The following is a 553,621-nucleotide window of genomic DNA, read 5'->3' as shown; positions in this document are numbered from 1 at the left end:
TGCTGGAAGAGCACAGCAGTTCAGGCAGCATCCAAGTAGCTTGCCTGAACTGCTGTGCTCTTCCAGCACCACTAATCCAAAATCTGGTTTCCATCATCTGCGGTCATTGTTTTTACCCCATTCTGTTATTTGTGTTTCATTCAGTAATCTTGTAAATAAAGTTTTGTTTGAAACTGCGTGGTTTGACCAACTGCATCTCTCTTGGAATAGCTGCGTTACAGCTGCTTAAAACAACTAGCAAAGTTAGCATCTGGGCTACTTTCTTGATATGTTTTGAGGGAGTCTGGCCTAGTCCATAACAGAGATATAAACGATTTTGGTCAAGATGATTTCAAGAAGGAAACAGATAAAGTGTTTAGGGCTGATCGGATCAAAGAGTATGAGGAGATCGTGGGAGCAGGGGACTGAATTGGATGATTGGCCATGATCATAGTGAAGGATGGATAGAATTTGAAGGGCTGAATGGCCTACACCTGCTGCTATTTTCTATGTTCCTCTGTCTTAATGAAAAATCACCTTTTATTCCTCAAATGATGCAGCTAATCCCATAACTATTTTGAGGAATACAGGAGCTTGTGCAAATCTTTTGCTGGAGAAAGGCATGATTATTCCTCCAGAGAGTACATTAAAAACCAAATATTAATAAATGGAATTAGTGGAGAATATATAACCATTGTTTTGTACAAAGTGCACTTAGAGGGGGAGTTAACATACAGAACAGTAATGATAAGAGTCTGATGAGAAATTTAAAACCCTGGAGAGAGTTCAAAGGAAATTTGACAGAATGATACCAGGAATGAAGCATTTTAGATACATGGAACGATTAGAGAGATTGGGTTTGTTCTCCTTGGAGCAGAGAAGATTAAGAAGTGCCCTAACTGAAGTGTTCAAAATTCTGAACAATTTTGACAGGATAAGGAAAACTATTCTGTTTCCACTAGTTGCTATGTCAGTAACTAGGGGTCACAATTTCAAGATTGTCAGCAAGAGAGCAATGAGTAAGATGAGGAGAAACTTCTTTACTCAGAGAGTTGTTAGAATTTGGAATGTGCCGCCTGGGGGAGTGGGGGAGGTGGATTCCATGTTAGGTTTCAAAAGACAGCTGGATATATGTTTGAAATTGATGGAGTCAGAGAGTTAGGGAGATAGGGCCGGAGATTGGGACTTACTGGGGAGTTGGTACAGGCGCATTGGGTCAAATGGCCTCCTTACGTAATGTAGAATTTTGCAGTTCTATACGCATAGATAGGATTGATTTTCATCCAGGAGCAAAAACCTTATCCTCCCCTGTAATCCAAGAGAGATTAAAGCGATTAACAGTCACAAAAAACATTTCAGGTATTTCTGCATCATGGAGGGATTTTGCCAGGTTTGAAGGGTTTCAGCTATAGGGAGAGAGTGAATAGGTTGGGGCTGTTTTCCCTGGATCGTCGGAGACTGAGGAGTGACTTTATAAAGGTTCATGATATTACGAGGGGCATGGATAGGGTAAATAGTCAAGTTCTTTTCCCTGGGGTGGGGTGTCCAGAACTAGAGGGCATAGGTTTAGAGTGATAGGTGAAACATTTAAAAGAGACCTAAGAGGCAACTTTTTCATGCAGATGGTGGTGTCTGTATGGAATGAGCTGCCAGAGGAAGTGGTGGAGGTCTGGTACAATTACAACATTTAAAAGGCATCTGGATGGATATATGAATAGGAAGGGTTTAGATATGGGCAAAGTGCTAGCAAATGGGACAAGATTAGTTTAGGATAGCTGGTTGGCATGGATGAGTTGGACCGAAGGGTCTGTTTCTGTGCTATACATCTCTATGACTCTGTGACTCTATGTGCGGTGCCCAGAGCAATGACTAAAGGAAGTCCATTACCAGGGGTCAAAGTAATACCATGAGCAGATATTAAGGCAGTTGAAACTTTCATTAAGTACGAGGATAATTCAAAAGAAATGTTCAGTACATTTCCTTTAATTGAGGCTTGGCAAATAGATCCAGATTTAAACGGTTTAGTATAATCATCCCAAATAATCAAGGTTTTGAGGAACTATTCAATAGAGCTTTACTACATTTTTAAAGAAAGGAGCAAGAATATCAACTGGCAAGAATAGTGGTGGATAATAAAGACAGTGAGAGAGAGTAATGGAGACTTCAAGAATTCATAAATTCTTGTCCGGTTAACCATTACTGAAATATTGGGACAGTTATTGAAAAGCAAGTGGGAGGAACTTGGAAAATTAGCTGCGGATTTCAAGGAAATGTCTAGAGATAAACTGAGTGTACAATTTTAACCAGATATAGTGTGGAGTAGGGGAACCTGCACCAATGAACAGCATTCTTCTCAATTATGTCCTTAAAATCAAGCTCAATGAAAACAGAGATTCAATATATGTTAGAAAATCACTTAATTGAACATAGCCAAAACAGTTGGATTTCTGCAGTGGTATTTGTTCTGAAAGTTAATGGGTCAATTAGGTGCTGCATAGATTACAGGAAAGTAAATGCATTTATAGAAATAAGTCACAACCAATTCCTTAGTTAGAAGATTATATTGATCGGTCAATCCTTATTAAGTTTGATTTATTGGATCAATACTGGCCAGAACTGTTGTCATCAAGAGCTGTCAGTTTCTCTTATACCAAATGTGTTATATGTTGATTTATGTAATTCGGGTTCAAAAATGCTTGAGATACATTCCAAGAACAAAGAATCAAGTTGCAACTGGTTATGTAGTTTGTTTGGATAATATAATACAGTACGTAGCAGCATCTGGGGAAAGCATATACCAGAAATGGAAGCTTTATTTATACAGGTAGCTGATCCAGTAATTATTTATTCCCGAAAGTGAGTCCATTGCAAAAGACCATAAGATGTGGGAGCACAGTTAGGCCATTTGGCCCATCAAGTCTGAGCTGCCATTTGATCATAATGTAGAGGTGCTGGTGTTGGATTGGGTAGACAGAATCAGAAGTCACATGACATTAGGTTTAGTTGAAATCACAAACTTTCGGAGTACTGCTGATTCGCAGGACTCCTGAAGAAAGTTTGTGATTTCAAATAAACTTGTCGGACTATAACCTGGTGTCCTTCTGATCTGATCGGATTATGGCTGACATGTTTCTCACCCCCATTCTCCTGCCTTCTCCCTGGAATGCTTAAACGCAGGTAACTTACCACATCATAGGGCAAGGGCAAATGTTGCAAAGAGCAGTGAAAGTAAAAGATTTGCTAGAATTCCTGTTCCAAAATCAAAATGGAAGTTAGGAGAATTTTATGAAATGTAGAGTTTCCGTTGAAGGATTTCTGTCAGATTTGTTCCCCTAATGAATTTATCGCAAAAACAAGTAAAACTAGTATGGTCAAAAGAATTTCAAACAGCTTTGGAGAATCTGAAGATAATCTTAAGAAAAGTACCAGTGTTCTCTGCTCCTGACTAAACATTAATATCAATTGATGCTATGGATGTGGGGATAGGTGCAGTTCTATTGCCAGATGATGAATTGGGGCGACAGGGGATGCATTTCTAAGACATTGAATCAATACTAAAAGAAATCTCCTTGGTCACAAAATTAACTCTTCACAAGAAAATAACGTTATTACAAAAAAATTGTCTTTGTACAATGGTAATTAGGACAAGACATGCATATTAAAGGTGGAAAAAGAAAACCATGGTTGGGCCAAAGGGCCTGTTTCCACACTGTAGGGAATCTAATCGAAAAAAAAGTAAGCAAACAATTTATTAGCACCAGTCTGGACCACAGGATTCAATTAGTTGCTTTCTTTCTCTTCCTTTCAATGGTTTCTTTCCATTTTTTCCTTTCAACACGAGGCCATTAACACCCTGATGTTCTCTTTCATTCACTAGTTGAGAATTTGACCCTTTTTATCATTAAAGGCATTTTGTCCCTCCTTCAGCAGGGAATTTGTAGAGAAAATTGAGTGGATGATAGCAAGCTGTCTCTGGAGACTTTCCAGTGTCTCCACATAAGACAGCAAGAGCAAGAGAGAGAGACAGCAAGAACCTTTTAATGCTTTTGCTTTGCAAGCGAGGTAAATCTCTGCTTTATACTACCTGCACAAACCATGATCACCGGTCAGGAACCAATTAGAATATTTGTTCCAAAGCAAGCAGCTCTGTATTGTCTACTTGAGCTCTCACTGTTCATGCAGCTCATAATGTGCTCCAGTAACACGGTTTTTAAAACTGCAACCATCACCTTGGTTTAAAGAAGTATTTTAATTACATTAGTTCATTGTCCAAAACTAGATTGTGGGCGGCACAGTGGCACAGTGGTTAGCACTGCTGCCTCACAGCGCCGGAGACCCGGGTTCAATTCCCGCCTCAGGCAACTGACTGTGTGGAGTTTGCACGTTCTCCCCGTGTCTGCGTGGGTTTCCTCCGGGTGCTCCGGTTTCCTCCCCCTGCTCCAAAAATGTGCAGGTCAGGTGAATTGGCCATGCTAAATTGCCCGTAGTGTTAGGTAAGGGGTAGATGTAGATGTAGGGGTATGGGTGGGTTACGCTTCGGCGGGGCGGTGTGGACTTGTTGGGCCGAAGGGCCTGTTTCCACACTGTAAGTAATCTAATCTAGATCAGAAAGATTTAAAAGGGACCTGAGGGGCAACATTTTCACACAGGGAGTGGTTCTTATGTGGAATGAACTGCCAGAGAAAGTGGTAGATGCAGGTACAGTTACAACATTTGACTCTATCACTCTGTAAAGAAAATAAAAAAGTGAGCTCTTTACACAAGCAAAGCTTTCAAGGAGATAGGAGATGGGGTTTATTGCCTTAATTGTTGGAATATCTGGTGTTGAAAGTACTAGTGGGCTGCTTTGCTAATGGTTGTCATGATTTGGAGATGCCGGTGTTGGACTGGGGTGGACAAAGTTAAAAATCACACAACACCAGGTTAAAGTCCAACAGGTTTATTTGGAAGCACTAGCTTTCGGAGCGCTGCTCCTTCATCAGGTGGTTGTGAACTCCACAACCACCTGGTGAAGGAGCAATGCTTCCAAATAAACCTGTTGGACTATAACCTGATGTTGTGTGATTTTTAACTTTATGCTAATGGTTGTGTACTAATATTTTCTGGGCTGATGCTTCTGCTTCACAGACTCCAGAGTAGGCACAGAAGCTGCAAGACTTTTGTTTTATTTATTCATTTTGTGGGATGTGGGCATCGCTGGCTGGCCAACATTCATTTGCCCATCCCTAGTTGCCCTTGAGCTGCCTTCTTGAACCACTGCAGTCCACCTGCTGTGGGTTGATCCACAATGGCCTCAGGGAGGGAATTCCAGGATATTGACCCAATGACAGTGAAGGAACGATGACATATTTCCAAGTCAGAATGGTGAGTGGCTTGGAGGGGGTGGTGTTCCCATATATCTACTACTCTTGTCTTGTAGATGGACATGGGTGTGGGTTAAGAAGGTGCTGTCTGAGGATCTCTGGTGAATTTCTGCCAGTGTTCTAACTGTACTGGAACAGCTTGGCTAGGTGAACAGCAAGTTCTGGAGCACAAACTTCCAATACTATTGCCAAATGTTGTCAGGGCCTTTGCAGTATCCAATGGCACTCACCATTTCTTGATATCACATGGAGTGAATCAAATTGGTTAAAGACTGGTACCTCCTGAAATCTCAATCTTAGTTAAAGTATGTAAGAACCCGATAGAATTTCCAAATTCCTATCTGCCACTTAAAGCCCGAAAGGGTGGGCTGTGAAGGGCTTTTGCCCGAAACATCGATTTCGCTGCTCCTTGGATGCTGCCTGAACTGCTGTGCTCTTCCAGCACCACTAATCCAGAATCTGGTTTCCAGCATCTGCAGTCATTGTTTTTACCCCCTTGAATCTCCAAAGTCTTGATTCCAAGTTAAATGCAAACAGAACTAGATGCCAATCTATGACCATCAGCAATTCAGCTTCATTGACAGGAAATTTAGTAGATATAAGAATTCTTCATATTTCACCCATTGTTCCCAGATGTATATTTTTAAAACTATTTTGCTTTTTATTTCATAAAAACGGTGTTAAACCTGTCTTTTTGTGTTGTGTGTGCATCTGTGTATTGGATTAAGGGGATACAGTTTTAATTCCAGATCATAGCTTAGGTGCTCATCAGTGTTTGCCACTTGCTTTAAGAATTAGTTTGTTCATAATGAATGGATGACTTTGAGTTCATTGAAAAAGGCTTTTTGGTCATTGCATCAACACATTTATACCTGGATGACTGACTGAGTTGTGTGGCTTGATTAACAATGACAGTCTCAAGAAATTGTTTGTTTGGGAGTTAAAGCCTAATTAATTGAAAATGTTTCAGCAAACTGTAAAAGGCTCGTCCAATTCATCAGCTCAAAGAAGACTCTAAATTAAGAATACAGAAAGTAGAAGTCACATTAATGACAGTGTGAAACCGGCTGCATCATCAGGGAGATGGATACACCTGAAGAAACCTTCCTGGTTTCAGTTTATCTGTGTATTTCCAGAGGGAAGTTAATGGCAGTTTAGAAAAAATATTTATACAGTCATAGAAATGTACAGCATAGAAACAGACCCTTTGGTCATCCATGCCGAACAGATATCCTGACCTAATCTAGTTTCATTTACCAGCACTTGGCCCATAACCCTCTAGACCCTTCCTATTCATATACCCATCCAGATGCCTTTTAAATGTTGCCATTGTACCAGCATCCATTACTTCGTCTGGTGGCTCATTCCATAAACGTACCATCCTCTGTGTGAAAAAGGTGCCCCTGAGGTCCCTTTTAAATTTTTCCCCTCTCATCCTAAACCTATACCCTCTAGTTCTGGATTTCCCCACACTAGAGAAAAGACCTTGTCTATTTACCCTATCCATGCCACTCATGATTTTATAAACCTCTGTATGGTCACCCCTCAGCTTCCAATGTTCCAGGGAAAACAGCCTCAGCCCATTCAGCATCTCCCTATAGTGCAAACCCTCCAGCCCTGGCAGCATTTCTTGGCAACAAGACAAAGCCAAGTTAACATTTTGGGTTTTTCAGAGCTGATGGTAGCCAGGAATAGGCTGGTATTTATGCAGGAGATGGGGTGAATGGAGGGGAGAGGAGTAAACAGTAGGTGGCGATAGACCCCAAAGAGAGGGATGGGTAAAGGTCAGCCTGAGAAAATGGGATCCACTAGTAACTGACAATGGGTTCTGTGTGGTAACAGCCCATGTGATGACAAGGCCTGGTGTGTTGGAGTAAGGACATGGGATAAGATGCTCAAATCCTAAAATTGTTGAACTTAGTATTGAGTCTAGAAGGCTGAAGAGTCTCCAAGTGGAAACTTATGTGCTGTTCTTCCATCTTGCTCTGAGCTTGGCTGGAGCATTGCAGCAAGCCTGAGTTACAGATGTTGGCTGGGGAACAGAGTGGTGTGTTGAAGTGGCAACTGGAAGCTCAGGGTAATTTTAGTCGATGGAGTGTTGGTGTTCCGCAAAGCGGTTGCCCACTCTGCATTTTGTCTCCCCATAATTAGAGGAGACCACATTGTGAGCATGTGGGGGATGGTGTTGGGGGTGAAGGAGGAGTGGACAGAGGTGACCTGAAGTGAACAGTCCTTGCAGAAGGCTGAGAGGGGAGGGGAGGGGAGGGGAATATGTGTCTATTGGGGGCATCCTACTGGATGTTGTGGAAATGGAGGTTAACGATCCTCTGGATGTGGATGCTGGTGGGATAGCAGGTGAGGACAAGGGAGATCCTATTGCTGTTGTCGGGAAAAAAAGAGAGGGGGTGACAGCCAAAATGTAAGAGATGGGTGGGACCTGGCTAAGGGCCCTGTCAGTTATGGTGCTGGGGAATCCTCAACTGGGGAAGAAGGTGGGCATTTCAAAGGCTCACTTTTCAAAGTTGGCATCATCAGAACAGATGTGATGGAGATGGAGTAGATTCCTGACAGAAAGTTGGCTTACACTTGGAGCCCTATGCTGGAACTGGGAGTTGCTGAAACAGTAAGTTTCTCCAGGCAGTACATGTATTCCTGTTTGCAGAATCCAGCTAATTAGGGCTCAGGTGCAGCCCTGGGAGTGAGGCCTCCATTTCAGACTCCATTTCAGAGGTTAGACCATAAAGGATGGCCTGGGAGCCAATGATAGTTTAGCACAGTTGAGAGTGGCATGAAAGTAGCCCATATTTTCTTGATGTAGCTAAAATCAATTGTAACTCAGAGAGATTTGGTGGCACCTTAGTGAAGCTAGCCATTTGATGAAACGTGAAATTGTTCAAGTAATTATCATAGAATCCCTGTAGTGTGGAAACAGGCCATTCAGCCTACCAAGTCCACACCACACCTCCGAAGAGCAACCTACCCCCATACCCTATCCCTGTAACCCTGAAATTCCCATGGCTAGTCCACCTCGCCTGCATATCCCTGGACACTATGGGCAATTTAGCATGGCTAATCCACCAATCTGCACATCTTTGGACTGTGGGAGGAAACCAAAGCACCCGGAGGAAACCCACACAGGCACAGGGAGAACATACAAACTCCATAGAGATATTCACCTGAGGCTGAAATCATAGAACATAGAACATAGAACAATACAGCACAGAACAGGCCCTTCGGCCCACGATGTTGTGCCGAACTTCTAACCTAGATTAAGCACCCATCCATGTACCTATCCAAATGCCGCTTAAAGGTCGCCAATGATTCTGACTCTACCACTCCCACGGGCAGGGCATTCCATGCCCCCACCACTCTCTGGGTAAAGAACCCACCCCTGACATCTCCCCTATACCTTCCACCCTTCACCTTAAACTTATGTCCCCTTGTAACACTCTGTTGTACCCGGGGAAAAAGTTTCTGACTGTCTACTCTATCTATTCCTCTGATCATCTTATAAACCTCTATCAAGTCACCCCTCATCCTTCGCTGTTCCAACAAGAAAAGGCCGAGAACTCTCAGCCTATCCTCGTATGACCTACTCTCCATTCCAGGCAACATCCTGGTAAATCTTCTCTGCACCCTCTCCAAAGCTTCCACATCTTTCCTAAAGTGAGGTGACCAGAACTGCACACAGTACTCCAACTGTGGCCTAACCAAAGTCCTGTACAGCTGCAACATCACTTCACGACTCTTGAATTCAATCCCTCTGCTAATGAACGATAATACTCCATAGGCCTTCTTACAAACTCTATCCACCTGAGTGGCAACCTTCAAAGATCTATGTACATAGACCCCAAGATCCCTCTGTTCCTCCACCTGACTAAGAACCCTACCATTAACCCTGTATTCCGCATTCTTATTTGTTCTTCCAAAATGGACAACCTCACACTTGGCAGGGTTGAACTCCATCTGCCACTCCTCAGCCCAGCTCTGCATCATATCTAAGTCCCTTTGCAAACGACAAATGCCCTCCTCACTGTCCACAACTCCACCTATCTTCGTATCATCTGCAAATTTACTGACCCACCCTTCGACTCCCTCATCTAAGTCATTAATAAAAATTACAAACAGCAGAGGACCCAGAACTGAACCCTGCGGAACTCCACTTGTAACTGGGCTCCAGGCTGAATATTTACCATCTACCACCACTCTCTGCCTTCGACCGGTTAGCCAGTTTTCTATCCAATTAGCCAAATTTCCCTCTATCCCATGCCTCCTGACTTTCCGCATAAGCCTACCATGGGGAACCTTATCAAATGCCTTACTAAAATCTATGTACACTACATCCACTGCTCTACCCTCATCCACATGCTTGGTCACCTCCTCGAAGAAATCAATAAGACTTGTAAGGCAAGACCTACCCTTCACAAATCCGTGCTGGCTGTCCCTAATCAAGCAGTGTCTTTCCAGATACTCGTAAATCCTATCCCTCAGTACCCTTTCCATTACTTTGCCTACCACAGAAGTAAGACTAACTGGCCTGTAATTCCCGGGGTTATCCCTATTCCCTTTTTTGAACAGGGGCACAACATTCACTACTCTCCAGTCCCCTGGTACCACCCCCGTTGCCAGTGAAGACGAGAAGATCATTGCCAACGGTACTGCAATTTCCTCTCTTGCTTCCCACATAATCCTAGGATATATCCCGTCAGGCCCGGGGGACTTGTCTATCCTCAAGTTGTTCAAAATGTCCAACACATCTTCCTTCCTAACAGGTATCTCTTCTAGCTTAACAGTCCGTTTCACACTCTCCTCTTCAACAATACGGTCCCTCTCGTTCGTAAATACTGAAGAGAAGTACTTGTTCAAGACATCTCCTATCTCTTCCGACTCAATACACAGTCTCCCACTACTGTCCTTGATCGGACCTACCCTCGTTCTCGTCATTCTCAGGTTTCTCACATACGCATAAAATGCCTTGGGGTTATCCTTGATCCTATCCGCCAAGGATTTTTCATGCCCTCTCTTAGCTCTCCTAATCCCTTTCTTCAGGTCCCTTCTGGCTATCCTGTATCCCTCCACTGCTCTGTCTGAACCCTGTTTCCTCAACCTTATGTAAGCCTCCTTCTTCCTCTTTACTAGACATTCAACCTCCCTCGTCAACCAAGGCTCCCTCACACGACCATTTCTTTCCTGCCTGATAGGTACATACATATCAAGGACACGTCGTATCTGCTCCTTGAAAAAGTTCCACATTTCCACCACATCCTTCCCTGACAGCCTATGCTCCCAACGTATGCTCCTCAAATCCTGTCTTACAGCATCGTAATTTCCCTTCCCCCAATTGTAAAATCTACCTTGTTGTGCGCACCTATCTCTCTCCATAACCAAGGTGAAAGTCACAGAATTGTGGTCACCATCACCAAAATGTTCACCCACTAACAAGCCCACCACTTGTCCCGGTTCATTACCGAGTACCAAATCCAATATGGCCTCCCCTCTGGTTGGACACTCTACATACTGCGTTAGAAAAGCTTCCTGGACACACTGCACAAATCAAACTCAGGTCTCTGGCCTGTGAGGCAGCCGTGCTAACCACTGAGCCACCATGTCACCCAGTTCGCCTATTTGGGAGTCCATGTTCTGCTTATCCTGAGTGACTTGGTCTCAGAAGAGATTGAGCTGTCAAAGTCAAGTCAGAGGGGCTTTGAGAGTATGCCAATGTGAGATATTTGAAAGTGAAAAGTTGGAATCATGATAAAGGAAACAAAGTTTTAATGAGACCCTGTGACTCAGTGTTACTGACATCCAAGTGGGATCTGTCTGGACCATATCAATCATTTAACATGCAACCTGTGGGTTGGTTCAACTCTGCTTTGTCTGTTATCTCATTTTTTTAATTTATTCTTGGGATTGCTCACCTCATGTTAATCCTGACTGTTAGAATCTAAATTGTATCTGTAAAGCATATAGTTTAGAATCGTAATCTTACCTCTTCAGTACAACGATCGGTCATTATTGCTTTGGTTTGTTTTGTTCGAGTTTGAGAGATGATGAAGGAGCAGCATTCTGAAGGCTTATGATTTCAAATAAACCTGTTGGACTACAACCTGGTATTGTGTGATTATGGCTTTGTTCAGGTTTGTTTAATAACAACTTCTTTGTTGTTTAAATTTAATCCTGGAATCCTCCACTTATTTTCTTACCTTTGGTTCTTTCGCATCTTTTATTCTTTAAAAGATTATGGTCTCTCAGGCCAGATCCTAATAAGCATTCAGCTTGTCTGGCATCTTGACATCTTTCAGCCTCATCTACAACAGCCACCTTTGGAATCTTCTTTATTTCCTCCATACAAACAATATTTTACTCTCAACCACACCTGCCATTAATCTGTTTTCTGAAATATTTTGCTTAGCTCAATCTGTAATATCTGAATTTACATCATTCAGTCTGTTTTGTATTGTTTTATATGGTATTTACAGCACAGAAGTAAGTCATTCAACCCAATTGGTTGATGTTTATGCTTCACTTGAGTCACCTCACATACTTTGTCTAATCCTTACACCATTTCTCTTGACTCCTTTCCTCTTCACACATTAATATAGTTTTCTTAAAGGCATTGATTGGATTTCTTTCTACTATTGCCCATGGTACTGCGTTCCACATTCTGCGTAAAGATTTTTGTCCTGAATTCTCTGTTGGATTTATTGGATTTATGGCTCCTAATTCTGGTCTTCCTTGTCTCTTGTATATGTCCATTCTACCATGTTTAGGGGAGAAGTGTGGGGAAACTGTTTCACACAGAGGGTGGTGGGTGCCTGGAAGGCAGTGTCAGTGCAGGTGGAGGAAGCAGGCACATTAGCCATGTTTAAGGCATACCATGATAGACACAGGAAGGTGAAGTGAACTGCACATGGCAATAAGTAGCGGGTCTAAACAAGGATTAGAAATCAGTGCAGGCTTGGTGGGCCAAAGGGCCTGTTCCTCTGCTCTATTGTATTAGATTGTATTAACATCAACTTTCCATTTTCTAGAGAAAAGAACTCCAGTCTATTCAATCATTTCTGGTGAGTAGAAATCACTTCACAATTGATCAGATGAGGTCAGAGAAGGATGAACTGTCCCAGCGACAAGTCCTGGAATCAATACCCCCCATCTCCCTCAGCCCAGGTAACTCAAGTTTCCCAAACAGAACATGCATTCTGTGCGTTAAATGCAAGACTCACTGCTCAAAGTTGTGTGTTCTGTATGTTTTAGACGTCAAAACAAGTCAAAATTTATTCAAAATGTATTTGACCAACTTCATTTAATGTTGAAACAACAAAGTAATTACAATTTAAGTAAAATATAAGTACAATTCATTCTGAATGAAGTGTGGTACAGAAATAAAACATATAAATAGAATACCCGCAAAAATAAACTGTTTATTAAAAATACCGACACAAAAGATTTCATCAAATTATTCCACAATATGATGCATTCATTTTAAATTCTTTAGATTTCAGTTGGTCCTAATCCTGAGCGCACCCAGGGAGTATTGCCATTGGAGTGCTGTGATCAGTGCTTCAGAACTGCTGTCTGATCAGGAGAGCACAGTGTGCCAACCAAACAACTCATCCCAAAGCCTGAGATGTTGCATTTCATTGCTGCAACGTGGGATCTTGCTGTGTTCAAAGTCACTTCCATATTCCTCAACAAAGCAGCGAGATCTAGACTTCAGAATGTACATCATTGGCTGCAAAGTGCTTTGGGCTACTCTGAGGTTGTGAAAGATACCATAGAAATCTCTGTAGCAGCTATCGTCTCAATGAGTAGCACACTCATCTCTGAATCAGAAGCTCCAGAGACTTAAGAACAAAACCTTGGCTGACATTTCGATTGCAACACTGAGTGAGTGCTGCTCTGTCAGAGGTGCTGTTCTCTGAATGTTGTAAAGTCATAGAATCATAGAGATGTACAGCACAAAAAGAGGAATATAAATAAAATAAATATTGTTTTCAATATTGTCTTGAAAATTAGTCAAAATCTCTAGTGTGCAAACTGTGGGGAAGTTAGATACATTGGAAGCTTTTCAAAGTGTTTTGTTACATTGAATTTCAAAGAAACATTCCTGATAGGTTTACTTCCTGTTATCACATTGGACATTCTCAAATCCATGTGCGAGATTCTGAAAAACAGAGGAGACTCTGAGAATAACTTTCAAAATTATCAAAACAAAATTGTAAGTATGGCTGAGAAAGGAGGCCAGGCCAATAATTCTATGCATGTTATTCTTCAACTGGCTGTCGGTAAACTTTAGTCTATTACATGGGCCACTGAAGATTGGCAACTTATGGGCAGGACTGCAGGAATTTCTCAAGGACAGATCGTGTTTAAGCAATACTGTGCAAGTTTGGAACTGAAGCAATGCCCTGAGAGGATGCTTAAAGTGGATGAGATTTTTGTGGAGTTGCAAAAAGTATTGATAAATTAATCCGAAATTCACCCATGAAGCCAGTACCAGCATGATACAAGATTCAGTATCACTGGGGAATTGGTATTTGGACAGGGTCACTGACCTGTGATGTTAACTCTGTTTCTCTCTCTTTGCAGATGCTGCCTGACCTACTGAGTGTTAGCCAGTAATTCTTTTTTTATTTTTATTTCAAAGTTCCAGGATCTGCTGTGATTTGCCTTTGCTCCTGAGCTGTCTCTTTCAAAATCTCCAGTTTTGGGATGGGTTGCAGTTTAAATATTAATACACTGTTGCACTATGTGACCTTGAGTAACAAGCGTTCTCTGGGTTAATTTTATAGAATTCTACTGCAATCAGATTTTTCATTCAGCCCAATACGTCTGTGCTGGTTATTTTTTGATTAGATTAGATTCCCTCTTCGCCCAACAAGTCCACACCGACCTTCCAATGAGTAACCCACCCAGACCCATTTCCCTCTGACTAATGAAACGAACACTATGGGCAATTTAGCATGGCCAATTCACCTGACCTGCATATCTTTGGACTGTGGGAGGAAACCAGAGCACCTGGAGGAGATTCACGCAGACGCGGGGGAGAATGTGCAAACTCTACACAGACAGTGGCCCAAGGTTGGAATCAAACCCAGGTCCCTGCCCCTGTGAGGCAGCAGTGCTAACCACTGCGACTCCACACAAAGCTCCTTCAGTCAGCTAACTGAAGGCTTTCCTGTGGTTCTATCTGCAAAGCTCCGATGTGAAATGAGTTCATCTAATTTTAGTGAGCATTGGTGCACAGTGCAGAATTCCTCTGAACATAGGCAGTTTTATTCAGCGTAAAGAACAGATAACTACATAACAAGTTGTGAAAACGGCGCAGGGATTGGCTCTGCATAGTTGCAGCAGAACAGAACAAAGTTCGTTCTGTTTCTCAGTGTGTGACACCAGACCTCAAAGAACTTAACATGAACACTGGATGTCCCTCATGTAAAGTGTCCCATCATCCAAAACACTTAATCCAACCCTGATTCTTCTATTGCAATCCCAAGTCTCAGCAGAATCTCTGGAATCATTTGAAGTTAACTGGCCCAACAAGAACGGAATAGACTGAGAAGGCTGGGAATTAGATGAGGTGGGTTGAGGTGAGATAGGCTGGGTTGGGTTGAGATACGTTGGAATAGGTTGTGATAGGAGGACTGTGTAGGTGCAGGAAGGGCCTCAAAGGTGCTTCACTAATCACTCAGGTCATGGCTGTTCTGGTTGTGGTCTCAACACCACATTATTCCTGTCATAGAAAATGGAAGCAGTGGCTGGTGAAGCACCATATAAAGGCGTCTAAATTTTTTTCCCCTGTTTTTTTAAATTTTATTAAACAAATTACAAAACAGTTTACAAAAAACATTTACAGCTGTACACAAGAGACAGCAATTTTACAAGGGAGAGGAGCAGCAAAGCTAGGCCCCAAACCCTACCGTTCAACCATTTTACAGGGAGATGAGGACAAACCTCAAATTAAAGGCGTCTAATATCTGGGAAGGGTTTTTGAAGCATTGGTTAATTATATGATTGATTCAAAATAAACAATCAGAGAGAACTTAAGAAAAGCACTTTGAACAGTACGGTCTGTTCCCCAGCCTTTTTAAAACAGCATTGACATTAGCTTTGTTTTCCATGGAAACATATGCTTTGTAAGATTCCACTGCAGATGTTCTCCTGAGATTTACATTGTTGATATTAATAGACATGGAAACAGCAAAAGAGATAATCTTTCATGATTAGAGTAGGGAGAAACTTGTTTCCTTTCTTTAATTAGTGGCATGGAACCTTTTAGGGCCAACAAGGAGAGACGCCAGGATCTTAGTTTAAGATCTTACTCAAATGTGGCACCACTGAGAGTGTTGCAGTCCCTTCATACTGCATTGGAAGTGTCAGCCTGGATTATATGCTCAAGTCTCTAACCTTCTAACTCAGACAAGAAAGAACTATCAATACACCGTAGTGACACTGGTCAATACGTTAATGTCCAATCCTCTAGGTATGTGGATCAACAACCACGCTTGAACATTTCTTTTCCTCTTTCTGTTTATAATGATGGAAGTTGACAAGACACTCCTCATCAGAATTCCATGTGAGCTGTCAGATACAAAGGAGAAGAGGGTGGGATCAACCATGCAGTTCAAATGGGTCAATGGCAACCCAAAGTGGTAAGAATGGAATGAGGTCTTCACAAAGCTGCAAATATCCTCAGGGTTCTGACCAGCAGCATGATGTGATAAGGGACAAAGTGAATACAAAATATGACAATGGCACCTAACACCAATTTCTTGATCCTTAATTTTTGATCTTGCTGAATGCCTTGACTCTTGCAGATAGATGCTAACAACTGGTGATTGGAAATAAGTCAACAAAACAATAGGGAAAAGGAAACCCACAGAGAGATGGTACTAGTTTATTCTCCTCTGTCAAGGCCACAACGGATAATTTTCGAAACAAGGTAAGTGATTGTTCTGATCTTTCACAAACCCAACTGTGGGAGAAAATGAAAACAGTGGTTACAATTTCTTTGATCTAGGCAATGGCACTGACCAGAAGTGCAGGTTTCAAAGTTCAGGAGGTGTAGAGTCTTAAAGGGTGGACCATTGGCATGTAGCAATCCACAGAGATGCAACAGAAGAATGCGATGCTCACAGAAACTCACTGTCCATCCAATGATCTTTCATCAGTAAGTATTGAATTCACAAGGGCAGACAGACAAAGTGCAACAGCTCTGAGATGGTTAAGTGACAGAGGTAGACTCCCAGCTTATTCCTCTGCCTGATCTGTAGGTAGCTGTGATACAGGGACAGGAGATCAGCTGAAAGGCCGAAACTGAAGACCACAACGTGGATGGTGGGAAACAGGCTCTGGTAGATACTGTAATCGAGAGGACAGACGATGGAATTATCACACTCTGATTGATTGGCCATCTCCAGAGATAAAGAGAATACTCGCCCTGCTGCAGTCTTCATGTTCACCAGGAAATCAAACCAAAAGGTTTTGCTAAAGTGAGGTAGGGTTTAGAGGGAATTATAAACAAAAGAGATTATAAAACAAATCAATCGATGTTCTATATTCTGTGTAGACTTAGATGAACAAATATTAACATACAAAAATGGTGGTTAGGATCTTAGCAGTAGACTATCCAATTTCTTCAGCATGCTATCCTATTAAATTAGATCTTAAGATCATTTACTGATTCCATTTCATAACATCCTTTACAAACAGCAACCTGTTCACCTCGGTTTTTAGATTAGATTACTTACAGTGTGAAATTAGGCCCTTCGGCCCAACAAGTCTACACCAACCCACCAAAGCACAACCCACCCAGACCCATTCCCCTACATTTACCCCTTCACCTATCACTACGAGCAATTTAGCATGGCCAATTCACCTAACCTGCATATTTTTTTTGGACTGTGGGAGGAAACCAGAGCAAACCCACACAGACACGGTGAGAATGTGCAAACTCCACACAGTCAGTCGACTGAGGCGGGAATTGAACCTGGGTCTCTGGTGCTGTGAGGCAGCAGTGCTAACCACTGTGCCACCGTGCCACCCATTCTTCAGTTGAGCCTTGCCTCTGAGCCCTTCTCTGGGAGAGAGTTTCAGATTTTCACTAACTTTCTGTGTGAGGCAATGTTTCCTGACGTTATCCTGAACTCTCAGTTGGACGTGAAACCCCTTTGTTCTGGGATCCCCTCAGCAGGCAAAGGTCACTCAGAAGACTTTGGAGGTGAGTGTTGAGTCATGGTATTTTTGTGAAGTTTCGTGGGACAGAGTCATAGAGTCATACAGCACAGAACCAGACCCTTTGGTCTAACCCTTCCATACTGACCAAGAACAGCTGTCAATTTACACATTATGACCTCCCAGAAAGCAGCAATAGAAATAGAAAATAGAAGCAAAAGTAGACTATTTGGCCCTTCGAGTTTGCTCTAGCATTCAATGTAATCATGACTGATCATCCAACTCAGTGTAATGTTCTGCTTTCTCCCCATACCCTTTGATCCCTTTTGCCTTCAGACCTTCTTCTCAAAAAAACTCTGTGTTTTGACCTCAACCACTTTCTGTGACTGAGGATTTCACATCCTGACCACTCCCTGAGTTAAGAAACCTCTCCTCAACCCCATCCTTAGACTGTGACTAATCGGTCAATACAGCTGAGAATGGGGTTTGAGGAGTCCTTAAGCAGAATTTACTCCATACAACTGAGCAAGATGAGAACTCAGGCAAAATCCATGGACATACCTAGCTTGGTGAAGCTAGCTGCCGGCAAAGAAAATGTGCAGTTTTTGGCATTTGGACAAGTTTGGGCCCAGGACAGGAAGGTGATCGACTGGAGCTGGAGAAGTTGTTCAGGCAGTCCATGGTAGAACAGGGAGTTACAAAGCCAGATCAGTAGATGTGAATAATTGTAATCCCTTAATGCTTCAGTGAGTTCTGGGATGGTTAATGTATCCCATGTGTGACTTGCAGGCTCTGCCACATGCATGTGGATTGGGTAGATGGGGTTCAAATGTCTCAATCACACACAGACACATATAGATACTCACACACACAGTAACACACACAGATATTCACAGTAACACACACATAGATACTCATACACTCAGTTACACACAGAGACACATATAGAAACGCACACACAGTAACACACATACATATAGATATTCACACCCATAGATACTCACACATACACAAACACATACACATACTTGTTTCTCTTAGACACACACTCACATTCAGAAACACACACACACACACACAGATTTTCATAGCTTGCACACAGTAACACTAACACACACATGCTCAGTCACTCTAAAACACACACTCACAGAGATACATCACACATTCACTGACATACGCTCACACATGTTCACATAGACATTCAAACACTAACACAGGCTGATATACTCAGACACTGAGTCCTGATGAAGAGCTACATCAGACTCGAAACGTTAACTCTGTTTCTCTGTACAAAAGTGCTGCCAGAGCTGCTGAGATTCTCTGGGATTCGCTGTCTTTATTTTAGATTACCAGCAGCTACAGTACTTTGCTTTTATATTGCAACACTCTTGAATTAAGCCTCCTTTACACTTCATACTTTGTCCTCTGACCCCAGCACATCTATATATGTGGATTTTACTGAAAGACCAGGAGAGGTTTAATTAACAATTCACACCTTTGAGTGTTGGTATTCATATTTTTCTTGTTTCTGGTGTCTTTGAGGTAACAGACTTGTTTTAGTTGTAAGCGGTGAGCTGCCCTTCATCTCAAGGGCCACAATTTCTTCTTTTTTCCCACAAGGAAGCAGATTGATAACAGGATCCAGGAACCTGGCTAACCAGCTCTGGGAACTCTGTGATATGAAACAGTACAAAACAGGGTCGGCCACACAGTTTAAGCTCATCAGCAGGAGCCCAAAATGGTAAACCTCAAAAATGCTGTCAGCAAAGGGACAGTCATACTCAAATATGCTTCGAACCATCAGGAAAATGTGATATGGGCCAAAGCAAGCCAGGAAAATGATGATTGTTCCAGATACCAATTTTTTTATTCTTAATTTCCGCTGTCTTTCAAGTCCATGGCTTTTGTGCACAACTCTCAACACCTTATAGTAAGAGTAGATCAATAAAATCAAAGGGAGGCTGAAGCCAATGGAGAGTTTGTAAATATTTAAATATCTGTCCTTTAGGCGCAGAGGATAATGTTCGAAACACAGGGTGTCATTCCCCTCGTCTTTACTGAGAACCTTGGAGCCCATGTAAATGGTGCAGACAGCTATCTCCTTGAGCCAGATGAGAATACTGATGAGCAAAGCAGCCTTCCTGCTGTGTATGAATTTAAATTTCAGAGGGTAAGCCACAACAAGGAAGCGATTAATGGCAATGAAGCAGAGGAAGCCAATACTGATGTAAATATTCTGGTAGAGGAGCAGACCGCTGAAGATGCAAAGTTCCCGAGAATATTGCCAGTCATCGTGCTGCAGCATGTACTGAATCCACAAAGGTAAGGAAAGGAGGTACAAAAGGTCTGAGATGGTCAGATTACAGAGATAGATTCCCAGCTCATTCTTCTGCCTGATCTGTAGGTAGCTGTGATACAGGGACAGCAGGTTAATCGGGAGGCCAATGATGAAGACCCCAATGTAGACGGCGGGAAACAGGATCTGGTGGATACTGTGGTCGACAGTGCAGTTGCTCATCGTTCAACACAACTCTGAAAATTTTCTTTCAAAATAAACTTATTTGTGCATTGGATTCCCAGCTATGGTCTTGCTTGTTGGATTAAACGTGTCCTGATATTATTTCTTCAAATTCTTTTCCATTTCAGATTTTCTAGCTGGAGGGAAAGAGACACAGAGAAACTGAGAAAAAGCCTCATAATTTCCAGTCACAATCACCTATCATTCATTCATTGTACTCACCCCCTACCTGTCATGTTGCTGCACTGTGTGAAGAGAACTCACATCAAAAAGACATTACTAGATTGTTCTGAAAAGGGTTCAATGTTAACTCTGGTTTCTCTTTACAATGCTGCCAGACTTACTGCATTTCTCCTACCATTTCTGTGTTTCTTTGCTTATTTCAGTTCTTTGTTTTATTACTGGCTAGCCTCCCTTTTCGTCAATACTATTACATTATTAATCCATTGAAATGCCTGTCATTCATCCTACATTTGATTTGACTACAAAATACATTGTGCAGTAGATCTCTTATTTATATTTTAGAAAATACTCGCGGATGAATTGAAAGACTTTCTCACCCATGGGCAGAATATAATGTATCCAAACTTACTGATGCAACAAAAATAGGTGGGAAGGGATGTAGTGATGTGCAAAATGATGATAGGTTGAATGAGTGGACAAAAAACTTGACAGATGGAGATGAATGTAGGGAAGTATGTGGTCAAGCACTTTGGTAGGAAGAAAAAAATAATAAAACTGTATTAATTCAATTGAGAGAGACTCCAAAAAGAATGTACCACAAAAGGTTCTAGGTATTCCTGTGCATGAACCCAAAATGTAAGCATGCAGTTACAGCAAGTAATTCAGATAGCAAATTGAATTTTGGCATTTATTGCTACAGAGTTTTAAAATGGGTAAGTCTTGTTGCAACTGTGCAGAGTGTTGCTGAGACCACAGTTGCAGGACTGTGTACAGTTTTGGTCCCTGTATTTAAGAAAGCATGTATTGACATTGGAGGTGGTTCAAGGGAGATTCACTAGGTTTATCCTTGGGTTGAAAGGATAGACATATGAAAAATGACTAAACAGGTTCGCTCTTTATTCATTTGAGTTCAGAAGAATGAGGGGTGATCTTATTGAAACATACAAGATTCTGAGGAGGCTTTACAGGGTAGATGCAGAGAAGATGTTTCCTATTAGTGGGGGAATCTCGAACTAGGGACATTGTTACAAAATAAGGGGACACTAATTTAAAATGGAGATATGAAGGAATTTCTTCTTTCAGAGGATATGAATGTCTGGAACCCCCTATCCCAGCGAGTTGTGGAGGCTCAATCACTGAAAGTATTTAAAGAGGAGGCAGATAGATTTTGAAATATTGAAGAGCAAATGAGGATGTAAATACATCCTTCCCTTCTCAGGAATGCTGGTCCATGTAGCCATCCTATTCCAAGGACTTCACAGGACTGTCCAAAACTCAAACTAAAGCTCTCTCTCCAAACTATGGAGTCTCTGAGTCTGTGGGTTAACAATCTACTGATAATAGCATTAAGCCATTGCTTCTCTGTGTCTGTTGTGTGGCACTGGATCAAATGTCTTCTGGACATCCATGTAGATCACACATACAGCCTCCAACTCATCAACCCTCTGTATTGCCTTATGAAAAATCTCTAGCAAGTTATTTAAACATAGTTTTCCCATGAGAAATCTGTGTTGGCTCTTTCTAATTAACCAAATCTGTCCATGGGGACATTAATACTACCCTAAATTATTATGTCTTTCCAATCAGAACAGTTCTAAATGAACATTAACCTGTCGCCTCTCTCAGTCACTGATAATTCAGTCTTTTCCACTACCATATCGTTTCCATTTACAATCAGCCAGCAGCAGTAGCATAGTCATAGAGTCATAGAGATGTACAGCATGGAAACAGACCCTTCGGTCCAACCCGTCCATGGCGACCATATATCCCAACCCAATCTAGTCCCACCTGTCAGCACCCGGCTCATATCCTTCCAAGCCCTTCCTATTCATGTACCCATCCAAATGCCTCTTAAATGTTGCAATTGTACCAGCCTCCACCACTTCCTCTGGCAGCTCATTCCATACATGTACCACCATCTGTGTGAAAACGTTGCCCCTTAGGTCCCTTTTATATCTTTCCCCTCTCACCCTAATCCTATGCCCTCTAGTTCTGGACTCCCCGACCCCAAGAAAAAGGGGTCTATTTATCCTATCCATGCCCCTCATAATTTTGTAAACCTCTATAAGGTCACCCCTCAGCCTCCGACGCTCCAGGGAAAACAGCCCCAGCCTGTTCAGCATCTCCCTATAGCTCAAATCCTCCGATCCTGGCAACATCCTTGTAAAACTTTTCTGAACCCTTTCAAGTTTCACAATATCTTTCCGATAGGAAGGAGACCAGAATTGCACGCAATATTCCAACAGTGGCCTAACCAATGTCCTGTACAGCCGCAACATGACCTCCCAACTCCTGTACTCAATACTCTGACCAATAAAGGAAAGCATACCAAACGCCTTCTTCACTATCCTATCTACCTGCGACTCCACTTTCAAGGAGCTATGAACCTGCACTCCAAGGTCTCTTTATTCAGCAACACTCCCTAGGACCTTACCGTTAAGTGTATAAGTCCTGCTAAGATTTGATTTCCCAAAATGCAGCACCTCACATTTATCTGAATTAAACTCCATCTGCCACTTCTCAGCCCATTGGCCCATCTGGTCCAGATCCTGTTGTAATCTGAGGTAACCATCTTCGCTGTCCACTACACCTCCAATTTTGGTGTCATCTGCAAACTTACTAACTGTACCTCTTATGCTCACATCCAAATTATTTATGTAAATGACAAAAAATAGAGGACCCAGCACCGATCCTTGTGGCACTCCACTGGTCACAGGCCTCCAGTCTGAAAAACAACCCTCCACCACGACCCTCTGTCTTCTACCTTTGAGCCAGTTCTGTATCCAAATGGCTAGTTCTCCCTGTATTCCATGAGATTTAACCTTGCTAATCTGTCTCAGTGTTCTAGGGTATGCCTGATCAGGTCCTGGGGATTTATCCACTTTTATGTGTTTCAAGACAACCAACACCACCTCCCCTTTTAAGTATACTCCTACTTCCTTTATACTCTTCTCAGGATTCACTCAATCTATCCTGTTTATACCTTCCTTTTTCTTAACCGAACCCTCAATTTCTTTAGTCATCCAGCATTCCCTATACCTTCCAGCCTTTCCTTTCACCCTGACAGGAATATACTTTCTCTAGATTCTTGTTATCTCATTTCTGAAGGCTTCCCATTTTCCCTTTACCTGCAAACATCTGCCCCCAATCAGCTTTTCGAAAGTTCTTGCCTAATACCGTCAAAATTGGCCTTTCTCCAATTTAGAACTTCAACTTTTAGATCTGATCTATCCTTTTCCATCACCATTTTAAACCTAATGGAATTATGGTCGCTGGCCCCAAAGTGCTCCCCAATTGACACCTCAGTCACCTGCCCTGCCTTATTTCCCAAGAGTAGATCAAGTTTTGCACCTTCTCTAGTAGGTACATCCACATACTGAATCAGAAAACTGTCTTGTACACACTTAACAAATTCTTCTAAACCCTTAACACTATGGCAGTCCCAGGCTATGTTTGGAAAGTTAAAATCCCCTACTGTAACAACTCTATTATTCTTACAGATAGCTGAGATATCCTTACAAGTTTGTTTCTCAATTTCCCTCTGACTATTTGGGGGTCTATAATACAATCCCTTTCTTATTTCTCAGTTCCACCCAAATAACTTCCCTGGATGTATTTCTGGGAATATCCTACCTCAGCACAGCTGTAATGCTATCCCTTATCAAAAACGTCACTCCCCCTCCTCCCTTGCCTCCCTTTCTATCCTTCCTGTAGCATTTGTATCCTGGAATATTAAGCTGTCAGTCCTGCCCATCCCTGAGCCATGTTTCTGTAATTGCTATGATATCCCAGTCCCATGTTCCTCACCATGTTCTGAGTTCATCTAAAGATTGAGATCAGTAATCAGCTTTTATCTCACATTGCTTGATGATAGTTAGACAACCATTAAATTAACAGAATGATTACTCTCCCCACACGGACAAAGCATGAACAAATCTGTGACAAAGGTCTTGCTTTTCCGTCATGCCTTTTGAGACTACAGTGAGCCCTGATGCAACTCAGGACCAATGAAGTAAGTTTGAAAATTACTGCAAGGTTGGAGGCACAGTGAAGTTTCACATAACAAGCCCCCACAAGCAGCAATGAAACCGCCACCAGATGTCGATACATATTTGCCAAGAATTCCCCTTTTTTTCGACCATGAAAGATGGAAAACTTATTTATCATCCCATTCAGTTTTCAGATGACGTGAGACTTAATTATCTGAGCCTGTTCCAGAGAAACATTCAAGTCCTCATGCCATTATTGCACCTTTATCAGGTCAACATTTCTTGCATTGTTTCATAAAAGTTGCTTTGTGGAAAAAGACACATTTTGATGAAGTTTTTCATCTTGTGTGATGAGGACAGTGGTAAGATGTACCGACGTAAAGAAGGAGGAACATTTTCGATATTTTTAATCGACTTGTTCAGACATGTTATTCCACACCTCTGGAGCAGGTGGAAATTTAATCAAGGCCTCCTTGTCCAGAGGTAGGGACACTACCACTGCACCATAGGAGTTGTCGGAACCTATAGCACAGAAAAACCCTTCAGCTCATCATAGTCACGTCAGACAAAACCATCCATCTGACAATCCCAATCTCATTTTGTGGCATTTAGCCCATCACAAGTGCTCATCGAAATGTTATGACAGCCCTCTGCCATCAATTTCTATCTGAAATATTTGATGGTGAAAGGCTTTTGCCTGATGGACCAGTGATTAGATTAGATTCCCTACAGTATGGAAACAGGCCCTTCAGCCCAACAAATCCACACCAACCCTCTGCAGAGTAACCCACCTAGACCCATTCCTCTACATTTACCCTAAACACTATGGACAATTCACCTGGCCTGCACATTGTGGGAGGAAACACGCTCAGACACGTAGAGAATGTGCAAAACTCCACACAGACAGTCACCCGAGGTGGGAATCAAACCTGGGTCCCTGGCACCGTGAGGCAGCAGTGCTAACCACTGAGCCACCATGCCACCCTAACTGAGCCACCCTGCATGATCACATTTAATGGCTTCCCTTTACATGGGTATTTTTGCAATTACTGGATTAGTGGTGCTGGAAGAGCACAGCAGTTCAGGCAGCATCTGCTGCCTGAACTGCTGTGCTCTTCCAGCACCACTAATCCAGTATTTGGTTTTCAGCATCTGCAGTCATTGTTTTTACCCTATTTTTGCAATTAGTCTAATGAATGCAAGATGAAAAGATTTAACAAAATGTTTATTTCTCAGCAATACTGAGGTCCTGCACCAAACAATTAAAAATTATTGAAGGATATGTTTGTTGTTGATCTTTTGATCACAGAGGCAAATGATTGTTAAATGTGATTGTGTGTACTGACTGGTTGCTCACTTTCAAATTTAACAATCAAATTTAACAATCATTTGTCTCTGTGATCAAAAGATCAACAATAAACATACCGTTCAATAATTTTTAATCGTTTGGTGCAGGACCTCAGTATTGCTGAGAAATAAACATTTTGTTAGCTGCATTCTACCAGAATTAGAGATTTAATCTCCTGGACCCTGCCTCCAGCCAGAGGCAGGGTAAGAAATCACAGTATGTGGCAAAATAAAAGTGGTATTTTCATTTTCTTTGAACACTTCATTTATCACTTGTAAAATTAGAGACATAGAGCTGTGCAGCATGGAAACAGACTCTTCAGTCCAAATTAAGGCTGACCAAAAGTCCTATACTAATCTAGTCCCATTTACCAGCTTTTGGTCCATATCCCTCTAAACGCTTCCTATTCATATACACATCCGGATGCCTTTTAAGCGTTATAATTGTACCAGCCTCCACCACTTCCCTGGCAGCTCATTCCATAAACGCACCACCCTCTACTTGAAAACATTTACCCTTTTAAATCTTTCCCTTGTTACATTAAACCTATCCCCTCTAGTTTTGGACACTCCCACTCCAGGAAAAAGACCTTGGCTATTCACCCTACCTAAGCCCCTCATGAGTTTATAAACCTCTATAAGGTCACCCCTAGGCCTCCAATGCTCCAGGGAAAACTGCCCCAGCCTATTCAATCTCTCCCTATAGCTCTAACCCTCCAATCCTGGCAACATCTTTGTAAATCTTTCTAAACTCTTTCAAGTCTCACAATATCCTTCCTGTAGCAGGGAGACCAGAATTGAACACAGTATTCCAGAATTAGCCTCACCGATATCTTGTACAGCTACAACATGATCTCCCAACTCCTATAATCTATGCACTGACCAGTAAAGGCAAGCACCAAACACCTTCTGCACTATCCTGTCCATCTGTGACTCTACTTTCAAGAACTAAACATAGACTCCAAGGTCTCTTTGTTCAGCAACACTCCTCAGAAACCTACCATTAAGTGTATAAGTCCTGCTCTGATTTGCTTTTCCAAAATGCAGCACTTCACATTTATCTAAATTAAATTTGATCTGCCACTCCTCAGCCCACAAGCCCATCTGAACAAGATCCCATTGTACTCTGAGGTAACCTTCGCTGTCGACTACCCCTCCAATTTTGGTGTCATTTGCAAACTTACTAACCATATCTCCAATCCTTCACATCCAAATCATTTATATAAATGAAGAAAAGTAATGGACCCAGCACCGATCCGTATGGCACACCACTGGTCACAGGCCTCCAGTCTGAAAAGTAACCTTCCACTGCCACCCTCTGTCTTCTACTTTCAAGCCAGTTCTGTACCCAAATGGCTAGTTGTCCTTGTGTTTCCATGTAATCTAATCTTGCTAAACAGTCTCCCATGGGGAACCTTGCCAAATGCCTCACTGAAGTCCTTGGAGATCACGTCCACTGCTCTGCCCTCATCAATCCTCTTTGTTATTTCTTCAAAAAACTCAAACAAGTTAATGGCACACAATTTCCGACTGAGGGAAAAGAAACTAATGGTTTCACGAACCATCAGGATTTATCCAGCTGGATAATGGAGAGCCTGAACAATTGACCATGGAAAGCAGAGGAGCTGGAGAATAGACCAGTGATGGGAAGCTGGCGTGAGTGCAGCTCAAAGTATGAAGGCATGTGATGAAAGTTCCTGGAGCATCCAGAGTTGAGAAGCCAATGGGTGGGTGAGATCTTGGTCTGGATTATTGGGGGATTTTAAACATTCACTGGAGCTGTGGTGGATGTAAGCCCTCTCTTCAATTTCCAAACCATGGTGAGAATGAGCTAGTGTGGGGCCCTGCAGACTTTCAAAGGTGAATAAGGCCAGAGGTGAAAGCCAGGTGTAATAACAGCTTTAAAAAAAATCCTGGTTAAAGTGATCTCCTGGACTAGCTTTCAACACTAAAGGAAGTCAGTAAAGAATTATATAATTCCTTGACCTTTTATTCATCTTGATCTTTAGTCCAAGCCTCTGTCTCTCCCAAGAAACTCTGGGATTGCTGATCGTTGGGGTTATTTGGCATTGATGGGGGTAGTCTTCAGCTTTCTAAGTCCTCCTCAAACTGTGTGGCTTTCTCCACTCATTTAAAATGTTTCAAAAATCAATCCTGTTTGTCTAAGTACTTGATCACTTGTGCTACTGTTCCCTTGTGTCAATTATTATTCAGTGAGTAGCACGCTTATCTCGTGAGTCACAAGTCACAAGGTACTGGTTTCAGGTCCCACCTCAAGGACTGAATGCTAGCTCCACGTGCAGGGAGTGCCGCATTGCCAGAGATGCTGTCCTTAGGACAAAAGATTATCCACCTGCTCAGGTGGATCTAGAAAATCCCATTGCACATTTCCAAGAAAAGCTGTCCCAACCAACATTTCAATATTTCAATTGATATCTCAGAGAAACAGATTATCTGGTCATTATCATATTACCATTTACAGGATTTTCCTGTGCATCCTAAATTACAACCATGACTACACATTTTAAAAAAAAGGTGCTTCAATGGCATTACAATACTTTCAAACGTCTAGTGCTTGTGAAACTTGTTAAACAGATGGTTTCTTTCTTTAGGGTCTGGTGCAGAGATTTTTACTGCATTGACAGTTGTATACAAATCCAAGTTGTTGTTATAGATAGGACTTCAGTTTAAAGGTTGATCCAAATGAGTGCACCTCAGTCTTCGTACTCGGTCCTCGTGGTTTATTCCACTTGATCCTTCCCAAACAGGAGCCCATGTCCTAAACAAACTAATCAGCTTCTAGCGGCCTTTCTTAACTGTACACACAGGGCAATGGTCCATTATAGATATATACTTTGTTCACCTTACAGCAAAGAAGCCTAAGAAGAGATTTGATAGAAGTATTTAGACTTATGAAGGAATTAGATAGAGTGAATAAAAGATACTGTTTCCAATGGCTGAAAGTTGACAAACCCTAGGCTACAAACTTATGACGATCATAGCAAAAACTAGAGGGGACATGAGGATAAATATTATCACACAATACATGGTCAGGATTCTCAATGCACTGTCCATTAGGGTAATGGATATAGACTCAACAGTAAAGTTCAAAAAGGAACTGCATAAGATATTTTGAGAAAAATATAATCATGGGGAAAGAGATGGAAAGTGGGACTGATCCCCCATCATAATAGTCAGCACAGACTTTATAGGCTGAATGGTTTCCTTCTGTATGTACATCCTGTGATTCAAGAAGCTGTGCTGTGTACATTCCGGTTCTATCCAGGACAGTGGAGTGTCTTATTTAAGTTTTAGTGAAGTTTTCCTTTAGTTTGATTCCTTGTCTGTACCGTCCTTTAGAAAACTGTCCCCAGATGTAGATGCTACAGACAATCTAAAAGATTAGAGTGGTGCTGGAAAAGTACAGCAGTTCAGGCAGCATCCAAGGAGCAGGAAAACTGATGTACGGCAGGAACCCTCCATCAGGAACAGACAATGTCAGCTGTAGAATGACATCTGGTAAAATAGCGGTGGAGGAGGGCTTCTGAGCCCGAGACTCCTCCACTTTTCTTTTTGCTTTTTTTCTCTCCTCTTGTTTTTTTTTCTCTTTCTATTAAGAATTCAGTTGCAGCGATGGCATTGCCAGTGGAGAGTAGGTCCCAGCAGCCCAGACTCCTGGTGTGCGGCTGTGGAGGTGAGTTTGGGTTCCTGGTGGGGTCTGCGTCCGGTGCAGATTCACAGAGGCAGATGTGAATTCGGGCCTTGTATGAGACCCTGCAGGCAAAAGTGAGGACTGCACATACTGGAGATCAGAGTCAAGGTTAGAGTGGTGCTAGAAAAGCACAGCAGATCAGGCAGCATCCGAGGAGCAGGAAAATCGACGTTTCAGGCAAAAGCCCTTCATCAGGAATGATGAGACCCTGCAGCACCAGCAGCTTCTGCATCAGCAAGGTGGGCCCATGGGGACTCACGGCAAGGGTGGGAGATGAGTTTGAACTAGTGTGGTACCCGGTGGCATTGGCAAGGTCCATCAATGACTCACGGTGCGAGGATGTCCTTGGAGGTGGGATGGCGCTGGAGAGCGATGACCTTTGGTCCAGCAGTGGTGGCATGGTGAAGGGAACACATGGCTGTCCACTAGTCCCATGGCCTATGATGGAGTCCTTAACAAGAAGGACTGTGATTTCTTCGTTTTTCTGTCTTAATATTCTATGTTTAGGTAAATTTTTCTATGTTTTAAGATGCCATCAGAGAGTGGTAACACTCTGCAATGCTTTTCACTGTATTTTGTAACAAACTGCACATTACAATAAATAAATCAATGTGGAATGTCTACCAGATGGCTTTTTGGAGCAGCTTGTGGTGGAGCTCACCAGGGAACAGGCAATACTGGATTTACTGTTGTATGAGGAGGTAGACTTGATAAGGGAGCTTAAGGTGAAGGAACTTAAAGTGATCATAATATGATTGAATTTACTCTGCAATTTGAGGAGAAGATAGAATAAGAGCTAACTGATGAGGAAAGGCTGAGGCATTTGAGGCTGTTTTCGTTAGACAGAAGAAGGTTAAGAGGTGATTTAATAGAAACATACAAGATGATCAGAGGATTAGATAGGGTGGACAGTGAGAACCTTTTTCCTCAGATGGTGATGGCTAGCATGAGGGGAAATAGTTTTAAGTTGAGGGGTGATAGATTTAGGACAGATGTCAGAGGTAGGTTCTTTACTCAGAGAGTAGTAGAGGCATGGAATGGCCTGCCTGCAACAGTAGTAGGTTTGTCAACTTTAAGGGCATTTAAATGGTCATTGGATAAACATATAGATCATAATGGAATAGTGTAGGTTAGATGAGCTTCAGATTGGTTTCACAGGTCGGCGCAACATCAAGGGCTGAAGGGCCTGCGCTGCACTGTAATGTTCTATGTTCTTAAGTTCTAAAATAGAATGTAGTTGTGTGGCATCACCTACAGGTGGTGCTGCTGGCTCCAGAGAGCGAGAGAGAGAGGGAGGGAACACCATGTCGTGGGATATTGTCCATCTTGGGTGGTGCATTATCCAAAGGCTACAGAGTGTTCTCATTGACCAGCACCAACAACACCCAGCTTCCTTAACCATTCCAGCCCACCAGTGCAATTCTTGCCAAGTTCTCAAGACTACAGTGCAGGATGGAGGTCACAGGTTAATCCAAAGATCTATAACATCTATAACAAGAACCTCATTTATAGTACCTTTAACATTATAAACTTCAGTCAAGATGCTTCACCAGGAGGATTTTAATCAGATCAAAATCAACACCTGGTCCCTGTAAAAAGACATTCATTTATATAGTAATTTCCACAAACATCAGATATGTCAAAGCATTTTCCAGTCACTGAAGCCCTTTTTTTTTAAAGTGCACTCACCAGTGAAACTCAGAGAATTTTGCCCACAATTGTGTTAATGTTTCTGACTTTCTAATGTTCCTCAAATGTACTTACTGCCTGCTGTGCGACTATTTGATTATTTCATACCTGAGCACCTTTACCATCTTCTCTAGAGGTAATCCATGAATCCGCATGGGATGACCAGCAAGATATTTGACTTCTGGCATCTGAGTCCGATCCTGATCATGCCAGACTTCACAAGAAGGTTCACTGAGTAATCAATGAGAGACAGAAAGGAGGTATGAGGAGCAAGAGAGAACATGGAGCCAAGATGGAAGATAAGCAGGAAGGGTCACCCAGCCTACTCCTAGTCTCATTGCACATGATTAATTCTCCTCCATAAGAGCAGATTGAGCACAAGTTAATTGGGAATAGTCAGCATGCCTTTGTCTGCATATTGTCTCAAAAATATGGTTTTCTTTTGAGCAGATTTTTGGGTGTACAGATTAAATTAGCTCAGTTCATATGATCCATATGGACTTCAGTTAGGCTTTTGACAAGGTGTTACACGGGAGACTATTCATGAATGTAAAATCACTTGAGGTCCAGGGCAAATTTGCAAATTGAATCCAAAATTGGCAGGAAGTAGAAGAAGATGGTCAAAGAGTTAGTAACTGCAATTCAAACTATTTTCGTAACTAACACCAATCACAAGCCTTTGTCTAGTGACATATCACAGAGTTTGGTGCTGAGCCCCTTGCTGTTTGCTGTGTATGTGTAGAACATTTTATCAGTCGGTGTACAGATGATACTAAAATAGGCAGTGTGGTAAAGCAAGGCGGAAAGCCTTAGATTACTGATCGGTTAGTCAGATGGTTTGAACAGTGACAAATTGAATTTAGTCCTAAAAAATGAGGTGATGCATTTTGGAAGGATTAACAAGCAAAAGGGAGGACACATTATAAAACATAAGACATCGAGCAGAAATTAGGCCATTTGCTCCATTGAGTCTGCCCCACCATTCGAAATGGCTGATAAACCTTTCATCCCCATTTTCCTGGTTTCTCCCCATAACCTTTGATCCCCTTGGCAATCAAGAACATATCTATCTCTTTTTAAATATACTCAATGACCTGGACTTCACAGCCTTCTGTGGTAATGAATTCCATAGACTCACCACTCTCTAGCTAAAGAGGTTTCTCCTTATCTCCATTTTAAAACATCTTCCTTTTATTCTAAGGCTGTGCCCTCAGGTCCTCATCTCTCCTGCCAATGGAAACATCTTCCCAATGTCTGCTCTGTCCAGGCTGTTCAGTATTCTGTAAGTTTCAATTAGATCTCCCCCTCATCCTTCTAAACTCCATCAAGTATAGTCCCAAAGTCCTCAAACATTCCTCATACATTAAGATTTTAATTCCTGGGATCACTCTCATGAACCTCCTCTGGACTTGCTCCAGGGCCAGTACATCCTTCCTGAGGTATGGGGCCCAAAATTGCTCACAGCATTCTCAATGTGGTCTGACCAGAGCTTTATAAAGCCTCAGAAGTACATCCCTGCTTTTATATTCTAGTCTTCTCGAGATGAATGACACCATTGTACATGCCTTCCTAAATACTGACTCAACCTGCAAGTTTACCTTAGAGAAAACTAGCCTAGGACTCATAAGTCCCTTTGCACTTCAGACTTATGAATTTTCTCCCCATTTAAAAAGTAGCCTATTCCTCTATTCTTCCTACTAAAATGTATGACCTCACAATTTCCCAAGTTGTATTCTTTGCCCACTCTCCTAACCTGTCCAAATCCTTCTGCAGCCTCCCCACCTCCTCAATACTACCTGCCCCTCCACCTATCTTTGTATCATCTGTAAACTTAGCCAGAATGCCCTCAGTTCCTTAATCTAGATTGTTAATGTACAAAGTGAAAAGTTGTGGTCCCAACACTGACCCTTGTGGGACACCACTTGTCACCAGCTGCCACCCTGAGAAGGACCCTTTTATCTCCACTCCATTCTTTCTGCCAGACAGCCAAGCTTCTATCCATGCTAACACCTTGCCTCTGATACCATGGGCCCTTACCTTACTCAGCAGCCTCCTGTGTGGCATCTTATCAAAGGTTTTCTAGAAGTTCAGTTAGATAATATCCATTCGTTCTCCTTGGTTTAACCTACTTGTTACCTCCTCAAAGAATTGTAGAAGATTTGTCAGGCAGGACCTCCCCTTGATGAAACTATGATGACTTTACTATTTTACCATGCACTTCCAAGTATTCAGAAATCTCATCCTTTACGATGAACTCCAAATCTTACCAACAACTTGAGGTCAGGCTAATCAGCCTGTAATTTCCGGTCTTTTGCCTTCTTAAACAGGGGGATGTTATTCGTGATTTTCCTGTCCTCTGGGACCCTCCCTAACTCTAGTGATACCTGAAAGGTCACTACTAAAGTCTCCACTATCTTTTCAGCTATCTCCTTCAGTGCTCTACCAGGTGATTTATCCACTTTTAGACCTTTAAGTTTTTCTGGCACCTTCTCTTTGTTGATGGCTACCGTACTCATCTCTGCCCTCGACTCTCTTGAAATGTTGGAATATTCCTTGTGTCTTCTATCGTGAATATAAAACATAGAACATTACAGCACAGTACAGGCCCTTTGGCCCTCGATGTTGCACCACCCTGTGAAACTAATCTGAAGCCCATTTAACCTACACTATTTTATTCTCGTCTTCATGTTCATCCAATGACCATTTAAATGCCCTTAATGTTGACGAGTCTACTACTGTTGCAGGCAGTGCATTCCACATCCCTACTATTCTGAGTAAAGAAACTACCTCTGACATCTGTCCTATAACAATCGTCCCTCAATTTAAAGCCATGTCCACCTTGTGCTAGCCATCACCATCTGAGAAAAAAGCTCTCACTTTCCACTCTATTTAATCCTCTGATGATCTTGTATGTCTCTATTAAGTCACCTCTCAACCTTCTTCTCTCTAACAAAAACAGCCTCAAGTCCATCAGCCTTTTATCATAAAACCTTCCATCCATTCCAGGCAACACTCTAGTAAATCTCCTTTGGGCTTTCCAATGTTTCCACATCCTTCCTATAATGTGGCGACCAGAACTTCAAGTGTGGCCGCACCAGAGTTTTATACAGCTGCAGCATGACCCCGTGGCTCTGAAACTCAATCCTTCTACCAATAAAAGTTAACACACTGTTTGCCTTCTTAACAACCCTCTCAACCTGGTGGCAACTTTCAAGGATCTATGCATATGGACACTGAGATCTCCCTGCTCATCGACTCGACCTAGAATCTTACCATTAGCCCAGTACTCTGCATTCCTGTTACTCCTTACAAAGTGAATCATCTCACACTTTTCCGCATTGAACACCATTTGCCACCTCTCAGCCCAGCTCTGCAGCTTATCTATGTCTCTCTGTAACCTGCAACATCCTTCAGCACTCCACAAATCTACCAACCTTAGTGTCATCTGTAAATTTACTAACCCATCTTTCTACGCCCTCATCCAGGACATTTATAAAAATGACAAATAGCAGTGGCCCCAAAACAAATCCTTGCTGTACACCACTAGTAACTGAATTCCAGGATGAATATTTCCCAACAACCACCACCCTTTATCTTCGTTCACCCTCTAGCCAATTTCTGATCCAAACCACTAAACCATCCTCAATCCCATGTATCCATATTTTCTGCAATAGCCTACTGTGGGGAACCTTATCAAACACTTTACTCAAATCCATATACACCACATCAACTGCTTTGCCCTCATCCACCTGTTTGGTCACCTTCTCAAAGAAGTCTTTTCAAAAGGCATGACCTACCCTTCACAAAACCATGTTGACTATCTCTATTCAAATTATTATTTTCCAGATGATTATAAATTCTATCTGTTATAACCTTTTTCAACAATTTACCCAAACTGAAGTAAGGCTTACAGGTCTATAATTACCAGGGTTGTCTCTACCCCCCTTCTTAAACAAGGGGACAACATTTGCTATCCTCCAGTCTTCTGGCACTATTCCTGTTGACAATCACAACATAAAGATCAAAGCCAAAGGTTCTGCGATCTCCTCCCTAGCTTCTCAGAGAATCCTAGGAAAACTCCCATAAGGCCCAGGGGATTTATCTTTTTTCACACTTTCCAGAATTGCTAACACCTCCTCCTTATGAACCTCAATCCCGTTTAGTCTAGTAGCCTGTATCTCAGTATTCTCCTTGACAACATTGTCATTTTCCAGTGTGAATACTGACAAAAAATATTCATATAGTGCCTTTCCTACCTCCTCGGACCCCACACACGAATTCCCACTACTGTTCTTGACTGGCCGTAATCTTACTCTAGTCATTCTTTTGTTTCTGACATACCTATATAAAATTTTAAAGTTTTCCTATCTGCTAACAACCTCTCATGTCCCTTCCTGGCTCTTCTTAGCTCTCTCTTTAGGTCCTTCCTGGCTAACTTGTAACTCTCAAGTGCCCTAACTGAGCCTTCACATTTCATCTTTACATAAGCCTCCTTCTTCCTCTTGACCAGAGACTCAATTTCTTTAGTAAACCACGGCTCCCTCACTTGACACTTCATCCCTGCCTGACAGGTAAATACTTCTCAAGAACATGCAGTAGCTGTTCCTTGAACATGCTCCACATTTCAATTGTACCCATCCCCTGCAGTTTCTTTCCCCATCCTATGATGCATTGCTAACGCATTAAATGGTAAGACTCTAGGAAGTACAGAGGACCGGAGAGATGTTGGTGTGCATGTCCATAGAGCCTTGAAGGCAGCAGGATGGGTGGATAAGGTGGTTTAGAAGACATATAGGATTCTTGCCTTTGTTCATCAAGGAACTGAATACATGAGCAAGGTTGTTATGATGGAGCTTAGGTATAATGGTGATTAGCCCACAGGAGGAATATTGTGTGCTGTTCTAGTTACTACACAATAGGAAGGATGTGATTACACTAGAGATGGTGTAGAAATGATTCACTAGGATGTGCCCATGGTAGAACAATTCAGTTATGAAGCGAGACTAGGTAGGCTTAGGTTGTTTGCCTTAGAGCAGAGAAGGCTGAGGGGGGACCTGATTGACAAAGTTCTGACGGCATACACAGGGTAAATAGAAAGAAACTTTTCCCCTTAGTAGAAGGTCAATAAGCAGGCATAGACTTAAGGTAACGGACAGGAGGTAGAGAGAACTTTTAAAGAGAATATTTTCATCTGAAGGATAGTGGTGTCTGGAATTCACTGTTGGCAGAGTTAGGAACCCTCACAACATTTAAAAACTCTTTAGATGGGTACGTCAAATAACACAGCATAATGGGCCATGTGTTGGAAATGGGATTAGAGTGAAGAAGTGCTTAATGACCACTGTAGACATGGTGGACTGAAGGGCCTTTTCCAGTACAGTCATACTCTATGGCTCTAAGTAAAACATCCCTAGAACCACCCTTAGTGAGCTGGAATGGTTCAGTGCAGCCTGGAGACTTCTTATATTTCTTCTGTTACAGGACATTTTTCATCAATCTGGTCAGACATGGTATAATGTGTCTCTAGGGTGGTTGGGACTTGAAGGCTGACCTTCTGGCTCTGAGGTAGGGGCTCTACCACCCTCCCCATGGGATTTGGATGACACCGCAAGACCAAAAGTGATCACTCAGCCTTATGTGCCCCTGAACAGAATGGTATTTCACTAGGCCATTCCAGAGGGGCAGGCAACCATATTGTTGTGGACCTGGAGTCTCAAGTAAGCCAGGTAAGGAAAGAAGATATTGTTCCTTCATGGAAACAATCATTGAGAGACTAATTTTATAATTACTGATTTAATGATATAATTCAGCTTAAATTCCACCATCTAGCTTAGCAGGATTTGAAGTATGTGCCCACAGCGGTAACCTTCACCTCTGGATGACTAACATAGAGGTATTAACACAATGCTACTGCTTCCTCCATTAGCCTAGATAGAACCTGGGATTGCTATGGTCATTGTATGGACCTGCTCAACCAATGGAGCAATATTAAGAAGCACTGTGGCGCTCTCCTGGCACTGCGCTGTAAAGAGAATGAAGAATCCAGTTTGTACAGTGGGACTGTGTCCACTGGCCTCCTCAGGAGGAAGTCTAAGCCAATCCAAATTCTGGCATTGCCTCTTGTTTTCATCCCCAGTGAGATGAAATTGATGGTGCAATTCTTGGCAGTACCAGAGGGCATTGGATTAAGGTGAGGACTAAGTGGTTTCAAGAGGATCAGAGAGTGTTTTGCTTTCACCCAGTGGGAAAGATGGACTATGTGGCCTGAGACAGTAATGGGGGCAAGCACTCTCACTACATTTAAGAAGCATCTGGATGAGCACTTAAAATGCCAGGGCTAGTAGATATGGATCAAGTGCAGGTCAATAGGATATATGGAGTTTGGTACAAAAACAGAAATCGCTGGAAAAGTTCAGCGCGGCCAGGCAGCATCTGTGGGGGGAAATCAGAGACCGAAACGTTAACTCTGATTTCTCTCCGCAGAAGCTGCCAGACCTGCTGAGCTTTTCCAGCAATTTCTGTTTTTGTTTCTGATTTACAGAATCTGTAGTTCTTTTGGTTTTTATATGCAGTTTGGTGTTTGTCGTTGACATAGACACAGTGGGCCAAATGGCCTGTTTCTGTGCTCTATGACTCTATCAGTATCAATTTCAGCTCAAGCCAAAAATCATTGAATGGTTTCAGGAGGAACGTTTATTGTTTTGTACAAATGAAAGAATGCATTTTTTTTGCCAGATTGTTCTAATATACGTTACTCACCCATTATGAGTCCGTGGGAGGTTAAATTACAGAGTTCTGCTGCCTACATCGGGTTGAGCAATGGATTGGTTGCCTAGTCACCTTGGTTACCCACTGAGGTGAGGGAACGTCATCTAGCAAAAGCTTAGACTTCTTACATTTCTTCACATTTGTTCTGATTCTTTAGCCCAAAGGGAGTGTGGTTGGGTTTGGCAATGATTTACTTGAGTCTATAATAGCTCCCTGGTGGTTTATTTCAGGAAAGGTGCCACCCAATGTGATACTTAACTGCTGAGGTCAGCAGCCCTGAGGTTCAATTCCCTTGTGTCATGACAAAATAAATGAGTGTTTTAATGGGGCCTCGCAGGAGGATGGAGAAGGGGGTGAGGGTGAATTATTCATTATAAACAGTTGCATGTTGGACTCTGCCCCTCATGATGTGTTGGAGAAAATATTTTCTGTCATTGAACATTTTTCTAGGTTCTTAAGTATCTTACCATGTTAGAGGTGCTATATAAATGCAAGTACGTTTTGTGTGGACCTTAAACCACTAATGTATTTTCTTTAGCAGAAAAATTGGTTCATTTTGAGGTCTGTGCCCCAATAACAAAATGCCCTTAAGTTATATCCCTGGACTGGGTGCCCTGCTATAGGTCACTGACTCTGGGCTAGTGCGGGGTTGAACCAAATGCTGACCCAAGTCAGGAGGATAATGCCTCGGAAGGGACAAGTTCATGGTTTATGTCCTTTGGCTGCCCAGAAACCTAATTCACACCCAGTCCCATTTATCTCTCACTGCTTTCTCAGTGGCCTATGTTAACTCTTGCCCTTGCAATGCCTCTATTCATAACTCTCATCATTTCAGCTTCCCCACTGCCACCCCAATTCTGTAACCTCGTCCCATTATCCAACTCCCCACACACCCACATCCCATCAAAGAAATAAAAGGATACTTTATAAAACCCTATTATTTGACGAAGCATGTTCTAATATTTCCTTCAGTGCCGTTTTGTTCACAACGCTCTTTTGAAGACTCCTGGAATAGTTCACCACATTAAAAGCTGCTATATAAATGCAAGTTATTTTCATTACAGAGCTCAGAGCTGTAATCCCATTCCATCTGGCTTCACAAAGGTAATTTTATGTTTAACTTCTCCTCTTCACCAAAAGACCACTTCTCCTCATTGCCATCTTAAATTTGTAACCCCTTACTGTGAGACTCTGCCCTCTGATCTGTGATTATCCCACAGGGGAAGTGACCTCTCCATATCCACCCTGTCAAGCTTTCTAAAAATCTTACATGTTTTAATAAAGTCACATTTCATTATTCTCGACTCTTCTAGACAAGCCAAAAAGTCATAGAGTCATCGAGTCATAGAGCATGGAAACAGACCCTTTGGCTCAATTCATCCATGCCGAACAAATTTCAAAAGCTGAACTAGTCCCATTTGCTGCATTTGGCCCATATCCCTGTTCAAATGTCTTTTAAATGTTGTAACTGTACTCACCTCCACCACTTCCTCTGACAGCTCATTTCATACACGCATCACCTTCTGTGTGAAAAAGTTACCCTTCAGGTCCCTTTTAAATCTTTCTCCTCTGACCTTAAACCTATGCCCTCTAGGTTTGGACTCCCCTACTCAGGGGGAAAGACCTTGGCTATTCACCTGATCCATGTTCCTCATGATTTATAAACTTCTATAAGATCACCCCTCAGCCTCCAATGCTCCAGTGAAAAAACATCCCAGCCGAGCCAGCCTCCCCTTATAACTCAAACTGTCCAGTCTCAGCACCATCTTTTTTGCACCTTTTCCAGTTTAATAATATCCTTTCTATAGCAGGGTGACCACAATTGCGTGCAGTACTCCAAATGTAGACTTACCATTGGCTTGTATAGCTGTCACATGATGTCCCAACTCCTGTACTCAATGTTCTGACCGATGAAGACAAGCATGCTAAACGCCTTCTTCACCACCTTGTCTATCTGTGATGCCACTTTCAAGGAACTGTGTTCCTGCATTCTCAGATCTCTCTGTTCAACAGCGTTCCCTAGGGTTCTATCATTAATCGGGTAAATGTTGTCCTGGTTTGTCTTACCAAAATGCAACACCTCACATTTATCTGAATTAAACTCCAACTGCCATTCCACAGCCAATGGCCCAGTTGTAGCATTAGATAACCACCTTCATTGTCCACCATCAATGTTGGCGTCATCCGCAAACTTACTAACCATGTCTCCTAAATTCTCATTCAAATCATTTATATAAATGAAAAACAACAGTGGACCCAGGACCAATTATTGCAGCACATCACTGGTTACAGACTTCCAGTCTGAACTCTTCTACCACCATTCTCTGTCTCCTACAGTCAAGCCAATTTTGTAGCAAATGGACTAGCTGTCCCTGAATCCCAGCCTGCCATACATAGAACATAAAACATTACAGCACAGTACAGGCTCTTTGGCCCTCGATGTTGCGCCAACCTCTGGAACCAATCTGAAGCCCATCTAACCCACACTATTCTGTTATCATCCATATGTTTATCCAATGACCATTTAAATGTCTTAAAGTTGGAGAGTCTACTACTATTGCAGGAAGGGAGTTCCAAGCACTTATTACTCTCTGAGTAAAGAAACTACCTCTGACATCTGTCCTATATCTATTACCCCTCAATTTAAAGCTATGTCCTCTCATGCTAGCCATCACCATCTGAGGAAAAAAGACTTTCACTGTCCACTCTATCTAACCCTCTGATCATCTTGTATGTCTCTATTAAGTCACCTCTCAACCTTCTTCTCTCTATATTGTATATTATAAATATTTGTGGCCCCAGCACTGATCCCTATGGCAGTTCACTAGTTACAGGTTGCCATCATGAAAATGCTCCACTATCCTAATTCTCTGTTTTCTATTAGTTAACCAATCCTCTATCTGTGCACAGGATCTCACTATGAAGTCTAATGGATGGCACCTTATCAAATGTCTTTTGGGAATCCAACTATCTTATTGAATTCCCTGTTTCAATTTCTGAGGTATTGTTAGTCTTCCATGGTTTGCAGGCATCACTGACAAGATCAGCATTTATTGCCCATTTCTAATTGCCCTCAAACTGAGTGGCTTGCTTGGCACTGGCTGGGCCATTCACTCATGTGGCTGGTGTGTAATTCAGAGTAACACTAACAGCGCTGCCTCAATTCCCACACAACGTCCCTTCTCAACATTTCCCCTCAATCAGGCATGGTGACTCTCAGTTTAAATTAACTGCCAGCTTTCTCTCTCTGTCTGTCTCTAATAAAAGAGTGGGACGATGGTGATTTTAAATTCCTGCTAGTCTGGAGCCAGATCAGGTAAGGAATGACAGATGTTCCTTACCAAAAGGCACGAACGAACCAGACAGGGTTTTGAAACAATTAAAGATAGTTTTGCAGTCATCATTCAACCCTAGCCTTCAATGATTGACATATTTTTTAAATAAACAAACATTCAAAATTTGAATTAAATATCCCCAGCTCCTACATTACTGTTCTAGTGACATTAACTCTAGGTCACCGTTTCCACACCAATGGAGTTCACCTTTCTCAGTCGGTCCTGTGAAATCAGATCAGGGTTTCTTTATACACTGTAGTAGCAAATTACTGCAGATGCTGGAATCTGTACTGAAAACAACCCAAAATGCTAGAGGTCACAGCGGGTGCTCACGGTGTCCTGACGAAGAGACACCTCGAAACGTTAACATGCTCTCTCTCCAAGGATGCTGTCTGCCCCTCTGTGATCTCAAGCATTTAAAAAAAAATTCTTTCCACATTGTTGGTGCCTGCTTTGCATTGGCTAAGCAAAAAGAGACTTCAATTTCATAGTTCCTAAGTAACGGTTATGAGATGTGACCGGATCAAAGTTTCTTCTGACAGGCTTCTGTCTGTCAGCTCCGGCGACAGCACAGCACTCCCTCAGTGCAGGCCGAAGAGTTTCAGACTAGAAGACGTGCGCTCTCGAGTCTGTGGAATTTCCAAGCTGATTAATGGGTAGGAGAGTGTAATTGCCCAGTGGCTGCTGACAGCTCCAGTCTGACACACGCACAGACCTGTAAAACTGCTGGGTTGTCTCATTATCCATCTCAGCGCACTCCCTGGCCCTTAATTAAGTAAACACATCTGAAAAATGTCGAGTGAGCAAACACCCATTAATTGTCGAGTCTATTCTTGTCACAACAAAGTGAACAGTCCAAATCATTCAGTCATTATTCGATAGACAACGCTGTTTGCAATATAAAACACTCACCTAACCTGTAAAGGTAAAACAAAACAAGCACAGAAAGTGCTGGAGAAATTCAGCAAACCTGGCAGCATCTGTGGAGGGATAGAAAGAATTAACATTTCCGGTCAAAAAGAAAAGTTGTGATGGAAGGTGAAATGTTAATTCCCTTTCACTGTCCACAGAGGAAGAGCTGTTGAGCGTTTCTTGAATTTTCTGTTTGTACTTTAAGAAGTTTCTGAGAGAGAGAGAGAGAGAGACCAAGACCCTGGCTTAATACAACAACACAACCAAAATCACAACCTGCAGCGACCCGGTATCTCTGAGGCAGCGACAATGCCGACAACAATGTGTTTCCAGCGCTGGCCGGGGCACAGCAAGACTCCAGGAGGCTCCAACAAGGCAATCCAAGTCAGACAGGCAGCTGCAGCAGAGCCGAGAGTGAGCGGCAGCTCCAGTCAGAGTGAAAGCTCATCCCTCAGGCGGAGAGAGAGAAAACAAACACTGTTTAATTCAGGCTTCAAGGAGCTTTGGGCCAATGAAAGTTTCAAACAATTCCCCTTTTATCGCTCACGCTCAACCCTCCACTTCCTGCTTACAGCTGCCCTTGGTGCGGAAAATATTGCTGTGGCCCAGTGTTGATGTTACACACCGCCCTGCCATAATCCCCAGCGCTGGCAAGTGTAAATACTTCCATCTCTGCTCCCCCCCCCCCCCCCCACAACACCACCTCCCTCCTCACCACACATCCCCACCTTCACCAGCATCACCTTCAACACAGCAAGTCCTTTACCCCCTCCCAAATTAACAAAACAGGTGAGAAAACCAGCAGGCAAAACGAAAAGAACTTACCTGCTTTTTCTGTATCACTGGCATTTCTGTAATTCTGAGTTCAAGCAGTTGTGTAAATATTTAAAGGAACACAAAAACAGGATGGAAGTTTTAGTCGCTAGTGCAGTAACGGAGCAGCTGTTGCTTTGTGTTTGTTTTTTGTGAGTTCACGCCACGCCAAACATTGGGGGGAAAAAAAATATTGAGAACGTGAGTGAAAGTTTGCTTCAGTCTTTGTAAACTGGCTGTTTATAAACACAGACAGCAGATGTACATCCCCAGTCCCTGTGCTGAAACCACGAAGGAAGAAACGACCTGATTGAGACAGTGCCGTTTCGGCACGTCATTATATATACCGTCTAGTTCCAGGCATGTGGGTAGAAATTGCGTGTCTTAGCAGAGAACATTCTGAAGAAGGGTCACTGGATTGGAAAGTTTAACTCCGCTTTCTCTCTCCACAAATGCTGTCAGACCTGCTGGGGTTCTGTCGCAATTCCTGTTTTGGTTTCCTCCGCAGTTCTTTGTTATGTTGTTCCAGAAAGGGCTTGTGTGGGGCAGGAAAAGTGCGCTCAGCAACAAGGGGATGTGCAAGACAGTGAACCCCAATGCATCCTCCTTCCGCTCCCCACTGCCATCAATTCTGGGAGGCCAGAGACTGAATAGATTGGGGCTCTGCTGGTCTGTGGACCTTGTGTTTTAAATATTCTTAGGGTTTGCAGAAACAATTTCACCATATTTTAAATAAAGAAAGACGTGCGTTGATGTGGCGCCGGTAGGCACCGTCGGGACTTCTCACAGCGCTTCATCAATGAGGGGCTCCTGATCCCATCGCTTGAAGGTTATTTACTGTCCCTTCTGACCTTCCACTCTCCCATAAAGAGCACCTCCACTCTCAGGAGATGCCAGACCTGCTGAGTTTCTCCAGCAATTCCTGTTTGCCTTTCAGACCTCGGCATCCGCAGTTCTTTGCTTTATTTATTACCGAGGAGGGGACTTCTCTGGGAGTGGGGGTGGGAGTGGTGAGGTGCAAGTCTATTCCCTCTTGCACTGTAGGAAATGTGATATGCCATGTCGGCACAGCAAGATCCCACGCAATAAGACGCAGGAGCAGGAGGAGACCATTCAGCCCATTGACTATGTGCTGGTCCTTCCCACCTTCCCACCCTCCATTCCAGCCTATAGCCATTGCCTTCATCTATCTATTGCCTTCCCAGCTACCTTCCCCCCAACCCCAGCCCCCAGCCCCTTCCCACTTATCTCTCAGGCCCCGTGCGCACCCCCATTCCTGATAAAGGATTTATGCCCAAAAATTCTACTCTCCAGCTCTGCAGATGCTGCCTGACCTGCTGTGCTTTTCCAGTGCCACACTTGAGAGAGCTTCTGACAGTGCGGCATTCCCTCAGCGCTGCCTTGGGTTTTTCTGCTGAGTCACTGGAATGTGGTTTGAAGTATTTTCCCGACAGACTCTTAGTTGACATAACCTGACTTGAGCTGAAAATGTGTTGCTGGAAAAGCGCAGCAGGTCAGGCAGCATCCAAGGAGCAGGAGAATCGACGTTTCGGATGAAAGCCCTTCATCAGGAAGGGCTTTTTGATGAAGGGCTTCTGCCTGAAACGTCGATTTTCCTGCTCCTCGGATGCTGCCTGACTGCTATGCTTTTCCAGCTCCACACTCTTGACCCCAAATTCTACATGTGTCACAAATCAGTTGTCAGGATTTTCAGTAGTGCCCACCGTCCAAAATTTCTGATGAAAACATACCAAGGTGCTGATAATAGACCCTTGGAGTCATAGAGTTGTACAGCACAGAAACTAATCCTTTTCGTCCAATGTGTCCATGCTGACCAGATATCCTAATTAATCTAGTCCCGTTTGCCGCTTATGGCCGATATCCCTCTATACCCTTCCTATTCATTTACACATCCAGATACCTTTTAAATGCTGTAATTGGACCAGCCTCCTCCACTTCCTCTGGCAACTCATTCCATACACCCACCATCCTCTGCGTGAAAAAGTTGCCCCTTATGTTCCTGTTAAATCTTTCCCCTCTCACCTTAAATTATGCTCTCTAGTTTTGGACTCTCCCACCCCAAAGAAAAGATCTTGGCTATTCAGTGTATCCATGTCCCTCATGATTTTATAAACTTCTATAAGGTCACCCCTCAACCTCTGAAGTTCTAGGGGGAATAGCCCCAGCCTATTCAGTCTCTCTCTCTATAGGTCAAACCCTCCAACCCTGGCAACATCCTTGTAAATCTTTTCTGAACCCTTTCAAGTTTCACAACATCCTTCCTTCAATAGTATTCCAAAAGTGCAGAATTCCTCTGATTAGAATCTCAAGAGAATGAAAGGGTAGGGGTCATTGTAGTAAAATAGACTTGTGACTGACTTGACTTGACTGTTGAATGGTGAAGCAGACCTGAAGCTCTGAGAGCCCTACTCCAGCTCCTAGTTCTTATTTTTGCCGAACACCTCCCTCCAGGAATGAGTCCGAGCCATTATGCTCCAGCTGGACTTCCAACAGTTTAGCTTTTCTGTCGGTTGTCAGACCAGCTTTGTTGTTTTTAGGATTAAATGCGTTCAATTGTGACTCAAGCCCCTGGAAATTTCCCTAAAGCTGTTTACTTATTGCTGTAATTATTTAGACTCTAACATGTCCTGGATCATGCAGCTGGTCCCCTATGGAATTCACTGTTCCATCTGAATGTTCGTGACCAAACAGAAATTGTTGAGAAAACTCAGCAGGTCTGGCAGCATCTGTGGAGAGAAAGTGGTGTTAATGTTTTGGGTTCAGTGACCCTTCCTCAGCACTGCTGGTAGTGACCTTGGGTATTAAATACACCAAGGGCGATGGAGAGAATGTGGCAAAATAGTGTTGAGCAGAAAATCAGCCATGATTTGGCAGAATGGCTGATCGATTTGGAGGGCTGAATGGCCTCCTCCTTGCCCTATTGCCTGGCACCTGTCTCCCAGCAGCAGATCCACAGGTTGCAAACTTTCCATGGAGTGACGGGGGGGAACTGGGTTCCTCAGCAAAAAGGAAGAGCTTGCATCTACATAGCACCGCTCACAGTTTCCAAAGCGCTCTGCAACCAGTCAGGTGATCTGGTGTGGCCAAGCTATGCACAGCAAGATCCCATTTTAAAAAAATTTCATTATGAAGGGCTGTTAGCCAAATTGATGAGAGTAGACTTTAACTTATAACCTTGTGACTCACGAGGCAGTGAGGCACATGACCTTTCCTCACCATTAAAACTGGTGTCAGCCAGTGAAGAAAATGAACTGATGGCAAACCAACAGCCAGACTGACTGCAAGCTCAGAGTATCACACTTGGCCCATCATAACTCTGGGAGTTCTCAGCTGACCTCACTCCCAGGCCTGTGACTGTTCCAATTACAGGATTTTATTCAATTTCCTTTTGAACATTCCTGATAAACCTGCTTCCAACACTCTTCCATGCAGTTTACACACACACACAAGCAGTAGCTTTATTTAACATTTTTCAAATCCTTGAGCAGTGGGCTGCTTTGTCCTGGATGGTGTCAAGCTTTTTGAGTGTTGTCAGAGCTGCATCCATCCAGGCAAGTGGAGAGTATCCCACAGCACCCCTGACGTGCCTTGGAGATGGTGCACATGCTTTGGGAAGTCAGGAGATGAGTTATTTGCTTCTGCTTTTGTAGCCACTCTGTTTATTTGGTGAGTCCAGTTGAGTTTCTGGTTAATGGTAAAGATGGTTAGGCCTAAATAAATGCTTTATTTAGTACTTTTCAAATCCTTGAGCAGGGAGAACTTGTATTTATAAAGCACCTTTCACATCCATGAGACATGCCAAAGCACTTCGAAATGATTCGTGAGAGACAGTCCCTCTTATAACTTTTTAAATGGTGAGAATGACAGCCCTCCAAGGCCGCATTGACTGAGTGTGCCATTAAGGAGCCATGGCAAAACTGGGATCAATGGGTATCAGAGGCAAACTCTTCTCTCATTGAAGTCATACCTGGAATATAGGAATATGTTGTGAATGTTGGAGGTCAGTCATCTCAGCTCCAGGACATCTCTGCAGGAGTTCCTCAGGGTAGTGTCCTAGGCCCATCCATCTTCAGCTGCTTCATCAATGACTTTCCCTCATAAGGTCAGAAGTGGGGATGATTGAGGATGAGTGGGAATGAGTGAGTCAAAAATGAGGATTGGCAAAACGATTCTGGGTAGGAGTGAAAGGTACAGGGTGGTCATTAGGGGGGACCTTAACTTCCCCAACATTGACTGGAAATGCGATAACTCTAATATGTTGGATGGATCAGTTTTTGTCCAATGAGTGCAGGTGGGATCCCTGACACAGTATGTCAAAGGGCTGACAAGGGCAGGCCACACTGGGTCTGGTACGTGGTGATGAACCAGGCCAGGTGTTTGATTTAGTGGTAGGTGAGCATTTTGGAAAGAGTGACCATAATTCGGTTACAATTAGTTTGGCGATGGAAAGGATAGTTACATGCCACAGGGCAAGAGTTATAGATGGGGAAAGAGCAATTATAATGTGATTAGGCAAGACTTGGGATGCATAGAATGGGGTAGCAAAATGCAGGGGATGGATACAATCGAACTGTGGAGCTGGTTTAAGGAACAACTACTTGTGTGTCCTTGATAGGTATGTCCCTGTCAGGCATTAAGGTGAGGGAACCATGGTTTACTAAAGAAATTGCATCTCTTGTTAAGCAAAGGCTTATGTTATGTTGAGACGAGATAGTTGAGATGAGGCAATGGAGAGTTACAGATTAGCTGGGAAGGATTTAAAGAGAGAGTTAAGAAGAGCAAGGAGGAGATGTGAGCAATCTTTAGCAAGTAGAATAAAGGAGAACCCTAAAGCTTTCTATAGGTATGTGAGGAATAAAAGGATAACTAGGATAGGAATAGGTCCAGTCAAAGACAGAAGTGGAAAGTTGAGTGTAGACCCTGTGGAGATCAGAGAGGTGCTAAATGAATATTTCTCATCTGTTTTCACTCAGCAAAAGGATAATATTGTAGAGGAGAAGAATGAGGTACAAGATATTAGACTAGAAAGGATCAAGGTTAGTAAGGAAGAGGTGTTATCAATTCTAGAACGTGTGAAAGTAGAAAAATCCCCTGGGTTGGATGGGATTTATCCGAGGATTCTCTGGGAAGTTAGTGAGGAGGTGGTGGAGCCTTTGGCCTTGATCTTTAAGCCATCATTGACTACAGATTTAGTACCAGAGAAATGGAGGATTGGAAATGGGTTCTTTTTCAAGTAGAGCAGTAGAGATAACCCAGGCAATTATAGACCAGTGAGCCTTATGTCCGTTGTAGGAGAAGTTTTGGAAAGGATTATAAGAGATCAGATTTATAATCATTTAGCAAGCAACAATTTGATTGGAGATAGTCAACATGGTTTTGTCAAAGGCAGGTCATGTCTCATAAACCTCATTGAGTTTTTTGAGAAGGTGACCAAGCATGTGGATGAGGGGAGGGCAGTTGACGTGGTGTATATGGATTTCAGTAAAGCCTTTGATAAGGTTCCACATGGTAGACTGCCGGAGAAAATGCGGAGGCCTGGGATTGAGGGTGATTGAGCAGTTTGGATTAGAAATAGGAAGGGTTTGGAGGGATATTAGCCAAATGCTGGCAAATGGGAGTAGGTCAGTTTAGGATATCTGGTCAGCATGGACAAGTTGGACCAAAGAGTCTGTATCCATGCCGTATGACTCTATGACTCTGTATTTGAACACAGCAATTCACTCATTCTGCCACTTTGGTGTGTTCCACTATTCAATAAGATCAAAGCTGGTCTGAATACTCCTGTCATGCTGACATTCCACAATCTTTCACTCTTCTCTTTATCGAGAATCTATCTACTTCTGCCTTAAAAATATTTAAGGTTCCGCTTCCGGAATCTTTTAAGAAAGACTCACAACCTTCTATGAGAAGGACAAAATTCTTTATGTCTTTCTTAAATGGGTGACTGCTAATTTAAAAAAATAGTGATACATGGTTCCAGATTCACAAACAAGAGGAATCCTCTTTTCCACATTGAGCTATCTCACCCACTCTGCAACTGTCACTCTTACCCAGCCAAACTGGGAGAATTTCAAAGCTCAAACAAAGTAACATTCATTGCTGATACCTATGGAGCAGAAAGGTAGTTTGAAAAAGATGGTTTGAAGTGGTTTGTGGTCAGATACTATTGCCACTTTGTCTCTCCAAAACAGTTAGTGGTTACGATGCTCATGAGCAAAGGCAGCAGCTCCTTCCTATTTGAGTCAAGCATCATTCAGTGTATACCACCACTCTGACTGCAAATTCCCTTTGCATGATAGCTCCAAGCCTGGTCTCACTGTCATACCCTATGAGGTGATTGCATTCTTGAGGTTATAGTATCTCAGCACTCGTGTTGTTTCCACTAGTTGTTAGATTACAGTGAAAGCTGCTGCTTGTGCCGTGCCCCATTACCACCGTACATCCTTAACATTGACCTCCTTAGAGGTGCACACTCTGATGACAAATTAGGTAAGAACCTTGCTGAACAGTTCACAGATCCAATAAGTCATTGCATTCCTTCCCCATCAGTTGCTCGCTGCACCCCTGCTACCACTCTCACTTTCTCAGGAGGGGTAAACGTAGTGGGTCTGGGTGGGTTGTGCTTTGGGGGATCGGTGTGGACTTGTTGGGCCGAAGGGCCTGTTTCCACACTGTAAGTAATTTAATCTATTCTAATCTAATCTAATCTGGGTGAAATATATTTGTTGTTAATACCTGATGATGCATCTTTTTCTTGCTTAGCTTCAGCTGTATTTGGCAAGGTCTCCCTGGCAGTCACATCAGCTTCTGGTTATAATCCATGATCACTTTTTCATAGAATCACAGAATTGTTACAACTGATCATGCCTGCACCCATCCTTCAACTGAACATTTTATGCCAGTCTAATCCTGCCTTTTCTCCATACCATGCACACTAATTCCATCCGAATTATCTTCCAATGCCCTGTTGAATGTTACTTTAACCAGATGAAAGTTTCAAACTAGATGGTTTGATTACTTCATAAGCAGAAATTTCTGGAGAAACTCAGCAGTCTGGCTGCACCTGTGGAGAGAAAGCAGAGTTAATGTTTTGAGTCCGGTGACTCTTAGAGTCATAGCCTTTCCTGAAGAAGGGCTCATGTCCGAAACGTTGATTCTCCTGCTCCTTGGATGCTGCCTGACCTGCTGCGCTTTTCCAGCAACACATTTTCTGTATTCATGTACTTATCCAAATGTCTTCTGTCTACTAGACTAATGACTGATGATACCACCATAGTCAGTCAAATCTCAGATGGTGATGAAACAGACTACAGACAAGAAGTGGAAGACCTGCAAAAATGGTGCACTGAGAACAACCTAGTTCTCAATGTTGGCAAAACTAAGGAACTCATTACTGATTTTCAGAGGGATATTACTCATCCCTCCTACACATTAACAGCACAGAGGTGGAATGAGTGGAGAGTGTCAAGCTCCTGGGAGTGGTCATCCACAACAAGCTTTCTTGGACTCTTTATGTGGATGCACTGGTTACAAAGGCCCAACAACGTCTCTTCTTCCTCAGGCAGCTGAGGGAATTTGCCATGATGGTGAATACCCTTGCCAACTTTTATAGGTGCGCCATCGAGAGCATTCTGTCTGGATGTATCAATACCTGGTGTGGCAGCTGTACCATTCAAGATCAGAGACAGTTACAGAGAGAGGTGAACTTGGCCCAGACAATTACAAAGGCCAACCTCCCATCTATAGAATCCATCTACCAGACCCGCTGTCAAGAGAAGGCCACCAGCATTCTTAAAGATCCATCCCACCTGGCAATGTTTTTCTACAACCTCTGGCACTGGGGAGAAGGTACAGAAGCCCGAACACATGCACCAGCTGGTTTCGAAACGGTTTCTACTCTACTGTTGTTAGAATACTGAATGGACTCACAAACTCATAACATTCACCTGTACCTGTGATTTTGTTTTTGCCACTGTTTACCTATTATTTACTATCTGCGCTACTTAACTCTGGGATCTGCCCATATTGCTCACAAGACAAAGCTTTTCACTATGTCTCAGTGCACGTGACAATAAATTCAAATTCAATTCTTTTAAACGTTGTAATTGTACCCACATCCACCGCTTCCTCAGGAAGTTCATTCCACACATGTAAAATATTTGCTGTCATGTCTTTTTTAAATCTCTCTGCTCTCACCTTAAAAATGTGCCCCCTTGTCTTGAAATCCCACAACCCAAAGAAAAGACATTGACCATTAACTTTATCTGCTCCTCTCATTATTTTATAAACTTCTATCAGGTCACCTCTCAACCTCCTGTGCTCCAGTAAAAAAAAGTACAGACTTTCTTGATAACTCAAAACTTCCATACTGACAGCATCACAACTAATCAAAATGTTAATTCTGCTTTCTCCTCATAGATGCTGACAGATCTGTCGAGTTTCTCCAGCAGTTTGTTTTCGGTTCACTCACTGGCCAATCTTATCTGCAGTTGTTGATTTCACACTCAACAGGATGTGCACGTGTAGTGTTACTGATTGACATTCATATCATAAGATTTCGGAGGTCATTCACCCCATCAAGTCTGCCCCACCATTTTATTTACAGCTGATATGTTTCTCAACACATATTTCTGCCATCTCCATGTCACCTTTGATCCCCTTACAATCAAGAACCTACCTACTTCTGTCTTAAATGCACTCAATGACTTAGCCTCCACAGCCTTCTGTAGAATTGAGTTTCACAGATTCACTACCCTCTGGCTGAAGAAATTCCTCTTCATCTCAGTTCTAACATGTTGTCCCTTCACTCTGAGGCTGCTCCCCCAGGTCCTAGTCTCTACTACTGGTGGAAACCTCTTTTCCACGTCCACTCTATCTAGGCCTCTCAGTATTCTGTAAATTACAATTAGATCAAACCACCCCACCCCAATCCTTCTAAACTCCTTCGAGTACAGACCCAGAGACCTCAGCATTTCTTCATGTGACAAGCCCTTCATCCCTGAATCATTCTTGTGATTGGATTAATTAATAACCTGAAGATTTGAGCCTGATGCCATATCTGAATCTTTTTTCTCCTGTCCTTTTCTATTGTGCCTTCACATTAACAAGCAACTGATCATTGCCGATAGCTCCTTCTCTGGGAAGGCCACTGACTATCTGCAGTCTGGCTTGATGTTCTTCTTAACCAATGGAAAGGCCAATGAATGTGCAACTATTTTGATTGGCACCCAGAGTGTAATTAGAAATATGCCCCATCTATCAGTGTCACTCGACGACCACCATCCTTGGATGGTAATAAAGACCTCTTGCGTTGGAACATTATTGCAAAGTTCCTTCAATGATTGGCTTGTGGTGGTGAGACCCCTTTGTAGCCTAAGCAAGATAATTTGGATCTATGCATTCTGTCAGTTTCCCAGTTTGTTGACTGCTCCCTCACGGCTCATATAGTCTGTAGGAGTTAACACTTTTTTGTAGACTCCCTTCTTTTCCAGGTCCTCTAATTTGTCTTTCAGGTTGAACTTGAAGACAACTCTCTTGGTTAGATATGGCATCAGGCTCAAATTCTCATTCACTCTGAGATGATTTTCACCAGGATGATATCCAAGACCTGTAAAAACACTTCTTATAATCCAATTGGCAGTCAATTGCAATATGTTTCAAATCTCTTCTGGAGTGTTGCCTGTCACTGGTTCAAATTTTAGACTTTCTTCAACTGAAATGATTAGATTTTTGTTTAAGGTCTGTGATCTGGAGCTCTAGATCTTCATTCTTTCAGTGCATTGGGCTCTCAGCTTCATTTGTCCTCTTGGGATGGGTCTTATTCTACCACAGAACCTCAATATTACTTTCAAGGCCTTCCTTCTTAATCTGTGATTTCAATCACTTTGCACAGATCACAATATTGGCTGAAGAATCAGCATTTGGTGGCACTTCATGTTCTCTGCATTCTCTCCTGCAACCATCATCCTAACGAGCACAAATCATTTATCACATTTACACTTGACAATTTCAACTCTTATCTGGTAAAAAGTGGTTCACAGCATCATTAGCTGAGATCTCCTCAGCAGTGATCTTTCTCGACTTGTTTTCCTTGTCTCTGGCTTGGTGTTTTTTATTTAGATTAGATTAGATTACTTACAGTGTGGAAACAGGCCCTTTGGCCCAACAAGTCAACACCGACCTGCCGAAGCGCAACCCACTCAGCCCCATTCCCCTACATTTAACCCTTCACTTAACACTACGGGCAATTTAGCACGGCCAATTCACCTAACCTGCACATTTTTGGATTGTGGGAGGAAACCGGAGCACCCAGAGGAAACCCACGCAGACACTGGGAGAATGTACAAACTCCACACAGAGAGTCGCCTGAGGCGGGAATTGAACCCGGGTCTCTGACACTGTGAGGCAGCAGTGCTAACCACTGTGCCACCGTGCCGCCCTGCAGTGATATTTTTTGCTGGTTGTTCTGAAAATATTTCTTTCTTTTTCCCAATCAGTTATTTTTCTTCAACATGGACCATCTCTCAGTATGATGCAAAGCATCACCTCCTGTTAATACAATCTAGTTGATGATTCTGACAACTTCAGAGCTTCTGCAGCTGTTGACCGGTTTCTTGAGTATATATCTCTTCCCTCAGCAGATGTGCTCTCACAGCAGGATCACTTATGCTTAAGGCCATCTTATCCCTGATGAAACAAAATCAGAAATTTCTGGAAAAAAAAAACTCAGCCAGTCTGGCAGCATCTATGGAGAGAAATAAGAATCAATGTTTCAGATCCAGTAACCGCTCTTCAGAATGTTTTGAACATCACTGGACCCAAAGCGTTAACTCTGTTTTCCCACCACAGATGTTGTCAGACCTGCTGAGTTTTTCCAGCAGTTTCTGATTTTGTTTTTGATTTCCAGCATATACAGTTCAAGCTGTTTACTGTCCCCGATGATCGACATCCTTCAGTTTTGAAATTGCACAGAGTCCAGCTAAATATATTATATTTCATATAATTACATATTAGCAAGATTCCCTCTCCCTTTCAGTGCTGATATTGAAAATAAAATGCCACTTATAAGCAACATTGAAATGAGGCTCAAACTGTGTCGTCTAAACCTGCAAAACCTTCCCTCTGTGTTTGTTCTGCTCCTCACTGAAAACAGGATCGGAACTTTTATATTCTCAATTTAAAATAATTATGTAGCAATTTCATACACCTACCACTTAGAGTGGAAGAAAATTCTAATTTTTCTCACGTCTCCTGACAGCAACAGGAAATGGAAATTCACTCATTCTGATTCATCCAGGAATTCAAAGTTGTATTTTACTTCTCCCTTGCCTTTCCTTTAGCTCTGAAAACTCACACGTTCTCAGCTGCCCCACTCTGACATTGTGTTTCAGGTGATGTGTGTTTAATGACTGCCAGAGAACTGCACACTACAGTACAGAGGAAGGTCACATAACTATGGAGATTGAGCCGGTACACTCAGGGTATACAGTAATATGTTTCTGCAAATGACATGGGTCCAGGCCCACTCTACAGACTTAAGCTCATGATTCAGATCGGCAAAACTGAGTGCAGATAGAGGTGCTCCTTTTAAGGTGAGCTCTTAAATAAGCTTGATCAGCCTTCCTTGGTGGCTAACCTCTTTGAGGGAAAGTAGTGCATCGTGGTAATATCACTGGACTAGTAATTTAAACGCCTCAGGTTAATGTTCTGGCAACTGGGATACAAATCCCACCAGATCAGATGGTGAAATTTACATTTTTAAAGATCTGGTATAATGGCAGACATATAAGCTCTGTTAGGCAAAAGTGAGGACTGCAGATGCTGGAGATCAGAGTCAAGATTAGAGTGGTGCTGGAAAAACACAGCAGGTCAGGCAGCATCCGAGGAGCAGGAGAATCGACGTTTCGGGCAGGAGCCCTTCTTCAGATTAAGCTCTGTTGATTGCTAAATCCACCGAATTCACTCACACCTTTTAGGGAAGGAAATCCTTACCCAGTCTGGCCTACACATGTCCGGACCTATAGCAATATGGTTGACTCTTAACTGCCCTCTGGGCAATAAATGAACATAGAATCCCTAAAGTATGCAAGTAGGCTATTCAGCCCTTCAAATCTTCACTGAATCTCTGAACAGCATCCCACCCAGATCTCCCCTATCCCTTCATTCCCCATAGTTATCCACCTAACCTACACATCCCTAGACACTATGGGGCAATTTAGCATGGTCAACCCACCTGAACTGCGCATCATTGGACTGTGGGAGGAAACCGGAGCACCTGGAGGAAACCCACACAGACACGGGGAGAATGTGCAAACTCCACACAGACAGTCGCCCGAGAGTGGAATCGAACCTGGGTCCATGGCACTGTGAGGCAGTAGTGCCATCCCACCATGCTGGCTCACCTCCCATTAACTAAAACAAAACTTCCCTCTTTCCAGGAGTGAACCACAGTCACAGTCTCTGACAGGCTGGGCAAAGAAAGATTTTCAGGGCTATTGGGAAAGAGGGATGGAAGGTGGAACTGGTTGTACTGCTTCAACATCCCCACCCATTTCCCCCCTCACTCCCCACAGCCCTTCCCACCGCCCCAATGCCCGCAGCCAAGTGAAATTCAGGAACACCGCATAGATTCACATCCTACCCTCTACATCCCATGCTGATTAGTCTCCATGGTGATGTCTGAGGATCTGATTCCACATGGGATCTGATTAAACCATCCCCTAAATCTGAATGCAGGGAGAACTAGCCAGTTGGATACAGAACTGGCTCAAAGGTAGAAGACAGAGGGTGGTAGTGGAGGGTTGTTTTTCAGACTGGAGGCCTGTGACCAGTGGAGTGCCACAAGGATCAGTGCTGGGTCCTCTACTTTTTGTCATTTACATAAATGATTTGGATGCGAGCATAAGAGGTACAGTTAGTAAGTTTGCAGATGACACCAAAATTGGAGGTATAGTGAACAGCGAAGAGGGTTACCTCAGATTACAACAGGATCTGGACCAGATGGGCCAATGGGCTGAGAAGTGGCAGATGGAGTTTAATTCAGATAAATGTGAGGTGCTGCATTTTGGGAAAGCAAATCTTAGCAGGACTTATACACTTAATGGTAAGGTCCGAGGGTTCAAAACAAAACAGAATTGATTTACAGGCCAGTGAATGAAACACATACAACAGAGCACTGAATTTAGATTAACTTAACATATCTGAAAACCCAAATGACTCTATCACAACTTAATGATACTGTTCCAAAAAGCTGCAACATCCCCTTAAACACTCCTTTGGCAAAAAAAGATAAAATCAAATGCAGGTTCTTACAGGAGAGATGTCAGACAGAGAGAGAGAGGATCAGCATGGACCTGCTTCTTTGGGTTCACAACTAAAACTTAACCAATAGCTGCAAACAAAAATCAAACCAAACCCTGAACTGGGAGAACTGGCCACTCTCCTTTCATTGTACAAGGGGAGTACAATGTTGTCAAGTAGATATTTCCAGAAATATCAGAACCTTTGCCTTTACAACCCTCTAAAAAGCCAAGGACAATATAACCTTGTTAAAGGAGCAGCATCGTTACAATGATAGGTGATGTTGGCAAAGTCAAGTTATTGTCCACCCTAGTTGCCCAGAAGAGGTAATAAGTTCACGTTTTGGAGAGTCCTTACAGAGCTGTGATGCTTGAGATTTCAGAGATATTGATCTAGACTCAGACCTGCTCTTGTTGCTTGCGGGGAAATGGTTTAATAGAATCAGCTCACAGGTTCCTGGTAGAATGGTGATGTATCATCTCATGACTAGGACAGAGCAGTAAGGGAAACCTAATCGAGGAAACACCCTGAACTAGTGTAGCTCAATGACTGTATGCAACATCAATGAGGAGAAAGCGAGGACTGCAGATTCTGGAGGTCATCAGGAATAATGAAGGGCTTATGCTCAAAATCTTGACTCTCCTGCTCCTCGGATGCTGCCTGACCTGCTGTGCTTTTCCAGTGCCATACCTTTTAACATTATATGCAGCATCAGAGTGTAAATAAAATACTGTTGGTAAAATACACTTTGACTACTGCAGAATCATTTAGGATTAACAAGGACACTGCCATGAAGACATAATGAATAGTGTTCCAATAACTTCAGCGATTTCAGTCAGCTGAAAATAACGAAGACGTGGAGATGGCGGTGACATTGTAAGTCAGGATGGTCTCATCCAACAACGTTAACACAACAAAAGCACTTAACAGGAGCATTATAAAACAACGTCTGTCACTAAGGGGCAGTGTGGTGGCTCAGTGGTTAGCACTGCTGCCTCATGGTGCCAGGGGCCCGGGTACGATTCCATCCTCAGGTGACTGTGTAGAGTTTGCCCATTCTTCCCGTGTCTGCGTGGGTTTACTCCGGTTTCCTCCCACAGGCCATAGATGTGCGGGTTAGGTGGCTTCCATAGATTCATTACACGTTGTACGAAGAAATTCTTCCTCATCTCTGTCCGAACTGGATAACTCCTTACCGTAGATATCTCCATTTCTGTGCATCCCCCTGCACTGTCCCCTCCAATCTACCTATTATCATCTCCAATATCCCATCTTCTTCCCACAACATAATAATTCCTGCTCCTCAGATGCTGCCTGACCTGCTCTGCTTTTCCAGCAGCACTCTAATCTTGACTCTGATACCAAACATCCCCCCACCCCCTCCAATTTCTCTTTGCACACAGCTATCTATCACTGCCTTGGAAAACCCTGCACACAAATTATTTCCTTATTCCTAAATCATAGAATCCCGTACAGTATGGAAGTAGCCCATTCAGTCAATACTGACCTCTAAAGATCCCATCCTGTCCCTGTTACCCTGCATTCCCCATGGCTAACCCACCTAGCTAGCACATCCCTAGACACTATGGGCAATTTACCATGGCCAATCCACCTACCTTGCACATCTTTGGACTGTGGGAGGAAACTCAGAGCACCTGGAACAAATCCATGCATTTGGTATGCTTTCCTTTATTGGTCAGAGTATTGAGTACAGGTGTTGGGAGGTCAGGTTGCAGCTGCACAGGTCATTGGTTAGGCCACCGTTGGAATATTGCATGCAATTCTGGTTTCCTTCCTATCAGAAGGATGTTGTGAGACTTGAAAGGGTTCAGAAAAGATTTACAAGGATGTTGCCAGGGTTGGAGGATCTGAGCTACAGGGAGAGGCTGAACAGGCTGGGGCTGTTTTCCCTGGAGCATCGGAGGCTGAGGGGTGACCTTATAGAGGTTTACAAATTTATGAGGGGCATGGATAGGGTAAATCGGCAAAGTCTTTTCCCTGGGGTCAGGGAGTCCAGAACTAGAGGGCATAGGCTTAGGGTGAGAGGGGAAATATATAAAAGGGACCTAAGGGGCAACTTTTTCACACAGAGGGTGGTACGTGTATGGAATGAGCTGCCAGAGGATGTGGTAGAGGCTGGTACAATTGCAACATTTAAGAAGCTTTTGGATGAGTAGATGAATAGGAAGGGTTTGGAGGGATATGGGCCGGGTGCTGGCAGGTGGGACTCGATTGGGGTGGGATACCTGGTTGAAATGGACGGTTGGACCGAAGGGTCTGTTTCCATGCTGTACATCTCTATGACTCTATGACTCTATGACCTCACAGAGCAACCATGGGAGACAAATCCATTTTACTTTATTCTTTCATTTTGACTGAACATTTTCAACTATTCCATCAGGAAACCTTGTGTTTGGGACTGCAATGTTGGTGGTAGGCTGGTTGTGAGGTAAGAGTTTCTGCGATGAACTGCAGGAGGGTGAGGGTGTAGAGTTGATGTCCTGACTCAGTATCTGATGAGATGGCACTATAGCCGGAGAAGTGAAAATAAGGTGAGGAAATAGTTTCTCATGCAGTGTGTGTGGTTAAGGCATGAAATATACTGCCACCGACGTAGGGGTTGGGTGAGGAGGCAGTTTTAATGAAAGCTTTCAAGACAAGTGAGATTATAATCTAGAAAAGAAGAATGAGTAGAATTACAAGGAGAAGGCAGGAGACTAGATGGATGGAGAGCTGTGCTAATTCTGTCTTAATCAGAATTCTATGAATGTGTTTTTTCAAGATAGCAATTGATACTGGCTCAATTGTTTTATCTAGGCATAAATGACAATTTAGACATTTGAGCAATTTTATGAGGAGCCCCAGGGATGAGGTTGGTCCTGGAATGGGGCCAGAGGTAAATCTAAAATATTATTATTCCAAATTGAGCTCTCACAAGTCATCAGTTTATGCTTCTGTAATTTGTTCTGATTTGTTATCAAATGTCCTCAAGGCTTGTCCATTACATGCTGTTTGTTGATAATTTTATAAGTAAATTATACTTATTAATGAATCATTCTTGGCTTCAGATCCATTTGTTTTCCACTTGTCTGAATGAGCAGGCTTACATCATCTCTCTCTATTTCACACTCATCCTGTAATCCAAACACTTGCTGGTGTTCATCATTTTCATGTCCACTGCCTGGTTTGAAGCCATGAACAATGTTGGATTCCCTTAAACAGCAGGAATTTTTAAAGACCTTTTTACAATCTCAGGGCCCAACTAAAGCTCTCAGCAGCCAATCATGTGCCTTTCGAAAGTGTTGCGGGTAGGAAAGGCAGGAACCCACAAGCAGAGCGTGAGTTTGGAATGATCTTGATTGAAAGGCAAAAGAAGCTAAAGTGGGGTAAGGGCCACACTCAGGACAAACGGCTAAAAGACAGAAGTGAGCACTTCTTTTATCTCTCTCTCTCTCTCTCTCTCTTGTTGTCTTGCTCTCTCTCCCACCCTCCACACCCCCTTTTTTTACATGGTATTTTTCTCTGCTGTTCATTAATTTCCCACCCCGCCAGAACCCCCACCATCCTTTGCTCTCTCTCTCTCTCTCTCCTTTCACTATCTCTCTCCTTTCACTCTCTCTCTCTCTCTCTCTCTCTCTCCTTTCTCATTCCTTGTGCACTCATTTCACTACTTGCCTTCCCGCAGCCTGCCCACTCCCTACAAGGCACAGGTCAGGAGTGTGATGGAACAATCCTCCCTTGCCCAGATCAGTGTAACACCAATCGAACACCACTTAACAACTCAGCAGCCTGCTTGATTGGCATCCTATCTGCCACCTTAAATTTTCTCTCTCTTCACCACAGTAGTAGTGTCGAAACAGGGTGAGCCATCTACAAGACACACTGCAACAACTCATCAAGACTCCTTCAATAGCAAGTTCCAAACATTTTCCATCAGAGGGACAAGAGGAACAGACACATAGGAATACCATCCCCCAAGTTCCTCTCCAAGCCACTCGCCATCCTGACTTGGAAATATGTCGTCGTTCTTTTAGTGTTGCTGGGTCAAATTCCTGGAATTCCCTCCCGAAGGGCTTGTGGGTCTGCATGGACTGCAGCTTTTCAAGCTGGCAACGCACCCTTACCTTCTTAATGCTGACCTTGCTAACAACACCCATTGTCCATGGCTGAATTATTTAAGAATAATCTCTCCATTTCTTTTCCAGTCCTTTGTGTCTCATTTCCAGTCCCTTTCACCGTTTATGTCTCCACCAACATCCCTCTCTCACTCTCCTTATTCTTTCATTCATTCACAGGTTGAGGCCATCACCATTTATTACCTGGGGCACAGTTAAGAGCCAACCATTGCTGTGAGTCTGGGGTCCCATGCAGGTAGGGATGGCAGTTTCCTTCCCTGGAGGACATTTAATGAGCCGGATGTGGTTTACTTCCAAACAGGCGGCACTGGATTCACAGCACTCATTAGACTCTGAATTCCAAGTTTTGGAATTCTAATTCCACCATGGCAGGATTTGAACTCAGATTCCCGAGACATAACCTGGGTTTCTAGATTAACAGTCCAGTGATAATACTTCCCCTCTATTCAGCTCTCTCTCTCTTTCTCTCTTTCTATCTCTCTCTCTCTCTTTCTCTCTTTCTCTCTCTCTCTCTCTATCTGTGTGTCTCTCTCTCTGTTTGTCTCTCTCCCTCTATCATTCTATCTCTTGTTTGCTTGCTTTCTTTCTTATATTCCAGTTGGGATTTCTGATACATTACTTCAGTCTAATCAGGCTCTTATACAATTGAAGCAAGCCTTCACTGCTGCTGTACTCAAATCTGCTTGCGATAAAAGTTAACATTCCATTAGCCTTCCAGCTCACTGCACCTGCATGTTAGCCTTCAATGACCTATTGGCAAGGACACCTTTGTGACATCTACATTATCTAACTTCTTACTATTTAAGAAATATCCTGCACAATCGGTCTTCCTACCATCATGAATAATCTCACATTTTCCACATTGTATTCCTTCTGCCATCTTCTTTCCTATTCACTGAGCCTGTCAAAATCTGTTTGAAAACATTTTACTTCTTCATCACAACACACGTTCCTGCTCAGTTTTGTATCATCCACAAACATTGAAATGTTCATCCCCAGGTCCAAATCATTGATCTATATTTTGATCAGCTGGGGCTGGGGTACTAATCCTTGTGGTACCCCACTAGTCACAGTCTGTCAATGTGAGAATGACTCACGTATTCGTTATTGTCTGTTTTCTGTCTGATAGTCAATGCTTAATCCATGCCAGCACTTTGCCTCCTATTCTGTGTGCTTTAATGTTTCTAACCAATCTCTTGGGAGGAACCTTGTTGAAAGTCATATGTGGGGAAAGTGAGGACTTCAGATGCTGGAGATCAGAGCTGAAAATGTGTTGCCGGAAAAGTGCAGCAGGTCAGGCAGCATCCAAGGAACAGGAGAATCGACGTTTCGGGCATGAGCCCTTCTTCAGGAATGACATTTCGGGCATGAGCCCTTCTTCAGGAATGGGCTCATTCCTGAAGAAGGGCTCATGCCCGAAAAGTCGATTCTCCTGCTCCTTGGATGTTGCCTGACCTGCTGTGCTTTTCCGGCAACACATTTTCAGCTCTGAAAGTCATATGTGTCAACTCATCTGTTAACTCGCTTCAAAATTCTTCAACCAGTTCATCAAACATAATTTCCCACTCACTAATCCATGCTGACTAGGCCAATTCCAATCAGTTGCTCCAAGAGACCATTTATTGCTTCATTTCTGATCGATTCTAACGTTCATCTTCATATTTTCTTCACTACAAAGTACACCTGTATCGAACACTGAGCAGAAGGCATCTGAATAAAACAAGAGGACATCCCCCAAGGGGTTAGCCTTATTCCCGATGAAGGCCTCTTGCCCGAAACGTCGATTCTCCTGCTCCTCAGATGCTGCCTGACCTGCTGTGCTTTTTCAGCAACACACTCTCGACTCTGATCTCCAGCATCTGCAGTCCTCACTTTCTCCTAAAAGGACATTCTGCCCCCACCTCCCCCCCTCCCCCCCCATTGCTGGGAGCAAAGGTTGAGGGAAATAACAATTGGGAGGGACTTAGCAATGTGAACCCCCTCACCCTATGGTCCTCCTACTGCCATGTTCCCACACCTCAGTCTAGGTGAATGTTGAACAGAAGCCAGTCCACCTCCCTGTAGGAGAGTTAAAGCAGGCCATTTCCTGGCTGTTGTTCCTGTGCTTGAAGGACTAGGCAGCCTGCCAAATTCCTTAATGAGGAAGGTTAGGGTCAACTATTTCCAGCTGCAGGGAAACAATTACATTGGAGGAACGTTTCACATTGAATGGGCCGTAAATGAAGTAAACTCGATACACAGCGTTCAGATGAATGATCGTTGATGACTGAAGGAGAAAAAAATGCCCAAAACAAAGTGAGAATTTCATGCTTAATGAATAATATTCCCATAACATTTACTACAACATCAACCTGCATTGATATATCACCTTGCGTATAGTGACAACTTCCAAGGTGCCTCATTGAAACATAAAACAAAACATGGCAAAGAATGACAAAAGTGATATTAGGACAGGTGACCAAAAGCTTGGTCAAAGGGGTAGGTTTCAATGACTGTGGAGTGAGAATGATGTGGAGAAGGTTAGGGAGAGAATTGCAGAGCTCAGGGCCCAGGTAACTGTTGGCATGGCTACCGAAGGTGATTGAGATCTAGGATAGTCAAAAGGTCCAAGTTAGAGCCAGGCAGAGAGCTGGGAGGGTGACAGTAGGTAACACGGATGGGGAGGGACAAGGTTACAGACACTTTGAAGACAGGGATAGCATTTTAAAATGCAAATGTGGTTTGACAATGCAGGTCAGCAAGGATAGGAACGGTAGGGGAATGGAATTCACTGTGAGATTTGGATGGACTTTAAGTTTACAGAGGAAAGAATATGACAGTGCAGCCAGGAGTGTGCCGGAGTTGTCCAATCCCGAGAGGCACAATGAGGGTTTCAGCATCAGATGAACTGAGAGAGAAAAGAAGGCAGGTGATGTTACAGAAATGGGAAGTGGTGGTCTTAGTGATGACACACATATGAAGTTGGAAGTTCATCTCAAGGTTAAATTTGACACCAAGATTGAGAACGGATTGGTTAAGTCTCTGCCAGGCTCACAGATGGAGTAAGTTGCCAGTGAAAAGAGTGTAGAACAGAGATTGAAGACAGTTACTTTGATGTCCCACATATTTAATTGAAAGATATGTCAGCTCACCCAGTGTTGGATGTCTGGGAAGCAATCGGATCATTCAGTAACAGTGGAGGAACCAAGAGACAGCTGGTGAGGTGGACCTGGACGTGGAAGGAGGTCATGAGGAAAGGAACACCGTGCCCTTGGATGATGTCATTGAAGGATGGAATGTAGATGAGAAATAGGAGGAGACGAATAGTAGATTCTTGAGGGAACTCCAAAGGTAATGGTGTGGAGACAGAACATGTCACAATTAATTAAACAGATGAGAATGGAGTAGGAGAGCAGTTCCACTGGGCTGCAGTGAAGAGGCACTGAAGATGTGGTAATGGTCAACCGTGAGTTGAGAGTGTGTTGCTGGAAAAGCACAACAAGGTCAGACAGTATCCTTCATCAGGGCTCCGACCCAAAACATCAACTCTCCTGCTCCTCAGATGCTGCCTGACCTGCTGTGCTTTTCCAGCACCACACTCTTGACTCTGATCTCCAGCATCTGCAGTCCTCGCTGTCTCCTACTGGTCAACCATGTCAAAGGCCGAAGACTGGGCAAGGAGGACAAAGAGCGAAAGCTCACCTTCATCACAACAATGAGGATATCATTTGCTACTTAGGTAAGAGTTATTTTGGTCCTGTCACGGGCCAGAAACCTGATTGGAGGGATTCAAATCATGGGAATGAATTGGTGAGGTGACGTCCCAAGGTCTTTGAAAGGATAGGCAGGTTGGCAATGGGGGAATATGGTTGGGTGATGGGGATCAGGGTTAAGAGCTTTTTTGTTTAGTGTGACAGATGTATTGACAGCAGAGTTGAAGGAGAGATAGAGAGAGAGAGAGAGAGAGAGAGAGAGAGAGACAGAGAGAGACAACTTTTGAAGAGAGAGAACTAATTACAATAGTGGCTGTGATAGTGACCAGGAAAGACATTGGATGTTATCAGTTCAGTGAGAGTAGGATCAAGTAGGAATGAATAAAATGAGCTTGGAGAGGGTCTGAGGGGAAAGAGGAGGGAAACTAGGGAAAGATTCAGGAGGTATCTTCTGAGGAGATCAGGCCAGAAGGCAGCTGATTAGGTTTTCTCAGCACTATCGAGGATCCAAGTTCCTTATAAGTATTGTTGGAGGAAAGGATGGACAAGGCAGGGGAGAATGTTTTAAAAGAGGAGTTTAGTGAAGAAAACAAGCTGGAGGCTAACGATGAGCTCTGGAATTATCTTACACTTCTTGATTCAAGAAGTATTAATGACAGGAGCAGGATCTGATAGTCATAGAGGCCCTGCAGTGTGGAAGCAGACCATTTGTCCCATCAAATCCACACCGGTCCTCCAAAGAGCATCCCAGCCAGACCCACCTCCCTATCCTATCCCTGTAAGTCTGCATTGCCCATGGCTAATCCCTGGACACAATGGGCAATTTAGCATGGCTAACCTACCTAACCTGCACATCTTTGGACACAGGGAGAATGTGCAAACTCCACACAGACAGTCTCCTCAGGGTGGAATTGAACCTGGGTCCCTGATGCTGTGAGGCAGCGGTGCTAACCACTGAGCCACTGCTAGTGGTGCCCGCCATTTAAATTTGCACCCCTCCAATTTAAGAGAGCAAAGATGAGGCCATGGTTCCTCTTACCCATCGTTTTTGCTTTGACCCACTATATAAAGACCATCTATCAGTTTTTGTCTAAATATAGCACCCTGAAGCATCCCTTCCTCTCTGCCTCCACTTCCTGTTTTAAAGCCTCTCTGGCTCCGGATCTTTGATCGAGATATTGACTAACATTTGCAAAAATGCTGCCAATGAACGGCAAAAGGTTACCTTTTGTTTCTAGGTACCTGGGAGGCAAAAATGTTTACAGTCAATCGAGATAATTCTGTCGTGTCCGTATTTTAATAGAATCTCTCATTCTGTCCACCCAATGCTGATCTCACTGTTGTTTTTCCATTGCACTCTGAGGAAGTCAGGGTTATCTTTTATCACACTATTTCTCAACAAGTAAGATATTAGTCAATATGACGGTAATATCGATGCTGCATCTATTTTCTCCAGCTTAGCTTGCACATATTACAGATATCCAACAGCAGCAGCAAGCTGACAACATCAGCTCTCACTATACAGTTAAGTTTGGATTCCATCAGAACCCTTCAGAACATTGAAGTAGACTTTTGATGCCAAGACTCACAAGGCTATGGGCCAAGTGCTGGCAAATGGGATTAGAATAGTTAGGTGGTTGTTTTTGGCTGACCCAGATTCATTAGGCCAAAAGGGCATTTTCTGTGCTGTCGAACTTCAAGGCTCTGTGACATTCAGGAACCATGGAAATTCCAAGAAAATGTGACATGGTGAAGCTCTGCATCCATGTACAAAATAGAAATAGATCACAAAAGAAGGACAGGCTGCTTTTGCATGAATACCAGGTAACTATCCTGACCAAGATGGGACCACATTAACCAGGAGCTCTGTAAAGAACAACAGGAGACCACTCAGTCCGTTGAGGTGGGTCCATACCATTCAGTCAGCTGGCTTGTATACTGACTACCTCAAGTTCAAGATGTGGACTAGGTTGTGAGGAGCATTAAAACAGACAAGAGAGGTCAGAACTACAAGTGAGGGCAAGATAGCACTCACTGATGCTGCTTTCCTCTGCTGTTACCATTTGTTTGACAAAGGGTCATACAGGTGAGCTTTCAGAGACCAGGAATCTCTCAGCCTGAACCGATGCCTTGAGAACAAGCCAAGCTATGCTGTTGTTGTTTTATTCATTTATGGGATGTGGGGGTCATTGGCTGGGCCAACATTTATTGCCCATCCCTACATGCCCCTTGAGAAGGTAGTGGTGAGCTGTCTTCTTGAACTGCTGCAGTCCATGTCCTGTACATAGACCCACAATGCTGTTAGGGAGGGAATTCCAGGATTTTGACTCTGCAACAGCAAAGGAACAGCAATATATTTCAAAGTCAGAATGGTGACTGGTTTGGAGGGAACTGTCAAATGGTGGTGATCCCCATGTATCTGCCCCCCTTGCCCTTCTAGATAGAAGTGGTTGTGGGTTTGGAAGGTGCTGTCTAAGGACCTTTGGTGAATTTCTGCAGTGCATCTTGTAGATGGTACACACTAGCATCTGATGGAGGGAATGGATGCTTGTGGGTGTAGTGTCAATCAAACGGGGGCTGCTTTGTCCTGGATGGTGTCAAGGTTTTTGAGTGTTGTTGGAGGTGCAACCGTCCAGGCAAGTGGTGCGTATTCCATCACACTCCTGATTTGTGCCTCGTAGATGGCAAGTGGTCTGCGGGATGTGTCAGGAGGTGAGTTACTTGCTGCAGCTTCTGACCTGCTTTTGCAGCCACTGTAGTTATTGGTGAGTCCCCTTCAGTTTCTGGTTAACGATAACATCCAGAATGTTGAATGTGTTAGGGGGTGTTTTCAGAATGGAAATGCGATTAACTCTCATGGGGCAGTGGTTAGATTGTATTTTGCTGGAAATCCCTGACATTAGTGTGGCATAAATGTTACTTGCCACTTGGTTAGTCCAAACCCGGATCTTGTTGCAATTGGCTACCGACTGCTTCAGTATTTAAGGAGTTGTGAATGGTGCTGAACATTGTATAATCATCAGTGAAGATCCGCACTTCTGACCTTATAATGGTCATTGATGAAGCAGCTGAAGATGCTTGGGCCTAGGGCACTAACCTGAGGAACTCCTGGAGACATGTCCTGGAGCTGAGATGCCTGACCTCTAAAAACTATCTTCCTATGTGCCCGGCATGATTTAATTATCCCCCAGATTCCCATTGATTTCAGTTTTGCTGGGGCTCCTTGATGACCCACTCGGTCTTGATGTCAAGGGCTGTCACTCTCCCCTCCCCTCTGGAATTCAACTCTTTTGTCCGTGTTTGAACCAAGACTGTAATGAGGTCAGGAGCTGAGTGGCCCTGGCAGAACCCAAACAGGGCATCACTGAGCAGGTTATTGCTGAGCAGGTGCTGCTTGATAGCATTGTTGATGACCCCTTCCATCACTTTACTGATGATGGAGAGTGGACTGATTGGGCAGGAATTGGCCGGGTTGAATTTGTCCTGCTTTTTGTATAAAGGACACACCTGGGCAATTTTCCACATTGTCGGGTAGATGCCAGTGTTGTAACTGTACTGGAACAGCTTGGCTAGGAGAGCAACAACTTCTGGAGCACACATCTTCAGGACTATTCTAGAATATCAACCTTTTCCTGATTTCAGGTGGAATGAATCGAATTGGGTTCTGTAATGGTGGGAACAACTAAAGGAGGCCGAGATGGATCATTCACTTGCCAGTTCTGGCTGAAGATTGCATTGAACCCTGTAAAATCCGTTCTTAGATAAACATCCTAGAAAATAAATATTGAGTTATCAATCACAGAAGCTGGTGTTCCTTTGTCTTTACTTCAATCGTTACTTCTATTTAAGATGTTCATCTGACAAGGGATAAAATTGCATTAAGAGCATTCTGTCATTGGTGGTTCGGCAGTTTTATCCAGACATCCTTTTGGTTCTCATGGAAACATAAGCATAATTTTGTTTCAGTGTGATAAGGCACAGTGAAGTTCTTTTTTCATTACTGAGATAAGGTCATTACTTTCAAAAGCAAAATTTATCACCCATATCTAACTGTGCTTCAGAATGTGACCAACTGCTGCAGCCCATGTGGCATCCACAATGCCTTTTGGAAGAGAGTTAGCAACAGTGAAGGAGCAGTGATATATTTCCAAACCAGGATCCCATGTGTCTGCTGCCGTTGACCTTCTGGGTGGTGAATGTGGCCAATTTAGAAGGTGCTGACCAGAGAGCCTTGGTGCATTATTACAGTGCATTGTGTAGGAGTTGGTTAACTCGGACAGCTGGTCTGAGATGCAGAGTGATGCTAACAGTGTGGGTTCAGATTCTGAACTGGCTGAAACTACCATGAAAGACAGTCCTTCTTATCTACTCGCCTTGCCTGAGGTATGGTGACCCTCAGGTTAAACCACCACCAGTCATCTCTGTCTGTCTGTAATGAGAGTGCAGCCCAGAGGTATGGTAAGACTACAGTGACTTTGCATTTTTACATACAGTTGTGAATGTTTAGTGGCAGAAGGAGTGAAGGTGACAGATGATAGATGGGATGGGGGAGATGATGGCGTAGTAGTATTTTCACTAAAACTGCTAACCCAGAGACCCAGATAATATTCTGGGCACCCAGGTTCAAATCTCACCACAGCAGATGGTGGAATTTGAATTCAATAAAAATCTGGAATTAAGAACCTAATGATAACCATGACTCCACTGCCAATTGTCAGAAAACGCATCTGATTCACTAATGTCTGGCTTACTTATGACTCCAGACCCACAGCAATGTGGTTGACTCTTTACTGCCCTCTGGGCAGGTAGAAATGGGCAACAAATCCTAAACAAGTGTACTAGATCGTGAGGAACTATCTCAAGTGTTATTGGAGCTGCACCCGTCCAGGTGAGCAGAGATTATTCCATCACACTCTTTGGATCTACTCTGTAAATGGTGGAGAGGAGTCAGAAGGTAAGAGTCTCACTGTCGAATTCCCAACCTCTGATCTGTTCTTGCAGTATTTATCCTGATGATGCAGTTCAGTTTTCGGTATATCAGAATGCAGGATGTTGATGTTCGGGGGGATTCAGTAATAGAGTAAGCCCCGTTCATCACCAAGATGACGTGAATTCATTTCTGGTTGTCATTTCACCTAACTACCAACTCCAAGATAAGGAGATCTTGATCTCTCAAGGCTATGCAAATAACTTGCTGACCCAAAATGCCAACCAACTTTATAACCTTAGACACACACTCACAAGACAGAGATACAGTAAGAATTGAGTGACATATTCAGTAGGGATAGAGACAAGCAGAAACACATACAGCAGAAACTGAGGCAAAGTTGAAGAGAGAAAGAAATTGAGGCACACAAGAGAAACAGACTCACGCAATGGAACTACCACAGAAACACAGGAATTGCTGATTGTAAAAGTTCAAGCTCCATCTGTAGCAATACACCTGAGGACCAACAACAAGGCAGTACAGGATAGATTTAGTAATGAGAAATGCCTCAGGTTTAGTTTACAGTTTAATGGTGCCTGAACATATATGTACTAGTGATCACAGCGGGATCAAGGTCAATGTAATGTTTGAAAGGCAAAAGAATTAAACTGCCACTGCATCGAGATTTAGGTTTTGTTTAATTGTTTCATGGGATGTGAGTGTCGCTGGCGGGGCCCAGCATTTATTGCCCAATCCCTAGTTGCCCTTGAGAAGGTGGGAGTGAGCTGCCTTCCTGAACTGCTGCAGTCTGTTTGCTTTAGGTAAACCCACAATGCTGTTAGGGAGGGAATTCCAGGATTTTGACCCAGTGACAGTGAAGGATATATTTCTAAGTCAGGACGGTGAGTGGCTTGGAGGGGAACTTACAAGGGGCAGTGTTCCCATGACCTGCCCTGGTTTTTCTAGCTGAACGTAGTTTTGGGTTTGGAAGGGGTATTCGAAGAAACCTGAGTACATCGTTGCAGTGTGTCTTGTAGATGTATACACTGCTGCGACTGAGCATTGGTGATGAGAATTGAATGTTAAGGTGGTGGATGTGGTAGAAGGGGGCCACTTTGTCATGGGTAGAGTCAAGCTTCTTGAGCCTAGGTAAGGTTGACCTTGGTGGGAAGAGACAAAGATTATCCACAATGACAGTAAATCCCTCAATGGGTAAACTTCTGAAATGATGGTTTGGTGCGGGGGGGGAAGTGGGAGCTGTTCAAAAAACTACATTTAATGTGATGCAGTGCCTTTTAATACCCCTGCAGGAAAAGCAATTTTCTTGATTAAAAAACAATCATGGATCAGTGGAGGTAAGGGACAACATCAAACTGAAAGAATAAGCCCACAAAAAGGCAGACAAAAAGCGAAGTGCAGATCCTGCTGAAAGGAAAAACACAGAGAAAGGCAAAGGATGAAAAACATACATTGTCAGCTTCCAAAATGGAGTGTGCAACAATCTTGGAAGTTTGGGAACAGAAACAATTCTGACAATGAGGAGAGTGGGAGGTCTAGGACACCCTCAGGAAACTTATAATGGTGACATTGTCAATCATAGTAAGGAAATGGTGGACATGTGGAGTAATTGCTCAGTATTTACACTGAAGGGAGAGATCAACATTCCAGAATTCTCAAAGAAACAGACATGATGGGCCGAATGGCCTCATTCTGCACTGTAAAATTCCGTGAAACCCATATTGTATTAGGGACGGTGACTCACCAATATCAATATAATCAAACTAATATTAATGAAGAAAACAAAGGCACTAATGATTGGATAAAATCCCTAGCCCCAGAAAGTGTCCATTTTAAAGATTATAAATGTTTAATCTTAAATTAAATTTTTTAACTTGCCAAACATTTTCAATTCTAAAACTATTAGATTAGGACACTGTACCTATAGGTTAGAAAACTGTACTGCTAAATTTGAAAACTTGTACCTGAACACTAGAAAATTTGTCACTTTACTATCTAGAAAAGGTGGGAAAGAGAGAGAGGGGGAGGCCAGAACAACATGGACCAGTTAGTCTAACACCTGGTTTCAAAAAATTATAATGCAACAACAGAGTGAACATTTTTCGGTTGCATTTTGAAAATATTGCGCCTTGAAAATTTTTCAGCTGCTCAGACAGAGCTAGCATGAAGTTGTAAATATGATGTCATGCCTGATAAAGCTGAATGAAAGTTCTGAAGAGTTGAGTAATTGGACAGAGCAATGTCCTGGATGGGATATGTATTTCCAGAAGGCATTTGATAAAGCCAATGTGTCACATTCACCCCGTCATGTTTTCTCACGGGAGTCACACTCCCTTCCCCATTCCTCTCCATAGCCCTGCAAGTTGAGTTTTTTCAAGGGTCCAATCCATACCATTTCCAAATTATTGATCATCTCAGCTACCATTGCAACTTGCTGCATTCAAATTACTTCCTCTCATTTCCCACTTTTGTCCCCTGGTGCCTGCAACGTCACATAAAGGGCAGAGTTTCTTCGTCCCTCATCCCAGATTCTCAGCTAAAGTTGGAATTCATGGAATCAATAACATACCACTGACTCCATGACTGTATGACTTTGATAGGAATGTAGCTGTGTGGTAGGAGATAGATGACATTTAACCATTGTTGTATAATTTCTTGTCTCAGTGTGTTGCGAACCTGTGGAATTCTTTACCGAAGTGGGCTGTAGAGGCTAGTCTGTTGAGTAATTTCAAGGCTGAGAGAGATTTTTCAATTCATATGGGAATCAAGGGCAAAGGCAGGGTTGTGGAGTTGAGGGTTATCAGGTCAGCCATGATCTCACTGAATAGCGGAACAGACTGGATGGGCTGAATGGGCTACTTCAGATCCTAGGCGAAAGTGAGGACTGCAGATGCTGAAGATCAGAGTCTAGATTAGAGTGGTCATGATTTGGAGATGCCGGTGTTGGACTGGGGTGTACAAAGTTAAAAATCACACAACACCAGGTTATAGTCCAACAGGTTTATTTGGAAGCACTAGCTTTTGGAGCGCTGCTCCTTCATCAGGTGATAGTGGAGGAATTCCTGATGAAGAGCTTTTGCTCAAAATGTCGATTTTCCTGCTCCTTGGATGCTGCCTGACCTGCTGCGCTTTTCCAGAAACACTCTAATCCCTACTTCAGATCATATATCTAATGTTCTTATGGTATATGTCAATGGTCATGAAAGAATTAACTTTGGGGACTAAATTATAACGTGATTATGTCGTACAAATATGGATGGGAGGAAAGCAAAACAGATTCAGAGTGAAGAGTAAAAACCCTTGTTTTAGGTCTCCTCAACATCTTAGTAACAAAGTCCCTCTGATCAGTGTAATCTATAATTAGTTGCTAGCCTGTATTAAACTACAGGCATTCCTGATGAAGGACTTATGCCCAAAACATCAACTGCCCTGCTCCCTGGCTGCTGCCTGACCTGCTGTGATTTTCCAACGCCTCACTTTTTGACTCTGACTCTCCAGCACCTGCAGTCCTCACTTTCTCTTGGATTAAACTACACCTTGTTTAAGACAAGAGCCTTTTCTTGTCAAGATTCACTGAGTAGAAGTACATTACTAGGAGAAAGTGAGGACTACAGATGCTGGAGACCAGAGTTGAAAAATGTGGTGCTGGAAAAACACAGCAGGCCAGGCAGCATCCGAGGAGCAGGAGAATCGACGTTTCAGGCATAAGATTCCTGAAGAAGGGCTTATGCCCGAAACATCGATTCTCCTGCTCCTCGGATGCTGCCTGGCCTGCTGTGTTTTTCCAGCAACACATTTTTCAACACTAGAAGTACATTACCCCAACCTCAAGTTGGTAGTGTTTGGCATCATAACACATTTGAGGCAGGATCAGTGGGCATCTGGCTAAATACCACAGGATAACAACAGAAGGAACTTCAGTGGACTCTAGAACAGAGAATTCCAGTGGATTCAGCAGTGGTGCTGGACATGTACAAAGTTAAAGAGTCTATGGCTTTGGGAACTACTCGCAAAGACAGTCAGTAGTTTCAGCAACTGAACCATACAACTGCCTGCAGACAACACATCGATAAATCAGCAAGGGAGAAATGGCACCACATGGTGAAACCTTTTATTTCAGACCTGGTAAGAGATACATGGGAGCTAGAAGCTTGTCAGACCTCCAGATTCCATTGGGAAATTAGGATCTGTAAGAGCTATCCCGATTGGCGATTCACCTGGAGAATGGACAGCCCCGCAAGTAAAGCTAAAAATTTGTTTTGGGGGCAAGTGGAAGATTTTTAATTAATAGCACAAAATGGATCGAGAAAGCTATAAGCTAAAGATGACTACCTACAGCTCACAACAAGTGGAAAACATATGGGGCAGCTACAGTAAGGAAATTTAGGGGCATAGAAATAGCCTAAACTGCAATCGCACCACTGACAATGCTGCCAATCCAGAATTAAGGTAACGCAGGGACAATGTGAAGGCTAAACAGGCAGAACCCAACAAAAGAAGATTACTGATGCCATGAGAGCAATGGGAGGTCCACAATTCAAATTGCAGTTCAAGTACAAATAATTCATTTAGGTCACAGTTACCAGGCTTTATTCCAGAAAGTCGTGGAAAAGGATGGGCATTGTTTATGCAGCTTCGAAAGCCAGGAAATGTCCATCATTTCCACGACAAAGCAGGAATCCTGCACTTTGTCTGTAGAGGATGGGAAATGTTCACATTGACAACAGAAAGTAGGCATTGTAGAGATACAAAGTTACGATATTACCTTTAAATCAACAGAAATAAAACAGCATTGCTATAATGTCCAAGTAAGAATCTGCTTAGGAAAGAAAATAAAGCAGCATTGAGATGATGCAGATTTAAAATAAAAAGTTTAAGAAGAATAACGAATCATATAAGTTAAAAATGGTAAGAAAAATAATACCGTCTGGCAGATGTAGGTTCAGCTGTGGGCCAAATAGGACATAGCTTTGAACACCTTAGAGAAAACAATTCTTAAGACACAGAAATGTTTCAGATGTACATATTAAATAAATTGTAATTACTTTCTTGTATCCAATATGACTTGCATCCAGTGGTGTTACAGATTGTTGAAACAAAGAAGATGGCACTGGTATTTTTTGATGACAAGCTATAAGTGTCTAACAGCCACTTACAACTTAACTATAGCAACGTAAATAATAACACCACATACCCAAGTTTGCTGATGGCACAGAGGTAGACAGCATCACACCAGAAGGATTATTTTTAAAAATTACCTAATTAGGCAAAGGGCCAAAATGATGGCAATTACATTTCAATGGAAGTAACTGTGAGATAATTTACTTTAGATCTAAAAAGAATAAAGGATTTTCGAAATGGTGAGGGAGTTGAGACAGAGAAGGTCCAAGGAAACTTATCAGTCTAGATCTATCAATCATTAAAATATCATGAAGTAGATCATGAGATGAAGTAGGCCATTCAGCCCACTGAGTTGCTCTACTAGTCAATCATATCATAGTTAATCTGATAAGAACATGCAGAAAGGCCAAGATGTCAGTTACTATGCGTGGACTAGAATAGAAAAGGACAAAACTGCTGCAACTATGCAAAGTCTTGGCTCTTTTTAATTTAAAAGAAATTCATTCACAGGATGAGGGCATCGCTGACCAAATCAGCATTTATTGCCCATACCTAATTGGCCTGACAACAGTTAACAGTCAACCACATTGCTATGGGTCTGGAGTCATGTGTAGTCCAGACCAGGTGAAAATGGCAGTTTCTTTCCCTAAAGAACATTAATGAACCAAGTAGCTTTTTCTGACAATTCACAATGGTTTCATGATCATCGTTCACTTTTAATTCCAGATTTTTGTTTAATCCAAATTCCACCACTAGTCGATATGGAAATCAAACCCAAGTGTCCAGAACATTATCTGGGTCTCTGGATTATTGATTTTGTAAACTGTAATAAGAGAATGAATAATTGGCCTGTACTGCTCACAAAACAAACCTTTTCACTGTACTTAGGTACAAGTGTTTACAATTAATCAAATCAACTCAGTTTATTTGCTAAGTAGATTTGATTGTTTATTTAGTTTGGTGATGCAAGGCATTATGGACCAGGCCAGACCTCCTCAAACATTTCAAGAAGGCAGCCTGGACCTGAATTTTTCTAATTGTTTTACGTAGGTGTAGATTGGATATTGCAGGAGTGATGCAGCTGGCCCAGCTACTCAGTTCAAAACAAAACAGAATTGATTTACAGGCCAGTGAATGAAACACATACAACAGAGCACTGAATTTAGATTAACTTAACATATCTGAAAACCCAAATGACTCTATCACAACTTTATGATACTGTTCCAAAAAGCTGCAACATCCTCTTAAACACTCCTTTGGCAAAAAAAGATAAAATCAAACGCAGGTTCTTACAGGAGAGATGTCAGAGAGAGAGAGAGAGGATCAGCATGGACCTGCTTCTTTGGGTTCACAACTAAAACTTAACCAATAGCTGCAAACAAAAACCAAACCAAACCAAACCCTGAACTGGGAGAACTGGCCACTCTCCTTTCATTGTACAAGGGGAGTACAATGTTGTCAAGTAGATATTTCCAGAAATATCAGAACCTTTGCCTTTACAACCCTCTAAAAAGCCAAGGACAATATAACCTTGTTAAAGGAGCAGCATCGTTACAATGATAGGTGATGTTGGCAAAGTCAAGTTATTGTCCACCCTAGTTGCCCAGAAGAGGTAATAAGTTCACGTTTTGGTGAGTCCTTACAGAGCTGTGATGCTTGAGATTTCAGAGATATTGATCTAGACTCAGACCTGCTCTTGTTGCTTGCGGGGAAATGGTTTAATAGAATCAGCTCACAGGTTCCTGGTAGAATGGTGATGTATCATCTCATGACTAGGACAGAGTGGTAAGGGAAACCTAATCGAGGAAACACCCTGAACTAGTGTAGCTCAATGACTGTATGCAACATCAATGAGGAGAAAACGAGGACTGCAGATGCTGGAGGTCATCAGGAATAATGAAGGGCTTATGCTCAAAATCTTGACTCTCCTGCTCCTCGGATGCTGCCTGACCTGCTGTGCTTTTCCAGTGCCATACCTTTTAACATTGTATGCAGCATCAGAGTGTAAATAAAATACTGTTGGTAAAATACACTTTGACTACTGCAGAATCATTTAGGATTAACAAGGACACTGCCATGAAGACATAATGAATAGTGTTCCAATAGCTTCAGCGATTTCAGTCAGCTGAAAATAACAAAGACGTGGAGATGGCGGTGACATTGTAAGTCAGGATGGTCTCATCCAACAATGTTAACACAACAAAAGCACTTAACAGGAGCATTATAAAACAACGTATGTCACTAAGGGGCAGTGTGGTGGCTCAGTGGTTAGCACTGCTGCCTCATGGTGCCAGGGGCCCGGGTACGATTCCATCCTCTGGTGACTGTGTAGAGTTTGCCCATTCTTCCCATGTCTGCATGGGTTTACTCCGGTTTCCTCCCACAGGCCATAGATGTGCGGGTTAGGTGGCTTCCATAGATTCATTACACGTTGTACGAAGAAATTCCTCCTCATCTCTGTCCGAACTGGATAACTCCTTACCGTAGATATCTCCATTTCTGTGCATCCCCCTGCACTGTCCCCTCCAATCTACCTATCATCATCTCCAATATCCCATCTCCTTCCCACAACATAACAATTCCTGCTCCTTAGATGCTGCCTAACCTGCTGTGCTTTTCCAGCAGCACTCTAATCTTGACTCTGATACCAAACATCCCCCCACCCCCTCCAATTTCTCTTTGCACACAGCTATCTATCACTGCCTTGGAAAACCCTGCACACAAATTATTTCCTTTTCCTAAATCATAGAATCCCGTACAGTATGGAAGTAGCCCATTCAGTCAACACTGACCTCTAAAGATCCCATCCTGTCCCTGTTACCCTGCATTCCCCATGGCTAACCCACCTAGCTAGCACATCCCTCGACACTATGGGCAATTTACCATGGCCAATCCACCTACCTTGCAGATCTTCAGACTGTGGGAGGAAACTCAGAGCACCTGGAACAAATCCATGCAGCCATTTGGAGAATATGCAAACTCCACACAGACAGTCACCCGAGGGTGGAATTGAACCCAGGTCCCTGGCGCTGTGAGGCAGCAGTGCTAACCACTGAGCCACTGTAGGGGCATCGAAATGAGGGTACTTGAACTCAGTTGACATAAAAGCAGAAGTCGAAGAAAGTAATTTCATAGAAAATATGGATTATTAGTTCAAATTTGAGAATTTAAAGTTATGTTTAAGAAAAAAAAAATGCATTTCTATTATGCCTTCATGCTCTTGGAATGTCCCAAGGGTTTTGTTTTGCCATTGAAATACCTTTGAGGTCACAATTGTAATGTATGAAATGTGTCAGGCAATTCATGTACAACCAGTCACCATAAAGAACATAAAAACATAAGAACCAGGAGCAGGAGTAGGCCGTCTGGCCCTTTGAGCCTGCTCCACCATTCAATAAGGTCAAGGCTGATCTTTTCATGGCCTCAGCTCCCCTTACCCGCCCTCTCGCCACTACCCTTCCTTCCTTTACTGTTCAAAAAGTTTTCTATCTTAGCTTTAAAAACATGCAATGAGGAAGCCCCAATTACGTCACAGGGCAGGGAATTCCACAGATTCACCACCCTCTGGGTGAAGAAGTTCCTAAATCTGCTGCCTCTAATTTTGAGGCTCTGCCCTCCCCCACCAGAGGAAACATCCTTCATGCTTCGATCTTATCTATTCCCTTCATAATTTTATATGTTTTTATAAGATCAAACACTGATATGACTATGTCCCAATAATCTGTTCTTTTGATTGAGGGATAAGTATTGGCCAGTCCTCTGGAAATCTCTCCCTTCCCTTCTTCCAGATGGTCCCATGGACCTTTTATGTTCATCTGAGAGGGCAGATAGAGGCTTATCTCATTGAAATACAGCATCTTAGACAGTGCAGCCTTCCCTTAATGATGTTAAAAAGTTCCTTTTGAGAGTCAAAATATTCAGCTAAATAACAGAATTTTTTTTAAAAGAAGTTCCTTTTCTGATATTTCACAGAGCCACAAAACATAAATAATGTGAAATGAAAACAGAAAGTTCTGGAAATATTCAAGTGGGTCTGGGAAATGTCAGCTTCCTATCAGCCTTTTAATTTTATGTCACTCCACTGGCCAGAAACAGCAGAGCAATAACACACAGTCATCCAGCACAGTAATGAAAAAAAAACTTTTAATAATGGTCTCAGGCCTTTTCTCTTGAACTGATGCACCACGATGTAGGTGACTCCATCTCCGATAGTTCCAGTGCAGGATAACTCACACTCGGATCTACATTGGGTGGCATTGACTCTTTTCGTCTGTGAACAGAGCTGCAGGTTTATATGATTGGGTAATGGGTTTGTGAGGTAATGGTGCCATCCATGAAGACATTACTTAAAACCTGACAGAAGCTTCAAGCAGCTTCTGCTAGGAAGTGGTTTGGGTTTCAAGTTCATAAGTCAGGAAGTTTTCATCTGAGGTGATCGTCAGACCATGGGCGCTTGGTGACGCACAGCTCCTATTTGATGTGGGTCAGACACCATGGCTGCACTGTCTCACATAACCTCAGGGTGTTTCCAAAGTTGAGATTGGGTTGCCTCGGGTGTATGTTCACTCGAATTTGGAATGATCTGATTGAAACAGATAAAATTCTAACAGGGCTGGACAGACTAGATACAGGGCTAATGTTTTCCCTGGGAGGGGAGTCCAGAAAGAACTCTGAGGTCAGGATGAATTCTTAATTTCAGAAATTATGGCTGTGGAGGTCATCTTGGAATTCCAATGACTCGGGAAGTTTGCAATTTTTCGAGAGCTATTTAGGAGATTGAATGGGAGACCCACTGTCCCCCAGTTAACGGCCCATTAAGGGACCTTTTCTGTGGATATTGTGATCTTCAAGCTTTGTTTCCATGACACAAACAGTCTGGTGAAAGTTTGTGTCCAGTTGTTGTGGAAACATTGGCAAGTTCACCCCTTCGAGAAAAACTGAAGATTGATGGGTGATCTCGTGTGGGGTTCGATGTTGTGGTTTTTCTACATTTGCATGGCCTCATTCCTCTCAGCTCTTGCTGCTGGTCTTCTGAGGAGCTGCCTGCTCACCTCAACAAAGTGGTGACCATTTCCAAAATGGCCGCTGCTTGCCTGTATTACTGGTGCCAGTAGGTGGTTGCCAAAGCCATCTCCGCCGCAGTGAGGGGATTCGCAAAAACTTAGCTGCTGGTCTCACAAGCTCACAAGCCAAGCTCCAGCCTTTTGGAAACATTGAGGACAATGGTGTTCTGAGTTTGGAACCTAACATTACACAGAACTCCTTTGAAGTGGACCTTTTGTGTGGCTTGGGTGGAGCATAACACATCCCACAATACAGCTCAAATATTCATTGCATAATCCCAACAGCAGTAGCTAGTTTCTATTCATCACTTTTTCAAACTGTGTTAGTAGATACCAATCATTCTATTTCAACCTGTATTTCCCTCTCCCTATCTCCTCCCTTTAACTCTCTGAGGTATCTGCATTGTTCTAGCTATGATTTTCATTGCTCCATCATTGGCAGCTGTGCCTTCAGTTTTCTGGACCTTGAGCTCTGGAAATATCTCCTAAATCTCTCTTTCTTGAAAATGCTCCAAAAAGCCTATTTCTTTGACAAATCCTTTTCACACTGATCCTAAGATCTCCTGACATGGGGTCAGTGTCAAATATTGACAATACATATGTGTGACTTCCTTGGGATATTTAGGAACAACTGTCAATTTGCACACAGTGATCTCCAGAAAACAGCAACAGAAACATAGAAAATGGGAGCTGGAGTAGGCCCTTCAAGCCTGCTCTGTCATTCAATATGATCATAGCTGATCCTCCCACTTTCGGCTTTCTCCCCATACTCTTTGAGCCCTTCAGCCCTAACAACTCTATCTAATTCCTACTTGAAACCATTCAATGTTTTGTTCTCAACTGCTTTCTGTGACTGAGAATTCCACAAACTCACCACTCTCTGGGTGAAGACATCTCATCTCAGTCCGAAATGGCCTACCCCCTAATCCCTAGACTATGATCCCCTGGTTCTGGACTTGCAAGTATTTGGGAATATCCTTCTTACATCTATCCTGTCTAGTCCTGTTAAAATTTAAAGGTTTCTGTGAGTTCACCACTCACTCTTCAAAACACAAGTGAATAGCATCTGAAATGATTCAGTCTACATCCGTTAGCCCTGCCAATTCCAGGAAATAGTCTGATAAGCATTAGCTTTAATATCTTTGCTCAGATAAGGAGATCAAAACTGCGAACAGTGCTCCAGGTGTGGTCTCACCAAGGCCTTGTACAATTGCAGCAATAAATCCCAGCTCCTATACTCTGGATTTGAACAATAACGCTCTATTTGCTTTGTTCATTACCTGCTGCAGCAACTGGTGTACAAGGACACTCAGCTTTCATTGCACCTCTCCCTTTCCCAATCTGTCACCATTCAGATCATAATCTGCCTTCCTGTTTTTGCTCCCAAAGTGGAAAACCTCACATTTATCCACATTATACTTCATCTGCCAAGCATTTGCCCACTCACTCAACTTGTCCAAACCACAACACAAATCACATTTGCATCCTTTCACAGTTCACCCTCCCATCCAGCTTTGTGTCATCAGTAAACTTGGAGACATTACATTTAGTTTCCTCGCCTAAGTCATTAAACAATATTGTGAATAGCTGGGGTCCAAGCACTGAGCCCTGTGATACGCCTCTAGTGGCTGCCTGCCATTCAGAAAATGACTCACTTATTCCTACTCCTCGTTTCCTGTCTGACAACCAGTTCTCTACCAATCTCCGCACACTGCCCTCATCCCATGTGTTGTCATTTTAAGTAGGTCCTGATCATCAATCTTCTGAAAATCCAAATAAGCCACATCCGCTGGTCCACCTTATTAACTCTACCAGTTCCATCCTCGAAGATTTCGAAGAATGTGTTAAGCATGATTTCCCTTTTGTAAATCCATTCCGTCTCTGCTCAGTCCTGTCACTGTTTTCCAAGTGTTCTGCTATCAACTCTTTTATAATGGTCTCTTGTTATTTTCCCAATTACTGACACCAGGCTAACCAGTCTATAATTTCCAGTTTTCTCTCAAAGCTGCCTGCTCTCCTCCTCAGCAAGGAAGTGATGGCAGTCCCCAAGATGACTGCAGCCTGTTCATGCCCATGACCCCAAGCAGGCTGTTCTTGCCCCCAGGAGAGCTCAATGCCAATAATTGGTTGCCAAACGACTAATTAAGATGTTTGAACACAACAGAAAACACCGGCATTTATAAAGAGCCTTCAATACTCCCACTGAGGGAGTGCTGCACTGCCAAAGTTACAATCTTTTGGATGAGATGTTAAACCTAAACCTTCATACACCCAATGTATAGCAGCAAATGACTGCAGAAGCTGGAATCTGTACTGAAAACAATAAATGCTGCAGATCACAGCGGGTCAGACAGCATCCATGGAGAGACAGCAAGCTAACATTTCGAGTCCAGATGACGTTTTTTTAGTATTTGATGATGAGGTGAACTGGATCCAAGGGAGTGCACAAATATAGACTCGGGAGTGTGGTGCTGGAAAAGCACAGCAGGTCAGGCAGCATCCAAGGAGCAGGAGAATCAACATTTCGGGCATCAGCTCTTCATCAGGAAAGGCTTTTGTCCGAACGTCGATTCTCCTGCTCCTCGGATACTGCCTGACCTATGTGCTTTTCCAGCACCCCACTCTTGACTCTAATCTCCAGCAGAGGGTAAAATCAAGGACTGCAGATGCTGGAAACCAGAATCTAGATTAGAGTGATGCTGGAAAAACACAGCAGGTTAGGCAGCATCCGAGGAGCAGGAAAATCGACGTTTTGGGCAAAAGCCCTTCATCAGGAATAGAGGCAGGAAGCCTCCGGGGTGGAGAGATAAATGAGAGGGGGGTGGGGGGTGGAGAGAAAGTAGCATAGAGTACAATAGGTGAATGGGGGTGGGGATGGAGGTGATAGGTCAGAGAGGAGGGTGGAGTGGATAGGTGGAAAGAAGATAGGCAGGTTGGACAAGTCATGGGGACAGTGCTGAGCTGGAAGGCTGGAGCTGGGGTGAGGTGGGGGAAAGGGAAATGAGGAAACTGGTGAAGTCCACATTGATGCCCTGGGGTTGTAGTGTTCCGAGGCGGAAGATGAGGCGTTCTTCCTCCAGGCATCTGGTGGTGAGGGACCGGCGGTGAAGGAGGCCCAGGACCTGCATGTCCTCGGCAGAGTGGGAGGGGGAGTTGAAATGTTGGGCCACGGGGCGGTGTGGTTGATTGGTGCGGGTGTCCTGGAGATGTTCCCTAAAGCGCTCTGCTCGGAGGCGTCCAGTCTCCCCAATGTAGAGGAGACCACATCGGGAGCAACGGATACAATAAATGATATTGGTGGACGTGCAGGTAAAACTTTAATGGATGTGGAAGGCTCCTTTAGGGCCTTGGATAGAGGTGAGGGAGGAGGAGGTTTTGCAGTTCCTGCTGTGACAGGGGAGGGTGCCAGGATAGGAGGGTGGGTCGTAGGGGGGCATGGACCTGACCAGGTAGTCACGGAGGGAACGGTCTTTATGGAAGGCAGAAAGGAGTGGGGAAGGAAATATATCCCTGGTGGTGGGGTCCATTTGGAGGTGGCGGAAATGTCGGCCGATGATTTGGTTTACGCGAAGGTTGGTAAGGTGGAAGGTGAGCACCAGGGGCGTTCTGTCCTTGTTACAGTTGGAGGGGTGGGGTCTGAGGGCGGAGGTGTGGGATGTAGACAAAATGCGTTGGAGGGCATCTTTAACCAAGTGGGAAGGGAAATTGTGGTCTCTAAAGAAGGAGGCCATCTGGTGTGTTCTGTGGTGGAACTGGTCCTCCTGGGAGCAGATACAGTGAAGGTGGAGGAATTGGGAATACGGGATGGCATTTTTATAGGAGGTAGGGTGGGAAGAGGTGTAATCCAGGTAGCTGTGGGAGTCGATGGGTTTGTACAAAATGTCAGTGTCAAGTCGGTCATCATTAATGGAGATGGAGAGGTCCAGGAAGGGGAGGGAAGTGTCAGAGATGGTCCAGGTAAATTTAAGGTCAGGGTGGAATGTGTTGGTGAAGTTGATGAATTGCTCAACCTCCTCGCGGGAGCTCAAGGTGGCACTGATGCAGTCATCAATGTAGCGGAGGAAGAGGTGGGGAGTGGTGTCGGTGTAATTATGGAACTCACGACTCGCTGAGTAAAGAATCTACCCCTAACATCTGTCCTATACCTACCACCCCTTAATTTAAAGTTATGCCCCCTCGTAATAGCTGACTCCATACGTGGAAAAAAGTTCTCATGGTCAACCCTATCTAAACCCCTAATCATCTTGTACAACTCTATCAAGTCACCCCTAAACCTTCTTTTCTCCAATGAAAACAGCCCTAAGTGCCTCATACGATCTTCCTACCAAAGCAGGCAACATCCTGGTAAACCTCCTCTGCACCCATTCCAGTGCCTCCACATCCTTCCTATAGTATGGCGACCAAAACTGCACACAATACTCCAGATGCGGCCGCACCAGAGTCTTATACAACTGCAACATGACCTCAGGACTCCGGAACTCAATTCCTCTTCCAATAAAAGCCAGTACGCCATATGCCTTCTTCACCGCACTATTTACCTGGGTGGCAACTTTCAGAGATCTGTGTACATGGACACCAAGATCCCTCTGCTCATCCACACTATCAAGTATCCGACCATTAGCCCAGTACCCCATCTCTTACCAAAGTGAATCACCTCACACTTAGCTACATTGAACCCCATTTGCCACCTTTCTGCCCAGCTCTGCAGCTTATCTATATCCCGCTGTAACCTGACACATCTCTCCTCACTGTCAACAACTCCACCGACTTTTGTATCATCCGCAAACTTGCTCACCCAACCTTCTAGCCCCTCCTCCAGGTCATTTATAAAAATGACAAACAGCAATGGTCCTAAAACAGATCCTTGTGGAACACCGCTAGTAACTGCACTCCAAGATGAACCTTTACCATCAACTACTACCCTCTGTCTTCTTCCAGCCAGCCAATTCCTAATCCAAACCTCCAACTCACCCTCAATGCCATACCTCCGTATTTTTTGCAGTAGCCTACCATGGGGAACTTTATCAAACGACTTACTAAAATCCATATACACCACATCTACGGCTTTCCCCTCGTCCACCTCCTTAGTCACTTTCTCGAAGAATTCAATAAGGTTTGTGAGGCACGACCTGCCCTTCACAAAACCATGCTGACTATCCTTGATCACATTATTCCTATCCAGATGTTCATAAATCCTATCCCTTACAATTCTCTCTAAGACTTTGCCCACAACAGAAGTGAGGCTCACCGGCCTATAGTTACTAGGGTTATCCCTACTCCCCTTCTTGAACAAGGGAACCACATTTGCTATCCTCCAGTCTTCAGGCACTATTCCTGTAGACAACGAGGACATAAAAATCAAGGTCAATGGCTCTGCAATCTCCTCCCTTGCTTCCCAGAGAATCCTAGGATAAATGCCATCAGGTCCAGGGGACTTATCTATTTTCACCCTTTCCAGAATTTCCAACACCTCTTCCCTACATACCTCAAAGCCGTCCATTCTAATTAATTGTGACTCAGTATTCACATCGACAACAATGTCCTGTTCCTGAGTGAATACTGACGAAAAGTCTTCATTCAGTATCTCCCCAATCTCTTCAGCCTCCACAGGCAACTTCCCACTACTATCCTTGACTGGACCTATTCCTACCCAAGTCATTCTTTTATTTCTGACATACCCATAGAAAGCCTAAGGGTTTTCCCTAATCCTACCAACTAAGGACTTTTCATGTCCCCTCCTTGCTGCTCCTAGCTCTCTCTTCAGATCCTTCCTGGCTACCTTATAACACTGAATCGCCCCAATTGAACCTTCACGCCCTCTTCCATTTAACAAGGGATTCCAATTCCTTATTAAACCATGGCTCCCTCACACGACCCTTTCCTCCCTGCCTGACAGGTACATACTTATCAAGGACACTCAATAGTTGCTCCTTGAACAAGCTCCACACATCAATTGCGCCCTTCCCTTGAAGCCTACTTTTCCAAGCCACGCATCCTAAGTCATGTCTCACCGCATCATAATTTCCCTGCCCCCAGCTATAACTCTTGCCCTGCAGTGCACACTTATCCCTCTCCATCACTAGAGTAAAAGTCACCGAATTGTGGTCACTGTCCCCAAAGTGCTCACCTACCTCTAATTCTAACACCTGGCCTGGTTCGTTACCCAGAACCAAATCCAGTATGGCCTCACCTCTTGTTGGCCTGTCTACATATTGTGTCAGGAAACCCTCCTGCACACATTGGACAAACACCGATCCATCTAACGAACTCGAGCTATAGCTTTCCCAATCAATATCTGGGAAGTTAAAGTCCCCCATAACAACCACCCTGCTACTTTCACTCTTCTCCTGAATCATCCTTGCAATCCTTTCTTCTACGTCTCTAGGACTATTAGGAGGCCTGTAAAAGACTCCTAACAGGGTGACCTCACCTTTCCTATTTCTAACCTCAGCCCAAACTATCTCAGATGGCGAGTCTTCATCCATCGTCCTTTCCACCGCTGTAATACTATCTTTGACAAGCAATGTCACACCTCCCCCTCTTTTACCCCCACCTCTGACCCTATTAAAACATTTAAACCCTGGAACCTGCAACAGCCAATCCTGTCCCTGTTCTACCCATGTCTCCGTAATAGCCACAACATCGAAATCCCAGGTACCAACCCATGCTGCAAGTTCACCTACCTTATTTCGTATACTTCTTGCATTGAAGTATACACACTTCAAGCCACTTTCCTGTTTACAGGCACCCTCCTTTGAGATTGATGCCATGTTCCTAACCTCCCTACACCCCAGGTCCTGCACCCTAAAGCTACAGTCTAGGTTCCCATGCCCCTGCAGAGTTAGTTTAAACCCCCCTCAAGAGCACTAGCAAACCTCCCGCCAAGGATGTTGGTGCCCCTCAGGTTCAGGTGTAGACCATCCTGTTTATAGAGGTCCCACCTTCCCCAGAAAGAACCCCAGTTGTCCAGATACTGGAATCCCTTCCTCCTGCACCATCCCTGTAGCCACGCATTTAACTGTTCTCTCTCCCTATTCCTCGACTCTCTATCACGTGGCACGGGTAACATGCAGGTCCTGGGTCTCCTCCACCGCCACTCCCTCACCACCCGACGCCTGGAGGAAGAACGCCTCATCTTCTGCCTCGGAACACTTCAACCCCAGGGCATCAATGTAGATTTCACCAGTTTCCTCATTTCCCCTTCCCCCACCTCACCCCAGCTCCAACCTTCCAGCTCAGCACCTGTCAGCACCTCATGACCTGTCCTACCGGCCTATCTTCCTTTACACCTATCCACTCCACCCTCCTCCCTGACCTATCACCTCCATCCCCACCCCCATTCACCCATTGTACTCTTGGCTACCTTCCCCTACCCTCCTCTCTGACCTATCACCTCCATCCCACCCCCACTCACCTATTGTACTCTATGCTACTTTCTCCCCATCCCCACCCTCCTCTGATTTATCTCTCCACCCTGTAGGGACCCTGCCTCTATTCCTGATGAAGGGCTTTTGTCGAAACGTCGATTGTCCTGCTCCTCAGGGAGCTGCCTGACCTGCTGTGCTTTTCCAGCACCACTGTATTCTAGACTCTGGTTTCCAGCATCTGCAGTCCTTGTTTTTACCTTTTTATCTAATCTCCAGCATCTGCAGTCTTCACTTTTGCCCCCTGATAAATGTAGACTCTGTCTTCAATTAGTGGATTGGTCTGTGGATGTAACCAGGTATTGATGGCAATGGCTTTCCACTTGCCAACAACCATGTGATTGGTTTTCAGGTCATTCAGCAACTTGGAACTGTGAACAAGATGGGAGAAACAATAAGGTTTCTATCAGGTCAGGAGAACTCTCTGTGCTCTGCAATAAAACCTACTTTAAGCCTGAAGAAAATCAATTAACTTTATCTTCAGCAATTGCTGTAAGCTGTGACTTTGGATGAATAAGTCAGAGACCTCTCTAAGTGCGTATCAGTAACCCTGTGCTTTTTGCAAACCGGTGAAAGCATCTGGAGAAGGAAGACCAAGAAGCAATGTTCTGATCAGCATAAGAACCATGTTAGCAGACCCTGTAAACAAAGATCACTGAACTGCTTTCCCTGTTTTCTCCTCTACCCATAACAGCCATATATTTTCTGTGTGCATTTGCATGTATTTGTAAGAATGCAATTGTGAAGTGATCAGAGTTTAAACCAGTACAGCTCCGTGCCAATGGTTCATTACCTGTAGCTGAAGGCTCTTTATTTATAGTAAACAGTAGTTTTTGTTAATTACAGATATCAGGTTCATACCTTTTGTCAGTATGGGTCTGAAAATCAGGAATTCTCTGCATTTTTAAAAATCTTTAACTTTTGCGACTGCTGTGGGAATAGCAGGTAGACAAACAGAAGGCTGGAAGGACACAGCTGGGACGAAGGAGGGCTATATTTCCAGGAAGGTGTAACACTAGGAACTGGCACTGATATGATGAGACACTAGATCATCGGACCATGGGACCATGAGATGTTGGAGCAGAAGCAGGCCATTCAGCCCATCAAACTTGCTTTGCCATTCAATGGAATCATGGCTGATCTGATCATCCTCAACTCTGTTGTCCTGCCTTTTCCCCATAACCCTTAATGATTAGAAATCTGTTTATCCTAGCCTTGAATGTACTTAATAACCCAGCCTTGAGATCCCTTTGTGGGAATGAATTCAACAGATTCTGTGAACATTCCCTCTGAGAGAAGAAATACCTTGTCACCTATGTCTTAAATGGGCCACCTCTAACTCTGAGATGATGCCCTCTGTTCCTAGACTCTTCCACAAGGGAAAGCAACATCTCCACGTTGACTCTGTCAAGTCCTCTAAGAATCCTAACTGTTTCAATAGGTTGCCTCTCATTTTCCTAAATTCCAATGGGTCCAGGGTCAACCTACTCCACCTCTCCTTGTCAGGCAGTCCCTCCACAACCAACAATATTACACAAAGAACCGCAGATGCTAGAAATCTGAAACAATAACAGAGAGGGTTGGAGAAACTCAACGGGTCTGGCAGCATCTGGGGACAGAGAAACAGAGTTAGCGTTGCGAGTCCAGTGACCAGCGTTCTGAAGAAGGGTCAGTGGTCTTGAAACATTAGCTCTGCATTACAGGATCAGCCTAGTGAGCCTGCTCTGAACTGCCAGTACAATTTACCGTAGATAAGGAGCCCGAAACTGTTCATACTATTCCAGCTGTGATCTGATGAGTGCCTTGTCTAGTCTTAGCAGTGATTATCATCCTTCTGTAGTGCAATCATGCTATGATTCTGTCGGTCTATATAATGTTGAACAGATGAAAATGGTTTCTTGTTAAGTTCTGGATATCTTAGGAAGAATGAGAAGCCAAGAGGTGAAAGATGTTGAAGCTCTTTTGGAGCCTGGAATGGAAGTATCAACAATTGTACAATCACACATTGATTTTGAAGCTTAGCGTCCAAGTTCCATGGAGAGGTTTCTAGCTTCACCATTAGATACCTGTGTACCACCCTAACTCCCTACCTGCCACTCTACCTAGTTTACTATCCCCTCATCAATACTAACTTAAATAGGTAAAGAGGTGAGCTGTGGCATGTGAGGGCAACTTCAATAACTTGCATTTTGACTTGGAGATGGTAAGGACTGCAGATGTTGGGAGCTGGAAGAGCATAGCAGATCAGACAGCATCAGAGGAGCAAGAAAGTTGACGTTTCAGGTCAGGACCCTTCATCAGGACTTGGAGGGGGAAGGGAGCTCAGAAATAAATAGAGGGAGGGGGGTGGAGCTGGGGAATAGGAGGTGGGGTGGTGATAGGTCGATGAAGGTAGGGGGTTATTGCGTTTGGTCAGCGGTAAAGATAGAGAGGATAGGTGGACAGGTTAGGTCAGGTCAAGGAGGTGGAGAGGAGAAAGAGGGCTGCACATGGGATGAGGTTGGGGATGGGGAGACTTTGAAGCTGGTGAACTCAATGTTGAGGCCATCGGGCTGTAAGCTCCCGAGGCAGGACATAAAGTGTTGTTCCTCCAGTTTGACAATCCCGGCATGTGCCAATGCACCTGACTAATATGATAGCTCAAAGGAAGTTCTTCTCCCGGAGAATAGTCTGGAATGGTCTATCCCAGAGAGTTGAGGAGGCTCTGTTGAGGAGTATTTAAAGAGGAGGCAGATCGATGTTTGAAATATCAGGAAGTTGCTGGCTATGCTGAGCTGGTGTGGAAGATGAATTGTTCAGCTTCTGACAGAGCATATTGCAGCACTGAAGAAAGAACTAGATGACCCCAGGCTCATCCGAGAGAATGAGATCTTTCTGGACAGAACCTTCAGCGAGATTATTACATCGAGCATACCAGAGGAGAGTAGAAGGGAGAAGACGATGAGGAAGGCAGAGATGAGACAAGTGCAAGAGACCCCGGGGGAAGTACCTGTCAGGAACAGGTTGAATCTCTTGGAAACCCCCATAGAGACAGACATCACTGTCAGTCTGAGAGGCGGTCAGGTCTGCCAATCAGAAATTGGCGTGGAAGCAGAGCCGAGGAGTCAGACATCACATAGAGCTGTGGTAATAGGGGATTTAATAGTGAGAGGGACTGAAAGGGGTTTCTGTGGCAACAGGCGGGATTTGAGGATGGTGTGTTGCCTTCCTGGTGCCAGGATTAAGGACATCGCAGACAGAGTGCAGGGAATCCTCAAGGGCGAAGGTGAAGAGCCAGACGTGGTGGTGCATGTCGGCACAAATGATGTCGGGAAGAAGAGGAGGGACATTCTACAGCGGGACTTTGGAGAACTCGGAAGAAGGCTGAAAAGCAGGATGTCCAGGGTGGTTATCTCCGGTTTGCTTCCAGTTCCTCGGGCTGGTGAGGCTAGAAACAAGGAGATAATGGACTTGAACATGTGGCTGGGGAACTGGTGCAGGAAGCAAGGATTTAAATTCTTGAATCACTGGGGTATGTTTGGAGGTAAGGATACATTATACAAGAGGGATAGGTTGCACCTTAATAGGTGGGGCACCAGCATTCTGGCAGGCAGGTTTACCACTGCAACACAGGGGTGTTTAAACTAAGTAGTGGGAGGGGAGGAGTGGGGACAAACTGGAAATTCAAGAAGGAAGTTAAAGGGAAAGTTAGAACAAGAGAAGTCAAGAAAGACAACTGAATCAATGGGGCAGAAAACTCAAAAACTGATCATGCCGTAAGGTCAAGTGAAATAGGGATTGATAGGAAGGCTGAGGGGAGTAACAAATGAAAAATATTAGATATGAATGCACGAAGCATTAGAAATAAGGTGGATGAGCTTGAGGCTTATTTAGAAATTGGCAGTTATGATGTTGTGGGGATAATGGAGACGTGGCTTCAAGTGGACAGGGCCTGGGAAATGAATATTCAAGGCTATATGTGCTATCGTAAGGACAGACTGACTGGCAGAGGGGGTGGGGTGGCCCTGTTGGTAAGGAACGATATTCAGTCCCTTGCACGGGGTGGGGGGGGGTACTAGAATCAGGGGATGTAGAGTCAGTATGGATAGAGCTGAGAAATTCTAAGAGTAGAAAGACCCTAATGGGAGTTATCTACAGGCCCCCAAACAGAAGCCTGGATGTAGTGTGTAAGTTGAATAGGGAGCTGAAATTGGCCTGTCGCAAAGATATTACTACAGTTGTTATGGGGGATTTCAACATGCAGGTAGACTGGGAGAATGAGGATGGTACTGGACCCCAAGAAAGGGAGTTTGTGGAGTGCTTCTGAGATGGATTCTTAGAACAGCTGGTGCTGGAGCCTACCAGGGAGAAGGCAATTCTGGATCTGGTGTTGTGCACCGAACCGGATTTGATCAGGGACCTCGAAGTGAAGGAGCCATTAGGAGGTCATGACCACAATACAATAAGCTTTAATCTGCAGTTTGAAAGGGAGAGGGTAGAATTGGAAGTGACAATATTTCAGTTGAATAAGGGGAACGATGGAGCTATGAGGGAGGAGCTGGCCAAAGTTCAATGGTGCAATATCTTAACAGGGATGACAGTGGAGCAACAATGGCAGGTATTTCTGGGTATAATGCAGAAGATGCAGGATCAGTTCATTCCAAAAAGGAAGAAAGATCCTAAGGGGAGGCAGGGGTGGCCGTGGTTGATGAGGGAAGTTAAGGAACATATAAAGACAAAAGGGAAAAGGTATAATATAGCAAAGATGAGTGGGAAAACGGAGGACTGGGAAGCATTTAAAGAACAACAGAGGATTATTAAAAAGGAAATACACAAAGAAAAAATAGGTACGAAGGTAAACTGGCCAAAAATATAAAGGAGGATAGTAAAAGCTTTTTTAGGTATGTGAAAAGAAATGGTTAAGACTAAAATTAGGCCCTTGAAGACAGAAATGGGTAAATTTATTACAGGGAACAAAGAAATGGCAGAAGAGTTGAATTGGTACTTTAGATCTGTCTTCACTGGGGAAGATACGAGCAATCTCCCAGTTGTAATAGTGGCTGAAGGACCTGAACTGAAGGGAATTTATATTTGCCAGGAAATGGTGTTGGAGAGACTGTTAGGTCTGAAGGTTGATAAGTCCCCGGGGCCTGATGGTCTACATCCCAGGGTCCTGAAGGAGGTGGCTCGAGAAATCGTGGATGCATTGGTGATCATTTTCCAATGTTCTATAGATTCGGGATCAGTTCCTGCAGATTGGAGGGTGGCTAGTATTGTCCCACCTTTTAATAAAGGAGGGAGAGAGAAAACAGAGAATTATAGACCAGTTAGTCTGACCTCAATGGTGGGAAAAATGCTGGAGTTAATTATAAAGGACAAAATTACGACACACTTGGATAGCAGTAACAGGATAGGTCAGCGTCAGCATGGATTTATGAAGGGGAAATCATGCTTGACTAATCTTCTGGAATTTTTTGAGGATGTAACTCTGAAGAAGGACAAGGGAGATCCAGTGGATGTAGTGTACCTGGACTTGCAGAAAGCCTTTGATAAAGTCCCACACAGGAGGTTAGTGAGCAAAATTAGGGCACATGGTATTAGGGGCAAAATACTGACATGGATTGAAAATTGGTTGGCTGACAGGAAACAAAGAGTAGTGATAAACGGCTCCATTTCGGAATGGCAGGCGGTGACCAATGGGGTACCGCAGGGATCAGTGCTGGGACTGCAGCTTTTTACAATGTACGCTAATGATATAGATGAAGGTATTAAAAGTAATATTAGCAAATTTGCTGATGACCCAAAGCTGGGTGGTAGGGTGAAATGTGAGGAGGATGTTAAAAGAATACAGGGTGACCTGGACAGGTTAGGTGAGTGGACGGATGCATGGCAGATGCAGTTTAATGTGGATAAATGTATGGTTATCCACTTTGGTGGCAAGAACAGGAAGGCAGATTACTGCCTAAATGGAGTCTAGTTAGGTAAAGGGGCAGTACAACAAGATTTAGGTGTCCTTGTACATCAGTCAAAGAAAGCAAGCATGCAGGTACAGCAGGTAGTGAAGAAAGCTAATGGCATTCTGGCCTTCATAACAAGAGGAATTGAGTATAGAAGCAAAGAGGTCCTTCTGCAGCTTTACAGGGCCCTGGTGAGACCACACCTGAATATTGTGTACAGTTTTGATCTCCAAATTAGAGGAAAGACATTCTGGCTATTGAGGGAATGCGGCGTAAGTTCATGAGGTCAATTCCCGGAATGGCAGGACTACCTTATGCTGAAAGATTGGAGCGACTGGGCTTGTATACCCTTGAGTTTAGAAGGCTGAGAGGGGATCTGATTGAGGCGTATAAGATTATTAAAGGATTGGACACTCTGGAGGCAGGAAGCATGTTTCCGTTGATGGGTGAGTCCCGAACCAGAGGACACAGTTTAAAAATAAGGGGTAGGCCACTTAGAACAGAGTTGAGGAGAAACTTCTTCACCCAGAGAATGGTGGATGTATGGAATGCTCTGCTCCAGAAGGCTGTGGAGGTCAAGTCTCTGGATACTTTCAAGAAAGATTGGATAGAGCTCTTAAAGATAGTGGAATCAAGGGTTACGGGGATAAGGCAGGAACAGGATACTGATTGTGGATGATTAGCCATGATCACAATGAATGGTGGTGCTGGCTCGAAGGGCAGAAGGGCTCGAAGGCCTACTCCTTCACCTATTGTCTATTGACACCTAAGGCAGATCAGCCATGATCTTGTTGAATGGCAATGTAGGCTCAAGAGGCTGAATGGCCTACTCCTGCTCCTATTTTTGACATCCCTCAAACCGTGAATGAAAAACTGAGAATCAATGCACCCACAAGCTTGCCATGAGCAAAGAATCAGAAGAAGTTGAAAAAAAAACCTCATCCACGATTGAGATCTGGACTAGTGCCAGAACTGCGCTGCTCTGATTTCCCACCCCATATTACCCATAATGCTTGTGTCTTGTCTTATCCTTTGTTCTGTCCATACAGCATTTTAGGAGTATACATTAGCATTCCAACTTGTCTATTTTTTGCCATTGGTTCAAAAATGTCAATTACAACAAACAGTTATTTTCTTCCTAATTATAAACCTTGTATAAGTATCCTTTCAACCTGAATTAGAACAGTTAATTAAAATTGGGGAATTCTAGTGGTTTAATCAAATTTTCACATGGGAAGCCTGGGATAGTGGGCCTTGTTTTGCATGTACTACTCACTGAAGCTGGCGGAATTGGAGTTCAATCAATAGCTTGAAACTATCTTTTGTTTAGTTGTAGTCTGGTCCATTGATAGCCTTTAGAGAAGGAAACCTACTATTTTAGCTGGTCTGGAAGGTACTTGTAACTCAAACTCACAACAATGTGCTTGATTCTTGACTGAAAAAGTCATTGAGCTCTAGGGAAGGGATGGGCTACAAATCTTGCTCTTACCACATGAAAGAATTTTTAAAAACACACACACTTCTTTAATTGCATTTGTTAGAGGCAGAATGATGGAAATGATGTGTCTCTGTGCCTTGATTTCTGTGCTAAGCCACTTAAATTCCAGAGATAAAGCAAACAGACAATTTGAGTGACTCATGCAAACCAAGCGTAGGTCAAATTCCAGATGGACAATGCAATCAGAGATGTGTTTGAGAAATCAAGACTTACCCAAATCAGACAACATTTTTGTTCACGAACTGAAGACAACATCCATATGTGGGCTCCCCAGAGAGTTGGTCTCTGAATCAGATGGTCAGAGATTGATACCTTGGCTCTCTTATACAATTGAAAGGCTGTGACCAACTAGTCAGCATTCGTAAACTGACTACAGTACTCCCAAGTCATCCAGGAATGTAAATGCAGAGCTGTTGAACTACTGGAGCAATGAATCAGTCCCCAAATATGATGGAAGCTCAATTCCCTTCATTCAGCTTGCATTTTCTAATATAATGTTTAGATTCTCATGCATCTACTTGGATAACATGAAAATTGGTGGGGTGGGAAATAAAGAAGAGAATATTATCTAACTATTCAATTAAATAACCTAATTAATTAGATTAATTAATCTGGTCAGAGGGTCTGATCAGTGACAATGGATTCAATTTGGATAAATGTGAGGTGATGCACTTGGGTAGGACAAACCGGGACAGGGGAATACATGATGCATGGTAAGACCCTGGGAGGGACCTTGGTGTGCATATCCACCAGACCCTTTAGGTAACAGGACAGGTAGATAAAATGGTTAAGAAGTTTTATGGGAGATTTGCCTTTATTAGTGAAGACATTGAATTTAAGAGCAGGGAGGTTGTTCTGGAGCTATATAAGGTTGGTAGCGCACAGCGAGAGTACTGAGTTCAGTTCTGGAATACAACTTTATGGGTGAGATGTGATAGTACTGGAGAAGGTGCAGAGGAGATTCACCATAATGTTGCCTGGGCTGGAGGGTTTCAGTTATGGAGAGAGATTGGACAGACTGGGGTTGTTTTCCTCAGAGCAGAGTAAATGGTGGTGGTGGTGGTGGTGGTGGTGGGGTGGGGGGAAAATGTGATTGAGATGTATAAAATTATGAGGAATATAGACAGGGTTGACAAGAAGGAACTTTCCTCTTTGATGGAGGGATCGGTGACAGGGAGTCATTGATTTAAGGGAAGGGGCAGGAGATTCAGAGGAGACATGAGGAAAAATGTTGTTGCTCAGAGGGTGGTGGGAATGTGGAACTCACTGCCTGGAAGAGGTAGAAACCTTCATCACATTGAGGAAGGGCTTAGATATACACAGGGCAATGGCCCAAGTGCTGCAATTAGAATAGTGAGGTGGCTGTTTCTGACTGGCACAGGCTCGCTGGGCAGAAGGGCCTTTGTGCTGTTGACAGCCTATAGCTTTGAAGCCATTGTCCAATCTAGGTTAAAACCAGAACACCACGAGGAAACAATTTACTGCTGCTCCTTGGAAGGATTCCAACATTCTTCCTGTTTAAAAATAATACTTAAATTACAAACAGGCTCCAGTAGAAAGCAAAGGCAATTTTTACTGTAATTGTTGTGAAAAGTTTGAAGGGAATGAATGGGAGACTGGCAGCTTGTCCCTTAAATTGCTTAATAAAATCTCAGTCTTTGCAGAGAACACTGGGGCAGTGTGACCCGATCCAGGAGGAATCTGTTCATATAATAACTCATCTTTAACTCTCCTGGGGATATTAGACTCAGCAAGGTAATGTGGCGCTTGATGACGGGGTAGGTACCCTATCTTAATGCATTGTGAAATAGCCTCTAACATCCTCATCTACTCTCACCTACATCTAATTCAAAATTTCAGTTTTGGCTGAAAGAGCAGTAAGCAGGCAGTGAGTCGAAAGGTTGTGAGTTCAAACCTACTTCAGAAACTAAGCACAAAATTGGAGCTGACAACTCGAGCTGTGGAACCGAGGTAGGACAGCACTGTGAGAGGCCCCGTGTTCTTCGATAAGATTTTAAGTGGAGGCTCCTTCTGCCTGCTCGGCTGGATGGAAGAGATCCCGTGGCTATTATATGGAGGAGACCAGGTCTGTCCTGACCATGATTTATCTTCAATTGGCATCGTTAAAACAAATGATCTGACCACTATGACATTGCTGCGTGTGGGAGCTTATTGTGTACAAATTGGCTGCAACAACAGCCACACTTCAAAAACAGCGTCACTGGCTGTAAAGCACTTTGGGATTTCCTGGGGCGTGAGAGGATTAATCAAAAAGGAAGTGCTTCCTTTCTGCGGCATGTTATTGATTTTTGACTCGTCTCAGGACATCAAGGGGATTTTTTCCAGGTCCCCTGAGGATGTAGAGCAGCTACTTGGATAGAGTTTGATTCTCAGATGGTGCTGGCACTGAGCTGATCCAGTGCTGGCTCTGACTTTTCCAGATGCTCTAATTCTGTTCAGGCTATGACCCACCCAGACAAATATCATAACAACGGAGGAAAGGAGTTCAACAAGAACAAAAGCCGAGTGGTGTGGTTAACAGAACTTTCTGACTTGCATCAAGACACACTCACCCAGCAGCCTATGCCCACATTGTAACTGAAGATGGTCCCAGTCTGTAACACTTCCTAACACCATAATAAGAATCAGGATGTGTGTATACAGTGCATTGACTCGGCTGAATCATTCAATAAATTTAAAGCTGAACTTAATCTTCACGTTGACTTAAATCCTATTGATCTTAGCCTTGAACAGACTCAGTAACTGAGCACCCGTACCCCCCGGGGTTAAACATGATCTCTGTTCTAAAAGGCCAATCCAATACACCACCACAATTTTTATCCCTAATTTTTGACTCTCCAATCAGTCTCTCAACATTTACCCTCTAGAGTGGCTACAGGAGCAGGTCAGAGGCTGGGAACCCTACAATGAGTAACTCACCTTCGACTCCTCAAAGCCTGTCTCCAAGGCACAGGTCAGGAGTGTGTTGGAATTATCCCCTCTGGCCTGGAGTGCAGCTCCAACAACACTAGACAAGCCAGATACCATCCAGGACAGAGCAGCTGGCTTTATCCATAGCCTGTTCAGTACCTTCAAGATTCACTCACGTACAGTTTCAGCTCTGGCACTGTGTATCAGATACACTGCAGCAACTCATTAAGCCTGCTTCCAAACCTGGGACAACTATCACCCAGAAGGCGGAGGGTTGCAGATCCTTGGGAATGCCATCAGGGCAGGAGTGCTGGAACCTCAGCCTTTAGCTGATTTGAGCTTGTTCCAGTGAGTTTGGATGAGAGTGGGAGCTGCAGCCTTGTAGAACTTGAGACAGAAAGCCATTCCAGTGCAATGTAGTCGGTGACAATGTAGTGATGGGATTGAATTGGTTTTTGCAGGAAAGAGCACATGTCCAGGAGGCTGTGTCATTTGACCAGGGTTGGGTTAAGGACAGCTGCCCAAGGCAGGAGAGGGACTTACAAGGGTAGGGAGGTAGGGGAGAATCTGATTACTGTGAAAACATGTGGATCCCAATGACAAGGTCAAGGAAACAAGTTCTATATAACCAGCATGAGGAGCTAAGCACCAACTCAATTACCTGAGCTATGTACAAATGGGGATGAGGACAATAAGTTTAGAGAAATGAACGCGTGGGTCACAGCTAGGTTGTGGAAGTGGTACTAGTTAGTGGGGCTCTGGCACCAGCACTGGCTAGGTGGGGATTGTACTGTTGGAATGTTCTATACCTGAACCAAACTGGGACCAATGTGCCAGTGAACTGCATAGTTGGGGAAGAAGAGAGTTTTAAATCAAATAGTGGAGGTAAGGATCAACTTTGGCAATGAATCAAAGCAATAAAGGTATTCATATGGGAAGTGATAAACAGACTGTGACGAGAAGTGACGGAGAGTACAAACCTAAGAATAAATCAACAGAAAGGGCTAAAGGTTACAAAAGCAATAGGGCAAAACTAAAGGCTCTGTATATATATGCACGTGGTATTCAAAACAAAACAAACTAATAGATAGAAATAAGAGCAAGTTGATAATCATTCCAGAGATATGGTTACAGGATGACATGGATTAGGATTGGAATATTGAAGGGTATGGGACATTTTGAAAGTACAGGGAACTGGGAAAAGCTGGTTAATTGTGATATTAACTGAATAGAGAGGAAGACCTCAGTTCAAGAAACAGGATGTAGAAGTGGGTTGAGTGGAGATGAGAAATGATAAAGGCATGAAGTCACTTGTGGGGCTGGTGTACAGGCCTACTTACAGTAACCACCCAATACAAATATATGATTCCAGAACAGGAGTAGGCCATTCAGCCTCTCTAGCTTGTTCTACTCTTCAATAAGATCATGGCTAATCTGATGGTTCTCCAAAATCCATATTACTAAAAAAAAATCATACATCAAGCCCTTGCTTAGCCAGAATAGGATGGAGTCCAAGGGAAGAAATAATGTGAGCTCATGAAAAAGGAACAGTAATAATCATGGGGAAATCTAATCTACATATAGAGCGGAAAAATATCAGATATGTGAAGGGAGCCTAGGACAGCTCATGGAATGACTTCAGGATACTTTCTTAGAACAGCATGTTCTGGATCCAACCAGACAATAGGCTATACTATATCTGGTAGAGGGAATTGCTGAGATAGATAGATTAGACTAGATTCCCTACAAGTGTGGGAACAGGCCCTTCGGCCCAACAAGTCGATATCGACCCTCCGAAGAGCAACCCACCTAGACCCATTCCCCTACATTTACCCCTGACTAATGCACCTAACAGTTCGGGCAATTTAGCATGACCAATTCACTTAATCTGCACATCTTTGAACTGTGGGAGGAAACCGAAGCACCCGGAGGGAACCCATGCAGACTTGGGGAGGATGTGTAAACTCCACACAGACAGTTGCCCGAGGTGGGAATTGAACCCGGGTCCCTGGCGCTGTGAGGCAACAGTGCTAACCACTGAGCCACGGTGCTGTCAGGAAAATGAATGCTTTGCTTCTGTCTTTACAAAAGAGAGAGCTAATGCTCAAGCCAGGGAGGGAACTCAGTCAGTAAAACTATCCAAGATTATTAGGGCAGACGTGGATAGGACAAATTGAAAGGGTGGCACAGCGGTTCAGTGGTTAGGGCCAGGGACCTGGGTTTGATTCCAGTCTTGGGCAATTGTCAGTGTGGAATTTGCACATTCTCCCTGTGTTTGCGCAGATTTCCTTTGGGTGTTCCGGTTTCCTCCCGCAGTCCAAAGGTGCACAGGTTAGGTGAATTGGCCATGGGAAATTGTCCATAGTGTTCAGGGATGTGTAGGTTAGGTGCATTCCTCAGGGGTAAATGTAGAGTGGTAGGGTAGGGGAATAGATCCGGGTGGGATACTCTGTGGAGGATCTGTTGGGCCAAATGGCCTGTTCCACACTGGAGGCATTCTATAATTCAAGTCTTGGACGTACCACAGATACCTGAAATAGACAAGGAGTTGGGAGCTGATGAGACACATCCCAGGATTTTGAACGAAATGAGGGTGGAAATTTCAGGGACACTGGCCACAATTATTAAGTCTTCCCTGGACATGAGCAAAGTACCAGAGAGAGGGGAACTGCAAATATTATGGCCTGGTTGTAAGGATAAACCTAACAACTACAAACCAGTTGGTTTAACTTCACTGGGGTCAAAAAGTATAGAAATTATTTTCAGGATACAGTTAGAAGTCAGGCAAAAAAAGGAGGATTGATTTGGAAAAGTCAGCACAGATTTCTAAGAGGAAAATCGTGATTAACTAACTTGCTGGAGATTTTTGACGAGGTAACAGAAAGCCTCGATGAGGGTAATGCTGTTGATGTGATGAACTTGGATTTCCAGAAGACATTTCATACAGTGCCACAGAACAGACTTGTGAGAAAAGCTACAGGTCATGGTGACAGGTCAAGGGACAGTCACAATGTGAATACAAAACTGGCTGAGGGGTAGGAAACAGAGAGTAACGGTCAATGGATTTTTATCAGACTGGAGGAAGGATTGTGGTGGAGTACCTCAGGGTCACGGCTGGGGCCCTAGCTTTTCCTGATCTATATTAATGATCTGGATCTTGCAGGGGACAATTTCAAAGTTTGCAAAAAATACTAAACTTGGAAGAATGGTATACTGTGAGAAGGACAGTTGGAACTCCAAAAGGATGTTGACAAGTTGGTGGAGTGGGCAGATCGGTGGCAGATGAGTCTCAATGCAGCGCGGTATAAGGTGATGCACTTTGGTAAGAACAACAATGAAAAACCATATAAAACTGAAGTACGATTCGAAAGGGCGTGCAGGAGCAGAGGGACCTGGGTGTATACAATACACAGCTCATTGAAGGTGGCAGGACCTTATACATGTTTATAAAGTCATGAGGAGTATAGATAGGGTTAATGGTAGGTGCCTTTTCGCTAGGATGAGGGAGTTCAAAACTGGGGGCATTTTTTAAGGTGAGAAGAGAGAGATTTTAAAAATAATTTCTTTACATGGAGGCTGGTTCTGGCGTGGAATGAACTTTCATATTAAGTGGTGGATGTGGGTACAGTTCCAATGTTTAAAAGGTGTTTTTAGATAAGTACATGAATAGGAAAGGTTTGGAGGGATCTGGGCCAGGAGGAGGCAAGTGGGACCAGTTTAGTTTGGGATTATGTTTGCATGGACTGGTTGGACCAAACGGTCTGTTTCCATGCTGTATGACTCTGACTGTACTAATCTATGATGGCACAGCTGGTTATTGAGTCATAGAGATGTACAGCATAGAAACACACCCTTCGGTCCAATCTGTCCATGCCGACCAGATAGCCCAACCCAATCTGATCCCACCTGCCAGCACCCGGCCCATATCCCTTCAAACCCTTCCTATTCATATACCCATCCAGATGCCTCTTAAATGCTGAAATTGCACAAGTCTCCACCACTTCCTCCAGCAGCTCATTCCATACACGTACCACCCTCTGTGTGAAAAGGTTGCCCCTTAGGTCTCTTTTATATCTTTCCCCTCTCACCCTAAACCAATGTCCTCTCATTCTGGACTCCCCCACCCCAGGGAAAAGACTTTGCCTATTTAACCTATTCATGCCCCTCATAATTTTGTAAATCTCTATAAGGTCACCCCTCAGCCTCCGATGCAACAGGGAAAACAGCCCCAGTCTGTTCAGCCTCTCCCTATAGCTCAAATCCTCCAACTCTGGCAACTTCCTTGTAAAACTTTTCTGAACCCTTTCAAGTTTCACAACATCTTTCCAATAGGAAGGAGACCAGAATTGCACGCAATATTCCAACAGTGGCCTAACCAATGTCCTGTACAGCCGCAACATGACCTCCCAACTCCTGTACTCAATACTCTGACCAATAAAGGAAAGCATACCAAATGCCTTCTTCACTATCCTACCTACCTGTGACTCCACTTTCAAGAAGCTGTGAACCTGCACTCCAAGGTCTCTTTGTTCAGCTACACTCCCCAGGACCTTACCATTAAGTGTATAAGACCTGCTAAGATTTGCTTTCCCAAAATGCAGCACCTCACATTTATCTGAATTAAACTCCATCTGCGCAGTTATGAAAGCGTGCATTGTCCTCAGTTTTATTAACAGGGGCATAGAGTAAAAAAGCAAACGGGTGATGTTGAAGTTATATGTAGGCTTGTTACAGCTCAGTTACAGTTGTGAAGACACACTATAGGAAGGATGTATATGCATTGGAGAGAGTGCAGAAGTGGTTTATGAGAATGGTTCTAGGAATAACAAAGCTGGGATGGATCTCTTTGGAGAGAAGGCAGCTAGGAGGAGATCTGTTAGAGGTTTTCAAAATCCTGACAGCGGAGACTGGGAGAAGCTGGGACTGCTTGTAAGAGGAATAAGAATGAAAGAGCATAGATTTAAAGTGATGTGCAAAAGAAGCAAGGGTGATGTGAGGGAAGACATTTTCATGCAGCAAGTAATTGGGATCTGGGATGTACTGCCTGGAAGTGCGATTGGGGCAGGTTCGACTGAGGCACCCGAGGATATTTGGGTGATTATTTGGATAAAAGTAACATGCAAGACTTTGTGGGAAAGGGCAGGAGATTGACACTGGGAAATAATGATCATTTAACAAGCTGGTACGGGTGTGATGGGCTAAATGGCCTCCTTTTGTAAACCAATTCAGTTTAAAAGTTGCTCGACTAACATCTGGATGTGGGGGCTTTGTCTCGCCTTGTCTTGGTTGGACAGGCTAGGCTTTGTATCTGGGTAAAAACAATGACTGCAGATGCTGAAAACCAAATACTGGATTAGTGGTGCTGGAAGAGCACAGCAGTTCAGGCAGCATCCAACGAGCAGCGAAATCGACGTTTCGGGCAAAAGCCCTTCATCAGGGATGAAGGGCTTTTGCCCGAAACGTCGATTTCGCTGCTCGCTGGATGCTGCCTGAACTGCTGTGCTCTTCCAGCACCACTAATCCAGTATTAGGCTTTGTATCTGTCAGGATTTCAACACCTGAGGAGGGCTTGACAGGCTGCTTATGGGAATAATGTTTCCTCTTTTTAGAGAAACAATTCTGGTACATCTTTTCACCCAATTCTACAAATCTGACTCTCTAGGAAGGTCACGAGATCCGCTTGTCAGGCTGGCTAATGGTAGAGGAGAATGCAAATGAAATACTAGCAAATACCAGTGCAGAAGCTATTTTTTAGATTAACAGGGTGCCTGTGGAAACCGTTGTGTCAGACAATGCATTGGAGGTGGGAGTAACTTAATGACTGGACTCATAGGCAGTTGTCTGACTCACACTCACCAAGACTATTCGCTGAGCAGTCTGACGTAAACTCTGCAAGTATGACTGAAACTTCGCAAAGTCCCCTGATTAAATGCAGGCTGGTTTTAACCAACAGAAAACTGCAGTGAGATGGTTCCACGATACAAATATAATGTACATACTTTAAAAAGAAATTCAAAAACTGGGCACTTTCAGCAGTGTGACCTCCAATGTGATTGGACGATCCTCCCCTGTCAATCAGCAACTCTGGTTTCTCCAAAAGCATCGGCATTGCTTGGGAAATGGGAAACATCAGAGAAGTACAGCAAATATTCAACAAGATGGCATTGGGTTGGGAAGGGTTAAGTTAGGAACATGAGCTCTGTAGCATGGTCTTGTGCTTTGTCAGGCACAGAAGATCAGATTAAACTGTTCAAAAAGATTAAAATTTTGATGGTGATGAGGGGGAAGGGAGGAGTGAAAGAGAGAGAGAGAGAGTCTACTTCCTTCTGGTGGAGGTAACAAGCAAATGAAGTTATTGTAGCAACCCACCAATATCTAATCATTTGGAAGATCAGGTTCCAGGGTTTGAGTCACCTCCTTCTCTGCTAATGTTGTCCTCTGACCACATAACGGCCATATATGGCCAGAACTTCAGCCCAAATGAGTGATATTTTCTTGGCAGTTCACACTCGTGCCATTGATGGCCAACAACAACTTTTACTTACATTGCGCTTTAAACAAAATTAACCGTCCTAAGGAGCATCACAGGAGCTTAATGGATTTGCATGGAGCCAGGTGAAAATGGTATCAAGGCAGGTGCTCAGTGAAAGAGGCAAGTTTTAAGGAGTGTCTTAAAGACAGAATATGTGAGAGAGAAGGGTGGTGGGGCACAGGGAAGGAACATGAGCACTCGGGGTTTCTGTAGCTGAAGGCAGGGCTCTCAAAGGTGGAGCCATTAACATTGGAGATACTCAGGGTGTCAGAATTGGACGGCAGATATTTCATGAGGTGCAGGGCAGGAGGAGGTTGCAGAGATAAGGAGAAACCAACCCCTGAAAGGATTCAAAAATCAGAGTGAGAATTTGTTTTGCTAAAAGGGAGGTAACAGAGGATGAATGTTGTGAACAGAACTTGGTGTGAATTGTGGCATGTGGCCGGAGAATTTTGAATGAGTTTACAGAATGTATTAAAATACAGAAATTGCCCCTTGGGGTCCAGGGATGTGCAAGTTAGGTGCATTAGCCATTGTAAAAACCCACGTGAGGTTACATCACTGGGATGGGGGTGTGGGTCTAGGTGGAATGCTCTTTGAGGGTTGGTGCAAACACGATGGGCCAAATGGCCTCTTTCCACACTGTAGGAATTCTATGACATCGAAGTTGTGAACAATAAGGTTGACAGAGAGTGGGATGAAGCTGTAAAAGCTGAGAGTGGGAAAGAGGATTGAGACCAAACTCTTCCTTAGACAACACTGCCGGGAATGCTGTAAAGGAATATTTTTCTTGAACAAAAATAGAAGAAGTACTTGAAAGACAGACCAACACAGGGTTTAGGGTCAAAGGCTGAGTTTCTCACTTCTCTTTTCACTGAACTTTGAGCCAGATGATAAAGGAAGTAACTTAAAAATATAACCTGCATACTTTGAAATCATTACGAAGTTCCAGTTTCAATTCTAAATATCATTCTTCGCAGAGGTTCACATTAGATGTGCATGTATTCATGTTAGAGAATCATAGAGTTACTGTTGAGTGTTTGATTCATCTCCAGAATGTCAGGAACATGGTCAGTTTGCTTGTCTCCATGTAATTACTTGGAGAGAGGAGACAGCTGTCCATCAAACATACACAAACAGAAAAGCTCCTCTCTTCTCTTTGACAGTTTGTTCGGTTTGTCTCTTTTGACCTGTTCACTTTCTTTCTTTGCCGCAATCTACCTCGTCTGCTTCTGTGGTTCTGACTTCAACATTGTTCGTTGCTAACCTCATCTTTTCATCACAAAAGGTCATTAGCTCTTTGCTCTTTGCCCCTGTCTCCACAGAAGTGGCCAGACCATAAGACAAAGGAGCAGAAATTAGGCGATTCAGCCCATCGAGTCTGTTCCACCATTCAAACATGGCTGATAGGTTTCTCAACCCCATTTTACGAGACCAAAACCAGAGCAGTCGGCCAACATGTGGAGTGATTGAGGAGAATGTGGAGGTTACATCAAGTCAGGGTAAAGGGAGGACTACAGATGCTGAAGGTTAGAATTAAGAGTGTGGTGCTGAAAAAGCATAGCCGGTCAGTCAGCCGAGGAGCAGGAGAATCGATGTTTCGGGCATAAGCCTGTCATCAGGAAGTTAAATCAAGTCAGTCTAATTGGATGTCCAGGCAGGGCCAGGTTAATGAACGCTGTGGAACTGACGGTCTGACATGTATTTATTTCAATGCAATGAATATAACAGAGGAAGGCAGATGGGCTTAGAGCCTGATTTAGTACATGGGACTACGATGTGGTAACCATTACAGAAACCTGGTTGAGAGAAGGGAGGAGTGGCAGCTCAGTGTTCCAGGGTTTAGATGTTTCAGGTGTGACAGACAGGGAGGTAAAAGGGGAGGTGGAGTTCCAGGACTGACTAAAGGAGAATGTCACAGCCGTACTGACAGAGGACATCTTGGAGGGCTCATCCAGCAAGGCATTATGGGTAGAACTCAGAGTTAAGAAAGGTGCCATCACCGTGATGGGGTTATACTACAGATCTCCCAATTGCTAGTGGGAGATAGAGGAAGAGATATATAGGCAGAGCATGGGAAGATATAAAAATAACAGGGTTGATTTAGTGGGTGATTTCAATTGCCTCAATATTGATTGGGACTCACTTAGGGACAGGGGCTTAGATGGGGCAGAACTTGTTAGCTGTATCCAGGAGGGGTTCATGAAATAACATGTAGATTGTCCAACTTGGGAAGGGTCTTTACTATGCCTTGCGCTGGGGAATGAGTCTGGCCAGGTGATCAAAGTGGGGGAGCATTTTGGGACCTTAGAACATAGAACATTACAACAGCTTCAGCCCTCAATGTTGGTTCCATAGGGTGGTGCAATCTGAAGTCCATCTAACCTATACTATTCATTTCTCATTCATATGCCTATCCAATGACCATTTAAATGCCCTTAAAGCTGGCGAGTCTACAACCATTGCAGACAGTGTGTTCCAAGTCCCTACTACTCTCTGTGTAAAGAAACTCCCTCTGACATCTGTCCTATATCTATCACCCCTCATTTTAAAGATACGTCCCCTTGTGGTAGCCTTCACCATCTGAGGAAAAAGGCTCTCATCTTACACGTCTCAATTAATTCACCTCTCAACCCATAACACTTACCCTGTCACTCTCGCTCCTATCGAGAATCATCTTTGCTATCCTATTCTCTACGTCTCTGGAACTATTTGGAGGCCGATAGAAAACTCCCAACAGGGTGACGTCTCCTTTCCTGTTTCTAACCTCAGCCCACACTACGTCAGTAGACGAGTCCTCAAATGTCCTCTCTGCAACCATAATACTGTCTTTGACTGACAGTGCCACACTACCCCCTCTTTTCCCATTTTCTCTGTTCATACTGAGGACAATTGTTTCTTGCAGGAACAATGATTATAATTTCATCAATTTAAGATAGCTATAGATAAGGGTGAAAGTGTCAAGTTGAGGGAAGGCTAATTACAACAGTATTGGGCAGGAAATTAGATTGGGGGTGGCTGTTTCAGGGTAAATCCACATTGACATATGGGAATTGTTTAAAGGTCAGTTGGTTAGAGTTCAAGACCAGCATGTTCCTGTGAGGATGAAAGATAAGGATGGTGAGATTCAGGAACCTCAGATGATATTGAAAGTTTAATTAAAATAAACAGAAGCATATTAAGTTATAGGAAAATGAAATCAAACAAAGCCCTTGAGGAGTAAAAAGGAATTAGAATTAGAATCCCTACAGTGTGGAAACAGGCCCTTCAGCCCAACAAGTCCACACCGACCTTTCGAAGAGTAACATATCCAGACCCATTCCCCTACTCTATTACTCTACATTTACCCCTGACTAATGCATCTAACCTACACATCCCTGAACACCAAGAGCAATTTAGCATGGCCAATTCACCTGACCTGCATATCTTTGGATTGTGGGAGGAAACCAGAGCACCCGGAGGAAACCCACGCAGACACGGGGAAGAACGTGCAAACTTCACACAGTCACCCGAAGCTGGAATTGAACTCAGGTTCCCGGCACTGTGAGGCAGTACTGCTAGGGACTGAGCCACTGTGCTGCCCCTAAGCAGAAAAGAGCTCAAAAAAGAAAAGAGCTCAAAAAAGAAATTAGGGGGGCTGAAAGAGACCATGAAATGTCCTTGGGAAGTAAGATGAAGGAAATTCCCAGTGCATTTTATACATCTATTAGGGGCAATTGAGTAGGGAAAAATTAGATCCACTCAACCACAAAGGATGGAATTTATGTGTGGACAAAGTGGTTGAGGTCCTTAATGAGTGCTTCACATCAGTATTCAGCAAGGACATGGGCATTGATGATGATAACATTCGGGATGGGTATGTTGATACTCTGGGCCTGTTGACATTAAAAGGTGTTGGGTGCCTTGAAAAATATTAAGGTCGATAAGCCTCTGGGGCCTGATGAGATCTATTCCAGGATTCTGGGAGAGCAAGGGAGGAAGTTGCTCAGGCATTAACAGAAATCTTTGTATCCTTATTAGTCACAGGAGAGGTCCCAGAAAACTGGAGAATAGTTATTGCTGTTATGTTTAAAAAGGGCAGCAGGGATAATCCAGGAAATTAGCGGCCAGTAACCCTATAGGCCAGGGAAATTATTGGGGAAGATTCTTAGGGATAGATTTTACTCACATTTGGAGGAGAGTGGCTCTATAAGGATCATCATCATGACTTTAAACAGGGGAGATCATGTCTCACAAATGGGATTTGAGGTTTTTGAGGAAGTAACAAAGGTGATTGATAAGGGCAGGGTAGTGGATGTTGTCCACATTGACTTCACTAAAGCATTTGAGATAGTGTCTCACGGTAGGCTGGTCCAGATGATAAAGTTACATGGGATGCGTAGTGAGAGGGCTGGTTGGATATTAAATTTGCTAGGTCATAGAAACCAGAGGGTGATGGTGAAGGGGTGTTTTTCTGAATGGAGGTCTGTGACCAATTCCACAAGGATCAATGCTGGGACCTCTGTTATTTGTAATACATATGAATGATTCGGATGAAAATGTAGGTGGTCTAATTAGTAAGTTTGCTGATGACATGAAAGCTGCAGGAGTTGTGGTTAGTGAGTAAGGTTGTCAAAGGATACAGCAGAAAATAAATCAGATGGAAAGTTGGGCGGAGAAATGGCACATGGAGTTTAATCTGGAAAACTGTGATGCATTGTGGGAGGTCAAATGCAGGAGGAAAGTGTACAGTAAATGGCAGGACCCTTGGAAACATTGATTACATAGGCATCTTGGGATCCCAGGTGAACTGTGACAGTTCAAGCAGGCAGCTCACCATAACCTTGTCAAGGGCAACTAGGGACGGGCAATAAGTGCTGGTCCAGTCAACTACATCCACATCCCACAAATGCATTTTAAAAAAGCCCATAGCTCTCTGAAAGTGGTAACACAAATGGAGGAGATGGTAAAGAAGTGTATGGCAGTCCTGTTTTTATTGATTGGGTATTGATTATAAAAGTTGGCAAGTCATTTTGCAGCTGTATAGAACTTTAGTTAGGCCACTTGTAATGGCTTGCGTGCAGTTCTGGCCACCACACAATAGGAAGGAGGCAGAGTTTTTGGAGAGGGTGCAGAAGAGTTTTAACAGGATATTGCCTGGAGTGTACTCGCGAAAAGGAGAGGCTGGAAATCTTGGATTGTTTCCACTGTAGCATTGGAGGCTGAGGGGTGACCTGATAGAAGTGTATACAATTATGATAAGTATGAATGGATGGATAGTTGGTGTCTTTCTCCCAGGGTAGAAATGTGAAATGCAGGTGAGAGGGGGAAAGTTTAAAGGAGATGTGTGAGGTAAGTGTTTTACACACAGGGGTAGTGGTAGCCTGGAATGCGGGAGGTAGTAGAGGCAGGTACGACAGCAATGTTTAAGAGGTATTTGGACAGACACCTGGGGGGATATGGACCATGTGCAGACAGATGGGATTAGTTTAGATTGGCATCATGGTTAGCGTGATCATGTGGTTGTACCATTCTATACATTTCCTGCTCTTCTAGCAGACGACAATTTGCACTAATCTAGTAGTGATTTTAAAGTTGTAAAATGCCTTGAGGTGTTTCATATATCTTTTCATTTGTGGGATCTGGGTATTGCTGGCAAGACCCAATTTCCTTTTTGAGTAGGTGATGGGGGAACTGCTGGAGCACTAGAGTTGGGTTTGGTGTCTGTGAACCCACTGCGCCGTTTGTGAGGGATTTCCAGGACTTGGCACAGTGACAGTGAAGGGATTCCAAGTCTGGTTGGGAGGATTTGAAAGCAAGGCACTCCATGTGTAAAGGTAGAAACTCACTGCCGCTGTGTGTCACTGGTGAAGGAGTTAATATTGAAGGTAGTGAATGGGTTTGGAGAGTCAGGAGGTGAGTTACTTGCTGCAGTGTTCCTAGCCTCAGACCTGCTGTTGTAGCCACTGTATTTATGTAGTGAGTCCAGTTGAGTTTCTGGTCAATGGTAACTCCAAGGATGTTGATAGTGAGGGATTCAGTGATAGTATCGCCATTGAATGTCAAGGGCTGGTGATTAGATTGTTTTTATTGGAAATGGTTATTGCCTGGCATTTGTGTGGCATGAATGTTACTTGCCATATTGTCCAGATCTTATTGCATTTGAACATGGACTGCTTCAGGTGCTGAATATTATGCAATCACCAGTGGAACATCCCACTTCTGACCTTACGATGGAGGGAAGATCATTGATGAAGCAGCTGAAGATGGTTGGGTCGAGGACACTACTCTGAGGGACTCCTGCAGAGATGTCCTGGAGCTGAGATGACTGACCTCCAGTATTTACAACATCTGTCAGGTATGACTCCATCCAGGAAGAGTATGCCCCCGTTATCCATTGATACCAAGTTTTGCCGGGGCTCCTTGATGCCACACTCCATCAAATGCAGTCACTCTCCCCTCCTCTCTGGAATTCAATACTTTCTGTAGCAAGGCTGTAATGGGGTCAGGGGCTGAGTGGCCCTGGCGGAACCCAAACTGGGTGCCACTGTGTAGGTTATTGCTGAGCAGGTGCTGTTTGATAGCACTGTTGATGACTCCCTTCCATCACTTTATTGATGATCGAGAGTAGACCTATGGGGCAGTAATTGCCTGGATTTGATATGTCCTGCTTTCTGTGTGCAGGACATACCTGGACAATTTTCCACATTGTTGGGTAGAGCCCAGTGCTGTAACTGTACTGGAACAGCTCGGCTTAGAGGACTGGCATGTTCCAGAGCACAAGTGTTCAGAACTATTGATGCAATGTTATCAGAGCCCATGGCTTTTGCAGTATCCAGTGCCTCCAGCTGTTTCTTGATAACATGTGCATTGAATTGGCTGAAGACTGGTTCTGTGATTCTGGGGACCACCAGAGGAGGCCAAGATAGATTATCTGCTCAGCACATTTGGCTGAAGATTGCTGTGAATTCTTCTATCTTGTTTTGCAATGATGTACTGGGCTCTTCCATCATTGAGGATGGCCACAACTGTGGTGCTTCCCCCTCCTCCAGTGAATTGTTTAGTTGTCCACCATCATTCACGACTGGTTGTGGCAGGACTGCAGAGCTTAGATTGGATCCATTGGTCTTGGGAATGCTTAGCTCTGTCAATCACTTGCTGCTGATTCTGTTTGGCACGTAAATAGTCCCCCATCCCATATTCCTGATGAAGGGCTTATACCCGAAACGTCAACTCCTCTGCTCCACGGATGCTGTCTGACCTGCTGTGCTTTTCCAGCGCCACACTTTTCGACTCTGATTGGCAGCATCTGTGGTCCTCACTTTCAGTAGTCCTGTTTGGTGGCTTCACCAGCTGGATGCCTCATCTTCAGGTACACCTGGTGCTGCTCCTACACTCTCCATTGAACCAGGGTTGATCCGCTGGCTTAATGGTAATGTTGTGTAGGGGATATGCTGGGCCATGAGGTTACAGATTGTGCTGGAGTACAGTTCTGCTGCTGTTGATGGCCCACAGCACCTCATGGATGCCCAGTCTTGAGTTGCTAGATCGGTTTGAAGTCTGTCCCACCTAGCATGGTGGTAGTGCCACACAGCACGATGGAGGATCTTTTCATTGTGAAGGTGGGACTTTGTTTCCTCAAGAACTGTGCAGTGGTCACTCTTACCAAAACTGTCATGGACAGATGCATCCACAGCTGTCAGATTGGTAAGGATGAGGTCAAGTATGTTTTTCCCTCTTATTGGTTCCCTCACCATCTGCCACAGACCCAGTTTAACAGCTATATCCTTTAGGACTCGACCAGCTCGACAGTAGCACTGCAGTGGAGTCACTCTTGGGTCAAAAATCCTGGAATTCCCTCCATAAGGGCATTGTGGGTCAACCTACAGCACAAGGACAGGCACGAGGCTGGAAGAACACAGCAAGCCAGGCAGCATCAGGAGGTGGAGAAGTTGACGTTTTGGGTGTAACCTTCCTTCAGGACTGGGGGTGAGTGTGGGGGGAGCTGCAGAAAAAGGGGGTGGTGGGGACAGAGTGGTGAAGTGGGGATAGGTGAAGACAGGGAGAGGGTAAGACCTAGCTGGTCAACTGGAGGAATTAATCCGATTGGTGACAGGGAGGAGTGGAAGTTGGGGGGGGGGGGGGGGGGTGGAGGGGGGTGGGAGGGGAGAGGCTGGGAAGGGAGTTGGGGGATTGGGAAGAGAGGTTATTTGAAATTGAAGAACTCAATGTTGAATCCTTCGGGCTGCAGGCTGCCCAGGTGGAAGATGAGGTGTTGTTCCTCCAATTTGCAATTTGGTTCGTTGTGGCAATGGAGGAAGCCAAAGATAGTCATGTCGGAAAGGGAGTGGGAGGAGGAATTGAAATGAGCGGTGAAGGGAGGTCCAGTCAGCCCCTATGGGCCCGGCTGTGATACTCAGTGAACCGTTCCTGAAGTTTACGCTTGGTCTCCTGCTGTAGAGAAGACCACCAAAAGGAAAGGTTATTAAAGGTGAGGACCAGTTTGGCGAGGTGGAGGAGAGTGTCCATGATCCCTCTGAGACCCGTCAGGCCAAAATCACTCACACTGTCTGTGCCTTTATCCCTTCCACTGCCTTATGGTCCCCCAGCCCCGTAATGATCTGCTCCCCAAGATCCACAAGCCCAACTACCCTGGCTGACCTATCATCTTGACATGCGCCTGCCCCACCAAACTCATCTCGTCCTAACTTGACTCCATCCTTGCTCTCTTTAGTTCAGGCACTTCCCACGTACAGCTCGATAGCCAACCACGCCCTCCATCTTGTCAGGAACGTCCAGTTTCCTGCCCCTTAGTGCTTTATCTTCACTATGGACATGCAGTCTTTATACACATCTATACCCCATAAGGATGGCCTCCAGGTTCTCCAATAGATCCATCCAGCCCTCCCTCCACTCATACCCTCCTCCGCCTCACTGAACTGGTCCTCAACCTCAACAATTCCTTAAACTTCTTCCATTTCTCCGAAATCTAAGGGGTGGCCACGAGCACCGGATGGGACCTAGCTACGCTTGCCTCTTTGTCGGCCACATCAAACAGTCCCTCTTCAGTACCTACACTGGCACTGTGCCCCAAATCGTCTGCCGTTACATCGATGACTGTATCGGTGCAATTTCCTGCACCCAGACTGAACTGGAGCAGTTCATTGACTTCACCCACAACTTCCACCCTGCCCTCAAATTCAACTTGGTCCAACTTGGATACCTCCCTCCCATTCCTTGACCTCTCCACTTCCATCTCCGGTGACAGTTTCCTTCAGATGTTTACTACAAACCCACAGACTCCCATAACTACCTGAACTACGCCTCCTCCCACCCATTATCCTGCAAGAACTCCACACCGTTTTCCCAATTCCTCCACCGCATCTGCTCAGATGAGGAGACCTTTCACTCCCAAGCATCCCAGATGCCCACCTATTTCGAACAACGTGCTTTTCCTCCCTCTGTTATCCACATACTTCCACCACACCACCTCCATTTCCTGTTCCAGTGCTCTAAACACCCCCCCAACACGCAATAAAGACAGAGTTCCCTGGTCCTCACTACCACCCCACCAGTCTCCGCATTCAACGCATCATCCTTAAACACCCCACCACCAAGAACATCTTCCCCTCCCCACCTCTCTCTGCCTTCCGCAAGGACTGTTCCCTTTGACAAGTCCTTGGTTTGCGCCATTGTCCCCACCAACCCCCGGGCACCTTCCCCTGCATCGAGAGAAGATGCAAAACTTGCTGCAGGACCACCCCCCCTCCCCTCCATCCAGGGCCCCAAACAGCCCTTCTCAGCGAGACAGAGGTTTACCTGCCTCTCCTCCAACCTTGGTTTCTGCATCAGGTGCTCCCGATGTGGTCTTCTCTACATCCAGGAGACCGAACATTGCAGCGCGGCCCGTAGGTGCCGACCAGACCTCCCAGTCACCACCCATTTCAGTTCCCCCCTCCCACTCCCTTTCTGACATGACCACCCTTGGCCTCCTCCATTGCCACCACTGTGCAAATTGGAGGAACAACACCTTGTCTTTTGCCTGGGCAGCCTACAGCCTGGACGACTCAACATTGAGTTCTCCAATCTTAAATAAGCTCCCTTCCCATCCCCAACTCCCTTCCCAGCCCCTCCCTGCCACCAACCGGATTCATTCCTCTCATTGACTAACCAGGTTGTACTTTCTACCTGTCTTCACCTATCCCCACTTCACCACCGTGCCCCAGCCAATCCCTTTATCTGCAGCTTCCCCCACCCCCACCCCAAGTCCTGAAGAAGGGTGATACCCAAAATGTTGATTTCTCCACCTCCTGGTGCTGCTGGCTTTGAGTGTTGTTTCAGCCTCCCGCCTGTCTACCTTGGGATTCCAGTGTCTGCAGTTTATTTGTCTCGACAGCACGTGGACTGCAGCGGTTCAAGAAGACAGCTCACCTAGAACTTCTCAAGGGGCAACTAGGGATGGGCAATAAGCACTAGCCCAGCCAGCTGTCCCATTCTGTTTCTGAAGAATAATGTCTCTCTGCTAGACAAAGAATGATTTTGCAATATTTATTACAAAGAATTAAATGTTGGTTTGAAAAAGAACATTTGGAATATTATACTCCCATCAGTCTGCCGCTGCAAGGAGGACTCTGCTGAATTGACAGGCTGTTTCTGCCGTTCTCTTTTCCGATGCTTACTGCTGATGCCAGGTGGTCTAACCGGTTTAACTTCTTTCTTGAAACTTCATAATCATTGAAGCAACGGAGTGGTTTGTTAGGCCATTTCAGAGGGCAGTTGAGAGTCAACCACATTGCTGAGTTTGAGGTCACATGCAGACCAGATCAGGTAGATTTCTTTCCCTGAAGGACATTGGTGAGGCAGGTGGGGTTTTCCAACAATTGACAACAGATTATTAGTCATCTGTAGATTCTTAACTCCAGATTTTTATTAACTGAATTCAAATTCCACTGACTGCTGTGGTAGGATTCCAACCTGGGTCCCCAGAGTATTAGCATGGTGTCTGGATTAATAATCCAGCAATAACACTACTAGAACATCGGCTCTCTCTCTATTGTATGATTGTACTAAGTCCTAACTCAATTGGCATGCTAGCTCAGTAGTTGGCACTGCTCCGTCATAGTGCCAGGGACCTGGGTTCAATTGTCTGTGTGGAGTTTGTTCATTCCCCTGTGTCCATGTGGGTTTCTGGGTGTTCCAGTTTCTCCCCACAGTCCAGAGACGTTCAGTTTAGGGTGGATTGGCCATGCTAAATTGCCCCATAGCGTTCAGGGATGCAGACTAGTGTGCAGACTAGGTGGGTTAGCCATGGGAAGTGCAGGATTACAGGGATGGGATGGGTCTGGATGGGATCCTCTTTGGAGGGTAGGTACAGACTGGATGGGCTGAATGGCCTACTCCCACACTTTAGGGAATCTATTCACTCCCTGCACCATTGAGATTGCAGCAGTGTACACCATCCAAAGGGTCACCACCACACCTGTCAAACCTGTGACTTCTGCCACCGAGAGGGGCAGATGTGTGAGAATACCACCACATGCAGAGCTCCTCACCCAGCCAAACCTCATTCTGCTCCCCAAGAATAATGTCTTTCTGGTGCAGAAAGAATGATTTTGCAATATTTATTACAAAGAATTAAATGTTAGTTTGAAAAAGTACATTTTCAACATTATACTCCATCAGTCTCCAAGGCCAGCAAATAAATCACAAAACTAATTACATCAAGACCCATCTTTAAAACCTTATCTACAAAAGGAAATGTACAACACAACGGCCATTTTCTATTCCTTGGAGAGCTTGATTAAATTCTTACAAAGAGCAAAGATATTCAGCCATTTATTTTGTTCATTCATCACCTTCTCTCAACAAACAGAATAAGTTGGGTTTTCTTTTGAAAAGAAGGAGACAAGAAACCATGACAAATCTCTCTGCTGCTTTTCCAGTGTTCCTATTTAATCCCAAATTTGGTCTGTACTTAAATTAACAATAAAAAAAATCAACTGGACAATCATTTGGAAACAAAACTACACAGTTTCCTTTCCCAGAACAAAAATACAAAATTTAAAATAAAAAAGTCTGAACAATATGAGATATGATCAGGATAGTCACCAATGAGAGAGAGAGAGAACACTCTGGGTACAGGCAAGAGATTAAACCACTGGCTGCAGTTCCTCTGCACAGAGCGAAAATAGTCCTTCTGAGCTGTACAGCTTAAACACCATCATTTAGCAAAAACAAAATTGTGCAGGATTTCAGAAAAAACAATGTAAAAAAAATCTGATATCGGTGCCATTTACACTTATTTACAGTATGCAGAGACGGAAACACAGACCTATGTATGTACAAGGCAGCTAAGTGGCAATATTGCAATATGGAAATGCTGCACAAAGTGAGGTCACCCTCTGTGATTCAGCTGTTACACGTAATTGACTTCCAGTGGCATTTTCTGCTTCCCAATCTTGGAAGGTGGTTAGTTATCAGCTGCTGATGGGCAGCATGTGGTGGGTTGAGTAATTGCCTTGTTTTAAACCTCTGGGGTTTCCTTCCCACTGGCTATACTGTGTCCGCTGCACCAGCTCAGACAGTGCTCCCACGCCTCTCTCTTGATGTGTATCCACATTCAGTCCAGGGCTCAGACGGTGTTTGATTGTAAACTTATTTTTGAAAGGCGGAGAAAGGTTTCTGATCAGGGAAATGAGGAGAAATGGTCTCCAATGGACAGGAATGTCAGTTACTAGAGGACACAGGTTTAGGGAATTGTCTGAAGAACCAGGAAAGGGGTGTCAGGGAGATCTACCGGATGTGGTGGAATAGCCTGTCTGAAAATAAACTCCCATTTTAACTTTCAAAAGAGAAAGCATATCATGTGCACGGATTTAAGCAGAAGAGCTTTTCCAAAGGGTTGGCACAATACTAATGGGCCGAATAGCCTCCTGCTGTGATGGGAGAGTCTGTGATTTGTGCAGGAAGGCACTCAGAGCTTATGAAAAGCTGCTGATCTGGAAAGTAAACTCTTCAGATATTAAATATGTTAATGCTTTGAAAAAAAAACTCTTTCCTTGCCTACTGAAGCAGTAAGAAGAACTCAAGCGAGTCAGAACCAGTCACTGGCTCAACTAAACAGCAGATAACGGAATGAAATGTACAATCAAGGAGGGTCAATGTGTTCCCCAAAAACGGGTCTGTTTCAACACATTCTCAAAATGTGGATACTTTATCGAAGTCATTCCGATTTGAACCTGAGTACCTACTGTCTTTGTTGTGTGTGGTGCTGCGATAAACCTTGTCTCTTCTGTTCTTGAAAATATCAGAAATGGCAAAGGACTCTGTTGTGTCAAAGCCAATATAAAAGTGGCACGTAATCGGGTAGCAAAAGGTTTTCATACACAGCCATACTCGTACCACACGGTCTGTTGATCGTCACCGGTGTCGGGAGACCCTGGTGAACCCTTAGCTCCCCCTCCGCCCCTTTTACTCGCATCATCTACTCCGGTCATGGGGTCGAGGTACTCGTGAGCCCTGCTCTGTCGGGGGGCGGCCTCCAAGTCCTCACATGACCTCTGACCCCGGCCTCTTGGCTCACTGCTTGGATGAGAGGTGGCCCGCACGGGAGAGACCAGCGCCACGTCACCGGCACGCGCTGCCGCGGTGGGAGATGGGCTCCCGGGCGAAATGCCGCCATTTCGGACGGCGCCGGTGGACTGCTGAGGGAGCGTGAGGCATTTCTCGTCCTTCGGGGGAGCCAGGGAGAGGCGCCGGGGGTCTAGGGTACGGCAGCTGATGCTGACCGCTGGCTGAGAGCCCAGTAGCCTGGCAGACTGCGGCCTGTCGTGCGGTGTCCCCCCGCTCCTGCAGTCGCCGGTGGATCTCCAACCACTGGTGCTGCTCAGCGGGGCAGCCTCAGCCACCTGCCTGTGTTGAGCCTCCCGCCGGTCCAGGCAGCCTGCTCTCAGCCCGTCGGCCGATGCCAGGCTGTGCGCCCGGGTCAGCGAGCAGCTCCTGGCATTTCCCGAGGGTGGGTTCCCGGCTTGCGGCGCCTTCTCTCTCGGCCTGGGAACGCCAGTGTGACCGGGAGCCCCCGGCTGGGCCGAAGAGCCGGGCTGCGGTTGAGCCACTGATGCGCGAGGGTCAGAAGGTTTCTTTGGAACAGGCAACACGTAGCTGGTGGACATCTTGGCAGCTTCCTTCCTGTTGGGATGGGCGCTGATTATTGACGGCTCACTCCTCTTCTTAAAGTAATCACTCAGTAAATCATCTCTTACGCTGACCTGGAATTGAAACAGTCGGAAAGAATGGATTAGAAACCGTGCGAATGCTTTCAGTCCCAACTCACTTAAAAGTAGTAGCAATGAGACCCTGTAGTTCCACCATTTAACAATGGCATGGAGATGCCAGTGTTGGAGTGGGGTGGACAAAATTAAAAATCACACAGTATCAGGTTACAGACCAACAGGTTTCTTTGGAAGCACTAGCTTTTGGAGGGCCGCTCCTTCATCAAGTAGCTCCGGATGCTAGTGCCTCCAAATAAACCCGTTGGACTGTAACCTGTTATTGTGTGAACATAAAACATAGAACATTTCAGCGCAGTACAGGCCCTTCGGCCCTCGATGTTGCGCCGATCAAAGCCCACCTAACCTACACTAACCCACTATCCTCCATATACCTATCCAATGCCCGCTTAAATACCCATAAAGAGGGAGAGTCCACTACTGCTACTGGCAGGGCATTCCATGAACTTACGACTCGCTGAGTGAAGAACCTACCCCTAACATCAGTCCTATATCTACCCCCCCTTAATTTAAAGCTATGCCCCCTTGTAATAGCTGGCAGACTGCGGCCTGTCGTGCGGTTTTTTAACTTGAACCATTTAACAAGACAGTGTTCCATTTCAATTCTCCCTTCTCACCCCATGCCCTTATTCCTAGTTAACATCCAAAACCATACCCTCAGCTTCGAATAGACTCAAATCCCTCCGCATCTGCTGCTCTATGAGCTGGCAGCTCCAATGCTTCACAACAGAGACTCTTCTGCTCATCCCAGTCTACAGTGGTTGTGCCCATACTCTGCACTATCACCGTTAGCCCTTAACGCTCCGGCCAGGAGAAAGTGCCTTCAAGAATCTACTCTATTTTGTGTTTTCTGACACAAAATGCATTGGACAAGAGTTGGAGGGAAGGTGCTGTTCCATTAATACATTTGCATAATGTGCTTAAGTCTCCTGTATTTGATTTGGTCCCAAGAGTGTCAGGACCCATTGAGTTGTAGCTGACATGAATAGGACAGTAATCAAAGAAATACAGATTATTCACACTAGCTGGTCTGAGACTGTAAGACAGGAAACTGAGGGAAGAGTCCAATGCTCATCTGGTATGTGTTGCTAGACATATTTTCCAAATATCACTTTTCCAGTAATTCTCAGCAATTGTTTCCAATTACACATTCAATCTTTTTTTATATCCACTCCAGACTCAGGCGTCTGAGGTTAGATAGTTACATTTTTTAGGGCTTAGTCCTGGGTCATTATCTGAGCCAGGCAGCAGAGCATCACTATTGATAGACCTCACTCAGAAAATCCCCAGAATGTTGCATATTCCTAACACCTGCAATGAGTCACACCAGGTTAAAATGGAAATGGGAGTTGCCTTACGTATTCATTGCAGCCGAAAGATTAGACATCTCGCTGCAGAAAGAGTGTGATTCAGCAGTACATAGTCTGCTCGCTATGATCCCCAGGCAGAAGGGCTCTGCTGACAAGATACACAGTGGTGGAGGCTGAAGGAAAGAAGACAGCTGCATTTGTGTAGCACCTTGCCTGATCTTGGTGACATTCCAAAATGCAGTTGGTGTTCTCATGTAGAAAACCCAATTTTGCAGACAGTGAATCCCCGCAGCATGCAACGACCCAGGAGATAATCTCATCTTTTGTGATGTCAGTTGAGGGATAAGTCCAGGCCCAAGACACTGGGGAGAATTGCCCCGATGTGTCATTGGGTCTTTTACAAGCCCCTGAAGGGGGAAGATGTAATGCCTGTAAGGCAGGTTCATGCCTCCTCAAAGCAGAACATAATAAATTGGCAAGGAAGGAAGGAAGGGGAAACTTCTTTTTGATGAGAGGATAAAACTTTTAAAAATAAAATTATGTTAAAGGACACAGATATCATTGGCATTGCAAATCCTTGCTGCCCATTCCTAATTACCTTTGGAAAGGTGGTAGTAGGCTGCTTGCTGGACTACTGCCCTCCATCTGACAACGGTAACTGTTTTCATACAATGCAGTAGCTCAGCTATTTTCTGAGGGCAGTTAAGAGTCAACCACATTCTGGGGTCTGGTGTCCTATGCTGACCAGACTGGGTAAGAATGGCAGATTTCCTTCCCGAAGGGGCACGAGGGAACCAAATGGCCACCTTTATTGTGACTAACTTTTAATTCTGGATTTGATTCATTTGGATTTAAATTCTACAAGGTATCACAGTGGGATTGAACCCATATTCCCAAAGCATTAGCCTAGACACTGGTTCATTAGGTTGGTGACATTAACTCAATGCCACTATCATCACTGTCAGTTAAACTATTACTATGAAGAAAATTTCACATAAAAGGAAGGATGTTATGCTTCAATTATACAGGGGATTGGTGAGACCACAGCTATATAGGGTCATACAGCATGAAACAAACCCATTGGTCCAACTTGTCCGTGCTGATCAGATATCCTAAATTGATCTAGACCCATTTGCCAGCACTTAGCCCATAACCCTCTAAACCCTTCCTATTCATATGCCCATCCAGATGCCTTTTAAGTGCTCTAATTGTACCAGCCTCCACCACTTCCTCTGGCAGCTCATTCCATATATGCACCACTCTGTGTGAAAAAGTTGCTCCTTAGGTCTCTTATATCTTTCCCCTCTCACCTTAAACCTATGCCCTCCAGTTTTGGACTCCCTACCCTGAGGCAAAGACCTTGTCTATTCACTCTATCCATGCCTCCTCGTGATTTTATAAACCTCTGAGTTAAAAACAGATCAAGAGCTATAAGGCTTCTTGAACACTGTACAATTTTGGTCTGCTTCATCAAGGAAGAATGTGCAGTAATTGCACTGGATCACAGAATCCCTACAGTATAAAAACAAAGCCATTCGGCCTATCAAGTCCACACCACCCCTCCAAAGAGCATTTCCATCTAGACCAACCCCATCCCAGTAACCCTGTATTTCCCATGGCTAATTCACTTAGTCTGCAAATCCCTGGATACGCTGGGCAATTTAGCATGGCCAATCTATCTAACCTGCACATCTCTGGAAGGACACTGGAGCACTGGAAGGATACCCACAGACACGGTGGGGGGGGGGGGCGGATGGGGTTAGAATCAAACCTGGGGCCCTAGTGTTGTGAGGCAGCAGTGCAAACCACTGAGCCACCGTTGATAACTGGACTGAGTGGACTGTTTTAAGACTGTTTTAGGTGGACATGTTGGAATGAGAAGAATTAGGAGCAACTTGATGGAAGTTAATAAGTTCCTGAGTGACCTTGGCAAAGTGGACAAGGAATGGATATTTCCTCTTCTGAGTGAGTCCAATAATGGAGGCATTGTTTTAATACTAAGGGTCACCCTTATAGGAAAATTATTCGAATACATGTTTTTCTCTCACAGTATTGCAGGACTTTACAAGTTTCTGCCAAAAAGGCAGTGGAGGCAGGGTCATTCAATACTTTTTTTAAGACTGAGCTCGATGGATTCTTGATCGGCAGGGAAATCAAAGGTTACCGAGGATTAGTAGGAATGTGGAATTTGAAAGACAAACAGGTCAGCGTGTGCCGATAGAGTGGAAGAGCAGGCTTGACAGGGGCCTACTTCTGTTCCAAATTCACAACGAAGATAATCCGCCTAGGAAACGTCAGACATAGCCCAGGCTCTGCTAATAGAAAAGCTAGAGAGCAGAAATAGAAAACATGTATAGCAATAGGCCAGCAATCCAGAACCCCAGGCTAATGTTCTGTGGACATAGGGGTTCAAATCCCACTGTGGCAGATGGTGAAAGGTGCAGTCAACAATGACAATGAATAAAAAGCTAGTCCAATGACTACCCTGTAACCATTTTGGATTGTTGTAAGACCTGTTTGGTTCACTAACATCCTTTAAGCAAGGGAATCTGCCATCCTTATCCAGTCTGATCGACACATGACTTCAGACCCAGAACGATGTGGGTGATTCTCAACAGCCCTCTGGAGTTAGGGATGAGCAACAGGCACTGGCCTAGCTAGCAATACCCAAATCCCAGAAACAAATTGAAAATAGACTCATTACATCAGATGTGCACGAGATAAAGTAGTAAAGGGAAGCAGGTGAAGTATTTACAGGAAGAGAGTATACATTGATGTTGCCTCTCTCAGCCTGTCCAAGTTAAGATTCGGGAACTGTCACCAGGTATCTCAACAGCAATGTTTTACTGGTGAATGGCACTGATAGATGGGAAAGTGACTAACTTGGTAAGTTGTTCACAGCTCTCGGTCTAAGGTGTCTGTCTCATGGATAAGTGGGATTAGCAATCAAGAGCTCTCATGTTGACACAATTTTTAAACGGAGGTTCTCAAAAGGGTGTCTTATAACCAATATATAGAGGTACCTTCACCAACTAGAGATGAAAAGGGGTATCTGGAAATGTTTCAGGATTTCAGAAAGGGAAACCATGCTTGACAATTTAATGTGAAGATACACCCAGACAGACATATTATTCAGCTCCGTGTCCCTGTTTCATCTTCCAACATGATCATCTGATTACTCCACATACTCACCTATCATAGATAACCTTTAATCATTTTTGCTTATTGAGGTCTATCCACCTCTGCCTTAAACATATTCAAAGGCTCTGCTTACACTGACTTTTGAGGATTTAAAAGAATCAACTTTGAGAGAAAAATCGGTCTTAAATAAGTGACCTCTGATTTTTAAACATTGATCCCTTGTTCTAGATTCTCTTGTAAGTGGAAATATCCTTTCCACAACTATCCTGTCCGAACCCCTCAGGATCCTGTACATGGTTTGAATTGTAACTAGCAGAGTTGACGTAGGAGTTAGTGGAGCAGTTTACTTGAGTTTCCAAAAGGGTTCAAAACAGTGCCACATCAGAGCTGGTTCATCAGATATGGAGCATTGTATTCGCTAGTATTAGTTAATGGACAGAGATTAAATAGTTAACATTTGCCTTCACAAGCCAAAACTTGAAGCTCTCTGCAAGGGCTTGGTCCTCAGCTATTTATGATTTATATTAATATTGTTTATGAGACAACTGTGTGTAATACAAACAAGTTTTCCAACAAAACAAAGTTAGGTAGGAAAGGAAGTGGTGACACGGGTGTGGAGACAGGCAGGTTGGGTGATGGACAATAACATGACATGGAATATAATGTGGCAAAGCAGAACATTTTTCAAAGCAGCTCGGAGAGGTCAAAATTAATATGCAAGTGATTAGGAAAGCAAACGGTACCTTTTTATTACAAAAGATTGCACTTTACAATTGGATTTGAGCATGAGGGTAAAGAGACCTTACCACAACTGTACAGAGCATTGGTGAGACCATACAGTGCTGTACTCTGAGCAGCTCTGGCCTCCTTACCTAAGGAAGGATATACCTGCCTTCTAGGAATACAACAAAAGGTCTAATCCCTGGAATGGAAAGATTGTTTTATGAGAGATTGTGTACACTAAGCTTATTCGCCTTGCTGTTCAGAAGAATAAGAAGGGATTTATTTGAAACATACACAATTTTTAAGGAATTGACAGGTTAGTTTCTGACAGGGTGGTTAGAGTTCAGAATTAGAGAATGACCATCTAGAAATAAAGCAGGGAGAAATTTCTCCACCTTGAGAGTTGAGTGCCTTTGGAATTCTCAATCACAGAGAGCTGTCGATGCTCAGTTGTCGACTGCCTTCCAGGTAGACACTAAAAGAATCAAGGAATATTGTTTCAGCACTGGACTGTGCACTCGAGGGAGGAGGAGGGGCATGACTGTTCTGAAATGTGGAGCAGGGTTGATCGCCTGAATGACTGACTCCTGTTTCTGATGCTCTCAGCATGCTCTTATAGTGAGGAGTTTTGGATCAACCACTATCTGACTGGATGGTGGAGCAGGCTCGAGGGGCTGAATGGCCTATTCTTGTTCCCATTCCTTACTGCTACTCCAAGAGGCTCCAGAAGACTTCTCTTTTCCTCTATTCTCATTCATCATGCAGTTAAACATCAACCACATCACTGTGTGTCTGGAATCACCTGAAGGTTAATCAAGTTGAGGATGACAACTCTCCCTTCCCCTTTAAAGACCCTCAGAAGTGGCCTTAACAACCCTCTCAGTTCAAGGTTGATTGGGATTCCAGGGGAGGTAATGGTCTAGTGGTTTTATCACTAGACCGTTAATCCAGGAACTCAGCTAATGTTCTGGGGATTTGATTTCAATTAAAAAAAATCTGAAATTAAGAATTCACTGATGGCCATGAAACCATTATTGACTGGTGGAAACATTTTCTGGGGTTCACCAATATCCCTTGGAGGGGTATTACATGTATACCCAGACCCAGAGAAATACGGCTGACTCTCACCTACCCTCTGCAAGGGCCTGTCAAGCCACTCAGTTCAAGGGCGGTAGATGTTGGCCAGCCAGTGATGTCCACATCCCATGACTGCATCCAAAAGGGCAACAAGGATAGTAATGGGAAGTTGCGTGTGGAGGCTGAAGAGATTGGGGAGGCACTGAATGAATACTTTTCGTCAGTATTCACTCAGGAACAGGACATTGTTGTCGATATGAATACTGAGGCACGAATAAGTAGAATGGATGGCTTTGAGATACGTAGAGAAGAGGTGTTGGAAATTCTGGCAAGGGTGAAAATAGATAAGTCCCCTGGGCCTGATGGTATTTATCCTAGGATTCTCTGGGAAGCAAGGGAGGAGATTGCAGAGCCATTGGCCTTGATTTTTGTGTCCTCTTTGTCGACAGGAGTAGTGCCAGAGGACTGGAGGCTAGCAAACGTGGTTCCCTTGTTCAAGAAGGGGAGTAGGGATAATCCTAGTAACTATAGGCCAGTGAGTCTCACTTCTGTTGTGGGCAAAGTCTTAGAGAGAATTGTAAGGGATAGGATTTATGCACATCTGGATAAGAGTGATGTGATCAAGGATAGTCAGCATGGTTTTGTGAAGGACAGGTCGTGCCTCACAAACCTTATTGAATTCTTTGAGAAGGTGACTAAGGAGGTAGATGAGGGGAAAGCGGTAGATGTGGTATATATGGATTTTAGTAAGGCGTTTGATAAGGTCCCCCATGGTAGGCTACTGCAGAAAATACAGAGATATGGCATTGAAGGTGAATTGGAGGTTTGGATTAGGAATTGGCTCTCTGGAAGAAGACAGAGGGTAGTAGTTGATGGCAAAGGTTCATCTTGGAGTGCAGTCACTAGCGGTGTTCCGCAAGGATCTGTTTTAGGACCATTGCTGTTTGTCATTTTTATAAATGACCTGGAGGAAGGGTTAGAAGGTTGGGTGAGCAAGTTTGCGGATGATACGAAAGTCGGAGGAGTTGTAGACAGTGAGGAAGGATATGGCAGGTTACAGCGGGATATAGAGAAGCTGCAGAGCTGGGCAGAAAGGTGGCAAATGGAGTTCAATGTAGCTAAGTGTGAAGTGATTCACTTTGGTAAGAGTAATAAAAAGATGGATTACTGGGCTAATGGTAGACTACTTGGTAGTGTGGAAGAGCAGAGGGATCTTGGTGTCCATGTACACAGATCTCTGAAAGTTGCCACCCAGGTAAATAGTGCAGTGAAGAAGGCATATGGCGTACTGGCTTTTATTGGTAGAGGAATTGAGTTCCGGAGTCCTGAGGTCATGCTGCAGTTGTATAAGACTCTGGTGCGGCCGCATCTGGAATATTGTGTGCAGTTTTGGTCGCCATACTATAGGAAGGATGTGGAGGCACTGGAACGGGTGCAGAGGAAGTTTACCAGGATGTTGCCTGGTATGGTAGGAAAATCCTATGAGGAAAGGCTGAGACACTTGGGGTTGTTTTCATTGGAGAAAAGAAGGTTTAGGGGTGATTTGATAGAGGTGTACAAGATGATTAGGGGGTTAGATCGGGTTGACAGTGAGAACCTTTTTCCACGTATGGAGTCAGCTATTACAAGGGGGCATAGCTTTAAATTAAGGGGGGGTAGATATAGGACTGATGTTAGGGGTAGGTTCTTCACTCAGCGAGTCGTAAGTTCATGGAATGCCCTGCCAGTAGCAGTAGTGGACTCTCCCTCTTTATGGGTATTTAAGCGGGCATTGGATAGGTATATGCAGGATAGTGGCTTAGTGTAGGTTAGGGGTGCTTTGATCGGCGCAACATCGAGGGCCGAAGGGCCTGTACTGCGCTGTAATGTTCTATGTTCTATGTTCTAAATGATGGAACCACAAGCAATATCCAAATCCTACGAAAGAACAAGGAATGATTTCCAGGGGCTGATATTGTGTGGGCAGAGGTTTAGAGAAACTGGAGAAAGAGGATAAATTTGGGAAGAAGTTTAATGCCCTTTCTAATGGAGCGAAGGATACAGATTCAGGAATATCCTTCGAAAGAAAATTGAATAATTACCCATGGAGGGTAGCTAATGTTATTTCAGAAAGGCTGTCAGGAGAAGCTTGGGAATGATAGAGTCTGACATCAGTGGTGGGTAAATTGTTGGTGGGGATTCTGAGCAATAGGATTTACGTGCATTTGGAGAATCGAGAAGTGCAGCACTGAAAAAGCACAGCAGGTCAGGCAGCATCTGAGGAGCAGGAGAGTCAACGTTTCGGGCATAAGCCCTTCATCAGGAATGCATTTGGAGAGGTAACTGATTAAGGATAGTCAGCAGATGACTGCAGATGCTGGAAACCAGATTCTGGATTAGTGGTGCTGGAAGAGCACAGCAGTTCAGGCAGCATCCAAGTAGCTTCGAAATCGATGTTTCGGGCAAAAGCCCTTCATCAGGAATAAAGGCAGTGAGCCTGAAGCGTGGAGAGACAAGCTAGAGGAGAGTGGGGGTGGGGAGAAAGTAGCATAGAGTACAATGGGTGAGTGGGGGAGGGGATGAAGGTGATAGGTCAGGGAGAGGGGTGGAGTGGATAGATGGAAAAGGAGATAGGCAGGTAGGACAAGTCCGCACAAATCTTGGGGACAGTGCTGAGCTGGAAGTTTAGAACTAGGGTGAGGTGGGGGAAGGGGAAATGAGGAAACTGTTGAAGTCTACATTGATGCCCTGGGGTTGAAGTGGCATATCATGTTGAGGTTGTACAGGATATTGGTGAGGCCACTTCTGGAGTATTGTATGCAGTTCTGAGCACCCTGCTATAGGAAGGATATTACTAAAGTGGAGAGAGTTCAGAAAACATTTCAGGAAGTTGCTGGCACTGGAGGGTTTGGCTATAAGGAGAGGCTGGATAAAGCTGGGATGATTTTCATTGGAGCATAGATGGTTGAGGGGTGACTTTATAGAGGTTTGTAAACTCATGAGGGGCTTAGATAAGGTGGTGAACAGCAAAGGTCCTTTCTCTAGGGTGAGGGATTTCAAAACTAGGAGGCAATAATTTTCAGCTGAGGGGAGAAAGATTTAAAAGGAACCAGAGGAGCAACTTTTTCACAGAGGGTGGTTTGTATGTGGAATCAACTGCCAGAGGAAGTGGTAGATGCAGGTACAGTTACAACATTTAAAAGACATTTGGACAGGTACATGAACAGGAAAGATTTATCAGAGTACGGGGCGAACGCAGGCACTGTGGACTGGTTTAGTTTGGGGAAACTCGGTTGGTGTGGATGTGTTGGATCAAAGGGTCTGTTTCCTTGCTGTATGATCCTATAAACACTGAAAGGGAACACCTAGGAGTGGAACTAATTGGATTTCTCTTTGAAAGTGAGAGCACAGATGCCATGGCCGAAGTTGCTTCCTTCGCCGTGATATAATCTTTCCTTCAAACACTTCAACCTCAATGGTCACCCTCTTACCAATCTCATGTCCCCCTCCTCCAACATTCCCTCTACAAGGAATAATCAATGAGAAATGTTTGAACACACTCTCTAGAATGACCTTGTCCATGGATTTAACAGATCTTAGTTTGACCATTTTTGTGCATCACGTGGATGATCAAACTTAAGCCACGTCACACATTTTCCAGAGAAACGTTGTCATTGTGCAGAAATTCCTCAGGGTGCAAAGCAATGCCCAAGTCGGAAATGTAACAGTGTAACAGAGGATCATGGTACTGTAAAGGAGTCAGTCACTTTGTTGTTCACCAGCGAGAGGTTGGTAACAGTGGAGTAAGTAGCAGTTCCAGCATTTCAAATTGGCATACAAATGACATACAAATGTTGGAGGTCCAAAACAAAAATGGAAATTGCTGAAGAAAGTCTGCAGGCCTGGCAGCATATGTGGCGAGAAACAGAGTTAATGTTGAGTCCAGTGACTCTCACCTTGAAGACGATACCAGACCTGCAGAGTCTTTAGAACTATTGTTTTCCTTTCATATTGACGTGCTTTGTGAGCCCACATTTATGTGTTTGTATACTCGGAGTAAAGATAGCACCCATTTCCCATAAATTCTTTGTCTCTTTTTGGACCTATTCCAATGACTGCAGCTTTAACAGTAGCACTTCCATGTTTGCTTTCAGTTTCTGCTGTCTCGCCTGCTATCTTGTTTGTGTCTGGCCCATTTCCTGCACCCGTGGGTTTTCACTCAGTCTTCTCGCCTGCAGCAGCCTGTGGGGCAGATCATCTTCCACCAGAGACTGGCGTAGTGGTAATGACACAGACAACGCTTCAGGGAAAAAAAACCTACCATCCTTCCTTGGCCTGTCCTCCCATCTGACCAGTGGCCACACACTTACAATGAGAGGGGCCAGGCAAGTGTTCTATAAGTATCATATGGAATTTGTCTCTTAATGCATGGCAAGGATACAGTATGATTTTCAGACAGCTTTCTTTGCAGGATGTAGGTTTGCTCGCTGAGCTGGAAGGTTCATTGGAAAATGAAATGGGAATAGTGCCATTTTGCATGGGGTGCAGGAATAAGAGGGACTTTGGGGCTTATGTGTACTGAACTTTGAAAGAAAGCTAGCGAGTTTTGAGAAGATGTGCAGCTCAGTTTGAGGGTCTGGATGTAGGTTTGCTCACTTCAATGAAAATGAACCTTCCACACCGTATCCTTGCCACGCATTAAGAGACAAATTCCACATGATACTTATAGCACACTTGCCTGGCCCCAGCAGGAGAGCAGATCATAATTCAGAAAAGGATATCAAGAGGTTTACTGGAATGGCCCCAGCAATATGGCAGAATTGGAGAAGCTAGGGTTTGTTCTCCATACAGCAGAGAAGGGGAAGAGAAGATGTAAAGATGTGTACAATAAATTCTACACTTCTCCACCAGCAGCAATACATTCTTGCTCTATTCCAGGGAAATACATTGGCTGCTTGGTAAGAATCTGGTAAGTGATTAAAGGTCAATTCTATTCTGAAGTTTAAGGATGATAAAACATATTAACACACAAGTAATTAATTGAAACTCATTCAGGATGGCAGATTAGATGATAAGGTAAAAACAATGACTGCAGATGCTGAAAACCAAATACTGGATTAGTGGTGCTGGAAGAGCGCAGCAGTTCAGGCAGCATCCAACAAGCAGCGAAATCGACGTTTCGGGCAAAAGCCCTTCATCAGGAATAATATGTCAATGCTGCAGCATGTGAGTGTTCCTGGGTACCTGTTTGAAGCATAACTAGTTTTAAATCAGAGTTTCAGAGCTGAACACTACAGACTCTGAGGTACATCAGGGAAGTGGGAACAGTAGCTGGAAGCCTGGAGTCAGGAGGCAGCCACATCGTTGGTTCTTCTGATTTGATCTTAAATATTTTTGAGACACAAACAGTAGCAGAAGGGTTGGTAACGACAAGGTATGGAAATACGGTGGTCGCCAACACAACCAGAGATAGGACATGAAGATTTATTATAAAATTCCGGCAGTGAGTTCCTGTGATAATATAACACACCGCCTAAAAGGTGGTGTTGGGTAAACAGTGGGAGGGTAAACAATTACACAGACCAAATGGATGAACTTTTGTGCTACATCATTCTATAATTCTATCCAAAGGCAAGTTGTTGTTCACTCCTCTCCAGCGAAGAGGAACTGAACTCTTAAAATCTTCAGCTCCCAGCAGATCTTTAGATTAGATTAGATTAGATTCTCTACAGTGTGGAAACAGGCGCTTCGGCCCAACAAGTCCACACCAACCCTCCGAAGATTCACCCATGCAGACTCATTTCCCTCTGACTAATGCACCTAACACGATGGGCAATTTAGCATGGCCAATTCACCCTAACCTGCACATCTTTGGATAATGGGAGGAAACCCACGCAGACACAGGGAGAACGTGCAAACTCCACACAGACAATTGCCAGAGGATGGGATTGAACCTGGGTCCCTGGGGCTGTGAGGCAGCAGTGCTAACCACTGAACCACCATGCCACTCTAATGCTTTCACTTACCATCACCATCCATCAGTTTGGAAGCAAAATTGATTACATGTGATTTATGCAACAAGAAAAAAAAAATTGAAGAACAAGCTATTCAGCCCAAACAGTGCGTGCACCATTACAGTCTCTTCTCATCTTCCCCATTCTAAATCCAGCGTTGTAATTTACTAGTCCCTTCTTAGTCATTTAGTTATCTAGCTTCCTCTTAAATGCTTTGGTGACTCAAACCGTATCTGAATTTGGTAACAATATTCTAAGTACTGAAATGCCTTTTGAAATGGTTTTCTCAGATCATTCCTGGGATGTGGGCACTGCTGACAACACAGCTCCAGTTACCCTGAAGACTGTGGCTGCTGCCAGTGTGGTGAGAGACTGCCAGTTACCAGGCAGAATACAGGGAGGCTGGAGCAATAACTTGGTAGCTGATGTGGCTGTTACTTTCCTGGTACTGACCCACCAAGCCATGGGTGTGCAGATAAGGTGCTCATTTCCGTGGATTTGAGCTGCACACTAGACGAAATGATCCAGGATGGCCCTCCCAGTAGCAGCACTGAGGGAGTGCTGCACTGTCAGAGGGACTGTACTTCAGGGGAACCGTCAACTCGAGACTCTCCTGCCCATTCCCTCAGCTGGACGTAAACACTCCCAGCACTGTATGGGGATTGGAACAAGGGTGAAGGCTTTCCCTGCTGTCTGAGACCAATGTTTAACCCTCCATTAACATCAAAACAAAACAAAACATTTCTTGCCCATCACCACTTGTGGGATCTTGCTTGACACAAGCTAGCTGACACTGCATCGTTTGACAATTTCTAGTTTGTCTTCCATTCCCACTCTATCCAGCTTTGCTGATATTCCTCAGGGTCCACACTAAGACCATAAGAAATAGGAACATTTGGTCTTTCCAGTCTGCTCCACGGATCAATGCCAATCCAACATTCCTCACATCCACTTTCCTGCAATTTCCCCAGTATCCCTCGGTTCTCTGACTGATCGATAATCTCGGCCATCGTGAATGCCCCTGACGATCAAGAATCCATAGCCTGCAAGGGGATGGGTGGGGAAAGGCGATAGCCCAAAGCAGACAGGACAGAACAATCGGGGAAAAGCCAAGCGAGAACGGGAATTTCTAGTTACCCATTACCAAGAGCTTCACAGACCTGATAGCATTTGTGAATGGCAGTCACTTGTCATGTGGAGGAACATGGCAGTCAGCATATACACACCAAGCTGCATGCTGCATGCTCCAGCCTGTGTGTGCCCATGCAGAACTTGGCCACTTTACAACAGTGATATTGCATGATATTAAAGCAATTATCTATTTTGAGGAGTTGTGGGTGGATTACTACTGTCTGGGACGCTCAGGAGAATATCCCAGCTCTTCTGTGCCCTGTGTGTTTTTTTAAAACATCCAACAGTGTCAGCAGACCTCTGACACTACAGCACTCCCTCAGCATGGCCCTCACTGTGTACTGAAGTGAATAGGGACTGGCTACTGAACTCTTAGCCTGACTCAGACATCGAGGGAGAATCCAAGGCATAATGGAAAGCCATTATTATTTTAAATCCATTGACATTCTACTCCCGATAACCACCATTACAATCATTCTCTGAAACTGAATAAAATTATGAGGGTATAGACAGGGTAGCCTGGAGAGATCAATGACCAGGGGCGCAGATTTAAGGTGAGGGGCAGGAAGTTTACAGAAGATTTGAGGGAAAACATTTTCTTCACCTGGAGGGTGATGGGAATCTGAAACTCACTGTCTGTAAGTGGCAGAAACCCACTTATATTGAGGGAGTATTTTGATATGCACTCGGGGCCCTAAGGCGTATAACGCTATAGGCCAAGTACTGGAAAACAGGATTTAAATAGTTAGGTGGTTATTCCCGATTGGCATGACCATGATAGGCTGATGGCGTTTGTTCTGTGATGTAGATCTCTGTGACTTAAAGCTCATCTAAAAACAGTGGAACTAAATCTGATCTTAGATCATGACTAGTTCTCCACTCTCAGACTCGAAGGTCAGGTGCCTCATTCATGGGTCAGTCATCTCACCCATAGACTGGTGAGAGGATACACTTCGTGATGTAACACACTGGGAAACGTTAGACTGGGAGCACGACTCCTATCGGGGAATCCCCACAACATTGCTCATTCCTAACACCTGCATTGCATCACAACAAGTAAAACAAAAATGTTTAAACAGAGATGAGCTGTCTTCTGTATTCATTGCAGCTGGAAGGTCAGACAAGTGAGCGAAAGAGTGTGATTCAGCAACACACAATCTGCTTGCTACTGTTACCAGGCAGATCGGCTCTGCTGCTGAGAAATGCAGTATTGAAGAAAGGAAGGAAGCTGCATTTGTGAAGCGCCTCTCGATCCAGAACATTCCAAAGTGCAGTTGCTGTGATCATGTAGGAACCCGCAGCAGCGAATTTTGCAAAGTTAATCCCCACAGAATGCAATGCCATACTGACCAAGGAGATAATTTCATCTACTATAAATGTTAGTTCAGGGATAGGTATTAGCCCAAGGCACTGGGGAGAATTCCCCTGCTCGGTCATTGGGCCCCTGAATGGGAAGCTGTGACCCCAGCTTCATGCCTCCTCAATACAGAGGAGGTTCTGCAAGAACAAAGATATCCCAGATAGTAGGTCATCCTGGAAACAGGGTGAAAACGAGGATTGCAGATGCTGGAGATTAGAGTCGAGAGCGTGGTGCTGGAAAAGCACAGCAGATCAAGCAGTGTCCGAGGAGCAGGAGAATCGACATTTCAGGCATAAGCCCTTCATCAGGAAGCAGCAGACAGACCAGGAGAGGAGGGGGCTGACAGATTCCTTTAGATGCAGGGATTACGTAGAGGATTGGAGAGACTGTTGTAGAGGGCGAGGTGGAATGAAAATTGATACACAGGAAACAAACCAGACAGAGTCAGCTAACAGAAAGCTAGACATCAAAAACTGAAAGTGAACAAGGAAATTCTGATGGGGAAATGGCAGTAATTGGAGCAGGTGCAAGAGAGAAAGACAGACAGACAAAGGAGCAGAGAGGAAAAAGGTGCAGTATTTACAGGAAGAAGGTGTACAAAGGTACATAACTTGGATAGCTGTGCACTGACAGGACCTGGCAGTCTAGAATCATCGCCAAGAATTTGTTGGCTCTGAAGTGTTTGTATAAAGGTTGGGGCTTTTCACGTGGTTGGAGAATGGAAAAGCACAGCAGGTCAGGCAGCATCAGAGGAGCAGGAGAATCGACATTTTGGGCATAAGCCAAATGAAGAGCTGATGCCCGAAATGTAGATTCCCCTGCAACTCGGATGCTGCCTGACCTGCTGTGCTTTTCCAGCACCACACTCTCGACTCTGATCTCCAGCATCTGCAGTCCCCATTTTCTCCTATATGTTGGGAATGTGGTGTTTCCTCGGCATTTCAGATGCCCCCTGATCAATCCCCGGGCAGTGAGGAGGATGGTCTTCCTGACGAAGACTCTTCATAAGGCAACTGGAGTGTGTAAACCCAGCAGTTGTGGTGGCAGGAAACAGGCCAGAGCTAACCAGCTGCAGGGTCTACAGCCAGCTGAGTGAGCTGGGGTGAGGGTCCCTTCTACTCCAGCATTCTGTTCACCGACATTACAAAGGAGGTGGCCACAAAGGAAAGCAACTCCCAGCTCCCTGCTGTCCACTCCACTTCTTCGACAGAGTCAGAACATAAGAACTAGGAGCAGCCATTCAGCTCCTCAAGCTTGCTCCGCCATTTAATATGATCATGTCTAACCTCACATTAGCCTCAATTCCACTTTCCCGCCTCCGCTCTCCATAACCTTTCAACCCATTATTCGTTAAAACAAAACCTCCTTAAATTTACTCAATGTCCCAACATCCACTGCACTTTGGGGTAGCAAATTTGACAAATTCACGACTCAGAGGGGAGTAATTTCTCCTCATCTGTTTTAAACCTGCTACCTCAACAGTCATTAAGTCACACCAGCACAGCAATAGGTCCTTCGGCCTATGATGTCTATGCCAATCAACAAACTACACTCATCCCATTTACCTGCACTTGGTCCATTGCCTACTTTGTCCTGGCATTTTGAGTACTTGTCCAGATGTTTCTTAATGTTACAAGAGTACCTGCCTCCACCACCCTCTCAGGCAGTGCGTTCCATATTTCTATCATCCTCAGTGAAGTTTCTTTCTTGGACCTCCTCTGAACCACTTACTCCTCACCTTAAACTTGAGCCATCTGGTCTTAGACACGTCCGCAGTGGGGATGAGATTCTCACAAGCTATTGTGTGGGCCTCTCATAATTTTGTACCTCCATCAGATTCACCACCCCACCAACCCCCCAACTCCCCTCCCCCCCCCTCCCCCCCCCCCACCCCCACCCCACCCCCACCCCAGCCTCCTCTGCTCCAGGGATAACAAACCCAGCCTCTCTCCTCCCAACTGAGATTGGTCAAGCCAGGAAACAGCGCTGAAAATGTGCTGCTGGAAAAGCGCAGCAGGTCAGGCAGCATCCAAGGAGCAGGAGAATCGACGTTTCGGGCATGAGCCCTTCTTCAGGCTCATGCCCGAAACGTCGATTCTCCTGTTCCTTGGATGCTGCCTGACCTGCTGTGCTTTTCCAGCAACACATTTTCAGCTCTGATCTCCAGCATCTGCAGTCCCCATTTTCCCCCCCAAGCCAGGAAACATCCTGGTGACTCTCCTCCGCGCACTCTCCAGTGCCTTCGGAAGGTGTGGAAACCAGAACTGTATACTGTATTTTAAATCGATGGCCTACTCAATGTTTTATAAAGATGCAAGAAATCTTCCTTGCTCAAACTCTACAGCCCTGCTAATAAAGGCAAGCATCCCAGATGCTTTTGTTGCCACCTTGTATACCTGTGTTCACACCCTCAGGAATGTATGGACTTGTACACACACTAAGGTCACTTTGTTCCTCAGCGCTCGAAGGATCTACCATTCATTGTGTAAACCCTTCTCTTATTAGACCTCCCAAAATGCATCACCTCACACTTATCAGGATTAAATCCCATCTGTCATTGTCCTGCCCAATTTCTCAGCTAGAGACAGTAAGACGTGACTGAGGAGGAGGATTCTGGGAAAGGTTGGCTTGCTCACCACAATGGAGAAGGAAATCGCGGAGGACCCAGTGCCCAAGAACGGTGACCTGCACACCTTACAAGAAGGGAAGGGAGGCTTCTGGAACAGTCTCTCCACATCGTGACAGTCCAGAAAGGGAGTGGTGACCTTGTTGGGTATCTGTTATCAGCTGATTCTAAGCAGGGAGGAAGTGGAAGAGAGCATTTGTCGGCAGATTATGGAAACCTGTAGAACAGGTGGAGCTGTGATGGTTGGTGATTTCAATGACCCGAGAGGGAAGTGGGAAAAGGGGAAAGTGTGGGGCTTGGTATGGGGAGAAATTCCTGCAGGAAAGCTCCCTGGAACAGTAAGTTTCCTGTTCTCCCAGGGACGGAACTATCCAGGATCTGGTCCTAGAAAATGAAGCAGGCCAAGTGGAGAATGACAGAGTGGGAGAGCATTTGGGAATTAGTGATCATAAAATTATTATATTAGGGTTCAATAGTGAAGCGTGAGAGGATAAAAAAAAAAATCAATCAAGGGTTAAGATGTCAGACTGGAAAAGGGTAAAGTTTTAGGAATCTAAAAGATATTGACTGAAAAGACAGTTTGTTGGACAGTTTGTTTGGATTTCAAAAGGGAGATGAATAGGGTTCAGACTAGGTACATACCCAGGAGAAATAAACATGGGGTATCCAAGCTAGAATATCCTGGTTAACTGAGGATACTGATGAGAAAATATGGAAGGAAAGAAAGAGGCTCACGATGCATTCCGGAATAATAACAGAAATCAGGAAGAGTATCTCAAATGCAGGAGAGAGGTGAAAGCTGGAATAAGGAAGGCTGAGAGGGAGTATGAGGATAGGATGGCAGGCTGAGCTAAAACAAATAGTAAAATGTTCTTCATACATATTAACAGTAAAAGATTAGGGAAGGAGAGAGTAGGGCCCATAAGGAACAAGCAGGGTAAGCTGCTCACTGACACAAAGGCAATGGCGGAGGTACTAACAGAATACTTTGCTTCTACCTTTACCAACTTAGAAAATGGTGACAATGGCCAAGCTGCAAACATGGGTATTGAGCAACTGAGCAGTTCAGTGTTAGATAAAGAAGGGGTGTTAAAAAGGCTGGCAGCACTCCAGGTAGAGAATTCACCAGGCCCAGGTGGGATGCTTCCCTGATGGCTGAGATGGGGAAGGGAGCAAATCACGGAGCTGTTGACAAAAATTTTCCAGGACTCTCTGAACATAGAGTTAGTCCCAGGGGACTGGTCACTTGAAAATCTGACAATATTGTTCAGAAAAGGCCAAAGGGTAACCCAGGTATCTATAGACCTTGTCAGCTTGACATCAATAGTGGGAAAACTGATGAAGACTGTAATACAGGAGAAGGTAAAAATACACTTAGAGAAAAATAAAAGTTAATACTAGAAAGTCAGCATGGTTTTGTCAAGGATAGGTCATGTCTGACAAATTTAACTGCATTCTTTGACAAGTTGACACAGACAGATGAGGGTAACGCTGTGGTTATATATTTGGACTTTCCGAAAAAGTTACATACAATGTCACATGGTAGGTTGTTCAGCAAATTAGGAATGCTTGGGCTTGATGAGTCCTTGACAGCCTGGTTTAGAGGTTTGCAGCAAGATAGGAAACAGACGGTAGGTATAGATAGGCATTTCTCAGACTGGAGACCGGTTGAAAGTGGTGTTCCCCAGGGATTGGTATTGGAACCTTTGCTTTTTCTGATTTGTATAAATGATTTGGGTGTTGAGGGCAAAATCTCAATTTGCAGAGGATACTAAGCTAGGGAGATTAGTGAGTTGTGAGGATGATGCTAAATGACTTCAGGAGCTGGCCAAATGAGCAGACAGGGCAGGCAGATGAATTCCAATGCAGCAAAACGAGAGGTAAGGCATTCTGGTGGAAGAAACATGAAGAGACAATACAGGCTCAATGGTACATCTTGGAGGGGAGGACAGGAACACAGGGACCTCTGGGTCATGTCCATAATCCTCCGAGGGTGGCCAGGTAAGTTGAAACAGTTGTTAAAACAACTTATAGAATCTTTGAGTTTATAAATAAAGGCATAGAGTATAAAAGTAAGGAAGTGATTCTACGCCTCTACAAATCAGTGGTCAGATTGCATTTGGAGTACTGTGTTCAGTTCTGGACACCTGACATAAGGAAAGATGTTAAAACCCTGGGGAGACCGCAAAGGAGATTTACTAGTGTGATATGGGGAATGGGGGATACAAGGAGTACTTTGAGAAATTGGGTTCATTCTCCTTGAGCTGAGAAGATTAAGAGGTGACTTTATTGAGATGTTCAAAATGATGAACAATTTTGACAGGGTAAAGAAGGATATTCCATTTCTACTAGTAGGTCAATAACTAAGATCACAATTTGTAGGTTGTCACCAAGAGAGCGAGGAGTAAGTTGAGGAGAAAATTCTTTCCTCAGAGTTGTTAGGATTTGGAATGTGTTGCCTGGGAGAGTGGAGGAGGTGGATTCCATAGGAGGTTTCAAAGAGAACAGGATATGTATCTGAATTTGATGATTTTAAAGAGCGACAGATGTGGGACAAGCTGGGTAGCTCTCTCTTTGGAGCCAGTAAAGCCATGATACATCAAATGGCCTCCTTCTGTTCTGTAAAGTTCTACCAACATCAGACTGTAGTCTGTGACCATCCTCCTCACTATCAACAACACCACAAACTTTCAAATGATCTGTAAACTGTCTAATTATACTGTCTACATTTATATCCAAGTTATTAAGATGCATAACAAACAGCAAGGGTCCCAGCAGCGATCCCTGTAGGTATGCTGCTGGTCGCAGGCTTCCAATTATAAAAACAATCCTCAACCATTACCCTTTGCCTCCTATCTGTATTATCTCTTGGACCAATCACCTATGTAAGACTTTGTCAAAGGCCTTACTGAAGTCCATGTAAACCACAACAACCGTGCTACCCTCATCAATATATTTAGTTACCTTTTCAAAGATTTCAGTTGAACTATTCAGACAGGATTGCCCTCCAACAAACCCGTGCTGGCTATCCTGAATCAATCCCTGCCTTTCCAAGTGTTGATTAATCCTGTCCTTCAGAATTGTTTCAATAATTTCTCTCTTACGGATATTGGACTAACTGGCCTGTAATTACTTGGCCTATCTTGGCTGCTCTTATTGAACAGGAATCCACGTTTTCGATCTTCCAGTCAACTGCCACTTCCTCTGTGACCACTGTAGTAGTAAATATCTCCAGAGCCCCAGCAATCTCCTCCTTTGTATCCGATAGCAGCCTGGGATACATCTCATCAGGCCCTGGGGTTGTCTGCATCCTTCTGCCTGTTAAAACATCCAACACCACCTCCTTATTAATCTTAATATTCTAGAAACTCACCATCCCAACTGAAATCTCCAGCTTTTGCCTTTATGAATACAGATGAGAAATATTCATTTAAGACCTCACCCAAGTTCTCTGGTTCCATCCACAGGTTGCCCCTTTGGTCTCTAATAGGCCCCACTCTATCTAGAAACCTTCTTTCTTGCAATATATTTATCAAATACTTTGCAGTTTTCCTTAATTCTACCTGCCATAGATATTTTGCGGCCCTTCCTTAACTTCCTAATTTCTTTTAGAAATAAGCCCCGTCCACTCTCTATACCTCTGGTTTATCATATGCTAAAATACGCTTACTACGTTTTCTTTACCAAATTCTCAATATCCCTTGACATCCAGGGGTCCCTGGACTTGCTTCCCCTGTCCTTCACTCTTAGAGGAAGGCGCTGGTCCTGAACTCTCACTATACCGATTAAAAGATTCCCATTTTTGAAATGTAGACTTATTTGGAAGTCCCAGTTTATGCTTGCCAGATCCTGTCTAATAATACTGAAATTAGCCTTCCCTGACTTAGACACTTAACATTTGCAGGATCATTACCCTTTCCCAAAAGGGCTGAAACTTATAGAATTGTGGTCACTTTCCCCAAAATCTTCACCCACTGAAACTTCAACCACTTGACTAGCTTCATTCCCTAGGCTTCTGTCTAGCACTGCCCCATCTCTGGTAGGACTGTGTACTGACACAAAAAGCTCTTTGGATGATCTTTAAAAATACCACCCTGTCTAATTCTTTCACACTAAGTTAACATCATCTGGGATCACCTAAGTTGAAGTGTCCTATAAGGTTTTGGATCAGAGTGGTGATGGAAAAGCACAGCAGGTCAGGCAGCATCCTGGCTCCTCAGATGCTGCCTGACCTGCTGTGCTTTTCCAGCACCACTCTGATCTAAACTCTGAAATCTCCTATAAGTCTAACCCTATTTCTCTCACCCCTCTGATTTGCTTCCATATTTGATCCTCTATTTCTCTTCGGACTGTTGGGAAACCTGTAGGAGAATCCCAATAAGGTAACTGCCCATTCTTTATTTCTGTGCTCGACGCAGATGGTCCATTCCGGATTGTTACGTCAACCCTATTGCCCTGGGTCTACAGAGACACGTAGGCCAGGTAGACATTTCGGATTGCTCTCCTGACAGAACTTAGTGAACCAGATGGGTTTTCACAATAATCAGTTGTAGTTACAGGCAGTTCCCAGACTTGCCAGTGGGTTCCGTTCTGGAATCCATTTGCAAGCCAAAACATACTTCATGACATTGGAAAGCAGCTGTTCATTAGTTCAGGAAACATTCCAATGTTGGGTCTTTACATTTTAAAATCACATCTGTGCAAATACCACTGCTTGTAAGTCAGACATTTGTAAATTGGGGACCCCCTGGACATGATATTTATTAACAGAATTCAAATTTAACCACTGCCACACATAATTAGCTTAGAGTCTGCATGTCTCCAACAGTGACATCACCACAACACCAGTGCCTCCCCAGATGAATGGAGAGAAAATAAAATAGTCTAATGTTGATACTCAAACAAAGAAAAATCTTTCAAGAATGCAGGAACTGCAGAGAAGTGGGGCTCCCTCCCAGTGGGTAGCTGGGCTCGGAACTGAGACAGTGTCAGGTCAGTGACGGACAGTTTGGCTTCATCTCAGAAAGAAGCACCATCGACCCAAATTTCTGCACGTGCCAACCGAGCGAGATATCGCAGAGGACCAAAGGGCTTATTACGGGGCCTGTCTTGCTTTGGACAAAGCAGACAACAAGGCACGGAGGAGAAAGTTACTAGAGATGGACAGAGCGGGTCACTGGAGAACTAAGTCATGTCCACAACAGACATCCAAAAGATGTTGGTGAGAAACTGCGCTGGCAACTCGAGAAAATCCAAGGAGAAGGGTTGGGGGCCACTGAGGGCGAGTCAACCTGATGGTTTGTCATCATCCTCCACTGAGCATTAAGGGGGATTGGAGAAGCCGTCCTTCACGTGGATGATGTGGCAATCATCGCTGAAAGCAAGGAAGGGTTACTGTAAGCTTTTGGCAAATTTCCCTTGACAATGGCAGGCTCTGGATGGGCAGTTACAAGCCCTGTGTGGGGCAGCCAAGTGGCAGCAGCAATGTGACTGGCACCAGATTAGGGGGCAGCGGGGAATCGAATGGAAACATCTGAGCTCAGGTGGATGGGCTGGAATTGTCTGTCATGCTCCCAGAGAGCCAAGGGGTGGACCAAGTGGTGGTCCTTTGCAATTGAAAATGCTCATTCTGGCTAAAGGGCCAATTCCTGGAGACCTGTATTCATCTAGCACCATTGTACACATCAGAGAGCAGGTTCTCCTGGAAAGCAGAAGGATGAAGCTTTGATGTGGCAGAGATGAGGATGCTGAGGTTGATCTGCTGCGTCTCAGGAAAAGACTGTCCGGAATGACACATCCAGGAGAAGGTGAGGGCGACTAATACTCCCAGGAGGCTCCAGGAGAGAAGACTGGAATGGAACATCCGGGGAAGGCTGGAGGATCACACAATTAGGAGCAATTTGGTGTGGACTGAACCAGGAGGGTAGAAGAAAGGTCCATGGAGAAAATAGGTGATGGAGAGGATCTAGAGGAGAAGGGTCTTCAGAGAGAGGACACTTGAGAGCTGGGACATGGGGGAGTGTGGGAAACCTATTGTGAACCACAACGTCACCTTGAAAATCAGGAGCAAGAGAGGGGAGACGGGATGTGGCTGATCCAAGTTTTCTGATGATACACAGTTGGGGGGGGGGGGGGGGGGGGGGGGGATGGGGGAGGTGAATGTAAATGTGCTACAGAGGGTTGGGTGGGTGTTTGGCTAAGTCAATGGCAGATGGAATACAATAGTATCCACTTTGGTCAGAAGAAGAATTAAAAAGGTGAATGCTTTTCAAAGGGAAGAAACTTAGAAACATTGACATTGGGTTGGGGCAATCTGGGTGCCACTGTAGAGTACTTGAGTCATACAGCCTGGTAACAGACCCTTCAGTCCACCTCATCCATTCCAAGTAGGTTTTCCAACTCAACTAGACCCATTTGCCTGTGTTTGGCCCATATTCCTCTATACCTTTCCAATTCATGTACCTGTCCAAACATCTTTTAACTGTACCTGCATCAATCACTTCCTCTGGCAGTTCATTCTACACGCTAACCATTTTCTGTATGAAAAGGTTGTCAGTCAGGTCCCTTTGAAATCTTTCCCCTCTCATCTTAAAATTATTCCCCCCCGTTTTGAATTCCCCTACCGTAAGGAGAAGACCCTTGTATTCACTTTATCTATGCCATTCACGATTTTATAAATCTCTATAAAGGTCACATGTCAACCTCCTACATTCCAGTGAAAAAGGCTGTATTGGAAACAAGTCCCAGCCTATTTGGTGTCTCCTTATAACTCAAAACTTTAGTCCTGGTAACATCCTTGTAAAGATTTTCTGCACCTTTTCCAATTTGAAAACATACTTCCTGTACACAGTGACCAGAACTGTGCATAACACTCCAAAAGGTGGCCTCACCAAAGTCTTGTCCGTAACATGACATCCCAACTCCTATACTCAATGCTCTGACCAATGAAGCAACATGAATGATTTAAAATACAATGCAAATTGGGAAAAAATAAAATTAGAATGTTAGCCTTTAACACAAAGGCTTCAGAATCAACAATTCAAATATGACATGCTTTGGTGAGTATACCTGTGTATGTTAACGTGTCTCCTTCCCTAAGACAGCCATGATGCAGAGGAGCTGGTGTTCGACTGGAGTAGACAAAGTTAAAAATCACACAACCCCAGGTTATTAGTTCAACAGGTTTACTTGGAAGCACTAGCTTTCGGAGCACTGCTCCTTTATTAACCACCTGATTGTGTGATTTTTAACTTTGTCCCTATGAAAAAACATGGCTGCCTCTGAGGGAGTAAACCCTACAGATCAATCTGTGAAATGAGCTGATAAAAGGAATATGAAGAGTTTATTCTTCTTGAATCTTCAGCCCTTGCAGATCTGTGACTAACACTTCAATGTATGGGTTACCAAGTATCAGAATGAAAGCCAAAACTGACTCAGAATTATATTTTAAATATTGTTCAAATCAAAATATTCTTGGCACTGTAGCCTGTTACACAAGTCTTATTATTCCTGGAAGAAACACGTTACTGCTGAAGCAGCAGCTATGGTGACCTCGCTAGCATTAGTCACCAGCGCAGTGCGTGTACTGTAATTTTTTGGCAGAATACCAGGCAATGCAGCTTTATTTCATCACCTTCTGTGACCATTTTCTCATCTCTTCAATGAGGAGGCTGCGATGTTTGAGCAGGATTCTTAGACTGATATACTGCCAGTGGTATGCCTCAACCTGCAAGTTTCCCTCCAAGCCACATACCATCTAGACTTGGAAATACATCGCCGTTCCTTTGCTGGTGCGGGGTCAAAATCCTGGAACTCCCGTCCGAACAACAGCGGCCGTCATAAGATATAGGAGTAGAATCAGACCGTTCAATTCATCTGTTCCTCCATTTGATTATGCTGATAGATTTCTCAACCCCATTCTCCTGCTTTCTCCTTGTGACCTTTAATCCCCTTAATGAATCAAGACCCTATCTCTATCTTAAACGTACTCAATGCCTTGGCCTCCACAGCCTTCTATCGCAATGAGTTCCACCGATTCCCATCACTCTGGCTGAAGAAATTCCTCCTCATCTCAGTTCTTAAGGATCATCCCTTCATTGAGGCTGTGCCCTCGGACCGTGGTGTCTCCTAGGAAACATCTCCATATCCATTCTACGCAGGTCTCTCAATATTGTATAAGTTTCAATGAGATGCCCTCATCCTTCTAATCTCCATTGAATACAGACCTAGAATCCTCAAATGCTCTTCATACGACAAACTCTTCATCCGCGGGATCTTTCTTGTGAAGCTCTTCTGGAACCTCACCAAGGCCAGCACATCCTTCCTTGGATACGGGGCCCAAACAGCTCAGAATATCCCAAGTGTTGTCTGACCAGAGCCTTATACAGCCTGAGCAGTACATCCCTGCTCTTGTATTCTAGCTCTCTTGAAATGAAATCTGACATTGCATTTACCTTCCTAACTGCCAACTAAGCCTGTACGTCAACCTTAAGAGAATCCCAAGCCAGGACTAAGATTTCTGAAGCCTGACCCCATTTAGAGAATAGTACCTCTATTTTTCCTACCAAAGTGCATAACCTCACACTTTCCCCCGTCTGCCACTTCTTTGCCCACTCTCCTAGCTGTTCCAAGTCTTTCTGCAGCTTCTCCTCTTCCTCAACACTCAAGTTATAGTCCAACAGGTTTTTTTTGGATATATATATCATTTCAGTTGCATGACACTGTAATCTTTTGCTGTAAATTCTGTGTTTTATGGTCGTACTCTCCACAATCACCTGATGAAGGAGCAGCGCTCCGAAATCTCGTGCTTCCAAATAAACTGCTGGACTGTAACCTGGTGTTGTGTGATTTTTAACTTGGCCCACCCCAGTCCAACATCGGCTCCTTCAAATCCTCAACACTACTTGTCTCTTCATCTATCTTTGTGTCATCTACAAAACTAGCAACAATGCCTTCAGTTCCCTCGCCCAGATCATTAACACAGAATGTGAATAGTTGTGGTCCCAAACACTGACCCCTGCAGAACTCCACAAGTTATCCATTGCTACCCTGAAAATCACCCCTTTATCCCAACTTTCTGCCTTCTGCTAATCAGTATACCCTCTTTCCACACAAATCCCTAACCCATAACACCATGGGCTCTTATCTTACTTTGCAGTCTCCTGTGCAGCACCTTGTCAAAGGCCTTCTGGAAAGCCAGATAAATCACATCCACTTACTTTCTTTTGAGATCACTTTTGGAATATTGTGCAATTCTGGTCTCCCTCCTACAAGAAGGATGTTGTGAAACTTGAAAGTATTCAGAAAAGACTTACAAGGATGTTGCCAGGGTTGGGGGATTTGAGCTATAGGGAGAGGACGAATAGACTGGGGCTGTTTTCCCTGGAGCGTTGGAGGCTGAGGGATGACCTTATAGAGGTTTATAAAATCATGAGTGGCATGGATAGGGTAAATAGATAAGGGATTTTCCCCTGGGTGGGGGAGTCCAGAACTAGAAGGCATAGGTTTAGCACGAGAGGAGAAAGATTTAAAAAAGGAGCCAAGGGGCAACCTTTTCACGCAAAGGGTGGTGCATGCATGCAATGAGCTGCGAGAAGTAGTAGTGGAGGCTGGTACAATTACAGCAGTTAAAAGGCATTTGGATGGGTATATGAATAGGAAGGGTTTGAGAGAGATACAGGTCAAGTGTTGGCAATTATGACTAGATTAACTTAGGATACCTGGTCAGCATGGACAAGTTGGACTGAAGGGTCTGTTTCTGTGCTGTATGACTATGACTAACTTGCTTGCTACCTCCTCAATGAATTCTAACAGATTTGTCAGGCATGACCTCCCCTTGACAAAGCAATGATGAACTCAGTCCTATTTTATCATGCACTTCCACATATCCACAATCTCCTCCTTAATAATGAGCTCTAAAATCTTACCAACGACTAAGGTCAAATTAACTGGTGTATAATTCCCCGTCTTCTGCCTTCTTCCATTCTTAAACAGGGGTGTTGCCTAACTTGCTGTGATCTCCAGGATTTTTTTGTTGTCTTTGAAATTCGCAACGTATGTAGAGAGGATGGTTAAGGAAGGATACAGCAAACTTGCCTTCACTGCTCAGATCTTGGAGTATAGGAGTTGGGATGTCATGTTGAGGTTGTACAGAACATCAGTGAGGCCTCTTCTGGAATACAATGTACAGTTCGTCCCGAGCAGCGCCATGACGCGGGACTCCATTTGGTACTCCCAGAATCACAGACTTATCGTGAAGCAGGAGGTGGCCATTCAGCCCATCATGTCTGCACTAACTCTTGTGCCAATCTCTTAGCCTTTTCCCTGTAATGTTGCACATTGTGTTGATTTAAATGCCCCTCTAAATGCCTCCATTGAGCCTCCCTCCACCACATTTCCAGGCAGTGCATTCCAGACCCTAACTACTCACTGGAAGAAAAAAAAAAGATTTTTCTTGCCTTGCATTTAGTAAAACATTCTAAAACTGCGCCCTCAGGTTCTTAATCTGCTTACAAATGAGAACAGTTTCTCCCATAGCCAATATGTCTGAAAGTCTCAATTTTTAACAGTGCTATTAAACCTTTTCTCAGCCTCCTCCTCTCCAATGAAAACAGTCCTAACTTTTCCAATCTTTGCTTACTGCTGAACTGCCTCATCCCTTGAGCCATTCTTGTAAACCTCTTCTGCACGGTTTCCAATACATTCACATCCTTTTTATAACGTGGAGCATAGAACGTAGACAATACTCCAGCTCAAATCTAAATCTGTGCCTCATAAAAGTTAATCATAAGCATAGAGTCCTTCATTTACAACTCTCTCTACTTGTCCTGACATCTTTAATGACCTAAGTACATAGACACTCAGGTCCCTCTGCTCCTGCATTACCCTCTAGAATACTACCTTTTATTTTATTCTGTCTCACCATGTTCTTTGCCCCCAAGTGTATCACCTCTCACTGAATTGGAACGCTACTGTCTATTCCACTAACTTGTCAATCTCCTTTTACACTGTCCTCGTTATAGTTTACACTCTTTCCTAAGTTCATGTCATCTGTAAATTTGGGAACTATCCCCAGGCCAACATCCAAATCATTCATATACATCAGGAAAAGGATGGGTCTCAACACTGACCTCTGCGGAAAAACCACTACAAAACCTCCCTCCAGGCCGAAAAATATGGATTAACCATGATTCATGTGTCCCATGCCTCCTCCAATTTTGGAATGCGTTGAATATCCACTTGTGGTCGTTCAGTAAATTTGGCTGGGACAGCAGCAAAGCTAAAGGAGATGGACTTGGACGGGGCACTGCTTTGATAGTGCATGCGGGCGAGCGTTGTGGAGAGTTACTTACATTGTTTGACCCCAGCTGCCCGGTCTCCTGTAGAAACTGCTCCAACGTCACCATCTCACTGCCAGGTGAGGCGGCCCTAGTCCGACCAGAGGGACAGCTATCCTTCGCCCTTTGCAGGGTGCTGTAGGATACCGGGTGCCTCCGTGATAACATGGGGTCTGACCTACTGCTGGCAAGCAGCACCGAACTAGAACGAAGGGGCTGGTTTTCTCTGGGGCCAGCTCCGACGTCTTGACTAGGCACAAGGTCATCGCTCCGAAGGCTTTCCAATCTGTTGTCCACGTGATCAGCAACACCTACAAAGAGAACCAAAGGTTAAGTATGAAATAGCCAGGACGCTGTGATGGGGGTCTATTCATCAATTGCAAGTTCTAATCTCAACAGCAGCAGTTTGGAAATTTTAGTTGCGTTGGAAATCTTCAGCAGGTCTCTTAGAGATGCCAAAAACCCATGAACAGATGGTTTAGGAAGAGTAAGTAAAGAGAAACTGTGTCAAGGGGTTGAAGGGCCAGTGCGGAGAGCAGGGAATTATGGTGATTAATAGAGAGAGAATGAGCAAGTATTTTTAATAAAACAGAGAAGACAATCTGAAAATCAGTGAAGGCAGCTTCCAAGAGAACTGCTAAGTAGTTAAGAGGCAAAATTTACAAGATTCTGGAGAAACAGTAGGGGAGTAACATTAATTGAATGACTCCACCAATGGCCTCTTTCTGTGCTGTATCATCATATGATGCTAAATTTTAGCTTGGTGTCAGTTAAAGTGACCATATTATTGTTGGGCTGTGTTGTAGATTGAAACCTTGTTGAGGTAATGGAGTCTCATCTGTAGCTAGGGACTCATGTGAGACCCACACACCACTTTGTATTTGTCATGGACTTGATGTGTAGAGGTCTTTTGTGGAAGAGTCTAGGACCAGAGGGCATAATTCAGAGGGAGGCTAGCACATTCAAGACCGAGATGAGGAGGAAATTCATGTCAGAAGGTAGTGCACTTGTGGAATTCTTAGAGGTTGGGTCATGAAGTACTTTCAAGGTGGAGATAGATTTTTAGTTAGCAAGGGAATCAAGGGTTCTGGAAAGTGAAGCTGAGGGGGGTCAGTCACGATTTCATCAAATGGAGGAGCAAACTACAGCTCCTGCATCTTGTAGTTCCAACAATCAGACAATGGCAAGGCCACCGGAGTGGGGGAGGTCACATTCCCTGGAAACAAGACCTGAGGGGCAGGAAGAGCTGTCAGCCAGAGATTGGCTGCAGTGCCACAGGTACCTGTTCCAGGAACAACACCCTTTGGGGTCACAGAGTTTCATAATCGTAGAGGGACTCAAGCCACAGGTAGGCAATATTGGAGGGAGAGAGGAGATTCGTGGGGAACACATTAGGCAGAGGGTGAAGGGGTGGGGAGTGGCAGCAAGCTCAAGGGGTAGCTCTTTAGTGGGACTCTTCTGTTTCAGCGTCCAACTGTTGTCTTAAATTCACTCATGGGCCGTGGGCGTCACTGGCTGATCCCAGCATTTAATGTCCATCCTTAATTGCCCTTGAGAAGGTGGGGGTGAGCTGCCTTCTTGCAGTCCATGTGCTGTAGGTTGACCCACAATGCCCTTAGGGAGGGAGTTCCAGGATTTTGACCCAGTAACAGTGAAGGAACGGATGGTGAATGGCTCGGAAGGGAACTTGCAGGTGGTGATGCTTCCTGTGTGTCTGTTGCTCTTGTCCTTTGGATGAAAGTGGTTATGGGTTTGGAAGGTGCTGTCTAAGGATCTTTGGTGAATTTCTGCAGTGCATCTTGTCAATAGCACACACTGCTGTGACTGAGTGTCGGTGGTGAAGGGAGCGGATGCTTGAGGATGTGGTACCAGTCAAGTGAGTTGCTTTATCCTGGATGGTGTCAAGTTTCTTGAGTGTCGTTAGAGCTGCAAGTGGGGAGAATTTCATCACACCCCTGATGTGTGTCTTGTAAATGGTGGATATGGATGGGGGAGTCAGGGGAGTTACTCACTGCAGTATTCCTAGCCTCTGACCTGCTCTTGTAGTCAGTGTTACGTGGTGAGTCCAGTTGAGTTGCATTTTGAAGTCTGATCACCTCCAAGGAGGTGATTATTACACAGATTGAACGGATGAATTAGTGCCAGAAGATGGCAGGTCTAATAATACTCTCCTGCTGTGTAGCTGTAGTGTTGGAGTCCCATTTCAATGAATAAAAAGGAAAAGCAGCAATGCAAAAACATACTGACCACCAACCAACTCCAATGGGAGCTGCTTTATAAATTGGTCTGTACATCTCAGCAATAGTGTCTGGTGGGATTTCATCGGATTGTTTAAGGGTTGGGAAGCAGCTAAACCTAGAGCTGTTTCGAAACCTTATTTAAACTAAGTGTTCTGTTACATTGAGCATTTTGGCAGGAAGAATAGTTTGGAACTACTCTCCAAACTGTGAAACCCTGACACTGCAAGAGAAATTAACTGGGCTGGTTTTATCTTCAGCCAAGAAAAATGCTGTCATAGTTTAAACCAGTCCCTCGTTAAAACAAGCACTCAATAGGCCATGGATTAGAATCCTATTCTACGAGTTTGAATCTATAATCCAGATGAACCATTTTAGTGCACTACTGATGGAGTACTCCATCGTCTGTTACCATCTTGAGGAGTCTGCCGCTAGATAATTTGAAAACGCTTACTTCTGAGTTTGTTTTGTTTTATTATTTCATTCCTCCCGTGTTTCTGAACTTTTTATAAATCTGTAAGCACTGCTTGTAATTAACTTAACCAGAGTCCGTTTTCAACTTAAATAACGGAAAGAACTGCGGCTGCTTTGAATCAGAGACAAAAATAGAAATTGCTGGAAAATCTCAGCAGGTCTAGCAGCATCTGCGGAGAGAAATTAGAGTTCACATTTCAGGTCAAGCGACCCTTCCTCAGAGCCGAGTTTAGGATAGAAATAAACAAAGTCTATTGAAAATGAAACAACTTCTCGATTGTGTCTAAATGGATGTAAAGGACCTCAAAACATTCAAAGGAGAAACAGTGTCCTTGGGTTAACAATTAACCTTCTGCTGATATCATTAAAATTGAGAGGAGCAATGGCCTTCTGGTATTATTGCTCGACTATTCCAGAAACTCAGGTAATGCTCTAGGAACTGGATTAGTGGTGCTGGAAGAGCACAGCAGTTCAGGCAGCATCCAACGATACTGCCTGAACTGCTGTGCTCTTCCAGCACCACTAATCCAGTATTTGGTTTTCAGCATCTGCAGTCATTGTTTTTACCTTAATGCTCTAGGAACCTGGGTCGAATCCTGCCATGACAGATGGTAGGATTTTAACTCAATAAAAATCTGGAATTAAGAGTCTAATCATGACCATGAAACCATTGCCGATTGTGGTGAAAAGATCTTTTTGGGAAGGAAAGTACCATCCTCAATTGGTCTGGCCTACATGTGACTCCAGACCCAACGCAATGCGGTTGATTCTCAACTATCCTCTGAGCAATGAGGAATGGGCGATAAAGGCTGAGCTGGCCAGGCAACACCCACATCCTGTGAATGAATGTTAAAAGATCAGATCCGCGGGAGTTCGCTCTGTTCAAAGTGAATGTCTCATTTCCTACATTACAACAGTGAAGCAAAGTGGGGTGCCCAGAGATTCTGCAAGATGACGAAAGGAAGGACAGGTAGAACATTGACATTTGCAGCACTCTCCAGCACACGGTGTAAGATTAGTTAGGACACGTGGGAAGCAACAATTTGTTAGTTACACTGATAAAGACTTCATGGATTGAATTCCATGAGAAATGTAAGCAGGTTCCTCAGCACAGGCCCGAGGGCAGCAGGAAAGTCACCGTGACCTACCCAGACTTGCATTCCCACTGTTGGCTGATTCCACTTCATGGGGCTGTGTCCGGAGATCATCATCGGAGTTAAAACCTGATAGTGAAGGAAAGGAACAAAACATAGCAGGGAAATAATCTGTCACTGATCTTGCTTTGCCACTTAATGGTACATAGTTGTACTTGTAAGACCATTATATGCTTTGCAAAATCGAAGTGCGCATTGACATTTTCATCAGCTATTAAATAGGAGGTACACTGGGGCTAACTGCAGGACTCGCAGTAATCCTGTAAATCCCACTGGACGTCAGTGCTGAAATGTGCAAACCAATCTGTAAAGCACCTCCTATTGGAGTTGGTTGGAGGTCAGTACTTTATAGCAAACATAGTCTATTTGCACAGATATTTAGAAAGAATCACCGTGGAATATTACAACGAGGGCATGAGTGAAACTCCACTAAGTCTCCCAATGGAACATAGTGAGTTCAGGACAGCTATAAATGAAATGGGTAAATTAGTCCCAATCATTAACATAACTGCAACTACCAGTTCAGAAGAGAAATTAAGCAACCACGGTCAGGTTTGTGGTTCTTTTATCGACAGCTATACAGTCTGTGCCTAAAGAATCTTCATCACCCGAACCCTGGGTCTGTCTATTCAGGAGCAGCTCTCTTGTTTCTGGAGTCAGGAGGTTGTGTACTCCACAAACTCCCCTGTGGACCTGACTCCAAATTAGACCCAGCCTGATGAAGGTTTGCGGAGTGCAGGATTGGAGGCCATCCTATTGGACACAGACTTCAACCACTATCACAAAGTCCAGAAGCCCCTTGGGAGTTTAGTTTATTGACTCACAGGGATGTGGGCATCGCTGGCTGAGCCAGCATTCATTGCCCATCTCTAAGTCCCCTTGAGAAGGTGGGGGGTGAGCTGCCTTCTTGACCCGCTGCAGTCCATGTGCTGTGGGTTGACCCACAACGCCCTTGGGGATTCTGACCCAGCGACAGTGAACGAACGGAGATATATTTCCAAGTCAGGATGGTGAATGACTTGGAGAACTTGCAGGGGATTGTGTTCGCATATATCTGCTGCTCTTGTCCTTTGAGGGAACTAGGTTTGGAAGGTGCTGTCAAAGGATCTTTGGTAAATTTCTGCAGTGCATCTCGTAGAGGTTACACACTGCTGTTACCATGGTCAGTGGAGGGAGTGGATGTTTTAGGAACTTTCACTCACTATTGCCACTACCTTCTCAAGGGCAGAGAGAGAATAGGAAATAAATGCTGGCCTAGCCAGTGGCACCCACATCAATGATGGAATTTTTAAAAAAATCTATTAAAATCCTGCACCTAATCGCCAATTTTCAACGATCTCACCTTGCACTATCAGCAGCCATCTGTCAGAACATAAACTTCCGCACCTGTTTAGTTTATGAAAATTTAACCAACTCCAATTGTTTATAGTGACACCTTCATGCAGCAACCCAACATCTGAAAATATTGGAGTTAGTAATGGAGCATCTGGGTCTGAAATTTGAACAGTCTAATTCAGTCAGACTGAACCTTCAGGACAGCCTGTCAACAAAACATGCAGCTTTAAAACCTGTGCTCATTCTCTGGAAAAGTCAATCCTAGTAATTACTCTCTCAACTAATAGGACAAAGGCTGTTTCCTCTTATTATCTTTCCATCATCTTCTCTCAGCTCTCAAAACCCTTCACTAATCCACCTGAGTTCAAAATCACAGAATCATTACCATGTGGAAGCAGGCCATTCGGCCCACTGAGTCCATACCAACTCTCCGAAGGGCAGCCCACCTAGACCCACCATCCCCCTTTCCCTGTAACCCTGCAATTCCCATGGCCAATCGACCTAGTCAGCACATCCCTGGACACTGTGGGTAATATCCTGTTCTCAATCCACTCTATCCTGCACATCTTTGGACTGTGGGAGGAAACCAGAACACCTGGGGGAAACCCACGCAGACACGGGGGGGAAATGTGCAAACTCCACACAGACAGTCGCTGGAGGCTGGAATCAGAAACATATTGACAGTAGGTGACACTATGTTATTGGACAAGAGGCAATCATTCCCAAGACAAATCTTTCTTCACCAAAAACATTACATATAGTTTTTTTCTCTCGTATTTTTCCCCTTACATGTGACAAGTTATTTCAGTCCTGCATGTTTTCTCGTACACCTGCCACACGTTCTTGTCAGCTCGTCGCTTAGACCTCTCACACATTGCTCTTCAATGGCATCCTGGGGGTTACCATTGACCAGAAGCAAAAGCCACATAAATACAGTGGCTACAAGAGCAGGTCGGAGGTCACTGTGGGTCAGGTAGCATCCATGGACAGATAGCAAACTAACATTGAGGCTAGACGACTCTTCATCAGTGCTGAGGAATGTCAGCTCTGAGGTAAAGTTATCTAGACTTGAAATGTTAGCTTACTCTCTCTTCATGGATGCTGCCTGACCCGCTGTGATCTCCAGTGATTGTGTGTTTTCAGTACAGGCTCCAGCATCTGCAGCAATTTGCTCCTACTCAGATGCTACGAATCCTGCAGTGAGTAACTCACTTCCCAACTCTTCAAAACCTGTCCACCATCTACAAGCCACAGGTCAGGAGTGTGATGGAATACACCCCACTTGCCAGGATGGAGGCAGCTCTAACACTACTCAGGAAGCTCAACACCATCCAGGACAAAGCAGCCAACTAGCATGACTATCCACCATCTTCAACAATGTGTACGAAGGTGCATTGCAGTAATTCACCAAGGCTCCTTAAGAAGCGCCTTCCAAACAAAAGACAAGGGCATCAGACACAAGGTGACATCCCCTACCTGTCCTCTAAGCCATTCACCTTTCTGATGTTCAACTGAGGTCCTTGCAATGTCACTGATCAAGTTCCAGGAATGTCTTCCTTAACTGCATTGAGTGCACATACAGTGCTCAGAGGTTCACATGGAGACTCAGGGATGGCTAAGGAAAACATTAGCCTTGTCAGCAATACTCTTATTCCCTGCATAAACAAAAACATGTTCAAATTTCATTCACACCCATTCCTGGCTTGATCGCTGTCATCAGTGGAATGGAGAGAGAAGGCACATCTCTTTGCATCTAGGGTGACCGGTCAGCATTTAGAGAAAGGGCTTTCTCTGTACCTATACACGTGACAACTGTGTGTCCACAATTACATACAAGCACTCGCACTGAGGTGACTGTTGCAGTACAGCATCATCCTCGGAAGAATTTTCCAAACCTACCACCTCTACCACCTGGAAGGACACAGACAGCAGATACATGGGAACATCACTTCCAGCAAGCTCCCCTTTGTAATATTTAATTACAAAATACTACAGTCGTAAACATCAAGTCTTTCCCTTATTTGCTGCCAAATAGGTGTCTATTAATTGTGAACAAAAAACTTTGGGTTAATTCTGACTTAAACTTGGTCCCTTAAAAAAAGCTGATTGAAGAAGAACAGAGCTGGAACAAATCATTACTTGATTTAACATCTATTTACAGAGTGAAATATTACAAGTGTATGACGCCAGACTCAACTACTCCCAGCTTCAGTGCAGTTCTCTCTCAATTTTTTTATAAATCAGTCTGAACATGTAATGGCACAACTTCATGGCCTAAGGTGGGATTTGAACCAGGACCTGCTGACCTCAGAAGTTGAAACACTACCACTTGTCAGCTCTTCATTTAATGACACATCATGAAACGTAGTTTGTACACGTTACACCTGGAACACATCTTTCACAAATACTGAGCAGGAATGCCACCTAGTATAAGGCAGCATTGGAAACTTTTCAAACTGTCAGTTTAATGAGAAAGAAACTTTGATGTTGATTAGGGTGAGGTGATACACTCAGAAAACTGAATTCAGTGACTACACCCTTAAACTTGCAAAACTTGAATGAGGGAAAATAGGCAAGAGGTTACAGACAGAGGTAAATACCATTGTAAAAGACTTTGCTGGTCAGAAAAACGTTTAAAAAAAATACTAACCAGCTTTAGGATTTATTTCTAGAGTTTTTTTGAGAATGTAACTCGTTGAACTGATAAGGGGGAAGTCAACTGGGTGGTGTTTAGTTGGACTTTCAGGTTTTTGATCAGGTCTGACATAAGAAATTAACATGTGAAATTAAAGTGCAAGGCACTGAGGGGTTAGTGTACTGACCTGGACAGAGAACTGGTCTGCACACAGTATTCTAACAGGACTAGACAGGGTGAACACAGGAACATTTTTGCTGACGACCCGGGAGTCTAGAACCAGGAGCTACGGTCTGAGGATATGGGGTAGATCATTTATGGCCAAGAGGAGGAGAGATCTCTTCACCCAGGGAGTGGGGAGCCTGTGGAATTCTCTACCACACAGGGTGGCTCAGGCTAGGGCACAGTGTTTTCAAGAAGCAATGGGACGTGGTTTTTGAGGCTGGAGGGATTGTGGAGATGTGGGGAGAGAGTGAGAGCAGAGCGCTGACTTGGATGGTCAGCCGTGGGCAGGTTGGGTGGCGGAACAGGCTCGAGGGGATGAATGGCCTAGTTGTGCACCCATTTCCTACGTTTCTGTTGCATGTAAACCAGAAGGAATCTGTGGAGTCAGTACAGCAGAGAGAGAGGCCATGCCAGTTCTCTGGAGTAAATGTTCAGGGCTTTCAAGGAATATAAAACCCAAGAGTTTCTTGTCTGCAGCTGGTGGTGGCCTGGCTGGAGAGGCTGGTTAACCTGATGGGGTCGGTGCAGGAAGGGGTTAATGTGGGAACGCCTACTTGAGGAGCTCCAATGGGGAAGCTCCAACCTGGGGCTAGAGATAGAATGAAGTAGGAGGTCGAATTCCGGTCAGAGCCTGTTTGAGGGACACAACGCCAGGAAGTGGGTGGCACAGTAGGGGTGGGGAGTGTCTGCTGGGAGCTCCCAAACTCTGACCATCCCCCCCCCCCTCCCATTCCCAACCCAATCCACTCCTCATTCTCCTGTGGGCCATGGTCTCTGGTGGATTTTGAGGCCCTGGCGGGGCCCATTGCTGGCAAAGACCAACAGGAGGCTGCTGGTCACCCAGCAGCTTTCAAGAGGAAATGGCTTCTACCCCATTCCCACCCCCTTGCTCACCGGGTTGGCCCACAGATCCTTCAACAGCACCTTCCATCTAGAAGGACAAGGTCAGCAGATGCATAGAGACACCACCCCCTGCAAGTTCCCCTCCAAGCTACTCACCATGCTGACTTGGAAATATATCGCTGTTCCTTCACTGTCACTGGGTCAGAATCCTGGAATTCCCTCCCTCAGGTCATTGTGGGTCTACCTAAAGCGCTTGGACTGCAGCGATTCAAGAAGGCAGCTCACCCCCACCTTCTCAAGGGGCAACTAGGGACGGGCAATAGATGCTGGCCCAGCCGTGACACTGATATCCCAGAATGAAGTTTTAAAAAAGCAGCAGAGATTGTAATTGAAAAGCTTCGAGATAGACGTAACAAGAGAGCCAAAGGCATCCTCGGAGAAGGCTGCAATGTAGATCAGCCATGACATTATCAAATGTGGAACAGACTGGAGGGGCCAAATGGCCTATTCCTGGTCCAGAGAGTAGTTGGGCTAATGGTCTGTTTCGGGACATTCGATGTCATGCCTACCTTTGGTTCGGGCTTGCCGCTTGTTGCTGTAGGTAGGGTTGAGGTTTGAGGTGGGAAGGTGGATGGTAGATGTGGAATACGCCATGGATCCCAGGTTACTGCGGCGACGGGACATTGCACTGATGGTCTCCGGACTCGGGCTCTCGGAGTGGCCGGAACTCCCCGACAGCTCTCTCTGCCTTTGACCGTCATTAGCAACTGGAAGAGAAAGCAGAGCAGCCAAGTGTGTTTACAATCACAATAAAAAGGCACGGCCCGATGCCGCGAGGTGGTAAGAGCGACAGAGAACCTCGAAGCATAACATCAGCAGCTGAACCAGACTCAGAAGGACAGACCTCACTGCAACTGCAAGGGTGGTGCAGGTAACTTACTGCAGCCCCCACGGCTTACAAATACCACAAGGGAACAGCGGCACCTAGCAACTAAAAACAAACATTGGAGATAGGACTCTCTTGGGGTTACCAACCCTTGAGGATATCCCTGGAGTTTCCTGCAACTGGGGGTAAATCTCCAGGATGGTGCTAAGAAAGATGAGAAAACTCAAAATCAGCAAAAGGAGAATTGTGTTTCAAATGGACACTTTGTTTTGAACATCATGGTGTTATTTGTTCGGAAAATATTGTTAAAAAAAAAAGAGAGTACGGGGTGAAATTGGGAACACACTATGGAGTTGGATGATGAGCCATGATCATATTGAATGGTGGAGCAGGCTCGAAGGGCTGAATGGCCTACGGTTTTTAAAAATTTATTCGTGGGATGAGGGCACCACTGACTGGGATTGGGTAATAAATGCTGGCCTAATGGCCCAGAGGGCAGTTAAGAGTCAACCGCATTGCTGTGGGTCTGGAGTCATGTGAAGGCCAGACCAGGTAAGGATAACAGTGTCCCTCACTAAAGAACATTTGAGAATCAGATGGGTTTTTTCCTGAAATCATTAGATTCTTAATTCCAGATCTTGATTGAATTCAAATTATATGCCAGGATTAAAATCTGGGTCCCCAGAACATTGAGATCTCTGGATTAACAGTCCAGCGGTAATACCACTAAACCATCACCTTCCCTGCTCCTGCTTGCTACGTTTCTCTTGGAGGTGCCAAATAAAAGGTTCCTTGACCACCCATCCAACTAGCAAAGGGGAAGCGATCACTTGGTACCAAATTAGTTGTGGAAAAGCAGGTCACCATAACGATGGGCATCATGAAGGGCAGGAGTGCGGGGATAGTGGGGAAGTACTGGACGAATGAGTCACGTGATGACATCTCTAGGAACGTGCCTGACTGCAGACACAAACCCCAATTCCAGCAGGCCCCATTCTTCACCGTCGAGTCATGAGTGATCCCTATGAATGACCACAATCCACTGCTTTCCCAGCAGGATGTCTCAAAGTCTTCAGTTCACCGTCAAATTACAAATTGGAAGGGGAGCATTGTGCGCTTCTTTAACAGAATCAATTTACTGGCCATGAGCTCTTTCGGCCATCCCTAATTTCCTTTGAACTGAGCGTGTCACTGCACCTTTTCAGAGAGCACTTAATAGTTTTCCACATTGCTGTGGGTCTGGAGTCACTTGTCTTCCAGACCAGATAAGATTTTACTCACTAAACAGGACATTAGTGAACCAGATGAGTTTTTAAAACAACCTAGCAGTATTTGGCCTTCATTACTCACACTAGTTTTCAATTCCTGAATTAGTTGTTAGCTGAATTTAATCCATACAGATGCTGTGCTGAGGAGATTTCAACTCCACCTCTCGGTTATCAGTCCCACTCTCTGGATTAGAGTCCACTAACATAATCATCAGGCCACCATTCTCAATCGGGCAGGGCGAGGAAAGATTCAGGTGATTGTTTCTTGGTTTGGAAGAGAACGAGGATAAAAAGGATGAAATCACCAGAGGCTGCGGTCTCTGTCTGGATTAGTGGTGCTGGAAGAGCACAGCAGTTCAGGCAGCATCCGAGGAGCAGTAAAATCGATGTTTCAGGCAAAAGTCCTTCATCAGGAATAAAGGCAGAGAGCCTGAAGGGTGGAGAGATAAGCTAGCGGAGGGTGGGGGTGGAGAGAAAGTAGCAGAGAGTACAATAGGTGAGTGGGGGAGAGGATGAAGGTGATAGGTCAGAGAGGAGGGTGGAGTGGATAGGTGGAAAAGAAGATAGACAGGTTGGACAAGTCATGGGGACAGTGCTGAGCTGGAAGTTTGGAACGAGGGTGAGGTGAGGGAAGGGGAAATGAGGAAACTGTTGAAGTCCACATTGATGCCCTGGGGTTGAAGTGCACATTGATGCCCTGGGGTTGAAGTGTTGTGAGGCAGAAGATGAGGCGTTTTTCCTCATAATTACAATTTAGCATTATTTGTTTGGGGCATTTGCTGAGCTGCTATTGCTTGGTGAGAATGTTTAATGAGGTAACAGGGTGAGATGCTGGCTGTGTCTATAGCTCCTCTGCTGTTGCAGACAGAAAAAAGGAAGAGATAGGCAAGAGAGGTTGGTGGCAGTGAAGGAGACCAGGCTGAGATTTGAGAGGAATGTACCATTATGGAAACATTTGCACCATCAAAACAAATAGTAGACTTACTTCTTTTCTGTTTAAAATACTAAACATAGGTCTTGTGGTATTGTCCAGTGAGGAGTTAATGACAAAGTTCCATGGCAGTGTTGCTGAGATCACAGTCTATCAGGTTTGGGGGGAAAGAGGTGGGGGGGGGGGGAAGAGAAAAGTGTGGGGTGGGGGGGGGGTGGGTGGAAAAGAGAAGAGAGGAGAAGGGGGAGAAAAAGGAGAAGAGGGGAGGGGGAAGGAAGGTGGGGAAAGTGGGGGGGGGGGGGGAAAGAAGAAAGGAAGAGAGAGAAAAAGAGAGGAGTCAAAGAGAGGGGTGGAAGAGGGAAAAGGGAAGAGACAGGAGAGAGACAGAGAGACACACAGAGGGACAGAGACAGATTCAGAGAGAAGGATGGGGGGAGGGGAGAGGCAGAAAAGGGGTAGTTTAGAGTCCAGGCCAATGTACTGGGGACATGGGCTCAAATCCCACTATGGCATTAAAAGCTAATCTGCCAATGGTGACCATGTAACCATCACTGGCCTGATCTGACCCAGACGTACCTTCAGAGCCACAGCAATGCTGTTGATTCTTAACAGCCCTCTGACATGGCCTATCAGGAAGCTCGGTTCAAATCTAATTATGGATGGGCAATAAAAAGGTGGCCTAGTCAGTGTCACCTGTGTAAGGATAAAAAGAAATTAGAAGAGTCTGTGGGAATGGGATCTCCTTAGAGGTGAAGTACTTCTTGCTGGCACTCACTCCATGAGGAATGTACGCATTGCCAAGTTATTGTGTTGTGGATCAGCTCCAGGAGAACAGACAGATGATTAAAATTATGGGAAAACGACAGGATAAATATTGCATATTCTGCACGCTACATATTTCACAAAATAGGTTTTTAAAAAGATCAGTGGGTAAAGTGGATTACAGAGCCACCTGCTGGTACCTTCTGGTCCTGCTGCAAATAACAGATTGGTCAAAAATATTTTTAAAAACCCTGATTTCTTTTAATTGTAGGAAATGAAATTAAAGTCATTTTTCTGAGGTTTCAGACTAAGCTGAAGGGGTTTAGGATGCTGCAGGAACACAATATCTGGCACTTCAAAGAAAATGTGGATGTTCATGTGAAAGACTGAGTGGATTAAATTCTTAGAACAGAACATGTCAGCATAAATCTTTCTAATGGTCTTACATAGTATTTGTATTTTTGTCCATATTCGTTATAAATTCCAATGACATTTATAATGTTGCATGTACTGGTGTAGAGCCTCTCATATAGGAGGGTCTAATTACAGCCTGACCAATTTGCATTGGTTATTTCCATTGTAAATGGGAACATAGAATGGGAAAAGAAGTGCATTCAGATGAAAGATGTATAAAACATTGCACAGATACGGATTGTCAATCACATAATGCCTCAAGTTTTTTTAAATGCACGATGTATATTAAAAAATCCTTCTGAAGTCTAGTTCAGCTACTGTACACAATAAGCAATACTCAAAAACAGCACAAGGACTGGAAGCGGTGAGCAGATTAAACAAAGACAAAGATTTAAATTGTTAAAGATCCACCAACAAAGGACAAGAAGCCTTGCATCTCCATCCTTGTTGCTGGTGTAGGATTTGACAGGTGCTGGTTACCTTTTCATACACTGTTAAAGCAGTTATCTCTGCGGCCAGGATCTTAGTACATGACTATTGGTAATAGTCTGGTTCATTGTGGAGGGGCTGTATGTGTACGCCTGTGTGCGTGAATAGAAGGATTTGGCAGGAAGGCGCAGCTCATGCCCGGATTTGATGAATGCCCACTTTCCTTCAGCATTCCCCTCAGTCACAGGGGCATAATCAAAATCCTTCCCGATCCTTCCTTGTTGGGCTGTCATATCTCCCTAAATGTGATAGAAGTGGCCTCTCTCAGTACAAGCCTCACTGTGGAGCTGAAACCTCTGGTAGCTGCTCACTAATCCCATTGCGGGAAGTCCCCTGAATATCAACGGGAAGTCAATAGAAGTTTAAAATATACAATGAAACACGCTACCACCATCAATCAGAACAAGGGTAGCTATTCCAGGGGAACATCACTCCCTCCACGTTCCCATCCAAGTGTCTCCCTCTTTCTCTCACACACAGACACACACACACACACAGACACACACACACACACACACACACAACTTTGAAATATGGTCATCGCGGAGTAAATTTCCTCCGCCCTGGCTCAAGGCAATGGCCTATGACCACCCTCTCAGGGGCAACTAGGGATGGGAAATAGACGTCAGCATTGTCAGCCAGGCCCATACTTCCTGAATGATCATCTTAAAGAAAGGCTGTCTGGAGCTAGTTGTCGTCCAGCGCATGGAGCTTCACCATTAACTCACTGCTGGAAACAAAGAGTGGCTAACAAAGAGAATTTTGACATTTCAATTTTTTAATGTTGAGATCAGCTGAGTGGGGTCAGGGGTGAAACACTGAGGCTCGTCTGAGAGATGGGCAGCTGCTGAGAAACTGTGACAGAGGCAGAGGGAGGGAAATGCAGGGGGGCACAACAAAATGCAGCAGACCAACAGAATAGGCCAGGGCAAACGGATGATCCGAAGGCACACGCACAACCCACTGAAGGGCTTGGTGAAAGGAGGGCACAAGACAGGCAGCTTTAGGGGCAACATTCACTGCATTGCAACTGACCCCTTATTAAAAACCATCCCATATTTATGAACCATTTATATGCAGTGAAACCTGTATACTATTGAGAACATAGAACAATACAGCACAGAACAGGCCCTTCGGTCCACAATATTGTGCTGAACATTTGTCCCAGCTTAAGCACCTATCCATGTACCTATCCAATTGCCACTTAAAGGTCACCAATGATTCTGACTCTGCCACTCCCACAGACAGCACATTCCATGCCCCCACCACTCTCTGGGTAAAGAACCTACCCCTGACATCCCCTCATACCTTCCACCCTTCACCTTAAATTTATGTCCCCTTAAGCAAATGGCATCAATTGTCTTCTTTCTTTTGCAGGTGGCTTTATTTTCAAAGAGTTTATGTATTTTAAAGATAAATTGTTAAAATGTGGAGTTCTTTACCCAGGATGCATAGCCTCAGATAAACCACACTGTCCTTGGGTCAGAAACTTGCCAGAGATACAGCTGTTTCTGTGCCCCTGTGCATTCTGGGTTAAAAAGCACCCATTGCACAAGGCCCATTACCTACATATAACCTGTGTTGTCATGCGTGTATTGCATGTTTTGTTACAAAAAGGTTTGATACATCTTTAAAAATGCAGACAGGGGTCTGTCTCTTGTATGCAAGAGACTTGGGGGTTTCTCAATAAGTCTTTACACAGTATAGGTCAGAGAGTCACCTCACACAGAAACCTCACACTGGGCTCCTTCAAGACCGTGCCAGCTTATTGCAGAGCAATCCGGTCAGTCCCATTCCCACAATCTATTTAAAGGGAATGCCCATTTATACAGGTTTCACTGTTCAGTAAAAATGCCAAATTCAGCAACGATTAATGCAAAGTGTCCCCAACCCCATTCCTTTACCAGATCATGGCAAGTTTTTTTAAATTCTTGCTTTGGAAACAGATTAAACTTGCAAATGGATTTTCAAAACAAGAATTACAGTTGCAATGCATAACAGCACACAAACATATTGTTACTTACGAGTGAAGTTTTTGGAGGCCCAAACAGTGTATTTTTTTTAAAAATGTGTGCTGCACAGTCATGAATGATGGGAGAAAGGATCTGTTCTGAAACACTCGACAATTAAACGACAGGTGTGGTCTCAGATGTAGTCTCTCAATTGCTTACTTTTTTTTCTAGATTGACTTTAATTGTTTTACACATTTGGGATTAGCATCGGAATCAACTTTATTACAATTTGCAATGTAAACTATGGCCTGTGTTCTGGCGTGACTGAGTCCTTTAGTGTGCTGGATGGAGATGACGGTGGGACATGAGAGACAGGGGAGTTAGAAAGGCCTGTCTCAGACAGCTGACCGAATGACTCGTTAGCAGGGTCCGACATGTCACTGGACGACCAAAACCTCAGGTGCAAGGACAGCAGTCGGCGTTGGTTATCTGGTGTCGATTTGGCCTTGAGTTTCTCTTTGCTTTTACTCTTCAGAAAGGCAAACTTTTTCCGCGTGGACACTTAATTGCAAACCAGAAGAAAGGGAAAACCCCACCATCACAAGAATTGGGGGAGCAGGGAGAGAATAAAACAAAAAAAGGAGAGAAGAAACTTTAAAATAAACATGAAGTAAACCAAAATACATGCAATAATAGAAAACTCCCCACCACCAAAGATTATTTCACCCAAAGTTAGAATCATCACAGAAAAGAAAACTAGATTCAGTTTGCTTTTTTAATCAACAGTTGGGAGAACAATGTAGATTGGCCAATAATTAATTAATTCTGGAGATCTTCCTCATTTGCTATTCACAGAATGTGATGAGTTTAAAATTTAAATGCTGCTCAACATTTCAGGATGTAAGACATTTCAAACACTACCCCAGCTTTGTCTCCTGCATACAGCTGACAAGAGCAGTTGTGGTGTAGTGGGTACTGTCCCTGCCTCTGGGCTAGGATTGCCAGGTTCAAGTCCTACCACAGGACTAGAGGACCAAGGAAAATTAATTCATAACATGGCCAGACAGTGAGTATCAATCTGTAAATCCTTCAAACATACACCAAAGGCAGGCAGTAAGAGTAGGTAGAATCGGCCATGTGATGGAAAAACAAATTGAATCCTCTACTATCTCTGTCCCCAGCTCCAAGCTACAACATAGACTTTGCTACACTGCTTTACAGTGGACTCCCTGTAAACATTTACTTCCCTCGGCGCCATCGTTACCTTTACTGGTCGGACTCAGACCATTTTCCTCCAGGGAGTTGGATCCCAATGAGGAGTTGTCTAGACTGGTTCTCTGCACCCGAGAAGCAGTTGGCAGCGGTGCCATTTCGGGCAGTTCTGGCTGCTGCTGAACCGAACTCTCGGGAGCAATCTTCAGCCGCTCCTTCGCACTCTCCTTCTTGGGTTTCATGAACTTCACAAGGGCCTTTGCAGCTACCCAGTTACTCTTCCTGCAGCAGAGGACAGTTAACATTTTGAGTGACCATTGCAATTTGTCAAGTGTTTCATCCTAATTTACTTACTTATTCAAGTTTACAAGCAATGCTGGTGAGGACAGCATTTATTGCTGAAACCATATGCTGCAACATGAAAACGGAACTGGGATATTCCCGGTGTGCCAAAAAAGAATAAAAAGGAACAACCCAGAGATATTTAACAAGTCAAAGAAACTAAAAAAAATCCAAACGTTAGGAGGAGTTCTTCCTGACTTTCTATCCAATATTTAGCCTTAAATTATTTCATTTAAAAAAAAAAGAGATTGGTTACACAGCTTTTTGTGGGGATTTGAGGGTGTGTAAATTGGCTTAAAACAAAGTGTTGGAGAAACTCAAGTCTGGCAGCACCTGTGGATAGAGAAACAAAGCTGATTTGGAGTCTGGTAGAACTCTCCCTCAGAACTCCATTCTAAGGAATACATTTGACGTGAAACATTAATGCATGTTGAGGCAGGGGACTCTGATTTCTCTCCACAGATGCGGTGACATTCCTGATGAAGGACTTATGCCTGAAACATTGACTCTCCTGCTCCTCGGATGCTGCCTGACCAGCTGCGTTTTTCCAGCGCCCCACTTTTCGACTCTCACTCCACAATGCAATCAGCCAACTGAGCTATCTGAACCAGAGGACTTAATAAGGATTTTTACAATTATTGAACTGTGGGGCTGGTTATTAGAGGGTGTGACGGGGTAAAAGTTGCGGTTAAAAGGGGTGGTAAATACACAATAGTAACAAGTGGTATACGCCATTAACCCTTTCAGTAAAATTTAATTTGCAAGACAGGAGACCTACCTTTTAGGGGTTGGCTCATAGAATTTATACTGGTCCATTATTTTCTCTTCCAGTTTCTCCTTTTGCCTTCGAAGGGAATTTAACTTGTCTCTGAGGAAGGAAGGGAGTGCAAAATAACTAATCAGAACTGGATTCCTGGAAGTTACATAATAAGAGACAAACAAGGCTCCATCAAATACATGCTATTGGGTTATGGGTGCCCCATGCAAGGTCCACTTTCATTGCCAAACCCTATTTGCCATAAGATTGTCTCAAAATTAAATCCACTACCTGATTTGAGCAATCTACATTCACAGTATAATTAGGTCAGGAACCTCATTGCAATGAGGGAACATCACACACGTCTAAGTTGGATGGTCTGTGACACGAAGAGGAAATCAGAAGTGACAGTCTAACCCCATATCAGAACACCAGAGGCAGGAGCCACACAGTGGCTCAGTGGTTAGCACTGCTGGCCTCAGTTCCAGGGACCCGGGTTCATTTCCAACTTTGGGCGACTGTCTGTGTGGAGATTGCACATTATCCCCATGCCTGTGTGAAATTCCCCCGGGTGCTCTAGTTTCCTTTCACAGTTCCAGAGTTCACAGTTAGGAGAATTAGCCTTTGGAGGGATGTGTAGATTAGCAATTAGTGTGGGAAATGCAGAGTTATAAGGTAGAGGGTCTGGATGCGATGCGCTTCAGAGGGTCAGTGTGGACTCAATGGGCCGAATGGTCTGCTACCGCACTGTAGGCATTGTATGGAGTCTAGGAGTGGGAGTAGACAAATCAGCTCCTTGCACGTCTTCAACCATTCAATTCAACCAGAGCTAATATATCCCTCAAATCCACTTACTCCCCTCTCACTGCCAATCTACACTGGTCCTGTGGGGAAGTCAAAAGTGTGATATCCCAACTTTACATGCATTCAAAACCACGAGGGATCTGAACAGAGTATAGAGTCATAGCAGCATAGAAACAGACCCTTCAGTTCAACCAGTTGCCAAACTAAACTCATCCCATATTCCTCCAAACCTCTCCTGTTCATGAACCTATCCAAATTTCTGAGCGGGTGGGCAGATTTTCTTCCCCCGCTTACAGCAAGATCAAGAACAGGAATCCACACAGATTTAACTGATTTGCAAAAGAAGTAAATGCAAAGGGGGAGGTGGGGGGGGGGGGGGGGGGGGGGGGGAAGAGAGGAAAAATGTTCTCGCACAGCATGTGATCTGGGTGTGGAACGCACTGCCTGGAATTGTGGTGGAGAGGGCTTCAATGATAATTTAAATATAAACAATGGGCAGGATTACAGGGAAAAACATAGATACTTGGACCCACAGTCAACCATTTGGCAAGGAGATTGGGACCAAGTCAAAATGCTCAGAGAGATGGTACTGGCATGATGGGCCAAATGGCCTCCTCCTGTACCAGAGCAATTCTGAGAATCAATAATTCATCAACAGAACCTCCACGACTCAAGGTTACCATTCATGACTGAAGTAAATAGATGGGGAAGAGTGTTGGTGGTGTTGGGGTGGGGGCTGTGGTGTGTAGAGTTAATTGTTTAGCTCCTTGGAAGATCTGTGAAAAGGTCCCAAATTGCCCAGTATTTATTCTGTCCAACCCCTTCAGAATCTTGGACATTTCAGTGAGGGCACTCTTCAGACAGCCAATACACTCACAGGACAATAATGTGATCCCAGTGTACCCAGACATCCCTTCATGGGAGAGGGGGAGGGGGAAAAATAGAAGAGAGTGCCGGAGGGGGGAGGGAGGGAGAGAGAAGATGGGGGGTGGGGGGAAAGAGAAGGAGGGCAGGGGGCAAGGGGAGTGGGGGGCGGGGAAGGAAGGGGAGTAGGGGGGGGGGAAGGAAGGGGAGGGTGGGAAGGGGAGGAAGAGGGAGAAAAAGAAAAAGACGGCTGGTGGTCGAGTTTAACCTGAGCGTCACCACACCTCAGATGAGAAGGCAGGAACTGCATAGTGACCTCAAAATATTTCCATAGCTCCTGAGATGTGGAGAGGAATCCAAGGGCTCCAACTTTGCCTTAACCTCAGCCAGTTTCTGCTCTTCTACCTTATCCACATTAAATGTTTGAATGTGTATTACTGGGGAACAACCCGACCAGCCATCTTCACTTTCCAAAGCTGACCAATCACTACAAATAATAGGTCCATCAGAAAGCAGAACAGCAAGACAACCTCCAAATTCCCAGTGTACTTACTTGGGAATCGAATAGTAAATACAGAAGGGAAACAGGGAAAGGAGGAGGAAGCACTGTCAGCCAATACTAAGTAGCTGTCTTCTCTCAAATCAAGTTCAAGGGTCAATACTGCCACCTATTACTCACGTGTCTCATGAAGTCTCTGAGACCCCCAACCTTGCTAAAAAGGTTTCCCTCTTCTACCAGCTTTATGATGAACATCTGCACTAGCATGGAGGGCAAGGTCCACCTCCACTGCCGGAAGTCTCTCACTTAAAACTCAATAAATGTTGACTGCTTTACCACTCATCCCTCACCTCCACACCAACCATCCCAAATCCCTCATTAGCTTCACACACCAGGTATCTGTTGGTGTCTGCATGCGCATCTGAGAGTGTCTCTGTGTATGTCCGTGTCTACCTCCTAAAGTCCGGGTATCATTCCTGTAAACGTACATTGTACCCCCCCCCCCCTCCCAACCAAGTCCAAACATCTCCTTCCTATAGTGTGCTGCCCAGACCTACTCATAGTACTCCAAGTAGGGTCAAACCAGGGCTTTATCTAACTGCAGAACAACTTAAACATCCTTTCACTCCAGTCCATTCGATATAAAAGCCAGCGTTCTATTAGCATCCTTGATTATTGTCTACACCTGTTCATGGCATTTCAAATATCAATGCACCTGAACCCCAAGTCTCTTCGACATAAACTGTACTTAAACCTGCTACCATCCAGAAGGTACCGTGATCCATCCTTTCTCTGTCCAAAGTGGAAAGCCGATACTGTAATCCATCCCATTCATCTAGATTATCAATATCACTTTGTAATTTTATTCTACCATCTACACTTACTATAACTTCCATGTTACACAACCAGAACATAAGAAACAGGAGCAGGAGTAGGTGACAAGGCCCCATGAGTCTGCCCTTCCATTCAATAATTGCTGATGTTCCAAAAATAACTGGACAGGCCTACCATATCCTTTGATTCATTTACAGCCCAAAAATGTATCAATCATAGTCTTGGAATATTTATTCTTTCATGGGATGTGGGCATCATTGGCCAGGCCAGTATTTGTTGCCCGTACCTGAACCGAGTGGCTCTCTCTAAACATTTCAGATTCAACCACATTGAAGTGGGTCTGCACTCTCATGTTAGCCAGGACTGGCAAAGACAGCAGATTGCAGCCCCCAAAGGGCATTAGTGAACCAGATGGGTTTTTACACCAATCCATAATGGTTTCATGGTCATCATCAATGAGACTAGTTTTCAACCTCCAGGTTTATCCATCACACCAGATTTACCTTGTTTTTATTCTCACATGAGACTTGGGCGTCACTGGATGGCTAGCATTCATTGGCCTTCCCAATGGTGGGAATTGAACATGTCTCCCGAGTATTAGTCTGAACATCGTGATTTCTAGTCCAGTGACATTACCACCACATCACCATCTCACTCTATTGAGCAACTTAGGCACAGAGATGCCTCTGGGGTAGGATCATCCAGAGGTTGTGAGAGAGTAAAGTAATTGCTCCTTCTTTCAGTCCTAAATAGTAGACCCCTTACTCAGGCTCTGATCCCTCATTGCAGATTTTCTCACAGAGTGGCAACAGACTCTCAGTATTGACACTGCCAACCCCTCTGCTAACAGAATCGTAATACTGACCAGTAATTCCAAAGGCCCACACTAATGCTCTGGGCACATGGTTCAAATCCTACAATCACAGCCGGTGGAATTAAAATTCAATTAATAAATCTGGAATTGAAATCAAGACTTGGTGATAGTGCCTATGTAAATATTATCAATTATTGTAAAACCTCACCAATTCATTAATGATTTTTTGGCAAGAAATCTGTAGTCCTTACCTGGTCTAGTCTACATGTGACTCCAGCCCCACAGTAACTGAAATGGCCGAACAAGCCAATTTATTCAAGGACAAGGGAGAGGTGAGCAACTAATGCCAGCCTTAAGGAAGACACCGCACACCCCACAGAAAAATACAATTAAAATAAACTTGAATAAAACAGCACAGAGATTCTGTGATTATGATCTAGCACAGGATGGATGGGCCAAAGAACCATTACAAACACCCCCACTGATTAAAGGACCTCTTCACTCACATATACTGCTTCTGCTCTTCATGGTAGTGTTCCTTGCTCTCCATGGACTGCTCGAGGAGGTTTTGGTTCTGCTGATTCAGCATTTGAACTTGACTCAGCAAATAGTGGTTCTCCTCCTCCAGGTTTCCCTTCAGCTGGGTCAGCAGCTTTTGCAAGAAGAGAAACAAAGAGAGAAAAGGTGAGGACTGCCAGGTAAGAGAGGAACTGAACCGTTTTCACTGAGCACGCAAATGATTCAAAGCGGCAGTAGGGACACGTGTGAGTGAGAGAGATGGGAACGTGCAAGTGTTTGAGGCGAATGACGTGGATACATTTAAACAGAAGGAAGATTGCTCTGTATACAAACCTCAAATCTTGCTGACAACAGAGACAAGTTGCTGAAGTTTTTTTTTTAGCTCTGCACTTACCAGCACAAATGCAAGAATTCCAAATTTCAAATGGTCACAACAATTTAGATGACAGCAGAAAAGTGAATATGTGCAAACACTGCGCCAGAAATATCTGGAAGATGAGCAGGGGCTATAGTTCCCTGCTTCTTCTGTAGCAAGGCCTTAGCTAAATTTGCCAACAATTCAGCAAGTTTTTCTCCTGTAATAGAAACTATTGTGATAGGATGAAATTTGGTATTCTTGCATGTGTCCTGACGATCTTGAGGGGGAAGCTTCAGCAACCGGTCTCTTTTTGCAACGATATGGAGTCATAGAGTCACAGATGTACAGCACAGAAATAGACCCTTCGGTCCAACTCATCCATGCTAACCAGATATCCTAAATTAATCCAGTCCCATTTGTCAGCATTTGACCCATATCCCTTTAACCCTTTCCTATTCACATACCTATCCAGATGCCTTTTAAATGTTGTAATTGTACCAGCCTCCACCACTTCCTCTGGCAGCTCATCCCCCACACACCACTGTGAAAAAGTTGCCCCTTAGGTCCCTTTTACATCTTTCCCTTCTCACCCTAAACCTATACCCTCTAGTTCTGGACTCCTCCACCCCAGGTAAAAGACTTGGTCTACTTACCCTATCCATGCCCCTCAGATTCTACATACCTCTATGAGGTCACCCCTCACCCTCCAATGCTCTAGGGAAAACAGCCCCAGCCTATTTAGCCTCTCCCTGTAGCTCAAATCCTCCAACCCTGGAAATATCCTTGTAAATCTTTTCTGTACCCTTTCAAGAATTGCACACATTATTCCAAAAGTGGCCTCACCAATGTCATGTACAGCTGCAACATGACCTTCTAACTCCTATACTCAACTCACCAACCAATAGAGGCAAACATACCAAATGCCTTCTTCACTATCTTGTCTGCCTGCAACTCTGCTTTCAAGGAACTATGAACCTGCACTCTAAGACCTATTTGTTCAGAAAAATAAGAGGGGTAAGTTAGAAGGGGTACAATGAAAGATTGCAGAAGTGACCCGAGGGGGATGATTTAAGGTGTAAAACACTGGGGTTTTTAAACAGCGAACTTCACCTACCTTGGATTAGAAAGAATACTGACCCTTAGACAGAGGAGGAAATAGTGAAGAATCCCCTGAAAAGATGTAGTTTAATCCTATTGAGAGACTGGACAATCATCGGATCCTTACAGTGTGGAAAGAGGCCATTTGGCCCATTGAGTCCGTACCCGTCCTCCAAACAGCATCCTACCCAGACCAGCCCTGACTCCTATCCGTGTAACCATGCACTTACCATGGATAATCCACCCAGCATGCACCTCTCTGAACACTACAGACAATTCAGTGCCAATCCACCCTGACCTGCACATTGTTGGACTGTGGGCGGACACTAGAGCACCCGGAGGAAACCCACGCAGACACGGGGAGGATGGGCAAACTCCACACAGTCGCCTGAAGTTGAAACCGATGACCATTTCCATCTAGAAGGACAAGTGCAGCCAATACATGGGAACACCACCTCCTACAAGTTCCCCTCCAACCCACTCACCATCCTGACTTGAAAATATATCACCATTCCTTCACCGTCACTGGGTCAAAATCCTGGAATTCCCTCTCCAAGGACATTGTGGGTCAACGCACAGCACATGGACTGCAGCGGTTCAAAAAGGCACTCACCTTCACCTTCTCAAGGGACAACTAGGGACAGGCCATGAATACTGGGCCCAGCCAGCGACACTCACATCCCATAAAATAAATAAAAATTCAGTTTGGGAAACCCGGTAGGCACGGACGGGTTGGACCGAAGGGTGTGTTTCCATGGTGTATGAGTCCCACCCGTACCTCACAGTGATTGTCCAGTTTGGTATGAGAGATGTCCAGGTTCTGGTGCTGCTCCTTTAAGGCATGGTACTCCGACTGCCACCTTGTCAGCTCCAGCTCAGTGTTGTTCAGGGCACTCTTGAACTCCTTGATATGTGTCTGCAGACCGTCATATTCCTCCTTCAACTGGGCATTCCCTGAGCTCAACCTAAAGCAGCCAGGGCAAGACCATGTCAACTCAATGGCATCTTGGATAGACTTCGTGAGAAAAGGAGTCAGCCAGACAGACCCTTAAAGCCTATCAATCGAACACACAAAATTCTTAAAGTAACTGTGGAAGCTGGAAATCTAAAACAAAATCAGAAGCTGCTGGAGAAACCCAGCAGTTCTGACAGCATCTGTGGAGAGAAAGCAGAGTCAGCGTTTTGAGTCTAGTGTCACTGAATCTGAAACGTCAACTGTTTCTCTCTCCAGATTTGCTGAGTTTCTCCAGCAGTTTCTGGTTTTGCTGCAACATCTGTAGTAGGCTTGGCACAGTAGGTATTTAGAAGCTGTTCTGACCAGGTTACAGCGAGGGATCAATACTGGCTATCACAGCAGTGTTACAGTATAGAAGGTGGTCATTTGGCCCATCATACCTGCACTGTATTGTTTCTGTGCTAATGAACCTGACAGCAATTGGATTGAAATATATCCCCCCCCCCTCCCCCATGGTTGGCTTAAAGGTTCTACAGGTGAAAGGCAGCATATCCAGAGAAGCAGCATTGCAATCGATCCCACCTCGACAGTATATTCCTATATCCGGTACTTTCCTCAGGCACATAATGAGGCTGATATTCGGAGTGTGTACAAAGGGTGTGTTGCTGTGTCAAGGGGCGCCACCTTCTGGATAAGATGCTGCATTGAAGGCCTGTTTGCTCTCTCAGGTGGAAATGAAAAAGACTCCACGGCAGCATTATGAAGGGTAGGGGAGCTTTCTCCTGTCTCTTGGCCAATACTTAGCAAACATTGGTCATCAGCTTGTGGGATCTTGCTTATTGGAGTTTACTATAATTCCTTGCTCACAACTTTCGCTATGCTTCAAAACTACCTATCGGCTTTGAAGGCTGCTCAGAGGCTATGGGAAGAGAACTTGCTCAAGGTAGAGACGGATAGATTTCTGATTACTAGTGGAGTACATGGTTATGGGAATGGGGTGGGTAAAAGGCACTGAAGTGTTCTGTCAGCAATGATTATATTGAATGGCAGGGCAGATTTGATGGGCAGAATGGTCTACTCCAGTCCCTATGTTCCTAAGTATTTATACTGTTTCCCATGGCATCTCTGGAAGCACACTTCCTGTTTCCTAACGGTAGACTGAAGTAGGATCAGGAAAATTCGCTTATTCTTGCAAGTCCAAAGCCTGAGCTGTAGCTTTCCTGGGCAGACCCGGTCTCAGACAGACAGACAGACACTCTATTCAGACTCCCCCAACCCCTCCTGCACCCCCTCGTCAAGTCCCCTCCTTCACCCATGACTCTATGGTCACTAGATGTCTCACCTGTTCAGGTCAGTGTGTAGCTGTCTGTTCTCCTCTGCAATGGCTGCACTCCTCTTGGTCTCTCGCTGCAGGCTCTCGTGCTGGTCTCTCAGTGTGGAGTCCAACTCCTCCATCTCCCTCTTCTGTTTCAGCAGGCCCCTGTACCTGTGAAGGGGAGGCACAAAGCAGGGAGAGCTCACATGGCTGCGTCAGACCAGGAGCGACCCGAGGGAGGGACAAAGACACAGACAGGACCAGGAGATGGTCAAACAGTCCAACACTCAACCAGCCCAAACCGTGCCACAGGGAAAGAGAGGAGTGCTTCAGTCAAATTCAATAAACTTGGTTAAAAACAGAAATATAATTGGCCATCATTGACTGTGCAATTGGATGGAGTTTATTTAAAATGATGAATTATAGCCAGTAATTATTTGCTCTGATGGCGGAGTAGAATCTACAACCAGGGGCAGACTGATTAAGAACTAACATATCCGAAAACAATTCTCTGCATAATCTTAAACACATTCTCCCTGTTTAAAACTTGTGGGGGACTTGGCTGAAGTTTTCAATCAGAGACCAAAGGTCTTTTGAAACAAACACCGAAAATGCTGGAAAAACTCTGCAGGTCTGGCAGCGTCTATGGAGGCAGAAACAGAGGTAACGTTTCGAGTCTGTATGGCTTTTCTTCAGGATCCTCTGAAGGAGTCATGCCTGACTCAAAATGTTAACACTGTCTCTCTAACTCTCTCTCCCCACAGATGCTGTGAGATTTGCTGAGTTTCTCCAGCATTCTCAGTGTTTGGTTTGGATTTCCTGCATCTGAGGTATTTTGCTTTTACTTGATGGACCTTTGTTGGATATTGCTCTGAAACCAGCTGGTAATGAAGCCCAGTTCCTTCTGTCATGCGGACAGTGCTCAGTTTTCCTGGAATTCCTTTGTCCATTCAGAACTCCCCTATCAATTATCCCTGGGTGGTAATGGTGCAGCATCATGGTAATCCAGGGGTGCAGGCTAACGCTGGGGTTGGAGGGGGTGGGGGGGGGGGGGTGGAGAGATAGAGACCTCTGGGTTGTATGGCAGCTGGTGGAAATTTAAATTCAGTGAATAAGTCAGGAATTAAAAGCTAGTGTCAGCAATGGTGACCATAACAAGCATCATTGATTGTTGCAAAAAAAACCCCGTCTGGTTCGATTTGGCTCGAGCTAAAAACAGAAACATAACCGACCATCACTGGCAGTGCAATTGGATGGAGGCTGCTGAAATTGATTAATTTTAGCCAATCATTAATGCCCTTGCTGAGGGTCTGGTCTGGCATCCAGGTAACTCCAGACCCACAGCAGGTGACATTCAAACCCTACAAAAGAACCGTAAAAGAATCACATCTCATTGTTCTAAACTCTGAGCGACACCAAGGGGGGTACATGCTTTTTGTGGTCAGAACCCTCTCACACAATCACAGAGATCTATAGCATGGAAAAGCAAGGCCTTTCAGCCCATTGTTTCTGTGCTGGTCAAAAACAACCACATAATTATTCCAGTGTTGGATCTTTTGAGCAGTGATTGTGTCACCTTTGCTCCAGGTCTTTATGCTGTGATTCCAGGTTCTTGTAAGCTGCCTTCAGGCCAGCCTGCTGACTGATCAGTGTCTCGCACTCAGTGGACTGACGCTCATTCAGGCCCATCAGTCGCTCATGATCCTGCAGCAGAGAGTCATAGGTGGCCTTCATTTCCTCCTTCTGCCGAGTCAGCTTCTCAATCTCGCTCTCCAGGCTGGACTGCAGGTTCTGCAGGGTGGCATTCTGACCCATCAGAGCTGCACCCTGGGAATTCAAAGTCGAATTCTCCACCTGCAACAGGGCAAAACGTCCCACCGTCACTTCAAAGTCCGCATTAAAACTGTCATCGTTTTAGAACGCAATGACCCGTAGCTAAAGCAGGAAGCATCCATTATTGTAAATGTTTGGATATTGAAAGAACCCAGATCCACCCATCAAAAAAGCTAAACACAGTCAAAATTGGCAGAATGGCCATGATTTCACTCACACCTAACACTTTCCACCAACTCAGACACATTCTCGGTCTTTAATCTTGTGAAACAGCTGAAAATGTTGCAAACATAATGGGATAGGGATGGATGGAGGTGTGGGAAGGGTTGCATGGGATTGGGGTTTGGAGGACAGAAAGGCTGGAGCAGAAGGAAGTGGGAATGGGCTAAGTGGAGCAGAGGAGAGTGAGTAGTTATCAGAGAGAATCATTGAATCCCTACAGTGTGGAAGCAGGCCATCTGGTCCATCAAGTCCACACCTACTCTCCAAAGAGTATCACACCCAAACCCAACTGCCCTTACCGTATGATACTGCATTTCCCCATGGCTAACCTACACCTTCCTGGACACTATGGGCAATTTATCATAGCCAATCCACCGAACCTGCACATCCTTGGTCTGTGGGAGGAAACCAGAGTACCTGGGAGGAAACCCACACAGACACAGGGACAACGTGCGAACTTCACTCACACAGTCGCCCAATGCTGTAATCGAGCCTGGGTCCCTGGCACTGTGAGGCAGCAGTGCTAACCACTGAGCCACCGTGCCACCCCAGGTATAGGGAGGAAGAGGATGGGAGGTGGACAAGTAAGAAAATGGAGGATGAGTGAGTGGGGGTTTGGGGAGGCAAGGGGAGAAATAGAACTAGGTAGGTAGTACTGAACAAAGTGATGGAGATGTGAGTGATAGATCTCTGGATCCTGAAGGCCAGTGTTATAACAGAGGTGCCTAACGTGGTAGCAGACGCATCGCTGGTCATTTTCCAAAATGTATTCGATTCCGGAACAGCTCCTTTATATTGGAAAGTAGCAAATATAACTGTGCGGTTAAAGGCAGCAGTAAATAGGAAACTATAAGCCAGTTTGTTTGATATATGTTATGGGGAAGGTGTTCGGATCAATTACTACGGATATTATAACTGGACACTTGGGAAAACTCAAGGTTATGGGAAAGAGTCGGAGTGGTTTTGCAAAAGGGAAATCATGTTTAACCAATCCATTGCAATTCTCTGAAGGATTAACATGCTCTGTGGATAAAGGGGAGCCTGAGGACGTTCTTCATGGTTCCACATGAAGTCACTTATAAACAGTTGACATCCCAGCACCGATCCCTGCGGCACACGACTTGCCAGCCTGAAAAAATACCCATTTCTGCTTCCTGTTAGCCAGCCAATCTTCTATCCTGGTCAATATGATTTCCTTAACACCATTAGCATTTAAATTGATTTGTTTTATTGCTGTCACATGTACCGAGATACAGTGAGAAGTGTTGCTTTGCGTGCTGTGCAGGCAGATCGTACCACACAAAGTGCATCAGGGGTAGCAGAACAGAGTGTGGAATACAGTGTTACAGCCACAGAGAGAGGGGGATCAACATTAACATTAAAGAGATCCATTTAAAAGTTTGATAAATCTCTGCAATAACCTCTGGTGTGGCACCTTATCAAATACCTTCAGATCCCCTTTAACCACAGCATGTGCTATTTCTTCAAAGAACTCCAATAGATTGATTAAACATGATACTCATTACACAAAACCCTATTGTTTCTGTCTAACTTCCTTGAACTTGTTCAAGTCCCTGCTACAAACTCTTTAATAACCTCACTGGACACACAACAATAAATCTGTTTTCTCTCCACAGATGCTGCCAGACCTGTTGTGTTTCTCCAGCATCTTCTGATTTTATTTCAGATTTCCAGCATCTGCAGTTGTTTGGTAATAGCTTTTAACATTCTCCCAATGACAGATTTTTTTAAGACAATGAGCCTGCAGTTTCCTTTTCTGTCCCCCACATGTTTTAAAGTAAATGAATTACTTCTCTAAGTAATGGAACCTTCCTCAAATCTAGGGAGTTTGAAAAAGTAAAAGATAAAGAATAAAGATCGGTATAGCACAAGAACAGGCCCTTCGGCCCACCAATTCTGCGCTGATACATGATGGCTTTTTCAAACTAAAACCCTTTTCTCTCTATGTAGTCTGAATCCCTCTATTCCTTTCCTCCTCAAAAATTTGTCAAGATTCCTCTTAAACACTGATACTGTATCCACCTTCACCACCTCCTCTGGCAGCACATTCCAAGCACTTAACAGCCTCTGTGTAAAAAAAAACTTACCTCCTTTAAATTTTTCTCTTTTACCTTAAACCTACGTTGCCTATTGACATTTCTATCCTTGGAAAAAGACTCCAGCTATCCATTCTATTTACGCCTCTCATACTTTTATAAACCTGTTAGGTTACCCCTCGGTCTCCAACATTCAAGTGAAAACAAACCAAGTTTGTCCAATCTCTCCTCATAGCTAATCCCCTCCAAAACCAGACAACATTCTGGTAAATTGTTTCTGTACCCTCTCCAAAGACTCGAACATCCTTCTGGTAGCCTGGTGACCAGAACTGCACACATTATTCCAAATGTGGCCTAACTAAAAGTTCTATACAGCTGCAACATGTCTTGCCAATTTTTATCTTCAATGTGGCAACTGATGAAGGCAAGCATGCCATCTACCTTCTTGACCCCCTATCCACTTGTTTCCATTTTCAGTGAACTGTGTACACCTAGATCCCTCTATGTTACTGCTTCCAAGGGTTCTGCCATTTAATGTCTCCTTCCCTCCTGCATTAAACCTCAGCACTCTCATTTGTCAAGATTAAATTAGAACATAGAAGATAGAAAAGTACAGCACAGAACAAGCCCACGATGTTGTGCTGAGGATTAATCCTAATCTAAAAATAAAATAACCTAACCTATGCACCCCTCAATTCACTGCTGTCTAGCAGTCGCTTAAATACCTCTAATGACTCTGCCTCTACCGCCACTGCTGGCAACGCATTTCATGAGCTCACAACTCTCTGTGCAAAGAACCTTCCTCTACACCTTCCTCTGAACAAAGAAAAGCCCAGGAACAGGCCCTTCGGCCCTCCAAGCCTGAGCCGATACAAATCAACTGTCTAAATCTGTCGCCCAATTCCTAAGCATCTGTATCCCTCTGCTCCCCACTTACTCATGCATCTGTCCAGACGCATCTTAAATGAATCTACCATGCCTGCCTCTACCACCTCTGCTGGCAATGCATTCCAAGCACTGACTAACCTCTGTGTGAAGTACTTGCCACGTGTATCCCCCTTAAACTTTCCACCTCACACCTTGAAAGAGTGACCTCTCATTATTGAATCCTTCACCCTGGGAAAAAGCTTGTCTCTATCCACCCTGTCTATACCCTTCATGATTTTGTAAACCTCTCCCCTCAATCTCCTTTTCTCTAGTGAAAACAAACCTAACCTACTCAGTCTCTCTTCATAGCTAGCACCTTCCATACCAGGCAACATCCTGGTAAACCTTCTCTGCACCCGCTCCAAAGCATCCACATGCGGCAGAGATCTTCTAGCAACTAGTGGAAACAGAATACCCTTCTTTACCCTGTCAAAATTGTTCAGAATTTCAAGCACTTCCATAACGTCACTTCTTAATCTTCTCTGCTCCAAGGAGAACCAACCCAATCTCTCTAACTGTATCTAAAATGCTTCATTCCTGGTATCATTCTGGCAAATTTCCTTTGAACTCTCTCCAGGGTTTTAAATTTCTCATCAGACTCTATCATTACTGTTCTGTATGTTAAGTTCCCCCTTTAAGGGCACTTTGTACAAAACAATGGTTATATATTCTCCACTAATTCCATTTATTAATATTTGGTTTTTAATGTACTCTCTGGAGGAATAATCATGCCTTTCTCCAGCAAAAGATTTGCACGAGCTCTTGTATTCCTCAAAATAGTTATGGGATTAGCTGCATCATTTGAGGAATAAAAGGTGATTTTTCAGAGAGACATAGGAACGTAGAAAATAGCAGCAGGTGTAGGCCATTCAACCTTTCAAATTCTATCCATCCTTCACTGTGATCCTGGCCAATCGTCCGATTCAGTCCCCTGTTCCTGCTTTCGCCTCCTACTCTTTGATCCCTTTAGCCCTAAACACTTTAATTCATTCTTGAAATAATCTTGACAAAAGTCCTTTACATCTCAGTTACCTTATTCACCTCTCCTGTGCTCACAGCAACGTCTACCTTCGGTCCCATAGTTGGAGTCAAACCTACAATTTAATCAGATAGGTTTTCATTCTGGGTTCCCTTTCCAGAAATGGCATCTTTCAAACTCATACGAACTCCGGTGAACCCTATGGTTTATTCATGCAAAATTTCACATTCTGAATGAGGAATTTCTTTTCTGTGAATCCATGGACTTTTTTTAATATAGTGGGCTGTTGAGGCTGGGTCATCAAGTATGTTCAAGTCTGAGATAGCCAGATTTTTAATCAGTAAGGGAATTGAGAGTTATAGGAAGGAGACAAAAATGTGGAGCATTATCAGATCACTCATGACCTCACTGACTGTGGAGCAGATTCAATGGGCTGAATTAACTACTTTTGCTCCTATGTATTACAGTCTTATAATTACCCCAATTTAAGTTTAAAAAGATGGTCTCAGACTCACTCCTCTCTCCCTCAACCTGAATGTACAACATTATGATTGCTGCTACCTAGGGGTCCCATCACTATGAGATCATTCGTTAATCCTATCTCGCTGTACAATACCAGGGAAGGGAGTACTGACCTGTAGCTTGGCGTTCTGTATCTGCAGTGTGGTACTATGTTCCTGCAGGGAGGCTATCTGTCGCTGCAGTGCCACTAGCTGAGAGTTGACTGCGTTGTTCTGTGCTTCAAGCTGCTTGAGCTGGTCCTTCAGCAGCTCCTTCTCTGCCTGCAATGCAGCGTTCTGCCAATATAACCAGCAGCAAATCAGAACTGGCTCCAGTTGCCAGAGCAAAAAACGAACAGTCAATTCATTTAAATTGTCGAAGTGAAACAAAGAGATAGAGTCATGGAATCATACAGCAGAGAAACCAATCCATCGGTCGAACCAGTCCATGCTGAACACAATCCCAAACTAAACTAGTCCCACCTGCCCGCTTCTGGCCCATATCCCTCTGAATATTCTCCTAATCATGTACTTATCCAAATGGGTTTTAAACATTGTAACTATACCCACCATCCACCACTTCCTCAGGAAGTTGATTCCACATGCAAACCATCCTTGGTGTAAAAATAAATTGTCTGTCGCAAAATTTTAAACCAACTAGCCAACAGACCCAAACAGAACAAAATATTTATTTCAATGTCCCAGCAACATCATAAATCAGGCATTTGGTAACTCTTCAAAGAATATCCGTGGTTTAAAAAAAATCAAAAGGATGAAATACAGAGAAGTCTTAAGGTTACAGAGAGTGGGGAGGAAGACAAAACCGCAAATCAAATTCAAAACCCAACCCAGCATTGTATCTCTATCATGCTTTTCACAGCTCTGGGAAATCCTAAAGTATTGGCAGTCTTTTTGAAGTCAAGCTCCCCCATAGGAAAGGTCATAGCCAATTTACACACAGCAAGCTCTCACATACAAGAATGAGAAAGATAGAATCCCTACAGTGTAGAAGCAGGCCATTCAGCACATCAAGTCCACACTGATCTTCCAAACAGCATGCCACCCAGACCAACCCCTCCCTCTGTAACCCCGCATTTCCTATGGCTAACCCACCTAGCCTGCACATCCCTGAACACGATGGACAATGTAGCATGGCCAATCCACTCTGTGTGAGAGGTAACCAAAACACCAGGGAAACCCACGCAGACCCAGGGAGAATGTGCAAACTCCACACAGACAGTTACCAGAGGCAGGAATCAAACCCAGGTGCCTAGCACTGAGGCAGCAGTGCTAACCACTGAGCCACTGTGCTGCCCCCTGGAATATGACCAGGTGATGTGCTCTTTGTTTTACTGTTGTGGATTGAGGGATAAACAGTAAGCAGGACATTGGGAAGGACCTCACTGCTATTCTTCATGGCCATGGGGCCATTTGCTTCCTCAACTGTGTGTTAGCTGTGTCTCAGACGGCAGCATTGTCACTCAAGTCACAAGGTCATAGGGAGAGGCTGAACAGGCTGGGGCTGTTTTCCCTGGAGCGTCGGAGGCTGAGGGGTGACCTTATAGAGGTTTACAAAATTATGAAGGGCATGGATAGGATAAATAGACAAAGTCTCTTCCCTGGGATCGGGCAGTCCAGAACTAGAGGGCATAGGTTTAGGGTGAGAGGGGAAAGATATAAAGAGAGACCTAAGGGACAACTTTTTCACACAGAGGGTGGTACGTGTATGGAATGAGCTGCCAGAGGATGTGATGGAGGCTGGTACAACTGCAACATTTAAGAGGCATTTGGATGGGTATATGAATGAGAGGGGTTTGGAGGGATATAGACCAGGTACTGGCAGATGGGACTAGATTGGGTTGGGATATCTGGTCGGCATAGACAGGTTGGACCAAAGGATCTGTTTCCATGCTGTACATTTCTATGACTCTATGACCTGCAGTTGGACACAAGAAAGGCCCAAATGGTAAACCACAATCTCTGTCCTTTCAGGTGAACGCAAATAATTCTAGGAAAAAGGAGCTATTTTCACCCATCTTGTGGCTAATATTTACCTTTTAATCAAAATCACTTAACAAATTAACATTAACATCTAACAAACAGATAATGTTATTAAAGATAAGCAAGTGGAGGATGTCAACTAATTAAATACCTTGAGGTTAGATAGGGCTCTTTGGTATAATGGTAATGTCCCTACCTCTGAACCAGGAAGCCTAGGTTCAAGTCCCACCTGCTCCTGAGTTGTGTCTAAACATTTCCTAGTCAACCCATTCAGAGATGTTTTGAGTACATATAAAGATTTGGCACATGGAGGGTTTAGGCAGGGCAGTGCTGTGCAATAGAAGCTTAAAGTGATTCATAGACTCAGTGACCTCAAAGAGTTCAAATTCATTGTTCACTGGAATCAGATACGGTTAGGGGCTTCTTATCCACCTTTGGTTGCTCTTCAACCCAAAACCCCTGATCTGTTACCACCTGGTGTGGTCTGACTGGATAACCGCTCATGGGTCTGCTCCTGGACCTGGCCAAGGTAACAGTAAATAGATCTACACAGGGGGCTAGTGGAGACCATCATTAGACCTGACCACCCCTTCCCCAGTGATTACAACATACAGCCAGTGGGTTCACTGGAGATGGTGCTGCATGGTACCTTATCTCCAGCCTCCATTACCACATCGTAGTTTAGTAACAGTCCTTTCAACACTTTGTTTTTTGTTACAGAGCCCCATTAAGGGGCTGTCACCTGTGAATTTGTTCACTTGTTTCTTAGCTCCTTATGGGTTTTTGAAAAAATATAAAGTGGGACAGCTCACTGATTTTTTTTAAAAGCTCTGACTTCAACAAAGAGTGACAACTGGAACACTAGGGAAATATGTTTTCTCACACCGTTTTCTCCTTCGGAGAATTGTGAGGAGGGGTCGGGAGGATTCCCGAGTTGGTTGAGTGTATTAAACTGTGGTGTGAACGTTCCTTCTGCGAGTTAGTGGGTGGGAGGCAGATGTATGTGACCCTGTAATTCTGTAAAAATAAATTTTAAAAATTAAGAAAGGGACAGGACCTTCATTTCATACTTTATCATCAGGTCTGGAACCGATTTAATCTTATCTGTGTGCAAATTAGCTGCACATTTCTTATGTTACAACACTGACTATACTGAGAAAGTACTCATGACTATAAAATACTTCAAAAGGCCCAGTGGTTGTAAAAGGCATTGTACAATTCCAGCTCTCTCTTTTAAGGGGTTAATTTCTCCTCTGTTCTACATTGTCTCCCCACAGCAGCGTTAAACATCAAATGCAGCCCCCATTGGAGAGGTGACTGCCGAGAGGTAATATTGCTGTACTGTTAACCCAGAGACAAAAACAGAATTGCTGGAAAAGCTCAGCAGGTCTGACAGCATCTGTGGAGGGAAAGATATAAGAGACACCTAAGGGGCAACTTTTTCACGCAGAGGGTGGTACGTGTATGGAATGAGCTGCCAGAGGAAGTGGTGGAGGCTGGTACAATTGCAACAGTTAAGAGGCATCTGGATGGGTATATGAATAGGAAGGGTTTGGAGGGATATGGGCCGGGTGCTGGCGGGTAGGACTAGATTGGGTTGGGATATCTGGTCGGCATGGATGGGTTGGACCGAAGGGTCTGTTTCCGTGATGCACATCTCTATGACTCTAAATCAGAGTTTATGTTTCGGGTGGAGTGACACTTCCTCAGTTCTGATTAACTCTGATGTCTCTCTCCACAGATGCTGCCAGACCTGCTGAGCTTTTCTAGCGATTTCTGTTTTTGTCTCTGGATTAACAGTCCAGCAATATTATTACTCAGCAGTCACCTCCGGGCTGTCTCTGGATTAACAAATAAAAACCAAACAAATTGCAGATGCTGTAAATCCGAGACAAAATATTTCTCTCTGCACAGATGCTGCCAGATCTGTCGAGCTTTTCCAGAAATTTCTATTTTTGTCTCTGATTTACAGAATCTGCAGTTCTTTTGGTTTCTATTTGTTAAACCCCTTGTTAATCTGGACTCAGTTTAACTAAGAACCAGGTAATGTTTTGAGGACCCAGGTTCAAATCCTGCCAGGACAGATAACAGCAATAAGAAAAAAATCTGGAATAAAGAATTTAAAGCTGGCCATGAATCCATTGTCAATTGCTCGAAGAACTCAATTGGATCACTGATGGTTCTTTAGGGAAGGAAACTGCCATCCATACCTAGTCTGGCCTACATGAGAGTCCAGACCTCCAGACCCACACCAATGTGCTTGATTCTTTACTGCCCTCTGGCCTAGCCAGTGACACGCATATCCGGTGAATGAATTTTAAATAAACACTCACGTTCCTCTCCACCTCAATAATGTTGTCCTTTACTTTCAGCAGCTCCAAGGTGGTCTCCCGGTTCTCCTTCTCCCACTTCTCCTTCTCCGTGCATTCTGGGTGGGGGCTCTGTGGACACTTTGGGACGGAGTTATTGGCCAGTCCTTCCTCATCCTGACGTTGCAGTAGTGCTTCGAAATTCCACTTCACCTGGAAAGGAAGGGAAGGGCGTTAACTGTATCTGGGAGGGCCGTCCGGTGTTAGAGTGGTCAGTGCTACAGCCACAGTAACAGCCAAAGCGAAGCCGCCCAAGACTCAGCATGGAACACAACTGGGAGGCTCAGACTTCGTGATCGAGTTGTTACTTCTGTTGGGAATAAATTCCTTGGCCCATGGTGTTCCAGGATGAAGCACTTTCTATTCTTTTAACCCACCCAAAATTAGGTTAGACATCAGCTGATGGGGCACTGCAAGAAAAATACAAACTAACAATTAACCCCCTTACAAACGGCGATTGGAAATTTATCAAATCAAATTAACATTAGCTTGTTTGAAGACACACTTGCTGTGCCAAATGGTCTCAAAAGGTCTCTATTGTGTCGGTGCACGCTCCCTCTCATTGGACACCTTGAGCGTGAAGGTGACTGTAATAAAGGGGCAGGCAGGCAGACAAATGCGCCCCTCCCTAGGCCTCTGCCCAGGCCTGTTATTGGCCATTTTGGCCAGGCCTGGGTGCAGGCTGACAAGGGGTCTCTCCGACCTGCCCATTCCTCTCCATACGGGGTGCAACCAGAAATATACGAGCATCCCCTCCATGAACACTAACGAGGAGCTGCAATCAGAAAGATTCAAAGTAAATGTGGAATATCACTCCCCCACCCAGGGGCAGCAAAGCTCAGTGTGACAAAGCACCGACTGTTACATGGAACTGCTACATTCAGCACTCATTCCCCCCACATCCCTAATGGGAAAGGGCTGAGTGTCTTTGGAACTCCTTGCCACAGACAGCTGTGGGGCAGAGACCTTGTTTCTTGATCAGTTGGGAAATTGAGGATTACGAGGAGAGACGAGGAAAATGGAATGTGAGCAATATCTGATCAGTCAGGATCCCACTGAATGGGTCGAGGGGCCGAATGACCTATCTTGCTCTTGAAACTTATGACCTTAAAACCAAGGATTGCGGTAAAGAGTACTGCACTTTTTCAAAAGGTGTGTGTACACAAAGGTAGGTTTGGCCAGCAACAAGTAACTGATTGACAACTGGACACCATTCTCCAGACCAATGATAAAGACTGTCTGCTTGCCAACAACTGTGTGATTGGCTGCCAGGCAGCTGAACAGCTTGTGAGAGTGAATGATTAGACAGAAGCCATTGGACTTCCAGAAGGAAGATGCTGAGCTTCACTGTGCAGTAAATCACCTCAACCCTGAAGACAGCCAGTTTATCTTCACCCAGCGGTTGCTGTAAACTGTAGCTTTTAACCAATAAGACAGAAATTTTATAAATTGTGAACCAGTCACTCTGTGCCTCCCGCAAGCAAGTGGAAGTAATGGGCTGGAGTGGTTATGGGGAGTAGGCAGGAAATTGGAAGTGACGCTGAGGTGAGATTATCTATTCGTGTACTGAATGGTGGAGCAGGCTCGAGGGACTGAATGGCCAACTCCTGCTCCTAGTTCTTAGTATCTGTAGAAGATTCTTCGGAAAGGATTTACTCACATTTGGAAAACTGGACTCATTAATAATAGGCAGCTTGGCTTTGTGAAGGGAAGGTCCTGTCTCACAAACTTGATTTGAGTTTTTTCAGGAAGTGACAAAGAGGAGAGCAGACCAGTGGATGTTGGCTGTAAGGACTTTAACAAGGCCTTTGACAAGGTTCCTCATGGCAGGCTGATACAGAAGATGAAGCCATGTGGGATCTGCAGTGAGCTGGTTAGATAGATACAGAACTGATTTAGTCATAGAAGACAGAGCAACAGTGGAAGGATGTTTTTCTGACTGGAGAACAGTGCTCTGCAGGGATCAGTGCTGGGAACCTTGTTCTATTAAATATATACAAATGATTTGAAGGAGAACGTAGACAGCCTAATTACTAAGTTTGCAGATTGAGGAGGTTGAGGAGCTGTGGATAATGAGGAGGATTGCCAGAGGATACAGCAGGATTTAGAAAGGCTGGAGATTTAGGTGGAGAAATGGCAGATGGAATTTAATCTGGACAAATGTCCGGTGATGCATTTTTGGAAAATCTAATAGAGGAGGGAAGTATACAGTAAATGACAGAATCCTTAGAAGTATCACTGTACAGAGGGGTATACAGGTCCACAGTTCCCTGAAAATGACAACACAAGTAGATAAGAGCATGTCAGACCAATAGCATGCTTGCCTTCATTGATTGGGGCATAGAGTGTAAACATTGGCAACTCATGAGGAAGTTGGTTTGGCTGCGTTTGGAATATTGTGTCCAGTTCTGGTTGCCACTCCTTGGAGAGGGTCCAGAAATGGTTTACCAGGTTGTTGCCTGTTTGGAAGGTATTAGCTTCAAGGAGAGATTGAACAAACTTGGACTGTTTTCAGGTGAACATCGAAGGCTGAGGGGCAACCTGGTAGAAATTTACAAAACCATGAGCCTGGATAGAATGAATAGTCAGAGTCTTTTTCCCAGGATAAAAATATCAATTACTTGGGAACATAGGTTTAAGGTAAAAAGGGGGCATGTTTAATGTGGATATGAAAGGTAGGTTTTTTTTCCACAGATGGTGGCAAGTGCCAGGAATACGTTACCAGAGGAGGTGGTGGAGATTGTAACAACAGCAACATCGAAGAGGCAGCTCGGCAGAAATACATGAACAGACAGGGAATAGAGGGTGTGGACCTCAGAGGAAAAAAGGTTTTAGATTAGAAAAGCATCATGTATCAACATAGTCTTGGTGGGCTGAAGGGGATGTTCATGTGCTGTACTGTTCTTTGTTCAGTTTCGAGGACTGAAGAGCAGCAAACCAAAAGGACCACCTCTGTGAACACTATGAAGGGGGGCCATCACACTGCCTTCCCAGTCTTTACCCCCACCCAGAAAACATGAGAGAGAGAGACGAGAGACGAGAGACGAGAGACGAGAGACGAGAGACGAGAGACGAGAGACGAGAGACGAGAGACGAGAGACGAGAGACGAGAGACGAGAGACGAGAGAGAGAGACGAGAGAGAGAGACGAGAGAGAGAGACGAGAGAGAGAGACGAGAGAGAGAGACGAGAGAGAGAGACGAGAGAGAGAGACGAGAGAGAGAGACGAGAGAGAGAGACGAGAGAGAGAGACGAGAGAGAGAGACGAGAGAGAGACGGAGACGAGAGAGAGAGAGACAGAGAGAGACAGAGAGACACACAGGTGTGTGCAGATGCATGTGTGTATGCACGCATGTATGTGTATGTATGTGTCTGTGGGGTTTCATAGAGGGTTTTAGAGTTTTAATTAATGGAGTTATGTGCCAATGGTTCATAATTGTTTATCTGTAGCCAGAAACTATTTATTTGTAATGAATTGTGTTCTTAAATACAGAAACCTGCAGATCTTTCCTGTATTCCATTCAATGTTAGTCACTCCCCAACAACACTGGGGTGTTCTGGGACTGCACAATTCAAGGCAGATTAATTAGGGATTAGCAATATCAACCGCAAAATAAAAAGAAAATCAAACTTTCTTGATCAGAGCTCATTATTTCTAGATTTCAGAAAAAAACAATTGCAACTTCTCAATCTGTGATATGAGCTAATTTCCAATATCATAACCACCTCACTGGTATTCAATGTTGCCACTCAGTTTGGAATGCAGATCACAGATTTGGCATTACCCGCCGATCAAGGGGAGACCTGTCACACTTGTGAAGGTGGAGGAGAGGTGGGGGGGGTGGGGGGTGGGGGGAGCTCTTCAGCGATACAGTGCAGATGCAAAGATTCGCAGGAACTGAGAGACGATTAAAGACTAGAAGAGAATCACAAATTATTATAGTGCAGAAGGGGGCCATTCAGCCCATTGTGCCTTTACTAGCTCTTCCAATGAACAATGCACTTCGTCCCATTTCCCGAGCTGCTGCCCTGAGCCCTGTGCATTGTTCCTGTTTGGATAATGATATGATTCCCTTCTCCACATTCCAGACCCAAACCACTTGCTGCAAGAGAAAGATTCTCCTCCAGTCTCCATCTTCAATGACCTTAAATCTAGTCCCTCTCATTACTGAAGCCACTACCAATGGGAACTGTTTCTCTCTATCTACTCTGTTCAGACCCCTCATCATACTGAACACCTCTATCAAATCTCATGTAAACCTTAATTTTCTGGGGAACTTCTCCAGGTTTATTTACAGCACTCTCCACCTTTAATGGTTTACATAGGTCTCTGCTCCTGCAAACCTTTTAGTGTTGTGCCCTTCATTTTCTGCTGACCAAAGTGCATTACCTCACACCTCACCCCTGCTACCCGTCTGCCCACTCCCCTAACTATGTGCCAAGTTGAGAGTAACTCTTAGCTGTGGAGAATTTTAAGAAGTAGCAGTCAGCTGTTCCTGCTCAGCCTGTTACCCTCATTCATGCCCAGTCTCAAACAATTCACATTATTACGTCCCAGGTATTACTGAAAAGATAACCCATCCAATCCACATTTCAATGAATCAATGCTAACCCTTCCCACTGTCTGCTAAAGGAGCCGTTGTACAATGAGATCACTGACCTTCACAGCACTTCCACTGGCTGTTCCCCCCTCCCAGTGTGACCACTTGGCCCCTCCCTCCCAGTGCGACCACTAGCTGTTTAATCAGTGGTTAATCACTGGTTGATTAACTCCATGGCCTTTACCGTGCTCAGTTCTGTGCGTAGTTGCTGGTTCAGGTTGCTAGACTCCACCAATCTCGATTCGAGCGCCTGAATCTTCTCCTCTTTAATCTCTAGTGTTTTCTTCAGTGTTGATTCTATCTTGGTCTCCAAGATTTTGTACTTGCTGAAAGAAAAAAAAGAGGAATGAGGCTTGCTTTATTTTGTGATTTGAAGTCCCGTGATGTTTGGGTGAAGTTTACAATCATATCAAGTTGGAGGCGCGAAAGCTCCTTTGATTTTTAGAGAGCCCAGCCTCCCCATTCCTCCAGTTCCTCTCTCCCCACACTCGCACACAACCACTTCCCAACTAGAAAAAACCCCGCCACCTGACAAACCTCTGAGAAGGAGCTGATGGCGATGGGGACCAACATAGAGTTAGAGACTCTCAGGGGAGGACCGGTTTCCAGCTTTTGAGATTTATGCTGACTGGGGAATGGGCGACAGTATTCCACAGAGCTGATCACATTAAATGTTAGGACCCCAGAGTGCCAGTTGTTGGCAGGGGGGGATCTTTATAGAGAAAACAAAAGCGACTTTGGAGAAAAATCACAAAAACACAAGAGGTCAACTACCCAAAGACAGCTGAGAAATCCAAGTTTGACCTTGACCGAGCTGAATTGATTACACCACCTTCCCACTTACCCTCACCCCTTCTGCCCTTACCTTTCAGAATATTTCACTCTATGTTAAAAAGTATTGCAGGCTCTGCTTCCACCACCTTTTCAGGAAAGCAGACAAATTTACCCCTCATTTCCATCTTAAATGGGCGACCCCTTATTTTTAAACAGTGACCCCTCGTTCTAGGTTCCCCCAAAAGTGGAAACATCATTCCCACGCCCATCTTGACGAGGCACCTCAAAAGTTTATTGGTTTTAATCAAATCGCATCTTACCATCCTGAACTAGCCTGACTACTTCCCACATAAAACAACCCACCCAATCCAGGAATTAGTCAAGTACTGCTTCTCTGAATTGCCTGCAATGTATTCACGTCCTTCCTTATATAAGTGACCGATTCTGTACACACACTATTTCAGATGTGGTCTCACTAGTGCCCCACATAACTGAAGCATAACCTTCATAACTCTTGCATTCAATTCCTCCCCTACATTGCTCAGTTCTCCTTGGGAATCAGCAAGCATTTTGCAAAACATATTGCTCGCAGAAAAACGTACACCACCTACATTAGAAATTGCTGCAACTCTCTCCTGTTTTCACAGGCTCTGTGTTTACGATTAAATAGCTGCTGCTGGACATACATGAACAACATTTATGCCAATCACTCCTGTGGTATCCCACAGCCTCATTCAAACACCTTGAATCTGTGAAGATTATAACATCAAAAAACAAACACATAAATACAAATTTAACCAGGGCCACAGGCAGTTAGAACATTAGGGATGGCACAGTGGCTAGCACTACTGCCTCACAGCACCAGAGACCAGGGTTCAATTCCAGCCTCAAGTCTGCATCGCGTGTAGATGGTTAAGAAGGCATTTAGCATGCTTGCCTTCATTGCTCAGTGTATAGGAGTTGCGATGTGATGTTGAGGTTGTACATGACATTGCTGACGCCACTTCTAGAGTACGGTGTTCAGTTCTGGTCACCCTGTTATAGGAAGGAGATTATTAAGTTGGAGACGGTTCAGTAAAGAGTTAGCAGGAGGTGGCCAGAAATGGAGGGTTTGAGTTAAAGGCAGGTGCTGGATAGGCTGGGACTTTTGTCACTGGAGCATAGGATGTTGAGGGGCGACTTGACAGAGGTTTTTAAAATCATGAGGGGTATAGATAAGGTGTATGGCATGTGTCTTTTCCCTAGGGTGGGGGATTTCAATACGAGGAATTTAAAAAAGGACATGAGAACAACTTTTTTGTTTTATACAGTTAGTGTGTGGAATGAACTTCAAGAGGAAGTAGTGGATGTAGACACAGTTACAATGCTTAAAAGACATTTGGATAAGTTCATGATAAGTAAGGCTTGGAGGGAGATGGGTCAAGCGCAGGCAGGTGGGACTAGTTTAGTTTGGGATTAGTTTTGGCATGGACTGAAGGGTCTGTTTCTGTGCTGTACAACTATACTAACCGTGTGGAGTTTGCACATTCTCCCAGTGTCTGCGTGGGATTACTCCGAGTGCTCTGGTTTCTTCCCATAGTCCAAAGATGTGCCAATTAGGTGGATTGGCTGTGGGAAATACAGAGTTATCGGTATAGGGTGGGGTCTGGGTCTGAGTGGGATGTTCTTCAAAGGGTTGGTGTTAATTTGACAGGCTGAATGGTCTCTTTCTGCACTGTAGAAATTCACAGCGTGTCTGTACAGCCAAACCAGAACTACAAGTAGTGTGATAAATAAAGATGGTTACAGATGCAGATACCCACATGGAAACATGACGTGGTGAACTGGCTCAAAGAAAGGCAGGTCTGTGTATGATACAAAGACCTGGATACCAAGTTGGAAAAGGAAGCCAAGTTTTAGTATTGATTCAGAGGAACATTACTGACGAGAGAGAAAGGGAATAAACAGGAACAGGGTATGGAGTTAGATGATCAGCCATGATCATACTGAAGAGTGAGGCAGGCTTGAAGGGCTGAATGGCCTACTCCTGCTGATCTTTCTTTGATGTCCCAGAGATGGAAAGGACAGGATCACTTTGGCTTCAGCTGAGGAACACAAAAGGTGCAATTACATGTAAATTCATGTTAAGCTTCAAGAAAAATTCACTGTTGGCAGAGTCCTTTCAAATATTTGATGCTGTGGAAGCAGAACTTGATCAGTTTGTGACATGGCCACCAGATGGCGGTGTTCTCTACATCTTGGACAACTATCTCAGGCAGACTAACCTATGGGCCCTGTGTCACTGATACCACTTGCTGGGGTAAATGGCCTAGGCGTGGGGCTGACCCAAATCATGGGCAGCTGGAGAGCAGCTTGTGCTGATATGGACATTCACTTGTGGAATGTGGGCATCGTCGCCTGGCCCAGCATTTATTGCTCATCCCGAGTCGCCCCCTTGAAAAAGGTAGGAACTGCCTTCTTGAACCGCTGCAGTCCATATAGATGTAGGTTTACCATTAGGGAGGAAATTCCAGGAATTTGACCCAGTGACAGTGAAGGAATGGCAATATATTTCCAAGTCAGGATGGGCGAGTGGCTTGGACGGGAACTTGCAGGGGGGTGGGGTTCTCATATCTGCTGACCTGGTCCTTCTAGATGGAAGTGGTTGTGGGTTTGGAAGTTGTTGGAGGAGCTATGGGCTGACCCTGTGATAACGGCAAGGGATAGGTTGGAGATGAGTGAGAAGAAGCAGGGAGAGTACGAGAGGAATAGGATCCTCGGGGGGGGGGGTGAGGGGGGGTCAGAGTTTGGGAGCTCCCAGCAGACACTCCCCCACCCCCACTGTGCCACCCACTTCCTGGCACCGTGTCCCTCAAACAGGCTCTGACCGGAGTTCAACCTCCTGCTTCATTCTATCTCTGGCCCCAGGTTGGAGCTTCCCCATTGAAGCTCCTCAAGTAGACGTTCCCACATTAAGGAGGAGAAAGTGAAGACGGCAGATGCTGGAGATCAGAGCTGAAAAATGTGTTGCTGGAAAAGCGCAGCAGGTCAGGCAGCGTCCAAGGAGCAGGAGGATCGACATTTTGGGCATAAGCCCATCCTGAAGAAGGACTCCTTGGATGCTGCCTGACTTGCTGCGCTTTTCCAGCAACACATTTTTCAGTGTTTCCCACATTAACCCCTTCCTGCACCAACCCCATCAGGTTAACCAGCCTCTCCAGCCAGGCCACCACCAACTGCAGACAAGAAACTCTTGGGTTTTATATTCCTTGAAAGCCCTGAACATTTACTCCAGAGAACTGGCATGGCCTCTCTCTCTGCTGTACTGACTCCACAGATTCCTTCTGGTTTACATGCAACAGAAACATAGGAAATGGGTGCACAACCAGGCCATTCAGCCCCTCGAGCCTGTTCCACCACCCAACCTGCCCACGGCTGACCATCCAAGTCAGCACTCTGCTCTCACTTTCTCCCCACATCTCCACAATCCCTCCAGCCTCAAAAACCACGTCCCATTGCTTCTTGAAAACACTGTGCCCTAGCCTGAGCCACCTTGTGTGGTAGAGAATTCCACAGGCTCCCCACTCCCTGGGTGAAGAGATCTCTCCTCCTCTTGGCCATTAATGGTCTACCCCATATCCTCAGACCATAGCTCCTGGTTCTAGACTCCTGGGTCGTCAGCAATAATGTTCCTGTGTTCACCCTGTCTAGTCCTGTTAGAATACTGTGTGCAGACCAGTTCTCTGTCCAGGTCAGTACACTAACCCCTCAGTGCCTTGCACTTTAATTTCTCATGTTAACATCTTACGTCAGACCTGATCAAAAACCTGAAAGTCCAACTAAACACCACCCAGTTGACTTCCCCCTTATCAGTTCAACTAGTTACATTCTCAAACAAACCTCTAGAAATAAATCCTAAAGCTGGTTGGCATTTTTAGAAAGCTTTTCTGACCAGCAAAGTCTTTTGCAATGGTATTTACCTCTGTCTCTAACCTCTTGCCTATTTTCCCCCATTCAAATTTTGCAAGTTCAAGGGTACAGTCACTGATTCCAGTTTTCCTTAGAGTGTATCACCTCACCCTAATCAACATCAATGTTCCTTTCTCATTAAATTGACAGTTTGAAAAGTTTCTAATGCTGTCTTATATTATTAGGTGGCATTCCTGCTCAGTATTTGTTGACAGATACGTTCCAGGTGTAACTTGCGTATGAACAATATTTAATGATGTGTAGAGAAGGGCATTAAATGGGGTCCTCCTCAAGAGTCCTGTGATACAATGGTATTGTTCCAACCCTGGGGCCAAGAGGACTGGATTCTAATCCCATCTCACATGACCACAGCGAAGTGTAATTATACAGCCAGACTGTTGCTTCAAAACAGAAATGGAGAGAAGTGCACTGACGTTGTGGTTGAGTCAGGAAGTATATGCTTGTAATAGGTCACGGTGTAAACAAATGTTAGACCAAATAACGATTCAGGGTTGAGGGTGGTGCTGGAAAAGCACAGCCGGTCAGGCAGCATCCGAGGAGCAGGAGAGTCGACGTTTCGGGCTTAATCCCTTCAATTAGATTTCTTTTTACGAGACTGTGAAACCTAAAGTCATTTGTTTACGTTTCATAGACACTTCCCATTAACTACAAACTATTCTATGGGTGGCAGCTAATGAAGGAAAGACTAAATAATGCATCATGGAATCAAACTACTCCAACAGAAAGGGGGGCTCTCATACTTATCATCACTGTTGTGTTCCTCCTGCAGCAGTCGCTCTTTTGTTAGACCAATTTTCTCCAATTCATAGTTAAGCTTTTCCAATTCATTTGACATCTGTTGGCTCTTCAGTTTCTCATGGACCAGTTCCTGGGATAGAGATGTACAGATTCGGTCAGTCTGAAGTTAAACAGTTAATTGAGCAATACTGAGCATACGGCTAACCCAGTAACCAGAGGGGTCAAGAGGAAATAAAACAGAGCAGATCTGACACCTAAGGCAGATGTCCATTCTGCATTTGGAGTACTACACAGACCTCCAAAAGCCATACTTTAATTCAGATACATGGAGAGGGTGCAGAAGAGACTGATGAGGACAATACCAGAACTCCAAGGTCAGTCCTATCGTAAGGGGCAGGGTCTCTTTTTCTCATGAAAAGCAAACTCTGAAGAGTAATTCCTAGCTGAAGGAGGTTGTGAAACTTGAAAGGGTTCAGAAAAGATTTCCAAGGATGTTGCCAGGGTTGAAGGATTTGAGCTATAAGGAGAGGCTGAACAGGCTGGGGCTGTTTTCTCTGGAGTGTCAGAAGCTGAGGGGTGACCTTATAGAGGTTTATAAAATCATGAGCGGCATGGATAGGGTAAATAGACAAAGTCTTTTCCCTGGGGTGGGGGGGTGGGTAAAGAGGGCATAGGTTTAGGGTGAGAGGGGAAAGATATGAAACCCCTAAGGGGCAACTTTTTCACACAGAGGGTGGTATGTGTATGGAATGAGCTGCCAGAGGAAGTGGAGGAGGATGGTACAATTGCAACATTTAAAAGGCACCTGGACGGGTATACGATTAGGAAGGGTTTGGAGGGATATAGGCCAGGTGCTGGCAGATGGGACTAGATTGGGTTGAGATATCTGGTCGGCATGGACAAGTTGGACCGAAGGGTCTGTTTCCATGCTGTACATCTCTATGACTAAATTTATGAAAAGATTTGAAAGTTAGCGACACGGACAGTGATTGATTGGCTGTGATCTGGAATGGCAGCACAGGCTTGATGGACTGATCTGATTTGATTTGATTAATTATTGTCAAATGATACAGTTAAGAGTTTTGTTTTGCGTGCAGCACAGGCAGATCATATCATACAAAGTGCATTAGGGTAACAGAACAGAGTGAGAAATACAATGTTACAGCCATAGAGAAGGTACACAGAGCAAGATCAGTGTTTAAATTTGAAATTTGAGTGGTCCATTCAGAAATCTGATGGCAGCAGGGAAGAATCTGTTTTTAAATCTGTCAGTACATGTGTTTAAACTTTTGTATCTTCTGCCCAAAGGATGAGGCTGGAAGAGATTATAATCGGGGTGGGAGGAGTCTCTGATGATGTTGGTTGCTCTCCCAAGCCAGTGGGAAGTATAGATGGAGTCAGTGGATGGAAGGTTGGTTTGCGTGATGGACTGGGTCGTTCTTACTGTTTGTGTATTTCCACTCGTGGGAAAGAACAAAACTAACCAAAATATTCACGGAAAAGAAAAAAATCAAATAGGGAACCGAGAACAAGTTCTCTACCCAGATAATTGTGCAAATGCGGAACTGGTGACCACAGGAAGTGGTTGAGGTGAATAATCGAGATTCATTTGGAACTAAATCAGGAGATGAAGGGAGTGCGGGGTTATGCTGATGGCTTGATGAGGAAGAATGGCAGGAGGCTAAAGTGTAGCACAGTGGCAGAGTTGCTGCATTCTATTTACTCAGGCACTTGGGTCATAACTTCAAAGTGAAGATGAACTATTGAGAGGCAACAAGTATAGAAATCAGCATCCCTTTATTATAGATGCTCATAGTCAACATTGCATTGGTTACATAATGATGACAATAATGGAGGATCAAATTCTTAGCACATGGAAACACAATTCACTTGGATATAGGCCAGGGGTATAATTTAACAAAGTGCAGGGGAGATTTGAGATTGGAAGGATTGTTTGTGTGGTAGATTTACATGATTTACATGACCAGATATTGCAATCAACATGGACAACAAACCTCAACACTCCTTTACAGTTCATGTAAACTGATTCTTCACAATACAACCCAAATCTTCATGGCATTGGCACTAATAACTGTGGGACCCCAGGCTAATGTTCTGGCAACATGGGTTCAAATCCCAACTTGAAGTTAAAATTCAATTTAAACAATCTGGTATTGACAGGTATCCAGTGCTGATTGTCATAAAAAACCCACCCGTTCATGAATCTCGATTAGGGAAGGAAATCTGCTGTTCCTACCTGGTCCATCCTACATAAGTCTCCAGACCCATAGCATCGTGGCTGACTCTTAACTGTCCCTCTGGGTAGTTAGGATTAGCAATAAACACACACACACACACACACACACGCACATGGATCCTCTGAGTCATTTCAACTGAAGAACCAGTATCCCTCCAGTTCTCCTTCCAATCCTCTGGCACCATCCTCTTCTCCGCAGTGTCTTTCAGGCTTGAATGGTTTTGGGAACAGGGTTGATAAAACAAACAACACGACTTAAACAATTAATGGTCAGGCCCTGGGTGGACAGAAAGACTTAGGGGTTCAGGTACATAATTCTTTGAAATTTGCATCACGTGTCAATAATAGGTTAAGGAGGCATTTAGCACGCTTGCCTTCATTGGTCAGACCTTTGAGTGTAGGAGTTGGGACGTCATGTTGAGGTTGTACAGGATGTTAGTGAGGCCTCTCCTGGAGTAGTGTCCAGTTCTGGTCGCCCTGTTTTAGGAAGGATATTATTAAGGTGGAGAGGCTTCAGAAGAGATTTACCGGTATGTTGCCGGGAATTGAGGGTTTGAGATTTAAGGAGGAGGTTGGATAGGCCGAGGTCTTTTTTCACTGAAGCATGAGGTTGAGGAGTGATCTATGGAGGTTTTTAAAATCATGAGGGGCATAAGTAAGGTGAATGCAAGGTTTTTTTTCTCTAGGATGGGGGGAGTTCAAAACTAGGGGCATATTTTTAAAGTGAGAGGAGAAAGTTTTAAAAAGGACATGAGAGGCAACCTTTCTGCCCCCCCACAAAGAGTGTGTAGAATGAACTGTCAGAGGAAGTGGTGGATGTGGGTATGATTACAAAAGTTAAAAAGATATTTGGATAAGTACATGAATAGGAAAGGTTTGGAGGGATATGGGCCAAGTGCAGGCAGGTGGGATGAGTTTAGTTGGGAACATGGTTGGCATGGACTGGTTGGACCAAAGGGTCTGTCTCCGTGATGTATGACACTGTGACAAGGAACACTTGGAAGTTTGGTCTGGTCAGAGTCAACTTTAGCTGGATTCCATCCAACTCTCGCCTTGACCCACAAGCATCTGCCTTCCTCGTCTGGTCAGTGCAGCACGCTGTTTGGTTTTTCTCTTCTTGCTCCCAGTGACCGAAAATGTTCCAACATACGCATTTCGCAAAGTGCCCCGGTCTCGGAATTAGACCGTTATTCCTCTATGCAGTGTACTGTCCAATTCCACCTCTTTCTTTATCCATACCTGTACCGCATACTGTTTGACCAACCTGGATTTTTATCAGGTTTGTACGGTGTCTCCTCAATGCCAAATTCCGCTCACCAACTCACCCACATTTATTACCCTTTAAGAATCTCACCATTTTGTGATTCTGAATACTATAAATGCTAGCACCGAACGTATCATCTTCTGACAGGCAAATTCCCAAATTTCTCCTCAAAAACTAAAGGACTGAATCTGACAAAGAGATCACGGTTGAATATTAGAACATAACTCTGTAGTGACTGTAAGGTGATCAGCCAGCTGGACCTTATCAGAGTTCCCTGAATAGGGATGTTAACCTGACCCAAACAGGGAGCCCTGGCTGACATAAAAGGGTTGAGTCGTGCCCAGGTGTCCCTGGAGAAGGAGCACACTGTGTCTACCAATACCCTCGCGCTGTTCAGGGAGAGTGGGCACCACAAGGAGTGGAATGTTTTACTCCCCCCTCCTATTTTGATTTAATCCCTGCCCTCCCCCTTCACTGTTTGATCACACAGCATTGCCCTTTGATGAGAAGGGCGTTGCTGGCCACCGGCCACTCGAGTGTTTCCTTTCTTCCTGGTGGTGGAAAATGAACAAAGATTTATACACCTGTTGTCCTTCACTGTGTCTCACACCTACGCACACACAACATGGGTGCTGGGGAAAATAGAAGCACTAACGCTGTTGGCGGTAGTGTGGGGGAGGGTAAAAAGGGGAGAGTGTCATAGAGGCTGTATGACTGTATGAGATAGTTCAAAGTTTGTGAAAAGATTTGTAGCTCGGGTGCTCGTTGTTGTGGTTCTGTTCGCCGAGCTGGGAATTTGTGTTGCAGATGTTTCGTCCCCTGTCTAGGTGACATCCTCAGTGCTTGGGAGTCTCCTGTGAAGCGCTTCTGTGATCTTTCCTCCGGCATTTATAGTGGTTTGAATCTGCCGCTTCCGGTTGTCAGTTCCAGCTGTCCGTTGCAGTGGTCGATATATTGGGTCCAGCTCGATGTGCTTATTGATTGAATCTGTGGATGAGTGCCATGCCTCTAGGAATTCCCTGGCTGTTCTCAGTTTGGCTTGTCCTATAATACTACCTAAAGTGCACAAACCAGACATCCCACTCAGACCCATAGTATCACTACCAGGGACACCATCACACAAACTGGCCAAAGAACTACAGCAGAAACTGAAACACCTGATCAGCGGATCCAGACACTCTATACAGTCAACACAGGAATTCTTGGACATCATCAGAAATATACACATAGACAAGGAAGAAACTATGGTCTCATTTGATGTAACGGCACTGTTCACCTCTATTGACAAAACCCTAGCCAGAGAAACAATAGCCAACCTGCTGGACATACAGAACAGACAACAAAGACGGCATACTCAAACTACTGGACCTGTGCCTCACAACACACCTCACATTCAACAACCAAATATATGAACAAATCAACAACACACCCATGGGCTCACCCATCTCTGGACTCATAGCAGAAGCGGTAATGCAAAGATTAGAACAAACAGTCTTACAGCAAATTCAACCCAAACTCTGGGTCAGATATGTGGATGACACCTTTGTAATCATTAAAAACACAGAAATAGAGAACACACACCAGATCATCAACGCCACACTCACAGGAATCCGATTCACTAGAGAGGAAGAAAAGGACAACCAACTCCAATTTCTAGACGTGATGGTACAGAGAACACTGAACGGAGAATTCACCACAAAGGTTTACAGGAAAGCCACACACACACAGACCAAGTCCTGAACTACGAAAGCAACCACCCCAACACACACAAAAGAAGTTGCGTCAAGACACTATTCAAAAGGGCCACAACACACTGCAGCACACCAGAACTACAAAAAGAGGAAGAGGAACACCTCTACAATGTATTCGTCAAAAACGGATACCCTCGCAATTTTATCAACAGATGCCCAAGGGAAAGACAACGGAACGAGGACATGCCACAACCCAAAGGACTAGCCACACTACCATACATCAGGAGCATTTCTGAACTGACAGCCAGACTACTGCGACCACTAGGACTCATAACAGCACACAAACCAACAGTCACACTCAGACAACAACTCACCAGAACAAAGGACCCAATACCCAGCATGAGCAAAACCAATGTAGTGCACAAAATCCCATGCAAGGACTACACAAAACACTACATAGGACAAACAGGAAGACAGCTAACGATCCGCATCCATGAACACCAACTAGCCACGAAATGACACAACCTGCTTTCCTTAGTAGCCACACACGCAGATGACAAGCAACATGAACTTGACTGGGACAACACTACTATTATAGGACAAGCGAAACAGAACAGCCAGGGAATTCCTAGAGGCATGGCACTCATCCACAGATTCAATCAATAAGCACATCGACCTGGACCCAATATATCAACCGTTGCAATGGACAGCTGGAACTGACAACCGGAAGCAGCAGATTCAAACCACTACAAATGCCGGAGGAAAGATCACAGAAGCACTTCACAGGAGGCTCCCAAGCACTGAGGATGTCACCTAGACAGGGGATGAAACATCTGCAACACAAATTCCCAACTCAGCGAACAGAACCATATGTATGAGATAGTATCATAGTCAAGAGTGTGGTGCTGGAAAAGCACAGGTCAGGCAACATCTGAGGAGCAGAAGAATTGACAGTTCGGGCAAAAGCCCTTTCTGATGACAGAATTAAAGTTCATGATGATGGATCAGGTGCCAATCAAGTGAGTTTTTTAAGCGTTAAAATACCTTCTCTCCATTTTCAGGTCAGGAGTCGAGAGGCACATAGAAAAGGTAGGTGGATGAGACCGTAGGAATCTTTTCTTTGTCAGAGAGAAACAACTGATTACCTGGTGGCCCACAGGTTAGACAAACAGCCAGCTAGCAAGTCTACCTCAGCCCAAATGGGAACTGAACATGTGCTACTGGCATTATTCTCAACCAATCACCTAGTGAACTGAGCTAATCAGCCTCAATGGCAGGATCTCGGGGAATCCCATCCCAGCATGTACCTTTCCTGAGGCCTGCCCCCTACTGACAGAAACTGGCAGCCCGGGTGGTTCCGGATCACACTTAGCATATACACACTGCCTGGCTCAGTACACAAGCAGAGTCAAGGCTTGATACAGGAGGATCAGCCAAAGGAGGTGGTGGTACGGTGGGTAATATCCCAATCACTGAGCTCGAGGTTCTGGGTTCAAGCCCCATTCCAGGACTCAATGTCCAAGGGGAAGGTGGTGCTCCTGACACGGCTAACCAGGTTGAGTATCAAACTGCAAATCCAACAAGGACTGGAGAGATTCCCAGTCAGTGACTTGGAAAAGATTTGGGAGCCTCTACCATCACTACCGTTAGCTCCAGGCTACAACAGGTTTTTGTCAAATCCTCAGTAACATGGAGTGAGTGAACTGGACCATTGCACTTCAAGAATGTGCTCGTATTTAGTCCAAGTGAAAGGGACCATACCAAGCTGAGGAACTACGAAGCTCCACCTACCTCCCTCAGTGTTGCAAGTGTCCTCTTGTTAATTGTAGCTTGCTTGAACAGTTCCTTATTGTCCACTTCCAGTTCCTTCACCTTGGTTGTGGTCTCCATGTACCTGCCCACTTCCTTTTCTAGTGTTCTCTTTTCTTTCTCCATGCTCGACAGTTTCTGACTATTCTCATCAAGGATTGCATCTTTCAGCTCCACCTGCTGCCACAGCCGTTTGTTCTCTTTGTCCAAAGTCTTCTTGTCCTTTTCGAGTTGTGCAGCCTCGTGCTCTAACACCTTATTGTCCTTTTCCAATTTCTCCAGTCTTTTGCTGCATATCTTCAGCTCCTCCAAGTTCTTCTGCAGAACATGATTCTCATTCTCAGTGTCCTGCAGCTCCTTCTCCAGTTGCTGGATCTTTGTATTGCTGTTGTCTAGCGCCTGCTGAAGTCTCTGGTTCTCGGAATCCAGGCTTTGGTAGCTCATTTCCAATCGCTCAGATTTCCGAGTCAAGGCCCTCAACACTTCCACAGTTTTCCTCAGGTCATCCTTCTCCTTTTCCAGTTCTCGATTCTCCATTTCCACTTTGATCAGTTTTGTTCTCGTGAACTTCAACGTCTCCACCATCCTCCTTAGTTCTAAGTTCTCCTCATCCAATTGCTTATTGTCCTTTTCCACTGTCTCCAACTTGATCGACAAGTTTTGCAAACTATTGAGAGACTTCTTGAGTTTGCTGTTCTCGAGCTCAAGGTTTGAAATCTCCTGTTCCACATTCTCACACGTGAACCTCAAAGAGACCACCTGCTTCTGAAGTTGCTCATTCTCCTTCCCAAGTTTGTGAACATCCTTCTCCAGCTCCTCTGCCTTTTGCTCCTTCTCTTTATAGTGCAGGAGCTCCTTGTGGGCTTGCTTCTTTTCAATCTCCAGTTTGGCCAGCTTGCTGCTCGTTTCTGTGATTGTCTCATGAAGTATTTTGTTCTCCTTCTCGACGTCTTTCACTCTCGCATCTGCGCTGATCTGAGAACGTTCCCTCAGCGAACAGACCGTCTGCTTTAAGTGTTCATTCTCTTCCTCCAGTTCTTTTACCTGGTTACGAGGGATAAGAGAAAGTATCAGAAACAGCCAGCATATCTACATTAAAACTAAAACTCAGTGTTCACGTTGCTCAACACAAGCTCAGAAGTAAAACATGTCAGAATGTTTCCAACCCATTATCTTTTCCCCAAATATTAAATACAAAGCTAGCGGATTCACAATAAATGCAAATTAATATGCAAATGAAGAAAGGGTGATGTGGGAAAACCATTTTCACCCAGCGAGGAGTTAGGGTCTGGGATGCACTACCAGGAAATATGGTGGAGGCAGCTTCAATTGAGGCATATAAAGGAGGGCACTGGACGGGTACTTGGATAAAATTAGTTTGTAGGGAAAAGGCAGGAGGTTGGCACTAAGTAATAGAAGCTCAGTGCAGGCACGATAGGCTGGATGGTCTCTTCTGTACCGCTATATTTCTTCGATTTGGATTTTGTAGGAACAGCCAAAAGCTGATCCGACATGTCGTTGGAGGCAGCTGGTTGGCAGGGTTATGGTGAGACAGCAGAGTGTGCACGATCCAATATTACCAGCCTTTCAAGGAGCCAGTACAGGCATAACAAGTTGAATGGCCTCCTACTGTTCCATAAAGTTCTCTGAATCTAAGGCAAGGAGAAAGAGAAGGACAGACAGGAGACACTTGACCTCCTAGCGGACTAGAGCAGAAGGAGATTAAAGTGTTCCAACACACACACTGTTATCAGCTGGAAATTGTCGATTATTGGACAGATAGTTACTTGTTTAAAAATGGACAACAGGGAAATATTTCTTCAGTTGTCGATTATTGTTAGTCAAAAGTCTAGTACAGAAAAATCAGATGCTTTAAAAACCCAACACCCATCAGCTATTTATTCGATGTTTGCTTTTGATAGTAAGGCATTAATGAATTCAGGTTCTGTGACTCTATAGAATAAAATTTTGATTTACAGTAAAATCTGGTCGTAACAGTTCAGTTCCCCTTCAGTTTCCGTGTTGCAGAGTTTTAAAAAAAAAGTTCCTTTTTGGAAACACAATGTACCCAGTGTGGGAGGATCAACAGTCTGATAATCACCCTTATAAACCATATCATAAACTCTCCTTCCATGGTCAACATGCCAGGAGTGAGACTTCAACACAGGCCTTATGGGTCAGAGTCAGGGCGTGTCCCACAGAGTCACATGGCCTCATTGTGCAGCAAGGTGAAGATTATCTGTATCCATTACAGTCACCAGGCACTCAGGTGCAGGCTGTGTTGTGTCAATGCAGATCATTGATGGGATTCTCAACCTTGAAAGCCAATCCTCAGCCACACTTTTTCACACACATACGCACACAGAGACACACACATGCAGACAGACAGACAGACACACACACAGATTATACCCATGCACAGACACAGAGACAGGCGGACATACCCACAGATACAGACAGGCAGACACACCCACACAGACATACCCACCCACACACAGATATACCCACCCACGCAGACAGACAGGCGGACATGCCCACATACCCACACACAGAAACAGACTGACATACCCACTCCCCTAAGATTGCTCAAATTCTTTCCTGCCAATTGGGTAGCAGTGGCACACTGCTGGAAACTAGCTCCTGGCTGTCCACGTTTAGCTTGTGCAGCTCTTTAAGTCCTCGAGACAGAGGGTACATTCATAAGTCACCAAGAGGCTCAAAGGGCCGAATGGCCTGCTTTTAGTTATTCCCATTTTCTTGTATCTAATAGCGCGGTGTCCATTTCAATGTAATGACATCCACAATCACGATCAGCCCTGGGACCAAGCAATTACTGTCCTAAGATGTGAATTTCACGAGAGTGTGGTCAACCCACCTTGACACTGAATCATACAAGTTGTTTTAAGGAGCTTCTGAAAGGAGGAAGGAGGCAGGAGGAAGAGAAGTGTATGGAGGGAATTCAGAACGTTGACTGAGGCAGCTGGAGATGGGGCCAGCAGTGGTGGAGTGTTTAAAATCAGAGACCGCTTCAAGAGGCCAGAATTTGAGGAGTACAGACACCTGAATAGGTTACAGGGCTGCAGTGGATAAGGGAGATAGGGAGAGGCAAGGTCATCTTTAAAGGTGATGCCAGATAGGGAGCTGGATGTAAGTCAGAGAGAGTATGATGGGTCTGAAGGCAGAGTTTACCGCAATGCATGAAGCAGGAGCTAAATACATTTTACAGTAGTGCAGCTGGGTGTGTGTAGGACGGTGATGTTAAATGAGCTGCTGCAACAATTATTAAGTGAAATAAAAACAAAACACTACAGATGCTGGAAATCAGAAACAAAAACAGAACGTTGGTAAAACCCAGCGGGTATGGCAGCATCATTGGAGAGAGAAACAGAGTTAACATTTTGAGCTCGATATGACTCTTCTTTCATCTGAGGAAAATCATAGTGAACACCTTCAAGTTGTGCCTGGTGTTACCTGTCGCTCTCTCTCAGCTCGGAGGGTCTCCAAGCTTTCCCTGAGTTGGGTTTTGTCTTGTAGGAGCTCCTCACTCAGGTTTCCCAAATCCTGGTTACTCTGCTTCTCCTGATCGAGTTCAGATTGAAGTTTCTGCACCTGAATACAAAGTGATGGTCAGAAACCGGCTTGGGCAATGGTGAAGAGAGAACTGCATTGCTGTAGCAGTCTTTCACAACCATGGGACATCCTGAGTAGACGGGCAGGAGGCTGGAAGAACAGAGCAAGCCAGGCAGCGTCAGGAGCTGAAGAAGTCAATTTTTGGGTATAAGCCTTCTTCAGGACGGAGGGTGGGTGTGGGGGGAGCTGCAAACACCAGGGGGTGGGGGTGGGTTATGGGTAGGGGAAGGGCGGAGTGGTGAGGTAGGGATCGGTGAGTACAGGTGGTAGGTACAACCTGGTCGGTCGATGGGAGGAATGAATCCGATTGGTAGCTGGAAGGGCGGGTCATTTGGAGGGGCGGAGGGGAGGAATGGTGAGGTCATGGTGCTTTGGCAATGCGAAAGGGACTGAGTCCATGGCTGAGGGAGGCAGAGAACTTCTTCAACGTGGGCATCCTTTGAAAAGACTTGGCGGTGGTACAAACTTAGAGACTTCTCCACCCCCTGATGCTGCCTGGCTTGTTGTGTTCTTCCAGCCTCCTGTTTGTCTACTTTGGATTCTATCACCTACAGTTTTTCTGTCTCTAACTAAATGGGACATCCTAAAGCAGTCTACAGCCAATGAAGCGGCTCCTCAATGGCTGCAGTTGTAACTTGCGAAAAGCAGCGTTCAAGTGGTGAACAGCAAGATTCCACTGACACCAACACGATAATTACTCAAACATGTGATTTTAGTGCCTCCGGTGAGGAATAAATATTGGGTAGGACAATGGGGTGAGGGTATCTGCTTTCTCCATGGGGTGTCTGGGCCAGCATTTATTGGCCATCCCTAATTGCCCTTGAGAAGGTGATGGCGAGCTGTCTTCTGGAAGCCAGACTCCATTCCCTTAGGGAGGGAATTCCAGGATTTTAACTGAGCGACAGTGAAGGTACAGTGATATTTCCAAGTCAGGACAATGAGTGGTGCCGCAGGAGAACCTGCAAGGGGTGGTTTTGAAGTCCAGCGCAGTTTTGTTTCTAACTGCTTTTGAACATTTCTGAAGCCAAAAGCTTCTGCATCCCGCTGCCCCTCAAAGGAGATGGTACAGAGGCAAATACATCCGCTACTGGAATGTGACCTTTGACCTCACCACAAATGCCCAGTGCCAGGGTTGGGTAGCACTCTCCCTTTGGAATCAGGTGGTTTCAGATTCACTCGAGTGTCTTGTGCCCTCAATCCATGCAGGGCTGAGAGGGTGCTGCAGTGTTGGAGCTGTCATCGTTTCCTTTCAGAGGTCAAACTGAGGCCCTAACTGCCCAGTAGCATGGATCTAAAAGTCATCACATGCTGTTTCACAGAGGCTCATCCCCACCGGGCACTAAAACAGCCCACTTAGCTGACATCTCGCCCACCCCTTCCATCCCTTCACCACCGGCGCACAGTCACAGCAGTGTACACCGTCTGCATCAACTCACCAACGCTCCTTCACGAGGTTCCTTTCAAACCCACAACCATTAGCTCCTGGAAGGGTGAGGGCAGCAGGTGGGTAGAGGAAGGATGTTTCCAATGAGCAAGGAGCTCAGAACCAGGGGGTCACGGGGTCTAAGGAAAATGGGGCAAGCCATTTTGGACTGAGATGGGGAGAAATACCCTCATGAAGAAAGTGGTCAACCTGTGGAATTCATTATCACAGAAAGTCATCAAGCCAAAACATTGTATGATTTCAAGAGGAAGTTGGGTGTGAGAGTGGGGCTAAAGGGACCAGACAGTATGGGAGAACAGAGTTGGCTGATCAGCCATGATGATATTGAATAGTGGGGCAGGCTGGAGGGTCAAGTGGTCTACTCCTATCTTCTATGTTTCTACATAGATTCACAGGAACACCACCTCCCTACAAGTTCCCCTCCAAGCCACTCACCTTCCTGACTTGGAAATAGATCACCGTTCCTTCACTGCCGCTGGGTCAAAATCCTGGATCTCCCTCTCTACGGCATTAAGGGTCTACTTACAGCACATGGACTGCAGCGGTTCAAGGCGGCAGCTCACCCCCACCTTCTCATGGGGCAACTAGGGACGGGTAATAAATGCTGGCCCAGCCAGCGATCCCATGAATGAATTATTTTTTGAAAAGCCTCTTTTAGAATGGACCGCAGCCAAACATCCACGTGCCCATTTCAAACCTGGACGGTGAGGAGCTCGCTCTCTTTCTCTAGCTCCACGATCCTGGCATTGCTCTCCTCCACGCCCAGTAAAGCTTGCTGCAGCTCCTGAACCTCATGTTGCAGACTCTGATTCTCCTTCTCCAGCTTCAGGATCCGGCTCGACGCAGACTCATTCATCTCAAGCACAAATGACTTGCGGCTAGCTGCAAGCAAGATTAGACACGCGTTACAAACAGATTGAAATTGGCAGCAAATTCAATAAAGGAAACCAAGCAGAAATGGTCAGTCAGTGACTAGACATCATTGGGAGAAGGAAGAAGAAGTTACAATGTTTTGGAATGCACTGCCTGGTGAGTGACGCAAGCTGACTGAATAACGTTTCAAAGGGAATTAGCTAAAAAAAACACGAGAAAATATTTACAGGCTTAAGGGGAACATGAAGACAACTTTGTGGGGCTTGGGGCGATGGTAGAAATGATCAAATTGATGCATTCAGATCCCAGTATCAGATCAGGTTTCCCTTTGAGTGTTAATGGTCCCCAACAGGATGTTAACATGAGGATCTGCAAAATAATACTTAAGATTGGCTGCAGTAGGGATTTGCAGGATTATGGTGGTGGGAAACAAGAAAAGTGGGACTCAATGGGCTGAATGGCCTCCTACTTAGGTGTTGTCTCTTTATAAGTTTGAAAATGAGAAAAGCTAGAGCTGTGCACCTGAACATAGAACGCTATTGTCACAATCTAAAAGCTGAACTTTTCATTCTCAATTACAGACACCTCCCTTTACCAACTCTCAACATTCAGATCTCTGTTTGAGTCAATGTCAATTTTATAAAACTCTGCAAATACCCTCATTGCAGGTAAACAGCATTTCTACAATCAAGGGAGATAGCACAGTGACATCTACACTTTTAGCAAAGCGAGTACTCAGCTAAAAGTTCCCTCAGAATAAAATCACGCCATCTTCACAATAACACACACGCTGGGCAGTGACCATTTCCAACAGGAGGGCATCTAACCATTGCCCCTCAACATTCATTGGCCTCACCATCACTGATCTGAAGAACAGTCACATCACCATATTCCCACAATGCAACTGGAGCCTGTAACTCCCCAATCTTATTTCCTCTGTGCATTCACACACAGGAAAAACAACCCTGATTTAGACCTTCCTTACTCTGACTTTACCTTAACTTGCTACCCACTCTGCTGCTGCCAAATGTATCACTGAGTATTTTGCCAACCCTTTACTATTCTCCCTTGGTTCCCACACCTTTGCTAAATTAGTTTAAAGCTCTCTCAACAGCACTATCAAAACACCTTGCAAGGAACTCAGTCCCAGCTCTATTCAGAAGCAACCCCTCCAACATCCCCAGAGTCAGTCCCAGTGACCCAGAAATCTAAACCCCAGCTCCTGCATTATCTTTCCAGCCACCTGTTCATCTGCCTTACCCTCCTATTTCTATACTCACTTGAATTTGGCACTGGGAGTAATCTGGAGATTATTACATTTGATGTCCTGCTTGCTAGTTTCCTGCCGAGCTCCCTAAATTGTAAGACTACATTCCCCTTCCTGCTCAAGTCACTGGTACCAATTTGAACCGTTACCCCTGGGTGTTCACCCTCTCTCAGTAGCCGCTCTGTGACATCATGAACGCTGACACCACACACGGCAACATACCATCCTGGAATTACATTCACTGCCACAGAAAAGCCTACCTGTTACGCTCACTAAGGAGTCCCCTATCATCACATTAAGGGCAGCATGATGGCACAGTGGACAGCACTGCTGTCTCATAGCACCAGGGTCCGAGGTTTGATTCCAGCCTCGGGCGACTGTCTGTGTGGAGTTTCCACATTCTCCCCCGTGTCTGTGTGGGTTTTCTCCAAGTGTTGGGGGTTTCCTCCCACAATCCAAAGATGTGCAGGTTAGGTCAATTGGCCTGCTAAGTTGCCCATAGTGTTAGGTGCATTAGTCAGAGGGAAATGGGTTACTCTTCGGAAGGTCGGTGTGGACTTGTTGGGCCGAAGGGCCTGTTCCCGTGATGTACATCTCTATGACTCCATGACATCATCCAGGACAAAACAGCCCACTTGATTGTTTGTGGACTTTGTGCCATTCATCGGCAGTGGTGTGTACCATCTACAAGGCACAGTATCATCCAAACCCACGCTCACTACTATTGAGCAATCCAAGGACAGCAGAAACATAGGAACACTACCACCTTCAAGTTCCCCTCCAAGCCACTCACCCTCCTGTCTTGGAAACATATTGTCCATTCTTTCAGTGCCGCTGGGTCAAAATCCTGTAATGTCCTCCGTTATTCTGAGGGCACCTACATGCCAAGCACTGCAGTCATTCAAGAAAGAAGCTCACCATCACCTTCTCAAGGGCAATTAGGGATGGCAGTAAATTAGCAGGTTTTGAGAAGATTTGTCACTCAGGTTGAGGCTCTGGATGTAGGTTTGCTCGCTGAGCTGGAAGGTTCATTTTCAGATATTTCGTCACCATACCAGGTATCATCATCAGTGAGCCTTCGGATGAAGCACTGGTGGCATGGCCCACTTTTTATTTATGTGTTTAGATTTCCTTGGGTTGGTGATGCCATTTCCTGTTCTTTTTCTCAGGGGTGGTAAATGGGATCCAAGTCAATGTGTTTGTTAGCAGAGTTCTGGGTGGAATGCCACATAGGAATTCTTGTGTCTCTGTTTGGCTTGTCCTTGGATGGATGTGGTATCCCAGTTGAAGTGGTGTCCTTTCTCATCTGTATGTCCATCCTCATCGGAGCTACAGAAGCAATCATCCCAACACCCACCAAACAAAGCTGCATTAGAACGTTATTCCAATAAACCACCACATACTGCAACACAGAGGAACTATGAACAGCCGAGGGAAATCACCTATACTGTGCATTCAAAAAGGCCATTCTCCCCTACATCAAAGACATCTCAGAAATGACTGCCAAACTACTCAGTCCTCTTGGTATCATGGTAGCCCACAAACCCACCAACACACTAAAACAGCAGCTAATGAACTTGAAAGACCCTATACAGACAATGAGCAAAACTAATGCTGTTTACAAAACACCTTGCAACTGTAACAAACACTACATTGGACAACAGGCAGAAAACTAGCCACCAGGATACATGAACACCAATTAGCCACAAAAAGAAACACTCTCACTACTATCCTCACATACGGATGAAGAAGGACACCCCTTCTACTGGGACAACACACCCATCCTAGGACAAGCTAAACAAAGACATGCATGAGAATTCCTAGAAGCACGGCATTCCAACCGGAACTCTATCAACAAACACATTGACTTGGATCCCACACTTACTTACCCCCGAGAAAAAGAACAGGAAATGATATCACCACAGGAAATGAAGTTACCAACTCAAGGAAACCTAAGCACAAATAGAAAGTGGGCCATACTACCAGTGCTTCATCCGGAGGCACCTTCAAGCTCAGCAAGCAAACCTACATCCAGAACAGAGCACTGCTGCCTCACAGCACCAGGGTCCCAGGTTCGATTCCAGCCTTGGGTGACTGTCTGTGTGGAGTTTGCACATTCTCCCCGTGTTTGTGTGGGTTTCCTCCGGGTGCTCCAGTTTCCTCCCACAGTCCAAAGATGTGCAGGTCAGGAGAATTAGCCATGCTAAATTGCCCATAATGTTAGATGCATTACTAAGAGGGAAATGTGACTGGGTGGGTCACTCTTCGGAGGGTCAGTGTAGACTTATCGGGCCGAAGGGCCTGTTTCCGCACTGTAGGGAATCTAATCTAATCTAAATACTATGTTCATCAGTGATACCCACATGCCACGAAGAAATAAAAACAAACAGCAAATTCATGTTCATTAATGGCAGAGAAGTTATTCTTTCCATCTAAAATTACTCATAGCCAAATGACACTTAAAAAGCATGAACAAGGCAACTGTGTTGAGATGGAACTCAAAGGAAAAGTAACCAGGATGTAGCATTCTGAAAAGCCTTTTGTTGCAGAGTTTGAAGAGTTCAGTTGGCTTCAGAATTACAAAAAAAATCCTTTTGTGCAGATCCATCTTTCAATTAAGTGTTTGCCTATTATTGGGGATTGCTGAAGGGAAAGTTTGTTCACTTGTCAATTCATTTCTCATTCCACAAGCAGTTGCTCGATGAAGTTAAGATGTTTGTCCATCAAAGGGCTGCTCACATCAAAGAAATCTTACTGCATTCTCTTTTGTCAAAAAGCATTGCTGCAGGTAAACACTTCATTATTGTGCCACTGGGGCTTTGGCTCAATGCTTGATTTTCAAGCTAATCTTTTAGGTTTAAATTCTAGTCCATTCTCAGGATGATTATCCACATGGAATTTTATTCACCATCTTCTGAATGATCGGTGTTGTGCTGAGGGCCTCAACTTACCACAATTTGTATCAACAATAGACATGGGGAAGAAAAACATTTTTTTTTTATTCATACACGGGATGAGATTGTCGCATTTATTACCCATCCCCAATTGTCCAGAGGGCAGTTAAGAGTCAACCACATTGCTGTGGGTCTGGAGTCACACGTAGGCCAGACCAGGTGAGGATGACAGTTTCCTTCCCTAAAGGATATGACTGAACTGAAAGTATCACTATGATAGTATCGAATGGCGGAAGAGGCTGAATGGCCCACTCCTGTTCCTATTTCTCATGGTCTCATTATGAGGAGGACCTACAGGTGATGCAGATGAATACAAATGCGTTGAGAGAGGGGGCAAAAAATCTGGCAGATGGAGTATAATGTGCAGAGCATGCAGATGTTCACTTTGGTAGGAAGAATTTAAAAAAGAAGAATATTACTTAAAATGGATGATGAGTTCAGAATTCAAAGTTGCAGGTTGATTCAGATGTTGGGTTGCACGAGTCAGAAAAAGTGACCACATTGTACAGCAAGTTATTCAGAATGCTCACGAAATGCTACATTTTATTACAAGAGGTGCTGAACCTAAAAGTAAAGATTTCACACTTCAGTTACAAAGGGCATTGGTGAGGCCACATTTCGAATACGGTGCTTTGTTTTGGTCTCCTTATTTGAGAAAGGATGTAAATGTATTGAAGGCGGTTCAGATTGACACTAAACGTGAGCAGGCTGCCTTATGAGGAAAGGGTGGACAAACTGGGCTCGAGTCCAGTGGAGGTTTAGAAACGTGAGTGGAGTAACATTGCTGAGGTACACACGATCCTGAAACCGTCTTGGCACAGTGGGTGTGGAAAGGACATTTCCTCTTGTGAGTCAGCCCAAAAGGTAGGGGGCTCTGTTTTTGGCCAGAGATTTTTCTCTTGGAGGGTTGAAAGATTTTGGAACACTCTGCCTCCAAAGGCAGTGCAGGGAGGGTCACTGAATATTTTTTTAGGTGGAGATAAACGGGGGAATCAAAGCTTATCAGAAATGTGGAATTTGACACACACCAACCAGTCCCAAACTTATTGAATGGTGGAGGATTCTTGAGGCCTATGTCTGTACCTATGATCATACGTTTGTGACCCGTGCAAACCAAAAGTAGCCCTCAAGAAAGTCTCTAAAGGAAACACTTAAAAAAAAAAGACTCCTGGCGTAGGGACAGGTTAATAAACTCAGAACTAATTGCAGAATATAAAGTTGTTTGTCCAAACAGAAGTTGTAATGTGTATTATAATGTGTATCATAATACTCTTTCAACGATCTCTACAAAGAGAGGCATAGTCTATAAAAGTTTTGCTGAACCTAACTTAAACAACTTAACCTTCCTGCGCTGGACAGAATGGGCGATATGGGGCTCAGGGACAGGGAATGCACCAGTGCCGATGGTTTCTCTCCCTGGCCTGGGCTACGTGGTCTAATACTCACCATCCAGAAGGTCGGTGCTCTTTGACATCTGCTCCAGCTCCCAGCCCAGGTGCGCGGACTCATTCATACTCTGTTTCTTCTCTATTTCCAGAACCATGTTCTCCTCGAGAAGCTCCTCAATGCGTTTCCGATCAGCCTCCCGATCCTTCAGAGAGCGGACATACAAATCAGTGTTAGTTGTTCAAAACGCAAAACTTCAGCCCGAGCCCAGTAACTGGTGCCCAGTCTCCTCTCACCAGATCCACCCATTCGTTGGAGTCGATGGGTGAAAGCACATATCACTGGATCTCAGCTGTAGGGGCGGGTCGCCAATCCAACCCAGAGGGAAGATGTGAAAATTCCGACTGGAACCTCATGGAATCATCTGGGAGCTACAAAAGTGGGCCGTCAGTGGGGAACATTGGAGCAGGAGGATGCCATTTCAGCCCTCAGACCTTATTCCATCATTCAATTAAGTAGTGGTTTATCTTTATCTTAATCCCATCCACCACCTGGATTTTGGGACCCTGGGTACTTGTACCTAACAGAAACGGAGTGCAATGTGGGGCAGCATGGTGGCTCAGTGGTTAGCACCGATGCCTCAGTGCCAAGGACCTGCATTAAGTTCCATCGTCGGGCAACTGTCTGTGTGGAGTTTGCACATTCTCCCAGTGTCTGCATGGGTTTCCTCCCACAGTCCAGGGGTGACCTTATAGAGGTTTACAAAATTATGAGGGGCATGGATAGGGTAAATAGGCAAAGTCTTTTCCCTGGGTTCAAGGAGTCCAGAACTAGATTTAGGGCAAGAGGGGAAAGATATATAAAAAAAAGAGAGACCTACAGGGCAACATTTTCACGCAGAGGGTGGAACGTGTATGGAATGAGCTGCCAGAGGACGTGGAGGCGGCTGGTACAATTGCAACATTAAGAGGCATTTGGATGGGTATATGAATAGGAAGGGTTTGGAGGGATATGGGCCGGGTGCTGGCAGGTGGGACTAGATTGGGTTGGGATATCTGGTTGGCATGGACGGGTTGGACCCAAGAGTCTGTTTCCATGTTGTACATCTCTATGACTATGTGCAGGCTTGGGTAGATTGGCCGTGGGAAATGTAGGGATGTGGTGGTGGTGGTGGTGGTGTGGTGTTAATGTCCACTGAATGGTTCTGAAGGAGGGTTACTGCACCCAAACGTTAACTCAGTTTTCTCTCCACAGATGCTGCCAAACCCATTCAGTTTTTCCAGCAATTGCTTCAGAGGGTTGGTGTGGATTCGGTGGGCTGAATGGCCTGCTGTAGGGAATCTATAATTTTATGTAGAACTCGAGCCATATCTAATACAGACTGAGCACAACAGGACGACCACAGAGCAGTCAACCGGAATCTGGGATCCGTCAGACAGCATAAATACTCAGACATTCGCATCTCTCAACAACACTCCAATCAACAACTTTGATATTTTGATGTTAGCTCCTCGTTAGATGTTCTAAAGGTTACAGTGGGGGGGGGGGGGGGGGGGGGGGTTTATCACTGAGCCCTGCACCAATGTGGAGTATTACTTGCCATTTCGTGGTCCTGTAGTTTTGATTTGAGCTGCAGGTTCTCCTTTTCCAGGTCATGCAGCTTGTCACATCGAGCCCGTGCAATGATCAGCTGTTCCTCCAACATGGACTTGGTCTCAATTAAAACTATATTGTCTTCACGGAGTTCCTAAACGGAAGAAAGGTACAACTTCAAAGACCCTGTTGAAATCAACTCCCAAAGCCTTTTCAACTCCAAGTTAATTAAATTACTGCATTTAAAAAAAAACATTTTATAAGAGCATTCTGGAGATTTTTACAGAACTTTCTACAGTGATTTGTGGAGGTTAATGTCCACTGAATGGTTCTGAAGATGGGTCACTGAATCCAAAACATTAACTCGGCTTTCTCTCCACAGATGCTGCTAAACTTGTTCAGTTTTTCCAGGAATTTCTGTTTTTGTTTCCAGTGCCTCTAACGATATGTTACACTCTCTGTGCTGCACTAGAGAATCAGCCGAGATTATAGATTTAAATTTCAGCTCAGAACAGTCAACGTTTGGACTAATTTTCTCTATTGGTGATGATGATTCTGGTAACCATTAAATCATCTGATGTTCCTGCCCTCTGAGATCACAGCAAGGGAAGTCAGCTAAAAAGATTTTTTATAACGGACTACCAATCCGCTTTTACCAAACCTTTTCAAAAATATTCTTCATTCGTAAAATTTACAAAAATATATCACAAAACATTTCTACTTGAAAACTGCAGAATCTGTAAGAAAATTCAACTAGCTCCAGACTGCACTGAGTGCCTCAATATAACTGCAATACTCTTAATATTTATAATATCTACTCTATATCCTGCACACACCCAGAGGGCAAAATTATTCAAATTGAAACTTACTGAAAGTGCAAGAGAAATCAATTTTTCTGCACCATGATCCATCCTCAGGTACCACAACACAATTCCAATATTTTTGATGCTTACAATGCACATCTTCTTTAGGCACAAAGCCCAATAAGAGTCTACAGTTTCCAGCTCCAGAGTACTTTGGCTGAAAGGTCTCAATCAGGCCTTTCTCCATCGTGCTTTGGCATTGGCTGCAGACCCAAGCTGATGTTTGTCTCGGTGTGCATCAGTAGGAATAGCCCTTGGAGCACAGAGCCCTGCATCCTGGAGCTGCTCAAAACAGACCTTGACAAAACCATTGCTTCTCTCTACAGATCTTGGGGGGGCAGCACTGCTTAGCAGTGGTTAGCACTGCTGCCTCTCAGTGCCAGGGACCCAGATTCGATTCCAGCCTTGGACGTGTGTGTGTGGAGTTTGCACGTTCTCCCTGTGTCTGCATGGGTTTCCTCCCACGGTCCAAGGATGTGCACGTCAGGTGAATTGGCCATGCTAAATTGCCCAAAATGTCAGGTGCTTTAGTCAGAGGGAAATGGGTCTGGGTGGGTTACTCTTCAGAGGGCCGTTGTGGACTTGTTGGGCTGAAGGGCCTGTTTCCACACTGTCGGGGAAGCTAATCATCTCCTTTACCAATGCAAATCAGTCCCTTCCCGAATACAACCACCTTGAGGGCACCATTCCTCCAGGAACAATTAGGGACTGGGCTGACCTAACAATGTCTCTATCCCCTGAATGAAATGAAAAGCATAACTTTCAAAAAGGCAATTGGAGAAATAGATGAATGGCATAAAATTACAGGGCTACGGGATGTGGAATGAATTGAATAGCTGCCACCAATGTATTATGTGAGCCAAAAAGTTGAAGATTAGGAAGGATTCACAGCAGGAACCAGATCACACTTTGCAGTGAACAAAGTTTGTTTAAACAGCGTATTATAGCAAGTATCTCCAGAGTCTACTTAAAAGCTTTGACAAGCTACACGATCAAAGCTGTAGAAATTTCTCCTGGTAAGAGTAGGGACATTTCTCCAGCAAGATGCAGTAAATGGACGACATGTGTATTACAACTTAGATAGGTAAAAACTAAACCCAGCCACCTCTAAACAGTGATGGACTGAAATAATGACATTTATTTCTGTTCTAAAACCGAAAGAACTGCAGATGCTGGAAATCCGAAACAGAAATTGCTGGAAAAGCTCAGCAAATCTGTCAGCATCTGTGGAGAGAGATCAGTGTTAAAGTTTTGTGTCCAGTGACCCTTCCTCAGAACATCCCAAAGAAAGGTCACCAGACCTGAAGTATTAAGTCTGGCTTCTCTCTACAGATGCTGCCAGACCTGCTGAGATATTCCACCAACTTTTGTTATTGTATCTGTTCTGCCCGTTAATAGTGGTATCACCATCTGTCACTGGAAAAGAAAGTGATGAAGAGATGCAGCTTACTTCCATTCTGGCCTTATAGAAATCCACATCATGTAGCCTCTCCCTGCATCGTATAAGATCATTCTCCAGTCTGTCCACCCTGCCTGCTTTCTCTCTCAGTGAGTCCAGCTCATCCCGATAGGCTCTGACAGAGCGTGCCTCTGTGGTCAGCTGCATGTTCTGTGCAAGATCCAAAAGAATTTGTTGTTAACTTTTATTTCCCCTCCCTAAAAAGATTTACCAGGACGTTGCTGGGTCTGGAGGGTTTGACCTACAAAGGAGAGTCTGGGACCTTTTCTCCATGTAGTGTAGGAGGCTGACCGTAGAGATTTATAAAATCATGAGGGGCTTTGATAAGGTCTTTTCCCCAGGGTCGGGGAATCAAAAACACGAGAGCATCGGTTTAAGGTGAGAGGGGAAAGATTTAAAGGGGACCTGAGGGGCAAATATTTCAAACAGAGGGCAGTGCCTGTATGGAACGAGCTGCCAGAGGAAGTGGGAGATGCAGGTATAGTTACATTTAAACAGGAGCATGACTAGGACAGATTTAGAGGAATATGGACCAAATGCAGGCAGATGGGATTAGTTTAGTTTGGGATTATGATCAGCAATTGTTCCATACCATTTACGGCTATTTTGGGATTACAGTCGTTAGGTACTTGTTTGTAACAGACCCGACCATCGAGTCAGGCATTTTTCGTCATGTTGATCTCTACAATAGCACAGGAACAGTTCATTCAGCCCAATGCATCCAAATCGATATTTACACTCCAAACAAGTCAGAGTTGGACCAACGGGTCTATTTCTGTGCTGTGTAACTCTATCATAGAGTGAGATACAATGGGATGGAAGAGGACTTTTGGAATATTGCATGCAATTCTGGTCTCCTCTTTATTGGAAAGATGTTGTGAAACTTGAAAAGGGTTCAGAGAAGATTTACAAGGATGTTGCCAGGGTTGGAGGCTTTGAGCTATAGGGAAGAGGTTGAATAGGGTAGGGATGTTTTCCCTGGAGTGTCAGAGGCTGAGAGGTGACCTTATAGAGGTTTATAAAATCATGAGGAGCATGGATAGGATAAATAGACAAGGTTTGTTCCCTGGGCATGTTGGACCACAATCCACTGAGGCAGGACAGTGAGACCCAGTTGAATCACGTTTGATGCAGGAACTAAGAGGGGCTCTCCTTGCCTCTTGTCGTAACCTCTGCACCTCCATGTCAAGCCGCTCCACTTCATGTTTGGAGTCAGTAAGCTGCTCAGCTTTATCTTCCCTGCGGACAAGGAGAAGTTATTATCAACTGACTTTTATAAACAGCTTCCTTCAAAATCCATTGCCATACTATCATTTGAAATTTTCAGATTTGCCTGCAGATAAATTCCATCACAGTGGACAATCTTTCTTTGTTATTTACTTGTGAGACATGGGTGGCACTGGCTGGGCCAACATTTACTGCCTATCCCTGACTGCCCTCGAGAAAGTGGTAGTAAGCTGCCTTCTTGAATGGATACACCCACAGTCCTGTTAGCACCGGAAATTTCAGGATTTTGACCGCAGGACAGTGAAGGAATGGCAATATAATTTCCAAAACGAGACGGTGGGGAACTTGCTGCTGGACATCCTACCATACGTGTTATCTTTGTTCCACAGTCATGGAAGAGCAGGTGCTCACTCTTAATATCCAGCTTGTAACACCAGCTTTCTCTGCAGAGTGATTTGGTGATTATTCTCAGAATGCAAGTAATTTGAGGGCAAGAGCACTTAAAAAGGAGACAGACATTGGCAAATCTGCCCCTTACGCGAACCATCAGAAATGTCTACATTACAGCTCTTGCTGTATTTGCTTTCTCGTTGTAATACTGTGAGCAGGAGCTGTGCTTGTGTGGGTTTCCCCGCAGCTTGTAACCAATGGGAATGGTGCCTTACAAATACCTGCAACCTGATACCATAAATAATAGATGTCAGGCAATTCAGATTATCGCTGAGGGTACCAAACCTCCAATTCAACATTGCAATGATCAAGGAATCAACTTCAATGCTCTGTTGGTACTGAGCATTCTCCAGAGCTAGCCATAACTTTGCATGCCTCATTCTGTCTGAACACTGCATGATCTATATGTCCATGTATGTTATGATCTGCTGTACTGCTCACAAAACAAAACTTTTCACTGTACTTAGCCACATGAGACAACATTAAATCAAAATCAGCTAGTGTTGCACTGTACACGAGGGAGCACACATGTTTAATGACAGGAGTTTGCATTTATATAGCATCCTTCTGCTCTATGACCAACAAATTACTTTTGAAGCGGCCGGTACACTCTCTCAAAGCTTTCTAAAGCGAGAGCTCTTTGAAAGTCAGGCATTTTGAGAATGTGCCATGTATCTTTTGTGAAAGCATCAACTCCAGTGGAATGGTTTTACCAGGACGAGTTAATGAGGTGCTCCATGGCATTAAACTAGCGTCCTGCCTCACTGCCTGCCCACTGGTCTGTGTCCATGCTTCAAATGACACTTGACTGCATGTGACCGAAATTAGCTCCAAATCACCCACTGCCCAAAGCACTCGTTCTGAAATTCGGCAAAGTTCCAAATCTGACAAAATTCCTAAATCTGTTACAGCCTCACTTTAGAGGCTGTTGGTTTTCAAAGCGGGTGTGTGTACCTGCATTTTGAAAGGGAAACTTGACAGATGCTGGAATCCAGGGAATACTGGAAATACTCAGCAGATTGGCAGCATCCATGGACAGAGAAACAGCTCGAATTTTAACTTGCTGACCTCCCATCAGAAACTGCTCAATATGACTAACTGGGTTTCCCTCTACACTCACGCAGCTTGACCTCCTAAATATTTTCAGCACTTTCTGATTTTAATTAAGTGCCTTTGAACTATTGTCACTGATGCAATGTCGAACAGCAGGTGCCAATTCTCACACTGGAAGGACGAGGTGATTGGATTTTAGTCAACATGGTTGAAAGATAAAACTGATTTCTTGATGGGACTCTCTGGGGATATCCTCCAGTTGTATTAGTGCTGTGCCATCTTACATACCCACCCAAGGGGGCAGACAGGAGGTCATGAACCCATCCAAAAGTTGACACATCTGACAGTGCAGCAGTGTCTCAGTATAAAAGGGAGGTACTGCAGCTCACAGTGTGACAGAGCACTCTCCTGAATTAGATTCAAGGCACTTTGCAGGTAACTATTGCAGTGTTGGCCTCAAATTGTTTGACCCGCTTTTGTGCAACTCTTTTTCTGGCGGGGGGGGCAGTGTGGTGGGGGTTAAGAAATCTGACTGTTTCAGATGGATTGGGGAATGTAAAGCTCTAACACCTGATTCTGGCCAGATGAACCAGAATGATTTTACTTAACAGCCAGTCCATGTGTGTGGTACTGGCGCTACTGCAATGTATATTTTGAGCTCGGGTCTCCAGGGTTAGGCTCAAATCCTGGATTTTCTGATGGCAGCGACACAAGCGCATGACGTGTGTATACGTGTGCGAGAGAGAGCGCAAGAGGATCAGAGTAAGAGCGAGAGCGAATGTGCAAGAGAGTCAGTGGGTGAGTGAGGTGACTGAGTGAGTGTGTCTGTGTGTGGTACAAGGTGGCAGCAGGTCCTGGTGGATACTAACAGTTCCTGCCTGATCCTTCGGAGCTTTGCCTTAGTGTCAGCCAGATCCACTGCCAGATGCTGCTTCTCCTCTTTGCTCAGATTCCCATTGGGCCGAGCTGAATACTCAGGACTCGAAGATTTTACGGGACTCGGAAGCTGCTGCTGGGTCTGCAGGTAGTCTCGCTCTTGGGTGAGCTCCACAATTACCTGTCAAAGCAAAAACAAAATATTAAATGTGATCATACTTATTCCTTTTTTGTTCAGCTAGGTCCAGAGAGACTCAGGAAGTCTTTGGATGTACATTGTTAATAGCCTCATGGACATCTCCAGCACCACATATTAGTCTTTAGCAAATTTGATTCAGTCCATGTGATATATAAAAAAATCAGCTAAATGTGCTGAATGCTGCAAAAGCCATGGACCCTGATAACGTTCCAGCAATGGTACTGAAGACTTGTGCTTGAAAACTTTCCACACCCAGAACCACATTGTTCCAGTACAACTCCAATCAGAATCTACCCTACATTAATAACTCACCCCCCGACTCCCCAAAGCCTGTCAACCATCTACAAGCCACAAGTCGGGAGTGTGATGGGATACTCCTCACTTGCCTGGATGAGTGCAGCTCCAATAACACTCAAGGAGCTTGATACCATCCAGGACAAAGCACCAGATCCACAAACATTCACTCCATCCACCACAGATGGTCAGTATTAGCAATGTGTACCATCTACAAGGTGCACTGCAGAAATTGACCAAGGCTCTTTTGACAATATGTTCCAAGTCCATGACCTTTACCATCATAAGGACAAGGGCAACAGAAACATGGAAACACCATCACCTGCAAGCTCCCTTCCAACTTTCGGTCCATTCTGACCTGGAAATAAGAGACCACCATTCCTTCACTGTTGTTGGGTCAAATCTCCAGATTGTCCTTTAAATAGGATTGTGGATTTATGGTTAAAGAAGGCGGTTCACCACTTCTTTCTCAAAGGCAATTAAACATAAGAAATAAACGTTGGCCCAGCCCACAAGACAGACACACACATTTCACAAATCAAGGCAGAAATTCGATGAAGTCATGATCTGATCTCCCTGATGCACACTCTGGCATCATAACAGAGGAAGGACATAATAGCCTTGTTCAGAGTACAGGCCAAATTTACAAAAAGATCAACCTGGACCCCCAGAGCTAAACTCAGGATATTAAACAAACGGAGGTTGGATTAGCAGGCTGTTATTTTCCAATCCTCCACAGATACAGGGCAGCAGTGTGGGGCTCTCATGACTAAGGTGGAGAGCAGATGTGATTGAGGTAGAATCCCTAGAGTGTGGAAACAGGCCGTTCAACCCAACAAGTCCATACCGACCCTCCAAAGAGTATCCCACCCAGACCCATTCCCCTATCTTACTATCCTATATTAACCCTTGATTAATGCACCTAACCTACACATCCCTGAACACTGGGGGTAATTTAGCATGGCCAATTCAACTAACTTGCACATCTTTGGATTGTGGGAGGAAACCAGAGCACCCGGAGGAAATCAGAGCACCCAGAGGAAACCCACGCAGACACGGAGAGAATGTACAAAAGGCTGTCAACAGAGGCTGGAATTGAACCCAGGTCCCTGTGAGGCAGCAGTGCCAACCCACTGAGCCAGGTGTGTTCAAAATCAGAGTACAGAGAAGAAAGGGAGAAGCTGTTCCCACTGAAAAGGGTTGAGAACCAGAAAGCACATCTGAAGTGAAGTGAATGGGAAAGGAAACAAAAATGGCACAGATAATTTCTTCTGTCATTGAATTGAATTTATTGTCATGTGTACCGAGACATAGTGAAAAGCTTTGCCTTGTGAGCAATACAGGCAGATCACAGAGTTAGGTAGCATAGATAAGTAAATAATAGGTAAACAGGAGCAAAAACAAAAACACAGGTACAGGCGAATGTTAAGAGTTTGTGAGTCCATTCACTATTCTAACAACAGTTGGGTAGAAACTGTTTCAAAACCGGCTGGTGTGTGTGTTCAGGCTTCTGTACCTTCTCCCTGATGGTAGAGGTTGTAGAAAAACATTGCCAGGGTGGGATGGATCTTTGAGAATGCTGGTGGCCTTTCCTTGACAGTGGGTCAGGTAGATGGATTCTATAGGTGGGCCTTTGTAATTGTCTGGGCCAAGTTCACCACTCTCTGTAACCGTCTCTGATCTTAAATGGTACAGTTGCCATACCAGGTAGTGATACATCCAGACAGAATGCTCTCAATGGCACACCTATAAAAGTTGGCAAGGGTATTCACCGTCATACCAAATTTCCTCAGCTGCCTGAGGAAGAAGAGATGTTGTTGGGCCTTTGTAACCAGTGCATCCACAAGAAGAGTCCAAGAAAGCTTGTTGTGGATGACCACTTCCAGGAGCTTGACACTCTCCACTCGTTCCACCTCTGTGCTGTTAATGTGTAGGGGGGTATGAGTAACATCCCGCCGAAAGTCAATAATGAGTTCCTTGGTTTTGCCGACATTGAGAGCTAGGTTGTTCTCAGTGCACCATTTTTCCAGGTCTTCCACCTCCCGTCTGTAGTCTGTTTCGTCGCCATCGGAGATTCAACCAAGCGAGGGAGTCTCCTCCTTGAGCTTTGGCCTGTAAGCCGGGAGAAGAAACACGGCATTGTGGTCGGAATTCCCGAAAGGGCAGGGGGATGGCATGGTAGAAATCTTTCATAGTGTGTAGCAGCAGTCTGAAATGTTCGGGCCCCTGGTAGGGCAGGTAATGTTCTGGTGGTACTTGGGCAACACCTTCCTTAGATTGGCTTGATTGAAATCACCAGTCACAGTAAACAGGGCCTTGGGGTGTTCCATCTCCAGGGTGTTAGTGGGGGGAGTACAGCACATCCAAAGCTTCCTCAACCTTTCCTTGTGGCGGCATATACACAGCAGTTAGTATAGCAGCGGTAAATTCCTGTGGTAGATAGAAGGGGCGGCATTTGATGGTGAGGAATTCAAAGTTTGGGGAGCAATGGATGCCCAGGGGTTGCAATGTCCGTGCACCACAAGTTATTGATTAAAAAGAAAACCCCTCCAACCCTTTGTCTTATCCAAGGACGCTGTACAGTCATTAGGATGGATAGAAAAACCATCGGCCTGAAGTGCACAGTGGGAATGGATGGGTTGAGCCAGGTTTCTGTGAAGCAGAGTGCGCAGCAGTCCCACAGTTCACGTTGGAAGCTGAGCCATGATCGGAGTTTGTCCATCTTGTTCTCCAGAGATTATACATTTGCTGGGAGTAAGCTAGGAAGTGGGGGGGGAGTGGGGAGTGGGGAGTGGGGGGGGGGGGGGGTCTTGAAACCACATAGTCATGCGGTGACTGGTTAGGATGTGCTATGCTCTGCCTGTGAGTATGGTGCAGGCAGACCTGATTGCCGAATTCAAAAGGAGCGGAGTGAGCACCTATTGTGAAAAGTTGTGTAGGATTATTGGAAAAGGCAGGGCAGTAGGACTCACTGACTTGCTCTTACACAGAGAACCGGCAAAACACTAGTGGCCTTCTCTGTGCAGTGGCCATTAAAGACGGTGTTGGAATATGGCGACATTACCCATTTCGGTACAAGTGACAATATTAAATAATTCTAAACCTAAACTCTGTGTATACTTTGAATCTAGAAGTTGAAGGGGCATTCTGCTTGAAGCATTGAAGACATTGTAGATCAGGTAGATGCAGAGAAACCATTAGTGCTGAGCCCAGAACTATTGATGACGTGGAGGTGCTGGGGTTGGACAGGGGTGGACAAAGTCTTGTGGCACAATGGTAACGCTTCTGACTCCAGAAAAGAAGGTTGCATGTTCAAATCACGTCAGGCTCACTGATGCTCAACTTCTCATCTCTATGACTCTATAAAAGTCATTTGGATAGGTATATGAAGAGGAAGGGTTTGGAGGGATATGGGCTGGGTGCTGGCAGGTGGAACTAGATTGGGTTGGGATATCTGGTCGGCATGGACAGGTTGGACCAAAGGGTCTGTTTCCATGCTGTACATCTCTATGACTCGAAGTCAGATGACACCAGGTTATAGTCCAACAGGTTTATTTGAAATCACAAGTTTTCAGAGTGCTGCCCATTTGTCACATGAAGTCTTCACCTGATGAAGGAGCTGAGCTCTGAAAGCTTGTGATTTCAGAACTACCGACTCAGGAGTAAACATTTACACTCTCAATTCTTTTCACAGAAGCAGCTTCAGAAACTGATTGTTTTTCTTTATTCTTTCATGGGAACGTGGGCATCTCTGGCAAAACCGACATTTGTTGCCCTTCTCTAATTCCCCCTAAACTGTGGGGCTTGCTGAATAACTTCGGAGGGCAGTTCAGTCACATGTAGGTCAGAGCAGATAAGGGCAGATTTCCTTCCCCAAAGAACATTCCAGACATAGTGCGATAATTAGGCACCGTGACTGCGACGAGCTTGATATCCCAGATTTACCAAGTGAATAAAATTCCCACCAACTGCTCTGGTGGGACTTGAACCCACATGCCCCAAGCATTAGTCTGGGGTTGGGATTACAAGACCAGTGACATTATCACCACCGCCCAGCCGTACTTTGATGAGATGAGTATATGAGGATTTACAAACACAAGGTGTGGCTGGGGTGAGTAACATGGATGGGTTTAAGAAAAACATTTTGAGCATCTGCAGTATTTTGCTTTCACCTTGGAAACACTGATAGTCTCTTGCAGCAGATCACAGATTCCGGTCACAGAGGGGACTCAACTTCATTTTGAACATTCATTAACCAGATGAGGGTCCTCTCCAGGAATTGCTCAGAGCAGACAGGAATGAACACAAAAGAAGCTGGGAAGTATTCAGCAGGACAAGCATTATTTAAGGACAACAAAACACAGTTAATGTTTCAGGTCGGTGCCCAACATCAAAAGAGGAGGTTGGGCTGAGACAGTACAAATAAAAAGAAACTTGTCAATTTTACAAGGCAGGGCTAAGAAAGGGCACAGATTTAAAGGTACTGACAAAGAGGCAATGAGTAAAATATTTTCATCAGACGTGCAGTTCAAATCTGGAATATTCTGTCAGAAAGGAATTTGATAAATGTGAGTGACTTCAGGAAGCAAAGTCAACAATGACACCCTTAACAGGCCACCTCTGTGCACGCTCTGCTTGCAAATGGTAAATTAATTTCAATGGCTTTCTCCAGATGTTCCTTTAGGTGCTCTGGTTTCCTCCTACAGTCCAGAGATGTGCAGGTTAGGGTGGATTGGTTCTAAATTGCCCGTAGTGGCCAGACACGTGCAGGCTAGGTGGATTAGCCATGGGAATACAGAGTTACAAGAATAGGGTGGGGGCTCTATGATTCTGTGCTTTTAAGTAAACCAAATTCAAGGCTGGCTACAATGTCAGAATCATTGGAGAGTTGTGTGAAGACTCCTACCTCCGAGTACTCATCCCTGTCCTCAAGAAGTCTCTTCAGGTGAAAGACCATTGACCTAGAGAGCGCCTCCAGGTCATCTGCAGGCATTTCAGTCTGTTCCATCCACTGAAGGTCAAACACGTTCTCCTGGTTGTGAGTGATCTGTAAGGGTGAGGCAGAAAGTTACATCAGGTCTGCCATTAATAAAGCAGGTCATTCCACCTGCTTGATCAGCTCCACACAAACCTCCTGACAATCCCCCTTCATCTCACAGTATCATCAATAAAACCTTCTATTCCTTTTTCCTTGCTGTGCTTGTGTAGCTTTCCCCCAGGTACTTTCACACAATTCACATCAAATGGTAGCATACCATCACCAAAATGTGAATTCCTCATTGAATTTATTGTTGAACTTTTAACTCGATTCCTTTTCTTTTCTAGTTTATATTAAGAAGGACTTCCATGTTAACGATACCCTTATTTCTTTTTTTTTATTTATTCCATGAAGGTATTGCTTAACTGGCTTGATGGTAGGAAGCAGAGGATAGAGTGGAAGGATACTGGAGGCCTGAGATTAGTGGAGTGCCTCAGGCCTTGGTTCTGGGCCCGTTGCTGTTTGATATCTGTATCAATGATTTGGATGAGAATTTACAACGCACGATTAGTAAGTTTGCTGATGACACTAAAATACAGTGGTATCGTGGACCGTGAGAAAGGTCATTAGAAATTGCAGCTGGGGAACTGGGCTGAGAAATGGCAAATGGAGTTTTATATAGTTAAGTGTGAAGTCTTGTATTTTAAAAAGTCAAGTCAGGTTAGGAGTTTCGTGGTGAATGGTCGGGCCTTATGGAGTGTAGTGGAACAGAGGGGCCTTGGGGTTCAGGTGCACGGTTCTCTGACAGTGGAGTCACAGGTCGACAGAGCAGTGAAGGCGGCTTTTGGCACACTGGCCTTCATTAGTCAGGGAATAGAGTATAGAAGTTGGGAAGTTAAATTGCAGTTGTACAGGATGTTGGTGAGCGCACTTGGAGGACAGTGTTCAGTTTTGGTCATCTTGCTATAGGAAGGATGTTATTAAACTGGAAAGAGTGCAGAAGAAACTTACAAGGATATGGCCTGGACTCAACGGTCTGAGTTATAAGGAGAGGCTGGACAATTTAAGACTTTTTGCTTTGGAGCGCAGGAGACTGAGGGGGATCTTCTAGAAATGTATAAGATCCTGAGAGGCGTGGATAGGGTGAATACACTCAGTCTTTCCCAGGGTTGGGGAATCGTGGACTAAAGGGCATCAGTTTAAGGTTAGAGGGCAAAGAATAAAAGAGAACCTGAGGGGCAATCTTTTTACACAGAGGGTAGTACGCGTATGGAATGAGCTGCCGGCTGAAGGGGTTGAGGTGGGTACAATAGCAACATTTAAAAAGGCATTTGGACAAATACTTGGATAAAAAAGCATTAAAAGAATATGGGCCAAGTGCAGGGAAATGGGGTTCATGTGGACGGATATTTTGGTCAGCATGGACCAGTTTGGGCTAAAGGACCTTTGTGTCTTGTAGGACTTTATGACTCTATAATTGTTTAACTTTGTTTCCTTTGCAACTTTGCACCACAGTTTTCTTGTACCTGGATACCTTTGTACCTAAGATGGCACTGTATGTGATGACATTATGCACTTTTCACCGTACTCCTGCACTTGAGTGCATGTGACAATACAATCTGAATCTAAATCTAATAACTATTTTACACGGGGTGGCGGGGGCCTCCAGTTTCGATTTTTCCGAAAAGAAACATCATCTGCCTGTATTCCTGATCAAGTACATTGATGGGGTTGGGTGTGGACTTGACCTTGACCCCAAGTTGACAGTGCGGGAGCTTTGGGGGATCAGAGTGAATGCTCAAATCAATCCCAGCAGGAAACTTCCTCAGGACTTCCCAAAGTATTTTGAAAGAGGTACTACTTTTGCCCCAAGGGTGGAAAACTCATCCCCTGGAGATCACAATCTCCATCTGATGAGCTCAGAACAAAACAACAAAATCACATTCACAGACACACACAAACATCCTTTGAGATTCTGTAATCACCATGTGTGGCATGACTTACTCCACAATCATTCGAGGCACATTTTTTAATCTTTGTTATTCATTGAAGAAATGTAACAAATTGCAAAGCGTATAATTATGTCTGCTCACTGACAAGCCAGAACATTAGCAAGTGAATGGAACACACACGCAGGGACACACACACACACATCCCAAAAGGTATGTTTGCACACTGATCACAGAATCATAGAATTGCAGAATTGCTATGGTGCAGGAGGCTATTCAGCCCATCATGTCTGTACCAGTTCTAGTCTCAAGTCCCTTTCCTGTATCGCTACATAACTACCCAATGCCCTCTTGAATGCCTCAACTGAACCAGCCTCAACCACATTTCCAGGAAGTATACCCCCAAATCTAACGACTTGCTGTGTGAAAAAGATTATCCCCCTCTCCTACACCACCCTTGCGTCTTTGCACATCACTTAAAATCTTATGCCCTCTTGCTTATTTTTCTTTTACAAAACTGCTTCTCCCCATCTACTTTAGCCAGCCTGCTCCTGATCTGAAAACATCCATCAGATCCCCACTCAGCTTCCTTCCCTCCCAGGGCAACAGTCCCAACTTCTTCAATCATTCTGGATAATGTGGAAATCACTTCTGCATTCTTTCCAATGAGTTCACATCTTACCCAAAATGTGGTACCCACAACTGTGCACAATACCCCAGCTGGGGGTCTAACAAAGTGGATTCAATTCCCATTCTGGTGGAGATCACTATGAAGGACTCCCCTTCGCAACTTGCATTTGATTCACTCTCATATCATGAAATGCTGGGGTCCATGCACTCATTTTTAGGGTACCCCACTAGTCACTGCCTGGTCGCTTGGAAAAAAGACCCATTTACTCCCCTCTCTATATCCTGTCAGTCTACCAATCCTTGATCCTTGTCAGTATATTACCCTCATGTGCTTTAACTTTGCCCTGTTATGATGGACCTTCTCAAAAGACATCTGAAAATCCAAATACACCACATCAATCAGTTCACCCTCATCTATCTCACTGGCTAACAAACACAACCATCAGGTCACCATCTCCCCCTTGTAATCAGGATGTGCTTATTTAAAATAAAACTTTAAACTGTAGGAAGAACTAAGATGAGAGATAAGGTTAAGTAGAAACAGAAAATGTAAATATATTCAGCACGTCTGGTAGATTAGTCTCAAAATGCTGACTGACTATTTTGGTATTTTTGTTCTGTAATCAGATACTGCTGATTGAATCAGAGGTAACGTAACTGTTGAATGAATAATAGATAAGCCCTGGAGGTATAAATCTACACTTCTTAGTACATTTTGCTGCAATGAAAATGATCATAAAACACAAACTATACTCATCAACATCGGAAACTAAGTGCTAACTGAGCATCAATAAGCAGGTTATTTCTTTACAAGTGTGGCTTGACTGCACTGATCCCTTCCTCACTTCGCTATTATTATGGCTGACGGGGCGGTAATTGGCTGGTTAGATTTTTCCTACTTTTTGTCAACACAACGTTTTTCCACATTGCCAGGTCGACGTCAGTGTTGTTACTATACTGGATAAGAGCGCAGAGTCAGAAAGGGAGTCACTGGAAAAGCACAACCAGTCAGGCAGCATCTAAGGAGGAGAGTCAATGTTTCAGGCATAAGCCCTTCATCAGGAATGTGGTGGTTGGGGTGGGGGGGGGGGGGGGGGGGGAGAAGGAGGAGGAGCTGAGAGATAAATAGCAGGGAGTTGAGGGGCTGGGGTAAAAAGATAATTTGGAAGGCTATAGGTAGCTGGAGTTGGGGTGGGGGGGGGGATGATGCTGATAGGTTGGAGTGGAGGGTGGAGCAGATAGGTGGAAGGAAAATGGACAGGGAGGACAGTTCAAGAGGGCGGTGGCAAGTTGGAGGGTCAGACCTGGGATGAGGTGGGGCGAGGAAACTGGTGAAATTGACATTGGTGCCGTGTGGTTGGATGGTCCCAAGGTGATAAGGCATTCTTCCTCCAGAGGTCGTGGCTTGGAGTGCAGTTAGTTCTGGTGGACAAGTTACTAACTGTCAGCTTTTGCAGTATACATGGCCTTTGCTGTTTCTAGATATATTCAGAGTGAACGGAATTGGTTGAAAATTTGCATCTGAGATGCTGGAGGGATAGAAAGTGAAAGTTGAACTCATCACCTTGGGTAGAGGACATGTTCTCTTGTCACTGAGGTACATGTTAATCACTAAAATGGTCAACACAAATACAAAGAAGGTGGTTGTGACTGTGATGGTGTTAATCACACCAGTAATCAAACCCCTTTACTCCATCAGTAAAAGGTAAAGTTACCATAGCCCTACTGGACCACAGGTTGCCCTCTCAGACAGTGAAGACTGGTGGTGGTTTAACGTGATGGTCACCATGTCTCAGGTCAGGGGAGAATCCTTCATATTAACTGCAGCCCATATAACCCACCCTTTTAGCGCCACTCTGCACTGTAAACTGACTGTCCGACCAACTGAGCTAACCAATCCCCAGCCATGCGCATAAATGTTTTGACTTAATCACCAAAATGGCCAATTGTTTCCCTTATGTACTGCGTCCAGAATAAAATAGACTTTCACTGGTTCCTTTAATAAACTCAAAAATTAACCCCTTTGTTATAAAACTGTTAAAACAAATTGCAAAACTGGTTAAAATCTAAGGTATAATCAGGAATTTGAACTAAATGTGCATTAAACCACTAAGAAACCTTTACTGGCCAATGGGCTGAAAAACAAAAAAGGGTGGAGAGACAGAGACAGAGAGAGGGAGACACACACACACACACACACACACACACACACACACACACACACACACGTCCCTTTCCAACAAGCTTTAGAGATTTTTCTCCCTCGGTTTTGTTACACAGAAATTAAGACCAGAAAAAAAAACGTTGCTTGGCAATTATTAGGACAGGGCCCCCTAATCTCTTTCAACTAGGCACTCCAGCAAGGAAAAAGGCAATAGTTCCGATATCCCATCTCCCTAAAAGCAATGCTTGGTTGCTTTTCCAAAGCCACTGGTAAAACCTTAAACCACAAAGTGCCCAAACAGTTCAATATCTTCCAGCTTTAACACATGAACAGAGACTCGCCGTCCCACTAATGAGAAAACATTGGGAAATTGGAGAGACATTATGAACAACAACACAAAGATAAAGGAAGAGGCCACACAGCAGTGCTTGGAAAGACAGGTATGTGTCAACACTGTCCTTTCATGACCAATGGAGATCTCAAATTGTCTTACATTTAAATTAAATATGTTTAAAATGTAGCTATTGTTGCAACGTAGGAGACACAACCAGCCAGGAGTTGCAGCCACAACCGAGTATAACAGATGTGCTATTGGTTCAGGAAGGTGTCACATCATCACAGAGGGCATTAATTCCCAGCCTTGCCAGTGATGGCCAAAGTCTAAGAATTAAGTTTCTTTACATCAGAAGAAGGGTCCATCTACCACTTCCTTGCATTCTGCATGATCCACTGTTACAGACAGCAATGAGAACCATTTAGATACACTTACCTCTTGTATGTGAGTAACAATGGCTGTCTGAGTTGTAATGTCAAGTTGCTTGATTCTTTCAATGAATTCTTCCTTCCGTTCACACTGGGGTCAGGGATAAGGTCGTGGTGGCAGTGAAGAAGCAGAACATAGATTCAAATTGCACTTTGAATATACATCAGCATTTCAAACATTTAACTAAATAAAATGGAGCTAGGGCACAGGTATTATATTCACGATCAGTAACTGATCACAAACACAAGGTTCTGAAGAAGATTCCTTTCAGCTTTCTGGGAGGTGCCAATTGATTTGATGTCAGTCAGTTGAACTCGTCCCAATATCCTGTCTGACTGCCTGACTTACCGGGGGAGAAAGTGAAGACTGCAGATGTTGGAGATCAGAGTCAAAAAATGTGGTGCTTTTTGCCTGATTTACCACACAGCTCCTTTGCATCTGACCTTCCCTTACTGCATTGTATAGTGGGTTCCAATTGAAAAAAGAGAGAGATGGCAGTTCAGTGGAAGAGATTCCTCTCCAGTAGTCAATGAGGGTCCTGTCCGTTGTCTAAGAGTGACCAGGTCTGGTTTGCCTGCTTGGATATACCATTCCAGCCAGTTCTGTTCCATTACTGAAATGAGTGCCATAAAACACCAAGGGGAAAGAGCAGACAAAGTGGGTGGACAAAGTAGGAGAGTGCTGTCAACACACTCTGATCCCATGGTTCAATGCCACTTTCTGAAACTGAACGAGAGGTGCTTGCAGAAACATGGATGTTGCTGCGATATAATAGGAAGCCACACAGAATCCTGTGGCACAGTTTCCCAGCTCACGTACAACAGTTTTCCAACAGTAAGCAGCTTTCTGATTTAGGCTCCTCCACACTTTTTTTGGGATTGCTAATAGATGAGAAACAAAGAGCGTTTCACCTTCCCATTTCTTGTACTCTTCAGAATGAAGCTAAAGATTCAACACAGGAAATTACAAACTGCAGGTGCAAGGTACCCTTCTTGAAAAGTTCATTTTTGAATTAAAGAGAACACCCTGGACAGAAAGCTACATTTCATCTCTTTGTTAGTTTGTTAGCATGATGCATCACTATTTACCTGTACAGCACATCCCAGCATCAGTAACAACACCTTCTTCATTTCATCCATACTCTTTCCTGTAGCAAATTTAAATGGAAGGAAGTTTTAGTATGAACTACTTCCCAAGCAATATGTATAGGTGTATTAGTCAGTCCAGCTATAATGTAGTCGTTCTGTTCTTGTGCAACCCGGTGTTAAGAAAATTGAGAGATAGCAGCTGGAATCACATTATAACGAACACACTCTTTAAAAGCTCGCATTATAGAAACAGTGTCCCCAATTCGTCAATCGTATCATATTAATGAAACTCACATTATAGCAGAATGACGTGTGTGTGCGTGTGCGCGCATGTGTGTGTATATATATAAGTGTGTATTTGAGACAGCAGTGCACCACATAATCTCCTGTTGCAAAGTTATTCATTCTTAGATTTGTAAAAGTAACGAGCTTAATAAAATACACCAAAATTTCAATCTTGGTTACTGCCCAGCGAATTGAGATTTAGGTGGGGTTTGTAACACATTTCTGGCTCACTGGATATTAGCTGAGGTACAGCTGGTTCAAACAAAATGGCACCTGCTTTCACTACAGCTTTTGCAGACTGAGCAGATTCTGTATCTAACAACAACCCATTACGTAGTTTTGAAACACAGTCAAGTGTTGTACTGTAGGACATGAAGCAGCCAACTCTCACAAACAACGTGATAATGACGTTTTGCGACGTAGGAATAAATATTGGCAGGGACACAAGGAAGAACATCCCTGAGCTTCTTTTAACAGTGCCACAAGATGGCTAATACCCAACTGAGGGGACAAACAGGGCATCAGTTTAATATCCCATCTGAAAGTGAACTCGCACCGGAGCTTTGGTTGACACTTAAACCCTCTAACCCCACTGCCGCCAGCCCACATCTTGATGTGGTGGGTTCATGTCCTTTGAGAAACATAAAAAAGGGCTGAATTCCAGCCAATACTGGGATTTCACACAAGTCATCAAACTAAGGGTCAAACATTGTGGTGTTGGAAAAGCACAGCCAGTCAGGCAGCATCTGAGGAGCAGGGGAGTGACATTGCGAGCATAAGCCCTTCACCCTCATTAAAGTACCTAGTTATTGCCTGATGTGGATGTTTGGGGCTGTTTCGAAAACTGAGTAAATTATCTTTTATTTCATTATTGTGGGATCTCACTGTGCACAGAGGCGATGACCAGTTAGTCTCTATTTACTGCTGTCAGTAAGAGATAGAAACTGGTACCAATACCAGTAAGAATTCACCAACTCTCCTTCAAAATACTGCCACACGATTGCACATTTCCAGCTGAGGGGTCAGACACAGAACCGGTCTAATGTCCCAGTCGAGAGGTAAGCATCCCCAACAGTGCAGCACCTCCCAACCAATGCATTGGAACGTCTGACTGAATTATGTGCTCAAGTCCCGAGAGTGGGATTTGGATGCACAACCCTTCAATTCAGAGTGCAACTGTTGACATGATTAACTTTGGCGGCTCAATTTTTATTTTTTTATGCAGAACGCCCAAGAAGATTAATGGGATGGCTTTAAAGCCCATGAGAGGAAACTGGTTGCAAGAGGAGATTAAATGGGCCAGGTCGATTTCATTGCCAGGTCGATTTCACTTCACTGAAATTGGCTGTGAAAGCTAATTAATGGGGTGGGACATTATATGATTAGGAAGCCTGTAAACTGTGAAAGAAATTATCTTGAAAGACATCCAAACACTAAAACCTCGGCTGATACTCCAGTTACAGTACTGAGGGTGTGCTCCACTGTTGGACGTGTCAACCTTCAGGTGAGGAGTTAAACTGGAGAGGCCCATCTGCTCTCACTGGTGGATAGAGAAGAACTAAAATGTTCAAAGAAGGAAAAGAAACTAAAATTATCCTCAGTGTCCAGGCCAATATTTATCCCCCGGTTAGGATCACACAAACGAGATTATCTGGTCTCAGAATCCATAGTGTGGAAACAGGCCCTTCGGCCTAACAAATCCACACCGACCCTCTGAAGAGTAACCCACCCAGGCTCATTCCCCTACAATTATCTCTGACTAAAACACCTAACACGATGGCCAATTCACCTGACCGGCACATCTTTGGACTGTGGGAGGAAACCCACGCAGACACTGGGAGAACGTGCAAATTCCACACAGCCAGTGGCCAGAGGCTGGAACCGAACCGGGCCCCTGGCGCTGTGAGGCAGAGGTGCTAACCACTGAGCCACCATGCCACCCTGTTTGAAAAGCAATTCATTGGCTGTAAAGTGCTTTAGGGCATAGTGTAGTCACAATGTTGCTATAGAAATGCAAGTTATTTTTGTACAGAATCTGGATTTGACAGTGTTGGGAACAGTGCTCACAGCTTCAGTCTGAAAGTTATGCAGAGAATAAGGAGGCACTGGAGAAGGTGCAAAACATGTGCTGAAGCACTAGAATTGGAAAGTACATGAATGAGTAAAGATTAAGCACGCTGGGCTTTTTTTTCCCTCCTTGCTAGAAAAAAGGAGATTGAGATGCGAACTGTTGGAAGTTCTTAAAATGAGGAAATGATTTGTTCGGATAAAAGGAGATATTTCCACTCTCAGGTAGGTCTAAAACTAAGAGGCATAAATATAAAATAGTCACAAACACATCCAATTCTTTACTCAGAGTGGTCAGATTGTGGAACGTGTTACTTAGGAACAGAGGAAATAGGAAGAGTAGGCCCTTCGGCCCATCGAGTTGACTCCATCAGATCCTGGCGAATTTTCTACCTGAACACCTTCCCTGCACTACCTCCTTAGCACTCAAGGATGAGTGCATTGAAGGAGAAGCTTGATAAGCAAATAAGGGTACACTGATGAGAAAAGATGAAAAGAGGGGTGGGAAGGTTCATGTGGAACCTATACACTGACATAGAGCTGTTGGGATGAATGGCTAGTTTGTGTGCTGTGAGCACAAACCAGACTGGTTCCTGAGATAGCAGGACTGACACATATCAGGACAGACTGGATCTGTTAAGATTCTGATGAAGAGTCACTTGTTTTGAAATGTGAACTCTGCTTTCTTCTTACAAACGCTGCCAGACCTGCAGAGTTTCTCCAGCAACTTCTGTTTTTGTTTCAGTTAGGGTTGTATTCAGTGGAGTTCAGGAATCATAGAAACCTAACTGGACTAGACAGGGTAGACGTGGAAAGGATGTTCTTGATAATCAAAGAGTCCATTTAGGTCTGGGATGAAGAGAAATTTCACCCAGAGAATGGTGAGCCTGTGGAATTTTCTGCCACAGAAAGCAGTTGAGGCCAAAATCATGGAATAATTTTGTGAAGAACTGGGTGGCACGGTGGCTGAGTGGTTGGCACTGCTCCTTCACAATGTCAGGGATCCAGGTTTAACCCCACCTTTGGGTGACTGCCCATGTGGAATTTGCACATTCTCCCTGTGTATCTGCCTGAGCTTCCTCCAGGTGCTCCAGTTTCCTCCCACAGTGCAATGAGGAGGGTGGATTGGCCATGTTAAATGGCAGTGTCCAGGGATATGCAGGCTGGATGGATTAGCCATGGGAAATACAGGTTACAAGGAAAGGGTAGGGGGCTAAGGTCTAGATGGGTTGCTCTTTGGAAGGTTGATGGGCTGAATGGCCTGCTTCCACATTAAGAATTCAAATGATTCTAAGTTGGAGAATCTTCACGCTAAAGAGATCAAAGGGGATGGGGAAAATGTGGGAGCTGAATTGGACAATCAGCTATGATTGTACTGAATGGCGGAACAGGCTCGATGGGCCAAATAGAAAAATAGGAGCAGGAGTAGGCTATGTTTCTACGAACTATAGGAAAAACTCAAGGCTCAAACAGGGTGGGCATTGGCCTGTACATTGCACAAGAAAAGGGAGATTTGTAATCAGCCATGAACTCTGAAACGAAACAAAAGAAGACACTTTTAAAACCATAAGCCAGACATATCCAGAAACTGTAGTCTATTGTTGAACTGTTCTATATTTACTGTCAGAGGAAGTTGTAATTCCAGCAGGTTAAAAACAGGCTGATGAAAACATTCCCACTATTGCTCTTAAATCCAATGTTTACTAAAATAAAAAAGAGTGGAGCTAATGTTAAACTAACAAACATTCACTATCCCACCGAGGTGCCTCACAGTAAAAACACTCCAAACTGACAATGGGCTCCCATCCTGCCAAAGAAACCACAACCAGTTTCACTTTTAAGCCTCTCCATGAAATAAAAATAAACACAGTTTGGTCAGCTGACTTATTTGGCCTTCGAATGAAGGAGAGGAAGTGTTTCGATGTTAGAGGATGAGCCTGTCAAATAATCTCAGAAATCAGTTTTCAAATTCACGGAGAGTTGGGGTTGCTGCAGACTGGGATCTGTATCTTGTGCACTCTCCAAAAGGACATTGAGAATGGGAGTTCACGTTTAAGCAAGGTTTACGTTAATGACCACTGTGGGATAAATTAACTACATGCCAACAATAATGTTAAGAGCTTATGATAAGCGGTCATAAAAGGAAATGTATCAACATGACTGCTATTAAAGTCGAGGAGACTTGGCACTCGAGGACTTTCCTGCAGAGGTCAAACAACATGTGTATCTTGCAGTAAAAAGGTCAAGGGCAGCCTTTGATTCACGTCTGAAGCACCATATCCTGCTGAGTTTGAGAACCTGCAACCTGCCTTAAACTCAACATCCAATCAACACATGCTTTCTCGTGGTTTAAATGCAAGTCAGTGTCTTACAAAGTCACCTTAGTTAGGAGGCAAGAGTCTAGCTTAGAATAGTTATGAAAAAGCACAGCAGGTCAGGCAGCATCAGAGGATGTGCTTTTCCAGCACTACTCTAACCTAGACTCTGGTCTCCAGCATCTGCAGTCCTCACTTTTGCCTAAGAGATTGGTTAGGCCACAAAAGATTTTCCTGCTCCTCGGATGCTGCCTGACCTGCTGCGCTTTTCCAGCACTACTCTAAGCTAGACACTCATCTCTGGCATCTGCAGTCCTCACTTTTGCCCAATTCAGTTAGGAGTCAACCATATCCCTGTGGGACTGGAGCCAGACAAAGATATCCCTGACCAGGTCAGGATAGTAAGTTGCCTTCTCCAAAAGGAGATTACTACAGCAATTGGCTTTGCATGACATGGTCATTTTTCTACAGTTAGAGTTGTTTAGTGTGAAGTACGGTGAAATTTGAACTTAATGTTGAATGTGTAATAGGTAGGACCAGGAGCAATCCCCTCAACCCTGCTCCATTATTCAACACCTCGTCATTGCTATCCCGGTCTCCATCGACTCTCTCAGTTCGGATTTCTGGATTAACATTCTAGTAACACGATTACTACACAACTGTACACCAGGCCCCAAGATTACCTTCTCAAGAAACATGGGGTGGGCTTGTCAGCAACACCTTTGGAATTAATCAATACCATCAATAATCTGATTGGTAGGAAATAAGCCCATTTACCCTATGGAGCGAATGGCAATTTCAACAAGACATCCGTCCCCTCAAATAGGATCCAGTTCAACCGAGCAGTAAACTGAGGGAGGAATGAATATTGGGACTACAAGAAGCCTCTTGTGCTATTCATCAAGTCTGGGCTGCTGAAAACCTATTCCTACTGACACGAGTCCCACTTCCCCACACTGGGCCCAGAGCTGGAATATTATTGCATTTCAAGCGCTCAACCAAGTACTTTTTTAAAGGACTACAAGGTTTCCTGCCTCCACTACCCTCCCAGACAGTGTGTTCCAGACCCCCACCAACCTCTGGGTGAAAAAAAAGTTTTTCCTCAAATCCCCTCTCCTGCCTTTCTCTTTAAAATTAAGTCCCATTCAATTAGATCATCAATATCTTAACTGAATCTTAACACCTTGTTCCATCTCTTTTACGACCATTGCCTGAACAAAATTTAAGTTCACATCCCCTTGTTGTGGACTTCCTCCACCCCTCAACCCAAACTCTCCCTTTGCTTCCACCACCTTCATCTAACACCAACCCTAGGGAAATGTCTGCACCCAGTGGAAATAAATTGCCCCATCCTCTCAACTCCAATTATTTGAAACATTTTAAAATACCTCAATTAAGCATCTATATTTTTCCTAATAGGATGTTATTACAGACTTCTGGAGTAGGTGGGACCTGAACCTGTGCTTCCCGGTCCAGCGGCAGGGACACTACCACTGTGCCACAAGAGGGCCCTTCAATTAATCAACTGCACTCCAGGGAGTACAAAGATGAATCTGTGCTCAAACTATCAAATCAACAGGGTAAAATCAAGGACTGCAGAAGCTGGAAACCAGAGTCTGGATTAGAGTGGTGCTGAAAAAGCAGGTCAGGCAGCATCCAAGGAGCAGAAAAATCGACGTTTCGGGCAAAAGCCCTTCATCAGGAATAGAGGCAGGAAGGCTGCAGGGTGGAGAGATCCTGCATGTGTGGAGATGCTGCCTACCAAAATCAACAGGTCTGTTAAGTAGTTCCAAGCCGACATGAACACTGCAAGCTGTGTAATGGAGTAATGAACGTAGTTGTTGAGATGGAATTCCACCTGGGACTGAGGAAGGGTATTTCCCTTTGTAGGAATTAAAATGTAATTGTATCTGGTGCAAACTGGAGCACTGCATTTATCACGAATGCGTCTTCGGAACTCAGACACCTGCAGTGAGATTCCTGTTAACTTGGAGAGGCTGTGCTTTCTCCATGGCAACTCCGGAGCCTTTCAGAATCAAATGTGTCAACCTTCCAGCTCCCTTTCTTCCTCCTCCACCTCCTCTAGAAACTGTTGCATTCGTTCTGAAATTTGGCATTTCTGCTTTTGTACTGATAAGTACATTCCTCATTGACACCTCTCTGTGCCCAACCAGATTCCTGCTTTGTTGATGCATCATCAAAGTGTTCACTCAAAACCAGAGTGTGCGCGCAGGTTCAGGAGTATAACTCCGCTCTAAGCCATCCTGAGCAGCTGCTGTGTTCTTTCTTTGATAGAATAATAATGGTTCCTATCAAAGGGTAAAAACACCTTTTACTTATAAACGTACCTCCCAGGATAGCCCAAAGTGCAATACAACTAATAAACTGTACTGAGACAAAAAAACCCTGCAGATATTGGACCCCAAAGTGGACAGGCAGAGGGCTGGAAGTGCACAGCAAGCCAGGGAGCATCAGGAGGAAGAGAAGTCTGAAGGGTTATACCTGAAATGTCAGACATCTCCACCTCCTGATACTGCCTGGCTTGCTGTGTTCTTCCAGCCTCCTGCCTGTCTACAATAAACTGTGCTGAGGTATTGTCACTGTTGTAATAGAGACAGGCTCAAGAGACTCTGAGCAGCACAGAGTCCCACAGCCCCACTTTGACCCCAAATCCATCGTCCCTCCCTACTCCTATTCCTTCATTGCCCTCCTGACAAAATGAAACCCTAGATTATGGGCAGCATGGTGGCTCAGCGATTAGTACTGCTGCCTCACTGTGCCAGGTACCTGGGTTCAATTCCAGCCTCGGGCGACTGTCTGTGTGGAGTTTGCACATTCTCCCAGTGTCTGCATGGGTTTCCTCCCAGAGTCCAAACATGAGCAGGTTAGGTGGATTGGCCATGCTACATTGCCCCATAATAACCAGGTTAGGTGTGCAGATTAGGTGATTCACCATGGGAAATGCAGGGATAGGGTGGTGGGGGTGGGTCTGTTAGAAGGTCGGTGTGGACTGGATGGACCAAATGGCCTGTCTGCATGCTGTAGAGGATTCCGTGATGAGTTAAAGTCTCTGGGATTTGAACCAACCAGCTTTTGAATTGGGCAAGAATGTCACCTTTGAGCTAAGGCAAATACATCAAAGCTATGTCAGCTATCATTAACTTGGAAACAATGCAGTATTTAAAACTCTTTACAGGTTGATTATGGAAAGAATCTAGGTCACCAATTAACCCAGGATACACCCACACCCACTCCCTGACAGCAAAAGATATGAACATATTTGTGTCGAGAACATTTAGTGCATTGTTTTAGCAACAGAATCCACTGCATTAGTGAGAGAATGTCAGGAATATACCTACATTACATCTAGATCCTTCAGGTTTAGGGTATGATGGTCTGAACTACAGGGCTGGTTCTTCAGTTCACTGCATACTGCCCATTGCTAGGGCACAGATTCTCCAGACTCTGCCCATTCCTGGAGCACAGATTCCCCAGGCACAGCCCATTCCTGGGGCACAGATTCCTTGATTGACCATTTAATTGCCAACAGACTGGAGGTTGGTCCCAGAAGGGAAGAAGACCTGTTGCTGTAAGCTACCCAATAAACAACAAGCAACTCAAATGTACTCAGTAGTGTCATCAGATGTGGTGGCCACTGCTGGAACTGCAGCAATCCGAGGAAAGCGATCAACAATGGAGCTGGACTTTCCCAGCTAAACCCAGACTCTCTCTGGGGTGATACTCACAGCTTGGAGGGGTGTGGCGCTGTCACTCTCAATCCCAAGTAACATTTTACAGGATCATTACAGAAGACTAAAAACTGGAAGCCCAGCCAGATGTGCTGAGTATTTCCAGCATTTTCTGATCTCATTTCTTGGTTATGTCACTGGTGACCCAGAGTTGTTGAGCATTCGCTCACCTCGACCACTCCCACCTCCCAGTCTTTCCATCAGCACTGGATCTGCAACGCCATGGACTGGCTGCATTGGAGCGGTCAGTGCTCCCCACGGCTCTCTAGCTGCAGTTCTCCTTCAGGCCAGTCAGGGCAGGTGGCGCCTTTGGCCTGGAGCTTCCCAGCACACAGGAAACAGCCAAGAGGATGGCCAGGTGTCTGCCGACAAGTGGAATCTGGATCAGAAAGTTCCTAAAGCTCTGCCCCATTTCCAATATCGTCAACTGTGCTCCACACCCAGCAGCAATGTGATTGACTCTGACTCTGAACAACAATCAGGGATGGACAATAAATGCAGGCCTAGCCTGGTCACCTTTGTCCTGTGAAAGAATACAGGAGTGGTTGATGGCATTTAACTTCGATAAATGCAAGGTGCTGCATTTTGGGAAAACAAATCAGAGCAGGACTTATACACTTAATGGTAAGGTCCTAGGGAATGTTGCTGAACAAAGAGACCTTGGAGTGCAGGTTCATAGCTCCTTGAAAGTGGAGTCACAGGTAGATAGGATAGTGAAGGCGGCGTTTGGTATGCTTTCCTTTATTGGTCGGAGTATTGAGTACAGGAGTTGGGAGGTCATGTTGCAGCTGTACAGGACATTGGTTAGGTGACTTTTGGAATATTGCGTGCAATTCTGGTCTCCTTCCTATTGGACCAGAATTGGAAGGAGATTGTGAAACTTGAAAGGGTTCAGAAAAGATTTCCAAGGATGTTGCCAGGGTTGGAGGATTTGAGCTACAAGGAGAGGTTGAACAGGCTGGGGCTGTTTTCCCTTGAGCGTCGGAGGCTGAGGGGTGACCTCATAAAAGGTTTATAAAATCATGAGGGTCATGGATAGGATAAATAGACAAAGTCTTTTCCCTGTGGTGGGAGAGTCCAGAACTAGAGGGCATAGGTTAGGGTGAAAGGGGAAAGATGTAAAAGAGACCTAAAGGACAACTTTTTCACACAGAGGGTGGTACGTGTATGGAATGAGCTGCTAGAGGAAGTGGTGGAGGCTGATACAATTGCAACATTTATAAGGCACCTGGACGGGTATATGATTAGGAAGGGTTTGGAGGGATATGGAGCAGGTGCTGGCAAATTGGACTAGATTGTCTTGGGAATCTGGTTGGCATGGACAGGTTGGACCAAAGGGTCCATTTTCGTGCTGTACATCTCTAGGATTCTATTTAAGCTTTCCAACTTCTTTTTTCCCCCTCTGTCTGCCTCTTGTAGCCACATTATTCCGACAACAGAGCCAGTTCAGTTCCTTGAACAGCAGTAACTTCAGCCCCAGGCCATTAAATGGTGAGGAATCTGGTGCTGGCAATGCTGTTAAGGCAGGTTGGTTCACTCTCCCCTTGTATAGATGATCATTGTCTGATACTCCCAGGGTGAAAATGTTAGTTGCTGTAAGAATTAACAGGAGTACAAAATACATCCTGTTGAGGTTTCACAGTCGTTCAATATAATTATGGCTGTCCTTGGGCTTCACCTGCTCCCCACTTATTCCCAAAACCTCAAAAAATCTGTCTATCCAATGATGGAGCTGCACAGCCTTTGGGGTTGAGAATCACAAAGGTTCACAACCGTTTGGGTGAAGAAATGTCACTTCATTCCCCTGAATGATTGGCAGCTTATCCTGAGGCTATGCCCATGTTTTTGATTCTCTGACCAGGGCAACGTCCAGGTCTGGTGAACGTGGACATGGAGCACTTGGGTATGAATCTGAGGAGATATAAATGGAGGTTTAATACTTCACCATTAAATCAACAAACATCCCCACTTCCGACCTTATGGAGTGAAGATCATTGATGAAGCAGCTGAAGATGGTTGGGCCTAGGACACTACCTGCAGAGATGTCCTGGAGCTGAGATGCATAACCTCCAACAACCATCTTCTTACATGTCAGGTGTGACTCCAACTAGTGGAGAGTTTTCTCCAATTCTCCTTGACCCCAGATTTACTAGAGTTCCCCGATGCTGTACTCAGTCAAATGCTCCCTAAAACTCAAACGGTCACAGCCTCTGGAACTCAGCTGTTTCCTCCATATTTAGACCAAGGCTGTATTGAGATCAGAAGCTGAGTGGTCAAGGCATAAGCCAAACAGAGCATCAGTGAACAGGTTAAACCATAAGAGCAGAAATTAGGCCATTCAGCCCATCAAGTCTGCTCTGCCATTCAATCATGGCTGGTAAGTTTCCCAACCTCATTCTCCCTATAACCCTTGATCCCCTTGTCAATCAAAAACCCAATGATCTCCATCTTGAATATACTTAAGGTGTTTGATAGCACTGTCAAACAACGCCTGCATCACCTTGCTGATAATCAAGGATTGACAGAGGGGGAATAATTGGGCTGAAATTAATTCTCTTGTTTTTTGGGAAAGGGACAATTTTGTCGGTTCATTGCCAGTGTTGTAGCTGCATTAGAACATTTAATACGCACAGCTAACTCAAAATCAAGTCACGAGACTCGACACTCTTTCTTCCCACAGATGCTGCCAGACTTGCTGAGTTTCTCCAGCAATTTGTGTTTTTGTTTTAAATTCTCATTGGAGAGAGGTTAATTCTAGTTCTGCATTACCCCACCCCAGGGAAAAGACTTTGTCTATTTTTCCTATCCATGCCCCTCATGACTTTATAAACCTCTATAAAAGGTCGCCCCTCAGCCTGCGACGCTCCAGGGAAAACAGCCTCTCCCTGTAGCTCAAACCCTCCAACTCCAGAAACATCTATTTTCCTAGCTAGTGTCAGTTCTGAGGAAGGGTGACTGGACCAAAAACACTAACTCTGATTTCTCTTCACAAATGCTGTCAGACCTACTGAGCTTTTCCAGCAACTTTTGTTTTTTATAATATCTTTGTAAATCTTTTGTGAACCCTTTCAAGTTTACAGCAGCCATGAAGGGAGGAAAGCTCCAGTTGTGTAGAGCTTTCCAAACCATAGGTTCAATGCCATTTGTGCATGCATCGGATCTCAAATTATAGAGGATAACATCTTGTGACACAGTATATGTGCACACAGTGGAAATGATCAGTTGTCAGTTAAGAGTTGGATCAGAGTGCGACTTGTGCCATTGCACGGGTGGATTCCTCACTGACCCACATTAAGGATGACCAAATTGTGCAGGATATCAAAAGATTTCCACAGCCAGTTGGCCCAGTATGAGTTACAGAGACAAGAAAGAACAGACAAAATCAAAGCTTGCAATGGGCCATCACTGGTCAAGGCCTGAAATCACTCACCTGAAAGGGGATCTTTAGCAATCGTTAGCACATTTGGCAAACTCATTACCACCAATTGCTGCAGACACTCCTGTTAATAAAACACACAATAAAAGTCTGGATTACTTCCAAAGGAGTGAACTTCCCGTTAATATATTTACTTAGCAATCAAATATCCACGTTTGCCAATATCATCCCAGCATTAATCATTCTGGAGTCCATTCTCAAAGATGATAGAAAGTCACTGAATGGGGAGAGGAAGCAGAGCATTTTCCCCAGCACAAACACACACTTCCTCCTGGCTCCTCTTGACACCTTTGAAGAAAAACATTTCTTTTTCTCAAGTATTTTAACATCATTTAATTGGGTGGGGTCTGAGGGGAGTGGTGAGAGCCTGTCTTTTTCCTGTTCCACGTGTAACAAATTTCCTCTCTCCCAGTCTCTGAAAAATGTGCATTCTAGAGCTAAACATGAAGTTGACCATTGCTGGTTCTCTGGGTAGTATTGGGGGAGGTGAAGGGGGGGGGGGGGGGAGGGGGGGGGACGTGAAGGGGGCGGGGGGGTGGGGCGAGGAAACGGGGTGGGTTTGGGGTAGGTGAGTGGAGATACCTGTAATATTACATTAGTGTGTCACAAGCCACATATGAAGGCAGTGCTGTAACATAACACATGATTCAAACTCAAAGTCCCCCTCAAAAGGAAGGGCTTCTCAAATAAAAGGCAAATACTGTGGATGTGGGAAACTGGAGATGAAAACAGAAGTCGCTGGAGAAACTCTGTGCTGAAAAAAAGCCAAATTAACATATCATTCCACTTCTGAAGAAGTATCACGCTAGACTCGACATACGCTAACTTGGTTTCTCTCTCCTAGATGCTGCCTGACCTGCTGAGTTTCTCCAGCACTTTTTGTTCTTATTTAAGCCTCTCAGTTGAATGTTCCCTTCTCCACACACTTCACAGATAGGACCACTGCTGGTTAACCTAGTATTGACCATCAATCCCAAAATGGATTTGGATAATGGTGGTGACACACCTTTCATTACCACTGCAAACCAGGTGGTTGTTTATTCTAGGCTGGCTCCCAGCTCAATGTGTTTGATGGAAAATTCTTATCCCTCTTTTCATAGCCTCATGCACCTTATTTCAGGTACAGACTATATCACATCCCCATCCCCATCATACTCCCCAATCTCCATTGTTGCATGTCTCCCTCATCTTCTTCCATCCTCTATCCTCACTCAAATTCCAATGCTCAAATTTCTCCAGCCCTCGACATTCCACTATTTGTTTAAAACCGTTCTTAAAACATGCCTCTTTAGACCAGATTCTCAGTCACTCTCTTCCAAATATCAGAGAATCACAGAGCCAATATGAAATAACTCCACAGAGGCCAGTATCCCATCAGCCAGTGCCCCATTATTTACATATGGAGAAGCCTCAGAGTCAGCTCTCAGTGAACAGAGCAACTGATACTCTTGTTTCTGTTTGTCAAACAGGGCTCCCTAATTGGCAAAATCTGCATGAGTCCAGTTTCCTCATCTCTTCCCCCACCTTATTCCAAATCCAACCCTCCAACTTAATACCACCCTCTTGAACTGTCCTCCCTGTCCATCTTCCTTCCTACCTACCTATCTGCTCCGACTTATCACCATCACCCCACCCCCCACCTTCATCCAAACTATCACATTCCCAGCTATCTTCCCCCCTAGCCACCCCTCCCATTTATCTCTCAGCCCCCTTGGGCACACCCACATTCCTAAAGGGCTTATGCTCAAAACATCAATTCTCCTGCTCCTCAGATGCTGCCTGAGTGGCTGTGGTTTTCCACACCACATTTTTTGATTCTGAACTCCAGCATCTGCAGTCCTCCCTGCCTCCTGGATTAACAACCCCAATCAGGGATCTCATTCTATGAGGTCAGCAGACCGAGAGAGAGTGAGAGAGAGTGAGAGAGAGTGAGAGAGAGTGAGAGAGAGTGAGAGAGAGTGAGAGAGAGTGAGAGAGAGTGAGAGAGAGTGAGAGAGAGTGAGAGAGAGTGAGAGAGAGTGAGAGAGAGTGAGAGAGAGTGAGAGAGAGTGAGAGAGAGTGAGAGAGAGTGAGAGAGAGTGAGAGAGAGTGAGAGAGAGTGAGAGAGAGTGAGAGAGAGTGAGAGAGAGTGAGAGAGGAGAGAGAGAGAGACTCATTCTGAGTGTGAAGCCTCACAGGTTGAAAGCCAACGAAGCTCTTAATGGCTTCCTTTCGTCTTGTCCAGTTCCCTTCAACCCACATGGTTTTGCATTTTAAACAAGAGTCTTTCACAAGAAGGACAATGACTGTGGTACAGTAGGGAGTGCGCTTTGAGGTTCACCCATGTCAATAGTAACACGGTCCTGAGAGGGTGCTGCAATGTTGTTACCCTGGGTGGGTAAGATCCCACAGCACTATTCCAAAGAAGTGTAAGGGGGTTCTCTCTGGTGCCCTGACCAATATTTACCCCTGGGAGCTTGCTGAGTGCAAATCGGTTGCTAGTTTTCCCACAAGCTTTGGAAGACCAGAGGTCATAAAAGGTGCCTCATAAATGCAAATTCCTAAGATGTTTTTAGGACTCCTCTGTCATAACAAGCCTTTCAACAGGTAGCTCAGTTGGCTAGACAGCTGGCCTGTGATGCAGACAGCATGGGTTCAATCCCTGCAACAGTTGAGGCCATCAGAAAGGGTCTGCTTTCTTGACCTAACCCCTCACCTGAGGTTTGGTGACCCTCAGGATGAACCACCAGCACTCATCTCTCTGGAACACGGTCCTCTGGGACTGTCATGTTAATAAGCCGACAGTCGCTAGTGCAGGCACATACACCTATGGGAATGAAGCTCTGAGGTGCTTAAACTATACTTCTGTTGTTGGTGCATTGCTGTAGCATAGTAACTAGCCACTGAACTGAAACATTACCACATCCCTAGTAGCAACAGGGAGAAAAAAAAGCCCAGTGCTTGAAAAATAAGATTGTGCAAACTGATACCAGAAGGAAAGGAATAGTCTGGCCGCTTTGACCTCAACCTTCTTACCACAGCATGGATAAATGGGAGACAGGGCTTCCACAAGGCACTGTCCACGTTCTCAGGACACTTCAGGAACTACCCAGTATGATCACTACTTATAAACAAGCAGACCGGACACCAATTGGTGGACAATAATAAACACCAAGTTCACAGGTTTTCTGGTTGGATCATCTCAGTGTGCAACAATCCACCAGTGCTGCACCGAAATAGGCTCATTACATCAACTCCAGAGATGTTTGTGTTGTTTTAGGAATTGCTGGAAAAGCTCAACAAGTCTGTGGAGAGAAATCAGAGTTCACGTTTAGGCCTCTACTTACTGGAGTTGAGAAGAACGAGGGGAAATCTTTTTGAGGTGTATGAGATGATAAAAAGGGGAGTGACAAAGTAGATGTAGAGAGGACATTTCCTCTTCTGTGGGAAGATTAGATAAGATTCCCTACAATGTGGAAATAGGCCCTTCGGCCCAACAAGTCCACATTGACCCTCTGAAAAGTAACCCACCCAGTCCCATCTGACTAATGTACCTAACACTATGGCAATTTAGCTTGGCCAATTCATCCTGGCCTACACATCTTTGGACTGTGGGAGGAAACTGGAGCACCCAGAGAAAACCCACACAGACACAGCGAGAATGTGCAAACTCTACACAGACAGTCACCCAAGGTGGGAATCGAACCTGGGTCCCTGGCACTCAGAGGCAGTAGTGCTAACCACTGAGCCACCGTGCTGCCCATGGAAAGCTAGAATGAGAAGTCATTGTCTTAGGATAAAGGGAAGCAGATTGAAAAGAGTGTTGAAGAGAAATCACTTCTCTCAGAGGATTGTGAACCTGCAGAATCCACTGTTTCAGTGCATGCTGGGACATTGCAGAAATTTGAGGAGATAGACAGATTTTTAATTAGAAATGTATTGAAGGGTCATGGAAACCAGGCAGGAAAATGGATTTGAGCTGGAGAGGAGGAGATCAGCCATGATTGTATTAAATGGTGGAGCAGGCTTCAAGGGCTGAATGATCTCTTACTGCTTTCAGCTCTCGTTCTAACTGCAGCAATAGATTCCATGCTAAAGATTCAGGTGTAAGGCTGGAACTGGCAGCTTACCTGCTCAAGAGAATATATCCCACAGTCAGCAAAGCTCACAGGAGCAGTGGAAATGTCTACATATTTGACCTTCCTCTCCAAAAGGTTAGCTGTTCAGTCAATCTGAAGCAGCCCAGTGACAAAAGGCAGGATTTATCAGAGCTGAGCCCTCACCATTCCCCAGTGGCTCACATTACCCTGATAGGGGCTGGTAGCATCTCTAGCTTTGACAGTTTGACAGGACTCCTTTTCCACACTAGCCTCCTCACTGGACTTTGACAAACTGCAGTACTACAACACCAGAAGAGGCACCAAACAAGTTCAATCGCCACCTCTCGCCTACAATATTTTGAAACAATTAAGAACAGGTCAGAGGAAGGTCACTGGACCCAATATGTTAACTCTAAACTTCTCTCCACAGACTTGATGAGCTTTTCCTGCAATTTCTGTTTTTTATTCTGAAACAGTTGTTCGGAAAACTCCAATTTACTGACACGAACCAACTGGACTGACCCAATCCACCCAGGGTCAGTCCAGTTTGTCACCTGGATGTTGGTCGAGGAAGGACTCCACTGAATTGGGATTTCCTCTCCCACCATTCTGTGTGTTCCAAATTTTCACCACTATTCCATTAGTTATGGCTTCAACTGTCTGGTCCCTAAACTCCAGACTCTCTTCCCTATTCTCTTCCTCTTTTTTTTTAAAAGGGTGATGTGGAAGAGCCGGTGTTGGACTAGTGTGGACAAAATTAAGAATCTCAACACCGGGTTATAGTCCAACAGGTTCATTTGGAATCACTAGCTTTTGGAGTGCTGCTTTTGAAAGCTAGTGATTCCAAATAAACCTGTTCGACTATAAACCTGATGTTGCGTGGTTTAACTTTTTAAAAGATGCTCGTTAATAAAACAGAAAAAAAAATTTCAGCACCTCCCTAAATATCATCCCTAGGTGTCAAACGTTGTCTGATTTAAGCTCCTGTGAGTAAATGTTCCTGTGGTAAGGACACTACATGAATGCACTTTGCCATTGTCTCACAAGTCCATATAATTAACTGGGCAGATACAGCATATGCCCAATGCTGATAGAACTGACAGGCCAACAGGAAATCAGCAGCTTCAACACAAAGAAATTTTAAAAAACTGTTTTGAAAAACTCAATGACATTAGACTGCAAAAGAATCACTTTGTTGGATATTCTATGACAGCTATTCCAGCAGCAGATTTATCCTCCAGGTTTAGGATATCAGCCAGCTGATTAACTGATGCCTCAAAATTCCTGCCAGTTATTCATTATTCTTCACTAACTGATCTCACAGGGTGTTACACAAAGAGCCAAACCAGGTGGGGCTTTTGGATTATCAGGGGATACATGGCAAGGCAATAATTGGATCAGGAATTTGCTGACATTATTTCAAATCACTTTTTTTTGTTTTAGAAGTTACTTATTTTGTCTTTAGTCATCCATTTCCAAATAGTTACATTTGTAAATTTATAATGAAAATTGCTTGTGTAAACTCATGATGTTGCAGGTCAGGTTTCCATACATCACCCCCCCCCCCCCCACCCCCCCCCCTCCCCACTCATTCATCATTTCACCTCCTTTCTTACTGCTGACTTCCCCTCATCCCTTGTCCCTACCCCACTCATTCCTCAACCTCCTCTCCCTTCCCCAGCCCCCACTCCCTCTGATCTCCAGCCTTTAAAATCTCCTTTGGTGGCCTCCGTAGGCTTACTTGGAACAGAAGCCAAAAACCACACGACGAATAAACATATTGGTCGGCAACCCACTGTCGTGTGATTTAACTTTGTCCAACACTGGCATCTCCACATCTTGGAACAGAAGCACCAAGGCAGGGCAGTGGGTGCAAGGGGTGTGGCTCTGCCTTCCTGGTTGTTGGAACCCAGTTGCAGGGCCCTCACTCAGTCCATTTCTCTTGAGTTCTAAGCACTTTGGAAGGCACTATGCAAATGCAACATTGCTTTTCGCAGAGGGAAAGCCAGAAAGGTAGTGATTGTGGGGGTGGGGGTGGGGGAGGGGGGAGATGGAACCAGCCTCTGCTCTGTGTGCTGAGCCTTGTAAACTGTGACCCTTTGTCTATGTTCAGATACCATGAATTCTTTGACAGTTTGAAATTTGACCCTTGCAAATCAACTCACTTAAAGGCACCATGGCAACTGCAATAAAAGTACAGAGTATGCAAGCCCGCACATGCTCATATGAGCCTAACCCCATCTCCAAACAAAGCTCCATCAATCCTGATATCTCAACTTTTGTTTATTCTCCAATGGAAGATGGACATCGCTGACTCAACACCATCCCTAAATGCCCCTTGAGGGGATGATGGTGAGCCACTTAAACTCCTGCAGTCAGTCTGATGTGGGGACAGACACTATGATATTGAGGCGGCAGTGGTAATGTGAAATCGGAATTCAGTAAAAATCCAGAATCAAGAAACTGGTCTAATAGCGATAGGCTTTTGAAACAATCTGGTTCACTAATTGTCTGCCAAGGGAGGAAATCTGCCATCCTCACCCAGTCTGGCCAACGTGTGACTCCAGACCACAAATCAATGTGGTTAACCTTTAGTTTCAGAGGGTAGTTAAAATTATGGGGTAGTTAAAACTGCAATGAGGTTCATGACCATCTTACTGAATGGAAGAGCAGTCTTGAATGGCTTACTCCAGCATCCAGGCCCTACGTGTTGGGGTTGGAAGGCAACTTGCAGGTGGTAGTGCCTTATCTGTTGCCTTTGACCTTCAAGGTGGAGGTAGTCACAGATCTGGAAGGTGCTGTAGCTTTGCCTTAGTCCAGTGCACCTTGCAGATGATACACATTGCCACCACTGTGACTCAACAGAGATAGGAATGAACGTTCAATGTGGTGGACGGGGTGGAATCAAGCAGGCCACTTTCTCCTGGATAGTGGAGTGCTGTAGCCAACCAGGCAAGTGGGGAATGTTCCACCGCATTCCTGACTTCAACTCGGTAGTTGGTGGACAAACTGTGGGGAGTCAGGAAGGGAATTACTCACTGCAAAATTCCAAGTCTCTCACCTGCTCATGTAGGCACAATGATTACAGGCAGACATGTCAGCACAGGAGGCGGCCATTCGGCCCACTGTGTCCATGTCGGCCAGAGCGCACTAATCCTGTTTTCCAGCTCTTAGCTCACAGCCCAGAGGCGATGGGTAACTCAAGGGAAAGTCTCAATATTGCTTGCATGTTACAAAAGGTTCTACCTCAACCAGCCTTCCAGGCAGTTAGTTCCAGACACGCCCCCTCACTACCCTCTGAATGAAACCATTTGTTCTCAAATCCCCTTTCATCTTTCTACCTCTCACCTTAACATCATGTCCCTGGTAACTTGCCCCTCTACTAATAGAAACGGTGTATCTTCCTACCCCTCCTGTCTATGCCCCTCATAATAGAGTCAGAGAGTCATAGAGATGTACAGCATGGAAACAGGCCCTTTGGTCCAACCTGTCCATGCCGACCAGATATCCCAACCCAATCTAGTCCCACCTGGCTGCACCCGGCCCATATCCCTCCAAACCCTTCCTATTCATATACCCAGCCAAATACCTCAGAAATGTTGCAATAGTACCAGCCTCCATTGCATTCTCTGGCAGCTCATTCCATACACACACCACCTTCTGCATGAAAACGTTGCCCCTTGGATTTCTTTTCTATCTCTCCCCTCTCACCTATGCCCTCTAGTTCTGGACTCCATGACCCCAGGGAAAAGACTTTGCCTATTTACCCCATCCATGCCCCTCAATTTTCTAAACCTCTATAAGGTCACCCCTCAGCCTCTGACGCTCCAGGGAAAACAGCCCCAAGCCTGTTCAGCCTCTCCCTCTAGCTCAAATCCTTCAACCCTGGCAACATCCTTGTAAATCTTTTCTGAACCCTTTCAAGTTTCACAACATCTTTCCGATAGGAAGGAGACCAGAATTGCATGCAATATTCCAACAGTGGCCTAACCAATGTCCTGTACAGCCGTAACATGACCTCCCAACCTCTGTACTCAATGCTCTAACCAATAAAAGAAAGCATACCAAACGCCTTCTTCACTATCCTATCTACCTGCAATTCCACTTTCAAGGAACTATGAACCAGCATTCCATGGTCTCTTTGTTCAGCAACACTCCCTAGGACCTTACCATTAAGTGGATAAGTCCTGCTAAGATTTGCTTTCCCAAAATGCAGCACCTTGCATTTATCTGAATTAAACTCCATCTGCCAGTTTTCGGCCCATTGGCCCATCTGGTCCAGATCCTGTTGTAATCTGAGGTAACCCTCTTTGCTGTCCACTACACTTCCAATTTTGGTGTCATCTGCAAACTTACTAACTGTACCTCTTATGCTCGCATCCAAATCATTTATATAAATGACCAAAAAGTAGAGGACCCAGCACCGATCCTTGTGGCACTCCACTGGTCACAGGCCTCCAGTCTGAAAAACAACCCTCCACCACCACCCTCTGTCTTCTACCTTTGAGTCAGTTCTGTATCCAAATGGCTAGTTCTCCCTGTATTCTGTGAGATCTAACCTTGCTAATCAGTCTCTCATGGGGAACCTTGTCGAACGCCTTACTGAAGTCCATACAGATCACATCTACCGCTCTGCCTTCAATTTTCTTTGTTACTTCTTCAAAAAACTCAATCAAGTTTGAGAGACATGATTTCCCATGTACAAAGCCATGTTAACTATCCCTAATCATAGAACATATAGAACATTACAGCACAGTACAGGCTGTACGGCCCTCGATGTTGCGTCGACCTGTCATACCAATCTGAAGCCCATCTAACCTACACTATTCCATGTATGTCCATATGTTTGTCCAAGGACGACTTAAATGTGCTTAAAGTTGGTGAATCGACTACCGTTGCAGGCAAAGCATTCCACACCCCTACTACTCTGAGTAAAGAAACTACCTCTGACATCTGTCCTACATCTATCACCCCTCAATTTAAAGCTATGCCCCCTTGTGCTCGCCATCACCATACTTGGGAAAAGGCTCTCCCTGTCCACCCTATCTAACCCTTTGATTATCTTATATGTCTCTATTAAATCACCTCTCAACCTTCTTCTCTCCAACAAAAACAACCTGAAGTCCCTCAGCCTTTCCTCGTAAGACCTTCCCTCCATACCAGGCAACATCCTAGTAAATCTCCTCTGCACCCTTTCCAAAGCTTCCACATCCTTCTTATAACGTGGTGACCAGAACTGTACACAAGGCCGCACCAGAGTTTTGTACAGCTGGAGCATAACCTCATGGCTCCAGAACTCGAGCCCTCTATTAATAAAAGCTAAAACACTGTATGCCTTCTTAACAACCCGGTCAACCTGGGTGGCAACTTTCAAGGATCTGTGTACCTGGACAGATCTTTCTGCTCATCTATAGTACCGAGTATCCTACCATTAGCCCAGTACTTTGCATTCCAGTTACTCCGACCAAAGTGAATCACCTCACACTTAGAACATAGAACATAGAACAATACAGCACAGAACAGGCCCTTCGGCCCACGATGTTGTGCCGAACTTCTATCCTAGATTAAGCACCCATCCATGTACCTATCCAAATGCCGCTTAAAGGTCGCCAATGAATCTGACTCTACCACTCCCACGGGCAGCGCATTCCATGCCCCCACCACTCTCTGGGTGAAGAACCCACCCCTGACATCTCCCCTATACCTTCCACCCTTCACCTTAAATTTATGTCCCCTTGTAACACTCTGTTGTACCCGGGGAAAAAGTTTCTGACTGTCTACTCTATCTATTCCTCTGATCATCTTATAAACCTCTATCAAGTCACCCCTCATCCACTTGTCCCATTTAAACTCCATTTGCCAGCTCTCAGCCCAGCTCTGCAGCTTCTGTGTCATTATCAATCCTTGCCTTTCCAAATACATGTATATACTGTCCCTCCGGATTCCCTCCAACAAATTGCCCACCACGGAGGTGAGGCTCACCGGTCTATAGCTCCCTGGCTTGTCTTTACCGCCCTTCTTAAACAGTGGCACCACATTTGCCAACCTCCAGTCTTCCAGCACCTCACCTGTGACTATCAATGATACAAATATCTCAGCAAGAGGCCCAGCAATCGCTTCTCTAGCTTTCCACAGAGTTCTGGGGTACACCGGATCAGGTCCTGGGGATTTATCCACCTTTACCCATTTCAAGACAATCAGCACTTCCTTCTCTGTAATCTGGACATTTTGCAAGATGTCATCATCTATTTCCCTACAGTCTATATCTTCCATATCCTTTTCCACAGTAAATACTGATGCAAAATACTCATTTAGTATCTCCCCCATTTTCTGCGGCTCCACATAACGGCCGCCTTGCTGATTTTTGAGGGGCCCCATTCTCTCCCTAGTTATCCTTTTGTCCTTAATGTATTTATCAAAATCCTTTGGATTCTCCTTAATTCTATTTGCCAAAGCTATCTCATGTCCCCTTTTTGCCCTCCCGATTTCCCTCTGAAGTATACTCCTACTTCCTTTATATTCTAAGGATTCACTCGATGTATCCTGTCTATACCTGACATATGCTTCCTTCTTTTTCTTAAGCGAACCCTCAATTTCTTTAGTCATCCGGCATTCCCTATACTTACCAGCCTTCCCTTTCACCCTGACAGGAATATACTTTCTCTGGATTCTCGTTATCTCATTTCTGAAGGCTTCCCATTTTCCAGCCGTCCCTTTACCTGCGAACATCTGCCCCCAATCAGCTTTCGAAAATTCTTGCCTAATACCGTCAAAATTGGCCTTTCTCCAATTTAGAACTTCAACTTTTAGATTTGGTCTATCCTATTCCATCACTATTTTAAAACGAATAGAATTATGCTCGCTGGCCCCAAAGTGCTCCCCCATTGACACCTCAGTCACCTGTCCTGCCTTATTTCCTAAGAGTAGGTCAAGTTTTACATCTTCTCCAGTAGGTACATCCACATACTGAATCAGAAAATTGTCTTGTACACACTTAAATTCCTCTCCATCTAAACCCTTAACACTATGGCATTCCCAGTCTATGTTTGGAAAGTTAAAATCCCCTACCATATCCACCCTATTATTCTTACAGATAGCTGAGATCTCCTTACAAATTTCCCTCTGACTATTGGGGGGGGGTCTATAATACAATTCCAATAAGGTGATCATCCCTTTCTTATTTCTCAGTTCCACCCAAATAACTTCCCTGGATGTATTTCCGGGAATATCCTGCCTCAGCACAGCTGTAATACTATCCCTTATCAAAAATGCCACACACCCCTCCTCTCTTGCCTCCCTTTCTGTCCTTCCTGTAGCACTTGTATCCTGGAACAATAAGCTGCCAGTCCTGCCCATCCCTGAGCCATGTTTCTGTAATTGCTATGATATCTGAACCAAGGCTGTAATGCGGTCAGGAGATGAGTGGCCCTGATTGAACCCAAACTAAGCATCGATGATAAGATTATCGCTTGCACTAGCTGGAGGTTACCACAAAGGTCCCACCTTCTTAACCTCACCTGCGGCATGGTGACCCTCAGGTTAAACTCACCACCAGGTGTCACTCTTTAGTGACAGTTGCACCATGGTGACTTTGCAAAGTAAATAATGTTTGCTATGTTGTTGATGGGATCTTCAAATCATTTTGTTGATGAACAAGAAACTGATAGGTAGTACGTGTCCAAACTGGATTTTGTTTTTGAGTGAAATGGGACCGAAGCTAAGCAATTTTTGAAATGGCTGGGTAAATGGCAGGGTTGTTGCTCTACTGGTACTGGATGCAACACTTGCAGCCAATCCTGAATAAAATGTGGGCTGAATCAATTTGGCAGGGGTGTCTGAATAGGTCCTGCTTTGGACAGAATTCAAACCCGTCAATTTTCCTCATTGCTGGGTCGATGCCAGTGTTGGAACAGCTCGGGCTAGAGGTGCAGAAAGTTCTAGAGCACGCCTTCAGAAGTGAAAGGCAGTAATTAAGCACTGCTCAGAACTTTTCAATCATTCTTTTCCCCTGAACACTCATTGTTGCAGGGGTCAGTTTTAATGAAAAGCCACATTCGTAGAATCAAAAACACATCAAAGGGAGGGCTGTTAAAATCTGGTCCCAAATTTCCTCTCTCTTTGGAAGACAGAAATTGATGGAAGGGCGAGGGTCCTTTGGAAAAAGTTGGGAGAATGAATCAAAGCAAGCAGATTTTATTTTCCCTTTTTACAAAAAATCGAAAATGCTTCTATTTAATCATAACTTATATTTATATAACACCTTCAATGTAATGAAAAGTTCCAGGGCGCTTCACAAAAGCATTAAAAATGAAGTATAACAGTCACATAACTGGTTGTTAGGGCTGATGCCCAACTAACTGGATAATCTGTTGGATTCTCAGGATTGTCTTAAAGGAAAGTAAGGTCGAGAGGCAGAGAGTTGTAGGGAGTGATCCCCAGGTCTTAGGGTCTAGGAGACTCAAGCCTAAAGTGATTCAAATCAAATACACACAACAGGCCAGAATTAGAGGAACATAGAGAGCAAGAAAGGCTGGAGATGCCAGAGATAAGGACAGCACGGGAGGGGCGTGGGCAAGGAGAGTTATCAAAACAAGGTTGAGATGATTATAATCAAGATAGTGCTTATGCTGGAGCCAGTATCGATCAGTTAGCACAGAGACATGATGTGCAAATGCGGTTTGAGTTAGAGTAATTTACAAAGTGGTTAAAACTGGTCAACTTATTTTTTTACATCAGCAGCATTGAAAACAACCCTCAGTACTAATGAGATATTTTGGGACAGTATCAGTCCAGACACAGTGGCTCAGTGATTTACACTACTGCCTCATCGGGCTAGGGACCAAGGTTCGATTCCATTCTCAGGAGACTGGCTGTGTGGACTTCTCCCAGTGTCTGTGCGGGTTTCCTCCGGGTGCTCCGGTTTCCTCCCACAGTCCAAAAGATGTGCAGGTTAGGGTGAATTGACCATGGGAAATGCAGGGATAGGATGGGGGGGGGGGGGGGGGCTATGTTTTCCAGAGGGTTGGTGTGGACTCAATGGGTCAAATGACCTGCTTCCACAGTGTAGGGATTCTATGATTGATACCAGTTTGATGCGCCACTTCAGCTGGATGTGATTTAAAAAGCTGTACAAAAACAATTTTATTTCAGTGCATTAATTCCTAGTTTGGTGGGCGTGTTCTGGTACACGATGGAAGCTAAACAGGAGCTTTGTTGTTGAGCAAGTCACTATAAATTGCTGGTGACTGCAGCTGTGAGAGTGTTCTATAAACATCCGTGGTGAATGATTCACCAGTAGTAAGGACTTTTCTTAAACTAATTCACCGTAACGGAATTCAGCGCAAGTGCTGAAGTTAAACAGTTTGACAGTATTTTAAAAGGTTTTAACGTAGTGCAACCTAACCCTGACCACCCAGCGATTCCACTGAAGCTCAAATAACTAACAAACATCTCTCTGGATTCCAGAGTATGCCTTTTTTATGTTGCTAACAGAATTCTATGTACTCATTATGTTTAGAGCATATCAGAAAGACATAGTCAGAAGTCACATGACACCAGCTTATAGTCCAATAGGCTTATCTGGGTGCCATGTGACTTCTGACTTTGTCCACCCCAGTCAAACACTGGCATTCTCTCGGATACGTCACAAAGCATTAAAAATGAAGTATGACAGAGTCACGTAACTGGATGTAAGGGCTGGTGCCCAAGTAATTGGATAAACCGCTGGATTCTCAGGATTTGTCTCAAAGAAGGAAAGCAAGGTTGAAAGGTGGTGAGGTGTAGGGAGTGATCTCCAGAACTTCGTGTATGGGGGACTCAAGGCACAGTCAACAAAGTGATTCAAATCAAAACGGGATCTTGACCAGATGGGTCAATGGGCTGAGAAGTGGCAGATGGAGTTTAATTCAGATAAATGAGGGGTGCTGCATTTTGGGAAAACAAATCTTAGCAGGACTTAGTGGTAAGGTCCTAGGGAATGTTGCTGAACAAAGAGACTTTGGAGTGCAGATTCATAGCTCCTTGACAGTGGAGTCACAGGTAGATAGGATAGTGATGGTGGCGTTTGGGATGCTTTCCTTTATTGGTCAGAGTATGAGTACAGGAGTTGGGAGGTCATATTGCGGCTATACAGGACATTGGTTAGGCCACTGTTGGAATATTGCGTGCAATTTTGGTCTCCTTCCTATTGGAAGGGGGTTGTGAAACTTGAAAGGGTTCAGAAAAAGTTTACAAGGATATTGCCAGGGTTGGAGGATTTGAGCTATAGGGAGAGACTGAACAGGCTGGGGCTGTTTTCCCTGGAGCTTCGGAGGCTAAGGAGTGACCATATAGAGGTTGATAAAATCATGACAGGTATAGATAGGATAAATAGACAATGCCTTTTCTCTGGGGTTGGGGAGTCCAGAACTAGAGGGCATAGGTTTAGGGTGAGACAGGAAAGATATAAAAGGGACCCAAGAGGCAACTTTTTCATGCAGAGGGTGGTACGTGTATGGAATGAGCTGCCAGAGGAAGTGGTGGAGGCTGGTACAATTGCAACATTTAAAAGGCATTTGGATGGGTATATGAATAGGAAGGGTTTGGAGGGGTATGGGCCAGGTGCTGGCAGATGGGACTAGATTGGGTTGGGATATCTGGTCGGCGTGGACAGGTTGGACCAAAGGGTCTGTTTCCAGACTGTACATCTCTATGGACTCTAATACAGAGAGCGAGAAGGGCTGGAGATGACAGAGATAAGGGCGGGGGCAAGGGCAAGAGCAAGAGCAAGGAGACATTTCAAAACAAGGAGGAGAATATTTTAATCCTGATAGTGTTGCTGGATTCTCTACTTTCCTCCTTCAAGACAGTCCTAAGTCAAGAGGTGGTGAGGTATAAACACGACTGAAGTTATTTGTGTCATAACAGTTTGGGATGTATTTTCTTTTCCCCTTGTTGGGTACAATCTGGGAGACAGTGGTCTCATGGTGATGTCCGAGTCTATAATCCAGGAACCCAAGAGCTGGAAGAAACAGGAGTTCAAATCTCATCACAGCAGGTAACTTCAATGAAAATAAATCTGGAATAAACAGCTCATCTTTTCTCATGGCAGCCATGCTGATTGTCACAAAAATCTGTTCTTTTCACTAATGACCTTTCAGGCAGCATATCTCCAGTCTGGCCTACATGTGACTCCAGCCTTTGAGTCCTTAACTGCTCTCAGGGCAACAAAAGATGGGCAATAAACGCTGGCCCACATCTCAAGGACAATCTTGGATGATTTATGTCAGAGAAGTTTCACAGTCAAATCGGAAAGGATAATGCCAAATGGGAGAAGTGGGCGGCACGGTGGTTAGCACTGCTGCCTCACAGCACCAGAGACCTGGGTTTCAATTCCCATCTCAGGCGACTAACTGTGTGGAGTTTGCACATTCTCCCTGTGTCTGTATGGGTTTCCTCCGGGTACTCCAGTTTCCTCCCACAGTCCAAAGATGTGCAGGTCAGGTAAATTGGCCACGCTAAGTTGCCCATAGTGTTAGGTGAAGGGGTAAATGTAGGGGAATGGGTCTCGATGGGTTGCGCTTCAATGGGTCGGTGTGGACTTGATGGGCCGAAGGGCCTGTTTCCACACTAAGTAATCTAAAAAAAAAGTAAAGTGCTCAGGTCAGACCCATCTGCAACAAAAAAAACCCTCAACCCATTCCAGTGTAATCATCAGCTCACTCCCAGCCCAAACATCAGTGGTATGAGCAGGTGATTTAATATCCAGTTCTAATCATTCCATATTTGAGAAACGTCAAGGAACTGTACAACACGCTGCCTGGTCTCTCGTAATCACCTGTGCAAATTGCAGCCAAGGTCACCAATTCAACAGGCAAGAGGGGGAGAGAAAGGGCCCTCTTGTGGTGCAGTGGTAGTATCCCTATCCCTGGACAGAACCCCCAGGTTTAACCCTGCCAACTACATGTCCTTAACTTGCAGTTTTTAAATTATTTCCTGCTGGATCGCTCAAATTCCAGAAAACCCATCTCAATAAACCCACATTTTTGGGCAGCACGGTGGCTTAGTGGTTAGCACCGCAGCTTCACAGTGCCAGGGACCCAGGTTCAATTCCAATCTCAGACGACTGTCTGGAGTTTGCACACAGTCTCCATGTCCGCGTAGGTTTGCTCTAGTTTCTTCCGAGTCAAAAGAGGTGCAGGTTAGGTGGATTGACCTTGGGGCATTGCCCACAGTGGCCAGGGATGTGCACATTAGTTGGGTTAGCTATGGGAAATGCAGGGTTACAGGGATGGAATAGAGGTGAGTCTTTGTGGGATGCTCTTTGGGGAGTCAGTGTGGACCTGTTTGGCCGAATGGCCTGTTTCCACACTGAGGGGATTCAATAATGACCCTTGGCTGTAGATCTGGAGTCAAGAGGTGAGTACTAACATCTCCGAATATGTTGATTAGAAAAATAGGTTTAAAATGAAAACAAAACTACAGGTTGAGGCAGTCAGCGCGCTTGAAGATGGGCAGGAGCACTAAAAAATGAAGCAGGTGGTCTTCTCACTGCCTGGAGATTAGTGAGGACTGCAGGCGCTGGAGAGTCAGAGTGGATAAAGAGTGGAGCTGGAGAAAGCACAGCAGGTCAGGCAGCATCCAGGGAGAACCCCACTGCCTTCAGGGCCTGGGGAAGAAGGGGGTGGGAACATTAGGACTCACCAACTGTGCCCATGGGGCTGGGAGTCCAGATCAGGATTGGCACTGGGGTCTGTGCCTGCTACCCCTGGGCTAGCCTGTGCGTCTCAGGTTTGAGTGAGAGACGGAGGCATCAGACACCACCCACCGTTAGGATGCCAGCAGACCTGAAGCGGCCTTTTTGGGCAGCACGGTGGCACAGTGATTAGCACTGCTGCCTCACAGCGCCAGAGACCCGGGTTAAATTCCCGTCTCTGGCGACTCTGTGTGGAGTTTGCACATTCTCCCGTGTCTGCGTGGGTTTCCTCCGGATGCTCCGGTTTCCTCCCACAATCCAAAAAATGTGCAGGTTAGGTGAATTGGCCATGCTAAATTGCCCATATAGTGTTAGGTGAAGGGGTAAATGTAGGGGAATGGGTCTGGGTGGGTTGCGCTTCGGTGGGTCGCGCTTCGGTGGGTCAGTGTGGACTTGTTGGGCCGAAGGGCCTGTTTCCACACTAAGTAATCTAATCTAAATAAGACTCTCATTCCAATGCTGCTGCTAGCGTCCACTTTACCGCAGAAGGTTGAGGCAGGCTGCTATCAGCCAGGAAGGAAGCTACCTCCTTCATGGGGTAGGGGCGCCTTGTGCCCATTGGAGGAACCCACCCCCTCCACTTAACCCACTTCCCTCCCCCAGCCTCTCAACAGTACATCCCAGGACTATACGCTAGTCTTTCTTCATCTCAGACGAAATGCAGGACCCAGTACCACCAATAGTGCACCTGAACCACACAGACAGTTCCAAGTACGGGTAATAAGTACTGACCCACAAATAAATCAAGGTGGTTCCAAGGAGCAATTAGAAGAGGATATTAGAGCAGGTAACCCATAGCCTGGTCAAAGGTGCAGGTTATAAAATGGTGTCCTTCAGTGCCGATGGTCTTTCCTCTTTGATCCTGATGAGGAGGTGCAGTGTTGGACTGGGGTGGACAAAGTCACAAGTCACATGAGAGCAGGTTATAGTCCAACAGGACTATTTGAAATCACAAGCAGTGCACCTTAGATTAGATTAGATTACTTATAGTGTGGAAACAGGCCCTTTGGCCCAACAAGTCCACATTGACCCTCCGAAGAGCAACCCACCCAGACCCATTCCCCTCCATTTACCCCTTCACCTAACTCTACAGGCAATTTAGCATGGCCAATTCACCTAACCTGCACATTTTTCGACTGTGGGAGGAAACTAGAGCACCCGGAGGAAACCCACGCAGACACGGGGAGAATGTGCAAACTCCACACAGAGTCGCCAGAGACGGGAATTTAACCCGGGTCTCTGGCGCTGTGGGGCAGCAATGCTAATCACTGTGCCACTGTGTCGCCCATATGGAGGATGAAGGAGCTACACTCTTAAAAACTTATGATTTCAAATAAACCTGTTGGACTATAGCGTGGTGTGGTGTGACTTCTCACTGATCCTGTAAGGCTTGTTGACTCAAACAGTTTCTGTTGAATTTCACCCACCACACACATCCACCCATTTCTCTAACCTGATGTCCTTTCGAGGTTTAGTATGGTCTTCTCACTATTCACTACTTTTTCAAGTTTTGAGTCACCTGCAAATTTGTCAAACTCACATTCATGCCTTTGTTGTTGCAAAACGTGAACCTCCAAAACACTCCTCCATTCTGACCTACAGACTTGATCATGCAAAGTTGGACTATCAATGTTCTAACTTGCATCAAATCCCACTCACACGTCATTCCTGAATTGGCTGCTAATCTGGATTTATTGTTAAACCACCAGTGTTGATTATTTCAATATCTTTCAGCAGCCTCCCATCTTCCACAGTCCATAAACATGTGTTAAAAACACAGACCCTGCCCCTATGCTCACTAAACTTTACACTGGCTCACACAGAGCAAAGGTTGGATTTTAAAACTCTCACTCAGCATTGCTATATCCCTCCGATACTCAGTCATGTCCACCAGTCCAGCAACACTCCCAGATATGCTTGCTGCTCTAATCCAAGCTGATTGGATCTCTCGTGGTTGTTGGCCCTACCTTTACTGCCATGGTCTGGCTAAGCACCCAGTTACAGCCCTCAGGCAGGGCATATGTTTTAGACTAGATTAGATTACCTACAGTATGGAAACAGGCCCTTTGGTCCAACCAGTGCACACTGACCCTCTGAAGAGTAACCCACCCAGACCCATTCCTCTATCCTATATTTACCCTTGCCTAATGCACCTAACACTATAGGCAGTTTAGCATGGCTAATTCACTTGACTTGCACATCTTTGGACTGTGGGAGGAAACCCACACAGACATGGGGAGAATGTCTGTGTGGCATTTGCACACAGACGCCTGAGGCAGGATTCGAACCCAGGTCCCTGGCGCTGTGAGGCAGCAGTGCTTACCACTGAGCCACCATGCCGCCCCCATGTGAGAGGAGCTTTGTCAGAAGCTGCAGGAAAGCTTGTACGTCTTCGAAACTCCCAATTCTTCCAAGGTGGTGTCAAGCGCAGTAATTCTAGTGGGACCAGAACAGGATGTATAGGGGATACACTCACTTGCTAGTGTCACTTTCACTGTAGACAGGGTGGTGAAGAAGGTGTTTTGTACGTTTGCCTTTATTGGTCAGCCATGATGTGGAGGAGCCAGTATCAGACTGGCGTGGACAAAAGTTTTTTTTAAAAAATTCACAACATCAGGTTATAGTCCAACAGGTTTATTTGGGATCACTAGCTTTTGGAGCGTCACTCCATCAGGTAGCTGTCTTGATGAAGGAGCAGCGCTCTGAAAGCTCTAAATAAATCTGTTGGACTATAATCTGGTGTAGTGTGATTTTTAACTTTATTGGTCAGTATATTCGGTAAAGGAGTTAGTAGGTCATATTGTAATTGTAGAGGACATTAGTTAGGCCACTTTTGGAATACTGTGTTCAATTCTGATCACCCTGCGATAGAAAAAGATATTGTTAAACCCGAAAAGGTTCGGAAAAGATTGACAAGAATGTTGCCGAGGATGGAGTTTAGACTGTAGGGAGAGGCTGAATAGGCTGGGGTTATTTGCCCTGGAGTGTCAAAGGTTGAGAGGTGTCCTTATGGAGATTTATAAAATCATGAGGGGCATGGATAGGGTGAATAGCCAAGGTCTTTTTCCCAGGGTAGGAGAGTTAAAAACTCGAGGGCATAGGTATAAGGCGAGAGGGGAAAGATTTAAAAGGGACCCATGGGGCTGCTTTTTCCACACACATGTATGGAATGAGTTGCCAGAGGAAGTGGAGGAGGCTGGAACATTTACAGCATTTCAAAAGGCATCTGGATGGGTATATGAATAGGAAGGGTTTAATAGGGATATGGACAAAGTGCTGGTAAAATGCGAACTAGATTAGTTTAGAATATCTGGCCGGTATGGATAAATTGGACCGAAGGGTCTGTTTCTCTGCTGTACATCTATGACTCAATGCTGCTTGTGGGAGCTTGCTGTGTGCAAACAAACTGCCTAATATCCTACATAATCAGAAGTGTTTAATTGGCTATAAAATACTGGGACAATTGAAGATGGCGAATGCACTCTACAATGCAATATACAAACCAGCAGGGTAGTCTCAAACTGATTGATCACGGAGCTGATTTAGTTTGGCAACCCTGGATGACAGATCAAGGACTGAAACACAAGCTGCCATTCCGCCCATTTAACCTACTCCAAACTCAATTAGATGGTGCCTCTGTAATCACTGAAGATCCTCCGACAGCACCCTCCAAATCCACAACCACACCCATCTAAAAAAGGACAAGGGCAGCAAGTTCCCCTCCAAACCACCAACCATCCTGACTTGGAAATATATCACCGTTCCTTCACTGTCACTGGGTCAGAATCTTAGAATTCCCTCCATAAGGACATTGTGAGTCAACCTACAGCACATGGACTGCACTGGTTCAAGGCAGCAGCTCACCCCACCTTCTCAAGGGCAACTAGGGACAGGCAATAACTGCTGGTCCAGTCAGCAACACCATAGAGTCATAGAGATGTACAACATGGAAACAGACCCTTCGGTCCAACCCGTCCATGCCGATCAGATATCCCAACCCAATCTAGTCCCACCTGCCAGCACCTGGCCCATCGATCCAAACCTTTCCTATTCATATACCCATCCAAATGCCTTTTAAATGTTGTAATTGTACCAGCCTCCACCGCTTCCTCTGGCAGCTCATTCCATACACGTACCACCCTCTGCATGAAAATGTTGCCCCGTAGGTCTCTTTTATATCTTTCCTCTCTCACCCTAAACCTATGCCCTCTAGTTCTGGACTCCCAACCGCCCAGACTTTGCCTATTTTCCCTATCCATGCCTCTCAATTTTGTAAACCTCTATAAGGTCACCCCTCAGCCTCTGACGCTCCAGGGAAAACAGCCCCAGCCTGTTCAGCCTCTCCCTATAGGTCAAATCCTCCAACCCTGGCAACATCCTTGTAAATCTTTTCTGAACCCTTTCAAGTTTCACAACATCTTTCTGATAAGAAGGAGACCAGAATTGCACGCAATATTCCAACAGTGGCCTAACCAATGTCCTCCTACGGAACGAATTCAAAAAGGGTCTTAATTCTGACAACCTTAGTTCCATGTACCTCAATATTCTCATTTAAAACAACTTCCTGATTTAGTTTTGAAAGTTTCCATTATTTCCCCAGCCTCACCAGCGTTTTGGCTGAAGAGGGTTCCACATTTTGTGTGAAGTGCCTCTTGACATCATCAAGGGGAAGTGTGGCTTCAATTTTACTGCAGATTATTCTTCTCTGTTTGCTCCATCACTGGGTCTGCACGCTGGGACATACATGTGGTGACTTCCAACGACATTCAGGACAGGGGCAGGACAGATCAGGGGAAGCTTTTTCAACTGCTGGGAGAATTTAGGTCAGGGACATCTTAAAATCAGAGCAAGACCACACAGAGGAAAAAAGTTTACAAAAAGGGTGGTTAAAGTGTGCAACCCATTCCCAACTAACATTCCACGATACAGTTTTGCTAGCCATTAGATTTAAGGGAAATCGAGCCAATGCAGGTGGATAGGGTTAAGGTACAGGCCCAAAACGTCGATTTCGCTGCTCGTTGGATGCTGCCTGAACTGCTGTGCTCTTCCAGCACCACTAATCCAGTATTTGCTTTCCAGCATCTGCAGTCATTGTTTTTACCTTAAGGTACAGACCATCATGGGCTAACAGAATGGCAGGGCAGCTTCAAGGGGCTGAATGGTTGTTCTCCTGTTCCTATGAAAGTTAAACTCCAAAAGGCTACAGATGGTTAGAGAATGGATAAGGAACTTTGAGTTTGCACAAATAGTTGATTGCCACTTTAAGATGAAGCATTAACATCTTTCACACACTGGCTGCCACAGCTGCTTATTTTACCCATAGAACAAAGTAACGGAAGCTTACTGAGCTGCATAAAGACTACTGGGTCTGATCCAACCTGCCAGTGAGGAACTTACAATGAGTGGGTGGCCCAAATTGTAAGCAAGCTCGGCTTACACAGGCAACATCAGAGGTTTGCAACTTGTCAATTAGCATTTACATCTCCTATTCCAACAAAATGATGAGAGCAAAATCAAATGGATATGTCAACAATGTATCAGTTAGGTTATCCTTTGAGCAATTGAAAGATTGTCTGGTAACTGGAGTGTAACAGCATCTCCATATTTCAAACCTCACCTCCTGCCACAGACTCTACAGCAAGCATTATCCTCACTTTACGAGGGGGGGAGAAGAGAAAAGGAGAGGGGGAAAGAGAAGGGGGGGGAGGAAAGGAGAAAAGGGGGGAGGAAAGGAGAAAAGGGGGGGCAGGAAAGGAGAAAGGGGGGGGGGGGGAGGAAAGGAGAAAAGGGGGGGGGGGGGAGGAAAGGAGAAAAGGGGGGGGGAGGAAAGGAGAAAAGGGGGGGGAGGAAAGGAGAAAAGGGGGGGGAGGAAAGGAGAAAAGGGGGGGAGTGGGGGAGGAAAGGAGAAAAGGGGGGGAGTGGGGGAGGAGAGAAGGGGAGAGAACAAAGAATCAGAGCGTCATAAGGGTGTACAGCGTGGAAACAGACCCTTTGGTCCAACACGTCCATGCCGACCACATACCCTAAATAAATCTACCACCATTTGGCCCATTTCCCTCTAAACCCTTCCTATTCATATACCCATCCAGGTCCCTTTCAAATGCTGTAATTGTACCAGCCTGTACCATTTCCTCTGGCAGCTCATTCCACACAAGTACCACCCTTGTATGAAATAGCCACCCTTTATGACCCTTTTATATATCTTTCCCCTCTCACCCTAAACCTATGCCTTCTAGTTCTCGCCTCCCCCACCCCCAGGAAAAGACTTTGTCTATTTACCCTATTCATGCCCCTCATGATTATTTTTTATAAACCTCAAAAGATCACCCCTCAGCCTCCCCTAGAAACCTGGCCTTTCAGGAAGGAAACCTGATCTGGCCTGTAGGTGACTCCAGTCCCACACAGCTATACCGAGGGAACTGGAGAGGCCATTATGAATCAAAGAATCCCTACAGTTTGGACACAGGCTATTCGGCCCAACAAGTCCACACCAACCCTCTGAAGAGTATCTCAACCAGACCCATTCCTCTATCCCTGACTAATACACTTCACACTATGGACAATTTTGTGTGGCCAATTCACCTAACCTGCAGATCTTTGGACTGTGGGAGGAAACCCACGCAGACATGGGGAGTGGATACAAACTCCACATCGACAGAGTCAGCCAAGGGTGGAATCGAACCCAGGTCCCTAGCACTATGAGGCATCAGTGCTAACCACTGAGCCACCGTGCCACCCACCAGGCTGGCCAATAAAGGTAAGCCTTTTGGGCAGCAACTAAACCATGAGAATGAATTTTTGGAAAAGCTGGCTCCTGTGGGGGATACACTGCCCACGTGGTTTAAAGTGACAGACACCCAGGAAACCCCTGGCTCCTGCAGAGAGGCCAGAGGCCCCCCGATTCTGATCTGAATTCAGTCGCCCAGAAATATGCCAGAGAGAAACTGCACTGGGGCAGAGTTTGGGTACAGCTACCCTCATTCACGAATGTTTGTGGAGACAGGTCAACACTCTCCTTAAAAAGGAAGGGATGGCACACTCTGTCAATCTGAAGCTCAACACGAGACTGCGCCTTCAGCAGGAAATTTCTTTAAAAAGGTCATCAATGGGCTTCATTGGCTGGGCCATCATTTGTTGCTCATCCTTAAATAGCCTTGAACTGAGTGGCTTTCCACTAGGGCATTCCAGAAGGCAGGTAAGAATCCATCACATCCATGTAGGTCTGGAGTCACACGTAGGCCAGACCAGCTAAGGATAGAAGATTTCCTTCCCTAAAAAGGACATTAGTGAGCCAAATGGATTTTTACAAGAATCAATGATAGTTGTCATGGTGGCCATTGCAGAGATAACTCTTTATTCGAGATTTCTTAGTCAAAGTTAAATTCCATGAGCTACCCTAGTGGGAAATGTACCAGTATCTCCAAAGGGCATTAGCTCACATTGCTGAATGACAACATTACCACCGGCTCCCAGATTGGGGCAGAGTGACACTGGTCATGGAGGAGGAGATGAAAGTTAAATGGGTGGGGGCAGGACAAAGATGTCAAGAAAAAAAAAAGAGGTATAAGGCAATTACTAAAGCAGTCCCCACGCACACCCCAGGAACCCAGCAACAGCATAATTCACCCATAGTTCAAGGTGTTCTCAGTACAAGACGACTGAAAGTAAAAGAGAAACTACAGTCTGAGATATCCCACACACACTGGGTGGGCCTGGTTGCAGTGAGGTGACAGTCAATGTGAACAACTTTGAACTCACTTCACAGCAAAGTGGCAAAATACAAGAGTGTTTGGGCTTCTGCATTTCGTTATAAATAGGCTTCATGGAATATTAACTAAATCGTTAAGGACATTGTTCGATTGTGTGCTTTCTGCACTGATAAAGAGAGTGACAACCCAAAAGCAAACCTGCATTAAAATTATACAAGCTTCATTAGTGATTCTGCCATAGTTACAAAGTCCTGTTGATGGGCTGTCACATTTTGACTTGGTTTAATATGATTGAGCAGGTTTCTGAAATGCAACACACACGTCAGTGTCCATGGGACTTTTACTCAGAAGCAACAGGGTTTGGACAAAGCTCCTGGGTGAAGGATCACAGTTCGACCAGAATACATGCCAGCAGGATGAACTATGGGTAAAGAACCGACGGGAGGAATGCCAGTGATCTCCAGGCCAGGGACCAACCGCACCGCTAGAAACACCTGCCAGAATGTCCAGGATGGGGCTCTTCAGCCACACAAGGAGCCTCAGAATCCAGGAGCAATGACACGGAGTTAGCTGGTGGACAATCTGGTTTGTTAGCAAGGGATTGCCATTGACAATGAGAGAAAGATGCCCAGAACTAAACTCGAACCTGAACATTCCTTTGGGACTTGGACATCAAGGTGCTCTTATCTTAACTATAAGATATTGAATTATCAGTGGTCTAAGGTCACATGCCTACCAGAATGACTGAGAAACAGCTCTATCTAAAAGCCTCACATAAGGTCTTGCCCTGTACAACATTTAAAAAAAGGTGATGTTTGACTAGTCAAATCACCACAGATGGGAATAGCAGAAGTAGAAGGCAGATTGCTGAAACACCACATTCCATAAAGGGGCTTTCATGGGAAAAGGTTTTGTGCTTAGTTGGCTCTTCATTCCTAAATTTGGGGTCTCAGTGATAAATGGATACAGTGCATTTCATGCACTGTGGCTTCATGCATTTCCTCCAGAGCAACTTTAAATACAGCAGACCTTGCGAGAAGGAATGAGATCGGGAATTGGCAAAACCCCCACATTTACTGCCACCACAATACTCCAATCTAAGAGCTGGTGAGCTCCCAGGGTGTTGAGCCTGATGGATCAGAGTGAATGGAGGGTACCCATAACCCTGAAGTAGCAGGAACTCAGCAGTGGCAAGGAAGCTGGAGCCACAGCAATGCAACCTTCAGACAGTAACGATTCACTGGGTGTACATGAGATCTCAGGGAAGCGTGCACACTGGGGGGCATTCAATCCCTGAAGCAGACCGATGGAAAAAAAGGTGCAATAGGTCTGCAAGTGCTGCTTTGTTCGCAAATTGTTATAAAAATAAAGCCCCCGAGCTATGAGGTAGTACTTTGTCAGAATACTGGAAATCTGTCATTAGGATAAGCCAAATTCTCATCCAGTTGGAAAATTCCATTCCGCAACATATAAACCTCAATCATCTTGACTAGTTATTTCAAGGCAAGAATGCATGAAAGCATCCATCGCCTTCTGTCAGTCTGTTACCAACCCACAACTGCCTGAATTTATCTAAGTCGAGAGTTTGTGTTTGTTTAAAAGTGAGTCCCATCCTACTACAAAAACAGAAATTGCTGGAAAAGATCAGGAGGTCTGGCAGCATCTGTGAAGACAAAACAGAGTTAACATTTCAGGTTCAGCGACCATTGTTCAGAAATGGACCCATATTGTTAACTCTGTCTACACAGCCCATGAACTTTTTGCATAAGAGTGACAGTTTGAGTGTGAGTGAGGGTGTGTGGGTGTATGTGGGCGTGCACATGAGAAAGAACATGCATGTTTTAGTGTGAGTGAATGAATATGAATGAGACAGCACGTGTGAGAATGTGCACGCTTGAGAGAGAGAAAAGGAGACAGAGAAAAAGACAAAGAAAGAGAAAGAATAGATGCGGGTGTGGGGGGGGGAAGCAGACAGTGTAGTGTGTCTGTGTGAGAGAGACAAAGAAAGAGGGAGAAAGGGGAGAGACAGTGTCTGTGTGAGACAGTGTGACAGAGGGAGTGGCACGGTGGCAAGTACTGCTGCCTCACAGCACCAGAGACCTGGGTTCAATTCCCGCCTCAGGCAACTGTCTCCCCATGTCTGCGTGGGTTTCCTTCGGGTACTTTGGTTTCTTCCCACAGTCCAAAGGTGTCCAGGTTAGGTGGATTGGCTATGCAGAATTGCCCATATAGTGTTAGGTGAAGGGGTAAATGTAGGGGAATGGGTCTGGGTGGGTTGCTCTGAGGACTTGGACTGAAGGGCCTGTTTCCACACTAAGTAGTCCGGGGTGGGGGGGGAAATCTGTGAGAGCACAAACAGTCTTGGTGGCTCCCAGCTCTCCAACTCAAAACAGACAAAAACTTCCTGATTTCAGTAAAAAGTTGAACACTCGCGAAACTCTGTCGTTGGCACATTTCACGATCTGTGGCAAAACCTGCCGAATGCTCAATGGCCTCTAAAGGCAGCAAGAGGAAACATTTACGTGTGACATCACTCGCTTCAGAACACATTCACTTAGAGGACATGGAGAAATGGGCATCATGTGACCCAAACATGTCTCTTGTAGCCAAGATTTTTGGTTTGTGATGATTTGACGAGCTCTATAGTCAGGTCATACCTTCCAGTTTGCAGAACCCTAACAGTACGAGACAAGTCATGATGATCTGTTAGCATTTGATTCACCTTGTGCACAGTTAGTCCAGTGTTAGAATAAAATTGACCTGGGGAGGGCAGCCCTTGGTACCATCCATGCTTTGGGTTCAAGGCCCCCTCCAGTCCTGGAGAATGAGTTCATATTTTGGCCAAGCAGGTCAGTTATCAACCTTGCTGGTACATACAGGAACAGTGTGCGAAATTCCTGCTCAGCCATATGACTCCAACTACAGCCTCTGGCTTCAAGCTTGTCCCCTGAGCCAGGAATGCTTGCAGAATGTTGTTATGCCAGCTTTAGACATGGGAGGCTTACCATGTGTAAGCTCATCTGAAAACTAATCTTCATGATTTTAAAAAAATAATCCCTACAGTTTGGAAACAGACCCTTCGGCCCAACAAGTCCACACCGATCCTCCAGACAGTAACCTGCCCATTGCCTTACATTTACCCCTGACTAATGCACTCATTCCTGAAGATTATGGCCAATTTCCAGGGAGAATGTCTGTGTGGAGATTGCACAGTCGCCTGAGGCTGGAATCGAACCTGGGTCCCTGGCGCTGTGAGGCATCAGTGCTAACCACTGTGCCATCCTGCTGATCCTTCTGTGGTGAAGGAAGTGTGCAGACTCCAAACCACCAAGATGCTCAGTGAGAACACAGATAATCCAACAAAGAAAAATAAACAAACCGACAATGCTCAAAATCGGAGACCAATGCTGGAAAAATTCAGCAGGTCTGGCAGCATCGGTGGATTGAAGGTAGACTCAGAGTACAGTAATCCTTCTTCAGAACTGATATATGCCACCTTAATCCTAGCTACTATGTTAAAGGCTGGGTGAGTGGCAGGAGAAGGATAAACAATAGGTGGGAGATGGGGAAGAGAGAGAGCGAGAGCATGACAAGGCAAGGGGCATGGGGGTGGCTAAAGGAGGTGAAAGGTGGTGTTTAGGTCTTAGACTTTCAGATTTCTAGCATCACAGACAATCCAACAGCTGAGCTGTCAGAGCAGCCACAAACTGAACACTACAACTGTATATGTAGGGACAAAAAAACTGCTCAAAAGGTCTAGTGAAAGAGAGTTAGCAGGATGAAAGTTGATTATTAGCATGACCGAACTAAAAATAATCTTCATATTCTGAAAGAGATCTCCAGAATGTTGTGGGGGGGGGGGGGGGGGGGGGAGGGGGGAGGGGAAATGATGCTTTGCAGCTTTTCATGGAGATAGCGATTGTGCATTGACCTAGATCAAGTGTTGAATTTTGTTTGATAATGTCCCTTGAAGCACTTTGAGACAATTCACCATGTTAAAAGCAGCAAGTTTAACACAGTAAACTTGATGCAAGTTTCCAAAATCATGATGATTAAGTTAATAAAGGTGTAATTGATAGATCAGAAGGCCAGACCAGGCCTAACTCCATTCACTAGGAGAAAGTGAGGACTGCAGATGCTGGAGATCAGAGCTGAAAAATGCGTTGCTGGAAAAGCGCAGCAGGTGGGCGGCACGGTGGCACAATGGTTAGCACTGCTGCCTCACAGCACCAGAGACCCGGGTTCAATTCCCACCTCAGGCGACTGACTGTGTGGAGTTTGCATGTTCTCCCCGTGTCTGCGTGGGTTTCCTCCGGGTCCTCCGGTTTCCTCCCACAGTCCAAAGATGTGCAGGTCAGGTGAATTGGCCATGCTAAATTGCCCGTAGTGTTAGGTAAGGGGTAAATGTAGATGTAGGGGTAGGGGTATGGGTGGGTTATGCTTCGGCGGGGCGGTGTGGACTTGTTGGGCCGAAGGGCCTGTTTCCACACTGTAAATAATCTAATCTAATCTAATCTAAAGGTCAGGCAGCATCCAAGGAGCAGGGGAATCGACGAAACGTCGATTCCCCTGCTCCTTGGATGCTGCCTGACCTGCTGTGCTTTTCCAGCAACACATTTTTCAGCTCTGATCTCCATTCACTGACCAGGTCCCCGAATCGGTGAGTTTGTTTCACGATCAGCCCTGCTACCACCAGGAGTGTTTCACTCCAGAGCTTCCAAGTCACTGCTTCATTCCTGGGTCACTCTGACCCTTTGGAAGTACTCAGATCCAGCTGGTGCCCTTTCTGTTGTGTTTTATTAACACTGGGTCACATCTGGCTGGGAGCTCATGTTTCACCTGTTGCTTTTTCTAATGCTGCCCTGTGCGCAGAGCGAGACCACAACAGAATGGCAAAATAAGAAAGGATGTTGATTCAGTGAGTGAGAGGAGAACACCAGGATGACCCTGTTTCTAATTACAGTTTTAAATAGTACTGGAATTAGCTGTAGTATATTCATCAATTGCTTGCCAAGATTTACTGGTAAAGACACTTGAAACATACTTAATTAGCTGTGAAGAGCTTTGATGAACTCTAGGATTGCAAATGTTATCATAAAGGAACCTCAAAGCATTGTAGAAATGCGATCAGCAGCAGTTACAAGATCCACCATATGCCATGAAAAGCAGGTTAAATGCAGCGTCCTCTCCAGAGGCTGCAAGCCCAATACTGAGCTCCACTGGCTGGGCCACAGCCTTTATATGACTGACAGCAGAAACCTTGGACGGCAGTGTACCACCTTCTCAAGGGTAATCAATGCTGGCCCAGGGAATAAAAACACAAGTCCTAATGCAACGACTCTGCGCAGAGCCCAGGCGCTGGCCAGAAAACTGAGGCAGCTGCAACTGAACTGTGACCTTCTGGTCCAGAGGAAAGGGCACTACCATTATGCCAAATGAGCCCTCTCCAGAGGGCTCGAACAAACTACAACCGAGAGGGAGAAGGTATTTTAGCTGGTTTAAAATCAGAAATCCCCACGACCAGCATCCCAGGCTGATATCGGAGACAAGAGGATGACATTACAGGGACCCTGACATTAAATATGTAGGAATAATGTACTTTCCTCCCAGCGTGTCACGGGTATCTGGAAGTCGCAGTCTGAAAGAATGGTAGAAAAGTGGGAACCATCACTGTATTCACGAACTACATAGATGAAAACTTGTAACATCGCAGCATACAAAACTGCAGGGAAAAGTGCTGGAAAACAGGGCTGGAGTAAATGACTGCTTGGTGCCTGGCATGGACACAATGGAATAAAAGGCTTCTTTGTCCTATAAAACTCTACAACTCCACGTTGGCTAATTAGATCACTGTCTTACCACCAGCTCCAACTTTTCTCAGCTTCAGACTTTCAAAATACAACCTTGGGGTCACTTATTTGGCTCAATTGGTATAATAACTGGGACAAAGTTAAAAATCACAACACCAGGTTATAGTCCAACAGGTTTATTTGAAAGCACTGGTTTTCTGAGCACTGCTCTTTCATCAGGTGGGTGTGCGCACCCCAGTCCAACACTGGCACCTCCAAACCATGACTACCATCAATGCCACTAACTGCCAGCTCAAAGTGGAGAGGATCTCCAAGAAAATCACGCATATCGACACAGAACACAAACACCTGATCAAGGAGCAGCGTTCCGATAGGTAGTCCTTCCAAATAAACCTGTTGGACTATAACCTGGTATTGTGAGATTTTCAAACTTTGTACATCCCAGCACGTCACCGGTACCTCCAAAAATCAGGAGACAGTGAGGATTGCAGATGCTGGAGATCTGAGTCGAAGAGTGTGGTTCTGGAAAAGCACAGCCGGTCAGGCACATTCGAGAAGGAGAATCAAAGTTGAGCATAAGCTCTTCATTAGGGCTTCCTGGTGAAGAGCTTATGCCCGAAATATCGATTCTCCTGCTTCTCGAATGCTGCCTGACCAGCTGTACTTTTGCAGCACCACACTCGCAGTTGGTAATGGCATCCCTTCTCGATCAGCAAGCTGTGGATTTAAGCCTCATACGCTGCTGCCTAACTTATGCTAACCTCAGAGATTGGTATTAAAAGGAACATAAAGTGTTCTTTCAGGTGAGATGGGAAGCTGATGTTCTGTCAGAGACAGATGATTAAAAGAAAATCCATAGCACATTTCAAGCGATGAGCGGGTTACCTCAAGTTCCTTGACCAACAGCCTTTTATTAAACAAAGAAGTTGTCTTGCTGTGTGGAGGTGGTTGCTGTGTGTAGGAGGTTTCTCAAAGCTGTACTTTCAGCACTACAACAGTGGCTACACCCGAAAAAGTTTTTCAGTGATTTCGGATATCTGGAGGTTGAGAAGGTTGTTAAATAAAAAGGGAGGTTTGTAAAGGTTTCATATAGATGTAATGTCTCTTTCAATGAAGGATCATCATGTTAATATTTTCACTTGATCTGCTCTGTGGAGCAGATAAATTGTCGATTAGATGAAGACATGACTGAACAAGGTTCTGAAACCATATTTAACCAGAGCAAAAGGTGTTACATAATACAGGGAATGAAAAGTGATTGAAAGGAGGACAAACATCTTATGACAAGCTGCCCTGAGGCTGCTAACAGTAAAATGGCTGTGCTGCATATTTGTACGGCTGACAGTTATATAGATTTGCATCGCTTACAACCTCAGCACCACCCAACGTGTTTCACAGTCAGTAAAATACTTTGCAGTCATTGCTCTACTGTGGGAAGCACAACAACTACACTGCAGTCAGCAAGGTCCAAGATAATCACGTTTTGTTATGTTAGTCAAGGAATAAACATTGGCCAGCAGATTGGCACAAACAACCCACTCCATCCTGTCACACTAGCTCACTGGGTCTTTGACATTAAACGAAGGATTCTTTTGCCCTGTAAGATCAGTGTCTGTTCTGGGAGATTTCAGACCATGCAGCACTCCCTCAGTGTCAATCTGGATTTCATTTCCTTCCGTCCAGCACGAGAGGTGTCAGAAGGAATCGTTGGACAGTCGGTGTTCTCCTGTTTGACTCTGGCTGGAGGGGACAGGGAGGCCATGACCTATCCAGCACTGATACCAAAGTCTCCTGTCGGTGGAAAAATGCACGTTCAGCTAAAAGTTAGGTTCGTCTTCACTTTAGTAACTGGAGTTAATATCCTGGGAGGCGTGTGCTGAAGGAAAAGGAATTCTACCCTAACTGCAACTTGATTTCAGGCCAGAATCTTTTGCTTCTGTCTGTGCTGTACATGCGGAACAAAGGGATTGATGCTGGTCGGTCCTGCCTGACAGCAGACAGTGAGATGTCTGTGAAGGGTTTGTTGTCCAGCTGCCTCAGTGCAGTTCAGCTCTGGTTGTGTTTTTCCTGGTTGTCAGCACTACTTTACACCTCTCTCTTCCTTCGTGGGCGGCACGGTGGCACAGTGGTTAGCACTGCTGCCTCACAGCGCCTGAGACCCGGGTTCAATTCCCACCTCAGGTGACTGACTGTGTGGACATTCTCCCCTTGTCTGCACGGGTTTCCCCCGGGTGCTCCGGTTTCCTCCCACAGTCCAAAGATGTGCAGGTCAGGTGAATTGATCATGCTAAATTGTCCGTAGTGTTAGGTAAGGGATAAATGTAGGGTTATGGGTGGGTTGCGCTTCGGCGGGTCGGTGTGGACTTGTTGGGCCGAAGGGCCTGTTTCCACACTGTAAAGTAATCTAATCTAAATACATACTCTTTCCTTATCGATTCCGAACTGGTTGACATTGGTGGAATGGATCCTGTGACCCAGCCTCAGCACACAGTGCTGATCCAGACTGGTTTCCCAGTTGGGAAATTAGCTTTCTTTCTCGTCTCTCAGGAAGGTTGGGAATCAGAGAGGTGGTGAACTGAATGAGGCCCTTTAAATCAACGATTCATTGACCTTTTAAAGACCTCAGTGGTGGTGGTGAAGAAAGTCGCCCGAAAGAGCCAGTCAGCGGTCATGTCCCTACCGCTGAACAGAGACACCCAGGTTCAAATCCCACCTGCTCCATGGGGGGGGGCGGGGAGCGGGGGGGTGGAGGAATAATATCTCTGAGAAATAGGTTAAATCAAACAAGATTAAGAAAGTTGCCGATAACATCCTTGTCCAGAATTTTAAATGGGACAAGTATCAGTCCAGGGTTAGCTTGCCCAATTCTTTCCCCCTTCTTGCAGTCTCCAGGAGGGCAAATATTTTACCCATAGCAGCATGGACATGAAACAGGCAAAGTACCTCAGGGTGGGTGACCACGTTAGAAAGCAGTGTTTTCCCTAGTACGCCTGCACTCTGGGATGAGTCAGAAATCAGAATAGTGCAAAAGGTAAAAGCCAACAAAATCAATGATAATTAAATGGTAATTAACGTGGAAGTCCCTAGACAGAAGAGATTGGATTGAGCATGTAGACATTTCCTTTCAGACTATTTAGATGGTATCAGGGCTTCTTGGTATAACTTTTCAGACGCAGTTCAAAAAGCAATGAGTATAAAGTTTAGGATGAGAGATTTGTTCTTTTCATAGAATCATTGAATCCCTGCAGTGTGGAAACAGGCCCTTTGGCCCAACAAGTCCACACAGACTCTCCAAAGAGTATCCCACCCAAACCCCTTCCACAAGGAAGGCACGGTGGTTCAGTCGTTAGCACTGCTGCCTCACAGCACCAGGGTCCCCGGTTCAATTCCAGCCTCGGGTGACTGTGTGGAGTTTGCACAGTTTGCTCCGGGTGCTCCGATTTCCTCAACATGGTCCAAAGATGTGCAGATCAGTTGAATTACACATAGTGTTAGGTGCATTAGTCAGAGGGAAATAGGCCTGGGTGGGTTACTCTTTGGAAGGTCGGTGTGGACTGGTTGGGCTGAAGGGCCTGTTCCCACACTGTAGGGAATCTAGTCTAATCTGATGCACATAACCTACACAGTCCCTGAACATTATGGTCAATTTAGCATGGCCAATTCACCTATTGGATTCACCCGCATATCTTTGGACTGTGGGAGGAAACCGATGCAGACATGGGGAAAATGTGCAAACTCCATACAGACCTGGGGCTGAAATCGAACCTAGGTCCCTAGCGCTGAGGCAGCAATGCTAACCACTGAGCCACCATACCACCCCACCAAACCACCAGCTCAGTTGGCTGTCTGGAGGGTGTTAAAGTTCGAAGAGGATTCATAACTTGTTTTGCAAAGCTCACAAGGAAAACCAAATGACCATCAGGGATAAGATTTGCATTCTTATATACCAGACAGGCACCAGAAAATCTTAACATCCCAACTTGGAAATATAATCTCCGTTCCTTCAGTGTCACTGGGTCAAAATCCAGGAAGTGGTTCCCTGTGGGTCAACCTACAGCACATGGACTGCAGTGGTTCAAGGTAGCTCACCATCTTCTCAAGGGACAATTAGGGAGGGACAATAAATGCTGGCTAGGCCAGGGATGCCCAAACTGCATAAGTGAATAAATTCTGCCTCCGCTGTCTTTTTCAGTTTTTTCTAATGCCCTGGGGACATCAGTTTCAAATCCCACCATGGTAGCTGCAGGAATTTGATTTCAATTAGTAAATCTGAAATTGAAAGCAAATCTCAGTAACAATGTCCATGAAATGAACATCAATTGTCATAAAAATCTACCTGGTTCATTCGTGCCCTTTAGGGAAGGAAGTCTGCACATTCCTGAACGCTATGGGCAATTTAGCATGGCCAATCAACCCTAACCTGCACATCTTTGGACTGTGGGAGGAAACCAGAGCACCTAGAGGAAACCCATGCAGACACAGGGAGAACGTGCAAACTCCAGACATTCGCCAGGGGCTGGAATCGAACCCGGGTCCCTGGCATTGTGAGGTAGCAGTACTAACCACCAAGCCACCATGGTGCACTGGGGGACCCTTAAAAGGAACCTATGGGGCAAATTTTTCATGTATAGGGTGGTGCGTGTATGAAGAGAGAGGTAGTGGAGGGTGGTACAATTACAACATTTAAAATGAATCGGGATGGGTATATGAATAGCAAGGGTTTAAGAGGGATATGGGTCAAGGGCTGGCAAATGGGGCTAGATTCGGCGAGAATATCTGGTCAGCATGGATGAGTTGGACCGAAGGGTCTGTTTCCGTGCTGCACACCTCTATGACTACAAAGATGGCAAGAATGACAGAAGGCAGGAATATTAAATTTTAAAAAAGTAAAAAAAATGTATTGTAAACTATAGTAAGTCCTTTTCCTAAAGCTATATGTTTGCCATTTCTGTGTTTTTTTCCTCCAGTGCTTATGCCTGGATTTTTAAAGTCTTATTTAAAATACTGATTCAGCCACAAAAGCACCAATATTGATGCATTTAAGATATTTGAACCCTTTTAAGCAACAGCAAAACCGTATTATATAGCCACCAGCTTTCCTTGTCACTGCCTGGTTGATTGAGCGGGTGTTAATTAAAACACAGCCATTCTCACTGTTTAACTCTTCCAACAAATGTTCCGATTGTCAATGGAAAGGGATTGAGTGACAAGGCAAGGTTGTAAAATCTCCGGCTGTTCAAGTTTTTACAAGGGGTGAAGACAAATGGCTGAGGAAAAAGACAGATGTTAAACACTGCTTTTATGTGGTGTATAAACATTTGGACCAAGAGGGTACCCTTTCTTTCCCATACAGTCCATGTACTTCAGACTAATCTGAAACTAGCACTATCAGAATCTCAGAATAAAGCGATCACACATTTAAAACAGATGACAATTTTCTTCTTTCAGAGGATAATTAATCCATGGATTCTTTACCAGAGAGGCTGAATAGGCTGGGTCATTTGGTATGTTCAAGGCTGTGATAGGTGCATCATCAGTAAGGGAATCAAGGGTTCTGGGGAAATGGCAGGAGAGTGGAACTGAAAACGATCAGATCTCATTGAACAGTGAGGCAGACTTAGCGGGCTGAATGGCCTTCTTCTGCTCCCAAGACTGTGGTCTTGGGTTGACAGGAAACCAGATTGATAGTCAGATGTCAGGAAATTCTTCCCGAAAATAAGTGGAGTATCAACTGGAATGAAATGGGTTTGTGTGGGATGTGCTCTGCTTAAAAGATGGAAAGTTCTTACTGAAATGAGTTAATCTCCTGAATCCCCAGTCAACACCTTGATCAGTATTCCCATTAGCATAAAGAATTCAGCCCAGAGTATGGGCTACAAACCCACTATCTTGACTGATCTGTCCCTCAGCTTAATCTTATCAGCCTTTTATCCCACTCTCTAATTCACTTACCCAAAAATCTATCACTTTTTCTCCATGATCCACTATTCAAAAGTCAGTGCCTGATTTCCACTATTCTTTATGTGATTGAGTATTTCCTGATGTCACCTTTTTGTTCTTCGACTGCCCTGCACATTAGGGCAGCATTTGACTGAGTGTGATGCCAAGGAGCCTGAGCAAAACTGGAATCAATGGGAACAAAGAGGCAAACCCACAGCTGGGTGCAGTCATATCTGGGACATAGGAAGATGGTTGTGGTCATTGGAGGTCAGGCATCTCAGCTCCAGGACATTCCTGCACGAGTTCCTCAGGGTAGTGCCCTAGGCCTAACCATCTTCAGCTGCTTCATCAATGGCCTTCCCTCCATCATAAGGTCAGAAGTGGGATGCTCCGCTCCATTTGTGACTGCTCAGACACTGAAGCAGTCTGTGTCCAAATGCAACAAGATCTGGACAATATCCAGGATTGGGCTGACAAGTGGCAAGGAACACTCGTGGCACACAAATGCTAGGCAATGATCCTCTCCTAGAAGGGAGGATCTGACATTCAACAATATTACCATCATGGAGTCTCCTACTGTCAATATTGTGGGTAATACCTAGACCAGAAATTCAACTGGACTCACTACATAAACAGTGACTACAAGATCAGGTCAGAGGTTAGGAATACTGCAGCAAATAACTCCCCAAAGCCTGTCCTCTATCTACATTGCCCAAGTCATGAATTTGATGGAATGATGCCCACTTGCCTAGATGAGTGCAGCTCCAACAAAACTCAACAAACTCAAAGAAAGCCCAGCTTGATGGGCAATGCATTCACAAACCTCTACCATCAACGCTCAGTAACAGCAGTGTACACCATCTACAAGATGCACTGCAGAAATTCACAGAGGGCAGCCGATACATGGGAACACCATCAACTGCAAGTTCCCCTCCAAGCCGCTCACCATCCTGATTTGGAAATAAATCACCGTTCCTCCATTGTCACGGAGTCAAAATCCTGGAACTCCCTCTCTAAGGGCATTGTGGGTCAACCCACAGCACATGGACTGCAGCAGTTCAAGAAGGTAGCTCATCCCCACCTTCTCAAGGGGGCAACTAGGGACGGGTTACAAATGCTGGGCCTAGCCAGCGACACACTCATTCCATTATGAATACAAAAACCTCTAAATAATCTAATTTTAAGGTCATTTCCCTTTGCTCTTGAAACTCAGGTAACCCTTTTAACTTTGGTATTTACATGCGATTTTCAAAACAAACATCTTGTAATGCCATTCTGGGTTACTGGGCAGCACGGTTACCTCAGAGTCTGAAGGCTGTGGGTTCAAACCCAACTTCGGGACTCGTACACACAAAACACCAACTTAGTGGATATTAAGTGGTGGATTGCCGCCCAGTAAAAACTAGCATAAAACATGTAAAAGAAAGCCTATCTGACATTCGCTCTTTGGTAACAGACTGCTTGCCAGTGTCCAACAGTTAATGAATCTGATTAAATGGAGGTACAAAAGGAATTTAATGTTTCATCAACGTGCTGCTCCCAGGCTCATATTTAATTTAATAAAAAGGAATGAGTGAGGGGGAGCAGAAGAGGGGAGAGGTCAGCTGCCTTGTGGTCCTGTTGTTCAATATTATAGCCTTGGCCTTTATTCAAGCGAAGACAACCAAGGGGAGGAGATGTGGAGGTGGGGTGCGGGTACTTGGGGTTCCTCCTCATCAGCCAAATGAGAGCAAATGTTTGTCAAGAAGTTCCTTGTGACGCAGCTGCCTGCTTTAAAAAAAAAAGGTGGTTCGTGAGAAATCGCCTTATATTATGCCAATGGCAGAAAAGGTCCAATCACTGTCTGTTTTGAATCCACAGATTTAAATGTGGTTTAGAGAATTTCCATAACAGACAACACTTCAATTTTTAAAAAGGTTATTCAGAAGTTAGGCCACATCCTAGTGTTAATCTAATAATAATTAGAATGGATTCCATTCCTGTGTCTCTGACTCTGGCTGTTACTTCCCATTGAACAAAAAAATCCCATATATATCCTGTATCAATGTAAAAAAAAAGGTACAATATTGCTGCCTGTTCCCACACTTGAGTAAGGTGATAGGTGCTCTACACCCACTCCGAAACAGCAGACCAGTCCCAAGAGCACTAGCATCTGGGAAGGTGTCGAGCACCTGTCGGTGGGGAAAAAAATGGAAGCCAGAGGAAAACAGCAAAAGGAGTGAGCTGCCCACACCAACATCCCACTCACCCCCTTCCCCCGAGCACCACCTGCCCCAGCCCCATCGGTCTGTAGAGCCACCTATAGACTCACCCAGAGAGTGGAACAGTCAGATCATGGTCTCAAATGGACTGCCACTGATGGTGAGGTGAGGTGATCATATTAGCTTTAGGGATAGAGTGCAGATTTACCAGAATGATGCCAAGATTAAAAAGGGTCAACTGGGCTTCACAATCAAAAGGGACATCAATCTAAAATCAACCCGTTCAGGGGTCAAGCCATGGTGACCTTCCTCATACAAAAGGGGTTGTAGAGATTTGAAACTCTCCAAAAAGAGAGAGGAAATTGGAGTTTAAGACAAGAGCAATAGATGTTTTGCTGGGTAACATTAGAAAGTGACTGGAATAGAAAGGAGATAATTGAAGTTGCAGTACAAATCAGCCATGATTTCAGAAAAAACACATTATCACAGATGCTGGAAATCTGAAGTTAGAAACAAGAAGTGAAGAAATTCAGAAGGGTCCATGGAAAGAGAAATAGAGATAGAGATAAAGTTTCACGTCCAAATACACTTCTTCCATGTTTGGCTATGATCTAATTTTATTCTCCATTGTTCCAATGGGATGTGGGAGTCACTGGCAAACCCAGCATTTGTTGCTGTTCCTTAATTGCACTGGAATTGAGCAGCCATTGCAGAGGGCAGTTAGAGGTTAACTTCTAACCTCTATTGTGGGTCTGGAGTCAGTCGGCCAGACCAGGTAAGGAAGACAGCTTTCCTTCCCTAAAGAACATTAGTCAACAAGATGGCTTTTTATAACAACCAATGACAGTCTTCACCGTCACCATTTTGAGGATCAGCATTCTCTCCCAGATTTACTCATGGATTCAATTCTGCCAACTGGGATTTGAACCAGTGACCCCAGAGACAAAAACAGAAACTGCTGGAAAAGCTCAGCAGGTCTGGCAACATTTCTGAAGAGAAATTAGTCAAAGGTCACATGACATGAGGTTAAAGACCAACGGCCTTATTTGAAATCACAAGCTTTCGGAACGTAGAACTCCATCAGGTTGCACTTCCCCTGGCAAAAGGAGCAGTGCTCCTAAAGCTTGTGATTTCAAATAAACCTGTTGGACTATGACCAGGTGTCATGTGACTTCTGATTTAGTGCAAAGTTAGTAACAGAACGATGGGATTTGCACAGCACCAGGTCAAAGCAGGGGCTACTGTGCGACATTAACATAATTGAACAATGGAGGACCAGGCCCAGAAGTGTACTCCTGGCCGCTTTCCACAGTTCAAACATGACAATTGCATTTCACATTACTAAATCACAGCAAGCCCTCAGGCCCGATCACCTCGTACACAATTAGACATGGCTGGGGTTTCTATAAAAACACACTTGGTGATGATTCAATCTGGGACGAGCAAAAAGCTAAAAGAGGTAGAGAACGGGGAAATTTGCCAAGTTAACTACATTAAACCACAGGAGGCAGATTTAAAACACACTTAAAATTTTCAACACATTTACATTCCAGGACTGAAGTGAATTTATTTGAAGCAATGAGTTACTTCTGACAAACTGATTAAATTAAGTGCAATGCACCGAGAAAACGGAGTGATCCATTGTGTACAAATGAGAATTAGAAACCATAAAATAACAGTGCAGGGTGTCACAATATGGTCAGAGGGGCATAAACATCCCTCTGCACAGCGCAGTGGAAATCGCAGCACAAATCAATCTAATCAGCCAGACAGAAATGTTTGCAAGTTCCTTCCAAGCCACCCACCAGCATGATACAGAAATGTATTACCAGTCCTTCAATATCATTGGGTCAGAATCCTGGAAATTCCTCCACACCCCCCCACCCCAACACCAGCAACAGGGCACTATCTGAACCAATTCAAGAAGGCAGCTCACCACCCCTTCTCAAGTGCAACTAGAGATGCGACAGTGAGATCTGAAATCAATTCTCCTGAACATTTACTCAGTCACATGCCATTCAGACAGGTGGAAGTCCCATCAATAGGAGCTTCCGTACTCAGCACTGCTACCTGGAAAGCAGTGGCTATTACTGGTACTACACCCACCAGCAAGTCCCAGGCTGTGGAGAGACGGAGGGTACAGTTTAGCAATGGTGGAGGAAGTAGGGAGTAGGCTCTGCCCGAGGGTGCAGTGTTGTTGGATCAACAGTAACATGGGTAGAAGCAGTAGTTAGACAGCAAGTAGTTAGATTAAAAAAAAAGGTAAAAACAAGGGCTGCAGATGTTGGAAAACAGCGTCTAGATTAGAGTGATGCTGGAAAAGCACAGCAGGTCAAGCAGCATCCGAGGAGCAGGAAAACCGACATTTCGGGCAAAAGCCCTACATCAGGGATAGAGGCAGGGTGCTGAGAGGGTGGGGGTGGGGAGAAAGTAGCATAGGTGAATGGGGGTGGGGATAGAGGTGACTAGTCAGAGAGGAGGGTGGACTGGATAGGTGGGAAGGAAGATAGGCAGGTGGGACAAGTCATAGGGACGGTGCTGAGCTGGAAGTTTGGAGCTGCGGTGAGGTTGGGGAAGGGGTAAATGAGGAAACTGTTAAAGTCCACATTGATGCCCTGGGGTTGAAGTGTTCCGAGGCAGAAGATGAGGTGTTCTTCCTCCAGGCGTTGGGTGGTGAGGGAGCGACGGTGAAGGAGGCCCAGGACCTCCATGTCCTCGGCAGAGTGGGAGGGGGAGTTGAAATGTTGGGCCACAGGGCGGTGGGATTGATTGGTGCGGCTGTCCCAGAATAGTCAGAATCTGGATTTACTGCCCAAAGGTGTGGATGTGGGCGATACGATTATGGTTTTCCAAAGGGTGGCGTGGGTAATTGCCTAATGGTTTTATCACTAGACTAAATGATCCAGAGACTCAGGTCGTGTCCTAGGGACCCGGGCTGGAATCCTGCCACCACTGACAATGGTGGAATATGAATTCAATGGAAATCTGGAATTAATAATCCAATTATGACTACCCTCTGGTTTATACCTCCTCCAACAGCTACCATAAGGTGCACTCTCCGCCATGAGACAAACTACACAGTCAACATATACAGCCTGATTCAAACCCACAAGGTCAACACCAAATCAACACTGACAGGTAGTATTGAGGGAGGTCCTGCGCTATTAGAGTTTCCATCTTTTGGGTCTGACGGTAAACTGAGGATCCACCTGCCCATCCACAGGGACGGAAGAGATCCTGTGGGTCAACCTTCAATGAGCATGGGTAATTGTCCTGGTGTCGTGGACAAGAATTACCCTATAATCAACTTTGTTAAGAGAACGTTCATTGCCATGTTATTACCCTGCTGTTTGTAGGACCTTGCCTCATTCAATACTGGTTAACATAGCACTGGTTAGTCATTTCAACTGAGTGTAGTTGCCAAGTTTCCAAAGATTGGTATCAACAGTGTTGCTATGGATAGATCTGCTGTAGCATACAATCCTCCTTTCAACCAGACAAGACTTCAGTGTTGGGTAAAGAGACGGCACGGGATATAAATATAGCAGAAGCATTTAAAATATTCCCATGCTGGCTGCTTGGAAAAAATGTGGTGTACAGTTATTAAAAAAAAATTCTATTGCGATAGACTCTGGCTTTGAAGCTAGCATGAACAGTCGATAAGACTGTTGCACAGCACGCACAAGATTCTCGGCTTTATTCTCAGCTTAGGTTACAAAAGCAAGGAGGCTATATTAAACAAACACAGAATGCTAGAGAAACTCAGCAGGTCTGGCAGCATCTGTGGAGAGGGAGAGAGAAACAACTAATGTTTTGACCTAACTCATAGCACAGGAACAGGTCCTTCAGCCCATGATGCTGTACCAAACATGACGTCAAGTTAACCTAATCCCTTCTACCTGTCCTTGGCCCATATTCCTCCATTCCTTGCATATTCATGTGCTTATCTAAAAGCCTCTTAAATGCCCTTATTGTACCTGCCTCCACAACCACCCTGGTACAAGACTCCTCCCACTCTAAAAACCTTGCCACTCACTTAAGAGGAGAGATTACTGGACCAGAGATGTTATTTCTGTTTCTCTCTCCACCAACGCTGCCAGACCTGCTGAGTTTCTCCAGTGTTTCAGGCTTCCAGCATCCACAGCATTTTCCTTCTATTACAGGATAGATCAAATATTTACATAACCCCTGGTTTGGCCTCAGCTGAAGGACTGGGCTGGATTCTATGTAGCCACTGTGACAGAAAAGATGGCAATTGGATGTCAGCTGTGGGAGCGAGCCCTCGTCTGACTCCCAAGAGCAGCAAACCCTCCCACAATTCGGGTGGATTTAAGAGCCAATTGACATCATCGATTTGGAAGCCATCTCGATTCAGTTCTGGTCCTGTGGAAGAGGCCCACAGGTCTTATCCCAGGCTAACCCTCAGAGGGATGCCTGACAAATCCTGTCAAGAGAATAGTTACTGAAATATCCCCACTCCTGCCCGTCGAACCCTCCCCTATCTCCCCACGGGGCATGTCCCACCCACCCAAAACCCTCCCCTACTCTCCACGGGGAGTGTCCCACCCCCAAACCTTCCCCTAACCCCCACGGGGAGTGTCCCACCCACCCCACCCCCCCACATGACTCCAACCCGTAATCTCTACCCCACTTTGGCCTGGACTTGCAGGAAATTCTTGGGTGTAGGGTCACTAATGGGCACTGCTCCCACTGGCACTGGTAGCAGCCTCTGACCATCTGGTAACTCTCAGCAAATGGGACTCCTTCCACAAAACGAGCGGAGTTGGGGGCATGCTCAACCATGGGCAAGGCCCACCACTCACCATTTCAGTATCTAAAAGGCATTCAGGCCTCCCTGACAGAACTGAGGATCTCTGATCAGCGAGCGAGACCCTTCCCATTGGTCCGGGAACATCCCAGCTGGAGTGTGGCTTCCACCTCGGAAAGTTTACCGGCCGGATCGCCGAAACGGAGCTGCTGGACCAGTATCCTCAGGAAGGGAGGAAAGTCAGAGGTGACTTCATTAAAATATGTAAGATCCCGAAGGGAATTGGAAGAATGCTTCCTCTTGTGGGAGGATCTAGAAGGAGGGGTCAAATAGCTTAAAAATAAATGTAATGAAAGTAAGAGTTAGGGGGACCCATTTAAAACAGAGACAGACTCTTGATGATCAAAGGGATGAATATCAGGCTTATGCAGGAATGCAGAGTTGAGGTTAAATCAGATCAGCCATGAGGGCAACATTGGAGTGGAGTCAGGGTGTAGGGAAAAATGTTTGGAGCGGGGACTGAATGGCTAATCCAAGATCTTGACAGAAAGCCTTTGTTGTAATCCAGGAGCCAGGACTGCACACAGTGCAGAACATCAACTTTGAATATATATTTACACCTATAGGACATACTAACAATTCTATTCATTGTACGGCTTACTTAAAAGCACACTTGTTTGAATAACGATCTATTAAAATTTATATGCAAATTCAACCACAGACAAGAGTCGAGGTTGAATGTATGATCTGCAGTACAGTAAAGGAGCACTCAATCACCCTACAAACCAATACTTAGGGCAATGCGCAAGGAATGGCTGACATACTCAACTGACCACGGGTCAGAAACTCAGAGGGTGGAGAAAAAGCGCGGAAAAGGACAGCACTCTGGTTGATAAATGAAAGATGCGCTTGCTCAGATAGAAAAAGCAAACAGTTACACGTGATCAAGATCTGAATAAAAACAAAAATGCTGGAAATGCTCAAATAAAACAAAGGTCTGTGGAAGCTGGGGATCAGGAAAATATAAAATTCAGTCGGATTGGCAGCATCAGTGGGAAGAAAGCAGAGTTAACATAGAGTCTGGTGACTCTTCAGAACTGAGTGAATTGGCCCGTTATTTTCCTGATGTCACAGACTGTGAATGGAAACAAGGAGTTGACCGGCTTTCAGAGGGAGTACAAAGGTCACTACCAGCTCCTTTTGCCCTAGTGATGCCTAACCAAAATGCTTTTATACTCTTTGCTATCACGCAATAAACCTTCTTGCTAGCCAAGAACAACGCATGTTCTGTCAATGCTCCACACGGTGTGGATCTTCCATGATTAATTACTAGACAAGTCTGAGACAAAGCAACGACAAAAGGTAACAGCAAACTTCCTTCCACCACGGTTACGGAGTACCACAACCAGAGGTAACAAGCTTCCACGCACTTTATCTATTGTATCTGTCGCACCCGATGTGGTCTCCTCTACATCGAGGAGCAGGATGCCAACTTGCAGATGGCTTCAGAGAACATCTCTGGGACACCCGCACTAACCAACCCCACCACCCTGTGACTGAACGTTTTAACTCCACCAAGAACAGGCAGGTCATGGGTCTCCTCCATCACCAAACCCTAACCAGCCAACCGCTAGAGGAAGAACACCTCATCTTCTGCCTTGGGACCCTGCAACCACACGAGATTAATGTGGATTTCACCAGTTTCTTCATCTCCCCTCCCCCCACCTTTTCCCAGATCCAACCTTCCAACTCAGCACTGCCCTCATGACCTGTCCATCTTCCTTCCCACCCATCCGCTCCACCCTCCTTTCCAACCTATCACTTTCCCCGCCACCTTCATCTATCTATCTATCTATCTATCAATCATATTCCCACCTACCCTCCCCACAGCCCCACCCCCTCCCATTTATCACTCAGTCCCCCTGGCCAACAAGCCTCATTCCTGATGAGGGGAATATGCCCAAAACATCGATGCTCCTGCTCCTCGGATGCTGCCTGACTAGCACCACACTCTCAACTCTAATCTCAACTCCTCACTTTATTGTAGCAAACACCGCAAAGTATCACAACTGGCTATCTCCAAAAATATCCCACCCAGCAGCAACCAGCCACCCAAAAACAGACTGCACTCACAGAATCAGAATCCTTACAGTGTGGAAGCAGGCCATTCAGCCCATTGTGACTCCCCAAGAAGCATCCCACCCAGGCCCACTCCCATCCCTGTAACCCTGCATTTCCTTTGACTAATCCATCCAACCTGCATGTCCCTGAACACTCTGGGCAATTTAGCTTGGCCAATCCACCTAATCTGCATATCACTGGACGGAGAAGATACCGGAGCACCCAGAGGAAACCCACACAGACACTGGGAGAATGTGCAAACAGGCAGCTGCCTGAGGCTGGAACCAATCCCAGGTTCCTGGTGCTGAGAGGCAGCAGTGCTAACCACTGAGCCACCGTGCTGCCCCACTCAGCCCAGTTATGCATGGAGTCTATAACAACTGCACACGGGCAACATCGATACACACTTATTCTAGCTGCTGCAAACACCTCCTCTAGCATGAGCAAGACCAATATTACACTGATAAGCATCAGGAACAGCACATGACAGTCCCTTAGATGTGACCCATCATCTATTGCACAGCTTTATCAGGTCAGTGTTCAAAAAGAAAATCAATGCTCAACTTAGAAAACTGCTTTTACTGGCTGTAAGTAAACCACATTCACTCCCCCCCAGCAGCGTGTACTACCTAAGAGATGCACTGCAGAAATTCACCAAAGATCCTTATACAGCATCTTCCAAACCCACAATCACTTCCATCTAGAAGGACAAGGGTAGCAGATACAGAGACACCACCCCCTGCAAGCTCCCCTCCAAACAACTCACCATCCTGACTTGGAAATATATCACTGTTCCTTCAGTGTCACGGTGACAAATGCCTGGAATTTCCTCCCTATGGGCGTAGTGGGTCAACCCACAGCAGGTGGACTGCAGAGGTTGAAGGATGCAGCTCACCCCCACCTTCTCAAGGGGAGCTAGGGACGGGTGGTAAATGCTGGGCCCAAGCAGTGAGACCAGTGCCCCACGAGCAAATACAGAAAAGGTGACGCTGCACACAGAGTTAAGTTCTTCACCCGTGGATCTAGTATTCGGAGTCAGAGACACCAATAGAGCCAATCCTCACATCCGGAGATGGAGTGCGACTGGTCACCTTCACTCATCCCCAAGAAAGCAGAAATGTCAGAGTGCTATGGCTCCCTGAGAGTGGAACAGAAAAGTTACAATTCTATAGCACCTTCCACAGCCTTGGGACACCCCGAAGAGCTGTCCAGCCAATGAAACACTTCAGAAACTGAGTAACCATTGAAGTTTCGGAAATACTGCACCGATTTAGAGACACATGTAAATCCCAGAAACTACATCATCAGCTTACCAGCTTTTGGCTCAGAGATAAATATTGGTCAGGACATCAGCGAGATGTTTGCTGCATGTTTGAATGATGCCAGGAATTTTTAAATATATATATAGTTAATGAGGATAGACAGTGCTTTGAGTTTAACTGCACTTCTGAAAGGTGGCACTACCAACAGTGTAGCATTATCTCAGTTACTGGCATGGGAGGGGGCACTCACCCAGATTTTGGCCTCCAGGTCTCTGACATGGGTGCGACTCAAACCCACAATCTCTTGACTCAGGAGCAAGGTGGTATGCACTGAGGCAGTCGGTGCGTTTGCCAGGAATCCCCTTGCACCCTCCCGCTGCCACATTGATCCCAGCCGCTCTCCCCAACCCTCAGATTGACTCAAGGACAGAGTGCTCCTCTTTCGGCAGGTCATTGGGTTCACAGAGCACTGGAAATCTAAAGGAAGGAGCTGGGAAACAGCAGGAACGTGGGACAAACTGCTGGAGTATGAGGGTGTGTGACCCAGAGCTTTAACATACAGGGAGTTGAGTCAACATTGACTTTTCACATGCTTAGTGTCATCCTCCAGCCAGAGTGAGAAAAGTGGGCAGGCACAGGAGCAGCAGACTGTCTTAGCAAACAATGGATATTTCAAGGACCGAACACGCAGGGTTTGAATTTGTTTGGGAACGGTCGGCATTGCTTGTTTTTGGACATGGTACTGAGTGCTTCCCCAGTCATGGAGGGTCTTATCCAAGATGAGACGGAGTCACAGACAGTGAGGGTACGAGTCCCAATTCGTTTCAGCTCACTTCAACATTGCAATGCTGTAATTCAACTCCTGAACCATGCAGGTAAACAAACAGAAACCTGACAGAGCTCCTAGGATTGGTCCCTCGTTACTCTGAAGCCGTGCCCCTATGCTGCACTGTGACGATGAAATCATGAGATTGCACAACGCAGTCAACTGCTAGGCCCATATGTGCAAACACTCTCAAAGAGCTGACTAATTAGCTCAACAAACAAACAAACAAAAACAGGGAGCAATCAGCCACTCAGCCCCCGAAACCAAAAGAGAAAATGCTGGAAAAATCTCAGGTCTGGCAGCATCGGCAAGGAGAGAAAAGCTTTGACAAAGGGTCAGTTAGACTCACAACATCAGCTCTTTTCTCTTCCTACAAATGCTGCCAGACCTGCTCAGATTTTCCAGCATTTTCTCTTTTGGTTTCAGATTCCAGCATCCGCAGTAATTTGCTTTTACTCAGCCCCCAAACCCTCCTCCACCAGACAATACCAGCAGGGCAGGTGGGATCATGGCCACAACTCCACATTCAGAGAAACCAGATGCAGGAGTAGGCCATTTGGCCCTTCGAGCCTGCTTTGCCATTCACAGAACCATGGAATCCCTACATTATGGAAATAGGCAATTTGGCCCAACAAGTCCACGCTAACCCTCTGAAGAGTAACCCACCCAGACCCATTCCCCTACCACACTACATTTCACCTGACCAATGCAACTAATCTACACAGCCCTGGTTGCTATGGGCAATTTAGCACAGCCAATTCACCTAACCTGTACATCCTTGGACTGTGGGAGGCAACCCACACAGACACAGGGGGAAATATGCAAACTCCACACAGACAGTCACCAGAGGCTGGATTCGAACCCGGGTCCCTGGTGCTGTGAGGCAGCAGTGCTAACCACTGAGCCACCATGCCATCCAATACAATCATGGCTGTTCCTCCATCTCAATGACCCGGTTCCTGCTTTCTTTCCCATATCCCTTGAAACTTTAAAAAATTTTAAAGTTATTAAATCTTTCTCGAACATAGTTCCTGCCTGCCGTCATAACCTCATCAATCAAACATCTAATTCTGTCCCAGGAAAATACACCATGACTCTGACTTCTGTGAGATTGAATTCACAGACTCAAGACCCGTTTGAGAAGAATAAATTCCAAACCTCCATTGCTAATGGGAGGCTTCTTATTTTCACACTAATTTTTAATTTCTCCCACCCTTACAGCCTCTAGCCTGCCATATCCCCCTGGTTTCAGAGGACAGGGATACATCTGAGATGAGGGAGTGGATTGACCAGGTGGGCCAGCACTTTGAGGTGGAACCTCCTCTCAAGTGACTGGGGCAGGGGTCCCATTTCCACACCAAAGGTTGAAGGAGTACAGGGCTCCAGTGCATTGGGCCAGACTCGGGTGGGATGGACTTTCCATTGTCAGAACAGTTCTGAAGATTAACCTCTGGTTAAGAAAAACTGAAAAAAGCACTTTAGTTCTTTGAACACTCATTTGCTGGGTACAAACAAAAAATTTTTTAAAAATTAAAAATATTTTAAAAAACGAAGGTGTAGGGAGAAAACTATTCAAACAACAATCAAGCAACGAAACTTCAATTTACGCAGCAGCCTAGCATCGTGAAATGTTCCCACAGGAGCATCAATTAACAGTGAAGCAAAGGAGAAGGTAATGGGACTAGGGGAACAAATATTTATTCAAGAAGAGGTTTTGTGTGATATTTTTAATAAAAAAGGAACATCGTAAAAAGGAGGAAGCAGTGAAGACAGGCAGAGAGAGAAGGTTTTGCAGTTTATAAATGCAATTGGCTTGGCTTGAATAGGCATTATACTGCCAGGGTGAATGTTGAACAGCCAATCACACAGGCTGATGGTTGAAGACAGGAGACAGTCTTGTGTGGAGTGTGCACATTCTCCCAGTGTGTGTGGGTTTCCACCGGGTGCTCTGGTTTCCTCCTACAGGCTAGGATGGACTGGCCATCATAAATTGTCCCATTGCATCCAGGGATGTGCAGGCAGGCTGTGAGAAATGCAGGACAAAATGGACCTGGGAGGAATGCTCTGCAGAGGGCTGGTATGGACTCAATGAGCTTAATGGCATACTTCCACACTGTCAGGATTCTATGGACGTGGGACTCATTGCGAGTCATTACCTATCTTTAAAGTTCTGGCATGTGAGAGCTCAGCATTGCTTAATGGAACACTAGCCTCAACAGACAGACAGGTGGGGGGAGGGGATACCTACATCAACAGCTTTGTAGACTCATGCTTTATACAATAACCTGTGTTGTTTCACTGTCCCCGTCAACAGAGCAATATTTTCTAAAGTTGCTCTGGAGTGTTATTAGACATGATTTGACCCTTGATCCATATCAGGAGATATGGTTGATGACCTCCTGCTGAAAGATCATTGACCTGAAACCTGAACGGCTCCTCTCTCAACAGATGCTGTCTGACTTGCTGACAGTTTCCAGCACCTTCTGTAAATATATCTCAGAATTCCAGCAAACAATCACACTCGTAGTTTTGGAACTCACTGTGGGTACAATTTCTACATGTGACCAAAACTGAGAGAGAGAATTACATCAGCAAACCCCTGTGTGTACAGAGCAGCATTAACATTCACAATCCACTTCACAGCAAGAGGGAGAGAGACAAACTAGGATCTTCGTCCCAATCTTGGGGAAAGAGCATGGTCAGTAGACATGTACTACAGCTCAGATCTCCAAACATGACTCCTCTTTGGGTGGTGATAATAATTTAGAGTCATAGAGATGCCCAACTCTTCCATGCCAACCAGATATCCTAAACAAACCTAGTCCCAACTGCCAGCACGTAGCCCATATCCCTCCAAACCCTTCCTAGTCATATACCCATCCAAACCCCTTTTAAATATTGCAATTGTACCAGCCTCCACCACTTCCTCTGGCAGCTCATTCCATACACGTACCACCCTCTGCGTGAAAACACTGCCCTTAGGTCCCTTTTATATCTTTCCCCTCTCACCCTAAACCTTTGTCCTCTAGTTGTGGACTCCCCCACCCCAGGGAAAAGATTTTGTCTATTTATTCTATCCATGCCCCTCATAATTTTATAAACCTCTATAAGGTCACCCCTCAGCCTCCGACACTCCAGGGAAAACAGCCTTATTCAGCCTCCCCTATAGCTCAAATCCTCCAACCCTGGCAGCATCCTTGTAAATCTTTTCTGAACTCTTTCCAAGTTTCACAATATCCTTCCATTAGGAAGGAGACCAAAATTGCACACGATATTCCAAAAGTAGCTGAACCAACATCCTGTACAGCCGCAATATGACCTCCCAACTCCTGTACTCATTACTCTGACCAATAAAGGAAAGCATACCAAACACCATCTTCACTATCCTACTTACCTGCAACTCCACTTTCAAGGAACTATAAACTTGCACTCCAAGCTCTCTTTGTTCAGCAGCACTTCCTATGCACCTTAACGGTAAGGTCCTAAGTTCCTGCTCTGATTTGCTTTCTCAAAATGCAGCACATCACATTTATCTAGGTTGACTCCATCAGCCACTCCCAAATTCTTTCACAGGACAAGGGTGATTCTGGCTAGGCCTGTATTTATTGCCCATCCCAGATTGTGGTTGAGAGTCAATCACATTGCTGGTGGGTCTGGAGCACAATTGAGGATATTGGAAATGGGGCAGAGCTTTGGGAACTTTCTGATCCCAGATGGAATCCACCTATTGGCAGACACATGGCCATCCTCTTGGCTATTTCCTGTATGGTGAGAGGTAAATGGGACAGGGCTTGGGACTGGGGGAGAAGCTAGCTGAGAATGCAATAGGTAGATGAAAGTGGGGGAGAAAGTGATAGGTCAGAGAGGAGGGCGAAATGGATGGATGGGAAAGATGGACAAGTCAAATCAAGAGGGTGGTGCCAAGCTGGAAGCTTGGGACTGCGATAGAGTGGGGTTAGGGGAAAATGAGGAAAATGGTGAAACCCACATTAATGTGGTTGCAGGGTCCCAAGGCGCCCTTCATCCAGGCTTCATTGGATGGTTAGGGTTTGGTGAAGGAGGTGGGCCAGGACCTGCATGCCCTTGGTGGAGTGGGATGGGGAGTTGAAGTGTTCAGTCATGGGGCGATGGGGTTGGTTGGTGCAGGGGTCCCAGAGATGTTCTCTGAAGCGATCCGCATGCTGGCATCCTGTCTCCCCAATGTGGAGGAAACCACATCAGGTGTAATGGCTACAGAAGAAGACACTGGAGGCGGCACTGGTAACATTTCTGTTGGATGTGGAAGGATTCTTTGGGGCTATGGACAGAAGTGAGGGGAGAGGTGTGGGCACAGGTTTTGCACTTCCTGCATTGGCAGGGGAAGGTGCCAGGAGTGGGCCGAGGGCTGGCAGGTGTGGGGGGGGGGGGGGGGGGGGAGAAGGAATGGTATCTGACATGGGAGTCAGAGAGGGAATAGTCTCTCCGGAATGCTGATAGGGGTGGGGAGGGAAATATATCCCTAGCGGTGGGGTCTGTTTATAGGTGGAGGAGGTGGAAGAGGATGATGGCAATGTATATGGAGGTTGGTGGGGTGGAAGGTGAGGACCGGGGGAGTCTGTCCTTGTTGCGTTGGGAGGGGTAGGGTTCAAGAGTAGAGGTGTGGGAAGTGGAGGAGATGCACTGGAGGGCATCAACCAAGTGGGAGGGGAAATTGCGATCCTTAAAGGAGGAGGCCATCTGAGATTTTCTATGGTGGAATTGCCTTCTTGACCCGCTGCTGTCCATGTGCTGTGGGTTGACCCACAATGTCCTTAGGGAGGGAATGCCAGGATTCTGACCCAGTGACACTGAGGAACGGCAATGTATTTCCAAGTCAGGCTGGTGAGTGGCTTGGAGGGGAACTTGCAAATGAAGGTGTCCCCATGTATCTGCTACCCTTGTCCTTCTCGGTGGTAGAAGTCTCAAATTTGTAGGGTTTTCTTTATTATAAATATCAATACTACAAATCTGTTCATTTGAAACATTCTGACATGTAATAAAAATCACAATCTTCCTCTGAGCAACTAATCAGATAACCCAGATTTAAATTAATTGGCAAAAGAACCAGAGTCAGAGTCAACAAGAGAAACCTTTCACATGAGGTGTGGTTACAATTTGGAATGTACTCTCTTCTCTCATGGAAGGGAACAAGCAGAAATTGACCATCTAGTCTGAGCAACATTGAACAGGAAAAAAACAAGTTGGGGGTTGGGGTTAGGATTAGGATAGACTGAAAAGAACGGATATGGATACAAGGGGCTGAATGGCCTTCTTTGTTGCACTATTCTATTCTACATGGCTTCTTGACTTAGAAGGTGGTCAATCTTTGCAATTCTCTAACCCCAGAAGATCTGTAAAAGCTCAGCCATCAGGTTCATTGCAGAGATTCACAGGAACAGGAGACCATCAAGTATGCTCCACCACAGAATACAATCATGAATAAACAAACACTTCAATAACTTTTGCAACACTGTGCCTATAAGCCTTTACGCTGAAGATTAAAAATTTACCAAATCTCTACTTTAGGTAGACTCAAAGCTGGAGTTTCCCTGTGGGCTACAGAATCCCAAAGATTCTCTCAGTAAACAAAATCTTCTCTCATCTCAAACCTAAATAGAACCCCCTTTATTATTAATTTGCTTTCCCCAGGTTCTAGACAGCCTAACCAGGCAAAATATCCTATCTGTATCGACTTGGTCTATGCCCGTTAAAACATGTCACCGATCTATTGACTATCTTCATAGATACTTCCTTCAAGACTCTAGGGTTCTGGCTGTCGGGTCCTAAGTATATATCAACTCCATTAATTTCTCCAATACAACCTTTTTACTGACACCAATTTCCTTCAATTTGTTCTCCCTAGCCATTTGAGTCTTTAATTCTGGGAGACTTCTTGTATCTTCTGCAGTGAAAACAGGCAAAGTAATTATTTAGCTCCTCTGCCAATCCCTCCCTCCCCCCACTGCCCTGATTCTGATTTGTCTTAGCCAAATATTTCACTTTTACATATGGGTAGGAGCTTTTGGAATTCATTTAAGAGAAAGTGAGGACTGCAGGTGCTGGAGATCAGAGTCGAGATTGTGGTGCTGGAAAAGCACAGCAGGTCAGGCAGCAGAGGAGCAGGAGAATTGACGTTTTGGGCATAAGCCTTTCAGTAGACTTCTAGTTTGTAATGATATCAGTGCAAAAAGGAGTGTGGGGAAATATGGCCGAATTAGATGATCGCTTCAGTGTCACTGGGTCAGAATCCTGGAATTCCCTCCCTAAGGACAACACTGACTGCAGCAGTTCAATAAGGCAGCTCACCCCCACCTTCTCAAGGGTCAACTAGGGACGAGCAATAAATTCTCAGCCAGCGATGCGTGCATCCAACAAGTGAATTTTCAAAAAATCAGCCATGATTTAGAACGGCAGGGTAAGCTTGAGGGGCTGAATGGCCTTCCTGTGCTTCTGCATCGTGAAGCTACTCAGACATTTAGAAGGGTGTGGTAAGAGAAGGATGTGATTGAACTGGAGGGGAAATAAAGGACATTCACCAGGATGTTGCCTGGGATGGAGCGCTTTAGCCACGGAGGGGACTAGATAAGCTCAGGGTAAGAAGGTGGGGACAGGTGACACCTGATGTACGCCAATAAAAAGATTATATGGGGCACGGACGGGGTGGGGGAGGAGAATAGAAAGAAGCTGTACCCTTCAAATCAGAAAAGGATCAAGACCAAGGGGCATAAAAGTGAAAAGCAGGAGGTTTAGAGGGGTTTGAGCAAAAGCTTTTGCTTGGGGGGGTCTGGAATGCACTGCCAGGGAGTAGTTGAGGCAGGAAACCTCAACTTTTAAAATGAGCTCTAGAAGTGTCATAATATTCAAGGCGACGAGCCCAATGCGAGAGAGTGGGACTGCTGTAAGTGGTGCAGCAGTATACACCAAATGGGCTGAAGGGTGTCTTCTCTACTGTATGATTCCAGGAGAAACACCAGGGTCCACAATTTTACGCTGAGGCCCCAGCTTACAGAAGACAGAATCTCCAGCCCCAAGCTTTGAAAACGATGGAAAGATAAAAGAATGTTTTGTTGCTGGGTATTAAGCTGCATCTGCTTGATGAAAGATTGTGCTGTAACATTATTATGCCTTACATCATACATCAGTGACTTTCAGAATCAAACAACGCTCAAACTCAGTACAATTCCACTTGTAAGCAGCATAGAAGAATGGTGTTTTGAACAAAATCCTGGTGAATAGTTTATTGGAAACTGGACACCTCTGGGAATCAGAGCACTTCTGTGGAGAGCCAACAGGGTCAGAGGTTACACTCATTAATTTACTGGCTGAATTAATTTAACACTTTCAAGACCACAGTGCTACCTTGCACCTATTACTACAAGTACGTGGCTTATTATAAAAACCACACTGGGCCAACAAAGGTGGACATTTTATCCAGAAAGATTTTAATCTTTGGAAAAATAGACATGCTCTAAAGATGGCTCCATAAACGTTTTCATTCACATTTAGTTTTCTAGAATAAACATCTGTGTGTGAGAGAGGAACTTGAATAGGTTTATGCAACATGTATGCAAGTCTCAGCAATGCCAAATCATTCCAAAAACACTAAGTTTGTCTTTATATAGCATCTTTAAATGTAGTGAAGCACCCAAACAACGCTTCACACAGGGTCACATGAGTAAATATCAGGACTAGTGCCAAACAAATCTTATTAGATTTAGACAATTGGTGATTGTTTAACCTGAGGGTCACCACACCTCAGATAATGGGGAATCCTTCATGGGTGACATTAGCCGATGTGAGAATTGAACCCATGTTGTCGGTGTCACTCTGCATTCAAAGCCTGCCATCCAGCCAAATAAAAATACAACTGCCAAGGTTGGGAGGGGGAGGAAGAAACTGGAAAACTTAAGAAGCTGAAGTAGGGAGGAATGAAAGTCTTAGAGGTTAGGGTCAGGGAGGTTTAATGGATAGAGAGGGGTGAGGCTGTGGAAGGATTTGAACAGGAGAAAGAGAATTTTGCACTGGGACTTTTGCAGGTTATGATTACGGAGCAGAGACTTTAGGTGAAAAAACGGTCTCCAGTTTTTAAGTACATCCTTTTATTGATAAAGAAAATGAGATGGTGCCGACCCAAGGAGTGGAACAAAAAAAAAGAGAAGCAAATTTGAGAGAATCTAAATACTGCAGATGAATTCATTATCAACCAGTTTGGACAAGACAATTGGGCTCAGTTAAGCGATTACAAATAGGTCCAAAACCCCCAAGCTCCCTCCTATCGAGGTTCAGGGAGTGGGTTGGTAGAAAGACAGGAACTCCTGGACTCCTAACATCCCAGGAGAATTAATGGTGACTGAAAAAGGAAACCTCTTTCTAGGGTCGGTGTATTCATTAGATTAGATTACCTACAGTGTGGAAACAGGCCCTTCGGCCCAACAAGTCCACACCGCCCCGCCGAAGCATAACCCACCCATACCCCTACATCTACATCTACATCTACATCTACCCCTTACCTAACACTATGGGCAATTTAGCATGGCCAATTCACCTGACCTGCACATTTTTGGACTGTGGGAGGAAACCCACGCAGACACGGGGAGAACGTGCAAACTCCACACAGTCAGTCGCCTGAGGCGGGAATTGAACCCGGGTCTCCGGCGCTGTGAGGCAGCGATGGGCCAAATGTCTAGATGGTGACGGATTAACCATCCTGTTCTGAATATTGTAAACTTAGAGGGAGTATAGCAAGACTATAACTTAGTTCACACATTATACATAAACAGACAGATCTTCACAAGCTACACAGATTCATTCTTGACTCAGAGATGCAGTAATGTGATGCCTTAACCAATTTCTCAAAAAGGTTTTCATATGCACAGGAGATCTTGTGGTGCAGTGAACAGTGTCCCTGCCTGAGCTAAAATACATGGGCTCAAGTCCCACATTAGGAACGGATTTTGTTTTTAAAACAAAAAACCTTCAGAGGGGAATGGGTTTGATGCCACATTGACTTGGCAGATTGCAGTTTCCTTGACCAATCTGCACAAAGTCAAGGACTGCCTCCAAGCTTAAGACTTTAAAGTAACAGCATTTATGACGCATTAATACTAAACACTGCTGTTTCTGGTACTCACGTATACACCAGGTTCAAATCTTAACAGTTACATTAAGTCTATTTTCTTTGCATGTTCATGTCCATGTGTTCACAAGACTCTCTCTAACCAGACCATTACAGTCCTCTTCCAGAGAGAGTATGATGTCCTTTAACACTACTCACACCAAATGGCTAAAAACAAAGCATTCATCAAATGTGGGCCTCACTGACTAGGTCAGCATTTATTACCCACAGAGCAGAGTCAGCCACATTGCTGTGGATCTGGAGTCACATGTAGGCCAGCCCAGGTTAAGGATGGCAGTTTCCTTCCCCAAAGGGCATCAGTGGGCCAGATGAATTTTTTTTCCCCCTGACAGTTAGGAACGGTTTTGTGGGGTCCTAATTCCAGACTTGTTTTTGTTAAAAATTGATTTTGCACTCCGCCGCCTGCCATGGTGTGATTTAAATGCAGGTTCCCAGCCAGTTTACAGGCTCTCTGGAGTAATGTGCTCACGATGATAACACTAGGCCACTGGGGAGCTCTGTGACATCATCACAAGGATGCTCCAGCGTCCTGAAGCCCTTACACAGTACAAAAGGTTACGGAGGCGAGGGAGAATCCCCTGGCCAATCAGAACCCTGTGGTAACTGCAGCATATCGGCCTCTCCAAGACACCTTGCACAAGATCTTGCCATGAGCAAAGATCCTTCTCATTCAGAAGGGCCTAAAACATACACAGGCCCAGACAGAAAAAGTACAGATTACGAACTAAAACATTTTGTTCAACAAAAGACAAATGTTTGCAAACTCTTTTGTGACGTTGTTTAGATGGTAAATATCAGATAAATTTGCCCTCAGAAAAAATTACCTCTGGCATACATTACTACACAAGCCATGCAGCTTTATGAAGCAATTAAACCGGCAAACGATACGTTAATATTTGTTACAAAGAGATTGCAATGCAAGACTGAAGGAAGTCTTATTGCGATTGTATAGGGCCTTTGTGAGGCCACACCTGGAATATAACTTCCAGCCTTGAATTCCTTATCGAAAGGAGGGATTTATTTATAAAGGAAGTGAACCAAACATTTATTGCAGAGATTCCTAAAATTTGGAAAACACCCCATGATGAAAAATCCTGGAGACAAAGCATCTGTTCTTTGGGGTTTTGTAGAATGAGATGTCATCTGAGCAAAAAAGGTAAAACATGGTTAGGGGCATGAACAGTACAGATACTCGGAGGATGTTTCGCCCAGTGTGTGAGTTTGAGAACTCTCCAGTCACAGTTTCAGAATAGGGGATCAAGCACGTGGGTCTGAGATGGGGGGGAAGAGTTTCTTTACAGAAAGGGCTGTGAATCTGACATTTTTTTAACTCAAGCGAAGTACAGATGCCCAGTTGTCAAATATGTTCAAAACAGGTGCAGATGTCTTTTTGTAGATGATGGGATTTGAAGAATATGGCGATATTATGGGAAGATGGAACGAAGGCAAATTAGCGGTGATCTCATTCAAACTGGAGCAGACACAAAATGCTGAACAGCCTCCTGCTTCAAGTTCTACAGGTGGTTGTGATAATGCGATGGCTGCGTTCTTGTGTGACCCAGTGTTACAGAAAAGCCACCCTTCAGAAATAGCACTTAAAGTGTTGGTGACATAATCGCGTTGCAGCAAACACGTTCTAAAAATTTGCTCTTTAGAAACTGTGCCCATTGCGTTAGAGAATTCGCATTAACGAAACGCATGTCATAGTGGAACAATCTGTATCAAATTTTTATAAACAGAATATCACAATGCCGGACAAGAGATTGGACTTTAAACTTTTCCTGTTTTGTATCAAATCATTTTCTTTGCAAAGAGAGAGAGAGTTTTCAGCCTATCCATCACAGATGGGGAGCACAGGACATTATCACTGTAGTTACATCTCCCCCTCCCTACTCCGACTAGGATTCAACTGATGTAAAACTTTTCCAGGGTTTTCCTGATCAGGGAGACTCAGGAGAACAGTCTGGGATTCGGTGTTGCATTTGGACGGTCCATTTATAGTGAGGAGACGTTCCTCTGACTGGATGTGCTTTCAATTCCATCTCTAAATCCCGTGTGCATTAACAAGGTCTCTGTCTTGGCAGAGCTACCCATCCATTATAAACAGCTCTGCCAAAGAGCTACCTGCAGCACCATTGCTGGCTTTTGATAAATAAAACAGATCCAATAACTGTGCATTTCTAGGTGTTTTGAAAGAGGTTTGCGGAGGGATAGCAGATGGGATTAATGAAGCCTCTCGATCCCTTACCACCACCAACTCCACGGATCTGGACAGATTCAGGGTGGCAAGACTAGACGTTAAACATTGTCCACTCTCCTGCAGAAATATCTTAGAAGGGTTCAGCTTATTTTATTAGCATAATGTTAGAGTATTTAAAATGTAACTATTACTGGAGCACATGGCGTGGTCACCTTGGCTTCATGCCATTGAGTTAACACAGGAAAGTCTTTTCAAAGGGCTTGACAGAAACGCTTAATAAGATTTGACACTGATCCGGAGAGATAGTCAGAAGGACAGACAATCAAAAAACACGGCCAGAGGTAACTTTTCTTGTGATGCTGAAAGATACTTCATAAATCTGACTGACTCAGCCAATCATATTAATCAATTTTATTGGCCAGGTAATTTTTTCGCATGTTTTCTTTTTATAGTTTCTGCTGAGAGAAAGGAACAATGCAAGGAGGCAATTCCTGAGCCAGAGATGCAGGCAAGACTGTCAGTGAACAGGAGTAGGCCACTCAACCCTTCAGGCCTGCTACCCCATTCAATAAGACCATGGCTGACCTGATGTTAACCTCAACTCAACCTTTCTTCATATCCCCAATAATCTTTCATCCTCCTTGGTCATCAAATCGTAGTGGATAAACATTTTCAAGGATGCACTAGAAATGGTTCTACAGTTTAAGATGGAATAAAGTTTCAATCAAGTCAGTTTCTTTCAAGGACCACTGCCTTTGACATTCAATGGGTTTACCATCACCGAATACCCCACTGTCAACATCGGGGGGGGTTACCATTGCCCAGAAACTCACTGGACTCACCAAATAATGGCGACAAGAGCAGGTCGGATGTTAGTAACCCTGCCATTTACAGAGCACAAGTCAGGAGTGTGATGGAATACTCCCCACTTGTGTGGATGGGTGCAGCTCCAACAACACCAAAGAAGCTCGACATCAACCAGTTGATGACATCCCAAAACACCCTCTCCCTCCATGGCAGTATCTATTAGCTACAAAATGCACTGCAGAAATTCAAAGTTCCTTAGACAGCATCTTCCAAAAGCACAGCCACATCCAAGGGCAGCACAGTCACCTGCATGTTCCCCTCCAAGCCACTCCCCATCCCTTCAGTATATCACCATTCCTTCAGTGCCGCCGAGTCAAAATCCCAGCATTCCCTCCCTAACGGCATTGTGGGTGGACCTACAGCACATGGACTGCAGCGGTTCAAAGGCCACCTTCTCAAGGACAACTAGGAATGGGTAATACATAAATAATTCAACATCACAGCTCCATTACTGCCCAATGGAGATGTTGTTTATTTGTAAACCACAATTGGCACAGGAGAAAAGACAGACAACAGATCCTTGAATGGTTCCGGCACTGATTTCAACCAAAACCACAAAGTACTCAAAACTCAAACGTACTTTACTACAGGGCACTGGCAAATGCTGAAGATCAAAAGATTTTCAAATACATAATTTAATGCTTTGATTATTAACACACTCTTGACAACAGAAAACAGTGCAGAGTTTCTGGACACTTCAACAACTGAACACACTGAAATTTTGAGAAGGAAATTCCTCAAAGTCTGGATTATAAATAGAACAGATTTATGCATTCAAGGAAACAAGGAAGAGAAAGCAGAATGCTGTGCTAATGTTTTGTGAAACTAAGAGAACCTTAATACACAGTTTAATCTGATGTTTATTTGATTATAATTGAACTTTGAGAAGACCTAAGGGAGATAACCTAATTAAACAGAACTAGGTGCAACACACCATAGGGAATACATTCTGTAATCCAATTTAAAATGGGCCATTACTGGAACAAACTCCCAAAACAGAAGGTAATTACACTTTAAAGTATTCATGGGCTGAAGTTAATAACGTTAATTTCCACTCTACATAACACACAATATAATGGCTTCTAATATCCTCAAGCATCTACATGCACTATCACTAATGTCACACAATGTCAGTCTGCCTCCATTAGAGACTCCCTTCTGGGGTCAGACGTTGGTCAGCTAAAATGTTCACTCCTAAGAAACCCCCTCAGCATTGCGGCCTGTATACAGTATTTACTTCAACTCCTGGAACACGTCCTTCACTCCACAACTAAAGGCTCAGGAATGCCGCTAACCTCGAAACAGATTGAAAGCAGAGTAGTCCTTCTACTTTATATTGAAGGGCTTTTGCCCGAAATGTCGATTTCGCTGCTCGTTGGATGCTGCCTGAACTGCTGTGCTCTTCCAGCACCACTAATCCAGTATTTGGTTTTCAGCATCTGCAGTCATTGTTTTTACCTACTTTATATTTGGCCAATCCACCTAACCTGCAGATCTTTGGACTGTGGGCGGAAACTGGAGGAAACCCATTAGAGGAACATGCAAACCCCACACAGATAGATACCAGAGGCTGGAATCAAGCCCAGGTCTCTGGCGCAGTACCACCCATCGTGTTCAAGTTCTCAAAACTCACCGAGGTCAATCGGTCTCAAAATCGCAGGTTGCTAATCTGGTATCCAGTTCAGCACATGGATACTGAGGAGATAGATCCCATTCTGCCCCCACACTGATTTGGAGCCCACCACAATCCAAACTGAAATACATCACAAAAAGTCCCTGACTCTCAATGTCAGACCCATCCAAGTAGGCATCTAGAGTTGTAAGGTTTTGATGCATTTAGCTGGCCACTCTCGTGATTACACCACACCGGCCTTCCTAGTGGGTCTCCACGTCCAAACAAATCAACAGACAGAAATCCACACTAGTCCAGAACAGTACTCTGTTGGAATGGATTCTGTGACCCAACCATGGCACAATGTCACCCAGTTAGCATCCAAGAGGACAGTATTTATTTAAAATGTAGAGAAATGTAAAGCAGTGCTGGCAACCGGGTAAAACAAGAGTTGAACTGCACTGAGACAGCTGGACAACCAACCCTTCACAGATATCTCACTGTCTGCTGTCAGGTAGGACAGACCATCATTAATCCCTTTGTTCCGCATGTACAGTACAGACAGAAACAAAAGATTCTGGCATGATATCAAGTTGCATGGAGGATAAAATTCCTTTTCCTTCAACACAGGACTCCCAGCATATTAACTCCAGCTGCCATGTTGCAAACATATTTACATATAGACAGCACTCTTCCCCCACCAACAGCCAGTCTCCTTCACTCTCTAACCCCTCACCCGGAGTCTCTAAAAGCTGATGAGAGAGGGGGAGCAGGGGGATAGGGTGCTGCTTATACCTTTATTCCGTACAATGCTGCCAACCATTCATTCAATCTGAAGCTGGTCACACTGAAATGCAATGTAAACGGAGACTCAGGCCCTCAGTGCAGTGTTGAAGGACTGCTGTGTTGGGAACATTCATTTAAAACTGAAAAGTAACAGAAGTTCTTTTCCCAGACCAAGAGAATTGAGGAGGTTGGATCACTCGAAGAGGAGAAAATGAGGACTGCAGATGCTGGAGATCAGAGCTTAAAAATGTGTTGCTGGAAAAGCACAGCAGGTCAGGCAGCAAAGGAGCAGGAACATCGACGTTTCAGGCATAAGCCCTTCTTTAGCTCTTCCTGAAGGGCTAATGCCTGAAACATCGATTCTCCTGCTCCTTTGATGCTGCCTGACCTCACTGGAAGAGGAGTCGAGTTGGATGGGAGTAGATGAGGGAGATGATGGCTACGCTGAGCTGGCATGATAGAGCAGAGGCCTGGGTTAAATGATCTTGGAGAAAGTGAGGCCAGCAGATGCTGGAGATTAGAGTCGAGAGGGACGCGCTGGAAAAGTACAGCAGGTCAGGCAGCATCCGAGGAGGAGAGTCAACATTACGGGCAAAAGCGTTTCATCAGGAATGATCTTGTGGACTGCCATCACAGGCTGGAGGGCTGAATTGCCTACATCTGTTCCTAACTCTGATGTTCAAATGCCTTTCAATTGCAAGACTAAACCAAGGCCTCATCTGCTCTCTCCGGTGGGTGCCAAAGACATCAAGGCAGAATTTCAAAGAACAAAGGGCAGGATCACTGATGTCATGGCCTTCACCAGGATCAGTTGATCCAATCGCAATGCTCATTGTTGTGTGGGGGCTATTGCTGAGTACAATGTTTCCCGTCACGTTTCACACATTATGTCAGTCTATCTCATTGGCTGCAAAGTGCTTCAAAACATCCTTGGGGTGTGAAAGCCACCGTGTAAATGTAAGTTTGTGGTTTGGTTGCAACTTCTTTTTTAAAATAAAAAAGAGGGCTCCATACTAAAGTGGAATAAATTGCCCCAGCTTACAAAGGCCCCGTGAGGGGGAATGCCAAGATTAAGATTTCCGCTATGCGTTCACTACTCACCAAGTGCAAAGTTCAGATTCTCACATTAATATCCTGCACTGATGTAACTAGATTATATCACTCTGCTTACATTTGCAGTTTAAATGGGAAAGGGAATGGATGGTCATTCTCTCCAGATAGCAGGAGGTTAGTGACTGTCAACTCACAAGGGAAGAGAAAGAGCAATATCTGGCACGTTATTGAAGATAACGATATGCATCAAAATGAACCCAAAAGGAGAAGAAAAAAAAACCACCTCCATGTGGCCAGGATCTCTAAGAATTTTGAAGAAGGGTCATACCAGACTTGAAATGCTAACTGTTTCTCACTCCATAGATACTGCCAGGCCTACTGAGCTTCTCCAGCACCCTATGTTTGTCTTTCGCTGCATCGATCCTGTCAAGTCCTCTGAATCTTATCAATAAGATCACCTCTCATTGTTCTAAACTACAATGGTTAGAGGACAAGCCTATCAAACCTTCCCTCCAAAGATAACCACTGCCCCCATCCCAGAGATCAGTCAATAAGCCACTTTTGAATTGCCTCTAATGTAGCTGGATTCCTCCTTTAAGCTGAAATTGCTGATTGAGGCAGTTCAGTTTCTGGTCAATGCTAATCTTCAAGATGTTGGTAGTGTGGAATTCCGGCATGGTGACATCCTTGGCGATGGTTAAACCATCTCCTGCTGGAAATGGTCATTCTCACTACACTAGTGTCAGGTACTGTTACCCATTAACCCAAATCGCAGTTGTCGTCCGGGTCTTGCTGCATTCAGAAACCGACCCTTTCAGTAGTTGAGTCACAAATAGTGCTGAACATTAGGAAAACCCCTCTACTTCTGACCTTAGAATGGAAGCGAACATGGGAACTGTCATATCATGAAAACTCTGTTCGATAACACAACTGTGGATATTGTTCATGTTCGGGGTGATTGGTAGCTGTGATCTGATCTCAGCTGAGACAAGTGACTTACCTCAGGAGCTCTATTAGACAGGAGGGAAAAAAGAAATCTCACTATGAATGGTCAGCAAGAAATCCCTACCCAACTGTAAAAAGAACATCTTTGGTGGGCAACTTGACTGCATTCACAAATGTTTGTACATAAAGACGATGCAGTTCTCAGTGAGGACAAACACTCAAAGGCCCTTTGTCAAAGTATGCTTTACTTCAGCAACAAGCTCTGCCAATGTTTCATAAATCTGACCAGTGAGGATAGTACAGTTGTGACTGCAAACGGGTCCTCTGAGGATCTGGCTGAATTGCAGAAACCTGAAAGTGAGAATTGCCTTCAAACCGAAGAGAAACTTCACTGGCCTGCGGTGATGTTGGAAGTGAAGACATTAAAACAATTTCAAAAGGAAACTGGATTAGCAATTGGGAAAAATTAACCTGAACTAATTAGAGTTGTCTGCAAGGAGCGGACATAGAATTGATGGGCAGAATGGATCCCCGGGCTTTTGTTTTCGATTCTTTCACTGGTTGTGGGCATTAAGGATAGGTCAGTATTTAATGCCAATCCATCGTTACCCTTGAGAAGGTGGTGTTGAGCATCCTCTTGTTCAACTGCAGTCCATGCACTGTAAGCACAGCTACAATGGAATTAGGGAGGGAATGTTCCAGGACTTTGACCCAGTCGCACTGAGGAATGGCAATATATTTCCAAGCCAGGACAGGAGTGTGGCTGGGAGACTTGTGATTATTGACTGGTTTGCTTAGTCAGTACAGAGCAGCATTTGAAGATCACCACATGATTAGATTAAATTACCTACAGTAGTGAAACAGGCCCTTCGGCCCAACAAGTCCACAATGAACCTCCGAACAGTAACCCACCCAGACCCATCCCCCCCTATGTATCCCTGACTAATGCAACTAACACTATGGGCAATTTAGGATAGCCAATTCACCTGACCTGCACATCTTTGGATCGTGGGAGGAAACCGGAGCACCTGGAGGAAACCCACGCAGATATTGGGAGAACATGCAAACTCCACACAGACAGTCGCCCGAGGCTGGAATCGAACGTGGGTCCGTGGTGCTGTGAGATAATAGTGCTAACCACTCAGCCACTGTGCCGCCCCACTGCCCTTAAAAAGGTGGTGGTAGTCGCTACAGAAAGAAAATCTGGGGAATAAAGAGAACGGTTTCTTTAAGTAACAGTGAGGTGCTGGAGCAAATCCAACGAGAACAGGTACCAGGCAGAGTTGAGGCTGTCTGACAGGTTTATGTAAAAATGATAGCAAGCAAGCCCCAAGTCCCTCCTGCCACCTCATTTATTGCTCTGTTTGTTTTGTAACATGAATCAAGATTTAGAGAGTCATAAAAGAAGCTTGTGCCATTATACACAGCATCAATAATTCAGGACTTTGTCTCCCAACTGTGAGTCGCAACTTCAGATCTTTTACTTCAAAAAAAAACTGGTTTCTCTGCTTCACCCTTTCAACGCCAAACTATTCAACAGTTTCTATCGAATACCCATAGCTCGTGGTGTGTAAACCCTAGAACATGGAGCAGATGCTATTCCTGCTGCAGGTGAGCTTGAAATATTCCCAGTGGTTAACTTGCATCAAGCAGTCACGCAGTGCGCTATTCTGCGAGAGCAAAAGCCAACTGTATAACAAACGTTTTTATTCATATAACATTCATTCATTCATTAACTAACCCATTAACATAAAGCACAATTTGACAGTAACCCAGAGGAGGAGATAGGATAGAGGTGATGACTGGGTGGTATTATCATGAGTCTATCGATCCAGATACCCGTATTTATATCCTGGGGATCGGAGTTCAAATCCTGTCACGGCAGATTGGAATTCAAGACCAAAAAAATCTGAAATGCAAAGTTTGGTTCACCGATGTCCTTTAGAGAAGGAAATTTACCGTCCTTACCTGGACTGGCCTACAGCAATGTGGGTGACTGATCTTGCCCTCTGGAAAATCAGGGATGGACAACAAATTCTGATCCAACCAGCAACACCCACATCCCATGAATGAATTAATGAAGAGTGTGAAGGCTAATGATTAATTGCTTAAATCAAACAGCATTTACAAAGGAGGAGAGGGAAGTTAATAGGTACAGACTCTCAGGGAGAGGATTTCAGAGTTTTAGGGAGCTGAAGGCATAACCTGCCAATGGTGGGTGATTAGGATCTGGGGAAATGAAGGGACCAGAATTAAAGGAAAGTAGAAATCTCACAGCACACAATCAGGGTAGAGGTGATTAGGGAAAGGAGCTGTAGTGAAGTCAGCGCCCTTGGAAGGGGTGGCCCCTTAGGCTCCCTTGCTGGGGTTGGGGGTGGGGGGGGGGGGGGGGGGGGGGGGGGGGGAAACAAGACACTCCCTGCTCCCCCAGGGCCCATCTCCGTTTACAACCTGAAACCTCAGCCTGCTGCAATACTGTGTCAACCCCAAAAGGTGTTTACTAAAAATGTTCCAGTAGCACTGGCTGGACAGGTAAGACAAATGGTTCTGGATTAGTGGTGCTGGGAGAGCACAGCAGTTCAGGCAGCATCCAAGGAGCAGTAAAAATCGACGTTTCGGGCAAAGGCCCTTCATCAGGAATAAAGGCATAGAGCCTGAAGCGTGGAGAGATAAGCTAGAGGAGGGTGGGGGTGGGGAGAAAGTAGCATAGAGTACAATAGGTGAGTGGAGGAGGGGATGAAGGTAATAGGTCAGGGAGAAGGGTGGAGTGGATAGGTGGAAAGGAAGATAGGCAGGTAGGACAAGTCATGGGGACAATGCTGAGCTGGAAGTTTGGAACTAGGGTGAGGTAGGGGAAGGGGAAATGAGGAAACTGTTGAAGTCCACACTGATGCCCTGGGGTTGAAGTGTTCCGAGGCGGAAGATGAGGCGTTCTTCCTCCAGGCGCCTGGTGGTGAGGGAGTGGCAGTGAAATGGGTAACTGACAGGGTGGTTAACTGCCTCCAGCCATGAAATCTGCTCCAAAATGCAGGAACTTTTGTCACAACTGTGACTGGACGCCTGGAAAATCCTCTCCAGACGTCATTAGTCCTCATTAATTAATCAGTGAAAGACAATGGTCTGCTGTTGCATCATCTGAGCAGACACATTGAGAAATATGTAGGTCAAGTTCATTTATTTTTTGGAGCACATCACTTGCTCTGTTCAGGAGGTGTTTCTTGAATTTCCAAGGTCCCTGCTCCCCCCACCAAAGCCCCAGGCTATGAAACTTTTTGGTTTCAGAGCGATAATGAATTACTTGCACAAATGATAACCTGCACCGTACAGAGCTGCACATTTAGCTCCTCAGGGATAATGACTGACGTAGTCAGCTCCTGCGTTCTGTCTGCTACAGTGATGTTTCCCCTTTATATTATCCCCACCAACCAGCTAGTTCCTGTTAAATGTTTTTTTTAAATCAATTCACCCTTTGAATGGATTGATGCCCACAGATGCTGAGGGCGAAAGTGATCGTACCTCATCAGAAACCCCATGCTCCCAAACAGCTCCTGGCGTTGGGTAACTAGCGCCAATTGCTGCTGAAGCAAAACCCAACAGTTTAGCATTTTCACCCTGGAGGTGAGAGGACCTCACCCCTCCCCATCTCTGCAACTTCCTCCAGCCTTTCAAACATCCGAGATTCCTTCAATCACAGTGCCTTGCCCATCAGCAGGTTTGACTACTCCACCTACTGTTTTGAAAATGCTTCCTCACGTCTACCCCAGTGCTCATCAGTCCAAATGAGGCAGTAGGGTAGTTATGGTAATATCACTGGACTCTGCATCATTGGCAGCTGGAACAATTTGATTTCAGTGAAAAGTGAAAAATAAAGCAAATCTAATAATGACCATGCATTGATTGTTATTTTAAAAAAGTGTCCTTTGACAAAGGAAATCTGCTCTTACTTGGTCTGGCCTACATGTGACCCCAGACCCATAACAATGATAATTGACTCTTTACTGTCCTCTGGAAAATATATGCTGCACTTAACAGCAATGAATGAAAACAAGCTAAAGTAAATCTCTCATGTGGTTCAGTGTAAATCAGAAATTTTAACCATGTACAAGCAGTGTAACTCCTCAAGTTACAGCAGAGGGCCATCAAGAACACAATGGGCACATTGTATTTAAAATAGATTACAAATCGGCCTACAGAGGCGGGAAAAGCAGAGTTTACTGATCAATGTCTGTTCCGAAAGGCTTCAAAAGGATCACTGCTCTCATCTTCTCAGTGTCCCATAAGACACAAACTGAAATAAAAACAGAAATATCAAAAGCCTGAATAAAGTCCTAGCGATACAGGATGGGAATAGGCCCATTGCTCCCACCAGTCCATACTGGACATAATCCCAAACTAAACTAGTCCCACCTGCCTGCTCCTGGCCCATATCCCTCCAAACATTTCCTGCTCATGTACCTACCCAAATGCCTTTTAAATATTATAACTATACCCACATCAACCACTTCCTTAGGAAGTTCATTCCACACAGTAATCACCCTCTTAAAAAAAATTGCTCCTCTTTTTTTTGAAATCTTTCTCCTCTCACCTTAAGAAATTGCCCCCTAGCCTTGAAATCCCTCACACTAGGGAAAAGACAATTACTGTCAACTTTACCTCCATCCCTCGTTATTAATAGGAGATACATTGGGCTCAAAACATGAATTTGGTTTCTCTTTCCACAAATATTGCTGGACTCTTGAGTTTCACCAGTACTTTCTTTTCATTTCAAATCTCCAGTATCTGCAATTTTTGTTTTTATATTATAGACAGGCTGTATTTTTTCAAAACATAAAATCACCTGAGATATCATTTCATAGATTTTCATGAAAAATGTGAAGAAATTGTTTCCTGTTACACAAATCTATTTGAATTACCAAAATAGAATCGCGACCAGCTCTTCCCAACGATAACCATGATGTAGGCTGACCGTGCAGTATTATCACAGGTTCCATCCTCAACAGGAACACTGGTTGCACTCTCAGATGGAGATGAACAATCCAGTGGCATCATTTTCAAGATCAAAAAACAAAGTTCTCTCCAGGGTTCTGGCCAATATGTACTCTGTATTAGCATATTAACTATCCTCAGGCGAATGTCTGTGTGGAGTTTGCATGCTCTCCCCTTGTCTGCCTGGCTTTCCTCCGGGTGCTCCGGTTTCCTCCCAGAGTCCAAAAACTTGCAGGTTGTGTGGATTGACCAGCTACAGGAAATACTGAACTACAGGGATAGGGAAGGAGGATAGGTCTGGGTGAGATGCTCTTCAGAGGGCTAGAATCAGGGTCAAATAGCCTCTATGCTGTAGATATACTAATATTTACTCCTTTGAAAGTGACAGGCTGGTGTTCCCACGTGTTTGCTGCCCTTGTCCTTTTGGAAAACACTCTCAAAGCAACCTTGGTGATTGTTGCATTCATTAAGAGATTAGGCAAGAAATATTTTTGATTCTATAAGCTGAAAGTGAGCTTGAGCTCAAAGTATTTTTTTTCTTTGGTTGATTGGAGTGTGCAGTATAATTGCCAATGGCGTGCTCATCAATACTATCTGGGATTCCAGAGGAGAACATCTCTGGAACCACCCTGGGAAAGATGGGCAACACGACAATCAGACCAATTCCAGAGCCATTGCAATGATACTGGAGTCTCAACTGCCCTCTGAAACACTGTAGTAAGTTAATCAATAGCTCCAAAAAAAAGGAGCGCTTCTTCTCAGGGGGTAATTAGGGATAAGTAATACATACTGGCCATACACATCATTAATGAATTTTAGCAATCACCATAAAAACCCAACTAACTTTCTACAACAATAATCTGCACTATTCTGTACCTCGAATTAATGTTAGAAAGTGCATGACTCCTCATCTCAGCCCTGCTGTAGGAACACACTGGTCTAAACCACTGAACGCAAGGATGAACAGGTGGAGACATAACCCCTGGAGCTGATTCAGGAGCCACTTAAAATCAGAAAATCACTCAACAGTAAAGATATTCACATTTTCTTTGTCCTTTCCCCTCAAGCCAACATTAACATGACTGTTTCATACATCCCCCCACTGTGGTACAATCTCAAAGTTGCAAGTCCAGTCTTGTTTCCAGCCTGTTTCAACCCTGGAGCAAAGTTCCTTCCACTTTGATTCAGAAACCATTAGGATGGCATGCAGCCCATACTATGCACAAAGATCTTCATTTAAATCATTCTGGGATAGTTTGGCATTTAGTACCCAGCCCCCATTTCCTTCAAAACAAACAAGTGGCTCATTTCTGGCCATTTTGGAGTTTTCTCCTCCTGAAACCATAAGATTAAGCTTCCATTCCCAAAGAGACTTTAATTAGCATTGTAAAGCACTTAGCACCATTGTGACCCATTTTACCATACTAAGGATGTCATATAAAAGCAAGCTATTGTTGTGGTAAATCACTTGGGTTTTATGGCAAACTTTCTTATAGCAATCAACAGCATTTATTGCCCAATCCTTTCCAGATCAGAGTTACACAGCCCGGAAGCATACCCTTCAGTCCAACTTGTCTACGCCGACCAAGTATCCTAGACTTAACGAGTCCCATTTGCCAGCACTTGGCCCTTATCCCTCCAAACCCTTCCTTTTCATACACTCATCCAGATACCTTTTAAAGATGTTGTAATTGTACCAGCCTCCACCACTTCCTCTAGCACCTCATTCCATACATGCACCACCCTCTGTGTGAAAAAGATTACATTTAAATCGCTCCTTTCATCTCTATTGATTGTAACAAGTTCAGCAAGTTGGATATCATCGAATACGAGTCCCCTGATTGGACCAGATTAACAGTCCCAATCAGGGAGCCTGAGCTGACAGATAATGAGGTGAGTCTGACATTCTGACACACATAGCTGGCTCTGAGGGAGCTGGATCAGTATCAAGGACTTCACACAAGTAAAGAGAGTGACAGGATACCAGCCTCAGTTGTTATTTTTAGACTTAAACCCCTCCCCCCCCCCCCGGGAAAAAGACTATGGCTATTCACTCTATCCTTGCCCCTCATGATTTTATAGGTCACCCCTTAGCCTCTGACACTCCAGGAAACAGCCCCAGCCTGTTCATCCTCTCTCTATAGCTCAAATCCTCCATCCCTGGCAACATCTTGTAAATCTTTTCTGAACCCTTTCAAGTTCCACAACATCTTTCTGATAGGAAGGAGACTCAGAATTGCACGCAATATTCCAACAGTGGCCTAACCAATGTCCTGTACAACTGCAACATGACCTCCCAACTCCTGTACTCAATACTCTGACCAAAGCATACCAAACACCTCCTTCGCTACCCATCTACCTGCGACTCCACTTTCAAGGAACTATGAACCAGCACTCCATGGTCTCTTTGTTCAGCAACACTCCCTAGGACCTTACCATTAAGTGTACAAGTCCTGCTAAGATTTGCTTTCCCAAAATGCAGCACCTTGCATTTATCTGAATTAAACTCCATCTGCCACATCTCAGCCCATTGGCCCTTCTGGCCAAAATCCTGTTGTAATCAGAGGTAACGCTCTTCACTGAACACTACACCTCCAATTTTGGTGTCATCTGCAAACTTACTAACTGTACCTCTTATGCTCACATTTGAATCATTGATATGAATGACAAAAAGTAGACCCAGCACCGATCCTTGTGGCACTCCACTGGTCACAGGCTCCAGTCTGAAAAACAACCCTCCACCACCACCCTCTGTCTTCTACCCTTGAGCTAGTTCTGTATCCAAATGGCTAGTTCTCCCTGTATTCCATGAGATCTAACCTTGCTATTCAGTCTCCCATGGGGAACCTTGTCGAATGCCTTACTGAAGTCCATATAGATCACATCTACTGCTCTGCCCTATCAATCCTCTTTGTTGCTTCTTTAAAAAACTCAATCAAGTTTGTGAAACATGATTTCCCATGCACAATGCCATGTTGACTATCCCTAATCAGTCCTTGCCTTTCCAAATACATGTACATCCCGTCCCTCAGGATTCCCTTCAACTACCTGCCCACCACCGACATCAGGCTCACTGGTCTATAGTTCCCTGGCTTGTCCTGATCACCCTTCTTAAACTGGCACCACATTAGCCAACCTCCAGTCTTCCAGCACCTCACCTGTGACTATCGATGATACAAATATCTCAGCAAGAGGCCCAGCAATCGCTTCTCTAGCTTCCCACAGCGTTCTGGGGTACACCTAATTAGGCCCTGGGGATTTATCCACCTTTACCTTTTTCAAGGCACTCAGTACTTCCTCTTCTGTAATATGGACATTCTGCAAGATGTCATCATCTGTTTCCCTGCAGTCTATATCTTCCATATCCTTTTCCACAGTAAATACTGATGCAAAATACTCATTTAGTATCTCCCCCATTTTCTGCGGCGCCACACAAAGGCCACCTTGCTGATCTTTGAGAAGCCCTATTCTCTCTCTAGTTACCTTTTTGTCCTTAAATGTATTTGTAAAAGCTCTTTGGATTCTCTTTAATTCTATTTGCTAAAGCTACCTCATGTCCCCGTTTTTCCCTCCTGATTTCCCTCTGAAGTATACTCCTACTTCCTTTGTATTCTAAGGATTCACTCAATCTATCCTGTCTATACCTGACATATGCTTCCTTCTTTCTTTTTCTTAACCAAACCCTCAATTTCTTTAGTCATCCAGCATTCCCTAAAACCTACCAGCCTTTCCTTTCACCCTGACAGGAATATACTTTTTCTGGATTCTCATTATGTTCGTAGCCTGGAACTTGCGGGCAGTTGCTTTACTGCTAGTTGTCAGCCTTAACCTGAAGTTGTCTAGGTCTTGTTGCATTTGAACGTGGACTGCTTCATTACCGGAGTCTTCATGAATGGTGTTGAACATGGCGTCATCAACAGCGAACATCTCTACTTCTGACCCAACGATGGACGGAAGGTCACTGATAAAACAGCTGAAGATGGTTAAGCCTAGGACACTGCCCTAAGGGACTCCTGCAGGGTTGTCCTGGAGCAGAGATGACTGACCGCCAACAACCACAAGCATTTTCCTTTGTGTCAAGTAGGACTCCTATCGACCGTAGTTTGCTAGGGCTCGTTGGACAAGTATGGCCTTGATCTCACAGGCAGTCACTCTTTCCTCACCTCGAGTTGAGCTCTTTTCTCAGTGTTTGGATCAAAGCTGTGTGATCAGGATCCTGGCCACAGCGGACAGATTCTTGCAAAGCAAGTGGATAAAAAGCACTCACGATGGGAATGTGGTTCAAGGTTACAATCTGATTAAATGGTGGAACAAGTTCCAGGAGTTAGACAACCTTCTCCTGTTTCTGGTTCACGAGTTCCTCTATCTCTAACCTTCCCTGACCTGAAACATTAACTCTCTCCAGCACTTCACAGATATTGCCTAAACTGCTGAGTCTTTTGCTGCAATAATCCAGGACACAACAGCCCACTTGGTTGGCACCACACCCACAAACACCCACTCCCTCCACCACCGACACCCAGTAGTAGCAGTACATACCATCTATAAGATGTATACGAGATCACTAGCATTCATTTCTCTGGTTTCTTTTCCATAGTTCCCCAATATCCCAACTTGGAAATACATCACCGTTCCTTCACTGTCGCTGGGTCAGAATCCTGGAATTCCCTCCCTCAGGGCATTGCGGGTCTACTTACAGCATATGGACTGTAGCGGTTCAAGAAGGCAGCTCACCCAGACCATCTCAAGGGGACAACTAGGGATGGGTAATAAATGCCAGGCCCACGCAGCCATGCCCACACCCCTTAAAAGAGAAAATTAGCCAAATAAAGATCACAGCTTAATTTTTCAGAACACTGGGTCATAGATATTTCCATTTTCTCTCTAGCCCATTTCTGTAAGCAGAAGGCTATTAAATTTCCAAAACAATATTTGCTCAAACTTAACATTTATCTAATTCATTTCCCATCAATTTGTTTTATAACAGAATAAGTTCTTTCAATACAGACATGATTCCTATCTTTTAGTTTTTAATAACTCATTGGTAACTTCAAAGATAGACTCTAAATGGCCTAACTGTTCCTGTACCACAGGAATAAATCTATCCCTTCAGAAGGGGTTAAGAGGAAGGAGGAATGGTTTAGTAAATAATAACCGATAAAGAGTTTAATTACATTAATTAGGACTAGCATCAACATTGGTGCTACCGACACTCCAGCACTGAACATGCACTGGGCAAACTTCTTTTTAATATGAAGGACAGGAAATTTAAACGAGCAGATCTGTCACCAGCTTAATAATTCAGATAATTGCAGAGAAACCTTACAGTTCTTGCAAAAGTGCAATGCCAAAACTCCCCAAGGATACACATCCATTAAAACAGAATAATCGCACACAGCTGCTTCCAATAAAGCAGCCATTAACAAAGGCAGCAGCCTGGCTTCACTCAGACATGGATCAGCAGAACACTGCCTGTTAGAGCGGGCATATTAAATCATCAGCTCTCCAAGCCTCCTCTTCCAGCTCTGTACATGACTTGTGTTCTGTCAACACTGTCAGTAGGTGCAGGTTATAGATCAGCATTAACTACGGGGAATAAAACGTGGATTTATATCCCATTTTTAATGAGGGGAAACACCCCAAGGAGTTTCACAGAAATGAAGTCAGACAAAATTAGGTACCCTGCCAATCATACAACCATCGCATGGTTGGAGCCAGAGGACTGGAAAATGGCTAATATAACACCCCTGTTTAAAGAAGGGAGGGAGGCACAACACTGGAAACTAAAGGCTAGTTACTCTGATCTCAATCATTGGAAAGATTTGAGAGTTCGTTATTAAGGAGGAGATTGCAGAGTACTTGGAAGTGCAATGTAAAATAGGGCTGAGTCAGCATGGCTTTGTCAAAGGGAAGCCATGCCTGACAAATCTGTTAGAACTCCGACAAGGCAGAGAGTGGTATGGAACGAGCTGCTTGAGGAAGGGGTGGATACGAGTATAATTACAACATTTAAAGGCATTTGGATGGAGACATGAATAGGAAGGGTTTAAGAGGGATATGGGCTAAATACTGGCAAATGGAGCAAGATTTATTTAGGATATCTGGTCAGCATAGACCAGTTGAATTGAAGGGCCTGTTTCCATGCTGTATATCTTTGTGATTCAATGAGGTAATGAGAATGCTAACAAAAAGGAGGGCCAGTGGGCATGATCTATTTGGAATTCCAGAAGGCCTTTGACAAGTGCCCCCCAGGAGCTTGCTTAAAAAAAAACAGCAGCTCAAGGGTGTCTGGGGCAAGGGACAGGCACATTTGGAGGACTGGCAGAAGGCAGAGAGTAAGTATAAAGGGGCCTTTTTCGGAATGGCAGCCGGTGACTGGTGGAGTTCCACAGATTCATATTGGGACCACAACTATTCACATTAACAAACTGGACGAAGGAACTGAGGGCATCGGTGCAAGTTTGCAAGTGACAAAGATAGTGAAGGGACACGTAGTGATGAGGAAGCAGGGAGGCTACAGAAAGACTTGCATAGGTTAGGAGAGTGGGCAATGAAGGGGCAGATGGAATACAATGAGAGTGTTTATACACTTTCATAGGAACAACATAAATGCAGCCTATTTTGTAAACAGATAAAAGCTTTGGAGATCTGAAGGACAAAGGGACTAGGGAGTCCTAGTTTAGGATTTCTCTAAGGTTAGCAAGCAGGTTCAACTGGCATTTCGGAATGCAAACACAATGTTAGTATTCATTTCAAGAGGCTAGATGTAGTTCGATCAGATTTGGAATATTGTGAGCAGTTTGGGACCCCAAATCTAAGGGAGAACATGCTGGCTTTGGAGGAGGTCCTGAGGAGATTCAAAGGATGAAGAGTGTGTTATATAGGGAGTAGTTGAGGACTCTGGGTATACACTTGGAGGAGTTGGGGGTGGGGGGGTGGGGAGGGCAATTGATTGAAACTTACAGAATACAGAGGCCTGGATTGAGTGGATGCATAAGAAGCTTCCAATAATAGGAGAGACTAGGACCCAAGGGGCAAAGGGGCAACCCTTCAGAATGAGATGAGGAGGAATTTCTTCAGCCAGAGGGTGGTGAATCTGTGGAACTCATTGCCACAGAGGGCAATGGAGGCTAAGTCATTGAGTGTATTTAAGACAAAGCTAGGTAGGTTCTTGATCAGTAAGAGATTTAAGGGTGACAGGGAGAAGGGAGGAGGCTTTTATGGAGACCACTTGGCCCGATGCATTGGATTAAACTCTTTGAAAGAACATCATTACCAATCCCACTCTTCAGCCCCCAGAGGCTTGGCATTGGCGGGGGGAGGGGGTGTGGAAGAGGAGGAAGAGAGACAGGGGAGTCAGTTAGCTGGACAGCTGGGTTTGTGATGCCTACACAGTGTTGTTTCAATACCTGCAGAGACTGAGAGACTGAGGCTGAGATTATCAAAAAAAAACAACTCTCCTCTTCAACCTCTCCCCTTGACTGAGACAGAGTGATCCTCAGGTTAAATCACCACCAGTCAGTCATGTCTCTGTTATGAGAGAGCAGCCCAAGAGTCCAGTAAAACTATGGTACATTTACTCTTTCACCACATCCCTACAATCTTTATCCTTCAATTCTTTTATCCAATACCCTTTCGAAGACTAGGATTTACCCAAATATGAACTCCTTGTTTTCCCCAATCACCATAACCCCATGCCTTCTGGCCTTCAGAGAATGCAGGTGGGGGGGTTGCAACAGCACGCGAGAGACTTATGTACATTAAGGCAGATTAAGGGATAAATTGCAGTTCTTTCTGAAACGTGGTATTTTTGCTTTTTTGTTCTGATGATTGCAAGACAACAAGCTATGACAGCTGGTCTCAAAACTGATGGTGGGAAGATGAAACTAGGACATGCTCAAGAGACCAGAAATTATACTGGAGGAAACATAGACTTAACAAACTGCACTGGTTCTCACACAGCTTGTTCACTCATTTAAGTGTTTGTGGTTCAGCCAAAACACCAGGCCATGAGTTGTCACCCATTAAGTGCTTGGGTCATTGTCACATCCACCACTAAGTAGTCATTGGCCAAAATATAATCTTCTGATGAGTGCAAGCGACTGGACACCACTTCCCGCCTTCATTTCCCACAGAACAACCATTGGGTCTTTGGGCAGTAAAAGTCAGACTTCGCCAGAGACCTCATTGGAATGATTTTTAGTTGAAAAAAAATATATCTGAGTGGAGACACCTTCAAAAGGATAAGCAGCACAGGTATGAGACTATTGCAGTTTAAGGGAGCAGTGGAAACAGAGTGACCCATTCTAATAATCCTGCTAGTATTAGAGAGCAGCACCACATTGGCATGAACGAACAAGGGTCAGAATATGGGGTTGGTTGGGAAAAAGGTAGCGATCTCAGAAAAAGCGTCATCAGAAATAAGGACCTGAATACAGGGCAGCTAAGGGAGAGTAATGACTCTTTCACATGAAGTATAGAAATTTAAAACACAAAAAGGCCATTCAGTCCTTTACATCTATGTCGGCTTGAATCCTGAGCTCTGTGGGTTACAGTCCCAATGGAATTGCTCGTGCGAGAGTTCTCATTTCTGTACAGTCAAATTACAGTCGAGAACTGAAGAGAGAAAGCTGTCATGAGGATCGTGGCTGAATATTCACAAAGTAGAAACATACAACTCCACAATTTGATGTTTAAATTCAATGTTTAAATTAAAACCTTAAAACATCAGCAATTCCTTTTTTTTGTACAGCAAGTGATGAAGCGAGCAATTCAGGAGCTTCAGCTATCACTTCATATTACAGCCATTATTTCACAGGCAATTGTTTTGTATTCCTGAGTGTGTCTTTAACTTAGGTTTTCCCAAATCCCGACACTGGGCGGTGATGAGCTCCCATCCGGTGATGTACAATATTCCACTGAAAAGCCCACTTCATTAAGAAAATAAACAGCATGACCTGAACTGCTCCTTTCACACACAGTCAGGTCTCTGTAGACTTCCCAAATCATGCCGTAACTTTTCTTTAAAATAACAGGACGTTTCATGATATTACCTGGGGAGGTTACTTTTTAGTTTGAGTTGGACAAAACTGTTAGCCGCAGCCCACCGTGAAGGACACTTACACAGGATTTAGCAAATTCTGCCGACATTGAGACTTATCTGACAACGTAGATCATTTCATTAAATCAGAGTAAATCCAGTTATTCATTTGGATTAATTATACAAAGATGTGTATTAAGGAAATCAAGGGTTATGGAGAAAAGGCAGCAAAGCAGAGTTTACGATTAGCAGATCAGCCTCAACCTCCCCAAATTGCAGAGCACACTCGATGGGTCAAATGGCCTACTTCCGCTCCTAAGTCTTGTGGACATCTAGCACAATGACTGTTACGCATCGAATCAATCTGCAACTACACAAAACACTGGAATATTGATACAGTTCTAGTCCCCATATTTCAGGCAGGATGTAGAAGCATTGGAAAAGGTGCAGAGGAGATTTATCAGGAAGTTGCCTGGTCTGGAGGGAAGGTCTTATGGAAAGGCTGAGACTTGGGTCTGTTCTCATTGGAAAGGTGGCAGCTAAGAGGGGATTTAATAGAGACATACAAGATGATCAGAGGATTAGATAGGGTGGACAGTGAAAGTTTTTTTCCCTAGGATGATGATGTCAGCTTGTATGAGGGGGCTTAACTACAAATTGTAGGGTGATAGATTTAAGACAGATGTCAGAGGCAGGTTCTTTACACAGGGAGTGGTAAGGACATGGAATGCCCTACCTGCTAATGTAGTCAACTCAGCCACATTAAGGAGATTTGAACAATCCTTAGATAAGCACATGGATGATTTTGGGATAGTGTAGGGGGATGAGCGGAGAACAGTTCACAGGTCGGCACAGCATCGAGGGCCAAAGGGTCTGTTCTGCGCGGTGTTGTTCTATGCTCTAAACTACCTACGTTTAAACCATGTCTTAGGATACACTAAAGCCTGTCACAATGAAGCACATTATGAAGTACAATCACTGTATGAGGTGTAGTGGACAGCGAAAAGGGTTACCTCAGATTACGTGAATCAACGTTTCGGGCATAAGACCTTCTTCCTGAAGGGCTTATGCCCGAAACGTCGATTCTCCTGCTCCTCGGATGCTGCCTAGCCTGCTGTGTTTTTCCAGCACCACATTTTTCAACTCTGGTCTCCAGCATCTGCAGTCCTCATTTTCTCCTTACCTCAGATTACAACAGGATCTGGACCAGATGGGCCAATGGGCTGAGAAGTGGCATTGGAGTTTAATTCAGATAAATGTGAGGTGCTGCATTTTGGGAAATCAAATCTTAGCAGGACTTATACACTTAATGGTAAGGTCCTCGGGAGTGTTGCTGAACAAAGAGACCATGGAGTGCAGGTTCATAGCTCCTTGAAAGTGGAGTCACAGGTAGATAGGATAGTGAAGGCGGCGTTTGGTATGCTTTCCTTTACTGGTCAGAGTATTGAGTACAGGAGTTGGGAGGTCATGTTGCAGCTGTATAGGGCATTGGTTAGGCCACTGTTGGAATATCGCGTGCAATTCTGGTCTCAGATTGTCGGTTGGGATATCTGGTTGGCTGGGATATCTGGTCGACATGGACGGGTTGGACCAAAGGGTCTGTTTCCATGCTGTACATCTCTGACTATTGGAAATAAGACAGCCAGAAAATAAGGTATATTCCCAGAACTTTGTCTCCAATGACCTAGAGTCTACCTCTGGCTCATAGACCACACAGTGATCCAAAAGGCAGATCACCGCCACTTTCTCAAGGCAATAAATGCTGGCCCAGCAAAGATGGCCCAGGTCTCATTATAGAGTTTTATTTTTAAAGTGTGCACAGCAGAATCCCACAAACACCAACTAGATCAGGACTGGAAAATCCATGTTTTTGCGAGTGATTTGTGATCACGGAGAAAGAAAGATGGGAGTCATGACACAGGACCAAGCACCTCAAATTAGTTTGAGTTGTCGCTGGGACTTAAACCCACATTCCTCTGACTCAGAGGCAACAGTGCCACCCACTCTGCCATAGATGGCACCAGATAAACCACAAATGCCAGTTGAATTCCCTATTGGTCACTACACAGGATACATTATCCACAAAAATAACTATGTGATGCCATTTATAGAATGAAAAACACTGTTCATTTTTAGATCAGTAATCTATTGAGGGAGGCAGGGAGACAGGCAGGGAGACCCAGCAAACTAGTTAATTTCCTGATTTTTATGACTGGCTAATTGTTCAATCACTTCATCAACAAAAGAAATATAAAAAGGTATCAATTCGACACTGACTAGTTTTGGGATAAAGATACTATCCATTGTAACTTAGTTTTGATGATAAATTGTCATGAAACCAGTGTCAAGAGAGAATAACTACAGGAAAATCAGTGATAAGGAGGAAGGCGGTGCCATCGTTGTGTTGTCGAGGGCAGTAGCCTGGTCAGCATCACAACTGCTGGAGCAGGTCAGACTGTGGGTACTCTACAACAACTGGCTCACCCCCTCAGCCTTAGACAGGAGGCAGTGGTAATGTCACTGGGCTAGGAGTCCAGAACCCCATTGGGAGATATAATCTGACTTGATTGTCATAAAATCCCATCTGGTTCACTAATCTTCTTGAGGGATGGAAATCTGCCATCCTTACCCAGTCTGGTCCATATGTGACTCCAGACCCACGGCATGTGGTTGCTTCTAAACTGGCCTCTGGACAATGGAATGGAAAATAAATGCTGGGGTTAGTCTGCAATATGTATATCCCATAAACAAATCATGAAAAACCTCAAGATTTCTCCACCATCTACAAGGTTTAAGCCAGGTGTGTGACAGGATACTCACCATTCAGCTAGATTCATTTGTTTATTAAATAACCTTTGTATGTGGAAATTATTCATTATACATAATTACAGGAAATTAATTCAAGAAGATGAGTTTTTTGAGGAAGTAACAAAGAGGATTGATGAGGGCAGAGCGGTAGATGTGATCTATATGGACTTCAGTAAGGTGTTCGACAAGGTTCCCCATGGAGACTGATTAGCAAGGTTAGATCTCACAGAATACAGGGAGAACTAGCCATTTGGATACAGAGTGTGTTTCAGAGAGTGGCAGAGAGAGTCACAGAGTGTCACAGTGTGCCTCAGAGAGTGTCAGAGAGGTCCAGTGTGTCTCAGAGTCAGAAGGAGACAGAAAATGTCACAGTGTGTCTCAGAGTGTCAGTGTCTCAGAGAATGTCAATATGTGTCAGAGAGTGTCACAGTTGGTCAGAGAGTGTCAGTGTGTCACAGGTTCATAGCTCCTTGAAAGTAGAGTCGCAGGATGATAGGATAGTGAAAAAGGTGTTTGGTATGCTTTCCTTTATTGGTCAGAGTACAGGAGTTGGAAGGTCATGTTGTGGCTGTACAGGACATTGGTTAGGCCGCTGTTGGAATATTGCGTGCAATTCTGGTCTCCTTCCTATTGGAAAGATGTTGTGAAACTTGAAAGGGTTCAGAAAAGATTTACAAGGATATTGCCAAGGTTTGAGGATTTGAGCTATAGGGAGAGGCTGAACAGGCTGGGGCTGTTTTCCCTGGAGTGTTGGAGGCTGAGGGGTGACCTTATAGGAGGTTAACAAAATTATGAGGGACGTGAATAGGATAAATAGGCAAAGTCTTTTCCCTGGGTTCGTGGAGTCCAGACTAGAGGGCATAGGTTTAGGGTGAGAAGGGGAAAAGATTTAAAAGAGACCTACGGGGCAACTGTTTCACGCAGAATGGTGTGTGTATGGAATGAGCTGCCAGATGAAGTGGTGGAGGCTGGTACAATTGCAACATTTAAGTGGCGTTTGGATGGGGATATGAATAGGAAGGGTTTGGAGAGATATGGGCCAGGTGCTGGCAGGTGGGACTAGATTGGGTTGGGAGATCTGGTCGGCATGGACAGGTTGGACTGAAGGGTCTGTTTCCATGCTGTACATCTCTAGGACTCTAAGCTCAACCTTATCCAGGATTAACGAGTGACCGATCAGCAGGCTGACTCCAAGTCATACCCTGCAGTAACCCATCCTGTCCATTCCACAACATAATCAGCACACTCACTCATCAACCCCCACCCCCAGGTACAGGGGATTAAAGTGGATGACCGTGATCACACAGAATGGCAGAGCAGACTCAAAAAGGTCCGAATGGCCACTTCAGCTTCTATTTTCTATGTTTCTTCTACCAATACCAAAACAAACAAGGGCAGTTAAGTACTGGGAGCAATTTAACCCCAAGTCATAAATCATTCTGTACAAAAATGTTAGCCAGCTGATCAGGATGCACAAATCTTTGGGGAACACAGCAATCCCACACATTCAATGTGCTGCCCAGCTCCTTCTGTTTGATTACCTTTGGAATAGGAGGGCAATTCATTCAGTTATTCTTAAATTAGCCTAAAAGACTTCTCACTGGAGTAACCCAGCTCTCTATAAAGATTGCATGGCCGGTGGATGGTGGCACTGGTCAGGGCTGACAGCTATGACAGTCAGTCTGTCACCCTAAGTTAGCAAGTCATAAAGCACGAAGACAGGTTTCTTTGTTTTCCCCGAGTGTAAAGGTCAGTGATTTCTTCTCCCTGTTTGAATGAAGTCCCAGATTCACGCTGTCGGATCAGGAGAATCTAAATCAAAACATCTCCGATGACAAAAAGCCACATGTTACAAATGGTATAGTGGCACTTCAAACACCTCCTTGACTTATCAAGTGCATTTAACAATTCTTTGTGATGACAGTAAAATGGTCATGTGTTTCACAATTAGAAACTCAAGCAGTTGAATCCTATCTAGTCATTTCCCCGGTATCCAGCCCACACAGTGGAAATCGGCAAGTTACACCTTTCTGATAAGTGCCATCCTTGATACACTGATTGGTCTTCACTATCAAAACTCCTCAATTCTGTACAACTCCATTCGCGCTCCCCTTGCTCTTCACTGTCCCACACAGTCAGTCATTCTCTCATCCTATCAATAAAAAGGATTAAAAATCCTATGCTGTCTCTGTAGAACGTTCAGCCAAACAATTACAGCAGCACAGCTTGGGAATCTTGTCACTGAAAAACTTTTCCTCCTGTACCCATCAGGACAAACACAAGAATGTCAAACTTCAAGACATCATAACTCTACCGCAGGATAAATTGGAACTGAATGTTTAGCAAATCAACTCTGGTATTTGCAAAGTCTTTCCCAACAGCAAATTATAATAAACCCCCAACCCTGCCTCAAAATGTTCCTGAATAATTCAAAACAGATAACAATTTGCTTGAGCAAGTTCATTTTTTTTCCAGTTGTATAAATTGCTGCGATAGGTGCTTATGATTCAGTGGTAGTGCCCATACCTCTGTAATAAGATTTCTGAACAGGTTGGTTAGAAAACTCCAGAACACACAAGGGCTCTTGTGGTGGAGTGATAATGCCTCTACCAGGAGACCTGGGTTCAAGCCCCACTTGCTCAGGTGGTGCTTTGTAACATTTCTGAACAGCGCAATTAGAAAATCTAAATTGCTGCAATCATTTGACATTGGTCCTCTTGCATATGTTCTGATGAGAGGAAGCTGAAAAGCTTCAGTTACATGTTCCTTTTATCAAGATTCCAAGCCAAATCAACTGTTGGTATGAACAACTGCACATAAATTAAAAGTAGAAACCTCTAATTCTTCACCCTCTACAATCAATGTTTCCATACAAAGAAAGGGGAGTGTGCTCACAGCCCTTGGGCCCACAATCTAGGCTTCACTTTAGTGGACTACAGAGGGAGCACTCCACTAGCAGGAAGTGCCATCTCACAGATCAGATGCTCAAACAAGGTCCCATCTGCCTTCTGAGGTAGAACTTTAAAGGTCTATTGTGCAAAGGTTGCAGACCCTGGAGAAAGCATGTGTGTGTCTCTGTGTCTGTGAGAGTTCAAATACTCTCGAACCCCCACAGTGAGGCTGCACCAGACGATACCATTGTACACAGTGGTGGAAAGTGTGGACATGAACACAAAGTAATCTGATCAGTCCTTACCTAACGTATCTATTAGGTCAGAGCCAAGTACATCAGTGACAACATATATAGCTGTCTTTATTATTAAACTGTAATGAGCTACTAGAATTCTAGCCTGAAGGCAGTTCTTGAATTTGACTTCTCCTTGACCATTATGTAAAGAACCCAAACTGAATGCAGCATCAAACTACACAATTAAAGAGATTCTAAATAAACAACGGAGGTGATTAAGGGTGTCCTCCTACTACCCCAGCCAGCCAATCTGTAACCCCATGTTGGAAAGAGACACACATTTTACGAATGCATGAAAAACAACAGAATATGCAGAAAAGTGTGGACATTTCCTGAATAGGCGAGCGTTTGTCATGCTATTTCAAAGAATGCAAACAATGGTCAGTTTGAATTTGTAAGCCAACTGTTGTTTACAGAAAAATCAGATGACTTCGGAGAAAAAGCTAAGCTCAGCTTTCAAGGAGACAACAAGCAGGTTTTGTGGCCTGTGAACACTGGAAATCTTGGCGTTATGAAGACCATGAAGTTGTAGAGTCATAGAGATGTACAGCATGGATATATGTTAAATGATTGTATAGCAATACTGTCCAGTTTCTACTTTACTGACTGTGTTTGGTCAGTAAAGACATTAGCTGCAGGTCTCTTGAAATTATTTTCACACTATCAGGCACCCAGAAGCTTGAAGTTTCTAAATCCTAGTATTTCTGACTACCCTGAAAACCTTGAAAAGCTGGACAGGGATAATGTGCCAAAGACTTGGACTGATGTAGACTGCAATTAGAACAAATGTTCAACCATTGAGGAAGGAAACTGGTTGCAGCTGTGCCAGCCTGAGTGAGACACTTTCACATGGAAAGAGAAGGGACAGTCCACTGAAGTTTGGGTTTTGGCAAGGATTTTGCCAAGAGATAAAAGGAATAGTGTAAACTTGAAACCTTTTCTGATGTTTGTAATGAAATCTTCCCAATTTCTGTCTGTTGCGATATATTTATTTTTTATCCCCACCCATGACGGAAGCCAACCTCCTATCCATGGACTCCAGCTACAGTTCTCGTTGCTGTGGAAAGGCTGTCAATATCATTAAAGACCCCTCCCACTGCAATAATGCTCCCCTACAAGCTCTTCCATTGGGCAGAAGATAGAGGCTTGAACACTGCGCCAACAGAATCAAGAACAGCTTCTTCTCTACCATTATTAGACTGCTGAAGCTTGCTTTATGCATCTCCTGTGCAGTGTAGCCTTGGGTGCCTCACACTGATTAAACACCCTTTGTTCTATATGTCCCTGTTTGCTATGATCTGCCTGTACTGCTCATAAAACAAAGATTTTCACTGTACTCAGGTACATGTAGCTACAATCAAATCCAGTCTTATATCTCATGTTAAAAAGTACACCAGCAGCCTCTTGAGTCTGTTCAAAAATTGATTGCCATGATTTTAGTTTTATTAATTTAACCCAACCCACTTTTTAAAAATCAACCTAATCAGAGATGTTATTACACACTTAAAAAAAAAACTGTAGATTATGTAAATTGGAAACAAACAGAAATTGCTGGAAAAACTCAGCAGGTCTGGCAGCATCTGTGGAGAGAAATCACAGTTAACATTTTGGGTCATTTTCGGAGGATGGGTCACCATATCCGAAACATTAACTCTGATTTCTCTTCACAGATGCTGCCAGACCTGCTGAGCTTTTCCAGCAATTTCTGTTTATGTTATAATAAACGTCTGAGGCAGGTGGGGCTTGAACCCTAGCCTCTCGGTCCAGGGCTAGGAACATTACTATTGGTTTTATAAAATACGCTAAATTAGGATCCAACAAGCCCAGCTTCACTCCATGATCTGTCTTGTTGATCATTATCCACAGCTGGGATTGTATCACCAAGATCAAAACTTGCATCTGGAATTGTTAATGACAGTGAGTTAAAACATTGTTCTTACATCTCTGGAACTCATTTTAAATGCAGTTAAGAGGATTAAAGTCTCTGCCAATGTCAACCAAAAAGAATTTGTGATGTTTAACCCCAGACCCCCAACACTGACAAGTTCAAAGCAATATATAATCCAATAACTCTGCATCACTGCCCACCAATCACACCACTAAAAGAGTCAGGATTGGAAAAGGAAAGGCCAAGCTCAAAACAAATGGAATCTGAAGGTTTTGTTTATTGTTAGAAAGCTTGAAAAATAATTTAGTAGCCACCATTCAGCCACTCAACAACAAAAAAAGTGTTTATTTAACATCTCTAATGTACTAAAATATACCAAAGTGATAATTATTACAACAGAAGGGCAAAGAGCAGGGACACTAAAGTGATTAATGAATCAATCAAATCAAATATAATACAGCTAGCAGGTCAGGTGATGTATCGCTACTGGAGCATGAGTGTGTTGCTGGTCACCAAAATGATTCAGAGTAATTGCTCCTATGGGAAGTATTCACAACTCAAGCTACTTCAGGTCTGATTCCCTACAGTGTGGGAACAGACCCTTCAGCCCAACAAGTCCACACCGACCCTCCGAAGAGTAACCTACGCAGACATTTATCCCTGACTAACGCATTGAATCTGCACATCTCTGAACATGATGGCAATTTAGCATGGCCAATTCACCTGACTGCACATCTTTGGATTGTGGGAGGAAACTGGAGCACCCGGAGGAAAGCCATGCAGACACAGGGAGAACGCGCAAACTCCACACAGTCAGTCGCCAGAGGATGGAATTGAACTCTGATTCCTGACGCTGTAAGGGAGCAGTGCTAACCACTGAGCCACCGTGCCGCCAGAGATAAGGAGCTGGAGTCTAAGCTGTGAACATAACGAACCTTTTCCAGGAGACAGACACATCTTTTAGATTTAGTCATTTAGATTTTGATTAAAAGCAGGAACAGGAGGCAAGGCAGGTGTAGGGACCTGCCAAAAGGGAAGCTTGAGAGGAACCTCAGGCCATGCAGGGTTACAGCAATCTTGCAAGCTAGGGAGGTAAGAATGGGGACTTCAGAGACAATGTACAAACTGCCCACTGTGCTGTGACACAATGAAGCATTCAGGTCGGGTTGGCAATAGGGATGGAGTGCTGGTTGGGAACAGATATTGTGCTCCGTAGCCATGAGTGGGAGCCCTGATGCCTGCTCAATGCCAGGGCTGGAAGGGAGGGATCCAGTTATCAATCATTTACGACATTGATCGGAGTGGAAAGGAAGTTCTGTTGATAGATTTTAAATAGTTCAGAGCAAAATTGAAAAGCGGATGCTCTCTGGAGGTAATAATTTCAGGATTACTGTCTGAGCCATGAGCTAATTCGCAATGGGTAGAGAAAGCAAGGGAATTAAATGGTGTGGATGGAATAGATTTCAGCTCATGGGGCACTGGCACCAGTTCTGCGGTAGAAGGGAGCTGTTCCTATGGGATGGGCTTCACTTGAACCATACTAGGACCACAGTCCTGGAATAAGTACACTAGTAAGAAATGATCTTGGATTGAAGACCCAGAATCCGCAGGGATAGGGGTAAGAAATAACAAGGCAGCACTGGTGGGAGTAGTCCTTAGACCATCTATCAGTAGCCTACTGTAGGACAGAAAATAAGGTATGAGATAATGATGTATAAAAGGCAGGACATTAACTGTGGTTGATTTGAATCATCATGCAGATTGGGAAAGTCAAGTTGGCTGAGATCACGAAGAGGAGGAATTCTGGTAGTATTTGGGATAGCTTTCTCAAGTAACACATTGTCGATCCAATCATGGATCAGTCTATTTTGTATGTATTAATGTGCATGGAGGCAGATTTTAACATTATCTCAAAATAGAAGACCCCCCATTGGGGAACAGTGACTATAACATGGTAACATTTAACATTCATGTTGAGTGTGAGAAACACAGGTCTGAACACATATGCTAACTTAAATAAAAGGAATTTACAAAAGGAATCAGGGCAGAGATGGCTGTAGTGGGCAGGGAAAAGGAGTTTAGCACAAACCATGATGAATGATGTCAGGCAATTAACAAAACTGTTCATGACTCAAAAATATATCCCAGTGAGGGAGAAGGATTTTGGGAAGAGGAGAAACTGTGCATGGTTAACCAAGTTAAGGATAGCATCAAACTAAAAAGAAAAACATAACGTGGCAAAGATTTGTGGTAAACCAGAGGACTGAGACAGTTTTAAAAGCCAAAACAGCTTTTCCAGCAACTTCGGTTTTCATTTTTTGATTTACACCATCAGCAGTTCTTTCGGTTTTATTTAGTATTGACTTCATCAGTAGGTTTTCAAAAGGAAAAGCCCCAAGACACAACCAAGAATGAATGTTCCGCTGGACTCCCTGTGCAAAAGTCTTTAACCAGTTACACAAACTTGGAAAAAAAACATTGTATTATTTACGGTGGGGAGAGACCATATGCATACTGTGTATCAACAAAGTTTCAACTGAACACTAAATAGGGAGAAAATTTTTTAAAAAAAAAGGAACAGCCTCTTTAAATTGATAAAAATGGACAAAATTGAGGGAATGGCAGTTGAATTGAATTAATACTTCATGTCAGTCTTCATGGTAAAGGATGTTAATAGCATTTGTAACAAGTATTAAATCGATGGAAAGAAGTTGGGATGAAATAAATAGAACAACTAGAGCTGGGTCTACCACATCATGCCTGACCTCTGATCATCACCCTTCACTTTATTCTCCTTGCCCAATAAAAATCCATCAATTTGAGTCTTGAAAGCTCTGACTATACCCCTTTCAGGGATGGGGCTGTGGGGGAGAAAGGGGTGTTTGGTATCAGGGAAATGGTGGTATCGTGGCTTACGATTCCCAAGGCCCAGATTAATGCTCTGGGCACATGGGCTCAAAACCTACCATGGTAGTTGGCAGAGTTTAAGTTCAATTCATAAGTCTATAATACAAGATGATTAGGGGGTTAGATAGGGTTGACAGTGAGAACCTTTTTCCACGTATGGAGTCAGCTATTACAAGGGGGCATAGCTTTAAATTAAGGGGGGGTAGATATAGGACTGATGTTAGGGGTAGGTTCTTCACTCAGCGAGTCGTAAGTTCATGGAATGCCCTGCCAGGAGCAGTAGTGGACTCTCCCTCTTTATGGGTATTTAAGCGGGCATTGGATAGGTATATGGAGGATAGTGGGTTAGTGTAGGTTAGGTGGGCTTTGATCAGCGCAACATCGAGGGCCGAAGGGCCTGTACTGCACTGTATTCTTCTATGTTCTATGTTCTATGTTCTAAAAGGCAGTGTCCATACCATTGATCACAAAACTATCATTTTTGCAAAAGGTCCAACAAGTTCATTAATGTCCAATAAGGAAAGAAATCTGCATGATCATTATGAATGGTGCAGCAGCCTCAAAAAAAGGGCCATATAGCCTACTCCTGGTTTCTGTATCTCTGGTTAGCTGGTCTAGTCTATGACCCCAGGCCCACAGCAACGTGGTTGACTCTTAATTGCCCTCAGAAATGATTTAGCGCCAGTAGGGCTGGACAATAACTGTTGGCCCTGCAGCAATATCCCGTGAATGATGGGAAGCTAAGGCGAGATGGTTAGCAGCATTGGGTAATGTCACTGGGTTAGCAATCCCAGTAAACCCAGGCTTAGATCCCAGGGACACAGGCTTGACATAATGGCAGGCAGTGAAATGTGAATTCAGTGGAAATCTGATTAAAAAGCTAGTCCACTGGTGACCATGAAACCGCTGTCAATTTTTGTTAAAACTTAGGGTTTGGAAATCTGCCATCCTTACCTGGTCTGGTCTACATGTGACTCCAAACCCAAAGCAATGTGGTTTAGTCTTAATTGGCTTCTGAAATGGCTATAGCAAGTCACTCAGTTGAAGGGCAATTTACAAGTGACGTCCGCACAAGAGGAAATTTCCAGATCACATTTATCTTTTTTTTTAAATTCATTCATGAATAGACCAACATTTATTGCTCAGAGTACAATTGAGAGTCAACCACATTGCTGTGGGTCTGGAGTCACGTGTAGGCCAGACGAGGTAAGGATGGCAGGGTTATGGAGATAAGGCTGGAACAGGATACTGATTGGGAATGATCAGCCATGATCATATTGAATGGCGGTGCAGGCTCGAAGGGCTGAATGGCCTACTCCTGCATCTATTGTCTATTGTCTATTTCCTTCCCTGAAGGATATTAGTGAACCAGATTGCTTTTTCCCAACTGACAACAGATTCATAGTCATCATTAGACTCTTAATTTAATTTTTAAAATTCCACCCACCATCTGCCATGGCAGGATTTGAACTGGGTCCCCAGAATATTACCTGGGTCTCTAGACTAATAGCCATAGGCCATCACCACCCCATGTCTGTAAATGGCCTCTCAGAACAGAATGGAAAGAAAATAACTTTAGTCCTGCACTTGTGTTGAAGATATTCTGTGTATTGACTATTCAGTCAAGATTCAGACAAACTCAATTCACCACTCAATGGTTTAATATCTGCACTGAACAGTGTTTTCCAGAGACTAAAATGTATAAGTAATTTCAGATAGGGCCTGAACACTCTTCACACAATATCCAGGTGTACAGAATCCATCAGCTTTAATTGCTTCCCTGTCATTGCAGTAACTTCCCCACAAAGCCCTTGGGAACAAACCAGCCCATTACCACAGTATGCGTAGCTGCATACTCAGCGGTCTATAATGCGGTCATCTGTATTATTTTAGTAATTTAAGCTTCTTACAATTTGGAGTGTAAAAAAGTGAGCATACACCATACACTGTTCCTATAGTTCGGGGAAAATAATAAAACAATTGATTCTGCAATTCACTAAACATCTTCTGGAACCATACTTGAGAATTAGGAAAGTACAGGGTCTTTTTCCATCAAAGTATTGGGAAGCGATAGAGAGCAAAGCTATACTTATTCACACACAGGACCCTGTCCCTTTATAGCAATCTGACCACACATTGGTCACTTGTTGTTCTGTTACAGCTGAGCAAAGTCAATCAACCTGGTTTGAAATTAGTCAGCCAGTTAACGGAGACACTTAACAGTTTCTATGGTATCCCCATGCCAACCAATCAGTACAACCTCCTCATGTTGTAGAGACTTTCAGAACCCTGGATTAAGCTAATGATGATGTCTCAGAGCTGCACATCACTGAGCATAAATAGAATAGTCTGGGTGGAGCTAAAACAGACTAGAAGAAAACTACACTAGATTACAACTTGAGAATCTTATGAGCGTAGAGACATGAGCACATGAAGACAGATCAGTTGTTACTTCAAGTAAAGATTAATTAGAGCCTTGCAAATGGGTCAGCACGGTGGCTCAGTGGTTAGCACTGCTGCCTCACAGCACCAGGGTTGCAGGTTTGATTCCAGCCTCTGGCAACTGTCTGTGTGGAGTTTGCACATTCTCCTGTGTCTGCGTGGGTTTCCTCCCACAGTCCAAAGATGTAGAGGTCAGGGGTGAATTGGCCATGCTAAATTGCCCAAAGTGTTAGGTGCATTAGTCAGAGGGGAAGTGGGTCTGGGTGGGTTACATTTCAGAGGGTCAGTGTGAAGGGTCTGTTTCCACACTGTAGGGAATCTAATCTAATCAATAGATAATATCAAATATGGTAATATGCATGAAGTTTCTAAATATAACTTTCTAAAGTTATTTTTCTTGCATTTCAGTTCTGATGAGTGCAAGAGCCAAATCTTCAAAGTTGGGTCTTTTCTTTGGGCAATGTTGATGTTCTGTACCACCAAGAGAAAGGAAGTGAATGTGTGAGGGAGGTAGTGGTGGAAAAGGCAGGAGAAAGGGGACAGAGATTCATATGAAAATAAAATATTGTACAGACTCAGACAACAATTTTAGCCCTGTTTAGAAAGGAGTACTATTGCACAGAGCAATGTAGGGGAAGTCTGAGCCTTAGCCAGTTCTTGGTTTTGCCTTCTCCTTTTAGAACAGAATGTGAATTCACTTTGATTCAGTTCCCACTGCTCCTAGAATTGGAGTTGAGATCAGCAGGATGTTTGGCAACCTTTCTGCAGTTACAGAAAGAGAGCATAGGGAAAGGGAACTTACTTGTAAGAATCTGAAAAGTGTTCTAATAACATCCCAAAAGATATTCTGGCTAATTTAGGAGTTTCAAAATAGTTGCTAGAACACAGGGTAAAAAAACCCTTTGAAAAACTCAGCGGGTCCGGCAGCAGAAGCAGTAGGTGGCAAGGATCGCCACGTGGGAACTCCAAGGGAAATGGTGCAGGGCCAGGAAGAGAAACCATTGCAGGTGATTAGCTGGCCACAACTGGATGGATAAGAATTGAACCAAGTGTGTGCACTACACTCAGTTGGACAATGGAGGCAAGGCGTTGGAAGACAAGGATTTTGCCAACCTTCCTGAAAGCTGCAGATGGGTCAAGGTGGTTAACTTCGTGCAGTCACATGACATGGCTATTGACACTCTGAGGGCCATCTTGGTGTTGTGGGAAGGCCAGAAACCAATTGGAGGGGTTTTTTTTAAAAAATTCATTCACAGGATGAGGGCACCACTGTTAGGCCAGCATTAATTATCCATCTATAAATTGCCTAGAGGACAGTTAAGAGTCAAATCACATCATTGTGGGTTGAAAGTCACGTGTGGCCAGACCAGCGGTAAGGGGAGTTTCTTTCCCTAAAAAGGACCTTGTAAACCAGATAGGTTATTCCAAACAAGTGACAATGGATTTGTGGTCATCATTAGACCTTACCTCCAGATTTGTATTGAATTCAAGCCAGCTAATCACCACTCTGCTATGGCAATATTCAAACCCAGCCCCAAGAACATTATCTCGGTCTCTGGAGTAACAATCCAGTGATAATATCACTAGGCCATTGCCTCCCTGTAATTGGTGCAAAACAATGAGCAAAGGGAAAGCTGTTGGCACAACAGTAATGTCACAAAACGAGCAATCTAGAATCTCAGTAATATGGGGACACAGGTTCGAGTCCCATCATGGCAGATGTGGTATTTGAATTCAAAAATCTGAAATTAAAAGCTAATCTAATAGCGACATGATCCAGAGCACCAGAAAGAGCTTGGGTACTCCTCTTTTAAAAAAAAGGGTGCCATGGAGTTTTTCACATCTGGCTGAAATGGGGCTTTAAAGGTCACACCTGAAGGACATCACCGTCCAATAACACAGCATACGTTCTATACTAACTTGCGCTTCCTATCAATATCTGAATCTCAGTCAGAGATCTGCAGCACAGAAAAAGGCCCTAACTATCTCATCCCTTTTTCCAGCACTTGGCCCATTGCCTAATGAAGGGCTTTTGCCCGAAACGTCGATTTTCCTGCTCCTCTGAACCTGCCTGATCTCCTGTGCTTTTCCAGCACCACTCTAATCTTGACCCAGAGCCTTGTATGTCTAGGCATTACAAATGTACATCTAAATACTTCAATGTTGTGTTTACCTTTGCCACCCTTCCAGACAGCGAGTTCCATACACCTGCCACCTTCAGGGTGAAGTTTTTCCTCACATCTCTTCTAAACCTCCTGCCCCTGGCCATAAATCAGTGTCCCTGGTCACTGATCCCTCAAAAGAGGCAAGTTTTTTCCTCTTTTCTACTCTATGTCTCTCAATGTTATGCATCTCAATCACCTCCCACCCCAGTCTACTCCACCCTAAGGAAACCACCCCTACTCTGTCCAATCTCTCTTCATAACTGAAACTCTCCAGGCCAGGCAGCATCCTGGCCAATCTCCTCCACGCCCTCTCCTATAATGGGGATCCCAGAACTGCACACAATACTCTAGCTGTGGCCTCACCAAAGTTTTATATAGTTCCTGCATTACCTCCCCACTCTAAACTCTATGCTTTGATTGATAAAAAGTATCCTACATGCCTCCCTAATCACTTTATCCATCTGATCCGACACTAAGCGACCACTAGACATGCACACTATGGTCCCTCTGATCCTCAATGCTTCCCATAGTCAGACAGTTCACTATGTATTCCCTTGCGTTGTCTGTTCCGCCCAACTACATCACCTCCCATTTACCCAAATTGAATTCAATTTGGCACTGATCAGCCTATCTATATCCTCTTGTAGGCAAAGGCTATTCTCTTATTATCACCCCACTAATTTTTGTATTGTCTTCAAACTTACGGATCAATCTCAGTTTTTTCCTCATTTCTCTAGGGTAGGATTTGAACCCATGACCTTCTGAATGAGTTCACTCTGTTCAAACCCACTTGTGACGTGAAGAATGCTCTTCAAACCGTGAAGAGGAGAAAGCAATTACTGTTAATCAATATTGTATTAAAATCACAAGCACTGCCAACCTCTGATCTTTTATTAAATTTTCTAATCAATCTGTTCAGAGACGTTGTCACACACAGGTGGGACTTGAACCAGGAACTACTAGCCCAACTGCAGGGGCACGACCACTGCACTACTACACTCCCCGTGCCAATCTTCTGATGTCAGAGCAATTTGATAACAATCTGGTGAGGTAAGTACTTTGCAATACTAAATGCAGTTTCATCCCAGACAATTTGTGTTCTTTAAGCATGAGGCAATGCAGCCTGATACCTTCACCATTCACACTAATCCTCCCCATTCAATACAGGATCAGGCACCAATTCTGCTGGCACACAAGCTTTTGGAGAGATTAAGGACGGACTACAGAGATAGCGTGAGTCGATTGTGTTTTATGTACAACCAATTCCATCGGACCTGCGAGGCAGCAATACAATTGTGCAAACCTGCACAAAACAATCTCACTGACCCTGAAAATGGAGGAGTGAATGGTAAATGGTTAGGGTGGAAATACAATGTTCAGGAGGGTGGTCAAGGCACAATCAACTGTGGCTTTCTGTAGGAAGTTGGGTAAGCACTTGAAGAAAAACGATATGCAAGTGCAGATCCATCTGGTACCTACTGTCTGCGCCTCATGCATTACTGTATATTCACAACATTTCAAGTCCTTTATAATACAACAGGATAATGTTAACCAAAGTCTAAAATGGTGGAGTTTGCTGCCCTTATGGAACCTGATGATAGTGTCTGGTTAGTCCACTGAACTAGCAACCAAGAATTCAATTCTCGGTATCACAAACTATAACTGAATTTGTTAAGCCACAGAATCATACAGTACAGAAAAAGCCCTTCAGTGCATCTAGTCTATACTATTAAAAGTACACCAAGTCTTGAATCTCGTGATCTGCTGCCTGTTGTGATATCAAACCCTAGAAGCATATAGAGTGAGCTCTTCTGTTTTCACACACCATTGGCAGATTTTCTGCAGTGTCCCAGGATGCTATCAGCTCTTCAGATTACACTCTTCCTGCTTAGACAGGTATGCAGATGTACAAAAAAAAACACAGGAGAACTCTATCCTCTGATCAGTTCTGGCTTGAGGTCCTGTCCATACTGCATACATAACCTAAGATACTGATCTGGAGGGCACCGGATGGTTATTTTGTAGAAATGGTGTGCAGAGATATGGGGAAAAGGCAGGAGGTTGGCACCGAGTGGTAGAACCAGTCCAGCCGAATGACCACCTTCTGTGGCGTAACAAGTTCAGAGGAGAGGCCAGATAGGCTGGGGCTTTGTTTCCACTGGAGATTTAAGGTCACCTTAGAGGTTTACAAAATAATGAGGGGCATAAATAAGGTGAATAGCAAGTGTTTTTTTTCCCTTGGGTGGTGGATTTCAAGATTAGGGGGCATATGTTTAAGAGGAGAGAGGAGAAAGATTTTAAAAAAAAGACATGAGGGGCAATTTTGTTTTAAACACAGAATGGTTAGTGTATGGAGTGAATTTCCAGAGGAAGTGGTGAACACAGAGTTAGAACATTTAAAAGACATTTGGATAAGTACGTGAATAGGAAAGGTTTGGAAGGATATAGGCCAAGTGCAGGCAGGAGGGACTAGTTTAGTTTGGGATTATGTTTGGCATGGACTGGTTTGTGCAAAGGGTCTCTTTCTGTGCTGTATGACTCTATGACTCCAATCTCTGATTCTGTAGCTCAGCAAAATTGTGGACCGGAAGACCAAAAAAATACCTTAAATGTAAGTGTGGGAACAATAAAAGGGGTAGCTCTTTGAAAGCTGTCCAGTTCCACCCCCAAAACAACTCCCTGATTTTTTTTCAAATGCATCAGCCAATAGGATTCTAATTAGGTCTGAATCTCTCTCTTCAGTCCAGAATAAATTGGAACAGGGCTCAGCACAAAGAATTTCACAGGAGCTGCCTCTGACCCTCGAAATTTCTTCGAGGTGCAAGGGAATGTTAGCTTTATGCTTACAGCTTTGGTCTGATTACTTACTGTTTTTGCTCATGGTTAAATAAACTCTCCATCCAATTTATGCCCACTCCAGTGCCTGATCTAGCATATCAAACATTACCAGAGTGCAGTCAATGGGTGATGGGAGAGGGGTGGGGTGGAAAGAAGGGGACGATTTCCTTTGTGTGCGCAAATGGACAGGAGTGAGGAATGGATCTTCATCAGTAGAGTCATAGAGATGTACAGCATGGAAACAGACCCTTCGGTCCAACCCATCCATGTCGCTATCCCAAACCAATCTAGTCCCACCTGCCAGCACCCGGCCCATATCCCTCCAAACCCTTCCTATTCATATACCCATCCAGATGCCTCTTAAAATGTTGTAATTGTACCAGCCTCAACCACTTCCTCTGGCAGCTCATTCCATACACATACTACCCTCTGCATGAAAACGTTGCCCCGTAGGTCTCTTTTATATATTTCCTCTCTCACCCTAAACCTCCAATTTTGGTGTCATCTGCAAACTTACTAGCTGTACCTCTTATGCTCACATCCAAATCATTTATGTAAATTACAAAAAGTAGAGGACCCAGCACTGTTCAGTAGCATGCAACAAATTCACAGCAAATTGTTAGCCACCATATTTGAAGTAAGATGCATTAGAAGTTAGAGAGCAAATTCACCAACAATGATTGCAAGTAGTGCAAAACTCAGTTAAAGCCAGCAAAATGTAAGATCAATAATAAAAAAAAAAATCGGTGTTTTTGCAACTAATGGTATTTTCACAGAGAGAAATGAGCATCTCAAGGCTCCTTGTCTTTCTTAACCTCATTTATTCGGATGTAAACTGAACAAGCCTGCATGGGCTAAGGCCGTTACTACCCCCGCCGTTTATCTGCGTACAGCTGGATGCAGCAAGGAGGAACTGTGCCAAACTATAAAACACAGTGGCTAACAAATCAGATGCTGAAACTTCCTCCAGACAACAGTGTTGTAATCAAAATAACAGTCCCATTATAGACTTCCAGAATGCAAATCAGCCATTGAAGCTGCCTACCACATACAGTTATCACTAACACTGAAGCTTTGTGAGATCGAATTGATCTTTGTTATTCGTTTCTAACTCTTATATCATGCCAGAAGCAGGATTTCTCCCCAGGAAGCTATCACCCACTGCACTCGCTAAAAACGCACCCTCCACAGAAGAATGCGCATTTATTCAGTGCCTTCCACCACCTCAGGGCATCCCTGAGCAATTGCATCATTTTACAAGTGTGGCCACTGTTCGATCATAGAAGAGAGTAGAACTTTGAAGGAACCAATAGCAGTCCAGTTAGCCTTCAACAGCTCTTGCCCAAAATTCCTGCAAGTCTTTTCTCCAATTTAAACAATTCTCTTTTAAAAAACACTCCCCACCACCTCAGACTGGACATTCAAACTCAATACATTCACTGCATCAAAGTTTCCACACATCACCCCAGTTCATTTTGAGGATCACCATTAATCTGTAATCCCCTGCATCAACTCTTCAGCCAATGGATAAATTTCCCTTAAATTTGAGGGGGGGTCTGGCTAGAAAAACACTGCTGTTAAAGGGTACTTTCGGCTTCCTCCTCTCGGGAGATCAAAATCCCAGCTTTGTCATTTTATGCAAGAAACTATAATCCCTCATTCCCTGCAGCTATTTGACAAACTCTTTTCTGAACCCTTTCCAAAGACTCTGCGTCTTTCTGTACTCCAGCTGGGGGTAAACACATGTTTTATAAAATGTTTAACTTCCTGGCTTTTGGTATCTATCTCTCTAAACACTCAGAATCCCATGTGCTTTACTAACCAGACCTGCCCACTTCAGAGATTTGTTCACAAACAGCCCTGGGGCTTCCTTTGGTCTACATCCTCATTTACAAAACACAGCAAGCACTTGGCACACATACTCCTTCAAGCAGCAACACAATAAATGATCAGATAATCTGTTTTTAGTTGAAGGATAATTATTAGCCAGGACATCAAATTTTTTGACCAACAGATTCTGTTGCTCTCAGGTTTCAGGGGCTCAGCTAATTTGGGCTGAGATCCGAAAAGTCAGTTTACCAACAGGAAGCACATGGGGAGATTAGAATCACTCCTGCGATTGGCTGTGGTGCTGGACACACTTTCCTTATTCCTGAAGGAGGGCTCATGCCCGAAACGTTGATTCTCCTGCTCCTTGGATGCTGTCTGACCTGTTGCGCTTTTCCAGCAACACATTTTCAGTCCTGATTAGTGTAGCAAGTTACTATGTCCCTTGCCCAAAACATCGATTTTCTTGCTCTTCGGATGCTGCCTGAACTGCTGTGCTTTTCTAGCGCCACTCTAATCTAGACTCTGGTTTCCAGCATCTGCAGTCCTTGCTTTTACTTATGCTCCTGTGATTGGCTGTAGTGGTGGTCACAGTGTAGCGATTTACCAGATCCCATGATTAGAAGTAGTCAGAATGCTTACTCCTAAATCACCAGTCCAGTCAGCAACAATACCTCTCATCATCTCCTAATGAAAATTCTAGAAATTGGAAAATTTGGTTATTTGTCTAACCCTCCTAATTAAGTTTGCAATTAAAGAGGGGCCCCTTGGGTGGTATGCTAGAGGTCACCTGCTGCTTTGAAAACTGTCCCCTGAGAAGACTTGGGAGAGAAGGAAGGATATAGATCTGTCCTATTGATAAACATCTCTCATAATATTAAAAAGCAATTTAACTACCAAAACCAATAAAACAAGCATGTACACAGTTTGGACAATGAATTTACAGGTTTGTTTTAGAGGTCATCACCTTGTTCAATCCTTAAAATTAAAACCAAAACAAGTAGAGCAAAGACATTTTCAGAGTCTGAATTTGAGACAGTTCACTCAGCACAGAGGAAGTGGGTGGAGGAGTGAGGAAGGTGCATAAAAAGAGAACAGAAATATCTTTTACATCTGGCAATGCGGTCCCTGAGAAAAGTCAAAACCACAGCAGGCAGGAACTGGGTGCAGTAATGGAGGTAACGTACCTGGTAGTAATTCTTTATATGTCTGACTAATATGGTAAGGTTCTGAACACGCAAGTTGACATCATTGTTGACGTGTTTGTTGACTCTTTGATTAGTTGGCCTTGGGTCTCTAAATCAAGAAACAATCAGAAAATATTTGAATCAATAAACCAATGCAATAAAGTTTTACAAAAGAAAAAAAAAAATCACTGAAAATAAAAACACCGGCCAGCCTTCCAAGTAGCTCCCTTTTGAGGGGAAATCTTTGAGATTAATCCACTTTATTTTATCTCTCAACACAATCTGTAGCTGAGTGCCCAAGCATGCTCACATGCACGCACGCATGGTGCTCTCTGTCACCGCTGTCTCAATCTTTAACCACTGGGTCATTTCACAGCCGATTAAAAATTTGTGATTAGCACACAATGTTTTTGGCAGGAAATGAACTCAGACTGCACCCCTCCCCACCTGACGCAAGAAGAGCAAAACCAAAAGCCAGAGGAGAAGTAGGCCACTCAGCCCATTAAGTCCTCTCTGTTGATCAATGAGATCATGGCCGATCTGATAACCCCCAACTGCACTTTCCTGCCTTTTCCCCCCCATGACTCTTGCTTCCCTTACCTGATTAAAAATGGGTTTGTCTCAGCCTTGAATATACTTTTTTTGTTAAAAAAATAAATCCCTACGATGTGGAAACAGGCCATTCGGCCCGACCAGTCCACACAACTCTCCAAAAGAGTAAACCACCCAAAACCATTCCCCAACATTTACCCCTGACTGATGGGCCTATCATTCTGGGCAGTTTAGGAGGTAAAAACAATGACTGCAGATGCTGGAAATGAGATTCTGGATTAGTGGTGCTGGAAGAGCACAGCAGTTCAGGCAGCATCCAACGAGCAGCGAAATCGACGTTTCGGGCAAAAGCCCTTCATCAGGAATAAAGGCAGTGAGCCTGAAGCGTGGAGAGATAAGCTAGAGGAGGGTGGGGGTGGGGAGAAAATAGCATAGAGTACAATGGGTGAGTGGGGGAGGGGATGAAGGTGATAGGTCAGGGAGGAGAGGGTAGAGTGGATAGGTGGAAAAGGAGATAGGCAGGTCGGACAAGGCCAGACAAGTCATGGGGACAGTGCTGAGCTGGAAATTTAGAACCAGGGTGAGGTGGGGGAAAGGGGAAATGAGGAAACTGTTGAAGTCCACATTGATGCCCTGGGGTTGAAGTGTTCCGAGGCAGAAGATGAGGCGTTCTTCCTCCAGGCGTCTGGTGTTGAGGGAGTGGCGGTGAAGGAGGCCCAGGACCTCCATGTCCTCGGCAGAGTGGGAGGGGGAGTTGAAATGTTGGGCCATGGGGCGGTGTGGTTGATTGGTGCAGGTGTCCCGGAGATGTTCCCTAAAGCACTCTGCTAGGAGGTGCCCAGTCTCCCCAATGTAGAGGAGACCGCATCGGGAGCAACGGATACAATAAATGATATTAGTGGATGTGCAAGTAAAACTTTGATGGATGTGGAAGGCTCCTTTGGTGCCTTGGATAGAGGTGAGGGAGGAGGTGTGGGCGCAGGTTTTACAGTTCCTGCGGTGGCAGGGGAAAGTGCCAGGATTGGAGGGTGGGTTGTAGGGGGGCGTGGACTTGACCAGGTAGTCACGGAGGGAACAGTCTTTGCGGAAGGCAGAAAGGGGTGGGGAGGGAAATATATCCCTGGTGGTGGGGTCTGTTGAGGTGGCAGACATGTCGGCGGATGATTTGGTTTATGCGAAGGTTGGTAGTGTGGAAGGTGAGCACCAGGGGCGTTCTGTCCTTGTTACAGTTGGAGGGGTGGGGTCTGAGGGCGGAGGTATGGGATGTGGATGAGATGCGTTGGAGGGCATCTTTAACCACGTGGGAAGGGAAATTGCGGTCTCTAAAGGAGGAGGCCATCTGGTGTGTTCTATGGTGGAACTGGTCCTCCTGGGAGCAGATCCGGCGGAGGAATTGGGAATACGGGATGGCATTTTTTGCAAGAGGTAGGGTGGGAAGAGGTGTAATCCAGGTAGCTGTGGGAGTCGGTGGGTTTGTAAAGAAAAAAATGTCAGTGTCAAGTCGGTCGTCATTAATGGAGATGGAGAGGTCCAGGAAGGGGAGGGAGGTGTCAGAGATGGTCCAGGTAAATTTTAAGGTCAGGGTGGAATGTGTTGGTGAAGTTGAGGAATTGCTCAACTTCCTCGCAGGAGCACGAGGTGGCACCAATGCAGTCATCAATGTAGCGGAGGAAGGATTTGGGGAGTGGTGCCGGTGTAATTACAGAAGATTAACTGCTCTACGTAGCCAACAAAGAGACAGGCATAGCTGGGGCCTATTCCAGACCAAAGGGGTAGCCATGGGCACACGTATGGGCCCCAGCTATGCCTGTCTTTGTTGGCTACGTAGAGCAGTTGAAGACTGAGAGGGGATCTGATTGAAACGCATAGGATTATGAAAGGATTAGACACTCTGGCAGGAGGAAACATATTTCCGCTGATGGGGGAGTGCCGAACCAGAGGACACAACTTAAAAATACGGGGTAGACCATTTAGGACAGAGATGAGGAGAAACTACTTCACCCAGAGAGTGGTGGCTGTGTGGAATGCTCTGCCCCAGTGGGCAGTGGAGGCCCAGTCTCTGGATTCATTTAAGAAAGAATTGGATAGAGCTCTTAAAGATAGTGGAGTCAAGGGGTATGGAGATAAGGCTGGAACAGGATACTGATTGGGAATGATCAGCCATGATCATATTGAATGGCGGTGCAGGCTCGAAGGGCTGAATGGCCTACTCCTGCATCTATTGTCTATTGTCTGCTCCCAGGAGGACCAGTTCCACCACAGAACACACCAGATGGCCTCCTTCTTTAGAGACTGCAATTTCCCTTCCCACGTGGTTAAAGATGCCCTCCAACGCATCTCATCCACATCCCGTACCTCTGCCCTCAGACCCCACCCCTCCAACCGTAACAAGGACAGAACCCCCCTGGTACTCACCTTCCACACTACCAACCTTCGCATAAACCAAATCATCCGCCAACATTTCCGCCACCTCCAAACAGACCCTACAACCAGGGATATATTTCCCTCCCCACCCCTTTCCACCTTCCGCAAAGACTGTTCCCTCCGTGATTACCTGGTCAGGTCCACACCCCCCTACAACCCACCCTCCAATCCTGGCACTTTCCCCTGCCACCGCAGGAACTGTAAAACCTGTGCCCACACCTCCTCCCTCACCTCTATCCAAGGCCCTAAAGGAGCATTCCACATCCAGCAAAGTTTTACTTGCACATCCACTAATATCATTTATTGTATCTGTTGCTCCCAATGCGATCTCCTCTACATTGGGGAGACTGGGCGCCCCCAACAGAGCACTTTAGGGAACATCTCCAGGACACCTGCACCAATCAACCACACCGCCCCGTGGCCCAACATTTCAACTCCCCCTCCCACTCTGCCGAGGACATGGAGGTCCTGGGCCTCCTTCACCGCCGCTCCCTCACCAGACGCCTGGAGGAAGAACGCCTCATCTTCCGCCTCGGAACACTTCAACCCCAGGGCATCAATGTGGACTTCAACAGTTTCCTCATTTCCCCTTCCCCCACCTCATCCTAGTTCTAAACTTCCAGCTCAGCACTGTCCCCATGACTTGTCCTACATGCCTATCTCCTTTTCCACCTATCCACTCCTTTTCCTGACCTATCACGTTCATCCCCTCCCCCACTCACCCATTGTACTCTATGCTACTTTCTCCCCACCCCCACCCTCCTCTAGCTTATCTCTCCACGCTTCAGGCTCACTGCCTTTATTCCTGATGAAGGGCTTTTGCCCGAAACGTCGATTTCGAAGCTACTTGGATGCTGCCTGAACTGCTGTGCTCTTCCAGTATCACTAATCCAGATTCTGGGCAATTTAGCAGGCTACTTTACCTGATCTACGCATCTATGGACTCTGAGAAAAAACCCACACAGACATGGGGAGAATGTGCAAACTCCACACAAGGCAGTGGCCCGAGGCTGGAATTGAACTCAGGTCCCTGGTGCTGTGAGGCTGCAGTGCAACCACTGAGCCAACGTGCCACCCTATGACTTAATAACCCAGTTTCCACAGTCCCATGGGGTAAAGCATTCCACAGATTCACTAGCCTCTGAGAAAGGAGATCTTCCTCATCTCTGCATTAATGGACGGTCCCATATTCAGATGATGCCTTCTGGCTCTAGACTCTTCAATAAGGGAAAATAACCTCTCCACATCTGCTGTGCCAAGTCCCCCATGAAACCCAAATGTTTCAATAAGATCAGCTCTCATTCTTCAACGCAATCTACTCAACCTCTCCTCAAACAGTCCCTCCATACCTGAACTGTCTCCAATACCTGTTCGAAACAGTACTCCAGCTAGGATCTGATTAATGCCTTTCACTGTTTTAGAAAACCTCTCTGTAAAGACAGAACATATCATGAAATGATTAAAAGGGGTGTAAAAAAATGCAGTACACTAATCATGGGTGACTTCAATCTTCATGTATATTCAGAAAAATCAAATTGGCACAGGTAGCCAGGAGGAAGATTTCATACAGTGTATTTGAGACAGTTTCCTGGAACAGTATGTTGCGGATCTATCCAGCGATCACGCTATTTTTGATCCAGTAGTGTGTAGTGAGGCAGGTGTAATAAATGACTTCAGTAAGAGATCCCATAGGGAAGAGTGACCATAACATGGTAGATTCTAACATTCAGTTTGAGATTGGAGGAACTTGGGTCAGAAACAACTATTTCTAAACTTAAATATGAGCAATCTAATATGGAGATGGATGAGTGGGCTAGAGTGGACTTTAAAAAGGAGTTTGGCAGCAAAGACAGTTGAAGAACAATGACAGATGCTGAGGGAAATAGTCCATGGCTCATTGCAAAGATATATCCCAGTGAGGAATAAGAATTCGAGAAACTAACCAAGGCTAGCCGAGGACGTTTAGGGTAATATAGAAACATTGAAGATAGAAACAAGAGTCAGGATGTGACCCCTCGAGCCTGCTCCACCATCTTCCCTGCTGGTTTCCCTTTCCAATCAGTTCTGACCAGCTCTTCCCTCACGTCTTTGTCGTCATCACGACTCAATTGCAATACCATTACAACTGATTCAATCTCCCCCTTAAACTGCAGGGTGGACTCTATCAAATATGGTCACTGCCCCTTAAGGGTTCCTTTACCTTAAGCTCCCCAATTAACTCTGCCTCACTACACATCACCAAATCCAGAACTGCCTCTTCCCTAGTGGGCTGTACCACAAGCTGCCCCAAAAAAAAATTCAGTAGATACTCCACAAATTCCTTTTCTTGAGACCTATTCCCAACCTGATTTTCTTAGTCCACCTGCATATTGAAGTCAAAAAGGCGCCAGAGTTGTTATAAGGGAGGGATTTTCAGGAAAGGCTAAGCTAATGTAACAGGGACCAGTGCTGAGATCACAATAATTTACAATATTGGTGACTTGGAAGTGAAAGTAATCAAGTTTACAGATTGGACAAAATAGATAAAAAGGAAAGTATGAGGATGGCACAAGGAGTGTACAGAAGTATTTAAAAAGCAAGTGCACAAAATCTTGGTAGATGGATGTGAGAATATGCACTTTGGCAGGAAGAACAGAAGAGCTGAATATTATTTAAATGGAGATCAAGTATAGAAAACTGCAGCACAAAAAGGACTTGGGAACTCATGTCCATGAATCACAAAAGGCTGGCATACAAATTCAGCAGATAATAGGGAGAGTAAATAGACTGTTGGCCTTCATTTCAAAAGGGAATAAAAACAAGAAAGTTTTGCCAAAAACATAAAAGGCACTAATTAGACCACAGTTGGAATACAGTGAACAGTTTTGATCTCCTCATCCAAGGGAAGATAGACTGGCATTGGAAACAGTCCAGGAGGTTCATTAGGTTGATTCTGGATATGGAAGAATTGTCTTGTGAGGGGAGATTAAGCAGGCTGGGCTTGTGCTCATTGGAGTTTAGAAAAAAACCAAGCAGACCTTATTGAAACATGTCAAATTCTTAGAGGTTTGACAGTGTAGACACAAAGTGGTCGTTTTTCCTTGTTGTAGAGTCTGCTCTTATAATTTATGATCTTGTAGTCTTTAGGAGCTTACAACATTAGAGATAATGCAGCATCATGGAAATGGAATTTGTTAACATACAGAAGACCAGAGTTGGGATTGTGGGTCTGTTTCAATTTAAATATATACAACTTGTTTAATGGCAAAAATGTCAGCACTACAGCCTCAATTATAAACTATCGATATTAATGACGAGGAGGAGGGTGCAGAATGCAATGTATTCCTAGAGGGAATTTGCCGATTCCTAGAGGGCTGGTGTTGAAAAATAACTGCGTGCTGACATCCAGGAGTATAGGCACTCAATGAAAGTCTTTCAAATATATTGAACAGTTTAGAAAAACACGTGAGTTCGTATTGAAACACAAGATTCTAAAAGGGACTTGATAGGCTAGACATTGAGATGACAGTTTTCCACTTGGTGGGGAATCCAAAACAAGGGGTTACTGTTCCAGAATAAGGGGACACTAACTTAAAACCGAGATATGAAGAAATATCTTCTTTCAGAAGGTAGTGAATGGCTAGATCTCCCTATCCCAGCAAGTTGTGGAGGTTCGATTACTGGAAGTATTTTAAGTGGAGGTAGGTAGATGTTTACATGATGAGGGGCAGAGAGAGAGAGAGAGAGATTGCCTCCCTATAATTTACTTGCTTTATATACAGCAAGGGAAGGTCCAGAGGGGCTGAATGGCCATTTCGTGTGTTAGGCCAGCACTTACTCCCCATCCCTAGTTGCCCCTTGACCTAAATAACATTAGGTCCATTTCAGAGGGTAATTAGAGTCACATGCAGGTCAGGTGACATACTGCCATCCCTGACAATCGACAGGTTAAATGGTCACCGTGCTTCGAAGTCCAAATTTTTACCAAAAATTAACTTTTCCACCACCTACCATTCGAATTTTTGTCCCCAACGCATTATGCTGGGGATCTGGAATATTAGCCTCGTCACATGACCATTACGTCACTGTGTTCCCCTGGCAACTTTGCTTATGAGAATGTGTTTCACTGGTGAGCAATCAGTCTTTTTTTCCTCTGTCCTTGTTTCAGAGGATTGGGCCATGGAATTTCAGTGGATTTGTCCTTGCTCACACAAACAGAGCACTGATTTTCCACTGCTTTCCCTGGGATGACTGACCAAGAAACTCTTACAATCTTACCACTTGCTATAAGGTGCATGGAAGGGATTTATAGGCTAAATGTCTATCTGCTTCGAGATGCTGCTACACACCTCCTTTTGAATAATACCACCTCATTAACATTGCTATTCCAGTTCTCTCCTGGTGTAGTTGGATTTGGACACTACACAGCAGAGAGCTAATTGATTCAGTAAGTGGGAAAGTGGAGATTGTGAAAGGGCTTCTGCAGTGACCTAGGAGACAAGTCTTCATGTGTTCCTTATTTCACATAAAACTTCAGGTGGGTTCTCCTGCACAGTTATTACTGTTTACCCCTGTGCTACTCAATAACTCGCCTGGCACTGTAAATGACTGCTTGGTTTCATAGCTCAAGGTCACTCAGAGTTCTACACTGAGAATCTAAACTCCATATCTGATCTACTTTTCTAACATTTCTAACACTGCCTTTGAGGGCTCTTGTGGTAGTGTCTGAGCCAGAAGGCCCAAGCCCTGGACCTGTTGTTTGTAGCCAGCCAACCTGCTCGGGAGGAGTGTCATAACATCCTTGAATGTGCTGATTAAAAATGCTGCCATTAACTGAATCCTTCAACAAGATCTTACCCACATTTTGCCAGCTCCACAAACTTACCCAATTCTCAGAGAACAAAACAGTTATTCAAGAACTTGTATGGGCCCCTCCTGACCCACCATCCTAAAACCTGGGTGCTTCATGCCAATCGACAACACACAAGTGATGGATCACATTCTCCATCGACATCTTAAGTGCCTTTAAAACAGGAATTTTTAAAAACTAGATCCACAAGTAGATTGTGGTAGTTCACAGACTCCCAGCCCATCTGTTTATTTTGTGGTGCTGTGGAATCCAAGAGCCATCTAGATATCGGTTGTGGATGTTCATGGCCAGGCTAGCTACACAGAGATCCAGGCAGCACACACTGCGGAGGGGAACATATCTGCCAACTGTCTACTCCTTGCCTATGGTTAAGTTTGTGCCCACGTGTCACTGAAGAGCATGCGATGTTCATCAATGCTCCACCACTTTCAGCTTTGATGGCTTGCATTGCCTGCATTGGGCTCTGCTTGTAAAATATCCCACTGGCTACACAGGAGGTAGTTACTAGTTTAACAAAGGGGAAAACAAAGTCACGGAGGTTTTAGTGGTGAGCAACTCGCTCCATTGTGTGTAATAGATTGGATTTGATTTATTGTTGTCACATGTACAGAGATACAGTGAAAAGCTGGGTAGGAAAGAAAATAACCAGGGGAGAGATATTCTTCCGCCACAAGTTGTTGGAATGTCTGTCTGGTACAGCCAGTGGATTTATTAGAAAGGAGTTGCTGGGGATTGCCTTACACAGAAACTCAGGGTTACAGAGAAAAAGGCAAAGGGGACTGAAATCTGCTTAAAAAAAAACTGACAGAGATAGTGCTTTGGAAGGAACGTGTAACTGAAGTGGTTTGGGACTTCCTGAGGTTGCTATTTAAATACAAGTCTTTCTTTTCTTTTGCTTCTGAACTTTTACAAGAGACGTGTCACGTGTCCAAACTGCGACAGGGTCCAGACAACTAGAGAGCGCAGTAGCCGTCAGTCTGCATCTGCAGGAGTTGATCGACCAGGAGCTGCATCATATTCCCAGTGTGTATGTGTGCCCCATTAACCTCATGCATGGTGTGTTCACCTCACTAAACAAGATGACTGAATTTAGGCAAAACAACAACCAAGCTCAAGAACCCACTCACTGAAAAACACAAGCAGTCGCTCCACTTTTAGAGTGTTTTCAACGTCCAACTACTATTGAACAAAACGGTTAAATATTCTCATCAACAAGGGACAGGAACCTCTCCACCAGCAGCTGCATTGTTACTTGACAGACTGAATACACAATCTGAATAGCAATGTGTCTGGTGAGAATGACTTTTCCCAGCTGATGTTTGACATATTATCCGAGTTTTTTTGCACTAATCCTGTTGGTCTGGCTCTCGCCCACCTGTTTCATAAATAACTTTTAGCAAGAGGAAAAGATCATTCAGTTCCATTGAAGCGACTATCATTTACACCATCGAGCCAATTCTTAGATTGCTGTTCCATGGGGCAGTTCCCTTTTTGGAAGAAAATGAGAATGCACAGCATATCTCAGTTTTTCTACGTATTTGTAAGGCCTTATTTCTTGATCTAATATCGATCATAATTAAATATCACAAATTCAATTCACACCATGACCCTTTGGGACAAGGGGACTTTTTGTTTAAAGAGATGTTCCCTCTGTTCACATGGCTGATCCGCAATCTCCTATTGGAGGAGACAGAAGTTCTCCAACTACGTATATCCCATTGCAAGTGAGGCTTCCGACCTTTGACCTGCCCAGTCCCCAAATTATATGAAGAGATTCAAATTAGTGTTACCCAACTCCAGGAGAATGAAGGAAGAGGTAGGCAGTTTCTCCCAGTTAGGGAGACAATGCCTACTGGGAATTATCGTTAAAACTATTAATCTAGAAACCCTGCTGACGTTAAGAAATAGGAACAGGAGTAGGCCACTCAGCCCTTCAATTCAACAGGGTCATGGCTGATCAAATATTTCTCACATCAATGTTCCTGCCCTTTTCTCAAAGCCCTCGATTCCCTGACTGATCAAGAATCTACCTCAGCCTTAACACACACAAGAACTCTGCCCCACAGATCTGTGACCACGGGTGAGGGATCTGGGTGTGAATCCCACCATAAATTTTGAATTTGCCAAAACTCCAGAATTAAGAGTCTATTGATGATCATGCCAATTGTCATTAAAAAGCCCATCCAGTTCACTAATGTCCTTTTTGAAGGAATCTGTCATCCTTACCTGGTCTGGCCTGCACGTGACTCCAAACTCAGCAATATGGTTGACCCTTAACTGCCCTCTGGGTAGTGAGACGTAGGCAATACATGCTGCCCCTAGCCAGATGATGCCCTCCTCCCGTGAATGAGTAAAACATTTACTATCATATGACTGTGCACTATTGAACAAAGGCATACAATTAACCTCAGATACAAGTGGAGCACATGCCAGGTACACACAGCATCAATCACTGACTCCTCACCAGCTGTACATTAGTGTTACAGCCGGATACCTGCAACTCCAAGAAAATACTAAGATTTAACACTTTACACGTGTTGAATCAATTTTCAATGTTCACTGACTGCTCAAAATGCTTCATTTTCACTGCGCTTTCTCAAACACCTCCACCATTTTCTCTACAGGTTTTCCAAGTGGTGGTGGGGGGAAAGGGATATGACCAGGAGGAGGACATTCAGCTCCTTGACTGTTCTTCCAAATCAACTGAATTGTAGCTAATCTCCAGGGAAAGATAGTGGTCATTTCACTGGACTAACAATCTTGAAAACCAGGCTAATGATTTGGGGTTACAATTAGAATATAAACCAACATTTTCCTAGCTACCAGTAGTCGTGAGGAAGGGTCACTTGACCCGAAACGTTAATTCTGATTTCCCTCCACAGATGCTGCCAGACCTGCTGAGCTTTTCCAGCAATTTCTGTTGATTTTTGTTGTTAATGATTTGGGGACTTGGGTTCAAATCCCACCAGGGCATTAGAAATTGCTTCTGGTGATGGGGGACAATCAATCATCAATTGCTGTAAAAACCCACCTGGTTCACTCAGACCATTTGGGGAAGGAAATCTACTGTCCTTGTCCATTCTGACCTATATGTAACTCTGGGCAAACAGCAATGTGTTTGACTCATGACTGCCCTCTGAAATGGCTGAGCAACCAATTAGTTCAATGGCAAGAGAAACTGGCCTTGCCAGTAATACCCATACCTCACTAATGAATAAAAGGAAAAATAAAAGTGCCTTTCTGCTCCATTACAATCACTAGCTCAATGACAACACAATTAATAGTCTAGAAAAGGCCAGTTAACCCCCAGCATTCACAATGTTTTCGGGGGAAGATACTGACAGACATCCACCATCCTTTAGGAAGTGGATAAGCTTCCAGAAACCATTCTGGAAAACGGCCCACCTTCTCTTTCAGTGCTCCCCAACCAGAGGGAATCCTTTCTCTGTAACGACCCTGATGGAATCCTTTTAACATTCAAAACACTATCTGGATCACACCTCAGATTTCCTAAAACGCAAGAGAACACCAGCAGCGTTGGTGGAACCTATTCCTAACTACAGCCTCGAAAGCCCCGGTACAGCATCATTCGGAATCAAACCACACAGCCCTGAGTTTCTCAAAGGTTAAAGTTAAGCCTTCCCAAGTGCTCACAGCTTAGTGCTTTGATGTAGGAGTCACTGCTCTCAGTGCTGTTGTCCCTGCAGAGGTCAGTGAGTGAATAATGTTGACACAGTTAAGCAACGTGTGCAGTTAAATGGATGGGAATTCACAGAGCCTGTCACTGACTGTCAGGGTCCTAACATCTAATACTGTAAATGGCTGCTCCACTGTGGTCAGTTTGTTGATAATGCTGCACTTAATTCCAGAACCTGGCTAATAACAGGTCTTTTTTTCCCCAAAGTCAACAAATTCATCCAAAGCTCCCTGACAGTGACATTTCTGAGGAATGGCAGCAAATTTTGTTTTGCAACTCATTAACTGGATTTGACCTCACTGGCTAGGCCAGCATGTATTACCCATTGCTAACTGTCCAGGGGATATAGTGATAAAACCCACCATTACTGTGGGTCACACCAAGGACAGGCCAGACCAGGAAGCCAGACCACCCTTGCAAAAGAACACAAGTGAACCTTGAAAGTTTTTGTGAGTCTCAGCAAGAGCAGGTAGGAGAGAGACTCACAGCAGCAGCAACACTCCCCCCTCACCCTCATCCCCACCCCCTTTCCTATGAGACATTGTGAAAAAGGGAATCTCACCCCAAAGACTAGAAGCAACCTCCTCAGGGTCCCCCCCTCTCTCTTTACTTACAGGCATGATGTGGGCATTGCTGGCTAGGCCTGGATTTATTGCCCATCGCCAAATGCCCAAATGGCAGTGAAGGGTCAACCCCAGGCTGATACTTGTTCACATGGTTGCCACCTTCCTGCTGGGTATCAGACAGAAGTAGACGTCACATGATACATTTGGAGCCAAGATAATTCTGCACAGTAGAGGACGAAACATTAATAGTTTACTGATGGGACTCAAATAGGATTGACACAGGCAGAGGGGCAAAGGTCTCTCCCATCCAGTTAAATGCCACCCTGCCTCCAAACCAGCCTTGTGGGAGGGCCAAGCAATTCTGCCCCCACAGAGGTTCCAGGTATATCATTCAGCTCAGTCAAGAGGCCATTTAACTTCACATTGTTCAGGCAGGGATTTGGACTCAACCTCTGGCTCAAAGGCCAACACATTCTTTAATCAAACAAAGCGAGGAAGTGTCAAAACTCTGGTACAAAAAAATTGACTGGAGCAACCAAAACTGACCACTACCCTGAGTGAAAGTGTTTCCAGATTTCATTCCTTGCTCTCATTTTAAGACTGTCCCTCTCCCTTGTCCCACATTCCACCGCCCCCCCAAAAAAAAGAGGAAAATCAATCCCAAACAAATCCTTTATCACTTTTGATACCTCAAACAAGCTGCCTGCCTAACTTCAAGGAAGGAGAAGCCAAGTTTATAAATCCAATCTTCATGAATTAAGCTGGGCATCAGGGTTAAATTAAGTGAATATGCAGCGTATTATTGTTACACCTTCCCAATAGTGCAGTGACAAAAACACACCATCATACCCCAAAGTGGGTCAGAGCAAGGCTACCTTTCCTTCATATTACAGTTCCCTTGAGATAAAGTCACATGACACCAGGTTTAGTCCAACAGATTTATTTGAAGTCACAAGCTTTCGAAACGCTGCCCCTTTCTCAGGTGATGAAGAAGCAGCACTCCTAAAGCCTATGATTTCAGATAAACCTGTTGGATTGTAACCTGGGGTCATGTGACTTCTGACCTTGCCCACCCCAGTCCAACACCAGCACCTCTGCATTACAGCCCTTGAGATAAAGTTGGATATTCTGTTGAATTATTTCACCGTTTTTGTACTTGTACTCTGGCTTTTAAACATTTGTCTGTTCAGACTTACGAATCTCAGCTCAGAGTTTCTCAATGTTCAGAACAATCTCCAATTTGTCTTTCTTGGATTCAAAGTGCCGGCCTGCTTACAACTCATCTTTCAGACAGTAGTGGATGGCCTGACATCAATTCACAAGACAACTGCCATTAATTCTCCAAACGGCTCGTGAATTGCTATCCGATCTCCGAGGAATAAACCCAGAACACCAAGCATCAGACAATATGCCTTCTGTGTCATCAGTAGCATTATTTACAAAGCTGTTCTTGCAGATAAACTCATCATTTACACAGCAAACAAAAATAAACACCTGCTGATACAGTCGTCCCATTAATACTGCACTTCCATTGAGATCAGAACTATATTCAGACCATTCAGACAAAAAGAAACATTTGTACCAACATACGCAAAGCAGTTTGAAGTGCCTGGTTTCTATATCGTAACAATAACTGCACACCCATGGAATGTCACTGGGCTCAATTACCCCAAGTTTGTGAAAGGTGAAATATGAATGACTTGGAGATGCCGGTGTTGGACTGGGGTGTACAAAGTTAAAAATCACAACACCAGGTTATAGTCCAACAGGTTTAACTGGAAGCACTAGGAAGCGTCACTCCTTCATCAGGTGGTTGTCAGAATAAATATAAATGATTTGTGTCAGTAATGGTGGCCGTTACTAATTAGACCAGGATCTACTTTTTGTGGCTTTTGTTTGAAAGAGAATTATCAATGGCTCCAAAATGTATTGTGTGACCTCCAACTCTGTTAGGAGCCCAAGAGGAACTCGCTGACAATTTTAAACAAGGAACAGTAAATGTTAATCGCAGTTCCGGAATTCCGATGGAGGATAATCCTCAGGAGGACAGTTCCTGTAGGAAACTAATTGGTTGTCAAAAGCAGTCACCTATATCAGTCGTGTCTAATCTGTAGCTGCCCTGGCAGTGTTTGATAGGGACAGTGTAGAGAGAAGGCAAAAGTGAGGATTGCAGATGCTGGAAATCAGAGTCTAGATTAGAGTAGTGCTGGAAAAGCACAGCAGGTCAGGCGGCATCCGAGGAGCAGGAAAATTGATATTTTGGGCAAAAGCCCTTCAGAAATGAAACCCTTCCTGATGAAGGGCTTTTGCCCGAAATGTCGATTTTCCTGCTGTGTTTCCAACACCACACACTCTCAACTCTGATCTCCAGCATCTGCAGTCCTCACTTTCCCCTTGTGGCCACTCCTCATGTTTAAAACAAGTTAGATAGTTAAAATGGAGCAGAGTTACCCAAATTTATTTCCACAAAAAAAGTTACGGTGTCTCAGGCGTTTTATTTCATCCACACTTGGAAGCAGCGACATAAAATAACAGGCATACAATCCTGGATTCAAATACACAAAGTATTCTTCAGAACCCAACTCCATCTAAAGTCCCTTCTTCTGTTCCCCATCACTATCCCCACACCCTTTTATAAAAGTATGGAGGAGGGGCTGGGATTGGGCCCTTCAGTCCCTCGAGCATGCTGTATTACTCAGGGCTGATCTAATTACACCACTTTCCCGCCTACACTTCACCCCCTGATAGTATGTGAGTGAAAGGTTATCCACCCCTGCCTTAAAAATATCAAAAGGACTTTGTTTCCATCACCTTTTGAAGGAAGAGAGAGTTCCAAAAACTTGGATTTCTGTGGAAAAAAAAAATTCTCATCTCAGTCTTGAGCACTGGTGGAGCCAGAGGAAGTGGACGAGGCTGGTATTTTACAACATTTAAGACGACATCTGGATGGACTTATGAATAGGAAGAGTTTAAAGGGTTATGGGCCAAGTGCTGGCAAATGGGACTAGATGAAGTTAAAAAATCACAGAGCTTTTGCAGTTGACAACCACCTGATGAAAAAGCAGCGCTCTGAAAGCTAGTGCTTCCAAATAAACCTGTTGGACTATAACCTGGTACTGTGTGATTTTTAACTTTGTCCACCCCAGTCCAGCACCGGCTCCCCCACATTGGGACTAGATTAGGTTAGATCAGGTCAGCCTGGACGAGTTGGACCAAAGGGTCTGTTTCCATGCTGTATATCTTGATGAATAGATGATCCCTTGGCAAAAAGCCTTGGTTCAGTTCCATCTCCACTTGGCGATCAAGAAAGTGCAATTGTATTTTCACTAATCCTGTCTTTGTAAACAGGAGGATCTCACACTTGTATTTTAAGTTCAGACACTCCGATTGAGATGAAGTCCAACCCTTGTCTCCTGCATCATCGGCTCAGACTGACCCCCCCCCGCCACGCCAGTGAGAGCATAATTTCTTCAAGTGTCATATCCAAGACTTATATTGGAATGGATGTAACTGGGTTTCTGAACACGCTGTCTGATAAATAATGTGACAAGAATTCAAAATACATTTGACGCACATTCTCCCCTTTCTCCTCCACAACCTTAATAAGCCAATATTTTCATACACAAGTTCAGGCAAGACTTCTTTGCTGTACAAGACCTCCCACCCACATTATACACCAGATACATTGATGACATTTTCCTCCTCTGGACTCATGGCAAGGGATTACTAAAATGATTACACAAAGAGTTTCATCCCAGCTTCAGACTTACCATGGACCTCTCTTCAGTATCCGGCTTATTCTTGGACACACGCATCTCCATCAAGGACAGCCACCTCAGTACCTCACTCCACCACAAACCCACGGAGAACTTCACAATGCTACACTTCGAGCTTCCATCTTAAACATGTTAAAGAAGCCACCCCATACAGACAAGCTCTTCACAAGATCTGCTCAGACAAGAGGGAATGCGATGGACATCGGAAGGATGCCCTCACAAGAGCTGGGTGCCATACTCAACTCACTCATCGATCGACAGTTCTGACATGTCACGGCAAAAAACTGCAACCACTTCCTCAGAAGTCAGACACAGGACACGACAGAGTACCCTGCGTCATCCCTGGAGTATTTCCCCAGATTAGAACAATTACACAATGTCCTTTGCAGCTAGGTTATTGATAACGATGAACATCTCACCGAGATCATCCCTACGCCTCCACTTCTCTCCTTCAAACAACCGCCAATCCTTGAACAGATCCTTGTTTGCAGCAAACTACCCAGCCTTCAGGGGAACATCGACCACAACACCACACAACCCTGCCACAGCAACCTCTGCGGACAGGTCAGATCATCGACAGACACCACCGTCACACATGTGGGACACCACCCACCAGGTACACAGCAGATACTCGTGTGACTCGGCTAATATTGTCTACCTCATGTCCTGCAGGCAAGGATGCCCCCTGGCATGGTGCATTGGTGAGACCAAGGAAGAAGAACAACAAGAACACAACAACAGATGAATGGACACCACACAACAATCCCCAGGCCTTGTTCCCTCTCAGTCAGGGAACACTTCAGCGTCAGAAACATTCAGCCTCCAATCTTCGGGTAAGTGAACTCCAAGATACAGAACAATGCACAGTCACTGAGCAGAAACTGATAGCCAAGTTCTACACCCAGGAAGTCACCTTCACCCGTGATCTTGAGTTCATGTTGTGCAAATGTAACCCCACCATACTGTTCTGTATTTGTAAAGTCTTCCTTACAGTCATGTTTTGACATCATCACCTTGATAACATGTTATGATCTCTCTACCTTAATTAATTTGTACAGTTGTGGGTTACTTGTTACTTTGCTTAGACCCTCGGCATATGACTCTTACACCTACCCGGTTATTCCAGCAGCTTGGTTTGTCTCCAGCACCACCTTACTTAATTTTTTGTAATTACCTCTGTTTGAATTAATCGGATCATAGATCACCCCTTCACTTGCTATTCAACCGGTCGACACTCCACTCACACCATTTGCATGATCTTTTGATCTCTCTGCCTATAAATTTTGGGCCTGAGCGCTTCCCTCCATTTGCTGGTGATCCCAAAGAAACCAGTTGGACTATAACCTGGTGTCATGCGATTTCTGGCCTTGTCCACCCCAGTCCAACACCAGCACCTCCACATCACGAAAGATCTAGAAGACCAAGCACTGGAGCAGAAAGAGGCCATTCAGCCCATCAAGTCCATTCGGTCAGATCAAGGCTGATGTGATCATCCTCAACTCCATTTTCCTGCCTTTTCCCATAGCCCCAGATTTCCTTACTGCTGATTAAAAAATCTGACTCTCAGCCTTGAATATATTTATGACTCAGCCTCTACAGTCCTTTGCAGTGAAGAATTACAAAGGTTCACTCCCCTCAGGAAACAAAATTCTTCCTCAATCTCTACCTTAAAATGCCTAATCCCTTATTCAGAGATAACGTTCCCTGGTCCCTCTATCCTAATAATCCAACTCGAACACTTTTCTGTTATTCCTGTATTTTTATCTTCCTTGAAGAGTGTTTACTGAACTCCCTTTTAAAAGTTATGATGATAGAGTCAGCTTCTACTGCCCTTTGCAAACAGTGCCTTTCAGATCACAACAACTCACTATGCAAAACAAAATCTTTCTTCATGTTGCCCCTGGGTATTCCTGCCAATTTCTTCCCCTGTGCCTCATCCCCTTTGAGTCCGATGATTAATTAGGTGCCAACTTTGCCAACACCCAGCAGGAACTGGGCTCAGAGAGGCAGTACTCATTTCACATTGTTATATTCTTCTGTCCATTGGGATTCAATGTAACTTGTATAGAGCCTCTGGCAAGATGCAAGTGTTACCAAGCAAATCTTGGGCTCAGCCACACAAGGAGCTATTACACCAGGCAATCAAAACTCAGTTGAAGAGGTAGGTTTTTAATAAAAATTGAGGGGAAGAGGAGAAGATGGTTCAAAGAAAATCCAGGGAATTCCAGAGCTGAACGTGCTAATGGTGGAGCGAAGGAAGGCAGGGGAAGCTTGAGTGGTTGAACTCATTTCTCAAAGGGTTTTGGAGGTGGAGGTTACAGAGATAGAGAGGGAATGAAGTCTGGAAGAGAATTCCACCTCAGGATCACTTGTTGGACTTAACTGCAGAGTTCCAACACAAAACATGAACTCATACCCAAGTGAGCAGATCCTTTCAGGGAAAGTAAAAGGCACAAAGCCAAAGGGAAGAAAGGAGGTGAATCACTGGCTATGTCAGTGTAAGTATAATGGGCCAAATCACCTCCTCCTGTGCTGTATGACTGATGGAGCACTTTCTAAAATGGCTCAGCTGTTTGTGGCAACAGCTTCCAACAAATACTAACACAAAGGGTTCTCCCAGTCTACACTTCTCGGCTCCTAGTTACACTTGTGGAACAAGGAAATTGCTTTCTTTGTGACCTTGTGGAATACAAGTGAATCTAAAATACTTTGATCAGTGGGGTCATGCACAGTGTCACTCGATCACTTCTCAAAGCCTGTAAAATCCCAGACTCTTCCACACACAGCCTCAACCACCAAAATATTAGAGAAAACCATCAAACATCCAAGCACCGGATTAGTTACCATAAAGAAATCTGCTGCACTATTGTTCTATCCACAGGTACCATTTCACACCAGCAAGCATTTAACACAGTGAAAGCTATGACTCGATATTGTACACCTACTGATACGTTCAGACAATGATTCTGCATTCTTGGAGGCCATTGGAACTAAGGCCATTCAACATGAGAGAGGAGTACTGGATTTTAAAAGCATTCTCAAATTAGTCCCACTCACTTGCTCTTGCCCATAGCCCAGAAAATTATTACCCCTACTTAGACATTTTATTTTGAAAACTGCGATCATTCCAACTGTTGTATCTATTTACACAGCTTGTTTTCATTTTGAATTTCTTGCGTTGTGGCCTGCTAAGGAAAAGCTGCAGCCTGATGTGAACATGTTTCAGTGACTAACCACCTCGAAAACCCAACTAAAAAAAGTCCCATGTGATCTGTAAAGCTAGGTTTCACTCTGCTATCTGACTTGACCAAGAGAATCATCAGCAAGGATCATAACACAGTCTTAATATCTTGTGTGGCTCAGATTGTGCCTGATAATGATTTATGGAGGGTGCACTGTATTGGTCTATATTCAATGTGATAGCACTGGAGAGGGTGCAGTGGAAATTTACCAGAATGTTGCCTGGCAACTTTTCAATTATGAAGAGAGACTGGATAGACTGGGGTGGTTTTCCTTTGAGTAGGAAAGCCTGGGAGGTGGGTGTAAGTATGTCTATGTGTAGAGGGCATGATTGAGATCTACAAAATGGTGAAGGAGGCTAGTAGAATTGTAATGTTTAAAAGGCAGCTGGATGGGTGTATGAATAGGAAGGGTTTATGACTCTATGACTTAGGCAGGGTAGACAGGAAGAAGTGGCTTTGCCCCTTGGCAGAAGGGAAAAAAAGACAGGCAGTGATTTAAGGTAAGGGGCAGGAGGTTTAGAGGGTGGCAGGAGTCTGGAACTCACTGCCTGTAAGGGTGGTAGAGGCAGGCATTCTCATGATGTTTCAGAAGTTCTTCAATAATGCTGATTGTATACAAAGGTGAAGGGCCAAGTGGTGGAAAATGGGAATAGAATAGTGAGGTGGCTGCTTTGGACCAGCACAAATGGCATGGACCGAAAAGCCTTCTCCTCTGCTGGATTTGTATGACCCTGAGCCGGAAGCACTTTGGGACACGTTTCTTAGGAACTTTAAAAGTTGAAGTGGACTTGATTATCAGGCTGGAGGTTGTTCAGAGTTAGGAAAGGGGCAAGATTAGTGAGGGATCTGACACCACTGATTACTGTCTGTGGCCTGAAAAAAGTTTACATTGATGACATTTGAAAATCTGGACAGTTTTAAATTATTCTCGATTTCCTTGAAGCACCTAGGGACACTTTAAAAGGCTCTGCAGCAATAAGTTTATGTTTGCATTTGTTAATTTGCACTGTAGACAGATGGTGATTTGATATCACCGTTCTCTGGTGTTTTTGGGTCATTCTCTGGCATATTCACAATAGAACCTAGTGCCTTTGAGCGGGGCAGCTACTTCTTCCAACCGCTCACATTACCACAGGCTTTCCACCGAACTTCACATCTGTTGTTCTCTTTAAACGAAATGGCAAAACCCTTCCCGCCTTCATCAGGGTCTCTTTCCCCTTGATTCCACTTCCGCCCTGACAACAGACTGAGAATCTAACAACAGCTCAAGTCAGTGTACAATGAAACCCGACCCGTGTTTCTCCCTCTTTCCTGCCGGAGCTGAAACTCTCACGGTTCAGTACTTCAAAAAGTTGCTGCACAATTAGGAGACGGTGTTAAGAGCCAGAGAGGTTACTGCAAAAGAGGGCCAACTTGTGAATAAGCCACTTTGCTGCACAAGTCAGGGGAATCCCTCTGAACTTGCCCATAGCCCAGGACCTTAGAGCAGGCTCATTCCGTGCTATTGGAGATGTGGCTTTGAAATAAACGATAAGGCACTGAAGCCATTAGAAGAGTCATATCGAAAGTGAGGCAGAGACCAACTCACATTTGCAACATGATTTTGTGCAGGAACACTCCGTCCACTAAATCCATGTATGTGGTGACTTTGTCATTGCTCTTCCCTCCCACTGGTCCAAAAGTTTTAACCTGAAAGATGATTTAGAAAAATATTAAAATGCAGTTCCAGGTAAAATGATACAATTGCCACCTCAGGCAGTGAAACAGGTTACAAAGTGACTCCCCCACCACCTCCAGAAGCAACCAAAAAAGGGGAAAAAAAAATCACATTTGCAAAAACAGAGAGACTCACATTCAGACTCACCCCTTCACTATCCCTCCCACCACACACTCACCCCTCCCGCACACTCACCCCCTCATACTCTATCATTCCCCACAAACACTCACACTACCCTCACTCCTTCGATACACACTCACCCACGATACTCTAATCTTCCCCCACTCACACCCTCCACACTCTAACCCCTCATACACACCAGCCCCCACACTCTCACAGCCCCACTCAGACTCTCACCACCATCTCCCTCCCCCGCAACACCCCGCACGTACGGAGTGTAAAGTGAAAGCTGGCTGACTCTGATCCCAGGCTCACACTTACCCAGGTCACCAGGGGGCTGCCCAGAAACTGCCCCATCAGTTCCGAGATGGTCACCTCCATGGTCAGAAGCTGCGGATTGGAGCCGCTGAGAAAGAGAGAGAGAGCGGCTGGTGGAGGGGAATCACTCCATGGAGAGGGTGGGAATTACTCCGTTAGCCCAGGGGTGGGCCACCCCTCAGTGTCTTGGGGCAGGAATCCTCACATCACCCCCTCCCCGAGCTTTCTTCCTCTGTCCTTGGGGTGGAAATTACAGCCAAAAGACCCCAGAAGCGACAATAGCAAACTTCAGCCACACTCCCGCAACACCATAGAAACCCAGCGGCGCCTCTGCCTTGATGTGTCCACAGGGAGCTATGAGAGTTACAAAGCAGAGGGGAACTCGGTCACCCCTGCGGCTCCGCTCTCAATCAGTTCCAGCAGCTTCAGGATGAACCGGGAACAAAGCGGCGCCCCCGCGGCACCGGCACCTCATTGTAACCAGCGGCACCAAGTAACCAATTCGCCCCTGATTGACAGCGGCAGGCACCAATCACCGCACAGAGGCTAGCTTCCCCAGCTTCCCATTGGCTGCATGATGTAGGAGGGGCTTCGCATCCAGTTGAGGGCGGGGCCGCTTACAGGACAATGGGCGGGAAGGGGCACGAGAGCGCCCCCTGTGGGACACCCACCATCCATGCAGGAGCGCCCCCTGTGGACACCCATCATCACTGCAGGAGCACCCCCTGTGGGACACCCACCGTCCATGCAGGAGCGCCCCCTGTGGGACACCCATCATCACTGCAGGAGCGCCCCCTGTGGGACAGCCATCATCACTGCAGGTGCACCCTGTGTGGGACACCCATCATCAGTGGAGGAGCGCCCCCTGTGGGACACCCAATGTCCCTGCAGTAGTGCCCCCTGTGGGACACCCCACCGTCACTGCAGTAACACCCCGTGTGGGACACCCCACCGTCACTGCAGAAACGCCCCTGTGAGACACCCCAGCTTCCCTGCAGTAGTGCCCCCTGTGGGACACCCATCATCACTGCAGGTGCGCCCCCTGTGGGACACCCCACCATCACTGCAGGAGCGCCCCCTGTGGGACACCCCACCGTCACTGCAATAACACCCCTTATGGGACACGCCACCGTCACTGCAGAAGCGCCCCCTGTGGGACACCCCACCGTCACTGCAGTAACACCCCCTGTGGGACACCCATCATCACTGCAGGTGCGCCCCCTGTGGGACACCCATCATCACTGCAGGTGCGCCCCCTGTGGGACACCCATCATCACTGCAGGGGCGCCCCCTGTTGGACTCCCACCGTCCCTGCAGTAGTGCCCCCTGTGGGACACCCATCATCACTGCAGGAGCGCCCCTTGTTGGACACCCACCATCCCTGCAGTAGTGCCCCCTGTGGGACACCCATCATCACTGCAGGTGCGCCCCCTGTGGGACACCCATCATCACTGCAGGTGCGCCCCCTGTTGGACTCCCACCGTCCCTGCAATAACACCCCTTATGGGACACGCCACCGTCACTGCAGAAGCGCCCCCTGTGGGACACCCCACCGTCACTGCAGTAACACCCCCTGTGGGACACCCATCATCACTGCAGGTGCGCCCCCTGTGGGACACCCATCATCACTGCAGGTGCGCCCCCTGTGGGACACCCATCATCACTGCAGGGGCGCCCCCTGTTGGACTCCCACCGTCCCTGCAGTAGTGCCCCCTGTGGGACACCCATCATCACTGCAGGAGCGCCCCTTGTTGGACACCCACCATCCCTGCAGTAGTGCCCCCTGTGGGACACCCATCATCACTGCAGGTGCGCCCCCTGTGGGACACCCATCATCACTGCAGGTGCGCCCCCTGTTGGACTCCCACCGTCCCTGCAGTAGTGCCCCCTGTGGGACACCCATCATCACTGCAGGAGCGCCCCTTGTTGGACACCCACCGTCCCTGCAGTAGTGCCCCCTGTGGGACACCCATCATCACTGCAGGAGTGCCCCTGTTGGACACCCACCATCCCTGCAGTAGTGCCCCCTGTGGGACACCCATCATCACTGGAGGAGCGTCTCCTGTGGGGCACCCATCATCACTGGAGGAGCACCCCCTGTGGGACTCCCACCGTCCCTGCAGTAGCGCTCCTGTGGGATAGCCATCATCACTGCAGGTGCACCCCCTGTGGGACAACCATCATCACTGGAGGAGCGCCCCCTGTGGGACACCCACAATTACCGCAGGAATGCCCCCTGTGGGACACCCACCATCACTGCAGGAGTGCCCCCTGTCAGAAACCTGTTTCACTGCAGGAGCACCCCCAGTCAGAAACCTGGTTTCACTGCAGGAGCACCCCCTGTCAGAAACCTGGTTTCACTGCAGGAGTGCCCTCTGTCAGAAACATTTTGTTGCTGCAGGAGTGCCATCCATTGGAAAAACAATGTCACTGCAGGCACACCCGCTATGAGAAACCCAGTGTCACTGCAGGACATACATTCTAACTCACTGTCATGGCAACAAGGCCTGTGTGAGACAGCCACACTCACCACTACAGCATCTCCTGTATGACTTCCATTGTCACTGCAGCATTACACTCCTGTGAGACACACCCCAATTCTTTCGTGGGACACATACTGTCATTCCAGGAGCTCCCTCTGTGAGATACCCTCTCTCAGCGCAAGAGAACATCCTGCCTCAATGGGCACCTACTTTTACTATAGGCACGCCACCTGTAGGACTTACACTGTAACTGCAGTAGTTCTCATCTTCTGTGGGACCCCTCCTGTCACTGCAGGAGGGCCCCCTGTGGGACAGCCACGATGAGTAGGAGTACCCACCCACTACAGTGGCACTGCAGCAGACCCCATCATTCATGGGGAAAGTGAGGACTGCAGGTGCTGGAGATCAGAGTCAAGATTAGAGCGGTGCTGGAAAATCATTCCTCATGAAGGGCTCCTGCCCGAAATGTTGATTTTCCTGTTCCTCGAATGCTGCCTGACCTGACGTGATTTTCCAGCACCACTCTGATCTAGACCCATCATTCATGGGATAACACTGTCACTGCTGGAAGGCCCCTGTAGGACTTTCTCTGTCATTGGAGGAGCACATACCCTGTCACAGTGTTCCTGTAAGATCCTCAATTTCACTCCAGGTCTATGACCTATGGGTTACCCACTCCCACTGAAGGAAAGCCATTGGGGTGCAATCATTGTCATTGCTGGTGTATCCCCTGTATACCACAGAATGGGACAGCCCTAACACTGCTGTTGCACCCCAAGCAAGACTCCCTCTCTTACAGCAGAAACACATCCACCGACACTCCCAGCACATTCCCAGAAAGACCCCCACTTTCACTGCAGGTTTGACACCTGTGGGATATATCCTGTCACTGCAGGAGTGCTCACTCCTTGTGGTGTGGAGGAGCCATTGTTGAACTTGTGGGGTGGGGGGGGGGGGGGGGGGGGGGGGGTAACAAAATTAAAAATCACACAACACCAGGTTATAGTCTAACGGGTTTATTTGGAAGAACTAGCTTTCAGAGCGCTGCTCCTTCATCAGGTGGCTGTGCAGGATACGATCATAAGACACAGAATTTATAGCAAAAGCTTAAGAGTGTCATGCAACTGAAATGATATATTGAGCAAGCCTGGGTTGTTGTTAAGTCTTCCATCTTTTAGAATGGATTTCGGTTCATTAATATGTAAATTCCAGAACTTCTTTTAAGTCATCTTCTCGAGATAACTTAAAGTTTTATAACAAAAGGTGATATGTCAGCTCAGACAATGTATTAAAGGTGAGGTCAGAGGCTGTCTGTATCCCAATCTTGAGTCCGACTGGTTCAATCTCTAAAGTGGAATTTACAAAATATTATGTGTATTGACTGCCTGCAGACTGTGTATTCTTTTGAGCAAAATACAATGTATATGCAAATATAATTCTGCAAATACAAATTCACCCCATAGAGTTATATGTGTGTACATGTGCATGAGAGAGAGAGAGAGAGAGAGAGTGAGTGTGTGCACGTGAGTTTTTCACAGCCTGCAACACATTATCGATGAGGATGAACATCTCATCAAGACCTTCCCTACACCTTTACTTCTTGCCTTGAAAAACCTCCAAACCTTAAACAGATGATTGTTCAGAGGAAACTGCCCAGCCTTCAGTCAACATCGACCACAACACCATAGAACCCTGTCCCGGCAACCACTGCAAGGTGCGTCAGAACGTCAATATGGATACCACCATTACACATGGGGACTCTACCCACCACGTACATGGCAGGTACTCATGTGATTCAGTCAATGTTGCCTATCTCATAAACTGCAGTCAAGGATGCCCTGAGGGATGGTATACTGGTGAGACCGAGCAGACGCTACGACAATGGATGAATGGGCACCGCACAACAATCACCAAGAAGGGGCATTCCCACCCCGTCGGGGAACACTTCAGCGGACCGGGACAGTCAGTCTCTGATCTTCGGGTGACCATCCTCCAAAGCAGACTTCGGGATAGGCAACAACGCAGAGTGGCGAAAGTGAGGACTGTAGATGCTGAAGATTAGAGTCAAGATTAGAGTGGTGCTGGAAAAGCACAGCAGGTCAGGCAGCATCCGAGGAACAGGAAAATCGATGTTTCAGGCAAAAGCCCTTCATCTGAATGAGGCTTTTACCTGAAATGTCGATTGTCCTGCTCCTCGGATGCTGCTTGACCTGCTGTGCTTTTCCAGCACCACACTTTTTTTTAATTTCAAAAATATACTTTATTCATAAAATGATTTGATGGTCTGTACATTTGGTCATGCCATACATATGTCAACATTTACAAACACAGATTCAAATTTATCCTGGTCATATACAGGTCTGTGCATTTTTCAATCTTATACATATATTTGGCTGAGGCATCAGCAGAGCCCAAAAAACGTGCGCATGGGCCCCCTGTTCTTCTTTAGGCAGGCCGATCTTACACGGTGGTCTTTCCCCACCACGCCTTGGCGGCAGCTGCCCCAAGCTTCAGCGCGTCCCTCAACACGTAGTCCTGGACCTTGGAATGTGCCAGTCTGCAACACTCAGTCAGGGTCAACTCCTTCAGCTGGAAGATCAACAGGTTTCGGACCGCCCAGAGAGCGTTTCCAGCACCACACTACCAACGCAATGTGGCTAGGCAGAGGCTGATAGCCAAGTTCAGTACCCATGGGGCTGGCCTCAACCAGGACCTTGGGTTCATGTCACACTACAGGTGACCCTACTACACTGTACACTCTCTCACACACACACACTCCTACATACTCACACATTCACACAGACCCTCTCTATACACGTTCTCTCATACACATACACCCCCACACTCACACCAACACCATCTCACAGGCATATACTCCATCACACCCACACACAGACTTTACTAAGCTTTCACACACGCAAATACACTCTCTCACATACACTCACACAATAACATGCACACACTCAGTCTCTCCTGTACATACATTCATGTAAGGGGCGGCACAGTGGTTAGCACTACTGCCTCACAGCCCCAGGGTCCCAGGTTCAATTCCAGCCTTGGAGACCTGTCTATATGGAGTTTGCATGGTCTCCCTGAGGGTGTGCTCTGGTTTCCTACCACAGTCCAAATATGCGCAGGTTAGGGTGAATTGGCCATGCTAAATTGCCCATAGTGTTAGATGCATTAGTCAGAGGGTCTGGGTGGGCTACTCTTTGGAGGGTCAGTGTGGACTTGTTGGGCTGAAGGGCCTGTTTCAACACTAGGGAATCTAATCATAAGCCTGTGATGTGATTTTGTATTTGCAGATACATTCTATTTTGCTCAAAAAATGCACAGTCTGCAGGCAGTCAATCCATGTAATATGCTGTAAATTCCACTTTGGAAATAGAACCAGTCTGACTCAAGATTGGAATACATACAGACTCTGACCTCACACCTTTAATGCATTGACTGAGCTGAGATGTCACCTTATGTTATAAAACCTTATGTTATCTCGAGAAAATGATTTAAAAGAAGTTCTGGGATTTACATATTAATGAACCAAAGCCTGCAACCCACTTTATAAGATGAAAGAATTAATAACAATCCAGATTTGTTCAATATATCATTTCAGTTGCATGACACTAATCTTTTGCTATAAATTCTCTCTTATGGTCATATTCTCCACAACCACCCGATGAAGGAGCTTCCAAATAAACCTGATGGACTATAACGTGGTGTTGTGTGTTTTTTAACTTTGAACACTCTCTGTGGGGCATTCACTCTCACTGATAGGGGGCAGTTTTGGGACATCTGCTATCATTGCAGGAGTGCCCCCTGTCAAACACTCAGTAACATTGCAGGATCAGAACCTTGGGACTCCCAATGTCGCTACAGGAGCATACCTTGTCGGACACCCAATGTCACTGCAGGAACACCTATTCTAAGGGAGGCCATGGTCACTGTTGTAAACCGTCTTTGGACAGACACAGTCAAAGATGGAGTGTGAAATCCATTCTCACTGCAGCAGTACCTCCCTGTGAGACACCCATTGTTACTGATTTATCACCTCTACTATCTCTGCCCTCCCCCACCCCCACATCCTGTGGAACAAATCCTGCGCCATTGAAGGAGCACCCTCCAATGGGGACAATTCCCCCTCCTCGAGGGTAACCACTTTCACTATAAGTGCGCCACATGCTGGACATAGAGTGTCATTGCAGGAGCACACATTCCCCTGTCAGGCTTTCACTGCCACTACTGGAGCACCCCCTACAGGACATCGTCAGTCACTGCAGGAACATCCTATGTGTGTTATACAAAGCAGCGAAAACCGCCTCTCTATCCGCACCAGATACATAATTCAGCATCTGGAAATCACACACTAGCACCATCATGGGAATTACAGGAGTTTCTACAGTAGAACTCCCTCTGCAACATATCTTCTCAGTGCTGTAACTCACACAGGAGAGCTCCCTGCCAGGCACACACTGTAACTACAGGAAATCACCAGGGGCACACTCTATGTGGCACACACAGTAAATTAAGGCAACCACACAAGGACACCCCTCCTCAATAAGACACCCATAATACAGGAGAAAGGGAGGCCTACAGATGCCGGAGATCAGAGTCAGTAAGTGTGGTGCTGGAAAAGCACAGCCGGTCTGTCAGCATCCGAGGAGCAGGACAGTCGACGTTTTGAGCATAAGCTCATCATCACGAATGTTGGGTGGGGTGTGGGGAGCAAGAGGGCTGAGTGATAAGTGGGAGGGGTTGGGGCTGGGGGGAAGGTAGGTGGGAATGCGATAGGTAGATGAAAGTGGGTGGATGAGTGATAGGTCAGAGTGGAGGGTTGAAAGGATAGGTGGGAAGGAAGATGGACAGGTAGGACAGTTCACCTCCCTGTCCATTTTCCTTCCCACCTATCTGCTCCACGCTCCTCCCCAACCTATCACCATCATCCCCCCCATCTTATGCTCGAAACATTGACTCTCCTGCTCCTTCGATACTATCTGACCGGCTGTGCTTGTCCAGCATCGATGGTAGAGTAAAGCTCACTCCCTTTTGGACACTCATTGTGACTACAGGGAATTGTACAGAAACATCCACTGTGGGAGTGTTACTGCAGGAAATTATTAATCTAAGATAGTCAGGCAGTGAATATTTGTTGGAAGGAGCAATTTGAGGATCTCCCCAATGAAGACTCGGTTCTCAATGTGAGTGCCCCTGACTACGTCCTACAGCATGCTACCCATCACCATCTCAGCATTACCCCAGCCAAGAGGTTTCAATATATAAAGGACAAAACAGAGACAAAAGGGGACCTTTTGGAGAGATAGTAATGAGAAGCAAAGAAATGCTGGAGGAACTGAACAATTACTTTGCATCAGTCTTCCTGGTGAAAAACATGAGTAACATCCTAAAAAATTGAGGAGAGTCAGGGGGCAGAGGTGAGTATGGTGGCCATCATCGAGGAGAAGGTGCTAGAAAAACTAAAGGTCTGAAGGTGGATAAATCACCTGGACCAGATGAACTACACCCTAGAGTTCTGAAGGAAATAGCTGGAGAGATAGTCGATGAATAACTGGAGTCAGGACTGAAGAGGACTGGAAAATCACCTCGTTTAAGAAGGGAGTAAGGCAAAAGACAGGAAATTACAGGCTAATTAACCGAACCTTGGTCATTGGTAAAATATTGGAGTTAATTGCGAAGGATGAGAGTTGTGGATACTTGGAAGTGCAATGTAAAATAGAGCAAAGTCAGCATGGTTACATCAAGAGGAGGTCATAGCTGATAAATTCTTTGAGGAGGTAAGGAGCAAGTTAGACCAAGGAGAGCCAATGGATGTAATCAACTTGGACTTCCAGAGTGCCTTTGACAAGGTGCCACACAGGAGACCACACTGTAAGATAAGGGCCCATGGTGTTAGACGCAAGGTACTAGCATCGAAAGAAGATTATCCGTCTGGCCGAAAGCAGACAATCGGGATAAAAGAAACCTTCTCAGGATGGCTGGTGACTAATAGTGTTCCGCAAGGGTCAGTGTTGGGACCACAACCTTTCACTTTATACATTAATGATCTCGATGAAGGAACTGACGGCATTCTGGCTAAGTTTGCAGATGATACAAAGGTAGATGGAGGGACAGGTGGTATTGAAGAGGTGGGAAGACTGCAGAGGATTTACACAGGTTCGGAGAGTGGGTAAAAAAGTGACAGATGGAATATGTGGTAAAGTGTAAGGTATGTAGGAAGAATAGAGGAATCTACTATTGCTAAATGCGGAGAAAATGCAGAAATCTGAAGTGCAAAGGGACTTGGAAGTTCTAAGGTAAATTTGCGGCTTGAATCAATAATTAGGAAGGCAAATGCGATGTTGGCATTTGTTTTGAGAGGACTAGAATACAAAAGCAGGGATGTACTTCTGAGGCTTTATAAGGCTCTGGTCAGACCACATTTAGAGTATTGTGAACAAGTTTGGGTCCCATACCTCAGAAAGGATGCACTAGTCCCGAAGGAGGCCAGAGGAGGTTCACGAGAATGATCTCAGGAATGAAAGGCTTAACATATGAGGAACGCTTGAGAACTCTGGGTCTATACTCGATGGAGTTTAGAAAGATATGGGGTGATCTAATAGAAACTTATAGAATACTGAATGGCCTGGGCAGAATGGATGTTGGGAGGATGTTTCTTTAGCAGGAGATACTAGGATCCAAGGGCACAATCTTAGAGTGAAGGGCAAACCGTTTAGAATGGAGAGTGGGCTTTCTGTGGAATTCATTGCCACAGAAGGTTGTGGAGGCCAGGTCATTTAGAATATTTACGACAGAGGTAGACAGGTTCTTGATTGCCAAGGGGATCAGGGATAGTGAAGGGAACTTGTGCCTGGAGTTGGAGGAAGTGGGGGAGGTCCTTAACAAGTACTTGCTTCAGTATTCACTACCGAGAGGGACCTTGACATTTCAGAAGACAGCGTGCAACAGACTGATATACATGACCAGGCTGATGTTAGGAAGGAGGATGTGCTGAAGACTTTGAAAATCATAAGGATAGATACATCCCCTAGGCCAGGAGAATGTGAGGTCTGCAGATGCTGGAGATCAGAGTTGAGAGTGTGCTGCTAGAAAAGCACAGCAGATCAGGCAGCATCCGAGGAGCAGGAGAATCGATGTTTTGGGCCAGAGCCCTTCATCAGGAATGAGGTTGGGAGCCTCAGGGGTGGAGAGATCTATGTAAAACAAGAACCGTTTCCCAGGAAATATCATTGGATTAGCCTGCTGTCAATCATAGCACCATATTACAGTTGATTGGTCTTTTCTTGTAATTAAGGCTGTCCTGTCTCTCAAAAAAACATATAAAAAATGCTTATTGTTGAATTGTAATTGCGCAATTTCACCACAGAGCACAGAAGCTTTAACCTTTGTGTTCCTGGACAGAATTGCGTCAGTGGTGTTTAGCAGGGATCAGTTCTGGGACCTCTGCTGATTTTTATAAATGACTTCGATGAGGAAGTGGAAGGGTGGGTTAGTAAGTTTGCCGATGACATGAAGGTTGGTGGAGTGGTAGATATTGTGGAGGGTTGTTGTAGGTTGCAACGGGACTTTGACAGATTGCAGAACTGGGCTGGTAACTGGCAGATGGAGTTCAACCTGGAAACGTGAAGTCATTCACTTTAGAAGGTCAAATCAGAATGCAGAATACAGGATTAAAGGCAGGATTCTTGGCAGTTTGAAGGAACAGAAGGATCTGGGTCCATCTCCATAGATCTCTCAAAGTTGCCACCCAAGTTGATAGGGTTGTCAAGAAGGCACATGGTGCATTGGCTTTCGTTAGCAGGGGCATTGAGTTTAAGAGCCATGAGGTTAGGCTGCAGCTCTATAGAACCCTGGTTAGACCACACGGAATATTGTGTTCAGTTCTGGTCGCCTCATTATAGGTGAAGATCTGGATGTGGAAACTTTAGAGAAGGTGCAGAGGAGATTTACCAGGAAGCTGCCTGGACTGGAGGGTGTGTCTTATGAAGAAAGGTTGAGGGAGCTAGGACTTTTCTCACTGGAGCAAAGATGGATGAGAGGTGACTTGATAGAGGTGTACAAGATGATGAGAGGCATAGATAGAGTGGATAGCCAGAGACTTTTTCCCATGGTGGAAATGTTTATCACGAGTGGGTATAATTTTAAGGTGATTGGAACAAGGTTTAGGGGAGATGTCAGAGGGAGGTTCTTCACACAGAGAGTGGTGAGTGTGTGGAATGCACTGCCCATGGTTGGAGTAGACTCAGTTACATTAGAGACATTTAAGTGATTCTTGGATAGGAACATGGAAGATAGTATAATGAAGGGAATGTAGGTTAGTTTGATCTTAGAGTAGGATAAAAGGTCGGCACAACATTAAGGGCTGAAGAGCCTGTACTGTGTTGTACTGTTCTATGTTCTATGTAACAGGGAGAAAGCAGGAGAGTGAAATTGAGAAACCTATCAGCCGTGATTGAATGGCAGAGCAGATTTAATGGATTAAATGGCCTAATTTCTGCTCCTATATCTTTTGGTCAGACCACATTTGAAATATTGAGAGCTGTGTTGGGTCCCATATGTAAAGAGAGATGTGCTATCCTTAGAGAGAGTCCAGAGGAGGTTTAGAAGAATGATCCCAGGGATGAAAGGCTTGTCATATTCTGCATCTGTACTTGGTGGAGTTCAGAAGGATTTAGTAATGGGATATGAGAAAAGGGCTGAGGCATTGAACAGGTATTTTGTGTTGGTCTTCACGGCAGAGGATGCGAATAACATGCCAATAATTGACAAGGAGACAAAGGTAGGTGAGGACTTGTCAACAATCATTATCACAAAATCGGTAGTGCTGGGCAAGCTAATGGAGCTAAAAGTAGACAAATCTCTGGGGCCTGATGGAATGCATCCCAGGGTACTAAAGGAGATGGCAGGAGAAGTAGTAAGTGCACTTGTGGTAATTTTCCAAAAGTGGCTAGATTCTGGGGCAAACGTGATGCCACTGTTTTACAAAAGGAGGTAGATGAAAAATGGGGAATTATAGACTGGTTAGCTTAATTTCTACTTGGGAAAATGCTTGAATCTATTATCAAGGAAGAAATAGCAAGATATTTGGATAGAAATTGTCCCATTGGACAGATGCAGCATGGGTTCATGAAAGGCAGGTCATGTTTAACTAATCTACTGGAATTCTATGAAAACATCACGAGCAAGGTGGACAACAGGGACCCAATAGATGTGGTTGATTTCAAAGCCACGTTGACTATCCTGAATCAGTCCTTGCCTTTCCAAATACATGTATGTCCTGTCCCTCAGGATTCCCTCCAACAACTTGCCCACCACCGAGGTCAGGCTCACTGGTCTATAGTTCCCTGGCTTGCCTTTACTGCCGTTCTTAAAAACTGGCACCACGTTTGCCAATCTCCAGTCTTCCAGCACCTCACCTGTGACTATCGATGATACAAATATCTCAGCAAGAGGCCCAGCAATCAATTCTCTAACTTCCCACAGAGTTCTCGGGTACACCTGATCAGGTCCTGGGGATTTATCCACTTTTAACTGTTTCAAGACATCCAGCACTTCCTCCTCTGTAATCTGGACATTTTGCAAGATGTCACCATCTATTTCCCTACAGTCTATATCTTCCATAAACACTGATGCAAAATACTAAATGAATATCTCCCCCATTTTCTGTGGCTCCACACAAAGGCCGCCTTGCTGATCTTTGAGGGACCCTATTCTTTCCCTAGTTACCCTTTTGTCCTTAATATATTTGTAAAAACCCTTTGGATTCTCTTTAATTCTTTTTGCCAAAGCTATCTCATGTCCCCTTTTTGCCCTCCTGATTTCCCTCTTAAGTATACTCCTACTTCCTTTATACTCTTCTAAGGATTCACTCAATCTATCCTGTCTATACCTGACATATGCTTCCTTCTTTTTCTTAACCAAACCCTCAATTTCTTTAGTCATCCAGCATTCCCTATACCTACCAGCCTTCCCTTTCACCCTGACAGGAATATACTTTCTCTGGATTCTCGTTATCTCATTTCTGAAGGTTTCCCATTTCCCAGCCGTTCCTTTACCTGCGAACATCTGCTTCCAATCAGCTTTCGAAAGTTTTTTGCCTAATACCGTCAAAATTGGCCTTTCTCCAATTTAGAACTTCAACTTTTAGATCTGGTCTATCCTTTTCCATCACTATTTTAAAACGAATAAAATTATGGTCGTTGGCCCCAAAGTGCTCCCCCACTGACACCTCAGTCACCTGCCCTGCCTTATTTCCCAAGAGTAGGTCAAGTTTCGCACCTTCTCTAGTCAGTACATCCACATACTGACTCAGAAAATTGTCTTGTACACACTTAACAAATTCTTCTCCATCTAATTAATAGCTATGGCTTATATTTTAAGTTTAATCAAGAGACTTATCTCCAAAAACATATAATCAAGAAAGAGTCACTACTGCAGCCTTTCTCTTGGACAGACTTAAAACAACAATTAACTTATCTGATTCTGTGCTGTGAACTTTGCCCAACAGTTCCTCCAAGATTAGTTGTGAATTTCACTGTTTGTTAATTTTCCCAGATGCACTCCGATGTCCAGCGATACACGAATTCAAACAGCAAAGGCGGTAACTGTGCAGGTTCTCTCACTCCTGCACTGTCCTCTCAATCTTGCAAGGATTGTCCCTGGGCAGAATTGTCTCTTGTGTGTCTGTCTTGGCTCAGAATTCCCAGCATACTTTGCTTTTTGGCCAATTTTTGTGCCCTGTTTATTTCAATTGTTGTTTGTGTATTTCTGTCCTCCCTTCTTAATGGTTTTTATTTCACCTGAGCAGTCGCAGGCATTTACAATGCTTCACTGCCAAACCCCAGTCACCCAGTCACCGGCCTGAAGAAAGAACGCCTCATCTTTCAACTTGGACCCCTCCAACCACACAGGATCAATGTGAATTTCATCAGTTTCCTCATTTCCCCTCTCCCCACCTTTTCCCAGATCCACCTTCCAACTCGGCACTACCCTCTTGAACTGTCCTCCCTGTCTATCTTCCTTCCTACCGATCTGCTCCACCCTCCTCTCTGCCCTATCACCTTCACCCCCACCTTCACCTACCTATCACAATCCCAGCTACCTCCCCCCGGCCCCATCTCCCTTCCATTTATCTCTCAGCCCCCTTGGGCCACAAGCCTCAACCCTGTTGAAGGGCTTATGCCTGAAACGTCGACTGTCCTGCTCCTGGGATGCTGCCTGACAGGCTGAGCTTTTCCAGCACCACACTCTTTGACTCTGATCTCCAGTATCTTCAGTCCTCACTTTCTCCTCCCTGCTACAATGTGGTGTCAGAACCCCAGCATTGTTCAGTGGGCAGTTCCGGGATTTGAAGACAGTGACAGTCACACAATGGAGAGGGGACTCTGAGGTGATGGCGTTCCCATCCACGTGCTGCCCTTATCCGAAGGGTTTGGAGGGATATGGGCCAGATGTTGGCAGGTGGGACTGGATTGGGTTGGGATATCTGGTCGGCATGGGTGGGTTGGACCGCAGGGTCCGTTTCCATGCTGTACATCTCTAGGACTCTATTTCTAAAAGACATTTGACAAGGTGTCACACAAAATGCTGCATAAGATAAAGATGCATGGTGTTATGGGCAATTTAGTAACATGAATAGAGGATTGATTAACTAACAGGAAGCAAAGAGTGGGGATAAACAAGTGAATTTCTGGTTGGCAATCAGTGACTAATGGTGTCCCTCAGGAATCAGTGTTGGGACCACAATTATTCACAATTTACATAAATGATTTGGAGTTGGTGACCACATGTAGGGTGTCAAAGATTGCGGATGACACTGAGTGGCAGGGCAAAGTGTGCAGAGGGCTGATAGACTATCTACGTCCCTCTAAAAGTTTAAGTGAGTGGGCAAAGGTCTGGCAGATGGAGTACAATATTAATAAGTGTGAAGTCATCCATTTTGGTAGGAGTAACAGTAAAAATGATTATTACTAGAATGGTAAAAGGTTGCAGCATGCTGCAATGCAGAGGGACCTTGGTGTCGCAGGAGGTTGATCTGTAGGTACAACAGGTAATTAGGAAGACAAATGGAATTTTGTCCTTTGTTGCTGAAGGGATTGAGTTTAAAAGCAGGGAGGTTATTTTGCAGCTTTACAGGGTGCAGGTGAGGCCACACCTGGAGTACTGCGTGCAGTTTTGGTCTCCTTACTTGAGAAAGGATGGACTGACACTGGAGGGGGTGCAGAGGAGGTTCACGAGGTTGATTCCAGAGTTGAGGAATGGGGAGAGGCTGAGTAAACTGGGATTATATTCATTGACATTCACAAGAATGGGGGAGGGGGGATCTTATAGAAACATATTCAAATTATGACAGGAACAGATAAAAGTAGAGAAGATGAATGGCGGAACAGGCTTGAGGGCCAAATGGCCTACTCCTGCTCCTGTTTCTTATGTTCTTATAATAAGGGAGATCTGATTGAAACTTATAGAACACTGAGAGGACTAGATAGTGTGGATGTGGAGGAGGTGTTTCCACTCGCAGGAGTTCCTAAGGGGATTACATCAGAGTGAAATACTGAGATAAGGAGGAATTTCTTCAGCTAGAGGGTAGTTAATTAGTGGAATTCATTGCTGCAGAGGGCTGTGGAGGCCAAATGAATATATTTAAAATGGTTCTTGATTAGTAAGGGGATCAAAGGTGGTGAGGAGAAAGCAAGAGAATGGGATTGAAAAACATATCAGCCATGGTTGAATGGTGGAACTGACCCGAGAGGCTGATTGGCCTAATTCTCCTCCAATGTCTTGTGATCTTATGGACAAGGTCATCCATTGGCAGAGGACCAAAAAAGAGGCCATCAGTGCCATCTCTCTGCTGAACCACTAACATATGGCACAGAAACAATCATGCATCGTTTCCTTTAGTTTCCAGGCAAGTGCCCCACACCTGTGTTATTTCCTGTAGATGGAGATGAGGAGGAATTTCTTCGCTCATAGGTAGTGAATCTTTGGAATTCTCTACTTGAAATCGTTGTGTACATTCAAGACCGAGAGTGATAGATTTCTAAATGTCAAAATCATCCAAGGATATGGGGATAAAGTTGGAAACCTGGGCCAAAGTAGAAAATCAGTCATATTCTCATTGAACAAGGGCTCAAAGAGTTGAATAGCCCACTTCTGCTCCTATTTGTGATGGTCTTATTCCCTCTAGAACTAGGAGCAGAAGGCCATTCAGCCCTCCAGTCTGATCTGCCATTTAATACAATGATGGCTGATCTCATGGCCTCAACTCCATGTTCTGGTTTTGTGAACTTCCACAGATTCATGATTCTTCGAAAGAAGTAATTACTCCTCATCTGTGTAGTCATTGACGATCTCATCGACCTGATTCGGAAGGGAGAGAACATGCTAATGAATCTCTGAGACATCTGATTATGACCTTATTCAGAAAAGAGAAGTGACTGCAGCAATTACAGAGGGGTCTTCCTGTTTATCGCCAGAGGGAAGGTCATTGCAAAAATCCTCTATCACCTCCACCCAGTAGCTAAAGATCTCCTGGTTCCTAATCCCGATTCCATTCATCAAGAGGCACCGTGGATGTGATCTTCACAGCAGGACACATCTAAGGAAAGTGCCAAGAACAGCAGCAGTCTTTCTTCATTGTCTTCTTTGACATCACAAAGGCTTCAGTCCTTGTCACACATGAGGGATTATGGAACATCCTCCTGAAACATGGCTCTGTACAGGAAACCTATCTCCGTCCTGCAGTGGCTGTATGACAACAACCCGTAACCCTCACTAACAGACTCTAAAGCAGGTTTGGGTAAGGCTGTGTCATTGCACTAATCCTCTTCTCTGTCTTCCTCACTGACCAACTCCACCCCACCTTCATGTTGTTTCTCCCTGGTGTGGAGTTTCTCGACAGGACAAATTGGAAACCTGTGCCACCTCCAGTCCACGCCCAGGACAACCCCAGCCTCTGTTGTCAAGTTTCAGTACATAGATGATTCTTGCGTGCACGCACACTCAGTGGCTGGGCTTCAAACTATCATTGACACCTTCTCACAGCTGTATGGAGGAATGGGCCTTAGGCTAAACATCCAGAGAACAAAGCTCCTCTTCCAGCCTGCTCCTACCTCACAACACTGTTCACCCCCCTCAGCCCCACATCACTCCTATCCCGCCAAACCCAGTGATCAAGATCCCTAGCGAGCTATTGGCCAACGTGGATCAATTCCTGTACTTTGGATGACACCTCTCAGTGAGGGTAGACATCCATGATGAAATTTAACATCACCTCCATTGGCCATCCGAGGAAAAAAAAGAGTCCTTGATGCCAAAGACTGCAAACCCAGCACCAAGCTCATGGCGTACAGGGTCACAGTGTTACCTACTCTCCCAAATGAGTTAGAGACATGGACAACGTCCAGCAGACAGCTCCAGTCCTTGGAGAAATATCACCAGTGATGATTCTACAAAATCTGACAAGCACCACAAGTGGCACGATAGGCACTACAATGTCAGGGTCAAGAGCGTGGTACTGGAAAAGCACAGTTGGTCAGGCAGCACCCGAGGAGCAGGAGAATTGACGTTTCAGGCAAAAGCTCTTTTTCTGCTCCTTGGATGCTGCCTGACCTGCTATGCTTTTCCAGCACCACACTCTTGACTCTGATCTTCAGTCCTCACTTTCTCCTACTGCAATACCAGAGTTCTCTCTAGCCTAAGACAGTTTATGATACAGAGATGCCGGTGTTGAACTGGAGTGGACAAAGTCAGAAGTCACACAACACCAGGTTACCATCCAGCAAGTTTATTGAAATCACAAACTTTCGAAACGCTGCTCCTTTATCAGCTGAAATGGAGGGAAGTGCACAGGCACAGAATTTATATGCAAAGAAATAATGTCAAGATAATTCCAGGTAGTTGAGAGTGTCAAATTGTGTGAGTGGAGTGTTAATAGCTGAACAGCAAGTGAAGGGATGATTTATAATCTGATTAATTAAGGCAAAGTGATAATTACAAAAAAATCAAAAATAAGATGATTCTAGAGGCAAACTAAACGGCTGGAATAACATGATAAGTATAAGAGTCGCATGACAGGCTTCCAACCAAAGTAACAAGTCATCCAAAACAGTACAAACTATAGAGACAATAACAAGCAATCAAAGTGATAGTGTCAAAACAGAGCAATGAAGAAGATTTTACATAGAATAGTATGATGGGGTTATATGTAGCATGACAATAACCCAAGATCACAGTTGAGACTGTCTTCATGAGCATGGAACTTGGCTATCAGTTCTGCTCAGCGATTCTGTGTTGCCTGTTGGTACTCTATTCACTCTATTCAGAACATAGAACAATACAGGGCAGAACAGGCTCTTCAGCCCTTGATGTTGCGCCGACCTGCGAACTACTCTAAGTTCATCCCCTCACACTATCCCATCATCATCCATGTGCTTATCCAAGGATTGTTTAAATCTCCCTAATGTGGCTGAGTTGACTACATTAGCAGGTAGGGTATACCACGCCCTTACCACTCTGAGTAAAGAACCTGTCTCTGACATCTGTCTTAAATCTATCACCCCGCAATTTGTAGTTATGCCCCTTCATACAAGCTGACGTCATCATCCTAGGAAAAAGACTTGCACTGTCTACTGTATCTAAGCCTCTGATCATCTTCTATGTCTCTATCAAATCCCCTCTTAGTCATCTTCTTTCCAATGAGAACAGACCAAAGTCTCTCAGCCTTTCCTCATAAGACCTTCCCTCCAGACCAGACAACATCCTGGTAAATCTCCTCTACACCTTTTCCAATGCTTCCGCATCCTTCCTGAAATATGGCGACCAGAACTGTACATAATATTCGAAGCGTGGCCGCACTAGCATTTTATATAGTTGCAGCATGATATTGCAGCTCCAGAACTCAATCCCTCTACCAATATAACCTAACACACCGTATACCTTCTTAATAATACTATCAGCCTAGGTGGCACTTATTTGTACTTATCTTGTGACACTCTTAATTACCAGGAATTATCTTGCCATTATTTCTCTGCATATAAATTCTGTGTCTATGTGCTTCCCTCCACTTCACCTGATGAAGGAGCAGTGCTCTGAAAGCTTGATTTCAAATAAACCTTTTGGACTATAACTTGGTGTTGTGTGACTCCTGGTTAAGACTATCCAAACTGGAGAAGCATCGGCAAATGTGTAAAACCATTTTGAGCATCTCTGACTGGCCCACACAGTCATCAGAAATAGTGGGAAGACTGTTTAAAAAAAACCTTGAACAACCCACCCATCTCTCCAAGTAGTTCCTGCCCCATGTACTTTCAGACCATCTTGTATGGGGTGCACAATGTTATTGCAGTGGCCACTATGGGACGCACACAGAGTACAGGTACACAGTTGTGTCCGCTTGGAACATACATTGTTGCTTGTACATTCTCCCCATGTCTGTGTGGGCTTCCACTTGATGTTCCAGTTTCCTCCCACAGTCCAGGGATGCACATGCTAGGCAGGTTAGCCATGGTAAATGTCCGGTTATAGGGTCTGGATGAGATATTCTTTGGAGGATCAATGTTGACTGGATGGGGTGAAATGGTCTGCTTCCACACTAATTCTAAGGATTCTATGTGAAACACACTGGACCCCACTCTATCACCCAGGCCTACAGTGTGGAAACAGGCCCTTCGGCCCAACAAGACCACACCGACCCTCCAAAGAATAACTCACCTTGACCTATTTCCCTCTGACTAATGCACCTAATACTACAGGCAACTTAGCGTGACCAATTCACCTGACTTGCACATCTTTGGATTGAGAGGAAACTGGAGCACCCGGACGAAACCCATGCAGACACTGGGAGAATGTGCAAACTCCACACAGACAGTCGCCCAAGGTCGGAATTGAACTCAGGTTCCTGGTGCTATGAGGCAGCAATGCTAACTACTGAGCCACTGTGCCACCCATAAAGATGATTTAGATGAGAATAGAGTAAGTTTGCTTAGTAAGAATACAGGCAGAGTGCCTGAAGAGTGGAGAGATAAATGAGAGGAGGGTGTTATCTCTCCACTCCATTTATCTCTCCACTCTTCAGGCAATCTGCCTATATTCCTGATGAAAGGGTTTTTGCCCAAAATGTGATTTTCCTGCTCCTTGGATGCTGCCTGAACTGCTGTGCTTTTCCAGCATCACTCTAATCCAGAATCTGGTTTTCAACATCTGCAGTCATTGTTTTTATCCAAGTTTGCTTAATAAGATTGCGGATGACACCAAAATTGGTAGCAAAGCAGACAATAAATACGTTTTTCTAAGATTACAATGGGTTCTTGATCAAATAGGTCAATGGGCTGAAAAATGACAGATGAATTTCAATCTGGATAAATGCGAAGTATTGCATTTTGGCACAACAAACAAGGGTAGGGCTTATGTAATTAATGGCCTTGGGTAATATTGTAGAAGAGGGGGACCTAGGGATTAAGATAGATAATTCTTTGAAGTTTGCATCACAATAGACAAGATGATTAAAATGGCATTTGGCATGTTTGCCTTCATTGCTCAGTCCTTCAAGTATAGGAGTTAGGAAGTCATGTTGAGGCTGTATAGGACACCATACAGGACTCACCTTCATTGCAGTAAAGGTTACAGGGAGAAAGCAGGTTTTTCAATCCCATTTTCCTGCCAACCATGATTGAATGGCAGAGGAGTCACGATGGGCTAAATGGTCTAATTTCTGATCCTATGTATTATGGACATTGGTGAGCCCTCTTCTGGAATACTGTGTCCAATTTTGGTCATCTAGTTATAAGAAGGATATTATTAAGCTGGAGAGGGGTCAGAAGAGATTTTCAAGGTATGGAAGTTTTGAGTTGTAAAGAAAGGCTGGATAGGCTGGGACATTTCTCACTTAGGCGTAGGAGATTGAGAGAGGACCTTATAAAAGCTATAAAATAATGAGGGGTATAGTTAATAATGGTAGCTGTCTTTTCCCTCGGATGGGGCTATTTCATGACTGGGGGCAAATTTTTAAGGTGAGAGGGGAGAGATTTCAAAAAGACATGAGGGGCAACTTTTTTAAAAACACTGATGGTGGTTTGCATGAGGAATGAGTATCCTGAGGAAGTGGTGGCTGTGAATACAATTATAACAATTAAAAGATATTTGGGTAAGTACATGAATAGGAAAGGTTTGGAGGGACATAGGCCAGGAGCAGGCAGGTGGGACAAGTTTAATTTGGGATTATGTCCCGCTTGGCCTGGTTGGATTGAAGGGTCTGTTTCCATGCTGTATGACTATAAAAGAAAGGTGGGCGGGGGGCAGTTTTGACCAAGGAGAATGTTACAGAGCAGGAGCTAAAACATGACAAATAACACTGGAATATAGGTCAACACATCCAGCAAACTTCAAAATAAAGGTCTGGGATGATCAATACATTCATTGATTATACTTTAACGGTTACTCTTTAAGTAAACATGTCAATGGTTGAGAAAGCTGCTATGGCACACAGCAGTATTCTGGCACTTTTCTTCAAAATTCTGGACTTCTATATTCCAACCAAATGCAAGGCAGGAATTGACAACATCCTATTAAAAGCTAAAGAAAATTCTCACAGAAACATGTCTGAGGGAGATTGAGCCATAATTCTTTAATTGGTTGTTGAGATGATTACAGTGCCTCTGAAGGCATTTAATTACAGCGGTTCCTCAACCCATTTAAACCATCTACTATTTTAAAATCATTTATGGTATTGACTGAATGAAGACAGCGTTCATGAGAAGTAAATGCAGATGTGAAATGTCTGACAGAAAATCCATGGGAGGTTATATTCAAATCATAAATGTGTTGTCTTTGACCAAGTGATGAGGCAGAACAGAATTCCATTGGGAGATGGGATTGAGGCTGATGTTAATCTCAGCTCTGGCAGAAAGATAATTCAGCTCCATAAAAAAACCAACACAAATCAAAATATTCTGAATGCTGACCTGTGAGTTAAAAACTGAAGGAGTCTGGAAACATTCAACAGGTCTGGCAGCATCTAAGGAGAGAGAAAAACAGGGTTAATGTTTAAGGTCAGTGACCTTTCACCAGAGCACACGTGTATCTCATTCTCACTGGATAAATATGGCAACACTAACTCTCTCTCTCTCTCACACACACACACACACACACACACACACACACACACACAGTATGGGAAAAGATTTGTGAACCCATGATAGGCCCACAAAAGCAAAATTGGCTAAACTGTACCAGAACACCCAGAATTCCCGAGCAGCTCACAAGCCGAATCAGACAGCACGCAGACGAGGGAATACACTTCCTGATGAAGGGCTTTTGCCCGAAACGTCAATTTTACTGCTCCTTGGATGCTGCCTGAACTGCTGTGGTTTTCCAGCACCACTCTAATCTAGACTCTGGTTTTCAGCATCTGCAGTCATTATTTTTACCTAATACACTTTAAGATCCCACGGACAATGGCAGAGCACCACAGATATCTCAAAGCCCTAAGGACAGTTTCACAAGCCAGCAATACCAAAGCCACACAAAGAGCAGGACAGACAGACAGGCACCAGTAAGGACATGCTCCAGGAACAGGACAATGGAAGCACCTCACCACTTCAGAGGAGACATTAACACTTACCTGTGAAGATGAATGGAACTATGATACTGTCAGGATGTTGCATTGTGTGAAGGAACAGGACATTCATCCGATAACTGTTTTCCAATTAGCATCCATGCAACTAAATTAGTCCATTTCCAGAAACATTGTAGTTTCCCATTTCTTAATCAGTGTCATTGTGCAGCATTACTATAAAACTGGTCTCGTCCTCAGCTCTGGGAAGAGAAATCTGATCTACCTGTACACGCTGTCAGTGCTGTGTCAGCCTAGTCTGTTTCTCTTCCAGCGATATCGCTTGCAATAAACTGTTTGTCAATTTCACTTTGAGCTGTGTTTCGTGATCTCTAACCTATTGGGCAAATTTCTCCGACTCACACAGTAATTCACACAAGTACACACACTTACTCACTCATCCATACTTACACAGACTCATTCACATCCCCACACACACACACACACTCTCTCAGTCACAAACACTCATTCACACATATGCATACCAACTCACTCAGACACATACACAATAAAAAAAAACTTAGAAGTCTGCTTTAAAAATAAGGTTCAGTTGAAGAAGGCTCTGATGAGGAAAAGCCTAGCTATAGTCTAAAGCCCAGTAAGGAAATATTTAAATTTGTACAAACTGGAGAAGAAACAATGGCAAATATGTCAACCACTTTAAGCATCTCCAACAAGCCCATGTGATCAAGCAGAAACAGTGGATGGAGTTTGAGGAAACTGATGTGGAATCATTCTTTATGTCATTTGAAAAGGTAGCAAAACAAATGAAATGGATGATGGAAAACTGGACATGCAGAGCAAGTTGACAGGTAGAGCCCATGAAATTTATACCTTACCATCAGATGGAGTTTGTAGGAGTTACGATGCTGCAAAGCATACTATCCTGGGTGTGTAAAGTCAGCATATTGAAGTTAAAGGAAACTACATTGATTAGTAAAACTATGTGATTGTGACTGGTGTGCACAGGCACTGGGAGTAAATACCACATACGATGCATGCAGAGATATGTTTTTTTAAAGGAATTGAAAAACTCAGTACCTTTAATTAGAATTTGGATTTAGAGCTGATGTTGAAGACCAGAGGGTTGCATTTGTGAGACAGGTAGCAGGAACGGCTGACGATTATGAGTGATTCCATAAAACTAAACCATCCTTACTGTCACCCAGGGAAACCTGAGAAGGATAGAACATGGGAAAGTAAGTAGCCAGGGTAGAGATAGAAAAACTGGGAATGGCCATGTTGTCCCCCTCAGATCAGAAAGAAAAGTCCTGAGGGTAGAAATGGATTCATAGGCCAAATTGTGTACATTGTCACAAAGTAGAACATCTTCATTCCGAATGCTGGAATTTGCAAGGGAAGTCCATTGAACCACATACAAGCTCCCCTCTAGCTTCTCACCATCCTGACTTGGAAATACATTGCCATTCTTCCACTGTTGCTCGGTCTAAATTCTGGAATTCCCTCCCTAAGGGCATTGTGGGTTAAACTACAGCACATGGATTATAGCCGTTCAAGAAGGCAGCTCATCCCCACCTTCTCAAGGGCAACTGGGGATGGGCAATAAATGCTGGCCCAGCCTGTGACACCCACATCCCTTGAGTGAAAAAAAGTGTCTTTCCAATAAAAAAAAGAGGAACTGTCCAAAACAGCTTTCGAATTTGTTTAAGTACACTTTGTCATTGACTTTAATGACAGGCCTCAGACTTTCAAAACAAAACCTGCAAGCGAGAATTTTCTTTCTCTTGCTCTCTGAGTGGTAAAGGAACATATGCAAAGACTTCGCAAAAACAAAGAACTTTAATTTAAGACAGACCTATGTCCAACTGATCTGGTACTAGATTGGGTATTGTCATGGTTAGAACATAGAACATAGAACAATACAGCACAGAACAGGCCCTTCGGCCCACGATGTTGTGCCGAACATTTGTCTTAGCTTAAACACTTATCCATGTACCTATCCAATTGCCACTTAAAGGTCACCAATGATTCTGACTCTGCCACTCCCACAGGCAGCGCATTCCATGGCCCCACCACTCTCTGGGTAAAGAACCTACCCCTGACATTCCCCCAACAGCTTCCACCCTTCACCTTAAATTTATGTCCCCAGGGAAAAAGTCTCTGACTGTCTACTCTATCTATTCCCCTGATCATCTTATAAACCTCTATCAAGTCACCCCTCATCCTTCGCCGTTCCAATGAGAAAAGGCCTAGCACTCTCAACCTATCCTTGTATGACCTATTCTCCATTCCAGGCAACATCCTGGTAAATCTACTCTGCACCCTCTCCAAAGCTTCCACATCTTTCCTAAAGTGAGGCGACCAGAACTACACACAGTACTCCAAATGTGGCCTTACCAAGGTCCTATACAGCTGCAACATCACCTCACGACTCTTGAATTCAATCCCTCTACTAATGAATGCTAATACACCATAGGCCTTCTTACAAGCTCTATCCACCTGAGTGGCAACTTTCAAAGAGCTATGAACATAGACCCAAGATCCCTCTGCTCCTCCACCTTCCTAAGAACTCTACCGTTAACCCTGTATTCTGCATTCTTATTTGTCCTCCAAAATGGACAACCTCACACTTGACAGGGTTGAACTCCATCTGCCACTCCTCAGCCCAGCTCTGCATCATATCTAAGTCCCTTTGCAGCCGACAACAGCCCGCCTCACTATCCACAACTCCACCAATCTTCGTATCGTCTGCAAATTTACTAACCCACCCTTCGACTCGTTCTTCCAAGTCATTAATAAACATTACAAACAGCAGAGGACCCAGAACTGATCCCTGCGGAACTCCACTTGTAACTGGGCTCCAGGCTGAATATTTACCATCTACCACCACTCTGACTTCGACCGGTTAGACAGTTCTCTATCCAACTGGCCAAATTTCCCACTATCCCATGCCTCCTGACTTTCCGCATAAGCCAACCATGGGGAACCTTCTCAAATGCCTTACTAAAATCCATGTACACTACATCCACTGCTCTACCCTCATCCACATGCTTGGTCACCTCCTCAAAGAATTTAATAAGACTTGTAAGGCAAGACCTACCCCTCACAAATCCATGCTGGCTGTCCCTAATCAAGCAGTGTCCTTCCAGATACTCATAAATCCTATCCCTCAGTACCCTTTCCATTACTTTGCCTACCACTGAAGTAAGACTAACTGGCCTGTAATCCCCGGGGTTATCCCTATCCCCTTTTTTGAACAGGGGCACAACATTCGCCACTCTCCAGTCTCCTGGTACCACCCCCATTGACAGTGAAGACGAAAAGATCATTGCCAACGGCTCTGCAATTTCCTCTCTTGCTTCCCACATAATCCTAGGATATATCCTGTCAGGCCCGGGGGACTTGTCTATCCTAAAGTTTTTCAAAATGCCCAACACATCTTCCTTCCTAACAAGTATCTCCTCTAGCTCACCAGTCCGTTTCATACCCTCCTCTTCAACAATACGGTCCCTCTCATTTGTAAATACTGTAGAAAAGTACTCATTCAAGACCTCTCCTATCTCTTCCGACTCGGTACACAGTCTCCCACTACTGTCCTTGATTGGACCTACCCTCGTTCTCGTCATTCTCACGTTTCTCACATACGCATAAAAGGCCTTAGGATTATCCTTGATCCTACCCGCCAAAGATTTTTCATGCCCTCTCTTAGCTCTCCTAATCCCTTTCTTCAGCTCCCTCCTGGCTATCCTGTATCCCGCCAACGCTCTGTCTGAACCTTATTTCCTCAACCAAATGTAAGCCTCCTTTTTCCTCTTTACTAGACATTCAACCTCCCTCGTCGACCATCTCTTTCCTGCCTGACAGGTACATACATATCAAGGACACGTCGTATCTGTTCCTTGAAAAAGTTCCACATTTCAACGACATCCTTCCCTGACAGCCTATGCTCCCAACTTATGCTCCTCAGATCCTGTCTTACAGCATCGTATTTACCCTTCCCCCAATTGTAAAACATACCCTGTTGCACGCACCTATCTCTCTCCATAACCAAGGCGAAAGTCACAGAATTATGGTCACCCACTAACAAGCCCATCACTTGTCCCGGTTCGTTACAGAGTACCAAATCCAATATGGCCTCCCCTCTGGTCAGACAATCTACATACTGAGTTAGAAAAGCTTCCTGGACACACTGCACAAACACCGTCCCGTCCAATCCACTTGATTTAAAGAGCTTCCAATCAATATTTGGGAAGTTGAAATTGCCCATGACTACTACCCTATGACTTCTGCACCTTTCCAAAATCTGTTTCCCAATCTGTTTCTCCAGATCTCTGCTGCTATTGGGGGGCCTATAGTAAACACCCAACAAGGTGACTGCTCCTTTCCTATTTCTGACTTCAGCCCATACTACCTCCAAAGGCAGATCCCCCTCGAACTGCCTTTCTGCAGCCGTTATACCATTTCTAATTAGCAATGCCACCCCCCCTCCTTTATTACCACCCTCCCTAATCTTACTGAAACATCCATAACCAGGAACCTCCAACAACCATTCCTGTCCCTCTTCTATCCACGCTTCCGTGATGGCCACAGCATCGTAGTCCCAAGTACCAATCCACGCCTTAAGTTCACCCACCTTATTTCTGATAGTCCTTGCATTGAAGTATAGACACTTGAACCCATCTCTGTGTCCGCAAGTATTCCCTGTCAGTGCTACTTCTCCACAGCCTCCCTACATTCTTGGACATCCTGAAAAACAGCTAACCTACTCGCTGGACTACAAGTCCGGATCCCATCCCCCTGCCAAATTAGTTTAAACCCCCCCAAAGAATGCTAGCAAACCTACCTCCCAGGATATTGGTGCCCTTCTGGTTCAGGTGCAACCCATCCTGCTTGTACAGGTCCCACCTTCCCCAGAATGCAGTCCAATTGTCCAAATACCTGAAGCCCTCCCTCCTACACCATCCTTCCAGCCACGTGTTCAACTGCACTCTCTCCCTATTCCTTGCCTCACTGTCACGTGGCACCGGCAACAACCCAGAGATGACGACTCTGTCTGTCCTAGCTTTTAGCTTCCAGCCTAACTCCGAGCTCCTGAATGACCTCCCCACCCCTCTTCCTACCTATGTCGTTGGTGCCAATGTGTACCACGACTTCTGGCTGCACACCCTCCCCCTTAAGGATTTTGAAGACATGGTCTGAGACGTCTTGGACCTTGGCACCCGGGAGGCAACAAACCAACCGAGAGTCTCGCCCATGTCCACAGAACCGCCTGTCTGTCCCTCTAATTATAGAGTCTCCTATAACTAGCGCTCTCCTCCTCTCCCCCTTTCCCTTCTGAGCCTCAGAGCCAGACCTCGTGCCAGAGACCCAGTCACTGCAGCTTAGGCCGTCCCCCCCAACAGTATCCAAAGAGGTATACTTATTGTTGAGGAGAACGAACACAGGGGATCCCTGCACTGCCTGCTTCCTCCCCTTCCCACCTCTAACTCTTACCCAGCTACCTCTGTTCTCTGGCATAACTATGTCCCTGTAGCATACATCTTTCACCCTCTCAACCTCTCGAATAATTCTCAGTTCATCCAACTCCAGCTCCAGTTCCCCCTAACGCGGTCTGTGAGGAGCTGCAGCTGGCTGCACTTACTGCAGGTGAAGTCAGCAGGAGCATCAGTGGTCACCCCTACCTCAAACATCCTGCAGGTGGAACATTCCACTGCCTGTGCTGCCATAACTCTAAGCTTAGTCTCCAAAGCAAGAACACTAAGTAGCTTACTTTTTTTTAGGTTAGAGGAGGAGGGAGGGTGGGAGACACTACACGTGTAGTGTCTCGGGTTCCTTCTCCACTCACATAACAATCACTTACCTTCCCGACCGGCTTTGTGCTTCGACTTCACTTCCGCCCAGCTCCCACCGCTCTCTGCTGCAAAAAGCGTTGACAATAATTTGGTGTAATTGGCAAAAAAAAGTAAATAAAGACACCTAATTTTCTTTTGTGGTTTGACTTGTGATCCATATAGTGAGCATGTTAAGAACAAGGATGCTAATAAGAATAGCAGGTGTAATACATGTCAAGATTTCTTTCCTACAGATTGCTGTAATGGCTGAGTACACACTTTTTGCATATAAAATACATTTAATATACTGAACATAGATGGAGATGACATGAAATTTCTTCACAGAGAATGGTGAGCCTGGGGAATTCATTACCACAGAAAGCAGTAGAGGGAAAAACATTGTACAATTTCAAAAAGGAGTTTCACTTGCACTTGGGGCTAAAAGAATCCAAGGATATGGAGAGAAAGGCAGGAACAGGCCATTGAGTCAAAGACCAGCCATGATCACATTGAATAGCAGAAAAGGCTCAAAGGGCCAAATGGCCTACGTTTGCTGTTATTCTCTTTGTGGAAATAAAGAGCTTAAAAAGTGTAGTCATGGTTGAACATTGATGTAGCCTCAGCTTTCAATCTGGGAAGAGAACGGACTACTCTCAGAGTCAAGGAACACCAGAACAAGTATTCACTGCTGTCCATTGGCTGTTTGAGAGGCAGCTGAGAATAGAGGTACTTTGAGCTGAACTGCTCCTATTCCCTGATAATTTACCCAATATCATCAGGGGTCATTCCACACCCCCCTCCCCAGTCCCATATTATTAGAGTTTTAACAGAACATTTCAACTGCCAGAGGCATCTGGTATAAAATTTTGATTGTAGAGCAGAAAATATTCAATGTCAGATTCCTTGTTTGTGTCCAGTAAGTTCAATGACAAATGGAGGATTTCAATTTAGCCTCAGTAGCAACACCTATAATTAAAAGCAATGGATTATTAGCCTAGCTGCGCTGTTAGCAACTATGCATGCTTTTTTGAAGATCAGATGAAAATTAGCTCATATGAGTGAACAGGTTCAAACATGGCGCCTCTCTAGCACTAATAGATTCCGTAGACACTACCGTCTGTTGAATGCTCTAATATACTCCTTTTGCATGATCCAAGTCCCCAGCTTAATGTCATCAATTGTCACGAAACATCAGATAACACAAGATGCTTTTGGCGTTTCTTATACAATTAGCTTGCTTTATTCACAGCACCAAACAGTTCTGAGCCTTTTGGTCTGGAATCTCACACAGGGAAACAATGTCAGACTTCCTTCCCTCAAGGATATTAGTGAAGGGGTTGAGGTATAATCCACAATCCAAGAGCTTCACTGTCACTTTTTAAACTTGTGGCTGTTCTGTCTCTGGTAGGTATGAGTATCACAGAGGAGTTAGAACCTTCTTGAATATTCTTCAAACAGGAGTAAATTCACTCCAATAGATTTAGGAGTTCGGTTTGATGCTGAAATCAAATTTCTAAATTATTTGCTGAAATATTAGTCTACATTTTAGATTAATAGTACAGTAACACAACCACAACGCTACGACATACACCTGCAAGTTAAATGAGAAAAGCTCATCTTCAGTTCATGAGTATTTATATAATGCTTTTAATATAGCAAACTTCCAATGAATATTATGGATTTGCTCTCGCACAATGTTTGACCCTGAGTCATGGGAGAAGGTATTCAATCCTTGGTCAAAGGAGCATACACGCTGTTGATAGCAGTCTCCAAAACAACTTGGGTAGGAACGGAGTCCTGAGTAACATTAGAAGCAAACCCCAGAAGCAGAAAGCTGCAAAACACTAAGCTTTAGGAACCCATCCAAAGAAATGTGAGCTGAGTTGGCAATTTGTTTCAGAAGATCAGGTAAAGACATCAACTGAAGAAACGAGCATACGCTGAAGTGGAATCAATTACAGAAATGCCAACTGAACAAGGAGCTTTAAAGCAGAAGGGAGATAGTAGAATTAATGGATGGTGTGAAAATGGAAAGAAATGGTACACAAAGGTCTGGCTGATAAATCATTTGATCTGAATAGCTTGAATTGCGCAGGAGAGGTGGGGGTGGGGGTTGATACAGGGAACTCAATGATTTGTCATCTTCAATTTTTTGTCAATAAATCCTGCTGCTGCACAGGTAGAGTTTCACATACCCATGTCACACTCACTCCAATCAGCAACACAGTTCCTCCTGTTACCATGGTCATTTTCCACTTCAATGCCACTGTTTGTTGTGTTATGGACTAGACCAGACCACCACAAAATATTTTGTAGTAGCAGCCCAGGTCCTGACTTTTCCTATTTTAAACACAGATGTGATGTGGATATTCCAGGTGTGATGCAGCTAGTCAAACCACTCAGCTTTAAGCAAAACAATTTATTTAAACACTATAAGCTGCCAGACGAAGTGGTGGAGGCTGGTACAATTACAACATTTAAGAGGCATCTGGATAGGTATATGAATAGGAAGGCTTCAGAGGGATACGAGCAGAGTGCTGGCAAATGGAACTAGATTATGTTAGGATATCTGGCCGGCATGGACGAGTTGGACCAAAGTGTCTGTTTCCACGCTATACATCTCTATGATTACAGTTGAAACATGAACAAAACAGAATTCAGACTAACAAATATTTGAAAACTCTACTGACACGATATAGCAACATGACTAAGGTGCAGTTCCAATTCCCACTATATCCCATAAACACACACCTTGGCAAAGGTAAATTCAAACTCAGGTTCTTACAGGCATGAGAAAAAAAACTTCCAAAGAGATTTCAGAGAGAATACCAGTCAGGAATCATCTGCTGAAGCTTGGAACCTTTCTCCACTGCAGCAGCTTCTCTGCTACAACTAAGAAACTAGAAAAAACCTGAAGTGGGAGAACTGACCACTCCCCTGCCATTGTTAAACTAGTCTCTTGCCCAGACATTGCTGTACCTCTGTGTTTATGACCTTTCTTGAAAACAACCAAGGACAAAATAACCTTTTGAAAGTGACAGCATTGTCACAGTTACTTCTTAACCCTTGCCACCCCACCCTCTTCCTGAGCCTTTGCATTCTAGTACATGTGATAGGAGAATCAGTGTCAGTTTGCATGAAAAAAAAGCCTTAAAGGACAAAAAAACCCAGCAAGTTAAAGGAAATGGCTTGTTTTTTCAGACTCCAGGATGATAGATAGCTTTTTTTTGGATAAACATTTAGATAAATTAGTTAAATATTATAATATGGAGTAAAACTTCAAAATTTGCCAGTTACCAAAATTAGAGATGTAAGGAAGTGATAATCGTATCAGTCAATCACATAAGGATGTAAACAGAATGGGGAGGCAGCATATGGAATTTATTACAGAGGGTGGTGTCAGGTGCTACATTTTATTAGAAGGGCGAGATGGCCAATTTAAACTAAATGGCACAGTTCTAAAGTCTGTGAATGGCTCTTTGAAGGTGGCAGGACATACTGGATCTTGGATTCATAAGGTTTTGACGATAAAATCAGCAACATTACGCCAAACGCTTTTTTCTGGTTAGCCCACAACTAAAGTACTGTGCCCAGTTCTGCACCTACTGCACTTTAGGAAGGCTACTTGACAGGGTGCAAAGGAGATTCACTAGACTAGTTCCAGGGATGAGGGAGTTTAGCCATAATAATATGCTGAAAGAGGTGGGATTGTTCTCCTTGGACCAAAGAAAATCGAGGGGAAATTTGATAGCAGTGTTCATAGTTACGGTATTGAAAAGTCAGGCAAAGGAAAAGCTGTTGACATGAGGACTAGGATAGAGATTTAAAGTTTCGTGAAGGAGATGCAAGGGAGCATTTCTTATGCAATGAATGGTAATGACCTCAAACATGCTGTCGTTGAATATGGTGAAAACAGATGATCAATACAGGTAGTTCTCCTATAACACATTAGTTGCATTCCTGTGAAACACCATGTTACAGAAAATTGCACAATATAAATAATGGGGCCTGTGGGGAAAAACAGGGTTGGAGTAAACCACCAAAAATATCAGTAAAAATCAAAACAAAATAATAGCCTAACACAAACAATAGCACAGTCTAAGTAAATCTTTAAATCGTATATTTTAATGAAATAATACTGTAAATTGAGGGCACTTGAGGGAAATAAACCAGTAAGACTACAGCAAAAGAGCACGGATGTTGGACTGACAGACTGCTTCACAGTCAGCATGCGGCCTCCTTGTGCACCATGACTTTGTAGTTATCACAATCTTGATTGTCCAACTGTCCCATGACTGTTGAGTTTCTTCAAGACCAGATCTCTGCTTCTGTCTGACTCTCACAACTTTACAATAATGAATATGTTCTCAAGAGACATATTCCAAACAGGTCAATGGCATTAGTTACAAAATTAAAATATCTTGACCATTAGGCAATTTGGCATAGTACAGTGATCCTAAAACCACAAGATATAGGAGCAAAATTAGGCCATTCAGCCTATCAAATCTGCTCCCCCATTCAAACATGGTTGATGTTTCTCAACCCCATTCTCCTGCAACCCTTGATCCCCTTGTTAATCAAGAACTTCAAGATACTCAATGACTTGGCCTCTGCAACTTTCTGTGACAATGAGTTCCACAGGCTGCAGGAATCCCTCATACCTTTACCTTGAGGCTGTGCCCTCAGATCCTAGTCTCGCGTACTAATAGAAGTCTCTTCTCCACATCCATTGTATTGATCTGTTTATACTCTGTACATGTTTCTAATACAGTACTAAGATTAGGCACCGAAAAAATACTAATGTATTAGTGATGTTTTCTTTGGTACTTCATTCAGATGATTGACTCCAATTATGGGAATTTGCGAGAAACATGACAACCTGCGCATTCTCATTCAAAGCTTCAATTAGTCTGTCTAGTTCCAGCACTTGGTCTTTATTTCAAACTTCAAATGCCTCAGCTTCTCCTTTTCTTGGTCTTATTATTGCTACTCTATAAGGCAGCAAGTCTGTGCAGATTCGGGAAAAAAAAACTAAGTCTTAGTTAGGAATATAATTTCAACAAACCATCGGCCAATATATTTTAAACTCAGAGGTCATGTGGACCATTCTGGTCAATGTAGTATCATCAGTGAACACTATCATAAAGTAACTCTACAAGGTGTGAATTCTGCTGTCACATCCATACATATCCCACTTGTGCAGCCTAACCTGCTATGCTAAGCAATGAGTGTGTAGAGTTATTGTGGCAAAAAGAGAGGTCTATTGACTCACTGAGTCTATGCTGTCTTTATAGCACAAACCAGAAGGTTCCATTCTCCAACTCTATGCATTTAGCACGGCAAGTTTATTACCCTAAAGTGTACATGCTTTTGAAATGATTGTCTCTGTTACAAGGGTGTTAGAAGTAATGTTGCCTAAAAGTTGAGATGGCTCAGTGGGTCTGTGCACACCAATTGACATGCCAACCTGTTGGCTTCAATTTTTGAGAATTACTGCTGTCCTCAGACATCCATGCAGTAGCAGCTAATTTTAGAGGCAATGTAGCTTGTAAGCAGTGAGTTCAAACACACCTGCACTCACTCACTGCATAAAATTCTCCGTCACTTCCTCTCTCCGTCTCTTGCCGCATTGGGAAAGCCGGGTTGAGATAACGTCACAGGCTAACGTTCTGAACTCATGGTTATAAATCACACTAAAGATAGTGAAATATGAATTCACTAAAAGTCTGGAATAAAAAGCTAGCCTAATGGCATTTATGTAACCACTGCTGATCACCATAACAAAACTCATCCAGCTTCACTAATGTTCTTTCTGCTGCTCTGACCTGGTATAGCCTATAGGCGATCCTTACCCACAGCAAAGCGATTGACTTTTAACTATTCTAATAACAGTTAAGGAAAGGTAATAAATGCTGGCCTAGCTAGCAACACGCATGAATGAATAGAAATCACTGCAATTCATTTGGTATAGTTACATTGAGGAAATCCCAGTATTTTGACCGAGTGCCACTGAAGGAATAGTGACATACTTCCAAGTCAGGACAGTTACTGGCTTGGAGGGAAAGTTGCAGGTGATGGTGCTCCCATGTACAGGCAACTTGTCCTTCCAGATAATAGTGGTCATGAGTTTGAAAGGTGTTCTCTAAATGCATCTTGTAGACGGCACAAACTGTTCCTCTGCAACAATGGCAAGAGTGAATATTTGTTGCTGTGATGCCAGTCAAGTAGGCTGTACAAAATGAAGTTTAGCTTCTGAATGCTGTTGGAACTGAGCTCACCCAGGCAAGTGACAACTATTCTAACCACATGTCCACATTGTGGGTTATTCACTGCACAATTCCCTCTGACCTATTGTGGTAGCCACAGCATAGAACATAGAAGAATACAGCGCAGTACAGGCCCTTCGGCCCTCGATGTTGCGCCGATCAAAGCCCACCTAACCTACACTAACCCACTATCCTCCATATACCTATCCAATGCCCGCTTAAATACCCATAAAGAGGGAGAGTCCACTACTGCTACTGGCAGGGCATTCCATGAACTTACGACTCGCTGAGTGAAGAACCTACCCCTAACATCAGTCCTATATCTACCCCCCCTTAATTTAAAGCTATGCCCCCTTGTAATAGCTGACTCCATACGTGGAAAAAGGTTCTCACTGTCAACCCTATCTAACCCCCTAATCATCTTGTACACCTCTATCAAATCACCCCTAAACCTTCTTTTCTCCAATGAAAACAACCCCAAGTGCCTCAGCCTTTCCTCATAGGATCTTCCTACCATACCAGGCAACATCCTGGTAAACTTCCTCTGCACCCGTTCCAGTGCCTCCACATCCTTCCTATAGTATGGCGACCAAAACTGCACACAATATTCCAGATGCGGCCGCACCAGAATCTTATACAACTGCAGCATGACCTCAGGACTCCGGAACTCAATTCCTCTACCAATAAAAGCCAGTACGCCATATGCCTTCTTCACTGCACTATTTACCTGGGTGGCAACTTTCAGAGATCTGTGTACATGGACACCAAGATCCCTCTGCTCTTCCACACTACCAAGTAGTCTACCATTAGCCCAGTAATCCATCGTTTTATTACTCTTACCAAAGTGAATCACTTCACACTTAGCTACATTGAACTCCATTTGCCACCTTTCTGCCCAGCTCTGCAGCTTCTCTATATCCCGCTGTAACCTGCCATATCCTTCCTCACTGTCTACAACTCCTCCGACTTTCGTATCATCCGCAAACTTGCTCACCCAACCTTCTAACCCTTCCTCCAGGTCATTTATAAAAATGACAAACAGCAATGGTCCCAAAACAGATCCTTGCGGAACACCGCTAGTGACGGCACTCCAAGATGAACCTTTGCCATCAACTACTACCCTCTGTCTTCTTCCAGAGAGCCAATTCCTAATCCAAACCTCCAACTCACCCTCAATGCCATATCTCTGTATTTTCTGCAGTAGCCTACCATGGGGGACCTTATCAAACGCCTTACTAAAATCCATATATACCACATCTACCGCTTTCCCCTCATCTACCTCCTTAGTCACCTTCTCAAAGAATTCAATAAGGTTTGTGAGGCACGACCTGCCCTTCACAAAACCATGTTGACTATCCTTGATCACATCATTCTTATCCAGATGTGCATAAATCCTATCCCTTACAATTCTAAGACTTTGCCCACAACAGAAGTGAGACTCACTGGCCTATAGTTACTAGGATTATCCCTACTCCCCTTCTTGAACAAGGGAACCACGTTTGCTAGCCTCCAGTCCTCTGGCACTACTCCTGTCGACAAAGAGGACACAAAAATCAAGGCCAATGGCTCTGCAATCTCCTCCCTTGCTTCCCAGAGAATCCTAGGATAAATGCCATCAGGCCCAGGGGACTTATCTATTTTCACCCTTGCCAGAATTTCCAACACCTCTTCTCTACATATCTCAAAGCCATCCATTCTACTTATTCGTGCATCAGTATTCATATCGACAACAATGTCCTGTTCCTGAGTGAATACTGACGAAAAGTATTCATTCAGCGCCTCCCCAATCTCTTCAGCCTCCACACGCAACTTCCCATTACTATCCTTGATTGGACCTATTCCTACCCTAGTCATTCTTTTATTCCTAACATACCTATAGAAAGCCTTAGGGTTTTCCCTAATCCTACCAACTAAGGACCTTTCATGTCCCCTCCTTGCTGCTCTTAGCTCTCTCTTCAGGTCCTTCCGGGCTACCTTATAACTCTCAATCGCCCCTATTGAACCTTCACGCCTCATCTTTACAAAGGCCGCCCTCTTCCATTTAACAAGGGATTCCAACTCCTTATTAAACCACGGCTCCCTCACACGACCCTTTCCTCCCTGCCTGATAGGTACGTACTTATCAAGGACACTCAATAGTTGCTCCTTGAACAAGTTCCACATATCAATTACGCTCTTGCCTTGGAATCTACTTTTCCAATCCACACATCCTAAGTCATGCCTCAACGCATCATAATTTCCCTGCCCCCAGCTATAACTCTTGCCCTGTAGTACACACTTATCCCTCTCCATCACTAGAGTAAAAATCACCGAATTGTGGTCACTGTCCCCAAAGTGCTCACCTACCTCTAGTTCTAATACCTGGCCTGGTTCGTTACCCAGAACCAAATCCAGTATGGCCTCACCTCTTGTTGGCTTATCTACATATTGTGTCAGGAAACTCTCCTGTACACATTGCACAAACACTGACCCATCTAACGAACTTGAGCTATAGCTTTCCCAATCAATATCAGGAAAGTTAAAGTCTCCCATAACAATCACCCTATTACTGTCACTCTTCTCCTGAATCATCTTCGCAATCCTTTCTTCAACGATTCTAGGACTATTAGGATATGGCTAATATGGCCATTGATATGGCTAGTCCAGTTCTATTTCTGGAACATGGTAACCCCTTAGGCAATCTTTCCCTGAAACTGCTAAGTGGCCACTGGGAGGTTTTGAGCCGACTGATTGGTTTTTACTTCAAGAAGCTGCTGCCACACATAGCTCTTGGAGGTTCATGCAGCTGAAAAGGGAAATTGCCACCCAGGATGCTGACATTGGGAAAGTCAGTGATCATTCTGCCACTGAATGTCAGGCAATAATTAGATTGTCTTGTTGGAGATGGCCATTGCCTGACATTTCAGTGATGCCAAGTTTACTTGCTGCTTGCCTGGATATTGTCCAGATCTTACTGCATTTGTCCATGGACTGTTCCTATATCCAAGAAATTGTGAATTGTGCAACTACCAGCCTACATTCCCACTTCAGACTTTGTAATGGAAATGTCATTGATGACTCTGCTGAAGGTGAGTTGACTTCAGACACTATTACAGGCATTTGACATTGTAGTGACCTGAAGCTGAGATGACTGACCCCCAAAAACCACAGTAATCTTGATTTATGCTATGTGTATCTCGAACTGGTGGGGTTTTCCTCTTGATTCCCATTGACTCAATTTCCCCTAGAGTTTGTGATGTCATCATCACTGGCAATTGCTCACTAATAGGCATGATTATCCACCTAGGAAATTCCTCATCACTGGTCATGGATTCTATGGGTCCTTGTGTAGCTTATGAGCCCGATCCTAGAGCTACATCTCTAACCACATATTTGGCAATTGTTTCCAGAGGTGAAATTGCTCCTTGGCCTTGAGATCGTTGGCATTCCTTTCTCTGGTTCCTTTTCTATATTTCCTCTTGCTGACTGGTGTTCTCAAGGAATTGTGCCACTTCATATAGGAGGTTCCTTTAAGATGGTTTCTTCTGAACAAGGGCTTCACATGCAATAATATCTATGTCTCATTTCTCAAGGGAAATCTTCAGGGAGTCTTTGAGATGCTTGCTTTGTTCTCCTGTCATTCAAGCACCAGCCTTGAGCTGGGTAAAGATTTGCTTTTGCAGTCAGACCTCAGGCATCCCAGCCAAGTTGATTTTGGATCACCACGGCTTCAATGGTGGAGTTTGTTACTGACTTCAAGGGCACTGTACGCCTGGCCTCCTAGCTGATGCAGAGAATCCGTCTCAACAGCGATAGTACCTCACAGGCCTTGATGTGGTATCTATACGTCATTCAGGTTCTGCAGCCAAATAGAAATCAGAATGATGATTGCCTTAAAGACAAGAATCTTGGCATCAGTACGTCACAGTTGTCAAAGACTCTCATCCTTGGGCATCCAAAGACAGCACTTGATAGACTGGGTCAAATGCTCCCTTGATGTCAAGGGCAGAGACTCACACCTCACTTCTGAACTTCAGCCCTTTTCATCCACATTTACACCAAAGCTGCAATGAGGTCAGAAGGTAAGTAACCTTGGTGGAACGTGAATTGAGTTGTAAGCAGGTAAATGCTAAGCACATGATGCTGCTGATCCTCTCCACCATTTTATTGATGATCACGAGTAGTCTGATGGGAAAGTAATTGACCTAGTTAGATTTGTCTTGTGTGTACAGGATATATTTGGGCACTTTTCAGGTACACTTATTCAGCAGATGCCAGTGTTGTGGCTATATGAAGTAGCTTGGTTAGAGATGAGGCAATTCCAAATCTTCAGCATAGAAATATTGTTTTGGCCCAAAGCCTTCACAATGTCCAGTGCTTTCAGCCATGTTTTGATATCACGGAGTAAATCAAATTGACTGAAGATGCTGAGAACCAGTGCTCTGAGGGTCTGCAAACACTGATTCGCCATGCCAATGCTTTGGTTTTGGAAGACACTGTGATGCATGAACCTTGGATGTCTATGCCAAAGAAATTACAAGGAACATGTCTGGAAGAGGCTGAAATCAATCACTCTCTCAGCACTTCTGGCTTAAGATTGTTGCAAATGTTTCAGACTTATTTTTTGCTGTTGTGCCAGGCTTATTGAGACTATCACTTACGAAGAGAGTGTTTGTGGTACATTGGCCTCCAGTGAGTTTAACCATTCATGACCGATCAGGTTGTGGATTGCTTTATCACTTGCTTCTTATACACACCAGTAGATTGTATTGCAGCTTCACCAGATTGACACCTGATTTTTAGATATGTCCAGCGCTGCTCCTGGCATATACACATACATTTTCCATTGATCCTGGGTTGATGGTAATGATAGGATAGGGATAATGGCAGATAATGACAGACTCATGGGGTTGCAGGTTGCCTTGGAGTATGATTCTGTTACTGCTAAAGGCCCACCGCACCTCATGGATGCCCAGTCTTGAGTTGCTAGATCTCCTTCAGTACAACAGAGGGAAATACATGACAGCAAAATTTCCTTAACTGTTCCAAATATGCTTTAACAACTAAGTGTACACTCAAGGGGAAAAAAATTGCAAGATCTAAAACTAAAATGATCACAACTGGAAATTCCATTCACCTTTTAATCAGAGTGGATGAGAGTTCTTTTTCCCCCAAACAAATTTGCTTTAAAGGGCAAAGGTTAAAAAAGAGAAAATTTGTGTGTACTCAGTCCTCCCAGAGGTCCCTTTAAAATCTTTTCATTCATCAAAGCTATTAATGTCCTGAATGTACAAATATTTGGCTCAGTTAGTATGGTGGTAGCAGCACAGAACACAATGGAGGATAACTTTACTGTGAAAAAAAGGGTTTATGCTCCATAAGCACTTTGCAGTGGTCACTCTGACCTATACTTTCATTCACAGATTCAATTATGGCAGGCAGATTGGTGAAGATAAGATGAATTGTGTTCTTCCGTCTCGTTGGTTCCCTAACCACCTGCTACAGACAGAGTCCAGCAGCTATGTCTTAATTTAGGACTCAAAAGCTTTGCCAGTAGTAGTGATACCAAGCTACTCTTAGTGACTACCATTAAAAGTATGTACCCTTGCCAACCTCAGATTCCTCCAAGTTGTTTTTGACATGGGGGGAGTACTATCCATCAGCTTAGAAAAGGCAGTACATGATAAACTGGTGGTTTTCTTGACCATGGGGGAACTCCATTGTATACATCCCTCGAGTTTGAAAAACTGCCACAAATTCACCACAATGTTTGAAGTTAGTTTTGTGTATATATCTATAAGAGCAAAACATCTTGGGATTTGCTGATATTAAAAATGATATGGCAAGCCCATTAGATATCGGAGCAAAGTTAAGCCATTTGGTCTATTGAGACCGCTCTACCATTCATCATGGTTGATGTGTTTCTCAATCCTATCATTCTGCCTACTCCCTGTAACCTTGATCCCCCTATCAATCAAGAACCTATCTCTGTATTAAATACACTTGACTTGGCCTCCGAAGCGCTCACGGAAATGAGTTCCACACATTATAGATCTTCTGCCTGAAGAAATTCCTAGTTCTAAGGTCATCTATTTTCTGAGGCTGTGCCCTTGGGTCCTCGTCTCTCCTATGAGTGAAAACATCTCCATGCTCAATCTATCTAGGCCTCTCAGTATTCTGAAAATTTCAATCGGATCCCTCCTCATCCTTCTTAACTCCATTGTGTACAGACCCAGAGACCATAGCCGCTCCTCATATGACAACCCCTTCATCCCTGAATCTCTTCTAGTCAACCCTACACTGTCCTCAGCCAGTCAGCCAATTTTCTATCCACATTAGTATTTCATCCCTATCGCCAAAGGCCTTTATTTAGAGGCCATCAAGCAACACCTTGTCAAAGGCCTTTTGAACAAAGAGAAGAACAAAGAAAATTTACAGCCCAGGAACAGGTTCTTCGGCCCTCCAAGCTTGAGCCAATTCAAATCCATTATCTAAACCTGTCACCCAATTCCTAAGCATCTGTATCCCTCTGCTCCCCACCTACTCATGCATCTGTCCAGATGCATCTTAAATGAATCTACCGTGCCTGCCTCTACCACCTCTGCTGGCAACGCGTTCCAGGCACCTACAACTGTGTAAAATACTTGCCACGGTTATCCGTCTTAAACTTTTCACCTCTCAACTTGAAATTGTGACCTTTCATTATTGAATCCTTCACCCTGGGGAAAAAACTCATCTCTATCTACCCTATCTATAATCTTCATGATTTTGTAGACTTCAATCAGGTACCCCGCTCAATCACCTTTTTTTCTAATGAAAACAATTATAACCTACTCAACCTCTCTTCATGGCTAGCACCTTCCATACCAGGCAACATCCTCTTACACCTTCTCTGCACCCTCTCCAAATCACCCACATCCTTCTGGTAATGTGGTGACCAGAACTATACACAGTATTCTAAATGCGGCTGAACCAATGTTGCGTACAATTTTAACATGACCTGCCAGCTCTTATACTCAAGACCGTCCGATGAAGGCAAGCATACTATATGCCGCCTTGACCACTCTATCCACCTGTGTAGCAACTTTCAGGATACAATGGACCAGCACTCCCAGATCTCTCTGCTCATCAACTTTTCCCAAGGCTCTTCAGTTTACTGTATAATTCACTCTAGAATTAGACTTCCCAAAATGCATCATCTCACATTTGCCTGGATTGAACTTCATCGGCCACTTCTCCACCCAACTCTCCAGTCTATCTACATTCTCCTGTATTCTTTGACAGTCCCCTATGCTTTCTGCTACTCCATTAATCTTTGTGTCATCTGCAAACTTGCTGATCATACCAACAGTGCTCTCTTCCAGATCATTTTGGAACTAGCTTTTCAAAAAAACATTTAGCAAACCATCTTTAATTTCTATATAACCAATTTGTATTCAAGTAGAAAACCCCACTCCATGCAAATAACACAATGAAGGATTTCAATACAACACAGGGAAATACATTACATCAAAATTTCTTTAATGGTCCCAAATATACTTAAACAACTAAGTGTACACTCAAAAAAAAATTGAAGAAAATGCAAGATATGAAACAAAAATGATCACATCTAGAAATTCCATTCACTTTTTAATCAGAGGGGATGTGAGTTTTTCCTCAAAAAATTATGCAGTTTTAAAGGGCAAAGGTTAAAAAGAGAAAAATTGTGTACTCTCAGCCCTCCCACAGAGGCTCCTTTAAAATATTTTTGTTCATCATGACCATTGATGTCCTGAATATACAATGGGAAGGCAAGTCTTTGAACAATGAGAAAAACTGCTGGCACTCCAGGGAAGAATTACTGTTGGACATCACGATGCCCTCTCAAATTCCCAGTGACCTTCTGACACACCATTACAGCCCGAACCAAAATGAGCCGGTCATGCTACGTTTTGTAGCACCAGAAATCTCGCCACCCTCACTGGATGCTGCTTTATATCTTCCTTCCCTGAGAAAGGGGGTAGAGTGAGGTCAAAGCCTGGATACGCTCAAGTGTCAAGTTCCAAATCCTTTGTTCTCAACTTTAGTTTTGCTGTTTCCCCACTTGGCTGGATTGGCACTTGATCAGCAGAATTCCACGTGTACATTTATCTGTGTAAGACAGAACTGTTCAGCCACCCTTTTCTGAGCCTGGTGAAATTTGCAGATCACCAAATGTCATTGGGCTAGGCTAAAGGAGATCACCATTAGGATCCAAGCCTAGATTTCTTAGTCAAAGGCGCCGATTGTTCTTTTTCATCACCATCTTCCTCCTCTTCCTCTTCCTCTTCATCATCATCTGGGTAATCTACAAGGCCGATTAGACCACCCTGCACAAGTAGTAAGAAATTTATAACAGATAAATATACAGTGGTCAACATATTTCAAATACTGACTGTAGCACAAACAAGATAGCTCATTATTCTGAGGTGTTGTTGGGAAATCAGAGTTAACATTGCAATATAGTGCTCTATAATGGTGAGACCAATCATGCGTCCATAAGAATGATTTAGACCCTCCAATTGCTTGCCATTTCAATACACCATTGTTCTCACAGAGACATTTCTGCTGCAGCTGGAAGTAAGCATCTCATTTTTGTTTAGGCAATTTACAGCCTTTAGAACTTGACACTGAGCTCAACAACCTCAGATTATGAATTACGTCCTCCACTTTGATTTCACCCCCTCCCCACCCATGGTTTGCTCTTAACAGAACTGACCTATCTTCGTCTATTTATACATCCCAGTAACACCTATTCTTCACCACCTTCTCTTATCTAGCATCATGGTTGTTTGCTCTAACCACCTCAGCATCTGTTTCACTTGCTTCTCACCCACGTCAATGGTATTAAAACTATCATTCTCCAGCCCCTTTAGTTCCAACAAAGAATCATAGTACAGGCAAAATGTTAACTTGATCACTCACTCTCCAAAGATGCTGCCAAACCTGAGTTTCTCTAGCACTTTATTTTTCCTTCAACTTTACAGCTGTTTCAGGAGGCCATTAATTTTACAATATCTATATCCCTGCACCTTAAATCACATTCTCGGTATGTATAATTTTACAGCACAAAGAAACCCCCAAAAATGGTTATGCAGCTGTTTATGTATCACACAGGCTCCACAATTCTAACCCCCATCATTTTATTCCCTTCTTTCTTGAGCAAATGTAAAGATTCCCCTTAAATGCATCTATACTATTTGCCTCAGACAATCCTTATGATCGCAAGTTCCATATTCTGACCACTCTGGGTAAAAAGCTTTATCCTGAATTTCCAATTGGGGTTTTTCAATGATTTACCATGAGGAATTCCACAAAACATCAACTAGTGTAATTACAACTGTACAGATCAGGATGAAGGGCTTGCTATTTCAATGAAGGGTTTATGCCTGAAATGTCAATTCTCCTGCTTCTTGGATGCTGCCTGACTGGCTATGCTTTTCTAGCAACACACTCTTCGAAATTGTACAGATCATAAAGTTATCCAAGTAAGGGTCTGTCCTGCCCTTTCAAGTACTTTTCCACCCAGTAATATCAGATATTCCAAACATCAGGTCATTAATACTAACCTATAGGCTCTTGTTACTTCATATGTCACAAAACTGCTCGGTCTCAACAGGGCGAAAGACTTATGGAAAGCTTCTCACAAGTGCTGTGTATTCCAAAATATTTTAGTCAATCAGATACTTTTGAAATGCAGCCATTGTTATAATATAGGAAAAATAGCACATCATCTGCACTTGTTGGAGCTTCTTACGCAATGTGATACTGACCAATGAAACCTCTTTCCTCAACGTTGATCACATTATTAATATTGGCAAGAAATTGGAGATAAGGCCAATGCTCATTTTTACATCTTGAGTGCAAATGTGACAAGGTTTAATCCAAAAGATGACACTTCTGATGTTGCAGTGCTAAGTGAGCACTGCACTAGGGTGTCAGTGTAGACTGCTGTGCCCAAGTCCTGGAATAGGAAGATAGTGACCAATTACCAAGTACATTACCAACTGGCTCACCAGGTCTATTCCTGGAAAAGAACAACTGTAGCCTGATAAGGGATTGGGCAAACTGGGACTGTATTCTCTAGATTTCGCGAAGATTGAGAGCTTATCTCATTGAAACTTACAAAGTATTTGAACAGTAAATGCATGTAAGGTGTTTCCCTGTTTGGGAAGGCTAGAAACAAGGGGTACAACTTAAAAATAGGAGGGATGCCATGTAGGACCAAGATGAGAAGTTCCTTCACTCAGAGGTCTGTGAATCCTTGCACTTCATTTCTCCACTGTGGAATTCAATCTTTGAGTATCTTAAAGTAAGGATTGCTCAATTCCTGATTACCAATGGTGCAAAAAGTGATGCCATAGCGTGGGTAAAAAGCATTGAAATAGTTGATCAGCTGTGATCATATTAAATGGTGAAACAGGCTTGATGGGCTGAATGGCTTACTCCTGTTTTTATGTTCCTAATTGAGCCAGGAAACCTACAGAAACGACAAATTTGAGAGTTGTCCTGAGTTATGAACAACTGATAATGGATTGGCAAAAGCTCGGACAATGTTTTTTTTTATTTTACAAAGGAAGGAAATGGGACCCAATTGCTACTGTGCCTTCCAACGATCAAAACATTGTTAGCAAAGACCTCGGAGTATTTGCTTGAATTGGAGGGTTGACAAATGCCATGAATCAATTATTAAAGGCTATAACTTCAAAGTAAGAATTATAAATTAATTTGACAATACAGTTGGGAAGTTAGCTAATCTGGTTCCTGACCATTATTCAGTGACCCTGACTGCAAAGTCCTATGTAGGACTACTCTTGGCAGTGTTACTCAGTATAGTGAAAGTGCGGACTGCAGATATTGGAGATCAGAGTCAGGAGTGTAGTGCTGAAAAAGCACAGCAGGTCAGGCAGTATCAGTGGAGCAGGAAAATCGACATTTCACACAAAAGCCCTTCATCAGGAATGAGCCCTTTCCCGTCGATTTCCCTGCTCCATGGATGCTGCCTGATCTGCTGTGTTTTTCCAGCACCACACACCTGACAGTGTTACTCAGCAGTCAATCTTGTCATTGAAGCATTGGTTTGATTTTTAAATTCAATGGATACATATTTGGCTGGCAGTTCTGATGCATGGTCATAGGACCCGAAACCCTGACTCTGCTCTCTCTCCATACAGATGCTGCTAGACTGCTGAATTTCTCCAGAAATTTCTGTTTTTGTTACGTGTTTGATCTTATTTCAGCATATAATTGAAAAAAGACAGCAAACATCCCCAATTATTGTGACATACTCATTGTCAAGGTTGCACAGATGAGATTCAACTAAAGTGGTTGAACACAGAACTCAGCACTCATTTTTTGATTAGATTAGATTACTTAGTGTGGAAACAGGCCCTTCGGCCCAACAAGTCCACACCGACCCGCCAAAGCGTAACCCACCCAGACCCATTCCCCTACATTTACCCCTTCATCTAACACTACGGACAATTTAGCATGGCCAATTCACCTGACCTGCACATTTTTCAACTGTGGGAGGAAACCGAAGCACCCAGAGGAAACCCACGCAGACACAGGGAGAATATGCAAACTCCTCAAAGAGAGTCGCCTGAGGCAGGAACTGAACCCGGGTCTCTGGCGCTGTGAGGCAGCAGTGCTCACCACTGTGCTGCCCACTTTTTTTCCCATATTTGTGTGACTTTGTACAAAACAACTGGAATTAAAGACCTGAGATTGAACAATGATTTTGTAGCCAATATTTTGTTAATGCAATTACACAATAGGAAGGAAACGTAAACTTGGTTACAATATGATAGATAGGAGATAATCAGATGGAGAGGTCAGGCTGCAGCAATTATCTGAAATGGTCCCAGCATTTTGAAGACTCACTTAACTCCAATACAATACCTTGGTGGTAATAGCTGCCATATGAGGTGTGCTTTTGGCTATTGTGCCAGGTGACCCTGGAGATCCCGGGGAACCCGGTGACCCAGGTGCATTACTCGAGGCTGAGTGGCTGGTGAGGCTGGACTTGCTACTTCCACTACTGGAGAAGGAAAGCTTAAAGCTGGGACTTTGCCTCCCGGTCAGAGTGTTTTTCGTCAGGATCTCCTTTTCATCCCCGTCCTTCACTAAAAACAGGGGAAGGTCATAACTTACTTCAAAGATATTTAAAACGGTATCTTACATAAACACCAGTTTAACTTTAATACAGATAAAGTGTTTCAATGCAAGACAGAGTCATCTCTTCAAAACAGAAGTGACAAATTCAACTTCTAAATACAAAGAATTGAATGAACAAATTGTAGGATTAAGTTCTCAAATTAAAGCGCACTTAACTTTTCTGTCATTAAACTCCCAACAAATTCTTCTTCTAACACTAAAATTCATCAAAAAAAACTAAAATTATGCAGTGAATATTACTGTATTTGAATGAAGTGAATTTCACACAATATATGCAAGCAGGAAATAGAATGGAATATCAACAATAGAGAATCTTCTCTCAAGGTCAGGCATAAAGAAAAGGAAATAGGATTACGCAGTAGTCCACAATGGAGCCTGCAATTGTGATGAGCACGGGGAATTAAACTGCTTTCTGTCATAATGACTTTTGTCAAACTGTCATTGAATTGTAAGCAGTAAGATCTAAATTAAAGCAAGATCAAAACTGCAGCTCCCCCTCTACCCCAATCAATTAGATTCCTCTCAAACTAACAGCCCTTATATTTTATATGGATTCAATTTCTTTGCTAGGCCTACATTGGTTCAGATACATAAATGTTTAGTTTGACATATGAATAATTTCACAATCTCAAATTGTACTGTGATTTACATGTTATCAGTTGCACTTTTCTGCTATATTGCTAGTCATCTATTTACCAAAGCAGGAAGTAGGATTCAGTCTGCCTTCCACAACTGTTTATTTGTGGTCCATAGTTCAGTACAAACTCCAGCCTGCTCTCTCTCCTTCCTGACCAACACTCAGTGGGGAAAAGTAGCCTTCTTTTTAAACTGCCACCAAAACACCCATATTACAAAATTTAAAAACAATTATCAAAGCACTAACTATTGAGGCAGTGCAAATAATTAAAATACAGAAAATAAGGGAAAGAAGGAGGGAGCTAAATGAAAATGAAGTTGGAGATAGAGAAAACCAACTCAAATGCTTGTTTCAATGTGCAATATCTGCTTTCTATGGTCTCTGGAATAGATCCTGGCTGATTAATTTCAACATTGCCACTTTCCCACAAGTGTTGACTGCTACTGAGATGTGGTTCCATGGCTACTAGAAACACCCTATTGCCAAAAGGTCAATGTTCTTACAAGAGTCTGGATAAATTAGCTCCTCATCCTTCGGATAGGGCATTACTGCCAAGACTAATTCTGTCGTTTGGCATTTCTGTCATTTGATAAACGTCAGAGTGGGATTCTGGATCGATTTCTATCCCCACCTTTTGAGCCCAAGGATGCAGAAGCCAAATCTAACATTCTCCCCAGTCCACGTGGTGCCTTTTGCCCAACAGGCCATTGTGAAGCTGCTTTTTGAAGACGGTTTGTCAAGCAGATTTTTCACTTGTCAAAATATGAACTCCCGTCTCCATATGAAGTAATAGGGCATCCACCATCATGAGGGAACTGAGACTGGGGAAACTTTCTGTGCTAGAGAGCACTGCTCAACCTGAGAGCCATTTATTCCTGCAGTTGAGTAATAAAAAGAAAAATTTACACTTAATTGGCAGATTCCATACATTTTTTCCTCTCCATAAATTTGCCAAAATGGTCCATGATTTCGTCATCATTTTTTGACTTGTCAGTTGGTAGTAGCACTGGCTCCCCATCTTCCATTTCATCCTCATCTGTGTTGAACCACATCTCCTCCTCTTCCTCCAAGGTGCGGGCATCTCGTCTGTACCTGTTATTCCGCAAGATGGAGCGCATACTGTATTTCAGAGATAAAATAAGACATCAGAATACTTTGCCATAGTGGGAATGGTAGTGGTTAAAACGCTGGAATAGTAATCCAGATAACTGGAGTTCAAATCTCACAATGGCAATAAGAATTTCAATTCAATCGGACAAAAGATGCAAGGAGATATATTTCTTAGTAAATTAATCGGTCAGGAAAATATTAGATTGCTGGAAAATATTGGATTGTTGCAAAAATCCCAAATAGTTAATTAATAGGGAAAGAAATCCACCATCCTTACATGGCTCTTAACGGTCAACAATAACAATCTCAACTGCCTTCTGAAGCATGCATAAGATATTCAGTTGTGTAAAATCAATAGAAATACAATCTGCCAATTTCAGAGGCATAGAAAGGGAGAGGAAGGGGAGGATGAGAGAGAAGGGGAAGGGACAGAAAAAGTGAGCACACAAGTGAGAGGAATACACTTATCCCCAGTCTACTTGTCAATAACAGATCAAGGATACAAATTCACGATGCACACCAACAGCATGTCTCAGCCGTGACAAATGCAAGCAGCTGTCATTAAAAATAAGCATTATGCCCAGAATTAAAAGTAAGAGAAGTGTGTTGTCTATGGTCCAGAAAAAATCTGGCAGAAATGAGACAGGATCACTTCACACATTTCACTCACTTTGACTTGTAACACCAAATCACACTTCTATTTTCTATCCCTTCTTTCCCTAATCAACAAACTAAGAGAGACTGCCTCCAGTTTTCCTTCCTTCATATGATGTTCTAAATTAAAAGTTTGAATAATCCAACTCAAACTTTTTGGTTTACTAAACTCCTTTCATGCAGCGTTTTCAACATTTTATGTAACACAGCTAATGAACTGGAGCTTTTTACAAGTCCTTAAGGAAGATAAATTATATTTATTGAAAATAATCACCTGTCAAGTTTTGGATTATCCTGCCTTTCTCTTTGTTGCTCATAACGTAGTTTCAACCCTTTGAACGTCTGCACATAATCCACATCTTCAAGTGCTTTCCAGTAATTTTCTATGACGTGGGCTGTTAGCGACTTGATGTCTTCCTGCATAAAAGAACAAGAGATTATTTAATAGATTAGATTCCCTATAGTATGGAAACAGACCCTTCGGCTCAACAAGTCCACACCAACTCTCCACCCAGACCCATTCTCCACATTTACCCCCGACTAATGCACCTAACACTATGGGCAATTTAGCATAGGCAATTCACCTGCCCTGCACATCTTTGGATTGTGGGAGGAAACTGGACCAATTGGAGGAAACACATGCAGACACGGGGAATATGTGCAAACTCCACACAGACCAGAATTGAACCCGGGTTCCTGGCGCTGTGAGGCAGAAGTACTAACCACTGAGCCACCATGTCGCCCTATGTTTCAGTCTCAAACAAAATCCTATAACTGTCACTTATCAAGGCAACAGAATTAAGTGGTATTTTTGCATTAGAAATTCTCTCAATTTTAGGTTTCAACATGGAAATGTACTTAAGTTGAACTAGTAATATCAGAAAACACAAAGCTTAACAAAGCTGGGGACACCCTTGAGGTGTTTCTTTTAACCTTTCAGAAGATTACAGGTATGTTGTGTACATTTTCTCCTATGACACTTAGTATTTGAGACTTTTCTTTTTCTCCAGTGTTACAATAAGTAAAACAAATATAAACTAAATAGTCTCTGCAGAACTGGCTTTTAACAACCTGCAACCTGATGTTCAATCCTATACCTTGGCTGGAAAGGACATCTTAGTGACCTGCTTGGAGTTTTGAAGATCCACTACAAGATATGGCACTAAACCTGTACAGACTCTCCAGCCTATTTCCTCCACTTCCTTGACTGTGCACTGTAGCAGTGTGCCAAGATACGGCTCTCAACAGAATGAGATCGCCACCTGCCTTTTGTTGTAGTTGCTTTAATAATGTATGGGTAAGATGGGGCACTCAAAGCTAGAGAACTGAACCTGCCTTTGCAACCAGTTGCTTTCTTTGGCATTATGACGAAGATTAGGTACAGCAGTACGAAAGACTGAAGCATGCACCACTAGCACTGTGGTGTTGCCCATTCTACCCTAGCTCCCACAAACCAGCTTCTTTTGCTTGGCAGAAAGACAGCCAAACTTACCACTCTGATGAACTCAAACATTTCAATGATGGCTGAATTCAACAAATTATATCGGGACCCGTTATTCAGAAATGCCTTCATCACAGCTTCAAACAGAAAGGCTTTCATTATGTAGCGATTGTAGAACTCATCTTTCAACCCAATTATCTTTCTCATGAAGCGAAGTGCACCTGAAATTAAAATAAATACAGGTTGAAGCATAAAACACTGAACCTAGAAAAAGAACAGGTAAGAAAGAACAGATTAATTTATTATTAAAAGAAAATCAGCCGAAAACTTACATAATGCGACAAAGGCATGCTTTGAGCCCATGAGTACAAGTACTCTCCTTAAAATGTCTTTGTTTATGATGTAGTTCTTGATATGGTAGGTATGATGTTCCACACAGAAGGTGAGCAATTCCAAAATTAAGGCCAAAAGCTGGGCTGTCTGAAAATCATCTGAGGAATAAAGCAAGAATCTGGTTTGGTCATTTTAAAGCAATGATTTTGCCTAAAAATTGTGCTGAAAAATAAGTTATAAGCAAGTTATAAGAGGTAAACAGGAAAGTAGAGTTGAGGTCACAATTGGACTAGCTGTGAACTTATCAAATGGCTGAGCTAGCTCAAGGTGCCAAATGACTTACCCCTATTCCTAATTGTATTTTGTAAATTAATTGTCTTGAATTTTGATTTTCAGTCACATCTCAGTGTTCAAAATAAAAAGTCAAAAAGAAGAATGGATAACATAACTTGAATATAACACACAAATAGAAATTATTGATTTTGACAGGTGTAAACTGCAGGAGTTCAATTATAAGTTTATAGTGCAGTAAATGGCTTTACATGTGAAGCAGTGATTTATTTTCCTTTCTTAAAAAGTTCACATCTTAGGTAATGTTTAGAAAAAAAGAATTCTTAACACCTTATGTTATCCTTTCTTGAAAGTAAACAGGTTAACTGGTAATGCATGTCTTTGTACACTGTGGGACTTGCAGTGTACAAAAGCTTTGGCTATGTTTGCTGGCACTTGCAATTGTGGACAACTATGGCACTTGTGTCAATTTGAGAATGTGCATGCGTACAATTCCAAACACAGCATGTTATCATGCAGAATTGTGTGACTTCAAACGCAAACACCACATTGCTAATGTGCAGGGAAGCACGGATATGAAATGGGCTTCAGTGGTAGGATGTGGGAGGAGGGAATGTTGGTGACAGGGGGAAATTCCCGGAGGTAACAAGGGAACAGGACCTAGGTGTCCAGTGGCCCTCTTTCTGCTGTCCTCCTCCTTTATCTTCCAGCTAACTCCCCTGTCCCCCAAAACACTTTGAATGTGCATTTGAGACTTAAAGAGATGCATGCACTGGTCAGCAAACAGTCATGAATGATCTAAACGTGGGGACGAATTGTAATAATCCAAATTTTCTTATGACACCAAATTGGATGCGAATGCAAGTTGCAAAGAGGATGCAAACAGGATTCAAATAACTTGGACAGTCTAATGGAATGGACAAGAACATTCAGGAGAAATACAATGCTAATAAGTGAAAAGCTATTCACATTGGTAGAAACAGAAAGGCAGATTATTTCTTCATTGGAGGGGGAGTGGGAAGTATTGGTGAACAAAAGGAGATAGTGATCAATTGTGAGCTAATTGAATTGAGCAGATTCAAAGGGTTAAATGGCCTACTCCTGCGTCTATGTTCCTACTATAAGTCCACAGGTAGTTGCAGAAAATACAAGTATGCAATAAGAAAGTTTTGAATTATAAGATGTACAGATTTTAGCACTTTGAAAATCACATGATTGTACATCTTACCAATGCTCAATATAGTTATTCTTTAGATCAATCTAAATTAAATTTTACATAATTACCACACAGTGCTCTGCTTCACAACAAAGATTCGATAAAGGAAACAACCAGCTACTTTGTAGATTGCCAGCTTCACTTTCTCTTGTAAATTGTGGACTCAAGCACACAAACGTCTTTGAGTTACCTTCTCCAATAATTCAAGGTAAAATTGTTGCATTTTTTGTAGTAGTACAGGGAATTCTCAGTGTCTCAATCACCATTCCCCCATCAATAAACACTAAAAATAGTCACAATTGAAAATTCATGTTGAAGCTTGTGGAATCAGCTTCTATATAAAATAGTGGCCTCATTTGTCCATACCACCATACACATTTTACATCAGAAAGTACTTCAAAGTAATTAGAAACTCTTGAATTATAATCTATTTTTCAGAGTCACTGAATAGAAATCTCTGCAAACACCATAGAGAAATGTTGACGACAATACATGGTTATAGGCTGAGACACAACATCAGGCTCTTTTGCAATCACCTTCATCAATCTATACCACACTTCCTTTGTGCCAATTTTAATTCCTTCAATACCACATCTATCTAGAATTAACTCCAATTGAGAAATAGCATCTTCAGTGATTAATAGGTAAGAATGGAAATCGGGGGCTATCGGGAAGCTATGTTCGTCATTTAAAAACTTACCTCGTGGGAGCAGGAGCCTTCATTTCTGCAGCTGGACTGGCGAGAGCGGAAACAAGGGGGCTGTCGGTTAGGTAAATTGTTCATTTAAAAACTTACCAGTGTGCAGAGGACTCTGGGCCTTTCTTCCTCCCCTACACGTATATAAAAATTGGGTGTTTGCTGGATACCTGAATAATTGGGGCTCATTCTGGCGTTGGTGGGACCTCTACAAACAGGATGGTCTACACTTGAACCAGAAGGGTACTAATATCCTGGAGGGAAATTTGCTCATCGTCTTCGGGAGGGGTTAAACTAATTCAGCAGGGGATGGGAACTTAAATAGTAGCTCAAGTGTACAGGAGATTGAGAATAGTGAGGTCATGAATAAGGTTTCAAGGTCATAGGAGTGTACCGACAGGCAGGAAGGTGGTTTGAAATGCATCTACTTCAATGCCAGGAGCATCTGGAATAAGGTGGGTGAACTTGCAGTATGAGTTCGTACCTGAGACTTTGATATTGTGACCATTTCGGATATATGTACAGAGAACGGACAGGAATGGTAGTTGCTGGTTCTTGGGTTTAGATGTTTCAGTAAGATCAGGGTAAGTGATAAAAGAGGGGGAGGTGTGACATTGTTAATCAAGGACAATATTAGGGTGGCAGAAATGATGTTTGAGGACTCATCCACTGAGGTAGAATGAGGTGAGGTTAGAAACAGGAAAGGCGGTCACCCTGTTGGGAGTTTTCTATGGGCCTCCAAATAGTTACAGAGACGTAGGGGAAAGAATTGCACAGATGATTCGGGATAAAAGCCAAAGAACAAGGTGGTTGTTATGGGGGGCTTTAACTTTCCAAATATTGACTGGGAATGCTATAGTTCATGCACTTTTGATGGGTCAGTTTTTGTCCAATGTGTGGAGGGTTTCCTGATGCACTATGTAGATAGGCCAACAAGAGGCTAGGCCACATTGGATTTGGTATTAGATAACGAACCAGGCCAGGTGTTAGATTTGGAGGTAGGTGAGCACTTTGGCGATAGTGACCACAATTCGGTTACCTTAACTTTAGTGATGGAAAGGGATAGGTATATACCATAGGGCAACAGTTACAGCTGGGGGAAAGGCAATTATGATGCGATCAGGCAAGATAAAGGATGCACAGGATAAGGAAGGAAATTGCAGGGGAAGGGCACAATTGAAATGTGGAGCTTGTTCAAGGAACAGCTACTGCATGCCTTTGATAAGCATGTACCAGCCAGGTAGGCAGGAAGTGGTCGAGCGAGGGAACAGTGGTTCACTAAAGAAATTGAATCTCTTGTCAAGAGGAAGAAGATGACTTATATTAAGATGAGACGTGATGGCTCAGTTAGGGTGCTTGAGAGTTACAGGTTAGCTAGGAAGGACCTAAACAGAGAGCTAAGAGGAGCAAGGAGGGGACATGAGACATCTTTGGCGGGTAAGATGAAGGAAAAACCCTAAAGCTTTCTACAAATATGCCAAGAATAAAAGTATGACTAGGGTAACATTAAGGCTAGTCAAGGACAGTAGTGGGAAGTTAAGCGTGGAGTCCAAAGAGATATGAGAGGCGCTTAATGAATATATTTTGTCAGTATTCACACAGGAAAAAGACAATGTTGTCGAAGAGAATATGGAGATACAGGCTATTAGACTAGATGGGACTGAGGTTCATAAGGAGCAATTCTGAAAAGTGTGAAAATAGATAAGTCTCTTGGAGCAGATGGGATTTATCCTAGGATTCTTGGAGACTGCAGAGCCTTTGGCTTTGATTTTTATGTTGTCATTGTTGACAGGAATAATACCAGAAGACTGGAGGATAGCAAATGTTGTCCCCTTGTTCACGAAGATGCAATTCTAGTAATTATAGACCATTGAGCCTTACTTCTATTGTCGGCAAAGTTCTGGAAAGGATTATAAGAGATAGGATTTGTAATCATCTAGAAAGGAATAAGTTGATTAGAGATTGTCAACACAGTTTTGTTAAGGTTAGGTCGTAAATCACAAATCTTATTGAGTTCTTTGAGGTGACCAAACAGGTGGATGAGGGTAAAGCAGTTGATGTGGTGTTTATAGATTTCACTATAGCATTTGATAAGGTTCCCCTCGGGAGGCTATTACAGAAAATACGGAGTCATGGGATTGAGGGTGACTTAGCAGTTTGGATCAGAAATTGGCTAGCTGAAAGAAGACAGAGGGTAGTGGTTGATGGGAAATATTCACCCTGGAGTTCAGTTGCTAGTGGTGTACCCCAAGGATCTGTTTTGGGGCCACTGTTGTTTGTCATTTTTATAAATCACCTGGATGAAGGCGTAGAAGGATAGGTTAGTAAGTTTGCAGATGACACTAAGGCTGGTGGAGTTGTGGAAAGTGCTGAAGGAAGTTGCAGTTTACAGAGCGACATAGATAAGCTGCAGAGCTGAGCTGAGAGGTGGCAAATGGAGTTTAATGCAGAAAAGTGAGAGATGATTCACTTTGGAGGGAATACAGAGTACTGGGCTAATAGTAAGATTCTTGGTAGTGTGGATGAGCAGAGGGATCTCAGTGTCTGTGTGCGTAGATCTCTGAAGGTTGCAACCCTGGTTGATAAGGTTGTTAAGAAGGCATACAGTGTGTTAGTTTTTATTGCTTCCACAGGAATCAAATTAGTACATGAATGATTAGGAATTACAAACACAGGGCACAGGTATCATGGGGCTGGACTGAAAAGTAAATCTCTAATCCCTATTTTAGGATCAAATCAGTACATTGTTCAATGATTAATATTAATTTGTGCCTTTAGACTCACTCTCTGCTCTTATTAGTTTACTTAACGTTATATCTACTCCAACCTTTTTCTTGATTTCCTGGTTTTTAGTTTAAACAAACATTCTAATTTTGGAAGAGTGATTAAGAAAGTACACTGACAAGCGATCACTTATCAGCATTCCTGTCACGCTTTTAGTAATAGGAGGATGTGTCATGCTTGCAAATATTCTATAAAACAGTTACTCAATCTGCATTTGATCTTCCCAATGAAGTGGAGACCACATGTTGAGCAGTCAATGCACTGTACTAAACTGAAAGCAGCATTTTAAAATTGCTTTCACTTGGTAAGTGTGTTTGGGGAAATGGAGGAAGAAGGAAAATAGCACATATTCCATCTCTGCACTTGTATCCACTGTCACTAAAACAGACAAACCAGCTCTCTCTCAATATCTCCCTTGGTATTTTCTCTCGCATGATTTCTTTTATCAGTTCCAATATATGCAACGCCTTATATTTGCCATCTCTGAACTTGATCATTTACTGAACAATCCCGGTACAAACACCTTTGAGCACGCTCTGCAAATCCTGGCTGCCTCACTGATTCTAATTTTAAGATCATAAGATGCGATGCTTGCTTTGAGACTAAAAGCCCAGACATTGTTCCTTCCAGAATGGGGAGCATGCACTCAGGTGACCGAGACTCCCTCAAGCTCATTTCTTTGCTTTAGCAAGTAGTTGATCTAGATCCAGGCTTTATCTGTGATGGCTGCTGACATAGCTTTGGAACTAGTCATTTGTACAATTGTTTATTCCAGATCTACTATTACCAGGAAATGCAATGTCAGTAATCAATATTGGATATTGCCTTTCCCAAATAAGATTTCGAAGATTTGAGGGAAAGCTTCACTTTTGTCGATTGTCTGAAAGTTATTCCCCATGGATCACAAGTAAATACGGTCTAATCAAACTATTATGACACACTTCTGAGCAGATGGGGTTTGAACCTGGGTCTCCTGGCTCAGAGTTAGGTATACTACCACTGTGCCACAAGACATCCCATTGTACACTGCAACATCTTCATTGTCTGGAATTTTCAGGATCAAGTCATTACTGTATTTTAAATTTTCTCTATTGTAATGTTGTTAGAAAGCCTTGTTGTAAGTATGATGGAAGAGGCTGCAACATAGTGGCGTCACTGGATAGTAATTCCAAACCCCAGGCTAATGCTTTGGGAACAGGGCTCAAATCCCACCAGATAGAGACTTGAATGCAATAAAAAGCATGGAATAAAAATGGTGGCTATGTGACTATTTATGACTGTTGTAAAAACCCATCAGGTTTACGAATATCTTTTAGGGAAGAGCATATGCCATCTTTTATCCCGTTGGCCATCATATGACTCCAATCCTCAGCACTGTGGCTGGCACTTACCCTCTATTACAAATGGGCAATAAATGCTGGCCTACCCAGCTGAGCCCACATTCCAGGAACAAATGAAACAAAAGATTATAAATATTTACGTGAAGCAAAACAGTGATAGATTATTATTAAACACCAAGAAAAATTGTGTTATTTATTCAAATACCGCATCTTCCAAATTATCACACCTGAAGTATCGTACTAAAGTAGTATTGCTTTAGTTGATTCAAAAAATTTCCAGACAACCAGTGATTCAGAATATATATTCTGACTGGAGCAGTTATCGTGTAACTGTTAAGCAGCAAGGACATTCACAGATTTTTCAACTTTTGGATTTTTGTAGAATATCTAATTGAATTATCAAAGTTTGTACATGGTTGACATTAAATAACTGAAACAAAATCAAGCAGTTATTTGGCAAATTTAGCTACCACTTATTCATTTGATCTGGGGATAAACAAGTGTTTTAAATGTCTTCCTCATTGCAATAGCATTGACTACAGTAAATGAGGAAAGAGGTCATTTTTGGTTTCTGCCAAGCAAAACAGCTAATGTCAGCAAACCTTTACCTGCTGTGACATTTTAAGAGTGAGTGACACCACTAAATTGTCCTTCTTTGGTATAGGACTATTCAGAACTAGAGAGGAAGTCCTTCAATTCTGGCCCACCAGAGGAAATTTATTCAGGAGCAGACAGGTAAAAATCCAAGTATTTGGTATCACTTAAAATGACCAACAGCATGAACAAAAGGTTGCTTATTTTCAAAACCATCTCCCAGTCAAATAAATAGCTGGAATGGAACAAACGAGGCAGAAAGCAACAAGACTTTGAACAATACGAGTACGTGGCATTGCCTGCTAACATGGCTACTATTAAAATATTTAATTAATTCTTCATAAAAGCTCCAACAGCAGTCGTTTTGCTCAGTTTGAATTAGTTTCTAAATGTAGATTTAATTAAGCAACCATAACCATTTTGCTTGAAATTGCATGTTCTTAATATAAAGCTTCATCATCCAATATACTATTTCAACTTTTTATTACTTAACATCAATGATGCTTATCTGGCAGTATAATTAACATCCCATGATCTGTTCATGAGTGACATATTGGGTAGAAGCAAAAGACATATATAATAAAACAATTCCTACATTACTGAAAACCAAAGTGCATAATTTCACTTAAATATACATAAAATCACAGATGCAGAATATTTGCTACTTTCCTGCTTTTGTATCAATGGAAGACGTTAGTATAATCAAAACAAAATCTTAGTTTGCATGATAACAAGGACAGAATTGACCATAACATTCAAAAACACATTTGAGTACAAAACATGTGTTTGGTTTAGGTAGTCATCTTCCATAAGAATTTCAAGGAGTTGGAAGTTGATTTTAGATACACATAATGAAAATTTTAAAAACTGACTTTATATCATCATTTGCCAGAACACTCAAATTTACTCAGAGCAATCTACTTAACTATATACTTAGCTGGGTTCGATAAACCTACAGCATTGTGTCTCAAGAAGTGGCCGTTAACAAAACCAAGCAATCATTCAAACAAAATTAAAATACAAGATGTTATTTCACAGGCATGGCTTTTTCAATCTGCACTGTTTCAAATGTAACTGAGAGGCAAAAAAAATACTGTACTTCACAGAATATATCCATCACCGAATTCTTGAAACCAAGCTTTATCTAAATATTAAACATGCCCACAAATAAAAAGAGCACATAAAAGTTTAGCACAGAACAGGAAAATTAACCCATATCCATACTCTGGAGGATTTATCTTATACATACTGCCTAACTCTGACCATTTAATCATGCTTTCTCACCAAAAGCCAGGCTCTTAGTGATTTTGCGCAGCTTTTGCTGCGTGGTTCCTGCAGCAACAATCTGCAGCCCTTTAGAAGGCTTATTTTATGGATGGCCATGCATTTGATGGAAATGCAAGAAAGGCATCAAGTGAAAAACTGAAGAACCTCAAGTCAACCTTGGAATCTTTGAAAACATAATTACAAACAATTATTTTGCTGGAAAAAGTTAACAACAACTGGCTTCTGACCCAGTGACAAGTGGGATATCTATGATGAGAGATGAATTCTCAGTTTCCTTTCCACGAGCAGTGTTGTTTGACCTAAGAACTAACAAAAATGTTCATCACAACTAGTGCTGCTGGATATTAGAGAAAAGGAATGGCAGGACTTAAGTTTTTGAGCAATTCTCTTCATTACCACTTAACATTTTGACACAAGTGTATTTGCATGCCACACACTGAAGGTAAGATGATGATTGGTACTGACCATTATACGGAGATGGCTCACCTTTGCTGGGCTTCTCCTCAGTGGTATTCGCCAGCAAGGGGGCAGTCAGAACATGCATGCAGTGCTTGTAAAAGAAACTCAGGAATTCCGTCTTCTCTGTTTTCTGCACAAAATAATGCATCTTAATTTAGACTTCCTTGCTTTCAGAATGGTGCGTTACTAACAGGGACTGCAATTTAATTATCATTTATTAATATTTTAGTACAAATGTAATTACTGTCTAAGAAGCAGAACCTGATATGAAGCTGGTCAGAGAAGAACTTATACTTATTAAAACAGATAGTCACAGTGTGGCAAAACAGTGATGGGTTTTGTTCTTCCAATCTGGACTATGTTTGGACATGCGACTTATCGCACCGCTACTTGGGTGATACACCAGTAATTAATTTTCTGTTAGTGCAAAGATCTCAAAAAAAAGTAAGGAATTTAAATAAGCACACTCATGAGAAGAGAAATGAATCACACATCAGTGGCCCTCTAACATCTACATTAATGTTTGAATCTATTCCCCACACACTTTCAAATTTGAAGACAACCTTCTACACTTTTAGCAAGGGGATATACCAGAATAAAATTACTTCAATTGGGATGTAATTTGCTCAATTAGTACTCTTAGATGTGAAAAGCCAAAGACCTATCTTTCAATTTAAGTTCTCTTCAGTTTAGGACAGAGTACATAGCTGCTCTTAAATTACTAAATCGCCAAATTAACATAAAATGGCTTTGTAGAATGCAAAAAAAACTCACTAATGCCTTTCTTACATTGGGAATAATGAGATATGGTTCCTGGTGGCAAGGCCAGCATTTTTTTGCTCATCTCTAACTGCCCCTGACAAGGAAGTGATGAGCTTAGAGCTTAGAACATAGAAAAGTACAGCACAGAAAAGGCCCTTTGGCCCACGATGTTGTGCTGAGGTTTAATCCTCATGTAAAATATACCAACTTAACCTACGCACCCCTCAACTCACTGCTATCCATGTGCATGTCCAACAGTTGCTTAAATGCCCCCAGGGACTCTGCTTCCACCACCACAGCTGGCAACGCATTCCATGCATACGTGGGTGGCACGGTGGCACAGTGGTTAGCACTGCTGCCTCACAGCGCCTGAGACCCAGGTTCAATTCACGACTGTGTGGAGTTTGCACGTTCTCCCTGTGTCTGCACGGGTTTCCTCTGGGTGCTCCGGTTTCCTCCCACAGTCCAAAGATGTGCAGGTCAGGTGAATTGGCCATGCTAAATTGCCCATAGTGTTAGGTAAGGGGTAAATGTAGGGGTATGGGTGGGTTGCGCTTCAGTGGGTCGGTGTGGACTTGTTGGGCCGAAGGGCCTGTTTCCACACTGTAATCTAATCTAATCTAATCTAAACTCTCTGCGTAAAGAACCTACCTCTGAAGTGTCCTTTATACCTTCCTCCCAATATCTTCAAACTATGACTCCTCGTACCAGTCAATCGTGCCCTGGGGAAAAGTCTCTGGCTATTGACTCCATCTATTCCACTCATTATTTTGTACACCTTGATCAGGTCTCCTCTCTTCCTCCTCCTCTCCAGAGAGAAAAGTCTGAGTTTATTCAACCTTTCTTCATAAGGCAAGCCCTCCTGGTAAACCTTCTTTGCACCCTCTCCAAAGCCTCTGTATCTTTCCTATAGTAGGGCAACCAGAACTGGACACAATATTCCAAGTGTGGTCGCACCAGGGACTTGTAGAGCTGCAGCAAAACCTCGCGGCTCTTAAACTTGATACCTGTTAATGAAAGCCAAAACACCATATGCTTTCTTAACAACCCTACCCACTTGGGTGGCAACTTTGAAGGATCTATGTACTTGCATACCCTGATCCCTCTGTTCCTCCACACTGCCAAGAATGTTGTCTTTAATCCTATAATCAGCATTCGAGTTTGCCCTTACAAAATGCATCACTTCACATTTATCCAGGTTGAACTCCATCTGCCATTTCTCAGCCCAGCTCTGCATCCTGTCTATGTCACGCTGCAGCCTGCAGTAGCCCTCTGCACTATCGACGACACCTCCAACCTTTGTGTCATCTGCAAATTTACTAACCCATCCCTCAATCTCCTCATCCAAGTTATTTATAAAAACTACAAAGAGCAGAGCCCTGCGGGACCTCATTCAACACTGACCTCCAGGCAGAATACTTTCCATCTACAACCACTCTCTGCCTTCTGTCAGCCAACCAATTCTGAATCCAGATAGCCAAAGCTCCCTGTATCCCATACTTCCTGACTTTATGAATGAGCCTACCATGGGGAACCTTATCAAATGTGTTGCTGAAATCCATATACACCATGTCTATTGCTCGACCGTCGTTGACCTGTCTTGATACCTCCTCGAAGAACTCAGTAAGATTTGTGAGGCATGACCTGCCCCTAACAAAGTCACGCTGACTGCCTTTAATCACACTATGCTTTGCCAAATAGTCATAAATCCTATCCCTCAGAATTCTTTCCAAAACTTTGCTGACCACAGATGTAAGACTGATTGGTCTGTAATTGCCAGGGATTTCCCTTTTACCGTTCTTGAAAAGAGGAACAGCATTCACATCCTTCCAATTCTCCGGTATGACTCCTGTGGAGAGGGAGGAAGCAAATATCCTCGCCAGCGGCTTAGCAACCTCCTTTTCTCACTTCCTGGAGCAGTCTAGGATAAATCTGGTCTGGCCCTGGGGATTTATCAATCTTAATGTTTTCCAAAATTTCTAGCACATCAACTTCATCAATCTTGATTTGGTCAAGACTGTATCCCAGCTCCTCGAAGTTTTAATTTACAATAAGTTCCCTTTCCTTGGTGAAAACCAAAGCAAAAAACTCATTTAGGGCTTCCCCTATCTGCTCAGACTTCACGCACAAGTTCCATACGCTATCTCTGATTGGCCCTACCTTCTCCCTGATCATTCTCTTATTCCTCACGTATGAGTAAAATGCCTTTGGGTTCTCCCTAATCCTTCTTGCCAAGGATTTGTTTCTCGAAATGCTATAGTGCACATGAAGAGGGTATTTTTCCAATGTTAATAGGTCAGGAAGACCTCAACCCAATGAAGACAAAGAAAGAGTAACATATTTCCAAGTCATGATGATGAGAAAGGGATGATCACCTTACTGGGATTGTACAAGAGATGGCAAATAGGGTTAAGGAGAATCCAAAGGGATTCTGAAAATACATTAACGACAAAGAGTAACCTAGGGAGAGAACAAGGCCCCTCAAAGATCAGCAAGACCACCTATGTGTGGAACTGCGGGAAGTAGGGGAGATACTAAACAAGTATTTTGCATCAGTATTTACTGTGGAGGAGGAGACGGATTCTACAGAAATTGGGGAAATAAATAGCGACACCTTGAAAAATATCCATACTACAAAAGGTGGTGGTGGCGCCTTAAAACACACACAGAGGTGGATAAATCTCTGGGACCTGATCAGGTGTACCCTAGAACTTTGTGGGAAGCTACGGAAGTGATTGTGAGGCCCATTGCTGAGATATTTGTATCATCAATAGCTACAGGTTAGGTGCTGGAAAACTAGAGGTTGGCTAACATGGTGCCACTATTCAAGAAAGGCGGTGAGGAAAAGCCAGGGAACTATAGACTGTTGAGCCTGACATCAGTGGTGGGCAAGTTATGAAGGGAACCCTGAGGGGCAGCTTTTATATGTATTTGGAAAGCTAAGAAGTGATTAGGGATAGTCAACATGAGCTTGGGAAATCATGTCTCACTAACTGAGTTTTTTGAAGAGGTGAAGGAGTGATGAAGACAGAGCAGTGGACATGTTCTATAGGGAATGCAGTAAGGCATTTGACAAGGTCCTGCACATTAGACTGAATGGGTATACAGGGATAATTAGCCATTTAGATACAGAGCCAGCTCAAAAGTAGGAGACAAAGGGCGGTAGTGGAGGGCTGCTTTTCAATCTGGAGGCCTGTGACCAGCTGAGTGCCATAAGGATCGGTGCTGGATCCACTGCTTTTTGTCATTTATATAAATGACTTGGATGTGAACACAGGAGATATGGTTAAAAAGTTTGCAGATGACACCAAAATTGGTGGTGTAGTGGACAACCAAGGAGGTTACCTTGGGGTACAATGGCACTTTGATCAGATAGGCAAGTAGGCCAATATACTTAATGGTAAGGCCCTGGGGAGAGTTGCTGAACAAAGGGAGCTTGGATTGCAGGTTCACAGTTCTTTGAAAATAGAGCCGCAGGTAGTTAGGACAGTGAAGGGACATTTGGTATGCTTGCCTTTACTGGTCGTTGCATTGAATATAGGGGCTGGGAGGTCATGCTGCGAATGTACAGGACATTAGTCAGGCCCCTTTGCATGCATTTCTGGTCTCCCTGCTATAAGGAAGGAAGTTGTGAATTCTGAAACGGCTCAGAAAAGATTTATCGGGATGTTGCCGGGTTGGAGGGTTTGAGGGAGATGCTGAATAGTCTGGGGCTTTTTTCCCCTGAAGCATTGGAGACTGAGGGGTAATCTTATAAAATCATGAAGGGGCATAGACAGGGTGAATAACCGGGGTTTTTCCTCAGGGTAGCAGAGTCCAAAACTAGAGGGCATAGGTTTAAGGTGAGACAGGAAAGATTTAAATAGGACCTAAGGGACAACTTTTTCACAAAGAGTGGTGCATATATAGAATGAGCTACCAGACAAAATGGTGGAGGTTGGTACAATTGCAACATTTAAAAGGCATCTGGATGGGTAAATGAATAGGAATGGTTGAGAGGGATATAGGACGTGCTGGCAAATGGGACTAGATTGATTTTGGATATCTGGTTCGCATGGACCAGTTGGGCTGAAGGGTCTGTTTCCATGCTGTACAGCTGCATGACTGTAACTCTATGAGCTGCATTGGGACATCTCTAAAGTAAAAATGCCCTCCTTCCTATTTCCCTTCCTGGACTTTAAAATCCAACTTTCTCACCTTCTTCCCCATTGCTCTTGTTCACTTTTCTAAGATGCCATAATCCTGCATGACCAATCGTCTAGTTTACTTGAAGCTAGTGTTTCACTGGTACTGGTCCCCTGGGACTGCTGCCAGGTTTGTGGTGGTTCTGAGACAGTTGGAGCTGCTAGCTGTTCTGAAGGGCTAGCACTTCTGGAGGGTGGGATCTCCTCACACTATGGGGACAAAATCACACACTGCCCTTGGTGAGTCACTTTAACTAGATTAAGATTTGATGATCTTTAAAGGGTTAAGCAGTCTGCTCCATTCTAAAGTTCTGACCCTAGTCATTGGAACTGTAAGACTGAAAGGAGGGAGAGGGATTTACTGGCTGACGAATGGGAGCTCCTTCGGAGCTGATGTAACTCAGCCCAAAAGATGTGCAAGTTAGGTGGATTGGCTATGCTAAATTGCACAGAGTGTTCATGGATGTGTAGATTAAGTATGATAGCCATGGGAAATATATGGGTGAGAGGGTAGGGGAATGGGTCTGGATGGGATGCTCTTTGGAGAGTCGGTGTGGACTCATTGGGTTGATTGACCTGCTTCCACAATGAAGGAATTCTTAGATTCTAAAATAAAACCACCTCTCATTAGTCCTTTGAGGCAAAAGGTGTTCATGCCCATTGACCGAAGAGTTTATTGGGTTTCAATGGTTTCACTAATGCTTGCTAAGGCCCATTTGAAAGCCTGTGAAGATAGGGCTGGATGCTGCACGTGGTTGAGCTTTGAATGAGTTCTTCTCTTGCAATTTCCTCTCTTAAGTGCTTACTCCTGCCTCTGCACTGAAGGAGGCAAGACTATCTAACATTTAAAACAAAACATTCATTCACAGGATGCGAGCATCGCTGGCTAGTCCAGCATTTATCGCCCATCCCGAATGGCCCAGGAAGCAGTTAAAAGTGAACCACATTGCTATGGGTCTGGAGTCACATGAAGGCCAGACCATGTAAAGACAGCAAATTCCTTCCCTCAAGGACATTCCTGAACAAGATGCGGTCTTCTGATAATCAACAATGTCATTGTTAGACTCTTATTTCTAGATTTTCTTTCTCATTGAATTCAAATTCCATCATTTACCAAGACAGGATTCAAGCCTGGGATCCAGAAATTACCTGAGTTTCCAAATTAATAGTTTTGCAATAATACCACGAGGCTATTGCCTCCCATGGTCTTTTCCTTTGGTTGCGTCAGATGCAGCGATCTTAGGCAAGCTTAAGGAAACTGGAAAGCTTAAACCAAAATTTTAATGTCCTTGTAAAGCTTCTGTTGATCACCATGAGGTCAACAGCTCAAGCTTTCCATAGCTAATTCACTTTATGTGACAGGCCGGCATTCTTGCAGCCCATTTCAGTTGTGACTCCCTGAATATTGAGTTTATGCCCAAAATGTTGATTCTCCTGCTCCTCGGATGCAGCCGGACCTGCTGTGCCTTTCTGGCGCTACCCTTTATGACTCTGACTCTTCAGCATCTGCAATCCTCACTTTCCTGTGACCTGCTTGAATTCAAAACAATTTTGTTTTCTCCCCTCTACACATGTGGCTTTAAGTGTTACTACAGTACTAAAGATTTCTATGGTAATGATCTCCAAACAGTGGAAGCAGAATCAGGAGGTTTGTAATATATTTAAAGCAGGAAGTGGGAGATAAAAGAAAGCAACAGAACATGAGACAACTAAACAGAAAAACTGAGATAGACCAAGGAACTTCTTAATAATAGAAGAGGATAAATAATTCAGGCCTTTTGAGCTTGTTTCACCGATCAACAGAGTTTACCGCTGTTTAACTCCCCAAGTTTTTTTTTTAAAATGATGCCAACGCCTGAGACCCAATTTGCCTCTCCTTCTATTACAGTGTTAGTTCTGAGGATAGCCAAAATGATGTTCACAATCATCCTCAGAGAATTGATTTATTTCAGGATACACAATTTTAAAGTGTATATTTTCTCACAATTAACATTCCGGGGACACTATTGTTTTTGGAATTTAAGTTAGATGGCATGCATTAAAAATCTTTCTCCAATGGTTGGGTATAAAGTCCAGCAGGAATTATCAATCCATTGGGAAAAACACAGACAGCAATTTAAGTAGTTATAACATGCAGTATAATACATGGTATTCTTAACGTAATGAGTGAATAAATTAACTCCTCAGTGGATAGATGCAGAAGACATTCACAGCTGAACAATCCTGTGGAGAATTACTGGTGCATTTTTGCACTAAACCCTCAGCACATACTGTATATTTAAAAGAAGTACCTCAATGTCTTGACTCAGTGCCTCAAAGGAATTGTTTTAAGAGAGACAAAATAATCTAAATTACCTGCCATAGCCTTCTGAAACTATGTCAGTGCAAAGAGGAGCTATCAATATTAAACCTCTCATGGAATCAAGAAGCATCAGGTGCAGGCAAAGTTGAATCGAGGAAGGAGATCAGCCACATCTGCAAGAAGTGATGGGACAGACTCAAGGGGCATACATGTGCACTCTCTCTGTTCCTCTTGCTTAGTTCAAGAAAAAGGAGACCTATGTCAGATATAGAAAGCTGGGATCAAGTGCATCTCATGAAACGTATAGGTAGGGTAAGGCATATTTAAGAGAGAAATCAGAAGGACAAAAAGGGGATAGAAGATAACCTTGGCAGATAAGGTTAAGGAAAATCCAAGAGATTCTACGAGTACATTAACGGCAAAAGAGCAACTGGGGGAGGCAAGGTTAGTTAAGTTTGCAGATGAAACCAAATTGATGGTATAGTGGACAGTAAAGGAGTTTAACTAAGAATACAACTGGATTTTGATCTGCTGGGCCAATGGGCCAAGGAGTGGCAGATGGAGTTTAACTTACCATAATGCAACACCTCGCATTTATCTAAGATGAACAAGGTCAGGACTGACACAGTTAATGGTCAGGCCCTGGGGAGGGTTTTTGAATAGACTGACCTTGAGGTTCAGGTACATACTTCTTTTAAAGTGTTGTTATAGGTAGACAGGGTGGTGAAGGTGGCATTGAGCGCACCTGCTGTCATCGCTCAGATCAGTGGATATAGGAGTTGGAAAGTCACGTTGCGGTTGTTTAAGATATTGTTCTCAGTTCTGGTCACCTTTCATAGATCCTTTGAAAAGCTGGTGGCACTATCCTCACTGATCTCAACATTTTTGGATATTGGACAATTAAATAGAAAAATAGAGAAAGGGCACAATTTGCTTTTATCGTTGGGCTTTTGTTTCACTATAAAAAAAGCGCCTGCGTGCTTATACAGTTTAACAATATTTTGTATCTGAAATTTGACTTTACAGCACTGAAACTTTTTAAGTCAGATTTCTTTTTCTTTGGAAAACATTTTTATTTGTGAAAAAGTCTGAATTTAAGTATGAACAAACAGAAGTAGAAGTTTCAGCCAGAAATATTAAAACCTCCTAATCTAGAATCAATGTTAAAGGAAAGAGCGAGGTCAGATATCTAGAGTAGGCAAGGCATATCTCAGCATCCTAATGTATTATTTAGTAGGAAAATACATTGCCCATTTACATTTGAGCATAACCTGCACTCAATAACTTTGAAATGGCAAATCAAAACTGGAGAAGTATTGCGCTACAGGGCTCAGATTAATGGTTACAATTGTGCATCTGTTTGAACAAATAAAGATTCTGCAATTGGACTATCAGTGATTGCACTGTAGAGGATGCAGAGGAGATTCACCAGGATTTAAAATTCCCAACAGCGTGGAAACAGGCTCTTCGGCCCAGCAAGTCCACAATGACCCTCCAAACAGCAACCCACCCAGACCTATTCCCCTATATTTCCCTGTGACTAATGCACCTAACCTTCATATTCCTGGATACAATGGGCAATTTAACATGGCCAATTCACCTAACCTGCACATCTTTTGATTGTGAGAGGAAACCCATGTAGACACAGGGAGAATGTGCAAACTCCACACAGACAGTTGCCAGAGACTGGAATCAAACCTGGTGCTGTGTGGCAGCAGTGCTAATCACTGAGCCGCCGTGCCACCCCAAAGGATGTGGCCTGGCAGGAAAAAATTCAGTTATGAGGAGAGATTAAATATACTGGATTTGTTTTTCTTGGAGCAGAAGAGGCTGAGTGGGGAATACAATTCAAGAATACAAAATTATGAGAAGCATGGACAGTGTAGAGTGTGAGAATCTCTTCCCCATGCCTGACGTGTCTAAGACCAGAGGGTATATGTTTAAGGTGAAGAGCAAATGATTTACAGTAGGTCTGGGGAAAAATGTTTTCACCTAGAGGGTGGTAGATAGATAGAATGTGCTGCCTAAGAGGGTAGTGGAGGCAGGAACTCTCTTCATATTTAAGAAATATCTACTTAAGTACTTAAAATGCCGGTACATAGTAGGCTATGGACTAAGTGCAGGTAAATGAGATTAGTGTAGTTTGATGTTTGTTGGTCAAAATAAACATGGTGGGCAGAGGGGCCTTTTTCTATGCTGTGTGATTCAATGGCTATGATTCTATTTCTAGATTAAATTATTCAGCTTCTAATCAAACTTGTGAATGATAAACAGCCAACCAACTCAGAGGACACACTTCTCAAGAAATTACCTAATGCTTTCTTTGATATTCCACTCAAAGTCATACAAGTCTACAAAGGCTTGCGAGTACAAACACACAGTGACAGAAAGGTACAGCACTGAAAAAGACCCTTTGGTCTAACTCATCCATGCCGACCAGATACCCCAACCTAATCTAGTCCCATTTTCCCAAGCTTGGCCCATATGCCTCTAAACCCTTCCTATTCAAATACACATCCAGGTGCCTTTTAAATGTTACAATTGTATCAGTTGCCACCACTTCCTCTGGCAGCTCATTCCATACACGTACCACCCTCTGCGTGAAATCGTTGCCCCTTAGGTCTCTTTTATATCTCCCTCCCACCACCCCCCACCGCCAACCCCCAACCCTAAACCTATGCTCTCTAGTTATGGACTCCCCCGCCCCAGGGAAAAGACTTTGTCTATTTATCCTGTCCATGCCCCTCATAATTTTATAAAATTCTAAGAGATCACCCCTCAGCCTTTGATGCTCCAGGGAAAACAGCCCCAGACTATTTAGCCTCTCCTTACAGCTCAAATCCTCCAACCCTGGCAACAACCTTGTAAATCTTTCTGAACCCTTTCAAGTTTTATAACATCTTTCCGATAGGAAGGAGACCAGAACTGCACACAATATTCCAAAAGTGACCTAACCAATGTCCTGTATAGCCGCAACATGACCTCCCAACGCCTTTACTCAAAAAAAGGAAAGCATACCAAATGCCTTCTTCACTATCCTATCGACCTGCGACTCCACTTTCAAGGAGCTATGAACTTGCACTCCAAGGTCTCTTTGCTCAGCAACACTCCCTAGGACCTTACCATTAAGTGTATAAAGTCCTGCCCTGATTTGCTTTCCCAAATAGCACCTCGCATTTATCTGAATTAAACTCCATCTGCCACTTCTCAGCCCATTAGCCCATCTGATCAAGAACCTGTTGTAATCTGAGGTAACCTTCTTCACTGTCCACTACATCTCCAATTTGGGTGTCATCTGGAAACTTACTTACTATACCTCCTATGTTCTTATCCAAATTATTTATATAAATGACAAAACGTAGTGGACCCAACAACAATCCTTGTGGCATTCCACTGGTTACAGGCCTCCAGTCTGAAAAACTCTCCACCAAAGGTCTTCTACCTTCGAGCCAGTTCTGTATCCAAATGGCCAGTTCTCCCTGTATTCCATGAGAACCAACCTAGTTAAGCAGTCTTCCATGGGGAACCTTACTGAAGGCTATATAGCCAGATGCCAACTCGCAGACCCCTCCTCCTCCTACCTCCTTGATCTCGACCTTGCCTCCCATCACCAAACCATCAGCTCCCAGATCATCCACAACCTCATCACCTCTGGGGATCTCCCATCCACAGCCTCCAACCTCAATGCCTGTGAAGCCCGCACTGGCCGATTCTACCTCCTTCCTAAGATCCACAAACCTGACTGCCCCGACGACCCATTGTCTCAGCTTCTGCCTGTTCCACCGAACTCATCACTTCCTACCTCGACACCGTCCTGGCCCCCTTAGTCCAGGAACTCCCCACTACGTTCGGGACACCACCTATGCCCTTCACCTCCGCCAAGATTTTCGTTTCCCCAGCCCCCAACACCTCCCCTTCACCATGGACATCCAGTCCATGTGCACATCGATCCGCCACGACGAAGGTCTCCAAGCCCTCAGTTTCTTCCTCTCATGCCGTACCAACCAGTACCCTTCCACCAACACCCTCATCCGCCTAACTGAACTGGTCCTCATCCTCAATTTCCCCTTCCAATCCTCCCACTTCCTCCAAACCAAAGGGGTAGCCATGGGCCACCACATGGGACCCAGCTTTGTCTGACTGTTTGTTGGATACTCGGAACAGTCCATCTGCCGCAGTTACACCGGCACCTGTTCCTCCGCTACATTGATGACTGTATTGACACTGCTTAGTGTTCCCACGAGAAGGTTGAATAGTTCATCAACTTCACCAATGCTTTCCACCCTGATCTCCAATTCACCTGGACCATCTCGGACACCTCCCTCCCCTTCCTGGACCTCTCCATCACTGTCTCTGGCGATCGACTAACCATATAGACATATACTACAAGCCCACCAACTCCCACAGCTATCTAGACTACACCTCCTCCTACCCTATATCTCCCGTAAAAACACTATCCCTTATTCCCAATTCTGCCGCTTCCACCTCAGCTGTTCTCAGGATGACCAATTCCTCCTCAAATGGTCCCAGATGGCCTCTTTCTTCCATTATCACAACTTCCCTTCCCATGTGGGTGACGATGCCCTTCAACACATCTCCTCCACTTTACACACCACTGTCCTTGAACCCCACCCTTCCCAACGCAACAAGGACAGAACCCCACTGATCCTCACCTTCTACCACACCGACCTCCGCATACATCGTATCATCCTCCGCCACCTCCAAATGTACCCCACCACCAACGATATATTTCCTTCCCTATTAGCATTCTGGAGAGATCATTCCCTCTGCGACTCCCTCATCAGGTCCATACCCCCCACCAGCACACACCCCACTCCTGGCACCTTTCCCTGCCACCACAGGAAGTGCAAAACCTGTGCCCACACCACTCCCCTCACCTCTGTCCAAGGCCCCAAATGATCCTTCCACACCCATCAGAAATTTACTCTGTACCTCTGCCAATGTCATCTAACGCATGCATTGCGCCTGGTGTGGTCTCCTCTACATCAGGGAGACAAGATGTCTTCTTGCGGATCCTTTCAGAGAACATCTCTGGGACATCCGCACCCACCAACCCCATCGCTTCATGGCTGAACACTTCATCTGCTCCTCCCACTCCATCGAGGATATGCAGGTCCTAGGCCTCCTCCAAAGCCCCTCACAACATTATCCCACTCCGAAGCCTCCAACTCGGCACTGCCATCCAGACCTGTCCATCATTCCTCCCTCTGACCTATCATCTTCTCCCTCACCATCTACCTATCGCTTTCTCAGCTATGTTCCCCCCAACCCCACCCACCTCCCATTTATCTCTCAGCCGCGGTCCACAAGCCTCATTCCTGAAGAAGGGCTTTTGCCCGAAACGTCAATTCTCCTGCTCCTCAGATGCTGCCTGACCTGCTGCACTTTCCCAGCAACACGTTTTCGTCTCTGATCCCCAGCATCTGCAGTCCTCACTTTCTCCATATAGATCATGTCCATCGCTCTGCCCTCATCAAACCTCTTTGTTACTTTCTCAAAAAACTCAATCAAGTTCGTGAGACATGATTTCCCACGTACAAAGCCATGTTGACTATCCCTAATCAGTCCTTGTCATTCCAAATACGTCTAGATCCTGTCCCTCAGTATTCCCTCCAACAACTTGCCCACCCACTGACGTCAGGTTCACCGGTCTATAGTTCCCTGGCTTTTCCTTACCACCTTTCTTAAAAATGGTACCACGTTAGCCAACCTCCAGTCTTCTAGCGCCTCTCCTGTGACTATCAACAATACAAATATCTCAGCAAGGGGTCCAACAATCACTTCCCTGGCTTCTCAGAGTTCTAGGGTACACTTGATCAGGCCCTGGGGATGTATCCACCTTTATGCATTTCAAGACATCCAGCATTTCCTCCTCTGTAATATGGACATGTTTCAAGCTGTCACCATCTATTTCCCCACATTCTATATCTCAATTACAATTCAATTTCTATAATTTTCCACATGTACCAATACATAAACCAGGATAGCCCATAAACCAGCAATGAGAAAGAACTTTTCAGTCGGGGAAGTGCAATCAAAAACAGAGAGAAAGCAACAAAGTGACAGGACTGAAGGAGGGAATCTGGTGGTTGGAGGCTGAGTAAGGACTTGAAAAGCTTCTGTTAGTACTGGTGTTCAGCATTAAGCAGATGATGATGTTGAATATCAAAGTAAAGCTGGGAAAAGACAAGAAGAGGTCTCAATGAAAGAATATGTATTGATCCTTTAGGGATCTTTCCTCTTGATTTGTGTCTCAGCGTGTAGCACCTTCATTTCAGAATCACAAGGTTGTGGCTTTAAGCACTTGAGCAATACACAGAACACAACAGTGCCGCGGGATGGCTCCTCAGGGATATCATCTTCCTTTTGAGACAATAAATTGAGGCTTCCTCTGATCTTTCAGGAGGGCATGAAATAGGTTATGGCTTTATTTCAAAGAACAATACGGGAGCCTGCCCCCTATGCTCGCCAGATTTATCTCTCAACTGTAATTACAAAAAATAGATAACTGGTCATTATCACTTTGCTGTTTGTGGAATTTGACTTTGCACAAACTGGTTGCTGTGCTTCCTAATGTAATGTAATGGAACAATATTGCAACACTGACTAATCATTGACTTTAAAATGCCTTGTGATATCCAAAGGTTGCAAAAGTTTCTATATCAATCAAGACTTTCTACCCTGTGGGCCATGGCAAGAAAGGTAATCCAGATATAGACTGGATACACACACATGTGCATTACCACAAAGAACTGGGCATCCTTGGTATGTGAAGGATGGTAACCTTTGATGAAGTTTGGCTTCAATGAAATTATAGCTTAAGGCTTTCTGGTAGACAGACAGGTAGTTGCTCATGTTTGAAGGAAAAATTACAACAATGTTAGTAAAGGAAACATTCAGTGGAGGAAACAGAGCCCAGAAGATTTATAGCTCAGGCTGAGGTTCAGGTTGTAACTTTGCTCGCTGAGCTGCAAGGTTTGCTTTCAGACGTTTCGTCACCATACTAGGTAACATCATTAATGAGCATCCGGTGAAGCGCAGGTATTATGTCCCGCTTTTTAGTTGTGTCTTGGTCTCCTAAGATGTCATTTCCAGTTCTTTTTCTCAAAGGATGGTAGATGGAGTCTAAATCGATGTGTTTTTTTTGATGGAGTTCCAGTTAGATGTTATACAGGTCAAAAATGTTTTACATATAGATGAAGGAGGACATCACGTCGACAGGGACAACACATCCATCCCAGAACAAGCGAAACAGAGACATGCATGGAAATTCCTAGAGGCTTGGCATTGCCATCAATAAACACATTGATTTGGACCATCCTGAGAAGAACTGGAAATGATATCACCCACCTTAAGAGACCAAAACACACAAATAGAAAGCGGGACATAACACCAACGTTTCACCGGATGGTCACCGATGATGTTACCTAGTATGGTGACAAAACATCTGAAAACAAACCTTCCAGTTCAGCGAGCAAACTTACAAACTGAAACAGCCCATTCAGGATGTAGTAAAGCATGCCAAGGTTCAATGCCCCTAGACGTAGCTAGAAGTACTGACTGGAAAGGCGGATGGAGTTGACATTGGAGATGTATAGAATGACGTCTGTATTAAAATAATGTAGATTTGAATTTTATTTATATATATATAATATATAAATAAATAAAATACATGAAAACCATAGATAATGAACACTGAATACTTGGAAAATCAAACTCAATTTTAAAAAAACATACTTACATTGGCTGTGGCCAACATATTCTCAGGGTCAACTAAAGTGCGGAGTAGTCCCATAAGTTGGACTGCACCACCCAGTTCAGGGTCTGGATCACAAATCATATGCTCAATGATGAGATTAATGAGCAAGATATCCTAAAATAAAGTACAGCAATAGTTAAGTTTCAAGTTCAAATCAAGCTACGAACTAATACACGTAATTAAACAATATTCAAGTAGCACAAGCATTCATTGAGTTTTTCCTGTCATTTAACTTCAGGAAGCAGTTTTTACTTGAACATAACACTTTAAAGTGCTGATTTTGGGAATTGTATTCCATGATTCTGTTGCCTGTACAATAATAAAGTTTGCCCCATATAACCAGCTGAGCATAAATTCTCTCCAACTACTGTCTTTAATCTGTTCCACAAATTTCTCTCTCGCGTTCCCTCATAAAAGCTAAACGAGACTATTTCCAAACTTGGTATATTTGACTTAGAGATAAACTTCAATTGCGATGATAAACAATCACTGACTGTCTATTTACAGCTTCATAATACTGTCTCACTTCATCCCTACCTCAGTTAACTTGCTACTGAAACCCTCATCATGCCTTTCAAAATACACACATTCCAAACGGTACAAAAGGTTCCTACAGAATGACCAACAGCCTGTAGGAAATTGGAAAAATTAAAGTATCTTTCCAAATAAAACATAGTTCTGCAAAGTCAGGTTAAAGATTGGACAATATAAAAGAAAAGCAAAGAATTACCAGAAAAAAGGGAAAATTAGAAGTAGAAAGCAAGACAGAAACATAAAAATCAAAACTATAAAAAGTTTCTCTAAATATTTTAAAACGTTAAATGTGCATTGGTTCCATAGAAATTGAGCCTATTAAATTAATAATGGAAAAGAAGATGGCAAAAGAATTTAATGAATATTTTACATTGGTCTTCATTATAGAACAGTTGATTCCAAGCATTCCTTTTACTTACAAGATCATTTTTAAAATTTAAGTGCAAGCTAGGATCTACCCAAAAGAAAATACAGAAGAAACAGTTTGCTTTTATGATATACGATATGAATCTATACCAAATGTATATTAATCTTCATGTTATCCTCTATTGTCAAGAGTTAGTGTGGGTTGCTGGAGGCAGTCAGTGGGTCTGGCGACATCTGAGAAGAAAAATCAGATAACATTTCAGGTCCGGTGCCCTTTCCTCTGGTTTTTCTTCACGGATACTGCCGGACCTGCTGAACTTTTCCAGTGGCTTCGGTTTCTGTTCCATGTTATTTCTGTCATTTGGTTTGTCTCCAGCACCACCTTATTTTTATTTTTTTGTAATTATCTCACTGCCTCTTTTAATTGGATTATAGGTCATCCCTTTGGTGTTCTTCAGCTATTAACACTATACTCACACTGTAACATTGTTGGTCACCTGCGAAGACTTATTATTTGACAGTCCACTCACACCATTTCTATGATCTTTTGATTTCTCTGCCCTTGAGAGATAAGGTCATAAATTCTGTGCTGTGTGCGCTTCCTTCTTACTTCACCTGACGAAGGGAATATGCTCCAAAAACTTGTGATTTCAAATAAACCTGCTGGATTATAACCAGGTGTCATGCGATTTCTGACTTAGTCCACCCCCGTCTAAAAGCGGCACTTTCACACGTACATTATCTGCCATTGCCTTGACGTCTGGCTTGTAGTTTGAGACTGCTCATGATCACAGTCATCAAATGGGTTGCTGGTGCAATACTTGGACTTGATTACAGTCACTTGGAAGAATGCTTGCTTCAAGAGAATCACTGAGTAGCATGTGCTGGATTGCTGTGATTATTTTTCCTGAGTGGCAAGCCTTAACTTGTGGGGTACTGCAGGAATCAGTGCTTGAATTCAGTTATTCACAATATAGTTCAATGATTTAGAAGAGATAACTAAAAGTATTATCTTCAAGTTTGCTGACGCCACAAAGGCGGGTGAGTGGATGAGTAGTGAGCAGGATGCACAGATGCTTCAGTATGATTTAGCCAAGTTGAGCGGGTGAGCAAATAAATGGCAGATGAAATGCAACATAAATAAATTAATCCGCTTTGGTAGCAAACACAGGAATGCAGATTATTTAATTGGGAAAGGGGGTGCTGCAACGAGCCATAGGTGGCCATGTACATGAGATGCTGAAAGCAAGCATGTAAATGCAACAGATAGAGAAAAAGGCTTATACAGTTGTAGAGTCATTGTCATAGAGATATACAGCACAGAAATAGATCATTTGGTCCAACATGTCCATGCCGACTAGATATCCTAGATAAATATAGTCCCATTTGCCAGCATTTGGCTCATATCCCTCTAACCTCTTCCTATTTATATACCCATCCTGACGCCTTTTAAGTGTTCTAATTATATCAACCTCCACCACTTCCTCTGGCAGCTCATTCCATACACACACCATCCTCTGCGTGAAAAAGATGTCTCTTTTAAATCTCTCTCCTCTCTCCTTAAACCTACGCTCTCTAGTCTTGGACTCCCCGACCCCAGGGAGAAGACATTGCCTATTTAACCATCCATGCCCCTCATGATTTTAGAAATCTCTATAAGGTCACCCCTCAGCCTCTGACACTCCAAGTATGTTAACCTCCATAGCAAGAGGATTTGAGTTCTGGGGCAAGGATGGCTTGCTGCAATTATACAGAGCCTTGGTGAGACCACACTTGGAATATAGTGTGCAGTTTAGATCTCCTTATTGGAGAAGGCTATTCTGGCTATATGAGGAGTACAAAAGGGTTTTACCAGTCTGATTCTTGGGATAGCAAGACTGTCATATATAAAAATAAAGGACTGGATCAATTATAATGGGGAAATATATGGGACGGACCTCACAGAAGCTTATAAAATTCTAACAGGACTAGACAGAATAAATGCCAGAATAATGCCTCTGATGACCAGAGAGTCCGGAGACCAGGGTCAAAGTTTAAGAATACAGGGTAAGCTATTTACAGCTGACATGAGGAGGAATTTCTTCAACCAGAGAGTGGCGAACCTTTGGGAATTCTCTGCCACAGAAAGCAGTTAAGGCCAGGAGATTGAATGTTTTCAAGAAGCTAGATATAGTTCTGAGGGTTAAAGGGCATGGGGAAAAAAAAACAGGAGCAGGATACTGAGCTGGATGATCAGCCATGATCATACTGAATGGTGGAACAGGTTCAAAAGGGTCTAGTGAACTACTACTGCTATTTTGTTACTTTGTTTCATCATTGTTATTAAAGACTTTGAACGCAGAATCAGTAGCCACAGTTATTCTTTGCTAATTACTTCGCCATCTGTAAATGATTTCTTACATTTTACCAGATGTTGGCAAATGCAGAATGACACTTCAGTGCAGGCCTCACATTTCTGCTTGTTTTGAAACAAAATATAGTGCTGAGCTTCCAATTGGCTTTTAGTTCATCAATTTTCTTTGTCTAATGCAGACCCTTCAAGACAAAACTATCTTGGAATTTACTGTGCATTTTTTCATTGTTTTATTCCAAATATACCTTCTTACTTATCGACATACTGGTGACATTCAGGGCAAATGGTCTTAGCTTTTACGTAAAGTCATACAGATATATAGCACAGAAGCATGCCCTTCAGCTCAATTAGTACATGCTGACCAGGTTTCCCAAGCTAAACTAGTCCCATCTGCCTGTATTGGCCCACATCCCTCTAAACCTTCCCTATCCATTTACCTGTGTAGAGTCAGAGAGTTTACAGTTGTGAACAGAAGTTCATTTTCTCATTCCGTATGGAGTTTGCACATTTTTGGCTTCATTTTAGGTGGTACAGGCTCATCACTTATCATTATTGCTCCAATTTGTAGTATATGACATCACCTTGCCGGTGGTAATGTTATATATAAGTCTCTCTTCCAGACCTCAAGAACATCCAGAAAACGGATGCTTTCAAGTAAAGGCATAGGAGGTCATTTCTGTGGTCACAATTTATTGGTGGAGCTCCTGGTTAGCTTGCGTTGCTAATATATTGGATGTGAGGCATGTTAGTGTTCTCTGTAGTTTTTCTTCACCCTACATGGGCCTAATAGGTAAGCAGCTGAAGTGGAAAAAACACTGCAGGTCTACAAAGAACGGGCAGAAAAGCAGGACCAGCTGAGCTAATCTTGCAGACAGTCTGCACGGACATGAACAGCTGAATAGTCTCCAAAGTTTTCAATATAGTAATGTACTGGCTTCACACATCAGTTCATATCATAATTTTTATACATTTGTTTGTACTGCAATGAAAAAACTTGCTTTATGCTGTAATGGTCATTCATCTGGACCAATCAGAAACACAATACTACAAGTTGACAAGCCCTATTGAGCATGCAATTTTCTCTTGTTTGTGAAGAGGGAATGAGGGTGGGAGGAGAGATCAACTAAGATAGACTCTGCATCTGACAAATTGGTCATGATCTGTTGGGTTTGAGTCAACATTTGGTTGAAGTGAGGTATGTGTTCCTTGATCCAACCTTTGTGCAAATTATTTTTAAATTTTTAAATTCAGGGCACAGTGGTTAGCACTGCTGCCTCACAGCGCCAGAGACTCTGGTTCAATTCCCGCCTCAGGCGGCTGTCTGTGTGGAGTTTTCACATTCTCCCAGTGTCTGCGTGGGTTTCCTCCAGGTGCTCCGGTTTCCTCCCACAGTCCAAAAATGTGCAGGTTAGGTGGATTGGCCATGCTAAATTGCCCATAGTGTTAGGTGAAGGGGTAAATGTATGGGAATGGGTCTGGTTGGGTTGCTCTTCGGAGGGTCGGTGTGGACTTGTTGGGCCGAAGGGCCTGTTTCCACACTAAGTAATCTAATCTAATCCAAATTCAACAAACTATATTTCAGGAGGGAATCTCAACAGTTTGCATTATGTATTTTTCAAGCCAAGCCAATCACATTTATTCTGAACTATTCTTGTGTTTATAAATTGTAAAAGTACTCTATTCTCTTTGATTGTATTTTCCAAGCAAGCATGGCTGGGTGAGTAAGTGACAGTGTTAGATTTCTGGCATGGAATGATGAAATAACAATCCGCTTTATTTGAGCTCACAAAATGCTTGCTGGGGTAAAGAACTAAATACATCTTCTTTAAAAAAACTATATATAAACAGTAAGGGAATGGAACAGGGATTTTAGCTGTGACAGTTTTGTGTCTTAAGCACTTTATACAAGAAAGTAAGAGTGAATAATTGGAGATACACACACAACACATCAGATTTTACACACTCTACATAACTAGTTCCAAGCCTCTATTCTATTATTAAAGAAAGCAGATGATTTTGCACTACGTGAAGGAAGTACACCACAAAATTGTGAGAACTAAATGCAACAGCAAAGCTACCTTAATGAGCAGACACAGGCAAGTAAAAGATGGCAGCCCAATTTCATAGAGGAAAAAAAAAGTGCAAGAAAACAAGTTAAATATGTACAGCACAGAAACAGACCCTTCGGTCCAACTCGTTCAAGCCAACCAGATATCCTACATTAATCTAGTCGCATTGCCAGCATTTGGCCCATATCCCTCTAAACCCTTTCTATTCATGTATCCATCCAGATGTCTTTTAAATATTGCAACTTTACCAGCCTTCTCCACCTCCTCTGGCAACTTATTCCATATACATACCATCCTCTTCATGAAAATGTTCCCCCTTAGGTGCCTTTTAAATCTTTGCTCTCTCTTAAACTTATGTCTCTAGTTTTGGATTCCCCAACCCTGGGGAAAACACCTTGGCTATTCACCTTATCCATGCTCCTCACAACTTTGTAAATCTGTGGAAGGTTACCTCTCAGCTTCAATCAATAGTTGTTTGGTAGCACTGAACTTAAGTATTGCTGGAAAAAGAATGATATTCTTGGAACTGGCCCTGATGTGTACAAGTTGAAAAGTTTAAATACTGAACTTGAAATTTTTAACCAGTTATTGTTGGTTTTTCAATCCCTGAAAATCATATACTTTTTTGGTCCAAGCTTTCACAATTTGAAACATCCATTTTAAAAAAATACATTAATTTAAAAGAAAATCTCTCTAAACATTTAATTTTTATTTCATGTTAATCATGCCAAGTAGCAACCTTGTAAATCTGCCCAGTACTCCCAGTTGCTTCAACACTTGTTCCGATGATGTGGAGTCCAACAATGTACACTGTCTTTCAACATGATCCTAACTAAGGCTTAATACAAAAATAAAATTTCTTTTAAAGCATCAGGACGTTGCAAACTACTTTGCAGTCAACAAAATACTTTTGCAATACAGAGACAATGTAGCAAACCAAGGTTCCACAAACAATAACGATGAGACAATCTGGTTGACAAATGTTCAGGAATAAAAACCGGCCAGGTCATTGGAATTCCTTTGCTCTTCATGAACGGATAAGCCTACTTGTACGTGGGAGGTCAAGACTGGCCCTCACATGATCTAAAAGCAGTTACTTCCAAAAGTGTACAAGGTGTCTGTCTAAATTGTGTACACAAGTTTCTGGAGTGGCATTGCCGTCTGACTCTGATTAATTAATACATCTTGAAATCTTCAATACTGTTACTGCACGTACAATACTAGGTAACACTGTAATGGTTTAACAATTCGACAACCTATTAATCATCTTAAATGCTCATTCACTCTACCACTCTGTTGGTGTAGAGATACAAACAAGGAGTAGGACTGTTCCAGTAGCAACTTTCAAGTACACAACCTCCACAACCTGGTAAGATCGGGGCATTAGACACATGGAAACAGCACCAACTGGAAATTCATCTCCAAGATACACATCAATGCCATATGGTTCTTTCACGGTCAGTCAATGAAAATCCTTGAACTCCTTCCATATCACTGTTCTGGGCATACCTGCATTACATGAACTGCAAGAGTTGAAGGCACACCATCACACGTTCAAGGATAATTAAGGAATGGTAAAAAAAAAACTTGCCTTCCCAGCAATGCATTCATCCTAAGTAATTACTAAAACAAAATGCATCTAGCTTGACAAACCAAAATAAACTATGCCTTGCATTCAATCATTTAAGAAAATCAACTTTCAATTACTTACATCATCATTTTGTTGAGCTTCTTGCATGACAAATTCTCGTACCATGGATGGATTATACTCAACCAAGTAGGAAAATATATCAGTGGCTGCACTTCGCACCTGAATGTCATCCATGCCCTGGAAAATTAATAATTTAAAATTCAAGCTATTCAGACTAAGTACACTTTTAATGGATGAGGAAAGAACACAGTATCATCTTAATCAAATTACACCAACAAAATAATCAATATCATTTTCAGAAATTAAGTGCCTTCGATATAAATGGCAGGCTCTATGAACGCTCCTTATGGTAGTATTATTGATAGAAGTAACTACTGCTAAAACTGCATGAAAAGGGAAGGTGCCTCCAGCCAAGGCATCCTTGAAGGTAAGGCAGGTTTCTTTACATACCATTCTCAGCAGCAAGCGAATTCTTGCTTAGACAGGATTTGAAAAGTGTACTCCTACCCATTTACATTAAGGCCAGATATTAATTCAACTTCACTTCTTCAGACTGCTAGATGCACTCTAGCTATAGAGTAAAACTATGTTTTGGAGGTGTTTAAAAGCAAATCACCATGCTGCCTATTTTAATGATCTATCCATTAAAACTTCCAAAATACACCTCTTGACTGTTCTGGAATTCAGCAATGCTACAGGTCCCTTACATACAAGTGCATCTGCTCAGAAACAAACCTCGAGACAGAGGGAGCAAGGTAGGCAGAGCGAGGAAAAAAGAAACTTCAGGAAACTCTGAACATCAAAGGAAAGGCACTGAATCAATTATCTGAATGAAATACTACCTGCCCATCTCGTTTGGATAATCGAGGTTCCTCTGTATAGAGAGCAAAATTCCTATAGCAGAAGTACATTTTCGTGAAGGAGGAGGATTGTAGGAAGAGGATAACCTTAGATGGATAGAGGATTGGCTAACTAATAGAAAGCAAGGTTAGGATAAGCTCTTCTATTAGTTTGCCAATCTTCTTTCCATGCCAGTATACTATCCACAACACCATGGATACTTTGAGGACGGATGGCAATGTATAGTGGGGTGCTACAGGGATCAATGTTGGAGCTCTGATTATTTACAATATATAGTCATGACTACAATGACAGAAATAAATGCACTATTGCCAAGGCTACCATCACACAAGAATAGGTGGGAAGGCAAGTGGTGACACCAGGCACCTACAGAGGCATATAGACAGAAGTGAGTGGATTGAAAAGAACTTGGCAGATGCATATAATGTAGGAAAAAGTGAGATAATGCATTTTGGTGGGAAGAGGAGCTGAACATTATTTAAATGGAGAAAAAAAGCGCAGAAAGCTTCAACAAAGGGAGGTTAGTTGGTCTTTGTGCCGAAATTGTATGCAAGTTCAGCAGGCAATGGGAAGGGAAATGGAATGTCAGACATCATTTCCCACGGAATACAATATAAAAATAAGGAAGTCTTGCCAAAACAATGCAAGGTACTAATCAGACCATACCTAGAATATGGAAAACAGCGTTAGTCCCCTTATCAAAGGGGATGCATACAGCCCAGAGAAGATTCAGTAGGTATATCTTGCGTATGAAGGGAGCAATTAGGCCTGAACACATTGAAGTTTAGAAGAATAAGAGGTGATCTTAAATGAAATCTACTAGATTGTTAGGGAAACTTGAAAGACTAGGTGAAAGGTTGTTTCTTCTTGTCGGACGGTCTGTGGCCAAAAGTCAAAATCTTAGATTAAGGTAGTTGCCCACTTAGGAAAGAGATCAGAAGGAATTTCTTCATATGAAAATAGTGAATTTGTTGAATTCTTGACAACAGAGGGCTGGGAAATGTGGGTTAAATGGAAGTAGGTTTGCTCACTGAGCTGGAAGGTTCGTTCAGACGTTTCATCACCATACTGGGCAATGTCGTCAGTGAGCCTCTAGATGAAGCACTGGTGGTGTAGCCCACTTTCTATTTATTTATTTATGGAAACATGCCCTTCGGCCCAACAAGTCCACACTCATTCACCCAGACACATTTCCCATTCACTAATGCACTTAACATTATGGGCATGGCCAATTCACCTGGCCTGCACATCTTAGGACTGGGGGAGGAAACCAGAACACCCAGAGGAAACCCACACAGACATAAGGAGAATGTGCAAACTCCACATGGACAGTCGCCAGAGGCTGAAATTGAAGCTGGGCTCCTGGCGCTGTGAGGCAGCAGTGCTAACCACTGTGCCATCCATTATATGTTTGACTTTCCTTGGGATTCCCCAAGGGACAGATTTTTAAACAATAAGGTAGTCAAGAATATCGGAAACTGGAGTGGAGGATTATCAGAATAGCCATTATCTCTCTAAATAGCACTGCAGACCCAAAGGGTTGAATGCCCTATAACTGCTCCCATGCCATACAGTCTTGCAGTTTCTGTAAAGAAGCTTCTTGATAGCATTACATTTTGTTCCTGTTCTTCTGAACCTGAACACCCACTTAAGGGGAAGCATTGGAGTTGTCCCTTACCAGATCAGATTCAAGTATGCAGTCCAATAGAAAGTTGAACTGAAAAATCAAGCTCTGCTCCTCAACCTTTGTGTTTCTTAATCATCATACCTGAAATATTCAGTATCAGCTGATTCACAATATTGTGTATGAAAGGGATGACAAGCCATTACTAGTGGCACCTGATAATTATGAGAGTGATAGGTATTGTTTGGAGATTTAGTTCACCAGGATTTTGATGAGGGTAATTTACTTTATTAAAAACAGAAGTCTAATATATTTTTAAGCACATTTTGTAAGAGAAATTTACCTTGAAACAGTGCTAATTCTGATTGCAACAGACAATTCTAAGTGCAACATAACACAATTCAGTTCAAATTCCTTGCAGCTGCTATCACTAAAGCTAGATACACTTTAATATTCAGATACCTAAACCCTGTTTCATATTTCATTCTGCGCAGGCTAGTGGTATTAGCAGTCATGTTAGTAGAGGAAAGGCTACTAGCAAAGTGTACTAGCAGGACTCATGACACCTTGGTGTCTCTGCTCAGCTCTTCTGCAATTGTAGTTTCAAGGTCTGTGGCTCTCCTCCTTGTCCAGTCACAGCATTCCATTATTTTTGGAATCTGGTTGGTCCCTCCCAAGTAGTCAACACAGCATCAATTAATTATGGGCATATTTTTAAGGTGAGAGGAGAAAGGCTTAAAAAAAAAAGAGAAACTTCTTTTTAAAACACAGTGTTTGTGTGTCGAATTAGCTTCCAGAGGAAATGATAGATGTGGTTACACTTACAATGTTTAAAAGGGACACCTGGAGAAGTGGACACATGCATAAGAAATGTTTTGAGGGATATAGGCCAAATGCAGGCAGATGGAACTAATTTAGTTTGGGATTATGGTCAGCATGGACTGGTTGGACCAAAGGGTCTGTTTCCATGATGTATGACACTATTACAATGACTCTATGGACACATAGGGAAGCAGTGACAAAATGACCATGTAACTGAACTGGTAATCCAAAACCTCTAGGGTAAATAGTTAGAATCCTGTCATAGCAGATGGTGGTATTTGAATTCAATAAAAATCTGGATAGGAAAAAAAGGTTTAATGGCTATTAAGTAATCGCTGTCAACTGTCATAAAAACCCATGTAATGTACTATAGTTCTCTAATGAAGGAAATTTACCATCTTTTCCTGATCAAATCTACATGTGACTCCAAACCCATAGTAATGTGGTTGCTCTCTGGGTAATTACAGATGAGCAATAAATGCTTTCCTAACCAGTGGCATTCACTGACACGAACACATTTTAAAAGTGTTTTTCAGCGTAAAACACAGTCTCTGCTACCTCATGAACCATATAATCTTGCAATAGGACTCATGGTAAAGGGTAATAGTGGAAGGATGCTTATCGATGAGAGGCCTGTGACAAGGGTGTGCCTCAGGGGTTGATGCTGGGTTATCTATATCAATGCTTTGGACGATAATGTACAAGGTATCATTAGTAAGTTTGCAGATGACACTAAAACAGGCATTGCTGGGGAAGTTAGGTGAGAAATGGCAAAAGGAGTTTAATATAGATAAGTGTGAGATCTTGAATTTTAAAAAGTCAAGTCAAGGTAGGAGTTTCATGGTGAATGGTAGGGTCTGAAGGAGTTCAGGTGCACAGTTTTCTGAAAGTGGAATCATAGGTAGATAGGGCAGTGAAGAAGGCTTTTGGCACAGTGGCCTTCATCAGGCAGGGCATTCAGTGTAGAAGTCGTGAAGTTATGCTGCAGTTATACAGGACATTGGTGAGGCCACATTTGGAGCATTGCGTTCAGTTTTGTTTTCCTTGCTATAGGAAGGATGTTACTAAACTGGAAAGGTTGCAGAAAAAAATTATAAGGATGCCGCCAGGACTTAAGGGTCTGAGTTACAGTAAGAAGTTGGACAAGATAGGACTTTTTCTTTAAAGCGTAGGAGACTTGTACAGAAATGTACAAGTTCATGAGAGGCATGGACAGGATGAATGCACTCAGTTTTCCCAGGATTGGGGAATCGAGGACTAGAGGGCAACATTTTAAGGTAAGAGGGGAAAGAATAAAAGGAAACCTGAGGGACAAATGTTTTTACACAGAGGATGGTATGCATATGGAATGAGCTGCCAGTGGAAGTGGTTGAGGAGGGTACACATTAACAATATTTAAAAGGTGTTTGGACAAATACATGGATAGAAAAGGTTTAGAAGGATATGTGCCAAGTGCAGGAAAATGGGATTCGCGTGGATGGATATTTTGGTCTGCATAGGCAAGTTTGGGCTGAAGGGCCGGTCTCCGTGCTGTAGGACTCTATGACTCACAGTTTTGTAAGAAGCGTCCAGGAGAGTTTTCTAGAGCAGTAAGTCAATAGTCCGACGAGGGAAGGGGCCATATTGGACCTGGTATTGGGGAACGAGCCAGGACAGGTGGTAGAAGTTGCGTTGGGGGATTTCTTTGGGAACAATGACCACAATTCTGTAAGTTTTAGAATACTCGTAGATAAAGAAGAGAGTGGTCCTAAGGGAACAGTACTAAACTGGGCCAAGGCCAATTATATCAAAATTGCGAGGAGCTCGGAAATGTGGATTGGACACAGCTATTTGAAGGGAACTCGACATTTGATATGTGGGAGCCTTTCAAAGATAGGTTAAAGATTGTGCAGGATAGGCATGCCCCGTTGAAGGCAAAGGATAGGAAGGGGAAGATTTGTGAACTGTGGATGACAGGAGAAATTGTACAACTAGCCAAGAGGAAAAGAGAAGCGTAAATAAGGTCTAGGCAGCTAAGAACAGAACGGGCCCTGGAGGAATATCGGAAGAGTAGGACAAGTCTTAAACAAGGAATCAAGCGGGCTAAAAGGGGTCATGAAATAACTTTAGCGAGCAGGATTAAGGAGATCACAAAGCATTTTATTCTTATAAGAAGCAAGCGGGTAACTAGAGAAAGGATTGGTCGACTAAAGGATAAAGAAGGAAGGCGGTGTGTCGAACTTGAGCGAATGGGTGAGATTCTAAATGATTACTTTGCATCAGGTGTTCACTGAGGAGAGGACTATGATGAATGTTGAGATTAGAAATAAAAGTTTGATTAGTCTGGATCATGTTAACATAAGTAGGGAAGATGTGATGGGTAGGCTAGAGGTTATCAAGGTGGACAAATCCCCAGGACCGGATTGGATCTATCACAGGTTGCTGAGGGAGGCAAGAGGGGAAATAGCTGGGGCCCTGACAGATATCTTTGTGGCAAAATAAATACAGGTGAGGTGCCGGAGGACTGGAGGGTTGCTCATGTTATCCCCCTGTACAAGGAGGGTAGTAGGGATATTCCGGGTAATTACAGACCAAAGAACCTGACGTCAGCGGTAGGAAAGTTGCTGGAGAAGGTACTGAGGGATAGGATCTATTTATATTTAGAAAAGAATGGGCTTATCAGTGACAGGCAACATAGTTTTGTGCGGGGGAGATCGTGTTTTACCAACTTAATAGAGTTCTTCAAGGAAGTGACCAAGTTGATAGAAGATGGAAGGGCTGTTGATGTCATATACATGGAATTTAGGAAGGCGTTTGATAAGGGTCCCCATTGTAGACTAATGGAGAAAGCGAAGTCATATGGTGTGCAGGGTGTTCTCGCTAGGTGGATAAAGAACTGGTTGAGCAACAGTAGTTGAAGGGAGTTTCTCAAAATGGAGAAAGGTGACCAGTGGTGTTCCACAGGGGTCAGTGTTGGGGCCACTGTTGTTTGTAATAAACATAAATGATCTGGAAGAGGGCACTGTTGGTATGATCAGCACGTTTGCAGATGACACAAAGATTGGTGGAGTAGCAGAAAGCATAAGGGACTATCAGAGAATACAGGAGGATATACATAGACTGGAGAGTTGGGCGGAAAAGTGGCAGATGGTTTTCAATCCAGACAAATGTGAGGTGATTTAGGCAAGACTAATTCTAGAGCAAATTATACAATGAATGAAAGAGCCTTGGGAAAAGTTGATGGGCAGAGAGATCTGGGAGTGCAGGTCCATTGTACCCTGAAGTTTGCTGCACAAGTGGATAGAGTAGTCAAGGCGGCATACAGTTTGCTTGCCTTCATTGGACAGGGTATCGAGTATAAGAGCAGGCAAGTCATATTAACATTGTACAAGACACTGGTTCGGCCGCATTTAGAATACTGTGTACAGTTCTGGTCGCTATATTACCAAAAGGATGTGGACGCTTTGGAGAGGATGTAGAGAAGGTGCTAGCTATGAAGAAAGGTTGAGTAGGTTAGATTTATTTTCATTACAAAAAAGGAGATTGAGGGGGGAGGTTTACAAAATCATGAAGGGTATAGACAGGGTGGATAGAGACAAGCTTTTTTCCAGGGTGAAGGATTCAATAACAAGAGGTCATTCTTTCAAGGTGAGAGGTGGAAAGTTTAAGGGGGATACACTCGGCAAGTACTACACACACAGGGTGGTGGATGCTTGGAACTCGTCGCCAGCAGAGGTGGTAGAGGCAGGCATGGTAGATTCATTTAAGATGCGTCTGGACAGATGCATGAGTAAGTGGGGAGCAGAGGGATACATATGCTTAGGAATTGGGCAACAGATTTAGACAGTTGATTTGGATTGGCTCAGGCTTGGAGGGCCGAAGAGCCTGTTCCTGGGCTGTAAATTTTTTTTGTTCAAGCCCCACTACACCAGAGGTGTGTAATACCATCATATTAAGCAAAATAGCTTGGCTATTATAAGTTGATGGGTCATGCATTTCAGAAGTTAAAAAAATTTAAAATAGCAACATAAATGAAAGACATACAATCTATTCCTATCTCATGCTGCTCTAACCAAGTAGAATATATGTGCTTGCATTAGCAAAGTATTCGTTAAAACATATACTGTCAAGATTAACATGGTTATTACAAAACAACCTTCTGTTAGGAAGCCTTGCATGAAATGCTAATATCAGACTGAATAAATGCAAAAAAATCCTCGATAAATTTTAATTCAAGCTTTGGATAACTGCAACACTGAAAAGGGGGATTAGGGGAGTCACTGGAAGCAGTCAGAGAGGATTCAAGCTTAATCCTTCAATTTGATCCATTTGGTGGATGTAGTCTACAACACAGTTGTGCTATGCTGGACAGAGGGAAAAGAGGCATTCAATTTGTCTTTTCATTGTTCTCCAGTAATCTTTGCTAAAAATGTTTCTGTTTAAGGAATTTACACACCATTAGGTTCACATGAAAAATGCTAATTTTGATGAGGTACTAAAGGGCTTTAATTTCCTTTGAAATTATGTCCTCTCTAATTTACGTTTTTTAAAATTAACTTACCAAAATGACCTCAAGAGCTGGCAGTATACCCATATTTGACAAAGTCTTGAAAAAAGAGTCCCTGTTCTGAGGTTGTAAAGTTTGAGAAAATGCACAAAATTCTTTCAGAAAATTCACCTGAAATGAAAGCAAAATTATATTTGGGAGTTAAACCAATTCATAATATCGATTCCACTAATCATTAGAGTGATTAATACGTTCTCTTTTGAGTACTACAATCATAATTTCACTGTGGGTCCTCAGATGTGCAGCATGAAATTTCAAAAATATTATTCTCAGTTCCTGTCAAATGAAGCGCAGGTTTTTCTCCAAATGACAAGAGAAAGAACTTTATACTCTACGACATGCTTTGATTATGACTTTCTTGTTTATCCTTTGAATGTTGGCATTTTCCTGCTTCCAAAAATCATTCTATCATTTTTCATTCAGTTTCTTCCACATAAATCGATCATCATGTTGTAAATGAAGGTTTCGAGATCAATGGAGCACCAAATCTACTCAAGGATGTGCTGAAATACTTGCAGTCACCCCAAGTACCTTTTCTAAATGATTGTACAAAATAAAAATTCACTGCTCAAGGGATGCATAAATGTAAGATACAGAAGCTAGACCTCTCTATGCAAAGCATCTCAGTTTGCAAAAATAATTTTTACTTCCAAAAACAGTGACAGCTCTGCTCTGTACATTAGTTGCACCATCAGATTTTAGCCTTAAGCACCAGTCTAAAATGAAATTAGTGTCTACTGTGAACCCCCCTGTTCATATCTTCAGCAGTGCGCACATATCTCAGTTATGCCCACTCTTACCAGTTCCTGTCTCTTATCGTCATCTGTGGCATCATCCGTTAACTGTGCAAAAAGTTCTGTTAGAAACTTCTCATCTTCCTGAAGGATTGAAAACAAAAGATCCAAGATAAAGCTTACAAAATACACAAGACGACATGTGCAAATCAATGAATTGGTGATTTTTGTTTGAAGTGCTATGTGAAATGCTAACACCAGTCTAAACAAATGCACAAAAGTCCTGGATAAATGTTAATTTGAAGCAAGCAAGCAATTGGTCAAAGTGGGTGATCAAAGGACCCACATAACATCCTGGTTAAAGATCCTTGCCGAATGGCTCATATCAGCTTCGAGGATAGGGGTGAGTGTGTCACTGAAATGTCTTCATTTTTTCTGCATTACTGTATGACTAAATTATTTGTTAGTACACCAGCTCAATAACACTAAGTCATGACCATTAATCAAAGTTGTGAACAAAAACAGATTGACACTTTCAAAGTTATAAACTGTGTTAGAGAGAGAGAGACTTGGTCACTAGTTGATTTTACTGCTTTTCAGATGCTGCCTGAACTGCTGTGCTCTTCCAGCACCACTAATCCAGAATCTGATTTCCAGCATCTGCAGTCATTGTTTTTATCTAGTCACATGGACTGATGTTCCTTTTAAATTCCTTTAGAAATATAGTTAAGCCCATTCGTAAACCAATGGGCATAGCAGTTTTGATACTGCTAGCTATCTTTATGATGCAAACTGAAAATTAAGTCAAAGTTAATAAACCTGGCAAATTTGAAAGCAGCTAGCATAAAGAAACAACAATCATCACACAAGTTGCTGAATGTTTGTCAAAATCTAACTGGTTTACTTAACGACTTTTCAGACTAGCCTCACATTATAGAATCATAGAATCCTTATAGTGTGGAAACAGGCCACATGATCCAACAAGTCCACACTGACCCTCTGAAGAGTATCCCACCCAGACTCATCCTACATTTCCCCTGACCAATTCACTTAACCTGCATCCCTTTGGACTGTAGGAGGAAACCAGAGAAACTGGAGAAAATCCATGAAGACATGGGGAGAATGTTCAGACTTCACGCAGACAGTCCCCATGTCTTGAATCGAACCTGGGTCCTTGGCGCTGTGAGGCAGCAGTGCTAACCACTGAGTCACCATGCTGCGCCCACTGCTCCCACCCCTCCCACACGCAGCTGACCCAATTTTCTTAGGGTGATTAGATAAGGGCAAAAAATATACTTTGACTATGATTAAACTCATTTACCATTCTCACCTGTATGGCAGCTAAGGCACATTTGATAATAACTTCCAAACCTAGAAAGAAAAGGGCGGATGGCACATAGGATTGCCATCACCTTCAAGTTCTCTTCTACCTTATACCATAGTATACCTTTATTATGCAGACTGCAGCAGTTCAAAGTGGCAGCACGTCAACACAATACCCCATGAAATAACCTTTAAATGACTAGGTAAAATTGACATCATACACATTTATTCAGATGGACACAGTAATCCGTAACAATTGTCTAAAAGGTTGATTATACAAACTATGGCACAATATTAAATTGTTCACAATGACACTTGCTCATGACAACTGCATTCAGTTTTAGTTACAGCTTGCACAGCAAAGTTCGACTGAAGTCCCAATGCTGACACAATATAACTCATTGCGAGAAAGTGCTTTGAGGCATAGACAGAGGAAAAGGGGAAGACAGCAGTTTTGGTCAAGTTGTCGGGCTACATAGTGTGATGATAGGCAGTGACATTTTTGCTGCACCTTTTATGTTTCATCTTCACTGCAAACTGCAAAACCAGACACAAGACTTACAGCATTTAAAATTCGGAAAATAAAACAGCAATCCTTCTCAATATCACTGGGACATAAATCAATCACAACAACGTATGTACAAAACTTTCATTTTATGTCAATTTAATCTGCAAGAAACATCCAAGTACAACTGGCTTGATTTTCTACATCCGGAGATACTTTGAGCTATACAAAACTGGGGAAACCATGGCTTGGTCCATTTATGTCATAGTTATTGTTAACTACTGCAACTGAAGGAGATGGTTATTGAATGAATTCAAACTTAGAAAAACTTGCTTACAAATGACATTCTAATATTCTAAATATTTTAAAGCTCTTCACATAGCTCCTCTATTCTGAAGTGCAATGGCCTTGTGGCAGGCTGACAACAGCTATTTTCCAGCAAGCTGAATGACCAGATAATTTGTTCACTGGCAGTATTGTCTGAGGAGTAATGTCAATTAGGATACTGAAAGAAGTCCCTTGTTTCATGAATGCTATTTTGGAAATAGGTTGCCAAAATCAGTGCTTTTTATAAAGGGCAAGGATCAAACTGGCGTTTACTGATCACTGAAAGATTTCCAGTCAGCCTGGATAATTCAACAAGCGAAATCTTAATGTCAGAATATTGTTTGAAGGTATCTGACTTTAAGTTAATGTGTAGTCATGAGTAAAACCATAGCTAGAATACTGATATGTTGAAGGGAAAAGCAACAATGTTTATTCAAGATCAGAGAATCAGAGATTTTTACTGTACAGAAAGAAGTCATTCAGCCCATTGCATCTGTACAGGCTCCCAAAAGAGCTACCTAGCTGGTCCCATTCTCCAGTCTTGTCTCCATAGCCCTCTAAACTCATCATTTTCAAACAGATATCCAGTTCTCTTTTGAAATCTCATATGGAACTCTCCTCCGTCACTCTCCCAGGCTACACATTCTAAATCGTAACAACTCTGAATGATAAAGTTTCCCCTAATCTCATTCTTGGCTCTCTTGCTGACGATCTTGAAATTGTAAATTCTAGTTACTGAGACATCAATAAGTGGAACCAAAATATGCTTTACCCTGTCAAAATTCTTCATAATTTTGAACACCTTAATAAGATTATCTCTTAACCATCTCTGCTCCAAGGAGAATAAACCAATTTCTCCAATCTTTCCTTGTATCTAAAAGTTGCCATTCCTGGTATTATTCTAGTACTCTCGCCATGGCTTTAACTCTTCTTTAAGTATAGTGCCCCAAACCGAACGTAATATTCCAAATGTGGTCTGATCAAGATAATTAAGTTAAGCAGCAACTTCAGTCAAAAGCTATTAAAACACTTGGCCCAATTGTGTGTAAAGATGATTAAACAAAAGCAGCATCCGGGGATGTTCATTTGAATCTCTCTGCACAGCTACAGGTTCCAACAGCCTTTCTGGCTGTTGTGAGGGTTGAGTATGTTTTGCTCCTACCCCTTCTGCCAGTGTGGAGCTTTCATGAGGTATATACGCTTGTTCAGGACCATCTCACCTCCCCGAACTTTGTACAGCACTAGACCTGATCTTGCGACGGCCATGCCTTTTAACCATGGAGAGCCATTTTCGTGGTTTCAGCATCAACCTTTGTCCCCTGAAGTAAACTGTCTCTTTTACTTAAAGGAATCCTGTGTCTGGCCCAGGTTCAGGAAGATCAGATTTAACCTGGTGCAGAGTCTTTCCCCCATTAGCAAATCTGCAGGAGCTATCCTGTAGTTGCATGAGGGGTTGTCCAATAATCAAATAGGAAACAGAAGAGTTTGGTATCAAGCGAAGGTGCAGGCTGTTTCTTTAAGCCTGCCTTCAAAGTCTGGACTGCTCTTTCTACCAGACATTTGTGTGATGGATAGCATGGAGCCAAATGCCATTCAACTTTAAGAAATACTTGAATTCGCTGCTGGTAAATGATGGCCCACAGTCTGTGACCAACACTTCAGTGTATTGCAAAAGATGCTTGCAGCTTTTCTATCATCATCCCAGTATTTGACGAATGAACTCTATGAATATCCAAGCACTTTAAGTGGGCATCCACAATGACTTACAACGTTGAGACCATAAAAGGGCTGGCATAGTTGAAGTATAACCAAGTCCTGGGTCTATCTGGCCATTCCCACGAATGTGGGGGAGCTGCAGGGTCGTGATTTCTGTCCTTGCTGGTACTCCGGGCACTGCCACACCAACGCAGTTATGACTGCATCTAATCCTGGCTACCAGACATAACTTCAATTTGTACACCCCTGGATGAACCTAGAGGTGGTCAGCCAGTATCTCGCGCCAATCTTGGCTCTGGTAATCACTCTTGCTCTCCATAATAAAATGCCATCTTCTAGAGTGATCTGGTCTCGCTGTGTTCAGAAAGGTTTCAATTCTTATTTTGATGACCCTTTTGTTTCCCCCATCATCACCAGCAATTGGCGAGCACCATATCTTCTTGCATCCACATTATGATACTGTCAGTGATGACTGCAAGGGTGTCCAGAAAGTTTAAAACCAGAATGGACTCTTCCAGTGGCAGTACCACCTGTGGTGTATCTGCCAGCAGGAGTTGGATTAAGGCATCTCCATTGTTACTTGGCCTCCCAGACAGTATTTCAAGTAATTTTACACACTTGAATGAGAACCCATCAGAAAATTTGACCTGAAGCTATGGGTGGTACGGCCTTCTCCTCTTGGAGTGGTTTTAGCAGGAGTTTGTGGTCTGTAACTATTAGAAATTTGCGTCTGTAAAAATATTATTGGAACTTGTTCACACAAAGATGACTGCTAAACCTTCCTTATCAGGGTGCATTTGTGGTCAGAATCAGCCAAAGTCTGGGAAGCATAGATTATTGGGTGTTCCTCTCCATTGGGCCATCTATGAGTCAGCACTATCCCGATATTGTATGGGTATGCATAGAGTATCAGCACCACATATCACTTGAAATGTGTGCTAACACCTTAGACAATGACAGCTGCTTCTTCAAATCTCTAAAGGCTACATCTTGGCTACGAGACTCCTTCCAAGGCTGATCCTTTTTCAATAGCAGATGTAAGGGTGCCAGGATGGAGGCCAGGTTATGTTTCCAAGGAAACACGAGCTCTGGTACAGACCTGGGAATCAGGGCACTTTTGATTGCCCTAACTTGCAATGGGTGCAACTCAGTCTTGTTGACTCTGTAACCAAAGTAGGTCACTTGGGTTGCCTGAAACACAAGGCATATGCCTGCCTGTAGTGGAATTACGTTCAATTACGTTCAAAACATTCAGAAGGATACATGAATTGGAAACGTTCTGAGAGATCTGGGCCAGATAGAACTAGTTTAGATGGGGATTAGTCAGCACAGACTGGTTGGGCCGAAGGATCCGATTCCATGCTGTATAACTCTATGACTATGTCCAAGTTCTCGAAGTGTTCTTTATTGGTATTCCATGGTCTTACATGTTATTAACCTGTCAGCTAGATAAATGGTGACCTGGGGTAGACCTTGTAAAATGTTCTCCCTGGCACAGGCTAATGATGCCCCAAATGCCAGTCTCATATACTGGTACAAACTCTTATGCTAATTAAATGTAGCATACTTATGGGAATCCTCATCTAGCCACAACTACAGCCTCACATGAAGTCCAGCTTCCCTGACCATATACAAGTCCTCAATGCGAGGGACTGGTACTTAATCTGCTGCAGAAACAGTCTACCACTTGTTTAAAATCCCCACAAAGGCGAATCAATCTGTCAGCCTTCATACTCGCTCCAACCAATGCTGCCCATTCTGAAAACTATACTACTTTGATGACTCCATTTGCCAGTCTCCTGATTTCTGCTCTACTTTTAAAGGTCAGGCAAATGGCATTGGGCTGATCTTGCAGAATCGTCGATTTGGTTCCTGGTCGACATGCAAGGTGCCCTTAGCTCCTTTGATAGTCCCTTGACCTTCCTGCAAAACCTCTGGTTATTTAATTAGGACTTGACTTGGGCAGCCATTTTCTAATTGATAAACGTTGAGCCAATCAAGGTGAATCTTTCTCAATCAATTCAACCCTATCAAGCTTGGGCCCGAGCCATTCACTACAATCATTGGGAACTGAATCAGCTGCTTCTCATACGAGACTGGGACTGAAGTTGCACCCTTAAACTGTAAAGACTATCCAGTATAGGTTCTTAGTTTAGCCAACAGGTCTTATGCAAACTTAAGGGATGGAGTCCAGAGTGAATTTTGTTAAAGCCTGGTTCTTTGATACAGACATGCCAGTATCAACCTCTATTAGAACTGGGTGACCATTTAACCATGTTTATTTTGATTGGTTTTGATTTGGACATTGCTCAGCAAAACTGTTTCAAGCCAGGTGTAGGAGGGCTTTCCAGGGTGTGCACTTTCCAGGATACCAGCCTATGAGTTATCCTACTCAATTCAGGCCTAATATGACTCTTTCGCTGTCTCAAGTTCACATACGGGCTGGAACTACAATGGCTTGCTAGCCCAAAGTTTTAACTGTTTGGTCGAGGCTTGGTTTTGTTTCAGTGTCTTGCTGCGGGCTGACCTAGAGTCCCTCTGTTCAGGGTATGTCCTGAGTGAGGCTATACAATTCCCTTCACTCAGGTGATGTTCCCCAAGCTCAGTTGGCAAGGGCATCCACATCCATCAACATGCCCTGCTCCACTTGCCTAATGACCAAGCCAGTTGTAGTGTCTGTGAGAAGTCCAGTTGGGCTTCAGCTAATAGGTGTTTTTGCATGATTACATTGTTAATCCCACATACCAAACTGTCTCACTATCAGTTTTTCAGTATCTCACTAAGGGTTAAACCAAAGTCACATGCCTCTGCCAATTGTCTTAACCTCATCAAAAATCCCAACATGGATTCTCCTGTTTTCAAATTTCTGAGTAAAACTGATAGTGGTCTCAGAATTAGAGGATGCTTGCAATATTCCTTAACTAAATCCTTCAACTCTTAAAAGGTTTTAGTATCTTGTGCCTCAAGAAATGTTAGGTTCCAGGTAATCGAGAAAGCTGCGGGTCCACAAGCTGTTAGGAGACTTACTTGTTGCTTTTCATCTGCCCCAATGTCATTTGCTCAGTAAAAAAATAATGCATTCTTTCCACATAAAGGAACCTTGATTATCTGGCATTCGATTAATTGAACTTTGGATCATCCGAACAAGATTGCAAGTTCCTGATGCGTAGCCAACTATGTTATCCAGCATCGATTAACCGACATTTGATTAACCAAACAAAATATTCCCAGCCCACGTCTTTCAGATAACTGAATTCTGTCTATACTGGGCTCAGTCTTTGACGGCAGGATCAACAAATCAAGGTCCCCAATAAAGGCATGACGACAGAAATGCTTAGCCCAACTCAAAATGACTGTTGCAAGCAAATTTCTTCTGGAGCATGCTTTTCTCTTGTCCCAACTGAAATAACCCAGGGGTCAGTATCCTGTCACCAAGTCACCCTTGTGTATAATATTTGACACTGGTCTGGTTTCTTCAGAGCCAAGCTCTCAGAGTGAACAGAACCTCCGATACTCCTGTTTATTAGCTGGTCAGCCATGGCTCCCTGATTGGGCTGTTAACCTGGTCCAATCAGGGAATTCATTCTAGAAGGTCCATCTGACTGACCTCATTATAATCACTACAGGATTAACAGAGGATAAATGTGCTTTCTCTAGCTCATTCCTGAACTTTAGAAGATTAATTTCTCTCCGTTACGCCACAATTGATTAAGTTACATAGCTAATCGGACATTGGATTTTTGTGACCCAAGTGCCAGGCAATGACCAACACGAGAGAGTACCTATCACTCCTTGATATTCAATGGCAATACCATTATTGAATCCCATACAGTGAATATTGTGAGGTTACTGGGGAACAGAAATCAAATGGATTTGTCACACAAACATCATGCCAACAAGAGCAGGTCAGAGGTTAGGAACTCTATGGCAAGTAATAATTCACTTTTTGTCTCTCCAAAGCCTGTCGAGGATTGATAAGGTACAATCAGGAGAGTGGTAGAATACTCTTCAATTTCCTAGATGATGCAATTTTGAGAAAACTCAATACTTTTGACAAGATTTGTGATGAAGTAGTCCCCTTTATTGACACCCCATCCACACACTTCAAGATGCTGCCCCCGATTGGGGCTGTTATTCCTTTCACAGATGCAGCACTGTGTATCACCGACAAGATGCAATGTAAGAACTCACCAAGATTCTGTTAACAATGCCTTATAAACCCACAACCTCTGCTGGGTAGAAGGACAAGGGCTGCAAATGCGTATGTACATAATCAACTGCAAGTTGCCCTGCAAGAGGCATGAAGGGCATGGATAGGGGATAAATAGACAAGGTATTTTCCCTAGAGTGGAGGAGTACACAATTAGAGGGCATAGATTTAAGGTGAGAGGGGAAAGATGTAAATGGTACCTAAGAAGCAACTTTTTCATGCAAAAGGTGGTGCATGTATAGAATGAGCTGCCAGAGGAAGTGATGGAAGCTAGTACAATTACAACATTTAAAAAGGCATCTGGATGGGTATATGAATAGGAAAAGTTTAGAGGGATATGGGCCAAGTGCTGGCAAATGGGACTAGATTTATTTAGGATATCTGGTCAGCATGGATGAGTTGGACTGAAGGGTTTGTTTCCATGCTGTACATCTCTATGACTCTTAAGTCACACACCATTCTGAACTGGAGGGCAATTTACCTTTCTTTCACAGTTCATTGGTCAACATCTTGGAACTTCTCAACAGCACTGTAGCTGTCCAAGAAGGCAGCTCATAGCTACCTTCTCCAGGTTTCATGAGGAAATGAAAAACAAAAACAAAATACAGTTCAGAAATTTTCAATGGTATGCTTGGCAACATCCTGCTTTTGTAATACTTACTGTATTGCAGCAACAGATTTTAAAACTGTCCACAAATCCATAACATCTTTGTATAGTTACTCTAAACCAGTATAAAGGATGTTTAGAATGGACAGATTATTCAAAGAATCGATCATCATTCATGAGCTGTGCTAAGGTGGTGCTTATACAAAGAATTTTGCTGCAGCAATTTTGCTGCATCATGACATCATTATGCAGACTCAGTGGCACTTCCTCACCTTCAACATCAACTAAATTACATTGAATAGGCAGGTTGAGAAATCAGTTAAAAATAAACAGTATCCCGCCATAACATTACATAGCTCAGAACTGTAATTCCAGACAACCAAAGGCTAGAAGGATAAAAATCTGCCCTCATATATTGATTTTACTTCAATACAAATATTTCAAAACGCACAAGTTTGGAGAGTTTACAAGTTGGCCAGGAAAGACCTAAAGAGAGAGTAAGAAGAGCCAGGAGGGAGCATGAGATGTCATTGGTAGATTGGATCAAGGAAAACCCTAAGGCTTTCTACAGCTATATCAGCAATAAAAGAATGATAAGATTTGGGAGAAGATTTGTAGCTCGGGTGCTCGTTGTTGTGGTTCTGTTCGCCAAGCTGGGAATTTGTGTTGCAGACATTTCGTCCCCTGTCTGAGAGCTTTGACAAAGGGTCAGTTAGACTCGAAACGTCAGTTCTTTTCTCTCCTTACAGACACTGCCAGACTTGCTGACATTTTCCAGCATTTTCTCTTTTGGAGCCTTTGGCTTTGATCTTTATGTCGTCATTGTGAACAGGACCATAGCACCAGAAGACCAGAGGTTAGGGGAGTAGAGACAACCCTGGAAATTATAGACCTGTGAGCCTTATTTCGGTTGTGGGTAAAGTGTTAGAAAGGGTTATAAGAGATAGAGTTTATAATCATCTAGAGAGAAATAAGTTGATTAGGGATAGCCAACACGATTCTGAGAAGGGTAGGTCGTGCCTCACAAACCTTATTGAGTTCTTTGAGAAGGTGATGAAACAGGTAGATGAGAGTAAAGCAGTTGATGTGGTGTATGCGGATTTCAGTAAGGCATTTGATAAGGTTCCCCACGATAGGCTACTGCACAAAATACGGAGACATGGGATAGAGGGTGATTTCGCAGTTTGGATCAGAACTTGGCTAGCTTAAAGACGACAGAGTGTGGTGGTTAATGGGAAATATTCATCCTGGAGTTCAAGGATTTGTTCTGGGTCCACAGTTGTTTTGTCATTTATAGAAATGACCTGGATGAGGGCATAGAAGGATGGTTTAGTAAATTTGCAGATGACACTAAGGTCGGTAGAGTTGTGGATTGTGCTGAAGGATGTTGCAGGTTACAGAGAGACATAGATAAGCTGCAGAGCTGGGCCGAGAGGTGGCAAATGGAGTTTAATGCAGAAAAGTATGAGATGATTCACTTTGGAAGGAGTAACAGGAATGCAGAGTACTGGGCTAATGCTAAGATTCCTGGGAGTGTAGATGAGCAGAGAGAGCTCAGTGTCCAGGTACGTAGATCCTTGAAAGTTGCCACCCTGGTTGATAGAGTTGCTAAGAAGGCATAAGGTGTGTTAGCTTTCGTTGGGAGAGGGATTGAGTTTCGGAACCACGAGATCATGCTGCAGCTGTAAAAAATTCTGGTGAGGCCACATTTGCAGTATGCATACAGCTCTGGTCACCGCATTATAGGAAGGATGTGGAAGCTTTGGAACAGGTTCATAGGAGATTTACTAGGATATTGCCTAGTATGGAGGGAAGGTTTTACAAGGAAAGGCTGAGGGACTTGAAGCTGTCTTCATTAGAGAGAAGGTTGAGAGGCGACTTAATACAGACTTATGAGGGTTAGACAGGTTGGACAGTGAGACCCTTTTTCCTCGGATGGTGATGGCCAGCACGAGAAGACAGTTTTAAATTGAGGGGTGATAGGTATCAGACAGATGTCAGGGATAATTTCTTTACTTCGAGAGTAGTAGGGGCATGGAATACACTGCCTGCAACAGGAGTAGACTCGCCAACTTTAAAGGCATTTGAATGGTCAACGGATAGGCATATGGATGAGAATAGAAGTGTAGGTTAGATAGGCTTCAGATTGGTTCCACAGGTTGGCGCAAACATCGAGGGCTGAAAGGCCTGTACTACACTGTAATGTTCTATATTCTATAACCAAAATTCAGTGGGAAAATAAAACATAAATACCAGTGACATGCATATGCATACTTGTTCAGTTTGTCTTCTTGATAAATGTTAAATACTTACTTGAAGCATACCAACTATTTCAACTTTATTAAAAAAGATGAAGGAGTGAAGTGTTGATAACATGTTTTCCTCAAATACAGAGGGTGTAGGTAGAACCATATCTTGAATGTACTGCACTCTGTACGTCTGGTGGATCTTCTGTTTAAGTTCAGGATCAGATATGGGAATCACCTCTTTAAATTTGGCTGTTTTTGTGAGAAATTCTCTGTGTTTTCTTGGAAGAGATAAAGATGGATCATATTCTAGACATCCTATTACATCCATTATACATTCTTCTGAAAACATGACTTCAAAAAGTGCAGTTCTGTTCAAAAGGAAAATTCCCTTGATTATTTCATACAAGTGGTGCAGTCCTTCCATGTTTTCCAGGTCCTCACACACGTGAAAGAGCTCCAAGAGCTTCTTAATGTAGCCCTCGTTTTCCAGTGCAAGTGCAAGCTTCTCCCGCCGCAAGGGTGAAGGTAGTGATGTTGCAACCAGTTCTGCCAGCTCTTCCAATCTGCTCAACTCACATGGTGGAAGTTCCAAACCAGGTGATGACATGTCATCAAAACGTTCCTCCTCAGATTCATCCACGAGGTCCTGCGTGATGTCCACTGAGGGGTCCTTCCCTTGAACCTGACAACAACAGACAGCAGAATTATTCTAATGCAAAATGATGTCATCAGAATTTTTTGTTTGATTGACAGATTTCACACAAACAAACAGTATTTGTAGTGAGTGATTTGCATTGATTAAAGATATAATTATCAAGATAGCTCTTAAATTTCCAAATACTGAGGAAAGCATCTCGCTGTCAGTTTACTAACATGACCACAAATAATCAGATTTCAAAATGCTATAAAGTGAAAAAGATAAATGAGCAAACCATCTCAAATAACACCACTTTTCAACGTATAACAGAAGTCTCTCTATAACCCCTCATGTACAAAAAAAAACGCTGCAGCCATCTTTGGCAAGATCAAAATGAACTGCGTGCATAAATCTGCAATATATATCAAGAACATGGTTACACTAAGCGTTCTAATTACACTGAAAGTGCAAAACGCCATTTTAGCATATCGTTCATAACTAAAATGCCTCCCCCAACCCCTTTGCAACATCTTTATTTTGAATATCACAATCCTAAAAGTATCCGATTATATAGCAGGTTCCACCAAACAATGCAATTATCAATAAAATCTCATGTGCTGGTATGCTTTAATTGAATAGTACCTTTGGTGAACAATAATTAAACACATCTGTACGGGGGAAGACTATAACTAAAGTAGCACAAGTTCAGTTCACATATCAAGCTCACTGGATAGCACAACTCCGTGCTAATCACGAAAGGATGCTTCACTGGGAGAACAGTTCGCTAGCTTTCATTTTAGATCAGTTTTTTTCCCCCTAAAAACTACACTATATTACTAATGAAGAGCTTATGTGCGAAATGTCGACTCTCCCGCTCTTTGGATGCTGCCTAACCGGCTGTGCTTTTCCAGCACCACACACTTTGACTAAATTGCTACAACTTATTTATTTTACGAATATGTGGAGAAGACAATCTGGTTGTGCTGCATTGATCTCTTAACACAAAATTTAACTCACAATTAGACTGTATTTTAGTTGCCTGAAAGAAAATATATATTTTCCTATCTACCTCCTTACATCCCTGAATTCACCTTCTCCAAAGCAACTTTGTCAAATGCTTTGCTTTATCAAAGTTCTGTTAACAGAAATAATATCAAGTTATTCAGTTTCAAAAATCTGGCAGTACATAGTGTACAATACTCTTAAAGTTCTCTAGATAAACGCAGGTCCTATGGTAATAACTTGCCATGCCACTGCTAAGTGTCCTGAATTTTTTCAAACAACTGAGAAACCAAGGAGACAAGCCCTAAGTCTATCCTAGCCAGAATGGGATCAAATTCTGCGCTGTTGGTATTAATCGGATTTCCCTGCGAGCTGTCTAGCTAACTGGGTTAACTGGTCTCACAGCATACTCCAGGACATGCCAAATCAATTAAAAGACAAGAAAATACTTCTAAAAGTGCTGTTAATGTTATGTCAGCAAATGTAACAACTAATCTGTGCGCAGTAAACCAGAAATGAAATACTAGTTCACCATTTTATAGGTGCTCACTTTACTGTCTCACTCAAAAATAATGCAGTACCCTTAACCCATTAAATGTGTTCAAAATCTGTGTAAGCTAAACTTTCAAAAATATACCTTGTACATGGGATTTGGGCCTCACCGATTAGGTCAGTATTGACTACCCAAACCTAAATTTCCCTTAAGCTGGTGGTTGTGAGCAGTCTTCTTGAACTGCTGGAAGCCTTAGATATTGTTGGGAAACAAGTTGAAATATTGTTTTATTGCTTCAATTAAGATCTTTCTAACTATCCTATATATAGCTTTGTTTGTAATTTGAAATGAATTAATAGATCTGACATATAAAACTAATCTCAGTAATTGCATAATTGTACTATTGATAGTCATAAAAATTCACCTGGTGTGCTAATGTATTTTAGGGAAGGAAATTTGCTGTTCTCACTTGGACTGACCTCTGCATACCACCAGATTAACAATCATGTGGTTTGCTTTTAACTGCCCTGAAACTCATGCAACTCATTCAGTTAAGGGGTAATTACTGATAGGCAACAAATGCTAACCTCATCAGTGATGCCCACAAAAGAAAGTGAAAATGTACTTGGGGAAACTCTACTCCAATCATAGGCACTGAAGTGGATGTTACTACTGGTCAGAAGTTGACAATCGGACACATTAATAGAGAGAGAATAGGCTGATAAAAATAAGAGACAATTTCTCAGTTGAGAGAGAATGGTATATGATGGACCAGTTAGGTTTTTCCACTTAAGCCAAAAGTTCTTGCTTTTTGAGAATTCCTTTCAAATAAGATTCTAGTATCAAAATATATTAACATGGGAAGATCATGAACAAGGCATCAGTAACTTTCTAACAGATGGAAATAGAGAGAGGTCAATAAATTTAACTGGCATGCATGGGCAATGTAATCTTAGATATTGTGGATATCTCAAAATGGTTAATCTCGAAGTGCCAAACTATGTTTCGACTCTTGAAAGGTGAAGAAGCCACCACTACGACAGCTTTATAATTGCCTACCAGTATTTGCAAACCCAGGCTAAATATAAACTTCACCACAGCAGCATCATGCAACAACAGAGCAGTTTCACACTGCTTACTTGAGTGGTGTCCTTAATTTTCCAGAGGAGGTTCGCTATCTCAGCAGCATTTTAAGGAGCTATTACTGAGAGAGGTAAATGCCTTAATCCACAATTGATTAAGAGGCAAGTCAGAATACTTTAAAAAAAAGTCTGAGGGCCAACACAGTTGACTTAGACTTCCACACTGCATTTATGGAAAGGCAAGTACAGGGTTTCAATAAATTGCGGGATTTTCTGCAAACTACATCAGTGGTCCTGTTGTCTAAAATTTATTAATCATTTATGATCTTATGATTCTCTACCCTGTTGTGTTCCTTTCTAAACAAGGATTGCAAACAGGCACACATTCAACTTTACACCAGGCTGTGGCTTTCCAGGCTCAATACTGAACCCAGCAGCTTTAGCTGATAACCACCGCTGCACTTTTTCCCCCCCAAAACAGCAGCTGCTGCTGGTATAATTCTATTTTATTTTAAACATCCTCTAGACCAGTTTTTTGTTGCTTTGCTTGTCCTGCGATTCACCTTGCCTTGAAACATCATCCCAATTGATATTTAAGTTTTATTTCTTCAATCCCATCACAAACTTTCCTTTTTGTTCCTTCCTCCCCCACCTTTCTTTCTCTTCATCTGCACTTGCTCTCTCCCATGACTTTAGGACCAAACAGTGTCCTGTATACTTGCTTAAAACTTGTTAAATGTAATTTTTCCCAGCCGAATGAACTGAGGGTGGAATCTTTTATGTAAGGTTAGGACTGGAGGAAATGGTTGTGGTGTCGGTAGTTGCCTTTTTTTTGAAAAAGGGGGAGGAGTGGAGGGGGAAGGGAAGAAAAGCTCGCCTCATGGGTAAATCTCTTAATTTGTCCTTTAATTGTTTAAATTTGTTCCCTAATACCAGAAGGAGGTCAAGACACTGCTGGGAATCCTCCTCAATAATTGGGTTTCAGCGAGGACATAGCCTCCCAGTTCGCCATAGTTCCCCACTACCTCCTAATCCACCATTTTGGGATGCAGTAATAACGTTAGCCATTAACTCTGCTTCTTTCTTGACAGAAGCTATCTGATCTGCTGAATATTTCCAACAATTTTTGTTAGATTTCAGATTTCCAACATCTAAAATAATGTTCTCTTGAATTGTGTTTGTGTGTGCCACTCAACAATTAGGAACATGCTGCACAAGAAACAAACTGGCCATGCATAAACAAGTCTTTTTGAGACGAATGTGTCTTAATAGACAGACAATGGCCTAACAGTATTACTACTGGACTGTTAATCCAAAGACCCAGGTAACATTCTAGGAAACGGGTTTGAATCCTGAAATGGCAGATGGTGGAATATGAATTTGATAAAAAAATTTGGAATTCGAAGTCAAAGGATGACCATGAATTCTTTGTCGATTGTCAGAAAAAGCCATCTGATTCACCAATGCACTTCAGGGAAGGAAACTGCCAACCCTATCTGGTCTGGCCTATATGTGACTCCAGATCCACAGCAATAAGGGTGACTCTTAACCACCCTTGGGTCAATTAGGGATGGGCAATAAATGGCTCATGCACAACACCCTCATCCCATGAATGAATAAAAAATTTAAAAGGAACAGTGCATTCTAAGAAACAGCAAATGTAAAATTGAGAGAACATGCTCTGCTTTAAAAGGACTGCAGTATTCTGCTTTTCTAAGTTTGCATTTTTTGTTGCCATACAGAATAACATTTCATTAGTCACATAATGAAGTTTTATTGTAAATTACAAAGGGCAATATAGACAACAACAGTGTTTTACTCATGTTTGTTGTAAATAGTATTCAACCACCCTTAGGACACTCAGGAATGCACTGATGCATTCCTGGTAATGAAAACGACAAGAAAACAGTGCTAAAAATAGACATGACATAATTCTGCACAAACAGTACCACCGCATTATCTTATGCTTTTTAAACAAAAATTAAACCTATTTTAACTGCAATATTACACCTTGCTATGTGTTTCAGCACCCCATTCTCGCCACCTGATTCATGATTTAGAATATGGTAGCCAGTTATATTCAAGTTAGGTCTGATCTAGGTCAAAAACAGAACATAAGAATTAGCGGCAGGAGTCAAACCATTTTGGCCCATCTAGACTGATCCAGCATTCAATAAGATCATGGCTGTGAGTGTAATAAGACCTGTCTCAATTCCACATTCCCACCCACCCCAGCTTTAACTTCCTTGTTGGTCAGGACCAGTATACCTCTGCCTTGAAAATATTCAAGGACTTCGCCCCCATGGCTCTATTGGTACAGATTACTTGGCTCCATGAAACATTAAGTTTATTCATAATAGCGATATTAGGAGAAATGACGAGTTTGTATAATAAAGGAAACAGAACAAAAAAAAAATCAGGTAGCTATTTTCGAGTTGACACATATTGAATGGAAGAGAAATGGCTTGCACACACAACCCTTCCCACTGTTAAAAGTGTCCGGAAGCCAAACCTATAGGATAGCATTTATATGCATTTCGAGAGGTAAAGACTGATTAGGGATCATGGTTTTGTGCAAGGGAAATCATGTCTCACAAACACTCCCTAGGACCTTATCATTAAGGTGTATAAGTCCTGCTAAGATTTACTTTCCCAAAATGCAGCACCCCATATTTATCTGAATTAAACTCCATCTGCCACTTCTTAGCCCATTGGCCCATCTGGTCCGGATCCTGTTGTAATCTGAGATAACCCTCTTCGCTGTCCACTACACCTCCAATTTTGGTGTCATCTGCAAACTTACTAACTGTACCGCTTATGCTCGCGTCCAATGATTTGGATCAGAGCATAAGTGGTACAGTTAGTAAGTTTGCAGATGACACCAAAATTGGAGGTGTAGTGGACAGCGAAGATGGTTACCTCAGATTACAACAGGATCTGGACCAGATGGGCCAATGGGCTGAGAAGTGGCAGATGGAGTTTAATTCAGATAAATGTGAGGTGCTGCATTTTGGGAAATCAAATCTTAGCAGGACTTATACACTTAACGGTAAGGTCCAAGGGACTGTTGCTGAACAAAGTGACCTTGGGGTGCAGGTCCATAGCTGCTTGAAAGTGGAGCCGCAGGTAGATAGGTTAGTGAAGAAGGCGTTTGTTATGCTTTCCATTAATGGTCAGTGTATTGAGTACAGGAGTTGGGAGGCCATGTTGCAGCTGTACAGGACATTGGTTAGGCCGGTGTTGGAACATTGCGTGTAATTCTTGTCTCCTTCCTATCGGAAAGATGTTGTGAAACTTGAAAGAGTTCAGAAAAGATTTACAAGGTTGTTGCCAGGGTTGGAGGATTTGAGCTATAGGGAGAGGCTGAACAGGCTGGGGCTGTTTTCCCTGGAGCATCGGACGCTGAGGGGTGACCTTATAGAGGTTTACAGAATTAGGAGGGGCATGGATAAGATAAATAGGCAAAGTCTTTTTCCTGGGGTCGGGGAGTCCAGAACTAGAGGGTATAGGTTTAGGGTGAGAGGGGAAAGATATAAAAGAGACCTCGGGGCAACTTTTTCATGCAGAGGGTAGTACGTGTCTGGAATGAGCTGCCAGAGGATGTGGTGGAGGCTGGTACAATTGCAACATTTAAGAAGCATTTGGATGGATATATGAAAAGGAAGGGTTTGGAGGGATATGGGCCGGGTGCTGGCATATGGGATTAGATTGGGTTGGGATATCTGGTCGGCATGGACAGGTTGGACCGAAGGGTCTGTTTCCATGCTGTACATCTCTATGACTTTATGACTCTATAACTTGACTGAGTTTTTTGAGGAAATAAGGATTGATAAGGGAAGAGTGTTAGACATTGGTTACATAGATTTTAGTAAAGACTTTGATAAGGTTCCACATGATAGACTAATTAGTAAAGTTAGATCACATGGGATTCAGGGTGAGCTTGCCATTCAGATGCAAAATTGACATGATGGTAAGATACAGAGGGTGGTAATGGAGAGTTGTTTTTCCCACTTGAGACTAGAAGTGTTCCACGGGTATCAGTGTTGGGTCCACTTTTTTTTTTGTCATTTATATAAAGGATTTGGATGAGAAGATGGGAGACATGGTTAGTAAGTTTGCTGATGACACCAAAATTGGTGGTATAATGGACAGTGAAGAATGTTCTCCAAGATTACAAGAGATCTTAATCAATTTGGTCAATGGACTCAGGCATGACAGATGGGGTTTAATTTGGATAAATGCGTGGTACTGCATTTTGGTAAAACAAATAAGAGTACGACTTATACAATTAATGATAGGGCCCTGGGTAGTGTCATAGAACAGAGGAACCTAGGCACAGATACAAAATTCCTTGTAATTTGTGTCACAGGTAGACAGGGTTATATAGATTTTAGTAAAGACATGCTTGCCTTCATTTCTCAGACCGAGCAGTTGGGATGTCATGTTGAGGTTGTACAGGACATTGATGAGGCCTCTAATGGAGTACGGTATGCAGAATATGCTGGACGGGTTGGGATTTTTTTCACTGGAGTGTAGGAGGTTGAGGGGTGATTTAATCGAGGTTTATAAAAAAAGGAGGGGCATAAATAAGGTGAATAGAAAGAGTCTTTTCCCTAGGGTGGGGGAGCTCAAAACTAGGAGCATGGTTTTTAAGATGAATGGAGAAAGTTTTAAAAAGGACATGAGGGGCAACTTTTTTTTTTACAGAGTGGTTCATGTGCAGAATAAATTGCCAGAGGAAGTGGTGGATGCAGGTATAGTTTCAACAGTTAAGACATTTGGATAAGTACATGAATAGGAAAGGTTTGAAGGAATATGGGCCAAAAGCAGGCAGGTGGCAGAAGTTTAGCTTGGGAACATGGCTGGCATGGACCAGTTGGACTGAAGGGTCGGTTTCCATACTGTATGACTCGATGACATGAGCAAATATATTACTTCCAAATTACTTCTAAGAATTCTAATTTGACGATGACTTGATGACTCTATAGAAATTCATGCCTGAAGATGACAAGTTTTTGGAGCATGGCAGTGTTTGCTGAGCCAGCAGGACAGCAGTATACAAATGTAAAATAACATCTAAATTACATATTGGCTTAATAACAGTTAAAGTCTGAAGAAAACAACATATACCAGACATATACTGATATTAAAACTAATCTCGATACTTATTTGACAGTGAAAGTAGCAACACTAGTCAATAATATCAAAATAAAAATTGAATAGTCTAGTCTTCTGTAGACTAATTACTGGGGTGAATGTTTAGAGGGATAGAACTGAAAAATAGAGAAGTTGCGTTACATTTTCAATTTGTCCATCCTTGAGAGTGTACTGTGTGATCATATCCATATTATTGATAAAATAGAGGGGCACTGGAAAGCATGCATAAAATTCTAATCAGAATGATTCCAGAACCAACAGATATTAAGTCCTGGTGAGGAGTAAATGGGCTGGGAATATTTAGAAAAAGAGGAAAGCTGAGGGGGCAGCTAAAAGATGTTTTCAAAATGTTTTTAAAAAGTCTGGTATTTTAGATATATGTCAGATAATATCGTTATTTGTGGGAACGTTTAAAATTAGAGACCATACTAATCAATCTATATAGAAAGTTGTTACATTAATAGCTACCACAAGAGTAGTATGAGGTAAAGAGCAGACACATTTAGAAGGGAAGCTGGATGAAGACCAAAAGTGAAAGAAACAGAAGGTTTTACTGCCAGAGTTAGGTGAACTAGATGGAAATGACTTGTGTTGATGATAAGCAATGGAACACATTAGCTGGGGTGAATAGGTTGTTCTTGCACTGCATATTCCATGTAAATCTGTTTAATGGTTATATGCATTTTATGTCCACATGTAAAACTATTAATTGTTAGTCAAAATGCTTATTTTCCCCTTACAGCAGGAACAGTAAACAAATACATGGGCAAATATATTACTTCCAAATTACTTCTAAGAATTCTAATTTGGCGATCAGGAGTCTATACTGATGACAGCTATGAAATGAACAAGTTTTGAAACAAAAGAATTCTTTAGAATTTGCTACAATCTAAAAGCTTGTGGAAGTGGATTATTAAAAAAAACCTTCAACACTCCCATCATGCTGAGGGCTCAAAACACTGCAACAGTTAACAAAAGAACAGCTAGAACCTTTCACATTTGCAGTTGGTACTGACTACTCAATAGCATTGTACGAATCTTAAACACAGTTGTTCAAGATGACAGCTCAACACCTTCATCTCAGGGTTATTAGCGTGGACAGTAAATGACAGCCCTAATCGTAATGACGAGCACATACTTAAGAGATTTTCAAGTATAGCAGATAAATAGAGAATGCATCTTCTGTGGCAGGAAGGATTGTAAGAACCGTCTCTTTTCGGTTTTTTGTGCTTTTTAAAATTGTAGACAGAAATGAGAAAGAATCATTTTAAAGCTGATGTTTTAAAAGAGTTTTGTAAACGCAGTAACTTGACACCCATGACAAGCAGTGTGTTTGTCCTCAATTACCATTCCATCAGCATTCACATCCAGAGGATTATTGACCACCATTTCTGTTCCCTCAAATGGATGCCACCACCAGATATATACGCTTTCCCCCCCCACCAGCCTTTCACTAGGACCATTCATCCAGAATACCCTGGTACACTCCTCCTTCACTCCCAACACCTCTACACCTCTCCACCCCCCCAACCCCCAACCCTTGAACACCTTTCTTCATGCTTACTCCCACAACCACATACCAGGCTTTGTGATCAGAAACAAAAACAGAAATTGCTGGAAAAGGTCAGCAGGTCTGACAACAGTGGAGAGAAATTACAGTTAACATTTTGGGTTGAGTGACCCTTCCTCAGAGCTCAAGAATAGTTCTGAGGAAAGACCAGTCATCCCAATATGTTAACTCTGATTTCTCCCACAGATGCTGCCAGACCTTTTCCAGCAATTTCTGCTTTTGTTTCTGATTTACAGTGTCTACAGTTCTTTTGGATTTTAATTTAGACTTTGTGATCATATGGGTTGCTACCACACACAGCCCATTGGCAGCTACCAGTAGTGCCCCATCAGCAGCTATTCATTCTCCTAGGCAGTTTTTTAAATCCAATCCTTGGGCTGTTTAATTGTTTCTCTCTCTCTTTGGGCCCTACCTCCACCTATTGTTTATTCCTCCCCCTTCCTCCCACCTTTTGCATAAAAACCACTCTTTCCTAGCTAGCATTAGTTCTGAAGCGTCACTGGATCTAAAACATTAACTTTGATTTCTCTCCACAGATGCTGCCAGATTTGCAATTTTCCAGTAGTTTCCATTTTTGTTTCAGATTTCCAGTATCCACAGTTCATTTGGTTTTTGGTCTGCACAGCAGTTTGAACAGATAGTAAAAAGATAACAAATATAAAAACTAGGACCAATAGTACGCCGAAAGATTGGGAAATTTGTAAAGATCTAAATCTTCAGAGTGCTTTCAGTGCAGAAGGATCTGGGTATCCTTGTGCATGAATTGCAGAATAAAGGAGAAGGGTATAAAAGTAGGGAAGTGTTGCTGCAACTGTACAAAGTATTAGTGAGACCGCACTGGAGTATTGTATAGAATTTTGGTCCTTTTACTTGAGGTGGGATGTAACTGATTTGGAGGCAGTCCAGAGGAGCTTCAGTATATTGAGAGATTAAGCACATTAGGCTTTTACTCTCTGCAGTGTGGAAATGCAAGGAGACCTAACTGCGGTAAATAAGATGCTGAAGGGGATTAACAAAGTAGACACAGTGGATGTTTCCCCTTGTGGGGCAAGCTAGAACAAGAAGTCATAGATTTAGGATAAGTGGTAGCAGATTGAAAACAGAGGTAAGGAATTACTTCTCTCAAAAGGGTCTTGAATCCGAGGAATTCACTACCTCAGATTTTTAATTAGTATTTGGTTTATGAGTAATTAGTATTAGTATTACGAGCGCTGGCAGGAAAATGGAGTGGAGGCTGAGATGAGATCAGCCATGATCAGACTGAATGGGTGAGCAGACTTGATGAGCTGAATTGCCTACTCCTTCCTCTAGTTTTTATGTTCTTATCATAATTTTAATTGCGCTGCAATTGCTGGAACCATATAAAAAGTTATTTAGGCCATAAGTAAAAGAGTTGCTTGGCCAGCAGAGGGAGAGAACTGGTGATGACTTAACCAGATGGTCACCACACCACAGGGGAAGGGAGACCTTGAGAAGGAGTCTTTCATGGTAACTTCAGTTGGTGCAGGAATTGAACCCGTGTTGTTGGCATCACTCTAAATTGCAAAAGTGAAAGATTTTTCGGGGGGTGGGGGAAGTGTACATCATTGAGATATATAAAGTTATGAAGGGCTCAGCCACGAGGAAACTTTTGCCCATTGTGGAAGGATCAGTCACCAAGGGGCATAGATTAAGTGAGAGGGCAGGAGGTTAGTAAGAAGAAAGTTTTTTTCACCCGAAGGATAATGGGAATCTGGAACTCTCTGTCTGTAAGGGTGGTACAGGCAGAAACTGTCATAATATTGAAAAAGTATTTAGATATGCACTTGCGATGCCAAGGTATACCTAATACTTCCTTATATGATGTCACAGTTTGCCTATTAACTCTTCCGTAAAGCACTTTAGAATGTTTAGATACCTTAAAGGCACCATATAAATAATGGTTGTTTCAGTTACTGCTAAAAAGTAGAGGGTTGTTTGGTCATGAGTGGTCTCGCAAAAACAATCTTGAAAGCAGAATATATGTTAGGAGTGAAAGGAAATGGGGTGCCCCCTTTTAGTGAGTCATTATAGTATTCTAATCACACAATGCAAAACACAACTTTTAAAATAAAGTCATTGAAGCTAAAATCTACAAGTGATTTACTAATAAACTTCAACCTCATTTTGGAAGCAGTTCAAAAGTAAACCTTGCATAGAAACCGCAATGTTATCAAACATCAAGCAGGAAGTCAGCACTAATAGTGAGAACTAGATTTTTTATTTTCAGCAGCAATCAACACCAATGACCTTTAGAAATAGCACATTTAGCAAGATAAAGTCACAGACAATAAACAAAAACAGGCTGCCCGAATAGAGATAGCTTGGTCACAATATTAATGATTTCCCACAATTAATACTTGGAAGAGCAGAGTCTGATTAGAACAAGTCAACATGGATTTAGTAAAGGGAGGTCATGCCTGACAAACCTGTTGGAATTTTTTGAAGAGGTAACAAGTAGGTTAGACCAGGGGAACCCAGTGGATGTGGTCTATCTGGACTTTCAAAAGGCCTTTGATAAGGTGCCACACGGGAAGCTGCTGAGCAAGGTGAGGGCCCATGGTGTTCAAGGTGAGCTGCTGGGATGGATTGAGGATTGGCTATCTAACAGAAGGCAGAGAGTTGGGATAAAAGGTTCTTTTTCAGAATGGCAGCCGGTGACGAGCGGTGTCCCGCAGGGTTCGGTGCTGGGGCCACAGCTGTTCGCATTATATATTAATGATTTGGATGAGGGAACCGGGGGCATTCTAGCGAAGTTTGCCGATGATACGAAGTTAGGTGGACAGGCAGGTAGTACTGAGGAAGTGGGGAGGCTACAGAAGGATCTAGACAGGTTGGGAGAGTGGTCCAGGAAATGGCTGATGGAATTTAACGTGAGCAAGTGCGAGGTCTTGCACTTTGGCAAAAAGAATAAAAGCATGGACTACTTTCTAAATGGTGAGAAACTTAATAAAGCCAAAGCACAAAGGGATCTGGGTGTGCTAGTCGAGGATTCTCTAAAGGTAAACATGCAGGTTGAGTCTGTGATTAAGAAAGCGAATGCAATGTTGTCTCTTATCTCAAGAGGGTTGGAATATAAAAGCAGAGATGTACTACTAAGACTTTATAAAGCTCTGGTTAGGCCCCATTTGGAGTACTGTGTCCAGTTTTGGTCCCCACACCTCAGGAAGGACATACTGGCACTGGAACGTGTCCAGCGGAGATTCACACGGATGATCCCTGAAATGACAGGTCTAGCATATGAGGAACGGCTGAGGATACTGGGATTGTATTCGTTGGAGTTTAGAAGATTAAGGGGAGATCTAATAGAGACGTACAAAATAATACATGGCGTTGAAAAGGTGGATGCTAGAAAATTGTTTCTGTTAGGCGAGGAGACTAGGACCCGTGGACACAGCCTTAGAATTAGAGGGGGTCATTTCAGAACGGAAATGCGGAGACATTTCTTCAGCCAGAGAGTGGTGGGCCTGTGGAATTCATTGCTACGGAGTGCAGTGGAAGCCGGGACGCTAAATGTCTTCAAGGCCGAGATTGATAGGTTCTTGTTGTCTAGAGGAATTAAGGGCTACGGGGAGAACGCTGGCAAGTGGAGCTGAAATACGCATCAGCCATGATTGAATGGCGGAGTGGACTCGATGGGCCAATTGGCCTTACTTCCACTCCTATGTCTTATGGTCTTATGGTCTTAATACTTAAATATGGGACAAACGTGTTATGCTTGAAATATAACTGAAAGATTAATATTTATATCAATGTGCTTAGTGATGATGTCAATAAATGAAAAAAAAATCAAGTAGTAAAGGAGAAGGCACACTGGCATTACAAAAATACCACAATGACATTTCAGCTTGGATGTTTAAATACAAATTTTACTGATTAAAAAAACTGCGCTATACTAAAAGCCAAAGTGTTTAAAAACAACTGAAGGAATGAAGTAGCAGACCCCAAAAAAATATTAATTTGGGCTACTTTTAAACAGCTTAGTGTTTGTGCAACACTGGCAGGACAATATTTTAATGTCCACTCTTGCTACATTGTCGGAATGAAGAGTTACCTACATTGGGTGGGACTGGAGGAACATGTGGACTGGTGCACGCATCAATCACTGGCATATTGTTTCAAATCCTTTCATCAGGAAGGGCTTATGCCCGAAACGTCGATTTTCCTGCTCCTCGGATGCTGCCTGACCTGCTGTGCTTTTCCAGCACCACTCTAATCTTGACTTTAATCTCCAGCATCTGCAGTACTCACTTTTGCCTATATTGTTTTAAATGACAGCCTAGCAGTCTATCTTGTCATCTTCTGCTGTTACTTTACACATTCCCAGACTTTCTGAATTCAAATTCGTGAATTGCAATAGTGAGAATTGAGGATGAGAGTAGGATGTGTGTGGAATTCTTAATTACAGAGGAATATGGAGGTTGGATCATTAAATATATTCAGACAGATTTTTTTAATAAGGAAGAGAATCAAGGGTCAAGGGACCAAGGCAGAAAAGTGGAGTTGAGGATTATCAATGAATGGTGAAGCAGATTCAGTGGCAAAGTGAACTACTTTTACATCTTCTGGTTTTATTTATACTCAAACCTCACATTCCCAGACCAGTTTTATTTCATTAAACCAATGATCCCTTTCAATTCAGCGCAGTAAAATACATTTTAAGAATAAACCCAGTCATTGAAAAATTCAGAGTTAAAATTTGAGGTGGTTCACATTGAATAATACTATATAATTGTAATTGTTGTTTTGTAATACTCACCTGGCATATCTTTTCCCATATTTCATCGCAGCCTGCTTTTTCTTGAAAACTGAGGGCCAAGTCATAATTTTCTGCCTCAGACCACACAATCAGTGTATCCTAAAAGATGTAAAGTAGAAAATCAATAAGAAGTGCAGATATATTAATAGAATCAGTACCATTGTGCTGCTTGGCTGCTCATGAACATCAAAATTGGCACGATGGTATTTACAAAGAAGTAATCTAAAACACTTGAGGGAAACAGTGGCACTACAGTACTACAAATATCAAAGGATACAAAATTCTTGTAGGAAATAAATTATGTCAAAGATCTGCCAAATACAGAAGGCTGTATTACCTCTGCTCTTTCAGATAGCTTCCCTACAGTCAACCCAATAGGGTTAGGGTTAAGGAGAGGTTGATCCTTAGATCACTGATCAACGTGCATCATAGAGTCATAGAGATGTACAGCATGGAAACAGACCCTTCGGTTCAATCCGTCATGACGACCAGGTTTCCCAACCCAATCTAGTCCAACCTGCCAGCACCCGGCCCATATCCCTCAAAACCCTTCCTTTTCATATACCCATCCAAATGCCTCTTAAATGTTACAATTGTACCAGCTTCCACCACTTCCTCTGACAGCTCATTCCATACACGTACCACACTGTGTGAAAAAGTTTCCCCATAGGTTTCTTTTATATTCTTTCCTCTGTCACTCAAAACCTATGCCCTCTAGTTCTGGACTCCCAACCCCAGAGAAAAGACTTTGCCTATTTACCCTATCCATGCCCCTCAATTTTGTAAACCTCTAAGGTCACCCCTCAGGCTCCGACGCTCCGTGAAAAACAGTCCCAGCCTATTAAGCCTCTCCCTATAGCTCAAATCCTCTAACCCTGGCTACATCCTTGTAAATTTTTTCTGAACCCTTTCAAATTTCACAACATCTTTCAGATAGGAAGGAGACCAGAATTGCACGCAATATTCCAACAGTGGCTTTACCAATGTCCTGTACAGCCCCAACATGACCTCCCAACTCCTGTACTCAATACACTGACCAATAAAGGAAAGCATACCAAAAGCCTTCTTCACTATCCCATCTAACTGCGACTCCACTTTCAAGCAGCTATGAACCTGCACTCCAAAGTCTCTTTGTTCAGCAACATTCCCTAGGACCTTACCATTAAGTGTATAAGTCCTGCTAAGATTTGCTTTCCCAAAATGCAGCACCTCGCATTTATCTGAATTAAACTCCATCTGCCACTTCTCAGCCCATTGGCCAATCTGGTCCAGATCCTGTTGTAATCTGAGGTAACCCTCTTCGCTGTCCACTATACCTCCAATTTTGGTGTCATCTGCAAATTTACTAACTATACCTCTTATGCTCACATCCAAATCACTTATGTAAATGACAAAAAGTAGAGGACCCAGCACCGATCCTTGTGGCACTCCACTGGTCACAGGCCTCCAGTCTGAAAAACAACCCTCCACCGCCACCATCTGTCTTCTACCTTTGAGCCAGTTCCATATCCAAATGGCTAGTTTTCCCTGTATTCCGTGAGACCTAACCTTGCTAATCAGTCTCCCGTGGGAAACTTTGTCGAACGCCTCATTGAAGTCCATATAGATCACATCTACCACTCTGCCCTCATCAATCCTCTTTGTTACTTCTTCAAAAACCTCAATCAAGTTTGTGAGACATGATTTCCCATGCACAAAGCAAAGCAATGTTGACTATCCCTAATCAGTCCTTGTCTTTCCAATTACGTGTACATCCTGTCCCTCAGGATTCCCTCTAACAACTTGTCAGGCTCACTGGTCTCGGGTTCCCTGGCTTGTCCTTACCACCCTTCTTAAACAATTTCTCTATTATATGTGAACTTCTTTAGTGGAATAAATGTGAATAATACACAGATTGCAAAACCATCAGCAAACCTGACAAAGTGATAAAAAATTCTATACTTTAATGAGAATGTGTATAGGGTAGAAGCAAGTAGGGAAAGAGTTAAGTTCTGAGTTTTGTGAAACAAGGAGGTTCAGTTGAACATGACTCAGATAGAAAGAACTTGCAGTTAATGGGGTGCTGGAGGCAAGGGTAATGGGTTAACAAGGTGGAAAAGCTATCATTATATAGAGCCAGTTAACAATATTGGAAGTATTCAGTACGTAAGGTCAGTTTAGCAAGGTGAAAAGTATTCATTAAGTGAAGCCAGTTAAGGTTAAGAACATTCATTGTGTAACACCAGATGGCTTAATCTTTGCTATTGACACTCGCTGATTGTAACGGCCACCCAATCAATATGTATGTTGCCTTATCTGGATGTTCCTCCCTAAATAATTCATAAAGAAACTGCTATTCCAGAGAAGACTCTGAAGTCATGTCGCTGTGCACATGGACGATCGTTCTCTCTCCCTCCAGGGCTGGGAATAAAGATGAAGGAGGTAAAACTATACTGTGTCCCTGAGCGTTTTGCTTTGACTGAGGAGGGGAAGGAGAACGGGATGACACAATTACCACAAGTGAATAAAACGTATGAATGCGTGCCAGATCTAGCTTTAAGGCGACTCCTCTTACAAAATGATGAAAATTATCCAAGGATTAAAATAAATAATTTCCAGTGAATAAGTCTGAATAAAGTTATTTTGCCAGGCAACACTTTTTTTGTCTGAGGTGACAAGTGGAACAAAACACAAATTGAGTGTGCACAATTTCCAACTTGAGAGTGCAATATAATTTTCTGCCATTTAAAAAAAAGACAGTGTTAAGTATGGAAGGACTTGTGCCAATAGTTACACAGCAATAATATGCTGAATATAACTTCAATCAAAAGCGGCGAAAGAAATTAAAGGTTTACCTGTCCATCAGGCGAGATATAGTAAATGATTCAAAACAGATTTGTGAAATAGCCAAAAGTCTCAACATCTTAAACTTCCATTCATTTTCCTGGCATTTTATCTTGCTCTAACTTTGACATTCCTAGCCTATTCTGCTGCATTACTCCTTACTTATCATCTTTTCTCGGCAATGCATCTGACACTGTCCATCAAAACCAAATGTATGACCTATCTGGGCACTTTTTCAGTCTCAAATATAAAATACGAATTTTTCATCATTATAGCTCACTAATGATGGGAAAAAAATGACTGAATACCACTAGCAATATTTAAGAAAATAAAAATCATGCATTTGTGGGAGATGATACTTTGAAATTATTATTCCAATGCAAAGGTTGCAGGCAATAAATGTTACTAGTAACAAAAATGTTAATTTAGTCAACAATACACAGTAAACTACAAGTTTTCTGACAGCTGAACAGAATTGCAACTAACTCCAAGTTAAAAAAATGACTAATGGCTTGTACATGGAACATAGAACAAAACAGCGCAGAAACACCCTTTGGCCCTCAATGTTGTGCCGACCTGTGAATTATTCTAAGCCCATCCCCCTACACTATCTCATCATCATCCATGTGCTTATCCAAGGATTGTTTAAATCTCCCTAATGTGGCTGAGTTAACTACATTGGCAGGTAGGGCATTCCATGCCCTGACCACTCTCTGCCTCTGACATGTGTCTTAAATCTATCACCCCTCAATTTGTAGTTATGCCCCCTCATACAAATTGACGTCAGCATCTTAGGATAAAGACTCTCACTGTCCACTTTAACTAATCCTCTGATCATCTTGTATGTCTCTATCAAATCCACTCTTAGCCTTCTTCATTCCAATGAGAACAGACCCATGTCTCTCAGCCTTTCCTCATAAAACCTTCCCTTCAGTTCAGACAATATCCTGGTAAATCTCCTCTGCACCTTTTCCAATGCTTCCACATCCTTCCCGAAATATGGCGACCAGAACTGTACACAATATCCCATGTGTGGCTGCACTAGCGTTTTGTATAGTTGCAGCATAACATTGCGGCTCTGGAACTCAATCCCTCTACCAATGAAACCTAACACACCGTATGCCTTAACAGAATTATCAACCTGGGTGGCAACTTTCAGGGATCTATGTACATGGTCTCCAAGATCCCACTGTACATCCACACTACCAAGAATCTTTCCATTGACCGTGTACTCTGCCTTCCTGTTATTCTTCCCAAAGTGACAAACAGCAAATGACAAACAGCTGTGGTTCCTACATGATACAGTAAAGGTGTTGTGAAATTTCATAACAGTTATTTCCTTGATTAAGGCATTTAGTCCCCTACTACTAGTTTAAATTGATATATCAGAGTACAGAAATTTAAAATTCCACACAGGTGAGCAATTATTTGAATTGCTGAATGTATCTAAAATTAACAGTTATCTACTTTTCATAAACAGTACATGATAGTAAAACATTTAGCACAGCAATATCAGACACAATAATGCACGCTTGTTATCATACAAGGAACATGTAATTTGTTCTGTGTAATGGAGTCAGTAATTTGATCAAAACCCCCAGCCACCAGTTTAAAAATATATCAAAACAGCTGTGCACTCACTCTCAGAATTGCCCTGCAGTATCCATAGCAACCTCCTCATTACGCTTGTCCTCTAAATATTTTGAAGCAGGACAGAAAAAATACACTTGTGCTGCACGGTGATTAAAAACTCAAAACCAGTACTTAAACAAAAATCAAACCGACATTTCATGTTTGAAAAATCTGGCAACGCAACAATCACTAATCAAGCCACTGACTAAAAGCACTTCATTTTTATTGATGAGGAGTGGGAATACATGTGGGAAAATGTAAGCAAAACGCCATTCAGTGCACTGGCAAATGTCTTTTTAAACTGAGTTGCTAAGATACTCAATAAACATTGAGAATCAACACGCAGCATATAATACGGGAAGTGTTTTCTTGGCTGAAGGACCTGAGCGCAGAATACCAGCTAGACTTCAACAATAAACCAACAGTATTTATGTTCCTTCACCTTACCTTGTGTAATCATACAGATTCGACAAAGTGTTTTCAGTTTCACCATTGTTGTGGTAGGGTGTGAACTACATCCTTTATACTTAAGAGTTCAACAGCATAAATACATTACTGTCCCTATTTAAATATTATGCACAATCACATTAAATTATATTTAATTGATAATCGCAATTAAGACCATAAGATATAAGAGTGGAAGTAAGGCCATTCGGCCATTCAGGTCAAGTCCGTCATTTAATCACGGCTGATGGGCATTTCAACTCCACTTACCTGCACTCTCCCCGTATCCCTTAATTCCTTGCGAGATTAAAAATTTGTCAATCTCTGCCTTGAAAACATTTGACAACCCAGACTCCACTGCATTCCATGGCAATGAATTCCACAGGACCACCACTCTCTGGGTGAAGAAATGTCTCCTCATTTCTGTTCTAAATTGACCCATCTAATTCTAAGGCTGTACCCACAGGTCCTAGTCTCCCTGCCTAACGGAAACAAATTCCCAGCGTCCACCCTTTCTAAGCCATGCATTATCTTTTAAGTTTTTAATCAGCTCTCCCCTCAACCTTCTGAACTCTAGTGAATACAATCCCAGGATCCCTAGCCGCTCATCATATGTTAGGCCTCCCATTCCAGGGCTCATCTGTGTGAATCTCCGCTGGACACGCTCCAGTGCCAGTGTGTCCTTCCTGAGGTATGGGACCCAAAACTGGACACAGTATTCTAAATGGGGCCTAAACAGAGCTTTATAAAATCTCAGTAGCACATCACTGCTTTTATATTCCAACCCTCTTGAGATAAATGACAACATTATATTTGCTTTCTTAAACAAGGACTCAACCTGCGGGTTAACCTTGACCAAGAGAATCATGGACTAGCACTCCCAGCTCCCTTTGTACTTTGGTTTTATGAATTTTCTCACCGTTTAGAAATTAGACCGTGCCTGTATTCTTTTTTGCTAAAATGCAAGACCTTGCATTTGCTCACGTTGAATTTCAGCAGCCATTTCCTGGACCACTCTCCTAAACTGTCTACATCTTTATGCAGCCTCCCCACCACTACCTGTCTGTCCACCTAACTTTGTATCATCAGCAAACTTCACCACAATGCCCCCAGTCCCTTATCCAGATCATTAATATATAAAGTGAACAGCTGCGGCCCCAACACTGAACTCTGCGGGACACCACTTATCACCGGCAGCCATTCTGAAAAAGAACCTTTTATCCAACTCTTTGCCTTCTGTCAGAGAGCCAATCTTCAATCTATGCCAGTAGCTCACCTTAAATACCAAGGGCCCTCACCTTACTCAGCAGGCTCCCGTGAGGCACCTTATCAAGGCCTTTTGGAAGTCAAGATAGATAACACCCAATGGGTTTCCCTGATCTAACCTACTTGTTACCTCTTCAAAGAATTCTAACAGGTTTGTCAGGCACGATCTCCCTTTACTAAATCCATGCTGACTTGTTCTAATCCAACCTTGCACTTCCAAGAATTTAGAAATTTCATCCTTAATGATGGATTCTAGAATTTTACCAATAACTGAGGTTAGGCTAATCACTCTATAATTTTCCATCTTGTCTTGATCCTTTTTTGCACAAGGGGATTACAACAGTGGTTTTCCAATCATCTGAGACTTTCCCTGACTCCAGTGGCTTTTGAAAGATCACAACCAAAGCCTTTACTATTTCCTCAGCCACGTCCCTCAGAACTCTAGGATGTAGCCCATGGGGACAGGGGATTTATCAATTTTTAGACCTTTTAGCTTTTCCAGCTCTCTCTCTTTTGTAATGGCTACCATACTCAACTTTGCCCCCGACTCTCCTTAAATTGGTGGGATATTACTCATGTCTTACACAGGGAAGACTCACACAAAGTAAAGTACTTAAGTTCTTCAGCTATTTCCTTATCTCCTGGCACTAGCCTTCCTGCATCATTTTGGAGCAGTCCAAAGTCTACTTTTGCCTGTTTCTTTCTTATGTATTGAAATAAACTTTTACTATCATTTCTAATATTACTGGCAAGCCTACCTTCATACTTGATTCTGGATTAGTGGTGCTGGAAGAGCACAGCAGTTCAGGCAGCATCCGAGCAGCAGTAAAATCGACGTTTCAGGCAAAAGCCCTTTATCTGCTTTTGCCCGAAACGTCGATTTTACTGCTCCTCGGATGCTGCCTGAACTGCTGTGCTCTTCCAGCACCACTAATCCAGAATCTGCTTTCCAGCATCTGCAGTCATTGTTTTTATCTTCATACTTGATCCTCTCCTTTCTTAAGCTCTGTTTTTGTCGTCTTCTGATTCCCAGCACTCTTGGCCACTTTATTGGCTTTCTCTTTTTCTTTGATACATTTCCTGACTTTCTTTGTCAGCCATGGCTGTCTAATCCCCCTCCGGATAATCTTTCTTTTCTTTGGGATGAACCTTTGTTCTGTGTCCTCAATTACACCCAGAAACTCCTGCCATTGTTGCTCGACAGTCTTCTCCGCTAGGCTCTGCTTCTAGTCGATTTTCATCAGTTCCTCTCTCATGCCCCTGTAATTACTTTTAATTAACTGTAACACCATTACAGTTTTGCCTTCTCTCTTTCAAATTGCAGAGTGAACTCTACCATATTATAATCACTGCCTCCGAAGTGTCCCCTTACTTTAAGATCTTTTATAAAGACTGGCTCATTACATAGCACTAAGTCCCAGAATAGCCTGCTCCCTTGTGGGCTTCATCACAAGCTGTTCCAAAAAGACATCCTGTAAGCTTTCCATGAATTCCCTTTCGTTGGATTCATCAACAACATTATTCACCCAGTCTACCTGCATATTCAAGTCCCACACGATCACTGAAAGACCTTGCCTTTCTGACATGCCCCATCTATTTCTTGGTACATTTTGTGCCTCTGGTCCTGACCACAGTTTGAGGGTCTGTACAAAACTCCCATTATGGTTTTTTTGCCTTTGTGGTTCTTGAACTCCACCCACACAGACTCCACATCATCTGACCCTATGTCATTCAGTACCATAGATTTAATTTCATTCTTAACTAACAAGGCAACCCCTGTCCCCTCTCTGCCCACCTCCATCTTTTTGATAAGTTGTAAATTCTTGGATGTTCAAATGCCAGTCCTGAACCCCCTGCAACCACATCTCTGTGATGCCTACCACATCATAAATCATTCACAATGATTTGTGCCGTTAATTCATCTACTTTGTTACGAATACTACGAGCATTCAGATAAAGTGCCTTAATGCTAATTTTCTTATCCTCATGATTTCCAATATCTCTCGTAATATATCCTAAATTATCCTTCTTTCTTGCTTTATTTCTAGTCTGTCGTGAACTTATACCCTGCACACTTGCTAACCTGCTACTTATCTTTCTACTTGACTCCATACTCCCTGCTGCTTTCCCTTTCCCTTCCTCCCAATTCAAGTTTAAAGTCCTGGTGACCACCCTACGTATCCGCTTCACTAGAACACTGGTTCCAGATTGGGATGGTCTCCATCTGAACCATCGGTACAGATCCACCCCACCCCTTCCATAAAATCGAATCCCTCTTTCCCACACCAATCTCTTAGCCATGTGTTTACTTCACTAATTTTCTTCTCCCTATGCCAATTAGCATGTGGCTCGGGCAGTAATCCAGAGATTATGACCCTCGAGGACCTATTCTTCAATTTCCTTCCTCGTGCCTTGATAATCCCCAAACAGATCCTCCTTCTTAACCTTGCCTATATTGTTAGTGCCAACATGGACCACAACAACTGCAACTTCTCCCTTCCACTCCAATTGCACTAGAGTTTGAGTCTCTATTACAAGCTAACGTTAAGTGCAGATTTTACATCCGATGTCTGTAGATTGATCACTGTTATTTGTTATCTATGCGATGTTCACAATTAAACATTAGGTTGGAAGTTTCACCTGATGTCTGAATGGCTGATGGTCTGGAATCTCCTAATTTCAATCACTATCCTCTGAGATAACATCAAGCAGAGAGGAGTCTTCAGCCAATTCAATTCACTCCATGAATAAGTAGTATTTGGAGGCATTAGATAACACAAAGGCTATTGGCCTTGAAAACACCCTGGTAAAATTACTGAAGACTTGTGCCCCTGAACTTGCCATACTCACAGCCAAGATGTTCCAGTACTGGCATCTACCTGACAATGATAAACAAAGACAAATGACAAATCTAACCCAACTAATTACTGTCCCAGCAGTTTACTCTCAATCATCTTGGAAGGTGTAATCAGCAGTGCTATAAATCAGCACCTGCTCGGCGATGACTCAATTTAGGTTCAGCTAGATCACTCAGCTCATGACCTTACAGCCTTGGTTCAAACATGGGCAGGAGAACGGAATTCAAGAGGTAAGGTGAGTGACTGCCCTCGACACCAAGGCTGCGTTCTGACTGAGTATGGCATCAAGAAGCCTGAAGGTCATGGGAATTGGAGGAAAGACTTGCTGCAGGTTGGAGTCATACCTTGCACAAAGGAAGAGAGTTGTTTTTATTGATCATTGCAGCTCCAGGTCATCTCTGCAGGAACTCCTTGGAGTAATTATTTTTAGACCAACCAGATTAGTGTCAATGCACACCTTTGTTGATTCATCAATGACTTTCCCTCCAACATAAGGTCAAAAATGGGGATGTTTGCTGCTGATTTCACAATGTTCAGCATCATATGGGACTCCTCAGATAGTAAAACAGACTATGACCAAATGCAGAAAGACCGGGACAATATCCAAGTTTGGGCTGACAAGTGGCAAGTAACATTTGCACCACACAAAAGCTAGGCAATAACCATTTTCAACAAAAGCAATCTAACCATCACGCCTCCTCATTCAATGACAATAAACATCATTATTCACATCATTAACTCACCTCCTTACTCTCCGAAGCCTGTCCACCATCTTCAAGGCACAAGTTAGAAGTGTGATGGATTACTTCTCACTTGCTTGGATGAGTGCAGCTCTAACAACACTGTAAAAGCATGACACCATTCAAGAGCAGCTGGCTTTATTGGCACCACATCTACAAACACCTTCAACCTGAACATTCAATAGCAACAATGCGTACCATCTACAAGATGGACCTAAATTCACAAATAACCTTAGAGCACAACTTACTAATCCACAACCACCTCCATCTGGAAGGGCAGGGGGAGCACAGACTTGTTCTCTCCCATGCCACTTATCTTTCTGACTTAGAAATATATTGCCATTGCTTCAGTGTTATTGGGTCAAAATTGTTGGAATTCCCTCCCTAATGGCATTGTGGGTCTACCTATAGCACATGAACTGTAGCAGCTCAAGAAAGCAGCTCACCATCACCTCCAAGCACAACGAAGGATGAGCAAGAAATTTTGGACTGGCAAGTTATGCCCACAACTCAAGTGTGAATAAAAAAGCCAGTTTCTTCCTATAGTGCACAGTGGTCAAGTTTTTCCATCCAAAGATTTGCAACAAATGAACTTTAGATCCAACAGTAGGGTTTATATCGTGCTTTTAAAACATTCTAAGGCACTGCACTGGACCTTTTTCAGACAAAATGTGACACAAACCATCGAGAGCTTTTAAGGCACTTCGCCAGAATCCTGATCAAACAGGCAAGTTTCAGAAAGTGACTTGACAGAAGAGACATTCTTATACTTTTATACCTATTCATCCTGAGGACACTTAAAGACTGAGCATCAATGACCCGCTGGAGTAAAGATTCACAGAATCACAAAACGCTAGCACCCAAGTTCAGTGAGAAATATGGAAGGCAAATGGAATGTTGGCCTTTGTTTCAAAGGGAATGAAGCATAAAAGTAGGCGAGCTTAGCCAAAACCATACAAGGCACTGGTCAGACCACAGTTGGAATACTGTGAACAATTATGGGCCCCTGATCTAATAGAAAAGAGACTGTCATTTCAGGCCTTCCAGAGGAGGCTCACTGAAGGCTGATACTAGATATGGAGGGATTGTTTAATAAGCAGAGGTTAAACAGATTGGGCATGTGCTTGTGGAATATAAAACAACAAGAGACTATCTAACTGAAACATACAAAATTCATAGGACACTTGTAGAAAGATTGTTTCCCTTTGTGGAAGAATTTAGGAACAGAGGACTGATTCTCAGAATAAGCAGTTGCACATTTAAGACAGAGTGGAGAAGGAATTTCCTCTAAGGGCTGTACATTTGTGGGATTCTTTACCAGATGGCTTTAGGGGATAGGCCAAATAGTATTTTCAAGGGTGACTGAGATTTTTATCATTAGGGGAGTCAATGGTTTTGGGGATAAAGGCAGAAAAGTGGAATTGAGGTTGATCAGATTAGCCATGTTATAATAGACAATAGGTGCAAGAGTAGGCCATTTGGCCCTTCGAGCCAGCACCACCATTCATTATGATCATGGCTGATCATCCACAATCAGTATCCTGTTCCTGCCTTGTCCCCATAACCCTTGATTACACAAAGAGCTCTATTCATCTCTTTCTTGAAAGTATTCAGAGACTTGGCCTCCACTGCTTTCTGGGGCAGAGCATTCCATATATCCACTACTCTCTGGGTGAAGACATTTAGAACATAGAACAATACAGTGCAGAACAGGCCCTTTGGCCCTCAATGTTGTGCCGACCTGTGAATTATTCCAAGCTCATCCCCCTACACTATCTCATCATCATCCATGTGCTTATCCAAGGATTGTTTAAATCTCCCTAATGTGGCTGAGTTAACTACATTGGCAGGTAGGGTATTCTATGCCCTTACCATTCTCTGCCTCTGACATGTGTCTTAAATCTATCACCCCTCAATTTGTAGTTATGCCCCCTCATACAAACTGACGTCAGCATCTTAGGATAAAGACTCTCACTGTCCACTTTAACTAATCCTCTGATCATCTTGTATGTCTCTAACAAATCTTAGCCTTCTTCATTCCAATGAGAACAGACCAAAGTCTCTTAGCCTTTCCTCATAAGACCTCCCCTCCAGACTAGGCAACATCCTGGTAAACGTCCTCCGCACTTTTTCCAATGCTTCCACATCCTTCCCGAAATATGGCGACCAGAACTGTACACAATATTCCATGTGTGGCTGCACTAGTGTTTTGTATAGTTGCAGCATAACATTGCGGCCCCGGGAACTCAATCCCTACCAATGAAACCCAACATACCGTATGCCTTCTTAACAGCACGATCAACCTGGGTGGCAACTTTCAGGGATCTATGTACATGGTCTCCAAGATCCCACTGTACATCCACACTACCAAGAATCTTTCCATTGACCCAGTATTCTGCCTTCCTGTTATTCTTCCCAAAGTGACAAACAGCAAATGACAAACAGCAGTGGTCCCAAAACAGATCCTTCTGTCACACCACTAGTAACCGGACTCCAGGCTGAATACTTTTCATCAACGACCTCTCACTGCTTTCTTTCAGAAAGCCAGTTTCTAATCCAAACTGCTAAATCACCCTCAATGCCATGCCTCTGTATTTTCTCCAACAGCCTACCATGTGGAACCTTATCAAAGGCTTCTCCTCAACTCTGTTCTAAATGGCCCACGCCTTATTTTTAAAACTGCGTCCTCTGATTCTGGACTCACCCATCAGCGGAAACACGATTCCTGCCTCCAGAGTGTCCAATCCTTTAATCTTACCGTCTCAATCAGATCCCATCTCTTCCTTCTAAATTCAAGTGAATACAAGCCCAGTCGCTCCAATCTTTCAACATATGATAGTTCTGCCATTCTGGGAATTGACCTCGTGAACCTACACTGCACTCCCTCAATAGCCAGAATGTTCTTCCTCAAATTTGGAGACCAAAACTGCACACGATACTCCAGGTGCTCTCTCACCAGGACCCTGTACAACTGCAGAAGGCCCTCTTTGCTCCTATACTCAATTTCTCTTGGTATGAAGGCCAGCATGCCATTAATCTCTCTTCACTACCTGCTGTACCTACATGCTTCCTTTCATTGTCTGATGTACAAGAACACCTAGATCTCATTGTACTTCCCCTTTATCTAACTTGACTCCAGTTAGATGGTAATCTGTCTTCCTGTTCTTGCCACCAAAGTGGATAACCACACATTTAGCCTGTCCAAGTCACCTGTATTCTCATAACATTCTCCTCGCAATTCACCCTGCCACCCAGCTTTGTCTCATCAGCAAATTGCCAAATATTACTTTTAATATCTTCATCTATATTAATAATGTATTTTGCAAACAGCTGCAGTCCCAGCACCAAACCTTGTAGTACCCCACCTGCCATTCAGAAAGGGACACATTTATCACTACTCTTTGCTTCCCATCAGCCAGCCAATTTTCAATTCAAGTCAGCATTTTGCCCCCAACACCACATGCTCTAACTTTGCTAACTAATCTCCTATGTGCGATTTTATCAAAGGCTTTCTGAAAGTCCAGGTACACTATATCCACCGGTTCTCCCTTGTCCATTTTCATAGTTACATCCTCAAAACATTCCAGAAGTTTAGTCAAGCACAATTTTCCCATCGTAAATCCACACGGACTCTGACCTATCCTGTTACTGCTATCCGAGCGAGTCATAATTTCATCTTTTATAATTGACTCCATCATTTTTCCCACCATTGGCGTCAGGTTAACTGGTCTATAATTCCCTGTTTTCTCTCTCCGTCCTTTCTTGAAAAGTGGGACAACATTAGCCACCCTCCAATCCGCAGGAACTGATCCTGAATCTAAGGAACATTGGAAAATGATTACCAATGCGTCCACGATTTCTAGAGCCACCTCCTTAAGTATCCTGGGATGCAGATCATCAGGTCCCGGCGATTTATTAACCTTCAGACCTAACAGTCTACCCAACACCATTTCCTGCCTAATATAAACTCCCTTCGGTTCTTCCATTACCTTAGGTCCTTCAGCCACTATTATATCTGGGAAATTGGATCTGTCTTCACTGGGGAAGTCACAAGCAAAGTGCCTATTCAACTCTTCTGCCATTTTCTCGTTCCCCGTAACAAATTCACCCATTTCTGTCTTCAAGGGCCCAATTTTAGTCTTAACCATTTTTTTTCTTTTCACATACGAGCGCTGGCAGAAAAATGGAGTGGAGGCTGAGATGAGATCAGCCATGATCAGAGTGAATGGGTGAGCAGACTTGATGAGCTGAATGGCCTACTCCTTCCTCCAGTTTTTATGTTCTTATCATAATTTTACTATCCTCCTTTATATTTCTGCCCAGTTTGCCTTCGTATCTCATTTTTTTTCCCGCGTACTGCCTTTGTAGTTATCCTCTGTTGCTCTTTAAAAGATTCCCAGCTCCATAGTTCCCTTTGTTCAACTGCAATACTGACACTTCAGATTCTCCCTTCTCCCTCTCAAAGTGCTGATTAAAACTTCTCATTTTATGGCCACTCCCTCCTAATGGGTTCTTTACTTCGAGGTCCCTGATCAAATCCAGTTCATTGCACAACATCAGATCCAGGATTGCCTTCTCCCTGGTAGGCTCCAGTACAAGCTGTTCTATGAATCCATCTCTGAGGCATTCCACAAACTCTCTTTCTTGGGGTCCACTACCATCCTGATTCTCCCAGCCTACCTGCATGCTGAAATCTCCCAGAACAACTGTAGTAATACCTTTGCGACAGGCCACTTTCAACTCCTTATTCAACTTATATCCTACATCCAGCCTACTGTTTGGAGGCCTGTTCTCCCCTTAGAATCACGAGATGTATAGTCAGTATGGATGTAGCTGAGAAATTCTATGTTCCCTCCTCGCAAGGGACTGAATATCATTCCTCACCAACAAGGCCACCCCACCCTCTCTGCCAGTCAGCTTGTCCTTTGAATTGCATGTATAGCCTTGAATATTCATTTTCCAGGCCGTGCTACTTGAAGCCACGTCGCAGTTATCCCCACAACATTGTACCTGCCAATTTCCAACTGAGCCTCAAGCTCATCCACTGTTTTTCTAATGCTTTGTGCATTTATGTATAATATTTTTAATTTGTTACTCCCCTCACCCTTCCTATCACTCCCTATTTCACTTGACCATACTGTATGATACCTTCTTGAGTTTTCTGCTTTCTTAACTTGTCTTATTCTCACTTTCCCTTTAACTTCCTTCTTGAATTTCCAGTTTGTCCCCACTCCTCCCCTCCCACTACTTAGTTTAAACACCCCTGTGTTGCAGTGGTAAACCTGCCTGCCAGAATGCTGGTGCCCCACCTATTAAGGTGCAACCTATCCCTCTTGTATAATGTATCCTTACCTCCAAACATACCCCAGTGATTCAAGAATTTAAATCCTTGTTTCCTGTACCAGTTACTCAGCCACATATTCAAATCCATTATCTCCCTGTTCCTGCCCCCTCCAGCCCGAGGAACTGGAAGCAAACCAAAGATAAACACCCTGGAAGTCCTGCTTTTCAGCCTTTTTCCGAGTTCTCTGAAGTCCCGCTGCAGAATGTCCCTCCTCTTCTTCCCGATGTCATTTATGCCGACATGCACCACCACCACCACCACCACCTCTGGCTTTTCATCTGCGCCCTTGAGGATTCCCTATACTTTGTCGGTGAGGTCCTGGATTCTGGCACCACGAAGGCAACACACCATCCTCAAATCCTGCCTGTTGCCACAGAAATCGCTTTCAGTCCCTCTCACTATGGAGTCCCCTATTACCACGGCTCTGCATGATGTCTGACTCTTTGGCTCTGCCTCCACGCCAATTTTTGATTGGCAGACCTGTCCACCTCTCGGACTGGCAGCATCATTTGTCTCAACAGTTTCCAAGAGAGTCAACCTGTTCACAAAAGGTACTTCCCCCGGGGTCTCTTGTACTTGAATCATCTCTTCCTTCCTCATCATCAACTCCCTTCTCTCTTCTGGTATGCTCGGTGTAATGACCTCGCTGAAGGTCCTGTCCAGAAAATTCTCGTTCTCTTGGATGAGCCCGAGGTAATCTAGTTCTTTCTTCAGTGCTGAAACATGCTCCTTCAGAAGCTGAATGTGTACACATTTTCCACAGCTATAGGAGCCAGAGACACCATGTTCTCACTGCATAGCAGACAGACCTGATGGAGTGAATGCTGGATTAGTGGTGCTGGAAGAGCACAGCAATTCAGGCAGCATCCAACGAGCAGCGAAATTGACGTTTCGGGCAAAAGCCTTTCCTGATGAAGGGCTCTTGCCCAAAACGTCGATTTCGCTGCTCGTTGGATGCTGCCTAAACTGCTGTGCTCTTCCAGCACCACTAATCCAGTGTTTGCTTTCCAGCATCTGCAGTCATTGTTTTTACCTGATGGAGTGAATGGTCTACTTCTGCTTTTATGTCTTATGGTCTTAATTTTCGTGAAGAAATTTATCATGTAAGCCTTAACTGAGCTATCCATTATCGTGGCCTCTAATTCAAAATTCTCCAGCTAAGGAAGCTTCTTTGCATCTACCCTGTGAAGTTCATGAATACAGTAAAATTATACAGGTCGTTCTCCAATAACGCTTGTCTCATTGACGTAAATTTGCTGTAACAGAATTGATGAACTGGGGACAATGTTTCTGAAGTGTGAAATTTTAAAACTTGTGTTGGCTGTAATGCAGTTAACACTAAGCACTGATTCTAAAGTGCAATTTTTCTATAACATGGGGTTGCACAATAACGTAACTATTATAAAAGAATTGACTGTATTTTATTCTTCTAAATTCCAATAGGTATTGGCACAATGGATAACCCTGTCATTCCTGTAATTAATCCCGTGACCTCTTGACCTATACCATCTCCAATTCAATTATATGTTTGCTTAGAAAAGGAGATCAAAACATTAAAGGACTCCAGGTGTGCTTTCATTCATACCATGTATGAGTGTAGCAATAATTTCCTTAACACATACTCCAGTTCCTTGCAAACAGTCAACATACAATTTATCTTCCTAAACACTTGCTATACCTGCAATATTACATTTCTGCTTTTTCTTGGACAAGGATACCTAAACCTCACCAAAGAACAAATTTAAGATTTCTCAATGTTTTAAAAAAAATTCTATTCTTCCTACAAATGTGCATAACCTCATATTTCGCCACTTCATACTCAATCCGCCAGTTTATTGCCCACTCACTTAACCTGCTCATTTCTCAGTACAACTTCATGTTTCAAATATTGTCCCACTTAACTTGTACAATAAAACTTAAGATACTTAATTCACAATGCATTTACTCAAGTGATTACAAATTGTAAGTAGTTAAAGCCACAATACTGAACCTTGTGGCACCCAGTAGTTACAGCTTGTCAATTTGAAAATTCCCCATTAGAGAATTATAGCTCATGTTGTTTTGTGAACCAATACTCTATTCAAATCTCATGAATGCTGTGCCTTTTATGAAGCACTTTGGCAAAGCCTAGATATGCTATAACCAGTGTTTTGCCCTTATTTAATCCTGTTAATTACATTATTTTAAAAACTTCAATGAATTTGTCAGATATAACAATGTCTGAAAGCGACGTTCATTCTGCCAAATCCCATTATGATTTTCAAAATACCTTATTAACACATCTTGTACAGAATCACAGAATGCCCACAGTGTGGAAGCAGGCCATTAAGCGTATTGAATCCATACCAATCCTCCAAAGAGTATCCCATCCACATCCATTCCCTACCCTATCCCTGTAACCATGCACTTCCCCTGGCTAATCCACCTAGCCAGCACATCCATGAACACTATGGTCAATTTAGTATGGCCAATCCACCTAATCTCATATGTTTAGACTGTGGGAGGCAATCCAGGTGAGAATGTGTGTATAGGGTATAAGCAGGCAAGGAAAAAGTTAAATTCTGAGATTTGTGAAACAAGAGAGTTCAGCTGAGCATGACTCACATCAGATAAGAACTTGCAGTTAACAATGGGGTGCTGGAGGCAAGGGTAACGGGTTAACAAGGTGGAAAAGCATTCATTATGTAGAGCCATTTAACAATACTGGAAGCATTCAATATGTAAGGTCAGTTTAACAAGGTGAAAAGTATTCACTATGCGAAGCCAGTTAGGGTTAAGAACATTTACTGTGTAACACCAGATGGCTTAATCTTTGCTATTGACACTCACTGATTGCAACGATCACCCAATCAATATGTATGTTGCCTTATCTGGATGCTCCTCCCTATAAAATGACTATTTAATTCAATAAGAAACTGCTGTTCCAGAGAAGACCGTGATCTCATGTCCCTGTGCATGTGGGTGATCCTCCAGGGCCCGGAATAAAGATTAAGGAGGTAAAACTACACTGTCTCTGAGCGTTTTGCTTTGACTGGGAGGGGAAATGGGACAACAGGAGCACCTGGTGGAAACCTACATAGAGCAAGGGGGAATGTGCAAACTCCACATAAGCAGTTGCCTGAGGGTGGAATCAAACCAGGGTCCCTGGCGCTGCAAGGTAGCAGTGTTAACCACTGAGCTACTGTGCTGCCCCTTTCATAAGACATGCAGCATATTCTGTTTCTGTGAATGGCTGCACGGACAAGAAATCCCACTCATGAAGACTGATTAGAGAGATATGGACTGCTTACCTTGGCAAGGAGAAGATTTATTGATTATTTTTTAAAAATGGGAGGGGTCTGGATAGAACAGACAGGGAGAAACTGTTCCTATTCATAAAAAAAAATCAAGATCTAGATGGCACAGATTCAAAAAGTACATTGCAAAAGTGGTAAATGCAATACGAGTAGTTCGGATCTAGAATGCAATGCCTGGATATATAGTGAAGGCAAGTTCAACTGAGGCATTTCTTTTTATTTAAATAATGCTCACTTAACATGCAGGTTACACGCAAAGGGCAAGCAGCTATGATGCTCAGTGCACCAGTTTTGACATGGTGAACCAAATGGCCACTATCTACATCATGACAAGTGAGATATTTCCTAACACTCAAACCATTCTTCAGTGTTTTTGAGGCAATAGAACAAATGCGTTCATTGCCTATGCAGCAACATCTTTTGACAACATTTGGATGTAGGTCGCCAGGTCCAGGAATTTTTTCAGTTTTTAATCCCCTTCTTACAAGCGCAAGATATGGGAACATAGGACTTAGGAGTTGGAGCTTTGTCCTTCATTCCTTAAGATCTCACTGATCTGATTGTGGTCTCAACTCTAATTTCTTGACTGACACCCGGAATCCTTGACTTTTTTTTTAAGTTACATCAAGAAACTAACTAACTTTGCCTTGTATAATTGCTGTTCGTAGTGCTTTTCAGTAATCAACTAGTACTTGAAACAATAGCTGACAAAAGCAGTATATAGAATATTATGGCTGCACATAGTTAGATACCTCAATGGGCTAGAAGATAGATAGTGACAAATCAATGAAGGGATGTAAACACAAGGATAAGCAATATTAAATTTGAAGTGTAATCAGATTGATAGCTGAAGTTAATCAATTGGACTGTATCAATGTCAAACTATAACCTGCATTTATCCATGTCCTTACCTGCTGTTTTTGATATGCTGTATTGGGATTTATTTTAGATTCAAGAAGAAGAGAACCTAAAAAAGAAGAAAAAAAGACATTAAACAGGGTAGCAATTTGTGCTTTTTGCTGCTTGACTAAAACAATTGCATAAAACTGCCTTCGTCAGCTGCAGAGGATTATGTTTCTAAAGGTGTTAAATTAAGTTGGTAAATACTTACTCAGCCCCTCTAGCCTCTTACCAACTGAATAACTTCACTTCTGATCTATGCAATGAATACCAGCAGCTATTCACCTGTGCAGTTGCTTCTGATGAAGCTACCAAACAGCATAAGCAACAAGTGATAAGACAGAGCTAAGCAATCCCACAACCAAAAAATCATATCAAAACTCTGCACTCATGCTACATCCAGTCGTGAATGGTTCTGGCCAATTAAACAACTTACTGGAGGAGGCGGCTCCATGAATATCCCATCCTCAATGATGGAAGAGCCTAACGCATTAGCACAAATGTTAAGGTTGAAATACTCGCAGCAATCTTCAACCAAAAGTGCTGAGCAGACATTCCATAGCGGCCTCCTCTAGCGATCCCCAGTAATACAGATACCATCTGTCACTCCATGTGATACCAAGAAACAGTTGGAGGCAATAGATAGTGTAAAGACTATGGGTCCTGACAACATTCCAGCAATAGTAATGAAGACTTGTGCTCCAGAACATGCTGCGCCCCCAGCCAAGCTCTTCCAGTGCACTTCCAATACTACCAATGTGGAAAATCGGCCAGATACATCCTAAACACAAAACGCAAGACAAATCCAACTCAGCCAATTACCAAACTTGTAGTCCAGGAACCCTGCACTGCCCAATTCTATCTCCTACCCAAGATCCACAAGTCTGACCACCCCGGTTGACCCATTGTCTCAGCATGGTCCTGCTGCACCGAACTCATCTCCACCTACCTCGATAGTGTCCTAACCCTCCCTCGTCCAGGAACTCCCCACATACATTAGAGACACCACCCACACCCTCCACCTCCCCCAAGACTTCTGTTTCCCCAGCTCCCAACTCCTCATCTTCACCATGGACATCCAGTCCCTCTACACCTCCATCCACCATGACAAGAGCCTCCAAGTCCTCCGCTTTTTCTTCTCCCGACATCCCAACAGTACCCTTCCACTGACACTCCCATTTATTTAGCTGAACTGGTCCTTGCCCTTAACAATTTCTCCTTCGAATCCTCCCACTTCCTCCAGACCAAAGGGGTAGCCAGGGACACCCGTATGAGCCCCAGCTAGGCTTGTCTCTTTGTCGGCTACTTGGAGCAGTCCATCTTCCGTAGTTACACCAGCACCACTCCCCACCTCTTCCTCCGCTACATTGATGACTGCATCGGCGCCACCTCATGCTCCCACGAGGAGGTTGAGCAGTTCATCAACTTCAACACATTCCACCCTGACCTTAAATTCACCTGGACCATCTTTGACACCTCCCTCCACTTCCTGGACCTCTCCATCTCCATTAATGACAGCCGACTTGACACTGACATTTTTTACAAACCCACCGACTCTCACAGCTACCTGGATTACACCTCTTCCCACCCTACCTCCTGCAAAAATGCCATCCTGTATTCCTAATTCCTCTACCTCTGCCGTATCTGCTCCCAGGTGGACCAGTTCCATCACAGAACACACCAGATGGCCTCCTTCTTTAGAGACCGCAATTTCTCTTCCCTTGCCCTCCGACGCATCTCATCCACATGCCACACCTCTGCCCTCAAACCCCATCCCTCCAACCATAACAAGGACAGAAACCCCCGGTCCTCACTTTCCACCCTACCAACCTTCGCATTAACCACCTCACCCGCCGACATTTCTGCCACCTCCAAAAGGACCCCATCACCAGGGATATATTTCCCTCCCCACCCCTTTCCGCAAAGGCCATTCTCTCCATGACTACCCGGTCAGGTCCACTCTACTGAACAATCCACCCTCCCCTGCCACCGCAGGAATTGCAAAACCTGTGCCCACACCTCCTCCCTCACCTCCATCCAAGGTCCCAAAGGAACCTTCCACATCCAAAGTTTCACCTGCACATCCAATGTCATTTATTGAATCCGTTGCTCCCGATGCGGTCTCCTCTACATTGGGGAGACTGGACGCCTCTTTGCAGTGCTCTTTAGGGAACATCTCTGGGACACCCCACCGCCCTGTGGCCCAACACTTCAACTCCCCCTCCTACTCTGCTGAGGACACGCAGGTCTTAGGACTCCTCCATTGCCACTCCCTCACCACCCGACATAGAACAGTCCACCTTCCGTAGTTACACCAGCTCAGCACCGTCCTCATGATCTGTCCTACCTGCCAATCTCCCTTCCCACCAATCCGCTCCACCCTCCCCACTGACCTATCACCTTCATCCCCACTTCCATCCACCCATTGTACTCTTTGCTACCTTTCCCCACCCTCCTCCATCCTCACCCCCATTCAACTATTGTACTCTTTGCTACCTTCTCCCCAGCATCCCCATTTATCTCTCCACCCTGGAGGCTCCCTGCCTCCATTCCTGATGAAGGGCTTTTCCCCAAAGCGTCAATTTTCCTGCTCCTTGGATGCTGCCTGATCTGCTATGCTTTTCCAGCACCACTAATCTAGACTCTGGTTTCCAGCATCTGCAGTCCTCAGTTTTGCTCAGCCAATTACCACCCAATCCTACTTTTAATCATCAGTAAGGTGATGGAAGGTGTCATCAACAGTGCTATCAAACAGTATCTGCTCAGCAATAACCTGTTCAGTGACATCCAAAATGGTTCCTGACCTCATTACAGCCTTGGTTCAAACACTGACAAAAATAGCTGAATTTCATAGGTTACATCACAGTGGCAGCCCTTCACATAAACCAAGACTGGCATCAAAGAGTCCAACCAAAACTGGAATCAATGGATATCGGGGGCAAATTGTCTGCTAGCTGGAGTGATACATGATACATAGGAACATGACTGTTAATGCTGAAGATTGGTCCCCTCAGCTCCAGGACATCTTTGCAGGAGTGTCCTGGGTCCAACCATCTTCTACCACTTCACCACTGATTTTTCCTCCATTGAGGGGTCAGAAATGGGGATGTTCGCCAACGATTGCACAATGTTCAGCACCATTCATGACTCCTGAGATACTGAAGCAGTCCATGTCCAAATGCAATAAGATCTGGACAATATGCAGGCTGAGGCTGACTAGTGTCAAGTAATATTCACACCACACAAATGCCAGGCAATGCCCATCTCCAATAAGAGGGAATCTGACCCTCACCCCTTGATATACAATGGTGTTACCATCACCGAATTACCCAACTCTCAATACCTGTGGGGTTATCACTGACCAGAAACCATTTAAACACAGTGCCTACAAGACCAGGTCAGAGGCTTGGAATACTGCAGTGAGTAACTCATCTCCTTACTATTCAAATCCTGTCCATCACCTTGAAGGCACAATCAGGAGTATGATGGAATACTCCTGTCGCCTGCATGGGCACAGCCCCAACAACACTCAAGAAGTCTGACACTAATCAGTCCACTTGATTGGCACCTTCTTCCATCAATATCCACTCCTTCCACCACCGATGCTCAGTAGCAGCAGCAGTGTGTACTATCTACAAGATGCACTGCAGAAATTCAGCAAAGACCATTAGGCAGCACCTTCCAAATCCACAACCATCTCCACTGGGATGGACAAGGGCAGCATGTACATGGGAACACCACCATCTGCCTGTTCTCCTCCAAGCCACTCATGATCCTGAATTCAAAGTGTATTTCCATTCCTTCACTGTCGCTGTGTTAAATCCTAGAAATCTCTCCCTAATGGCATTACGGGTCAGTTCATAGCAGTGGACTGCAGTGGTTCAAGAGGATAGCTCACCACTACCACCACCACCTTCTCAAGGGCAACTAGTGAAACAGCAATAAATGCTGGCCAGCCAACAACGTCCATGCCCAATGAATGAATAAAACAAAAGTATTTCTCCGTCTTTCCTATTATCCATGCTTGCACATTTCAGCAGTGAATGCTGAAAAGTGATTATCAGTAGAGAACCTTGACTGCTTTTTTCCCTACATGCATTGACTGTATCTGCAAGGTAGATTCCAACTGCTCAGAGAGGTTAACTAGAGCAGGGTTTGAACACAGGCTTCCAATCTACATTAGATTAGATTAGATTAGATTACTTACAGTGTGGAAACAGGCCCTTCGGCCCAACAAGTCCACACCGCCCCGCCGAAGCATAACCCACCCATACCCCTACATCTACATCTACCCCTTACCTAACACTACGGGCAATTTAGCATGGCCAATTCACCTGACCTGCACATCTTTGGACTGTGGGAGGAAACCGGAGCACCCGGAGGAAACCCACGCAGACACGGGGAGAACGTGCAAACTCCACACAGTCAGTCGCCTGAGGCGGGAATTGAACCCGGGTCTCCGGCACTGCGAGGCAGCAGTGCTAACCACTGTGCCACCGTGCCGCCAGCATCACCCAACACATTGGAGGAATTCAGAATGTTGGGGAAAAAAATATTGCAACACGCATGACTGAGCAATATTTTCTACTGGGCCACTAGTAATTGACACTGGAGAAAATACAACTTTCCAAATTTGGAAGTATAACATACACCTTAGTTATAACAATAATGTAAATTATCATGTCCTACCATGTTGATCATTTTCCTTTTTTATATAACGTTTCAATGTGTCTTACCATTTTATGCATAACCCAGTTTGATCTACAGCATCTTTTCTCAAATCAGGAGAGTTCCATAACAAAAGCTACATTAGCCAATTCCCTTCCCCCAGTATGTACAACCAAAATGGTTTCAAATGATGAGGTCAGCCCTGATCACACTGTATCTTGTATTGCCTCAACAGTAAACAGAAATCAGGATAGCAAAGTTCACCAGTCACAGGATAAGGGACTACCCTTCCTTTATGCAGGAAGTCCAGAAGAATAAATTATTACATTTTAAATAATTACAAAATCACTAGCATATCATTATTCAAACTAGTCGGATTTGGTAGTTTTGAGCAGCTGCACATTACATATTTGCAGAGGATTACACTCTCAAAATGGTCTTATAACAATGTGTTATAATCTTCCACGATGTTACTGCCTCTCTGGTTACAGTTCCAATGCTCAGGCATATCACCAAACAGTTAATTCTTCATAATCAAAGTGCATTTCAAGAAATAAAATGTGAAAGGTACAGGAGCCCAAACTTACATTAAATAACAGCAGAGGATAAAGGACATGATGGAAAATACTAAACCACACAGCAGAAACACAACTGATGCAGTCTATTGTGGGAGAAACAGTTATGAATTCACGGGACATTGACAGCAGTACTGGTGGAGGTAGCAGTTCCAAGGGACTAGCTCTGCCTGAATCATGCTGGGAACAGACTCCTGGCAAATTGCATAAAATGAGTGCTGTAGGCAGAATTTTAAACTAAATAGTTGGGGGAAGGTTCAATTGCTTGCAAAATCAGAAAATCAAAAATAGAGGAGAAGGTGGGATTACAGGTAGCCAAGGGGCTGATGGTTAGCAGAAAAGAAGGGACAGAATGTGAGAATGTCATTTTGCATCAAGGAACCATACAGTGTAGCGAAACTTGATAATAGATCAAACTTAAAGGCTTATCCTAATTCGCAAAAGATTTTAAATAAGGTAGGTGAACTGATGGCACAAACTGAGGAAAATGAATATGATCTCATAGCCATTATGAAAAGCATGATTACAAGGAGATCAAAACTGGGGGCTTAACATTCAGGGATATTTGATGTTTCTGAGGCATAGAAGGGATGAACATAGATGGAGAAGCGCTATTAATAAGAGATGAAATTAGGATGGTAGAGAGAGAAGATCTAGGCTCAGATAATGTACAGTCCAGTTGGGTGCAGCAAGCGAAAGAAAACATTAATAGGAGTGGTGTGCAGACCCCCAAACAAATAGTAGCTACTCTGTGGGAAAGGCTATAAAGCAACAAATAATATGAATATGTAAAAAGAATAGAGCAATAATTAAAAGTGACTTTAATCTTTATAATGATTGAGTTAACAAATTGGAAAGTGGAGCTATGATAACAAAATCATGAAGCAATGTGCCATTGAGCCAATCAGGGAAAAGGCTCCTCTTCTCCTTCTTTGCTCCAATGAAAAAAGTCCGAGCTCAGTCAACCTCTCCTCATAAGATAAGCCCTCCAGTCCAGGCAGCATCCTGGTAAACCTCCTCTGAACCTGCTCCAAAGCATCCACATCTTTTTTATAATAGGGCGACCAGAACTGGACGCAGTATTCCAAGTGCGGTCTAACCAAAGTTTTATAGAGCTGCAACAAGATCTCACGACTCTTAAACTCAATACCCCTGTTAATGAGAGCCAGAACACCCATATGCTTTCTTAACAACCCTGTCCACTTGGGTGGCCATTTTAAGGGATCTATGTACCTGCACACCAAGATCCCTCTGTTCCTGCCAAGAATCTCATCCTTAATCCTGTACTCAGCTTTCAAATTCGACCTTCCAAAATGCATCACCTCGCCTTCATCCAGGTTGAACTCCATCTGCCACCTCTCAGCCCATCTCTGCATCCTGTCAATGTCCTGCTGCAGCCTACAACAGCCCTCTATACTGTCAACGACACCTCCAACCTTTGTGTCATCTGCAAACTTGCTGACCCATTCTTCAATCCCCTCATTCAAGTCATTAATAAAAATTACAAACAATAGAGGCCCAAGGACAGAGCCCTATGGAACACCACGCACCACTGACTTCCAGGCAGAATATTTTCCTTCTACTACCACTCACTGTCTTCTGTTGGCCAGCCAATTCTGTATCCAGACAGCTATGTTCCCCTGAATCCCATTCCTCCTGACCTTCTGAATGAGCCTACCATGGGGAACCTTATCAAATGCCTTGCTGAAGTCCATATACACCACATCCACAGCTCGACCCTCATCAACCTTTCTAGTCACATCCTCAAAGAACTCGATAAAGGTTGGTGAGGCATGACCTGCCCCTCACAAAGCCGTATTGACTGCATTTAATCAAGCCACGCTCTTCCAGATGGTCATAAATCCTATCCCTCATAATCCTTTCTAACACCTTGCAGACGACAGACGTGAGACTTACTGGTGTGTAATTGCCGGGGATTTCCCTATTTCCTTTCTTGAAGAGAGGAATTACATTTGCCTCTCTCCAGTCCTCAGGTATGACTCCAGTGGAGAGCGAGGATGCAAAGATCTTCGCAAGTGGTGAAGCAATTGCATTTCTCATTTCCCAAAGCAGCCGAGGACAAATCTGGTCCGGGCCTGGCGACTTGTCAATCTTAATGTTTGACAAAATTTTCAACACATCAGCTTCCTCTATCTCTATCCATTTCAGCATGCACACCTGCTCTTCAAAGGTTTCATTCACTACAATGTTCCTTTCTTTCGTAAAGACAGAAGCAAAAAGCTCGTTTAATGCTTCCCCTACCTCCTCAGACTCCACATACAAATTCCCGATGCTATCCCTGATCAGCCCTACTCTTTCTTTGACCATTCTCTTATTCCTCACATAAGTGTAGAATGCCTTTGTGTTCTCCCTAATCTGTTCTGCCAAGCCTTTCTCGTGCCCCCTCCTGGCTCTTCTCAGACCATTTCTAAGCTCCTTCCTTGCCTGCCTGTAATCCTGTAGAGCTGAGCTTGACCCTAGCTTCCTCCACCTTATTCAAGCTACCTTTTTCCTTTTGACGAGAAGTTCCACCGCTCTCGTCATCCAAGGTTCCTTTATCTTACCACTTCTTGCCTGTCTCAGAGGGACATATTTATTCATCACTTGCAACAACTGCTCCTTAAACAGTCTCCACATGTTTATAGTGCCTTTACCATGGAACAATTGCTCCCAATCCAAGCTTCCTAACTCATGTCTAATTGCATCATAGTTTCCTCTTCCCCAATTAAATATCCTCCCATTTTGCCTAATCCTCTCCTTCTCCATGGCAATGTAGAATGTGAGGCAGTTGTGGTCGCTATCACCAAAATGCTCTTCCACCACAAGATCTGATACCTGCCCCGCTCATTTCCGAGCACTAAGTCTAGAATGGCCTCTCCCCTCGTCGGTCTGTCAAACGTACTGAGTTAGTAAACCCTCCTGAACACACCTTACAAAAACAGCTCCATTCAAATCTTCTGCTCGAAGGAGGTTCCAATCAATATTGGGAAAGTTAAAGTCACCCATTACAACAACCCTACTACGTCCATACTTTTCCAAAATCTGCTGACCTATGCTTTCTTCCATTTCCTTGCTGTTATTGGGGGGCCTGTAGTAAACCCCTAAAGAGGTGACTGCTCCCTTGCTGTTCCTAATTTCCACCCATACTGACTCGGTAGGCAGATCTTCCTTGACAATGGAAGCTTCTATAGCTGTGATAATCTCTCTGATTAGTAATGCTACACCCCCTCCTCTTTTTCCCCCTTCCTATTCTTTTTAAATGCTCTAAACCCTGGAACATCCAGCAACCATCTCTGCCCCTGAGAAACCCATGTCTCTGTTATGGCCACAACATCATAGCACCAGATACTGATCCATGTTCTAAGTTCGTCACTTTTATTCCTGATACTCCTTGCGCTAAAGCAAATACACTTTAACTGATACCTGGGTTCCTTGCCAGGAAAATCCTTCCCACTAGCTGGTCTACCTCTTGCTAATGCCTCATCTGCATCAACTCTCACCTCTGGTATGCAACTCAGGTTCCCACCCCTCTACCATAGTAGTTTAAACCCTCTCGAACTACTCGAGCAAACCTTCCACCCAGGACATTGGTCCCCTTCCAGTTCAGATGCAACCCGTCCTTCTTGTACAGGTCCCACCTTCCCCAGAAGGCATCCCAATTATCTACATATCTGAAGCCCTCCCTCCTACACCAGCTGTGCAGCCACGTATTAAGCTGCGCCTGTTCCTCGCCTCGCTATCTTTTGGCACCGGTAGTAAACTAGAGAACACTACTCTATTCGTCCTGCTTTGCAGCTTCCATCCTAACTCCCTGAAATCACTTTTTATATCTTCAATCGTTTTCCTGGCTATATTATTAGTGCCAATATGTAACAAGATTTCTTGCTGTTCTTCCTCCCCTTTTAGAACCTTATACACCCATCGGAGACGTCCCGGACCCTGGCACCAGGTAGGCAACATACCTTCCTGGAATCCCAATCCTGACCACAAAATCTCCTATCGATTCCCCTAACTATTGAGGCCCCTACCACAAATGCTTTTCTATTCTGCCCCCTTCCCTTCTTTGCCACAGTGTCAGGCTCACTGCCAGAGAACTGACTGCTATGGCTTTTCTCTGGTAGGTCATCCCCCCCAAGCAGTATCCAAAACGGTATACTTATTGCTGAGGGGAATGTCCACAGGGGATCTCTGCACTGACTGTACCCTTTCCTCCCCCTAAATAAAAGATCCTCCAGGAAGCAGTGATTAGAACATGATTGAATTTAATATTCAGTACAAGAGTATTAAACTTGGATGAGAAATTACTATGACTGACTTAAATAAAGAGAATTACAATGAAATTACGATATAGTTAGCTAAAGTGAACTGGGCGGAGAGCTTAGCAGGAATGACAGTAAACCAACAGTGATAGACATTTCAGGACATAATTCAGACTCTCAGCGAAAGTGCATCCCATTCTGATTCTAATAGAGGGAGAAACCTAACCATGGCTAATCAAGGAAGTTGAAAAGAGTCTTCGGTTTAAAGAAAAAGCATGTGGGGAGACCGAAGTCAACAATAAGCGCAAGGTTAAAATTATAATACAGCAAAAGGGGACTAAAAAGGTAATAAAGACAGAGAAAATAAATTATGACAGCAAAACTAGTGAGGAATAATACCTTCTTTAAATATATAAACAGGAAGACAGCAGTCAAAGAGGACATATGCATCTGGGGAGGCAGTTTTGGAGAGCAAGGAAAGGCAGAAGAGTTAAACCTTTTTTAATCAATCAGTCTTTATGGTGGAATTTTTTAAAAAGTGGTGATAATAGTATTTAATTCCTCTACTATATTCTTTATTGTTAATGGAATGCTTAATCACCACTGCTAAAAGTAGTTTCAGGCAAACTAATATGCCTAAAGGCAATATGCCCCATTGGCCCTGATGACTTGCATCCTAGGATTTTAAAAGAAATAGCTATAGAGATACTTTGATTGTAATTTTCCAAAAATCCTTGGATTCTGGAGAAGTACCAAAGGATTGGCAAAGTGACAATACAATAACACTTATATGAAAATATTGTATCCTTTTTAGTCAAAAGTGAGGTCCCAGAGGACTGGAGAATAACCAATATTGTTCCTTTGTTTAAGAAGGGCCACAGGGATAATCTGCAAAATTGCAGGGGAGTAAGCCTTCCTTTAGTGGCAGAGAAATTATTGGAACAAATTCTGAGAGAGAGCATCTACTCACATTTAGAAAAATACAACAGTGGTGAAGGGAGTGGATGCGGGCTGCTTAGTCCTGGATGGCGACAAACGTGTTGGTGCCTCACCAATTTAATTGACTTTTTGAGGAAGTGACAAAAATGATTGATGAGGGCAGGGCAGAGAATGTTTCCTTGTGGACTTTAGCAAGGTCTTGGACAAGGTCCCTCATGGCAGGATGAATACAGAACTGGCTTGTTCACAGAAGACAGAAAGTAGAGGTGGAAGAGTGTTTTTCTGACTGGACATCTGTGAACAGTGGCATTCTGCAGGGATCAGCACTGGGATCCAGTTGTTTGTAAGGTGCATATATATTTGGAAGAGAATGTGGATGGTCTGATTAGTAAGTTTGCAGATGACAAAGAATGGGGGAGTTTTGGATCGTGAGGAAGATTGCCAGAGGACACAGCAGGGTATAGGTGGCTGGAGGCTTGAGGGGGCAGAGAAATAAAAGATGGAATTTAATCCAGACAAATGCAAAGGCATGCATTTTAGAAGGTCTAATGCAGGCTTGGAGTGCAGTTCCATGAAAGTAGAGTCTCAGCCAGACAGGGTAGTGAAGGCGGTATTTGGTACGCTTGCCTTTATTGGTCAATGATTTGAGGACAGGAGTTGGGAGGTTATGTTGAATCTGTGGAGGACACTGGTTAGGCTACTTTTGGAATACAGACAGACCTCAATTAACCGAAGACACAGGTGGGGAGTATCAAATGCTGGATAATAGTTAGCCAAGCATTGGGACCTTGCGATCTTGTTCCTGTCCAGGAGCATTGGCAGACAGAACAGAGGTGACTGTGGAGACAAGGAGATTGCCGGGAAGGTAAGGACTTTGTATAAATTTGGGCAGTGGCTAAACCTATCTCCCTCCCGCCCACTCTCCTCTAACCAAAAGAAACAGGACTCTAAGGTTTTTTTTTCTTCTTTCATGTATTTAAGTCCATTGTTTGGTTTTAGTTAGTTGATATAAAGCTAAGGCGGACAATGGCAGGGGACCTCAGACTTGTGGCATGTGCCTCTTGCCTTTTGTGGGAGCTCAGGGACATGGCTGATGTCCCTGGCTCTTACACTTACAAGAAGTGTGTCCAGCTGCAGCTCTTGTTTGACTGCATGACATCTCTGGAGCTGCGGATGGACTCACTGTGGAGAATCTGCGATGCTGAGGAGGTCGTGGATAGCACGGTTAGTGAACTGGTCACACCGCAGGTTAGAATTGCTGAGGGAGACAATGAATGGGTGACCAAAAGGCAGAGAAAGAGTAGAAAGGCAGTGCAGGTGTTCCCTGTGGTCATCTCCCTTCAAAATAGATATACAGTTCTGGATACTGTTGGGGGAGATGGCTCATCAGGGGAGGGCAACAGTTGTCAGGATCATGGCACCGTGGCAGGCCAGGAAGACGACTCATAGGGCCATACTCACAGGGGATTCTATTGTAAAGGGAGTAGATAGGCAGTTCTGTGGTCGAAAACGAGATTCCCAGATGGTATGCTGCCTCCCAGGTGCTTGAGTCAGGGATGTCACTGATTAGCTGCACAGCATTCTGAAAGAAGGAGGGTGAACAGCCAGCTGTCTTGGTGCATATAGGCACCAATGATATCAGTAAAAAAATGAGATGAGGTCCTGAAAGCAGAATTCAGGAAGCTAGGAGAGAAGTTAAAGAGGAGGACCTCAAAGGCATACACTTTAATGTATGGAATATAGTGGGTAAAGCAGGTGTACTTAGGACTTGGATTGGTGCCTGGGATTATGACGTTATTGCAAAAATAGACACTTGGTTGAAGGAAGGGCATGATTGACAATTAAATGTTCTAGGATATAGATTCTTCAGACAGGAGAAGGAAGGAAGTAAAAGGGGGGGGGGGGAAAGAAGTTCCATTGTTGGTCAGAGATAATATAAGGGCTGCGCGAAAGGAGGACATTATGGAGGGCATGAACAGTGAGGCATTATGAGTTGAGCTGAGAAATAAGAAGGGTGCAGTTACATTGGTGGGGCTGTACTACACGCCTCCGAACAGTGTGCATGAGATAGAAGAACAAACAGGTAAACAGATGTAGAGGCAACAGGATGGTGGTAATGGGAGATTTTAATTTGCCCAACATTGATTGGGATACATTTAGTGTCAGAGGTCTGGATGGGGCAGAATTTATGAGGAGCGCCCAGGCGAGTTTTTTTTAGATTATTTAGAGTGTGGAAACAGGCCTTCCGGCCCAACAAGTCCACACTGACCCGCCGAAGCGCAACCCACCCCGACCCATTCCCCTATATTTACCCCTTCACCTAACATTACAGGCAATTTAGCATGGCCAATTCACTTAACCTGCACATTTTTTGATTGTGGGAGGAAACCGGAGCAGCCGGAGGAAACCCACGCAGACACGGGGAGAACGTGCAAACTCCACAGAGAGTTGCCTGAGATGGGAATTGAACCCTGGTCTCTGGCGCTGTGAGCAGTACGTCAATCGTCCGACAAGGGAAGGGGCCATTTTGGACCTAGTATTGGGGAATGAGCCAGGCCAGGTGGTAGAAGTTGCGGGAAGGAAGGTTGTGTGTCGAACCTGAGAAAATGGGTGAGATTCTCAATGATTACTTTGTGTCAGTGTTCACTGAGGAATGGAAGAATGCTGAGATTAGAGATAGAAGTCTGTTTACTCTGGATCATGTTGACATAAGGAGGGAAGATGTGTTGGGGAGGCTAGAAGATATTAAGGTGGACAAAACCCCAGGACCAATGGGATCTATCCCAGGTTACTGAGGGAAGCGAGGGGGGAACTAGCTAGGGCCCTGACATATATCTTTGTAGCATCCTTAAACACAGGTGAGGTGCCGGGAGGACTGGAAGGTTGCTCATGTAATCTCCCTGTAAAAGGGTAGTAGGGATATTCCAGGTAGCTACAGACCAGTGAGCTTGACGTCAGTGGTGGAAAAGTTGCTGGAGAAGGTACTGAAGGATAAAATCTATTTATATTTGGAAAAGAATGGGCTTATCAGTGATAGGCAACATGGTTTTGTGCGGGGTAAATCGTGCCTTACCAACTTAATCGAGTTGTTTGAGGAAGTGACCAAGGTGATAGATGAAGGAAGGGCTGTAGATGTCATATACATGGACTTCAGTAAGGTGTTTAATAAGGTTCCCCATGGTAAACTAATGGAGAAAGTGAAGTCACAAGCTGTGCAGGGTGTTCTAGCTAGATGGATAAAGAACTGGTTGAGCAACAGGAGACAGAGAGTAGTAGTTGAAGGGAGTTTCTTGAAATGGAGAAAGGTGACCAGTCGTGTTCCACAGGAATCAGTGCTGGGGCCATTGTTGTTTGTGATATACATAAGTGATCTGGAAGAGGGCACTGTTGGTATGATCAGCAAGTTTGCAGATGGCACGAAGCTCGGTAGAGTAGCAGAAAGCACAGGGGACTGTTAAAGAATACAGGAGAATAGAGATAGACTGGAGAATTGGGCGGAGAAGTGGCAGATGGAGTTCAATCCAGTTAAATGTGAGGTGATGCATTTTGGCAAGTCTAATTCTAGAGCCAACTATATTGTAAACAGAAGAGCCTTGGGAAAAGTTGATGAGCAGAGAGATCTGGGAGTACAGATCCATTGTACCTTGAAGGTGGCTGCACAGGTGGATAGAATGGTCAAGGAGGCATATGGAATGCTTGCCTTCATCGGACGGGATATTGGCAGGTCAGGTAAAAATTGTACAAGACTTTGGTTTGGCCGCATTTAAAATACTGTGTACACTTCTAGTTGCCGCATTATCAAAAGGATGTGGAAGCTTTGGAGAGGGTGCAGAGAGGTTTACGAGGATGTTGCATGGTATGGAAGGTGCTAGCTGTGAAGAGGTTGAATAGGTTAGAGATTGTTTTCATTAGAAAAAAAAAAGAGATTGAGGAGAGGATCTGATTGAGGTCTACAAAATCACAAAGGGCACAGATGGGATAGATAGAGATAAGCTTTTTCCCCCAGGGTGAGGGATTCAATAACGAGAAGTCATGCTTTCAAGGTGAGAGGTGAAAAGTTTAAGGGGGATATACGCTGCAAGTACTTTACACAGAGGATGGTAAGTGCCTGGAATGCGTCGTCAACAGAGGTAGTTGAGGCAGATTCATTTAAGGTGCGCCTGGAGAGATACAGGAGCAGAGGGATACAGATGCTTAGGAATTGGGCGATAGGTTTAGACAGTGGGTTTGGTCCGGCTCAGACTTGAAGGGCCGAAGGGCTTTTTCCTGGGCTATAAATTTTCTTTGTTCTTTTTTTGTTCGGATAATCAGAAATTCAATTAATCGAATGCCGGATAATCAAGGTTCCTCTGTACTGTGTTCAGTTCTGGTCTTCCTAGTATAGGGAACATGTTGTGAAATTTGAAAGTGTTCAGAAAAGATTTACAATGATGTTGAGGGGTTGAGTTATAGAGAGAGGCTGAATTGGCTGGGGTTACCTTTCCTGGAGTATTGGAGGCTGAGGGGTGGCCTTATAGCGGTTTATAAAATAGGGTAAATAGGGGAATCCAAAACTAAAGGGCATAGGTTTAAGGTGAGAGGGGAAAGATTTAAAAATACAACTTAAGGGAAACTTTTTCAGAATGAACTACCAAAGGAAGTGGATGAGGTGTGTACAATTACAACATTTAAAAGGCAACTGGATAGGTATATGAATAGGAAAGGTTTAGAGGGGTATGAGCCAAATGCCTGCAAATGGAACCAGATTTAATCAGGATATTTGCTTGGCATGGATGAGTTGGACCAACAGATCTGTTCCATGCTGTACAACTCTGACTCTATACAGTAAATGGCAGAACCTCATTAACATATGGAGGGATTTAGGCATACAGGTCCACAGTTCCCTAAAAGCTGCAACATCAGTGGATAAGGTGGTCAAGACGACGGATGACCTGCTGCCTCCATTGGTTAGGATATAGAGGATAAAAATTGGAAAGTCACATTGCAACTGTATAGAATTGTTGTTAGCCCACATTTTAAATATCATGTACAGTTCTTGTCACCACAATACCAGAAGGATGTGGAGGCTTTGGAGTGGGTACAGAAAACGTTTATTTGGATATTGCCTGGTTTGGAGTACATTAGCTATAGGGAAAGATTGGACAAACTTGGTTTGTTTTTACTTCAACTTTGGAGGCTGAGGGGGGATCTGATAGAAGTTTTTTAAAATTTTGAGGGGGATGGATAGAATGGATAATCAGAGTCTTTTAATTATTAGGAAGCACAGGTTTAAGGAAAAGGTGGTCAGGTTTAAAGGAGATGTGGGATATCCATGTACACTTTCCAACCTCAGTATTCTAAGAAATACTGTGGAACCTCGATTATCCGAATACCAATTATACGAAAATCGGATTATCCAAAGGAGATCTCGAGGTCCCGATAGAAACATTACATCAAAGATGTGTTTAGAACAGTGATCGCATCTTTTGTTTAGTGATTAAACAGACACTGTCTTCAAATAACTGACCTCCCGTCCTCTCTCTCCCCACACTTTCCCTGGTGTCCTACAGAGAAGTGTACCCTAAACCCACACCCCCCTTTCCCCAGATAATCTGACCAACATTGTCCTGTACAGGGAAGAGGTGGAACCTGTCAAAAAGTTGTAGTAAAAAGTGTGCGCGCTGTTTGGCGACTTACCCCACAAAGGCAGCAGCAGCAGTCTTATTGTTGGTGTCCAGTCCGGCTGCCCTGGAGAGGGGGTGGGGGCAGTGTTGGACGGGGATGGGGAGACGAGGGCATTGCTGGATGGGGATGGGGGCGGGGCAGCGTTGGACAGGAATTGGAGGAGGGGGGGGGGGGGGGGCTTGACCAAATCCACCTGAAAGACTACATCTTCCTCACAAAACATGTTCCCACTTAGCTTTGTTTCAACAGAAAACTTGGAAATATTATATCTGGTCCCCACATCCAAATCATTGATATACGTTTGACTAGGTAGGGTTCCAAGTACACATTATTGCAGTTCCCCACTAGACACAATCTGCCAATGTGAGAATGACCTATTCCCACTGCCTTCCGTCTGTTAACCAATCCTTAAACTATGCAAGTACATCATCTCCTAACCCATGCACTTTAATTTGATCTTTTTAAAGAAAAAAGTACAACTGCATTGTGTTTAGTTCAGAGAAGGTTCACTTGAACCATCCCTGGAACAAGAGGCTCGTCTAAAGAACTACAAGGTCTACAACAAAATGTACATTCTTCGAAAGTTCAAACACCCAAAGGGAAAAATGAATCAGCCATGATGAATGAACTAAATTAGAAACTACATTAGATAGAAGAAAGTAGTCCAGAAGAATGACAGAAATAGTGATAAAATAGACAAGCAGGAGGCTGGAAGAACACAGCAGGCCAGGCAGCATCAGGAGGTGGAGAAATCTATGTTTCAGGTGTAACCCTTCTTCAGGACTGGGGGTGGGTGTGGGGGGAGCAGCAGATAAAGGGGGTAGCAGGGGGCAGGGTGACAATGTGGGGATCGGTAAAGACAAGTAAGGGTATGACTGATTGGTCAATGGGAGGAATGAATCCAGTTGGTGGGAGGGAGCAGTGAAAGGGAGTCGGGGAATGGGAAGGGGAATTGAAATGGGTGGTGAATGGAAGGTCCTGCGAACCCGGCTGTGATGCTTGCCAAACCATTCCGTAAGTTTACATTTGGTCTCCCTGATGTAGAGAAGATGACGACACTGGAAGCACCTGATGCAGTAAACTAGGTTGGAAGAGAAGCATGTGAACCTGTCTCACCTGGAAAGATTGTTTGGTACCCTGGAGGGAGGTCGGGAGGGTGGTGCTATGGGAGGTTTACATCTTTCCCGGTTACGGGGAAGGTACCTGGGATTTGGGGAGTGGTGGGGGGGGGGGGGTTGGTGGGGCGAGTGGCGCAAACCAAGGACTGTCAAAGGGAATGTTCCCTGCTGAAGGCAGAGAGGGGTGGAGAAGGGAAGGCGTTCTTGGTGGTGGGATCTAGTTGGAGTTGGCTAAATTGTTTAAGGATGATACCTTGGATGCAGATTGGTGGGGTGGTAGGCGAGGACAAAGGGGACACTGTCTTTATAGTGTTGGAGGGCGGGTTTTAGAGCAGTGGAAGGGGGAATGGAGGTGGTGTGGCTGAGGACGGTATGGAAGTCAGTCGGGCGGAAACTTGTGTTGATCAAAGTCAGTGGATATCTGGGAAGCTTGAGTGGGAATGTCTCCTCGCCCAAACAGATGCGGTGGAGGTGGAGAAAATGGGAGCATGGGATGGAGCTCTTGCAGGATACTGGGTGGGAGGAGGCATAGTCCAGGTAGTTATGGGAGTCTGTAGTTTGTAATAAATGACCAGCTGGAGACTGTCACCGAAGGTGGAAATGGTGAGATCAAGAAAGGGGAGGGAGGTGTCCAAGATGGACCAAGTGAATTTGTGGGCAGGGTGAAAGCTATGGGTGAAGTTGATGAACTGCTCCAGTTCAGTCTGGGTGCAGGACACTGCACCAATGCAGTCATCGATGTAATGGCGGAAGAGTTGGGACACAGTGCTTGTATAGGTACTGAAGAGAGACTTTTTGATACAGCCAAAAAAAGAGACAGGCGTAGCAGGGGCCCACGGCCACTCCCTTGATTTGAAGGAAATGGGAGGAGTTAAAGGGAAAGTTATTGAGGGTGAGGACCAGTTTGGCGAGGCGGAGGAAGGTGAATGGAGAGGCGCTGGATGGGCCTATTGGAGAGGAAGTAGTAGAGGACCTGGAGGCCATCCTTGAGGGGTACAGATGTGTATAAAGACTGCATGTCCATAATGAAGATAAAGCGCCAAGGGCCAAGAAACTGGAAATTCTTGAAGAGATGGAGGGCATGGTTGGCTATCGAGATGTACGTGGGAAGTGCCTGAACTAAAGAGGGCAAGGATGGAGTCAAGGGAGGACGTGATGAGTTTGGTGGGCAGGAGCACGCTGAGATGATAGGTCAGCCAGGGTAGTTGGGCTTGTGTACTTTGGGGAGCAGGTAAGGGGCTGGGGGACTATGAATTTGGAGGCAATGGAGGGGAGATTACTGAAGGCAATGAGGGCACGAACAGTGCATTTCAGTTTGGCCTGATGAGTCGCCATGGGGTCACAGGCAAGGGGGAGGTCGCACGCGGTGTCAGAAAGTTGGTGTTCGGCCTCTGCAACATAGAAGTCTGTTCTCCAGACTACCACCGTCCCATCTTTGTCAGCAGGTTTGATGGTTAACTGGGGTTTGTTGCAGAGTGAATGGAGTGTTGCACATTTGGAGGGAGTGAAATTGGATTGGGGGTGGGGGGGTGGGGGCTGTTGGAGAGGTGGCTAATTGAAGAGGTCTAGGGCGGGTACAAGGCCTTCAGGTGGTGACCAAGTGGAGGAGGAAGGTTGGAGGTGGGAGAAAGGGTTATCCAAGGAAGTTGGGAGTTTCTGTCAAAGGAGAAGGATAAGAATTGGAAACAATTTAGAACCCAGCAAAGGATGACCAAGAAACTAAATTAGGAAAGAGAATACAAGCCAGCAATGTACATAAAAGGTCTTATCGATATGTGAAAGGAAAAAGATTAGCAAGGATAACTAAGGGCCTAAAGGTGGAAAAATAGTAAACGGTTGTGTCTGTCTTCATGGAAAGTCTCCCAGAAAGATACTGGTATCAGTAAGGATGCAATCCTTAAAAAAATAAGCTATATTGAGGATTGATAAGTCTTTTGGATAATTTTCAGTTCAGAGTTTTGAAGGAAGTAGCAACAAGAGATATTGGTGGATATCAATGCAATTCTGCAGATTCAGGAAAGGTTTTCGCTGACTAGAAGATAGCAAATGTAACCCCACTATTTAAAAAGCACTAAGAGGGAAAGTGGAGAACTACATATTTGTTAGTTTAATGTGCAACAGGGAAAACATTAGAATCAATTTATGCAGGATGTAACAACTGAACATTTAGAAAAGAATGGCTAAACTGGGGAAAGCCAATGTGTATTTGTAAAAGAATAATCATGTTTGACAAACTTGGAGTTTGAGGATGTCACTTGTACCTTGAACAAAGGAGAACCAGTGAATGTAATATATATATGGACTTTCAAAATTTTTTTCATAGAATTATTGAATCATAGAACTGCTACAGTGTGGAATGGGACCATTTGGCCCACCAACTCTGAATTGACCCTTGAAGAGTTTCCATCCCAAACCAAGCTCCCTATCCCCCTAACCCCATATCCACTATGTCTAATCCACCTAGCCTGGACATCCCTCAACACTTTGGAGTAATTTAACAAGATCAATCCACCTAACTTGCATATTTTTGGACTGTGGGAGGAAACCAGAACACCTGGCAAAAACCCACACAGACACAGGGAGAATGCGTAAACTCACTATCACAAAAAGTTGGAATCGAATCGAATGTTTGGCATCTGACATAAGACATTTTTGTCTTCACTGGCTATATGTGCGCTTTTTTACCTTCCAAGGGCATTTTGATTTCAGAAGTCTCATCCTGTTTTTTACCCCCTCAAATGCTTCCACTGCTGTTAAACCAATTTTCCTTTAAGTAAATGTTTCCAGTCCACTTTTGCAGAATCACATCACAGCTTAAAAAAAAGGTCCTTCCCCAATTTAAAATTTTTACTTTTGGCTTAGTTTTATTCTTCTCCGTAACTATAGTACTGAATTTACATGAACTGAAATGCTCTTCTGTTGAACCCCCTTCCACACGCATACCTTCAGTCCCCGAATTAAATACAGAAGTGATCCAGGCCCTTACAAACAAGGCAAATTCTTTTGAATGCATTTTAAGATTTCTGCACCCTCTGTATCCATCTGAGTTGATCCCAGTTACCAGATGTTGAAATCACCTATAACTATTGATGCTGCAACGCAATAGACTTGTTTGAATATTTGCGCTTCTATCTCCTTGACTGTAGGGATCCACAGTATGTGACTGCTCTTTTGTTTCTTTGTTCTTCAGCTTTACCCACTGTGTTCCACACATGCCTCCTCTCAGCCGTGATTGCTTCAATAATTCATTCCTTTTTGTTCCTTATATATCCTGATAACCCTGATGATTTATCAATCCTTCCCTTCTTCCATGTATCACTGCATCAGTTATACCACAGACCAGCTGCATCTCTAAGCTCTTCTCTAAAAAGGCCATTAGACCATAAGATTTAACAGCAGAATTAGGCCATTCAGTCCAGAGTCTGCTTCACCATTCAATCATGGCTATTGTTTCTCAACCACCTCTCTCACCTCCTTCCCATAATCCTTGATCCCTATACCAATTGAGAACTATCCAACTCTGCCTTAAATACACTCACCGACTTGACTTCTGCAGCCACCTGCAGCAATGAATGCCACAGATTCATGACCTCCTGGCTGAAGAAATTCCTTATCCCAGTTCTGAAGAATTGTCCTTTCACGGAGGCTGTGCCCACGTGTCCTAGTCTCTCCTAGTAATGGAAATAGCTTCTCCATGTCCAGTCTGTCCAGGCTTCTTAGTATTGTGCTAGTTTCAATCAGATCCCCACTCATCCTTCTAAACTTCACGAAGTGCAGGTGCAGAGTCCTGAACCACTCCTCATATGACGAGCCCTTCATCCTCAGAATCATTCTTGTTTGAATGTTTAAAATTTGAATGTTTGAAACATTAATGTTTGAAATTCTGTTCCTCTGAGTAGTGGAGGTTGAATCATTGAATATACTGAAGACTGAATTGGAGAGATTATTAATGAAAAAGGGAATGAAGTGAAGGATGGGGCAGACAGGAAGGTGGGTGGTAAGGAGATAACCAGATCAGTCATTATTTTATTGAAAAGCAGATTCAGTTTTAGGGGCCCAAGAGCCTTTTCCTGGTCCTATTTCTTAGATGTGTGTTTTTTTAGGCAAGCTTTCCAGTGTAGCTACAACACTGGGGGAAAGAAAAGCGAAACGTTTCTCAGTTGCCTCCCATTCAAAGAAGCTAGGATAGCTCCAATCTGGGCAATACCTGCCCCAGTCTATCAATAATCATTAATATGATGAAAGTTACCATCAAAAGTGTTATGAAGCAGTAAGACTTATTGATAAACTGTTCACAGATGCTCAGTATGGTCTTTTCCAGGGCTACACAGTTCCAGACCTCAGTCTTAATCCAAATATGGATGGACTAAACAGCTTAAATGATAGTAGCAAGGTAAATGTGATTCCCTTAATTTCAAGGCAGCATTTGACAGTGTATGAGATCAGGAGCGCTAATAAAATTGAAGTATATGTAAATAGAAACTAAGGGAAAACTTTACTGGTTGGAATTATATCTAGCCAAAGTGAAAGCTCAATGAACTTTTCAAGTCAGTGTTAGACAGGAGTAAAGGGTTATGGCAATTCGACAGGAAATTGCAGTTGACACCACAACCAGATTAGCCATGATCTTACTGAATGGGACAAAGGAAAATGTTGTAGTTACCAAAGACCAATCATCTCAAGCTACTTTCATCACTGGTCATCTCTTCAGCAGTAAGGATCTTTGATGATTGGACTTGGACCCGATTTACCACCCCCTGAGAAAAGGAACAGGAAACGACATGACCACAGAAAACGACATCCCCACAGGAAATGACATTCCCAATAAAAAGAAACCCAAACATATAAATAGAAAGCAGGAATCATCAGCAATGCTTCATCTAGAAATCATTGAAGATATTACCTAATAGGGTGACGAAATATCTGAAAGTGAATCTTCCAGCTCAGCGAGCAAACCTACATCCAGAACCACAACCTGAGCTACAAATATTCTCAAAACTCGCTAACACCTATGGGCGCAATATGCTAAAACTGGCCCGAAAATGGGAAACGAATGCCGTCTGACAGACTGCCACCAGCGAACAGCTGTACTTCCTGCATGAATGCCTAAGAAAACAGGTACTACCTAAATGCCTGAAAATACAAACCTGTCACTAACTAAAATAGCAGAGCAAAACAGCTGCAGAATGCTTACAGAAATAATTAATGATGCCCACAACAGACTCCGCAAATACAACCAGGAAAGTTTGCACAAAAAATCGTTACTCACTCATGCAACAGACCATGAATGGTATAACACACCACAGATATTCGACAACGACAAACACAGAAAATGAAAAAACTAGACCTGCAGAAACAAAACTAGGCAAACTTACACAAAGTAACAACACTGACAACACAGAAGCATGGATAAAAAAAAACTTATCTGACCAACCCTTAATGGACACTAAAAGAAATCTTAGTAAGAGGATTAAGCTAAACTTCCAGGATGCGGATAAGAAAGGTTAGAAACAATATTAGAAGCAACACAAAGAAAACCAACTCACAGAAGAAACCCAGCAAACTATCAGACAGGTAGTCGCACCGACATTAAGCAGAAAAAAAGGAAGGAAACACACTCAATACACAAGAAAGGACAGAACTAGAAAGACTAAACAAAAGATAAAAATGTTTGTTATCCTACCTGCAGACAAAGGACACTTGACAGTCATTTTAAAGTAAAGAGACTACATTGAAAAAGTAAACTCACTACTTGTGGATACCAACACTTACCAATAAGTGGCGATAGACCCGACCCCACAACTAGAAAACAGAATCACAGCCCTACTCAAAAAAACTTCAGAAATCTGGAGAAATAAATAAGACCAAGTTCCAGCAAATGAAACCAAATGGATCCAACACATCACGCTTCTACAGATGACCCAAAACTCTCAAACCAGGAGCCCCCTCAGACCCATAGTCTTGCTACCTGGAACACCAACTTACAGATTGGTCAAGGAGCTACACCAAAGACTAAAACACTTAGTAGAAGGCTCACACCACTCCATCCACTGCACCCAAGAATTCCCAAAGGCCATCAAAGACACCAAGATAAAATAGAATGAAATAATGGTCTTCTTTTGATGTAACAGCCCTGTTCACATCAATCAGGCCAAGGAAACACTGACTACACTATTAGAAGACCAAAGACACACAGTAAACACCACTAACTTCGTCAACAAGGACAGTATCATCAAGCTAGTGGAGCTATGCCTTACCACCCACTTCACCTTCAACAACAAAAACCTGCAGACAAACCATCGGAATACCCATGGGATCTCCAATATTAGGGTTCTTAGCAGAGACAGTAATACAGAGACTCCAACAAACAGCTCTGCCAACCATCCAATCCAAACTTTGGGTCCACTACGTGGATAACACTTTTGTCATCACTAAACAAAACAAATTAGAGGAAACCTTCAAGACCATCCATACCCTTACCATCATAAAATTTACTGGAGGAGGAAAACAACAACAAACTGCCATTCCTCGATGTCACAGTAGAGCGAACAGCCAATGGGGAACTTCAAACCAGCGTCTACAGGAAAACACACAGACCAAATATTCAACTACAGAGGCAATCACTCCAACATCCACAACCGAAGCTGCATCAGAACATTATTCCAACGTGCCACCACACACTGCAGCACAGAGGAACTATGCAGAGCAGAGGAAAAATCACCTATATAGTATATTCAAAAAGAATGGGTACCCAATGAACAGTCCGCAGATTTCTCAGCAACAAACCCAAACAGACAAAACACATCCAGAAACCCTAGTCACTCTCCCCTACATCAAAGACATCTCTGAAATGACTGCCAGACTACTCAAGAGTCCTTGGCATCATGGTAGCCCACAAACCCATTAACACACTAAAACAGCAGCAGATAAACTCGAAAGATCCTATACAGACAACAAGTAAAACGAATGTCATTTACAAAGTACAGCGCAAGGACTGTAACAAATGCTACATTGGACAAACAAGCAGAAAACTAGCCACCAAGATACATGAACATCAACTAGCCTCAAAACGACACGGCCCTGTCTCACAAATATCCTTACATACAGACGAGGAAGGACATCACTTCGACTAGGACAAATATCCACCCTAGGACGAGCCAAACAGAGACACACATGAGAATTCCCAGAAGCATGGCATTCCAACCAGAACTCTATCAACAAACACATTAACTTGGACCCAATTTACCATTCCTTGAGAAAGGGAACAGGAAATGACTTCACCACAGGAAATGACTTCACCACCGCAAACAAACCCAAAACATATAAATAGAAAGCAGGAATCATCAGCAATGCTTTGTCCGGAGGTAACTGAAGAGGTTACCTAGTATGGTGACGAAACGTCTGAAAATGAACCTTCCAGCTCAGCAATCAAACCTACATCCAGAACCTCAAACAGAGCTACAAATCTTCTCAAAACTCGCTAATGCAAGACCTTAACTATATTCAAGTTTGGGGTGGTAAGTAGTCAGTAAGGTTCATGCCATACAAGTGGCAGACAATTACCATTTCAACAAGGCAGACACCAATTGCTCCTCCCTAACATTCAACAGCACTGTCATTTTTTTAAAAAATCATTGAAGTCCTCATGGTCCTTAGGTCCTGCTGTGCCATTCAATAAGATGATGACTCATCTGTGTTTCATATTTCACATTTCCATCTAACTTGATAACTAGATTCTTGTTGGGTAAGGGAATCACTCCACCTCTTCCTTATAAATATTCAATAAACTTGCCCCCAATGTTTCAAACATCTGAAAAAGGTTCCTCCTCATTTGACCTAATAGGGCACGCTCATTTATAAACAGTATCGCCTCATTCTGCAATGACCCACAAGAGGAAACATCCTTTATATATTCACCTTGCTATCTGCATTTTGATCAAGTCACTCCCTTTTTTTTAAAAAAAAGGCACAGTCCGTCCAGTGATAATCTTATAAAATTCTCTGAAACGCCTCCAAAACATCTAGATCCTTCCTTAATTTAAGGAACCAAAATTGTACCCAGTATTTTCGATAACATCTCATTGATGCTCTGTGTAACTGCAGTATTACAATGTTATTTTTATGTTCTATTCCTCTCACATTCAGTTGCTCTACACCTAGGAATTATGCAGCTATTCTCGATTGCTGCTTTTTGAGTCTTCCTGCCAAAGTGAACAATCTCATTTTCCCACAAGACTTCCATCTACCAGACCTGCTCAGTCACTATCTATAGTTTATTTGTTCTTCACTATCTAGCATCAGAATTTTTTAAAAAACCTTCCTGCAGTACTACCTTCACCACACAGAATGCAGCAGTAGCTACCAACTTGCTCAAATGCAATTAGTATGGGTAATAGTTTTTGTGGGCAGCACAGTGGTTCACACTGATACCTGACAGCACCAAAACCTGGGTTAGACTTCAGCCTTGGGTGACCGCATGCGAAGTTTGTACATTCTCCATGTATTTGCCTGGGTTTCCTCTGGGTACTGCTATTTCTGCCCACAGTCCAAAGATGTGCACGTTAGGGAGATTAGCGATGTGAAGAGTTGCCCTGTAGTGTTTAGATTAGCTGGGTTATCCATGGTAAAAAATGTCAGGTAGGATTACAAGGATGGGGTGGATGGGATGTTCTTCAGAGAGTTAGTGCCACTCACTGGGCTGAATGGCTCTCTGCATGGTAGGGATTCTATGAATAGATGCTGGATTGACAATAATGTACAGATTCAATAAGTGATTATAAGAACCACAGTTCAAAATCCTGACAGCAAGCTTTAAAATTTTGTAGTTTTAATTTCACACCTAGCTACTGTTAGCTATTTCATAACAAACGTGGCAAGACACACATATGGTTACAGAAATTTCACAGGTAATAATAAATTTGCTAACATTTCCCAATCTATCAGGATGCACACACAGACAAACATAAACAACTCCACAGGAAAATGAAAAACCTGAGGTTGTAAGAACAATACTCAATATCTATAAAATACAAATTGTACAAAGACATGTACAATGATTCCTCATTGCTCATATCATTCTTCATTGCCCTGATTGAAATGGCCAGATAAAGCTGGATCCAGCGCTCATGACATTAGCACTGTTTTCTGAAAGAACCTACAATTAACTAGGAAGTAGTATTAAAAAGATCCTTAATTTAACTGGAGAACATGGCATTCATGAATATGAATACCCCAGTGAATGAGATTAAAAACACTTGTTCATCACTTTATTTACCCTTTATCACGGTATTTTTCTTCAGTTTAGGAATTACATAATCTAATGAGGCATACCAATTAAAAGAAAAATTTGGCCTCGCAGAGCAGGCAGGATCTGATCAACAGCAAAGTCATTAACGATTTGCCAGTCATAATTCTGAAACAACCAGAAATAATTTTACTTCAGGTATATTCAAGTGATAAAAAGCTATCCTGAACATGGTCAGGTCCAGGGAATTTATCAAATAAAATCCCAGAGTATTGAAATCTGTAGCTACAGAAGATAATTGTTTGGCTGATGGATGTCTACCAAAATGTAATAGATTCTGAAATATTTCTTGTGGATTGGAAGCTAGCAAACTCAACGAGTTAAGAAAAGGATGGGAAACTACAGACTACTAAGCTAAGGAAATTGCCAGAATCGATAATGAAGGATGTCATAACTGGATGTTTAGAAAATAATTGTAGGATTAGACAGAACCAAAATGGACTAATCAAAAGAATGACTGGAGAGGATCTCAACAATCAGTGCCTGGGCCCCAGCTGTTCAAAGTTGATATCAATGATTTAGATGCATGAAACAAATAGAACACTGTCAAATTCAGATTGTCCAGCATCTACTAAACCAAATGCTCCACCAGCCAGAATTGTCAATATCACATACTATCCTGAGGAAAATGTACAATTTGCCAACAGGAACTATACACATGATAACCAGCACAGAGTGATGTCAAGACAGGAAGAAAAAATTTAAGAGGCAATTGAAAAGCTCAATTAACACCAAGAGTATGACACAAAAATCAGTGTTGAGTCCACTGTTTTTTGTCATATATATTATATATAGATATGTATGATTTGGATGTGAAGTTATGGTTAGCAATTTTGCAGATGATACCAAAATTGGTGGTGTAGTGGAGTGAAGGTTAAGTCAGAGTACAAGAGAATCTTAACCAGATGAGCCAATAGGCTGAGGAATGGCAGATGGAATTTAGTTTAGATAATGGGAGATGTTGCATTTTGCTAGGGCAAGCCAGGGCAGGACTTATAATGGTCGTGAGAATGTATATAGGGTATAAGCAGACAGGGAAAGAGTTAAGTTCGGAGTTTTGACTTCAGCTGAGCGTGACTCAGATCAGATAAGAACTTACAGTTAACAATGGGGTGCTGGAGGCAAGGGTAATGGGTCAACAAGGTGGAAAATCATGCATTACGTACAACCATTTAACAAGATGAGGTAGCATTCCGTATGTAACATCAGTTAACAAGGTGAAAAGTATTCATTAAATGAATACAATTAGTGGTTAAGAATATTTATTATATAACAGTAAAGGGCTTGGTCTCTGCTATTGATACTCGTTGACTGCAATAGACATCCAATTAATATGTATGTTGCCTTATCTGAATGCTCCTCCCTGTAAAATGACTATATAGTTCATTGAGAAACTTTTGTTCCAGAGAAGACCATGAACTCATGCCTCTGTACACATGGGTGATCATTCTCTCTCCCTCCAGGGCCCGGAATAAAGATGAAAAAGGTAAAACTACACTGTCTCTATGAGCGTTTTGCTTCAACTGAGGGGAGGAAAATGGGACGACAATATTGGCATAGTCAGTAGGATCCAAATGAATAATTACAATCAGGTGGTGACAGCGGCACCCAGAACACTGGTGTCTTGATACAGATGGGCCCACAAGATAAGATTTTAAAGCTTGCGCCCTCTCGATTATCCTCTGTCCCCTCGTGGCAAAATTTGAGGCTCTGCGAGTCTTTGATCTGGGGGAGAAGAGTGGCTTGAACTGCGGCACCATGTAGTCCCCTGCGAGGACTTTCTCTTTTTGTAAGTGTAATTTCAGTGAGAGGATGCAATATAAAAATGCTGAAATTAAGGTTGTACTAATATTTGGGTTGAAAAAGTAAAGTTTCGATGTAAATTGAGCTATGCCGAGAGTGTTTGATGTTTAAAGATTTTGATTTGTGCGAATAATAGTTCAGAAAATCTTTTTAAGTAACTGCTTTGCCTTGTTTGAATCAGGATCTCAATTCAACGTGTTTTAGAACATAGAACAATACAGCACAGAACAGGGTTTTCAGCCCACGATGTTGTGCCGAACATTTGTCCTAGCTTAAGTACCTATCCATGTACCGATCCAATTGCTGCTTAAAGGTCACCAATGATTCTGACTCTGCCACTCCCACAGGCAGCGCATTCCATGCCCCCACCACTCTCTGGGTAAAGAACTTGTCCCTGACATCCCCCCTATACCTTCCACCCTTCACCTTAAATTTATGTCCCCTTTGTGGGCTATATAATGGGTACATTTTGTTTTTACATTGTGTCCTTGTTAAAATTAACAAACTTGTAACTATAAAACTAATTGATTGAGTGCCTTGAGCCCCTGATTTGTTTGAAATTCTACAATGCCTGTTTAAAAAGAGTTGGGTCAGTGTTCATGCTTTAATTAGATGAGAGTATTGTATTTAAATATCTTTGCTGCTGCTGTGTTTTTAATGCAGAGTGTTCACAAAAAGAGTGCATTTTGAGGTTGATGTTTTGTTAAGATTTTAAAGAATATCAGAACTTGAGGCTGAGCTGTTTCAGTTCTGTTCATTATTGTGAAGACTTCATTGGCACCTTCATATTGCAAATTCAAAGAATGTTGATCTCTTCCAAAATTGCCACTGTAATTCCAACTGTTTTATTTCGGAAGTTCATTTGGAAACATATTTTAAAATATTCAGCATTTATTTCCCACAAATATTTGAGATTCAGATCTGAACTGAAACTGCCTCTTCAATTGCTAAAGCACAGGAAACATTTTGTTGTTTTCTTGCTGTTCCAGACTCTTGAGATATTTTTCTTGACAGCTTTCACATTAGCCAAGTTTCAATTTGTTAAAGGAAAATAATTTTGAATAGCCCGAATGAGGTACCCAAGGGTTTGATTTTAGGACCATTGATTGTCGTTTATAATTGACTGTACTGTTTAGGCAGTACAATCTAGAAGTTTATGCATTGTATAAAACTTGATAATGTCACAAATAGTAAACAGAGTAACAGACTTCAAGACGACTGAGGATGTTGAAATTGGTATATACAATTTAGAATAGTAAAATGTGTGACCGCCTTCATACTGATAATCACCTTGGCAAGGAAGGAATGAGAGCGGAAATGCAAAGATACTTTCAGCAGTTAACTTCATCTCGAGAGTTTCTCCATTCACAGATAAAGCACAATGGGGTGCTTGAGGCAAGGATAATGGATTAACAAGGAAGAACAGCATTCATTATGTACAGCCATTTAACAATATTGGAAGCATTCAGTACATAAGAACAGTTTAACAAGGTGAAAAGTATTCATTATGTGAAGCCAGTTAGGGTTGAGAACGTTCATGTGTAACACCAGATGGCTTAATCTTTGCTATCGACACTTGCTGATTGTGACGGTCACCCAACCAATACGTATATTGCCTTATCTGGATGCTTGTCCCTGTAAAATGACTATATAATTCATTAGGAAACTGCTCTTCCCCAGAGAAGATCGAAAACGTATGTCTGTGCACATGTGTGATTGTTCTCTCTCCATCTAGGGCTGGGAATAAAGATGAAGGAGGTAAAACCCTACCGAGGTCTGAGCATTTTGTTTCGACTGAGATGGGAACGGATGACACACAACACCAGGTTATAGTCCAACGGGTTTATTTGGAAGCACTAGCTTTCGGAGCATTGCTCCATCGTTAGGTGGTTGTGAAGTATAAGATTGTAAGACGCAGAATTTATTGCAAACGTTTACAGTGTGATTACAGTTTACATCACACTAAACCTTTGCTATAAATTCTGAGTCTTACAATCTTATACTCCACAACCACCTAATGAAGGAGCAATGCTCTGAAAGCTAGTGCTTCCAAATAAACCTGTTGGGACGATGACCTGGTGTGTGATTTTTAACTTTGTACACTCCAGTCCAATACCTGCACCTCCAAATCATGACAGACAACAGACAATACATCGGTGAAACAAATTTTCCCTTGACAATTTGTTGGTCAAAAAGTAGTTTCACACAGCACCTTTAAATCTTAATATGATTTTTCAGTTCATTCGTCAATGCAATTTAGAAATGCAGTTATAGTCGTGGATTTCAAAGTTGTTCAAACCTCGTTATTTGACAACAGCTTCCAAGTATTGAAGGGAAAGTTGCTAAATTCAGTGCTGACCGCTGGAGCGGCTTTGACAGAATAGAAAGAACTTTTGCATTGAATAAAGAATCACCACTTTGTGTATCTGAAATGAATGTAGCAACAGATATTTAGCTTCAACGAAAGTCTGGCTTCACAGTTGCAATATTGCTCAGTGAGGCAAACCTACTGAAAGCACTTCATGGTACATTTGGCATGGGTGACATGCAAGTCAATGTGATACAGGAAAATCAGATTTAAATGCTGTTCACAATGTAATGGTTTTGTACTCTTTTTAGCAACACAATAAAAACAGAAGAATACCTTCAAAATTACTTGACAATTGGAATCACCGTACTTCATGAAGCAAATCAAGATGATCATGAAATATTTATTATTCTGCTGGATGTATAAGGTGACAAATTACCTTCCATAAATACGTTCTCCTCCAATGTCACCAATCATTTAGTCATACAGCATGGAAACAGACCCTTTGGTCCAAGCAGTTCATGCCAAACATCACCCCAAACTAAACTAGGCCCACCTCCCTCTCCTGGCCCACATTCCTTTAAACCTCCCCTATTCGTGTACTTATTCAAATGTCTTTTAAACGTTGTCATTGTTCCCACATGCACCACTTCCTCAGGAAGTTCATTCCACATACAAACCACCCTCTATATAAAATATATGCCCCCGTGTCTTTTTTTAAACTCTCTCCTCTCACCTTAAAAACGTGCTCCCGAGTCTTGAAATCTCCAATCCTAGGGAAATGACACCTACCATTAAGCTTATCTATTCCTATCATAATTTTAGAAACTTCTATAAGTTTCTACCCTCCAGTGAAAGTTTCAGCCTATCCAGTCTTTCTTTATAACTCAAACATTCCAGAGCTGGTAACATCCTAGTAAATCTCTTCTGAACCCCATCCAACTTCATGATATTCTTTCTGTAAGAGGGCGACTAGAACTGGACATAGTACTACAGAAGAGGCCCCATCCCCTTTTAGTTTGTCAGAAAAAAAAGATACATCAACCGAACTTGTAACAAACTTGAAATTAATCTCCCACATGATGCAAACCCAAGTTATAATAGTAATTCACATTTTTACTACTGGAAACAAAGAAACCAAAGAATGGCAAAGACTTATTTTCTTGTTCCACTACTTCAAAAACAGATATTTCCAACTTCTGTCGAAAAGTATTCATTGAGCTGTACAATACAGTCAGTTCTTCTATAATGCATTCTTGAGCATCCCTGTACTATAGAAAAATTACACCTTAGAAACAGCGTTTAAAGTGGTGATGTAATCGCGTTATAGTCAACACATCTTTTACAAATTCGTGCTTTAGAAACAGCATCCCCAATTCACCAATCAAGTTACAGCAAATTTGTGTTGATGAAACACGCATTATAGCAAAATGACCTTGCAGCACAGAGGGAGACTTTTCAACCATCATAATGCACTGGCTATCTGTAAGAGCAATTCTGTGAGTTATATTCTATCATTTTGATGCAGCACTGTAAATTTCCTCTTCAGGTAACTATATAATTCAAGATCCAAACAACACATTGCATAAAAACATTGATGTTGCCATTAATTCTTTTGCTGTTAATTTTCAAATCAGCTTCCTTACCCTTCCACCAATGTAAACAGTTATTCCATAATGACTCTACCCAGAGTCCTCTTAATTTTTAATCTTACTTAACGAGTTGTCTGATGTGATCTAATCAATAATGATTCTATTAGTAAGCTTGGAGTAGCTGTGTGGGCCAACTCATTGAAAAGCAAGTAAGCTAAATTGATCAACCATAGACACAGGAATCTATTCAGTCTATCCATTTTATACCAGCCTTCTGTACCGCAACCAATCAGTTCTATTTTCTACTCTAACACTAATCCTGCAAGTTACTTCCTCCAACAGCTGATCCAATTTTTTTTTTAAAATCACCTATCTTCACTTTAGTCATCTCATCAGTTTCAGTTTCTCTTTTTGTCAGTTTAACGTTAAACGCAACTCCCATTTTCAGATTTCTGCAATGCAGTGAGATGCTTACCAGCACATTCATTTCTGTTCACAGGTTAACTACCCTCACTGGTTAAATTTATGACAGCGTCTTTTACAAAAGTAAAGAATATTTTGACAAAGGCCCATTGGTCTTGAGGCCTGGTGGTTGCTTTAAAAATCATTGTTTGAAGTTAGTGATCTAGTCAATTTTACAAAATATTATGCTCAAACTATTATTTTTACTGACTGCACATCAAAGGTCTTGTCTGTTGCTTTCCAAATCTCACACATCAAGATTTTTTTTTGGAAATTATGAAGTATCTTCTCTTGCAGATAGCTAGCACATTACGATAGCCAAGTGGCCTCCTCTGTGCTTTAACTATTTTACAGTTGTGAATACTTTTCTATAGTAGCTGGAAGCATCTTTCTTTGACGTCATGGAGCCATTCCTTCTCTGTTCACTTTAAAATTAGCTTCCTCAGTTGTGGAACAATAAAGTAAGTTTTGGCCATTCTTTGGCTTCTTTGTTTCCAATTAAGTATTGCAGAACTCCCAGTGGGTTCAAAGGGATGCACAGTTTAGTCGAAAGTTAAATTTATGGCATAAAGCTATAGTTAAAGTTGCATCACAAGCAGACAGTAGTGCTGTGTTTTGTATGAACCACAATTTACTGATATGGGATTATTTTAAGTCCCAATAAAACAGTTTACAAACCAATCAAATCTAACTTCCATGCATAAGTTAAGGCAGCTGCAGTTATGACAAACCTCAAGCTTTTAAATTAAATAATAAGTTACAGAACTAACATTCAATATGGCATTTTTATGTAATACCGGAGATGGTTCAGTGAGTTGCCCATAAGTTTAATTGTACATTCCTCTTAGTATAATAATGGATACCAATGATTGAGCGACTGATGATTTGATAGGTGAAGTTGTTAAAACAAAATCTCAGCTTTACAGAATTAACCTTCAATGTCAATAACTTTTTAACCAGTAAATTTGGAACCAGTCAGTAAATATGTTTACCTCATTATGTGCTTGTATTCATTGGAAAATTAACACAACTACCATATTGTTACTTAACTGGAAGCAAATGCTGGCAGGGGTGAGGTATGGGATGAGCAGAGAAAATGAGTACCATACTAATGCGGTACATGCGTATGTTTTTATGACATCTCTCCTCGTTCTTGTGAATTCCAATGAATATAATCCCAGTCTACTCAGTCTGTCCTCAGAAGCGAACCCCCTCAACTCTGTAAACAACCTAGTGGACATCCTTTGCAGCCCCTATAATGCCAGTAATTCTTTTCTCACGTAAGGAGACCAAAACTGCACAGTACTCCAAGTTTGGCCTCAGAAGCACCCTATATAGCTGCAACATAACCTCCCTACTTTTAAACTCAATCCCTTTAGCATTGAAAAACAAAATTCCAATTGCATTAGTTACCTGCTGCATCTGCAGACCAACCTTCTGCCATTCATGCACAAGGACACCCAGATCCCTCTGCTTTAAGTAGCAGGTATAGAGATTAGAATCAGCACAGGCTTGGTGAGCCAAAGGGCCTGTTCCTGTGCTCTATTGAAATGTATCCACTGCTCTACATTCATCAATACATAACTTGGAGTGGGTAAACAAAAAGGTGCTGTAACACCCAGGTGTAATTTCCTACCTGCATCAATCTCAAATTTTAAGTTTAAAGTACATAAACAGTGAAATAATATAGAAACTGACAATAATAAATATTAATGCATTAATGTATTGATTAGGCATGAGGAAAAATCTACTCTCCAACTGAACCTACTGCAGCATACCCAAGCTCATTTACATGCACCTAATAAGGACTATTCTGCTGCATAAAACTGTACACTAAAATCTCAAAACTTAATATGACAAGTGGATTTGCTCATGCAGCCCTCTGGAGCTCCACAGATTATGTCATTCAATGGGCAGATGCCAGTCATAGTGCTGGTTGCATACAAACATTTGAAGCTGCGCTTGTTTGGGTGGAAAACATACACAGCATTTACTCTCCATTTGTGGTTATTGAACAGAACTAACATAAGTCAGATCACTCAGTGGGACAGCATTTCAGTGATAGTAATCACAACTCCGTGACCTTTACTACACTCATGAACAGGGGAAGGAGCAGACAGTATGGGTAAGTATTTAATTGTAGAGGGGAATTACAAAGCTATTAGGCAGGAACTGGGGCAACTAAATTGGGAACAGAGGCTCTCAAGGAAATGCACGACAGAAATGCAGCACTACCTGATGAAGGAGCAGCACTCGAAAGCTAGTGCTTCCAAATAAACCTGTTGGACTATAACCTGGTGTTGTGAGATTTTTAACTTTGTACATCCCAGTCCAACACCTGCACCTCCAAACCAGAAATGTGGAGGTTGTTTAGGGAGCACTTGCTGATAAGGTTTGTCCCACTGAGGCAAGGATGGTAGGTTGAAAGCACCTTGGGTGACAAGAGATATGGAACATCTAGTCAAGAGGAAGAAGGAAGCTTACTTAAAGTTGAGGAGGCAAGGATCAGACAGGATTGTAGAGGATTACAACATAGCCAAGAAGGAACTGAAAAATGGACTTAGGAGAGCTGGAAGGTGCATGCAAAAGGTAGGATTAAGGAAACCCCTCAGGTGTTCTACACTTATGTGAGGAATGAGTGAGGGTGGGGCCGATCAGGGACAGTGGAGAGAACTTGCGCCTAGAGTCGGAGGAGGTAGGGCAGGTCCTTAATGAATACTTTGCTTCAGTATTCACGACTGAAAGGTATCTTGACATTTCTGAGGACAGTGTGAAACAGACTGATATGCTCGAACAGGTTGATGTTAGGAAGGACAATGTGTTGAAAATTTTGAAGATCGTGAGGATAGATAAATCCCCGGGCCAGGTGTGATACAGCCTAGGTTACTACAAAAAGTGAGGAAAGAGATTGCTGCGCCTATGGCGATGATCTTTGCATCCTCACTGTCCACTGGAGTCATGCCAGATGATTGGAGGGAGGCAAATGCTATTCCCTTCTTCAACAAAGGGAATAGTGATAATCCTGGGAATTACAGACCAGTCAGTCTCATGTCTGTGGTGGGCAAAGTACTGGAGAGGATTCTGAGAGACAGGATTTATGATAACTTAGAAAAGCATTGTTAGAATGGAGATAGTCAGCATGGCTTTGTAAGGGGCAGATCATGCCTCACAAACCTTATTGAAGTCTTTAAGGATACGACGTATATGGATTTTACCAAGATGTTTGATAAGGTGAGGATCTGAAATCTGAACACATGCTGAGGTAACTAGTTGTTGTCAGGAACAACCACTTAACACATGCCCTTACTAACTTTAGGTGGAAATAAAATGGCTTCTCAATGCAAATAATATGACAAAATGGTTTCTCGGCTGCAAATTGACAATTCTGCTAAAAACTGTATAAAATGGCTTTTAACTCTGCCATAACTGCATATTTGACTAATTACAGTCTGCTTCAACAGAGATTAACAGACAATGCTTCCTTTACAATATAGATTTACTTAGACTAGATAAGACATTACTGGCCATCCTAACTGACCTTCAAGTGCAGGTGCAAAGACTCAGTTAGTGAGATAAGGGTGGCCCAAGTGTTGGAAAACAAACTTGGTTCCCAGGAACTATCACTGGACCCAGTAACACCCAGAGAATCGTGGCGACATCGGACAGACAGACAGAAGGACAGGACAATGTATGTTACCGAGCAGTGAAGGGATTTGTTTTTCTATTTAAGGGGACTTATGCGACAGACCTCCCAAACCTGTTCAGGGTAGAGACAATTGCAACCCTTACTGTACCATGGCCCAGTGGAAAACCTGTGCGGTGAAGGATAGTGTCCTCCTCCATCAGTCAGGTGTTCTGTACTGACTGGCAGATACCCACCACTTTGGGGTCATCATTGGGATATGGATTCTTGGGATCTCTATATTTGGGGGGGGCAGCAGGGGTTGTCAGCGCTAAAAACTGAAATTACCTTGTATGTGGCCTGACTATCTTAGGTAATATTACCTCAAAAACTCTGGAAGCAATTAATACAGAGTTGGCTGAACTTAAACTCTACACAGCAGACATGCTATGCGGTATTTATCGATTAGCACAGCAAGGGGATGTTTGTAGTATTACTGGTGACAATTGTATCATCCATGTTACTGATGACTCTTAGAACATTACAAAAGCCATCAAGAATATCCAAGACCAGCTAGACAATTTTTTGACAGGGTGCCACAACTACAGACAGTTGGCTAAATTGTTTGATAAATCTTGGGGACTCTATTTGACCCTTGGGATAGTTCTCCTCATTGCACTCATGTTGGCATTCTGTGTGGCCTTGGGTGTTTAAAGCTCTGCTGTAAGGCGTTGATGAGAACTGTGCCAGCAGCAAGTGTCACCACAGAAGAACCCCCAACGAAATTGGCACTCATGATACCCCTTGGGAAGAGGAGCTCCTTGAAATGACCTACCTCTAGTGTAAATTGGGTGGTCTGTGGGCAATCTCCGAAGTTGCCTCCTTGACCACAAAGGAGAGAGTGAAGTGGGAGATGGCACAGGGCAGGGTGACACTAGGCACATGGACACACAAGATAGAGGGAGATAGCAGAGCAAACACAGATACTATCTGGGGTCACCAGAATGCCAGCACAACGTGCTCACAACCTAATTGATTAGTTTATGGCGTGTGGGGGAAGAGAATACATATGAATAGCATATACTGCCTGCCAAAGTGTATGGGCCCAGCCAACACCTTTGATAGGAATGCTAACTGTTTGATATGGACTCAATACAAAGTGCTAAAAGCTAGGGCTACAGCAATCATCCTTCTCAGGAAGAGCGATTAGCATCCATTACTACAGTAATGGGCTTCGGCACAGACGCTGAAATTGACAATGTCTGCACTGAAACTGACAACGATCACACTGAAATTAACAAAGGCTGTGCCAAAACTATCAACAATTCTGCAATGTTTACAATAAACAATATGTTACAAAGACAGTAACCTCATCACTGACCTATTATATCACAAAATGTACAAAAGTGTCTTGAGATGTGCTCCGGATGGAGTGAGAACTCACAGCTGGCCACTGTGCTGTTGGTGTCTTTCTCTCCCCGGAGCTCTGGCGTTTCCATGTACAATAAACTCTGTCATTGAACCCCAACTCTGTTTCCGAAGCTGGTGATTTTCCCCACAAAACAGGGGAAAAAAGCTGTCTGGATACAGAATTGACTGGCCCATGTGTCAGAGGGTGGGGGTAGATGGAGCTTGGTAACTAGTGGTGTTCTGCAGCAATTGGTTCTTTGACCTCTGCTCTTTGTGATCTTTATAAATGACTTGGATGAGGAAATGGAAGAGTGCTTTAGTAAGTTTGACGATAACACAAAGGTTGGTGGAGTGGTAGATATTGTGGAGGGTTGTAGTAGGTTGCAACAGGACATTGACAGATTGCAGAACTGGGCTGATAACTGGTAGATGGAGTTCAACCTGGAAACGTGTGAAGTCATTCACTTTGGAAGGTCAAATTAGAATGCAGAATACAGGATTAAAGGCAGGATTCTTGGCAGTATGAAGGAACAGAGGAATCTTGGAGCCCACGTTCATAGATCCCTCAAAGTGGCTACCCAAATTGATAGGGTTGTGAAGGCGGCATATGGTGTGTTGGCTTTCACTAGCAGGGGGATTGAGCTTGAGCAGTGAGGTTACACTGCAGCTCTACAGAGCACTGGTTAGACCACACTTGGAATATTGTATTCAGCTCTGGTCTCCTCATTACGAGGAAGGATGTGGAGGCTTTAGAAAGGGTGCAGAGGAGATTATCAGGATGCTGCCTAAACTGGGGAGGGGGGGCATGTCTTATGAAGAAAGGTTGAGGGAACAAGGGCTTTCGTCACTGGAGCGAAGAAGGGCGAGAGGTAACTTGATAGAGGTCTCCAAGATGAGGGGCATCAATAGAGTGGACAGAAACTTTTCCCCAGGACGGAAATGGCTATCACAAGAGGGCATAATTTTAAGGTATTCAGTGGAATGTTTAGATGTCAGAGGTAGGTTCTTTATACAGATTGGTGGGTGTGTGGTATGCAGTGCCACCACTGGAAGTAGAGTCAGATACATCAGGGACATTTAAACGACTCTTGAATAGGCACATAGAAGATAGTACAATGAAGGGTATATAGGTTAATTTGATCTTAGAGAAGGATAAAATGTTGGCACAACATCGAGGGCCGAAGGGACTGCACTGTGCTATGTTCTAAGTACCTGTTTCTTAAAGAGTCAAAACTCTGACTGAAAGAGCTTGAGATTTACTGCCCTTTGCAGTCACAAGAAATTTCAAAATATCTCAAAACCAATTAATCAAATGTAGCCAGTGTTACGGAAGCAAAATCAGAACAGCCAAAGTACACAGAAAAATGTCAACACAATAAACTGGTAGTGTTATTTACCAGTGGAGATTAGAATGTACTCAAGTGGTCTATGGACCATGAATCTGCACTTTTAAAATACAAGTTTGCACCACCTGCCTCAAGGTACCTTGCCACTGAAGTGAATTCAAGATGTATAATATCAACTTGCTATGAGTGAATTATTTTGACTTCAAAGCTACACTAACACTTTCACATTAATGCACATCTAAAACCACATATGCATCACTGCAGCAGTTATTAGCTCAATGTTAAAGGAAATTACGATCCATGGTATTTAAAGCCTAATTTCCATGAAAAGTTTTCATAAGCTGACAGCATCATACTACTGGTCTTACAATAGTCAAGAGGGATTTAGAGATGTACGGAAATCTCAGAAAGGCGTTAGGGTTACAATTGTAAGGGATTTCAACTTTGTTAACATTAATTGGAATCACTTTAGTGTGAAAGGATTAAATGGGTGGAATTTTTGAAGCGAGTCCAAGAGAGCTTTTTGTGCCAGTAGACAAATAGCCCTACTCGAGATCGGACAGTGCTAGACTAATCCTAGGGAATTAAGCTGGTCAAGTGGTTAATGTTTCAATGAATGAACATTTTGGGAATAGTGACCATAACTCCAAGTTTCAAGTCATTATGGAAAGGGATAAAGATAGTGCAGAAGGGTCTAAAATGGGATAAGGCTGATTTTAATTTCATTGGACAGTATCTGGCAAACAGTCTGGAAGTTATTTGCAGGCAAGTCTAAATTTGGAAAGTGGGAGTCTTTTAACAGTAGTATGTTAAAAGCATGCTTCTTTTAAGGGCAAGGTCAATTAAGTCCAAGGAAGTCAGAGGATAGAGATATAAAGAAAAAGGAGGAAGCATATGTCAGTTACAGCACATTAAGAATAGGGGAGGCCCTTCAGAAGTAAAGAGTACAGGAAGTTGTGTAAAGAGGAAATTAGGAGGGCAAACAAAAGGCACAAAATATTGTGTCACACAGTGAAAGAAATGTACAACACGAAATAGACCCCCTCGGTCCAACTCGCCCATGAAGACCAGATATCCTAAATTAATCTAGTCCCAATTGCCAGCATTTGATCTATATCCCTCCAAACCCTCATATTTATGTAGCCATCCAGATGCCTTTTAAAATGTTGTAATTGTACCAGCCTCCACTACCACCTCAAGCAGCCCATTCCACACATGCACCACCCTCTGTGTGAAAAGTTGCCCCTTAGGCACCTTTTAAATCTTTCTTCTCTCACCTTAAACTTATTGTGTTGAACTGCTCCACTCAAGGAAAAAGAAACTTGGCATTCACCCTGTCCATGATCCCTCATGATTTTGTAAACTTCTATAAGGTCACTCCTCAGCCACCAACACTCCAGGGGAAAATAGTCCCACCCCATTTGGTGTCTCTCTAGAGCTCAAAATCTCTAATCCTGGCGACATCTTTGTAAATCTTTTCTAAACTCTTTCAAGTTTCACAACATCCTTCCTATAGCAGGGAGACTAGAAGTGAATGCAGTATTCCAGAAGTGGCCTAACCAATGCCCTGTACAGTCGCAACATGACCTCCCAACTCCTAAACTCAATGCAATAATCAATAAAGGCAATCGCACCAAATGCCTTCTTCATTACTGTGTCTACCTGCAACTCCACTTGCAAGGAACCATGAACCTGCACCCCAAAGCTTCTTTGTTCACCAATACCTCCTAGGAGCTTACCATTAGGTTTATCAGTCCTGCTCTGACTTACTTTTCCAAAATGCAACACCTCACATTTATCCAAATTAAACTCCATCTGATCAAGATTCTGTTGTACTCTGAACCTTCTTCGCTGTCCACTACAATTTTAGTGTCATCTGCAAACTAACTATACCTCTTACAGTCACATGTAAAAAGAACATAGAACATATAACAATACAACACAGGAATGGGCCCTTCAGCCCAGGATGCTGTGCCAAATGTGACACCAAATTAAAACTAACCCCTTCTGCCTACTGTTAGACTATATAAATTTGTTAGGTAAAAACAATGACTGCAGATGCTGAAAACCAAATACTGGATTAGTGGTGCTGGGAGAGCACAGCAGTTCAGGCAGCATCCAACGAGCAGCGAAATCGACGTTTTGGGCAAAAGCCCTTCATCAGGAAGCTTCAGGCTCACTGCCTTTATTCCTGAAGGGCTTTTGCCCGAAACGTCGATTTCGCTACTCGTTGGATGCTGCCTGAACTGCTGTGCTCTTCCAGCTCCACTAATCCAGTATATAAATTTGTTGCATATTCATGTGTTTATCTAAAAGTGTCTTAAAGGCCCCTATTGTATCTGCCTCCACCACAACCTCTGGCAGCTTGTTCCAGACTCCTGCCATTCTATGCGTAAAAATCATTTATACAAATGACAAAAAGCAGTTGACCCAGCACCGATCTTTGTGGCACTCGACTGATCACAGGCCTCCAGTCCAAAAAGCAACACTCCACTACCACCTGCTCTCCCAGCTTCGAACTAATTTTGTATCCAAATGGCTAGCTCTCCCTGGATTCTAACTTCGCTACCATGTGGAACCTTATCGAAGGGCTTATCAAGTCCATACAGACAACGTCCACCACTCTCCTTTGTCATACAAATATCTCATGAAGGGGCCCAGCAATCACTTCCCTAGCTTCCCATAATATTCTGAAGTACACTTGATCAGGTGACAAGGATTTATCCACTTTCTGGATTTGTGGTGCTGGAAGAGCACAGCAGTTCAGGCAGCATCCAAGTAGCTTCGAAATCGACGTTTCGGGCAAAAGCCCTTCATCAGGAATAAAGGCAGTGAGCCTGAAGCTTGGAGAGATAAGCTAGAGGAGGGTGGGGGTGGGGAGAAAGTAGCATCGAGTACAATGGGTGAGTGGGGGAGGGGATGAAGGTGATAGGTCAAGGAGGAGAGGGTGGAGTGGATAGGTGGAAAAGGAGATCAGCAGGTAGGACAAGTCCGGACAAGTCATGGGGACAGTTACTGAGCTGGAAGTTTAGAACTATTTATCCACCTTTATGCATCTTAAGACGTCCAGCATGTCCTCTTCTGTAATATGGACATTTTTCAAGATATCACTATTTCTCAGGGTTCTCTAGTTTCCATATCCTTCTGCACAGTAAATGCTGATCTAAAATACTTGTTTAATATCTTACCAATCTCCGGTGGTGCTTTGGCAGATGGGATCAAAGAAAATCTCAAAATTTTTTCTAAGTATATTAGGAGTAAGAGAATTACTAGGGGGACAAAAAAGACCAAAGGGGCAACCTGTGCAAGAGCGTGACATTTTAAATGAATACTTCTCACCCGTACATTTAAAGTTGAGAAAGTTATTGTAGGCAGAGATTTCAGTTGGAATAGTGAGGTCCTAGAACACATTAAGATGAATAAGATAATATTAGATGTTTTAGTTGGCATACCCCAGGTGCATAAATCCCCAAGACCTGATGAGATGCCTCCCATAGCAGCCTGGCATACAAAGGAAGAGATTACTGGGGCTCTAGCAGTGATATTTAATACTTTGCATGCCAGAAGGAGAAATGCCGGATGGCTGAAGGATAGCAAATGGGGTTTCTTTATTTGAGAAGGGTAGCAGGGATAAGCCAGGTAATTACAGACTAGCTAGTCTAACATCAATGGGAGGGAATTATTGGAAATAATTCTGAAGAACAGGATTAATTAATATTTGGAAAGACAGGAATTGATTGGGGATAGTCAGCACGGATTTATTAGAAAATCCTGTCTGACTAATTTAACTTTAGTTTTTTTTTAAAAAAGGGTGACTAAATATATTAAGGAGGACAGTGCAGTTGATGTGGTTTACATGTACTTTGACACAGACTAAGTTCCACATAGACGAATTGTTCAAAGATAAAAGCCACGAGATCCAAGACAAGTTGGCAAACTTGGATTGAGAACTGACTTACAAATAGGAAGCAAAGGATAATGGCTGAGGGCTGTTTTTTATGATTGGAAGCCTGTGCCCAGCAGCATACCCACAGAAATCAGTGCTGGGACACTTGCTGTTTGGTATGTACATTAATGAATTGGATGTAAACCGTATAATTAGTAAATTTGCAGTTTTACAGAAAAAGTGGTGGTGTTATTGTTAGCAAGGATGGTTGGTCTCAGGGTACAGTCTGATATTGATCAACTGGCAAATGAGGCAGAGCAATGGCAGGTGGAATTTAATCCCAATAAGTGAAAGGTAATGCATTTTGGGATGTCTAATATGGATACACATAATATATGGGAGGTTCTTAGGGGTTCTGGGGAAAAAACCTTGGTGTACAAGTCCATTGACCTCTAAAGATATCATTATAGATGAATAAGGTAGTGAAGAAGGCACAAGGGATGCTTGCCTTCAGAAATTGGGGCATAGACTTTAAGAGCAAGGAAGTCTTGTTACAACTTTATAAAACATCAGTTAGGCCGTGAGAAGAAAGTGAGGATTGTAGGTTCTAGAGATCAGAGTTGAAAGGTGTGGTGCTGGAAGAGCACAGAATGTCAGCCAGCATCCAAGCAGCAGGAGAATTGACGATTCGTGCATAAACCTTTCATGAGCAAATGCGAGGGGTGGGCTGAGAGATAAATAGGAGGGTGGGAGTGGGGTGTGCAGAAGGTAGCTGGGAAGGCATTAGGTAGGTGCAGGTGGGGGTTGATTGCGAGAGTTCGGTAGGTAGGGTGGAGTGGATAGGTGGGAAGGAAGATGGATAGATGCAACATGTTAAGAGGGTGGTGCCGATGTGGATCTGGGATGGAGGTGGGGGTGTGGAGATTTGAAAACTAGTAAAGTTGATGTTGCCACTGTGTGGTTAGAGGGTTCCAAGGTGGAAGATGAGGCGTTCTTCCTCCAGTCATTAGGTGGATTGGATTTGGCAGTGGAGGCGGCCCAGGACTTCCATGTCCTTGGTGAAGTGGGAGGGCGAACTGAAGTGTTCGGCCACAGGGCAATGGGGTTGGTTGGCGTATGTGCCCCAGGGATGTTCCCTGCAAAATTCCGCAAGTTGGCGTCCGGTCTCCCCAATTTAGAGGAGACCACATTGAGAGCAACAGACACAGAAAATGAGGTGTTTGGATGTGCAGGAAAATTTCTGCCAGATCTCTTGGAGCCTCGGACAGAGGTGAGGACGACGGGTGCGGATGCAGGTTTTACATCTCTTGCTGCAGCAGGGGAAGGTGCTGGGGTGTGTGGACCTAACGAAGGAGTCATGGCGGGAATAGTTTCTGAGGAACGCAGATAGGTGTGAGGAGGGAAATAGTCCAAAGATGCGCAGGTCAGGTGAATTGGCCATGCTAAATTGCCCATAGTGTTAGGTGCATTAGTCAAGAGGGAAATGGGTCTGGGTAGGTTACTCTTCAGAGGGTCAGTGTGGACTTTTTGGGCCGAAGGGCCTGTTTCCACACTGTATGGAATCTACTCTAAATCTCTCGTGATGGGGTGAATATAGGTGGCAGAAATGACAGAGGATAATGCACTGTATCCAGAGCTTAGTGGGGTGGAAGGTGAGGACCGGGGTGTGGAGTTCAATTCTTGTTGTGGTTGGAGGGGTGGGGTTCCAGGGCAGAGCTACAGGAAGTGGAGGAGATAAAATGGAGGGCATTGTTGATCATTTGGGAGGAGAAGTTGCAGTCATAGAGTCAGAGAGATGTACAGCATGGAAACAGACCCTTCGGTCCAACCTGTCCATGCTGACCAAATATCTCAACCCAATCTAGTCCCACCTGCCAGCAACTGGCCCATATCCCTCCAAACCCTTCCTATTCATATACCCTCCAAATGCCTCTTAAATGTTGCAATTGTACCAGACTCCATCACATCCTCTGGCAGCCCTCTGCATGAAAACGTTGCCCCTTAGGTCTCTTTTATATCTTTTCCCTCTCACCCTAAACCTATGCCCTCTACTTCTGGACTCCACGACCCCAGGGAAAAGACTTTGTCTATTTACCCTATCCATGCCCCTCATAATTTTATAAACCTCTACAAGGTCACCCCTCAGCCTCAGACGCTCCAGGGGAAACAGCCCCAGCCTGTTCAGCCTCTCCCTGTAGCTCAGATCCTCCAACCCTGGCAACATCCTTGGAAATCTTTTCTGAACCCGTTCAAGTTTCACAACGTCTTTCCAATAGGAAGAAGACAAGAATTGCATGCAACATTCCAACACTGGCCAAACCAATTTCCTGTATAGCTGCAACATGACCTCCCAACTCCTGTACTCAATACTCTGACCAATAAAAGAAAGCATACCAAGTGCCTTCTTCACTATCCTATCTACCTGCGACTCCACTTTCAAGAAGCTCTGAACCTGCACCCCAAGATCTCTTTGTTTAGCAACACTCCCTCGGACCTTACCATTAAGTGGATAAGTCCTGCTAAGATTTGCTTTCCCAAAATGCAGCACCGCGCATTTATCTGAATTAAACTCCATCTGCCACTTCTCAGCCCATTGGCCCATCTGGTCTGGATCCTGTTGTAATCTGAGGTAATCCTCTTTGCTGTCCACTACACCTCCAATTTGGCGTCATCTGCAAACTTACTAACTGAACCTCTTATGCTCGTATCCAAATCATTTATGTAAATGACAAAAAGTAGAGGGCCCAGCACCAATCCTTTTGGCACTCCACTGGTCACAGGCCTCCAGTCTGAAAAACAACCTTCCACCACCCTCTGTCTTCTACCTTTGAGCCAATTCTGTATCCAAATGGCTAGTTCTCCCTGTATTCCATGAGATCGAACCTTGCTAATCAGTCTCCAATGGGGAACCTTGTCGAACACCTTACTGAAGTCCATATAGATCACATCTACTGTTCTGCCCTCATCAATCTTCTTTGTTACTTCTTCAAAAACCTCAATCAAGTTTGTGAGACATGATTTCCCACACACAAAGCCACATTGACTATCCCGAATCAGTCCTTGCCTTTCCAAATACATGTACATCCTGTCCTTCAGAATTCCCTCCAACAACTTGCCGACCACCGAGGTCAGGCTCAACGCTCTATAGTTCCCTGGCTTGCCTTTACTGCCCTGCTTAAACAGTGGCACCACGTTTGCCAACCTCCAGTCTTCCCGCACCTCACTTGTGACTATCGATGATACAAATATCTCAGCAAGAGGCCCAGCAATCACTTCTCTAGCTGTGGGAGCAATCACTCCCACAGAATTCTTGGGTACACCTAATCAGGTCCTGAGGATTTATCCACATTTAACCATTTCAAGACATCCAGCACTTCCTCCTCTATAATCTGGACATTTTGCAAGACGTCACCATCTATTTCCCTACAGTCTATATCTTCCATATTCTTTTCCACAGTAAATACTGATGCAAAATATTAATTTAGTATCTCCCCCACACAAAGGCCACCTTGCTGACCTTTGAGGGGCCCTGTTCTCTCCCTAGTTACCCTTTTGTCCTTAATATATTTGTAAAAACCCTTTGGATTCTCCTTAATTCTATGCGCCAAAGCTATCTCATGTCCCTGTTTTGCCCTCCCAATATCCCTATTAAGTATACTCCTACTTCCTTTATACCTCTTCTAAGGATTCACCCGATCTATCCTGTCTATACCTAACATATGCTTCCTTCTTTTTCTTAACCAAACCTTCAATTTCTTTAGTCATACAGCATTCCCTATACCTACCAGCCTTCCCTTTCACCCTGACAGGAATATACTTTCTCTGGATTCTGGTTGTCTCATTTCTGAAGGCTTCCCATTTTCTAACCGTCCTGTACCTGCGAACATCTGCCTCCAATCAGCTTTCAAAAGTTCTTGCCTAATACCGTCAAAATTGGCCTTTCTCCAATTTAGAACTTCAACTTTTAGATTTGGTCTATCCTTTTCCATCACTGTTTTAAACTGAATAGAATTATGGTCACTGGCCCCAAAAGTACTCTCCCACTGATATCTCAGTCACCTGTCCTGCCTTATTTTCCAAGGGCAGGTCACGTTTTGCACCTTCTCTATCCACATACTGAATCAGAAAATTGTCTTGTACACACTTAAATTCCTTTCCATCTAAACCTTGAACACTATGGCAGTCCCAGTCCATGTTTGGAAAGGTAAAATCCCCTACCATAACCACCCTATTATTCTTACAGATAGCTGAGATCTCCTGACAAATTTGTTTCTCAATTTCCCTCTGACTATTGGTGATCATCCCTTTCTTATTTCTCAGTTCCACCCAAATAACTTCCCTGAATGTATTTCCGGGAATATCCTCCCTCAGCACAAATGTAATGCTATCCCTTATCAAAAATACCACTCCCCCTCCTCTCTTGCCTCCCTTTCTATCCTTCCTGTAGCATTTGTATCCTGGAACATTAAGCTGCCAGTCATGTCCATCCCTGAGCCATGTTTCTGTAATTGCTATGATATCCCAGTCCCATGTTCCTAACCATGCCTGAGTTCATATACCTTCCCTGTTAGGCCCCTTGCATTGAAATAAATGCAATTTAATTTTTTCGTCCTACCTTGTCCCTGACTGCCCTGACTGTTTGATTCATGTCTGTTCTCAGCTGTACCAGTCTCAGATCGATCTCTTTCCTCACTACCTCACTGGGTCCCACCCCCCACCTTACTAGTTTAAATCCTCCCAAGCAGTTCTAGCAAATTTCCCTGCCAGTATTTAGTCCCCTTCCAATTTAGGTGCAATCCGTCCTTCTTGTACAGGTCACTTCTACCCCAAAAGAGATTCCAATTATCCGAAAATGTGAATCCTTCTCCCATACACCAGCTCCTTAGCCATGTGCTCATCTGCTCTATCCTCCTATTCCTGCCCTCACTAGCTCGTAGCACTGGGAGTAATCCAGATATTACTCCTCCTTTTTAATTTTCTGCCTAACTCCCTGTAATCTCCCAATGACCTCCTGCTGGTCCCTCTCCCTCATGAGAACATTCTGCACCCTCTCTGAGACATCCTTGATCCTGGCACCAGGGGAACAACACACCATTCTGCTTTTGCTGTGCTGGCCACAGAAACGCCTGTCTGTACCTCTGACTAAAGAATCCCCTAACACAATTGATCTCTTGAAAGCCGATGTACCCCTCGTTGCATTAGAGCCAGTCTCAAAACCAGACACTTGGCTGTTCGTGCTACATTCCCCTGAGAATCCATCACCCCCTATATTTTCCAAAACAGCATACCTGTTTGAAATGGGTATATCCATAAAAGACTCCTGCACTAGCTGCCTACCTCTCTTACCCTTCCTGGAGTTAACCCATCTATGTGACTGTATCTGAGACTTCCCCCTTTCCTATAGCTGCCATCCATCACACACTGTTGCTGTTGCAAATTCCTCATCGCTTCTGTCTTTCCAACCAATCCACTCGATCTGATAAGATTCGCATCCAACAGCATTCATGACAGATATAATCTGCAGTAACCCTTAAACTCTCTTTAAACTCCCACATCTGATAAGAAGTACATATCACTGCAAAGGCCATTTTTGCTCCTTCACAATCTACAGACCCAAAAAATAACACCGTCTTATTCCTCTACAAACACTGCCACAGATTAAATTAATAGCTATGGGTTATTTTTTAAGTTTAATCAAGAGACTTATCTCCAAAAATATATAATCAAGAAAGAATCCACTATACTCACTACTGCAGCCTCTCTCTTGGACAGACTTAAAACAACAATTAATTTATCTGATTCTGTGCTATGAACTTTGCCCAACAGTTCCTCCAAGATTAGTTGTGAATTTCACTGTTTGTTAATTTTCCCAATTGCACTCCGATGTCCAGCGATCCACGAATTCAAACAGCAAAGGCGGTAACTGCAGGTTCTCGCTCTCTCCTGCACTGTCCTCACCATGTGCTTCCTTTGTCTGCTCTTCTCCCTTTTAAACTGTTATTTTGGCTTTTTTTTTCCAAAGTCGTTGAATTATGAGGCCACCTGGGATGTTTCGGAGTGGAATTGCTTCTTCTGAGAGCAGACATGGCATAGGTGAAGGAATTGGGAGTAAGAAATCACATTTTTACTGTGGGGGCATAGTAAAGTGAACTCATTCTGCTGTGGGGGGCTGTGGAAGGAGGTGTAGTCTAGGTTTCTGTGGGAGTTGGGGCGTTTGAAATAGATGTCTGTGTTGAGTCTGTCACCAGAGATGGAGACGGAAAGGGACGGAGATGTCCGTGATGGTCCAGGTCAATTTAAGGTCAGGTTGGAAGGTGTCAGTGAAATTGATGAATCGTTCAACCTCCTCATGGGAGTACGAGGTGACACCGACTCAGTCATCAATGTAACAAAGGAAAAGGTGGGGCATGGTAGTGGTCTAACTACAGAAGATAGTCCGTTCCACGTATCCTATGAAAAGGCAAATATAGCTTGGGCCCATGCAGGTGCCCATGGCTACCCCTTTGGTCTGAAGGAAGCGGGATGATTTGAAGAAGTTGGGCTGTGTGCAGTTTGGTTGCCACACTAGCAGAAGGACGTGATTGCACTGGAGATGGCGCAAAGAAGAGTCACCAGGATCAAAGTCTCAGTTATGAGGAAAGAGACTGGTTAGGGCTGGGCTGTTTTTCTTGTAGTAGAGAAAGCTGTGGGTTTTATTGAGGTATACAAAGACACAGACATAATCAAGAGCAAGAATCTCTTCCCCTTGGCTGACATGTCTAAGATACAAGGTTAAGGTGAGGACCAAGTGCTTTAGAGAAGATCTGAGTAAATATTTTACACCCAGAAGGTGTGTATGCGTATTTGGAATATGCTACCTGAGAGGGTGGTGGAGATAAGTATTCTTGCAACATTTAAGCAGCTGGATGAGTTCTTAAAATGTCAGGACATAGTGAGCTGTGGACCAAGTACAGGTAAATGGGATTACTATAGTTATGTCTTTGTTCATTGGCAGAAACATTGTGGGCTGAAAAGACTGTTTCTATGCTGTATGAATCTTTCTAAACATTGACCAAATGTGGACAGTGAAATGAGGAGGCCTATTACGCTATACTTTTGTTTGCTAAACGGAGTACCATTGCCCAAAGATGCTGAAGTGAAGGTGATGCAACCAACTTTAAAAAGTGGACAATGAAAGCTGCTACCTTTAAAACCATCATCAAATAAATATTTTGTTAACAAGATAATATGGTATTTATTAGATTTTATGAATAGTACCATATGAACCAACTTTACTAACCTGGCAATTAGAAAATGAACGCTAGATGTGAAATTGGAGTCGAAGAATTGTTAGTTGTCATCCTCCATACCACTGCCACCACCCCACCCTGCAAACAATTTAGAATTGTCCTTTGGGTTTACTGTGGCATACTTCAAATGTACTAGAAGCTGTATGCTATATATGAATACTTAAGGCCCTATTCTTTGCAGACAGAAAGGACACATGCTTGCACTGCTCCTTCTTCAACTCCACAAATTAACAAACAGAATTTTACAGTTTATTCATCAGGTCAATGCTTTTACCAATGAAAGTCAACCTATTTGGTTTAAAACATACACAAAAATTAACAATTAACCTTTAGACATCATTAGCCAATGTACTCTCCATGGTAACAGATCTACCAATTGGAGTCCACTTGTCAACCAACTAATCAACATTTTACTCTCATGCAGTATAAATGTTATTTTTTTCTTTACTTTTCTCCCTTTATTCTGGTATTTGTCCTGATGAGTGCATAACAAAAAGCTTTTCAGTAATACTCAAGTTTAGGACCAAAACAGTATTTGATTACCTTGGAATATGACATCAAACACAAAACTCAGGCAAAATAATCACTATTATTATCTACCTTTCGATTTGAGGATACCATTGACTTATTTTTGCTGTGGGCCTTGGTGACTTGAGCAAGCCAATTTTCAATTCTCAGATCTTTGGGCACATAAGACATGGTTTCCCAAGAGTGGTGGGATCTGAAATGCTGGATTTTTTTTTCCTTTTTTTTCCCGTTAAGGCCATCATACTACCTCTTATTTCAGAGTTACTTAAGAGGCAGTTTGATTGTTGTCACTTTCGAAGTGATTGATAGGAAGCTTCTTCTAGCAATACTGCCACACGCGAGGAGAGATTCAAAATGTTGTTATAAAAAAAAACTGGTTATCTGTGTAGCAAGAACAGGATATAACTAGTCAAAATTTAACCATCTCGCCATGACATTCAATGGCAGTCTCACTGATGAATGCTTTGCTAACATTCCAGGATCTCCTATTAACCAGAAACTGGTCCAGCTTTTTAGAAATTCTGATGAGAGTCACTGGACTCAAAACACCAACACCGTTTCTCTCTCCACAAACGCTGCCAAACTTGAATTTCTCTAGGAATGTCTGTCTTTGTTCCACCGATTTAAATATAGTGGCTGCAACAACAAGCAAGAGTTTGGCAACTCATCTCCTGATTCTCCAAAGACTACCCACAAGACACAAATCAGGAGTGTATTGGAACACTCTCCACCTGCATGGGCAAAGGCAGCCCCAAAAACCCAACTCCATCTAGGGCAAAGAGCCCTGACTGACTGGCATGGCATTCACCATCTTAGCCATTCACTTACCCCAATGACATCTCACCCAGGTTCCCTTAAAAATACTTTCCAAACCTTAATCTCTATGACCTATAATGACAAGGACTAAATATCCGACTGAAGAATGTCCTGCCTGAAATGTCAATTCTTCTCCTCCTTCGATGCAGCCTGACCTGTCGTGCTTTTTCGAGTACCACACTGTAGATATATATATATCAACTCTGTAGATATACTGGACCACATTCCTCTAAACCATACACAAACTGTACCGCTATGCCTTCACTGTCACTGGATCAAAATCCTGGAATCCCCTTCCAAACAATACTGATGTTTCAAGGTGGCAGCTTACCACAAAAGTAATTACAGCTAGGCAACAGGTACTGGCCTAGCATGCAACGTCCTGATCCGGAAAGAATCCAAGCTAAGTGAGAGAGAATAGTGTTATCAGCCAATCTCCAAATATACTAATTAATGAGAACAAATGAGGACAGAGAAAAGTTGGAGAATAGAATTATTTAAAGAGAAGGTAGTGTTGTAATATACCCCAAAACTTGTTTATGAAGCAAAATTTAAACAGCCCGGAAATAGAACTGCAGCTCTTTAAAATCACTTGACGAATGGATAAAAACTGTTGTGTGGTAACATCTTATGATTCTAAGTTATCAATTCTTTTCAGTACTGATGGCATCTGGAAGAAAACTTCCAATGTGTTTTGAAACAAGTCAATAATAACCCCCAACAATGATGGAAAGCTACTACTCCATAGGCATAAACTCTATTTTTCTTAATTTTATTTCAATTTTTTTTTCTTCATTTCCACAACACTAGTAATCATGCCTCTCTACAAATAATAAATCAACATTAGAAATCACATAATCAATATTACGAAGAGTCGCTGACTCGAAACGTTAACTCCTGATTCTCTCCACAGATGTTGCCAGACCTGCTAAGTCTCTCCAGCACTTAAAAATTGTTCAATCAAGTACAGCCAGAATGTTTTCCTTTTGGGAAAAAAAATCGGAACTGCCTACAGGGGACAGCTGGCCAATACAAAACAGGTGGACAACCCCCTCGAGGGTTAATGAGGGAGAGGTATAAACTCTTTGTAACAAGACTAAACTTCTTTCGAGTTGTACCGCGCAAAGGAGAGCTCTTTAGTGCCCAAAAAGAAAAGCAGAAGTCATTTCATGTGAAAAAAAAACGCTGATCTAGTAACGAGGCTGCAAGCTCAGCTACAAACACAACAATTCAAGAGAGTGTTCCAGATTCATGGGTCGAGGAGTGAGGCCTGTAATTTCTCACCGATATAACACGCTGTTAGGTAGATGCTACGCTCCCCAGCTTCCTCCCAAAACGCACATAACCTCATCCCGGAATCTCTTACCGTCAGATTCGGCCCGGACCAGGAGAGAAATTCCCTTCAGGCGCTCCACATAGCTGGAAGAGACGTGTCCGGTGCCACGATCGTCCCACTGCCTGTCCTCGTTGAGCGTGTAAACCTTCACCCGCCTCCGGGTGTCCGCCATTGCCGCCGCTCAGGCTCGGGGAGCGGGGGAGCGGTGGACCGGGGGGGGGGCAAAACGTTGTGGAGGGGGAACCAGTGCTAACTTCAACTCCCACCCTCCTCCACTTGAGGATCAACAAAAATAATAAGAGAAAAAGTCAAACTAAGAATTAAAAAAAAACAATAACCAATCTCGCTGAGTTCACAGGGCGCTCATCCTTTCCGAGGCCTAGGCCCGGGGCCGACGCCTCGGGCCCCCGGTGATAAGGAGCCGGGAAAAGTCTCTCCCTCCCTCAGCTGACAAATTATATCCTGCTCCGTGCCGCCAACACCCACTGGTTCACAACAGAACCTAGCCGCTAACTCTGGATGATTTTAAATCTTCATTCCGGTATTGTTTTTTTTGAATGTCCTTCACCGTTCCAAAATGAGAGCAGACGCTGGCTTATTTGCCCCCGCTCGCTAGTTCTATGGCCTGCAGGAGGCCGCCCACCCGCTCTCCTCTCCTCCTCCCCCCCACCCGCCCCCCGGCGGATCCGCCGCCACCGCCGCCGCTCCCTCAGCCAGCGGCCGCCATCTTGCAGCCTCACACACACCCCAAACCCCCAAACGACAGGCGGCACGGGCTCTCCCGCCAGGGGCCGTCTTCCCGCCCAAACCGCCAGTTCAAACGCTCCCCGCCGAACTGTCATCGGCGGCGGCTCTCCACCCGGACAACTACCGTCTGAGGGGTCAGTCAGGTAGTGACCATTGAGAGGGATCATCGTGTGAGGGGTCAGTCAGTCACCATTGAGTGGGACCACTGTGTGAGGGGTCAGTCAGCGAGTGACCATTGAGAGGGATCATCGTGTGAAGGGTCAGTCAGTCACCATTGAGTGGGACCACTGTGTGAGGGGTCAGTTAGCGAGTGACCATGGAGAGGGATCATCGTGTGAAGGGTCAGTCAGTGAATTACCATTGAGAGGTACCATTGTATGAGGGGTCAGTCAGTGAGTGACCATTGAGAGGGACTACCATGTGAGAGGTCAGTCAGGTAGTGACCATTGAGAGGGATCATCTTGCAAGGGGTCAGTAAATCAGTGAGTGACCGTTGAGAGGGACCACCGTGTGAGGAGTCAGTCAGTCAGTGACCATTGAGAGGGACCACTGTGTGAGGGGTCAGTCAGGGAGTGACCGTTGAGAGGGACCACAGTGTGAGGAGTCAATCAGTCAGTGACCATTGAGAGGGACGACTATGTGAGGAGTCAGTCAGTCAGTGACCATTGAGAGGGACCACTGTGTGAGGGGTCAGTCAGTGAGTGACCATTGAGAAGGACTACCGTGTGAGGGGTCAGTCAGTGAGTGACCATTGAGGACTACCGTGTGAGGGGTCAGTCAGGTAGTGACCACCATATGAAGAGGCAGTCAGTGAGTGACCATCAGGAGGACCACCGGGGGACCACTATGTAAGGAGTGTGTCGATAAGTGACTGTAGACAGGGACCATCTTGTCAGGGGTCAATGAATGAGTGACCATTGAGAGGGACCACTGTGTGAGGGGTCAGTCAGTGAGTGACCACTGGGAAGACCACCGTGTAAGGGGTCAGTCAGGTACTGAACACTGTGTGAGGGGTCAAGATAGTGAGTAACCACCAGGAGTTCCAATGTGTGAAGGATCTATCGATGAGTAACCATCGACAGGGACCACATGAATCAATGAGTGACTGTTGAGAGGGACCACTCTATGAGTGACCACCAGGAGACCACCATGTGGAGGGGGTCAGTTGGTGAATGGCCACAGGTCAGTCAAAGTGACCGCTCTGAGGTGTCAGTCAGTGAATGATCACCAGGAGGACCATTGTGTGACGGATCAGAGTGACCACTTGGAGGCACCATAATGTGATGGGTCAGTCAGGTAGTAATCCATTGTGTGAGGGGT

The 553,621-nt window shown here is 43.8% G+C and overlaps 3 protein-coding genes across 6 annotated transcripts; all 3 read right to left on the bottom strand.

Annotated features, from left to right (window-relative positions):
- Positions 1-12,723: 12,723 nt before the first annotated feature.
- LOC140476069 (ovarian cancer G-protein coupled receptor 1-like) lies at positions 12,724-43,159 on the bottom strand. Of its 3 annotated transcripts, none has more exons than XM_072568056.1 (3): positions 42,795-43,159; positions 19,012-20,171; positions 12,724-16,829 (listed from the first exon to the last, which is right to left on the bottom strand). In XM_072568056.1, the coding sequence occupies exons 2-3, from the start codon at positions 20,032-20,034 to the stop codon at positions 16,812-16,814; spliced, it is 1,041 nt and encodes a 346-aa protein (XP_072424157.1). In that variant the 5' UTR covers positions 20,035-20,171; positions 42,795-43,159; the 3' UTR covers positions 12,724-16,811. The 3 variants fall into 3 exon arrangements, with proteins under 3 accessions (XP_072424157.1, XP_072424156.1, XP_072424158.1); XM_072568055.1 differs by lacking the exon at positions 42,795-43,159 and adding an exon at positions 42,246-42,356; XM_072568057.1 differs by lacking the exon at positions 42,795-43,159 and adding an exon at positions 31,063-31,106.
- A 72,126-nt stretch (positions 43,160-115,285) lies between these two features.
- Positions 115,286-364,382, bottom strand: ccdc88c (coiled-coil domain containing 88C). Its single transcript, XM_072568054.1, has 29 exons — positions 363,908-364,382; positions 363,338-363,438; positions 342,644-342,752; positions 243,297-243,366; positions 231,451-231,509; positions 230,369-230,452; positions 224,785-224,925; positions 219,379-219,566; positions 216,937-217,018; positions 215,771-215,929; positions 213,465-213,611; positions 211,925-212,069; positions 206,082-206,266; positions 203,782-203,919; positions 200,293-201,354; positions 193,292-193,419; positions 187,993-188,134; positions 183,173-183,361; positions 178,974-179,135; positions 173,897-174,174; positions 172,348-172,491; positions 170,829-171,015; positions 168,582-168,727; positions 164,282-164,371; positions 163,214-163,443; positions 155,817-156,014; positions 150,204-150,278; positions 146,360-146,655; positions 115,286-117,626 (listed from the first exon to the last, which is right to left on the bottom strand). The coding sequence occupies exons 1-29, from the start codon at positions 363,965-363,967 to the stop codon at positions 116,739-116,741; spliced, it is 5,883 nt and encodes a 1,960-aa protein (XP_072424155.1). The 5' UTR covers positions 363,968-364,382; the 3' UTR covers positions 115,286-116,738.
- A 41,163-nt stretch (positions 364,383-405,545) lies between these two features.
- Positions 405,546-552,212, bottom strand: smek1 (SMEK homolog 1, suppressor of mek1 (Dictyostelium)). 2 transcript variants are annotated; one of them, XM_072568053.1, is made up of 15 exons: positions 551,585-552,212; positions 498,641-498,696; positions 479,327-479,425; positions 464,673-465,290; positions 453,738-453,815; positions 452,932-453,048; positions 445,145-445,261; positions 438,094-438,225; positions 423,111-423,213; positions 414,415-414,573; positions 414,134-414,303; positions 412,916-413,058; positions 411,806-411,996; positions 409,965-410,188; positions 405,546-406,393 (listed from the first exon to the last, which is right to left on the bottom strand). In XM_072568053.1, exons 1-15 carry the CDS (start codon positions 551,724-551,726, stop codon positions 406,271-406,273), a joined length of 2,472 nt encoding a protein of 823 aa, XP_072424154.1. In that variant the 5' UTR covers positions 551,727-552,212; the 3' UTR covers positions 405,546-406,270. The 2 variants fall into 2 exon arrangements, with proteins under 2 accessions (XP_072424154.1, XP_072424153.1); XM_072568052.1 differs by having other exon boundaries at positions 423,090-423,213; positions 551,585-552,211.
- Between the last annotated feature and the right edge of the window lie 1,409 nt (positions 552,213-553,621).

This window comes from Chiloscyllium punctatum, chromosome 4 (assembly GCF_047496795.1).
Source record: "Chiloscyllium punctatum isolate Juve2018m chromosome 4, sChiPun1.3, whole genome shotgun sequence".
Taxonomy (NCBI): Eukaryota; Metazoa; Chordata; class Chondrichthyes; order Orectolobiformes; family Hemiscylliidae; genus Chiloscyllium; species Chiloscyllium punctatum.
Note: the sequence above shows the minus strand (reverse complement) of the source record. Positions and strands in the feature narration are given on the sequence as shown.

What these genes read in the sequence shown, in the direction of transcription:
- smek1 (XM_072568052.1), bottom strand. Translation starts at nt 551,726, where the DNA reads ATGGCGGACACCCGGAGGCGGGTGAAGGTTTACACGCTCAACGAGGAC. An exon ending in GGTCCGGGCCGAATCTGACG is followed by an intron (nt 498,697 to 551,584) that starts GTAAGAGATTCC and finishes CTTCTTTTTTAG; the next exon opens with GTTCTCTTCTTCTTGAATCT. An exon ending in TGGCAGCTATTACCACCAAG is followed by an intron (nt 406,394 to 409,964) that starts GTATTGTATTGG and finishes CTACTTGTGCAG; the next exon opens with GGTGGTCTAATCGGCCTTGT.
- ccdc88c (XM_072568054.1), bottom strand. Translation starts at nt 363,967, where the DNA reads ATGGAGGTGACCATCTCGGAACTGATGGGGCAGTTTCTGGGCAGCCCC. An exon ending in CACAAAATCATGTTGCAAAT is followed by an intron (nt 342,753 to 363,337) that starts GTGAGTTGGTCT and finishes TTCTTGATTTAG; the next exon opens with AGACCCAAGGCCAACTAATC. An exon ending in GAAGAGCAGAAGCAGTATAT is followed by an intron (nt 164,372 to 168,581) that starts GTGAGTGAAGAG and finishes TTCCTTCCTCAG; the next exon opens with AGACAAGTTAAATTCCCTTC.
- LOC140476069 (XM_072568056.1), bottom strand. Translation starts at nt 20,034, where the DNA reads ATGAGCAACTGCACTGTCGACCACAGTATCCACCAGATCCTGTTTCCC.